Consider the following 547,486-nt stretch of genomic DNA (forward strand, 5'->3'; position numbering starts at 1 on the left):
ATAAATGCTTTCCAGTTTCTTCTGAGGTGTCAATATTTTCATCCTCAGCTGCCCTTGAGGTTATCCCTCTTCAAAAAGAATTCCAGTGTTGCCTGGCATTCTGACTGGTTGGCTCCACAGAAGACCTGGATGTGTTACCAGAAATTCCATCTGATTTCCTCACACATGGAACACATTACCACTATTGTCTCAGCAATGCAATTCCTTAGAAAATTGGAGGGCCTGCTGTGTCTCAGGCTAGCTCAGGTAATGCATATTAAGTGCGTGTATGTCTGCTTCTTATCTCAGATATAATGGTAGATATCAAGTGTGAGTTGACTGAAGATGAAAGGATGCCATTTTAAAGTAACAGGAAGGATGAGAATGTTTACATTTTAACAACTTTACTTTCAAATATATGCTTGAAACCACATAAAACAGTGGATCTTGTTATTCCCTTCCCCTGAGGCAGAATCGGTATCTAATCAATGTCAGTTAATTGTAATATGCAGTCTTTAAACTACATAACTGCTTTGATTCCTATATACTCCAATTTGTTCTCTTAGACAGCAATCCCCATACCATTAGGAATTTTATATACCTGTGTGAGGAGAATCAGAACTTACAGGGTTAAACAGTTCTGTGTGACGTCTCACATTCTGAGGCGTGGTTTGGTTCACATACGGGAATCTTTCTTTGTGTGTGAGTTTCCTTTCGTTTTTGGCTGAGAGACGAAAGAATGTCCGCTCTCTCGCCGGGCTGATTTATGATGTTTTTCTTCTCATTAAAGGCTGTTAGAGATTAGCAAGAATCTCTGCGTTCAGTCTGATTTATTATCCACACACAAGGCAACACTTTCTACCGCTGCTAAGAACTCTGCTAAGAGCTAAGAGCTAAAATATTTTCCTATCGGCACAAGCGTCCATCGGCACAGGGGAAGTGTGCCGGGCGCCATCTTATCTCAACAGGTTATGGAAGCTAGCCAAGCTTTGGAAGCTGTTGCCACGTCGTGCCTGTGTGTGGGGGAGAAGCCAGCTGCAGCCCCTGCCTAACGTTTGAGGCAGGGAAGTTTGCTGGGGAGGATCTCATCTTCAGGACCGGGTGCCAAGAGGAGCTGCTGGTTACGTGAGTAGGCTCAGCCCCGGGGGAGAAGATGGCAGATGGACAGGAGTCATTCTCAGTCCCCTTTGAAAAATTAAATGGGAGCAACTGGGAGGAGTGGTCAAGGAAGCTGAAGGCCTGGCTGGTAGCCAAGGGTCTATGGGAGGTCCCCGGAGCTGCAGCAGCGGTTGTTGCAGCTGCCCAAGCCTCACAGAGGAAAGACCAGAAAGCCCTAGGAGCTATAGTGCTCAGTTTGGAGGGCTCACAGCTACCTTTGGTGGAGGGTCTTGACAGTGCCCAGGCTGTTTGGCAGGAGCTGGAGAGGGTTTGCCGAGAAACCACAGCGGAAGCCAAAAGCCACGTCCCCAGATGCAGTACAGCCTCATGGAGAGCTGCTGGCAAGGTTGGGAGGGCAGAGAAGACCAAAGGCAAGTTTGCAAAGTTTTCCACCAGTTGTTTGTGTGACAAGGAGGAACGCCGTCTCAGAGAGGGCTGAGCTGGCGCAGGGTGCCCTGCCGGTAACAGGGGGGGGCCAAACCAGAAGGCACAGTTCAGGCTTTTTCCACTCGTCGTTGTTTTGTCTGCGGGTCTGTTGACCATCTGCGTTGGTCCTGTCCGAGGAGAGCTAGAGAGGCCGGGCAGGATGTCTCCAAGGTCACTTCCCATGGCAGTCAGCCAAGTCCTCGTGGCAGCCAGCCAGGTTTCCATGGCAGCCAGTCTAGGAGAGGAGGCCAGCATGGGAATGCAAAGGAAGGACGTGACAGAGGAAGTGAGAAGGACGGTTCTTCTTATCACCTAGCTGCCTCCATGGCAACGCTGAAGGACAACTCCGATGAGGGCAGTATGCTGCGTTGGGTCATCGACTCAGGAGCCAGCCATCACCTGATGCCATCGCCATCTAGTGGCGAAATGTGGAACTGCAGGGCTGTTTCAACTGGGAAAACAGTCATTCTTGCTGATAGCTCACAGAAACAATTAACCACTGTTGGCAATGTGTTTGTTTCTTTTTTACAGGCAGAGCTGGAAGTCTACATTGTGCCAGGAATGAAGTGTTGTCTTTTATCTGTATCTGCTCTTGTAAAGGAGGGTTATAAGGTTTGCTTTGAAAATGATGTCTGTTCTATTTCCAGGGGTGGGAAACAACTGGTCAATGTTGCATGTCAGAACAACCTCTTTGTTCTGGAGACACCTCTGGAGGGTAAGGGGAACGCTGAGACAGCACAGGCGCGGTGTGCTAACGTTCCCACACATGATTCGTGTGCTCACTTGTGGCACAGGAGAATGTCGCATAGCTGTTGGAAATATATCCAGAAGTTACCAGAATGCACTGAGGGTTGCAAGATGAAAGCATGTGATAGATTCTTGGATTGTAGGGCATGCAAAAGAGCAAAGATAAAAAGGTGCAGTTATCCCAGATCGGAGAGGGTAGCCACAAGGCCTTTTGAGCTTGTGCATACAGACCTTTGTGGACCCATGCCAGTGCCGAGTCTGGGCAGAGCCAGGTATGCGCTCACGCTGACAGATGATTTTTCGAGGAACGGCTGGATCTTCTCGCTGAAACAGAAAAGCGAGGCGGCGCAACTGATCAAAGACTGGGTTGCGGCGGTGGAACTACAGTTTTCCACCAAGGTGCAGAGCTTTCAGAGCGACCGAGGTGGAGAGTTCACCGGGTCTGCTCTGCAGAGTTTCTTCGGCCAGAAGGGGATAAATCACAGGTTGACGGTTGCTTTTTCTCCTCAGGAGAATGGCGTAGCGGAGCGCAGGAACAAAACGCTAGCTGAGGCAGCTGATGCTCTACTGTTTGACTCTGGTTTGCCTCAGAGCTTTGGGGCCGAAGCTTGGAAAGCTGCCAGCTTCACTTTGAACAGGTCCTATAGCTCTGTTGTAGGAGACACACCCTATTTTCTGTTGCACCGGAGAAGCCCAAGGTGCATTTCTTCCGTGTGTTTGGTTGCGAAGCTTGGGTGCTTGTGCCAAAGGCTCAACGCAAGAAAGGTGACCCGAGGTCCTGGAAAATGATCTTTTGTGGGTACGAGCCTGGGACAAAAGGGTGGAGGTTTGCCTATCCAGAAGGCGATCAGTCCAGGATTCTAGTCAGCAGGAGTGCTGAGTTCTGTGAGCAGAGTGGTTGGTTAAGGATCCATGCGAATCCTGACGTTCTCTCAGAGTGTCTGTCTGATTCTGCTGAGGAGGGAGAGTTAGAAGCTGAACCTGTTGATGAGGACCAGGTCTCTGACCAGGGTCAAGAACAGGGAGGGGAATCTCCACAGGTTGTTAAACGAGAGCCCAAAAGTGAGCCTTCGTCTCCCGTTAGTCAAGTGCAGAAGGCCAGAAGACGCAGTAAGTCAGAGGGGGAGTCTTCTGATAACAAGGACACACTAGCTGGCCCCAGTGGGTCAGAGGGAGCACCTGAGACAGTGCTCAGACGTTCCACATGCGCTACAAAGGGGGTACCACCTGAGAGGTTTGAGGTCACCAGCGTGTGGGTTAGCGCAGTGCGAACCAGAGAGTTTTGAGGAGGTTCAACAGTTGCCTGAAGAAGAAGCCAGGAAGTGGCAAGAGGCAATGGGAAAGGAGTTGAACTCAATGAGGTCCTTAGGTGTGTTCTCCACCACGAAGCTGCCAGAGGGCAAGCAGGCTGTGAGCTGTCATTGGGTTTACAGGATTAAGCCCACAGCGTCTGGAGAACCACAGTACAAGGCAAGGCTTGTAGCTAGAGGGTTCACGCAGAGAAGGGGGCTGCATTACACCAAAGTGTATGCTCCTACTTCCCGGAGTGAGACTCTGCGTGTGCTTTTAGCAGTAGCTGCTCAAAGAGGGCACCAAGTGCACCACTTTGATGTGGATGTGGCTTATTTGAACTCGGATCTGAAGGAGGATCTGTACATGTTACCTCCTCCAGGGTTTGAGGGCAATGAGCCAGGTGTTGTATGGAAGCTGCACAAGTCAATTTATGGTTTGAAACAGTCAGCCAGAAATTGGAACATGTGCCTGAATGAAGCTCTGGAAAGTTTGGGTTTCCAGAAGAGTCTTGCAGACAGTTGCCTGTACCTGAAGGGGTCAGGAGAGACACAGGAGGCAATTCTGGTGTTCGTAGATGATATTCTGTATGTGGCACAGACAAGTAGACAGGTGCAAGGTTTTGCCAAAGAGCTTGGTAAGAAGTTTAAGCTCAAAAACCTTGGTCCCATTCAAGTTTATCTAGGCGTTAGGATAGACAGGTCTGAGAACGGGAGTTTCTTGCTCAGTCAGAAAAGCAAGATTGAGCAGTTGCTTGAGAAGTTCCGGATGTCTGACTGTGCAGGGGTCAGAACGCCCATGGAGACCAACTTCGTGAAGGACAGTCAGCTTGGGGAGCGTTCTGAGTTCCAAAACCCTGAGGTGTTTCAGTCAGCGCTAGGGAGTCTATTGTATCTCTCTCAGTGGAGCAGACCAGACATAGCGTTTGCTGTGAATCTGCTCAGCAGGGAGGCTACAAATCCCAGTGTGAATGCCTGGCAAGGTATCAAGAGAGTGTTGAGGTATTTGCAGGATACCAAAGAGTTTTGCCTCACGTTGTCAGCTGAAGGTGACGCACGGCTTACGTGCTGGAGTGACAGCGATTGGGCATCTCTTGGGGACAGGAAGTCTGTGTCTGGGCTGGTGGTAAAGTTCGGGGAATCCCTGGTTGGGTGGAAGTCCCGGAAGCAAAGTCTTATTGCACTTTCTTCCACTGAGGCTGAGTTCAGTGCGTTGTCGGATTTGTGCAGGGAGTTGGACTTCTACCAGTGCTTGATCCAAGAGATCTGTGGGGATTGTTGCTTGCCCATAACTGTTTGGGGAGACAATCAACCTTGTCTTAGGTTGGCAGAATCTGGACAGTTCAAGTCCAGAACCAAGCATTTGGACATACGTTTCCAGAATGTATGTCAGAGTGTCCAAGCAGGTTGGATACGGCTCAAGTATTGTTCGAGCCGGGAGAACCTAGCTGATGGGTTTACCAAACCCTTGACCTTCCAGCGACATGGGGAGTTCTGTGAAGGGTTGTGTTTGGGGTGAGTTATACTCACAGTTTTCCCTCAGGATGTGAGACGAGAGGGGGGGTGAGGAGAATCAGAACTTACAGGGTTAAACAGTTCTGTGTGACGTCTCACATTCTGAGGCGTGGTTTGGTTCACATACGGGAATCTTTCTTTGTGTGTGAGTTTCCTTTCGTTTTTGGCTGAGAGACGAAAGAATGTCCGCTCTCTCGCCGGGCTGATTTATGATGTTTTTCTTCTCATTAAAGGCTGTTAGAGATTAGCAAGAAGCCTGCGTTCAGTCTGATTTATTATCCACACACAAGGCAACACTTTCTACCGCTGCTAAGAACTCTGCTAAGAGCTAAGAGCTCAAATATTTTCCTATCGGCACAAGCGTCCATCGGCACAGGGGAAGTGTGCCGGGCGCCATCTTATCTCAACAACCTGGGACAGCAGACTGAAGGATAATGCTTTGCTCCTTCAAGCTTTTGCACATCCTGAATTCAAGCTGAGTCTGTGTGCACCTGTGCTCCATGGCTTACGTATCACATCCATGTGAGTCTGGGGGTATAAGAGGACCAGCTGGGTGATGGTGAAAAAAAGGCAGCCCTGAGTCCAAGGTAGATGCTTACAAGGGCAGTGGACATGAGCCTTTGACTTTTATTTAAAAGGAGCACAATCTGGTCCAAAGAACACAGTTTTCTACCTGGGCATAAAATGTAATTGCAGTTGGTAGATGCTGAACAACAGTGGGCCCAGGACAGAACACCGTGGCACCCCACTTGTCATTTTTTCCAGGATGATGAGGAACCATTAGTGAGCACTCTTTGGGTTTGGTCAGTCAACCAGCTACAAATCCACCTTACAGTTACCAGTTGCTGGAAACCACAGGAGGGGAGAGTGCACCCTGTTGTGCTCCCTGGTTTCTCAGAGGCATCCAGTTGGCCACTCTAAAACCAGCATGCTGGACTAGATGGGTCATTGGCCTGATCCAGCAGGCTACTCTTATGGTCTTATGCCCCCTGGATGTTGTTGGACTTTAAATCCCATTAGCCCCAGCCAACATGGCCAATGGTAATTATAGTCCAACTCCTTTTGAAGGGACACAGGTTCCTCATTCATGCCCAAAATAGTCTTTACAGAGCATGGCAGTGGCTAAATAATGACAAAGGCATTGATTATTACAATATCAGTGGTGATGCTGACTTCCTTGTTCCTTTCAGCTTCTGCAAAGAGCTACCCTTGTATGAGGGTGGTCCCCTCAAGAGCTCAGCAAAAGTCTGCTTTCTTGGGCTGCAGAAAAGCTCGCCCTGAAGCGCTCTGTGCAGATTATTATTCTGTGGATAATCAGAGGATGCCATCCCTCAGCTCTGTAATTTCAGCCCATTTTATGATCATTATAAAAGGAACTGTAAACATTATTAAAACGAACAGCCAGCTTTTCAATTTACTTGGGTGGACACAGCAAATAATTTCTCAGTGTCCCTGGGTTGCTTATTTGAATTGTTTTAATTAAATTAAAACTGTGACTTGATTCTGCATCAAAACAAATATTCAATAAACTAAAACCATCATTACAATAATATGTAACAGCACATGTGAAAAGGATTGAGGGGTCTTGGTGGACCACAAGCTTAACGTGAGTTACTAGTGTGATGCAGAATCAGAAGAAGAAGAAGAAGAAGAAGAAGAAGAAGAAGAAGCAAAGCTAAGGCTATTCTAGGCTGCATCAACAGAAGTATAGTGTCCAGATCAGGGGAAGTTATAGTACCACTCTATCCTGCCTTGGTCAGACCACACCTGGAATACTATGTCCAATTCTGTGTCCACAATTTAAGAAGGCTGTTAACAAGCTGGAACATGTGCAGAGGAGGGCAACCAAGATGGTCAAGGGTCTGGAAACCAAGCCTTACGAGGAGCAGTTGAAGCAGCTGGGTATGTTTAGCCTGGAAAAGAGGAGACTGAGGGAAGATATGATAGCCATCTTCAAATATCTTAAGGGCTGTCATATGGAAGAGGGAACAAGCTTGTTTTCTCCTGCTCTGGAGGGTAGGACTCAAACCAATGGTTTCAAGTTACAAGAAAACAGATTCTGACTAAACATATGGAAAAACTTTCTGACAGTAAGAGCTGTTTGACAGTGGAACAGTCTCCCTCAGGAGGTTGTGGACTCTTCTTCCTTGGAGGTGTTCAAGCAGAGGTTGGTTGGCTATCTGTCATGGATGCTTTAGCTGAGATTCCTGCATTGCAGGGGGCTGAACTAGATGACCCTCTATGATAAAATAGAGAACAGGCCATACAACTGACACAATAAATACGGTATAATTAGAAAAGCTTATAGTTTTTTTTTGGCTAAATAAAAAATAGTTTTAGCCTTTCTCCAGAAAGACAACAAAGGACAAGTACTAGCTGAGGACCTCAGGGCAGTGTTCCAGGGGTGTGGAGACAAAATTCAGATATGACATGTGGCATACTATAGGATGCTGAAAAATCCAGTAAAGACAAAATAGTTGAACTGTATCTAAATATTTTGGCTTACCTGATTTACAGATCAAGCTTTAGTCGATTCTGGGATACAATCCCTGCCACAATCTTTTTTAAAACAATCTCTATAAGAAGCAGAAGAGGCACATTGGGAAAAAACACACTCAGTATTCCACAAGTATTTAAAATGCAAATGGTATTAAAGGCCAGCCTGTTTAGAATCTTTGTGTGGATTCCCTACAGTGCTGGCTTTAAGACATGATTTTACTACCATGATTTTACTACTTTTGGTACAGAGGATGACTTCAGATGTTCACATATGACATCAGATTCCACATCTGTGTACACCTGTTGCTGAAAAACACATCTGAAGCATTTCATCCCTACAGGGAACTTAAGCAACTCTGAAAAGATGTCCACTTTAGAAGGGATCAGTTTGAGCAGCCAAGTTTTTGCTATATTATAGTTTGGATTGTGATTTTATTATTTGTTTTTAAAGATTGTTTTTCACTGTTCGCCGCCTTTGGGTGCAAGAAATTGTCTGTATATTTTCCCATTCTTTTGTTGACAGCACAGCTTTATGCATAGTGCAGGAAATTCCCCTCCTATTCACTTCAACAGCAAGGGGGAGAATTCAAAACAGATCAAGTGTTGAAAAGTGCCCCAACCATGATGCCAGGCTAGAGGGTAAGATATTGTGTAATTCCACACCCAATCACAGCACACCAGCATATGAACTTCTTGTGACCCCCGAGTTACAAAACCAAAGGTTGCAGAGACCCCAGCTAAGAAGCTGGACTTTGACTCTGAGCCTGAGGTTGGTAACCAGGGGGCTGCTAAATCCAAAACTGGTGTGCAGGAGCCCCCTGGACCAGATCCCACAGCACTAGGGCCTATAGAACCAGAGCTGGGGCCCACATGGCCGTCTTCCCCTGGGCTTGAGGAACTGGATGCCTTCCAATCTACCTCATCAGTCCAACAGCACACCAGGCAGGAAGTGATGAAGAAGTGGCAGTCTGCAAACCAGAGGCCTAGCCCTTTATAGACTGCAGTTCTCACAAAAGGGGTGCAGCCTAGGAGTCTGGACTAGAGACAGGGGCTCAAAGGCCTCAGTCCACCTCTAGTCTTTGTTGGAGCAAGTGGCTCACTCAGAGCTCTCCATGGTGCTGCTACACTTCACCCTGCCTTGGGCTCCTTTACCAGATCAAAAATAAATACAAACTATAAAGACCAATTCAGGCAACAGGGTGCACAGTATGAGGCTGTCTTGCATTACGCCATACACATTTAGGGCTCACAAAGGGTACTGGAGATGGAAAACCTTGGAGAAAGGACACTTTTCACAGAAAGGCTGTACTTTGCAGAAAACAGCCCGGCCTCACAACACGCATGGGAACTTGAGCACACTGATGACGTTTATCTGCCTGGAATCTTGCCTTGGGATACCCGGCAGAAACACCCAACACAAGCTCAGCGCCAACAATGGGGGTTGCCAAGACAATGCATACACAGGCAAGTGAAGGTGGGGCGCACATATAGCTGCTGCCACTTCCTGGATCTCTACCTTGACTTCTGTTCAATAACAGGTGCTTGTTTCTCCTTCTTGCTGCCAATTGATTACCACGTCCTATTGCCACCTCCTGCCTGCGCCTAGGAAACAGCAGGGGGAATAAAAGGACTCTGGAGCCGATGCTTTGCGAAAGAGCATGTTGTATAGCCTGGGCCAGCAGCTCCCTGTTCAAAATATTGCTTCTATTCTGGCTCTGCTTCTGATTCGCTCTGGCAAATTTCACCACTATCTGGACACCTGGTAGAGACAGCAGGAAAACAGGTCTGCATCAACATCCTCAAAAGTGGATCAATATTTTAATCACATCACCCCAACTCTTGGTAATGTTGCTGCCCAAGTGAGCCCAACCCCTGGGGACTGACCAGGGCAATACCTGTTGAGAGTCTCACCCTCCACCAACTTGCCTAATGAAATCCCTTAAATCAGGGATGGAGATCGTGTGGGCTTCTCTTGGAGCACGAGACGCTCAATCTAAAGGTTGTGGGTTCAAGACCCGCTTTGGGCGAAATATACCTGCATCACAGAACTAGATAATCCTCCTGATCCTTTCCGACTCTACAATTCTAACCCCAGCCAGCATGGCAAATGAGTGATGGGAGCTGTAGTCCAGTGATATCTGAAGTGCCCCCCCCCCAACTCTGTAACCTTCCACGCTATCGAGTGGCAGCGTTTTCCACACGTTGCGTGTGTATCTAAACTTTTGTGAGGAACAACCTCCTGAGAGGAGGAGGAGGAGGAGAAGCCATTGCCTTTGAAACTGACCTGCCTCCTCTCACCGTAAAATTCCGGTGTGAGAGAGGACTCTTTATTTTTTAACCGTGAAGCAGGAGTTTGACTGGCATTCCCCCTCAAGAGCTCTCTCTCTCTCTCTCCACCATAAAGGGGAGGAGGCCGAAGGGGGCGGCTATTCTCTCCTCCCCTCGCCTTAAGGAACAAATGGGATATTCACGGCGAGGGAACTCCTCCAGGGGCAGCGCCGTCTCCTGCCTCAGCGAGCCGCTTTATAAAAGTGCATGCCCCCGAGCCAATCCCCAACCACGCCGCCGTTGCCCAGGAGCTGACGCGGCGGCCCCGACTGCGAGCAGGACACCATGAAAGCAGCCGCCTCGTGCTCCGTGGCCCTGGGACTCCTGCTGCTCGCGGCCGCGCAGCCCGCCAGCAACCGGCAGGCGCAAAGACCCAGGTAAAGCCCGTCGATGCAGGCGCGCGCGCCCGCGCGCGGGAGAGCCAGCGAGCAAAGAGCCCCCCGACGGGCAGAGGATCTCCCGCCGCCTGTCCGCTTCCTCCTCTTGCTTGGTTGCTCCTCTTGGCGCCGCGGCGCCGCCTTGCGAGCACGCGACGCGCGCGGTATCCATCCCCACGTACGAGCCCACCCAGTAACTGCGCGCGTCTGACTGGCCTCGCGAGGCGTGCAGAGTTTTCCGGGCGGTTAAATTGCCACAGGTTTATTAATTTGCCCGCTCTTTCCTGATGTTCGTTCTTGTTGAAATGTGCTGCGCCGATGTGCTTTGCGCTCTCTCTGTGTGTGTTTTCAAAGCATGGGAGGTCTCGCTGCCTCGGCCTCTTGTGGACGCCCGGGGTTTGTTGGTTTGCATCAGAGTTAGGAACGCTAGGAAGTGACCAAAAAGGAGTGCTTCTGAGCATGTGCAGATTGCATTTCCAGACCCTCCGAGTGTCCCTATTTTCCAGGGACGTCCCTAATTTAGAGAAGCCGTCCCTATTTCTGATTTGATCCTGAAATTTCCCGCTTTTCCTTAGGATGTCGCTATTTTCATTGGAGAAATGTTGGAGGGTATGGAGTTATCCGACCCCCTAGCCGTTGGAAGGCAATCCTATATAGGGAAGGGGTTGTCTTTTAATGTTTAATGCTTTATTATGTTTTTATATATGTTGGAAGCTGCCCAGAGTGGCTGGGGCAACCCAGTAAGATGTGTGGGGTAGATATAGTAAAATTATCATTATGGAATGGGAGTCCCTATTTTCAACGGAGAAATGTTGGAGGGTATGCATTTCCAAGTAACCCCAACTGCCCCTCCTGTGCATTCCTTAGGGGGAGTAAGGCGAATGAAAAAGGCATGGTTTCTATGCAGTCTGTTGAGATTCTTGCAAGGCAGAGGTTGGAGATGACCCTGGAATTCCTTTCCAGCTCTACAGTTCTGTGATTCCAGGAACCACAGCACCTCTTATTTTAAGCACAGCCTTATTGGCTATTGTCCTCTGAGATCATCATGCGTTTATAAGTATTCACAAACAGGACTGTTTTGAGAGGAGAAAATTACAGCGGACTAGTAGGGGCTGTCTCTGGTCTTTGCTGTGTACCAAAGCCGTTTTTTGGGGGGAGCTCAGGGATATATAAGCTTTAGTTCTTCTTTCAAGTTTTCTGACTGAGCTATGTTTCAAAGTTTTGTGCAAATAAGGAACTGGGAACTAGTAACCAACTTCTGAAGAAGAGCCCCACTGTTCTGTTCCATAGAATTAGAGGTGATTTACACTTAGATGGTATCCAGGTTTGCTACTTTGTTCACCACAGTGTCACCCAGTAAATATGGTGATGTCTGAATGGGATTTGAAAAAACACAAGTCTGCAAAGACCTGAGACACACAGTGGACAGATACCGCTATGAACAGCCACAGCTCTCCAGAGCATGCCAGCCACATGTTTAAGGATGCAGTGTTCTGTTTTAAACATATACAGCACACTGATAGCCACTGCAAAATATAGAGAGTAAGGAGTTTTACATATGCCATATATATATGTTGGTCTAAGCAAAAGGAAAATTATTTATTTTATTTATTATATTGATATGACGTCCTTAGACACACACACACACACACGATTTAAAAGGGCATAGATTGTTTAATTAGCCAAAGGCCAACTCGTTAATTAAATAATGAGTTTACAGGTCTCTTCATCTGACCTTTTTCCTTCACAGCTGTAATGAAAACCTGTGCATTTGTGAAGATTGCAGACAAATCTGTTTTGCTGCACAATACATTTGGCAGCCAAAGCTGTCAATCTGTTCCTAACACACACACACACACACACACACACACACACACACAGTGTAAAACAGACATGTGCAAATGGGGCATGCAACAAAATGTTGCAGCGTCTCCCACCCTAATAGGAAGGCTCTTGTTTTTCACAGTTCTAGGTAGCCACGTCCTCCTGTAGGGTGCATACTGTGTTCTATCCTATGCCCCAGTTTTCTGTTTTTCTTTTTTCAACTGACATTCAGCATTCCGAAGTTTGCATTGAGTGTGCTTGAAGGGCAGCTTTGCTTTTGAAACTATTATTTGAGCATCTGCAAACCCTGGAGGTTCCATCAATGATGCTGAGATCTCCCTCTTGTTTCTGGTATCCAGTTTTAGCTACAATTCTGTCAAAGCCACCTGAGTTTGCTGTTAAAGTGAGTGATGCTATCTACAAACATGATGGTGTGTTGTCATTTTCTTACACCATTGTAAGGCAGAACACCATGGTTGAAGTGATCTAACTTGTGTCAGTGATTATGTGAAGGACTCCCATCTAGAATCTGCAGAACTCCCAAGTGTGGTTCTCTTATTACAATGCAGCAACTTGAAGCCTTTTTGTCAGGAATGGGATGCTTTCGTGGACTGCACGCAATCCCTGCAGAATCCTTCAACATGGCCTGATCCTTTCCTGATCCCCCTTTCCATCTGTATGGCAGATGGAAGTAATAGCAGGAGACAACTCAGGTCCTTCTGTGTGCAGAATCCAAAGTGTTATGATAGTACAGGATTTATTTATTTTATACAGAGTGCTGCAGTTTGGGGAATAGATTTCTAAAAGTGACAAGTGGAACTTGCCACAGAGTGTTGCAGTATATCACAGGGATGTTCCTGTTTGGGGTCCCAGCCAGCCATGTCCTTTCAAAGGATACTTCATTCAATTCCCCCCACTCTCATTCCTCTCTGCATTTTCCCTTTTCCAACTGCACTCAACGTTACATAGCTACTAAACATACTCATTCCTTAGTTGGCAGAGGAGGCAGGGGTTGTTCCTCTTAAAATATTATCGTATATCTGCAGAGCTTATTGTTTCTACCTCCCAGAGCCTGCATTTTGGCTCCGATCCTGTTGGCACTCACTACCTGAGCTTGCTAATAGAGTGAGACAGTGATTGTCCAGCCTATTATTATTCTAAATTGCTTTTCTGCAAGATAATGAAAGGCAACAATTGAATTGTGCAGGCAATGACTGAACTGGTGATATAATACTGCTTCTGAAGGTCCGTGAGTCTTTATATTCAAGCTGATGAGTAAACCCACTGAGAATCGAATCGGTGCACCTTCACATGAGCCTTTTTCAAGGAATGCTCGATTCATCTGCTTAATCTCCACAAGTTACATGGAGCCTTAAGCTCTGTCTGCCCAGCTCCTCTTCTGTATGGATGGTAGATGTTGCCCAAAGCAGAGATGCTAGAGTGGAAGTCCCCTGCACCACACCATATTTATTGGTCTTTGTTTCTGCTTTAAACAGTAGGCCGAGAATTCATGAACTATCCAGTGCAAAAACACTTCTGGGGAGCATCAGAGCTAAATTTTATTAAATTTGCCACCTCAGTAGTTCAGTGACCTATCTGAATCTTGCACAAGGATAGGGAAGCCCTAGAAGCGGCCTCAGAACTACTGTCCGCCCTTCTAAAATTACAGTATTTATCAGAGACTTAGGGATACACCCTTTGACACATGAGACTCCAAATGCTTTTTCTTTAAATCCATCTGTACGGTAAATGTAAATCCTGGACTGAGTAGACGATTTAATTTTCAAGTGTCTGTCCTCTGCATCCTATTCCTCATGAGTCCATTCCCTCATGGCCCGAGAAACACAAAAAGAGGCTCCAGTAAGTTATATTCTGGGGTCAGCCTAGTGATATAGGAATGAATCTAAACTTCTGTCTTTTTAAAGCCTGTAATATCTGTAGGATGGGACGCGGGTGGCGCTGTGGTCTAAACCACAGAGTCTAGGGCTTGCCGATCAGAAGGTCGGCAGTTCGAATCCCCGCGATGGGGTGAGCTAGGTAAAAGGGTTACTGTTAAACCGCTCTGGTTTTTCAAAATGTAATATATTCTCATTCAATTTTGTGAGTAAACCAGTCGCATAAGATTTTCAAAAACCTATTTACTACTAAATTGCTGCTTGCTAGTTATGCCTTAATTTTTCAGTCATTCTGAGTATATAGCCTTGGTTTGTAAATTTCAAAAACGTAGGTGAACCACAAGGCTTCTGGTAAAAAAGAAAAGTAGGCCATGCAAGTGTGAAGTCAGTCCATTGCTGAATCTAGGTTATTCCTTCATTTGGCATCATTCAATTTTTTCAGTCACTTTTGTGCCATCTCCTATTCCAAGTTAGTCTAGATGGAGATGAGTCAACGGGTAAGTCTTGTCCAGTGACCTTGCTTTTGCTACTCCACCCAGCCATGAGGTCTGTTGGGTTTTTGCCTTTTGTTTACTGCTTGAAGACTTTGGTCTCATTTGCCTGCCTGATAATCTTACTAAGTCATGTCTGTACCATCTCTTCATTCTAATACATAGGATAATGGTCTTTTCCCCTCAGTACTACTGCAGGGGCAGTTATCCATCGTTCCACGTTACCTAAACACATTGAGTGCTGCAGTTATAAGATATTTCCCTTGCTCTCTCCTACCTAAGTCCTGAATTCCCAATATATCAGTTTCTCATTATACAAGAATCAGATCTTATAACCTTCCGTAAATATCCAGTTTCATTCTTATTCACTCTGGCTACTTTAAATAGTTCTCCACCATTTATCTCCCTTCTATGTTAGACCTTTTCTGGTTGTCCCTAAAGGTAATGGGACCCCTGACTGTTAGGTCCAGTCGTGGACGACTCTGGGGTTGCGGCGCTCATCTCGCTATATATTATCCATACACATTTAATTCGTGATTAATATTAACAGTATGCTACTCTTCACAAAGTGACGCGGGTGGCACTGTGGGTTAAACCACAGAGCCTAGGACTTGCCGATCAGAAGGTCAGCGGTTCGAATCCCCGCGACGGGGTGAGCTCCCATTGCTTGCTCCCTGCTCCTGCCAACCTAGCAGTTCGAAAGCACGTCAAAGTGTAAGTAGATAGATAGGGACCGGGCGGGAAGGTGCTGTAAACGGCGTTTCCGTGCGCTGCTCTGGTTCGCCAGAAGTGGCTTAGTCATGCTGGCCACATGACCCGGAAGCTGTACGCCGGCTCCCTCGGCCAATAAAGCGAGATGAGCGCCGCAACCCCAGAGTCAGTCATGACTGGACCTAATGGTCAGGGTCCCTTTACCTTTACCTACTCTTCACAAAGCAATTTAACCATAGCTAATCTAAAACAGAAGTGGGAGCTTCCAGTCTCCTCTCCTTGAGGCCATACCAGAGGGGAGAGGGGAAAACAGGGAGTGTGAGAGCCTTGAGTGGGGCTAGGCTCATTCTCCTACTAAACTATAGTCTAGCACTATGTCTGAACACAGCTAATGCATGTAAAGCATTTTTAATACTTGGGGGGGGGGGGGACTGCTGTATACACACATCAAATTACCACCAGAGACAACTGCAAAGTGCTACTAGACAACTGATAAACATCCTGTAGTTCTGCTGACTACCTTGGCAGTGGTGTGCATGAAAGAGCAAGATAGAGATGGGTGTTAGTTAAGTTTTCCTTGGAATTCAGCTATTTGGCATCTCCCTATGCAGAACAATCATTCTGTTCCTCCACACATACCCCCATGGCATAGACTTCATTACCTATCAGTAATGAATTGCACTCTATAGATGCCAGTTATTTTAGGCAGCTGTATTGTGTTACATTTTAAATAGTTTAATTCCTTTACACGGATGCTCTAGGAATGGTGTCAGCAGTACATATTAGATAACAGCCATTCTACTCCGCCTTTATAATACTGTCTCAGAAGTAAAGCTTTTCTTTGTTTTCCAGGTCTTTTAAATGTGGTGGAATTCTAAGCGGAGCATCGGGGTTTATTGGCAGTGAAGGATTTCCAGGAATCTACCCTCCAAACAGCAAATGTACTTGGAAAATCACAGTAAGAACTTTCACTGTCACAAAACACATTGAAAAAAATAACATGCAGTCCTTCTCTTGTTATGAAGTATGCAGTATGCATTCAAATCTGCAGTTCTCACATGCAACATTGACACTTAACTTTTAAGACCTTTGAACCTAGACACAATCTGGTTTCGTCATTTAATGTAGTTAAGGTCAACCAAGATCAAGCTATCTAATTTAACAGTTCTAGAAGGAGTCATTTGTCTCCTTCTGTTTAAGTTTTACAAGTGGTAAAGGAAGGCTAGAAAATCAATAAATTCACCCAATACAGGGATTGTAAGATAAATTGGAGGGGAATCAGGCTCTATACAACTTTACTCCACTCCTTGTATCCCATTTTTGTCTCAAAAGAACGGAGACAGGCAAAACCCAATAGTTGCTGCAGAGCAGTAGGCAAGCAGCGATTTAGTAGTGTTTTTTTTGAAAATCTTATGAGACTGATTTACTCACAAAGTTGAATGAGAATATATTACATTACAGTAAAAAAGCTGGTTATTATCTTTTTCTAATTTTAGAAGTTGGTCATTCAGCACATTGGATTGTAGACATGACACAGCCTATGAGTTGTAGTGCTACTACAGCTGTTACTCTTACCATCTCTCATAGAGTAATTTATAGAGCACAAAGCATCACATACCAGTGGTTTTAACACAATCCCTCTCCTTGACGGTGCTCAGTGATTTAAGATGAGTAATCTAAGAACACTCAGTACATACAATATATAGGAACATGACATAAAAATAGCATTCGAGTCTGTCATAAGTCTTTTACGTAGATAATTTAATATGTTCAGTAGCTGAAGTCCATTAAAAGGTTGGTGACAAGAAACCTGTTTTGAAAAATGTTCCCTATTAACTGGAGGTACTCGGTTCATTTTTCTTATAATGTTCTTTTATGGGAGGAATAAGGAATGAAGCATCTTCCAAGTGGGGAAAATAACCTTTTAAATACAAACAAATGGTAGGATTTGCATTTATGAAATACAGTACATATTAATGGGTTTGTTGTTGATCTGTGGCCATATACCACAAAGCAAAGGATGATGGTTTCTCTGCAATTATATGGATACGTGTATTTACTGATATATTATTATTATTATTATTATTATTATTATTATTTATTGAATTTATATACCACCCTATACCCGGGGGTCTCAGGGCAGTTCACAGAATAAAATCAAGATATAGAAGCACAAAATACATAATAAAAATAAAAACAACAACCCAATAGCTCCCCTCTCCCACAAAAAAACACATTTTAAAAGGGCATAGGATGTAAATCAGATCAAACAAATGCCTGGTTAAAAGGAATGTTTTTGCTTAACACCTAAAGGTGTATAATGAAGGCGCCAGGCGAACTTCCCTGGGGAGAACATTCCACAGATGGGGAGCCACTGCAGAGAAGGCTTGTTCTTGTGTTGCCACCCTCTGGACCTCTCAAGGAGGAGGCACATGAAGGAGGGCCTCAGAAGATGATCTTAGGGTCCGGGTAGATTTTGTTAAGGGGGGCTGAGAGGTATTAGGAGACCCCTGTTCCACTCTGAGAGCTACCATTCCCAGAGCGGTTTAACAGTAACCCCTTTACCTAGGTAACTCTGAGAATTGTAGTTCTCTGAGGGGAGAGGGGTCTTCTAACTACGCTCGGCAGCTTTAACAAACTATATTTCCCAGGATTCTTAGGGAGAAACCATGACTATTTAAAGTGGCATGGTACTGCCTGCCCTAAAATGTATAATATAGATGGGGCTGTAGATGAGAATAGAAAAATATTTCCTTCCCCAATAAAGTTTTTAACCTTAACACCCTATAGCTTAACAGTTATCGTTGGGGCACCATAGCAGAGTTTCATACAGTGGCATCCAGCAGAGTTAGCATTGAACCAAATTTATTGTGGTGTCATAATAAGCAGTGTTAAACTTTAGCTCTGTTGCCAGAAAAACTCACAGCCCATTGAACTCCTTAACAAGGTGTGGGGAAAAGCAGCTACCAACAGTAATTTAGAGACAGTGCTGTGATTCTGTCATCTGTTCACTTACAGTTGTGAATGCAGTTGGAGCTGCAGATTAGGAACTGGGAGTAGGAATCAGTTACTTCATAAATGTGAATGAGCAGCAAGAGATGTTTTGTTGTCTGTAAAAGAAGAGAGTTGACATATATGCGTAACAAGATATTAAGCTGACTGGCATTTCTCTGCCTGTACTCCAGACATCAGAGCATGGGCAGATTAGAAGCAAATTAGTCATTACTGTCAAGAACACAGACAGAACATGAAAGTCATTAAATTAACCCATTGAACTGAGACATTATCCCCATTATGACTCAAATGGGAGCAGAATCAGACCCTGACTAGCTGAATTCAACACCCGAAAAAAAGATTAGTTGGGTGATCATTGGGTGAGGTTTGCTCACATAGATTTTTTTTTCTTTTCCTGCTGAGACAGCACTAGAAATAAATATTTTTGTGTGAAATTTATCACCACAAAAACTGCATTGCTGTACCCCACTCACAAAAACAAATCCTTGTGCGTATTCAGTGTTTTTGGAACCAAGCCAATATCTGCACTTGCAAGTTGCCCATTCATAAAAAAGTTACAGCATCTGGCTTTCTGCAAAACATTTCAGACTTGGGAAATGTTTATATACACTCATACATATAAAGGTTTCTTTAAAAGTCAAGCAGTGTGGGGTAGAGAATGGGGCTGCATGTTGGAAATAGAGAGCTTTCACTTCCCCCCCATCTCTTTTATGGTTTTATTAAGTCATATCCATGACCTTTGATTTCCCTTCCATTCCGTGGGATTCACTGGAAGCAAAGTTTGAGATAGCTCAAAAGGTTTTCTCAAGTTAGTAGTGTGTGCTTTGACCTCTACACATCCAATTTGTTCATGCGAACCTCCACTGCCAACCACCCCACCAATCCCTGCAATACCTATCACAATTCTTAGGTTAACACCTTCTTTTTAGAAGCCTCATAGTATAATGCATACATTTGTTTTCAAACTGGCTTCACTCAAAACATGTTTCCCTTATCATGAACCTAAGAGATCTAAAAATAAAAAGTTCTTAAAAAAAACCAGTAGCTTAAGATTTTGAATTCACTCTCACAATTTTGTACTCTCTGAATGTGTGCTCTCTTCCATTCTTTGGTTCTTTATACTCTTCCCTCCACCCAGAAGCCTCTTCTAGTCATTGAAGGTAGTTGTCAGCACCTTGGGTGAGCAAAAGCAGCAGTCAAAGGATCATGCTGCACCACAATTTCCAGCTGTGCAGCAGCTGTATACTGGTGGGTGCACTACCAGGGAGCAAGAATATAAAGCGGGGAGAGGAACTATGTATGCACAACAGTCAGGGAATCTGGGAAGCTTTGGTTGGGAAAATAGCCTTCTTTTCCCTGGAAAGGGAGGAATTGGTTCATTTGTTCCCTAGAGAAAGGGTGGGGGAGAGAGAAAGAGAAACTGCAGCTGTTTTATATGCTTCTTCTGTGGCTGGCAAGAAAGGTTGGCAAAAAAACTACATTTGTTAAATAATCAAATGGGATCAGTGTGTATGTGGGGTTGTGGGGAGGACATCTATCTAGTCAACATTGCCCAAAAGAATTGGTCTGGCTACCTTGCTACAATTGTCCCATGACTCAAACCTCAGCTGTCTGACTGTGGTGAAGCCAAGGGGTCATGGTTACAACAGATGCCTCATCCAGTCTGGGTGGTGGTCCTACTCTTACCATCTCACATGGCTGCTGAATACAGCAGCCACTGGGTAGTTCTTTATAAATGCATGTAATCTAAAGGATTGCATCAGCTCTACAGATGTCTTTTGAAACTTTTTGGCAGGGGCCTTCCTGCTGTATCCACTCATCAGCATATCATTTTAGATTTGTGCATGCAAAAAAAAACAAAAAGAAAAAAAGAATAGCCTTAATATTTATAGTATTGTGATAGCAGCTTTCAGAGTTCTAAGACAACATTTATGGTTTCCTTAGGAAATGCTTTATTACTATTTCTGTTGCAGCTGTGAAGTTTAATAACTCATTTGGTTCCTTAATTTCAGTCATGCAGTTTCACACATGAGCCTTTTGCTTTTACTACAGCTCTATTTGAAAATACTTAGGAAACACAAAATCACCCCCAGTTAGCAGATTAACACAGTCGTTAATGCTGTGGACATAGGTAGTCCAGATAAGAGGTAATAGTTGAGCATGATTTATTCTCTTGAAGGAAGCACAAAGGTATTAGCAATTGCTTTATCTTGTGGGTCCCCGTGGCTGCTGTGATTTTCCCCCCACTAAGCAGGGATCATTCACAAGCAATTATGCATCTTTACATTCAGTAAATACTGAACCATAGAGCACCTAACTTGGATGGAATCTCCATGTATTTAACAGTAAAGCATGGGTGCTTGCATATCTCTATCATACCTACAGAGCCATGCAAAGACACAAGCCTTATGCAGAAACATGGTGAAATCTTTCAACCCACACAATCAGTCTTTCAAGGGCAATGGAGGAATGCAAGCACTAATTCTGTTCAAAGTGCACACTAGAGAAGGTGAATTGGCAGTGCTCTGTAGACTTGGAAGGTAGGGAAGAGGAGAGGAGCAGAATGTCTTATTTGTGTAAACAGAAGGGGAAACATTTGGGGGATGTTATATGAGAAGAAAAGGGGTTTGAGAAGGACTTTATATTATCCTTGTAAGATATAAATATATGTAGAGAGTAAAAGTTACACCATAAGGTCAACATGTAAACCCCAGACTGTTAATCTTTAGCTTCTTTTCTTTCTACAGGTTCCCGAAGGGAAAGTCGTGGTTCTTTCCTTTAGATTCATGGACTTGGAAAGTGATAACTTATGCCGATATGACTTTGTGGATGTGTACAACGGCCATGCAAACGGGCAGCGTCTTGGCAGGTTCTGTGGCACGTTGAAACCTGGTGCTCTTGTGGCCAACAGCAATAAGATGCTGGTGCAAATGATTTCAGATGCCAATACAGCTGGGAATGGCTTTGTTGCAAAGTTTTCTGCAGCAGAACCACATGAAAGAGGTATTCTGCAAGTTATTGAAGCTTAAGGTGATAGATACACTGAGCTCTGTACTTTCATGTAAGAATCTTCGGGGGGCGGGGTTATAAAAAAAAAAGTATTTTATTATTTTCTTACATTATGAAGGAATCTTTGTAAAGCCAAAGGGATTCATCTATAATTGGAAGCCATTTGCTAGCCATCTAAAAAGGTGAACTACATAAAACAATGCATTTGCTCTATAAAATTTGAAGTAAAAAAAACCCCCAGTAATATGGAAAGGAGTGCATTGTGTGATACGATTTCAGTGTTTCATCGAAATTTAACATTTTGCAGGCTGGGATTATAATGTTCTTTATATGAGAGTTGGGCAAACACCACATGAAACTCTGGTTTTTGGCCTAGCGTTATGTTGTGTATTTTTAGGAGACCAGTACTGTGGTGGACGACTAGACAAGCCTGGGTCCTTTAAAACTCCTAATTGGCCTGATCGAGATTACCCAGCCGGGGTTTCCTGCTCATGGCACATTGTAGCTCCAAAGAATCAGGTGAGCTGTGTTCACACATATGGCCTCTGCTTTCATCTTTCCTATTTGCAAAAGCCCTCTGATTCCCATCTTTCCTTCTAGCTTTATTCCACCTGAAGAATTTCTAGCATTCACCTCTTCCAGATGCTTCCTGTCAGCGACTTTCAACCCCATCTTAGCTCACAGTCACAACCAGACCTACAGCATCTATGAAGTAGAGCGGGGGTCAGCAAACTTTTTCAGCAGGGGGCCGGTCCACTGTCCCTCAGACCTTGTGGGAGGCCGGACTATATTTTGGAAAAAAATATGAACAAAGTCCTATGCCCCACAAATAACCCAGAGATGCATTTTAAATAAAAGCACACATTCTACTCATGTAAAAACATGCTGATTCCCAGACCATCTGCGGGATCCGGCCCCCGGGCCTTAGTTTGCCTACCCATGAAGTGTAGTAGAGCAATCAGAAGACAGTGGCTACTTACACTCTGATTTAGGCTCAGAAAATGGCTTACACTCTGATTTAGGCTCAGAAAATGGCTACTTTGAAGAAAACCCTGCTCACCAATTAGCAGAGCTGAACATCTGGGTATTATATTGATTGCTGAGTTGCCAGGTGGCATGAGAAATAATGGTATTAGCAGCAGCACAGTGAGTTTCATGGGAGATGTTCTGAGCATTTATCTTCTCCTGTTACGTTGCACTGCAAGTCCCACTGCATAGGAACATGTTCAAATTCTGATAATACATTTAGCCTATTTAATCCTGATGATAATTTTTCATTTGTTGTGCAGCTGTGTGGCCCTTGTAAATAAGACCTGCTTTCATCAAACATGTAACTGAGACACACACAAAATACAGCTAGGGTAAAACTAGGTTTCATTTTCAGATTTCTACGTCTTATGAAAACTGTTCTCTTTTTAGGTAAGTTATAAATTATGCCTATGCACCTGACAAGAGAAATCATATTCTCACTGTTCATTTCCCCCTCTTTACCTGTTTCCTTTACTGTTCTAGTGCACCTTTGTCTAGTGTTTTTTTTTGTGAACATTTATTTCCGTTAACTTGCTCTAGTTCAGCCTTTTAAAAGATAAGATTTTGTAGGAAAGGAAGGATTGTTGGGTTAAAAGACAGCAAGAAATACAATATATTTTCTCATTAAATGCAGTGTATATGAACAATTTCTGAGCACCAAAGTGAATAACAAATGCTTTATTTTCAGTTTAAGAACATTATGGATTTTCTGTTCAAAATGATTGACTCAATATTTCCTCTGCATGCCTACCTAGAACCAAGTAGGGGCACTTGCTACACTCCACGGTCTCTAAATATTGCCACACTCATTCAATTCCCTTTGCTTTTTCCACTTTCAGGTTTTAATTCCCTAATCTATTTGCTCATTCTATCATTTTCTTAATCTTAAGGATGCTACCATTTCATTTCTTAGGACTGAAACCACTTTGCCTTGTTTCATATCCATTTGTCAGTCACCCCATATTAGTTCTACCTAAGTGCCTTTTCACACTATGGCAGGCTACTCAATCTTTGCTTTCTCTCTTTTTTGTTGTTGTTGCCTAGGTTTCTGCTCCATAAAACTATATTATGGCAGGAGGCACTTAGTGATTGAATACCTTTATCTTCAAGCATATTTGGTAGGTTGGCTGCTTTTCATATCTACTTTCTGAACCCTTGTCCATGCCACTTTGAGTTGCCTTTTAATCCACTTCTCATGACCATAATCCTCCAAATGAAAGAGCTGGCCAAGATAAATATATTCTTCTGATCCTTAATTTTCTCCCACCCCCTGCATTGATCAGGATAATATTTTCTTGAACTTGGGGCTGTAGATCAGCTTAGTCTTTTCCTGTATTCATCTTTAATCCACATTCCTTGCTTGCTACATATGGCTCATTTAACAATTTATGGATAGCCAGCGATTTAATTGAACGTGATAAATTACAAAGCATTTGTGATTGCTCTCATTATTGCCAAACGTGCCTGAAAATCTTTTCAAGCTCTTACTGAATTATACCATCCCATTAGTGTACTCTTCACCTCTTGGGTTCTTATTCTTGAGAAACTGTATTTGCAAGTGCTTAAAACATCTAACCATGTACTTATTCTCAGTATATTCCAGTAATGTACTTATTCTCAGTATATTCCAGTAATGTACTTATTCTCAGTATATTCCAGTAATGCTTCTTGTGAAGGTCAATATCTACCAATGAATCAATGCCTCGTTAGCTCACTATTAAACTCTTGCTGCATTTTTATTTCACCTGGATAGCATCAAATATTTAAACGAATCAGGAGAAAATGGATCTCCCAGCCTGCTTTGATTTATAGAACTGTTATTGTTCTGCCTTTCCATTAAAGCCATTATAGGCACAGGAAAGGAAAACATCTTATTATTAACATGGCATAAGTGTAAGCTTATAGCTATTCCTCTCAGCACTTGTACCCTGTAGTTGATGGGGCGTTGCCTTAGTACAAGGGGTAGCCACACTCCTGTTCACTTTTACAACAAAAATAGTAATTGGGACATGGAAAGCCTAATGGAGAAAGTAAGACTCTTTAAATGCTATGGCATTGTTGTCAGCAGAAAGAGCGGCACTTGGTAGTATTCACCAACTTTTTTTTAAAGACAAGACTAGTTTACTCATCCTTTGGGGGGGTGCATTTTCTAAAGAATTTGAAATAAAACTTTACAAGAGCAAAAAAACAGGATCAGTGGAGAAGTGGATATTGTGTCACTTGCACACTAGTAACTACCAAACTAGCAGTGCAGCTTCATGAAGAACCTCAATTTTTCCGTAACAGCAGTACCTCTTACAGTGCTAAGAGAAGTGTTAACTTGATGGTCCCACGCAAGAAATGAGCAACTAATGCACAATAAAAAATCAACATCTGAAAGAAAAAGTGGGTGGGGGCTTTTATTCCTCAAACAGTTCCCTTTCAGCAAGGCTTTAATCTGAAGGGCAAACTATGCTTTTGCTTGGTGCAGCTGGCAAAATTTACTTTTTAACATGCACCTGACTGCTTCTATTTTCTTTCTATTCTTAATTTCTATTCTTAATTGAGCATTGTTTCAGAATATCAAGGGGTCTTGATGCAACATGAGATAGTCATGATAAAGCAAGGAATTAAAAGAACGGCCTATATATACATAAAATGTTTGGATTGAAATTACATGGAACTAAATAATAAAAAAACACACAGGAAAAATACCAATAGAGATTCACGTTATTGTTTGGGACAATACTGTAGTAGGCTGTTCTGTCACCCAACATATTACGCTCTCTGAGAAACATGTTATCATCTTTGTTCTTACTGTCAATATAGACACATCCATTACAGCTATTCATTCACTCATTTATCATCTTTGTTAACCTGCTCTTTTACTAATAGGTCAATAAAGTTTTTTTGCAAACCAGTAATTAAAATTTGTTTCTACTAAGCATAGCACAGATTAAGCATGGTTTGTTCAGGTTCAGGCAACCCAGCAAGCAGCAGTTGATTTTAAATGGAAGCAAATTATTCTGAACTCCTTGCAGCTGTGCTTGAGGAAGAGGGAAGACAGGAAGAGCCTGAGGCGCCCTATTGTTTAGCATTATGTCCAGACCAGGCTATTATATTAGCATTTGTCTTCCAGGCAATGTGTTCAAGTAAAATCCCATGAGATGTTGTTAAGAGGGGTTAGAATTCCATACACAGTATTCTCCTAAATAAGCAGCAGGGTTGAGTTATTTTTATATATACAGCCTTGGAAAAAAATTATAAAACCCATCTAATAACCGTGAAGCATTCCACTGGCCATGCCAATTAGCTTGCCGGACATGACTTTCATTTTGTTTTGCTTTGTACATATAATTCACTTAATATGGATATTGCCTTCAAGGATTTGTGTTTTAATTTTTGCAACAGTATTTGAGCGGCAATATCATAGCAGCTTTCTGTTAATATTGTTGTTTCCTCCTTCTTCTTTTTAGCAACCAAAATTCATCCTTATTACAAATACTTATCCAGAGTTTGATCTTATGTGGTGTTCAACCCACTAGTCTGAATTCTCTGTAGCACGTCCTTATTCATTCACAAATAGCAACTGTTATGATGCATGCCAGGCCTTGTTCAGGTCCCAGGCTGTGCTTACAAGAAAGCAGCATTCTGATATTGCTTTGTCCACAGCCTGCTGTGGACTGAGCCTTATATAGGAGCAGGAATTCTCTCTCTGTTGTAAGATCTGCCTTTATTGAAAGATGCTGCATCAGTTAAAGGCAGAGCATGTACCTAGGGTCCCCTGTGCCCTTGCAGGGAGCTGCATCGGCACATACACACCCCAGAAAAAAACACTTTACCACAACAGCCACAACAGAAATTACTGCATTTTATACAACCCAAGTACTTGAAGGGTCTGGAGTGAGGGCAAGGCTAGGAGGACTGGCCAAAAAATCTGCCATGGTGTGAGAAGTTGGGAAGCTTCTCCTGTGTCTGATCTCGCTGCAACAATGGTATCTCATTGCCACACACATATGTATGCCATGCACTCTAGTCTCCAGCGATCTCCCTTCATACAGCCTTGCCATTTGTCCTTCCACTCAGCTCCCAATTCTTGTCTAAACTCATGACCATATGTAACTGGAGACATATTTCTGGGCTGATTTTTTGCTCCCCACCCGCCTGGAGGGCAGTTTCACCAATCTCTATGTCTGCCTCAGGGGCTCAACCCACTCCAGCAGTCATTTACTCTGACAGGTGGAGTCTGACTAGGCCTTCTGTGGTGGAGCCCCTTGCCTTAAGAGAGCAATGCGACATCCTCAGTTTGGTGGGGCAACAGTTCCATGGGCTCATCTTGCAGACTTGTTTCTGGGGCCAGCCCTGCCCTACATGCAATTTGCGTTCTGACACAAAGCCCTTGATCTCCTAACTGGAGATGGGGAATCTGATCCCAGGGTCACGGCAGCTTTAATGTACTACACGAAATGTTTTAGGACCATCTTTTTAAGAGTCTTTGAGATGCTGATTAAATCCAAGGTGCCAAACTGGAGGGCCTCTGAGGATCTTTGTGGTTTTAGGGTTTATTGTGAAAAGAAGTAGGCCTTTAAGTAGATTCTTAATTTCCCTCCTTGCAGCTAATAGAGTTAAAGTTTGAAAAATTTGATGTGGAGAGAGATAACTACTGCAGATATGACTATGTGGCTGTGTTTAATGGAGGCGAGATTAATGATGCTAGGAGAATTGGGAAATACTGCGGAGACAGTCCACCAGCGTAAGTAATGGTATTTGTTTCATTTAAACTGCTGTTTCTATGAAAAGATGAAAACTGGATAGGCATGGTTGTTGTTTCAGTACAATCCCATCCATCCTGTCCTTTCATCCATTCATCTATTTATCACTTAGATTTTCATAACTGATTTTCCTTTCCTTAAAATTTACTGTAGCTGCAAATTGGAACAACAAATTACAGCTTTATTATGTTAAATAGCTTTGCTGGCTATTTAACAACCAGTTTTACCACCCTACATTTCTACGGGTGGAAGGGTGGGTTAAAATTTAATAATAAATAAAAATGATAGTGTAGTTTTTTAGGAATCCTGAGTAAGTATGCAAGTTAGATGACATACAAAGATTTTCTTTTATTGTGCGTTGTGTCATATTGATGTATGCAATTGCATTAAAGCACAAGGTTTTTGCTAGCATTTTTCTTGCTGTTTTATACTTGTGTATTTCAGTGAAGTTTAATAAAGAAATTATTTTTTTAAATCTATTAGTGGGGAAAGTAGAAAGTCCTTATGAAGATAATCTCAGTACCATGGGGGAAATAATTGTACATACAGATCCAGGTAAAGGTAAAGGGACCCCTGACCATTAGGTCCATTCGTGACCGACTCTGGGGTTGCGGCGCTCATCTCGCTTTATTGGCTGAGGGAGCCGGTGTACAGCTTCTGGGTCACGTGGCCAGCATGACTAAGCCGCTTCTGGCGAACCAGAGCCGCGCACGGAAACACCGTTTACCTTCCCGCCGGAGCGGTACCGATTTATCTACTTGCACTTTGACATGCTTTCGAACTGCTAGGTTGGCAGGAGCAGGGACCGAGCAACGGGAGCTCACCCTGTCGCGGGGATTCGAACCGCCAACCTTCTGATCAGCAAGCCCTAGGCTCTGTGGTTTAACCCACAGCGCCACCTGCGTCCCTTACATACAGATCCAAGCAGCATATAAAACTCCAGATGGGAAGGTTGATCCTTAGCTGTGTATTGCAGTGCTGATGGACATTGTATTGGGTGGATGGCCTGCACACATTTGCATCTTGATGCTCATGTGCCTCCAACCTCCACTGAGTTGCACCATTTTCTGTGTATATCTGTCATCTTACTAGCATGCATTTCATCTATTATGGACACCTTTTGTGAAGGGTTTCCTTTCTTCCTTGCACTGCAGAGCTCAAATTAAGGTGGCAACCAAGTTTTCCCGTGTTTCCCATTCCTGTGGACTCTGGGGCTAGTTAGGAATGGGCTCAGGGTTCCAAATGCATGAATTTATTTTCCAAACTTGCCATTATGAGTTTTGTCTTAATCACTGATGCAAATTTATGAAGAATTGACCTGATGAAGTTCTACCAAGGGAGTATTTCTGAATTAAATCTTAAATCTACAGGACCTACTCCTGTTCCTTAAATTTAGCATGTGCACAAAACATTTCCAATGTTGTAGAGAGTCAAGACAAATCGTATACAAATCAGCAAGTGGACTAGTGGATGTATTATAACATTTCATTTTAGATCTGCTTGTTTTTTGCTTAACATATTTGAACGTTACTATTTTCCTGAGAGCTTAAGTACATATTTACCTGGAAAAAGGTTCCTTAAGGACTTGTGCTGCTTACTTCACTCTGAAAACATAGCCAACTGCATATTTGGTAACAGGAATCTTTATGCTCCATGTGGGGGGGAAATCAGATTAACAAAGGCAGACTCAGTTTTCCATTCAATTTTAGTAAGGATATTTACACATATAGTCTGTTTGTGTGGTATGCAGTGCTACAAAATCTGTTGGCTGCATATAGTTCAACAAGCAATAATATAACAACTACAAAAGACCCTCCTAACATGAATGATGCATTGTTCTCTTTCAGGCCTATTGTATCTGAGAGAAATGAGTTACTTATTCAGTTCTTGTCTGATTTAAGTTTAACTGCTGACGGCTTTATTGGGCACTACAAATTCAGGCCCAAAAAAATACCTACAACCGCATCACCTACTACTGCAACCCTCCCTGCCACCACAAGTAAGTCTAAACTCATTGTTTAATCTTTATTGAAGGTGTTGGTAGAAAAGGCAGGGAAGCTTCAGGATCAGCCTTAATTCTTTTTTAATTTTTAAAAAATCATCTTATTGTAAAGAAGAGGCTGGGGAAAAGGGTTGCTTTGATTAAATCAAAGTAGGAGGACCTTCTATTCTGAATGCTCATGTGTGTAGTGATGTCACATTAGTCTGGAATGTTGTGATTTTAATGAGCCCTGTTGTCTTACTTGCCGAGGTGTGTATAGATTGTCATAAACAAAATGAGCATAAAGAAGGCTGATGGTTGGTTGGTTACTTAGAAGATCTGGGAGTGTAGCATGACTGATAAAATCATAATAGATTAGGGACCTCTTTTCCTCCTTGACTGCAGTTTGTTTCAGAGTTAGATATCCAGAATATCATCTGTGCCACCATGAATGTGAGGTTTGATCACTGACACACATTGTACAACTCTGTTAGAGCTGGAACTGCAGCAAACAGCAAAAGTACATGGCGCAAATACAGAATATTGGTTTCTTTGAGGTACGGTGTGTCTGGATTATGTGGGGTTTTTGCTTTGGGAATGTCAGTTCTCTCTGCATTTAATAGAGTAAACACACAGGAAAAATGAAAGTCTCTTTTAAATGACTTCTGAAACACTCGAACTGACTTCACTAACTCTGCTTTCTCGACCTCTTTGGAGAAGCGGTGAAGCCTACAGTTGCCCTGTGCCAGCAAAAATGCAGAAGGAGCGGAACTCTTGAGAGCAGTTACTGTTCAAGTAACTTCGGTAAGAGCAAGTATCTTTCCCCTTTCAACCAGTGACTTGGGCATGTATGCTTAGTTTCATGGGAGGGTCAGAGCCACTTATTTGTAAACTACCATTAGTGCACAAGGAAATTCTTTCAGATCATAGTACTTGCATCTCTTATACTGTGTCTATGACTCAGTTATATGCCTTCAGATGTTTTACAGAGAAGACAGTGTGGATGTTTGTCAGGGGAAAAAACTGTTCCAGTCTAAACAAAACTGAACAAACAGAAAGCAAACTGTTGCTCTATGAAAGTGTTGATTCAGTGATGATGCTGGCATGTTGTCTTCTTGGAACAGCCTGTATTCCTTATTCACTGTGACAATTTTGTTGTATGTACTCCTGTAATTCTGGTTTCATAATACTTCTTGGAAATCCTCTGCAATGCAAAAGTTGTTCATTATGGTAAAGGCCTGTGCATCTTCTCCTTACCTATTTAGATATAAAACTGTGATGATTGATAATATTTGATTCAAATTGTTAGTTGCTTTAACTTGCGCAGGGCAACCCAAAGCAACTTACAACCCAACATTTATATGTGGTTGTCTCAATGCAACCGGCCAACGCAACTAGCATAATACTTAGGGGCCAACCCAAACTCTTCTAACTCTGTAGCCCAGCAGGGCCTTGCTGCACATTGTGGCTGTGGCAGAAGTTGGTAGGAACATGCAGATCACTATGCCACCCTGGACCCACCACCAAACTGTACCTAGCCTACTGCAAAGTGGGGGTTGGGAGACAGAAAGATGAGTGTAAGATACTGACTCCACTTCATGTTAATGTTACAGCATCTCCAAATTACAGTCCTTTTAAGATTCTGTGAACCATCAAGGTGGCCTTGTTAATTTGATGGTCAGTCAATATCCCAAACAAACAACTCACAATAAAAAAGGACACTTGTTTAACTTACATAGCCATAGCCAAAGGACATACTTGTTTGAGACTTTTATCTTCTGTGCACGTAAAGGTGAAGTGGTCATGTAACTGTTTCATTGTGTTCCAATCACATTCCAGTGTATTAATCCTATATATTTCTTTTATCTAGTAATAACTGGATCCATTATCACAACCAACATTAAAGGTGGAAGCTTGCATGCAACGGTATCAATTATTAACGTCTACAAAGAAGGAAATTTAGCGATCCAACAAGCAGGCAAAAATATGAGTGCCAAGATCATTGTTGTTTGTAAACAGTGTCCTCTTATCAGAAGAGGTAAGTGATTAACAGAATTCTGCTTTTTGCAAATTACACTTATTTTCTAATTACTTCTTTAATTTTCAATAACTTTCTCAGGACACTTTATTCAGAATCAGATTGATCCTTTATAGAACAAAATGTCAAAGCAAACTATCCAAATATTACCTACTGATGGGTGGTTTTTTAAAAACATACTGATGAATGTTTGAGAAAATTCAGAGACCATAACAATTTGATTATAGAACTGCTTCTCTGAAAGCTCTTCAGTTAATCAAAATTAGTAAAATACAGTGGTGCCTCGCAAGACGAAAAGAATCCGTTCCGCGAGTCTCTTCGTCTTGTGGTTTTTTTGTCTTGCGAAGCAAGCCCATTAGCGGTTTAGCGGATTAGCGCTATTAGCGGATTAGCGGGTTTAGCGGATCAGCTGATAAGCGGCTTAGCGGCTTAGCGGATCAGCTGATAAGCAGCTTAGTGGCTTAACGGATCAGCTGTTAAGTGGCTTAGCGGATCAGCTGATAAGCGGCTTAGCGATCAGTTGTTAAGCGGCTTAGCGGATCAGCTGATAAGCGGCTTAGCGGCTTGGGAAAAAGGGGGGGGGGAGGAAAAAAAACCCCGCAGGAACTCGCAAGACATTTTCGTCTTGCGAAGCAAGCCCATAGGAAATTCGTTTTGCGAAGCACCTCCAAAACGGAAAACCCTTTCGTCTAGCGGGTTTTCCGTCTTGCGAGGCATTCGTCTTGCGGGGCACCACTGTAGTGCAAATGAGTTGAATGAGAAGAGAGGATTGGTTGCTGAATCTGCTATTATAAAGGTCATACCTCTGTAAACCAAGACAAATCTAGGATAATGGTAGACATACACACACCTTTAAAACTGAAATATGTTGGGGGGGGGGATTTGGATTCAATTTACCAGTTTACCATCTACTTGCATTAAAGCAGTATTTGACTCCTATAGGCAAATAGAGAAGGCTTACTGTTTTTCATCCATATCAATCAAACTCAATGTAGAAAAGCATACTCAGTGTAGATCAGGCATTAGTGGGGCATAATGAAAATTAAATAAAAGTCGTTTTTTCCCAACATTTTAGTGAGCACCTGCTGATTAAAAAAATTAGACAAGGTTTAATGTAACAGTGATTGCACTGCTGTTAACTTTTTAACAGTTAGCTTTATGCCTCCTTATCACCTCAAAGTGAAAGGACCTGTTCATAATCTCATCTCAATACATCCTAATATTCCCAAAACATCCAACCCTATGCCGTGGATACCTTCCACAACTGAACTTATTCTTCCTTAAAGGTAAATGTTCAGTTTCAAAATTAATTAATGTTCACTCTAATCCAGGAATACTCTATATGGTGTCTTCCTGATTTTGTTGCACTCCAACTTCCATCAGCCCCATCTAGCATGGCAGTGTTCAAGGATGGTGGAAACTTTGGTCCAGTAATGTTTGGAGGACATCACATTGGCAATTCCCTGGTCTGGTGTTTACATTTCTGAGTAAAGTTTGATCTGTTTCCCTTTCTGAGAGGAGAAACCAAAAGATATTACACCCTGAAATCTACATATTCAACTAAGAGATTATAAAAGCTATGGAAGGCCATTGGCCATTTACAACACAGATATACAGGTTTATTCAGTGATTACACTATAAAAATTGCATGAAATAATATAGCTGTATTTTCCAAATTGTAGAATCTGTTCCACTATTTTTAAAAACTCTTCCCCTCTCAACAGGTCTAAATTATGTCATTATGGGACAGGTAGAAGAAGATGGCAGAGGTAAAATCTTGCCCAGCAGCTTTACAATGAGTTTCAAGACGAAGAACCAAAAGATCCTGAATATCTTGAAAAACAAGCAGTGTTGAATGTGAATTTTTGCAGCTGAGTCCTGTCATCTATCCTCCAGAATCTCTCTTCATGCAAATAAAATGGGAGATTTTCCAGGAACGTAGTGTACTTTCCGGAATTTTTCAACCTTGTTTTCCCCATAGACTGATGTTGCAAAAATCAAAAGAAAAATACATGATTGCCAATTTTATCTTTCAAAACCTTCAGCAACATCAGCCAGCCTGTACCATACCAAATTTTCACTACCGTGAATTTCTTAATTTATACTTTTCTCAGAAGGATTTTTTTTTTTTTAAATGACTGATGTGATGAAGTGCAATATTTATAGTAATTCATTTTAACTTCGTTTTCCTGTTTCCTTGCAGTATAAGCTACACTTAATAAACACTTCTAAAAACTCAGTGGCTTCAGTGTTGGGATTGGATATGGAAGTTCCAGGTTCAAATTCACTTGGATATGATGTCCACAGCGTGACAGTGTTTGCACATCGTGGCAAACCATTATTAAAGGGTTACTGTGACTCAAAACCATTCCTTCACTTTTCCCCTGGTGTGAGCAGGAGCAACAAACCATGATCCCCACATCACGGCAGTTTATTTTGCTTCCAAACGAACTGCATTCTAAAGCCAAGGTTTGCTCTTCACTTATAAGGATTGCTAATCTGGGTAAAACAACTGTTTGTTGCTCAAACATGTCCTAGGAGAAGAGTAAGGGAGGAGCAAAATCTGCATTCAAAGCAATCCATTAATTACCATTTAACATGACATTAAATTGGGCATGTGTAGCTTTGTACAAGACATGATCTCAGCCAATCACACTTCACAAGGACTTCGAGAGGAAAAAATGATGTCCTGAGCTCCATGAAAAAGGCAAGATACAAATGAAACAAATTAATCACCTGAGCTTTTAGGCAACAATTCTTTAATGTCAAAAAGCTTATTAGGAAATGAAACAACTCTTTAAAAAAGCTTAAGTTACAGAAGTATCCAATTCAAGAATGATATGAAATGAAAATTCACTTTGAAACACAATGAAGTCTGGAAGGATTACCCCAAAGACATCCGCTGGCTAATCAGCAGAAAGCCATCAACTGCTGTCATACCTTATTGGATTCTGCATTGTATACAGTATAAATCCTGAATTCTGCAGCAAAACACATTCTCATCAGGTTTTCTTCTGAGTTTTTTCCTGCATCACTTATTTTGTGCTATTCATGCTGTGTGCTTGTGGAATGATAATGGCAAGATTTTTTAAAAAAAACAGAAACATAACGTCTGAGAGAAGACTAGATTTGGAGCAAATCATTTGTAACTACTCCTTAAAAATAGTTACAACCACAGTACCACAAGATAAACATTCTGGAAAGGGCCCCTCAAATTAGTTGTAAGAACCTGGAAAACACAGGTTTTGTCATTTATTTCTATAAAGCCTTTTTAAAAAGCAGAAGCACAGTTTATAATCTGGTTGCATGAAAAAGGCAGGAAAACGGGGGGGGGGGGGAATAGTGTAACAAAAAAAAAGTAGCTTTTGTTCCGCATTTTACAATTAAGATCTCCAAAGCACACAGTTTCATGTGATATACTGTATATGGTATCAATGGCAACAATTTTTCTGAACAGATTCTTAGATTATCCATTAGGTCAGCATTTGCCTCCCCCCGCAAAAAATAGTTATTTATTCTGTTTCTCTAGTGTTTCAACAGACAAGATATAACATATGGCACAAAGCATTCATATATCTTAAGCCACCAGCTTTTTCATAAATCTGGATTGAGTCATTATTTATATTGAAGTCTACATACAATTAAAAAAAAATCTTTAGGTAATCTGCATTCTTTCTAATGAAGTCACACATATATCTTTTTAATATACAAAATATATTATTTTTTTCATAAAAACATCATAATAAATAGGAGGAATATTGACTTAAACCTTGTTCCCTCATTCATCCCGATTTACGCTACAAGGAGACCAGCACCTTTTGCCCTTAAATTCTGCAAGCTAATATAAAGTCAGACAACAGCAATTCCTACTATATTTACACCGCATGACATCAATGAGACATAAGCACACCAGTGCCCTGTGCAGAAATAACATTTTGTCACCATGGGTGTGCTAAGTATTAACCATGGCATAGAATTAAGGGTTTTCCTTTCCAAGTAAACAGAGCATCAGTATTCCGTACTAACAATCCCTAGCTTATTCTTCTTCAAGTAGAATGAAACAGCAGATAATGACATTATATAAATAAGTGATAAAATGCAAAAGCAAAATGCATTCAAAACAGGAAGTATAAGGACAAAACCATTAATGTCTTCATAAAGTATTTCCCATGAACACACAGGACCCAATCCCATTAAAATCTGGGATGCTTCCGATTAAATCAATGAGTTTTAAGTTCACTGCATCTACCTTGACCCACTGATAACTAGAACTGGTGCCGCCATAATCTCTCAATCCTTATGCATAGGTGTAGATATACACGCAGAGAATTTCCATTCTAAGAAATGCTTCAGCATGACAGCAAGGTGTCATTTCATTAACAGTGTTATAACAAAGAGTGCTTGCCTATTGCAGCTTTCCCCAACCTTTCAGCGTAACTGTCGGGAGCTGTGGTTCATAACATCTGGAAGGCAACAGGTTGGGGAAGGCTGCTGTAACAGCTAATGCTGTGATCTCAGAAGACCAGCTTTGAATTCCTTTCATTGTCATCTGTAGGATATCTATATAGGTCCCGCACAGGTGGCGGCAGCAGGTGCCTGCCTGGCTTCACCATGGCCTGGTCGAACATTGCTTCCTCCCCCCGCAAGCTATGCTGACTGCTGGGGCTCAGCCATGGTCTCAGCCAATCACAGGCAAGCTTGCGGGTGCAGCTTGGGGGCAGACCAGAAGGAAGACTTAGTCTTCTTGGCTTCCATCTGGTCTGTTCCCATGGCATATAAAGGAGCCGAGCCTGGGCTGTTTTCAGTCACAGCTTGGTCTCTGCCAAAGAAGGACATTGCCAGGAGGCTCCCAAAGAAGATCCTGGGCCTTGGAAATGTCTGAAACTGAAGCTGGGCCTCCCAAGTGTTTTCTTCAGTGAGTGGCAACAGATTGTTGAACAAAAGGCACTTTTAAGTGCCAATCCTTAATAGCAGGGTAGGATTTCGGGGCTACAGGAGGCAGCAGCGGCAAGTGTAGTGGGGTGCCAGGAAGCGCTCAGTGCCAGGGGTTCTCCTCACCCCCTCTCCCTCACACCAAATGCCTATGTCCAAACCTGTTGACATCTGTAATCAATAAAGTTGTGGCTTATTTAACTCCCAAGTGGTTGCCCTGTGTTTACTGCAATTTCAACACTGAGTCTGGGGCCCACAACTGAAAAATCTGTATTTCATGTACAGTACTGTGCGGTAAGTGTGAATTTAGGAACTCACTTGAAATCAAATTGATTTAAATAGAGCCAAAAGGCATGGACACTGATGACACCTTAGAATTATCTATCAGCAATTTACTCAACTATTTTCTAAAATATTATCATCGTTCAAGTTCCAAAATGATATCTTTGGTATCATTCAGTAGAGTGGAGTACAAGAATGACAAATATTATTGTTATAATGATATGGCTTTTCATAGCTTTTTAAAAATGTATTATGTAATCTTTATTGATAGCCTTTTCACAAATGTGCTCTTTTAAAGTATTCCAATATCTTCCTCACATATATACTTCTACTTGAAAGGATAACAATTCTTTTAATATTGTAAATATAGTTATTTGTACTGCCTAACCTATATTGGTATTGGGGATGGAGATTCAATTACTGTTTCCTTCTCAAAAATGCAAATGTGTGCAAATAAATCATAATCTTAACCATGTCTATCTACTCAGAAGTAAGTCCTATTGAATTGAATGGTGCTTTCTTCAAGGGTTAGGAATGCAGCCTAAATTCTGAGATCCAATTCTTAATGACACATTACAAACTCTACATTTGCATTTGGCAGACTATGTACAAATTTTACATTTTGTATACTTAATAAAAAGCCTCAAAAGAACAAAAAATAGTTACTTTCTTCACAATTGAGTTTGGCTGCATTACATGCAATGGCATTTAAAAAAATGTAACAAGAAGAAATTTCCATCGTTTATTATTTGGGCTGAAAATAAATATATTCCAATGAATGTGTCTAAATTTAGGCATTTTATTTAAAACCTTGATTCCTAGTTTCTTTGATAAAATATAGCATACTTTGAAGTCCGGAACCCAAGCAGGTCTCTCATTTCATTTCGGAATTTTGATAAGTCTTGCCGCAGCTCATTGAGATTTTCTACAGTCGCTTGATCAGTGCTTTGCATTCTCTGTCTCATGGAAGTCAAATAACGATGAACTAAACAACACATTACCTTTTGGTAATTCTCATCTCTCTTTTGCTTCAGATTTCTCCACTCCTGTAAGCAAACAGTGACATATTATATATAATGTACAGATGGCTATGATCCGCCCCCCCCCCCCCCCCCCGGTTAAAAAGCTTGTGTATAATGGTAAAATAACACTGGGCATGATCCACCCCAATGTTCTATTTTGCACAGTCATATTTGTGCATGCATGCCTGCTAGACAGGGAGAGAGATCCTGGAAGGTTGGCAGGTGATGTCTTCGTACCTTCGTGAAGGCGGTGACGGTCCTGTGTGAGTGTCTGGAGGCGGTTGGAGGATGGATGGCGGCAAACAGATTGAGATTGAATCCTGACAAGACAGAAGTACTGTTTCTGGGGGACAGGAGGCGGGCAGGTGTGGAGGATTCCCTGGTCCTGAATGGGGTAACTGTGCCCCTGAAGGACCAGGTGCGCAGCCTGGGAGTCATTTTGGACTCACAGCTGTCCATGGAGGCACAGGTTAAATCCATGTCCAGGGCAGCTGTGTACCAGCTCCATCTGGTACGCAGGCTGAGACCCTATCTGCCTGCGGACTGCCTTGCCAGAGTGGTGCATGCTCTGGTTATCTCCCGCTTGGACTACTGCAATGCGCTCTACGTGGGGCTACCTTTGAAGGTGACCCGGAAACTACAACTAATCCAGAATGCAGCAGCCAGACTGGTGACTGGGAGCGGCCACCGAGACCATATAACTCCGGTCTTGAAAGACTACATTGGCTCCCAGTACGTATCTGAGCACAATTCAAAGTGTTGGTGCTGACCTTTAAAGCCCTAAACGGCCTCGGTCCAGTATACCTGAAGGAGCGTCTCCACCCCCATCGTTCTACCCGGACACTGAGGTCCAGCACCGAGGGCCTTCTGGCGGTTCCCTCACTGCGAGAAGCCAAGTTACAGGGAACCAGGCAGAGGGCCTTCTCGGTAGTGGCGCCCGCCCTGTGGAACGCCCTCCCACCAGATGTCAAAGAGAACAACAACTACCAGACTTTTAGAAGACATCTGAAGGCAGCCCTGTTTAGGGAAGCTTTTAATGTTTGATGTATCACCGTATTTTAATATCCTTTTGGAAGCCGCCCAGAGTGGCTGGGGAAACCCAGCCAGATGGGCGGGGTATAAATAATAAATTATTATTATTATTATTATTATTATTATTCCTATACTGGATAGTTCATCTCACCAGTGATCAGTGCTCAGTGCGGTGGCAGAGCAATATAGAGTTTTCAGCAGAAGTGGCAGCTATGGGTCTCAAGTGGCCAGCAGTGAGCCAGTGCTGAGTTCCCATTCCCAAACTGCTCTGAGTGTGTGTGTGTTTGCCTTGTGCTCTCTCTCTTATCTGTTCCCTGCTGTCTCTCCATATTTCTGCCCCATATTTCTGTCTATTAGTTTCAGACGTAATAGCTCCACCATGGATTTCAAATTGCTTGGCTGAGTAAATGTTTCCTGGGTGCTCAGTTCTTTGACTATATAATGTGTATTTGTCTACAGCTTGACTAGCTTTTCTAAGCTCTCTGCCATGAATTGAAAGATTATACTTATGGATAATACTCAGTGTATCCCATGAATACAATGGGTAAAAGTTTTGTTTCCTAGAATGTCCTCTAAATGCTTAACTCCTTAATAATATGCTGCACATATGCATCTTATGATGTGTCTTGAAGTGCAATCTGCATTTTGACTGCTTCAGCCTGTATAGCATGCATACACATATACACACACACAAAACCATCAACAAATTCTAATTTCTTCTCATCTTTAGCAATATACACAGCAGAAACTAAGAATAGGATATACAGTTACTATAGAGCAGGCATGGCCAAACTTGATCCTCCAGCTGTTTTGGGACTACAACTCCCATCATCCCTAGGTAACAGGACCAGCGGTCAGGGATGAGGGAAATTGTAGTTCCAAAACATCTGGAGGGCCAAGTTTGGCCATGCCTGCTATAGAGGAACTGATGATCTATCTGGATAAGAAATTAATGGGCTACGTCTAATTACGCCCACCAGCATGTGCAATGGAAATCACTTGCAGAATGGGACTTCCACTCTGTGCTTTGTGTTCCCACCCAGAAAAACCTCTCCAAGGGTTCACTAAACCCTCTGCAGCATATTTAGGTGTTGTGTGGGAAGCAGCACAATAGGGGAAGGAGAATCCTCACTGAGCAAGAGAAAGCCCACCCATGCTAGTTTTACATGCACAAAACATGCCTTCCCTTAAAAAAAACCACAAAAAAAACAAACCCAAAACTCCTGCCTCTGTACCAAGGTCTGTATTAAGATGTGGGATGATTCTTCAATTATTTTTACCTGCGAAAGGAACTCTAGTAATCATGACACCTGATGAGAGGGTGCCCTAGATATGTTTATTCAAAGCAGTTGTAAAACAAAGAGGCTGCAGTGTTTCCTTTGGGTATTTTGTTTTGACATGTCACAAGGCATGCTTAAAATTAGCACATGGTAGGGGAAAACTAACAAATCTGCATCATTTTAGAATTAACATCTTGCTATAGAAAAAAAAACTCACTGAATTTGCACTACTGTACTTTAAACCCTTAAATAATGTTATGAGAGGGAAAAGCAGAAAGGACTTCAGAGGTTGCACTCAAATAGCTTGCAACTGACTTGTGGAAGATACTTCATTGATGTTTGGATGCCAGGCACCGTTTTGAATCAAGGTGGTGGACAAAAACATGCCTTTGGCATGACTTCACCCATTTTGTTGCCTGGTTTTTGGTATTATTTTTTTTTGCATGATGGGTGTAAACTCACGAATTACACTCTCCATTTAAAAATCACTGTATCTTTTGGTTTCTAAAAATTCCTGGGCACCGCTGGGCACTCCCTGTTAGTATTTTATAACTATTTGCAGGGGATTGGACTACATGACCTTCATGGTTTCTTCCAACTCTATGATTTTATGGTTCTATGTTTCTATTTCTTACCTTTAAACTATTCTGTCGCTTGACTTTGCCAGATGATGTATGAGAGCCGATCCACTTACTGAGGCTGTTAAATAGGTAGCATATAGTCTTTGGAGATGGAACAATATTGAAGGGTGGTGGTAGTGTACATTTATCATCGAAATAGCTAAGCCAGAGCTTGGCACGAGCAAATTTCCATTCTTTATCTTCATGATTCTAAATTAATGGGGGGGGGGGTTGGGAAAACAGATATCAAAGGCTCTGCTGAGCGGTGATTATAAATTACAAAACTAAGTGACAGGGAATTAACACACGCAAAAGTGCAACCCCCACACATGCACAAAGAAGAAGATGCCCCCAATATTTAACCATGTGCATGAAGCCTCTTGTCCATCTCCCCTTTGTAAGGGTGCTGCAGGTGAGAAGAGATGGTTGACAACAAACCCACCAAGAACCAGGCTCAAACTTGGGTAGAGGCTTGGGCTCAGTTCATAATGGGGCCAGAATTCCCGACAATACCTATTTTGCCACCATGTATTTACATGTCTATTATTTCTTTCATAAAATTTATACACTGCTTGATTGTAAAAACAACAACTTCAAAGCAGTTTACAAAAAGATAAAACAGTAAAATCGTGTGAAATCCACAACCACACTTTAACACATACATTCCTAAGTCTCTGGGTAGGCTTGTCCAAACAAGAATGTTTTGGGCAGGTGTTGAAAAGAGTACAGTGGTACCTTGGGTTACATACGCTTCAGGTTACATACGCTTCAGGTTACAGACTCCGCTAACCCAGAAATAGTACCTCGGGTTAAGAACTTTGCTTCAGGGTGAGAACAGAAATCGGGCTCCGGCAGGGCGGCGGCAGCAGGAGTCCCCATTAGCTAAAGTGGTGCTTCAGATTAAGAACAGTTTCAGGGTAAGAACGGACCTCCGGAACGAATTAAGTACTTAACCCGAGGTACCACTGTACAGTGAAGCCACCTGCTTGATCTGAATGGGCAAGGATTTCCAAAGTACAGGTGCTGCCACACTAAATGATCAAGCTCTTACAAATGTGGAATGGGCATTTTGTGTCACCTGATGGAGGGACAATTCCGCTGATCAAAGTGGCTGAGTGGGCACATGTGGGGTAAAGCAATCTCGTACATAAAAGGGTCCCAAATTGTTAAGGGGTTTATATATGCTAAAAATAACAGCCTGAGCCCAGCCTGGCAGCAAACTGGCAACCAGTGTAGATACCTGAGCACAGGTGTTATATGCTGACAAGACCCCACTCCTATCAGCAATTGTGTTCTAGCATTCTGCACTAGCTGCAGCTTCCGGATCAAGCCCCACATTATTGTGCTATACAGAATCAAGAGCACTGTTGACACTTAAAATACAATAAATCTTGTTTTCAAAACACTTACCGCTATCAGCTGAAAGCTTTTATGGAGCATCGCCACCAAGAGCTTGGTAAGGACAATTACAACTACTACATTGTATGTGCCAACAATAACAGCACCCACAAAAGACTGTAGTTCTTCGCCATAGCTAAATCTCGTGACAAAAATGGCTACATGTGCAAGAGAGAATATGTACCAAAACAGGGCAAAGCAGGTGCCAATAAATCTGGGGGGAAAAGAAAAACTGTAGTTAGATCAAGTAGTTACTGTGCATTAAAGGCCAGATCAATGGAATCAATGCACTCATGTTCTATAAAAGAAAAACTGTGATCTCAATCAACACTATGAAACTCACGAGTGGAAGGTATCATTGCTTTGCTGCTCACAGAAAATCCCAGCACAGTCCTTTTCTTCATCCACAGTGAACCCTTTATCATACAGTTGGGTCAACCCAATGGTGAATGAGAACAACACAAGAAGAAACATTCCAAGAAATTTTCCGAAGTCCTGCAACATCTGCCCCATTGAAATCTGTAGGAACATATTGATTTGTTCTCAGTTTTAAACAGCTATGAAATATCAAATGGTGATTGCATATGAAGAAGGCATGCTAGAAAAACTATTTCCAGGACAAGCAGATTTTTCTGACCAAATTCACGACACTATAAAAAAGTCAAGCAGCTGTTCTGAACACTGTTGGGAGAGAGCTGTGATAAAACCACAGACTACAAGAATTAAATTTTATTGTACTGTACAAACACACATGCTATTTTACCCTGAATCATTTTTATTCTCATAGTAAAAGTAAAATATAGACTGTTTCCTTAACTCAAATGATATATATGAAGCAAAAATAATAACTGTAACACGTAGAATCAATGATAATCTGGGGTATTGGTTAAGGAGTTATGTTGCTGATACTATTTTTTGTATCTTTATTTTAGATCTTATTATGATTTATGTGGAAATTGTTCAATTTGGTTGCGTACTTTTTGATGTTTTACTTATTTATGACAACTTTTTGTTATGCTTTAATTAGGTACTTCATTTTTTTAATTAGGTAGTTCATTTTAGAAGCCATCCTGAGCATGGTTTTAAACTACAGAAAGGCAGCATACAAATAAAACTACGTATGTATATACATATAATCTTTAACAATTTCATGACTGAAGATGGTATGAAAACTTTAACTATGTTCCATGAGGTTTACATCCAAGCATGAGTGCAAAGGATTGCGGACTTATGAGTAAATATGCATAGGATTGGGTTATGAAATTAATAAACAGATTTAAAGCTCTGATGTATAATTTCTATAGCAGGGTTAGCCTATGTGGTACCCCTCAGATGTTGTGGCCTACAGTCTTCATATTCCCCAGCCAACATGGTCAATGATCAAGGATGATGGGAATTGTACTCCACAACATCTAGAAGGCACTATGCTGGCTATCCCTGTTTTACACTAACCCTAAAACAAAAATGGGAAGGGCTATAGCACTTTCTCTGGAGTACTGCACAGATACTAGGGGTACCAGATTCTTTTTTTACTGCCCAGAGAGATTAATAGGATGACAAAACAAATCCTGTTAAGGGTAGCTATAATTTAGGCACAGACTTTAGTAGTCAGCGTTACACCTACAAAGTGTTATACATTTGTAGAAGACACTTTTTTTGGGAAAATCTGAAGCGTTTGTTACACAAAAACAATCTTATTGTAAAGACTGTTTTTAGTAGCAGTAAAGTTAGGATATATCCATCCCGCATTTTGACCCGTGTATCCACAAAACAACTTACAATAAATATAAACATCAATTTATTCAGCTTTTCGAATAATTTATTAAAAGCGTTCATAGTTGGAGATAAAGGAAGATGGCAAACTGCTTTGAAAGTGTATATAAAAATATAAAGGTGTTGCATTAATATGTGTTTCATTTCTCTGATGGGGTGCAGTTTATGGGCATTTGAAAGTCATGACCTACTTTTGGAAAAGTATGTGGGTCAGTCTATGGTCGCCAACAAGAACAACGAAAGCTCCAGTGTGCCATTTCTGAGATTACACCGGACAAGAGTGTAAACAGAGGCTGAACATGGAGCCTGGCACACTTCCCTTGCGAACCTCTGCAAGCTATCCGTGCCCCCTGCAAAAGTCCTCCTCAGGCCTCTTTCTCTTGCCGGTAGCAGAGCGAACTCAGCGGTGAGAAGCGGATTGCAGACAGTGGGGTAATAAATTCAGAGCAGACACAAGGCAGTCCTTATCTTCTCTTGCCTTTAATCATGAAGAATAACACCATAAATTCAGACCTGGCGAGAACTGACACATTCTCCCTCTCGCATAGCGTCCCAGAGTCAGACTGAAACACTTAGAGTCAAACCACTCCCTTAAGTGTTTCTAACCACGCCTCAGGAAAGAGACGTCACCAGAACTCTTTAACTCTGTGAGTTCTGAAACCATTAACACCCCCTCTCGTCACGAATCCTGAGGGAAACTGTGAACCCCTATTTACAGACCTCTTTGAGTTCAACTCACCTCCCATTGCCTTTTGCCTCCCACTGGCATCTATCCCAGGCAATTGTTGAATCCCTTCCACACTCCCAGAATCACACTGTGCGAAACCAACCCACGCACTGGTGACCTGAAACCTCTCCGGTGGAATCCCCTTTGTGGTCCGAGTTGACCGCCGGAGCACAACCTCGGGCGCTCCTCCTGACCCACTGGGGTCAGCAAGTGTGTCTCCAGCAAGCTCAGAAGACTCCCCCTCTGACTTGCTGCGTCTTCGGGCCTCCTGCACTTGGCTAACAGGAGATGAAGGCTCACTCTTGGGTTCTCTCTTAACCTGTGGAGAAACCCACCCCTGTGCTTGACCATCATCAGCAACCTGGTCTTCAGCAACAGGCTCCGCCTCTGCCTCTCCTTCCTCCCTTTCTTCCTCCCTTTCCTCCCCCTCAGAATCGGACAAGCATTCTGAGAGAAAATCAGGACCAACCCTAGGCTGTGACCAACCACCCTGCTCAAAGAACTCAGCATGTTTGCTGACCAGCAGCATGGTCTGATCACCCTCTGGGTATGCAAACTTCCACCCATTTGTTGCAGGATCATACCCACAGAAAATCATGTCCTGGTACCTAGGACCACCCTCCTTCCGTTGCGCTGTTGGTATTGGCACTGAAGCCTTGGAACCAAACGAACGGAAGAAATGCACCTGTGGCTTCCTCTTGTGCAACAGAAAAAACGGTGTGTCACCTACATCGTGATTGTAGGACCTGTTAAAAATAAAGCTGGCAAACTTCCAAGCCTCACTCCAAAAGCCCTGAGGCAGCCCAGAGCCACACAGTAAAACCCTGACAACTTCAGCCAGTGCTTCACTCCTGTGCTCTGCCACGCCTCTCTCTTGAGGAGACTTTGCACCCGTCACCTGGTGACGAATTCCCTTTTCCTTGAAGAACTCCTTCAGAGCAGACCCAGTGAACTGTGACCCACGGTCGCTCCTGAACTCTTGCACCTTGGTGGAGAACCTTAGTTCTACCTCCGCAACCCAATCCTGGATGAGTTGCGCCGCCTCTCTCTGCGACCTGAGAGAAAAAGACCATAAATTCTGAGAAAAATCATCCGCTATCGTTAGCAGATACCTGGCCCCACCCAGACTCTCACACTTCATTGGCTCTGTAAGGTCTGTGTGAATCAACTCAAAAGGTTTTGTGGTTACCCTCTTTACCCCGGGAAACCTGCACCTTTGAACCTTGCTGCATGCCCTGCACACTAGGGATCCCTCACATGGCGTGATTTTACAACCTTTGGTGCAGCCTGGCAACCTTTTAACGTCCTCCAGACAAGCATGAGACATTCTCTTGTGCCATATGTGAACACATGAATCATGGCTGGGAACACTAGCACACTGCGCCTGTGCTTTCCCTGCATTCCCCCCACCCTCCAGAGGTGTTTCCAGAACAAAGAGATTGTCCGTGCTCTCCACGTTGACAAGTTGCCTCCCCCCTCTGAAAATGGAACAGGTATCATTTTCAAAACAAATTTTGTATCCCTGCTTCGCCAGAGCAGAAATCGATAACAGGCAACACTTCATCCCTGGTACAATGAAGCACTCCAGCTCCGCCTGCAAAACAGAAACATATACATGTGCAGCTTTAGATACATTTCGTTTTGTCCCGTCAGCTAATGTAAAAGTCATTCCAGCTGAAACAGCTCTGCAATTCCGCAGCTCCCCAGCAGATGGCGTTATCAGGTGATGACTCGCTCCTGAGTCCAACACCCACTTCACAGTTGTGTCCCTGCTGGCATTGCTCTGTAGCGTTGCCATGCCAACAAACGTCTGGCTGCACCTGTCCTTGGCAGCGTCCGTAACCGCAGCATCCTGCGTTGCTCTGAAGACTGGACTTATCTCAGAGTTCCCAGACAACTCTGCAGCCGTTATCTCCCTCTGCAGCAGATGGCTGGCCTTGAAGCCTTCAGCACTGTTCTGTTTCCCAGGCTTCGACTCACGACGCAAACAACTCTTGGCAGCCTTTGGAAAAAGAGGCTTCTCTGAGCTTTTACTGCTCACCGCCCCCCCACTGCTCACAGGGCTCCCAGGACGTTTTCCTGCACCCCCAGTGATGGGTAAAGGGCCCCCAGCAGCTTGCCTCTCTCCAAGCTCCTCACGCAGACATGTTGCATCACCCACGCAGCTTTTAGACTCTGCTAAACCAGCAGCAGCAGCAGCAGTGGCAACAGTCCCTTCGCCCCCCTCAGGGGTCCCACAGCCTTTCCCAGCTGTGCACCGGCTTTCCGTGCTTTCTTGCCTTTTCTGTCCTGATGCAGCCGTCTCCCGGCCCTTGCTTTCGCCCCCAGCTTTACACGCTTCCTGGAGAGCTACCCAAGCGACCTCAGGCTTCCTTGCATCCAGAACAATAGGCCTCAAATCAGCACTCATGTTCTCAGCCAGAAAAGTAAGCACACGCTCCTCAGCTTCACGTTGGCTTGCAACAGCCCCAGCTGACGTAGACATCGGCGTGACTGTTTCCCAGAGCTTGGCTCCAACTAGGGACAACTCTGCTAAATAACTCCACTCTAACCACGAGTTAATAGTTAACTTCGCACACGGCAGCTTAAGCTCAAAGCCGTGTTCTTGGGACTGAGCCATCTCCTCCCCCGGGGGCTAAGCTTACTCACACCTCGGCAGTAGCTTCCTCCGCCTCCCGGCTCCGGCAGATCGGCTTCTCCTCCCAGCGAGCTCCTTCCAGCTTCAAAGACACAGCTCCAGAGCTCCAGCTGGACCCCAGCAACTTTCCTGCTGGCTTCCCCCACACGGACACTCGATCCTGCAATGCTTCAAAGCTTCGGCAAGCATCCATAACCTCTGAGATTACACCGGACAAGAGTGTAAACAGAGGCTGAACATGGAGCCTGGCACACTTCCCTTGCGAACCTCTGCAAGCTATCCGTGCCCCCTGCAAAAGTCCTCCTCAGGCCTCTTTCTCTTGCCGGTAGCAGAGCGAACTCAGCGGTGAGAAGCGGATTGCAGACAGTGGGGTAATAAATTCAGAGCAGACACAAGGCAGTCCTTATCTTCTCTTGCCTTTAATCATGAAGAATAACACCATAAATTCAGACCTGGCGAGAACTGACACATTCTCCCTCTCGCATAGCGTCCCAGAGTCAGACTGAAACACTTAGAGTCAAACCACTCCCTTAAGTGTTTCTAACCACGCCTCAGGAAAGAGACGTCACCAGAACTCTTTAACTCTGTGAGTTCTGAAACCATTAACACCATTGAATGGGGTGACTGTTGGCTGTTTATGTACAACTGGATTTCTGACTTCACTACATAGAGGGCCAATATAAATGCATGTTATAGTTGCAATACGTAAATAAATATGTACGTTACATAGTGAATGTCTTCAAAAATGAATACGGACTTTTTAATGTTTAATATGTTGCCTCCCTGTACTATTAATGAGGAATTTGCAATAGAAAATGAGATTAAGTTGGTAAGATGGAAAGGAATAAAAACTGGAGAACTCTTCCTGCTGTGACACGAAGAGTCTTATGGGTAACATTTGATGTTTTTTCTTATATGTCTCATGTGTTAACTGTAATCGGGGAGGAACACAACAATAATATGGCTCTTTGAGCTGTGTCTAACAGACAGGTGTGCACTCTTTTATATTACCTTCCTTGGTTGCTGTTGTCACACAACTAGATCTCTTTGGAACTAGGCCTCTGAATTATTTCCATAATATCTGGCACTATAAATAGGATGTGCTGCTAACGCTTTGATCTCAATTCACCTTCGAATGGCACATAAAGCAACTTCCTTTTTAAAGGATGCTGCACTCTTTTGTGTACCATGTATAATGCCATTTTTGTTTCGTTTCAAAAGTTTCTAGCCCAGTGAAAGAACCACCACTTTATATGCCCCAATAAGCCCACATAATCAGGTCACTATCCAACCACAGAACGAATAACTATCAATACACACAATGATGGATATTTAAACATAAGTAGAGAGTCTATCTGAAAAACCAGAGGCAATTACACCTAGCCATTTTGCCCCTAGGACAACTTACCTGAAGTGGCCCTAGGACAGAGCTTGTTGTATACATGAAGAAAAGTCGAAGGTAACTCAGAACGTTGGCAAAAGCAAACAGACCTTCTGCCACCAGGGTAGGGTGGAAGGCATCCCAATCCTTCCTCTCAGCAAAATTATGGAACTAGAGTTTTTGAAAGAAGTTGAAGTTAGTTTAAGTTATAATAGATAATCCAGTGATAGCTTTCATCAACCAATGACACACACTATCTGATTGTAGCCTATCTTCCAACCATGAACAAATCGCAAACACCAAGGGTCACACATTTCCTTTCCCCCTTTTAAGTTGTGAGAGGCAAAGATCAGCAGTAATGGTTTATAATTTCCAGGATAATGATATTTTGCTGTTATATCCAAATGCAGTGAACACTGATTTGCACAAACCAATGCTCAGTGTATTTCGGATGAAACTGTTAGGATATTTCCGTTCCACCTTAAAAGGGAGCAGGCTTTGTGAGTAACAGAGTCTGCGCATGTCCTGTTCACAGGATGTTTATGCTTGCTGTTTCCTTTCGATTTCAGTCGGGCAGAGATGCTGACGCAGAACGGTCATGTTTTTCTTTGTTCTGTTCAACGCTAAATAAAGTCTGTAAATATGCTCTTCTGCTCTTCTGCGGTGCAAGCTTTCTGGCTGTGTTTCTGCTGATAAAGGATGTGCACGAGCCTGGAATGTGGCAGTCAATTTCCAAGGCTTCGTGTCGCTAATTGCTGGGTCTGCGTGGCTACAGAGATCGATGGACGTCCGGCAGCCGGCTTGGGGCTCATGATGGACGCTATCTCCCTGGCAGTATCCCAACAACAAGGTTTCGGGCCCAGATTCACAGCACCTACAGGAGAGTAAAGCTGCAACAGACTGCGTCTGAGAGGTATGTCAAAAGAGAAAGAGAGGTTTTTCTCTGTTTACCTCGGAAGGAGCCTTTGGAACTCCGGCAGATTAATGGCTCTGGGAGCCAAGCCAGAGAGTTTGTGATTAATGGGCTGCCAAGATAAGGAGTCTTTGAAGGCATAAGAGACTCCCGGCTCAAAGGAAAAGCTGAAATGGAGTTTTTCCAAGCTTCTCAGGCTGAGGAGTGCCCAAAGTTAAATCGGCACAATTATGAAACCTGGGCAAAATGGTGTGAATCTTTGCTGCGTCAGTTTGGAGTGTGGCATACTGTGTCTGAAGCCCCTCCAGTTCCTCTGACAGATAGATGGAGGGCCGCTAATTCGAAGGCGATTGACATAATCGTCTTGTCCGTCTCTCTGGAGGATATAAAGACGCTAGCTGGCAATCTGACTGCACGTGGCATGTGGAATGCTTTGATGAAAGCTCACAAGCCAGTCATCCCAGCCCAGAATTTGACTGCATCGGAGGTCCTAGCTGTTTCCCAGAATGCGAGTGAATGCAGGGATGCTGAGGGCACCGGTTGCAAGCTGCAGGGGGAGCTGACCATCACGTCATCCCAGGCAGCATTCCAGCCTCCAGGGGGAGCCAAGGAGTCGGCAGCTGAGAGCTCTGTTTCTCGTGGGAACCAAGGTCATCGTCTTTGCAGAGGCCAGAAGGCCAGAGGTAAACAAAGACAGATGCCTGCAGATGGCCAGAAGCAGAGGGAGGGTGAAGAGCCCGCGCCAGGGAAAAACAAAGCTATGTTTGCTGGCACTGCTTCACCAAAGGCTAAAGGCACGTTTGGTGGCCAGGAGCAGCAGGGGGGCAAGCTGCAAAAGCCCACGCCGAAGGAAAACAAGGGTTTGCTTGCTGTAAAGACTGCTCCAACAGCCAAAGGCAGATTTATTGTCGATTCAGGTGCGAACCGCCACGTTTCGAAGGACCGCCATCTCTTTATCTCCTTCAAGCCTCAGGAAGGTGAGATCCACCTGGCTGACGGAAGGACGTTGCAAATCGCAGGAGAAGGGACTGTGAAACTTGCAAGTTTGCACACAACCATCAGCGGTGTACTTTATGTTCCAGGCGCTGCAAGCAATTTGCTAAGTGTCCCACAGCTTACTGGGCGTGGTTTTCAGATTTCCTTCAAGAGGAGCGTCTGTGTCATCAGTAAAGGCAAAGAGGACTATTTGCATGCAAAGTTTATGGATGGTTTGTTCCATATAACTTATGAGGACACTGCTGTTGTGTCTAATGCTGATTCTTGTTGTGTTGCACAAACTAACAAAGTTCTTCATGCAGGTTGCATTCACGATGCACATCGAAAGTTTGGTCATCTCTCTTGGAAGGCATTGGCCAAGATGCCAGAGGTGGTTGAGGGTTTGAACATCAAACCCTGTAAATTTCACATGAAATGTGTATCTTGTGCAGAGAACAAGGTGAAGGTTGCTCCAAAAGGCAAGGAATCTAGCAGGCAGGCTTCCAAGCCCTACCAGCTAGTGCATGCGGACCTGGTTGGTCCACTTACGCCCTCTTTAGGGGGAGCAAGGTACTTCATGGTTCTAATTGATTCTTTTTCCAGGTACATTCATGTGTTTTTGCTCGAACAGAAATCGCAAGCGTTTCCGAAGTTTAAGGCATTCTGTGCTTGGTTGGAGAATGTGCACGGTAAACGTATTGCCTGTTTGTTTACCGATCGAGGCGGGGAGTTCACTTCTCAGCAGTTTGAAGCTTTCCTGACTGAGAAGGGAATCCAGCATGACATGTCAACGCCCAGATCGCCATGGATGAATGGGCTTGCGGAGCGAGCAAATCAGACATTGCTGCAAGGAATGAAAACCTTGTTGCATGATGCCAATCTCCCTGATAAGTTTTGGGGGGAAGCTTTGGGGAATTTGGTTTACTCCTTTAATCGCAGATTGTCATCACCCATTGGCTGTACCCCCTATGAGAAGATGTTTGGCAAGAAACCCAACACCAAACACATGAGAATCTTTGGTTCTGACATGTGGGTACACTCCCCACAAACCAACAAGCTTGGGAAGCGTGGGGCACATGGTTTGTTCATGGGGTACGAAAAAGGTGCATACAGGGTATGGATGACTAACTCTAAGTCCATTAAGTTCACAAGGAGTGTTGAGTACAATCCTAAGTGGGGGGAAAATGTGGGAATTTTCCAGAGTTACCCAGAGGAGGATGAAGGTGATGTCAAGCAAGCAGCTAAAGCTGAGGAAGCTGCTGAGGATGAGGATGATGATGATGATGAGGATGATGATGATGATCAGAGTTCGGATTCCAGTTCAGTGGGCGGTGCTGCTGCTGGTGTCAGTGACAGTGATGACACAGCAGACTACCAGAGCGCAAAGGCCTCAGTCAGACCATCTGATGCGTCTGACAATGAACTGGAAGAACCACTGTTCACCATTGGTCAATTTTCTCCTAAGAAGGAGGAGATGAGTCCAGAAGACTTGCGTCTAGTACGTAGGTCTGAAAGGGCGACCAAAGGCAGACCTCCAAAGAGGTATGCTGATGAGTTTGCTAAGACAGCAACTGCTGTTCTTAGTAGCTCAGAGAAGGTGTGGGAACCTTCAAGCTTCAAAGAGGTTCAGGAGTTAACCTCTAAAGATGCTGAGCCTTGGCTTAATGCCATGAAGGCTGAAGTTGATTCCTTGAACAGGAACCAAACTTGGGAACTGGTACCGGTAGTCCCAGGAATGAGACTGGTTGGCAGCAAATGGGTCTTCAAGGCCAAGACAGACCAGAATGGCAAGGTTGTCAGACACAAAGCCAGATTGGTTGCCAGAGGTTTTTCACAGGTACCAGGACAGGATTACCACGAGACCTACTCACCCACAGTCAAATATGAGAGCATTCGGCTGATGCTCAAGGTCGCTGCGGAGGAGAAACTGCATGTTTCCCATCATGACATTAATACAGCTTTTTTGTACGGGATTTTGAACGAGGAGCTGTTTATGCTTCCACCTGATGGGATGGAGATACAGAAGGGAATGGTCTGTAAACTGCGGAAATCCTTATATGGTCTCAAGCAGAGTGCCAGGTGTTGGAACACAAAACTCACTGAGACGTTGCTTTCTCTAGGTTTTCACCAGGGCAAAGCTGATCCATGTGTGTTTGTCAAGGAGGAGGGGCAAAACAAACTGTATTGTTTATGTTTTGTTGATGATCTTCTGATGTTTTGGAAGAATCAGGCTTTTTACCAAAGCACCCTAGCTCAGCTGAAGGAGCACTTTGACATGAAGGATCTTGGTGAGGTATCCAACTATCTTTCTCTGCAGGTGGAGAAGGACCAAACAGGTAATTTTCTGGTACATCAAACACAGAAAATTGCTGATGTATTAACCAGATTGAATTTGGTTGATGCAAACCCAGCAGACACACCGATGGTGACAGGTTACCAGGTAGACAGTACTGCTGAAGCGTTTTCTGACACAACGCTGTACAGATGCATTCTAGGCAAGCTGAATTTCATTGCCAGATGTTCAAGACCTGACATAGCTGTAAGCTGTAATCTGCTTAGCAGACATGCCAACAATCCTACGATTCAGGATTGGAAAGCTCTGAAGCGCATAGCCCGCTATTTGAAAGGGACTATGCACTACAGGCTGAGGTTCACCAGTCAGAAGACTGGAGGTCTTGAAATCTTTGCTGATGCAAGTTTTGGAAGTGACACCACGGATGGTACAAGCACTTCTGGAGTATGCTACATGTACAACCACTGCCTGTTTGACTGGTTGTGCAAGAAGCAGACGACAGTGAGCCTAAGTTCCTGTGAAGCAGAACTCAATGCCCTGTCATTTTCACTCATGGATTGTGAATGGTTGATGCAACTGTTTAAGGACATGGGGGTTTCTGTGAAATGTCCTGTACAAGTGTATCAAGACAATAGATCTTGTTTGGCTTTGCTGAACTCCGAGAGTTGCAAGCAAAGAACCAAGTACTTGCAGATTAAGCTACATCGTGCAAGGGAGTGTATTCAGAAAGGACTGATTCAGGTGTCCTACATGCCAGGAAATGAAATTCCTGCTGATCTGTTGTCTAAGGTTGTTAACAGAGAACAACTTAAGGTTTATGTACAAAGGTTGCAATTGGGTTGAACCACAGGTACTACAGGTTACACGGAAAGGGGGAGGATGTTAGGATATTTCCGTTCCACCTTAAAAGGGAGCAGGCTTTGTGAGTAACAGAGTCTGCGCATGTCCTGTTCACAGGATGTTTATGCTTGCTGTTTCCTTTCGATTTCAGTCGGGCAGAGATGCTGACGCAGAACGGTCATGTTTTTCTTTGTTCTGTTCAACGCTAAATAAAGTCTGTAAATATGCTCTTCTGCTCTTCTGCGGTGCAAGCTTTCTGGCTGTGTTTCTGCTGATAAAGGATGTGCACGAGCCTGGAATGTGGCAGTCAATTTCCAAGGCTTCGTGTCGCTAATTGCTGGGTCTGCGTGGCTACAGAGATCGATGGACGTCCGGCAGCCGGCTTGGGGCTCATGATGGACGCTATCTCCCTGGCAGTATCCCAACAGAAACAGCAAACTATAATTTGTTACAAATCCGCCAGCTCATGTTAAAAAAAAGAGTTGGCAAGACAAGGAGGGAACACACCACCCTGAGGCTTGCTCATAACAAAGCATGGCTTGACATTGCTACTGAATGTAGCCAACAGGAGGCTGCAAAGAAACAGGAGTATTCTCCAGCTGCTAACAATCCAGGACAAGATCCAGAACTGAATGAGGTAAAATAATGGACGAATGATCAAACAGCTGCCCTACTGACTTTTTTTTTTACACTCAATTTATTTCTGTCTAAAATATAAGCTAGCTTTATTTGAATGAGATTTTCTGACTCAAGGCAATATTTTGTCAGGATAGATATAAGCCTATTTAATCTGGAAGGTTCTTACATGACTAGCAAGCAGAGCTAAGAAGATACAGCTTTATCTTGCATTCCAAATGAATACCAGACAACAAGAAAGGCAGCCACATGAGGAAAAAATATCTGAGTGGTTCAGATTAATACAGTTGCAGCAAGACGATTTCTGCCATCCATTAAGGCTGGTACAGATTTGTTTTCCCTCCATTAGTCATGACTGGGAGTGGGCAGTAGTTCACATGCCCCCGTCTACAGACCCTTCCCTCAAGAGCACGTTTCCTTGTGACTCTTGGCCATTGTTCAGTATCATGTCTGTATTAACATTAACAATGATTAATCCTAATCAGGGTACATTCCTCACTCAAGATTCATAACCTGGATTCAGATCTTGGGTTGGGAGCAAATTGTAACTAATATCTACCACAGTTAACATAGATGAAGGAACACTGTACTGCAGAGACTGGTAAGATAGATATCACACCAAACCAAGGGGTTCAAAATTAAAAAGCTGCACATACATTATTCTCATGAAGAAAGGCCCATATTATTATTATTATATATAGCATGATTAATGCACCCAATACTTTAGCGGCCTGCATTTAAAAATAAAAGGGTCCCAAAGAAGCTTGTAATCTAAAGTGAAGTGAAAACGAAAGGGAAGGGAAGCACAAAGGATGGATGTATCAAACGCAGCCACACTCCCTTAGGGCCAAACTGCACAGTACAATAAATGTGTATCTGCATTTACATCTCTCTGTGTGGTCCTCTCTACCCACGCATGCTTTAAGCATCAGCTGCAGAGACCCCAATCCATATCAGGATAATGGCACTGATGGAAAGGCCTTAAAGCCTTTCTCCATGCGGTCCTGATGAAAATTCCCCCTCTTCCCCCAGTCTCGCTTCTGCCATGTCTCGCTTCTGCCATTGGCTCTGTGGCCTTCAGCAAGTCACAATTCTAAGTCTTAGTGCCTTATGGGAATGTAAGCAGCACTCCACCCAAAGTTATTGTGAGGGAAAGCAGGATACAGGCGATAAAGCACTTTATTAATTTGCAAAGCGATGTATAAATTAATCAGATTTCATCATCTTTAGGAAAACAGATGATTTGCTGATCATAGCAAATAAGCCAATGTTTCACAAATATTCTCCAAGAAAATAAAGGGAATGTTTATTCCTGCATTGCAGGGGGTTGGACTAGATGGCCCTCAGGATACCTTCTATCTCCACAATTTGATGATTCTAGGCTGTAGCTAAAGCTTGTAACACAGCCTTCACTGGAAAAAAAATGTGTCTAATTAGAATTAGTAGGTGTCTGATGTATAAGCCTCTGTATTATATACTCATATGGCGCATAAATCCCCAGTTTCATTTTATAATATGTGCACAATACATGAGACTTATGAATGCTCTGCTTTCCTTTGGGTCACATCTGTGAGGTCAAGAGGTAGTGGCCTTGTCATCTGGGCAGCCCAGGACTTCCATACACACTAGCCAGGCTCGCACCCCAGGGAGTCACTTTGGTGCTGCTACTGCAGCAGAAACAAGGCAGGAGGCAGCAGTTACCAGTCTCTGCAGCCACAGGAGGCGCTGTGATTCTCCAGCAGTTTGACTTCACCCCCAGAGTCACACTCCAGATGGATGACAACAATGAATGCAACTAATTTCAGATAAGACTACAAATCTACTTGGATGAATAGTAACGTTGCTGTTGGTTCACATCCTTTTTTTCTATAACAGAATAAAAACACTCGAATACACCATCAAACACACCAAAAACATAAGAAAACAGAAAGACTCAACATGCGGCTAGATCTTCACATGCTTACTTTCTCTACTAGTGCTAAATATATAGACTGAAATCAAAGACATACTTTGAGGCTTTAAATTAAGAATGAGTGTTCCTAGGACACCCTCCATTTTGAAAAACAGCGTAATTTTATGCTGGTGTCAACCACCAAGAGTTTTGTTGTTTTAAAACATTTTTTTTACTCCTTTTTTTAAAAGGTTATACAGGATTCTGCACAACACAGTGTTATCAAACACTGAGTTGATGTTTACCTTGTTATGGGCAACTACTTTGAGAGCAAAAGTTGCCAAATAGAGAGAATTCATGACAAAACTAAGTTGATTTCGGGATTCTTCTAAGAAGTCTTCCAAGCCTTCATACCAGAGCCTTTTTACATCTGACCACACCATTCCTTAGAGCAGAGAAACAGAACACAGTGAGTGAGATATACTAGATTCATTCCACAGTGATTTCAGTGTATTCTATGTTTCTTTCCATCAACCACAAAAGTACCCCCCCCCCCCCAGTAATGGGGAGTTGAGGAACGTAAGAACTGTGTGTACTGCCAAAGAAGCACTGGGTTTAAACATGCAAGAAGGGATCCACACCTTCTAAAAGACAGTGGGAATTATGCTAACAACATAACTGCAACAGCCAAGCAAGGGCACCACTATAGCGGCTTGGGTAGATAGCCACATTTTAACCTGGAGTCAAAACTCAAGCAATGTTGGTGCTATCCTTTAGCAGCCTTTCATATTGTAGTCTCTCTTTTCAAAGTCATAATCAGTGTGGTTAAAAATAGCAAGAAGTGAGTCTCAAAAGCAATGTCTGTATCTACATCTCTTACTAAGGAAAAAAAAAACTCTTCTTTTTAATGACATACTCTTATGTCAATAGTAAATGTTAATAGTTTTAAAATTTCTAGTCAATGTCACATTATGCTCCCCCCCCCCGCAGTACATTCTATACTACTTTACTATCAAACATTTGTAATGGCAACATACACAATTCCAAACTGAGCATAAAGAATATATAGGGCCATTATTAGTTAAGCAGTATGCTTCACAAAAGATTAAGTTACGGTTTAGTGCCCTAAGTACAACTGTAATTTCATTTGCATTTAGAAAATAATAGCAAAGGTTGCTGAATTCATTTTAACAAACAATGTTGAAAAGTTGTGATCCATGCTCCCTCTGCTGGTTCTGTAGTTACTTCAGATAATCTGCAAACTGTTTCTGGAAAGACAGCTGACATACTTCAAGGAACAGAGTTATCTATACACATGGTGAAAGTCTATGGATATTTAAGTTCTATTTTCATAAAACTTGTTATGTGGACTGTAGGAATGATTTACACAATCCTTCCTTCCATATAAAGGGGGCAGGAATAGTACAAAATAACAACATCACAGCTTTGCTGTGTATGGGCTGAAGACACACATTTTCACGCTCCCACACCTTGCATACTCTAGCTATATGTGAATCGGCCCCACAGGGACTACTTCTCATACCTGAAAACTTCTTACAAAGTATTACTTTCATGTATGAAAATGGAATGTGCAACTATAATATATGACAATTCCAACTTTTTTGTTGTTGTTGTTGAGGGATAAAATAGATGTGACAGGCAGCCACATCTGTATTCATAAGTCTGTGTAATTCCATTTTTTTAACAATCAAAGTTGCAACCTGGTAAGAACTAAACTCATCCCCTTCCCTTGCCTTAACCTGCTACACTTTTATCACTTCAAGTACTTTTCTCCCCACCCTGACTCACTTCCAGTACTGAAAGTGGGGAAAGAGAAGAAAGTCTACAACAATGGCACATAAAGCAACTTCCTTTTTAAGGTATTCAGCTTCTGTGATCTGACATCCACCTTTTTTTAGATCCCCTCACACTACAGTTCATATATGAAATAGAAGAGTTGCATGAACCAACAATGAACATGCCTGTCCACATTTAAGTCTTTTAATGGTAATTTGTTGTTTGGCTGAATTCTTACGAGACTTTCACCTCTGGGATCTTTTTAGAAACCTGGGATCTTTTTAGAAACCTTAAGAATCACTGGGACATTATTTTTCCCTTCAAAGGTATGGGGTTCCCCAGTGACCACAGAGCCTTCTCCCCTTAGCATAAGTAAATACACTCAAAGGAAACTAGTAGAGGAACGTAGACCAGGAGAGGGAGACTAGTAGAGGAACGTAGACCAGGAGAGGAACGTAGACCAGATATGGGAGACCAAAAGAGTTCTCTCATTTTCCTACTGCAGTGTTACAATGTCTGTGCACACAAACAAAACTCCCAACTCTTATGCCTTATGTAGATCCAACTACAGCATAATCAATCACACCCCTATATAGTAATGGCACCTAAGCCTGGTAAAATAAAAATATATCCTTCAATTATATTAAGACTGGTATGCTCCTTCCTGTCAAAATAAGATTAAATATGTCTTTTTCCATTACTAGACAATATTGCCAGGGCTCCAATGTTAGAGTTGTAACAATTAATTTTATAACCATTTTATACTTACCAATTAGCCAAAATAGTAGAAGATAGTCTATTCTCTCCAATTCTGGCCCCATGGTATTTTTTTTATCTTCATTGTAGACAAGTGAGTACAAGTTAAGCAAGAGCAGAAATGTGAAATATGATGCTCCATGAATGATAAACTTCATAAACGGAGTGTGAATTATTCGGCCTATTTGAGATTTTGGAGCCAACAAGTAACAAAGAGACAGTATTGGCCAAAATATGCCAACTGTCAGGACAGTCAAAATCTTCTTAAACGTGTGCTTGCGACGGTAACCAGCCATTTGTCCAAACCAGACAGTATTGAGAAATTGCTGGCAATTAGACTGAGAAACAAACTGCAATAGAAAAATAATTTTACATCAATAAATACTGTCCAAAGTAGCCAATAACTCATTACTCAAGCTTTATTTAAACCAGTCGGGAGAAAACGGGGTAAGATTACAATTGTACTGTACAATTTATACAGTCGTACCTTGGTATTCGAACAGAATACATTCCAGAAGTCCGTTCGACTTCCAAAACATTCAGAAACCAAAGCACGGCTTTTGATTGGCTGCAGGAGCATCCTGCAGCCAATTGTAAGCTATGGAAGTTGCGCCAGACTTTCGGCTTCTGAGGCAAAGTTCACAAACTGGAACACCTACTTCCGGATTTGTGACGTTCAAGTTCCAAGTTGTTTGTGAACTAAGCTGTTCGAAAACCAAGGTATGACTGTAGTAAAGGTAAAGGGACCCCTGACCAATAAGTCCAGTCACAGACGACTCTGGGGTTGCACACTCATCTTGCTTTACAGGCCAAGGGAGCCGGCGTTTGTCAGCAGACAGTTTTTCCAGATCATGTGGCCAGCATGACTAAGCCGCTTCTGGCGAACCAGAGCAGCGCACGGAAACGCCGTTTACCCTCCCGCCACAACGATACCTCTTTATCTACTTGCACTTTGACATGCTTTTGAACTACTAGGTTGGCAGGAGCAGGGACAGAGCAACGGGAGCTCACCCCGTCACGGGGATTCGAACCGCCAACCTTCTGATCAGCAAGCCCAAGGCTCTGTGGTTTAGACCACAGCGCCACCTGCGACTGTAGTGGTAAAAGGTAAAAAGGTAAAGGACCACTGGATGGTTAAATCCCATCAAACGTGACCATAGGGTACAGTGCTCATCTTGCTTTTCCAGCTGAGGGAGCCGGCGTTTGTCCTCAGACAGCTTTCTAGGTCAGCATGACTAAACCACTACTGGTACAACGTGACACTGTGACGTAAGCCAGAGCACACGGAAATGCCATTTAACTTGCTGCCACAGTGGTACCTATTTATCTACTTCTGCTGGTATGCTTTCAAGCTGCTAGGTTGGCAGAAGCTGGGACAGAGCAATGGGAGTTCACCCTGTTGTGCGGATTCAAACTGTAATTTATATGGTTCTGCTTTTAAGAGGTAAAATTTAGAATAATTATTCAGGATCAAGATAACAAACAGAACTTCACAACTAGGGATGAACAAGTCTGTCATTTTAGTTTCTTCTCAATTCATTTTTTTCCCAATCCTAACTTCAGTTCTCCACATTTCTCCATCAATTCATGAAGTTTAAGAAAGCTCATCAACATTATAGAGTAAATTCCTCCAAATACACTTGTTTTTGTATGCAATTTTGCCCAGGATACATAGTTCTGCAAGCACTTTTCTCCACCATAATGGATGTTCTCCATTTGATGGGACTAGTATTGGATACAACTCTTTACCTACCTAATGCTGTGGTTCTTGAAACTATTAGAAGCAGTGTGCTTATGAATATTTTAATTGTTGTATTTTAATCTTGTTTTTAAGTTGTATTCATTCAACTTGTTTTTATTATTGCTTGTTAGCCACCCTGAGCCCGGCCTTGGCTGGGGAGGCGGGGTATAAATAAAAATTATTATTATTATTATTATTATTATTATTATTATGAAGATATGTATCTATCATAGTCTGGTCTATCCCATCAATTAGTCGGACACCTTCATAATACATTAGTAAAAAAAGAAAGAAAGAAAAAAGACATACCTCTTTTTGGTTGTATTTAATAGCAAGCTTTAGGCGACTCAAATTCATTCTCTCTTCTAACAGCCCCCTTTTATCCACATGCTCATCACTTGCTGTATGGTTGAGTATAACTTCAAGCTCCCGAGAATTCCGTGCTTGTGCAAGCAAATCTTTAGCAAAGGTTTTGCACTGTTGAGCTAATTCTTCATAATCATTTCTAGGATATAAAGGTAAAAGCATACTAGCATACAATGGACATGATGAATATATTTTACTTTAACTCTTGGGAGGCAGTATGCTGCAGAATATCAGCTGCAGGGAATCACAAGTACAGAGAGTGCTCTTGCACTCAGGTCCTGCTTGTGGGCCAAGTAAGACCAAGATGCTGCACTTTATGAGCCTTTGGTCTCACGCAGAGGTCTCTTACGATCTTATGTCTTTTTAATGTTTATTTCACCAAAGAAAGGTCCTTCCTCTATTCAAACTGAATACAGACTGGAAGGAGTTAAAAATGAATGTGATTCAAATGGATGATTTAACTCATTGACGAAAGGGGATTGATTTAAAATCAATGGGCTGTATCCAGACTAAATCAGGCAAGCTTCAGTCTAATTGAAATCAATGGGACAAGTTAGTCATGATTCATTTGATTTTAGTAAGTGCAACTAACTTTGTTCTAGATCCAACCAATAGACTGCAATCAATTTTTCCCAGTGTGTAATTAACATAGTCAATGATGCATACAGATCATTTTTTCCAGCAACTGAAACGTATTAGTTTGCTGCTACATTGGTCCTTTATGAAACTTAGGAGCATTAGCCAAAACCAATCCTAAGCACAAATCCATAGGATTCCACTGTAAATTCTTTGATATCATTTACAACTGATCATTGGGATTTTGTTGATTCACTTGTGAAGTGCCTGCATCCAATTATATTTAGAAGCATAATACTAAAAAGGAAACAGTAGTAGAAATTAATTTGCTACTGATACCTGAATTCAACTTCCACAAGGCTTAGTTCTCTTAAATCTGCACTAAGTTCAAAGGCTCTCAGAATTGGATCTTCCTCCGTCAACATTATTAGGGCAGGACTGGCCAAACATCGATAAATATCAAGACGAAATCTGTTATAAAAATATCAAAGAATACATCTTAAGTCAACCAGTTTTTATTCAATAGTATTTTCAGCTCATAGTTTGTTTGTAATCTGTTTAATTTCAGGTGTCTGGTATATTTATCTACATTTAAAGCCATTTCCAGTATCACAAAAGAAACAAGAAATGCCCTAGGTACTCTCCAAAAGCATGTGTGCTAAGGCAAATTACTTAAGTGTATTTTGGCTTCAGCATTGAAGAAAGCTTATTAATTCAACTTTGTAGTTAGCAACTCACCCGGTAGCCACCAGGAGCGAAAAATTTCTTGTGGCAACTTCATGATCAGGCTGACAAATGAGGGATGGATTGCTCTGTTCCTATTCTGCCAGCCTGCTTGTTTTCATGCTAGCCATTAAGGAAGGAAACTTATTTTCTCCATGACCAGCAGACAAATGCAAGTTACTAGCTGTTTGGCAGGCTACTAACAGTTTTGCACAATAGCAAATATAGAGAGGGGGGGTACATTAGCTATTTCAAAAGGATAAGCACACTAATATTAAAATGAAAACTGCAGCAAATACTTGCAGAATTCCCATTATACTGGAAGTGGAACCCAAACTTTAAGTCTGAGTACATAATTAGAGACATCCTGTACAATTCAGCTGGAACATATTTGGTTGCTATGCTATTTGCAATCATACAATAACTCACTAACAGGGGTGTCTGAATGTTAAAAAGCCTCGAGGCTGGGGCACAGAAAAGTCTGTCTAGTTTTGCTTTCATCCTGCCCTGCCACATCGCCACCCTGCCACCCATTTATGTGCTGAAATACAATCTTGCATAAATAATATCAGAACACAGTACAAAGAGGGGAAAACCTCTTACGTCCCTCATGCTGAAATATGTGGCAGTCTAAAAATCTTGAGAAAAGGGACAATCCTCTTCTCAGTTTAGCAGAAGGTCATGCAATTATCTATTTCACGTCTGTGGTTTATAATGACCTGAAAGGAAACAAATAACCAACCCTCTTTTATAAAAGCTTCTCTCCTGGGTCACCTGGAACAAATGAATCTGCCTTACACAGTGTAAGACTACTGGTCCATCTAGTTCAATATTGCCTACACTGATTGGCAGCAGCTCTCCAGAGCCATTTCCCAGCTCTACCTAGAGATGCCTGCGATTGAACCTGGGATATTTTGCATGCAAAGCATGTGCACTAACATTTAACTTCAGATTTTCTCTCAAAATGATTCTTACTCACTACAAGTGATCAGGCAAGTGGTTGCTTAAAATCTAGTTCTTCTAAAAGACAGGAAGGAAATTACATGCATTAATAAACAGCTAATTACTGTAACCTGGAGTGCCGAAGGCTATCTTTTTTGTTCTTGGCAGTACATAATGTACATTCACAGCCAACGGCATGAGGTTTGGGTAGTGACACATCTTGCTTTAATAGCATAGTGAGAATTTCATAGTTGTTACGATGAGCAGCTAAAATGACTGGTGCCACATCCATTGTTGTTGAGTATTCTGGATTCTGAATACGTTCCATTAATTTCTGAAACAGAGAGAAAGAGGCCTGGCTTTATGAATTGTTAAATCAGCGATTAAATCTAAAAATTGTCAAATCTACAGCCAAAAATAATATATTTATTGCAGTCTCTCACATTTTAAAACTTTAAATCTTCAGAACTGAATGTGCTTAGGGCAGAAAATATAATTCACCTTGTTAATTTTGTACCACACTGCCATTTAACAGCTACATCTCTTTTAGCTAGAGCTGCCGGAACTGAGTTCTGGCTGAAAAAAGCCCTAGTTATTGCTACTCTACTTTTGCTTAAATCTAAGATACCCCTGGCTCAGTCCAAGTCTGAGTATTGATAATGATAGCTACAGGGTACAAATAATTTTAAAACCCCACCCATTCCTCTCCCAAAAAGGAAAAAATAAATAAAAATACCCTGCTCATTTTCAGATATATAACCAAAAGACACTTAAATGTACTCTCCAAAACTTCCACTAGCAAATACAGTGGTATCTTGGTTCTCGAATTTAATCCGTTCTGGGAGTCCGACTCCTGAAGGAGCTTCCTGCACTCAAGCGGAAGCCGCGTCAGACGTTTGGCTTCTGAAAAACGTTTGCAAACCAGAACACTTACTTCCGGGTTTGCGGCATTCAGGAGCCAATTTGTTTGACAACTAAGCCATTCAAGAACCAAGGTACCACTATATGTGCTTAACACAACAATCTGAGCAGAGCAACAGTATTAAGATGGGGAATAATACTTTTAATTTATGTAATACTAACAACAATTGTTGGTCTACTGGTTCGTTTGGGTCGATGATTAAGGAGTATATCTACAGCTCCCACAACCTCTGAGTCAATGGCCACCAAGAGTGCATCTGTAGACTGAAAAAATGGAACATTAAAGCAGAAGTAATAGCAACTTGCATACTGGGGAACAAAAGAATATTTTTCAAAAATGACAAAGATAGGTTCACTGAAGGAAAATGTTTCTTTTCTGAAACAATAGGTAAAAAGAAGTTAAATCTCACGATTATTCCAATGGCTATCATCATCATCCAGAAGAAGAAGATTATAGTACCTGACAGCCATAATCCAGGAGCAGCTGTAGTATGTCTAGATTTTCATTTTCAATAGTTATGGTAACAGCATTTCTCCCAAGCACATCCACACAATTTATGTTCATATCACCAGAGCTATTCTCTTCTAAAAGTTTCTTCACCATGTAAAAGTCACCTAAACAAGTAATAGACAAAAGACCTATTTTAGTGCTTTTTATTTGCTGATATTCTATCATATTATATTATACAAGATGATATTTATTTCTCTTGTCATACAATTGTTAATTGTCAGGTCCTAGTCCAACACTCTAACCCCTGCACCACAAATAAATATTACACTTGCTTTTAAATTCAGTCATCCCTACAAGCTTAGTTCTATGTTCTTCTGTGCAGCAGATGCTTTAACACTCTGACTTAGTGACACCACACTGCTTTTTGAAGTAGAGATTTTAAAAACCTACATCCTACACTTGCAATGCACAAGCACTGATCCTGCACCTTACATGTACTGCCTAGCCAATGAGCAACGCTTTCAGCTGTCACATTCCAGTGTTAAAATAAAGCTTTAAGGATCCTTCCCTCATCCTGCTCACCTAACATACTATTAGCACTAATCATATCTTGTAAGTAAAATAGATGCATAGGAACCAGTGTGGTGTACAGTAAATATGTGGAGTATATAACATTTTTATCATGTACACTTAAATACTTTATTCTGTTTGCTATGTTCCAGTCCATGAGAAGAAACTCAGGATCTGGAATAATATCCTAGATAGAAGAACTATGGTGGCAACAAGTGGTGAACTGGAAGAACCACTATCCTTTGATTGAAAATTAGTATACAAAAATACTTGATCTATCTATGAAGCAGCAGGTAATACAGCAGGTGTAGGAAACTAGAAATGATTGATGAATTGTGAGCAGTTTTATAGGAAAAAATTAGCTTCCCACCAAGTAAATTTCTAGAAATGAAACTCTTTATCTAAAAATCCCCCCCCCCCAAGACAACTATACAAAAATGCTTGAACTTCATAGTTATTTAACATCTCTTGATGCAGGTGCAACCCCACAAACAGAATACTATAATCCTGCTTCTCTCGCTGAAAGAATAACACCCAACCTCTGCCACCATCTTCTAACATTTACCTTTCTGTACAAGATAGCAGAGGTGACATATTATAAAAGTCACATATTGTTACAGGTCATACCATTTCAAATATTTCCACAGGACCAAAGCCACACAACTCACAAGGAAACCCCCATGTTAGTTTTAAAATATGCCAAAAATATTGGGCTCCATATTTCTAGGTAAGTTACGTCTGTTTCTTCCCATTGTGTACATATTTTTAAAATTTAAACGAAACAAATTATTTGGATCCAAGTGGGAAAGTGAAAAAAGTCAGAATGCCTTCAAACATTTTGTGTATTAGACAGAAATGTTGAATTTATAACATGTGAATGTCTTTCTGATATTATATATTTTTAATTTTTAGTAAGGCAATGCTTCAGCAAGAGAAATTGGAAATTAAATTAGCATTAATAACATAATGCGTAACAGCAATCAAAATAAGAGCAGTTAATAATTTTTGTACTTATTACATACATTTCTAAATCTCAGTAACTTTTATGTTGCCCACATATATAAAGAATCACTTCCAGATTATTACTGTTCCCCCCACTTTTTACATGAATGCATGTGAAATAATTAATTAAAACCAACAGGCAGGGCAAGCCTGTCAAAAGGTATAATGAGTTAGCCAAGTCACGTGCCAGATGACTGGGGAAGGCGGCAGCATTGTTAATGGTCCCCTCATTCATTCCCCATGTCAGCTGTTTAGTGGAGCACCCTGTAAGTGGTGAATCTGTCTGCCCTGCATAGGCTGAGTGACAAACTAATGAAGAAAATGACTGTGATGGGTAGGCACACAGTGCTCTGTTGACTGCCCTACTGCACATCCATAAATGGCAGGAGGAAAGGCACAAGGCCAGAACAAGCTGCAAACGGGGGGGGGGGGGTGAGATACTCAGGTGGTCAGGGCCTGACTCAGTTAAATGTGTTCACTGGTTCTCCCTCCCTTCTACCATTTTACCCTCACAGCAACCTTGAGCAAAGGTGAGGCCACAAGTGTGCAACTTGCCCAAGTTCACCTAGCGTGTTTCACAGCTTGAGTGGGGATTTGAATTTGAATCCAAGTCTCCTGAACCCTCCCAACTCAGAAGGTGACTGCAACCAGGAGTAGGCAGTGCATCCCATGAAAGCAAACTAGCAGAAATGCAGTACTTGGACATAAGAGAGCTCAATTGATTACGCAGAAAGCCACAGAATTTCAGGTGAACTCTCTTCCCAATAATGGAGGAAAGGGAGAAAGGCCCTATTCGTCCTCAGGGACAGAAGCCAGCAACATTTTCAACCCGTTGCGCAAAGGGTAGACCAGTGGTTCCCAACCGTTTTTTGTCCATGCCCCATCTAAGCATGTCTAAAATCCTGACCCCTTCCAGCCCACCCCCGACATATAATTCTTATTATTCTAAAAGTGATCTATTCACACAGAGGAAGCCTAAAAGGCCATTAACTGTTAATAACTCATTCTCGAATTGCCTTCCTTCAAAACCAAATTGCCCCCCGTGGGGCATGTGCCCCACCTTGGGACATAGCTGTCAACTTTTCCCTTTTCTTGCGAGGGATCCTATTTGGAATAAGGGAATTTCCCTTTAAAAAAGGAAAACGTTGACAGCTATGCATTGGGAACTGGGGGGGGGGGGTAGACAAAACACCCCAAAAGATGCTTATTCAAGGAGAACATTTTGCTGCCAAGTTAAATCCGACTTCCTAAGAAGGCGCTTCATCCACCTTGCCCCTGCTTTTGCGTTTTCCCTGTGGCGCATATATATATATATATATATAACCACAAGGCAGTGCGAGGAAGGTTGGGTTTGAGAGGTAGCAAACAACCTGTGCAGATCATCATCCCGTGAGGAAGTAGGTGCGGGTGTGAGAGGCAGAGAGGCTGAGAAAGAGCGAGGCATACATTCAAATCCAGGGCACAGCTGTCAACTTTTCCCTTTTCTTGCGAGGAATCCTATTCGGAATAAGGGAATTTCCCTTTAAAAAAGGGAAAAGTTGACAGCTATGATCCAGGGACTGGGAGATCCTCACGGGCAGCCTCATCGGCTGCTCAGCATCCGTTAACACACTTCAGCCACCAATGTATAGCGGCCACAACCATAGTAGCAATATAATATTCCCGGTATCCATCACTTTTCCCGCAGCGGAGGGGGGCACGGACTCCCTTTCTCCTCAGAGTTCATGAGACCCTTAGGAGCCGAGTCGGAGGTTTGCGCGTCAAGCTGCCTCCGCCGCCACCGCCCTAAATCCACGCCGGGCCGCTCCTCTCCATCCGAGGCCCGCAACGGCCCGTCCTAAGCGACGCCCTACCTTTGTCGCAGGCGAGCAGGAAGAGCTTCTCGTCCAAGGTGGTCTCCTCCTTCACCTGCCGGACATCCTTCAGCGCCAGCAGCTTGTTAGGGGAGGCCGAGGCCGACGGGTCCGCGCTCTGGTAAAGAGCAGCCATAGCCCCGCCAGGCGGAGGCCCATCGGGAGAGGCCGCGCCGCGGGAAGGGCCCTTCCTCTCCTCCCTCACGCAGCAGCTGCAGCCGGGGATCCGCCGCCCGCCAGGCCGGCCAAGCGCGCCCCTCTCGCGCGCAAGAGGCCGGAGAGCAGCCGAGCGGCGATGGAGATGTCAAAGCGGGAGGGAGAGATCTCCGCGCAGGCGCAGGGAGGCTCCGCGAACTCGAGGCTGTGCTCCGCGGTGGCCTAAGAAGCCGCGCGCTCTCTTCATTCGTGCCTCGTGAGGCAGCTGGGAAACATCAGCATGCAGGGGAGGGGGCACAGAGCAAACATTCTCATCCCTCCTCCGCCGCCGCCGCATTTTAGACCATATATACAGCTATAATTCAGGTCACTGGGAGGTATTTTGAAAGCAACTGCCGCAGGCCATTAAAATTTGATTGCATCGCATTGCATTGCAATGCAATCCCCCTTCTTCTCCAAAAAGGTCAAGGTGGCAGACAAGAGTTCTCCTCCCCATTGCATCCTCGCAACAACCCTGCGAGGGAGGTTAGGCTAGGTGAGTGGCTGGTCCGAGGTCACCCAGTGAGCTTCCTGCCCGAGTGGGGATTTGAACCCTAGGCTCCTTGGTCCAACGCTCGTCCCACTGGTTCCGTTTTCTAGAAACTTAACCTTGAACATGCTTAAGTGCAGGCATCTGAAGCTTGTTATCAATTGCAGGAGAAGTAACTTGCCGGGTTGGCCCAAGCCATTTTGCAGCCTATGGTTTTGTTTTTTTAGAAAAAGAACCTCAGTGAAATGTGGTTCAGTGTGTGAGCTGTGATGACCTGGGTTTGAATCCCTTCTCCCAAGAAAACACCAAAAGGGTGAGGAGATACTTGCCTCCCAGCTTTCCTCCCCTTTTCCTGCTCCACATATTCACAATGTGATCTTTCCAGACCCCTCTATCTGTGCTCCTCTCAACTGGCAATGCTGAGGATTAAGCCCGGAACCTTGTGCACAGAATGTAGGATGCTCCCTTTCCCCCAGTTTTCAAGTTTGAGGAAGCTGTTCCAGTCTGTCCTTGCTATTTGCCCATGGCTGCTGATGCCGCCTCCTTCCACGCTGACCACAGGAGAAAATCCCATCAGTTTTCGGTGGATGCCGGTATTGGACAACAAGGAGAGGAAGAGGCAGAGGGAAACTGGGGACTGGGAACTGTAGTTTAAGGGTGCTGAGTTGTTAGAAGACCCCTACTCCCCTCACAGAGCTACAATTCCCATAATTCACTGTGAACAGGGATTGGGTTAAACCACTGTGAATTGTGGCTCTGTGATGGGAGCAGGAGTTTCCTAACAACTGTCAGCACCCTTAACTATGTTTTCTAGGATTCTTTGGTGAAGACATGACTGTTAAAAGTGGTACAGTGCTTTAAAAATATATGGTGCTGATGTGGCCTCACTAGACTAAGGGCTTCTACAGGAGACTATAGCGTATACCTTGCTGGCTATGTGGCTTTTAAAGATATGGGAGATTTGTCATATGCAACCCATCATAACATGCTCCTCTACATTAAGCTAACACTGGTTTGTATGGCTAAATGTTCAGATACAGTCCTACACTCCTTGAATATGAATGACCAATTCTTTATGAGCCAGGAGTGTGGTATGTGCCTACAGTAAACTGCTTCAAAGGTTTTGCCTCTTGGATGACAAAGCCACCCACACTTTGAACCAACAACTGTAGGCCTATCTTGAACTGGCTTTCCCCCAATGACATATTTATCAGAGACTTAAACTGATTTATCAGTCATTGGTTGCATCAGCACCAGACAGTTCAAATGGCATCATACCACTTTGACCAGTCCTTGTTCCAGCCCCACCAAGAATCTTGAGAACTGTAGTTTGTTAAGGGTGCTGAGAACTGTAGTTATCTATAGCATCTCCTAACAACTCTCAGCACCCTTAACAAACTACAGCTTGCAGAATTATTTGAGGGAAGTCATAACTATTTAAAGTGGTATCATAGTGCTTTAGATGTATGGTGTGAATGTGCCCAAAGTCTAAATGTGAAACTTTTTACCAATATATAGTCTGCAATAAGGAGCCAAGTTAATGCAACTTTCCTATGAGAAATCAGCAATAGGAAGTGCACACATATTAAAAACATTTATAAGAAAGCTCATCACATGTAAAGAGAGGCCTCAGACTGGACCTGTCATCTCTCTTTATTGCTTCTTAATATAACATTTTAGCTTGGATATTTTCTCATTGAAAGCCTTACTACGTACATAATTTTCATTTTGCTTATTGTCCTTGTTATACTTGTGCTTAGTTTTATTTAATGCCACAAACGACAACCAATTGTTAATTTTTCTTTAACAAATTACTTTAAAAAATATGTTGAAGTTGTTTCAAATTACAAGCATTTCTACAGAACAATATTGACAAGAGGGGATGTTCAGTTTTAAAACATAGAATCATAGAACTGTAGAATTGGAAGGGACCCCAAGGGTCATCTAATACAATCTCCTGCAATGCAACTCATTTAAATAAACAGCAAGTTCCATCTTCAATACTACGTTTGCAAATCACTTTTATTTTTTAAATTTGCTTTAACCAGCTACACTTTCTACTAATCAGATTGACTCAGGGTGCAATGCTATAATCAAGATGCAATGGCTAAGGAGCTACAGGATATGGCAGAAATGCCACCACTACACCATAATAACTCTATATCAGCTTATCTTCCCCATATTGTAAAAAGGGTATAGGCAGTGCTATTTTTCTAGAAAAAGAGGTGCCAGAACTCACCACGAACTCATCCCTTGTTCTCTTATAATGGCAATGGCGCCCACCTGAGAGGTGCTGGAACTAAGTCCCAGTAAGTTCCGGCTGAGAAAAAGCCCTGGGTATAGGGTTGTTGACTGTTCCCTAAATTTAACTGAACCTGCATGCTACACTAACCTTAATACAGATGCCTTTTAAATACTGAAGTTTTGGTACACAAAAACTACTGCTCAGGGACCACTGTAAATGTACTGGGTCTCATTATTTGACCAAATTTAAGGGATTAGAGAAGGGCTGATTCCACAGCAAATTCCCCTGATCCTTCTCTCACCAGTCAAAACCATGATTAAGGCCTACAATCAGCATTGGTCTCTTTATGAAGCCAGCTTCCAATTCTTGATTTCTAAATTCTAATTAACTGCAAACTCTGGTTAGTATTAATCAAGTTTAACAAAGGAGGCTGTCATATAATTGTTAACCATGGCATAGGCCTGCAGAGGAAGAGTGAAGGGAGACTGTGCAGGAGAGGGGATGGATTTTGATAAGGGACGTCCCAGTCTCGCATCTCAACCTTAGTTTTTCAATGAAGGCCAAGTATACATAAGAACCGGAACAGCCTAACCCCTCCCCCCTTCCCAAGATCTTACCTTGCAACTCCAGCAAATTAAATTCACCCACAACAATTAAAATGTACATCAATTAATCAACTAAAACTTTTGTTGATTGCTCTACTAACAGTGCAAGCCTAACCATGTCTGCTCAGAAGTAAGCCCCAAATAATTCTATGGGACTTTAGGATTGTAGCCTAAATCAATCAGTACTCAGAACCTCAAAGTTTTTACTTAGAAGTTGGTCCCATTCAGTGCAATGAAAATTACTCCCTAGAAAGAATCCTTATGATCAGAAGCTTTTAATTTGCAGCCCAAATTCCAACAGGAGTTTGGGTAGTCCCTTATAATAAGGCAAGGACTTTCAAGGTCTTTCATGTGCAGACTACGCGTTAATAACACACTGACATAAAAACTTAATTTCACAGCAGTTCCTAAAATAGCACTTTAAAATCTTGATAATTTGTGCACTATGAAAACAGCATGTATCATATTCATTTAAAAAGGCTATATAACATTGTAATCTTATTGGTGATTACTGCATTACATTAGCTCACAAATTACTGATATATAAAACTTTTCAGATGAAACCTTAAATATAAACAATTCTTATATTAAATAGTCTCTCTATACATCTCCACATTGGTTTATATAAATTATCTCTGTTTTACAGCTACTAAATTCCATTAGTCTGTAAACAATGAGGCATTCATTGTGTATATCATGGCAGAAAACATTTGTAAAAAAATCTTCTTTATTTTATTTTGTTCAGTCCTCTTCCCATCAAGCAAGCAAAGACGGTCATCACCATTTTTGGCTTCACTTCTACCAAGTCATCCGGCAGGGCATATATACAAGCACCAATTTTCCGAGCAACTGATATAGCATATCTTGGAGAGAGAGAGAAAAAAAGTAGCATTATTCATCTGGCATTAACTAATGAGATATAACAACCTTATTATTGTAGCATAGCCATTATTTTGTTCTAAAGATGTATTGCTTATCAAATTCAGGCTACAACAAACAATTAGCATATCCATTTCCCTTGCCTATAAACAATTTGTAGCCATAGATGTGAAACAAAATATTACACAACTGCTGTTTACTTACTATAATTATTGTTCCACCTTCCGGTATAAAATTTACTGCGGGGGTGGGTGAACTGTGGTCCGCCAGATGTTGGCTTACAACTCCCATCATCCCTGACCATGGGCACCACTGGTTGGGGCATATGGGAGATGTAGTCCAACATCTGGAGTGCTGTGATGTGTAGTATAAAACTACTATACTCAAATAATAAAACATAACATGATTGTTCTACCTGGACACTGAGGTCCAGAGCCGAGCGCCTTCTGGCGGTTTCCTCACTGCGAGAAGCCAAGTTACAGGGAATCAGGCAGAGGGCCTTCTTGGTAGTGGCGCCCGCCCTGTGGAACACCCTGCTACCAGATGTCAAAGAGAACAACAACCACCATACTTTTAGATGACATCTGAAGGCAGCCCTGTTTAGGGAAGCTTTTAATGTTTGATGCATTACTGTATTTTAATATTTTGTTGGAAGCTGCCCAGAGAAGCTGGGGAAGCCCAGCCAGATGGGCGGGGTATAAATAATAACTTATTATTATTATATTATTATTATAACATGCAGTAAAAGCCTAACCAATAAACAAACTAATAGCGTAGCAGAGTCAAGCATGTTAGCAGCTTATACTTAGAAAGGATAAAGAAAGTCTTAGCTTGCTTCCAGAAAGATAAAGACTCTCAAAGGGCCTACTTTCATGAGAAAGAGCAGCATATTTTTGAAACCATACCACTGAAAACAGCATTTTATGTGCTTAAAAAAAGTCAAAAGGTAAGATTTTTTTGTGTATGTCAGCATTTAAGAAAACTTTTAAGATAGTTCCTATGTGCAGCTTCCTATGACTGATTTAGAGCTGTGGCATTAAAGGGAAAGGCATTCAAAGAAAAAGGAAGAAATTAACACATTGTATTTGAGCAATGGAACCCATGAAAACTCTGGTATCCCCTTCTTTGGATGAGCAAGCTTTCTCTGAGCTGACAACTGTTCCAATATCATTTGTACATATAAAGCATGCTGAATCAGTGTTCCTAACACTTGATACATAACTCAGCAAAGAGAAATGGGTTGACATGCACACAGTAACACTGTAATGATGATCTGGGCCCCACTGAAGAGGTTTGGATGCATCTTTTTGATGTTTATGAGCCTGAACATATACCCCATCCTCCCAGTCTCCTCATCCCTGATTGCACTGACAACAGTACACTTCATTAGACACATGATGTTAAAATATACAGGCAGGCAGATATGAAATAGATGGCATTTATCTGCCAGCTGAGAATAACTCTTCATGGATCTGAAAAAGAAGGCTCTTGTCCTGAAATATACTCAGAGTCGCAAAGTGATTTCATGCTCTTTATTCAGCTCATAGTGGTGAGGAGGAATGAATAAATGTCCCCTCACAGTATCTGCTTTATATACATTATTTACACAATGGGCTGCACATGATTGGCTAATTCTGGAATTCTACTGTAAGCCAATCAGGTTGTGGATTCACTTCTATCTGGAGCAGGATTGGGTGGTTCCTGCCAACCAATCATACTGCTGCATTGTTCTAGGACCAATCAGACTGCTGCATTCTGAATCCTATTGTTCTAGGACCAATCAGACTGCTGCCTTTTGGATCCTATTGTTCTAGGACCAATCAGACTGCTACAGTTTGGATCCTATTCAACTCAGTACATAACACCCCTCCCCTCTAAGTTCCAGTCCTGCCCGGGAGGTCGCATTCATAGTCCTCAAGGTATGCCGGCGGCCTACGTGTGCGTTGTGGCCTGGGGTGTTCCCTGGTCCGGGCTCCGGGTTCTGGCTCGTGTTCCAAGGATGCTGGCTGTGATGCGGCTGTTTGGTCTGGTGCAACCGGCTCGCTCAGTCGTGGTTCTGGTTCCGGTGTCCTTTCGGCCTCACGGGTCCTCTCTGTATTTACTGATTCTGCCTCTCCTGCTGGCCCCTCCTGCTCTATGGGCCTCACTGCCCCGCTGTTCCCTTGGGACTCCTCTGACCTGTCCTCCTCCTGGTTTTCTCCCGGGAATCGTCGCCGTATCTGGTCGCAGTGGCGGCGCCAGCATTGCCCCCCATCCGTTAGCACCTCGTACGACACGGGGCCAGTGACCCTGGTGATTGTGGCGGGTACCCATGCTGGGCCTGCCCCAAAATTCTTTGCGTACACTGGGTCCTGGGCCTCGAAGGTCCGGGGGTTCCTGCCTTCCCCCACCACTACCTCATCCTGAGCTCTATCGGGGTGAAGGCGGTCCAATCTGATTGCAAGGCGCCGACCCATTAGTAGTTCAGCGGGGCTCCGGCCAGTCGTTGAGCTGGGGGTGCTGTGCTGTGCTAGAAGGAATGTGGCAAGGCGGTACTCCCAGTCCCCTTGCGTCATGCGGCGAAGGGTGTCCTTGGTGGTCCGCACCATGCGTTCTGCTTGGCCATTGGTGGCAGGGTGGAACGGCGCCGAACGGATGTGGCGGATGGCGTTCTGCGCTGTGAAGGTTTGGAATTCTCCTGACGTAAATGCAGTCCCGTTGTCTGAGACGAGAGTGTCAGGGAGCCCGTGGGTTGCAAACAGCCTGCGTAGTACCCGGATGGCTGCGGACGTGGAAGTGGACGGTACCAGTGCGACTTCCAGCCATTTGGTGTAGGAGTCCACCACTATGAAGAATGTTTTCCCCTGAAAGGGGCCAGCGAAATCCACATGCAGGCGTGACCATGGTGCTCGGGCGGACTCCCAGGACTGGACTGGGGCCCTTGGGGGATCTGGGCGGGATTCTTGGCAGGCCTGGCAGTGTTTGACCCAGGCCTCTATCTCTCCATCGATCCCCGGCCACCACACATAACTCCTGGCAAGGGCCTTCATTCTTACTACCCCTGGATGTGTCTCGTGTAGGGCTGTGAGGACCCTTTTGCAGAGGGGCTGGGGAACAACGACTCTGCTTCCCCATAACAGGCACCCCTTGTGGGCCGACAGTTCATGTTTGCGGGTTGTGTAGCCGGCGAATTCTGGCCCGGGGCTGCTGCTGGGCCATCCCCTCCACACCCAGTCCAGGACCCGGGAGATGACCCTATCTTTCTTGGAATGGTGTGCAACTTCTTGTGCCTGAATGGGGCGGTCGGGAAGCAGCTCCAGGCTCATAACCTCTTGTGCAGGTGCTGGGTCAGGGCCTGTTTCCGGTAGTGGTAGCCTGCTGAGGGCGTCCGCATGGCCCATCGCCTTCCCAGGTCGGTGAATCAGTGCATACTGGTAGCTGGCAAGGAAAATTGACCACCTGAGGACGCGAGGAGACAGCACTTGGGGGGTCTGCTTTTCGGGGGCAAACAAGCCAAGCAACGGCTTGTGGTCAGTCACCACGGTGAAGGGCCGCCCGTACAAGAAATCATGGAATTTTTTTACTCCCTTTACGATTGCCAGACCCTCCTTGTCGATTTGCGAGTAGTTCCGCTCGGTTGTGTTGAGTGTCTGGGAAAAGTACGCCACCGGTACCTCTCTTCCATCCGGGAGTTGGTGCCCCAGGACAGCTCCAATGCCATAGGGTGAGGCGTCGCATGCTAGCACCACCGGCAGCCTCTCGTCGAAGTGTGCCAAGACCGAGTTTGAGACAAGCAAGTCCTTGACTGCCTGGAATGCGGCCTCCTGGCGCTGGCCCCACACCCAAGGGGCCCGCTTGTCCAGGAGTCTGTGTAGGGGCTCCGCTACCGCCGCCTTGTGGGGAAGGAAGGAATGGTAAAAGTTCAATAGTCCCAAGAAGGCCTGAAGTTCAGTCTTGCTCTTGGGCGCTGGGGCATCACAAATGGCCCGTACCTTGTCCCCAGTCGGGTGGACCCCTTCTGCGTCCACCATAAATCCCAGAAAGTCCACCTGAGGCACTCCTAGTAGACATTTTTCCCGCTTCACCTTGAGACCCGCCGTCTGGAAACGGTGCAGAACGGTGCGGAGGCGGTCCTCAAACTCCTCTGGTGTGGGGCCGGCAATCAACACATCATCGAAGAAGGGGGTGACGCCAGGAATCCCTTTAAGGAGAGAGTCCATTATATTCTGGAATATGCCTGGTGCCACGCTGACACCGAATTGCAGCCGCTTTACCCTGAACGCTCCTCTGTGCGTCACAATCGTCTGTGCCTCTGCTGTGGCCTCATCTACTGGCAGCTGTTGATATGCTTGGGCCAAGTCCAGCTTGCCAAAAATTTTCGACCCAGCCAGGGTGGCAAGGACATGGCTGACCACTGGCACTGGGTATGCGTGGGCCGTGAGGGCCTTGTTTATGGTACATTTGTAGTCTGCGCAGATGCGGACCGAACCATTAGGCTTGACGGGTGTGACGATTGGGGTTTCCCAGGGAGCATTAGGCACCGGCTCCAGCACTCCTTGCTCTACGAGTCGGTCCAATTCCTCGTCTATACGGGGTTTCAAGGCGAACGGGACCCGGCGGGCCTTGAGCCTGACCGGTCGTACTGCGGGGTCAAGCTGTAGCGCAATGGGGGGGCCCGTATACTGTCCCAATTTCCCATCGAAAACCCCTGGAAATTCCTTGCATATGGCGTCCACGTCCACTTGTAAGCTAGTGTGGTTCACCCCGGTGACAGCTAGCCCCAGTGGTCCAAACCATGCCAATCCCAGTAAGCTAATGTAGGGGCCCTTGACCACAAGCAAGTCCAGTTGCCGCGTCCGCCCTCGGTATTGCACCCTGAAGGTCCCCACCCCCATTGTGGGGACCTTACGTTTCTGGAAGTCCCGGAGGGTGAATGGGGCCGGCCTGAGTTTGGGACCCCCAGTGGGACACAGTTTCCTTAAGGTCCTTGCCGAGATTATGGATAGAGTTGAACCCGTGTCAAGCTCCATGCGGCATGGGGCCCCCTCTATCTGTACCTCTACATAAATTTTCTCTACGTTGGGGTGGGGCAACTGGTATACCTGGAAGTCCGTGAGCTCCGTCGAGTTGCCTTGGTGCGTTGGGCCCCGGGACCTGGGGCTCTTGGATTGGTCATCTGATGCCTGGTGTCGGGTGGGCCGAGCCCGACACACCCGGGCGATGTGTCCCGATTTTCTGCACTGCCTGCACTCTGCGTTGCGGAAACGGCAGGTCCTCCTCTCGTGACTCTCCCCGCAGCTTGCGCAGTTCCCTCCTTCTCGTCGAGGCAGCTGTGGTCTGTGCGCTGCTTGAGTGCGCTGCTGTACTCGGTGCACCTCCTCCCTGTCGGATCCTGAGTCGTCGGTGAGGTCTTCATGGTGGACCCTCGGTTGGGATGGCAGGCTCGGCCGTGCCTCTTGGGTCGACCTCTCGGCAGCTTCTGTTGCCAGGGCCTCCTCCAGAGCGACCTGGAACGTTAGGTCCTTCTTAGCGTAGAGGCGTCGTTGCAGCTTCTCATCCTTCAGGCCACCGACGAGGCGGTCACGAAGCATGTTCTCCAGCTCTGAGAAGTTGCAGAACCGGGCGGCTTGGCGGAGAGAGGTCACAAACCCAGTTATGGTTTCCCCAGGGGCTTGCCGCTTTGCGTAGAAGGCATTTCGACGAGCCACCACTGAGGGCTGCGGCGAAAAGTGCCCCTTCAGCTGTTCCATTATTGTTTTGTATGGAACAGTAGCGACGTCTTCAGGCGCAAGGAGAGCCCGGGCGATTTCAAACGTCTCCTCTCCGCAGACGCTGAAGAATATCGCCCTCTTCTTGGCGTCTTCTTCGTCGGTGACCCCTTTGGCTTCTAGGAGGAAGGTGAAACGGGAGGCGTACGCTTCCCAGTCTCCAGATGCTGGGTTGAATGGCGAGAAGCTGCTGTTGGCTGCCATTCTGAGTTCCTTGTGCCCCGGAGCTGAAGCCTGGATACACGGTGCGAGGCAGCGGTGCGGCAGTTGGCGGTGCTGCGGTGCTGTGTGTGGCAGTCAGCTCAGCGGGATCCCACCTTCGTCGCCAGTGAAATATACTCAGAGTCGCAAAGTGATTTCATGCTCTTTATTCAGCTCATAGTGGTGAGGAGGAATGAATAAATGTCCCCTCACAGTATCTGCTTTATATACATTATTTACACAATGGGCTGCACATGATTGGCTAATTCTGGAATTCTACTGTAAGCCAATCAGGTTGTGGATTCACTTCTATCTGGAGCAGGATTGGGTGGTTCCTGCCAACCAATCATACTGCTGCATTGTTCTAGGACCAATCAGACTGCTGCATTCTGAATCCTATTGTTCTAGGACCAATCAGACTGCTGCCTTTTGGATCCTATTGTTCTAGGACCAATCAGACTGCTACAGTTTGGATCCTATTCAACTCAGTACATAACATGTCCACAGTAGCTTACAGCACAAACACTGTTAAGTCTAAGGTGCCACAGACCATTTGTTCTTTTTTTCTGTAAAAGAGTAGGAATTAGTTGACATTTACAACTAGCCATGTACATCTGGGCTGCATCAGAGTCTCCATGTATAATAAAGGAAGAAATATTCTGCAAAGACTTACTTAGCATTGTTCAGTTTGTCTGTTTCAGAAAGATCTTCCCTCTTGACCATTTCTGGACGGATTGCTTTTGGCGCAATAGCATCTATTAAATCTAGTACAGGTAAACTAGTGCTTATGGATTTGTCCTGGAAGGAGAAGGTGTTGAAAAGTTTCACTATCATTAATGAATGGATTTTCTTTAATACTCTTACCAGTATTTTCACCATGTATCTCCCTTCTCTTTATCTACTATCTCATTGATAAATAAATCCTAATATAATGGTGTGGCAGCTAAAACACAGTGTATGTAATAACTGCTGAATCATGAATGGTCAAAGTCATGTTTTTCAATACTGTTGAATTTTCTCCTTTTTGACAAATGACCTTTTATAACCACCTGCTGCTTCTTTTCCCATGATAAAATATCCGTTATGACTAAATAACATTTTGTTATGAAATCCTATCAAAAGGTTTTGGGAAAATCTCTTGCATCTCCCAGAATAATTATGCACGTTTGTGGATATTTTTTCAGGTTGACTTTCTTCTGTGAATAGGATTTCCTTCTACTGATTTGTAAGTGGCATGATCTGCCTATTTCTAGAATCCTAATACTACTTTGAGCTTGCCATTGAGCACTGCATTTTCTTCCTGGTTACTGAAACGCACTTCCTCTCTGCCTTAAAATAGACGACCCTGCTCACCTCCTTCCAGCAGTTAAAGCAGATGGGCAGTCAAGTGCATGACATCAAGGAATCAGCAGGAGGCACCACAGAATTAGCTTTTCTCCTCCAAAGTCTCAGCATGCTATTCCTACCAGGCAGATTAAAGCTATGATTTCAGACTTGCTCATACAGCTTCTAAGCACCACGATGCATACTGTGCCCTTAAACGCAGCAAGGTTCTCCTATCTCAACTAATTAAGCTGATGTATCTTAATAAATGAACTGGCCATAAAATCCCATTCTAGTGCTAATAATTGTGGATTACGTCTGTCCATTATTACTCTTCTGTCATTCTGTGTACCCCATGTTCCAATGCCACGAGACCACTTTCTAAATTAGAAAGAGACTGATCTGAACTCTGAAAAATATTGGCTAAATATTCATGTAACATTTATTCGACACTTTTATTTTTACTGGTGAATGGCCAAATCTTCAGAGAACTACACCGGCTCAAGGCCTAATGAAACTGATATTGCAACCAGGCCATTCTCAAATATGTCTTAAAACCTTATGGAAATGTTGATATTTTATGAAGCAGAAACAGTTTTATTCTCAACCACACCAAACAGATTTCAGTCTCTTTGTTAGGTTTGCTCCCTCTAGTGGTTTTAATGCAACATCATATTACAAAAATGTCCCAAACGGCACTCCTGCCTCAAAAGGGGATGGATGTTTAATACTGTCTTCTAAGAAACCCATCCTGAGGTTTTAGGATTACTGGTTAAATTGAAAGCCTCCTGTCACATGCTAAAATTATTCATTTCCATTAAGCAAAATTTCTGCTAGTTACATAGTGAAAGTTCATTACAAATACGGATCTACACACCCACCATCTTGTATCTATATTAACATGTGTTACTATTATTTTGTAATCTAAATGTGGTACTGTTTTTCATGACATTCATAATCTACTTGCATTCATAATCTATTTGCGGCTATTTATACACAACTTATATACAATAACTAATGCAGAACCTTTGCTATAGATCAATTCCCATCAAAATAATTATGTTTCTGATTAATTCACATTTCCTTTCTCTAGAGTGTCTTCATTACCTTGAAGCTAGTTATTGAAGTACTCTTATTTGCATTTGCAAGTGTCTGATTCACCCATTTAATAATAACCGCATCGTTTACTTTTTCCCCCTCACCAAGGTCCGATAGTACATTCAAAGTGTACCTGCAACAGAAAGAACACAGTATTTTCAGCTGATAAGGAATTTAACAATTCCTCCGTATTTTCCTGACAACGTGTTAAAACAGTTGCAAAACACAACTTTCATACAGAAAAAAAATTATAGAAAATGTGCTTGCATTGAGTACAGAAAAAGCAGGAGGGTTAAAAGCAAACTGCAACTTTACTGAAATTGACACAGCACCAGGCAGTATAGTAAAAGGTAAGGTAAGGTAAAGGACCCCTGGATGGTGAAGTCCAATCAAAGGTGACTATGGGCTGCGGCGCTCATCTCGCTTCAGGCCAAGGAAGCTGGCATTTGTCCGCAAACAGCTTTCCGGGTAATGGGGCCAGCATGACTAAAACGCTTCTGGCGCAATGGGACACACTGTGATGAGTGCCAGAGTGCATGGAAATGCCATTTACCTTCCTGCCACAATGGTACCTATTTATCTACTTACACTGGTATGCTTTTGAACTGCTAGGTTGGCAGAAGCTGGGACAGAGCAACGGGAGCTCACCCCATCATACGGATTCAAACCACCAACCTTCCGATCAGCAAACCCAAGAGGCTCAGTGGTTTAGACCACAGCCCCACCCGCTCCCCAGGCAGTACAGGGCAGGGACTTCAGCATAAGCCAAGTGAAGCACAATACGGCCCAGCTGCTTTGTGGCAGATAGAGCCAAACAAAGAGGAAACATGAGAGAGAATCAGAGGCAGGGCAGGCACTACTGCCACTAGTCACATTGGGAAACATCTTATAGATCACCCTCAAGGGCTTAACGGTTTGTCTGTTTGTGCATGGTGGGCGGTAATTTCAAACACAAGGGCTGTGGTATGAGTTGAGGAGCTTCATTCTTCTCCTGCCTGCTCTCTGCTCCAAGTTTCTCCAGTTGTTTACTGAATTTTGCTGCTAAATAATTTTATGCAGTGATTCCCAATTCTGTAGCATATGACTTGTGCATATATTCCAGATTGGATAAAGTCAAGTTCCTAAACTGTACCTATGAATTTTCTGACAAGACAAACTCCTGAAAATAATTTATCTGACTTTAAAAATAAAACTGCAGACTGGTTGCAAATAAATGAAGAACATATATTGGTTTTGAAAACATTTTGGTTTTGTGAGCTATAATACATCCTCACCTTCTCATTAACTGCCACACCAGTGCCAGTGTCAACGTTGGGTTGCCTTCATTGAGGTCCTGTCCACCAATCCCAACCAATGAGAATCTGGCCTTTGACTTCCCCAGTTCCACTGCATAGTTACAATTTTCAATCTAAAAGAAATGACAAATCAAGGTCAGAAACTATTTGGAACCATGGGCGTTGCCAGGATTTATTGGGGGGGGGGGGCTGGCTTTATGTTGAGGCAGCAGAGCCGAGTTATCTGCGATGCAATTGGCCAGTTAGTTAAGTAATTTTATTTATTTACTTGATTTGGGGGAGGCAGCTGACTACGCCCATGTTTGGAACTATCGTTTATCAAAATATTTTAATTGGAGCAAACCAACCACAACACCAGTGCAGCAAGAGCACCCTATACCAGCAGATGAATGTGTTTATAAACATATGTATGGTGTCATGCTTGCTGCTTAGGCATGCAGTTAGACAAACTTCATCCAAATCTTCTGAAAGTATTAGCTTTTATTAATATGAATCAAGGCACAGAAAACCTAGGCATACACTCCTGGTGAAGGACTACTAGGCAAATACGATTTGGCTAATTTAATACTCTCACCTCTGCTGGCAAGCATTTCCAACATTTTTTCTTAACGGAACTGTACAACACACCTCCCTTTCCTAAGAACATTATCTAGCCATCTGTAAACAATAATAAGTAAACACAGATCAAAGCTCAACAAAAAGAACAACATCCAGATCAGCTAAAGTAGTGGCACCAGAGGTCACCAGTACTTGGTCCACCACTTAGGATGCAATTACCAGAACCCTTCCTCAAAGCACACAGTTCTTATACTGGCAAAGTCAAGGATCTGCCTTGAGATGTCACATTTATGGACAGCCCTCCTCCAGCAGGCAAAGCACATGCCTCAGAGGTCACAATATCACCTTCAGCAGTGTCACCTAAAGGAATGTCAAGTGGGCTATCCAGATGGTCGTCCTGTTCTGCAGGACTAGAACCATCTTGCACTAAGCATGCACCCACGCTGGTTTCAGATACTCCACTTTTGAAGTGTTAAATGGCACCCGTTGTGCTGGTACCTGCAACCATGGTGAGTCACCACTTGATACTCTCCTCATGGCCCATCAACAAGCAGAGTTCACAGCTGCCCCCTCCTTATGGATATGTGGGTCATGGCTTGAAACACCTCACCACCAATCCCTGGGGATAACTGAGTGAACTTGGAAAGAAGTTCTAGACTTGGCCTCACTGGCTAACATTTTCTTCCAAGTTCCCATTTGGTTTAGTGGTCTTCAGATGAAGTTGCAGGAACGATTAGTAGAGGCAGTTGCTTTCAGGTAAGGAAAGCATGTCCCCACTAGGTACAGCCTGTCCATTTGCCTTCCATATCAGATTATTATTTATTAAATTTGTATACTACCTTTCACCTGAAGATCACAGGGTGATGACATAACACAGTGGCCCTAACATGCCTACTTCCAATGACTGTAGAGGCCATAGAGTCCTGTAGTTGTATCAATAGAATGCTTATACCCTGGCTTTGTTTGTATGTTTAGAGTGTCTGTATCTTGTTCTGTGCAGGTGACTGAGTTTCGTATGCTTCATATGTATGCTCACCTACCATATGTAATGCAGAGGGACTTTTTTTACTGGACTTGTAGACAGTGGTTTCGTTTCACTTTCTTGCATAATCTGTTTTGCATTATATCTACCTTACATGTGTTTTGAGTTCTCTGCTATAGATGCATTCGTTGTTCCTGACTTTAATAGAAGCCTTGAGGTTTTCAATCTGTTTTCTAAATAAACATGCATGTGTGAAACTTGAACTGTGTGGTCTGTGATGTGGTTCACTTTTCTTGGGTGACCTGCCCTACATGTGTTCTGAGTTTTCTGCCACAGATTCACGGATTGATATCAATGGCAAGGACAATCTCAATGTTCCCCCGATGAAACATGCAAAATTTCTTAATAATATCCTGCATGTGTGTGCAACTTGACACATGTTCAGCAGCTAAGCTCAGCCACTTTAGTGACCTGCTCTGCATATACTTTTAGTTCTGGCTCCCTGCTTGTGAAACAGCTCTAAATTCTGTTGCATTCGACTGATCTGTGTTGGCCATTTATCATGGTTATATTGCTCAATGTCTCGAGACTTGTAAGTTCATTCAGTACCGTAGGTGAAAACTGCATTTTCTGTAGGCATGTATGCCTCTGTGACATGCATGCTTCATCCCAAGTGAAGTATTTGCTGAGGTCCAGTCTAAGGGCCACACCAAGAAACTTATTTCAAGAGTTGTAACCATATTAATACGCTACCTTAAGCAAGGGTGAATAATTCAGAGACACCAACACCATTCATGATAATGCGGCTTAAGCAAATGGCTGAGGAGCCACTTTGGTTTCCAAAACAAACACTTTTACAAACCTTTTTCATGTTACCCCCAAGTGCAGGATACGGTGGTTTGTTGACGTGGTTCCACTGTACAGGTACACGAATCATCTCATAGAGCTGGAAGATTACTAAAGCATCAGCAAGGTCACTGGTCAGTGTAGGGAGAGGGAGAGGGAGAGAGAGAAAACATATATATTTACACAAATAAATTGTATGTTTCCTGAATGCAGTCAGTAGTGTATCCAAGTAAATTTCTGAGGCTTTCATTGCTTGGTAATCCTCTCTTTTCCTCCTAAATTATTTACTTACTTATTTACTCACTACCACAGTCACTGAGATTACATATATATATATTTATACCCTGTCCTCCCCGGCCAAGACCGGGCTCAGGGCAGCTAACATCAGGTATAAAAACAATTGATTAAAATACAACTTAAAAACAGGATTAAAATACAACTTAAAATGAAGCCTCATTTCAGTGGAAGCCCAGATTAAAAACTGTTTGGGAGGAGAAAACGTCAAATCTTCACCAAGGCCAACTATCCAGACTGGTCCTACGTGGGCCAGAAAAAAGCCAGGGAAGTCCCCAAATAGGGGTTCCATCACAGAAGGAAAAGGAAAGAGGTGGAGGGGATCAGGCTGATTCCAAGCCAAAGGCCAGGCGGAACAACTCTGTCTTACAGGCCCTGCGGAAAGAAATCAGATCCCGCAGGGCCCTGGTCTCATGAGACAGAGCGTTCTACCAGGCCAGAGCCAGTGTCGAAAAGGCCCTGGCCCTGGTTGAGGCTAATCTGACTTCCTTAGGGCCTAGGACCTCTAGAGTGTTGCTATTTATGGACCTTAAGGTCCTCCGGGGGGCATACCAGAAGAGGCAGTCCTGTTCTGAATCTGGCAGTCCCAGTTCTGAATCATAGAAAGAATAGAATCATAGAATTGCAGAGTTGGAAGGGACCAGGGGGGTCATCTAGTCTAATCCGGGACCGCCTCTCCTGGTATGCCCCACAGAGGAACTTACGGTCTTCAAATAAAAACATCTTGAAGGTCCCAGGCCACAGAGAGGTTAGGCTGGCCTCAACTAGAGCCAGGGCTTTTTCGGCTGCGGCTCCAACCTGGTGGAACGCTCTGTCACAAGAGACAAGGGCCCTGCAGGACTTGACATCTTTCCGCAGGGCCTGCAAGACAGAGCTGTTCCACCAGGCCTTTGGTCAGGGTGCAGCCTGACTCCCTCCTTTGGCAATCTTTACAAAACTTTAGTTTATGGTTGCCATCAATTTTGATTTTAATTAATTTTTATAATGTTGCACTATTTTAGTGTTGTTAGCCGCCCTGAGCCCGGCTTCGGCTGGGGAGGGCGGGATATAAATAAAATTTATTATTATTATTATTATTATCCCCTACAATGGAGGCATCTTTTGTAAGGCTCAAACCCACAACTCTGTGATTAAGAGTCTAAGGCTCCACCAGCTGAGCTATACCAGCCTATCATCTCTAATGATCAGAAAACAGTACTGTGTTATCATTGATCCAAGCAAAACTAAGTCCTATAAATTACAATATTTTCCAGTGAGGGTTACACCACGGATCAGTTAAATGGCCAGTCAAGAATAAAAATATTACCTGTACAAATGGTTAATGTAAGGAGTTACACCCAAAGAATTCATCCAGTTTCGGAATGTTCTTTCTTCCTTACTTTCTCCTATTGCAAAGGGTACAAAATTTCTTAGATAACACATTTTATATGTGCCATTACTCTGAAAGAATATAAAAGCAATGTATCTTTTCCTGAGAAATAATCTCTTCTGATCTGGCTTTTAAAAGCTCTGGGTACAAATGGAACAGGCATCACAAGGCAGAGGGGTGTTTTCTCTTTCTATTAAAAAATAGTAATTTCTCATGACACCAGGTCTGGGTGGGCAGTACTATCCAAAGACGTAGTTGGTGAGGAGTGTAAGAACTTAAAATCATAAAACCAAATTAAAAGTACTTAACATATTTGTATATCAACACTAGTCCACAGAACTTTGGAAAGTATATAGGGGGAAACAGTATTTCCTACTCTGCAAGCGTAATTTGAGTTTAGCAGAGATACAGGCTACCTAACGCAATATTACCTAATGAGTACACTGAGGGGGCATTTGAACCTTGATCTTCCAAGTCCAAGACCCCTACTTAATTCACTATGCCACACTGACATTGCTCAATACCATTTTCATGTTAAAGTTATAACTCTGTTTATATGGCATACATATAGGGCAGATTGACTTTGGGAATTCCGCTGTAGATGAAATTATGTGGCGTTTGATTTCCACACTGTCCTTACTGTTTTGATCAAAAGCACCTGATTTTGGCTGTGTACACACCATGCATTTAAAACCCATTTAAAGCACATGACTTCCCACAAAGAATCCTTGGCACTGTAGTTTCACACACACACACACACACACACACACACACACACACACCATTCCAAGTTACAATTCCCTGCACCCTCAACAAAGTACAGTTCCCAGGATGCTTTGGGGAAAGTCATGTGCTTTAGATGTATGGCATGTATGCAGCTTAGTATTTCTCAGTGGGGCTCTCTGTGACCTGCATCTATTTAGAATCAGGATGGAATGAGATGGTTGAGACCCAAGGTGGGAAAACACAGAACGTACCACTTCAAATTGCAGGCAAGGGATTCCTATATGAAGAACTCCCTGAAGATATAAAACTAGTATTATAGGGAATGATCTGGTCAACAATCTGTCTCATTGATGTGCAGTTTTTATTGCAGGGTGATGTTTTTACAAGGGTGAACATTCATAACTAGTGCATCCCGCTGTTGACTAAAATACTACTACAGCCAATTCTATCTTTTCTGTATTCTTATCACATTTTGCTACATGTGTAGACATAGCAACTATTTTTCTCTTTATTCTGTATTACTCTGCCCTTCTCTTTTATTTGTGCTCATTAGGAATTATATAAATATTATACTATGCCACTGTATATAATCTTTATTATTACTTTTTTTAAAAAAAACACAGTGACATCCTATACATGGCTACTTATCTAAGTCCTACTAAGTTCAATGGGGCTTTTCCAAGGTAAGTAGGTAAAGGATTGCAGCCTAATTCAATATGTGATGTGTAGAAATTAAATATTTAAACAATGCTGCCTAATTTCAACATATTTTAACCAATTTCACGTTGTGAACAGTAAGCCAAAAAATAAAAATTGCCTTATGTGGCAACCTTATACAATTCTTTCCTCAAGGCTGTTTCTGCTCAAATTGAGAAACGTTACATTTTCTCCACATGCTTACTTAATTGAGAAAACCTTGTGATTTTAAAATTTGGACTACAATGTATTTTGGGATCAATGATTAAAATGAGCTGTGTTGATATGCTTGAGATATTTTTTTTAAAAAAAATCTCTAACTCAAATGTATTTTGAACATTTCACAGACAACTAACAAACGCTTCCAGGAAAGCTTATTACTGAAAGCATAAGAAAGGAAATATGTAGAACTTCACTCAAAGTAAGAATTTAAAAACTGCATGCTGAACAATGCCAGAAAAATCCACTCTAGACCAATAGCAGCAATAGCGTGCAAGTTGAAAGAACGTACTTCTGATTAAAAGGAACCAAGGAACTAAGAATAGCACACTGTATTTAATATGCCACTCTAAACAGGATTATTCGTTAAAAAGGAACCTAAGAATTCTTAAGCTTTTCACCTTTTTGAAAACTGGCCAGCTTTCCATTACCTCCCTCCCACTTCCTTTTCATTGTTCAGAATATACCTTCTGGAGACACATACTGAATTTTATGTAATGGAAGGGACAAATAATAGAAAACAAAAACTGAGCTGGAGCACCATATATATAGCCAACATGCCCTATGGCACTTCTCTTTGTGTGACTAAAATATTATGCAGTAGCATTATGCCAATAGAATAAAGAAGAGAGGGCATGAGTCACTGAACAATATGGCACACCTCTCTCTCTCTCTCTCTCTCTCTCTCTCTCCTCTCTCAGTGGCACAATGCTAGGTACAATTTAATTTATCAAAAGGCTAGTCAGTAACAACACATCCCACAATCTTTCTGTGGAAACAGAAATAAGAATCTTTGGGCATAATTGCCAGCTCTTGTTTCTCTGTGACAGCAAAAATCCTTGTTTATCCATCACCAATACAAAATCTAAAACACTAGAGCAATAGCTTGATGCATGAAAGGCCCCAGTGTCTAAGCAGTGTGGGAGAAACACTACTGGATGCTAAACAGTCTCGCCACCAGTAAGGCAGACTATTTTCCCTTCAGTCAATTGGTCCTATTCACAGTTGTATTTGTTGTCTTTTTATCATGCCCTTCATCACAATGTGATGACAAGGTGGGTTACAAACAAGATAAAGCAATCTCTAAAATAATAAAACAATATAAAATATAGCACTGCTACAACTGCTTCTTCTCAATGCAAATACCAGTAACGTCACACTTCTATATCATTAAATGCCTGGTGGAAGTGTGTGTGTGTGTGTGTGTTTAACAACAGAGAGAAGTTGCAGTAGAATCCTAATGCCTTGGAAGACGATGGCATTTAGACAGGACATAAAGACATACCCAGAGTATAGCTCTGGACCAGAGGAACTCAAATCTGTATCATTTTACTGTATTTCTAAAAGAGTATTCATGAAATTAGAATTCGAGCCAGCTGAGAGAAAGAAGAGACACTGTATTGTTCCAGAGGATGAAACTGTCCCTATTTGTGTGTCTAAAGTCTTGACTCTCCTTCAGTCCTTATTTGTGAGACTCCAAGTCACGGCTCCTAAAACAGCCCTGTTATGTATGAAAACAGCCTTCAACCTTGCATTTATATAAGAATGAATATTTTTCTTTCAATTGTAACGGCATATTAAAAAGAAAAATAGGTTATATGACCAGTGTAGGAGGATAATTAGGGGGGGAAAGCAGTCATAGAAGGGAGGGAACGAAATCAATCATCTCAAGATAAATACATTTACAGGCTAAAGAAAAATACTAAATACAGTACCTACATTAGGAGGAGTCAAATCTGCATTTCATGAAGAAAAATGGGAAAATTATAAATGGTCAAATTATGAAAGCTCACCTCAGAAATAACTATAAAGAAATGGATGTGCTCATCATTCATATAGTAATATTTGACACACACAAAAACCCACTACAAAATGCAGGCAATGAGGATAAAACTGGATGAAATGCTGGAAGAACAGTGATCAGATGTTACACAAACACTTTCTTCTTCTTTTAGTTCAAAGCAGACAGAAAAGCTTGAATCATATTGGGGAAAAGGTGTTTTAACAATTTTGCTATTCAGGGTCTCTTGAGGGACTCACAACAAAGGACTCATACAGAGACAAGATTATAATATTTGAACATCAAACAATAACAATATTCTCTGTTAAAATATATAATGTACATAAATAACCCAAAGCTATGAAACTGAGCACCGTCCTCCCAAGTGCCATTTTTCAGGCCATTACCACAGAACCTTTCCACCTGGTCATTATCAGTACCAGTTGCTTGGTTTTAGTGACAAGAGAGAGAAAATGGTTGCTGTTCACTTGTCTCAACTCCAACAGCAGTCTTCTTTAAAGGGCTGCAAGTGCCATAGCCCAATGTGGAAAACAAAACTCGTAGGCCCTTTGTAACAGAAAAAGAATATAAGCTTATAGTTTTGGGGAACTTCACAACTCATCTTAAATTTTTAAAGAAGACTTCACTACTAATCTGCTCTTAAGATTTTAGGGCTTTGTAGAGAGGAGGCAGCCAAGCATCCTAGCTGCACTGAGATAGTATAGCTTAACTGCCCATAATGCTGGTTGCTCCTGCTAGGGAGGCCAGAGAATTTCAATGAAAGGAGTGGTGGAAATTTTGCTTGTTCAGTCTGTGGTTCTTCCTCATCCTCTGTTTGAATCGTTGCTTCATCAGCTGGTTCTACTGCTAACTGGACTTGACTCCATATGCATACTGGCTGCAAATTTATAACCAGTAATGAAACCACAACATTTCTACAGTTTCTGCTTGTAGTCTGTAAACAGGTAGGTCTCCCTCTTATTGTTCCACTATTATATGCACCACTGGTTCCCGCTGATCAGCAAACTTTCATTTTCACCTAAAACTAAGGGTCACCAGCTTCCAGAAATGACATACAGGATGCCAAAGTGGTTATTAGTCAATTAATTTTTTGCAGCTTGTTTGGCAGCAAGATAATACGTGTATCACAGTCTTCAACTTAAATCTTTTACATACTGTTGATCCATCATCACACCTTGTCCTTTTTCTTTAACTCCAAAACACAAATCAATAGGCAATAAAGATGGTCTCCGCTTAACATTTTTCTGGTCCTCTAGTGTTCCCAACATGTTCATTCAGGTATGACTGCACCTTTTCACTGGATGTCCACTTGGGTAACAGGAAGCTGTGACTACCCCTGAGATTTGACCCAACTTTGATGCAAAAGTAGCACCTTAATCACTATGGCTTCTTTTAGAAAACCCATAGCGACTGATGAAGATGTTCTACAATACGTTAGCAGCTGTTTCGGGCATTAACTGATCATTTTGCCACTAATACATTCCCTATTCCTGCACAATCTGGCTCCAAAGTTAAGTTGTCTATTTGAATGAAGCCTAGCAGAGAAAAAGTCTGGATATGTACCAGCTACGCTGCTTTTTCTATGTTAGCCTTTCTTTTACTAGAATGCTCACAGGTCTGACATTTCTCCTCTATACTCCTCTATACTCCAGGCTAGTAAAAATGGTCCCAAGCCAGTTCTACAGTTCTTTCAAATCCACTGTGGCCTATTTAATTATGAATTCCCTCTGGTGCTCTAGCATGATGAGTGTAAGGAACTACCAGCTGTTCAATTGTCTCTTCCCTCAACTGTACTTTCCTGTGTAGGACTCCTGGAGAAACAAAAAAAAAAAAAGGCTACTCATGTAGATGTAGTCTTGTCTCATACTCTTCTCCTTTTTCTTCCTCTAAAGTAGTTTTACACCCAGTTTCCAGGAAATGAATCACATGGGCAATCTATTTGTCACTTCCCTGTAGCTCCTCCAATTTATAGGTCTAGAATCGGAGGGATCAAGTTTTTCAGGCCAAGTATATGGATTCTCAAATGATGGTGCTATACCGTCTTCTTGTTTTACTAACCTTGTTTTTCTAGATGTTACTGCTTCTTCATTAGAATTATCTGTCCGAGAGCCTATCAGCACTTCATGAGTTTGCATTATTGCTTTACGAATTTCATTATTCCAGACAGTCTTCTCAGTTAAAATACTTTATTGGGCTCTGCCTAGCAACACACTATTGTTTTACATTTTCCTTGTCATTTAGTGGCCCTTAGTGTGGCTTTCTTGGCTCATATTTGCCGTTTCTGATTTATAGGCAATATTGAAGTTGTACAGTGACAAAGCTGCCACCCACCTGCATCCAGTTTTGCAGTCTTCACATATGTCATGAGACTATTATTTGTCATCAATCTAAATTATGCACCATATTTAAAAAACAAAGAAACTGATCACAAATAGCCCATATTAAGGCAAGAAATTCTAATTTATGAACTGGATAGCTGCATTCAGTAGAAGTCAGTCTTCTGCTAGCATAAACAATGAGTTGAGGTTTTCTGGTCTGTACCTGTCAGAGGGCAGCTCCTAGTTCAGTGTGTCATGCATCAGAAAGAAGAGTATATGGAAGTTTTCCATCCGCAAACCCAAGAACTGGTGCAAAAGTGAGATTCAGTTTTAAAGTTTCTCAAGCATCTTGGAAATTTTCATTCCATCTATCTTCAAGTATTTGTCCTCCATTCCATTTCTTCCCCTTTCCATCTCCAGCAAGCAAGCAATAGAAAGGTCTTGCAAAAATGGAATATTGGTCTGCAAACCCCTGGCAGTATCCAGTAAATAATTATAATAATAAAGCTGTGCAATTCTTTAATAATTTGTACTGGCCATGCTGTGATATCATGTGTTTTCTTTTTATCTAGGTGGAATCCATCCTTAGAAGTAACATGTCCCAAATATTTTATAAACGTTTGAAACTGTTTACTGTTTGAAAGTGCTAACTTCAATCAACATTTCAGAACTTTCACACTTCTTTACTCACAAGTGGCTGAAAAAAAATCATCAAATCTTCCAAGAATGCTACTGTCTCAGTGAAATGCATGCCATGTATGACACTTGGCATAACTCTCTGAATGGTAGCAGGAGTGTTTGTCAACTGCCAAGCCAATTCCAAATGGTATGGTGAAAGCTATCACTTTGCCCAACTGAGATCTGATAATATCTGCCTTTGAGGTCCAACATGGAAAAGCACTTTTGCCCACAAAGCAAATGTTTCTTCCATCTGAGGCAGTGGGTAAGTGTCTTCTCAAGCCATGCTGTTGAGTTCTCTGCAGTCCACCACCATCCTAATGAGTCCATTTCTTATGCTGCAGGAGCACTGGTGAGGCATATGAGCTGCAGGCTTCCTTAATCACACCCAGTGGCACAAGCATTGTCACAAATCTTCAAAAGCATAAGGTGATACCTTTCTAGCCTGTCCTTTAAAAAGCACATCACTTGTGAGCTCAATTTTCCCCAGTGAAGAAACTGAAACTCAGAGGTTAAAGCTCTTAAGCGTTTGGGGCTTTATTAGAGAGGAGACAGCCAGCCATCATCCAAACTGCATGCAGTGCTATAAGCTAACTGTTGACAATGTTGGCTGCTCCTTGCTTCAACTCTCTTACTGAGCATATGCAGGAACATCCTTCCACCAGAATTCATAAAGAAATATGTATCAGTGGATTATATTTACATACCACACTGTTCTAAATTGTTCTTGAGGCTGCTATTTGCCATGTTGGGGAGAACCTACAGGCACCAAACATATTTCCCCCCATTGTTCAAATAGCTTCAGGGCAGGCAATTTAGACCCCAAAAGGGGGGATAAGAATTAGACACCCCCCTTCACATTGCTGCTTCTCCCCTTGACCAGTCCCACCCTGACAACTGCTTTGAACATAAACAACAAGCAAAAAAGTAGGAACAATTATGGTTCTCTGAGTATCAACTTTAATTTGGCCCTGAAGCTAGAAAAAATGATGCTTTGCTTTAGATAAACTACATTTGTGTAGATGGCATAATCTGTAGAAGGATAACTACTGTATTACTTAGAAGGAGTAGATAACGACCACATTTGGATGATCATAATAAACTGAGATAGGAAAGAGCCTCTTTGCTCCTTTCACTGTACAATCTGGCAAACCACCCAGGAAGTCTACTATTAACTACACTTTCTCATTTTGTCCAAGCCAGGATACTCTGATTACCGGTAACAGCTTCAGAACTGTTAAACCAGTTTCAAAAAGTGGCTTCATAACCTGGTTTTGAAGTAAGGAAATATTTCCTCCCAATGCAGCCACCACCAACTAAAAAGCAATATTCATTAGGACCACAATGGAAGAGGATAGTGCAAAACCTCCTCTTCCTACCTGTTGTGATCTCCCCAGTCCTTAGCATAAAAACTGCATATTAAATGCAAAGACACATTTAATACCATATCTATTTGGGCCCTCACTTTTAGCATCTGAGCTCCGTATTCCTGTCATGCAGGGAAGGAGGGAGAAAGAAAGAAAGAAAGAGAGAGAGAGAGAGAGAGAGAGAGAGAGAGAGAGAGAAGGCAACCCAGTAACAGTTCAATTAGTACTGGGCAGTTGTGCCATGTTTTTCTCAAAAGTTGGCCAGAGCACAATGCCGAATGATCAGCCACAGTCGGTTTATTAAAGGATAAAAGGCAGGCAAGAGATTCAAGACAAAAAAGAAAAAAAGAAAGAAATCACTTCACGCAATGCACAATTAACTTATGGAATTTGCTGCCAGAAGAGGTAGTGGTGGTGCCTGGCTCAAGGCCAGACTACACAAGATGCTATTAACATGATTAGCAATTGTGTGGATGAATGTCTTTTTAAAAGAAACTCCAGGTGCGGACTCAATCCAGATGGAAACCTGGCGTTGAGGGTATTGGGCTTCAGGCTTTGCCCCCTCACCTGCTACAAGCTGGGAATGTGAGTCTGAGTGCAAGTGAATGAAAGAGAGAGAGAGAAATCTAGCTGAGAACACAGCAAGGCGCAAAGGGGGTTAAAGGCTCCTTCCCACCCACAGCAAGGCTCTCATGTCTTCAATGGAAAAACAGCCATTCACACAATTGCTAATAGCATGGATGGCTTATCATCTGGGTAGGGCCGTAGGATGGCTTTGAAACAGGACTAGATAAATTTACAGAGGACATATCTATCCCATGCTACTTGCATTATAAACGAATGGGACATTCAGGTTTAGAGGCCTCTGAATAAAAGTTGCTGGTTGAGTAACAGCTGGAGTACGTTGTGGCCTTCAGGCCCTGTATGCATGCTTTCCAAAGGCATCACACTGGCCACTGTTGAAAAGACTATTCTGAAGTGGCATCTATTGCACCACAGATCATCTTATACCCATTTTTATGTATTTTACCTATGGACTGCATTTATACAGCTGCCCTATCACTGGAGTAGATAATTCAATAGGAGTTAACAGGTGGCTTGTATTTTCTGTGAAAACATTTTGGAAGAGAAGAAGAAGAGGAGATTGGATTTGATTTCCCGCTTTATCACTACCCGAAGGAGTCTCAAAGCGGCTAACATTCTCCTTTCCCTTCCTCCCCCACAACAAACACTCTGTGAGGTGAGTGAGGCTGAGAGACTTCAAAGAAGTGTGACTAGCCCAAGGTCACCCAGCAGCTGCATGTGGAGGAGCGGAGATGCGAACCCGGTTCACCAGATTACGAGACTACCGCTCTTAACCACTACACCACACTGGCTATATATCAAGGAAATTCTGAAAATCTCAATATGAAATAATTGAGCATTATTCATCATTCTCTAATGTCACTATCAGTGTTTGTTACATTAGCTCACCTTCCAGTAAATTGACATCATAAGAAGAGCTTTCGGGCTTCTGCAGGGCAGGGTACGTATTAAAGAGATTTGCAACGAAGGCCATGTTAAGTTTAGGATTGCCTGCAACCACATCAGCAGGAGTCACAAACTGTTTGCAGCCCAGTTTGTCTGCCTGTTGAAGCATATATTCAGCCCTCCTCAGGTCATTTTTTTCCTTGAAAAACAATATAAAAAGTAAACCTCACACTTCAAAAAATACTAATTCTGACATTTTATACAAAATAGCTACATCTTAATATAAGATTGCGCTGAACATAAATTAAAATTCTAGATCAAGTTGCAGACCAGGAAATTGTTTAGAAACTTATTTTATTTCAGAACCTTTTTTTGGTTTCATAACATTTCACTGCACAGAAAAAGCTTGGCTAACAGCTTATTACAACCTAAGCCAACCAGGTACACTGTCCAGATATTTCAGACTACAACTTCCATCAGTCCCAGTCATTACTGCCACGCTGGCTGGAGCCAGTCCAAAAAAGCTAGAATGTACAAGGGTTGGCAAATGTTGACCTAGTGAATCTGCCAGGCTTAAACGTAGCCCACGAACAATGTATTGAAACCTGCCAGAAGCTTAGCAGCTGCCCATTTTTACAATGCTGGCCACTTAGCAAAACCAGTAGGTTTGCCAATATCTTGGTACACAACAATACATGACTGCTGCACTGCATTCAACCTGGTGGGCAGACTACTTGTTGGGCAGGTCTGAATCAAAGCGCAGTGCAAGGTTCAGAAATAAAAGTGTGAAATTACACCTTATTGGAAACACTGGAAGCATACAAAAACCTAAGTATTTCTCTTTTGGAAACTTCTGATTTTTTAATAAAATCACCTGAACAATTACAAAATGCTGTCAACAGAGTTATGGCTCAGTTCAATTTAGTAGATGGCTCATTTTAAAAGCAATATCAACTTAAAGTTCCAAAAGTCCAGACCTTAGCCAGCTATACACAAGATCCATTACAGATGCTCTACGAGTTCTGTGCACTCTGTTGATCTGTGCTTGTAATTCAAAATGGTTTGCACCTGCTTGGTACAATGACATTCTGCAAACACACACACACACACACACACACACACACACACACACTTACATTGAGGCCTGAAAGATCAATAACAATAGCTGCTTCTCCATTGTTGCTTCCTTTTGGTGCGATTTGATTCAGCAAATGGTAGTAGGCTCTTGAGTCCTGAAACGAACAATTGAAAAAACCTGAACAAAAGTCCTTGATGCACTCTGACGGGCAGATACTGAGAAAAGGAGAGTCATATTGACATCAGCTGCAATAGTATGTTTTAGCTCTCATATAAACTCAACAAGAAAATAAGATTAATTTAGTTCTTCCTGCACCAGAAAGGAACAGGAGAAGCAAAAAACTAGTATTATTTTCTGTTGGGAGCCGCCTAGAGTGACTGGGGAAACCAAGCCAGATGGGCAGGGTATAAATAATAAATTATTATTATTATTATTATTATTATTATTATTATTATTCAACAGATAGCTACTTGAAACTCTTGCAGAAAGCAGAGAATAACAAGGGTGAATGGCAATGCTGTGATAGGCCTAAACAGTATCTCTCTAATTTTGATTAAAATGCAGCTATAAAAATATTTCTTTTATAGTCTTGGCTAGTTCCAGTTGAAAGGTTCTGATTCAAAAGTGTTTTGCTTTTATTTGAGAGATCAAGCTATACCTTAATGTCTTGACTAAAGTTGCTTATTCTCTTCCATCCAGCATTATCCAGGTGGTAGTTAACCCAACGTAGCAGGAGTTCTTCTGGAGACAGTTTCATTAATTGTTCTAATTCTTCCCCATCACTTAGCAAACCAATAAGAGCTGCAAAAAGTTTTCAGGAAAGCTGGTTTACTTCTTTACTTTTTAAAATCATTTAAGATTTCACATATATTTCTCAAACTTTAGACACAAATCAGACAAAAATGCATGCTTTATCATGTATTTCAGACATTATATATTATTACCTTCATTTCTGGAGATTTCTATATCAGCAAAAAGCCCAACTTTAATGATTTGCCACAACAGTCCTAATACCAAATGTGGCTTCCCGTCTTTTAGATCTTGTGATCCAATATTGACTACTGTACAGCCAATAGCTGATGCAGAATTTAGTGCAAGATCTAGGTTTTCCTAAAAGGAAAAATAAAAATGCATTTTGACGTTGACAATAACTACAAATGCAAAACATACAAGTATAATAAAATGGTAATGAGGAAAAACAAAGGATGGGTGGTATCAAAGTAACATGTCCCATCCATGCAAGTATTTATGCTTGCACACATCTCAAATCTGCTCTGGAGGATTGGGGGAACCCCTAGATCAGATTTAGGGGGTGCCCAGGGAAGTTCCCATTGTCCAAGCAGAAATCCTTGTGCTGATGGGAACGTGACTTAGTTCTACTTTGCACTGACGCGGATGGGGCTTCTAGCAAAGATTTGTATGAGTTTTTCAGAAAGTCATTTGTTGTTGTTGTTGTTTAGTCGTTTAGTCCTGTCCAACTCTTCGTGACCCCATGGACCAGAGCACGCCAGGCACTCCTGTCTTCCACTGCCTCCCGCAGTTTGGTCAAACTCATGCTGGTAGCTTCGAGAACACTGTCCAACCATCTCGTCCTCTGTCGTCCCCTTCTCCTTGTGCCCTCAATCTTTCCCAACATCAGGGTCTTTTCCAGGGAGTCTTTTCTTCTCATGAGGTGGCCAAAGTATTGGAGTCTCAGCTTCAGGATCTGTCCTTCCAGTGAGCACTCAGGGCTGATTTCCTTAAGAATGGATAGGTTTGATCTTCTAGCAGTCCATGGGACTCTCAAGAGTCTCCTCCAGCACCATAATTCAAAAGCATCAATTCTTCGGCGATCAGCCTTCTTTATGGTCCAACTCTCACTTCCATACATCACTACTGGGAAAACCACAGCTTTAACTACACGGACCTTTGTTGGCAAGGTGATGTCTCTGCTTTTTAGCTTTTTAGAAAGGCTTTTTAGAAAGTCATTAAGCCTTTTAGAACGTCATTAAGGTAACTTAAATGATGGAAATCAATGGTATCTGAATAACTATTCCAGTATTATCTTCTGAAACGCCTATCCTGATCACTAAACCAGATGGAGCATAGGCACGATCTGTTATTGCTACTTTTACCTTGTTAGTCATTAAAAGAGCCATTGTCAGAAGACCCCAGAGAACATGTACTCTAGGGTTTCCAAATTATTTCTATAGCAATATAAAAATTAGACATGCTTTGCTCTGTAAATGTAGTATCCATGTAACAAAACTGTTTATTGGAGCAATACAGGGTCATACCACGTGGCACAAATTCACAATGGCTTTGCAACAACAAAAAATGTAGAAATGTTCTGAGAAGCTATCTATAATCAGAGGTTTGAATATCTTAGTTTTCGGGAAGTGGTAGTTATAGGGCTACAACAACAGATGAAAATAAAAGAACTGGAAATTTAAACTACAGTGGAACCTAATTTCCCAAACGCCTCAGTTGTCGAACGTTTTGGTTCCGTTTTTGAACGTTTTCCGGAACTTGAACGTGTGACGTGGCTTCCGCTGAGTGCAAGAAGCTCTTGCAACCAATGGGAAGCCACGCCTCAGTTGTTAAATGTTTCAGAAGTCGAACCATCTTCCGGAATGGATTATGTTCAATAACCGAGGTTCCACTGTACCACAATAATGCACTGTTCTCATTTTTTATTTTGCAAAGTACTTTCAAGCAGTCCTTCTGAGGTAGATTTGAAATACTTAGGTTAGGGTTGTGCTGTACTCACAGATATAGTGAATGGAGTAAGCTTCTTCTTATTAATAGCTCTTTCATCAATTGTATCTGGTTGGGATAAGTTAATCATTTTGCTAGGGAAGAAAAGGGAAATATTTAATCACAACTTTCTGAATTTTTTTTATCAGTCTCATGTAAAGGACAATTTTAGCCTTCAGCTACTTCAACAATTAAAAGGGATTTTGGCATACCAAACTGGGTGATTATTTCTCCATCTATAGCATAACATCAATAGCATAAAATCTACTACTGGGAACTGTAGAATCAATTAATGACTAACATACTCTGATACTTTACAATACTTTCACCTGACTTCTTTGAAACCTAGGACAGAAAGGCTGCCACATAACAGCAATCACTTTTTAGTATAGAACAAGGCAAGCTACAGATGGGGTGAAATATCAGGCTGTGGGGGTTCCTCCTTCACACACTTGAAGCAACCTCAAAGCCACTTAAATTGTGCAGAAATGACATGTGGTATTACAATTCTTTGTAGCCCATGCCAATTCAGACTGCAGGTTGGGGAACTGCATGTTTGATGCTCCTCCAGCTTCATATATATATATATATATATATATATATATATATATACACACACATGTATATTATTGCTAGAAAAGAAGGCTTGCATTTCTTCAATTAGTAAAATATATTTATATTGTTGTTTCTAATAATTATAACCTGCTTTCCCCCTTTACAAAGGAGCAGATCAAAGTGGCTTACAAATAAAAAGCAACAATCAAGTCATTATAAATACATTCACTCAATCATTGAAAAATGTAGGTTAACAAAACTGAACGTGCCAGCAAAAGCAAAAGCAAAAACACAAAACAGTACTAAGAAACCAATGCATGAAACATCAGCTTGCAATTTGAGCTTTTTTTGCTGAATAAATGCAATCTACCTGATTGTCTCAATGGAAAAAGTGAGACCAGCAGACACTATGGAACACATCACCACGGAGTGTTTGCATATTATATTTTTTGTAAACATTATGTGAACAAAATGCATGGCTGACTCACTGCTCATGATAGGAGAGAAATAAACCATGAATGCAAGCTTATTTATTTGAAAAAGCTATACACTGCTTACCTACAATAGTCTATAAGTTACAATACAATTAGCCCTAAGTCAACCACTTCATGGTTTCTTTCTTTCTTGGTCATGACTTACTGCTACATACGAACAAGGCCACTGTCATTTATATGTAGATACAAAAGAGACTGATACCAGCTAACAGCAATTATTTATAATTGCCTCTTCTTGTTTATGAAACCACCACTCATGCAGTGAGTGCCAACAGCTATATAACAAAAAAACAAGCCTTCTAAGAAACCAGAAGGGTATAATAGCATGTTCAGGGGAACCCCGAGGCTTGTAGAAATACAAAAATGAATAATAAGAAGGAAGAAAGCACGAGGAAGCAAAACAAAAACAAAACACAGTCCAATAAGGACCACAGAATGCACTGTCTGTTGTCTGGGGGACAGGGAGGGAGTGATAAATTGGGAGAAAGGGAAGCATTAGGTGCCCTGCCTGGAGGAAACAGGTGATTGCAACCCTAAACAGGGGCATTCTTTTTAGCCTGTAACATTTTGCTGCAGCTCCCACCTTTTATATTCTATTAAGGAGTATGTGGGGCAGTGCAGAAGCTTCAAAATGAAGGCAACACAGGCTTTAATTCCTATTCATTTCATCGAGAGAAATAAGAATGCACTTAGCTGTCTCACTGAAAATCAGCGAGTTCTCATCATGCTTAACTGGATCATGCTTCATGCGTTTCAACATGAAAACTCACCAGTCAGCTTGGTTTTTTGTGATCTTTTTTTTTTTTAAACCCAACGTAATGCTAAACATACCAAAGGAGGATGCCATCAGCAAGTGACTTAAAAAGGCTATCATCTGTTGGATCCATAGGGAGAAGGTGCTTACAGTCTGGGTCATCGTGAAGAGCCTTGTTTATCCAGTTAACAAAAGCAACCTTTTCCTCCTCTGGAAAAAGAAAGAGAAAAATCTTAATCTAAAAACCAGGACAATTACAAAACATAATCACAAACTGAAACTGAAAGGGACTCAATGGTCCATCCAGTCCAAGACTTGAGGAAAGAGATTCTATAGCACAATTCTTGGGCAGATTGTCCCACTTCTGAACGAGTGGTTAGGAAGTTGTAATATTTCTCATATACAGCTTCTCCAGTCTATCACAGGGTTGCCATACGTCCAGAATTTCCCAGCCATAGGCAGTATTCGGCCCTCGTAAGGAGCATCCAGGCGGAAAATGCTTAAATGCCCAGGAAAATCAAGGCGTCTTATGGCCCATGCTGGAAGTGTAGATTTTAACAAATTTCATTAAAAAATAGCTTAAAAACCTCAATTGATGCATTCAGCGTCAAATGACCACAGAATGCTGGCCATTTTGGCTGGTGCTGATGACAGCTTGAACCCAACAACATCTAAAGGACATCTTGTTGTCTATCCCTGATGTAGAATTTATCATGGTCCGAATAGCCTTATGCACCAAGGAATACGTGTATCCAGAGAATACTTTTAAATTATAAAACTATAATGTTACTCTGAAAAGTGAACTTTAGCATATAGTGATTTAATTTTTGTTTTAATATTTGCTCTGGCATACATATCAGATTCTCCAGAGAGTGCAGTAAGAATTATTGAGAAAATCCAGCAGGTCAGCCTTGAAATATCAGCACTTCAGCCATTTTCTACTATTCAATATAAATGCTACCTTTACTTCTACAGGATTTTTTTATTTGAACAAATGACAGGTTATTTACCTGAATAAGAGTGTTGGGTCCCCTCGCTAGAAATTGGTGATGTTCCTCCAATTGCAGTAATTCCCTTTTTCTTGTTTATGGATTTCCGGAAGGATTTGCTAATATCTTTACTTTTCAGTTCCTGAATAACCTGGAACAAAACAGAGAGGAACAGTTTCTACATGCCAGACTCAACAACAGAAAATATGATGCACAAGAGCTACCCGAGGAAAGCGCTTACCTATGTACAGAGGCTAGGGGACTGCATTGAAAAATTCAGAGAATTATGAATTTTGAAGGATAACTGCGTATAAAGTTGCATATTGCTCTGGAAATTTCTAATTGGGCAAGTTCATATTTAAATGCAAACAGAACTTAATTTCTCTCACACTCCTTCCACCTTCCAATCCTTTTCCAACCAGTTCAAATAACCACTTAACCCAACCACAGTATGTTTTAATAAAGTTGTAATGTCAAATCAGCAATGTAGGAAAAGGGAAGAAAATAAGAGAAACGAGAGGGAGGAAATAACTAAGCGGGGTGAAATAGAAGTGGGCAAGTGTACATCTTCCTGGAAGGGACTCTATAGAATAAGGAAATATATCACTAGTGCAAAATATAACACCAATTTCTTCTCTCTCTCTCAAAAGTGCATGCAACGATACTGTTATTTCAGATTATGCTTAAGCAGCACTTTGATTTTTTTTTAAATGATGCAAATATGTTTAGGATAATTTTACATTATCGTTATCAGCTAAAGCTGCATAATAGAAGCTAAAGCTGCATAATAGCCAATCAACTATGTAACCATTAAGCTCTTTTTCCTTTCAGACATTACTGGAGATTGCTAATTGCAGTCTATATGGTATATTCACCCATCATCCCGTTCAATTATGCAAGCCCTCCCTATCTTCCGATGAGACACTTTGAAAAGTTCCATCTTTTAATAGGCTACATCACTCCTGCATCATTAATCTTTAAAATGCACTACTTTCAAAGTGCTTTTAAATACTATTAAAAAACAAAAACAGCACAGGTTAGCTGTCACCTTGTAAAAACAAAAATGCTCTGCACCGCTTTTATGAAGTCTGAAAATATTACCTGGTTGATAAATGTTTCTGTGTTAGTCCTGGGCTCTTATAACACATCTGTTAAATGGCTAGTATCCAGAACCAACCAAGTAGTTTATTAATACAAAAAGAGCAGCAACACAAGTGATACTCTTATTCATGTCTACTCAGAGTTAAGTTCCACAGGCTGCAATAACAGCTTATTTCTATGTAAGTGTGTACAATGGTACCTCAGGTTACATATGCTTCAGGTTACATACGCTTTAGGTTACAGACTCCGCTAACCCAGAAATAGTACTTCAGGTTAAGAACTTTGCTTCAGGATGAGAACAGAAATTGTGCTCCAGCGGCGTAGCGGAAGCATTAGCTAAAGTGGTGCTTCAGGTTAAGAACAGTTTCAGGTTAAGTACGGACCTCCGGAACGAATTAAGTACTTAACCCGAGGTACCACTGTACAAACCTGCAGCCTTAAGGAGTAATCCAATACTAGAAATACGCTGCCTGAGGGGCTGTAGATGGTGGAAGCCCCTCTATGCCCTTTGCACGCCATATATGCCACCAACGTAACAGACCAATACACACCCTACCAGCACATCTGATGTGCTGGTTAAAGTGTGCCAAACAAATGGATGAAATAGAGTTATGGGGAAGATCGGGGCAGCATGGGCAAAAGCATTGTGGTTTCCAGTAACTGCTTTCCAGTTCCTGCTGCTAACTGTGGAGGCAGAGCATAGCAATCATGGCTAATAACCATCAATAGATCTCTTCTTTATCTTCTGAGCTAAGTGCATGTAAGATTTGGCAGCTATTGCATCCTCCCTCCCTCTCTCTCTCTCATACACACACACCCTGCCAGCAATGCTTCTTATATAGGATTGCTCAGTTTGTTGTAGCAAAAGCAGTAAAATATTCTTCCATCAGGTTGAAGATCAACACATTTATTGTGGCATGAGCTTTCACTGAAAAAAGTCTATTTTAGCGGATACATTTGATAAAGAAGTATCTTCCATTTATTATCAGAACTATAAACCTTTAAATTGTTATTCTGAGTGTGTCTGGTCACAAGCTTTTTCTTCCAAACCCAAGAGCATTTATGAATACCAGTGAATGTTATGGAAGCAGGAACCCTATAGCTATTCCTCAACTAATGTAGCAGGCAAATCCATTCTTTTACTGCTCACATTCCTGGTGTGCTGATACAGTACATAAAGGTGTGTTGTGTAAAGCAAAGCTACAGTATGTAACCCAATATGCTTCTAAAAGCACAGTTTAGTAATGGCCTCATGCTTCATTTATAACCAACAGTACTAAACTAGTTTACTATGGGTAAACAACAAAGCCCGAGAAAGTGGTTCACTTACTGATACAAATTCTTCGAAGTTGATTTTGCCATCCTTGTTGTTATCAGCCACTGCTATAATTTTTTCTACAATTTCCCGGACTTTATAGCCAGGCAAGGGAAGGCTTGCTTCTTTGAAAAGATCCTGAAGTTCGTAATCACTGACATAGCCACTGTTATCAATATCTGTAAAGATAAAATATCATACCTGAGGAATCACATGAACCTACCCAGAGCCCGTATTCATCATTCAAGGCCCTTAGTTGTGTGCCTCCCCCAAGGGGAGCTACAGAAGGTGGCAACATGAGAACAGGCCTTTTCAGCAATGGCTTCCTGGTTGTGGAATGCTCTCCCCTGGGCGCAACATACATGATTTTCCCCCCAACCTGCTGTTTTGTACAAGTCAGGTATATTGGAAAACTTGTATATCAAATCTTAAAAAAAAAGGCTGTGAATAGAATGGATCTCAGGCTTCTGGAACTTGTAGGAGCCACTACCTTATTTTTGGGTGACCCTGTTTTCATTCCAGACTGACAGCAAACTCAGGTGGCTGAGTGCCTACTAGAGAGAATGGCAGCCCCTTTTCAACAGTCAACTAAAAATGGGGAAAAAATCTAAAGTTGCTGTCAGCTTCCTCACTCCTGCCAGAAGATTGCCTAGCTGTCTCTTGAGATACTTATGCCTTCCTATATTGACAATGGACAGCTGACTGTTTTTTAAAGCAATGAATGTTATACTCTTTCTGGGTACCTTATGTTGCCTTATTCCAATTCTAAAAGCTCAATTTTCACTGAAGTATAAATTTTCAGAGGCTATTTTAAAAAAGAACACAGCATGCTTGTTGTCTGCAAGCCTTGTGGATAAAGGGAACCTAAAGAAGCCAGAAGCTTTCTGAAACCATTTCAGAAAGCTGAGCCCTAAAGGTGTACGAAGGAGAAGAGCAACAATTTATAGCCTCAGTTAAGCATGCTATTGATTTTTCTTTTTTTCAAGTGACAAAATTATCATAACCTTTAGCTGTAGAGTTATTTATTAACAGTGGCCTCTACAAAATAAGCAAGTATCACAAAGTACAGTTCTCTTGAACTACAAATGAAAAGCAGTGTGAGGAAGGAAGGGAATCCAAAAAGATTAATCCATAGACCTTCAATTGCTTCAAAATATTAGTTTACATTCTATTATAAATATTGATGGGAACTGTGGTCTTTGAAGTGAAGCTGGATATAATCAAGATTATTATTCGCAAGAAAAAGCAGTGAATTGGGTTGGATCTGAAGGTTCCCTTCCACTGATGGAAGCTGTCCTTCCATTGGAGAAATGAGAACCTAATCCAAATTGACATATTTCAAATAAATGCAATGTTATGCATTCAAAATCAGTCCCCCCCCCCTTTTTTTAAGAGAGAGGATATTTCTTCCCCTCCCCTTTGGCATGTGTAGCTAGCACATTCAAATGTCTTTAAACTAAAGGGACAGAGACAGCCTATGAAACACTCAGGGCGGGGACTATGGCATGCTTCTTTAAGTGGCAATCTGTTTGCCCATCCCAGAACAGGACAGCTCAAAGGGCCTGCAAAAGCTCTGCACACATACCTATTTTACTGAATGCTTCTTTTAGTTCCTCCAGTTCCTCACGAGAAATGGTTGTTATGTTATTCTCCATCTCTTGATTTCCAGTTGTTTTCAGTTCTTTATTCCTGAGGATAATCAACAATACATGTAACAAAGTATACTTTTAGATAACTGAGCAATGGAACTGTGCAGTAAAAGTATTCTGTAATTAATATTATATCAATTAGTATTTCCAACCTATGCTATTTTGAGTTCCTAGACACCACTACCAAACCAGGGCCAGTACATGCTTTATTCCCATAGTTCTCACCATGCAGATACAACTTTATCAGTAACAACAGCTGGCCCAATGAATGTCTCCTGAATGATGACAGACGCAGTGGTGTAGTGGCAATTTAGCAGTGCAGGAGCTCATCATGACAGCCCCTATAGCCATGACCCCACAGACAGTCCAAAAAAACAGGGAAGGGTCATGGCTCAGTGGTACAGCTTCTGCCTTGCAGGCAGAAGGCCCCAGATTCAGTCTCCAGCATGTCCAGGTAGGACCAGGAATGTTCCCTACCTGAATCCCTAGAGACCCTCTGCCAGTTAGTATAGACAGTAATATGCTAGATAGATCAGTGGTCTGACTCAACATAAGGCAGCTTCCTGAAAAATGCAGCAACTGTGCTGATCCAAGATATATTACACCACTCCTAAGAGCAGCACTAAATTGCAGCTGAGTTACAGAACAGTAAGTTGGCAAAGGGCCACACAGCGATCAGCACGTTGGACTTTGGCTTGGGAGCCTGGGCTCACACCCGTGAATAGCCATAATGTTCACAGTCGCACCTTAGGCTACTCACTGACTCAACCAAGCCTATCCCAGGGTTACTATGAGAAGGGGTGGCGCTGTGGTCTAGACCACTGAACCTCTTGGGTTTGCTGATCAGAAGGTCGGCGGTTCGAATCCTTGCAATGGAGTGAGCTTCCATTGCTCTGTCCCAGCTCCTGCCAACCTAGTAGTTTGAAAGCACACCAGTGCAGGTAGATAAATAGGTACCACTGTGGCGGGAAGGTAAATGGCATTTCCATGCGCTGTGGCTTCCATCACAGTGCTCCATTGCACCAGAAGCAGTTTAGGCATGCTGACCACATGACCCGGAAAGTTGTCTGTGGACAAATGCCGGCTCCCTCGGCCTGAAAGCGAGATGAGCACCACACCCCATAATCGCCTTTGACTGGACTTCAACTGTCCAGGGGTCCTTTACCTTATGAGAATAAAGTGGGGTAACCCACACTCGTGTGCCAATCTGACCTCAAAAAGAACATAAGAAGAGGCTGCTGAATCAGGCCTGTGTCCTGTCCTCTCAGAGGTCAACAACAAGTGGGACATGGGCACAACAGCTCTCTCATTTGCTGCTTCTGACAGAAGAGGTGGAGCACATCCATCATGCTTAGCAGCCAATGAGAGCCTGATCCTCCTTATTCTCTCTTAAAGCCATCCAGGTTGGTGGCCATTGCTGCCTCTTGCAGGAGTGAATGCCAGTTTAACTATACACGGTGTATAGGGAAGGGACAAAAGTTTTTCTCCATCGACTTTCACCGTACCAGACATAATTTCCATCATGAACGATGAGCAAGATAAAGATGCGTATGTTAAACTGCAAAGTAGCGCACAATCTGCTATTTCATATGCTGGTGAAGCTCATTACAAACCGACGACAAGAAAGCAATCTATATTTCCCAACATATCTTTTAATATGACACTTTTGTGTCTCTTAAAATAGTGCAAGAAAGGCTTTCACCAGGTAGATGAATAAATACAGCAGATGGTGTAAAACAGGCACGTCTGAAGTCCGTTTTGGGGGCCTAATCCGGCCCGCTGGTCGGTTTAATCTGGCCCCTGTAGCAGTTTATTTCCTGGGGTAAAATCCCCAAAAAAGGTCAACAATCCTAAGAAAAGCTCAGCAACTTTGGGGTACAATTGTAAAAAAAAAAAGCTCAACAACAACAAGGTTCACTTCATCAAATCTGGCCCTCTTTTTAAAAAGTTTGGGCACCCCTGGTGTAAAATCAAGGTCAGTGACTACTGCAACATGTCCTTGATAAATAATGGTCATAAATAGCAGATTTATTCCCGACTCTCCCACATATAACTCCACTTTATTAATTACTCTGCAATGCTTACTCAATGTTTTTGAATTATTGCGACCAAGAGGGGCACTCTTGCACTATTGTACAACAAAGGCAGGAGTGGGGGGCAGAGATCTGGAACTTTTGTGGCATGAAAAGTTACAGCAGGAAGTTAAAAGACATTTGCTGATGTAAAACAAGGCAGCATGACTGCCCCAAAACTTTCACAGGGACCACTGAAAGCAGGATCACATATAACTGCCCCAATCCTACTGTATTGGCCATTTGCATTTTTTAAAGCATGGTAATTTATGCAATTAATATAATATCACATCTAGCCTGGCCCTTAACTGCCAAAAGCTATGGAACAGAAAGATTAGCTCTAGGATGCTTTGGGAGCTTTTATTGCAAGAGAAAACTGGACAGACCACTGGCAGTGATGCTTTATGTACACAATGGGGTGGAGGAGAAAGTACAGGCAAGCTGCATAATATGAACCAATAGTTGCCTCCCAACAATATTATTCTTTTCCTTCCCTTTATGCAAACAAAATAAAACAAAAATAGTAATGTTAATATGCACATGGCTCATTGTCTACTGCAGACACCAAACTGAACACAAATGGTGAATAGCGTCGATGATGATCTCAATCAGTTTATCTATAGAAAAACAAAACAAAACAACCACCAGGGTAATTTAATTGTTAAAGTTGTTATTAGAGACCCTTTTCCAGATGACCCAACACTGAACTTTAGGCAGGTAGTGAATGGGGAAAGGGCTTTTTTGTGGTTGCACCCCTAATTCTGGACTGTTCTCCCAAAACTGTTCCTTAGGCACCCAGCTTGAGGAACTTTAACTGGCAGACTAAAACTTTTCTGTTTGTCTAGGCCTGGGATGCCCAACATGGGACCCGTGGGCTGCAAGGCACCCTCTGACACCCCACTTGGTACCCAAGGCCACCTGCCCCTCCCATTTAAAAAAATAATAATAATTGAGGAGGTATATGGGGTTGTTCAGCTGAGCAGCTTGCCTTCGTTTTTCCCTGAGTATTATTTTTGGGAGTGTGTGCAAATGTTAGTAAGCATTATACAGGTAACAATCCAAACAGCAAATATAATTTTTTGTCTAAATAATATTAGAGCTATTTGTAACAATTTTTAAGCAATGATCATATAACACTATGCTCTGACCTTATTGGGATTAAAAATACATTTTCTAGAAATCACATCTTGGGGGAGTTGTGAATTTTCTGTCCCATTATTCTGTCATTCTTTTGCTACTTACACTAAAATGATTCAAGGTGCGATCTTGGAGTATGATTTTAAAAAAGAAAGAAATGAAAGGGGGGGAGAGAACACAAGTTGCAATCCTACGCATTTCCACTTGGAAGTAAATCTTATTGAATTTATTGGACCTTCTGAACAAACATTCTTGAGTTTGTGGGCGTTTCCTGAATGGGCAATAAACCTAGCTGCAGAAGTAGGGTTTGCTGTAAGTGTTTTGCAGTTTGCTTGTGAAAAGCAGAAGTACTGCAATTGGGACAGGCAGGGAGAGAGAAAGTGAATGCAGAGGGACAGAAAAAACTGCAAGTTGGTGGGAAATGGAGTATTTTGCAGTGCTGGGCATCCTTCTGGGGATCTGATGCAAGTGAGCAAATCTGCAAGTTTGTTTGTGCTAACATGAGGATTAGTATTAGTATTAGTGCAAGGGGATTTATTCATCTCTGAAAAACCAGGTGGGCTGAAAACAATACCTTTCCAGCATCTAGTGCCATGGGCAATGCTCACCTGAATTCAGAGAACAGAGAGTGAAAACTATGGTAGTTCATTTATTGCAGCTGTTCACAGAACAAGGACCAGGAACTGTGCCATCTCATCCGATACTTTAATTCTGCAGGAAGTACTTTGATAACACTTTGCATAGTTTACGAAGACAAGACACATTCATCTCTTATGTTTTAAAGATCTATACTACACTGTTATTGTCAAAAGACGATTATTCATATAAATAAAACTCAAGACAAGCAAAAGAATAAATGTGATTTGCATCCTGTTCTTTGCACGACACTCATCATCTGTAGTGGCTACATTTTAAGCATGCTTGTGAGAAAGTTCCATTACAACTGTGCTTCCTGTAAGTAAAACTTGGCTGAATACCACTCACTGGCTTTAAACTCCCAGGTCCATTTCCACAGTCATAAAACACTCAGTCCAGAGCAGGCCCATTCAGCATTTTAATGGGTTATCACAAACTAGCTCTTAACTTTCACCATCAGCCTCTCTTGACTTACACCAGAGAGGTCAGCAACCTTAAATCTGAGTCTTAAAAGAAGCCAACTGGAAAACACTTATTTATTACCCTCAATCCTTAAAACAAATTTTGAAGAATATTCCCTGTTTAAAAAACAAACTTAAAATCTTGGGTGGCCTACAAAGACTTCTGAGAGAATAAAGCCGCTATTAAAAGGGGCGGGGGGGAGAGAAAGCTTACAAACTAGAGACAGTTCAAGCACGCAATTATAATTGGCAAAGCTGGCTCAGCAACCAGATTTTTTAGCTCACATTTTAATGGGCATGAGCAGCCAAAATTTAGGACAGCTTTCTCATAGGAACATATTTCAAACAGGTAGAAAGCATAGTTTTGGATTATTCCATATCTGTGGCAATGTGACCACACTTCTCTCACCAGTGCTACATTCTGAGAAAGTTCCATATTTGAAAGCCACATTCTATATAAAATTATGTCCAGTTTGTCGATTTTGAGCTCCTGGAAATACTGGCTCCACAAGTCAGTGAAGCTGCAAGTATAATCAGTTCAGTCCTTGCCAAAGCAGGACTAGGCCATACACGCTAATGCTAAAGATTAGCACAGCAGATCAAGATACAGAGCCACTGACTATGCTATTTAGTCTCTCATTAGTGAAATCTAAAATATAATTCTCAAACACAGATTTGCACTATTACTGCCAAATCTCACTGTGTCGGGGGCGTGTGTGTGAGTGTTTCCTTCACACTATGTTTTAAGAAAGTCAGCAATGCCTATTTCATGAGATGTAGGTTACTTTCACAACTAAAAATAGAAGTCAGTGCCCTTGGATATAAAGGATAACTCGCCTGACTGCCGGAGTTGGGGGAGGCTAGCTAGAAGTATAAAAGTTAAGCACCTGTGTGAGTTTAGCAACAGGACAAGACGGCAAGGGAGGTCAACCTTCCCCCTTCCTTTTCGTTCTTACAAAGCCCTGCTTCCTACATGAACAGACCCAGCAAACAAACAGTAGTTACGAAGGCTATGGATGGGTGAATGTGTCAGTTTTGTTTTATCTCATTTTCTCACTCTCCCAGCCTTCAGTTCAGTTCTCCACATTTCCACATCCATCTGTACTATACTGTATTAAAAAATAATAATAATAATCCTTGTGAAAATTCATCAGCACTTTAGTCCATTTCCCCAAAAAGACACCTATTTTGCAAAACAATTTCCCCCCAAATAACGCATTTCTGTATGTTATTTTCACCAATATATGCATTTATATGCACATGCTAGCCTAGTATGTGCATATTTGTACACAGAGAACTACACTGCAAAATTTGAAGAAGTGTGAACTCATCTGCAGTTTGGTTCCTGCTTTGTTTTGCAAAGTGTGAATTCAGCAAGTTCACCTTTAAGTGTGAACTTAGTCAGATTTCTCCTCCATCCCTAATGAAAGCAAGGAATATTGGTGGAAAAACTCTTTTAGGTCAAACCCTTATGAGTAAGCTGGTGGGGACCAGCAATTGGCAGGGCCAGAACAATATCCATATATACATACCAAATCCATATGCATCCAAACATTACCACCCATTCACAAGGGGGAGGGCAATTCAGATATGGAGCACAGTGGTCTGAATCCACTGGGATGGGGGCTGCACTGGATATTTGTGTAAAAACTATGTAGTTAGAGGAACAGCTAGACAGCAAAAGCAATATATAATTAGACAGCTTCAAAAAGGCAAACAAAATCATGGAGGATAAAAAAAAGGGTTGCCATATGTCTGGAATTTCCCAGACATACCCGGAATACTTTATCCGAAAGCAGGGTCCAGGCAGAAATCGGCTAAATGTCTGGGAATATTCAGACTTATGGCAACCGATGTCAGCAGTGTTATTTTTGCCAATTTCCCTTAAAATTACAAACTAAAAAATGCCCAAATCCTTTGTGATTTTGAAAGAAAAGCTTAACTACTTTTCTCTTTTCTGTCTGGATTTTCACTTTTTGAAATACAGCAACCCTAATAATAAAGACCATTAATGCCTACTAGCTGTGGTGGCTTTAGGCTACTTCCAGGATCAGAAGCCTACCAGTTTCTGCACATGAAGAAAACCCTCAAATCCTGTTTGAGATACTCTGTCCAAATGGCCAATATATCCGATTTCATACAAACATTTCAATTTGGATACTTTTGGAAATATTTCAGTTTTATTAGCTTTCATAAAATTGAAACCAAATAAAAACTTACTGGTTTACAGTACAGTTCTGAACTGGGTTTCTTTACTATAAGGAAACACTGTTCTATGGCAAATGGATGCCGGATTACTGTTACAGGAGAACATCTCTGATCCAGATTTGAAGGGACATAAGGACATAATAGCAGCCCCTCTGGATCAGGCCAAAGGCCCATCTACTCCAACATCATGTTCTCACAGTGGCCAACCAAATGCCTATGGGAAGCCCAGAAGCACAACTTGGTCCAACAGCACTCTCACACTTGTGTTCACCAGCAACAGGTATTCAGAAGCATATTGTGAATTCGGGGGAAACATCTTGACACAGCCCACATTTGCACTGCCACTAATATTTTGGTTCCATCTTTTTACTGGTGCAGTGTTTGTTTGTATGGCTCAGTACAAATGTCACTACTCTAAGGAGTTGCAAAGCGGCTAACATTCTCCTTTCCCTTCCTCCCCCACAACAAACACTCTGTGAGGTGAGGCTGAGAGACTTCCGAGAAGTGTGACTGGCCCAAAGTCACCCAGTAGCTGCATGTGGAGGAGCGGGGAAGCGAACCCGGTTCACCAGATTACGAGTCCACCACTCTTAACCACTACACCACACTGGCCAATTGAGAGGAACTCAGTTAATTCACAGATCCATATAAACCCCTAATAAGTCAATACTTGAGCATGTATGTTGCCTCCTCAAAATAGCATTGTGCTTGAGGCAATAATAAACCTCTGTGGTGTTTGTTCTTTGATGGTCTTTTTCTACACACAGGTTATCTCACTTGAGGTGCAAGTCATAGAGCAGGCATGTCCAACAGGTAGATGGTGATCTACAGGTAGATCCCTGGATGTCTGCGGTAGATCACTGGCGCCCCCCAACAAAGCTCAACAAGTTTGGGCCCCCTAAAAAAAGTTCAACATTTTTGCCCTGCACCCCAAAAAAGGGGTAGATCACTGCCACTACTCTGTGAGTAGATTGCAGTCTCTTGGGAATTGGCCACCCCTGTCATAGAGAAATGAACATACAAATGTGTACTTACACGATCAATTTTCAGTAAATCCAACTTTGATTAAAATTAAGTTTATAATATTTTAGCCACTACATATGTGTGTGGAAGGAAAAGTGATCACTTGACGATAGCTACCTACCCCTTCACTCCTCCCCCCTTAAGTATTGTGCCTCAAGTATTCATACATAAAACAGTCACCCAAATTCATCAATAGTATCAGTTTCACAGTTTGCTTAGCCTGCATGATTGAAAAGGATCTTAGCACACATGTGCTTTGTATTGTATTCCGCTTCAGTAAGAAAACACTACAATAGAAAAACTGGATGCTATGGAACAGGCAGCATTAAGATAACATTTTCTCTGAAATACTACAGCAAGCAGAGCTAGCAGCAGCACCAATATATGCCAGTTTGTCTAAAAAAATGCCATTATAAGGACTTCCTTTTTTGTTGCTGGAGTTTGCTTGACAGCCTTCTGAGATATAGTATTGTATGTCTTTCCCTAGGCGGTTATTATATCCTGATGGTGGGATATAAATAGCTGCAATTGCAACATTAGGTTTTCTCAGTCTGAAAAGTTAGAGCCTTCTTTATTTATATGTATATAGGCTGCTTTTTCACCTGAAATTTTCAAAGGGGCTAGACAACCATGAAAATTTGATCCACAAAAAACACACAGAAGCAGAACAGAATAGCAGTAAAACCACTACTAAGGAGCTGGGAGGTGGGATACTTTAAGGAATCATCTGATCATTTTAACAGACAGGTGGGCTCCTAAAAGGAGTGTCCCACTTCTCTTAAACCAACACCTGCTTCCTCCCCCACAATCCTTCAGCTCCAGCAGTGGAGATCTGCCCCTCCACAGGACTAACTACGACAATCCAGAGAAATATGAGAAGAATAAGCATTTGGTCTGGCAAACAAGTAGGATGGCCACTTAAACAACGCTCCCGCAGAAAGAAAAGAAAGATGCATCATTAAAAAAGGAAGACAAAAAGCGAGCATAGATTGCATGTGCTAATTTATATGTACAGATGTACTGTAATTTAAATAGAAATAAAATACATCTTAGAGTAGAGAGAAGGTCTGTGACCAGGGTGACTGCTTGCTCTGGGCATTTGTTTCAGCTAAGGCTTGGTCTACATGCACAGCAAAATGACCAGGCAGAATTCTATGGCTTGTGAGTAGACTTGTGAGTTGTAGAAAGCAGTAGACTTTAATACAACAAGTATGGGATATTATTTTGAATATTCCCCCATGTTTTGAAAAAAACTCATTTTAAGTTTAAAAAAAAATCAAGCAAACTTGGCCATGAGGTGGAAACACTCCTTGCTGTGCAGGCTTTCTAATTGCAAGTTTATTATTTTTAAAAACAGGGAATATTCAGAAATGTCACCCACCCGAACTGTCACCTTCCCAAACCCCTCTCCCACTGAGCTTTCATCAACTGGTTTGGTTTCTGTGACAGAAAGTTGTAAGCTTGTGCTTCAAAGTGTAGTGTGGGAATAATCAATGTGGTTGTCTCCAGATGTTGTTTGACTACAGCTCCCATCATCCCTGACCACTGGCCATGCTGGCTGGGGATGATGGGAGTTGTAATCCAGTAACACTCAGACCGCAAAGGGGGTGACCCGGGGAAAGTACCAAGGTCCAGACAGAGAAGCCTGATGTGCTACTTTCAGCCTCCCTGACCTGTGGTTCTAAACCTTGGCTTACAGTGTCAAACTAAGACTAGGAGACTCAAATCTCCACCCAGTCACATCAGTGACCTGGGGCCAGTAACTATCTCAGCATAACTGACCTCAGGGTTCCTGCAAAGATACAAATGGCAGTGGAAGCATGCATACCACTTGGAGGCTCCTTATTCGAAGAAATAAAAATATAGATGCAATAAATAATATTAGTAGTAATTCTAGAACTTCTTTGCAGGTTATATTTGCAGCAACATCACCTGCAGAAAGGGAGCAAGTGAGCCAGACACAGGTTTACCACTTCAGTAAGGGCTAAGCCTTCTGAGGCCAGAACTCCTGCAGTGAAACTGGGGGCTAATCGGCTATTTTAAGGCTACTCCAGAAGCTAATAATGTAGTGATCAGCATAAATGTACAAAAGGTCCTAGCTTCAGAAACAAATCTTCTACTCCCAAGTGCAATGAAGTTAATTAGTTACCACAGTGAGCTTCAGGAATTTGTATTATTGAAATATCTGAAAGACATTAACAACGGTATTTATTACAGGGAATATGGCCTTCTGTTACCCTGCTAATTCCTGGCACAACTCTACATGGTTCAAAAGATTATTAGATTAGATGACTAAGATACTATACTACAACCAAGACAGGATTTTCCGTCATGGAAAGACTTTCCGCCCACAGTATTGATGTTCTACCTAGATGTATTTGTCTGAAAGAGAATGTAATCTACATGGCAAGAATTATTAAATCAGGATACCCTTTCCACTTCTGTCATTTTCTTAACAATAATAAATAACACCTTCAAAAAGAAGAATGATTTTAGTTAAGTATTTAAAATTTGAAAAGAGCTGGATAAAGCATTTTATTAGAGATCCTCAAAGCCCTTTAATGTGTACATTTATCTGTTGGTTCAAGGAAAAATTGCTATAAAAGGAGAATTCCCTGGATGTCAAGATCCAGGTTGGGGACAAGTACTCTTTGGTGAGAAAACCCCAACAGAGATTTAAAATGGCAAAATACGCAGCAAAGTAAAGTGTGGAAATATACGCTATTAGGTCTTCCAAAATTTCCCATTGCCCCTTGCATAGGAAAAAACACACACACTTTGGTAAATTAAAGATTGGTTTACTTAAAAATTCTTTGAAGATCTGATCCATATGCTTCAGAAAATTGCTCAGCCAGTGAAACCTGGCTTAGTTACAAAGTGGTGAATGTTCCTAAATTATTGGTACAGCAACACGAGAATGGCTTGTGAGAGCCATGCAGCTAAGCTGGAGCAACCAACTTACACCTCTTCACACACTGAGCTGCTCAAGTAGACTGGGGTAGAACAAAGCCTTGATTACCTAGTTCCTCCCAAGATGAGGGGAACTGGACATAGCTAAGCCTGACAGTTTACTTTGTGGTATTAACTGCTTCTTGCCCTAATTAGACTTTAGCAACTTGGTGATAGGACGCTTACCCTATCAGCATTTTGTGTACCACTCATTACTCTGAAAAACACTTGTAACATTCACTTGCCCATTCGCTAGACTGGGCTGCAACAAGAGCCATTGTGGAGTAATGGTTAGAGTGTTGGGCTAGGGCCTGGGAGACTGGGTTTAAACTCCAAACTTGACTGTGAGGCTCATTGGGTGTCCTTGGGCCAGTCACTACCTCTCAGCCTAACCAACCCCACAGCCCAGTTGGAGGGATTAAATGAGGAGGGGGAGAAAGACATACGTCACCTTGAACTCCTTGGATGAAAAGCTGAGATAAATGCAATAAATAAATAAATTACTGATCTGGTAACGCTACATGTGAATGGGCTGATCACACATGTCAAATGTATTTGCACGTGCTGGGCATCGATAGTGCAGCTGGAAATTTTTAGATCGTGGGCTTAATGGTCTGCTGTTATACTGGCCCTTACATGAAAAAGCTACAGAGAGACGACACATGAACAACTTTTCCCACATTAAGGGGAACTTGTTTTAAAGGTCCACACATTTCTGATCATTCATTCATAAAATACCTTCGGGGAATGCAGCACTCCCTCCTTTGGTTCCCTTATCTCTAAATGTTGCACACTTTGCTGTAACATGCGCAACTGTTCTCTTCACAAAAGGATGAGTCTTCAAATTCTATTCTGCAATCCCCTGCTAGCAGAGACAAGGAGAACCACAGAAATAGTGCACTCAGCTCTCTTGGGGATGCAGGACCTCATGTTACTCTCTTTCTCTCTCTCTCTCTTGACCTACTTTGGGAAACAACAGTAGCGGCATTGACAGGCTGTGATCAAGAAACTGCCATAGGGAGTGCACGGAGGGATCATAGTGGGGAAGTAGATGTAACAGATACAAAAGGGACGGGTAGGGTGGAAACATCTGTGGTTCATAATAGGGCATGAAGCTTCTAGCAAGAAAACGTGTCTATAAATGTAAAGCTATTACGAAAATTACAGGCTAACATTTCTAAACAGAGTGATTTTGGTGAAGAACACATTTGGCAGCAAAATTAAAGGATTCCAGAAGCAGTGATAAAAGAAAAAAAGCTTGAGATAAAGGGAAAGGATGCTAATGACAGGGGAAAGAAAGAGTGTGCAAAAGCAATTCAAAACGGTTTGCACGTTCAAGTAGAAATTACACATTGAACACATCTAATAATGTGAGCTAAAGGGCAGCGAGCCAAAATTTGAATTTATTTTTAAAGGACTGAATTACTCAGCAGTTCATATATAATTGTACTGATGTCAGCACATCTGAAAACTTTCCAATGTGTACTGTGGCTTCTTTTCGGTTGAAAAAGTCTTTCACGCTTGTGCTACAGTCTTAAAAGTAGTTGAATGCCACTCCTCAAAATTACTTGCCTTGTTACAGAAATTGCTTATCAGTCTTGTCTGTAATTGAACTCCCTCAAAGAAAAAGATTGTACTAGTATTGAAAATTCTCTATCAATTCTTTATCAAAACCACTTAACAGTGTACCCACACTTTAATCTGAAACGCAACTCTATAGGACTCAGGCCCTGAACCCATTTCCAATACTGGGGCTCACACTGGGACAGTGTAGGCACTCTGAGCACACAAAAAGGACATTCTAAGCCAGACTGTTATTTGACACAGCAGTAGGTTATTTTAGCAGCATCACTGAAACAACCTGTGATATTAGTGGGAGTCCTCAGAATCTGTTATAACCAAGTACACATATAGAATCCAGTGCTTCCACTTCAGGTACACTTGCCTCCAGGCTATGATTTATTGATTTATATCCCACCTTGCCTCCAAGGAGCTCAAGGTAGTGTACATAGTTCTCCTGCTCATTTTATCCTCACACAACCCTGTGAAGTAAGTTAGGCTGAGAGTGAGTGACTGGCCCAAGATCCTACAGCGAGCTTCATGGCTGATTACGGATTTGAACTCTGGTCTCCCAGGTCCTAGCTCAACACTCCCAACTACTGCACCACAAGTGTGAACTCTGGCACTTCCTATTTTCCAGACTAAGTGGTGCTTGACCCTTATATCATTCTGCTGTACTAAAGCCTACCTCTTGGATCCTGAAGAGTCACCAATATTCTTTACCCTACCCATCTCCCAAGGAGCTCAGGACAATGTACATTCTTCTTTCCCACCGCCACCAGTTTTAATTCTCTCAACAATCCTGCAAGAATGAATCCACCAAGAGATAAGCCCACTTCAGAAGCGACCTACCACAAGTTCTAAGAACAAGTGGAGGGAGAAGCAGGGTCATGCCTGATGGACATCCTGTTGGCTCCATCCAAAGACTGCATTTGAATGCATATAGACTCCTCCATAGGACTGGGAACCCAACAGAAGCAGGCACTCTCCCTACTACATGTATCCCTGGAATTCATGGGATAACATCTGAAGGGGACTATAGTGACCGGCTCAGTGTCATCAGTGAGTTTAATGAATGGGGCTTCAAAGCTTGGTTACCCTCAGAGGAGTCTGGCACTCTATCCTCACCACCATATGTGTCAGTTCATCTCTCAAGCATTTGTACTACAAACTTATATTTCGTTTAGGGTCTTTCCAAACTGGTGTTTATTCTGGGTTTGATGCACTCCCCCCCCCCCCAGTGTCCACACCATTGGCATCAAAATTAAGTATATTTAAAAAGCATATTGACAACTACCTGTTTGCAGTATCTGAATGACCCATTTGCAATATTAAGCACCCATGGTGCCATCAATTATGACATCCTTAAGAGCCTGCAATTCTAGTCACAGTTACTTGGGAATAAGTTTGATTGAACTCAATGAGAGTTCCAAACAGCCTTGTGCTACAGTTAGGTAAAGTGCTGAAAAAACCCTGTTATATATCTTTACTGCCTCCCCTATTCCCTCCCTTTTCCCACACAAAATTACAAGTATCAGAGTCTTCTGGGAAGAGGGAATGGATGTGGAACTAGTTTAAGTTTATTGTATAAATATGCCCTTGGAATTAATTGGAACAGCTCAAGTTAAAACCTGAAACAGCTTGTGACACAAAATGTAGCACCTTTTTGTTAAACAAGTTTATTGCTTTATTATAGTTACTGCCCAATATACAAAGCTATTAAGTAGGCAAATTAATTCTGAAAAACTGACATTGACAGTGGAACAGATTTACGTATTTGGCCTGCACTTATGGCTAGTAATAGTAACTATATCTGGTTAAAGTTTCCTAAGTTGCCCTTCATCACACAAGTTGTTTAAATATTGCAGAGACTTCATGCATCCATAAATCCTTCTTATGTCTTACTGGCAGCATCTTCCTCATTCTATTTAATTTTAGAAACATGTATAAGGTCAGAATTCCTCACAGTTAAAGAAGAACAAGTAGGAAACAATGTGGCAATTTTCAGCAGTAGTAAACAGGCATATTATTGTAAAAAGGATAACCACTATTGTCCAACCGGATCAATAAGGATCAAAAGTGAACTAATGCTCAAATAGAGCGATGAGCAATTACGTAACTCAGAGAGACACTCAAAAACAGAACATGCAAAGCTCACACAGAAGGCCAGTTTACTAAATACACATTGCAAATATACAGTATCATAAGATAAGAGAAGTTTCCTTGCCCCTCCACCCAAAAAGTTTTTCCAGAGAAGCCGGAGAGGCCCTCCTAAACATTGTGGCGTGGGCAGAGGTCCTCCCAGTTTGCAAGTGATTCCTTCTTCCCCAGCAGCTCTGCACAGATCTTATCCCACATTGTTCAGGCTCCCTGACCCCTAGGGCTCACAAGGCAGCAGTGGGAAGGAAGGAATGGAAAAATTTCCTCCCATGAATTTCCTTTAGTTAATTTACCTTAGGATCCAAGCTACTGAATTATATTCTAGAGCTGGAAAGCATCTGGAAAAGAGGAACTAAAACGATCAAGGGGCTGGAGCAACTCCCTATTCGGAAAGGCTATAACTTTTGACGCATTTTAGTTTAAAACAAAAAAGTTATGGGGGGGGCATACTTGTGCTGTGCAAGATTATGTATGCTGTGCAGAAGGCTTTCTCCCTCTCTCAAAATACTAGGATCATCAAATGAAGCTGAATGTTGCAAGATTTAGGACAGACAAAAGTACTTCTTTACACTGTGTATAGTTTAACTATGGAATTCTCTTCCACATGTTGCGGTAATGGCCACCAACTAAGACAGCTTTAAAAAGTGTTTAGACAGCTTTATCCTCCACAAATTTATCAACGAAAGGTGGGTCACTTATTTCAAGCCATTATCAGCATGTGCCTAAGTCTTTGGATGATCATAAAAGGTAAAGGTAAAGGTACCCCTGCCCGTACGGGCCAGTCTTGACAGACTCTAGGGTTGTGCGCTCATCTCACTCTAGAGGCCGGGAGCCAGCGCTGTCCGCAGACACTTCCGGGTCACGTGGCCAGCGTGACGAAGCTGCTCCGGCGAACCGGCACCAGAGCAGCACACGGAAACACCGTTTACCTTCCCGCTATAAAGCGGTACCTATTTATCTACTTGCACTTAAGGGTGCTTTCGAACTGCTAGGTGGGCAGGAGCTGGGACCGAAAGACAGGAGCTCACCCCGCCGCAGGGATTCGAACCGCCGACCATGCGATTGGCAAGCCCTAGGCACTGAGGTTTTACGCTACCCGCGTCATAACCTACATGCATATTCAGGCAGAGATCCCAAGGTAAGTTATTTGCTGCTAAGTTATCAACAATATCTTACTGAGGATGGTAAAACAAGGGAAATTTAGGCCAGATATACAAGGATGAAATCTTAATCCTATATAAATAATCAGTAAGACTGTTATAGACTTCATGCAGCTACAGATAACACAAATCATTTCCTGTTTCCTATTCCATATTTCTTTTCTCTTTTCCTTGCCTATGTAGCTAAATGGTTGGCTTACGTTTCACAACAGGATGAGGCATTGGTGTAATATGATAAATACTGGCCTCCATCTCCCATCAGCCCCAGGCAGCATGACCAATCGTCAGACATGGAAGTTGCAGTTCAGCAACATCTGGAGGGCCATAGGCACCCCAGCTAAGCTCTAAACACACTCCTTTCAGTTCATCACTGCAAGTTCTAAGTGAAATACTGATTACAGGTTGTTCTGAACAGATTATATATAAACACACAAGCACAGCATAATACATATAGCAGTGCGATCAAAGGTGAGCTACCTAGCCTATTAGGCTGACACTTTAATTACCATATATGGATGAAATTGCCAGCGATCACACTTGTTATCAAGAACGGCGGTGAAGTACCCAAGAGAATAGACATTTTCTGAACTCTTGGAAACACATGCATCTGCTACTTCTCTTGCATATATATTCATACTTTATTGCTTTAATTGGTCCTTCCTTTAGCATAGATGAAGTAAACTAACCTTCTACATCAAATACTAATACTATACTGCTGAATGCAGGAAGTGTTAGTTTAACATATATATGAAGCTGTTGGGAACATTTAGAGATTTTTGACATTGAGTGGTATATAAATGCTTTAAAATAATTAAGCAAACAGGCAGTTATTTGGAGATTTGAGCAAGCTGTCATCTGTAAGCTGATGACAATTAATTTTATTTTTCTGTACCGAGTTAGGTGAGACTGAGCAGGTCTTGGACCAGCGCTTAGATGCTGACACTCATCCAGAAGACAGCAGCAACTTGAAAATGAATTCTTATAAGACAGAAGCCCTGTGGGCAGGTAGTTCCTAGGTCTGAAGCAACAGGTGCACAGCTTTGACGTGCTCTTACAGCCATCGTTGTCATTAGAGGCTCAAGTGGTCTCCAGGGCAAGGACTGCCTTTTACTGTTGCTGGCTGGTTTTCCAGCCATGGCCATTCTGAAGAGGTAGAACCTTACCACAGTGATCCACAAACTGGTAACCTCAAGACTGGACTACTGTAATTTAGTCTGTGAGGGACTGCCCTTGACTTTGGTTTGGAAGTTGCAGCAAAGCTTCTCTCTGGAGTGACTTACTGCGAATGTATAACACCAATTCTGAAAGAACTGTACTGGGTGCCTATGTGCTACAAAGCCTGCTTTCAAATACTTGCATTGACTTACAACCCCTTATATAATTTGGGTCCTGGGTACCTGAGAGAATGCCTTCTTATGCTAGCCAGGTAGGGGCAAAAGAAAATACCTCTGCCACACAAGCTCCCAGGTGCTGCTACATGAGAGCAGTAGACCTAGCTTCAGAATCCAGCTAGTAGAGGATGCCAGTCCAACCTCTCCCCTAAAACTCCCCATTTTGACAGGTGGGAATACAGGCGACAGAAGCTTCTGCAGACTGTAGTGCTCTTCACCAGTGGGGCTTCCCCACTGGCAACCAAATTCCCCAGCCAGTGGAGTTGGCAGATCTGTATAAAGAGACACCCATGCCTCATCCACACACCCCCTCCAGCACAATGGGTCAGAAGGTATTATTCTGTACCACAAGAAATTGGGCCCCAGAGTGCCAGTTGCAGTAACAGCTCAGGAGTGAACTATTTCCTTCCCGGCCATGGGCGTAGACAGGATTTTTGTTAGTGGGGCAGGCCCTTTGTTCGGGGGGACAGGCCCAAAGCTAGCTATGTCTTTTTATTGATTGGGGGGAAGCTCCCCCCCCCGGCTACACCCATGTTCCTGGCTCAAACAAAACTTGTTCTATTTTTCTATATTTTCCCCACCATCAACTTCCATGCCTCCCTAGTAACATCTTCCTTCTGGTTTTGAGAACCAATGCTATCAATTCTCACAATGTGTTGTCAGTCAGCATTCAGAAAGTTAGTTTAGCATGTTCCTGAACCATATTAGATACACACTTGAAATTGTTCAGAAAACCATAAGGATATTTGAGAATTTCCAGAATGCTTGTGTATTGGTTCTCTCCAGTCTACGGCACTGCATTAATTTTTCATACTCGCCCATTCCTATCTTATACAATAAGCATCAAGATAGATCCTGAGGTTAAGCAGCGCTCATTTCCTCTCCAAGGATCAAACACTGCAGGAAAAGAAAAGTAACATTGCTGCACCTGAAAGTCTGGAAATATCTCAATTCTTCCATATGATCTCAGACACACTTTTGATCTTTGAAAGGATCAAGGAAGGGGGGGGGGGAGGAATTGCTTTAATTCACTGCTGTAGGTAGATTTTATACAGGGGGGAGGAATCTGGGTGTGACCAGCCATGGATGAAAAACAAATTGCCAAGAGCTCTCTCAAATGCATCCATCTTATACCCCTGAGGACAACTGGGCCACAAACACACTGCCTTCATCTTGTTTCCAAAGAAGTAAAAGCAGCTCCAGCAGCACTGAGGAGAAGCAGACTCGAGAAGCAGCAATTACGCAGCAAATTGCATTGCAGCTCTGCCTTCATGTAGTAACGGGGACCAACAGCAAACTATTCAGGAAATAATGAAGGGCCATATACTAACGGTGTTACCTTTTCCCCTCAGGAGGTTAAAGTTTGGTTTTAGACTGGCACTTCACAAACACCCACCCACCCCAACTGCGCTCTTGTAATATTTCTGCCCGCGAAGAATGAGAGGCGGAGAAAGGAAAGGCATTTTCTCTTATCCTATCCTGCCTGTGTAAAGGCACAACACAATCCCAGCCTTCTCTTGCTCATCAGTTACAAGCAGAATATAAAGTTCCACTCGGTTTCGTACATGACCACCTCCCTTGGTAGGAGGGGACAGTTGTTAAAGGGAGAGAGAAGAGCTGCTTTGTAAGTCAAAATGTTGCCATCCTTCCTCACACGCCTTAGGCAACACTCCCTACTAGGCCCGCCTGCTTACTAGACACGGAGGTTGTGCCAATTTGCAAATGGAAAAAACAAAACAAAAACTGAGCTGACAAAGCCCACAAAAGTTTCCACAATCCTAGAGAACATAAACCCGGCATTTCTGAGCAGCCGCCCTGTAGTTCTAAGAAAGGAAGGATGCAAAGCTCTCTGCCCTTGGGAGAGACCCGGGGGGGGGGGTAAGGTACCTGTGAGACACCCGAGGTTCTTGCGCTGCTTCCTTTGCCCGCTGCTGCAACGCGCAGTCGGATTTAGCTGCAGCTCCGATTCCAGGCGAGGTTCCTCTAAGCGCCGCAAAGTAGAGAGAACACCTGCAACCGGCCGCCAGTCGCCGCACTTGCTGATTGGCAGCTGTAGCAGTCCATCGCCTTGCGTCCCCGGAGATGGGAGGCGGGCTTGGATCAGTAGAACGCGCTCTCTGCAAAAGGAACAGGGAGGGGATCTGTTGGCTTTGTCGTTATGGGATCAAATTCCAGAGATTATCAGTGTGCTTTTTTAAAAAAAAAAAGAAAAAGAGTGAGAGAGAGATAAATTGATTATCGCAGAGTTCTGAAGAACTGGCTACTGAGTGTTTGGTAGGCGATTTTGCACAGGTCTCTCCCCCCCCCCCGTGCAATCAATGCGATTTAATATGCTAAACAGTGCAATCCCATGCACGTTTACTCAGTGGGATTTACTCTCTAAGAGGCGGGGTTTTTTTTATAGTATTGCAGCCCAGGGCTACAATTCCTTTTGTACACTTGCTTGGAAGTGGAATTACTCATGAGCCAACATAGATAAGATCCTGCTGCACCACTGATTGCTTCAGTTTTGTTAAATTTATGATGCCTGAAATAATATTTTTATATAATATTTACTATATTTTGTTATGTGTCACACAAAGTAAATAGCACTCATGATCCAGAGAATATTTTCCCACCCAAATCTTTAAACTTCAAACACACATAAAAATATTCTAGGTTTTCCTGCACCATATGCTTTTATCTAGTTGTGAATTATGATACCCAGGTCCAATGAAAAAATAAACTATTGAAATACTAAGCATAATTATTTCTAAGTGAGCATGGTTAGGATGTGACTCCTGTCCTCAACTGTAATCCCACAGGACATTATGTCTGAATATAAAAAAAAGAACAGAAATCAAACCAAGGTGTCATCCCCCTATTTATTTACATCTGGAAAGAAACTGTTTTGAGTATATTTGTACTAGCACATCAGGGATGATAGTACTAGTATGGTTTTGGGATTATACTAGGATGACCAAGGTTCAAATTCCTACTTCCCATTTCTCAGCCTATCCCACCTCACAGAGTTGTTGAGAGGATAAAATGAAGCGGACCTGATGCATGCTCACGCTTTGAGCTCTTTGGAGGTAAGTGGGATATACCTGTAATAATAAAAGCTAGTTAAAATTAATCCAGAGTCAGTGCTATATTAGGAAGATTAAGTGCAGCTGTCACTAAAAACCATGCATCAATAACTTCTATATGCAAGGTAACTTAGGGTGAGAGAGAAACTCTGAGGTCTCCAACAGGATTCTTACCTGTACTCAACGTGATAGCATACATTGCTCATTAGTTAACATTCATATTCCAAGAGGCGTGGAAGGTGGTTCCAATACAGTTACGTATATAAGAATATAAGAAGAGCCTGCTGGATCGGCCCAATGGATTATCTAGTCCAGCATGCTGTGTTCTCATGGTGGCCACCCAGATGCTTGTGCAAAGCCTACAGACAGAATTCAAGCACAAGAGCATTCTAGAAGTTGGACCATGGAGAGATTGATAAAATCTGGCAAAAGGTAGAACTGAAAGAACTAACTGCTGATCTGCAGTATTTGCAGGCTCTTCAGATAAGGCACGGTGTGTGAACCAGGTCTGTTGAGGCCTGGGCCTGCTAGAAACAGCTTTACATGCCAGAACTCAAGTATGACACACAAATTAATTGACAGGAACACAGAGGGCTTTTCTGTCTTACGGTTTAATCATTACCAACCTCCACCCCACACCCCAAGGTGCGGGATCAAGGCCTTCGAGGGCAGAGACGGGTGTGATTTCCTGGAAGGCCTCGGATCTGCAGGCGCCACAGGCTATTATCTCGTGGACTCCAGTGACCTTGGGCTGGATTCAGTCAAGCCCTGCTCAGAGTAGAGCCGCTGGAATTATTGAACCAAAGCGAGATGTGTCCTTGAACTTCAGTGGGTCGAACCTGAGTAGCTCATTCATTGCATTTACAAAATAAATAATTTTTTATTTTTATTTTGAGGTCTGAAATCCCTTAAAGATGACCAAAAAAGTTGGACTGAGGAAACACGTGTTACTTAGGTTTTTTTACATGCAGCCCTTTCAATAAGACCTCAGGTCTTTTCACATCCAGTAGTTCCACAAACCGTCAGCAGGGATGCGACCCCAGCGAGGCGTAGGGTCTCGGCCCCAACGGGCTGTGGAATTAAATAGTGTGACTCTATGGAATTAAATAGTGTGACTCTAAAAAGTAGAGACATCACCTTGCCATACATCATGTATGGAAGTGAGAGCTGGACCATAAAGAAGGCTGATCTACGAAGAATTGGTGCTTTTGAATTATGGGGCTAGAGGAGACTCTTGAGAGTCCCATGGACTGCTAGAAGATCAAAACTCTCCATTCTTAAGGAAATCAGTCCTGAGTGCTCACTGGAAGGACAGATCGTGAAGCTGAGGCTCCAATACTTTGGCCACCTCATGAGAAGAGAAGACTCTCTGGAAAAGACCCTGATGTTGGGAAAGATGGAGGGCACAAGGAGAAGGGGACGACAGAGGACCAGATGGTTGGATAGTGTCCTCGAAGCTACCAGCATGAGTTTGACCAAACTGCGGGAGGCAGTGGAAGACAGGAGTGCCTGGCGTGCTCTGGTCCATGGGGTCACGAAGAGTCGGACACGACTAAACGACTAAACAACAACAACAACATGCGTGCCTACTTAGAAGTAAGCCCGCTGAGAACTTCTAGCACTTGCCCCGGGTAGGGGGAAGCAAAGGCGCGTGCACAGAACATCACAGTGGAATTAATTTTGGTGTAATATGCGCACAAGAGCGGGCTGTTAAATAGCTAAATGCTACAACGATGCTGCAATATGTTCTCCCTGCTTCCCGCTTGCACGGAGAAAAGCAATTAATTTAATGTCAGCCTATCTATCCCTGCGTTGTTTTGGCCAAGGAAGGTCGTTGACTGCAGCGCGGCGATGAAATCCCTACTATAAGCAGCCCTGCACAGCAGCAAAAAGAGGGCGGTACTAAACGTCTTTCCGGGAAGTTTGCCTCCTACCAGCCGCCGTCCTGCTTCCGCGGGAGCCATGCGAAGTCGAAAGTAAGCTGGCGGGAGACGCGTCGGAAGAAAACAGAGAGGCAGGCGCAATGGCAGATCAGAGCCTGGAAATGGCCTCTATGATTCCTGCCCTCAAGGAACTGGGCAGGTAGGTCTCAGGCCAACCTGCTGGAGTAGGAAATGCCCCCCTTCCTTTGCTTGCTTGCTTGCTTCTCCCGTGCCCCTAGTTTTACTTCTCCCCAGGGAGCCAAGCAGAGTCAATACATTTATTGACCCCATTTTATCCTCACAACAACCCTGTGAGGTAGGCTAGGCTGGGAGAGGGTGGTGAGCCGTGTAATGATAGAGAGATTAGAGACCTAGCACTAAATTGCAATTCCCAGGATGGGGTGGAGCCATGACAGTTAAAACTAGTATAGAACAGATGTAGCCTTGTTCCGTCCCTCATTCCTTTTCCTGCCAAGTAGCAAAACCAGTGCTTTTTTCCTTTAAAAAATGTTTAGGAGTGCTCTCATTTTGACTCAAGAAAACCCCCATTTTGTAGTTGAAATCGGGAAAAATAAATACAGTAAATGGACAAAAGTACAAAGATTCACAAAATGTTTAGGGGGATGCGTACCCCTGCGGCCCTCCAGGGGGGAAAAAAAGCACTGAGCAAAACGTTATTATACCTCTGGGTCTCAATGCATTAGTGATTCTCAGGAGTTTGAAGCTGGAACCCTGATCCTCAATTTTAGCTGGCAAGGAATATATGCAGGTGTCCCTTTAGTTTCCATCGTGGAACCACAATTGATCCTCCAGCAACAGAGAAAGTGCCTCCACTGGGGGGGGGGGGGTAGTAGCTTTTTAGGTAGACTCTGATACTGTAATTTTATTTCCAATTACAATAATTAAGTGCTAATTACCTCCAACCCCTCCCCACTTTCCCTTGGTGTGTTCCCCAGTCTGACCAGTCAAGAACAGCAAGTTTCTGGTTATTTCATACTTAAGCTGCCTTACTTGTAAAAGTAAATAATTTAAACACCTGTCAGAACTCTTTCCACCTGCTACTTTATTTCTTTGACTTGAGCATCTTTTTAAAAAACCCAACAGCTATATTTCCATACTAATATATAATACTTCCATCATTGGAAAACTTCACTCCCATTAATTTTGCAGTAGAAATGATTCTGTTTTTCAATTATGTTTCAGTGAGATTCTCATTGCAATACATGCCTGGATTAAAAAACCCCAGACCATTTATTCTCCTCTTTCATATTTCAAAGAAGATTTTAATTAGGCAAAGTGTGCCCTGACATGAAATAAATCTGTACCAGGCCTTTCCCTGCATGAAGTAATACTGTTATGCCCTGCTTTTGCTACTGGAAAATTGTTAGCACTTTTTACTGCCCAACTGAATGGCTGTTTTCTCATTTGACCCCCCCCATCCCCCCCATCAGCTATGAATAAGCTTGGCTAACACAGCACATTTAATGTCTACTCAGAAATAGGTCCTGTTGAATTCAGTAGGGCTTAGTCTGTGTAAAGTGGGGTTACATCTACAGCCTTAGATCTAATCAATGACCCTTATTCTTTTTACCATTATGTAGAGACTAAACACAAAATTTGAAGGTGCTGCACTCCTTTGAAATGCTTCACAGTCTGATTGAGATTTAGGCATCTTGGATAACTTGGTGTCAACTGACAAATAATTTGCTGGTAAAAAAAAGAAATGGAAGTTCTTCCCCAGTAAGATTTCAGGGAAAGTTGGTGTTGTGTCTGATATTAAAGACTCTAATAGTTGCCTTGTGCAAAGACTCTTAAATTGTTAAAATAACATATTTAAGCAGAAACACAGGTGCAACTTTTAAAACAATTCTTATTTCCAGGGCTACTCCAGAGGAATACAATACAGTGGTACAGAAGCCAAGACAAATACTCTGCCAGTTCATTGACCGGATCCTTGTGGACGTAGATGTGGGTAAGTAAAGGTACTAAAAATAAGGCCCCTTTAGTATTTAGAGCCTAAATACTAAAGGGGTCGTATTTTGAAAATCTAAAAAAGGGCAACCCCTGCATGATATCTGACCCCCATTGACCTATTCCCAAATATTGATGAGTGGGCAATTTTCAAATAAGCCTTCTGATAGAATATGCATGTTGGGGTAACTAATGCGATTCAAGTGGGGTGGGGAAATACCCTTTTGGAGTGGAATGGAAGATTAACTTTCCTCCAGTGTGAAAAAGTAGTTTGAGGTGGCATTTTAAATAAGCTTTTCACTGACACAGCCAATTTTGTTTAATATAATTTCTTACAATTACTATATCAGGTTTTGGTTGGTGATAAATATGTGTGATCCATAGACTTGCAGCTTAGTATGTGAGTTTTAAAGAGAAACAAAAATAATTCAGGCATTGCAACAAACCATTGTTGTGATGAGATTAAGCAAACCTGAGCTTCAGGCTTCTGTGCTACTGTTTCTCATCCTTTATGCAGAAGTTAAGTACTGTAGCATTGAAGAAATTATGACAGCATGCTGTTTACCATGTTTAGCAAACCTTGAAAAGTATGAAATTCATTTTTAAGAATACAATATTGCAGTTCAGGATTGTCTGTTGCAGCACAGCAAATGTTAAATTTGTCTTGGAACAGGTTTACCGTGGCATAACACGAGTCTTGTTTTCTTTTCAGTGGCTTTAGAACTTGTTAAGAAAACCGAGTCTCAGCCAAGCTCGATGATGTTGCTTGATTTTATTCTGCATATCATGAAATCATCCCCGCTTGTGTTTGTAAATATAACTGTTCCTCATCAAGAAAGTGTCACTGATTCAAGCTGTATCGGTGAGTTTATTTTAAAATCCTTGGAATTCGGTATGGTAAATTACGTTACAATAGTGTGCACCACAGGTACTGATTTCTTCTTTTCATTGACCCAGTTCAGATGGCACGCTAAACCATAATTTAGTGTGATGAGAGCAAGCTGCAGTAAACCCTGGGCTTGTGCGCTCACAAACAACTTTCTCTTCTCCAGCACAGCCATGAGGAAGAGTTCAGAAGGTTTTCACTTCCATATCTGCTTAACCACAGCTTATTGTTTTGTTCGAACTGACTAACTGGTTAATTATGGTTTGTTTGAAGGTTAGACCTGGATTCAAATACTAATTTGGCAATGGATTCGCTTAAGCAAGTCACGGGATAGTTTTTTGGGTCATTGACACATATTAAAACAAATAACAAAATTAAGTTTAAAAATCAACAGAACCAAAAGTGGTCAGCGGCAATGTAACAACTCCAAACCAAACTTGGAGGGGGAAATGAAACTACAGCTATGCAAAGCCCAGTGAAGCAACACTTGTTTTACTGATCATCGGAACATCTCTAAGATGCATCATGTGCTACAAGATTTGCAGCCTGCTCATGTACCAGTTCACCCAAAAGTAAGTTTCATTGTATTCAAAGTGAGCATAGGACCGAAAATCTTAACATTTTCTCTCTCTTTTTCTTCTAGAATTTAGCTACTGGATCACAGCAAGGCTTTTGAGAATTGCTGCCGCCCCAAACTGCCAGATTTTGCACGAGAACATCAGTACTGTAGTTTGTTCCTTACTATGCCTTTTCAAAGTCAAGAACTGTGCCATATTCGACTTACTGACGAGAGAATTGCTGCATCTTCTTCAAGATCTCATTTTACTCCATGAAAGAAATGCGGTGGTGCGCTTCCAGCAGGATTCATTGAGTTGGCCTGTGACTGTGAAAAGGTTTTCATGCAACCCCAATGTACCCCTGGGCTCTTTAAGTTCTGTCCAACTACAGTTAACGGGCATGAGCAATGTAGAATGCTTGGAGATAACTCTGATGCGGATTCTTACTGAGATAGTTTCTTACGTGTTTTTTAAACCACAAGATGTGACTCTTTGGGCAATAGGGTGTTCCTTGTTGGAGTACGGTACTCCAAAAGTTAAAGTTTTGAGCATGAAATTCCTAACAGAATTAGTGCAGCTAGGAGGGTCTCCAGAAGAGCTAGCCAGCAGTTTCTTCTCAGTTTTGGGGGGTATGTTGCAGTTCCTCCTTGAAATGGATGCTGAAGAGCTGGAACTATATGAGGAACCCTTGTTAATATTGGTGAGAACCCTGTTTCCTTTTGAAACGCATTCCTATCGGAACATTGAGCCTCTTTATCTAAACACACTCCTGGAGAAGCTCCACGCGTTGTTTGAAGCTGATGTGCTGAGGCTTCTTCAGTCTGAGAAGATGAAAGGAGTGCTATGCCACATACTGCAGTATTTCATGAAGTTTGTGCCAGCTGGATATGAATCTGCTGTTCCAGTTAGAAAGACCTGTATTAACAGCATCTGCAGATCTTTTGTTGCAGTAGTTGGAAGCCAGGTGAAGCAGGAGGTGAGTTGTACGGAAAAAACAACAACAGTGAAATATTTGCTTGGTGGCTTAGGTTGAAGGGCACAGATTTTAAGACGTGAGGAGAAAAATATATTTTCGGAGAACGCTCAAGCATAGGAACATAGGAAGTTGTCTCAGGCCAAGTCAAATCATTGGTCCCTCCAGCTCAGTGTTGTTTGCATTACTGTTATGGGTCTCTAAGTGATAGAAAGATTCTCATCAGTTTTATTCCATATGGTGGGGTTTTATTTCGTGTTTACAGATATCTCTCCCTGTGACATCTAGATTTCAGATTTGGTGTAATTATTTAATACGTTTAGTTGGATATATTATTTTTACTTGTCTCTGTGGTTCCATCAAAAATCGACAAGTAGTAACAATAAATTTAAAAAAACCCAATAATAAAAGCAGGCTTTAAAACAGCAGACAACAAAATTATCAAAGATAAAATCAACAGCTTAAAAAGCAAATGTACATAGTATCTGGGTATGTGTAGCAAGGCAACAAAAGTATGATTTTTATGGTCACACCCACACCCACACCCCATTTCATAAAGTTCTGCACCACTATTGAGGTGTGTCTGTGTTTATCTTCCTTAGTATCTGCTGAGTCCGCTTTATGCAGCCTTGGTGACAGAAGCAGAAGAGATCATTCAGGAGCTGCAGTGTAGCAAGAATCCGGAGACATCTGATACTGATGGAGGAAGCAGCAGTAGTGATGAAGTTCCAGAAAAAAGACCGCGTCTCAGTCTATCCTTAAAGCACCCTAAGAAGTCAGCAGCTCCACCAGAGTATGATGGTTCACTTAGTAATTTCTAGAGAAATGTAGCTAATGCAATAAGCAATTGATGGAGTTGAAGTGGTCTTGAAAGCCTTGTCTTCACTTATGCTTTATCTATGCTTTCAATTATGCTATACAGTGGATTGTTCCTGCATTTCGCCCCGTCCACATAGGCTGGGATACCGTGACTAGAATAAAACACAGGGATGGTTTGGGGGAAAACACAAATGCAGCAGCCTTACTTGCCAAAATTGTATAATGCTTCGCTGCGGCAGCATAATTTAGCAGCTTAATCTGATGTATTATAATGTAATATTTCCCTGCATTTTGAACATTAAGATACACATCGATTTTTAAGGAAATTAAGTGGATATATATTTTTTAAAAACCCAAACACAGTTATTCTTCAGGCTGTCAAAATGAAAACTCTGTGATAATCACACAAGGTCATATGTATTTACACAGAGTGAAGCAATAAACTTAAAAAAGGGAGGAAACCAAGTAGAGTTTTTATAATGGAGCAAAAGAAAAAAAATGGTTGAATATTATCCTGATGTTGCAAAATATCACAAATGGAAATCAATTTTCAACCAACTTATTTTTCTATTATTTTACGCCAAAGAATAAATGGACATAAATCTGACATCAAGAATCACAAAACAGAGAAACCAGTAGGAGAACACTTTAATCTCCCAGGACATTCTATACAAGATCTCAAAGTAGCTGTTTTACTACAAAGGAATTTCAGAAATAGACTGGAAAGAGAAGCTGCTGAATTGCAACTCATCACCAAACTTAAAACCATGGAGAAACCTGGTTTGAACAAAGACATTGGATTCTTATCCCATTATACATGACTAAGCCATTTCTCACCTTCTCACCCCTTGCCTTTTCCTGTAAGACCCATTACAGTCGTTAAGAGTCGTCAGCAGGCTCATCCCAGCTATCTGCCTATCTCCCATTCCCACCACCCTTCTGAGTAATACCCCTCCCCACCTTCTCACTATATAGAAGGATCTGGCAACTTCTGTTTCAGTGTATCTGAAGAAGTGTGCTTGCACACGAAAGCTCATACCAAGAACTAACTTAGTTGGTCTTAAAGGTGCTACTGGAAGGATTTTTTTTATTTTTATTTTTCTATTATTAGACAAACTTCTATAATGTTAGCTTATATGCCACACTTTTTTTGACCAACCCACAATCGGCTGAAAATTGCTCAATTTCCTATGATGTATGTCAGTATATTTTTTTAATTATCATGTATCATATGGTAAGGAGTAAATATCTGGTTCAATTTAGCTATTCTAATGTTTTTCCACGTTCGGGGTTATATTCAATGTTAGCCCTACTCAGAGAAGATCTATTGGGTTGTATACAATGAAATTATCTCATTAGTGTAATAAGTTCCGTTTGCACAATGCATCCCTATGTGATTCCAAATCTTTCTGGGCATTCCTCCCAGCACTGCGGAGCAGATTTGGATGGGTGGGGGGAGGCATATAGGGAGAGGAGAGAAAGGAGTAGTTCTGTTGTGCAAGCAGAATTTCTTGCACTAATGAGCCAATTTTGTTGGATACAACCATTTTAAATTAACGGATGTTACAAACAGGTTCATTAATTTAAGTGGGTCTATTCTGAATAGGACTAACATTGGATACATCTGTCAGTTTGTACTGTATAGCACCAGTGCTTTTCCCCCCCTAAAAAATGTTTAGGGGTACTCTCATTTTCCTACTCATATTGAAATATGGCCCCTCAATGAGGCCAAACTTAGATTCACAAAATGTTTAGGGGTATGCGTCCCCCAGAATCCGCCCCGAAAAAAGCACTGTATAGCACCATACAAATTTCTTTTTAAAGGGATAGCTCAGTCAGTAGAGCATGGGACTCCTAATCTCAGGGACATGGGTTCAAGCCCTGTATTGGGCAGAATATTTCTGCATTGCAGGGGATTGGACTAAATGACCTTTGTGGTCCCTTCCCACTCTACAAATTCTATGATTCTAAAACATTCTTATTTTATAACATTATTTACATTGTTCTAAAATTGATTGGTTTGTAGCCCCGGTCCTGTGAATATGAAAATGAAGAGCACACTGTGGAGCGCTATAATCAAGAAAGTGGAATCTCTCCTCTTGCTTTTGGAACAAGACCCTCTTCCGGTGGAATTTCTACAAAGCATAGAGGGAATTGCTTTAATAATTCAACTAGGTGTCTTGTGCACAGTGCATTCTACACAAAATTTCAGCAGGTAAAATTACCGGTCTTTGTAAACTACAAAGTTATAATGACAGTGGATTTGTTGACCAGACATTGTGTACAAAAACTCACCCTGCTCATTGGTAGGTCAGCCTTTGCATTGGCTAAAAGGTATTTTTAAAACATGCTCTTCCACGTAGCTTAAATCTAGATCTTTTATGCAGGAGAGGGCTTTGAGTGCATTTTGAAGATTTGGACATGTGGCAGAACTGTAAAATGGATTGTGTTGTGTAAGGATTCTTTGCAGATCTGAGACGTGATTAGACACCGTTCTTGAGCTGTGAGAACAGCAGTTGACTGAAATCAAACATGTCATATGATTAAGCCATTTCAGTAACCAGCTGACTTCTTTTCTTTAACAGCATACACCATCAAGTTGGTTTACGCAACCATAAACATAATAATACTGTTTGGCCTTCAGAATCAGGGGAGCATGTCCAGTTAACCTGGATATCAGCAGAATTTATCATGAGAGCACTTAAAGCTTGTTGGAAGCTTTTAGATCCTGCTTCACGGATAGTTGACCTAGAACCAGTGATTCAAAGAGTCGTGAAAATAATTGATGCTTTACTTTATATGCAAGGTAAGGTGCCATTTAACGTAATAACAGTTGTTATTCTTCTGAAAAAAATGCTGTTATTTAGCTAGTACCTAATAAAGGATAAATGGTGCCATTAGTTCTCATAGAACATTGTTCAATTTGGTTGTATACTTTTTGATGTTTTGTTTATTGTTTATGACTACCTTTGCTATGTTTGTAGCTATGTAAATTTTTATGTGTTGTAAGCTGCCTTGAGTATAGTTTTAACTCTAGAAAGGCAGCATACAAATAACATGATTGATGGATTGATTGTGTTGTCATAATTGAATTGACAATATAATCAAAGAAGTAAAGAATGGATCGGCAAATGTTGAGAATTTGCTGCAACTGCCAAATAGAATTGCTATATTAAATTGTAACGGTTCAGGAAACAGAAGCATAATAGTTTTGCAATAAGAGAGAATAATTTTGTTGAGAACACTAAATGGTTAAGGCTGATACCAGAAATAAATTAATGGTTTATAATCTTTTGAACAAAAGTATATACAATCCTTGAATTTACTAAATGGTGATGGCATTTACTACTTAGCAACTAATTTGTATCTCACTGGACAATGTAAAAATAAGCAGCTGTGGAACCCCCCTATTATTATTATTATTATTATTATTATTATTATTACTACTACTACTTACTTACTTACTTACTTATTTCACTCATGAAACACTTCCCATGAGGCATCCTGAAACATATAGAAACATATATAGAACAATTGCATAAAAACAAGTGTATGTATATTCACACACACAGTTTAAAACTCCACCACCACACATATAAAATCAATTCAGTTCCAGTAGAGTGGTACCTCGGGTTACATACGCTTCAGGTTACAGACTCCGCTAACCCAGAAATAGTGCTTCAGGTTAAGAACTTTGCTTCAGGATAAGAACAGAAATCGAGCTCTGGCGGTGCGGCGGCAGCAGGAGGCCCCATTAGCTAAAGTGGTGCTTCAGGTTAAGAACAGTTTCAGGTTAAGAACGGACCTCCGGAACGAATTAAGTACTTAACCTGAGATATCACTGTACAGATACTTTTATTCTGATTTGGGCCATTGGTCTATTTAGCCCAGATCTGTCTGCTCTGACAGACAGCTGGCTTCTAAAGTCTTCAGTCAGAGGTCTTCACAGCGTAACTAGGATGCTTTCATATTAATGTGCCAGGGATTAAATTTGAGACTTGAGGCATGGCAAGTATGTGGTCTGGCACTGTGGTCAGTGCCAATCGGAAGGTCAGCAGTTCAAATCCCCACGACAGAGTGAGCTCCTGTTGCTCTGTCCCAGTTCCTGCCAACCTAGCAGTTCGAAAGCATCTTTAAAAAGTGAGTCCAATTGTTGTGTAGTGCCTGTGCTGGCTAAACTTGTGTACATAAATTATCTGTGACCCTGCAGTTCTTGGCATTTTACTCTTTAAGTGAAAGTGAGTAAAAGACAATGATTTTTTTAAAAAAAAGAAGCTGTTTTTATTTGCCATTTTCCATACTATTTGCACACTGCAAAAGTTTTCTACTAGGTTCGTTTTAATATCAAGCAAGCATATTTGCTATACTCCTTTCGGTGCCTGATAAAAACAATCTTGTTTAGACAAGCCTACCCAGATGCCTATAAACCTGAGGAAATGTTAATCCGTTTTAGTATTTTAACCTTTGTTTAAACCACAGAGCCTAGAGCTTGCCGATCAGAAGGTTGGCAGTTCGAATCCCCACAACGGGGTGAGCTCCCATTGCTCAGTCCCTGCTCTTGCCAACCTAGCAGTTCGAAAGCACATCAGTGCAAGTAGATAAATAGGTACCGCTGCGGCGGGAAGATAAATGGTGTTTCCATGCGCTCTGGTTTCCGTTTCGGTGTCCCGTTGTGCCAGAAGCGGTTTAGTCATGCTGGCCATATGACCCGGAAAGCTGTCAGTGGACAAACACCGGCTCCCTCGGCCTGAAAAGCGAAATGAGCGTCACACCCTTTGGACTTAACCGTCCAGGGGTCCTGTACCTTTACCTTAGCAATGACATGATACCGTCATTTTATCAGCAGTGTAGATCTGTTTCATAAGCCACCTGAATTTGTGTTTGTTTTTTCCCTCCCCTAAAAGTAAAAATCCAGCTTAGTGATGAGATTATTGAAAATTTACTTGGAATACTATGTCTGCCATGGATTTCCAGCTACTCCAGTGACCCTTCATTCAAGTTGCCTGCACTTAATTCAGATCTTCTGGTATTGAGTAAACATACTTCAAGCCATTTTTGTAAGTAAAAAAAACCTACATTTTGCTTCGAAATTTATTCATGTTTCCACCCTATCATTCCCTCCAAGGTTTCTAGAAGTGGCTATCAGCAAAGAAAAACAACAGTGGTGATGGAACAACAAAATAAAAAAAAAACAGAACAGTTTACAAAATATGCCAGCGACATTTAAGTTAAAACACAGCCAACACTAAAATGTGTAAAAGGTCTGGGCAAATAGAAAGGGCTTCATCTTAAAAGATATTTAATGTCAGTCCCAGGCAAGTCTCTCAGGAGAGCATTCCAGAGTCAGGGTGCCATAGGCGAAAAGGCCCTGTCTTGGGTCATCACCTGACTTACCTTGAAAGATCAATGTGTTGAGGGATGAGATGAATACTGAGACTGGTTTATGCATGGAAATAAGGCTGTTCACAGTGTTTAAAGGTTAGAACCAACACTTTGACTCGTGCCTGAAAATGGACTGGGAGCGGGTGCATTTGTGTTAAGACTGGTGAGGTATGTTCCAGTCTTCTAGTTCCAGTCAGTTTTCTAACCACACTACTTTCCCCACAACTGAAGCCTCTGTGCCAAGTACATAGAGAGCCCCATGGCCAGCATACCGCATTAAGACAAAGATGTCAGAGTGTGAATAACTGGCCACTTGCACTTGGATAACTCTGCTGTCCTCCACTGAAAAGACACTTTCCAGTTTGAATACTTAAAACTCCATATACTATTTGTGGAAAATCAAGGATATAATGTGTCCTGGCCTGTGTAACCATTTATTTAGCTTTAGCTTTTAAAATATTGGCCTTAATGACTGCAGTCCTCTCGGTATGAAATAATATACTGTTGTGCTTCTGAACTTGCAGCAGTTTGATAATTAGGGGTGTTACGAGGTGTAAATTTGTTTTCAATGCTTTATTGATCTATATATTTATTGATGGTGTATGTATATACAGTTGGCTTGTGTATTTTAGTCATCTTTTGTATATGATTAGACTTGTATACTGCTTGGAGATGATTTTTGTTATTTGTTTTTAGCAAGTGGTTTATAATTTTTTAAAATAAAATATGTGGGTGCCATCTAAAAATGGCTAGATGCTTGTCCTTACACTGCTTTTGTATTTTTTTATTCCTTTTAGCACCTGAGATTCAGTCAAATTGCGTGTTTCTTCTTTCTCTGATTCCACGAAGATTATTACATCTGAAGTGGAGGGATTCTTTATATCAGCGTACCCTGCAGAGTCCGCATGAAATTATCAGAGCTAATTGCGTTAAAGGGTTTCCTTTCCTGTTACACCAGTCAGATGTAAAATCCTCCACCCCTTTGCTTGGATCTTTCCTGTAAGTAGTGGTTTTAATTCCAAATAAAATTGGGGAAAGGAAGAATGATCTGCCAGCTAATAGATGTACAAAGGCCTTGTCAAATATGAGTGGTGCAGCTGAGGTGGGATATGGTAGAGAGGATAGAAATGTATGACAGGCGATGCCACTTCTTCTGTCGCCCATATATAGGAAGTGTGTTCCATAACATGAGTGTCTTTGTACATGGTACCTTGGGTTAAGTACTTAATTTGTTCCAGATGTCCGTTCTTAACCTGAAGCACCACTTTAGCTAATGGGGCCTCCTGCTGCTGCCGTGCCGCCAGAGCAAGATTTCTGTTCTTATCCTGAAGCAAACTTCTTAACCTGAAGCACTATTTCTGGGTTAGCGGAGTCTGTAACCTGAAGTTCATGTAACCTGAAGCGTATGTAACCCGAGGTACCACTGTATTCCTTTTCTGGACCTGCTAGGGTGTCTGGATGCAGCTCCACTAATGCAAGGGCTTTCAGCTGTGCAATAGAACTTCCCTTCTTACTCCTTCCCATATGCTGCCCTAAATATTTCTTGGATTTTCCGCAACCCTCAGGAGAGGAGTGAGAGAGAGAGGGCACGTCCTATGGCACAAGTGGAAATCCTTGTCTTAACAGAAGTACTTAATTGGATACCACTCTTAGGTTTCTTTTGAAAGTGATACATCCAGCAGCATTTACTGTTTTAAAAATAATGTTATATGTAGAAAAGGCACCGGACCCTTCTTTTTATTTCAGAGACCACATAGGGGATGAATCTCTATTAGTCCAAAAAGCTTATGCCAGCATCATTGGAAAACTGGCTTGCTGTCTTTCTGGCAACTTCAGTATAAGACCTTCCACAACTAAACCTGGCATCGAGCCCCAAAGTTGTGACATCCTGTGTAGCAAAGTTATCGTGACTTCTTCTGAGCAAATGTGTGCTGTAAGAGCAGATGTCTTTACGCCATTTTTAAGTCTTCTTGAAAGCAATGTAGCCAGTTCAGTCAAGCTTGGTAAGTTCTTTAAACATACGCTATATTGTTTTCCTGTCTCTTTTTTGCATGTTGTTTCTGCAGTGTTATTTTACTTGGTAAACACAACATAATAATGTGAAGCGCTCTTATTCTATGCGCCAGCCAGTTGTACCTTCTTTTGGGAGTCTCCATTCCATCTCTCTTTGTTGTTTTCAGTTGCCCTCTTTCCCACTCCCGCCCACAAAAGACCCTCAAAAATTTTGTGGCACCTGAGTAGACTGAGCACCCTCAATAATTCTGATTTGGCTACTTAGCTGCCATAGCACCTACGTTTACTATTAGCAGATGTTAAAGTTGATCCAGTGACAGGTATGGAAGCGTGGATGTTTGTGCGGGGTTCCTTGATTGCAAGAGCTTTCTGTCCATTCTTCTGGATCAAAGAGTTGATAGGGAGGCACACCTGCAAGGTGTGAAGCATGGCTGGTGAGAAGGATACCTCTTTCTTTGGGAAATGAGAGAGCATCCCAGTGGCTTCTGCAACAGGGTCTCATTGCTGACCCTTCCACAGTACAAGAGTCAGTGTGCTGCTTTCAGTGTAGCAGATGCTGTTCTTCTTGGGAAATTGAAATTGATTGAAATACTTTATTGTCACTTGTACAACTTGTATACAGTGAGATTACACGAGCACCCCCCACTCAGCTCTCTTAGTCTTAATTCCCCTCATTTACTGACGCACACCCACCAAATCCAAAAGTCAGTTGCCTTGTTGTTATCTTTTCATTCAGTTCCTAACAGCCCATGGATAGAAGCTGTTCTTTACCCTGTTGGTGCGACTAATCATGCTTCTATATCTTCTGCCTGAGGGCAGGAGATCAAGAAAGTGCCGGCCAGGGTGTGAATCATCCCTGAGAATTTTCCTCACTCTCCTGAGGCAACGTTCTTCCGCTATTTCATCCAGCGGATTCACGGGACAGCCCATAATATCTTGTGCTGTGTTCACCACCCTCTGTAGGCGCTTCCTATCAGTTGATGTCAAACCAGCGTACCATACCGTGATGCAGTATGAAAGGACACTTTCTGTTGTGGACCGGTAGAAGGAGATCACCAAATGTTGATTGACATTGTTCTTTTGCAATACTCTGAAAGGTAGTTCTTCCCTGGAACCCTTACACTGAGAAATGGAAGAGCAAATAACATCCAACTTTCTGGGTCTCTACTGTCCCTCCCTATGTCTCACTGTAAGGCGAATCCATGGTACTTCTTACATTTCAAGTTATTCAACCAGGAAATAAGGAAGGCAACTTCCTTGTCCTGCCAGAAGGACAGGGCTTGTTAATCAATGTGGCCCGTGGTCTCCTGCGCTAAAATGTAAGAGGAGATGCAATATATTCTGTCTAATCTGTATGTGTTATCCAGGTTTTGAAATCTAAACTAGAATGTTGTTGTTTTTTCAAAAAGTACTTAATAATGTGGTCAAAATATTTGTGAGTGAACTTCATAGTCTGTCTTAAATATTTTTATCTTTTGTGAACATGATTGTAATTTGAGGTAACCCAAATTACACATGTTTGATTTTTTAAAAAAAGAAATTTTAAGATGTATAAAATATGGTATTGCACCATGTCGTGTTAACTTTGGTCTTACGATAAATGAAAATTGCTGAATGTGTTGTTTCTGTTACTTGCTCTTCTAGTATTAATAGAGAACATTCCTCTCCTTTGTAAACACCTGGACTTCAAAAAAGATGAATTAAATGTAAAAGTGATTGTTGGGGCTTTCTTAAAGCTAATGGAAGATCCCGACAAAGATGTAAGAATGGCCTTTAGTGGCTGCATCAAATACATACTGGATTCTTCAGACTCTGAGGAAGATTTCATTAAAGAGGTGAATTTCTTAAGCATCTTGAAGCCTGAAAGAGAGAGCAACCTTGATATGTAATCACAATAATGAATGCATATTGTTTCAAATTTGCTGTTTCAGCTCTTCGTTTCGAGAATGAAAGAAGCCTACACAAATGCTAAAATATCAAAAAATAGTGAGCTGAAGGATACATTGATTCTCACAACGGGTGACATTGGAAGGTACATTTTAGTGTCTTCTTTTCTAACTTCTCTTAAGTATTCTGGTTTCAGGAGACTTATTCTGAGTTATGGAATATTCTTATCAGTTACTTTCTTTATGAATCACTTTCCATGAGGCATCCCGTAGCAATTTACAGAACAATTTTGTATATAATGACAGCGAAAACTTAAAGGTAAAGGGAGCCCTGACCATTAGGTCCGGTCGTGACCGACTCTGGGGTTGCGGCGCTCATCTCGCTTTATTGTCCGAGGGAGCCGGCGTACAGCTTCCATGTCATGTGGCCAGCATGACTAAGCCGCTTCTGGCAAACCAGAGCAGCACACAGAAATGCCGTTTACCTTCCCGTCGGAGCAATACCTATTTATCTACTTGCACTTTGACGTGCTTTCGGACTGCTAGGTTGGAGGGGCAGGGACTGAGCAACGAAAGCTCACCCCGTCGCAGGGATTCGAACCGCGACCTTCTGATCAGCAAGTCCTAGGCTCTGTGGTTTAACCCACAGCGCCACCCAGAGAAAACTTATGCACATATAAAAAAGGATTCGATTTTTAAAAATAAATAAAAATAAACCAGCACATATGTAGAATCAATTCAAATCTGTGATAAATGTCTTTACTTGAAAGGTTTCAGGCATGAATTATCTAGTGCATTGGTGTTACTTTCAAGCAATGTCTGTCTTTCCCCCCTTTTACTTTGTAAGGGCAACGAAAGGGAGCTTGGTGCCCTTTGCACTCTTGCACTTGTTGCATTGCTTGTTGTCCAAATCAGCCTCTGTGGCTGGAGCAGCATATACAGAAATCAGAGCTTTGGCTGCCACCAAGTCTATAAAGCTGCAAGCCTTTTTCAGTCAATACAAGAAACCAATCTGTCAGGTAAGAAGCCCGAATAATATAGGAAGAATACATTGCATTAACCTTTTAATTGCTTAACGTGCCGTAGAGGGCTACAAGATCATGTGCCCCCAACTTCTCCCCTAATGTACACATATTCCTCTTGCCTACTGTGGGGAAGGATTGTAGTTAAGAGTTACACATACGCCAACCCTAACCATGATTCATGTTAACCATGGCTTGCAAACCTTGGTTAAAGGAGGACCCTTGGTTGGTGTAGATGTAAACTTAATGATGGTATAAAATGAAAGCAGTTAGCATGAGTGGAGACATGGGTTCATTCATATATATATATATATATATATATGACGGTAATTTGGTTTGGTTTTTTTAGTTTGTTGTTTTTAATTGGATTATGATGGATATGTTAACTGGCTGTTTTTACTGGAAAATCAATAAAAATGATTTTAAAAAATAAATAAATAAATAAAGGGGGGTGACCCTGCAGCCCACTCTTGTCTCTTAGTCATGGCTGGAGACCTGGAGAATTTTGTTCAGTCTTGGGCAAAGACAAAGACGATTCTAAAGTCAAAGCTATGCTATGCTAATATTGTCAGCGTTGGCAGGAGAGTTGGATCTTAATTGTTTTGCGTTTGGCAGGAGTTTTCTGGTGGGGACAACATTCATTAGCAGAACTGTAAGCGGCTCCAGATTGTAAAGAACAAAAACCAATACCATTGCTCTTTAGTCAGCTAAATGTTTATGTCTGGCATAATTGTCCTGAAGTAAGAATTCTAATTTCTGTATGAGAGTAATAACAGTGAAATGTATCTCTCGATGCTTAGTTTTTAGTGGAATCTCTGCACTCCAGGCAGTCGGCAATGATTTGTAACACTCCCGGCCAAAGCAGCGAAGTACAGAAACAAGAAATTGCTCATCAAAGGGAAGCTGCCCTGGACATGTTATCTGAAATTGCCAATGTTTTTGATTTTCCAGACCTCAATCGTTTTCTCAGTGTAAGTTGATGATGGTATATTCCAGAGCAGCCATCCCCAAACTTGGCCCTCCAGATGTTTTGGGACTACAACTCCCATCATCCCTAGCTAACAGGACCAGTGGTCAGGGATGATGGGAATTGCAGCCCCAAAACAGCTGGAGGGCCGAGTTTGGGGGTGCCTGTTCCAGAGTAAGAATAAGTCTTCGCATGTGTTTCCCATCTCAGTTTTCTCAATTCTTCCTTCATAAATTGTTGGTATTGCTGGGGATGATTATGCAGATTGGTAAGATTCCTACATTTTTTTTTCATTTATTACATTTTTAGCTCACCTTTCTCCGCAAGGAGCTGAAGGTGCTATATGTGGTTCTGCTACCCACACACCCATTTTATCACCCCAGCAACAACTGCGAGGTAGCTTATTTCCCCAAGCAAAAGGGGAGCCGAGAAAAAGGTTTCCTTTTTCCCACAGGCCTTTCCCTCTGCCACATATTTTGCCTTCTTCCGCATTTTTATAGGAAGGGTTATTTTAGCTTGGAGTCTGTTGTGTTTTGTGAAAGATGCCAGTTCTTTTCTAAATAAACCCATGAAACTTACTAACTGTAGGGATTTCCCAGTGTTGGTTGTTTGAGGTTTTCATCATTGTTGAAAAGTTATTTGTCTGGCTTTCTGTATGTGCCCTTTCAGGCCAGTAAGTTTGGAGCTTATCACTCTTAACCACAAGCAAATGTGCACCTTTACCTGCACAAGGGGAAGGAAATGAGGTGTCAAAGCTCATTTTGGCTGTCTCTCTATTTTGCCAGCGGACTCTCCAAGTTCTTCTGCCTGACCTTGCTGCCAAGGCCAGCCCTGCAGCCTCTGTGCTTATTCGAACGATAGCGAAACAGCTAAATGTAAACCGCAGAGAGATCCTCATCAACAACTTCAAGTACATCTTCTCTCATCTAGTCTGCTTCTGTAGTAAAGATGAGCTCGAGCGAGCACTCCACTATCTCAAGGTAGTTATGTTTTGCACTTGGTCTATGAAACTTTGGGAAAATAAGAATAATTAGGTTGGGGATTATATTGAAGCACACAAATAAGTGACTTATATTCTCAAGATAAGAACTCAGTGCAAGCATGTTATTAGCATAATGAATATTTTTGGTGGGCCTAAAGTAGTCTGGGTTCAAACAAGCCAAGAAACCAAAAATATATGCCTAAAATTAATCTGGTCAAGAAAAATTCTCAGTCAACAGTTTCTGCTGTTTCTAGATCCATAACCAGTCTAGATTGGGGCAGAGCAAGTGGGCTAATTGGCATGGGCCTACGATTTTGAGGGTCCCTACTCTGAATCTCCCTGGTAGAGGCAAAGGGGCCCTTGGGTAAAGATTATTGAAATGAGGCCTACATTTTCCATCTGACCTGGGCCTGTTACCACCTTTGAATGGCACTGTCCATAACCAAAACCAACTTGTGCACCAAGATCTTTTCTTGATGTGTGTTGATAGCAGTTGTTCACTAAAATCCTTGACTAGGGGTTTGCATTTCTGTATTATTATCTCTTATCGTTGTGCATATGCCTGGTCTATTCCTTATTTCTTTGTTTGTTTTTCATTTGCGTTCCATAGAATGAAACCGAAATCGAACTTGGAAGTTTGCTGAGACAGGACTACCAGGGATTGCATAATGAATTATTGCTACGTATAGGAGAGCACTACCAGCAGGTCTTCAATGGTTTGTCGATTCTGGCTTCATTTGCCTCCAACGATGACCCATATCAGGGACCAAAGGACATCACCTCTCCCGAACGAATGGCAAGTAGCAGTGCCATCACAGTTTTCTTTGTATCGTTTTAGAAGGAAAGGATGGCTTTTGTTCTTGTATTATGGTATGCCATTAAGTATACAGAAGAGAGGGAGAGTTTCTTTGCATTTCAGGAAGAGTTTTCAGAACATTAAAAGGGAGCCTTGTGGGATAAGACCAAAGATCCATCTAGTACAGCGTTCTGTTCCCATAGTAACCAGACAGATACCTTTGGGAAGCCCACAAGAAGGATATGAGTGAATCTTTCAGAAGAGCTTAATATCGTGAACAAAACCAGCAGATTGAACAAGCAGCTGGTTGTGGGTTTTTTGCTATGGAAGTTACTAGTGGGAAGTAATTAGTTATGGACATAACATCCCAAGCAGATTAGCTTTGTTTAAATGCAGAACTGCACTGGACCAACCAGGTTATGTTTGAAAGCATGAACTCCTTGATTAAGAAAGATCAGCAGTTCATTGGACCCTGGGAAGTTCTAATTTTCCAGAGTGGGTGTGCAAAGGTAGTATTTTACCGTACATTATTTTGCACATCAACTATATATTTAAAGAGTGGATGTGCTGTGGGGTTCTCTTAGTAATGTGTTTTAAAATGGAATATTTTCAGAATACTATTTTTATGACTATCTAGGCTGATTACCTGCAACCAAAATTGCTGGGCATCTTGGCCTTCTTCAACATGCAGTTGTTAAGCTCCAGCATAGGAATTGAAGATAAGAAAATGGTGAGTGAACTCCGTCTGGGTGGTAGAACCCCTATGTGGAGCTTCATTTGACACGGGTACAATTCTGGGATTAAGGACGAAGCTGGGACAGTGCTAAATTTCTTTGAGGCCTGGCGGAAAAAGATAGAAGTCCAAATTCAAAAGAGAATAAAGGGTGGTGAACAGTTGCATACTTTTATCATGCAGCTTGGTTGTTAAAAATAATTCTTCTTTTTTCTTCTTCTCAATTGCAGGCCTTAAATAGCTTGATGGCTTTAATGAAGCTTATGGGCCCCAAACATATAAGTGCAGTAAGAGTGAAGATGATGACAACACTCAGGACGGGGCTGAGATACAAGGATGATTTCCCCGAGTTGTGCTGCAGGTAAGAACACTGTGCACTGATTTATGACTACAGTCTAAGGCAGTTATGGCCAAACTTGGCCCTCCAGCTGTTTTGGGACTACAACTCCCATCATCCCTAGCTAACAGGACCAGTGGTCAGGGATGATGGGAATTGTGGTCCCGAAACAGCTGGAGGGCCAAGTTTGGCCATCACTGGTCTAAGTGCTTTATTGTGACTTCTGGTGAATCCCTGTGTGAGTAACAGCAAATAATTATGGCGCAGAAATCTCATGATTATTTTTTGGGGGTGTCTGTGTACTGAGAAATATATAGCCATGCTCTGTATGTTATGATGCTGAGATTTTTTTTTTAAAAAAAAATTGTCCTCTTTGTTTAGGGCTTGGGACTGCTTTGTGCGCTGCTTGGATCAAAGTCACCTTGGCTCCCTTCTCAGTCACGTGATAGTAGCTCTGCTGCCCCTCATACATATTCAGCCGAAAGAAACAGCAGCCGTATTCCATTTTCTTATCGTTGAGAACAGGTATTCTAACATAAAACATTTTAATAATGATTTTGGTGGTATCGTACCGACAGTCAGTTTAGAGAAGAGCTGCAGCCAAAATTGTGTCTATTCTGGTGTTAAAAAATAAATAAATCTGTAGTAAGGTAATTTTAATTTTGTGACCTGCATAAAGGAGAAACTTTGCATTATTTGTTTTGCATAATTTATTCTACAAATTTGCTGTTCAGTATTAATTATTCTGATAGGTGTGTGGAAGGGCCTGAAGTTTCTCCCCCAGGAAACACGGTTGCAAAATCCCTTTCACAGGTGCTAAATTGGAAAGGGGTCCTTTCACAGATGGGGGGGGGGGAATACAACATTTTCATTCAGGTTCATGGGAAGCCCATGCTGTCTGCCACTTCTTTTTATTTTAACTTTCCTCCCTCCCCCACCCCTGTCAGCAGCAAACAGCAGAGCATTGGAGAGTAGGGGTACAAGGTGATTCTCTTGTCAAAACCCAGCTTTTATATATCTGAATCCAGTGTTATTTTTCTAGAAAAAGAGGTGCTCACCATGAACACCTCCCTCGTTCTCTTAGAATAGCAATGGTGCCCACTTGAGAGGTGCCAGAAAGGAGTTCCTGTGAGTTCCCCCTGAAAAAAATCTCTGTCTAAATCTGTATCTGAATACAAAAATAAAAGATCTCTAGATTTTTTACTTCAGTTTTGCTAATTCTAACCAAATCAGTGAACAAATATGTGTTGGAACAATAGTGGGTCTTGATGTTTATATAAATAGCTCCCTTTTAGTTTGTTTTTAAATTATTATTATTATTATTATTATTATTTCAGTGTACTGCGGGGGTTTTTTTTAAAAAAAAATGTGCATGAGTGTTTTGTAAGAGATTTTGTTTTATTCATTAGGAATGCAGTACAGGATTTTCTACATGAAATATATTTTCTGCCTGACCATCCTGAACTAAAAGACATTCAAGTCGTTCTTCAGGAATATAGGAAGGTATAGATTTTGTGATGTTTTGATATCATTTGAAGTTGGAAGTGGGGTGTTGGATATCTATGATGTCCAAAGGGTTACATCAGTCCAGTGTTTGTGTAAATAAAAGTGGCTCAATTAGCATGCTATGTTAAACCAATGGTTTACAGTGAACATGTAGATAATTCTCGCTTCATTCCTCCTCTAATTCGAAGAGTAACCGTGAGCCCTGCCTTAGCGTTTTGTCGGAACCAGGAAAGGTGGTTTGTTTTGTTCCAAACTACAATGTGAAGACAAGGTTTGCTGCTGGATTACTAATTATGATTTGTTAGAAGCAAAACAAACCATAATCCCATAAATTGGGGATCGGGATTTGTTGCTTACACTAGGGGAGAAGTAAAGTGGGAGCAACCATGATGCTCATACTAAACCATGAACTATTATTTACCATAATGTGCAAACACTACTAGTGGGAGAATTTTTTTTGAAAATTTACCTGTAAGATTCCCTTATGCTGTTTGTCCTAATGATAGACAAGCATAAACATGGTACGAACAATATAATATGGCACAGACCACTTCCCTTTTCCCACCAAAACCAACTGGGGGTTATACTCAACTAAATTGGAGTAGACTCATTGAAATCAACGGACTTCAGTTTGATTAATGTTGGATAATCCCCCACTGTGTGTACATTTAACAATGGGTTTGTTCATTGAAACATGTACTCAGATGTATTTTGCCTTAGGAGACTTCCAGGAGCACAGACCTGCAGACAGCGCTACAGCTCTCCATGAAGGCTATTCAGCACGAGAATGTAGATGTTCGGATTCATGCTCTCACCAGCCTGAAAGAAACATTATATAAAAACCAAGTAAGTAAAACTGTAAAGCTCAAAGGCTCTAAGATGGGTAGCTAGCACTGCAATTCTGTACGCATTTATTTGGGAGTAAGTACCATTGAAATATGGGACGCGTGTGGCGCTGTGGGTTAAACCACAGAACCTAGGACTTGCTGATCAGGTCAGCGGTTCGAATCCCCGCGACGGGGTGAGCTCCCGTTGCTCGGTCCCTGCTCCTGCCAACCTAGCAGTTCAAAAGCAGGTCAAAGTGCAAGTAGATAAATAGGTACTGCTCCGGTGGGGAGGTAAACGGCGTTTCTGTGCACTGCTCTGGTTCGCCAGAAGTGGCTTAGTCATGCTGGCCACATGACCCGGAAGCTGTACCTTTACCTTTTACCATTAAAATTAGCAGCACTTGCATCTGAATAGACATGTAGGATTGTTCTGCAAATAATCACACCATGTATCTAGAATCGTAAAACTACACCATTGATTCTAAAACCACGTTATGAATATGAATGCAATTAAGAATAAGCCAAGTTATTGCCTTTGTGATGAATTTCTCTTAATTTCATATTAACAAAGCTACTGGTTTGATTTTAGAATGAAAGAAATGTAAACTTAGCTTGCATTCTAAGAATCCTACAGTGAAGCCATCCCCGCCCCCTGCCACATTGTTAATTCTGATCTTTATCCGAATAGACTTCTTTTGCTCCCACCAAAGAAAGAGAGTATTTCTATTTTATCCAGGGTTCCAAAGCACTCAATCATTTGCAGTATAATGTCTGTTTCTTCCTTTCTCTTGTCAGCATCGCTGAGAAAGGTGATCTATACTAGATAAATTATGTGATATTCAATTACCAGTCACACAGTAAAGGAGCTTGTCGTTTTCAGTGTCAGCCTGACAAGAGAAGACAGATTTGTTGTATGTGGTGCATTCTTTCTCCTTGGCTTTTAAAAGTATCTGTTTCTTAATTCCACCTTAATGTGCACAATTGTACTCGCAGAGTAATTACTGGACAATAGGGAGCATTCCCCCACACATTCTCTAATGTTCGCCTTTTGTTTTTGAGACCATTCATTGGATTGCCCAGCACTGATTTAGCTTGGATAAGAGAAAGAGAGCTCCTTTAGTCACTTGTGGAGGATACCGAGCATTTAAGATTTATTCTAATCTGTTTTCTGGCCTGGATTCAAGATGGAAACCACTTTGGTTGCCCTGTTGGTTGATTCATTCTGTGCATTCAGAAGTGTCAACCCCACATGCTACAATCAGAGACCCTTGACAGCCACTGAGGTGATGGGCAAGCCATAAATTTAAATCACATGACTCTTACCCAAAGAATCCTGGGAATGGTAGTTTATTACCTTCCAGGTCCTAGGATTCTTTGGGTGAAGTCATGTACTTTAAATGTACAGTGGTACCTTGGTTTTCAAACGTCTCGGAAGTTGAACGTTTTGGTTTTCAAACGCTGAAAACCCGGAAGTAAATGCTTCGGTTTTCAACCACTTTTCCGAAGTCAAACATGCTACGCAGCTTCTGTTTTGAGTTTTCTGGAAGTAAATGCTTCCAGAAGTAAATGCTTCGGTTTTCAAACGTATCGGAACTCAAATGGTCTTCCAGAACCGATTACGTTCGAAAACTGAGGTACCATTGTATAGTGTATACATAGCCTGAGTTGGATGGGTTAATAACTGACCTGGTATAAGGGCCCCATCTTGTGTCTATTTCATTTGGTGTCTAGGGCCTAGTTTTTCCGTAAAACACAATAAGTTCGTAGCACTAACTGTACTGAGTTTTTATTTTCCTTATAACTGTGCTACATAAAAAGAAGACATTAATAATTATATCTGCGTCTGTACTAGAATTGTGCTTAGATGTTCTAATTGTTTTATTGCTTGTGTGTTTGCTGCCCGGGACTCCTTTAGGAGGAAGGCTGGTATATGAATTAAATAAGTAACAAAATAATTAATATGGTATCACATTGGAATATGAAGTATGCATGTATAACTTGCTCTTCCCCCCCCCTCCCTCTTAGGAGAAGCTGATAAAATATGCAACGGATAGCGAAACTGTGGAGCCAGTTATTTCCCAGCTGGTGACTGCCCTTCTAATTGGCTGTCAGGATGTGAATTCTCATGCCCGGCTACTTTGTGGAGAATGTTTAGGTGAACTGGGAGCTATAGATCCAGGCAGGCTGGACTTCTCAACAAGCAACAACCAAGGAAAAGGGCTTACATTTGTGGTAAGGAATGCTAATACCGGCATCTCATGTAGCAGGTATCTTTGTATCAAGGCAAGGAGAAATCGGTAGTTGTATAGGGTTGTATGCAATGCTGCTGCTCTGCTCACACAACATACTTCTGAATGAACTTTTTTTTATATGTGGCGGTTTCTAACTAAAGGATGAAGGGGGTCCTTTCCCAGCTTCATAGCATAGGAAAGGGGGAGCTGCTGTAGTCTGTTACCATCTTTCCTTGCCCCTTCTTGGGCTGCTCTGGGTCGGTAGAGTTGTTTTGCTGAATGCCTTTGACCCAAGCGTTATGACTCTCATTGAAAGTCATGGTGTGACTTCAGTGACCCTGGAGGACTCCCAGCCCCCATCATTTCTTAATCCCAATTTGAAACTAGATTTTGGTAGTGACCAGGGAGAGGATATCAACAAAGCAGCTCATCTAAGAAATCTTTCTGCTTTCCCCTAAGACTGGTGTAGACGATCCAGATTTTGCTTATGGGTTATTCATGGAGTTGACAAGAGCATTCCTTGCTTATGCTGATAACGTCCGGGCTCAAGATTCTGCATCATATGCCATTCAGGTAAGGAAGGTTTGTTTGATAAAACGGTATTGACAACTGCCTTTTTACCAAAAGGAAAAAAGGTGCTTGAGATTGATCTGGCCAGTAAGGTTTCACCACCCTCTCTTTTATTGGCTTAAGTAGCTTCAGCTGGGAGCTTCGATCCAAATACCAATTGCAGAAAACCTTTGCTTTACGATAATTCCTGTTCAAAATCTGGTTTGCAACTCTCATTTGAAAGCAATCTATGTTATATGTATATATTGCCCATCATTTGTCTGTATCAGATAACCACAACGTTTTCTTCATTGCTTCAGATGCCTTGTCAAGATTTATCTTTTTGCCCGGGCTTCTTCTGGACCTGTTTTATGTGTTTGAATCTGTTTCATTTGCTTTTATATGCTTTTAGGTTGAGTTTTGTTTTCATGATATATTGCTTGTTTTTGGGACTGTTGTATATTTTTTTAAAAATAGTAACATGATACAAATGCTTTTAAATAAAGGAATGTATTAAAATAGTATAAAGATTGCAAATATGGTGGTGAGTGTCGTCTGGAGGAGGAAAAACTTAAACATGGAGCAGAGTTCCCCAAAAAATAACCAGAGGCAATTGTACTTCATCCAGCAGAGCTTTTACTGCTACTGAAGGCAAATGAGCATAATTGCCACAAATCCAATACATTCAGGACTGGCACAGTCCATAAGAAATCCAGTTGCAGCAGACTTAACTTAAACTTAACTTATAATAAGACTAAACCATAACACTATAAAATACAGAACACCGCACCACAACAAAGAGAAAGAGAAAGTGAATGAAACCCAGGCTCCTCCTGACCTGACTGTAACGGTTAGCATGATCTTGACAGAAAGGATAACAGAACCAGCTTAAACCAGCTGCACTCAGCTTCCCAGAAGGAATAACCTAAACATCAGAAACCTTCTGCCTGTTTCTTTGACGTAGAAAGAAACCTTCTAGAACCCTCCTGAACTAATCAGAATAGGAAAAATCTTTACACGTCAGATCAATACTTTCTGTACTAAGAAATGCAAACTAACAGTGAGAAAGGTAATTGGGAGTGGTGAAGAGGAGGGGCCACCTGAGGTACAGTCCTGACAGCCAGACCAGGGTTTTGCAGTGATGTCTTAAACTGGATTAGTGTGTCTAGCATGGATGAGGCAATGGAAGTTTTCATTTTCTGTTTCATTGCTTAAGAGTAATTCATGTTGAATAGTTTATTCTGTACAGTGCTAATGTATTCATGTAAAACTTGCTCTCTCTCTTTTTAGGAGTTGCTTTCTATCTATGATTGTAGGGAGACAACCACTGACAGCTCAGGAGGCAAGCTTTGGAAAATGTTTCCTGATCATATTCAGGAAATATTGGAACCTCATTTAAGTACACGGTATGTGTGATGACCACATCCCAGCCAAGTCTCAGGCTGCTGTTTGAGTACTCACTGCCACCAGAGAAGAGATTAATTATTATTTACCAGGCTAACCCTTCTCAGACAACCTCCAAAAGGCCCCCAAAGTCTCTCTGAAGCTTCCTTGGATAGCATGATATTAAAGCTCTAGGCTTGAGATCAGAGTGTTTATAATAGGCTGAGACCACACCAGGTTTATGAAACAAGGAACAAGTTTAATAAGATGAAAAAGACAGTACAGTTGTACCTTGGAAGTCGAACGGAATCCGTTCCGGAAGTCAATTCAACTTCCAAAATGTTTGAAAACCAAATTGTGGCTTCTGATTCCTGCAGCCAGTCAGAAGCCACGGAAGCCCCATCGGACGTTCGGCTTCCAAAAATAGTTTGCATACTGGAACAGTCACTTCCAAGTTTGCGATGTTCGGGAGCCAAAACATTCGGGAACTAAGCCGTTCGAAAACCAAGGTACGACTGTGTAAGACAAGCAAATGTTATGGCAAAAGAAAACTGAGGCCCCCAAATTACAAAAACCCAAAATATTCCCTTTGGAGCTAAAACAAATCAAAATTGGATAAACACGACTCACTTGTCAAATGCTTAAGCAGCCCCTAAACTCACCAAGCTTGCAAGGAGGCCTCTTGTTCCTGGAAGCCTTCCTCCAAAGCTCATCAAAACCTCTGTAGATCACATCAGTTTCTCTTTATTTACTCCCACTTGGCCACCTACATGCTTGTATAGCTTCCCCATGTCCATTATGTGCCACTCCTCTTGGATTATCAGCTCACTGAAGTTTAGAGCTCTTACGTTTACTGCCCTCAGAGAGCAGATGTGCCGTTACTCACATCAATAATGGTGGACACCTATGCCTAGAACATTGTTGTTTCATTGGTCTTCCTTTTCTGTTGAGCTAACACATACCAACAAGCTTTGGGAATTTTGTTTACAGATACAAGAGTTACCAGAAGGCTGTAAACTGGACTAAGGTTAAGAAGCCCATTTACTTAAGCAAATTAGGCAAAAATTTTGCAGACTGGTCAGCAACCTGGGCTGGTTACCTTATAACTAAGGTAAGAATAATGAGCACATACCTCAGTTAGATGAACTTTGCAATGTTACCTTGACCTCAGATTTCCAAGAGCTATGCTAAGCCGTGTAATTCTTGTTCCAGGTGCGACATGATCTTGCCAGTAAGGTTTTCAACTGCTGCAGCATTATGATGAAGAACGATTTCAAGGTGACAATCTATCTCCTTCCCCACATTCTTGTCTATGTTCTTTTGGGATGCAATCAGGAGGATCAGCAAGAGGTGAGAGCCCCTTTACCTGTATACTCCAAAAGTACTTATGATGACCCTGCGTACGTGGTTTGCCAGTCACTTCCCTTAGTTCCAGGTCCAAAAAACAACAATGAATTATGACTTTCGTTGTAGGGAGAAAGCTAGCTAGCAACATGCCTAAGAGCAATCTAGAAATTATGTATCTCAAAGCCATGGTGGAATCCTTGTTGCTGACTGTTTATGACTGTTCTTGATGATAATTGCAGCTTCCTACTACATTTGTCTGATTCTTTTTTTAATTTTTGGCACTCTGCTTTTGAAAAACAAGTTGGTGTCTGACTGGACTGTGGCATCCACTCTACACTCAATTCCCCTAGGATACCTGCCTCTGAGAGAGGACCCAAACATGTTGCTGGAAAACAACACATGCTGATTCTAGGTGTGCTTGCATGTGGGTGGAACCCAGAAAATACACACAACCCAAGATTTGAAAAAGGAGATCTTCATTTATGGAATCTGGAGGATAAGAACATATACACCACTAATTTATGTGTGGGAATGCAGAGATATAGATAAAATTGTGGGTGCGTGTGATTGTAGTTCTGACACATTCATGACTCTAAGCTGATAATTTGAGATGCACTATGCTAAGAGGAGGAAAAGAAAGAGTTTGGGAGTGTGGCAGATGTCATACAAATTTCCAGAAAGTATAGATTTTTAGCTGTACCTTTTTCTGGTTGAAACTGAGCCACTAGGGTGACGCAGATATGGAAGAGCCCTTAAACAGAAGCAGGAGTGGGGTGTTCCATGCTTGAAAACTTCTTTTTCTCCTCACTTCACACCTGAATTGTCAGTGATCCCTTTCCAACAGAAATCCAACAGAATATGTCTTGTGAATGCAGAGTAAAACCACACAGTGGGGCTCAAATGTTGAACAGATAACATTTCAGATTGCATTATAAAAGGTGATCTGATGGGAAATGTTTTGCTTTATGTCCTGGGAAGACTAACTAACTACTAATGTTTTGTTTTGTTAACAAGGTGGAGACAGAGAGAAAGGTTATTCACAGTAAACTGTTAACTATGGTTTGCTGTGACATGCAAATGAGGCAAAAACATTAACCAGTCCTGAGTCTCTAAATGTAGTGCCGGTTTTCATAACAGCAGTAAGAATTCCAAGTTTGCTTTTTAATTATACATTGTCCAGGTGTTTGCTGAAATCATGACTGTTCTGAAAAACGACGACCCTTTTGCAAGACAATGTGAAGATAGCGCTTCAGATCTAAGCCACTTAAGCACACAGACAGTATTCTCCATGCTTGATCATCTAACGCATTGGGCTAGGTATAAATCTCAAAGGCTGAGTGCTGAGAAAGCTGCTAGGAAGTCAAATAAGGACCATGCAGAGATTCAAGGTTAGTAGTTCCCTTGTGTTTCAGTTGTTCTTGCAAAGGTTTTGTTTGTCCATTTAACAGAATTTATACACTATTTGATTGTAGTAAAACCTCTAAGCAAATGACAAAAAAAATCAAAACTGTCAATAAAAACACAGTCAAAAACAATTACAATTAACGGTGAAAGAGATCAAAACACATCCATGGCTCCACGTCTGGATAGACTTGCCTAAACAAAAATGTTCCGGTGCTGCTACACTGCAAGATTGATAGGCTCCTTGAGGCCATCCTTCTTGTGCAGGTGGCCTTTTTAAGATTCCCTGATCCTAAGCCATTTACAGTGTTAATTCTAATTATGGCATTTTTTTAAAAAAACAACCCTTTTTATTCTCTAGCACCAAATGAGGAATATGGAGAATATCAAAGCGTGGTCCGTTTTCTTGACCTCATCCCTCAGGATACTCTGGCTGCAGCTTCTTTTCGCTCCAAAGCATACACAAGAGCAGTAATGCACTTTGAATCATTCATCACGGAAAAGAAACAAAACATTCAGGAGCACCTCGGATTTCTTCAGGTTTAACTTTCTTGAACTTTCTTCAACTTCAGTGCTTCAAACTGTTTCTTTCTGTCCATTTTTATACTATGTAACTTTATTTGCTTTGCTTTTGTTTGCTGTGAGTGACCAGTTTTTGGTCCGTCCGTCCCCACCTCTTTTACTCTGTGGCATAAAGTAAAAAAAAAAGCTCACTTGTCTGGTACGGCAAGTGCCACTTACTTTTCCTGAGCCTCACCATTTCAGGTAGGCTGTGCCATGTTTGTAGGAAAGACAAGAGCTCCTAATTGGCATGAGATTTGAAGGGAGATTGATTCACATTTGAGTGCGCTGATACAATAAATAGGTTTTATATTAAGAGAAATATAATTCGGTATTTGCAAAAGTAGGTTTTGATAAACTGAGAAAACATGAAAAGTCACTTTGGATCACTTTTCAGAGGAAAAGAAAAGGAGAGTTACCAGCATTTTGAGAATTATTAAATAGAATCTTGAACATATCATGATACCTGTGAAGAAATAATAATAATAATAATAATAATTATTATTATTATTATTATTATTATTATTATTTATTATTATTTATACCCCGCTCATTTGGCTGGGTTTCCCCAGCCACTCTGGGTGGCTCCCAACAGAACACCAATAACAATAATAAAAAAAAAACAACGTCAAACATTAAAAACTTCCCTAAACAGGGCTGCCTTCAGATGTCTTCTAAAAGTCATATAGTGTTTATTTCCTTGACATCTGAAGGGAGGGCGTTCCACAGGGCGGGCGCCACTTCCGAGAAGGCCGTCTGCCTGGTTCCCTGTAACTTCGCTTCTCACAGTGAGGGAACCAGCAGAAGATCTTCAGAGGAGGACCTCAGTGTTCGTGCTGAACAATGGGGGTGGAGACACTCCTTCAGGTATACTGGGCCAAGGCCGTTTAGGACTTTAAAGGTCAGCACCAACACTTTGAATTGTGCTTGGAAACGTACCATTGAATACAACCTAGGGAAATTGTTTGCAAAGCTTTTAAGTTGCGGGTTATTTGGCTGGCCAGAATGCTTCCCAATGACGATTATTTTTTTCCTGTTCACACAAAGAAATTGTATGCAGCTATGCATGAACCAGATGGCGTAGAAGGAGTGAGTGCAATACGGAAGGCAGAGCCATCCCTCAAAGAACAGATCCTGGAACACGAAAGTATTGGCTTGTTGAGAGATGCCACAGCTTGCTATGACAGGGCAATGCAGATGGAGCCTGACCAGGTAAAGCCTATATGTCCTCCTCATTCCTTTTGGCTTCCTCCACCTGTACAGCTACAGGTGAGGAAAAACAATAATAAGCAATGCAGTTGCATCTGATTTAGTATATATCCTAGAGAATGACACAGCGGGCATATATTTTGTAGCTTTGTTTGTCACTGGAGAACCATAGTGAAAATCAAGCCAATGCTTAGCCCCTCTACCTTTTTCTGCATCTAAGCCTAAATTCATAGCCATTATAAACTAACTATAACAATCATGCATTCTTCCCGTTTTCTCCTGTCTCCACTTGCTCTAATGTCTCCCTTATGCAGTTCCCTGGACGGAAGCCTTTTGAGGCAGGGAATATATAACTTCATTTTTTGTAAAGAGAAAGCAGGTGTGGGGTTGTGGCTAGGAAGTCCTAGATTTACTGTATTTTTCGCTCCATAAGACACACGTTTTCCCTCCTAAAAAGTAAGGGGAAATGTGTGAGCGAAAGCAGGCGGGAGGCAGGCGGGAAAAGCCCCCAAGAGCCACACACACACTCCACGCACTCTTTAGGGAGCCTTAGCGCTCCCCTTGCCCGGGATGAAGGCTCCCCTTGCCCGGGAGAGGCTGTGCGTGGCTATCCCATAAGCAAGGACAGCAAGTGGGATCGCTGCACAGCAATCCCGCTTGCTGTCCTGCTTCTGGGATTCAGAATATTTTTTTTCTTGTTTTCCTCTTCCAAAAACTCTGTGCTTCTTATGGTCTGGTGCGTCTTATAGAGCAAAAATATGGTAAATTGAACCATGTAATTCACTGGGTGATGTTGGGCCAGTCACTCTCTCTCAGCATAACTTGCCTCCTCAGGTTGGCTGCGAGGATAAAAAAAGAGGAATGGGGACCATGTTTGCTTGCTTCAGCTCCAAGAGAGATACAAATGTAAAATGCAAATGTGGTTTTTCTTTCCTCACTTCTAGATAATTCATTATCACGGTGTGGTGAAGTCTATGTTAGGTCTTGGTCAGTTGTCTACTGTAATCACTCAAGTGAATGGAGTACTTGCAAAGAGGTAATATGACTGATATGTTCTTTGTTAAAAAATACAAAGTATGTTCCATTGCTCAAATAGTCTGGTGCAGATATAATGCTAGTTAGCTGAAATACTCATTCTCTTCCCATCTCTTTTCTGTTGTTTCCCTTAACCATGGATTTAGTAGTTGCCAACCTACTTTAGTGAATGCAAACCAGACCCTGAAGTAAGTTAAGAAATCTCACATGGCAGAGGTTCTAGGGAACCATCCATATCTTCACAGTATTACATGGGGAATAGCCTATGAGTCATTCAGGGAGCAATGTCTGGTGTGTGCATCTAGTTTAACAGGAGGGAGACATGTTCTTGCCGCTCCCACTGTCTTCCCAGAAATGCCTTTTTGAGAAATGTGTTCCTAACCAAGTATCTAGTACCTTGGATCCTGAACGCCTTGGTACTCAGACGTTTTGGCTCCCAAACACGGCAAGCCCGGAAGTGAGTGTTTTGGTTTGCGAACGTTCTTTGGAACTGGAACGTCTGACGGGGCATCTGCAGTTTCTGATTGGCCGCAGGCCGTGCTTTGGTTTCCGAACGTTTGGGAAGTCGAACGGACTTCCGGAACAGATGCCGTTTGACTTCCAATGTACAACTGTATCCCATTTCCTAGGAGAAAATAGGAGAAGGGTACCACGCCTCTGCCTATAAACAAAAGAAGAATGGGAACTGTGGGGTTGCATGCTCCTCCCCTCCTTTGATGTTACTGTCTCTTCACAGCCATAATCAGGATTCCCTCTTAACCAAGATACTGTTTCCATAGATAGGGAACTTTCATTAGCAGCAACTCAGGTTAATGCTGGCGAAACCACTGTTAAAGAACTGCAGGGGAAGACTTAAAAGCCATTAGGACACAAGTTAGAGTCCTGTTGGATCAGACCGGAAGCTCATCTTATTGAGCAGCCTGTTCTCATAGTGGTAAACCAGATGTCTGGTGGAAACCCACAACCTTCCCATCAGCAGAAGGACAATTGGATTCAATTCCTACAGAAAAAAATCACACAAAGGAACAGCTTGAATAATTCTCTCTCTCTCTCTCTCTCTCTCTCTCTCTCTCTCTCTCTCTCTCTGTGTGTGTGTGTGTGTGTGTCTTTCTCTGTATTCCATGTACTGACCTAAGTTTGCTTTTTACCTTCCTAGGCCTGAATGGACTTCTGAATTAAACATGTACAGAGTGGAGGCAGCCTGGAAACTGACACAGTGGGATTCTCTGGAAAATTACATAGCTGCAGGTAGCTATTTAGAACAAATGCCAAGATGGTATTTATTAGGCTGATGCTGGATAAATTTTTAATTTAAGCAAATATCAGATCTACAGTAAAATAATAATAATAATCTGTATTGTGTCGCTGCTGGATTACATTGAAATGAAAAAGTGATTTTTACTCTTTCTTTTAGATGAAAAGTCAAATACATGGAGTGTTAGGCTTGGACAGCTGTTACTCTCGGCCAAAAAGAAAGATGCTGCCCGGTTCTATGAAACTTTGAAAGTTGTTCGAGCGGAGCAGATAGTTCCTCTTTCGGCAGCGAGTTTTGAAAGGGGGTCATATCAGCGAGGTTACGAATATATTATCAGGTGCAGCTTCCTTTTTGCATGTTCAGTGTCTCGAAGCGTCAGATATTAGTTTAGCCTTTCATTTCGTGCACTGGGAGACATTTTTTGCTGAAACCATAATGCACATTTTTGACAGTGCTCATTTGGGATAACTAGGCTTTTTCTTACCCATCTTGTTCCTGCTTCAGGCAAGAATTCCAACATAGAAAATTTATCCGTGCATTTAAAAAACCATATTGGAGCCATGGCTATGGTCAAAAGGAGAGGTAGCCAACCTAGTGCCCTCAAAATGTTGCTTGTACTACAACTTGCATCGGCTCCAGCTAGCCTGGGCAAGATGGAAGTTGCAACTGTTTTTTTAATGCTTTCACTTTTATCATAACTTTCTGGAGAAGAGGACAGGATATGAGATTTCTCGTGAGATTGCACTAGTTTTTAGGCATCTTCCGTACACCACAGTTGTGGCAGGGGGAGCAAAGTGTTAGCAGGATTGTTCCATTTGGTATCCTGATGATAAATTCACATTGTGTATTTTGAGCATTCCGTGTGCTTTGAATACATTATCTTGGTAACCCTCTGGGGTGGATTAATAGTATTAGTCCTTCCATCCCCATCTGCTTTACAGGGACACAGAGAAAGAGGCTTTGCATAGAACCATCTAGTGTAGGAGTTCAGATTCTGTGCTCCTCCAGATGTTGTTGGACTACAGATCCCAGCATTCCTGACCGTTTTTCATGCTGGTTTAGACTGATGGGAGTTGTAATCCATGAACATCAGGAAGGCCACAGGTTCCCTGACCCTGATACAGAGATTATCTAGATCTGAGATTTGTATCTGGTAATCCCAGGTTGCTTGTGCTAGGTCTTCCGGGTCATTTCAGGATGTCCAGACACCAAAAGTGTACCAGTAGCATACCACTGCCAGAAGGGGTTCTTGTTAAGATTACTGAGGGGATTGTTCATGCAGACAGTGAAACAGAATGAAAACACATGTTGCTTATCAAGCTGATTTTGTTTTGTTTAACCGCAGGCTACACATGTTGTGTGAGCTGGAGCACAGCATTGGATCAATACTTCAGCAACCTGATAGTGATTATGGTAAAGATTCTCTGAACTGGTGTGCTCGCATAGAAATGACGCAGAACTCGTACAGGGCGAAAGAGCCCATCCTGGCACTTAGACGGGCTTTGCTCAGCCTCACTAAAAGGTGAAACCAGGCTTATTTTGTGTTCTTTCTATCCTGAAACTTGAGTTTCTGCTCTCTCCAAGTGAGATACTGGCTAAAATGGATTGAAATGTCATATTTAAAGAAAAAGAATCCCACTGCCAATTCCTTCTAAAACACACAAGCATATCTGTTGAAAGAAGCTTGGGTGTCTCCGAGGTGTGGCTGTTTCATTTAAGCTTTGCAACTACCTATGAAGTGAAAATTAAGCTTCATGGTTGAGTGAGGATTAGAACCTTAGGTCTGTTACACCAAATTAGGCCGTAATTTTTCAGTATGTCCTGAGTCTACTGATATATTTATTCACATTGCTTGTAATACAGACATTTGTGTTCCTAGCTAGACCTAGAGGCAGCTCTGCAGGGTGAGAATGATCCAGAGTGTCTTAATGTTGGAGCTATCAAAGATAATGTCATGTTGCAAGTCATCATGTAAATAATCCTATGTAGTAGGTAGCACTCTGATGAATAGGATGACTCATATGGAAAGGAACCAAAGCTTTATTTTAAACCAGTAGCTTGAATGAGGCTTGGAAGCTAACAGGTAGCATGAACAATCGTCTTTTAAGATTGGCTAAATTTGTGGAACTGCTTCCACAAACTCGGCATCTTTGGTACCTATTGAACACCTTTCACAAGCAGTTCCTTTGATATATATATATTTTAACTTAGTTTATATTTTTACAGAAAGGGTTACAGTGAGCAGATGGGAGAATGTTGGCTCCAAAGCGCTCGAGTCGCCCGGAAAGCGGGTCATCACCAAACAGCATATAACGCCCTCCTCAATGCTGGTGAATCCAAGTTATCTGAGCTATATGTAGAAAGAGCAAAGTGGCTGTGGTCCAAGGTAAGGAAGTTAAATAGAATAAAGCCTGCTGTCATGACACCAGGGTTGGACTCTTCTTTGTCAGGGGGTGAGGCTGGGGATTCAGAAAAGGTGAGGGAATAGCCCACGAGGCCAGCCCCAGATGGATATAATACACCAGAAGTACATACACAAGTCTGTTGTGCCAGTGGTCCACAGTGGTTGTGATGTCATCGTCTGACTCCAGCTCAGAAGCTCACAGTCTCCTCCACTCCATCAGAGCTGTTGACTGCTAAAGCAGACTGGTCTTCTTTTAAAATGAAGCATCTCCTCTTTCCAGAGATGGAGCCAGCTGCTGAAATGCAACTGCATCCTTATTTAAGGTTCAGCTGAGGATGGTTGCTGCTGAAGCAGCGTTCGAGCTCTGCCACTGAAGCCTCACCTTCATACCGCTGAAGACAATCCTGCAAAGCAAGAGTGTATTCCTCCATGCATAAATGCATGGAGCAAACAGAACATTTTATAGAAAGGTGTACAAGTTGGAAATAAATAAGTGAGGCTTCTTCTAGATGTGAATTTATGGGCACATATATGTAACTCTCTGGGTCATGATTTTTTTACAGGGTTCCCGCTTCGTAAAATTCAGAAAATGAATGCTAACCTATTGATAATGGTTTTTCTTTTTTTAGGGGGACGCTCATCAAGGTCTTATCATTCTTCAGAAGGGGGTGGACTTATGTTTTCCAGATAACCAAGTACCACCTGACACTAAAAGTAAACTTATTCATGGGCAAGCCCTGTTGCTGGTGGGAAGATTTATGGAAGAAACGGCCAACTTTGAGAGTAATGCCGTAATGAAAAAATATAAGGTAAGCACTAAACCTAGAGGAATTACGTAATACAGTGGTACCTCGGGTTACAGACGCTTCGGGTTACAGGTGCTTCAGGTTACAGACGCTTCAGGTTACAGACTCCGCTAACCCAGAAATAGTATCTCAGCTTAAGAACTTCGCTTCAGGATGAGAACAGAAATTGTGCGGCGGCAGCGCACGATTTAGCTAAAGTGGTACCTCAGGTTAAGAACAGTTTCAGGTTAAGAACGGACCTCCAGAACGAATTAAGTTCTTAACCCGAGGTACCACTGTATATTGTAACATGTAAAGATGTAGTAAAGGCGTGTTGAATTATACTGTATTGCTTTTCAGTTGTTTGTGTATTTTTTCTAACTTGTACAGTTACATTTTGTAGGACATTGTTCAAACATAACTGACTGAATGAGGAAGTATATCCAGCATTATGCAAATTGAATGCAATATGCACAGTCCATCTTTCATTTCTGCTCTTCCCCACTGCCAGTCCTCGGTGCCTCTAAAAAAAATGCTGGCAGAGGTGTCCAAACACTGTGGGGTACAGTGGACTGCGGGGAGGGAGTCACCTAATATTTGGGTGGAGGAATTTTCCACCCCTCATGCAAGGTTCCCGGTTTTCAGATGATACTCCCCTCTCCCCGTCGTCCACTGTAGCTCCATAAGACACAACCCTGACCTTCTGGAAATACTTTTTTGGAGTTCTAGGGGGCTACAAGGAGGAAGGGGGAAGGGAAGCTCAGTTGCACTGGTACAACCGAAGATTCTTAATTCTAACTATTCATTTCCACCCCCCCTTCCCATTTTTCCCCCCCCAGGATGTTACTACTTACTTGCCAGAATGGGAGAATGGACACTTCTACCTTGCTAAATACTATGATAAAGTGATGCCTACAGTAACAGAAAACAAGATGGAAAAACAGGGAGAACTGATTAAATATATTGTTATTCACTTTGGAAGGTTAGAAGGCACAGTTGCTGTTCAGTTGGTGCACTTACCTATATTTGGTTATGTACATTAAATATCTGTCACTATGTAGCAGATGGCTTGGGGTTGTGTTGATTTAGTAGGAGTGTGTACACAGCCTTAGTATGGGTTATGGGATTAAAGAACCATTTATATCATTTACAATTTTTCTATTAAAGATTACATGTCAGCATTTTAATTTCAGATCCTTACATTTCGGAAATCAGTTCATCTACCAGTCGATGCCAAGAATGTTATCTCTGTGGCTTGACTTCGGAGCTAAAGCATATGAATGTGACAAAGGTAGGAATTTTTTATATTAAAAAACACACTGTTTCTACATTATCTAGAGACAATTTTTTTCTCTTTTTACACTAATTGCATTAGTTTCTGTATTCTGGACCTAGATGGTCCAGTTGGAGTGACTAGAAGTGAACTGGTATTGACTTTATGATATGTGCCATGATCCTTGAAAAGTAAATATCAGTGAAGATTTTCCGGATCCTCATAGCAAAATAAGGATTGTTTTACATCTTATCATCTAGGTAGTCGTCATGATCGTGCACAAATGAAAAACGACTTGGCTAAAATCAACAAGGCGATTACAGAGCACACCCAACTTTTGGCTCCTTACCAGTTTTTGACGGCTTTCTCTCAGCTGATTTCTCGAATCTGCCACTCCCATGATGATGTCTTTGTTGTTCTTATGGCAATCATTGCGAAGGTTTTTGTAACCTACCCTCAACAGGCAATGTGGATGATGACTGCTGTATCCAAGGTAACTTGATAAATACAGTTACATCTCTCTCTCTCTCTCTCTCTCTCTCTCTCTCTCTCTCTCTTTAGCTTTCTGTCTCCAAACAGAACAGCCAGTTCAGTTTTCAGATACATGAGCGTGTGTGGAGTTGCCGCTTTCTTTAAAGGGTCCCTCATGCACAGTGGTTTTAATATACTAGATTTCCAGTCCCTCTTTAATTTTCTAATCAAATATCATTTTCTTAACTACAAGCAGAGGAAGCTGCAGTTAGGTCAGTTATTCTGAGTATTATGAAACTGCATGACAGGTTGACTTCATTTATTTTAAATTTTTTATCCCAGGCAATCACCCTTCTAGACATCTGCTTAGCTGCTTTATAACCTTCCTCACAGGCCCTTATTTGAAGCCATGCTGTCTCACTCATACGTAGTATTTGCGTCTCATGAGGGCTCATCTGGGGCCTACGTTAGTGTTTTTAAGATGCCAGGAAAATAAATTTTGGTTTTCCCAGTCTTTTAACATCTGTAGCTTACTATTTCTGCTGTGCTGGTTTTTAGTGCTGCCTTTAATTGTTCTAAACTGACGTCCTGTGGTGGTGTTGTAAAACCACCCTGGAACTTTTGAATTGATGAGTGATACAGAGATATTTGAAATGAACTCTTTCTTTTTTGTAGTCCTCCTACGCAATGCGTGTGAACAGATGCAAGGAAATCCTCAACAAAGCTATTCACATGAAGGCATCTCTGGGAAAGTTTATAGGGGATGCAGCTCGCCTGACAGATAAACTCCTAGAGCTGTGTAACAAATCGGTAAAGTTTATTCCGCACAGAAGTTGCTCCTTTCCCATAGTTTAGCGTTGCTAATCAGATTTAAAGGGTTCTTCTACTTGGTGAAACAAGACTGTACAATCTGGTGTGTGTTTTCTGGAGGAGGCCCCAACTTGCTGGAGCAGATATGGGGTGCTGCTGCAGGACGGATGCTGCAAAATTTATTCCATCAACGGTGTCAGTTCTGCTGGGAGATAGACACTGTTGGACTTCACCTACAACATTGTTATTATGCTACTTGACACTTGAAGATAATAATTTAGGTTGCAATCCTAAGCCCGTTTGCTTGGTAGTAAACCCTATTTAACCCAATGGGACTTACTTAGGAGTGGATAGGATTAGGATTGCCACCTGAGACGATTTATAAAGATGAGAATACTAGGTTACATATCCCTGAGGCTTCAAAATCATTATTTCAAAGTGATCAGATTTTCAGTAATTTTATTGGTTTTAATAAAGACATAATTGATAAATAAGCACACTTTGGTATTAAGAGGTCTTTGATGAGCTATGCTCAGTGCTTTTTTTTCTAAAATAATGGTTGGGGGGTACTTTTATTTTGAGTAAATCACCATTTTATAGTTCAAATTGGGGGAAATACAGTAAATGGACAAAAATACAAAGATTCACAAAATGTTTAGGGGTATGCGTACCCCTGTGTCCCCCCAGAAAAAAAGCACTGGCTATGCTTATTGTTGTACTGACTAAAACAATAAATAAATTCAGCTGTTTGCTTGGTTTTCCTTGCACAGTTTAATTATTGCATTGAGGTTAGTTCTGACGCAAGGAACTCCCCTGAACATAGTTTGTGGAGATGAAGTTCAGTCCCATTTCACAAAACGGAGGGGAGAATTGGAAATATTCCTAAATTGTGAAATAAAAGTTGTCTATGGAAACTGTTAAGTGTGTCAGTATCTTCTAAGTATTTACCTTACCCTTTGAGCAGTATGCATTAACTTTTTTTCCCAGGTTGATGGGAGCACCTCCACATTAAGCATGAACATTCATTTCAAAAGTCTCAAAAAGCTGATAGAGGAGCAGACATTTAGTGAAATCCTTATTCCTTTGCAATCGGTAATGATACCTACTCTGCCTTCGGCTCCTGGAACACATTCGAATCATGATCCTTTTCCTGGGTGTTGGCCTTACATTGCTGGCTTTGGTGACACAGTGAGTATTAAGGTTCTGTGTTTAAATATATATTGATGCAAGTTAGCGCTTTAACATACAGTAAATTACTTGGCTGCAGAAGTGAATAGCAGAAAAGAAATAGAGGGGAAAGGGTCTTTGATAAGGGGAAGGATGAACTGGAGCCCTGAGGGGGTTGTCTGGATAACCTATATATATATATATGGACCGATGTAAAGTTTTGAGATGGTTTGGATTAGGTGTAGATTTCACCAAGAGAATACATTAAGCATTTTTTTCCCCATGCTAAATTGTTGCTGTCTTTTTCTTTAGGTTGAAATCCTTTCCTCTCTTCAGAAGCCCAAGAAGATTACTTTAAATGGTTCAGATGGGAAGTCTTATATCATGATGTGCAAGCCAAAAGATGACCTAAGAAAGGACTGTCGACTCATGGAGTTCAATTCCCTGATAAATAAGGTTCTTTCACTCTTTAAGTGTGTTTTGCAAAGCTGGATATTGGCAGTCCAACTAACCTTTTCACCCCCTTACTTTCCATTGGGGCTTTGTAGGAGTATTGCCTTATTAATTGCCGCCCCCCAATCATGAATTAATAAAGAAATAAAATTTTATTCACAAAAAGAAGAGACTTGAAACAATACAATATACTGTTTGCTATATCAACTATAGTGACCATTTATGATATTTATTCAGGAACCCTCCTCCAGACTCTTTACTTTTGCAGTACAGTTGTACCTTGGATCCCGAACACCTTGGTACTTGGATGTTTTGCCTCCCAAATGTGAGTGTTCCGGTTTGCAAACGTTCTTTGGAACCCGAACGTCCGGCGGGGCTTCCTGCAGCCAATCAGAAGCCACATTTTGGTTTTCAAACGTTTTGGAAGTGGAACGGACTTCCGGAATGGATTCCGTTCAACTTCCAAGGTACGACTGTACTGAGAATTCTTCATTGTTAGGCATTGACATCTGCATGCATGTATGTATGCATAAAAGACCCTTGAAGCACCCAAACCATAAATGAGCAATCTTGACCATTTTAATTCCAGTAGCCACAACCTTTCAGACGTTTGATATTTTTTCTACAGAGCAAGTGTTTGGTCCAAGGATATGAGAAGAAAGTGAAACCTCTGTATCTGTTTTCATAACTCTTAGTCTAGAAGGCAACACTTAAATTCTATCTACCTTTCCTTTTCTGAAAAACAATGCCCCCCCCCCAAATCTCATCCTCTGATGTCACATACCATCCTGACCACTCTGACAATTCTTGGCACACAGCAATCATCTGATATGCCAACTGTTACTGAGGAAGGCAGATGCTGATACATGTAACTAAACAGTTTGAGATACTGTACATACTATTTTTCTTATTTGTACAACTATAATAAAGAACTATGGGATGGATCCCAGCCATTGCTAGAGTCCAGCAAATATTTCAGCTTTTCAAATGTGACATTGGGTATGTGGTGGTGGTTTCTTAAGCTGTACAGGGTTGGATTTAGTTAGCCTCCATGAATTGCTGCTGCCTACTTCACACTACTTTAGAACACCAGCTATGTATGCCCTTTTTGGCAGAGAAGAGTAGCATGGAATAGCTGGAAGAGAATGAAAGATATAGGGGGGTGTATGAGTGAGTGATTTTATTTATATGGTATATATGGCATTGGTCTTATGGTTGGTGATATGTTTCTTCCATAGTGCTTAAGAAAGGATGCAGAGTCACGAAGGAGAGAACTCCACATCCGAACCTACGCTGTTATTCCTCTGAATGAAGAATGTGGAATAATTGAATGGGTGAACAACACTGCTGGTTTAAGAAATATCCTGATCAAATTATACAGAGAGAAAGGTAGGAAACAAAAGCCCTTTTTAAATGGAAAAATAAATAAATGTGTGAGTGACAACAGAAGATGTGGAAGGGGGAGTGTGGAATGTTACACAATCCTTCAAAATATGTCATGTTGGTCTCCCATGCTCTGATTAGTATACAGCAGCTGCGTTTTCACATAATGGTAAGCAATAAACTATAGCTTGCTACACATCAAAGTGTGCCTACTTTTTTCCTCCCTACTAGTGCTGAACGAAAACCAACTACAATACTTGGTTTACGGTTGTGCCCAGATCAGGGATCATATTTGCTTTACTCAAAACCAAACCATGATTGTAAGCCTTGGTTTGTTCCTGGCTTAACAGGTACGTGGGTGGCACTGTGGGTTAAACAGAGCCTAGGACTTGCCGATCAGAAGGTTGGCGGTTTGAATCCCCGTGACAGGGTGAGCTCCCGTTGCTTGGTCCCTGCTCCTGCCAACCTAGCAGTTCGAAAGCACGTTAAAGTGTAAGTAGATAAATAGGTACCACTCCTGCGGGAAGGTAAACGGCGTTTCCATGCGCTGCTCTGGTTCGCCAGAAGCGGCTTAGTTATGCTGGCCACTTGACCCGGAAGCTGTACGCTGGCTCCCTCGGCCAATAAAGTGAGATGAGCACCGCAACCCTAGAGTTGGTCACGACTGGACCTAATGATCAGGGGTCCCTTTACCTTTACCTTGTTCCTGGCTTACCTGTTGTGGTTTGAGCAAAACAAGCCATGACCCCTAGTTTAAACATTCAAGTTAAGCCAGGGACCTTGGTTTGCTTCCTCCTCATGTGATTGGGGAGGAGCAGGGAAGGAGCAAAGCAGGTGCGATTCACTTGTGCACTGTAAGCTGTGGCTTATGGCCTATCAAAAAGTGTAAATGTAGCCTCAGTGTTTACTCAACCTATCATCGCTGACTAGCTTAACTGTATAGCGTTAGCTTACTGTGTCTAACTGATTTTTCTTTCATAGGTGTCTACATGACAGGAAAAGAGCTACGTCAATGTATGCTTCCAAAAACAGCACCTCTGTCGGAAAAACTGAAAGTTTACAAAGAAACTCTGCTTCCCCGGCACCCTCCGATTTTTCATGAATGGTTTCTGAGGAAATTCCCTGATCCTACTTCCTGGTCAGTTTGTTGCCCTGTACTATTGCATTTATGTTACTGTCATGCCAAGGGTTAAAAAGAGAGCCAGTTGTAATGTAGCAGAAGCTGTGAAGGCAATAAGTTTATTCATCATAGTAAACTGTATGGGATCTTGGTTTCTTTGCTGTGATCAGAAACATTTAAGTATAAGGGTAAGAAGGCCCAAATAACCATGTGCTCCTATGGTATTTCTTCTTTCTAGGTACAGCAGTAGATCAGCCTATTGTCGTTCCACTGCAGTGATGTCAATGGTAGGGTACATACTAGGGCTTGGTGATCGTCATGGAGAAAATATTCTGTTTGATTCCTTAACAGGTGACTGTGTGCATGTGGATTTCAACTGTCTGTTCAATAAGGTGAGAAACTAAAACACTTCCATTGTCTGTCTCAAGTAATCGAAAACAATTTTGCTTTTCAAGTGACGTTGCACGGTTCAAAGAAGTTGCACAGCTGAACACTTGAGAAACTAAAGGATTATGTTGGAAGTTACGTCATGAATATATTTCTGTGGTGTCTGCTTGAGGTACTCCTGTAAATGTTTATGGCAAACTTCACTTCAGAACTTAGCATTATATTATGCCAAAAATATTTCGTTTTGGCATCCGACGACCAAATCAGCTGCTAGCTAACAGTCGCTTTAAATAGCTTTTACGTGTTCATTATGCTCAGAGAAGATCATGACAAAGCAAAAAGCAAAATATAAAGACATCAACTATAACTATATGTATATGAGATCATTCAAAGTATCTGTTCGCCTTTCAGATTTTACATAACAATATTAAATTTACAGTAGTGTACTGGTTGGTTAAGGGACGCAGGTGGCGCTGTGGGTTAAACCACAGTGCCTGGGACATGCCGATCAGAAGGTCGGCGGTTCGAATCCCCGCGACGGGATGAGCTCCCGTTGCTCGGTCCCTGCTCCTGCCCACCCAGCAGTTCGAAAGCACGTCAAAGTGCAAGTAGATAAATAGGTACCGCTCCGGTGGGAAGGTAAACGGCGTTTCCATGTGCTGCTCTGGTTCGCTAGAAGCGGCTTAGTCATGCTGGCCACATGACCCGGAAGCTGTACACCGGCTCCCTCGGCCATTAAAGTGAGATGAGCGCCGCAACCCCAGAGTCGGTCACAACTGGACCTAATGGTCAGGGGTCCCTTTACCTTTACCTTTACTGGTTGGTTAAGTTTCGTTGGAATTACAATCTTATGCAACAGTTAATGTGCACCACATGAGAAGGGTAGTCTTACGAAATCCTACAATGAATTATTTTCTTTTGAAGGGAGAAATGTTTGATTTTCCGGAGATTGTTCCATTTCGCCTTACCCATAACATGGTCAATGGTATGGGTCCAATGGGGACGGAAGGTCTCTTCCGAAGAGCTTGTGAAGTTACACTGAGACTCATGCGTGATCAGAGAGAACCACTAATGAGGTACAATAACAGAGATGTGAAAATATTCATATGCTATCTAACTTTACAATGTGAACTATTTAACCACTGTAAATTCCTAGCCACACTTTAACTTTTCAGGGTTGGGGGGGGATGCGGCTTATATTCGGGCCAATACGGTACATGCAAGATGCTGTGAGCATTTTGAAGGAAGCGTGAGGTGTAAGTAACAACAACAAAATTCTGTTTGTGTAATGATTTAGAATTGCAGAAGTTGAAAGATGTATAAATAATGTTTCTTTCCCACCGAAACTGCAACTACATGAATTTTCTTGAACCATTATCTTTCCTTTGTTTATATGTTATCTAGCGTTTTGAAGACTTTTCTCCACGATCCTCTTGTGGAATGGAGTAAACCAGTCAGAGGGAATACGAAAACCCTCGTGAATGAAACTGGAGAAATTGTCAATGAAAAGGTGACTTGGTGGGGGTGGGGACACCTTAAGTACAGGCAGGACAGTTAATTCATATTGTGTGCCAAAAATTCAGATTCTGTGCCAAGGAGTCCTACACTTGGGCTATGTACACATCATACATTTAAAATACATTACTCCCCCCTTCACAATAATCCTGGTAGTCTACCCCTTATAGCGCTACAATTCCCAGCACCCTTAACTACATTTCCTAGAATTCTTTAGGGAGTCCATGTGCATTAAATGTATGATGTGCATGCAGCCTTGGTGTACCAATAAATTATGCAAATTACAGTTGCTTAGTTTACAAGTTCCCTTTTTGAGCCAAATATCTGAAGTGGAGTGCAAGTCACTATGAGTAACTGGAAGAGAGGAATGCCTGGTAGTAATTAATAAAAATAGCTATTAATGCAACTTTCAGGTGGGGGACAGATGTAACTGCTGCTACTAAAAGATTACCTTCTAGTCTATTAATGCCACCCTTTTGTCATCTTGACTATTGTTTGCTTGCTTTCAGGCCAAGACCCATGTTTTGGATATAGATCAGCGACTTCAGGGTGTGATTAAAAACAGGAATAGAGTAAAGGGCCTGCCTTTGTCAATTGAAGGACATGTTCACCATCTCATTCAAGATGCGACAGATGAAAACTTTCTGTGCCAGATGTACCTTGGCTGGGCTCCGCATATGTGAACCTCTAGCATTTACAAACGGGTTGCTGTAAAAAAAAAAATGGGGGGGGGGAGTGTTAGTTCAGGAACACCTGTTTTTTGTTTTTTAAAAAACATTTCCTATCATTTCTGCTTTGGTATTTTCTGCTAGCACAACTCTGTGTTTCAGTGTGTGATTTTGTTTATATTCCATATTTGTATATAAATGCCACTTGTATTTGAAAAGCCATTTATACAGATTATTAAAGAGCTGAAACCTTTCATTTTAAAAAGTTTGAATGCTGCATTTTAGCTACTCAATATTTTTATCTTTTATCTCTATTAAAAGGGTATGCACAATACCTAGATTATCTCCCCATTCTACACCTGAAAGGCCTTTTTTAAGTGCCCCAAACTACTAAGTTGGGTTAAGTAGTACTAAAGTGGTAATAAAACTGGTCCCAATGTAAACATTTCTATATTTCAGTTGCAAAATCCTGTTAATGCACAGGATTCTGGATGCTATCTATGGCAACTTATTACCATTTTAGCATTCATTACAGCAGAGCTTTCCAAACTGCTCATGTTGGTGACACACTTGTAAGACATGCATCATTTCATAACATAGTAATTCAGTTTTACTAACAAACTGGAGGTTAAACTAACCCCTTTCCAGTCCCAGAAGGAGCACGGGGAGCTTTCGCGCGACACACCAACACAGGGCTGTCATCACACTAACCCAGGTGGCAATGGGTAAGGCTGGGTGAGCCGGAGCTGCTTGTTGCTGCTGCCAGTGCTGGGCCCAGTGGCAGCCTGGGCCTGACTCTGCAAGACTCAGGGTGACATTTACTCCAGCACCTAGTGGATCAGAGCCTTTGGATGTTGCCAAGGGGCGCAGGCCCTTCAACAGCGTTGGCCCGGCTCTGCAAGACGCAGGGTGAAATCCACCCCAGCTCCTAGTCAAATGGGGTCTTCTGGTGCTGCTGACTTGCATCTAGTCATGGGTATAATTCATGGTTATTATAAATTAGTGTTGTATCTAACCAAAGTGCACTCAAAATTATTGGTGGAGTCTACTCCACCAATGCTGTATGGCAGAGATTTCCCAACTCTGTCGCGACACAATGCAGTATTTCCTAACCTGGGGGGTTCTTATTCCAAGGATGGAATAAGACCACACATTAAACAAAAGTGGTGTGAGAGTTTTCTGAGCTGTGATACTTTGAGAGTTCTAAGAGAAGAGGAGAAGGGTTGGCCAGAGGTAAAGGAGGGCAGAGGCTCAGTTATGTTGACTTCCACTGTCTGAATACCAGTAGCTGGTAGTTCCACTTTTTGGCCATCTGGTTTGGCCATTGTGAAGGAGTGGATGTTAAGAGTTGCAGCAAGTAGAATCCCTGATTTGGACCTTGTGTAGAGTAGAAATGAATTTGCTCTCCACCACAACGAGCCTTAAAATGGTTACTTCATATTTTGTAAATGTTTGTTTGTAACACATTGCTCTTAAACAAGCAAGCAATGCAGTCTTTTTAGTCCTTAATATAGTTCATTAAACCTTCCTCTCTCTGGTCTGAGAGAGATCCTGACCTAAACAGTCTGTTTGTTCACCATTGCTGAGCTTAGCCACTACTGCTGCTGCTAGCTCTCCATTGCTAATTTAAGAAGCTGAGTTCTCAGGTTTCACCTTCCTTCTGTGAGAGTTTTTCCTGTGATGTCATCAATTATCCTTAAACACTCTCTTTGCCTAGAGACAAACCTCTCTTGCCTAATGCAAGCTTTTCTACATAGGTTTTCAAACACAATGCATACAAACATTACCTTTCCTGCATAGCTTTTAAACCCATATCTTTCTTATGCATTAGAAGAAGTAACCTATTGTGCTAAGAATTTTAAGGTCTTAGATATATAATAAATGTACCAACCAAGCACGTACATACATCAGCACAGGAAGACGGACCTGAAACCATTTTTGATTCCCAAATTGACAAAATGTTTTCTCTGCAAGGTCAAAGGAAAATGGAAAAGCCTCCCCATTGTCTTTTCCTTCACAAATCCTGTCTTAAGGGTATGTCTGTGTTTGAATAGGGTGTGCCTGTGACCTGTCTCAGGAACTAAGTATTTATCATTACAAAGTATTTATCATTACAGAAGACTGGCCAGGCTATCCAATCAAGTAAGCAGGGTATCCAATCAAGTAACCTGCCAGACAGGAGATAAACAGGGACAGGAGATAAACCACTCAGATTTCTGCTTTAGACCACCCTTTCTGTGATGTATGTATGATGTATGGAGTGGTGGTCTTGAGCTCCAGGGCAGGGAATTTAAAATGTCTATATAAGGGCAGGCACGCCTTGGTTCTGGGTTGTCCTCCTTTCCTGCATGTGAGGGGAGCACCCTGTTGCAACAATAAAGATCAGGCTTACTAGCTGCTTTGGTTCTCAATATTCTCCGGTTGGCCTCTGTTATTTTCTCCTACCAATAGGGAACCTATGTAAGGACTGTATATGGGCTCTTGGATATCCCATAAGGGAAAAAAGGGCAGATGATAGTGTTGTAAACAAAATCAAGCAAGGCTGCACTTTCTAAAATTCCTCCTTTTGCACCACTACTGAAGACAGGAGAGGGGCTTCCCATCTTGTGCTACTCCAGGACAGTGACAGCACCACGCTGACTTCTCAATCTGCTTCTTGACCACCATGACCCATTCAGACTTCGCATGAATTTTTTAATGATCTAGCGCAGGGTTTCCGGGTTTTTTTCTTGCAGACCTTTTATGCCTTCAGTAGTTGTGTGACAAGCAGGGGAGAAAACTCTTAAATACTATTTACAAACAACAGCTCAACTTTTGAGGTCGAAAGTCATTTTACTCCATCCCTTCTTAGCCACCTTTTTTCCCCCACAGTAAAGCAGCACATAATTTTTAATGAGATAAATAAAACAAAGGCGGGCAGGAAAAAAGGCCTCCTCCCACCTTGAGTGTCCGGGAAACTCCGGGCGCATGGCACCACATACAGATTTTCATTTAAAAATAGCTCAAAAACGTTCTTTGAGATTTCGAAAAACAAAAACTTTTGCGTCCGGATTTTCACTTTTTGAAATAGGACAACCCTAGCTCCGTACACACAACACACGCTATCACCGCAGGTTTCGGCAACGCAAAGGCGGCGGCGGCTGCCGACCCGCAGTTCCCGCGGCTTCCAGCAGGGTCCGCCATTGCGGAGGGCGGGCCTCTCCCCGCCTGTTTTGTTGACCCTCTGACGCAGTGCCGGTCCGCTCTAGGAACAGCTGCTCCGTGAGCAAACTCCGGCCCTCGTCCGGAAGAGAGAGGTGGTTTGTTTTTGGCCTGTGGCGGCGGCGACGGCGGTCAGTTGCTTGTTGTGTCGGGCAGGGCTGGCGTTAAGAGCGGGCATCTGAGGGCGAAGAGCAGCAGCAGCCGCCATGGGAGTGCCGAAATTTTACCGTTGGATCTCGGAGCGGTACCCTTGCCTCAGCCAGGTGGTGAAGGAGCATCAGGTGAGAGGCGGCTGCCGGTGTTGCTCTTTCCTCTCTCCCGCTCTTGCAAGGAGGGAAGGGGCGCTTCTTCTTTCCAGGGCGGCTGTGCTCGGGAAAGATGTCTCGGCACCTCCGAAGGGCTCCCCGGAAAACCCCGCTTCGACCCTTTTTCCTGAGTCGCCGCCTTTGCCCAGGGAAGCCTCGTCTTGGCGACCCGTCCTAGAGAAGTTCTCCTTGCATTTTAGGGTTTCTGCCTCTATCCCGTCAGCTGGGCTTGTCGACTTACCTATGTGTTACTTATTATTATTATTATTATTATTATTATTATTATTTTAAACCCTTTATATCTGTTGAGCTCCTTGGAGAGGGAGGACTATACATGTAGTCGTGCTCATCATTATCTTCAAATAACGACGACAACGACATTTATATTACCTGTACCCTGCCCATCTGACTGGGTTTCCCCAGCCACTCCGGGCAGCTTCCAGCACACCTAGCAAAACAGCAGCAACAGCAATAATACTATCATCATCTCCACAGGGAGCCACAGCTTGGAGAGGAACGCCCTGTAGGGAGAGGTTGTGTGTTGTGTTGTGTTGTTAAGTTTGTATAGCACCCTTCATCCGAAGATCACAGGGGTTCACAACATAAAAAGACAAAATGAGAACACAAAATGCATAACAACCCTCCCACCCCACAAACAAGCCAATAGACGCCTTCCCACAAACACATTTAAAAGGCCGTAGAGTGTCATTTTCTCCTTGCAGCCTTCCTTCGTTCCTGGCTGCAGCCATCTGTGACTGCTTTTCATTTAGAGAAGAAGAGCAGGATGGGGAAACTGTTACAAACAACTCAGGGACACTTTGTACTTTGGTCCTTCACTGTGAAATGCTTCAGCTTTGGGAACGACGCCCTGAACACACTTGTATAGAAATACCTGCATTTGTCAGCTAACAACAGGCAGCTTTATTCTGCCTGAATTCTGTGGAGCAGGGAAAAACTGTGTGCTTCCACATTAGAAATTGGTCCATTAAAATACATGGTTGAATGGGAGTGAGATTTTACCCAGCAGGAAAGAGAATGAAGGTGATGGAGAATGAGCCAGACTGCTGAATCGGAAGGACCCTCTGACCTGGAGTGGAGTTGCCAAAATCCTGAATTCACTCTTGCTGCAAAGATTTATGATGAAGTGGTAGATAAGTCTTTCTAAGTAAACAAACTATAAATAAATAAGTTCCATTGAACTCTGGAACTTTAAACACACAGCATTGCACTGCCAACCATTGTTGCCTATTTGATAACCTTTGACTACTCTTTATCCTGGTGATCTACCAATTACAGCTTTTTTTGGTTAAGGAACTGCTGCTTTGAATCAATGTAAAAGAGTGGCTTCTGATTTGAAAGTGGTGTCACCTGAGAGTGCCATTGGTGTCATTGTTAAAGTGTTGGACATGGTGGGGGTAACTTCAAGTCCCCACTCAGCCCTGAGGATCACTAGGTGATGTTACACTCTCAGCCTAACCAACTTTAAAAAGCTTGTTGTGAGGATGAAATTGAGGAGTGGAGAAAAGGCAAATAGGAAAATAGAAAAATTAATTATTTTTTAAAAAAAATGTTTTAGAAAGCTGTAAAATCAGGCACTGTAACTATAGTTACTGTTAAATACAGGGATGGCTAACCTTTTTTTGGCCAAGCCATCTGAGGGCCATTTGCCAGCAGGTGGATTTAGCCACCTCACAATCTTATTACACAGAGTCGTCTTCTCAGCTGCTCTCTACGGATCATCTGAGGAGGGGTGGGGCTAGCATCCCCCTTCACCCATCAAATGAAGAGTCTGACATCCAGGGAGGGGCTGTTTGAATCTCCCATCAAAGCACCAGGCTAAGCGCAGAGGTTTATACAACTTCTCCTATCCCAGTGTTGTCTAGTTCAAATTTATCTCTTTTTGCCATCACCAAAGTTGTGGGATGGTTAGGGGGAGAGAAAAATTTTGATTGGGTGCCAGACAAGACTCCAAAGCTTGGATTTAGTCACCCTTGATCTAATGCATGGTCAGGAATCTTACACTTTACTTTCAATCTTGTGTATATATACTTGGAAGTAAATCCTATATTTATTTTTCCCTACGTAAATATGCCTTGAGATACATGATAGTATACAGATTGTAGCCTTCCATTCAGGGAGCAATATTTGCTTGTAGTTTATTTTAATTTATAGCACCAGTATTAATATACTTGAGGACTTGCTAGGAAAAAATGTATTAACGCATAGCCTGATCATGTTCCTAGGTAAATTGCAGGTTTCATTTCTCTATGGAAATACTTAGCAGGTTGGTTTCACTTTTGTTTCTGTTAATGTGCTCTGTTGTTTTCCATTCTCGCACAGAAGTGCTGCTTGCAGTGGTGAAATGTTTTAACTGGAGCCATATTTTCTATTTCTTCCAGCAATGATTAAAAATGTCTTATTTTTTCCTCCAGAATTTATATGCTGCCTTTCAAGACAAATGGGGAAGGTTGCTCACATAAACCAAATGTAGAATACAATTTAAAACATTTCTATTACAATTACAGAAACTGAAAAAGACCATCTAAAAACAATATGCAATAAAGTACAGTAGCATCACTGTCATGTGATACTATCATTTTGGTTAGCTGTTTTGAGTAGCACTTTAACCTTGATAAAGGAACTTGACTTTGGAGTGACCTTGACTCAGCAGTTGTAGTTTCAAATGAAGTACCCAATGCTAAAGTTGGTGTTTTGTGGGGTTGTTTTTAATTTACGCTGGCAAGGTACTGCTGGCTCTACGCCTGACAATGTGCCCCTTGACCCCGGTCTTTCCTGGCTTGTTAAATCTAGGGCATTTGACTAGTTAGTTACAGAGCGTGGGTAATACTTCATTGTGTGACAGGGTGGAACAAGACAAACCATGAACTTGAGTTTGGAAATAATTTTAAGTCAAACCATAGCTTGGATGCAGATATGACAGCAGGACTATGAGACAGGCAAAGCAGCTATGCTTTTTACTGTGAGTACCTGCATGGTCGCACATTCATGCTTAGTTTGGCTTAACATTACAATGGGACTGGTAACTGCTGTGTAAGGGAGAATAATATAGCAACTATTGGTGGCTTCCTTGCTGCTAGAAGCAGAACATATTTCTTGATTAAGGGTAAAGGGACCCCTGACCGTTAAGTCCAGTTGCGGACGACTCTGGGGTTGCGGTGCTCATCTCGCTTTACTGGCCGAGGGAGCCGGCGTTTGTCCGCAGACAGCTTCCAGGTCATGTTGCCAGCATGACTAAGCTGCTTCTGGTGAACCAGAGCAGCGCACGGAAGCGCCGTTTACCTTCCCGCTGGAACGGTACCTATTTATCTACTTGCACTTTGATGTGCTTTCAAACTGCTAGGTTGGCAGGATATGTTTTCTAAAATGTTTTAGAAACCTGTAAAACCAGGCACTGTATCACCCATCAAACTGCTAGGTTGGCAGGATATGTAAACAATCAGACTGCATTGTTTCTTATCAAACCCAAAAATCTATAAACAGCAATTCCAGAATGCACAGTTAAAAATTATGAGCCCTCCTCCAGAGGTGGAAGTAACACATGAAATAAGTATTTCATATACCGGTATGGAATCATATCTACAGAAAGGAGGAAGATGGGGCATAAGGTTTCTTGCTAGGTGGATGAATAACTGCTACTTGTATGAATTAATGGCTCTAATATGTTTCCTAGATTCCAGAGTTTGACAACTTGTACCTGGACATGAATGGTATCATTCATCAGTGTTCACACCCTAATGATGATGATGTTCACTTCAGAATCTCTGAAGACAAGATCTTTGCTGATATATTTCACTATTTGGAAGTATTGTTTCGCATTATTAAACCAAGAAAGGTTTTCTTCATGGCAGTAGATGGAGTTGCTCCAAGAGCAAAAATGAACCAGCAGCGTGGCAGACGTTTTAGGTGTGTGAGTTCTTCCTTGTTTGTTTGTTGTTATTGGTTCCCTCATACCTCTTCTGAATGCATGTTATTCTCAAGCAGTGGCAAGTTAACACTGTATCTGTTGCTAATTTTTTTCCCCAAGAAATGCTGTGTTCCTTCCAGGGTTTTTGGATGCCTTGCTGGATAAGCAAAAACGAAAGAAAGAAAATGAAAATAAATAGTTGCCAGCATCCCCAACCTGTTAGCCCACCTGCATTAATTTTTTTCCAAGGAAAAGGCCTGCATGCATTGTTGGGTGACATCCTACGTAATTTTTCTATGCACCTTTGGGAAGTGCTATAAAATGCTCTCAGAAACCAAAGAGGCACTTCATCTACCAGATGGAGCAGAAAGGATGCACTTTTGGGTGCCTCTTCCCAGAGATGTATGGAACATCTCTTGGCAGTGTCATCCAATGCACCCGCCTGATCTTTCCCAAGGGAAAGTCTGGGAGGAGTGTGCACTGTTGAGCATTGCTTCCCAAGGATGCAAAGGGGATGGTGGGGTGGGAGTATGTTGTGTTGTCCACTGCTGCGATAAAGCAGGCACCTTCAGGCAGCAGTGTCCTCTACTTTCCACCAGCTTGCCTTCTCTGAAGCAGGAAAGCTTGACAACCTTTGCCTGTTTGGCCCTTTCTAGCTAAGGCTTCTTTGCCATGCCGCTGCCGAACAGTCCCTGGTCTTCCTCCCACCTTTGGAGCTGTGAAGTGGCAGGAATTGCAGTGCAAATGCTTGGACAATCCTACCCAGCTCTACAGCTTCAAAATAAGGATTAAGACTGGCTGCTTTTTATGCTTGGCAGTTGATAGCACCGCACTAGTCATGGAGAGCATATTTGTTGAAGTCTGGGTGCTGTGCTGCTTACTTTAAAAATACGTCTGCCCCACCCCACTTTGGCCTTTATATTTGTATATCTCAATACTGATGTGTTTTCTGTGTTACTGTGTTTTGGAAGCTTCTACATGTATGGGAGCTGACATTGTAGCTGATGGAGAAACCAATACTTGCTTTGAGCTCATGGTAATGCACTTGGGAGTCTTAAGAAGAGGGTCTCTAAAATTATTAGAAAGTTTAGCTCAGCTAAGTTTCATTTCAGCAGGATTTAAAAGAAAGCTCGGGTTTCTTTGCATTATGTTCCACTAAACACAATAATACAAATCTAATTAGTGTGGGTTAGCTAAATTAATGATTGTCTTGGTTAAAAAATCATTTGGGACTGGGACTGGAGTAGAAGGGCTTAGTAGAAGGAGAAGAAGGGCTTGGAATTTTAGTGCATGAGTGTGAACTATAAAGCAGAAAGTCTCTGTTTAAATCTCACATCCTCCTCTAATTCACTGAGTAGCCTTAAGCAAGTCACTGACTCTCAGCGTACTCCCCTCCTGTCTAATAAAAACCCACCCCTTACACAGTTTTTGTGCTATTATTGATATTATGTATATGAAATGATGTGCATACTTTACAGCACTAAAATGCAAAATATTGTTACAGGTCAGCAAAGGAGGCAGAGGACAAAATAAAGAAGGCATTAGAGAAAGGAGAGACTCTTCCGACAGAAGCTAGATTTGATTCCAATTGCATTACACCAGGTAGAGGAGTCTGCTTAATTTTTAATGTTCTTACATTCGGGTGCTAAGCTGCCATCTGGAATTGCATCCTTCTTTCTGCCCCTTACAGCTCATTTGAAATTAAAGGATGTGGTTTTCAAAAGTGCTGTAAGCCAAAGGTTTCTAGCAATTAACTCAGGTGAATGCTTTTTGGAAATTAATGACTTGAAAATGGTGGCAGATTGATAATCAGGCTTATTGTTATGAGACTTCTCTTGTGCGTTGCACTATAGAAAAAACTAGCAGTTGTTTGTTTTGAGCTATGGTTACAGTGGCAAATGTTTGTCTTTATCCCAGGGTAACTTTGGAAACCAGAAAATATGTAATGCATAGAAATTACTTGTAGTTATAGTCAACTAAAATTTCCTATCAGATTCTTTTTATGCCCAAGAGCATTTAGCCATCCAAACACAGATTTTTGAGCGGTCTTTGGTTTGATGATCTAAGGCAGTCTCTGTTTTTGAAATTCTGAGATAAGAAGTGTTAAATGAAGCAAACAAAGTTAAAAAAAAGGAAGTAGCAATAAACACCGCATGGAAAATGAGTGTAACATTGAACACACTAGCTATACTATATTGCATTTTTCTATTTCATTAGTCAACTAGGACATTTTACCTTATGATACAAAAATAGAAAAAAGATTTCCATGCACAAATGCAAAGAATCTTGCTTCTCCAGCTCATGTTGATTCCAAAGAATGCTGTGTGACTTTTGAGCAATTTTGGCCCATAAAAGCTGTCAGCAAGACTTTCAAAATGGAAGTTAAATTCATTTTTATCTCCATGGGGGTACAGAGTCACTTAAGCTAAATCCTCTTTTCTCTTATCCCTGTTGCTATTCTTTGTCGAGCTACTATAAACTGGAAGTCACAAATTTTCTGGTTCAGGCACAACTCTTGAGACTGGAGAACCAGGTAATGTCTTCCCTCAAAAGTCTAGATCAGTAAGTGCTTAATGCATGGGAATCTCTGACGCTGTCTTTACCAGAAACAGGAAAACACAGTTGAAGCAAAATAAAAATGCTGAAATTCCAAAACACATTTTAGAATTCTGAACAGTTTATACTGTCATAGTGCCATCTTTAATTGTAGTATACCATCTATTTTTGTGTGAAACATTGATTTCTAAAAACGTGTCTCTCTTTGTAAAAGATAAAATGATTGTTTCCCACTTCTGTTGATTGTTAATCTTTTCCAGTGAAACAGGTTTTAATTCTTTTCTGAGATTTCAGTCTGTGAAGATTTAACTTTCGTATTTATGTTACTAGGGACTGAATTCATGGCCAGGTTGCATGAACATCTGAAGTATTTTGTAAATATGAAGATTTCAACAGACAAATCCTGGCAAGGCGTAACTGTCTACTTATCAGGCCATGAGGTTACTTTTTACATTAGTAATTTCTTACAACATTAATATTAAACGAAGCAGTATTTATTAATTTTATTTTGTTCTTTTTTTGTTCAGACACCTGGAGAAGGGGAACATAAAATTATGGAATTTATAAGGTCAGAGAAAGCAAAGCCTGACCACGATCCAAACACAAGGCACTGTCTGTATGGTTTGGATGCTGACTTGGTACGTTCAGATTGAAAGTGTATGCGTGGGATTTGGGAATAAATTAAATTCTGGATATAAATGTATGTGGCTATTAACCACAGTGTCTCTTCAGACTGCAATAAATGCTTTTACGTGTGCCCAGCGATTTCTCACCACCCTCTCACATCATAACCTGATCTTGAATTCCGGCAAGACTGAGCCACTGTGAGTGACCCCTTCATGTGACAGAAAAATTGGTCAACTGCCTGCCCTGGACAGGATTGTGCTCTAGCTGAAGGCGCAGTTAACACTGTCTGTGGGTGCTTCTGGAACCAGCCCAGGTAGCCTCAGTAACTAGAAGCATTTTTTACCAGCTTGGCCTGATACAACAGCTACAGCCAGCCGTTCCAGGACCAGGAGAGTTTGACCACAGTAGTGACCACTGGTGATTTCCAGATTAAATTACTACACTGCAGTCTCTGTGTGACTTCTCTTGGGCTTGATCTGGAATCTGCAGCTCGTGCAGAATGAGTGAGACAGGCAGGAGTGAGATGCTCTGTCCAAAGATCTGCTCTGGTTGCTGATTTGTTATTGGGCCAAGTTCAGGGTGTTAATATTAGTATATAAAGCAGCTTGGCACAAGTTTATTTGCAGGATCTCCTTAGCCCATGTATGCTCTCTTGACAGCTTTGATCTGCAGCACTGTTACAGATGCCACACAATACAGTGGTACCTCGGGTTACATACGCTTCAGGTTACAGACTCTGCTAACCCAGAAATATTACCTCGGGTTAAGAACTTTGCTTCAGGATGAGAACAGAATTGTGCTCCGGCGGCGTGGCGGCAGCAGGAGGCCCTATTCGCTAAAGTGGTGCTTCAGGTTAAGAACAGTTTCAGGTTAAGAACAGACCTCCGGAACGAATTAAGTACTTAACCTGAGGTACCACTGTATTGATTTTGCACATGAATGAAAAAGTTATTTTAGTGTAGCTGACCCTGTACTTTGGAATTCCCTGCCCATTGACATAAGGCAGGCATCTTCGCTGTGCAGTAGGCCCTTAAGTTGTGCACTTTAAAAAATTTTTACACACATGGCAAAAAAGGGAGGACATAGAGTTCTGACTTTGGCAATACCACCTGCCATTGAACCCAATGAGTTTTTATTTTAGGCACAATCCCTGGAACATAACCTCTATGTAAGTTGCAGGCCTAGTGTGTTCTTTTCACAATATTTTAGTGCTTAAAGCAGCTTACATTGATGATTGTTTTGGGGGGGAATTAATTCCTTGTTTTTAACTGTTTTTAATTGATAGTCTTAATATTTATCAGAAACTGCTTAGAGCTTTTGTTACAAACAAGTGATATATAAATTTTGTGAAAAAGTTAAGAAAAATAAAACTCTTGACTACAACCTTTTTAATTTGTGTAGGTTTGAAAAGTAGTTTAAGTAGTGTGGCAACTACTAGAAGAATGCTATTGGAAGAAGGGAGCACTCGCCATGCATGAGTCTCATTGAGATCATTTTAAACCTAGGCTTACTTGCTTTCCCATAAAAGAACTAATAATTCAGAGTTGCAGCAAAATATTTTAAATATGCTTACCTCAAAAACAAAGTGTCTTGTGGAACCTTAAATACTGACAAATGTATTATGGCATAAGCTTTTGTAGACTCAAAGCTACTTTGTTAAAGTGACTGGTTTTAGGGGTAAAAACATTTAAAATGCTTCTTTCAACAGATTATGCTTGGACTGACAAGTCATGAGCCACATTTTTCCCTTTTAAGAGAAGAGGTCCGGTTTGGTGGCAAAAAGTCACAAAGGTAACTCCTCTAAAAATATGAATTGCATAAAAAAGGAAAATTGATCAAAACCACTAGATAGCTACATCATTTTTTTAAATGAATATTTGATATTGAATTATTTGTAAAATTTCCATCAGCTTACTTAGTTGTGATCAATAATTTTACAGAGCGTGTGCCCCAGAAGAAACCACTTTTCATTTACTGCACTTGTCATTAATGAGAGAATATATTGACTATGAATTCTCACCAGTTAAAGTAAGTATGGATGGACCACAGGGCAAAAATTGTTTAAAGGTTTGCATAAGGCATTGGTCACGAATTGTTTCTATCAACCTTTGTTTATCAGGACAAGATATCGTTTACATATGAAGTTGACAGAATAATAGATGACTGGATCTTAATGGGCTTTCTTGTTGGAAATGATTTTATCCCTCATCTACCTCACTTTCATATTAACCATGATGCACTGCCACTGCTGTATAGAACATACATGGATATTTTGCCTAAACTTGGAGGTAAGAGTCTCACAAAGCTAATGCAATATGGTCAGTTTCAAGATTGCTTCTTGTTGCAATTGTGACAGTATTACAGAGGAGATTGCAGAATGGAAAAGACAGCAGGGAATCCAGTCTTAATTTTTTGTGTTATATTGCTCATGTTGCTCCTCTTCAATACAGTGTGCCTGCAGGAAAAGCAGCTCATGATTATAAGCATGAATCATATTTTTCTTCTCTAATAGGTTACATTAATGAAAGTGGGCACCTCAACTTACCTCGTTTTGAGAAATACCTTACAAAATTGTCAGATGTAAGTATATTTTTTCTTCTGAGCAAAACTAAAGTCTTAACTTAAAGCCCCATCTATACCTTCAATGTGCAGGTTTGCTCTCTAAATCTGAGAACCTGAGTTTTTCATTAAAAAGAAAAAGAAAAGAATTCTAGCTGTCATCAAGGTGGAGAGATGCTTGAAAATTTTGAAAGTAGCATGATTGAAAATACTGGGCAGCTTCATCCATTTTGGAATTAGCGGACACGCTGCATGTATATGATTCTGGCTTCCCAGAATGCATGTCCAGTAAAGAAAAAAAGCAACTTTCCACCACACATGTTACAGAGTATGCAAGGAGAATCGTATCTTTTGATTTTATAACTGTAACATTACCAATCTGCTTTTCTTATGCTGGAATTACCTTTCTTTTTATCTCAGTCAAGCCACTAAATCTGTACCTCTCAAATATATTCTGCTTCTGTAAATCAGCATAGCTTCACTTTTTGTGCCCCCCCCCCAGTGTATGATAAACTTCCACTAGTGCTAAACAGGTAAACTGTTCCAACCTGCCAGATCTGCAGTTGAAAATAGTAGTAGGAAAATATGCTGCTTCTTTTTTTGAAAACATTTTAATTTCGTTTTTTACAATACACGTTTATAGAAAAAATTCAATTGCATATCCATATAAAGAGATTCCTCGGAATCTCAGGACTCCCCCACCCCTTCCCTGGAGTCCCATTTTAATCAGTTAAAAACTGCATCTTCTTCAAACTCTAATTATTATATCAATCCATATTCTCCATGATAATTGTTACACTACAAGTGATTCAAAATCCTGCCAATGTTTCCATCTGCTTACAGTGGTCTCTTTGATTACTTATACATTTTCCCCATTCTTTTATAAAGTTTTTGTCCTCTTGATTCCTGAGTTTTCCAGTCAGCTTTGCCATTTCAGCATAGTCCATCAGCTTGGTTTGCCATTCTTCTCTGGTCGGGACTGTGTCTTCCTTCTGTCTCTGGGCTAGTAGCATCTCAGCAGCTGTTGTTCCATACATCAAAAGTCTTTTCTGGTCTTTTGGAATATCTGTATCAGTAATTCCTAAGAAATTACTGGTTTTTTAACAAATGTCATTTTAAACTTCTTTTTCCATTTCATTATATATCATCTCCCAGAAAGCTTTTACCACCTTTCAAGTCCACCACATATGATAAAAGGTGCCTTCTTTTTCTTTACATTTCCCGCAGGTATTTGTACTTGTCCTGTACATTTTTGCCAACTTAGTAGGAGTCAAATACCAACGGTATATCATTTGCATATAATTCTCTTTCAAGGAACAACAGGCCGTAAATTTCAGGTCTGTGTTCCATAACCTTTCCCAGTCTGCCGTCTGAATGTTATGACCCAGATAATATGCTTTGGAGTTCAAATATCTCCTTGAGAAATTTGCCTTGAAATAGATTAGATGTATAATGATAATGCTTTTCTTTCTTCCATTTATTTTAACAGTTTGACCGTGAGCATTTCAGTGAAATCTTTTTAGATCTGAAGTGGTTTGAAAGCAAAGTGGGCAATAAATATCTGAATGAGGCAGCTGGTATTGCTGCGGAAGAATCAAGAATGCAAAAGAAGCGCAAGGTTAGTAGTCTGGTGTCATCTGCAGATTTGATGAGCGTCTCTTCAATTCCTTTATCCAAGTCATTTATAAAGACGATGCATTCTTGTAGCATTGAAATTTCACTCTTTACCATCACAGCTTCTTTGAATTGATTCTATATGCATATCACTCTGTGTTATTTAAAGTATCAATCACAATTTTAACAGGCTCAGGAAAATGCTATGTGCTTGGCTGCTTTGGAGAAAACTGACAATGGAACTGTAGCATCTTTAAAAAGTGAGTCCAATTGTTGTGTGGTGCCTGTGCTGGCTAAACTTGTGTACATAAATTATCTGTGAGCCCGAGATTCTTGGCATTTTACTCTTTAAGTGAAAGTGAGTAAAAGACAATGAATTTTTTTTAAAGGAAGCTGTTTTTATTTCCATTTTCCATACTATTTGCACACTTAAAGTTTTCAGCTAGGTTCATTTTAATTTCAGGCAAGCATATTTGCTATACTCCTTTCGGTGCCTGATAAAAACAATCTTGTTTAGACAAGCCTACCCAGATGCTTATAAACCTGAGGAAATTTTAATCCCTTTTTGGTATTTTAACCTTTGTATGTTTCTAAGCATGGTTGTAATTTTTTCTTGATTTTATTGTTTCATACTTTGAGGATTTTTACAATGAAGTGGTGGATACAGCTTATTAAAAAAATTAAAAAGAATAAATAGCAGATGTTAATTGTGGTATATAACAAGTTAATTGCTCAATTTTATTTTTCATTTTAGCTTCTTTAGAAGATGAGCCAGAAGATGATGATTTGTTTGAGACAGAGTTTAGGCAATACAAAAGAACATACTATATGACCAAGATGGGTGTAGAAGTAGTTTCAGAGTAAGTATTAGCAACAAAATGGCTTCTTGCATGAGCACTGGAACTCCTCCAAGTGGGTTACAATTTCTAAAATAAAAAAGGAGAACCTGTGCTCCAGTTATAGTACCTGTGCTTCATTTATAGTAACTGAAGCGATTACATAATTTCTGTTAGTGAATTTAAAATGTTTTAAGGTTTTATTTCAACCCATGCCTCTGAAATAGCTGGAGGTAATAGCTAAAACAGCTTCATTCTCAATCTTATTTGTAAGTGAAAGGAGAAAATATATGCCAATTTTTGGTATTTTTGTTTTAGTGCCTTTCTAGCTGACCAGGCAGAATGTTACGTCCAGGCAATACAGTGGATATTGCACTACTACTACCATGGGGTTCAGTCATGGAGCTGGTAAGATGAAATTTACAAGTGGAATGCTTATATCAGCTTTGCAATCAAGTGTGTTTTAGACCAGAGGTTTTCAACATTTTTGCGTCCACGGCTCCCTTGGCCAACTACATTCTTTCTGCGGCACCCCTGTGGGGCTCAGGAGCCCAGTTATGACACCCCTTTCCTGCAAAGCTGTAAGCCTCTCACCCTTTTCCAAACACCATCCCTTATGGAGTGTTCCCTCAGCCTCTTCTCCTCTCCCCCCACGCCTTGGGAGTCCTCTGGTCTCTGAGCTGCCCCCATGCCCCTAAGAGAGGTGCCTCCTCACACTGCCCCACAGGGGCCTGAGAAGAAGATGCCCCCAGCCTTTGTGGCCCAACGGAGACTGGACAAAGGTGAACTTGAGGCTAACATCTTAACCTTGGGAGGCAGCAGCAGGTGCTGCCAGGCTTGCATGGCGGAAAGGCTCCCTTTCAGCACTGGGCACTCAACTCCTAGGCATGTCTTGCACACAGCAAGCACAAGAAAGGCCAGCACAGCGCCTGCCTGCCCAGCCTCCCACTTACCTGCCCATTCCCAACAGCAAGGGCTGGCTGGCTGGCTGGCTGGCTGGCTGGCTGGGCTCCCTTGCCCGCTTGCTTGCTTACTTCGAGGCTGCCTGGCAGCTAGCACCCCCTGGCCATCCCCAGAGGCACTATTCACCTGCAAAACTTGTAGCCAGGGCTGTTGCAACAGACAGCTGTTCAGTCATTTGGGAGGCAGAGACACAAGAGGGCATCAGAGCAGAGAGGGAAGGAAAGAGGGACAGATGCCAGGCCAGTGTTGCCCTGACCATCATTCAAGGCACCCTGGTTGAAAACCACTGTTTTAGACTATACATATAGCTGCCACTTGACACCCAGTTCCTTAAACCACTCCTCCTCACCCCATACAATTTAGAGCAGTGCTGTCTGAGTTACATACCTTGTCTAATTATTTGTGATTTTGTTCTTCCTCCAGACCATTAAAATAAATAAGATTACAATATATGTGTTTATGCTTTTCGTACAGCTGCAATCTTTGTTGAACTAAAATAGCATCTTTCCTCCTTGTAGGTTCTACCCCTACCATTATGCACCTTACCTCTCAGATATCTGCAACATCAGTGAACTGAAAATCCACTTGGATTTAGGAAAACCATTCATGCCATTTGAACAGCTTCTTGCAGTACTTCCAGCAGCCAGCAAGGATTTGCTGCCAAAATGCTATCAGGTAGTTAAAAATCTTTAGAGGGATTCATCATTCATCATTATGGCTACTATCCTTCTATTTTACAAAGATAATTTCAACCCTACTCTTGTGCATTATATATATACATTCTCCATATAGGGATTTGCTTAATTAAGTACCACTGGAAAAGGAACATTGTCCAAATTCTAAATTCTTTGACCAAAAGGCTATAGAAATAATTTACTTTCCATCAGTAAGGGCTAATGTTAGTTAGGTCTTATCATAGTCTTCTTTTAAAATGTATTTTAGTTTGAATTCCCATTGCTTAACTTTGATTACTTACTTCCAATTCTTTAGCATTTGATGACTGGTGAAGAGTCTCCCATTATTGAATATTATCCAACTGAATTTAAAACTGATCTAAATGGAAAGCAACAAGAATGGGAAGCAGTGGTTTTAATACCATTTATTGATGAGGTAAGAACTCTACCATTCTTTGATCATAAAGTGACTAGTAAACTGTTTAAACCAAGGCCTGGTTTGCATGGTTTAGTTTTATTTTTCTTCCAAATTTGAGACCAGATAAGTTGAATCAGCAATAGCTGTCTGTGTTCTCCATTGGTTAGTTTACAAAGACCTTGGGAGGTAGTTCTTTACCTTTCTACCTCTGTCCCCAAGACTATGCCCAAGAAGAGTTAGTAAATGGGCTCCAGGCATTCCAGGCTTCAGGCATTCTATTCCTCTAGTTCCTATAAGTGTAACCATAGGGAGAAATGAATGACCAAACCAAGAAATTATAAACCCAAAGAGTGCTTAATCTTTGGGGACATCATTAGTTCAAATAATTATGAATCACCCTTTCAGGAAAAAAGTGCTACAGTACAGTATTCTCCCCTGGAGAAGAGCAGGGATGGCTCACTTCTAAGTGTTCCTAGGGAAAACCTTAGGCAAAACAGGGGGAATAATGTTCAAACCATCCTTTGGACATGAATAATTAGAGCTACACTCTTAGCCATATTTAGTCCAGATGCAATGCTACTCATTCTGGGACCTCCCAGTTAAAGGGTAGGTAAGAAATTAATAATAATCATAATCATAATACTAATTATTTAATCATGGATAAGGGAAATAGTTGCTCCCTTCACATACGCCCTCATTTCTTGCTTAATTATTTACCCCTCTTCCGCTTTTTCCTTAACATCCTTAATTATAGTCAATACTCACTGGGATTGAACTTGTCCTATTGATTTCATTAGGCACTAAGTTTAACTAATTTAGATTGGATCCAACCTCCTCCCAGTCTCTGCATTTCAATATGCCTAATGCTTACTAAGTGTTATATTCTATTTAGAAACGATTGTTAGAAGCAATGGAATCCTGCAACAAGTTCTTGACAATAGAAGAAAAGCAAAGAAATAGGCACAGTGAATGCCTGATGTACTTCTATGATAAAGACACAGAGTTCCAGTACCTGTCTCCATGGCCAGAGAAGTTCCCTTCCATAGAAAGATGCCATGCAAAGTAAGACTGCAGGTGTAATTCCTTAATTGAAAGTGTGCAATCTACTGAGCGCCGCTGCTGCAGTGCCCCTTTGCGTTAGCTTTGTTTGGAAGTTAGTTTCAAAATCGCGTTTGTTTCAGAAACACTAAGTAGGTTCTTGGCTGTAGCCCATAGATAATAGTAAGAAATCATTTGACAGAAATGCGTAATGAAATGCTCTTAAGCTGTCCTTGTCCCCTCATACAATCAAAGAAGATGTCAGTTAGTAAAGTTAAATGGCCAAAGATGGATTCTTCTGCATATATTTGATAGACTTCCTTTAATTCTGACTGACTGTTGTAAGCGTAACAACGTTCTTGTTTTCAGCCTTTGTTTACTGTGAAAGGCAGTGTTTCAAAATATACATTTGTAAAAAAAAAGCTTATGTTCTGTGTGCAGAGACAGTTTTTCAGAGTAGCTGTATGTTGAAAGTTGTGCTCTTGTTTCTTAGGCATAAAGCTATGTCTCTGGACGTCTGGCATGTAGATATAGCCCAAAATAAAATAACAAAATTGGATATGGAAAGGCTGTATTTCTGTGGCTTTCCTACTCTGAAGCACATTAATCATAAGGTAAATGGTGCTTTATTGATTTAAGAATGACATGTTTTTGTTAGGTACTTATTCAGTGGAAGGCTTTCATTGTACATCTTGACTTTCTATCCCTATTCTAGTTCTATCTGAAAAAAAGTGGGGTACAAGTTTTTCAACAGAGCAGCCATGGAGAAAACATGCTACTGGAAATAATGGTTTCCGATGATTCAGAGGAACTAGTGAGTGTCTGGCTTTTTCAACTTCGTTTTTGACAGTCTCTTATTTTAGAGAAGTAATGCTAGGTCCTCTCCAAGTTTTGTTGTCAATAGCTGTGCTTGGATATCACAATAAACAATAGTTTAGTGAGATATGTGAGCTTAGCCTCCCCCTGGACTTGTGTATCTCTCTACATCCAGGACCCTGCATTGACCCTGTTCTGTAGAGATTTAGTACAAGGTGAGGCACAAGACTATTTGAGAAAGTGACAGGAGCCTGGTGACCAAAAGTGCATTTTTGACATCAAGGCCAAAGCAAAAATATGTGTACCTATGGTCCTTGGTGCTTTCTAGGATTTAAAAACATGGAACTGTAGATCCCAGGACACAGCAAGGCTACTGGCTTTGTTATGTGTGGTACTTACAGATTTGCTATGAAATTGTTTTCAGTAGGTTAACCAACTGCTTTTCTTCCTCAGAATGCTGAAAATGTAGCCAGTTTGGTGCTTGGGAAATCAATATTTGTTAACTGGCCTCACTTGGAAGAAGCCAGAGCTGTTGCTGTATCAGATGGTGAAACTAAGTAAGGAAGACCAATGTACTTTGCAAAGTTTGTCACTTACTTGCATCTTCAGATGTCCATCTTCATAAACAAGTTTTCATATGACAAGGTCTTGAAGCAATGGCTGTTTTGCTTTTTGAAATAGCTATGTAAACCATACATAGACCAGCCTGGGGGGAAAATGTCCCTTTTCTTGCAGGATTTTTGAATTTAGTTTAAGGTATTTTTTACGTGACAGATGCGGAAATACTTGTATTAATTTCGGTTTTGTTTCTATTTGGATGTATTGAGTTGTTTTTTGGAATTTTGTTTGTTACGATTTCTTATGGTAAAGGGCAGAATATAAACATCCAGAATAAATGGACTATGATAAACTGAACAGTTTTTGTGGAAGAGCAAAACATTTATCGTCCACATTCTTTGCTCTTTGCTGATGGGAAAAGAGCCAAACTGGATCAGACAGGGCTAGTGGTCATCAATACTGGAAGCAAAGCAAGCATACTTTTCATTTCTTTAATGAAACATATTTATTGGTACCAAGTGGATTTGCTGTCCTAAGTTCATTTGCTAGTCCTAAAATATGCTTAGGACCGAGATTTCCTTTTATTTATATGAAATGTAAATTTATTTTAAGGTTTCAGTTGGAGGAACCTCCTGGAACACAGAAGCTCTATATGGGGAATGCTGCCCCACCAACCAAAGCAACATTTGTTCGAGATAAAGAACAGAATATCTGGGTGAAAGAAATCCAAGGAATTTCAGAACAGTAAGAAACTGCCTCCCGCGTTTGTAGTTTGACAGCATATTTTGACACACTGGTTCATTTTAAGGGTGAACAGCTTGCTTCTCGTGGACTGCCACTTTAGAAATGTATTGTGAGTCCGATGGCCACACCTGTTTTTCAGTTTTTAGGTATCTCTTGGTAGACTGGTGGTTGCCACACTCACATCAATGGATGTAACTATCTCATTCAGAAGTTACCTTCAAAACTGAAAAGCTTAAGACAGCCCTTGAGGAATCATGATAGATAGAAAAGTGAATGAACTTTGTTTTCACTTCTGTTTGACTCACTGTTTCCAGTCTTTTCATTCTTTTTGCCTTATCACATTCAAAACTGCTCTACAGTGAAGGGAGCCAGAGACACTAGAAATCTGTGTTTCTCTTTATTCCCATGCAACCTTCAAGGTTCACGTATTGATGTTTAATACTGAGTCTTGCTAACTGAAATAATCCTTTGCAAGGTTCTGTATTGCACACTTCTACCTAAAGTTGTTCAGCTTTGTAGTGATAGTTAATCTTGCTACTTGTTGTTTAACCAGGGATTGTTGCATTTCCTTGGAAGATGTCATGCCACCCAGAGCTGATTATAGGCTACTTTAGTAGTTTTGTACCATAGGCTCTTTGAACAGTAATTTCAAGGAAGATTTCCCCATGAGTAGGGAACCTCTGGCCTTGGGGCTAAGTGTAACCCTCCAGGCCTCCTTTCTGGTCCTACATACTCTATTCAGGCTACACCTTTCACTGCCTCTGCTTCACATCATTCTGGGGTGCTTTTGCCTTGCTGCGTTGGGTTCATGAGATGTGATAATGCCTCTGGATGGAGGGGTTTGTGTAGATAGAGTTGTGACTTTTGCTTGACTTCAATGTAAACTACTGTACAAATGTAAGAGTCAGATCTCTTGTTCAGCGCATTTTTTTACTCTGGTCCTGCCCACCATTAGCATGCAGCCGCTTGAAGATTGCCCAAAAGGAAATGCAGCCCTTGGGCTGAGAAGTGTTTCTCACTCTTCACAGATTTGTAGAGTTGGAAGGGTCCATGGGGGTCATCTAGTCCAACCCCCTGCAATGCAGAAAATCTTTCACCCAACGTGGAACTCAAACCCATGACAAGAGTCTCATGCTGTACCGACTAAGCTGTATGCATCCTTAAATTCATTCTCCCATATCCCCTTTCTTCCAGTTACCAGAGAAGAAAAGGAGTAATCATAAATGAAACATCTGCAGTTGTTTATGCTCAATTGCTAACTGGGCGTAGATACCAGTTAAATCAAAGTGGTGAAGTGTATTTGGAGAAGCAGTGGTCCAAGCAAGTTCTACCTTTTGCATACCAAACAATTGTCAGGGTAAGTTCCTCAGTTGAGTTTTTCATCAGTGAATTGAGATAAGAGGCCACAATGTATACAGTCAAATTCAAAATACTAAGTTTATAAGTTTACTGCTGATAGGATACACATGTGCACTTAGATCTACAGGCCTGTTGCCTCATTCTTGCCCTAGCCTACAATCCTATCACAGTATAGTTGAGAGATGTGGCTAAAGGCTGCTGTACAAATTTCTCCAACATCATTTCATTTTTCTTGTTACAATATCTGTGTCTTGTGTAATGACATAGTGCACAGTTAGGATACAATAATATCTTAATAATAATAGGATATAAATTAGTCCTTGGCATTTAGGAATCATTTAAGTTGCCATGGTTCAGAATCTGCTTAGAACTTGGGATTGGGAAGTGGTTCACATGAAGTATAGACATTCTCAAAATGTTTATGGAATTACCATATTTTTCGGCCCATAGGGTGCACCGGCCCATAGGGCGCACCTAGTTTTTTGGGGGGGAAATAAAGAAAAAAAAATTATTCCCCCCCCCCCAGGCGCGGGGCTGGGGCGGGGGAAGCCCAAGCTTCCCCCGACCCCAGCCCCCAGAACAGGCAGCTCTCCACAAGCCGTGGGAGAGCTGCGCGACTTCGCGCAGCCCTCCCACAGCTTGCAGAGAGCTGCGCAAAGCCCGAAGCCTGGGGGGGGCGCTGAGCTCAGCGCGCCCCCAGGCTTCAGGGTGCAGGCAGCTCTCCACAAGCCGTGGGAGAGCTGCGCGAAGTCGCACAGCTCTCCCACGGCTTGCGGATAGCTTCCTGAAGCCTGGAGAGCGAGAGGGGTCGGTGCGCACCGACCCCTCTCGCTCTCCAGGCTTCAGCGACAGCCTGCATTCGCCCCATAGGACGCACACACATTTCCCCTTCATTTTTGGAGGGGAAAAAGTGCCCTATAGGGCGAAAAATACGGTAGTATATTTCTTGAGGAGTAAGCAAACTAGAGTAGGCTGTTCTGTCTTGCCACACATAGTTAATGTAGGTTGCAGTCTTATGTTCACTTACTTGAAAGTAAGCTCCATTGATCTCAGACTTACTTCTGAGTAGACATGTCTGTGATTTTAATGCTAAGTATTTAATTAGAGCATGATTTCCCCCCACATTTTTCATGCAGGATATAAAGGCCTTTGATTCCCGCTTCTCCAGTCTCAAAACTTTGGATGACCTGTTCCCTCTGGGATGTACAGTCTTCATGCTGGGATCACCTTATTATGGCTGCACAGGAGAAGTTAGTTTTATCTGAAAATATTTTTCCAAAAGACTTTTCTTAAAAATCAAGTCTGACTCCTTCTGCATTATTTTATTACATAATTTTAAAAACTGAGCTCTACATTGGAATAATGATGTTTTAGGAGCTATTGTACCACTTCCATTTCTTCACCTTCCTGAACCTTTCCTCCCTTTGTCTTTTCTTCTTCTTTGCTGTTAACTCTTTTGTTTAAATTATTTGGCTCCAGCCCTTCATTGCAAGATCTCAGGGCACAGAACAGTAAGACTTGTTTTGAAACAACAAATCCATTAAACAGCATGAGTGTAGATAATTTTATTTTGCTGTTGCTTTCATTTAAGATACTCATCAGATTCTTAGGAGGGAGAAAGACACTGGCTGCTGTGTGTGAAATGAACTTAAATTTGAGAGAGTTTCTTTAATATTTCTTTAAGGTACAGGATTCATGTGATGTTATCTTGGAAGGCAGAATTCGTGTTGTTTTCAACATTCCATGTGAACCTCAGCTGGATGCCTTAATACAGAATCAGCATGTAAGTGTTATTTCTCTTAACAGTGGATATGTCTCTGTAGATTTCATCTTAACTATTATAAGTACTATTTGAACAATATGCAGAGGACCCTCGTACCTACGGGACCGCCTCTCCTGGTATGTCCCACAGAGGAACTTACGATCCTCAAACAAAAACATCTTGGAGGTCCCAGGCCACAGAGAGGTTAGGCTGGCCTCAACCAGAGCCAGGGCTTTTTTGGCTGTGGCTCCGATCTGGTGGAACGCTTTGCCACAAGAGATTAGGGCCCTGTGGGACTTGACATCTTTCCGCAGGGCCTGCAAGACAGAGCTGTTCCACCAGGCCTTTGGCCAGGGCACAGCCTGACTCCCTCCTTTGGCAATCTTCACAGAACTCTAGCCCAATGGTTGCCATCAATTTGATTTGAAGTAATTTTGAATGAAATGATTTTAGAATGTTGTATTATTTTATTGTTGTTAGCCGCCCTGAGCTCGGCTTCGGCTGGGGAGGGCGGGATATAAATAAAAATTTATTATTATTATTTATTATATGTATGTATTTGCACAAGCCCACCCAGTGAATTTTTTAAAAAGCACAAACTAGTTTTGAAGTTTCCCTTTTTAGGTGACATGGGAAGCTACTGTTTGAGGGGGAACTAACCTTACTGAGCAAATTTCGTCTTTCCTTGTATCTTGGCCGTAGTTTTTCAATGCAGGTTTTGTAACACAGGAACAATTAAATATTTATCTCATTCAAGAGTTACATGAAAAATCTGGTTCATGACCAGAATTTGGAATCTTGCAAATGTAAGCTTTGCCTTTTTAATGTGTGACACATGTAGCATTGCCAAAAGCCGTGTAAACTATGTGAGTGTGCTCAGCCTCTTTATTACTTCAGTTCTCTGTTAGCAGTAGCATTCAGACATCGCAAGCAGGGTTGAGACCATGTTCTGCTGGGTACTTTGCAGACACACACAAACTTGCCTTGCCTTGAAGACTCATGAAGGGAAAACAGTGTAGCTCAGCAGACCAATGCAGATGTGTGTTGGGCAAAATAACACCGGTCCTGAAAGATCTACATTGGCTCCCAGTACGTTTCCAAGCACAATTCAAAGTGCTGGCGCTGACCTTTAAAGTCCTAAGTGGGCTCCACCCCCACCTTCAACCCAGACACTGAGGTCCAGCTCCGAGGGCCTTCTGGCGGTTCCTTCACTATGAGAAGTGAGGTTACAGGGAAGCAGGCAGAGGGCATTCTCAGTAATAGCGCCCGCCCTGTGGAATGCCCTCCCATCAGATGTCAAGGAAATAAACAACTATCTGAAGGCAACCATGTTTAGGGAAGTTTTTAATGTTTGATGTTTTATTGTGTTTTTAATATTCTGTTGGGAGCCGCCCAGAGTGGCTAAGGAAACCCAGCCAGATGGGTGGGGAATGAATGAATGAATAAATAAATAAATAAATAACTATGGATAATACTCTCACAGGTGAAGGAGTGATGCTAACTCATATAAATTTGTGCCAGGTTTTTATTTACCTCCCTGGCCTTCCAGTTTAGTGCAGATAAATAGAAGTGCAGGAAAGTCCCTGAGCAGGTGAAAACCTTATGAAGATGTCTCCATTCATTTTTCCTACAATGCATGGAGGAGTGAGAAGTCATGTTAAAAGAACATATTAGCATGGCAGAAGCTGACTGCCATTTGTATTTCATTCCTTCCCCTGCCTTCCTCTTAAAAGCTTCAGCGAGACCAACAGAAATGTTTCCGATTCTAAGGCCAGCAAGCAGTCGTACGAACATTGAAAACTAAGATTTATTATGAGTTGAGTTTTCATGGACTAGAATCCATTTCATTGGATGTATGAAGCAGACTCTAGTCCACGAAATGTTATGCAATGAGACTGCAAGACTGCTTACTTCTGCTGCTCCTCTGGAAGATTGTAAAGAGAATGATCTTTTTCGTCACTATACAACTGATATTGTTGCAGAAATATTCCGTGAAGTACAATCCTGGATATGTATTGGCCAGTCGTCTTGGAGTGAGTGGCTATCTTGTTTCGAGATTTACAGGAAGCATTTTTATTGGAAGAGGATCCCGGAGAAAGTAAGCTCTGAGTATAAACTTCTTTTGCAGCAAGATGTTTGATTGTTAGTTTGTAGCAAAGGCCACAAAAGCCTGTTACCTGGTGAAGTTACTTTGTTTGCATTCCATATACAATGGAACCTCGGGTTACGTACCGTCCTCCTTATGAAAGCTTCGGGTAACAAGCTCTGCTAACCCGGAAGTAGGGCTCCTGGTAGCGAACTTTGCTCCAGGATGCGAGCAGAAGTTGCACACCGGCGGCAGCGGGAGGCACCATTAGCGAAAGCGCGCCTCATGTTAAGAACGGTTTCGGGTTAAGAACGGACCTCCAGAACAAATTAAGTTCATAACCAGAGGTACCACTGTATCCTGAAAAAGTACCGTATTTTTCGCCCCATAAGACGCACTTTTTCCCCTCCAAAAATGAAGGGGAAATGTGTGTGCGTCCTATGGGGCGAATGCAGGCTTTTGCTGAAGCCTGGAGAGTGAGAGGGGTCGGTGTGCACCAATGCCTCTAGCTCTCCAGGCTTCAGGAAGCTATACGCAAGCCTTGCACGCCCTGCGGGAGGTCCTGCTGGGCGCGCGAGGCTTGGGGCGGCAGCCTGCAGCTCGTGCTTCGGGCAGGTGTGCGCAAGGCTTGGGACTGCAGTCGCGGCTGGGGGGTGAAATAATTTTTTTTATTATTCATTTCCCCCCCCCCCAAAATACGAGGTGCGTCCTATGGGCCGGTGCGCCCTATAGGACGAAAAATACGGTATATATGCAAGAAGAGTTTTCATGTGGGGAAGAAGAAAAAAAATGTGAAGACAGGAGTTAGTGCAAATCATTGCTTTGCCTGACTGGGCTCCTTGTCTGGCACAGTTGTGCACATTGTATTTCCCCTTCCTATCTCAGATATTAGTTAGATCTGGACATTCATTAATTTCTTGGGTTTCTTATTGTTCCAACAGACAAAAAAGGAACTTGAAAAGAGACTGAATTCCTGTTTAATCACAAAGTCTTCTCAGAAGGAAATTCACTTTTGAAACAAGTTTATACTTTTACCAGATCCATGTGTGAACTGTAATCACTTGTTTAAATATATTGCAGACTTCTCCTAAAGCTAGGTCATATGCTTGTTATTTTACATTGCAAAATTTTGCTAGGATTCAGTGAGTTAAAACTCCTGTTCTACATTCAGTGGTTAATTAGTAGTATTTTTGTCAGGCATATATTATGCCAGTAATATATTGGTATTTCTTCACAAAATTTAGCTAGCATTCCAACTTTTGATTTTGCAGTCCACATGGAGAGCATAAAGCAAATGTGGGGTTGAACTTAAAATTCAATAAAAAGAATGAAGAGGTCCCTGGCTATACCAAGAAAGTTGGAAACGAATGGATGTATTCCTCAGCTGTAGAGCAACTCCTTGCTGAATATCTGGAAAGGTAAGCATTAAACTACACTTTAGACTGCATATGCCTTGCATGTAACAGTTCAAATACAGTCGTACCTCAGAAGTCGAATGCAATCCGTTCTGGAAGTATGTTCAACTTCCAAAACATTCAGAAACCAAGGCACGGCTTCCGATTGGCTGCAGGAAACTCCTGCAACCAATCGGAAACTGCAGAAGTTGCGCTGGACTTTCGGGTTCCAAAGAACATTTGCAAACCGGAACACTCACTTCCGGGTTTGCGGCGTTTGGGAGCCAAAACATACAAGTGCCAAGGCGTTCGGCTTACAAGGTACGACTGTACAACTGACGTGGGCAGCAGTAATTGAGACAATGGGAACAGGGTCATTTTTGCAGCATTTGCCACAAAGTTCTGGCTTCGCATAGGTATGCCGCTCATATTTTCCTTCACTTCCTCACATTTGAGATGTCTTGCACATGGGCGAAATGCATAAATGTCTGTTGCCTGGTTTGCATGTACCAGGACGCATGACTTAATTTAACAAAGGCATCTCAGGAATGAGCCATTCTCAGCCAAGAGAAGGAAAACAGTTCAAAATTCAGGCTTCCTTTTCTTGGCTGAGAGGGAGGCGTAGGTGAGGTTGATAAAGTGGATAAATCCCCACCACCAGTGGTGACGATGGGGAGCACAAGAAGGCCTGTCTAGTGCCCCCACTGCTCACTCCCTCGCTCTGCCAGCCTGCTTGCTTGTTCAGCACTTTTAAGGCTTCCCTCACCATGTGTTAACTTGAGAGTGTGTGTGCACTTTTGTCTCCAGTGTCACAACAGACAAGTGCAGATATAGTAGAGAGATAAATTTGTTGCTGCATGCTCAACCGGCAAGGTGCTGTTTTATGGAATGTATATAGAGATGTATACAAAATCTGCTCAGAATGGTATATTTGCATTTTCTTAGGGCCCCAGAACTTTTTAGTTACCTAGCCAAAAATGGTCAAGAGGACATATTCTACGAAGATGACATTTGGCCAGGTGAAGAAGAGAATGGGTAAGCAGCTCATACCTTTAAAGCATTATTAGGGTAGTTATAGGGTTGTAAAAATGAGTCTTGTCAAGTTCAGTTCTGCACCTCGAATCAATTCTTCAAACTTAGTTGTTGAATTTGTGATAGCTGGTATCAAAGCATGATTCCTAGTGCTCTTCTAACAATTACCTTTAACCATTTGGACAAGCCCATCCTCTGATAATATAACCAACTAATACTACAGCCAATCAACTCTTTATAATATACACTGAGTGGCTACATCCTGAAATAGACCTGCTTACTTATGTTTTATTTATTTGTAAGGAGTAATAGCAGTAGTAAGAAATGAATATCTCTAGCAAATAAGAGTTATTGTTTAGTTTTTCACAGTTTTTTGTGATTCTGCTGGAAATATACACTAGACCTGATGTTTTTTCATTAAAGTACATACCTTTGTAAAGTCAAGTCTTAAATCCCTTACAGCATAATTCTAACCACATCTACTTAGAAATATGTCCTATTGAATTCAGGATCTTCAAGACCTGTCTTTTATTTTTACAGATATGTTTGTTAAGTTGCGTTGTTTGTTGCAATTGGTTTTTAGTCTTTATATGGTTGCTTTTGGTCATTATTATAAGGAAAGTGACTAAATAATAATAGAAGAGTTTACTTCAGGTAAGTGGGGTTAGGATTGCAGTTTCAGTAGCTTGCTGAAGCTCATTTGAACTATATGTAAATCGTAATAGTATATGAGTGGGTGGTTTGTTGAACTTTTATAGCTGATTTAACGTTTGAGTTAAATTATTGGCAATGTCCCCTCTGCCGTACTTGAGGGCAGATACCAAAAGATTCCAACTGAGAAACGACTCTGCCCCTGTGGAGATGGCAATCTGGAAACAGTGGCTCATGTTCTCCTGTCCTGTCCCCTTTATAAAGATCTGAGGAATGAGATCATTGTTGTTGTTGTTGTTTAGTCGTATAGTCGTGTCCGACTCTTCGTGACCCCATGGACCAGAGCACGCCAGGCACTTCTGTCTTCCACTGCCTCCTGCAGTTTAGTCAAACTCATGTTGGTAGCTTCAAGAACACTTTCCAACCATCTCATCCTCTGTCGTCCCCTTCTCCTTGTGCCCTCCATCTTTCCCAACATCAGGGTCTTTTCCAGGGAGTCTTCTCTTCTCATTTGGTGGCCAAAGTATTGGAGTCTCAGCTTCAAGATCTGTCCTTCCAGTGAGCACTCAGGGCTGATTTCCTTCAGAATGGATAGGTTTGATCTTCTAGCAGTCCATGGGACTCTCAAGAGTCTCCTCCAGCACCATAATTCAAAAGCATCAATTCTTCGGCGATCAGCCTTCTTTATGGTCCAGCTCTCACTTCCATACATCACTACTGGGAAAACCATAGCTTTAACTATACGGACCTTTGTTGGCAAGGCGATGTCTCTGCTTTTTAAGATGCTGTCTAGGTTTGTCATTGCTTTTCTCCCAAGAAGCAGGCGTCTTTTAATTTCGTGGCTGCTGTCACCATCTGCAGTGATCATGAGATCATTACCCCACTCTTACTTACCATCCCAGGCCGCCCATCTGAGGCCACATTGTTCTTTCTTTTATCATATCAAAATGATCGGACAAGATGATCAGACAACAGCAAAGGTGCTAAGTTTATTGAGGTTGCAATGAGATTAAGGATTATCTGAACAATAATCTTGGTCATTTGATTGCCCTTTTTACCCATTGCTGTCTTTTTTATTTGTATATATTTTATTTGTATATATTGCTTGTTTTATGTTGCTATGGTCGTTGGCTAATGCGAATAAAGTTTATCTATCTATTGGCAATGTTTTTTGATATGGAATAACTTTTTAATGTAGTGCTGAGAAGGTTCAAGAAATCATTGCGTGGCTAAAGGCTCATCCTGTCAGTGCACTCTCTCGTTCCTCTTGTGATTTGCAAATTTTGGATATGGCTATTGTCGAAAAGATTGAAGAAGAAGTAGAAAAGTGCAAGGTACTGTTTTTATTTTAAGTCTGAGGAACTTAACATATGTCTTGTAATCACAATATATAGGAATGAGATTATAAATTTGGATTAGAACTGATTGACTTCCAATTAGAAAAATTGTATTTAACTGGCATGATAGTTTGAGCTTGTATAAAGATTTCAGTCTAGAAAGTTCAGGTGATACCCAGTGCTAGGTGATACTCTGGCTAGACCCATTGAAATCAGTTGAGTTAAGCACACTGATTTCAGTGGGCCCTCCTCCGAGTACGACTTGCTTGGATATCTATTACTCAGCAAGTGTGGTTTTGAAGACTTCTGAAACAGCAGTTCTGATTTGCCCCATTACATTATATTCCTTCAAATTCACTTATGTATAAAATCATTATTTTCAAGCACTGTAAAAAAAAACCAACACACTCTCCCAAGTTCAGTGTCCCTGATTATGCTGATATAGCATAAGTACTTATCGGCATAATAGACTGTTTTGGTAGAGAGCTTTGTTCACTAGACACAAGTAGTTGAAAAAAAGGTGTTATGTAGAAAGAGAGCGATGATCCAGCTACTTTGAGCGAAAGAAAAACGTTGAAAAGCAAGCATAATCCAAACTTTGTTCTGAGTATTCAGTTTCTTGTTTTCCTCCTTTAGCAAAGGAAAAGCAATAAGAAAGTGCGTGTGACGGTGAAACCTCACTTGTTATTCAGGGTAAGTTTGGGTTATTTTGTGAATGGAAGGATACTGTTCTTGTAAGAGAAAGTCTTAACAGAAATTCTGTCTTGCTCATAGGGAAATATGGTGCCCTCCTGAATTATTTAATTAAAATTGCAACAATGACTTCATGACCAACAGAGTTTGGTGTTCTATCTATGCTAATTTGATATTCATTTAGACATACTGTACACAGACTGCTTTGAGGAGGGTTTTTTTTAACAATTAAACAGTGTAAATAAATAAGAAAGAAAGAGAAAACTTCACACAAGCTTGCATTATCTTGTTCAGATATTCCTTCACACCAAGTAATAGTCAGGATTCAGGTAGTGCTGACTTTTTAATCTTGCACTGTTACCCATTTATAAACACAATAATATTACACACATAATGCTTCTTATTTCTCCATTTGACATGAACTCATTATCAGTGGGTTAACTCCTCCTCCCACCAAGAAAGGTAAGGAATCGTGTGAACAGCATTTGATGTCTATCTCAGTCCTGCTGGTTTTTCCTGTTTCATGCCTTACGTTTGCTCAGGCAGAGCTGTTCATTGTTCTTGTCACCTGATTCCCCCCACCCCTTTCAACCTCTGTTTTGTCTCCTGCAATAGCTTAGCCTTCTCCTCTAAACTTCATTGCTTCTCCTTTTTCTTATTCAAAATAAAAGCCTTTTTCTTGTGTCTATATTTACTCCCTTCTCCTCCTCTGGCTCCTTTCCATTTCTGCCCAGCATATACAGGTGAATTTCCTCAGCAGGCATGTAGTGGACTCAGGAGTGTGGAACCTTCTCCAGACCATCATTCATGAAAGCTTCAGCACCCTTTTCCTTAGAGCTGTTCATATCCCAAACAAACCATGTCACCTCTGTTGTTGGCCAGTTCTTTTCTCAGGTTTCGTTCCTACTGGGTAGAGGGCATGAATATACTCAACCTTCCAACAGCCTGCTCTGTGCCTCCTCCTTCACTTTCTTGATCTCCAGAGTCCTCAATAAAATCCAAAGAGAGGGGACACTTGTTCTGGAAGTCCCTCATTGGTGCAGCTGTGATAGGAATTTTATGGTCTTAGATATATGGTAATGTTCATAACGCACAAACATAGATCAGCACAGGAAGACCAATCTGGAACCATTTTGATTCCTAAACTGACCAAAAGTTTTCTCTGCAAGGTCAAAGTGGAAAAGCCTCCCCATTGTCTTTTCCTTCACAAATCCTGTCTTAAGCGTATGTCTGTGTTTGAATAAGGTGTGAGCCTGTGACCTGGCCCAGGAACTAAGTATTTATCACTACAAAAGAATGGCCAGGCTACTCAGGAAATCCAATCAAGTAACCTGCCAGACAGGAGATAAACAGCAACAGGAGAAAAACAACATGCAAATGTTCTGTTTTAGACAGCTTTTTGTGTGTGTATGTATGATGTTTCTGGGGGTGGTCTTGATCTACAGGATGGGAATTTCAAAAGTCTTTATAAGGCCTTGCACACTATTTTTCTGGGCGCTCCTCCTCTCCTGCGGGTGAGGGGAGCACCCTGTTGCAACAGATCAATAAAGATCAAGCTTACTAGCTGCTTTGCTTCTCAGTATTCTCTGGTTGGCCTCTGTTATTTTCTCCTACCAATAGGGAACCTATGTAAGGACTCTATATGGGCTCTTGGATACCCCATGAGGGAAAAGGGCAATTTTTGTTTACAACACCGAATACCATAGTTATCCGAGGGAAGTCCCATTGTTTCTTTCTCCTAGCCCACAAAACCCAAAACTTGCCTACTCCACTCAACACACTCCACCAGGGCATCAGCCACTTTCAGCAGCTCTTTTGAGTAATGCTAGCATTTCTGATATGTGCCATGCAGGGTCTACATTCACTGGGCAATATAAGGAGGATCTCCATTGAAGTTTTCACTGGCCTTCAATAGAAGGGTTCTCCATAACATCCTACCACTGACCTAGACAGCCTTTTAAATTTTTAGGCATTTGTCTGGTTCTCTTTCCATTAAGTTCTATGCCTGTACATCTAGTCCTCAGCTGTCAGTCTCTTGTCCACAGTACAGAACTGGAGGTGTTACCAGATCCAAGCTGGAACACAAAAGTTGCTCATATTTTCCCTTCCTTTTTCTGGGTGCTAAGAGGAGCTAATCCATCAGTAATTGAGGCCTTGTTCACCTCAGACCAGGAAGGGCATTCACAATAAGTGCCCAACATAAATATATAAACAGAACATTTTAAAAAGGGGTTGCACTGGACATTTCTGATTTTCCACCATATTTAAAAAATGCTGTTTCCAATTTGTTCCTTGTAGACTAGTCTCAGTGATTGCATGTTCTACAGGCCACAAAGATGGCAACCAAAAATATGTTACAAAATTATTTGACTATTTTATCTCCTAATAAAATGTATACATAATGTTTTGGGGGGGGGCTAGTGATTTTGTTCTACGGTGTTAACTATTCATATTTGGATTCTTTTATCTTTGATTCCTACTAGCCTTTAGAACAGCAGCATGGAATTATACCAGATCGAGATGCAGACTATCGACTGTTTGACCGTGTTGTTAATGTGAGAGAGTGTTTTTCCGTTCCCCTTGGACTTCGTGGCACTGTGATAGGAATTAAAGGAGGTAACACAATGCCTTTTTGTGAACTGTCTCTTTTGCTTTTAAAATAATGTGAAGATCATTCATTGAACGCAAAATGAGTTAGTTTCACAGATAACGCTAAACTACTGCTAACGTTAACCATAGCGAAAGCTGAGGCATCTATCACAGAATAGTTCAAAGCACCAACGAGAACAACTGGAAGCAGTTAGAATTTTAGGCGTGTTCCATTGCCTTAGTGACTTTTCACTCGTGCACCTAGAAATCTGAACCATTGTAATATTTTTTTTAAATATAAGATGTGGCAAGTGTTTATTTATACAGTGTCCTCAGTAGGCATAGTATTTTATGGAGTAACTTAAGCACGTGAGGCACATCTGTGCCCTAAAGGCGAAGGAGGGGGCGAAAGTAAGAAGCCTTTTGATCTCACTTTCGTATAGGAGTTAATTTAAGAATGTGAGCACGCTTGCATACATCACACCAATCTAGAATGTTTAGCAGAGGCAGTGTGACTGGTTCTGCTGCATTGGGCACTGAGCCAAGGGAGCCAAGGGGCCACTGCAGGGCGTTGCAATTAGGACTTGGTGAATTGAGCAGAGTGTAAGGTGAAAAGTGGGTGGGGTGCTGAATGCTGGACATGCACAGGATGTTGCTGAAATCTGAAAGACGAAAGTCCACCCCTTAGGAGGAGAGAAGGAATTTTTTTATTCTTTCTGTCATGACAACAAAGAGTCTTGTAGTTTCTGTTGTCAGAGTTCATTTATAACAATGCTTGAAGGGCTCACTTAACTGAGTAGGTATTATACCTAATGTGAGGCCCAAAGGTTGAGAGATCTGTACTTAGAATCATAGCACTGTAGAGTTGGAAGGGAGGGGACCACAAGGAGCATCTAGTCCAGTCCCCTACAATGCAGGAATCCTTTGCCCAGTGAGGGGCTCCAACCCACAACCCTGAGATTAAGAGTCTTGTGCTCTACCAACTGAGCTAATCTTCCTGTAACTGCACTTGTTTGAGGGCTGTTGAGTACTGTGACACATCTATGGCTACCTTATGTGTTGATTAACCTTTTGGCCTTAATTTGTAACTCACCTGGGTTTTTGCCACCTTCCTATACCTGGGGGATGCAGATCCTGACCTTTAAGGTGCCACAGGATCTTGTTGCAATAGGTTAAAATAAATCAGTTAACATAAATTCTGATCAAGGATGGAAGACCTTTGTAATATGAGAAAAAAATGTAGCTTCTTTAACTATTCCAGACTGATTTAGGAAAGCTTCAAATAAAAAACAAGTTATGTAGTCTTTAAAACAGTTCCAGCTTTCTAGTACATGTAAGCTAATGCCATAATTTGTTAAGGTTGTCTCCAGCTAAGTCATACTCAGATTAGACTCTAATAAACAGCATATTTGGGTCCATTAATTTTAGTGGGTCTACTTGTGAGCATGATTTAATTTGATAATCTCAGTCTTCAAAATGTCATGAGATTATTTGTTGCACCAGACTCAGATGATTACACCTTTGGAAAATGTTAAGTTTTGAAGTATCTTCACATTTAGTCAGTAATGCTTGCTCATAGTGCATATTTTCTTCAGCCAGCAGAGAATCTGACGTTCTGTATGAAGTACTGTTTGATGAAGAGTTTCATGGAGGCTTAACAATAAGGTTTGTTTCTTTGCATCTTTTTAGGGTGTTGCACAGATCCTAGAGAAACATGTAACAATTGCACAGAAAAGTGCTAATGGATATTTAGTCAAATCACCCTTTGAACAACATTAGGTTGGATCCAAATGTAGCATTTTGCAACTATTAGTTCTCCTGTTTGTGGATGATAATTCAGTCCAGCTGAGGCACTCCTGATGGAAGGGGAGAACCAGTTCACCAGTTTTTCATCTGCAGCTCCCAGTGCCTCCATTTGTAGAATTGCTAAGCTTTGAGGTTGTGGTCTTTGGTCCCCTACCCATATATTTGGGGGGCAGATTTCTATTAATCATGCACCACTGGCATAACTAAAGCACTCTTTTCATTAGCCTTCCTCTCCTTCCTCTAGGAGCTCGCCTGGCAGAGGGTACCGCATTCCAGCCAGTGCCTTAATCAACCTTTCTTATGGTAATCGGTCTGAAACAGGAAATCAGAAGCTAACTGCCATAGTTAAACCTCAGCCAGCTGTGAGTCCCTACAACTCATATTCACCCGAATCATTTTCTGTATCTACACAAAAAGCACATCAAGGAGGTCTCAACCATTCTCCTCGCTCCCTCTTTGTTCCAACTCGAGTAAGTCCACATTTAGTTCCTACAGTTATGTCCCAGAAAATAAAGTCATTGTTAACAGTAGATCTCCATGGATGCTAACTAAACACTTTTTTTAATAGCAGAGTTTAGACAGGCTTTAATGATTACTGTAATCATGGTTAGCTAGCTTAGACTCATCCAGGTTTGCATAAGAAAACACCTGGAAATCTCTTAATCCTCATGATAAACTTTGAGGGTAGAGAAAGGAAGTGTGTTTGATAAATAATGTGTTTCTCTTTGGGATAGATTCTGTCAGTATAAGGAGGCTAAGTAGGTAAGGAAATTTCCCAAAACAAATTAATGTTGATGAAAGGGTTTAAGTTGTACAGGTATTCTTCTTTTACCACATTCACTGGAGATAATCTATTTCCCTTCCCCTCTGGCGGGTGGAGGGGAGGAATCATAGCAATAACGAGTATTTTAAAGAGGAAGAAACAAGTTGAATAGCTATTCCGTTAAATTTTCTTAATCTTTCATCTAGCAAGTGAATGGAAGGCAGCATAACAATCTCAAGGTTGAAACCCAAGGCAATTCCAATTCCCTTCAGAAAGGAGCATATTTAAGCAGCAATCAGAAATACAAAGTAAGTTGCATTATTTTCTTAGTACGTGCTAGTAGATGTAGACTGAGTTTGGGAAGGAAGTAGTTTGGGCATGTGGGTGGGTGGGTGTAAGCAAATATTAAAAGTAGGGGAAATTCATCCCACACAGAATCAGTAGAAAGAACATAGCTCCTTAAAAGTGGAAACCCTTCTACCTTTTCAACAAAGGAGCCATTTTTCTTCCTGGAAGTAAGTAGCAGCAGAAAGAAAGGGTTCAGGGAAAATGGGAGAAGGAAATGCTGTGGAATTGTAAGGAGGGTGGGGTGTGGGTGCGTATGGGTAGTAGCGGGGTGGGGGGGCAGTAACAAAAGAGAATGGATACCACATGGGGGGTTGAGAGGGTATGAAGTGGGGAGAGGTTATGGGGTATCTTGTGAGACTGGGACATGGTCAGGCTGCTATCCGAATAAACCTTTAAAAAAAATTATTTTAAACCTTTTTACAAGCGTGAGCTCATTCTGAGCTTTAGACCACCTGACATTTGCCCTGCAACCATTAGCTACACGTGTATACTCCTCTTTTGTGATTTTCCCCTTCTTCCATTTCTTGTATGTGCCCTTTCCAAATCTCAGCTCATGTGTGAGCCCCTTATAGAGCCACACCCATTATTTAGCCAGCCTCTTTAGATGCCTCCCACTTTTTATTTCTTGTCTACATTTGGGCGTTCAACATTTCACCTTGAAGAAACTCCCATCCGCCCTGTTTAAAAAGTAGAGATAAAATTGAGGAAGGCCCCGTAGCGTAGGGTCTAGGTATAGATGCAAGAAAATATGTGGCAGTGTGACACTGTGAGGTAAAGTCCCATGATACTATAAGAACTGCATTGGTAAGCAGGCATGCTGATGCAGTAGGTGGCTCCCCCTTTTACCTCTCCACAATGTCAGGAGACGAGAATATGTTTTGCCCATTCACTACTGCTTTGACTTTATGAGTCTAGGGTAAGTGACTTCACTTACTACTTCTCTTCCTCATTTTGCTTCTTAAACTGTTAAGCTATTGAATCTACACAGCCATAGCTCTCTTGGGTGTAAGGATTTTATTAGAGCAGATCTTGCATAAATGGGTTGGTTTTATTTTTCCTTCACACCAGGCTCAAGATAAGCAAGATGATGAATTTTGCAGCATATGGCAATCATTGCAGAGCTCTGGAAAGTCTCAGTCTGCCCAACATGATAGGCATGAGAAGGTTAGTTTCTGTAGTGGAGTGGATGTGATGTGTGAGATTTTCTGAACAGGATTTTGCTACTGAACAATGTCATTTTCTAGGGTGGAATTTTACCTCAATACATAAAGCTAAATACGGGTGGCCAGTTCTGCAAACCAGGCTTCAATGAGAGTAGCTTCAAAGGCCAGCAAAGAAAACCGGAATCTTTCAGGAAGTGTAAGTACTTTTCTTTGAATTTTGTATATTCCTTCATCAAGTTAGGGATTCAGTTTTGGAAAGCATTTATTTTATTCTAGTCCTGTAGAAAATGATGCTTATGGCAGATGGAGTGTTGCCATTATAGCCCCAACCCTTGGTATTTTCTCTGAAGAAATGCATGCCATTACCTCCCCCTCTCACCAAAAAAGGGTGAAAGTGGATTTAGGGTTGCTAATACATGGAGATCCATTGACATCAATAGCCTTGAGCTTGATTATTATGAGTATGACATAGTTTGCTGTCACACTTTGAATTTTTGTTTGTTTTGTGAGGTATTGTTTTTTAACTTAATCCGGTTGATGTTCTTGTGGCAAGAAGTTTGGCACCCATCTCTATTTGAAACAGTTCCTGAGAGGGGCAGCATTAACTAGCCCTAGCGCAATACCACTTTTCAACTTGGAATTTACTATTTTCAACTGCAGAAACCACCATTTGAACGACTGAAGTCTGTTTTTCTATGGCTGATGTCACTTAAAAGTGCTTTTTCTAGTGGCCATAGCATCAGCAAGAAGGATTTCAGAGCTGGGAGCTTTGTCTGTTGGAAAACATCATTGTGTGCTTAACAAAGACAGAATTGTACTGCAGACTGTTTTTCACTACCAGCAGGAGCTGGTGTTACATACTTTCTGTCTTTTCCCATGTCATCCTAAAGAACATGCATAGCACTCTCTGGATGTCCACAGGGCAGATTAGATAGATCAATTGATCAATATGGCAAACCCATTTGGATAAACACGTTTATTATTGCCTCTCATCCAACATACTTAGGGAGAAAGGTTTCAACATCCACCATAGCTAGGTGGATTAAAGCTTGTATTTCTTTGGCATATAATTCTCTTCATTTGATTCAATTAGTGAGAGCATCTGCAGCATTTTCTACAAGTGGTTTGTAGGGCAGGGACTTGGGCTACTTTGAATGCATTTACAAGACACTATAAAATATACATTTATGCTTCCGCAGAAGCAGCTTTTCAGAGGCGTCAACAGGTCCTTTAGCTGCAGAACAGGAGTGTGGAACATTTGGCCCTCCAGATATTGCTTGAACTAGAACTTCCATCAGCCCGAGCAAGTGTGGGCAATGGCCAGGGATGATGGCAGTTGTAGTTCAGCAACATCTGGAGGTCCAAAGCTTCTCCACAGCTGCTACAAAAAATCCCACCTGGGTGAGTCTTAGTGCCATTAGATAAGGGTCCATGGGATTCACCTAAAGGGTGTTTCTCAGGGAGTACTGGGAGGCCAAGGCCCACCCAAAGCTGCATGACATAATTAAGAGGTGGGTTAAGAGCAGAGTGTCTAGAGAGTGGTCATGCCTTTCTGTTCGTTGACATTTTGGTTGTTAAATATGTGTTGTTTTTAATTGTTGGATGTTTAACTTACAAGCTTATCTAGATGGCGAACTATTTTTCTAAGGGAGGGGTCACTCAGAAATTCTATTGGAATCATGACATATTCCTGCTTCAAGCAACGTAAGGAACTCATTGACTCATCTGGCGGTGTGCTAGTGGCCCTTGAGAAACACTTTTCAGCTAGTCCAGTATACCCATTTCTTTCATCCTGTTCAGGAGTTACATTGTGCTGTTTGAGTTTTCTGTTGCAGCCGTCCACCCAGATTTTATCCCTTTTGTTACAGCTTCTGAACAGAGATAGTAAAAAGAAAGTGCTTGGAAATATACTAGATTGACGAAGAGGACTCACCCTAGCTGTGCTTGTGTACCTATTTACCTGGGAGTAAACTAAGTGGTACTTCCTTCTTAGTAGACACATGTAGGATTGCACACACACTCGTTTTATATATAAACAGTTTTTGAAAAAACACGTGTTACTTGTTTAGCTAATATTATAAACTTTTGTATTTGTAGCTAAAGACGACTCTAAAGGTCCAAGAACTGACAGCCAAACACATAAAGGATCAAATAAACCGGTAATTTTCTGATGCTGTTTTGTGGTGAACTGTTCAAAGGAAACAAAGGGCAGAAATAGCAACGGTTTCTGCGCAGATGCTTGGGTATGCCTAACACATATTTTTGGACATGGATTAAATTGGCAGCTGCCCCTCCGCATTCCTGCCACAGAGTGTAACTATATGTGTGATATATCTGCTTGAGGGAGATGGCCCTTGTATGATCGCATAGGTCTTGACTAGTGAAGTTGAGAGATTTCCAAAATTACTTGTGCAGCTAATCACTGGTTAGGTAGGTGGCCATAGCTTTTAGCACGGGTGATGTAAGAAAGTATACCTGCAGGAATAAGAGTTTGTTAAAAAACATTTCCGCCTTGTTAATTTGCTTTTACATTTGACCTGGTCTGTCTCAGAATTTTGCAGGTGCTAATAAGTATAGTGTGAAGCTATTGAAGAGGAATGAAGCCCCCAATGAGCCAGTAGAACCAAAGCCTGCAGTTGACAGTCCCAGTATAACTGAAAAGGTAGGAAAAAGGCAATCTAAATATTTGCATATACCTGAGTACATTCTGAAGAAGAAACAACATGACAAGTAGATTTTATTAGATATTAATTTTAATGCACCAGAATTGTCGAATGCTTTATTTTCCTCACGGTCTTTTTCCATATTGGATTGCACCTGTGAAGAGTACTAGCCAGACCTTTTAGCAAGCTCTAAGCCATGAGATAATATTGGCCTCCCTCTCCCTCTCAAGCATAGGCCAGAGGATCACTAGATTATCCATGTCAGATCCCTGCCTCTCTGCTCAGTGGCCTGCTGCACATAATATGTTTCTCAAAATTGTCAGAAGAAATGGATAAAATAAAGATTTAAAATTCTCTCTATATAAATTATATCTCATGTATGTGTTGTGAATTATCGTTTGTGGCCATCTAGCTAAATCATAGTGGTATTATATATACAGAACAACCAAAAAGACTGACAGCTGAGCCACTTCGTAGCGAGTTCCTGAAGAATTATGAATCCTTTTTACTTGTTTGCTTTGTTTGAAATACATTTAACATGGCCCACATGTGCTCCTGAGCTTTAGAGCCTTTGTCCTTTGCTGCAGTATTGAAGAGAACTCTAAGCACACAGTGGAGACACGGGCAAAATTCTTCCAGACTTTGCAGTGAATGGGGGAGACCTTTTAAGTAATATGTACCTTAAAGGGAAAGGGACCCTGAGACGTTCTCAAAGTAAAGAAAGGATTGAACTCTGAATAATAAGAATACACACTGAGGCTTGAACCAGCAAGACTCTGGGAAGGGTGTGTATAATTGTGTCTCTCTGTCTCCCCCCCAGCCCCTTGGCCCAGGTCGTTTTATTCACAAAAGAACTTTTTACAGAGTGTTCATAAGAACCAATCAGATTTCTTCTGAGCATTTCAACAGACCCCACATGAGGACAAAGTTAAACTACCAAAACTAATTAAGCACGGGGTAAACAAAGACACCCCGGAGGTGATAAACAAGCAATATACATGATAAGAAGGATAGCCAGGAGGACAGCGATCATTATCACCTTTATGTGAGATCTGTTTCCTGGCCCTAAGATTAACATCCTAAGATTAACATATCAGAAAGGCTACTTCAAAGAAGCTGCCCACTGTCTTTGATGACCCAGGACGCCTGCCTGGCTGTGTAAGTGACTTGTAAAGCAAGAGAAATGGGCAGTAGAGGAAATGGCCAGAGATGCAGGGGGTTGTGGGATTTGATCAGAAATTATTGTCAAGGTATCAAACCCAGTCAACACAATGCATTCATCGTGGACACAAGGGCTTGATGCATATTTTATAATTCCTCATAGTAATCCCACCTGACCCCACACTCTGGATATTTGCACTCCTATAGGACCCCTGACCATTAGGTCCAGTCGCGGACGACTCTGGGGTTGCGGCGCTCATCTCGCTTTATTGGCCAAGGGAGCCGGCATACAGCTTTCAAGTCATGTGGCCAGCATGACTAAGCCGCTTCTGGCAAACCAGAGCAGCGCACAGAAACGTCGTTTATCTTCCCGCTGGAGCGGTACTTGTTTATCTACTTGCACTTCGTGCTTTCGAACTGCTAGGTTGGCAGGAGCAGGGACCGAGCAACAGGAGCTCACCCCGTCACGGGGATTCGAACCGCCGACCTTCTGATTGGCAAGCCCTAGGCTCTGTGGTTTAACCCTCAGTGCCACCCGTGTCCCAATATGTACCCTAAGTTCCCTCTAAGTTTTCATATTGATTTCAGTGGAGTTTGCACAGAGAAAATTCCTTTCTCTGAGTTTTGCTCTTCTAATTCTTTCATATATGTATATATCTATATATTCCTTAGAACGGATCTGAACTTGAAGACATTTTGGCGTCTTTGAAAATTTTCAAAGAAAAAGAGGTGCCACGGTCATATCCCAAGGAACCAACTAATGAAGAACACTTGTCTCCACAGTCTTTTGCTATGGTTTGTATGCTGCTGTTGGAATTGACTTCATTGGTTTAACTTTGGATGCATTTAATGTACAGAGTTCTATGATAAAATTCTCAATTTATACAATATATAAATGCTGTTTGCTTTTTTTTTAAAGAAAGGAACACAGATGCTCAAAGAAATTTTGAAGATAGATGGTTCTGACACAGCAGAAGCAAAGTCAGTGGCAAATGAAGTGTCTGCTCCAACTTGCAGGCAGGATTCTTGTGCGCCTGCCTCACAACATACCAATGCCAAAAAGATGGGTATGTATAAAAGCTTTGTTCTATAATTGAATAAATGGTTTGTGCTATGCAGATTTAAGTTTAATGTTTATTGATTATATAATACCTTTTGAACATCTAACATTCAATCAAATTAAACAAAGTACTGTACTCTGGTTCATTTATTCAAACATGGTACAGATTACATGTATTTATTCTCATTGATAGCTGCTTTCATGAACAAATCCCCTGGCACAGCAGGACCTCAGAACACTCAGGGCATGGAGGTTGGAGGCCACCCACTTCTTGGACCACCAAACTCATTATCCACTCCAGTATCTGAGCTTTCTCGTATCTGTTCCCTTCTTGGAATGCTGCAGCCAGATTTCTCATTTCTTAGAACACCACAGGTAATTTAGCTTCAAATATCAGATCTGTGTAGTATGCAAAAAAAACCCCACAAAAAAACCCACACCCATAATCTCTTTTATTTCCAGTTCAAGTCTTAAATGTGCTTGCAGAAATATAGCCAAATTGTTCCACCCACATGCAAGGAGGAGGCATTATCAGACTGGGATTTGCAAGGGACAAAATATCTTTATGAACTACCCTAAAAATAAAGGGGAAAACAAAACAGGCTAATGAGCACTTGACAGCTATTGACTGCTGAGCAACATGGGAGTTGGAGCAAACTATAAACCAGGCGGTGGGGTGGAATGGAAAAGGAGATTAAAATAATGGACACATAGGTATAAAAAGAGTAGAGAGAATCATTTCATTGTCTGAGTAGGTAATTTCTGAGCTCATGTTGAGAAGTTATTTGTCAGTGTCCCCAGGGACAGGGGTGAGAGCTGCTCCCCATTTTTCATCGTTTAGACCAGGGTAGCCAGCATGGGGCCCATCAGATGCTGCTGGACTCCCCAGCCAGCATGGCCAGTGGTCAGGGATGATGGAAGTTGTAGACTGGTGACATTAGACAGATGGATACTTGGCTAATCTTCAATAGGAAACTCTGTTAGAAGGCAGATAAATTGTCCACCCTTTGTATAAATCTGTCCATTTAGCAGTCTGTTTGCAGTATGCTATGTTGAAAATAAAGTTGCTTTGTCTTCTTTTCTTCCATAGACGATGACAGTTTGTCAGGTAAAGCTATCCAATGGCTTATTAGTACACGGACCTCAATGTCACTCTGAAAATGAAGCTAAGGAGAAAGCAGCACTTTTCGCTTTGCAGCAATTGGTGAGACTAGCAGTCAAAATGCTTTATAAAACCTTAGAATGCTCGTCTCCATTTATTAGCTAGTCATGCTTCCTGTATCACAAACTTTAAGTACCCTTTTTCATACAGAGCTCTCTCGGGATGAACTTTCCTCTGCCACCACCGCCTGTATTTCCAAATTATCAACCCATGGGAGCTCTTGTGCCTCCTGGATCCATTCCTCCAGTCTTCACACAGCACACTGGTACATTTAATCAATTTTAACTTCCTGTGTGTGTAAATGCATGTTTTTCATACGGTATAGTTGGAAGCAAATTAACCTTTTGTAGAAGTTGCATAGTAGCAAACTGCTAGTCCTTATCAGCAACAGTGCTTTCTTTAATAATTGTATATAATTTGATTATTCTATATAGATTAATTTTATAAACAACGCCCTAAGTTTTTATAAAACTTAAAAAAAACTATGTTCTTTGTGAGACAAGTTGTATTATTTTTTCTCACAGTGAGAGGGGAAAGTATTGAATGCATTGATCTCTAGTGTCTCATAAATTTGTCTTTTGGGTTCCATAAAGAATGCACCTTTTTCTCCAATTCAATTATTATGAAATATATGAGCTAAATTTGGAAGTGGAGGGAGGGAGGCTTTTAAAGAGTAGCTACCCATTTTTCTTGGTTAATACTGGAATCTAAAATGAGCTTATTGTTTTCGCAGCTAATTTGTTTCCTTCACCACCTCATGCGTTTGGCCCAGTGCCATGGGGAGCACCAGTTCCAGTCCATGGGAAACCTTACTTTCCTGGTTCCTATCCTGGGAATATGCCTTTTGCGGGCACTGTACCAGCTGGTGCACACAATCAGTTTATACCCTTGCAGGTAAGATCTGACAGCCGCTACACACACACACACACACACACACACATATACACACACAGAGCCAGTATGGATGTAGTGGTTAAGAGCGATAGACTCGTAATCTGGGGAACTGGGTTCGCGTCTCTGCTCCTCCACATGCAGCTGCTGGGTGACCTTGGGGTAGTCACACCTCTCTGAAGTCTCTCAGCCCCACTCACCTCACAGAGTGTTTGTTGTGGGGGAGGAAGGGAAAGGAGAATGTTAGCCGCTTTGAGACTCCTTCGGGTAGTGATAAAGCGGGATATCAAATCCAAACTCCTCTTCTTCTTCTTCTACATATGCTTCTCACATGTTAGAAAACTAAACTTCTTTTTTTTTTTAAGGTAACTAAGAAAAGGGTTGCCAGCAAGACTAATGTTGAGCTAAAGGAGTTCCCAGGTTCTCTTCAAAATGTGCAGTTAAAGAATGAACAGTCAAGCATTGACACTACAAAAATGAACCCACAGGATGCTTCTTCAGAACATTTAAGGTCTCATCAAGCTGCTCCATCTTTCCAAGAGAAAGTGGTTCCTTCAAGCTCGGTTGCATCTCGTAAGAAATCAATACCAAATGTGTCTACCAAGCGAAAGCCCAGAAAATTGGCTGTCAATTTTGGTGCACCCAAATCTTCAGAATAAGTATGGGTCATGGATTACTTTACATTTCCTTAGTGTTATAAAACCAATAAATATTATTTTAAAAATGTAAGCATAATAATTTGAAAGGTGTTTTGGACTGTAAATATTTTCTGTCTGTCACAATGAAAACAATTATGTTCACTGAAGAGCTTGATTTAATGTGATGTAAAACACAAGAAACTCTTGAGTTAAAGTAACAACCCTGTCCATCATGCCTCAGTCTGAAAAGTGGGGTTTGTGTACTGTCCCAAAAGAGGAGCAATAATACTGACTTGGCCGTCTTAATTGAGAATAGCTTTGTTTAAACCAACATATAAAAGTCCTCAACGAATGCAAAGCATAATTCTTGATGTCTTGTTTTTAATGATATAATAACTTCTAAAAGCAATTTATTTATATGTAACTGGTATACTTTATTTTTAGATTTTTCAGGTTTTTTGATCTGATACAGTGTGCATAGATTTTAACTATTGTGGCATTGCCAGTTGACTTTATGTAAGGTTCATTTCCAGGAGTTATGCCAAAGCAGCTTAATAACTTGGACTATTGTAATAAACTATCTTTAACTAAATGCTACCACGAATGAGCCACTGACAGAGGAAGCCAGAGCAAACAAATGCTTCAGGAATTTGCAGCAGGAGTAGACAAAATGTTGTGCTTTCCAGATGTTGCTGGACTCCAGCTTCTATTAGCCCCAGCCAGCATGGCCAGTGGTGAGAGATGATGGGAACTGCAGTCTAACAACATCTGAAGAACACCATGTTGGTTCCCCCCTTTCTACAGAATAAGAGGTACCTCATCACTGTAGCAAGTTGTAGTTTTGGGAATGACTCCTGTACGCTTCTCTACTAACGTGCAGCCTCCACAACAGATCTGGCTCTGCTTTTTAAAAGCACTTTCATTGTTCTGAAATAGTATATACTCCTTGGATCTGGTATCACCAAAGCATGATTCCTTAAATAGTACAGTTTCAGAAATAATGGCGAATCTTCCCAAATATTCCAAATTAGTATATGTGTAAGCTAGAAGACAACCCAGACTAATTCGTATTGAGACTCAAACATTGTCTTCATTCTGCTCTGCTGTTTTAGTTCTACTGTGCTGTCATCCTATGATCATCTACTTGTTCTTCAGCACAAATTCATGTTTCATAATCTGAGATATGTAAAATATTAGCCTGAAGGATACTGTTTATCACTTATTTTTTAAATGCCACAATTTCTTAAAAGAGAAACTAGCTAAGCTGTTGTGGGTCACACGTTACTCCCCCACCCCCTGCCTCAAATAACATAGATTAACCTCTATATAGGAAAATAATGTTGCAACAGTGCCCTAGGTGCAATCTTAGCTCCACTTCTATATATCATGGAGCTATTTAAATCTAAAATTTCACTGTATCCAAGGCACAAAAAAACCCAACCTGGTAACACTCTTCAAACTATATAGTATGGAATTATTGTTTTTTGTCATGCAGATTAATTTTCATGTTCTAGTAGTACTGTGCAGCAGTGGGGAACCTTTTGGCTCCACAGGCCAAATCCTAGTCCAGGAGGCAGAACTTGACAGGTGTCAGTCATCTGACATCAGGAGATTGGATGTTCAGCGCACCACACAGAGCTTGCAAAGAGCCTTGTATAATGCTTTAAAGTGCCTGTGGCTTCAACTTCATGCCCATCAGCTGTTTTCTGTAGGTATTGGGGAACTTACTCATGCAGCTGATAAGCAGGCTTCAGCTCTTATCATCTATCAGCTAATGGCACCAGCGAGTTCTACAGAACTCGGCTGCAACAGATGATCCACCAGGCTTTGACTTTACTACTGATGGTTGGTAGAAGTGAAGCCTGATTTTCCTTGCTTGCTTTAAGGCTTCTGGTTGTACATTGGAGCCACAGGTTCCTCTCCGCTGGGTTGCATTCCTTTGTTTTAGGGCATCATCGCTTTGCTGCATGTGAAGTGGTCCTGTTACAGTGAAAAGTGCTTTCCTCACTGCTTTCCATTTAAGAGTGAGAATACATGCTTAATGGGACTTAAAGCACTTAAACTCGGGACAGTCTGGCCATATTTCCCTTGACAAGGTCTGTCATACTGTTCTCACTGGTATAGTTTAAATTATTTTCTCAGATCATATTGCCTGGTAACTTGACTTCAGTCTCTAGAGAATGAATAAGGTGGACTCCCATGGAAGAGAGAACTGATTTCTTTTACTATCGAGTCTCTTAAACAACATAAAATTTTCATTTGTTTACATCTTTGGGGTATATATATATGGTTACCTGACCCTTAACCCAGGCACTGGAATTGCTTCTAACATGCTAAATTCTGTAAGACTTTTTATGGACCCTGCTGCCAGCATAATAGAAATAGACACCCTGAAGATTTATGTGTATCTTAGAACCAGCAAAATTCTGTGTTTGTTGTTACCTATTGAACAGGGCTTCTTTGTTTTCCATTCTAATAAAAATGCCCATCAAATTTTCATCAGCCTGGTTCCCATCTATACTTGTCATTGTACCTGTTTCACTGTTTTCTATTCTCTCTGTTAATCTGCAGGATTAGTATCAGTTTCTTTATATCCACTGCCCAGTTTTTAGATACATAATCTCTAAAACATAAATAATTGGCTTATAGAATTTTTGCTTGTTTTTTTAAATAAAGTTATATGGCTTATTTCTCTCAAATGTATTTTGTAAATGCTGGAAGTTTTCATTAAGATCTTGTACAGAGCAGTATTTTATTAAAATCTGAAAGGGAAGACTTTTTGTGCACATTTTTATAGTTTCTTTTTTAAAAAGAACTTTTGTCTATCTGCCAAAGTGAAATGTTTACAACTGGCATGATTAATATGGAGTGTATTTTTGTGTATAGTGTTGTGCATTTCAGAATTCTAGCATGTAGCTGTGCAAAAGTATTTTTAAATATAAATGTACAATATACCCTGAAGGAATAAATCATATGGATTAAATACTCTGGAGAACTTTAATACAATAATTTTATAAAAGACTTGGCCTTGTCTGCTTGGAATAAAAATGTAAACTAAATTTTTGAGTTCCGGTATGTTTATTTCTCATTGGAAGAATTATGTCAGACATGGCTTAAACTGCATGTTCTATTTGGTTGTGGGGGTTTGTGGTAATTTGTTCTTAAAATAAGCCATGAAACTTAAATTTGCATAGTCATGATGCAATCTTGGATTAAGGTTAAGATTGGCCATTTGTTTTCTAGAGAGTGGCAGGAGAGGTACAATTCAGTTCATTCACACTAAAACTGCTTCCTTGTAGGAGAAACGTAAGAGAGTGGGGATAATATGCCTTGAATTACCACTCACAATGTGACAATGTTAGGGCAAACAAATGGACGTAGTCTGAGTATGCAGGGCTTGTATGCATAAGAGCAGTTTATGAACGCAGCCCCAAGAAGGGGGGGGGGAGAGAAGGGCTGGATCCAGGCTATGCTATTTGCAATTTGACTAATCCAGTATTTAATGCCCCAAATCAGATATATCAGGTGGAAGCTGGAAGGCACACAATCAGCTTTCTGTCCAAATGCTTAGTAAATGTTTAAAATACTATAAGTGCTCTGTAAAAACACCTCTGAAATATTGTAAACATCTTTGTAGCCTGAATCAAAGAGTAACGTCTCCTGACCAACACCAAAAAGTGCAGATAGCACTCTCAAAAACTGCAGATTTTACAGTGTGTGTGTGTGTGTGTGTGTGTGTGTGTGTGTGCGCACGCAATGTATATTGTAAGGCAGAAGATAAAGTAACAATACCCTATTGCAGATAATAAAACTTTGAATTGCCAAACTCATTTTGACTATGATGTTGATTGCTTCAGAGGGAATCCAGAGTACACAATATCTCAGCTTTGAGTTTGCCTAAGAGAAAAAACTGAATGTGTTTGGAAGGCAGTATGTTTGTAACAAAGTTTCATTTATCTGCAATAGGCAATTGAGTTCCTTCTGTCTTTCATGATACACTAATTTGTCGCTGTGTTCAGAAGCTATTTTAGTGTACAGTGGTGCCTCGCAAGACGAAAAGAATCCATTCCGCGAGTCTCTTCGTCTTGCGGGTTTTTTCGTCTTGCGAAGCAAGCCCATTAGCGGTTTAGCGGATTAGCGCTACAGTATTAGCGGCTTAGCGGGCTTAGCGGATCAGCTGATAAGCGGCTTAGCGATCAGCTGTTAAGCGGCTTAAGGATCAGCTGATAAACGGCTTAACGATCAGCTGATAAGCGGCTTAGCGATCAGCTGTTAAGCAGCTTAGCCGATCAGTTGATAAGCGGCTTAGCGGCTTGGGAAAAAGGGGGGAAAAGGGAAAAAAACCCCGCAGGAACTCGCAAGACATTTTCGTCTTGCGAAGCAAGCACATAGGAAATTCGTTTTGCGAAGCACCTCCAAAACGGAAAACCCTTTCGTCTAGCGGGTTTTCCGTCTTACGAGGCATTCGTCTTGCGGGGCACCACTGTATTGTTTTGCAACTGAAAGAATCATAGAATTGTAGAGTTGGCGGGGACCCCAAGGGTTATCCAGTCCAACCCTCCGCAAAGCAGGAATGTTCTCAACTGTCTAGTGAGGCGTTCACAAAGTAAAGGAAGGATTGAACTCTGATTAATAAGAATACACACACAGGCTTGAACCAGCAAGACTCTGGGAAGGGTGCGTATAATAATATCTCTGTCTCTCCAGCCCCTGGCCCAGGTCGTTTTATTCACAAAAGAGCTTTTTACAGAGTGTTCGTAAGAACCAAACAGATTTCTTCTGAGCATTTCAACAAACCCCACGTGGGAACAAAGTTAAACTACAAACTAAGCATGGGGTAAACAAAGAACGGAACTACAAAGGAGAGCATTTGGCAACCCCTGAGATCATAAACAAGCAATATACATGATAACGACCAGGAGGACAGCAGTGTTTATCACCTTCATGTGAGATCTGTTTCCTGGCCCTAAGATTAACATCCTGGGATTAACGTATCAGAAAGGCTACTTCAAAGAAGCTGCCCACTGTCTTTGATGACCCAGGATGCCTGCCTGGCGAAACAACTGGCAGTGTACGTGACTGGTCAAGAAAGAGAAATGGAACAGGGATGCAGAGGTGTGGATTGATCAAGAATCATATCAAAATAGTTTAAACCCAGTCAACGCAATGCTTTCGTTGCTGACACAGATGGGTTACTCTATATTTGTTATAATTCCTCATAGCAATCCCACCTGATCACTACAGTCTAGCACATTCTACAATTTTCGGATATCAGTTTTGTTTGCAAAGGGCCCTGCTGTTTTCCGGCTTTATGCTGAAAACTGCACTGCAAGTTTAGAGAAAAGGTGAGTAGGGGGGTGGCATGATTAAAATTTTGTATGGCATGGAGGAAGGGGCTAGAGCGAAGTTTTTTCTCCCCCTCTCATAACACAGTAACTCCTGGACATCTAATGAAGATTGGAAGATTTGAGGACAGAATAAAAACAAGAACAGCTTCACGCAGCGCACGGAACCCACTTGCATAAGGAGGTCAGTGATGGCTCTGAGAGAGGATGAGGCAAATTCAGGGAGGGCAAGGCTGCAAATGACTACATACTAGTCATGCAAAGCCGGAGGCAGTAGGAGGGAAGAATGTGCTCCTCCTCAGGTCCTGCTCATGGGTTTCCCAGAGGCAACTGGGTGGCCACTGCCAGACCAAGACGCTGGACATAGGAGCCAACTGCTAGGGGCTGAGGTCTCTGCCAAGCCCCCCTCCAAAGTTGTTAGGCATTGCTCTTCATATAGTGTGCCACATTTTGTGATTGTGTGGGGTGGAGCTTCCCTGTTCAGGGAAGTTTTTAATGTGTGACATTTTAATGTATTCTTAATCTTTGTTGGGAGTGTGGCTGGGGAAACCCAGCCAGATGGCCGGGGTACAAATAATAAATTACTGTATTATTATACCTGCCCCCCAATATCTTATCCAAGTTGGCACCTGACCCTCTGAGATTTAACTGCTTGCCCTGGAAACCACGAAAAAGTGGGGCGGGAAACTGCAAACCTTGGCCCTTCAACCCCTTGGTGTGTGGGGGCCTGGCGTTTCAAAACAGGCCGGGCCTCCTCTGCAAAGGCGCCTTCGCGCCCTCCGGCGCACCAGGAAAGGCGGCGCTCCGCTCCGCTTTCGCCACGCCGCCCCTTCCTACACCTACCCGCCTTCCTCTCCTTCGCAATCACTGCTGGCATTCAAAGCCGGCCGCCGCTGCCGCCTCCACCTTGGCCGCTTTCTCTTCCCCGGAGTCCCGCCCTGCATGGAGAGGCGTTGCTCTCTCGCCCGCCGTCGGCGCGGTGGCTGCGTCCCTCTCCTTCCTCCTCCCGGGGAGCTTTTAAAAGCGCCTGGGTGCCTTTGCGGAGCTCGGGCGCCCGGTTCTGGAGGGGCGACGGCAGCGAGACTCGGAAGAGCAGGACGCCGCCATGGCCTCGCCTGCAACCGCGGAGAAGTATATCTTGGGTGTGGACGTGGGCAGCACGGTGATACGGTGCCATGTTTACGACAAGGCGGCGGTGCTCAAGGGAGCCAAAGCTATGCAGGTGGGAGCTGTGGTGGGGGGGGGGGATACAAGCCGCGTCAGAAGGTACAGCTCGATTTTAACTCGTGTCTACCTAGAAATAAGTCCTGTTTGCTTCTGTGGACAAACACAGACGTAAGAGTGCAGCCTCTTTAACCACTTACGTGGGAGTGATATGCCTAGGATTGTACCCAGGATCACAGAATCCTAGAGCTGGAAGGGACCCCTGGGGGCCATCTAGTCTAACCCCCCGCAATGCAGGAATCCTTTGGCATGAAGGATGAGTCTCCTGCTTTATCAGCTGAGCTATCCTTTGTGTGTTTCTCCTTCCTGTTCCTTTCTTTTCTCTCTCCTCCCCTCCATCCCAAAGACAAAACAAAGCCTGGCTCCTGTTCTGTTAGTTCCCTGATGCTTCCACCAGTCACTCATTAGTCAAACTGGCTCATGTACCGCAACATTTTGTTGCAGGCTCTGATTGCTGTGTAGTATGAATGCGCCAGCCTTCCGCAGCACATAGGCACATGAGAGCATCATATACAGAGGTGTTAAATGCTGGTAACATAGCAACCTTCTTGATTCCTAGATCAACGGGAAGGGAAGAATGGGGGAGACCCTGTGGGTATTGGAGCCTACTGTAGGACTTGCGCAAAAAATATATATAATTGTTTACTACAAAGAACCTAATGAAGCGTAGCACTGTGTTGCCGAGCCAATGTGTTGAAGAGCAGGAAGCTCTTCCTTGGAAAAAAAACATTTGTTACTGTGTTTTAATGAACTGGTTTGCGCAATCCGCAGTATAAGGATTATTGTTCTTTGCTGTTAGTTCCTGTCCCCTGCCCCCCCCCCCCCCCAATGTCTGTAAAATAAATCACACAAGCTGAATTTGAAAGGCAGAAGCAGACTTGGGGTTGGAAAGTTTGGGATGTTTCAGAGGACTAAGCGACAAAGCTCAGAGATTCCTATTGCAGATTAATTGGTTATAGAACAGGCTGTGCACATTTTGTCTGTACGTGCACATTGGTGCTTGGTGATGCAACTGTTTCCAAGTTCCAGTAAGCTGACATGTTGCAATGCATGTTTACCTTCTGTCAGCATGGTCCTAGTTTACATTTATCAGTTCAAGGAACTACAGTGGTACCTCAGGTTACATACGCTTCAGGTTACAGACTCCACTAACCCAGAAATAGTGCTTCAGGTTAAGAACTTTGCTTCAGGATGAGAACAGAAATCGTGCTCCAGCGGCGCGGCAGCAGCAGGAGGCCCCATTAGCTAAAGTGGTGCTTCAGGTTAAGAACAGTTTCAGGTTAAGTACGGACCTCCGGAACGAATAAAGTACTTAACCTGAGGTACCACTGTATAGTATAGCGCTAGGATAATGTCACTTAGAGTGATCTGATTGGGTCAAACTGCATGTTGCATTAAATGTGTGCTTCCAGTTACCCCTTCTCTTTTACCAAAAGCATCTGTGGGTACTTAAGCCAGGTTAATGAGGAGAGGGTTTCCCTGCTGCAATTTACCACTTGATGCTGATATTTAAGGGCAAACATCAGTTGTGGGAGGGGACTTTTGATGGGAAAGTGGCACAAGGAAGAAAGTTTCTCTGCAGCGTGATTCCAACTCAGATACAACTGTCTCCGAGCTGCTTTTTGTTAAATAGAGACAATTGTTAGCATGCCCTTTAAAGTATATACTTGACATAACCTGTGGTGTAGTTTGGGCTTCAGCCTTGTGTTATTTGCAACACATGTTATCATGATTAAACTTAAGTGTTTAATGACAGAAGGAAGAAACTAATTAACTGAGTGCATTTGTTTACCTCTATGGAGGATTACTTATGTCTCTGTTTATTCAAAATACCTTTAAATAGTGTTGTCCTGTACATGTTTACTCAGAAATAATTATTGCTGAATTCATTGTTGCTTAGGATTGCACCCATGTGTGTCTATGACAAGAAGACAAGGTGCTGTGCTAGAAAATTAGGTAGCAATTCTATACATGCCTGCAACAACACACTTGAAGGAGTTTGGCCTAACATAGGTGCCCTCGACTGGAGGCTGTCTGGGTGGGTCCAGGGGGTTAATGGTTCTTTGTGGGATGGTGTGGTGCCACCTGCATGAAGAAAGCAATTATGGTAAGACCCTTCTCAAGAAGCCCCACTTGGGCCCAGAGTTTTGTGATAACTACTGTCCAGTTGCAAATATCTTCTTAGTAAACTTCTCAAGCAGGTGTGCTTAAAAGAAGGCTGTCCAGCTACATTTTAGTTCAGCTTAAAAAGCAGTTATGGAACCCCTTACCTGTTACTTTTAATGGGGGAGGGACAAGAGGAATGTGACTCTGTTGATTCTTTTTCTTTTTAAAATATATGCTATTTATTGCTTTTTTGAAAGGAATATGAGAACATAACACCACCACCCCCTTCGCACATTTCTCCTACTCACCCCAGAACACAGATTCCTATGGGAAAATGTAATTCCAAAGTCCTAATCTTTTGTTTCCATTGTGACATTTGTGAATGTTCCAAAGATTCCCAGTTTTGGACAAGAAGTTGTCAAGCTGCTGCTAAAAGAAAAGTAACTAATTCTTTGATTGTCATTTTCACTTTTAGAGCTGGTTAACAGTACTAATTTTATTTGTAATCAGAATGTTAATCAACAACATTCTTCCAAAATGGCTGTAATTAGTCACTTGCCTGCTACATATGTATAGTGGCTCTAACCTCTTTACACCCTCTCCAGCAAAGAAGAGAAATAGCTTTGTTAAGGTGACTATATCTCAAAGGTGATAATGCAGAGACATCACCTTGCTGAAAAAGGTCCGTATAGTTAAAGCTATGGTTTTCCCAGTAGTGATGTATGGAAGTGAGAGCTGAACATAAAGAAGGCTTATTGCTGAAGAAATGATGCTTTTGAATTATGGTGCTGGAGGAGACTCTTGAGAGTCCCATGGACTGCAAGAAGAGCAAACCTATCCATTCTTAAGGAAATCAGCCCTGAGTGCTCACTGGAAGGACAGATCGTGGTTGGACGGTGTTCTCGAAGCTACCAGCATGAGTTTGAGTAAACTGCGGGAGGCAGTGGAAGACAGGAGTGCCTGGCGTGCTCTGGTCCATGGGGTCACGAAGAGTCGGACACGACTAAACAACTAAACAACAACAACAATGTAGAAGCTTCAGAGTATTTTCCTATAAAAGCATGGATGCTGACTTTAATAGCTTCTTAGCCCACAGGCTCTGCCAATCTACCCCCCCCCCCCAATTACTGTCTCTAGATCTGATTCTTGACTATGTTATATCAAATTTGTTTGGCCTAATTACGTGTCACTAATTATTTCATAATTATTGATAATATAGGCTTCAATTTTGCATTAGTGCTTGTAATTAGATTTTCAAATGTTGATAGAGGTTTGGAAGCATGTGCAATAGCTGTTGGATTTGTTAGAAAATTTGTAATGGCGTTTATATTTCGCCAACTCCTAATGTTTTGTCTTGTGTTGCATAGTTCTTGCTCACCTGTCAGGGGTATGCCATCTGCGTAAAAGTTTCATAGTCTGAATGAATCCATCTTCCTCCGTTGCTAACACAAAGTACCGTACTTCGTTTTTCTATGTATCTGCCTCTTTCATTTCTGCAGGGACCAGCCCCTCATACCATGAAGCACTAACCACACTCTGGACCCAACCAGTCAGGCCCCCTCAGCCAGAAGGGACAGGGTCAAGGGGGCATGTGGTCAGATGCATTGCCATCAGCACCTTGTCCACATCAACTGATTCACCTTATGTAAGCTGGTCCCACTAAGCATCCTCGATAGCAGCACTGGGTACTTCAACTAGAGCAGCAACAAGACACCAGCAGAACTGTGTGGATTAGTGTCGTAACCAGCCATTGTGTACCAGTTGAATTTCTTGTTTGCTCTGTACATTCCTCACTTCTATATAGGTCAGAAACATTTCCCCAGATGCAATCAAAAGCAGAACTCCCTAACATTGTAGTTGGCAGTGGTGTATGACGCCTTAATCTCACTTGTGACCCAAACTTAATTTGAGCTACGGCTTTCTGACTAGAAACCTGTTTCCATACATTATTATTGAGGCACGTTTGCTTACAAACCCAACTAAACTAACCTGTTCAGGTTGATACAGAGAGCAGTTTTACTTGCGCTGTATTGTCTCTGTGGGCCAGCTGTCCTAAAGACATAGTGTGGTATTTACTCAGAGTATACCCTTTGAAATGAATGAACATGACTAAGTTAGGCCCATTAATTTCAGTGGATCTACTCTAAGCAAGGTCCGTATAGTTAAAGCCATGGTTTTCCCAGTAGTGATGTATGGAAGTGGGAGCTGGACCATAAAGAAGGCTGATCGCTGAAGAATTGATGCATTTGAATTATGGTGCTGGAGGAGACTCTTGAGAGTCCCATGGACTGCAAGAAGATCAAACGTATCCATTCTTAAGGAAATCAGCCCTGAGTGCTCACTGGAAGGACAGATCCTGAAGCTGAGGCTCCAATACTTTGGCCACCTCATGAGAAGAGAAGACTCCCTGGAAAAGACCCTGATGTTGGGAAACATGGAGGGCACAAGGAGAAGGGGACGACAGAGGACAAGATGGTTGGACAGTGTTCTCGAAGCTACCAGCATGAGTCTGACCAAACTGCGGGAGGCAGTGGAAGACAGGAGTGTCTGGCGTGCTCTGGTCCATGGGGTCACGAAGAGTCGGACACGACTAAACAACTAAACAACAACAACACTCTAAGCAAAACTTAGTCAAACATGACTATTGCTTGCCAGAATTTAAGTCTCGAAACAAGGGAATTCAGACTTTTAAAGGTAAAACCTTAGTATATGCAATTTAAAAAAACACATTTCTATATTGGTCTTTAAGGGTTTGCCATTGATTGGCTTCACATGGGCTCACTTTCTTAACTCTTGGGATTGTAATAATAATAATAATAATAATAATAATAATATAATTTATTATTTATAACCTGCCCATCTGGCTGAGTTTCCCCAGCCACTCTGGGCGGCTCCCAATCAAGTATTAAAAACAATACAGCGTTAAATGTTAAAAACTTCCCTGAACAGGGCTGCCTAGTGTATGAATAATCAAGCTGGCACAGTTGTATAGCTTGCAACAGCTGGATATCAACATCTCCTAAATGGAAGTGTTAGTTCACATTGTTAAAAGTTGGTGGGTGCAAGACTCCCTAAATTCCGGATCAAGCTATAGTTAGAATTTAATTAATGCTTCGGGGAAAGGCGGGGGAGAATTTAATTATGGCTTAGAGTGCTAGAGTTGTGCTACTCCCATGTGTGTATTGGAGCTAAGCCACTGGATGTGTCCACAGCTACTTAAGTCAGCACTAGCCTCCTGCATGAGCTGATAGCCCTGGGGGGGGGGGTAAGGATTGATTAGGACACTGAAAAATCCAGGGCAAATCTCATTTGCAAATGAGTGGGCTCCTTACTTCAGATGAGAGTTAGTTTAAAAGACAATGCCAGTGTTTATATCAGAGTTTAATTAGGTCAAAATTTGATTGCAGAAGAGTTTAATTGCAGAGTTGCAATTAGGAGTTATGCAACAGATATTGTAAGCAGCAGGCTGGAGAGAGTCAGAGATCAGTGGTTGAGAGCAGTGGTTGTGGTCTCCTTAAGTTCAAGGCTGCTGTGGCTATGGGAGAAGCCTCCTGCAGTGTTAATGCTGTGAACGCCTTTGTTGTAGGCTCAAGTTGTAGATATGTGTAAATAAACCATATATCATAGAGACACTACAGTCTCCACTGTGCCTCATTTCCCAAAAGGAAATGCCTGGATAAAGATGCCTGGAACCCCTGAAATCTCACGCAGCTCCGAGATTGGAGTGGCATGTAACAATAGAGTTTGCATCTCCATGCCATTTGGATTAGGTTACCTATCCACTGGCGGACCCAGATGCTCCTGGAGGGCAATTGCAGATTTGTGGATTGAATTGTGTCTATTAATGATGGGACCAGTGGCGTAGCGTGGGTTGTCAGCACCCGGGGCAAGGCAAGTAATTTGCGCCCCCTAACCCCTAACCTCCCGCCGCTGCCAGCTTCTTCTTGCTGCTGCCTGGTCTGGTCTGGTGTGGTTCTCTCCCGCGCTCAGCGCTGCGCTGGGCGGCTGCTGCACTGTCCCTCCCCCGATAGTCCCTCGCTCTCTCTCCGCACCGCACGCCTAGCACCTACCCCCTCCACAGTGGGCGGCGACCCAGCGGCTCGGATCGAATTCGCACAGCCAGCACTGCAGTGAGAGAGAGTGAGTGAGCCAGGTAGGGGCAGAGAGCTGCGAGTGCGAGCGCCCCCCCCAGATGTTGCGCCCGGTGCGGCCTGCACCCCCCACGCTACTGGATGGGACAAATGGACTGAGTTCATTCGTCATCTCATTCATACTTACAATAATTGTATGAAACAAGTCCTTTTTATTCCTATAGCCAAGGACACTGGGAAATCTGTAAATTTTCTATTTCTGATCCTTAGTTTTTTCACCAACTGGACAATGACTGCTCAGCTGGAACACTAACAGTTGTCACATTATTGAATTCAGTAAGGGAAGCTACAGTAGGGCAAAGCTGTATCTTTAAAATGCTTTGTGTGCAAGAGGTTCAGGTTCAGTCTCCAGGCAGGACTGGAAAAGCCCTGGAGACTGTTTTGCTGACAATACTGTCCAATGTTCTGACTCTGTATAAGGCAGCTTCTTATGTAGCAAGAAGTGAGCATAATCTTGCATTGCTTATTGAGTTTGGCCATTGTTGACCCTCTGGCAGTGTAACCACCTTTGTACAAGTTGCATCCTACTGTCACCACCCTTCACCTCCCAGGCAATTCCAAAGGTTCCCCCAACACTCTGGAGCAGATTTTGGGCAGGGGCACAAGGACGCAGAGGGGGAATTGGCAAAAATTGCCCCTCTTCCTGTCCTATTGACAGAAAACTCCACAGGATTCAAGAGCCCTCTGTCAGCACAAAGGATACCATTAGATACACTGCTGTAACTTTAATCTTTTCTGGAATTTTTCAAGGCTCTAGCAAAAGCTGGATCTCATAAACTGTTACAGCAGATAAAGCTACACTGGAACTAATTTAATATATAGCAGTGGTCTAATATGGTATAAAAGTTTTCATAATAATTAATAGGACAGTCTGACTTTTTGTTGTTTGTAATGATTGTCAGTTTGCTGGCAATTTCATATATTCTTTGTATTTAATTTGATATGAAGTTATGGAATTCAGATAGAGAAAATGCCTGTAGATTTAACAGGAGTTTCAATGCTGTATTTTTATGTTGTGAACTGCCCTTCATCTATGGGCAGTTCATCAATGTTAATCAACGTTTCCTTAACATTGCTGCAATTATGACTTGATTCTCTCCTGCCTAGTCAAACATCTTAATAAAGCTTTCTAACAGTTTGGTGCTTTATACTCTGTTCTGAGCCAAGATAATGAAGCATTGTAAATTTGAGGGAATTGAACCTGATCCAGATTTCTTTGCATCACCCATTGATATGCAAAAAGGATGTACGTTGGATCTTCATTCCCTACAGAAACAAATACAATTTAAGTACAGTGGTACCTCGGGTTACATATGCTTCAGGTTACATATGCTTCAGGTTACAGACTCTGCCAACCCAGAAATAGTGCTTCAGGTTAAGAACTTTGCTTCAGGATGAGAACAGAAATCGTGCTCCAGCGGTGCGGCAGCAGCAGGAGGCCCCATTAGCTAAAGTGGTGCTTCAGGTTAAGAACAGTTTCAGGTTAAGTACGGACCTCCAGAACGAATTACGTTCTTAACCCGAGGTACCACTGTACAACGCTAACATACAGTCATTTGTATTTGACTGACATATAAGTTGCGTTGAGGGTAGGAAAGTTGGGGGTAAGCATACAGTGGTGCCCCGCAAGACGAATGCCTCGCAAGACGGAAAACCCGCTAGACGAAAGGGTTTTCCATTTTGGAGGTGCTTCGCAAAACGAATTTCCTGTGTGCTTGCTTCGCAAGACGAAAATGTCTTGCGAGTTCCTGCGGGTTTTTTTTCCTTCCCCCCCCCTTTTCCCCAAGCCGCTAAACCGCTTATCAGCTGATGGGCTAAGCCGCTTAACAGCTGGTCGCTAAGCCGCTTATCAGCTGATCGTTAAGCCGCTTATCAGCTTTTTCCCAAGCCGCTAAACCGCTTATCAGCTGATGGGCTAAGCCGCTTAACAGCTGGTCGCTAAGCCGCTTATCAGCTGATCGCTAAGCCGCTTAACAGCTGGTCGCTAAGCCGCTTATTAGCTGATTGCTAAGCCGCTTATCAGCTGATCCGATAAGCCCGCTAAACCGCTAATGGGCTTGCTTCGCAAGACGAAAAACCCGCAAGACGAAGAGACTCGTGGAACGGATTCTTTTCGTCTTGCGAGGCACCACTGTAATTAAAATAGTCAATATTCACTCCATGTAGAAGTTAACCAGTAATCTGCATGTATAAGAATTGCATAACTTATTTTTTTCATTGTGGAGTGTGAACATAAAGTTTGTGTGAAAACTCTGCCCAGTACATGGACTGCAAAACCCCTCATCTTATGTATGTACCTATTCCACATTGATTCCCAATGGCTACAATTAACTTGTTGTAACACTGCTTTATTTTTAAACGATGCAAATTCTGTAAAAGAAGCACACAGGCAGCCTTTATTGTCAGAATTTCTTGGTCTTGCTGGACCTCCCAGTGGCTTTTGTTAGTATTGTGATCACGGTATCCTTCTGTCTCAACTGGGTTTTGAACTCTGGCCCTTCTTGGAGAGCCATTCACAAAGAGTAGTGCTGGGAGAGTTCAGTTCCACCCCACCGTCTCTGGTTTGTGGGGTGCCTCTGAGTTCCATCTTATTCTCAGTGCTTTTCCAACAGTCCATATGAAACTGCTGAGAGAAGTCAAGCTGAATATTTGGACTGTAACTGCCAATCAGCATACTGATGAGACACGGCTCCATCTTTCTTTTCCACCTACAAATTCCAGTGATACTATACAACTCATGAACAGGTGCCTGGATACAGTTGAGGATGGATGAAGGAGAAAAGGCTGGAACTTATTGCAGATAAAACAGAGGCCATGTGCAGTGGGAGATCTATCAATGAGGACAGAAGAGGTAAACTCAGTATACCTGAAGGAGCGTCTCCACCTCCCATCATTCAGCCTGGACACTGAGGTCCTGCGCCGAGAGCCTTCAGGTGGTTCCCTCGCTGCGAGAAGCCAAGTTATAGGGAACCAGGTAGAGGGCCTTCTCGGTAGTGGCGCCTGCCCTATGGAACGCCCTCACATCAGATGTCAAGGAAATAAACAACTATCCAACTTTTACAAGACGTCTGAAGGCATCCCTGTTTAGGGAAGTTTTTAATGTTTGGTGTTTTATTCTGTTTTTAATGTTCTGTTGAAAGCTGCCCAGAGTGGCTGGGGAAACCCAGCCAGATGGGCGGGGTAGAAATAATAAATTATTAAATTATTATTATTATTACAGTGGTACCTCGCAAGACGAATGCCTCGCAAGACAAAAAACTCGCTAGACGAAAGGGTTTTTTGTTTTTTGAGCTGCTTCGCAAGACGATTTTCCCTATGGGCTTGCTTCGCAAGACGGAAACGTCTTGCAAGTTTGTTTCCTTTTTCTTAACGCCGTTAATACAGTTGCGACTTGACTTCGAGGAGCAACTCATAGAACGCGGTGTGGTAGCCTCTTTTGAGGTTTTTAAAGACTTTGGTGATTTTTGAAGCTTTTCCAAAACTTTCCCGACACCGTGCTTCGCAAGACGAAAAAAATCGCAAGACGACAAAACTCGCGGAACGAATTAATTTCGTCTTGCGAGGCACCACTGTACACTGGTCTTAGGTGGGGTTACACTTCCATCGAAGGACTAGGTATGGAGCTTGGGAGTGCTCTTGAATCCACTGCTGTCCACCAAGGCACTGATAGCTGCAGTGGCCCAGAATTCATTCTACTACCTCAGGCTGGTAGGGTAGCTGCAGCCCTATCCAGATTGGCATGGCCTTGGCTTGGTCATTCATGGTCTGGTTACCTCCAAAGCGAACTGCAACACTGTGCTTTCTGTGTTGTTGTCTCTGAGGACAACTCGGAAACACCAGCTAGTGCAAAATACAGCCATCAGGATACTAATGAGCTCCAGAAGGTCTAAACGTGTTGTATCACTTTTGCGCCATTTTCAATGGCAATCAATACATTTTGGGGCCTTATTCAAAGCGCTATTAACTTTTTAGGCCATAAATGGTTTGGGGCCAGATTATCTCAATGTACCCCTGCACCTATATGGCCTTTCCCATAGTGTAAATTCCTCAAGACCACTAACATTCGTGGATTTGGGTCTGACTGCTTGGTAATTCTGTTTTTTGTTAACAGGTGGAAGTTGTTCAGCCCCGGCCAGGTTGGGTTGAACTGGATCCTGAAAGACTGTGGACACAATTTGTTGGTGTGGTTAAAGAGGCAGTTCAAGGTAACCATGAAACTCAACATTAGTGGCTCTTCCAAAACCTGTGACCTTATGTGGCTGGAGATAGCTTGGCTACAATTACCCTTGCTCTGGTAACCTCCTGCTTAGACTATTGCAGTGTGTCATATGTGACTCTGTCAATGGCCTGGAAGTTGCCATGGTCCAGAATTGGGACACAACAGTATTTCCTTGGAAGTTTGCTGATGCTTCTGCTTTGTCTGCATTCCAGACCCAAAGTACAGGGTTTAACCTTTTAAAACTCAAAATGGCTCATGACCAGGTTTACCGAAAGATCACTCATCCTATATTAACATTAAGATGGGATATAACATTGAAACCCCTTTAATGTGCTTGTATACCCCACATTGTTACCTTGTGATGTATGCCAGTTAATTTGGACCACATACTGGAGTATCTCAACAAAAATTATGGGATCACCACCTGGAGGAACTACTAGAAATTTTACTACTACTACTACTACTACTACTACTACTACTATTAATGCATGCCCCACCCATCTGGGCAGCTTCCAGTGCATATAAAAACATAATAAAATGTCAAGCATTAAAAACTACCTGATACAGATGTATTCTAAAAGTTGTGTAGTTCTTTGTCTCCTTGACATCTGATGGGAGGGCATTCCATACAGAGGGCGCCACTGCCGATAAGGCCCTAATTGACTCCCACCACTTGGTGATTGCACAACTCACCATCTCCATTTTAGGACCACATGAAGAGGGACTTCCAAGTAAGGGGAGGATCCTGGCCCAATCAGAGTCCCCCCTCATGGGAAGTATCTTCACATCTACATTGGTGCATGTGTAGAGCCTCTTTGCATATATTCTGAATGTGTGGGTGGTGAGGTTGTGGTCACCAGCCACATGGAGAAGTTGTCTGAGCCCTATAAAGAGGGAGACATATTCATCGCTTTTAGTAAAGGAACACACTCTCCCTTGAGACTTGCCAAAACTAAGCAACTTTTACTGCTCAAGGCTGAAGAACATTTAATCTGATGAAATCTTATTCTGCTTTGCTGGAAGTGTTATGTACTGAAGTTCTCACCCTGGGCCAGCAGTGGGATACTGTAGATAGTTATGCAAATGAAGGATCGAAAAGTGATGTTCAGTGATTGGATAGTTTTAGAACGTTGCAACAGTTACACTTGTGCTGTAGCTCTATATAAGCAGGCTGACTGAGCTCCTCAGCTTAGTTCTGTTCCAGCTTACAAAATAAAGAGCTGCTTTGGAGAAATCGCTGTGTCGTCTGCTATGTCAACCCACAACTTAACAGGAAGCTATGGTTTTGTGCAGCCTTCCTGATCTCTTACAAATATAAATATCTCTGTTCTCTAATGCTCATATAACTTAGGACATTCTGTTACAGGTCCGTGTTACTAAAATTCAAAGCTGTGTGTGCAAAGTATCTCTTCCTACTGCCAAAGAAGCAAGCATTTTTATTTATTTTTTGAAGTTTTGTACATGACTCTCCCCAACACTCTGCATGTTCTTTGAACCACATGTCCAAGACTGTTTCAGTGGCCATATTGTTCAGCTGAATGAACAGCTGGCTTTTGTTAAGTTGCTGAATAAAGTGGAATGAAATTCTTTATGAATGAGTATGGGTGAATAGCTTCTAATACTAAGGCTACGTTACAGCAGTTGTTTCATAAAGTTCACTTCTCAGTGTTTGAATTTTTCTTTTAGCTGCTGGAGTGAAAATGAATCAAATTTCTGCCCTTGGACTCTCAACACAGCGAGGAACTTTCATTACGTGGAACAAGTATGTAGAGTGGTTATAATAGATGTTTGTAACCCTCAAAGACAAGCTTGTAAATGTGTTTGTTTTTAGATGAGGCTGTAGATGTGCTGTGAAGCAGAAGTAGCTGCTCCTAAGTGTGTGTATGTATGTATGTATGTATGTGTCTATCTGTCTTTGCATCAAATGTTCCTGCAGGGTTGAGAAGCAAGGAGCCCTTACCCGCCCTTTCATTTTCTGATGACATTTATTTCAAAAGGCAGTTTTAAAAGGTTGACCATCACCTACAGTGATGGTCTGACATTATTCTGCCAGTCAATCTCTTAAAGACATGAACTGTTTCTAAATATGCTGTCTAATTTGCCACTTAATATGCAGATACAGAAGGTGGCAAATTGTAGGTTCCTCCCCCTCAAAAAAAACAAGAGCAGGTAGCCTTGGAATGTTGGGGTTGAGAGAAAGCACCTCAGCCAACCTAAAGGTGACTATTAGGACATCTTTGCTGTATTCTACACAGTCTCTCATTTAGAATCATAGAATCATAGAGTTGGAAGAGACCACAAGGGCCATTGAGTCCAACCCCCTGCCAAGCAGGAAACACCATCAGAGCACTCCTGACATATGGTTGTCAAGCCTCTGCTTAAAGACCTCCAAAGAAGGAGACTCCACCACACTCCTTGGCAGCAAATTCCACTGTCGAACTTTGCTGGGCTCTGTGGAACTTCTGCCTGATGGGAACTGATGGGAGCAAAGTACAGTGCTGCTTCCTGATTGCTCTTAAAATATGACATCAACCGCCTCAAGATGTTTTCACCAGATAGGCTTTTTTGCTTGGAATACAAAAATAAGGAGGAAAAACGGGCAGGGACTTCTGTTCTGTGTGCCCAACTTCTTCTTACTACCCATACAGTTTGAGTATGGTAACACTGCTCAGTCCAACTTTAAGTGTGGGTTATAACTGTCAGAAGGGGTATAGCAACAGGTGTATTCAGTCTTTTAAACTGTAAAGTGAGTAAATCTTGCAGAAGTCTGATTATGTTCCAGGAACATAGTGTGCATTGCTCCAGAGACTTTAAAAATTAAGCTGACTTGGATGGTTTTGAAAAGAGGTTAAATTTCTTTAGAGCAAATAAAGCTTCTGATTCTCTGTGATCAAATAAGTAGCTTAAACTTCTTATTTTCTATGCATGTAAACACAGCACAGCGTAAAGCATTAAAGCTCTTTTTTTTAAATGAGATTTATGGGGGGAGAGGGGTTTGTTTGTGCTTTTTCGTTCTTGTTTTTATTAGGTATTTTGTTACGTGTTTTGTGTTTAAACCTGTGTTTTTATGTTGTGAACTGTCCTGAGATCTACGGCTGAAGGGCAGTGTACAAATATAATGAATTTTAAAATATACAGTGGTACCTCGGGTTAAGTACTTAATTTGTTCCAGAGGTCCGTCCTTAACCTGAAACTGTTCTTAACCTGAAGCACCACTTTAGCTAATGGGGCCTCCTGCTGCTGCCGCGCCACCAGAGCACAATTTCTGTTCTCTTTCTGAAGCAAAGTTCTTAACCCGAGGTACTATTTCTGGGTTAGCGGGGTCTGTAACCTGAAACGTATGTAACCTGAAGTGTATGTAACCCGAGGTACCACTGTAATAGTAAATGAATGTATAGAAAATATTGAATTTAGGATTGTGCTACTAAAACCAGGTGGAGTTAAATAATGTTACCTCTTAGGTCATAGAGCCATTTTGATTTAAGGTGAATTAGCGGTGTTGCAAACATACCCCTCTCCCTCCTCTCCCAAAATGTGCACCCTCAAAATGTACACCAGAGTGGATTTTGATGGTGCACAGTGGGCTGCAGGGAAAAGTTCCATTGCACAAGTGAACTTTGTTGCACTAGTGGAACAGTAGCCCTGGTCAAGAACCAAAGAGTTTCTGCATTCAAGCATGCCATCTCCCACTTGCAGTTTGAAGTTATTTATTGCTGGTTTGCAACATGAGTCAGTTGCTTATGTTTCTCCTTCTGGAAATGAGCCAAGAGTGAGCAAAATTTAGTAAGCGCCATTCACCACCATGCCTAGTCATTGCCCAGCCATGAACTACCTGTCTGGCCTTCAGGTAAACTGTTATATCTGCATCAGCTCTTTTGCCACCATCACATTGGCCCAATCCGGAATCAGTAGTATGGGGATAATTGGACTGGTCTAGCTTGCACTTTGTGCATTGAGTACTTTTCATAAAGTTGGCGATCTCTTCCACCTTTTTCAGGAAGACAGGAAAACCTTTTCATAACTTCATAAGCTGGCAAGATTTGAGAACTTCTGAACTTGTAAAGTCCTGGAACAGATCTCTTACAATGAAGGTGAGGTAGCATTGATACCTTTACTAAAATACAGAGGAGTAGGTATGAAGGTGTACCCTGACTTCAAAGCACCAAAACTTGGCCCTCCAGATGTTTTGGGACTACAACTCCCATGATCCCTAGCTAACAGGACCAGTGGTCAGGGATGATGGGAATTGTAGTCCCAAAACATCTGGAGGGCCGAGTTTGCCTATGCCTGACCAAGAGGAATGTTATGATTTGTTGTGGTGTTCCCAAGAAGCATGATAGTATATTGCCAAGAAGCCATAGCTGTCAACTTACAGATTTGAAAATAAGGGACCAGCAGCCTTGAAAATAAGGGACCAGCAGCCAAAATAAGGGACCTGCAGCCTCACCTGTTCCAGGCACTCCAGTCTTCCTCTCCTCCTGCAGTCTGGTCAAACTCATGCTGGTAGCTTCGAGAACACTGTCCAACCAACTTTGTAACCAGAGGTTCAACTGAATAGAATCTGAATCACATGCACCACAAGCCTATGCAGCCTCAACTTAAGATGGCTCCCCAGCCTGGCTTTGCACTGCAAAGTTTGCAGCAGCACGTGCAACAAAATGGCGCCCAGCATTCAAAAAACCCCTCAGCTTGCATTAACTAGCCACACACAAGGCATGCAAGCTCCACCCCCCAGTCATTCTTAGACTTCTTATTGGGTGAGCAACACAGCCAAGCAACACAGTTGGAGCCTCCCTCCTCCCTGGCCGGCAGGGAGGGAGGGAGAGGAGCTGCTTGCTTTGAAATTTAAGGGACATCATTTAAGGGACATTTAAGGGACATCCATCAATAAGGGACAGCAGTGGGACATGGCGCTGAAATAAGGGACTGTCCCTTCAAATAAGGGACACTTGACAGCTATGCCAAGAAGCATGTTAGTATACAGTGGTACCTCAGGTTAAGTACTTAATTCGTTCCGGAGGTCCGTACTTAACCTGAAACTGTTCTTAACCTGAAGCACCACTTTAGCTAATGGGGCCTCCTGCTGCTGCCGTACCGCCGGAGCACGATTTCTGTTCTCATCCTGAAGCAAAGTTCTTAACCTGAAGCACTATTTCTGGGTTAGCAGAGTCTGTAACCTGAAGCATATGTAACCCGAGGTACCACTGTATTGCCAAGTCCACATCAGGAGATCAGTGATAAATCTCTTAACATTTTTCTACAGCTAATTGCTTCTTTGAGGTGAGGCGCTACTTTGACCAGAGAAGAAGTGGGACAGGGATTTCTCCTAATTGAAATTGAAAGCCCTTCTATTGCCCTAACCCCTACATATGGAGCAAATAACAGCTTGAAGGAGCTAATCATCTCTTCTCTCCCACCCATCAAGGAGTTGCATTCAGCGATTATTCACCAGTTTGCCTTCTGTGCCATGTATTTTGGCTTTGGGGGCCAGGTTTCAAACTATACGGATTCTATAAAGCTAGACTTGGTTACTTTTGCCCGCATGACGATGTTGATAGTCTGGTCTTCATGAGGTGCACAGATACGTTCTCAGCTCTGAAAAGAAGGGGATTAAATTGAAGATGACCAAAGTGGTGCCCTCCAGTAGTTCCTGGCTGCATCCTCCCCAATTATTGGCTGTGTTAGCCAGGACTAGTGGAAATTGGGACTCGCATGGTACAGAATATTGGACTAGTTCCAATAGCCTCCCAGCAGTTTCTTTGAAAGTTGTCCCCTCACTCTTTCATATATAAAAGTCCAGCAACATCAGGACAGCACCACGTTTTCTACCTCTGGGTTAAATTACTCAGCTGTTCCATTCAGACTCGGGCTTGGTTTGCATGTGTAGCGGTATGAAATTGTAGAGTGCCAAGGCAGAAGAATGATTTGTGACACTTCAAAATTCAGGTTGCTGCCCTATTTTTTTAAAAAAGAAAATCTTCATGCAAAGGAAAAACCAGCAAAGCTGGTATTAGATTTTTGTTTGCATGAAGATTTTTTTTTAAAAAATGAGGGTACTTTGAAACATGCAATTCCCCACCTGCAGTGGAGCAGGTAGTTCTACCCCATGATTTCTTCATTCTCCAACATGTATAGACCACCTCTCAAAATGGCTGCCAGAGGTCCTACCCCTCACCTGGGAACTGGCCAACCAAGTTGGCTTCTCATTGAGCAGTATGGGATTGCTAGTCCAACCAGTTACTGAACAGGCTAATTTCCTTGGGACTCGCATGGTACAGAATATTGGACTAGTTCCAATAACCTCCCAGCAGTTTCTTTGAAAGTTGTCCCCTCACTCTTTCATATATAAAAATCTTATCAGTGCTATTTTTCTAGAAAAAGACATGCCGGAACTCACCATGAATGCCTCTCTTGTTCTCTTATAATGGCAATGGTGCCCACCTGAGAGGTGCCTGAGTTCCGGTGAGTTCTGGCTGAAAAAAAGGCCCTGCTTCTATATATACATTATCTTCACTTGAATTGCTTTGTTCATAGATTGTGTGTATGGGTAATTTCACCCAAACCCTCCCAAATGAAGTTTTGATAGAAGCCCTATAGGAGAGAATACCAAGTATTTATCTACTCAATCTTTTTTTCTTTCTTCCTTTTTTGGAACAGGCAGTGCATGCTGTTTGTTCCTTCTTTCACTTTTTCACTCGGAGCGATCGCTTTCTGTTAGCGAGTTGCCAAACGTTCACAACACAGCATGTCTCTTTAAGACTGGCTTGGATTTTACAACATCTACAGGAGGTAAGCCTTGTCTTACTATTCTCTGTAATGAGCTTTGTACGGGCTGGCTCTTTATTCCGGCAGAGGAACCTCTTTCAGGATGGTAGTCATAATAGTGCAATGTGTACTATATGCTAAATTTTATTAGAAAATGTCAACTGCTTGTTTTTATTTATTTATTTCACTCCCCTTTATATACCAGCTTTCCACCAAAGGCTGTTTATTATTAGTGTAGCAATTAGAGTGTTGGACCTAGGACCTGGGAGGCAATTGCACCTGCTTGTTGTTTTTTAAGAAAGAAAGAAAGAAAGAAAGAAAGAAAGAAAGAAAGAAAGAATACCCAGAAAAGACTTTTGAGCAGTAAACTGGTTTGATAGATAATCCACAACCTTCTAAAGGGGATAGTTGGGAAACTTGTTCCTTTGGTTTGCCTAACACTAGATAACATAATGTTACTTAGCTCAATTTTGATTTTATTATATTTTATTTTAACTTAACGCTGAAGTGTGTTATACTTGCCATCTTGAAATAAAACACGGTTGGTATGTGTTTGCTTTCAGGTAGAACAAGCAAGTAAAGATGACAATTGCTGTTTTGGAACCATTGACACGTGGCTACTATATAAACTGACCAAAGGTGAGAAGGATGATTAAACAGATAGAAAGCACATGGCTTCTTGCAAAGAAGTAGTTGGATCCAAAGGTTGTGCAAGTGGACTCTGCTCATACACGATTTCTCTGCCAGATACTGAATGAATTCCCCCTCCCATTGCAACCCATCTGTGGCATAACCCATGCTGTTTAAGAGGATCCTCCATCCCTTTGGAGAAGCTTTTCAGGAGGTGTCTAGGATGAGGGGACAAGAAATATATTTTACACAAGCAGCAGCCTTCCACTCATGCAACATTTGGATTGAAACCAATATACGTACACTCTGGAAAGGAACAATGGAAAGATTCCTCTGCTGAGGCAGCTCTAATTCTGCCCTGTGGAAAGCTTAAATTCTGTAATCTCACATTATCTTTGCTGCCTCATTCCTCAGTTTTCCTGAATTTTCCTTTTCTGAAAATTTGCCTTACTGAATCTTGTTTCTTCCACTGTCCTGGTCCTCTGTGAAAACATAATTACTTCCTCCAGACCTATATTGCGCTTCTAAATAAGGTCCGAACTAGAAATGATTGCAGCAGACATGTTTGTTTAAGCCCATCTGCTGTGCTTACGTGTAAAGGGGGGGGTCACATCAAAGGGATATTGGGGTGAGGGGAGCTGAACGCTCTTGTTCTTGACCTCCATAATCCATATCCCTAATGTGTTTCTCTCAACCTTGTCACTTTCGTTACTGGAACTAGGCAGTGGAGAAATGTTCAGGTGAGGTATTCCTCTCCTAATTTCTTTCCACAAGTCCCTGCCCCAATTCATTGATCTCCCAGTCTCCTTTACTCAAGTAACTTGTCTCTTCTCTCTGCATGGACGTAGACCCCCTAGCTCTCCCAATTCCTGTCCTGCCATTTGTTATTGTGAGATGGAGGAGGCAGCTGGTCCCTTAGCCAGGAGTGGTTTCCTGGTTTAGCAGGTGGGAAGAAGAGAGGACAGGTTTTTGTGTGTGTAGGGCAGGGGTCTGAAGGTGCAGCATCACCCCTGGGTACTTTTCTCTCCCTCAGCCCAACCACCACTTTTGTGTGTCTCTCTCTCTCTCCTTCCCATTCTTTGTTCTCCTTCCTACACATTTATGTTACCTGCTTTCTCCATCCATTTCCTCTCCTGTGCCTTTCCTCCCCTCCAGCTTCCGAATGCTGCAGCCTCACTTTCTCCTCAGCTGTGCTGTGCATGTGGGGAGCTGCTACTGTTGCTACGGTGGGGTAAACAAATTGTTATGTACTGAAGTTCTCACCCTGGGCCAGCAGGGGGATACTGTAGATAGTTATGCAAATAAGGGATTGAAAGTGATGTTCAGTGATTGGATAGTTTTAGAAAATTGTTACAGTTACATTGTACTGGAGCTCTATATAAGCAGGCTGACTGAACCCTTCAGTTCAGTTCTGTCCTGGCCTGTGAATAAACAAGAGCTGTTTGAAGAATCGCTGTGTCGTCTGATATGTTCACCCACAACTTAACACAAATGGTGGTAGTACTAGTAGTACGTTACTTTGAATGAACTGCCCAGTTTTGTAGCGGCGAAAAATTGAAAAGGATATCCTCTTAGAAGAAGACGACCGTAAACAAATGCTTGTCTGCAATAATGTGTTTGTGCTTTTCACGTGAGGTGCTGAGCAGGACTCAGGCCTCCAACATTAAGTTCCCACATCTTCACTGTAATCTTCTTTTTGTGTTTTTGAGCATTCACTAGTATTGGTTCCTTTTAGGTGCGGTGTATGCTACAGACTACTCAAATGCCAGTACAACAGCAATGTTTGATCCCTTCAAGGTATGACTAATTCTCTCTGCAAAGCTGCTTCAATGTTTACTCTGAATTGCTTTTAACTCCCCCTTTTTCATATGCATGTGATTTCAGCTGCAGTGGAGTGCGTTCGTTAGCAAGTTTCTTTCCATTCCAATATCAATTTTCCCCCCAGTGGAGGACACAAGGTTAGTCCTAAGGTCTAATAAATAAGTCTCTCTCTCTCTCTCTGATTTAGTATAGAAGTGGCACACTTTTCACACTTCTAGAATATTTATTTTTTCTTCACTCATTATAGTTTTGATATGAGGGCAATAACCTTTAATGTCTTATTTTTATTTTAAGTCATAAATTTGGAACAGTTGATGCTGAGATATTTGGAGTGCCTATTGCAGTAGCAGCTTTGGTAAGTAAAAAAAACTTTTTTCCCCCTGTTCCCTTAGAAATATGTTTAGATCCAGTTGGGTACTATGTCAAGTGTATTGGTCCTAGTAGAAGTCTCCAGAGAGAACTTTCAAAGTGCAGGTCAGTCTGTGCTGTTTCTGCTACATCTGGCTGAAATTGTCTATTTTGAAGTTCTTAAAATGGGTGCCAGTTCCTTGGAGTGTGGCACGCCAGTTCTGTGCAGTACTTTGTTATCTAATAAACAAATTCAGTTCAAGAAATAGTTCAGCATTGTATGTGACGAATCTTAAAATCAGCAACTTCCTTCTATGTCAGTTATTGTCTTCTGTGTTTACCTTCTCTTTCTCCTTCAAAACAGAGGACATGCTTTTTCAGTAGCCATGCGCTTGCCTTTTGAAGCTTTCTCTTTGTTAGAGTGAACTAAATTCTAATATTACACGCTTGAGGGAACCTTCATATCCCTTCAACCTAATGGGTTCTATCCAACACTGTTAGGGGCATTCTGGGAAATTGAAAAGCTGGCTAGATCCTGCCACCTAGTGCTGCTTAAAGTGCCAGGCAAGAAAACAAATTTAAAGGGATCCAGGGCAAAGATTTGTAATAAGGTCCAGGCAGTTTTCCTAGTATGCTGGTTGCTGATGCTGACTCTGGTCTTACTGAAGTAATAGACATAAATGTGACAACATTTCACCTGGATAATGAACATTTTTAGCTGGATAATGAACACAAAATAGTATGCAAATCCAATGCCACATGCAGTTTGAGCCACTGTCAGTCAGTGTAGAAAATATTGAACTAGATGAAGCAAGGCTTTGCCTTGACATTAGGCGGCTTGCTATGTTTCCGTTCCAATTTCTATTTCTATTCCTATTCCTACTCCTATTCCTGTTACTTTTCTTTTCCTTCCTTCCAAAAAAGGAAAGTGCATACACTAAAACAGAAACATAATTACCTTGACAACCTGGTTTGTTTGTTGTTTGTTTGTTTTGTTTTTTTGTACTGAAGGTGGCAGACCAACAGGCAGCCATGTTTGGAGAGTGTTGTTTTGAAAGAGGTGATAGTAAGGTCACCATGGGGACTGGTACGTTTTGGGATGTTAACACTGGAAGCAAAATTCATGTATCTACGAAAGGTAAAGCCTATATGTTTGCGTTCTGAAAATGGCTGACAACAAACACTTTATTTAAATATTTATATACTGCTATATTGTAAAAAAAAAAAAAAAATTCAAACCAGTTTACAATAGCAACTATATATAAAAAGATAATTAAAACAAAAACGAAAAACTAGAGATGACCCACCAACCAAAATGGAAAGATATTGCCTGCATAAGCCTGGAAAAACAATAATTTTAGACACCGTCATTTTCAGCATGGAATGTTGCTTTTATTTTGTAATGAGGTTCTAAGGCAACTAAGGATTGAATCCTGAGATAGGTTAACTTGAGGCTGTTCATGGAAGAAAGGATTACTGTCCCTTCCTATCCACGTCACTGGAGGGTCGGTGAGCCCTTCTGAATAACGGGGGAGGAGGTGGAAGCTACTTTGTGGCTGGAAGCCATAGATATTAATAAGAAAATATATAGTTTTTCAAGATACTCCCTTAGTGTGGCCAACGTCTGTCACATGTTCAAATCGTTATCCCTTTGTGAGAGAATCTACAAGGAGCTGCTGCTACTAGTAATGCTTACCAGTATTTGAAATAGAGCTTCACAGATTTATTCATTCATTCATTCCTACTCAGCCTTCTAGGGCAAACCCTCCCCAGGTGGCTTACAATAAAAATGTTAAAACAATTGAAAAATAACAATAAAAACAGCATAAGGTAAAATCATAGAGATTGATCAGTCACGCAAACTTCCACCATCCATAATATTTTTTGTCCTGGGTGCTAGGCTGTGTTAGTCAGCAGTAGGAAGGTGAACGGGCCAAGTGCAGCCCTTTTCTGGCTCCAAAAATAACATACTATGTCCCACTTTCAGTCTTTTTTACAAAGCAGTTCACAAATCAGTAAATATACTTCAACTTTAGAAACTAGCTCTAAGACCTGGTGGCTTCTAATAGTAGTTCTAGGGATTGTAGACAATGTTCCTTGATACAGTCATGATGATGGCTTTTGGCATGCCTCTTTTTTTTAAAAAAAGAGAGAAATATATATATAAGTGGGCAGTTGAGAAAAATGAAAAAAACGGAAGTGGGCAGTTCCACCAGGAACAAATTGTTAGTCATACCTGGAATAGCATTTTGGATGTCAGATACTATTTGTGTATGTTAGAAAAATGAATGTGGCATAGTGGTTAGGATGCATAATAAACTCATGTCTTGCAACTTTAAGGCTTGTATCCAGTGGTTGGTTGGAAGATTGGGAAAGAGGTGATCTTCTTAACTGAAGGCAATACTTCTGATACTGGGAATTCTATTAAATGGGCCCAAAGCTTAGGTGAGTAGCATGAATTAACTCTTTGAGCCTGAAATAATGTAGGATGCAAAGCACAATCTTAGGACTATGTTTCTAGTTTTCAAATGTAGGGGTGAGATTTAGTGTGTATTTCTTTAAGTGAGCTGAAGAATTTTCAGGTTTTCACTTACTGACCTTTTCTCAGTGTTCTGTAGAGGCATCACTATAGTTCAGTGGGACACTCCTGCCAGGCAGAAGAAACACTCAGGGGGGCTGCAAAGCAGAGCCAGAAAGGGGTGTTGGCTCCAGAGGGGGCATGACTTGGAGAGAATCTTGCAGGCCAGATTGAGAGACCTAGTGGACTGCTTTTGGAACCCAGGCCTGAGATTCTCCACTCCTGTCCTAAATACGTTTACTAGAGAGTGAGCATCATGTGCACAATAAGACTTGCATCTGAATAAGCATACATAGTATTGTGCTGGAAGTGAGCAAAAGGGGAGGACAAGATACAGGGCCAGTCTCAGTGTAGCTGAAGATCTGCCATAGCCCAGCCAATCCCCACCCCCCCAGTAGGAAGTCCCTCGAGATCCTCATGATGCTGATGCACTGCTACTTCTCCTTGTTGTTGTCACTGCTCTCTCTCTCTGCATGCAAGCAGTGATAACTGTGTGAACAGCATCTTCTGCTTGACTTGCATTATCTCTCCAGAGGCTCTATGGCAGGCATAGGTAAACTCGGCCCTCCATATGTTTGGGACTACAATTCCCATCATCCCTAGCTAACAGGACCAGTGGTCAGAGATGATGGGAGTTGTAGTCCCAAAACATCTGGAGGGCAAGTTTGCCTATGCATGATCTATGGAATGGGCACAGAGGGAGAAGGCAAGCAAGCTAGTAGGGGTGAGAGTGGCAAGGAGGTGGGCTCAAGGACCACACAAAACCTGGAGCCAGCAGTGGCAGGATACCAAGAGATAATATTAACTGAGCTGCCAGTTGCAGGGAGTACTACCCGTTGTAGTAAAGAGTGCTCAAGAATTATTTTTCTTTTTTTAATGCAAGGAGTGTAAACCTTTGATTTTAGTCGAAAGGGGGAAACTTCAAAATTTGGGAAATATTAACCTTCCTATTGTGTGTATTTTTACAGGTCTTTTTACCAATCCTGAAGAGACATCAAAAATAGCCCAGAGTCTAGTAAATTCAGGAGGCGTTTATTTTGTTCCATCTTTTAGTGGATTGCAGGTAAAATGACTTGATTGATTTGCTGAAGTGACATTGGCTTCCAAAATATATGTGGTCATAAAAAAGAAATGCATTTCATTCAGCCTTCATAGTTTCCACTTTTCATTGGTTGTAAAATTATCTTGCGAACAATGGTGCACTGCTTATTGCTCTTAATTTCCTTCTTCTTACTATGCTGCCTCTTTATTTGTAATTTGTAAGTTATTTTTTTCTTTATAATTTCAATCCATTCTTAGACATCTGCCATCAGAACAAATTCCTGCATATCTTATTTTCATATCTTTTTATTTTAGATCCCAATGAATGACCCTTTTGCATGTACTTCTTTTATCGGGATCACATCTTCCACCACCAAAAAACATCTTGTTCGAGCTGTGCTGGAATCTATAGCGTTCAGGTACTAAGCCAGCATATCCCATTAAATCTCCAACACATGCTTTTGCGCTATTATTTGATTATACACATTCCATCATTCTGTGCTGCTCTGAGTTCTGACATGCCTGGTTCCTACAGAGTTCACAGGGTTACAGAAAAATTATACCAGGGTCTGTGGGCCACACTCCAGTTTCCACAAAACGTTGTGGATCTCTACTTACATGCTTTCAGTTCAAAGCAGCTCACTCTCTTGCAAACCAAGGCCGGGAAAAACCCCTCTCAACCATATAAAGCAGACAGTTATTCTTTGTACAGTATTTCCCCTTCCAGTGTCATATAACTGATAGAACCTGTCTGAAAACAGTGTCCCTTCCACTTTGCTGCCTAATCTTTAAATTCAACCTGAGCAGGGAGAATGTCAGTTATAGGCTGCCTTCACTATGGAAAAGAAAATTAAAGGCTGGCAAATACCAAAAGTTACCACTGTTATTGCTAACATTTTAACATTGATGTAAAAGTAAATGATTCAATATTTTGGTTGCTCAGAAGTTTAAAATAGGTATTTGCTCTCTGCTCCTACGATAACTGGTGTGCCTTGTCAAATATTATTATTCTCAACTGTGACCTTCTTCTGTTCTGCTGCTGTAGTGGATAGAGGTCATACACCAGTAGTAACTGGGAAATCATACCCTGCTCTGTGTAGACTAGACTGATGCTGGGCAGTGTTAGGGACATTACTGCTGTACGAGGGGTTGTTGGTGTGGCACTCACTGGTGCCATTCCGCCTGCTGCTATCTCCTACGACAGAACATCTCAGCAAATAGCCTTTCAGTGGGTGCTAGGAGTGAGTACCCACCCTCCCTTCTGTTCTGAACAGCAGAGAGATGCAGAGCATTTCTCTCCACAAGCGAGTGCATAATTTGGCTGATGTAGGTGCCTTGTCCCCACTTTTTTTTTTGGGGGGGGAGGTGGGGGGAATGCCACATTCCAGATGTGGCAGACATGCCACACACCCCACAGCAACCATTTTGTGCTACATCACGCCCTGCAACAGCCCTTTTGTGACCACCACCCACATCACTTTCTCAAAATTCCAGATGTGCTTACTGACAAAGGCTGGTGCCTCCTTGCCCAGAGGCTTTGAAGTGCTTTCCTCATTGGGGTTAGGAGCTCCTCATTGCAGTTTAGTTTCCACAAGCGATGCAAAACTTTTTAACTGATTTGGTGGCTTGCCCGGTGATTCTTAGTAAGCCTATAATGTTGTTCTGTTCTTTGTGGGTTTGTTGAATATGCAGTTTTACTGTCTAATTTACACCACTTTAGCCTTTGAGAAAGGTAGCCTAAAATGTTCTCATGTAATAAAGATGGGAAACATGAAAAGCTATACAGCTCCAGGTTATTTTAAAATAGCTCACTTGAAGCCCATTATGAAAACTTAGGAATTACAGTATCTCACTAGTTTTGAACTGTGGTTTCTTGTAACTGAATACTGAGCTTCTGAAGTTCATGTTACTTTTGTATAAATGCTTTAATTTCTATTGAATCTCTTTTGCAAGAAACAAACAGCTTTATGATACCATCGCAAGAGAAATGGACATCCCACTTACGTCCATTCGGTATGTTCATTTTATCTCTTACAATGTCTGTGTAAATTTTTCTTTTATGTGGAACCATCCATTGATTTAAGATGCCAGATAGATAGCAAAACTTCCCAGCTGCCTTTATGTTGTTGAAAACGCTAGTGAGCAGCCTTGTGACATAATGTTTTGGAAAATTGTAGATTTCCGATTTACATTACAGAAGTGTAGGATGTTGTTAGTCTGACGGTCCTTTTCATGGGCAAAAGATCTAAAATTGTATCGGGAATCTTTTTCAGTCTGAGGGCCATATTTCTTCATGGGAAACCTCCCAGAGGTGATGTTCCTTCCATAACAGGCAGGGCCTCTTCCAAATATGTGCAGGGACAGAGCCATCCCATGTTCTTCCTCACAATACACACTCGCCATCTGTTCATTCATTTCCCTCTCCCATGTTTCTCTCCCCAGCTGCCTCCATTCCTCATCCAGCACGGCACTTAGGCTTACAAAAATCTCCCATTGTTATCTATGAAAACTTTAAAAAAACAACTAATTACAGCCTTTAAAATATTTGTTTGGTTGAGGCTCCTGTTTCCTTCTGTAGAGCAAAGACATTTGGCACGACTGAGGATGGACTGGCTACCTAAACAGCATATAATCTAAATCAGACAGAATTTCCAGAATCCAAGCATTAAAAGAATATGCCTTTTTCCTTCTCCCCGCCCTCTCTCTCTCACAGAGCTGATGGAGGTGTCAGTAAAAATAATTTTATAATGCAGATGACGTCTGATCTGATTAACAAAACAATAAACAAGTCTGTTTGTACAGATATGTCTTGCCTTGGAGCAGCTTTTCTAGCTGGCCTTGCTGTAGGTATGTAGTATTCTGAAATGTTGTTTTTCTCTTGCTCTTTTCTCCATGTTTTCCATATCATAACTGATTTCTGGGTTGCAAACATCAGCAACGTTTTGCCTCTAAATATTCCCAGAAGTTCATGTTCCTTATTTTTTCACCTGAATACAAACTATCTCATTGTGCTACAACCTGCATAAATATACTCTAATTTGGATAGCAACTAAACACTGCAGATTCCACTGTGCAAAACACCTTTTCTTACCAGATACTCCGGAATGGGAGGTTATCAAAGAAATTACATGCAAGCATGTGAGATTTAAGTATGGGGATACACACATGTACCTGATGTATTGTTTTGTAAAGAAATTAAGTTAGTTTAAAGCAATATCATTCATAGCATAAGGCAATAATAATAATAATAATAATAATAATAATAATAATAATAATTTTTTATATCCTGCCCTCCCCAGCCAAAGCCGGGCTCAGGGCGGCTAACAACAGTAAAGTAATGCAGCATTCTAAAATCAATTCATTCTAAAATCAGTTCAAAATCAAATTAATGGCAACCATTGGGCCAAAGTTCTGTGAGGATTACCAAAGGAGGGGGGGTCAGACTGTGCCCTGGCCAAAAGCCTGGTGGAACAGCTCTGTCTTGCAGGCCCTGGGGAAAGATGTCAAGTCCCGCAGGGCCCTAGTCTCTTGTGACAGAGCGTTCCACCAGATCGGAGCCACAGCCGAAAAAGCCCTGGCTCTGGTTGAGGCCAGCCTAACCTCCCTGGGCCCGGGACCTCCAAGATGTTTTTGTTTGAAGACCGTAAGGTCCTCTGTGGGACATACCAGGAGAGACTGTCCCGTAGGTACGAGGGTCCTAGGCCTTATGGGGCTTTAAAGGTTAAAACCACCACCTTAAACCTGATCCTGTACTCCACCAGGAGCCAGTGCAGCTGGTATAGCACTGGGTGAATGTGATCCCACAGCGAGGATCCCGTAAGGAGTCTCGCTGCAGCATTCTGCACCCGCTAGAGTTTCTGGGTCAGTCTCAAGGGCAGCCCCACGTAGTTATGTCTTATGTTATGTCTTGGGTTGGAGTCACCCAGTCATCTTGACCTCATCTTGAGAGATAAGTGCTGTGGGAGGGCGGTATATTTTATGGTTTCATGAAAAGCTGGACATTGTGGAGGGGAGAATCTAAAAACAGAAGCCTACGATTCAGTTAAGCAGGAAACAATGACTACTGGCCATGATAGCTATTTTCCACAGTAATGCTTTCTCAATGCCAATTGCTGGAAAGCACAGGAGGGAGAGTGCTCTTGTGCTCGGATCCTGCTTGCAGGTTTCCCCACAGGCATCACAGGACTAGATGGGTCACTGGCCTGATTCAGCAGGTTCTTTCTTAGGTTCTTTCAACACCTTTAGGTGTTAAACACTATGACACCAATAAAATGTTTTGGCTCCAGTCCTATCTCCAAGGTTGGTCCCAGAGGACAGTATGACTTCTGCTCAGCCTGGGGGAATTATTTTGCAGGAGCCTTCAGGGTTCAATCTTGTCACCAGTGCTATTCAACATCTATTTGAAGCCAGGATCTGTAGCACAGTGCCAACAGTATGCTGGTGCGACCCAGCTTTATCTTTCTGTTCTGTCAGTACCGGAAGGGGTTGTGCTGGTCCTAAAGCAATGTCTGGAAGTGATAATGGGCTGGATGTGTGCCAATAAATGAAAGAGAGGTGAATATGTGGTTCCTGAGTACGGGGGTTGTCAGAACAGCCCTGTCCTTGATGGAGTTGAGTTCCCCTTGAAGGAGCACCTGCATAGTTTGGGGGTGCTCCTTGAACCATTATTGTCACTTCAGGTCCAAGCGGCCTTGGTGGCTAGGCATGCCTAGATTCATCTTTGGCTGGCGTGTCGACCAAGGCCTTCCATAAATAGGTATAGCCTGGCTATAGCCACCGATGCCCTGGTAACCTGCATGCTAGACAACTGTAACATGCTCTACCTGGAGCTGTCATTGAAGATCATTCGAAAATTGCAACAAGTATAAAATGTACATGGAACTCCCATTGAAAAAAGTAACTGATTACCAGCTATTTTTCTGGGCCGAATTCAAGGTGCTTATACTTAACAGTTAAAGCCCTGAATGGACTGGGGCCCTGATAAGGAAAAATGCTTCTCCCATGCTAACTTGTCCATACCTTAAATCAATAATAAGGCCCACCTTGTGGTCCTTGTGCAGGATGAAATACCTAAGTACAACAGCAGGGCACTGAGTGCAACAGCACTCTCCCCACTTGTGAGTCCAAGCACTTAATATCCAGAGGCATACTGCTCATAGCCATTGTGGCTAGTAGCCAAAGATCTCCTTCTCCTCTACAAATTTGTCTAATCCTCTTTTAAAGCCATCCAAGTTGGTGGCCATCACTACATACCATGGGAGTTAATTCCAGCTATGCACCGTGTAAAAGAAGCATGTGATTTTGTCCGTCTGAAATCTTCCAGCGTTCAGCTTCCTTGGGTGGCCCATGATATGGTATGACGAATTCCAGATGCAACATTTATGTTTTTCAGCTTGGGAGTGATTATTATTTTTTTGTTTTGTTTTGTTTTGCTACGTTTGTTTCTAGGATTCTGGAAGGACAAAGAGCAACTGAAACAGCTGAGGCAAACTGACATAGTTTTTAAGCCTCAAAAGGAGCCGGAGGAATACGAACCAGCCATGAGCAACTGGGTGAAAGCTGTTCAACGTTCTCTCAGTTGGTACAGCCAGACATCATAGAAATGGGGTTATTGCAAAATGTTAAATATTTTAGATTATATTTATAGGACAATGCAAACACAACTGCAGTTCTGCTTTAGAGTTCATTTCTGCTTCTTCCGTGAGGTTAATTAAAACATACCAGCTGCCCCTCTGGAAGTAACCACCTTCAAGAGACTGAATGCCAAAGTTCCCAAGGGGCGACTTCCTATAATAGGCAAGTAAATGTGATGACAAAGATACAGTGGTGCCTCGCAAGACGAAATTAATCCGTTCCGCGAGTCTCTTCGTCTTGCGGTTTTTTCATCTTGCGAAGCACGGCTATTAGCGGCTTAGTGGCTATTAGCGGCTTAGCGGCTATTAACGGCTTAGCGGCTTAACAAACTCACAAGAACTCACAAGACATTTCGTCTTGTGAAGGAAGCCGATAGGGAAATTCGTCTTGCGGAACGACTCAAAAAACGCAAAACCCTTTCGTCTAGCGAGTTTTTCGTCTTGCGAGGCATTCGTCTTGCGGGGCACCACTGTACCTGAATGCAAAAGTCCTAGCTGATTTTTTTGTTCTTACATTACTGTTGATGTTTTACCTTAACGCAAGAAGCTTCTATGATAAGTGGAAAGTAGCAAAAAGCATCTTGTTCTTCCAGACCTGTGATTTCATCCATGTATTCTGATCTGCAACCTAGCACAGAATGTGGCTGCTTGCCCACTGAGAGTTGCCTCACAGTAAGAGGCACTGAGACAACTAAGCTGATTGACCTCTGCTTTCAGTGATGATCTTCACTTCTTTATCTGTCTGAAATTAAAGCCTGGCCACCTGGGAGAGATCAGCTGAATTGCCAGATGATGTTGGGAATCAGTTAGCAATCCCCATGGTATATAGGTGAGGAAAGGTTTAGGAATCCCTGTGGCCAAAGGTAGTGATCCATTGCTGCTAATGCAGATTCTTGGGAATCCAGAGAGCCCCAGCCTTTAATTTTTTTTAATCCTATTTAGCTGCTACATTTAACCAATTACAGTTGATGTTTCCAAATCCAGAGTAGGTCAGGATTGTCTTCTGCTCTTTTTGGAAGGAATATGTCACCACAACTAGATCTCCCCTCACCCAGTTTAATTTTCCCTTGTGTTCATCTGTTTTACTTGCATTGTTTTAAACTCTACCACAATTATTGATTTCTATCCGCAAATACAACCTGAATATAAAACAGATAAGGTAGAGCATATGTGAAATTGTGCTTGTGCATCTAATGTTTTTGTCAGCAGCATTTAAGCCCAAACCCAGTTTAAGAAAAAGCAAACCCACCAAGGGGGTTTTTAAATAGAGTACAAGGAGTTATTCAAAGGGGAAATTGCAGTCTACTTCGAGGTACAATAACTTCATGCAATAATTGTATAGTTGTTGTGTGTAATGCAGAAGTCTTTGCACAGGCTACCGCTTCTTGTTACCGGGAAATTGCACCCATACTTCATCATTGTGTCACTGGGAAAGCATTTTTCTTCCAGCTAGAATATGTATATATTTTTTGCAGATCAACCCTGTATAAAATTGTGGCCAAAGAGTTATGGATATCTATTGGCTAGTGACAAGTCTCATGCAATTTTATGTACTCTCTAAAAACATAGGAAGTTGTCTTTCATTGAGTCAGACCATTTGCCCATCTAGCTCAGCACTGGCTACCATGGCAGGCAATGCCTCTGCAGGGTTTTAGACAGGATCCTTTCCAAGTTCCAACTGGGAATGTTGGGGATTGAACCTGGGACATTTTGCAGTGAAAGCAGATGCCCCTGCCATTGAGTGATGGCCCTTCTAAAGTGCTTCTGTTTGGTTTTTATTTTGGGTGGTGGTAAAATAGGCTTTATAGCAAAGGGAAACGAATCTGTGGCAGAATTCTCTCTGGGGCCAGGAAAATGAGTTGGAAGGCCACCCCCAAGGGTCATCTAGTCCAATCCCTTACAATGCAGGAATCTCAACGACAGCATCCATGACAGATTTTGGCACCCGAGGCAAACAACAGAATGGCATCCCCCACCTCTCCACCAGGGAAGAAAGAGTGAGTGAAGATCTACATCAGGAACAATGGCGGGGGAAATAAAGCTACACATCAGGATCTGCTGCCCCTAGGGATCCTGCCGCCTGAGGCGGTCACCTCACCTTGCCTCATGGGTGGGCTGGCACTGGCTTTCAGGTGTGCAAAGGGGATCTCCAAGCTCAGTATACTCTCTATAAAGCAGTACTTACACATATTCCATCCAGATAGGCTGGGCTGCCGGACTGATGCCACTTTGATTCTGAAAGTCAACTATCCTTTTCATCACTCTCAAGAACTTTTCCTTTCTTTCACCTCCTACCCAAGCCTTCCCATCCCTTAGGACACGCACAACATAACTTTGAATGCGAGGAGAGCACTTTGATCTTCAAAGGCATTCAGACAAATAAACACTTATGTCCTTCCACACCTACCATACAAATTAAAAGCACATGATCCATGCTAGTTCTGCACAATAGTGACTAACTTTTCATCCTAGTTAGAATTGTTAGGGAAGAATTCTGGTTTTTCCTGTCATTTGTCACCATGCAATGGTCTTAAGTGCCTGAATGAGAATGGGGTTCAAACTGGAAATTTTCTGTGACAATCTGTACTAATTATTTTTATCTGCCCATAGCCAGGGCATCTTGTGAACTGTGTTGTGTATTTGTAAAAGGTTTTATTTTTATATTGGTCAGTTACAGGTGTGCACTTGTTCCTTATTATGGACTATTGTACATGGGTTAACATGACTTTGTGTATGTGTCTATACACATTTGAGAAACCCAGACTATGCAATATGTGTGCACAAGAACTGAAGGTTTATGGAATATTTCTTCATATTGTAGGCCAGTTCTATGGCAGAATGTTTACTTATAAACTGTTACTCAGCTGACTGTCTCTACCTTGCAGAGATACTAATAAGATTTCTAATTCATTAATAAAATCTTATTGCACTGCTCTGAAAAAGTGGAGATTGTCTTTTTTTTAATTATATCTTATTAAGTTTCAACATTTTTAGCCTATATAATCAAATCACGTCTTTTTTCTTATTTTTGTCAACTTCCCACCACATTTTCCTTCTTGTTGTTTCTCCCCTTCTGCTGCACCTTATAAAAAAATGGAGATTGTCAATATTGGTCCCCACTGTCTGTGTTTGAGACCTCTGTAATAGTTTCAAAGTTATGAATAACTTATTAACCATATGAAGAATTAAAATTTGGATATATAACTACATATATAATGTACTAGTTCACCAATCTTTTAGTGTATTTGTTCCGAAAAGTGTTCCCCCCTGTCATGAAAATGACAACCCCCAATGGGAGTTGGTTCAGGCTGAGAAGGGGGAACTTGCTGCTGAATTGCTTAGAGCCATTGATGGACTCCCCAAATATCCAGTTCCATAAACAAGATTTTTTTTTTAATTCAAGTGTGGTTATTTGGTCTAAAAGCACCTTCCTTTCCCCTTCATAGTATTTTGTTTCCCTCTTACATTAACCCTTTCTGCCTGGAGAGATATACTATACAGTACAGTATTTCCTTTTCCACTGGTTTTATTGCACACTGAAGATGCCCTAGGCTGCAGCTTAGAAGACTTAAACAAGGAGAGGCCATAATTCGTCAGTGCTGCAGCACTAATAATAATAATAATAAATTTTTATATGGTAACTACACTCGCAAGCAATAACTATAGGGGTATCAATCACAACTTGGAATATATTTTCACCTTTGGGAAGCAAAGAGTTCCTCTCCTAGGTCAAGTGTCTAAACCTGCAGTGAGGAACAAAGTCCAATATCATCTGGTGGACCATAACTCCCATCAGCCAGAGCCATAGGAAGGGAGTTGTAGCCTAGCAGCAACCTCTGGAAGGTCAGAGGTTCTCCACTCCAAGTCTAGAGGGCTGGAGGGCTATGTTTGGCACCTGGGCTTGTGGTTCCCCACAAGAGCCAATTTTTGACAGGGTAACTATGCAATCCTACACAAAATAGGGTGGTTTGAACCTTAAATGCAGAAACTTAGTATTTTTTTTCCTATTATCAGCAGCCTGAATAACAATAGCCCAATACTGGAAACAACCTATAGAAATCCCCACTGAAACCTAGGTAAATAATATTTCGAATGTGGCTCTATCCGAACGCCTTACTTGCCATAGAAGGGTACTTCAAAGATAGGCACTTTTGGCGAGACATGGCTTGCATTCTTTTCCTTTATAAACAACCCCATTGAAGGATACAGTGGTTACCCAGACCTCTTTGCTGGTTGCGAAGGGGCCGCCCATATCTGTTCAAGCTTCAGGGCCCCCAAAATATAGGTCCGCCGCTGCTCTAGAGGCACCTGAATTTAGAGAGAGTAAACGGACAAAGCACTTTTCAAAATATATAGTCGATTCCTGCCAGTGTGAATTCAAAGGAACTTAACCTCCCTGAAATAAATGAGAATTCCTTATGGGGAAACGCCAATGGGGATTTTAGCGATAAATACCAGCACAGTTTTCAGATTCAAGAATAATTTGTGGGCAGCACAATTTGAAAGGGTGATTATCACATGGTAGGCTGCGATTCAAATGGCCTGCTTCGCAGCTTCCGTAACTTTCTCTTCTGGATGCCAATGCCAATGCAGCCACAGCCTTATCAACCTAGACTGATGGGCGGAATTAGCAGCTCCCGTATAGTTAAAGCCATGGTTTTGTATCGTTAAAGCCATGGTTTTCCCAGTAGTGATGTATGGAAGTTGGAGCTGGACCATAAAGAAGGCTGATCGCCGAAGAATAGATGCTTTTGAATTATGGTGCTGGAGGAGACTCTTGAGAGTCCCATGGACTGCAAGAAGATCAAACGTATCCATTCTTAAGGAGATCAGCCCTGAGTGCTCACTGGAAGGACATATCGTGAAGCTGAGGCTCCAATACTCTGGCCATCTCATGAGAAGAGAAGATTCCCTGGAAAAGACCCTGATGTTAGAAAAGATGGAAGGCACAAGGAGAAGGGGACGACAGAGGACGAGATGGTTGGACAGCATTCTCGAAGCTACAAACATGAATCTGACCAAACTGCAGGAGGCAGTGGAAGACAGGAGTGCCTGGCGTGCTCTGGTCCATGGGGTCACGAAGAGTCGGACACGACTAAACGACTAAACAACAACAAACATTTCCCACTGGCGGGGGGCGGGGCTCAAGTTCTGGAACGGGCTTTAAGGCAACCTGTGGGGAGGGGGAGGGAGAAGGGGGCGTGTCGTCGGAAGCCCCGCCCCTTCCCTCTTGCCCGTCCGCTTCCGAGTGGCGGCGCCGATTGTGTACACACAGCCACGGGGACCAATGAGAGCCCGGAGACGCCAGGCTCCGCGCGGACGCGTCGACCAATGGGCGAGCCGGGTCGCCAGACGCCGCCAAGCTTGTGCGGGGGAGAGAGAGCGATAGCGAAGCTGACAGAGGCGACTGTTGGGGCTGCTGAGGGAGAGGCGAGGCGGGCCGGCCGGCTGGGCTGTAGAGCGAACGGAGGCGGCGGCTGAGGCCGGTAAGAGCCATTAGGGTCCGACGACGACGGCGGCGGGACTTACCGGGTATTTTCTTCTTTAATGGAGGTGTGGTGCTAAGGCTGCCCTGCGCCCCCCCATCCCCGCACTCCTTTCTCCTCAGAAACCGGCGTCGGTGCTTTGCAGACGGCCGTTAGGCCCCGACGCTTCTCTCGTGGTCTTGAGGCCGGGAGGGTGAGGAGAGGCGGGTCGTGCTCTTTGCCGTCGCCGCCGAGGGCGCTCTCCCTTATAGAGCTCTGTTGGTGGAACATGAGGCTCCTTGAGGTTGTGGGTTCGAAACCCACGCTGGGTAGAAGGTGCCTGCATTGCAGGGGGGTTGGGCTAGATGACCCCCGTGGTCCCTTCCCAACTCTGCAATTCTGTGATTAATTCTGTTGCCGGGGAGCTTTATCTCCCTCCCCCCCCCACTTCCGCGTCTCCTCCTCTTCCTCCAGCCTTGCGAATGTGCTTCCCCTGGCCGGTGGTGGGGAAGGGGGCGCGCTCTCTCCTCCGACCCCTGCAGCCCTTCCACGCACAGCCTGTCCTCGCCTTCCCTCGGATGCCCGTGTGGATCCACGAGGCCTCCAGAGCGGTGCTGCCCAACCCTGGCGGTCGCGGGAGCCTTGGGCACTACTGCTGTGACTTGGGAAGTGCGCACTCGGCGCTCTGGGCACCCCCTCCCCCCACCTACCCCACCGCCGGTGGTAAACAGATGGCCAGAGCCTGATTATTGTTTCCTGCGAGGCTTGTAATCCTGAAGGGCTGGGATCGGAGGTGCAACTGCCCTGGTGTAGGTAACTTGGTGAAATGAAGAACGTTGCATGAATCCATGAATAAAATGGCTGTGGCTATAGGCTGCTGAGGTTTCCTCCGCCAGCCCATGGGGTGCAGAGGCTTGTTGCACACACACCCCCAATTTGGGACTTGGTTTTTTATTTTTTTAATTACGCTTCACACCAGCTTCCTTTATTTTGCCTTGTGCCAACTTGTGACGGAAGTTGGTGCAATAAGGGCTACTTAACTGCTTTAACTGTTTAGAGACCCGATTCTAAATATGCCTGCTTCAGGAATGTGTTTCTGTGTTCACTGTGGCCTAACTTTGTTTAGGGTGGAAGTGTCCTTACACATGTTTTACTCAGAAGTAAATCCCACAGATTTCAATGAAGTTTAACCCCCAGGTAAGCATATGCTAGATTATTTATTTATTTATATTTTAAAAAATATTTTTTGGGGGGTTATTTGCCACCCTTCATATCAAGATCTCGGGGCCTGGCCAAAATGTTTATGCAAACCACGTACCATTCAAAAAAAATATGGTAGTGTGCAAATATTAAATAAATAAAAGTACATTAAATCTATGAAAAATACACTAATAGAGGAGTAAAATATTTGCCATTATTTCAAACTGACCTTACCAAGCCAAAACACTCTTATCTATGTTTTGAATAAAAATCCAGAAGCAGCTGAAATGAGATAGTGAAATAATGTCTGTAGCTAGACATTCTTTTGTGTCTGTGTTGAAGGGAGGATGGTAAGGGTACTGAGAAACATGATTATGTCCCAGATTTGCCATGAGTTACAACCTCAGGCAGTCAGAACTGTTTGTTACTAACCTGGGGTAGGGCATGCATGGTGTTGAAATTCCAGGACTGACATTTCTAGTGTTTGTCTTATCGACTGCCACATTTTAACTTCTCTCATACAGAAAAACACAATTATGTCCCCACCTAAAGGTAAAGCTGGCCCATAAATGCTGTAGTAAGTATTAGCTTGTCAGCGTTTATACACCAGTTGATTAGTTGTTACTGAAAACTGTTTAATCTACAACAGACATATTTAGGGTCTATAGAAAATATTAAGCTGAAAATATGCAAACTCATACTACAGGCTAGCTACATGTTTTATTTCAGTTGGAGGGGTAAAACTGCACTTTGAAATCGACTTCAAAAGTTATTTTGTACAAAACAAGAAAAGGTCATAATAGATGGTGGGGTCACTTTGGGTGACTTCTTGAACTGTTAAATTCTGTAAGGTTGGAAGGGTGCCGTTATTGATATTGAAACAATTTATTCTCTGGTAAATTTCCAACAGTTCTTCAGCAAATATATTCTAATGACCTGTTTTGCATGTAATGCTAAGTTATGATTTGTTTAACTAACCTTGGGTTAACCACAGATTTTCCCACAGATGACCAAACAAAGTATGCCTTGCGTCATGAAAGCTTGGCTGGTTTTCATACTACTGTAAATTACTAGAGGCCTGCTGTCACCACTGATTAAGCAAGCCTCCCTTTTCACTGAAAAAATGGTATCACTTTAAGGTTTCTGACAATTGCTTGTCAGACATACTTCAACCTGCCCCGGATCTGAGCCACATATGGTATGAGGTGCAAGGCTGGTGGCTGTAGTTTGAGGGAAATGGTCTTTCAGGCTAAATTGGGACCTGGGCCAATGTAAGCCCAAAGTCTGATGGTTCTCCATCCCTGGCCTTTGACTATCAGCCGAGTTGTTCAATGGAAGGCTGATTTTGCTCTGCAATTCAAGTCTTTTGTCTCTCTCACACACTCTAAAATTTCACTGTTCTTTTTCTCTCTCTTCTCAGCTGAAGAGAGATTGTTATGATGGCCGCGTTCACTTATGAAGGTAAGCTGTGTGTCTAAGAGATGTGCATCAACCACAAGATTTGGTTTTGGACCCTGATTTGAAAGACTGGCCACTTCAGTTCAAAACCCTTCAGGTTCTGTCTGATTTGACTTGGGGTCCAGATATGAATTGAAGTTTGGAAAAATGAAGCTTCCCACCTCCAGTTCTGTAAGTTGTCAGAATCTCTGTCTTCATGCTGGAGGACCTTTACAAGTAAAACAGGAGGGGGTAGTATTGGCAGAGGAATCCATTTATTATTTATTTAAGAAATTTTCATACCACTTTACATGAATAAAATTCTTCCAATCCTGTTTCATTGAAAATATTACCACTAACATTTTTTTAAAAAAAATCTCACCCCAGTTTGTGTCTGTCCTTTTCCAGATGATACTAGCCTGTATCTCATATTTCAAATTAGAGAAATATATGGACCATGATTGTAGAATTATGGTCTGATCAGACAGTTTGGAAATCTTATTTCAGATACTAGAGCTTTCAGACTGCTTTAGTGGGGAGAGGTCAAGTTTCCCTTTCCATCAGTCTTATCTTCTCAGTGTGCTTTACAGCAGAGTCTTTTTGCACATTAAAGGCTAACAAATATATTATACTGTAAGCTGCAGCTCACATAATCAGATGCATAAATGTTATCATGAGTCACAGTTACATATGCACATGGCTTGTGGGGGAACTGCTTCCCCTTGGAAATTAGTTATGCATGGACCTTACTAAGGTTTTGGCATATGTTAGAAACATAACTCTTCACCAGGTCTTCCCTGACCACTAGTATTGGTCTGGCACATCCCATCATTTATCTACTGTGGATACTTCAGTTTTAAAAGTTTTGAGTTCTATTATTTTATTGATAAATTGCTTTGGATAACTTTTAATATAAAATGGTAGATAAATATTTTTTATTAAAAAATCTAAACAGTGAAGTCAGAAGTAGATGGAATGTAAGAAGTATAGAGTCAGTGATTAACAGTGGTCATTTAGAAAAGAGTTGCTCATAACATATCCTGGCATTGGAAAGCCAATTAATGCATGCAATGTGGTCAGAATTCATTGTCTCAATTTAGTCCAATTAGTGATAACAGTGAAGCTCTTGATGAGTTGTAATTCAGCAGTTTCCTGTTGTATTCTTCCTTTCAAGTAACTTTGTTCAAGGTGGCTTAAGGTATCTTTCCTGCATTCTTTTCTTTATAAATTAAAATGTTCTGATATCTGAGTAAATGGAACACAATATTTATACTGCTGGCATAAAGTAATTATTCAAATAGTGGTATTTTTTTGTTTAATTGAGAATGAGAGAGGAGAGCACCATCTTGATATTTCTGCACCATCATGTGCAACTTAGAAACTGCTTGCCTCTTGGAAAGTGAGAATTGCTGTAGTAGTCATAACAAAGTAAGCTCTTGCTGCACATGCAGTTCTTTCTCACATGCTAGCGTCACTACTTTGAATTTTAGCCAAAGTATATTATTTCAAGGAAAGTTATTAAAAATCTTTGTGCAGTTGGAAAGTTTATTGGGGAAATTAATATATATTATACAGGAGAACATCTTATCAGAACATCCTTTTGCTATTCTAGATATCCACTTGTAAATGGAGTGCTTCTGCATTTGACTGCTCATGTCTGGCACCATCTCAAGTTTCCTCTGAATAGTAACAAAGACTGGAGACTTGGTACTGCAGTAAAAGGCATGCTTCCTTAGTCCAGGGAATATATCGTTTTGGTTTCTGTCTTCCTGGGTAAGTATTTTTACCTAATGCATTGGATACTTTTTACCTTCAGTAGCAGTTTTAAGAGTTGAACATATTGTGCTCAATAAATCATTCCTGAAAGTTTACACAGGAAAAGAGCAGTATGCTGGGGGAGGGGTGAAGTTACTATAGTTTGTCACTTAGAGATTCAGAATTGGAATATGTCATCTGCATCTTAATAATGTGGGCTAAATCAGTTATTGTAAATAAAAAGTGCTGGATATGGCACTATGTAAAAACATCTCAAAATAGTTATGCCTTAATTTTTTTATTTTAAATTGAATAAAACATTTGGCAATTTAAGATTTTTCATTGAGGGAAAGTGAGCATAGTAAAAACACTGCCAGCACACAGTGTGTGTTTAAAAGGAGGTTTGGAAGAAGCAATTTAGTGGATGGCGTTGAGTATCTTAATTTTAACTGGTTTGGTGGACTTGGCTAATTTGTGCTTCGAAAATATTAGCACTGACCTAGGCTGAATATTGTTGGCTCATGAACACATCAGTTGCCTTATAGTTTATTCCAAGGCAGTGTGGGTGGCACTATTAGGCTGGAATTGATATTGTGCTGTTTTACATTATTGACAAGAAATGAGCTTTAATAGGAGATGGGTTTAGTGTGCCAGTCACTGAAAATAATCCTTGATACATGTAAAATTTGAGTAAATCTTCAATGCATTCTGTTTAGAAGAGCATGCCTTTCTTATACAAAGCTTGAATATGCAAGTAGGCCTTCTTAAATTTAAGCATGATTGAATGATTAAAACATTTTGAATTAAAACAACTTTGCAGTTAATTGTAATTTTGTATCCATTTCAGTTTGATAAATTAGTTTGGATATTTGATCAGTTTAAAAAGAATTGAGTCAAACATTGAGAAGTAGTGTTTAAGTATTTAAAAAGTATTAACTTCATTAGAGCAGCAAAAGCCATATCAACAACTTTAGTATTTATGATGGTTATAAAAACAAATAAGAATGCTTGCAAAATAATTAGCTTTTTAAAAGTGTGTTTATTTAACAAAATCTATATATCACTTGCTAGAGCAAAGGACCTCTAAGCAGCTTGCATTAGGCAATCTGAAATACTCATTAAAATGCCAATTAAAAATGAACGTTAAAAGCAAGTTACATATAAAAATTAAAAAATGAAATATAGGACTGAATTCAACTTCCCTATTAATGTTAGTGGAAGCCAGTTCAGAGGCTTCAACTAGCACAGTGAGACTACCTCTCCTGTATGCCTCCCCCAAACACACTCTGGAGGGCCGGAAGATCTCCCAGGATAGTGTGTGGTGGGAGGAGAGGGGAGATTGTTCCAGCAGGTAACAGAAATGCGCTATGTTGACTTCACCCCAAATTAGTCATTTAAAAACTTACTTAAATCAGATGCCTTGGCAGACTTGTTATAACAAAACAATTTGTGGCAGGCACCAAAAGCAGTATAGAGAAGGCCTTTTTAGTGGCATCCCCCTGGGCCCCACGTTTGGGCTCACCTGGCATACACACTGCAATCTTTTTACCACCAGTTGAATACTTTAACTCCCCCTCCATTTTTATTGATTCTAACAGTAGTAATGGCTTTTAGTGTTTTCAGCGTTAACATATTCTCCCACCTGGTTATTTTACTGGTGTGTTATTATATGAATTGTGACTTTCCTTTCTTTATTAATAGTTTTTTAAACTGAAATACAGTACAAACTAAACCATAATATATCAATATGTGGTCTGTGCAAACAAGTAAGAGGGAGGGAGGTATGGTTGGCTGTGTTCTATTTGTTTAAACATCTGTGTAAGGAGTCCAAATATCGAAAGAACTTCCCACCTTTCTTGTTATAGAAGGTCACATGTTCATATTCTGCTAATTGAGTCATGTTCACTGTCCACTATGATTAGCAGTTAAGGCAGACTTCTTCCACTGTTAAACTGTTAGACATTTGCCCTGGTGGCTTTTCCTTTATTCCAATTGTTTATAAAGGAAAGGGGGTTTGCAGTGGTTTTTATAACTGAATTCTTTATATTTCAAAATATATCTATCTATTGTTTGCTATAAGTCACTTAGAGGCTTCTGTGTAGTTGGTGCATAAATCTTAATTTATTGACTTAAAATTAATATTGTTAAAATCACTAAAAAGTTTAGGATTACTGCTTTTGTTCATTAGAAATGCATTGACTTTCAGGATATATTTTTGATCCGCATTTCTAATCAAAATATCAGATAATTTATAAATCACATAATTTATAACAGATTAATACTCCTTTTAAAGTTTTGTATCTGGACTTCAAAACCTAAAAACACACATGAATTGTGCTGCTTCTCAAATAAAATGTTGACTGTCTGATTTTAGGGACTTGAGTAAAATCAATAATGGTGCACATTCCTGTGAAAGGTAGTAACTGAGGTGGTGGTTGTCTTTAAGAAAATAATAGAGGAACAGTTAAATGAGGTAAAGTAGAGTGTATGAATAAGATAATTTATCAGAGGTTTGTGCCAGTAGTCAAGAGCCCTTAAACTTGGATAGTTTCTTATTTTAATTTTGGTATGCTGTAACTTCTATTGCTAGAACGTAGTCTATCCTTCCAGGGCTGTTCCTAGGAGGTACGGTGCTCAGGGCATATCACATAGCATGGTATCACCATTGCCTTCCTCTCCTTCTGCCTCTGCTACTTCATCTTTCCTTCATGGTGATGGTGGCATGCCCCAGTTTAGCTGCGTCAGCTTTTCTCCTTTTTTGCTTTTGCTGCTACTTGGGCAGCAGCAAGGTCCTCCTCCCTCCCAGCCTTACTCTAGGAAGGGAAGAAGTGGATGGAGAGCCTCATCATTCATTCATTCATTCTATTTCATTGCCACTTTTCACTCACATCACAAAGCGGCTTACATACAATAAATAGCAACATAGTAGAACATCACAATTACAACATAAATCATATTAAATAATTAACAAATAAAAATAAAATTAACAAATCATCAGTAAAACAGCCACCTTCTATGAAACACTATTAACAAAAGAACTTATATTATAAAATTCATCAGGTGCATGAGAGGTGAAAGGAAAAGCTACGCAGCACAGCTGCTGCCTGTCTCCACGGGCACAAGTCCTGGGTATGGTCACCCCAATTCTCATACAGACAGATCAGGTAGCCCTGCATTCTCTCCTCCATTCTGATGCTACAACCTTTAGGCATAGATTGTAATTGTACTATGTGTCTTTATTATTATTTTTACACACAAACTATTTTTGATGAAGAAGTGTTTTTGTTTTCCCTGCAGGTCATTATCATTTACTAACATAATAGAATTTAAATATATATATTAAATTATGCTGTTTGTGTTCTTGTTCTGTGAACTAGTTTCTCAGACAACTGAAAACTGAAAAAAAAAGGGCTCTCATCTTTTTAAAGATATAGTGGGTGATTCCTTTGAGTTACTCTGGTCTGTATGCATGCCTTAAACAGTTGCATTTAATCAGATTCCTCCCCTTCTGCATCCTTCATCAGACTATTCATCCCATGCTCATTTCTCTCTCTTTTTTGGTACACTTTCAGGAGTTCTGACGTAGGCTTTAAGACACAAGATTGATTTTTCTCCCTTTAGTTTTTTGACTTTTTGCTTTTATTCATTCTTTCAGTGCTTGTTGTTTTTCATGCCTGCTTCTTGTCTATACTTCATGAGGATTTCCGGAGATAGCTCTGGGAGGTGATAGTGTTTCCATGACTTTCTGTTTCCCTATGGTCTGATGTTACAAGTTAACTGCTGCCTGGCTAGGGAGTAAAGCTTCCTTTTATAGCTCACAAGGAACATCTAGATACTAAGGAACTGTTAGATCTAAATTTTGGATGAGATTTTATATCAGAATAATGTCTGCATACAATTACTTTCCTCTTACAAATCCTATTACAGAAGGTTTGTAGTGAGGCCTGTACCAACTGATTAAATAAATCTTAGATTCAAAGGCAAAGTGGCCGGTGAGTGTGTGTCCTTCGTTAGGGTAAAATGGAAAATCTATTCATAATAATACCTTGTGTGGTGTTGGTTTAACATTCTATAGAAAACATGGCTTTCAGCATTTATTGAAGACATTTGTGTTCACCAATAAAACTTCTCTTAAACCAGGTGCTTCTGCTTGACATACTGGGATCATGTTATATTGAATTTATGACCTTCTGGTAATTTCATGGCAAAAGACTGGTAACCTAAATAAAGAATTGACCTCATATCAGAATAGTGAACAGAGAATCAACAACTAAGGAACTGTCTCCTACAATGGATTACATACCCTTTCTAAATAGTGAAGTAACAAGGACAAGCATAGAAAGCCTGTGAAAGGTAAACAGATCCAATTTTTAACTACTGCTGCAACTGTCTTCAAGAAAGATATTGTACGCTACACACGCTTAGTCAACAGACTGGTTTGCAGAGTTCCAAGTATGATACATTAGTTATGTTTTGCTAAGACTAAAGAACATTGAATATTCTATTGCAATCAGAGCAGAATTGCTGTAAAACTTCAAGTGAGATCTATTATTGTTATTATATTTATATCCTGCCTTTTCCCCATACTGGAACTAAGAAGGGTCTGTTAAAATAAGGTCAGGAGAAATATATTCTGGTCAGATAGCAATCAATAGAATTAAAATTAGAACGTCTCACCAAATTGCTCTTTGCATTTCATTATGACTTCCTGTCATATTCCAGAGGAATAATTTCACAGTATGTTAGCCAAATAGCTCATATTTTTAAATCACTTCTCACCTCCCAATCCAACTAGGAAATATATATACAGTATACATTGTCTCTCCTAATTGGATGACAAATCATAAGTTCTGATGGGCATTGGTGTGCTTCATTTCTTCAGTCTACTTGTTGAAGTTGCACATACACAGCCCTGGTCAGATAATTGGTGATTGTGCCAAGATAAGTTGGGTTTTGGGGAAGGTATGGTTTGTACTGAAATTGTTTATGTTGTATAAGCTTGCCTCTTGCTGAAACAACATTGTTTTGCTCCCATAAGTGTGAAAGTAACTGTGCCCTGATTATAGGTAAAACTTTGGTACTGGGCACCCTTAATGCTCTCCTTTGAAAGGGAAGTCTACCTTTACTTTTCATTAGGGTATTTGCTTTGAATGGATAAGATGTGAAATGCAGTGATTATTGTTCTATGCGAGATCTTCAAAAATAATAAGAATCTTTAAGTTTTCAAATGCAGAGGTTTCCTAAAGTTGTGCCTGTTCCTCTATGCCTTTATGTCTTGAATGGGAGGAAAAGAAATTATGTTCAGATAATGTGAATCTCCTGGCCCTTGTCTTCTCAAACAAAAGGGACTGAACCAAAGGTCTGCCAGAACAGATGGAGCTGGCATGAGTGGAATCTCCCAACAATTATGAATGCATGAGTATACTCCTGTCTCAGGTGGTCTGCAACAAATGAAGAATATAAGCACCACCTATCACTGCCAGAAAGAACCCTTTTCTTATGTTTGTTTTCCTCTTCCCTCACGATGCATTTCAATTAGATTGTGAGCCTGCAGACAGGGGTTGCTTAATCTTTTAGTCTTTGTTCATTGCTTAGAAAATGGTAGTCATGTTAGGAACATGCTACTTCACATTTCTAGAGCCACTGAGTTCCATGAGGCAGTGCTCATTGTCTTTGGGTTTTTTTGAACCAGTGTTATGAATCAATAGCTAACGTTGAGTTTGAATGTGTGAAAACAATTGCCCCTCTGCTCAGCTGCAAAGCTCACTAGGTGGTCTAGGGCAAGTCCCTATATCTTCCTCACCTGCCTCACAGAGTTGTGAGGGTAAATTTACTTTCTGTACTCCTCGAAGGAAAACTGGGATTTAAATTAAAAATACACAATGCCTTTCTCATTTCTTGCAATGTGTCTGTTTCCTTAACAGCATTTTTACTGGCATGCTTACATGGCAAAATTGTTTCCATAGCCATACTGTTTTCTCTGTAGAAATAATACTGATGGTTTTCCTTTTTTAGAAAATATTTCCATAATTGCACTACCAGTGTATACCATCAACTCACCATCTAAGAGTTTGCCAAAAACATTTGCACCAATAAATGTGAATGTTGAGCCCCAAATGGTAAGTACTGTTTTTCTTTCACAGCATTGCACTGTAGAAACTCATGCCAGATTTCCTTTCCAACTGACAGCGTACCAGTACTATTTATTATGAATAATGTTTGGTTTATTTTTTAAAAAAAAACTATTTGTAAGCATTAGTTGCTAGTAAAAGTTTAGGATTCTGAATAGAGAACATCATAATTGGTGCTTAATGAAACATTGATTTCTAGGCATGCCATGTTGAAACACTATTTTGAAAGCACTGGTATGACTGCTATTAATAAATGCAGTTCTGCTGATGTTCTGGAATGATACTGAGCTTGTTGTGCAGTCGCACTTAGTGGTTAAACTGAGAAACAGTTACACAATATTTCCTGCTACTCCCTTGCAATAGTTTCCTTGCTTAGTGTAAACAAATGTCCATTGTATGCTTGATTCTTGGCAAAAATCTGGCTTTTAACAAATAAAGTTAATTGGTTTAGTTCTACTTGTAGAAGCAAGAGCAAAAAAATAATACACATGACTTTTTTTATTCCACTGAACACTTCTTTCTGTATAGCACAAAATATTGATCCATGTCTCCCCTGCAATTTCCAGTCTATTACCAGATTATTTTATCTTTTGGTAGTAGAACCAGCATGTCACTAGCAGAATTTTTAGCACCTGTCTCTATAAAACTGCATTGCGTAGTGGAACATGGTAATATTTGAAGTTTGTTATGCAATAATATGTTAAATGCATTTTATGCTGTCACTTCCACTCTGACTATTGTTGGGCAACTTAACTTTTCTGCAGTTTGATTGTCATACTCCTTAGTTCATAGTCCTTTGTCATCTAACCTAAATCACGTTAATGACTAAATATGCTACTATGCTTAAGCATTTATTTTAAAGAAAAAATGTGGTGATCATGCATGCTGTCCATAATTCTTAAAGATCTGATCGGGCATCAAATCAAGATTTACTTTTGTTATCCAAGAATGTACAGCAACTCCCTCAATCAGTGAATCATCCTAGCAGATGGAATTGGCAATTTTTTAGACCAGACATTCTTAGCAAATAAAGCCCATAAAAGTGCAAGTTGGTAGCTTTTACCATGTGGTGTGACATGGAGAAAAGATATAAGCTAATATGTACTATGGTTGGCTGTTCAGGTGTGTGCATCTTTGACTGAGGCTCAAAACAGTTTGATGGATTTGGTTAAGAACTTCACTTAATCCAGATCCTGTCTTTGTAGTGAACTGCAAGAGTTGTCCTGCTGCAACTGGCAGCTAATTTGGAGTTTATAGCTCCTGAATGTGCAGTACGGTGCAGAAAATAATTATATCCTGCTTTTTTAATACTTGTCACCTTAGCCCTGAGTTTACAGTGATATTTAGGTTACCAAAACAAATAAAGGCATTCCTGAATGGTAAATTGCAGGAGAAAAAGTTGAAATTATTTTTAATTTATATACAGATCAATACCAAAATAGGCTTCTAAGTTGTTTACATGTATAAAAACCAATCACACAGCATTAAAATAAAAACATCCACAATTAAAATACATAATAAAAGAATCCCATTAAAACAGAAGGCTTGGGTCAAAATATCAAGGAAATGCCTCTGTAAGCAGGTGCAGTTTCAAAATATACAGGATGCCAATACAGTCTTGGTGTTTAGCAAGGTGTGTGTTCTGTAACACTAACGCCACCATTGTAAAAGACCACCACCTCAAGCCAATAATCATTAGGCCATGTCAAAACTAAATAGGTTCAGTTTGTTAATTGTTGTTCCCTTACTGGGCAACGGAGGGGAAATAGGTCTTTCATGTTACATATTCAAAGTTTCTAGTTCTGCTGAAAGATACATCTTGTTTTCAGCATATAATTTTATACTAGTGACCTTGAATGCCAGTTTTAAAACCTAAAATGTTACGCGATAATAGGAAACTTTGAAGGTAGCTGCAGCTATCTTGTCTTTGAACAATACATATTCACCTAAAATTTAGTGGCATTAAACTATGAACTCTGGTACAGTATCAAAAGACTGCTCTTTCTGGAGAGGAGGGAGAAGGTCTCATCCCTTCAGATATGCTGGACTTCTGAAGCACCTTGCATTAGTCAGCTTCATTGGAAGACCCTGTGTTCTAGTCTTATGTGATAAGGAGAAAAACTTACCCATCCACTTTCTGCACACCATGCATAATCTTACACATCTCCAATATGTCACCCCTCACTTACCATTTTTTTAACTAAAAAGGCCCAGACATTATAGCAGTTCTTGATAGGGGTCTAGCTTCAGCCCTTGGTCATCTTAGTTGCCCATTTCTAGTTCTACACGGTTGAGGCATGTCACCCAGAACTGTACACAGTATTTCAAGTGGTATGACAGCATAGATTAATATGAAAGCATATGACATTGATAGACTTATTTTCAGTCATTTTCCTAGTGATCTCTAACATTGAATTTGCCTTTTCACAGATGCCACACACTGGGCTGCCACATTAACTGATCTATCTACCACTAACACAACATGAGATATTCAGTGCCATGTAAGGGATAGCCCCCACACCACTGCTGGATTTCCATCTTCACAACTGTTTTTTGTTTGCTTGGGAAACTGAAAGCCAAGACTACATTTTTTGTTGATGAGATACTCCCCCCCGCCACTAGCTAGGTCTGCCCTATCTGATGCATCAATGTAGGACTGTAGGTTAGTTTCTATCTACTTTCCTAACTTGGAATTAGTCTAAGACTCAGACTTCCATCCTCTGCTTCTGTTACCCTCTCCCCATTTTGTAAGCATAAAAACTCAAGATGCCCTTGTTGGACTGTTTTGGTATATATTTTGCATCTGGGGAATCCTATTAGTATGAAAAAGCTGCTGCTTTATTGATGACTGTTCTGTTCAAGGAAACTGGTGCAGGGAGAGGGAAGAGACCTGCAACATAATGTGTACATCTTTGTGACTTCTCTGCCTCTTTCTTATCTCAGTCATTCACCAATAGTTGTGGAGTCGTCGTCCTCTTCTCCATAGTGCAGTCATTTTTGAGGCCTGCAGCAAAATGTGTTGTAAGGGGTGTTTCTACCCTCTTTGGGCACCAATAGTATATTTCATTGAGTTACAGAGGACTTGTATACTTCTCATGTGCCAGTTTCTCTCTTATTTTCATTTAAAATTATCATAGCCCAGCATGGGAGAAAGAGAGCTTGTAAGTGGCATGCTCCCAATCTTCTGAGCGCAGTTAAAAGCTTGGAGGGGTTACATCTGCGCTGGTTTTATAGTAAGCTGGCATTGCCTGGCTCAAAATGTTCAAAATGGTTTTGTCTACTTTTGTTCTGGTTTTTGGGTGAGCCCTTTCAAGCAATGAACCCTATTGTCTGCATTTTTAAATTTTTTACAGTAGATGGCAGTAGAGTAGAGTTAAAAGATACCGCAACTAGAAACTAACCACTATTCTTGTATTCAAATAAAATACAAAATGTAGCATTCTTAGTCTATAGTCTATTGCTTCACACAGACTGTAGTGATGGTATAGTTAGTACTGTAATACCAAATATTTAATATTTCAATCAATAATATTTAGTCTTGAAATGGGAAAGCTTTGTGTGCTGTTTGCAGGCATGAACACTAGAATTTTTTGTTAAAATATTATTAGCACTTCTGAGCCATGTTTTAAAGGGGCATGATTTGTGACAACAGCTGTATAGTATACCAATGCAAGGGTGTGTTAATATGTTCATTTCTGAACTATTCATAGATGTGTGTCTGCAAGACCAGGGTGTGTACATTTGCAACTCTGCACGGTATTGTAGAGCTGCAGAAGTGGCTTCATAGTTGAAGCATGTTGTGTTTCAGCTTGAAAAGTTTAGCCATCTTAAAATCAAAAGGACGTACTCCCTATTAGAATGACATTTGGCATGGGGGATCTGCCAAACTAACAAAACTTAAGTGTAATCTGATGAAGGCTTGAGTTTTGCTGCTTAAAAATTTTGCTTTGAGTTTTGATTACAACATTAGACCAGAATATATTTACTACTTTCATGGCATGTAAGTTAAGATGGGCACCATATAAGTTTCATACTGTTTTGTGCATTAGTGAATTTGTTAAGCCTTAACTGTCTCAAACTGAAGCGCTTTTAGATCCTAGAATTCCAGTTTGTACAGGCCTATGTCAAGGTTAATAACTAAGTGGATGATACTCAGATGAGACCTAATGGCATATCGCTGAACATTGTTTATTTTTCATCTTTCAAGATTGCTGCTGAACTCTGGCCCCACAAAAACTTTTATGCAGCCAGGCCCATAAATATGCTTCATTTGGTTACTTGTAGTTTAGCATAAGTTTATATGCATGCCTAATTCTGTTACATTTGTGGTTTTATATTCTTTGTTTTTCTCAGTTGAAAATATGTTGCCATACAGAATGATCTAATCTCCTTATCTTAAACCATCAGTATACATATTTCCCCCCCATAAATGCTGTGAACGCCACTCATGTGAAAGAACTCTACATTCTGAAATTTGGCTTGTTTAGACAATACTTTGCCTCTGGGAGGCAACCATTGTTTGAACAGGCTCACAAAGAAAAATCAGGTTATTACACAATTTTGTGTTTTCATCGTTAAGGAAAATTGCAAGGAAGTGAATTGTTATCTTCCTGTCTTACCTAACCCTGCTTAGCTATTTCAGGCCAGGTGTGGAGGACCTGAACTCTGTACAGATTTTGAATTGAACATGTGTTGGGGTTAGGGCCTGATGGTAGGATTCTGCTCCACCACCTCCACATTCGATCTTGCTAAATTATTCCTTCTACTCAAGTAAAGCACTCTTCTACTAACATTTTTTTTAAATATATTTTTAATTCACTGTAAAGTGAATAAGAACTGCATTCTTAATATTTTTAATATTCTTAATATTTTCTTGGCAACATTTATTTTAACATTTACTCTTGGGAAGTAGAAAGATATTGTTACAACCCATATTATGGTTAAGAAGAATTCAGTTTCCTAAGTCAATAGGACAGAGCATCTTCTACTATCATGGATTTGTGTGTGTTTTGATTGGCAGTTCAACAAAGAGAAGGTGGCCGCTCAATAGGACAGCATCTGGCTGACATCATGCTGACCTTGTTGCAAAAGTTTCTTAAGGGTGTAGCCAACACTGAAAACTCATGCTGTGTTTATAGACCATTTGATATGGAATAGAGAGATGCATGGAAAATGTAGACTTCCTGTTTAAACTATGAAATAAGTCAGCAGTGCAGTGCAGCAGCTAACGGGACTAATGCAATTCTAGGTTGCATCAACAGACATATAGCATCCAGGTCATTGGAAGTAATGGTACCACTCTGTATTCTTGAAATGTCAGTTTAAGAAGGATAATGACAAACTAGAACATGTCCAGAGGAGAGTGACAAGAGTGAAAGAGCTGGAGACCATGTCCTGTGAGGAAACACTGAAAGGCGATACAATGACCATATTTGAATGACTCACACATGCATGATATTGTAATTTGTTTTACAGAGGGCAGTACCCAAATCAATTGTATCAAAAGGATTTAGGCTAAAAATTAGGAGTATCCTCTTGCTGGTATGTTCTGTTTGACAGTGGAATAGATTGCCTTGGAGAGGCTTTATTCCTCAACATGATTTTTTAGATCTCTTCCAACTCTGATTCTAAATATTAAGAGTTTATCCCAGCATCATTAATCTCTTAGCACAGTCCCAAGTCTGAAAATTGTACACTTCCACACTTTCATTGTGTATTTTTGAGGATATATACTGATACAGTGGTACCTCAGGTTAAGAACTTAATTCGTTCTGGAGGTCCGTTCTTAACATGAAACTGTTCTTAACCTGAGGTACCACTTTAGCTAATGGGGCCTTCCACTGCCGCCGTGGCACCGGAGCACGACTTCTGTTCTCATCCTGAAGCAAAGTTCTTAACCTGAGGTACTATTTCTGGGTTAGCGGAGTCTGTAACCTGAAGCGCCTGTAACCTTAGGTACCACTGTATTCTGGTTTAAGCTCCATATAAGATGTATTTTACTGTTTCTCTGTTCAGGTTTGCTTTGCAGAGTTTAATTTGTTCTTTCTCTAATTTCCATAGATTATAAGCACACCACAAAGACTGACCAATTCAGGAAGTGTTCTCATTGGGTGTCCCTACACCACAGCATCAGCCATGGTCACACAGATGCATATAACTGAAGCCACTGGCTGGGTTCCAGGGTAAATAATCCGTTCTTGCATGTTCATTCTGAGTTCCATGTTTTCTTCATAAGTTAGGAATTCTACTTAATGCACCTTTTGACTTTTGTATGCAAACATGTAGCCGCTTGACTTTGGTCAAGCTTCATTAAGTTACATAATTTATATATGGGATGATAGAAATAATGGAGACTGTTTGCGCAATTAAAACAAGTCCTTACTCCTTCCTTAAATTTCTGTTGTATGTATAGCATCACACTTGCATATTAGAGAAGTATGCCAATCTGGAAGTAGGGCTAAGAAAAGGTTATTCTTTTAAAATCTAGTTTGCCAGTGTAAGTTTCCATTGGTAAGCAACAAAATGGGCTGCTGTTGCATAGAGCTTTGCTCTTCATCAAGAAGTTAAGAGGTATTTTGGGCCTTACTATGCAGCTATTCTGAACGGTTTTGAAGCTGTGCTATTTAAAACATTTTAAATATTCATTGTTCATTAGAATGGCAAAGATTTTGATTTCATGCTGATAATATATATAAAGAAATTGGAAGGGGTGAACACTTTGAATTTAGCAGCTGGGCTTGGTTTATTGTGAATTTTGCTGAGTTGCTTGATCTATTTTCACTCTTTTTAGAAGCTTGTAAGATCTATATGGTGCTAGAGATAGTCTTAATTTTTGGTAACTAGAGATATGGTTGCTGTAACATCATCTGCTTTTGTTTGCCTAAGTTATCCAAGATCTCTTTAACTTGCAGGTATGGAATACAGGAATATTTTTTATTTTTTTTAAAAAAAACCCTCTATCCTTTAGGGCACTCATTATCTTTCACCTTCACTTCTCACAGCTAGCTAAGAAGCAGAGTAAACAACTTCAGAAAGCTATCCACTACAACCCAAAGGTCTCACTCCTGGTCAGTCACTGCCACTTCAGACCCTATGAGCATATATGTGAAATTGATATTCTTTTTGCCCCTACATGCATCACTTTTCACTTGCATACATTGAATTGCATTTGGCATTTTATTGCCCATTCAACTCAGTTTCAAGAGATCCTTCACAGCTCCTTTTTGTTATTGCCACCCGGAACAATTTCATATCATGAGCAAACTTGACTGCCTCACTGCGTACCCCTAACTAAATGATTTATGAACAAGTTAAAAAGGACAGGTCCCAATATTGATCCTTGAGGGACCCCACGTTCTACATCTCTTCATTGTGAGAACTGTCCATTTATTCCTACTTTGTTTCCTGTTTCTTAACCAGAGGACTTCTCTTATTCCATGACTGGTGTGATCTTGCATCAAAAGCTTTTTAAAAGTCAAAATACATGTCAGCTGGATCACCTCTATCATATGCCTGTTCACACTCTTAAAAAAAATTACAGGTTAGAGAGACAGGACTTACCCTTATAGAAGCCCCACTGGTTCCACTATGCTTGGTAATTTTGTCTTTGACAATGCTTTTCTCTGGCTTTTTGGTAGTGGATCAGTGATTTCACATTTGAGTTCTTTAAGAACTTTTGGGTGGCAGCCATCCAGATCTGGCAACCTGTCATTTTTAATTTTTTTGTCAATAATACCTCAAACTTAGTCTTTTATCTCCACTATTTGCCGCAGTTCCTCACACTGTGAAAGTTAATTTCAGCACAGGGATCTGCCCTATATCTTCCACGGTGAAGATAGATGCATATAATTCATTTATCCTCTCCACAATCTCCTTATCCTACTTCAATACACCTTTAACTCTATTGTCATCCAAAGGTCCAACTGCCTTCCTAGCTGGTCTCTTGATACTAATGTATTTAAATATTTCTTGGTTCGTGGTTTTCATGTTTTTAGCAATGTGCTCCTTAATTATCTTTCGGCATCCCTTATTGTCTGTTTGTATTTATTTTGCCAAAAATTGTGTTCCTGTTCATGTCCACATTTCAACAAGACTTCCATTTTCTAAAGGAAGTTTTCTTGTCTCTAATGGCTTCTTTTATGTTGCTCATTAATGGCACAGGCACCCTATTAGCCTTGGTCATATCTTTTCTTGATCTGTGGTATCTAATTTTGTGGTTTTAAATAACTCATAAGGATTTTGGAGAAATCCAACCCTCTTGACTTTCCTTTTCAACTAAATAATCATGATAACAACAAATTTTCTATACCACCTTTCATCCGAGGATCACAATATATATTTTTCTTTTTCTTTTTCTTTTTACCAATCCCCTCATTATCAAATGTGGCCATGTTGGATTTTCTTAGCCATTGTCCATTTACATATATATATTGAATAGGATAGCTTCAACAATATTTACATCTATACTATCTTCACCCACAATGATTTGGTAGAGAAGCCTTCCTCTTTTGTGATTTCTAGCTTATCAGATTGTATGTCCTCTTCCACAGACAAACACCACTTCCCCCAGTGTGACCTTTCCTTCCTCCTTATAGTGATTGTATCCAAATGTTTCTGCGAAATAATAATAATAATAATAATAATAATAATAATAATAATAATAATATATTTTTACCCCATCCATCTCTGGGCGGCTCCCAACAGAATATTAAAAACACGATAAAACATCAAACAGTAAAATAGTAATGATGAGAAGGCCCATTTCTTTGTGCCACACAGTTGAGTTCTCTCGCTTATGGCACAGCTAGTGGGGCCTCTTCTAAACGTCTTAGTAATCAGATAGGTCTATATATAAGAGGAAAGGTTCTCTCAGGTAAATGGTTCCCAAGTTGCTTAAGGCTCCATACGTTAATGACAGGTGCTTTAACCTGGCTTGGTAGCAAACTAGAGGCGGTGCAACCCCATCCAGAACAGGCAAACTACCTAACACCCATTTACCCACAGCGCCTTCCAGTCAAAGATGTGGGATGGTTTCTGATAGTTGGAGCCAGTCTCCTGCTGCTGCTGCTCTACATATGAACTTCTTCTTTTGGGCTGGTTGTGGAGGATAAGCAAGCAGAGTGCATGTGTCTGCTTGTTTGAATAACTCCCTTGCTGTAGGGGCAGGACAAGGAAAGCATGTTGGGAGGAGAAGCACTGCCAAGACCCACCTTAGCTATATAGGCCCTGCAAAGATGAAAACAGGAAAAGCAGCAGGAGAAACAGCTGCTAATCTGGTGCAGTCTGCCCAGGTCTTGAGCAGGCAACCAGCAGAGGAAAATGGTGTCATCTTCACCACTCAGGCTTTTCCTGGTTCTCGGTTTTGTTTGAGGATCAACCACTTTCACAGTTCATTGTATGGACTGAGGACCTGGTTGTTTCATCTCATTTTTTAAGAAATTGAGGAACTAATACATATAATCGGAATGCAACAAACACAATAAGAAACACAAACTTTTATACAAGCATATAACAATGTGAATGAAACCACATATCCTCTTAAAAATCTGCTTTAAGAGAGAACTAGGGCAGAGTATGTTATGACCAGTTTGAGAACTGATGTGGCCAGTTTGTTCCTGTCCAGGTCCCTACAAGAGTTCTGCAAAAGTCAGAAAAGGGCAAGAGCTGTTCTAGAGCTACTCCCAGCACCAGCACCACAAAAGGCAGCAGAAATAATTCTCCAGCTGTTTTATCATCCAGTTCTTCTACCAGGGTTCCTTTCTTAAGAACTCTTGGGACTATCAAAATTTCTCTTCCATTGGCCTTCTTCCCTACGGAGAAGTTATTGCCCATTTTTCCTAATAAGATGCTAATTTAGTATGTCCAGGAAGGCCTGCTGATCAGCCCCCATTCCCCAGCAAGGTTTCAGGTTCCTCAGCTAGAGCTCAGGAAGATGATCAGGGAATGAAGTTGAACAGAAACAACATTTCTCATCCCAGCAAAACTCTTACAACTGAATGTCACCCATTGGTTTTATTTCTATAAATTCATCTAAATAAAATTAACTGTTTAACCAAGGGATCACTTAGTGGTGTACACTGAATAATTTGAAATAATCAGTGTACAAATAAATTCCAATTTATTTAAGTTTAGTCAAGTTGCATTCCCCTAGGGGCAATTACAACTATTACAAATTATGCTCAATATATTTGACTAGCTTTAAAAATGAATAAAGCAAGTACTTAAAATATTTAGAATAGGTATAACTTGTGCTATGAAACATTAGTACAGCCTAAAATCCATATTTTGATATGTGCTGTTTTTTAATGTTTACAGGGATAGAAAACGAACTCAAGACTTTATGGAATCAGATTTTTCGGAAAGGTTTGTATCATTGCTGCATCCTGAATATGCTGACCTTTGAACTTGTTAGCAAGATTTCATTTCCATCTCCCTGAAATAGTTCAGTTTACTATAATAGACCAAATAATATTGTCCTTTGTTGTACTTGCACACCTATTCTAACAGATTGTCTGGCTCGAACTAATAACTATCCAGTTGTTTATATAACTTGCAAAATATTTGGAAATGCAGTTTTGTAGAGGTGATAAGATCTATCATTGACTTTTGGTGAGAAAAATCTAGTTAAATCGCCATGTGTTTTTCTGTAGGCACAATTCCGGTAAACGTACTTCAGTGCTTTATCAGTCACTTCAGGGCTACACTTGTAAGACTTTATAGCAATTGAATTTTACTACTTGTATATAGGAAGTGAAAGTGAAGTTAGTGACGGTAAAAAAAATATGTTAGAGTCATAGTAGACCATATGCTTTTCATGTCAAAAGGTCCCAGGTTCAGTTCCCACCATCTCTACTAGCAAGTCTACTAAGCCTCTGCCTTAGCCTATGTGACTATATGGAAACTTCAGGTGCAGGGGCAGTATTGCACTGAATACTGGCTGCTGGGGGGCTGTACAGTAGTGATAGGCTACTGACCTCATGCTCTGCCTGTTGCCTTCACAGTCTAACTAGTTACTAACAGGAGCAAAGTTCTGAACTATATGTACTTTTGATCTGACCCCACAAGGTTTTCTTTGCCGCCGCAAGTAAAAAATGGCAAATACACCATTTGATTCTATTATATGTGAGTTGTAAGCAAGTATACCATTGTAGAATTTCCAAAAAACATAGAATCATATCCCCAGAAGAAAAACATGAGCTTGAAATGGATTGGAGCAAATTATTTGATTTGCTGCTGGTTTTTTGGTTTGAAAATGATTACATTTCAGAGTAGGTTCTTCTGCACTTCCAAAATTCTAGTAAACTAGCTAGATGGTTTAATGTACTGTATAATCTTTGCAAAGAACACATTCATAACGTAAACACAAAGCAGTATCTTGCAAGAAAGAGAATGAAATTAAAATTGCATGGCTGATTCTAGCATTATAAATTATTTATCATATTCTCCCAAATAAACATTTTTTCCAGATACTGCACCTTCCAGCAAACAGATAGTGCTTAGCATGAAAAATCTGTGATTGGTCTTTGTTGTCAAACTTAAGATTTGAATTTTTCTTCATCACAGTAAAAGAAGCAGAAAAGGAGATAAAAATGGAAAGGGTTTGAGACATTTTTCAATGAAAGTATGTGAAAAGGTCCAGCATAAAGGAACAACATCTTATAATGAAGTTGCAGATGAGCTGGTATCGGATTTTACAAACTCTAATGGCCACTTAGCTACAGATTCAGTAAGTAGAAAGTAACATTCATACACATCTAATATTTTGCAACCCACTTGTTCCTCTATAATCAAATTAAAATATTATGTGTAAACTATCAAGGGCTTGAGGAGACCAGTGCTCTTTCCACCCCACCCTCAATTTTCTTCCCTACCCCACTTTTGCTGAAACACTTACCAATCTATTCCTCAGCTATTTTCAGTCATAGATTGACATAATAAACTTGTACAGTCTGTCCGGCTTCAGTTTCCTTTAGAGCTGTCTGTCTGTCTCTCTCTGATTCAATTGCTGTCAACATTCTGTAAGCCCTGGGACCTCACATGTGCTTGTTAGCCCATTTTCAGCTTTTGAATCCCTCCTCTCTCTCCCCTACACCTGCCCCATGAATTTACAAACTTGTATACTTTTGCAGTTCTTGTGACTCTTCGAAGTAGATGGGAACCATTCCCTTATTTTGGAGCAATCCTATTTTAGCTTTAGACTAGCTGCTGTTGTGAAATCTTACCATTAGGAAATTGTGATTGTGAAATCTCATGGTCCAAGGGTGAGTAGAGGAGCGCTCCTCTCGCCACCCATGATTGCCCTGCCAGGTTCAAGGAGCAGAGTGGCTGCAGCTCTGCAACACCTGTGAGCGGGGGAGACATGATTGTATGGGGAGTAATGATGCAGGTGGCAGTGAGGTGGCGGGAGATGTAGCCACCTTTTGGAAGCTTCTGCTGAGCCCAAATTAGAAAAGTATGAGCAGATATAGAAAGGGGAAGAATGCAGCAGTCACAGAGCTTGGACGTATTTAAACTGCTTTAATATTCAACATCAGTTGACGTGTTAGCTTTCTCAATTTTTCATGGTTTAGTCTAGCAATCTATAGATTAAAACATATGTTTTATTGCCCTTTCAGTCTGTTCAAATGTTGCCTTATGTTTTTAATAAAAAAGACATGCTTATAACGTGGCATTTTCAAAAATTCAGTACTCTAATAATTCTGTAATCAAACTTGCAAATGTTGTTCTTACGGCTAGTTAGGTAATAAATTGGACCTCTCTTGGCCCCTGTTCAGCTTTGGATATAATCAAGGCAACTTTTTGCATGATATTTTTCCTATTTTGTATACTTTTTTCAATTATGTAGTTCTGAGCATGTAAATACTTAAAGAGACAATATTCACATTAATTTATATATGCCTTTTCCACATTCCTGTGGAAGAATATGAGATATGTATGTGATTGGGAAGGAGAACCACCACTGGTTTGATATTGTATATATCTTGGTTTTCTACAAGCTTTGCCCGTAAATATTAGTTATAGTGTTCACATTAATGTCCTGCCTGCAGTGAAACCTTTATATGCGTTTTAAAATGATTTAATACTGTTTTTCATACCTGTAGTGAGCTGATGATATATTTAACAGTATTGCATTTTAAACAGGTTTATGATCAGAAGAATATTAGGCGGAGAGTTTATGATGCCCTCAATGTATTGATGGCGATGAACATTATTTCAAAGGAGAAAAAAGAAATCAAATGGATAGGTCTTCCTACAAACTCGGCTCAAGAATGTCAAAACCTTGAAGTGAGTGAGGGGTGTAAAATTTATATTGGCAAACATTGTATTTTCTGTGTATAAAATGGAGACACATGAATTCTACTTTAAGTAGAGTGATTCTATATAAATTATGAGTATGAGTGCTATCTGTGTGGGCCCCACACCAACCAAAAAAATATAGAAGTTTATTAATCTTTACATACTGTTTTTATAGATGCATAATAAAATCTTAGTCTTAAGAAATATACTGTAAACTGCTCTGGAATATTAATTTTAGGGCAGCTTTAAAAGGAAACTAAACAATAAACAGTAACTTCAAAATATAATAGTTTTTATACCTAAGTCCCAATCAGAATTGCAGTGTTCTGGTTAGCTGCCCCATGTTAAAGTATTGTCTCATTTTTAACTTCAACTTTGCTGACTTCCCTACTTGATTGATGCAGCACGAAAGGTTCTGATGGCATCTGAAGTGCATCTGACGATTTTGCAGCATATGTCCTATATGCTGCGATTCAGGTTCCCTAAAACAGTCATGAAGCAGTTTCACCTTGGCCCAGAGGAAAAGACACTTCTGTGTATTTATCTACTGTTTTGTATCTTTCTTTTCATATTTGTATTTAAGATAGAGAAACAACGACGTATAGAACGTATAAAACAGAAGAGAGCTCAGCTGCAAGAACTTATACTTCAGGTATATTTTTCAAATGTATGATATCACTTAAATCCATTGGGGGGGTGTTCAGCTAACTCACAGTAGGCTTGTTGAAATTAATGGACCTAACTTAGTCATGTTCATTAAATTCAGTCAGTCTACTCTGAGTAAAACTTTGTTGAATGCACTGCATGTTGTTTACTAGTGTTAAGTGGTGTGGTTTTAATATATATATATATGCATTTTAAACTAGCAGAGTACATACTTCAATGTTTCCTTCAGCTGTAAACTAAAATAAGTTTGCCTTTTGAAAAGCAGCCTGTCTCATAATACAGCAAATAAATGTTCAAAGGAATCTGTAACAAACCAGTATGAACACAGAAGTCATTCCCTGTCTAGCATCACAGAAAATCAGTGACATTTTCTGATTTAACCTACATTTGTTTATCAAAATCTGCAGTAATACTAAAATTTAAGCTTCTCAGTGCTTCATCTAATACTAAAACAATTCTCATTTTCTGACACAATAATCTAGGACAGGTTTTGTTACGTGTTTTAAAATTTGATAATTTTCATTTCCTTCTACAGCAAATTGCTTTCAAAAATTTGGTACAAAGAAATCAACAAAATGAACAACAGACTCAGGGTGCTCCAGCTTTAAATTCTACAATACAACTGCCTTTTCTAGTAATAAACACAAGCAAAAGTACCGTCATAGATTGCAGCATCTCTCCTGACAAGTGAGTGTGATATGAAAGTACATGCTGTAGTGTTGAGTGCTTTGTAGTAAGCCTAAGAAACTTTTTTTCTAAATAAAAAAAATCAATTTGCCACCAGATTTTACCCATTTCTCTCCCAATTCATGTTGAGTTTTTTATGTTTGGTCCACCTGATGAGGAAGACCTCTGTGTTGAAACACTTTTGATATTGTATAGGATTTGACCTGCTAAGATGTTGTTATCAGTATATTGGTATTTGTGATTATTTTTGAAATAAAGATTTTTAATTTTTTAAAAATAGTACATTTTCCCCTTTCACTTTGTTTTTGGCTGTTGGTCATGCTGGCCAGAAGGCACCACCACACTTACTGTGGTAAGCAGAATTGTTGACGCCTGGTTTTATATTCAAATTTGTGTTATAAAAACTTTCATAATAAAGCTGGCTAACAACAAAGTATCTTGTTTCTGGAACAGCTTCTCTAGTAGCAATTATAAGCTGTCCTATAAGTTATTTTTATGAATTTTATACGGCTAAAGGACCTAAGTAGGGATGAAATACACTTAAAATGCATTTGGTGGGCAGGAAGGGGGGCACTGAATTTGAGTGAGGAGTTTGTAGATGACCTTTAAAATCCATTTGGTTTAGTACAAGAAAAGATTTTGGCTTAAGCAAGATTTCCCCTCAACTTTGAATCTGTTTAATGAGGGGGGAAAGTTTATGGACTCCTATTGCCTCGCATGGAAAAAGTGTTTTTAATTGGGGAAATATAATAATTTGTACCCTGCTGAGATGGCAGTTGACCAGATGCAATCAGAAGCACTTTCTGTACCTAGTTATGTTTTAAATATAGCTTTGACTCATGAAGTAATCCTGCAAGTGTAATTGTATTTGGGCACTTATTAACATATAATTTAGAAAATGCATCTAAGCTGTACTAGGAAATCTCACTCATTTTTCCCCTCTTACAGATTTGAATACCTTTTTAATTTTGATAGCACTTTTGAGATCCATGATGACACTGAAGTATTAAAGCGAATGGGAATGTCACTTGGCCTAGAGACAGGCAAATGCTCATCGGCAGACCTAAGAGCTGCTAAATCACTAGTGCCTAAAGCTTTAGAAAGCTATGTCACAGGTAAGGCTGTGGTTTTTGCATGTTGCTGATTAAATGCAAATCCTCACCATCGTGAAGAATTTCTAATGATGTCAGACTGCATGAAGATGGCAATACTGAGTGATTTATGAAAGTTGGCAGTATTGTACAAACTAAATCACAGGTTTAAAAGTAGTCATCTGCAACTAGAGATTCCAGAACTTGTAAATAAACCAAAGTGCTTGAATGGTGTACTATTCAAAGTAGTGCCATTAATAATTCCTGCTGTCACCCTGCTATTTCAAACTAAGGGAGTGTCTACATATTTTTAAAGTCCTGTGAAAAAGTATGCTGCACAGTTTCAGTAAAGGTATCTAGCAAATGTATTGACGATCAAGGGGCTGTTTCTGGCTACAGAATCTCTCTTAGTGGAACGATACTTGAAGTGGCTTGCTACACACAGTCACAAAATAGATAAGCTAAAGAACCACTTTAAACAATTTGTGACATAGGCAGAGCAGATTATGTTATACTTTAAACCAGCCTTCTCCAATCTGGTGCCCTCAAGATATTGTTGAACTACAATTTTCACTGCCCCAGACTATTTGCTTTGCTAAGGGGCAGCAGGCACACCAAATAAGGAATATTATTGTGGTGACCAAGCCTTCTTTAAACACAAAATAGGTTGCTGCCAAAAAGGTGCCTGGTGCTCATCACCCTGAAAGTGACAGGCTTTCCTTCTTTGAAAGGAGGACTGTAGAGCACAGAGGGAGTCATGTGAGTATATGTGAGCTACTCTTGGAAGCTGCTCTCCTCCCCCTGCATGCTGTTCCGGGGTTTTCCTCGAAACCCCCCTATGCCGAATTTTGCAGCTTGTTGAGAGGAGAGTGGGAGAAAACCCCATTGGGCAAGTGGCTTCCACTGATGAGATTGGCTAGGTGAATCCCAACCCATTGTGTTCCCAGAGAAATTTTCCTTGTTTAGTGAATATAACCACCTTTTTTACACTAACATATGCATAATTTTTTAGAGTAACACAAAACATATTTTAAAGCTGCAAATGGCAAATCTTATGTTTCGTCTTTCTTTTCAGTGATAGTTTCAATATTTCTTAGGACTTTTGATTGTCCTTATGAACAGGGAGCAATATGGGGATTTATTTTTTTTATCATTCTCTTTGCAAACAGCTATTTCAAAGGACTCCTATCTGTTCTCTTAATCATAACATAATTACGCAATGTAAAGTTGTGGCTAGATCTGTCTAATCTGCATAGTTACAGAAACCAGAGGCCTATACAAACAAAGTATCTGATTTAAATGTGTGTTGTACAAATTTTCAGGGAGAGGATCGCAGTAAGATTCTTACTGCTTTCTGAACAGCCTCTACTTGTTTTGTTAAACATAATATGTTCTTCCTTTCAAGGACTGCAAGGTAGTAAAATGTTTAAAATAAGCATTTACGTTCCTATTCTTATGGCTCATTAATAACAAAAAATGGTGTTGTGTTCATTCCTCTTTAAAAGTTATTCGCTAATAATATCTTGATGTTCTGAGCCTCTAGGTCTTGCATCTTTGAACATAGAGAAGCAAGCTTCCAACTTTAATCACACCTAAACAGGATTTCCAGTATCCCAAATGGCAACTTTATTCTGACAGTCAATGAGCTATTGTATTGTTTAAACTAAAGCACCAAATTGAACATGGAAAAATGGGATGTTGTAGAGTTTGCTTATACCAAAACCCCATTAAGTAGAGCAGTAATACTGCAATGATTTCATCATCTGGATCTCTATATTCAAGGGTATAAATACTTCAATTGAGCACTTATATTTCCTCATGGATGCTTGAATAAACTTGAGATGTTGAATGTTGGATAGTTGAACTTGCCTCTATTGTATTTCTCCCTATCTTCACTGTACTATCTAGAAAGGGTTAATGAGTGAACAAGCTAAGATAATCTCTTAGTTCCATCTGTCTGAGTGTATAGAGGGCCTTGTCTTCTGCTTTAAAATTTCCTCAGCTAAAAATAATGCCAACTTTAATTTACCACTGGTACCATTTTACCAGTGTACCTGAAAGATTAACTTGCCCTCTTGTTGGAACAGCCAAAGTACACTAGACCCATGCAAATAGTCCATTGCGCTGGCACTTCAAAGACTCTCCAGATAATTTGCTACACTAGATCTATGATGTCATTTTACATTTAAAGGGATTTTCCTTAGATAATTAGGGGAGGCTTTAACTCAAATAGTCACCTAGCTTGTTGTATTTTTAAGTTGATCAGTCAACACTTTTGTTCTCTAAAATGCTCTGGATGATTCAGCCTTTCCAGGTTGAAGTTTGTTTTTACCATGCAAGAACTATCAATCTAGAAAGCTAACTTGCATATATTTTTGATAGGCTTAAAGCTATCCCCCCCCCAAAAAAATTGCCTAGCATGTGGGACACACCACTAATATGATAACATGGGAAACAGAACAGAAAGCCGGGGAGGGGGGGGGGGAACGGTGTGCAATAAACTCAGATCATCAAACTCCTGTTTGCAAGATTCAGGCATTCCTACTTGGCCATAACGGAGAGAAGCTGGTGCCAATTCTTACTAGAAATAGACCACAAAATAACAACTAGCTTTTTATATAACGTATAGCTAATTACTTACTTTATCCCCTCAAATACTGTTTTTCTGAGACATTTTAATACATATTGCCCTTGTAAGCATATATGTGTTTCATACTGGTAACATACCAAGTACTCTACAGAAAATAGACATGTATGTCTCTGCTCCCATTGCCAGTCCCTAAACTCTCTCACACAACATGAGAAAAGGATTAGATGGTGCTAGGGAAGAGACTGAGCCACATGTATCCCTTCAACTTCAAAAGGCTTGGTGGAATCAGTTCAATGACTGCAGAATAGACTAAAAGGTGAAATTTTCAGGATTCCAGACATGTAGCTTGGTGCATGGGCATGCCTCAAGAGAATAAAAAAGTATGTTCCTGTACAGGAAAAGTATTGACCATTTGTTGTTGCATGTTTACTCCACATACATGTTATGTGTTGAGTTGTAATTGACTAAATGCTTTCTTTTAGATATGTCTACAGGAATTTACTGCTTGAACCAGGGGCTAGTTTTAAATTCAGCTCAAGCAGGTTCTGCTTTGGCCACAGCTGGGAATACTGCTCTTTTTAAGTCAAGGTAAGTAAGCAGGACGCATGTGGCGCTGTGGTCTGAACCACAGAGCCTAGGGCTTGCCGATCAGAAAGTCGGCGGTTCAAATCCCTGTGACGGGGTGAGCTCCCATTGCTCGGTCCCTGCTCCTGCCAACCTAGCAGTTCGAAAGCACGTCAAAGTGCAAGTAGATAAATAAGTACCACTCCGGCAGGAAGGTAAACGGCATTTCCGTGCACTGCTCTGGTTTGCCAGAAGTGGCTTAGTCATGCTGGCCACATGACCCAGAAGCTGTACACCGGCTCCCTTGGCCAGTAAAGCGAGATGAGCGCCGCAGCCCCAGAGTTGTCCGCGACTGGACATAACTGTCAGGGGTCCCTTTACCTTTTACCTAAGTAAATGTTGAATGGATGGCTTCTTTTTATGTTATTAAGAAACTACAATTGCCTTCTGGGAAAAGTGAGCCCTGAGCCTTTATTTCTTGTTAAATTCTCCCAAGCAGATACTGGGTTGATGCTCTTCAAGTCAAGACACCCTGATTTTTGTTACATCTCTGTTGATCACCTTTTGCTATATACATTTCTGAAGTAATCGCTGAACTGTGATTGGGGTTTAAGATTAATGTGTTCATGGGTTTAAGATTAAGTAGGGTTCTAGATTAGGATGACTGGAAAAAGTGAAATTACTTATTTAAAGCCACAGATCCCATTTTATGAAGGATTTGCTCACATACGCATGGACATCACTTTCTCCTTGGTTGATTTACTCATGATTTGATAGCTTTTATTAGACCAATCAAAATACCACAAAATAGTGCACAAGCTTTCTAATTCTTTATCAGGCTGCATGGTAAACAGACCTGAAGGAGTGGGAGGGATCTCGGCCAATGCAACACTGAGTATGCATCTGGTGAGGAGAGTATTATGCCAGAATTTGGGAGGAGGTAGCCTGTGTTCAGATGAGGCCCTTTATATGCTGTAGACTTCAGATTGCAGCAAGGCCTGCTGGCAACAAGAATTAACAATGGCACAACATTAGATTAGGTTTAGCATACTAGTATTCTGTTTGAAAGTTCTGTCTGTAGAAACTAAACAAATCCATAATGTCTTAATCACACATGCAACACTGAGATTGATTCTAATGTTGAGATGCATACCTGCATGTGTTAACCAAACCTACAACAGTACAGCTTAGAGGAATGCAGTTTTAAGTATCAAGTTGTTAAATAGGAGCCAGTTCTCTCAAGCAGATTTTTTTGCTTCTTTAATAGTGGAAATCCAGGGTTGTGTCTAGATTCTGAAGTGGTCTTAGCAACAGGCCAGCTGCTGGCTCCCAGCAGCCAACAGTCCAGCAGTGCAACATCACACTACTCAGAGTCACGTGGTGAAACCCCCTGTTCCTTCAATGATGAGGATGAGGATGAAGACGACTCTTCTTCACCAGAATAAAGGCACACTAGTCATTTGAAAAACACCTCTTGTGCGCTTAACTCTCTTTACATAGTTTTCTTCCACGTTTTGCCTCTTTACCCTGTGCAATTTTGTTGAAATTTTGGGAAAGTGTCAGAGACAGGAAGCTGCTTATAACAAGGCACAGTACATTGTACTACTACAGAACAAGAAGAGAGGATGATTCAGTGCTCATACCTATGCACATCGGAGAGAATGTAGAGCCCTTCAAACAAGCAGATGACCTCTGGTGTGACAGTGTTCTCTTTCATTTGTACCCAAATCTCATCCAGAGGCAGAATGGATTTCTTCTCCCTGCAACATGTTAATTCCATACTTAAACAGCACTACAGTGACAGACCGTCTGCACTTCCTGCCAGGACATTCATTTACCCTAGGCCACTTCTCATGCATGGGTTGTTCCTCTTCTGTATGCGTGGAGGGTCAGCTCCTGTGTTTTATGTATTTGTGTTTGTAGTCCTCACTGCCAGAAAGAAGTTGGAAGTGGTCCTGGTAGCTTGGTTCCATAGGGGCCTCCTGGATCCATGGTGGACTCCTCTGTAAACTGCCAGGCAACTTGAGGACCCTCATTAAAGTTTGTGACGGGTAAGAGTGGGATGTCCTTTCCCAATAAGCTTTGAAAGGCACGTGGTTAGTGTGCAACTCCACATCTCCCCTTCTGGGCCCATATACCGAATAACTGAATTGGCCCGCATTAATTTCCCCTTCACTGTTAGGGGAAAAAACACCTTTCAGAAAGGTCAGAGTGGACAATGCACAATTTTTCTTTTTATATCATCATCTGTTGCCTGCTTCTTTTCCCTTACATCACATAAGATGCTAATTAACTCCTCTGCCCAATTGTCAATTTTTTCTCTCTACAGAACACAGATATTTAAAACCACCGTGCCTCGTAAGACTATGTGACAGGGAAGCTATTGATGTTTTATTCCGGTTGGATAGCTGTGTGAAGAAGTGGTATACGTTCACAAAGAGACATGTGTTTTCAGCTTGAAATCCTCTGTTTTAACTATTCCAGATTTAGTATTTCATTAGGTTATCATTTTCCCCTTCTACTGTCCATTAAGCAGTGAGACAATGCTCACAGCACACCCTGTGCTGCTGCTGCTGCTGTTTTAATTTAGAAATGAAGAAACTGTATTGAAGGAATTTTTAAATTTTTAAAAGATGACAGTACAAAATACTAAGATTTTAACTGATATGTGACGTTCCCTCACACTTTTTAATGGATAAAGGAAGGTTAAATCATAGCAAAACTTTTCCCCTTAGAATCTTAAATTACAGTCCTATGAAATCCAAGCAATTTAGTTGACAAGTGTGTTCTGAAATCATAATAAACTTGCTTTCTAAATGTCTACTAGACCAATGAAATATTATAAATTATTTAAATAAAATACAGCTCTCTTTAGAGAACTAAAAAATGAATTTTTTTGAAGAAACTATTTTGATCTCAGGTTTTAAAATGATCTATGAAGCCATAATAATCTTTGCTGCAAATCATACAGTGCTGAAAGGGAAATAAGAAACTGGTATCTTCAAGTGTAACAATGGATGTGAATATATGACTACCGTAATCTAAAGAAGCTTTTTACTTTGATTTTGTGTGTGTGTTAAATGAGGCAGCTTCAGCTGAAAGTACTATGATCTAATTTTGGGGAAATTATAAAGAATGTTTTAGAGAAGGTATATACTAGGTTTTTTAACTTTCTCATGGTAGGAGATGCATGTCTTTTTAATGTGGATCCATCCATTCACTGTAAACACAAGGGTTGGGGGATAAGCTCTACTTAGTAGCTTATCTTTCCAGGTCTTTTCTCCCAGTTGGCTTTTAGTACCAGAAGTAAACTGGTTGGGAGAAAGGCACTTGAGGGAACAAGTTGAGGACAGGAAGAAGGTCTTGTGAGAAGCTTACCTGCATGCTCCTTTGGCCTTTTAAATCACACCCCCAATTCCCTGCATTACAAAAAATTGCAGACCCATGTTTATAAAGCTGCTGTTCCACCTTGATCATTTCAGCCTTGTAGCAAATCTCTTTCCTCCCACTCCACTAAACAACACACACGCACAAACCTGGCATCACCACATTGCATGCATATATTTATGAATCTATTCCAAAGTAGATTTGTATGGATGCATGGACTTATTGCCATGTCTTAAGTGCATAATACGGCCTATAACCAGCACAATTACTTATAAGCAGTTTTAGGTCTTAGACATTAAACATATTTAAGGGAAAGGGCGGGGAAATTTTGGCCCACCGGCTGTTGTTGAACTACCCTGACAGTTAGCTATGCTGGCTAGGACTGATAAGAGTTGTATTCCAACACCTGCTATAGTGGAGGATCACAACTTCCCCATCTCCCTTTTAGGGCAATACATCTTGAAGTGAATGGTTACCTGAAACTAGGATGGCAGATTATGTGGTTCAAGAGGATGTTTCCCTTACATATTTACAGAGACAGTTCAAATTCTGTGCCAGAGAGAGTTTCATTTCATCATTTCTCTTGTTCGTATTTGAAATGATTCACTGTTCTGCCTCTAATTTATTCTGGTTTTGTTAGAGAGAGGCACAAAGTTAGGAAGGCACTATGGCCCTGCCTCAGCCACTGGAACTCTTGATCCGCAAGATCCAAGCAGGCATTTATCTACAACTTTCAAGTATGTCAACATAACTAAAAGGGCTGCAAACTTGCTGTTTTGTGTGTGTTTTGATGAGATTTTTGCAAAGCTGAATTTTGTACCCCAGAACCCTATTCTGAGATTTGCCCCACAGATGCGCACACATTTTTATGAAATTGGAGCTACACATAACTCTGCCTACATTTGTTCATCAGAGTCCGTGGGATGCTTTTGTGTCATTAGAGCTCAACCCAGTTCTGCAAAAGCAGCACTTTCATGAAGCATGTTCCTCACACAGCATAACAGAACACTGTTCTCCTGCTCTTCCTCGCTTAGTGTGTGTGCATGACCACCATGCTAGGTAGGGTGTTACAGGGAATGAGAGATTAATGTTTCTTGACCAAGAAGATGGGGGCAGGTGGATGGAACAGTGATATGCAAGGAGCGGACAAGCATCTTATTCCACATTAACAGCAGATGGGAAAAGATGGGGTTCTGCAATGCCTTTTATGGTTCCTTCATGTCAAGTGCTGCATTCATAGTTCATAGTAGGACTAGAGTGAACCCTTGAGATTTCATCACATTAAACTGGCAATCTGAATTGGGAGAAGGAAAGAGAAAATTCACAGTAACCAAAGAGGCTGACCTTATGGCATGAATATTACGGAGCACTTTGATTGTTATCCTTCGGAACCAGTTTTGGAGGGAAATGGTTGAATGGTTGGGGAAAGTTCAGACTTCTTTGAAAACAACAAATACAGGAAAATCAATTAAATCAATATGGATGTTCGCAAGTTATTCCCTGCCTTTGTTGTAGTTGTCACATTTTGCTATGTGGGTACATACAGAAAGTAGAAGTAAATATGAAAGATCCTTAATGCTTTTAAACTGGAACCACAATGCAATGTTTATATGCAATGTTTATGTTTTGTGTTTGTGGGAAATATATGTTTCTTTGACAAAAATGTCTTAATTAAAACAGGAATTTGCATCCTGCAAACCCACTGTCACTAGCACAGGTGAAAATAAAATAGCCAAATCATATTTGGAGTAGTGGTATTTCAGTGAGTCTATTCTGAGTATGGTTGGCTTTGATGCTACCCATATGAATTAAGCCTGGCACAACGTTAAGTTTCTTCCTACCATTTTTTATGAACTGCATAGTGTTGTACACATCAATAAATGTCTGGTGTGCACACCTGAGCAGAACTGGTTCAAGATTATGATCTGAAAAGTACAACCATTTTATTCCACCAGAGAACTTCTGACTATGTCCTCCTAAAAGAATTTCTGATGGCCTGAAAGCATTCTTGTCTTTACCAAAACCTTGATAGTCTGTTTTCTCCAAATGATCTAAAAGCCTATTTATTTCTCACCACATCAATATGCCAGCAGCAGAGAAACTTGTCAGATGATGGTAATGATTCATGTGGCAATGTTGTACACACAGAACAGCTGTGTCTCAAGTAGCCTTTGTGTAGTGATCCAAATATTTAAACCAACCCCAGCACATTGCAGCAACTTTAGTCTGTAGTTTGTAAATGAACTTGCAGAAGATGTAATGTTCCATGACTTAGCTACCAGATATTTTAAAATCTGTTTTATGCTATTTTGTAGAGAGGCTGGGTTTTTCTGCTTGTGTTTGTTTTTTTACTACCGCATAATACATAGTTTGTGTGACTAAAGTGTGAAAAATGTGGTAGTCTTGTGTATGTATTAAGAGAAAGAAGGCAGACGCAAAGAAACTCTTACACTTTAAGACTGTTGCTACTAGCAATGTAATATGTCTGATCTAATAGAAAAATGTTACCTTGTAGTATATCACATACTTTATTAAAAAAAACCATTATTTTTTTATGGAAATTTTATATAAGAATCTATTTCTGCATATTTCAAGTGATCTTGTATTTTATTAAAGTGCTACAAGTAAGGATTGTGCAGAAGAGTGCAAGTATTTGCATCTGATTGAAATGAAAAGCATGCATACTTTGAAGAAAAATAATATCCTGCTGTTTGTGACCTGAAAAGTAAAGCTAAACTGTAGAACAGAATAAAATAATTTAAAGACAACTGGGGTTGCTCTTGTTTTTAAGCAAACACTGCGGCAGAGGAAAGCTGTCAAAGGTTAGTGTTCATAGCATGTGTTCTCCATTTCAGAAAATACATCTTACAGAGTAAACTGCAGGGGAAACAGGGTCAAGTTGAACTGATGTTTTCAAAATAAATAGAAAGCATAACTAATTTCAACACTTAGTAGGTTCTTCTGGACTGGAGTCTAGCACAACATCCAGTTGATCTTCTTAGTTCTTAACGATATTGTGTGTATTGCTGGCAATTCAAATACTGGAAAGAGCATTTTCTAGGTTCCTAATGATGTTTACTTGGAAAGCAAGTCTTACAGAGATTGCATGTGACTACACCAATAGGTACTTTTAGTAAATAGTATAAAACTAATTCATTTAAGAGCCATACAGTGCTGCCTCAAGTGTACTGTGCAGAAATCGCTTGTGTGTCCAAGTTCAGGAACATTAAGGTTAAGTACAACACACTGCATGGAACAGTTTGCATCATATGCTAAAATGTATTTAACTGGCAGCATTTCTTAACCTTTGCCTCTATGTTCATCTCTTCTTTTTTCCTTTCTCCCTACTTGATTAGGAAGGTGTAGTTCTCTAAAGTTGACTCCTTTGTTGGGAGTGCTAAGAAATCTGATAACATGAGCTTACCTTCTCATTTTGCCTAAGGAGAAACTTTTCAGCAGTGTTTCCATGTGCTATTGTAGCAAATTGCCTCATCAGGAAAGTGATATGCAAAGCAATAAAACCCAGCCAACTTTTGTGTTTTGGAGGCAAGTGCCTATCTTCTGTGTCACAGTCAAGAAAACAGAGTTCTTGGAGAAAGGCTAGAGCAGGGTTAGCCAAGATGGTACTTTCAAGATGTTGTTGAACTTCTGCTCACATCAGCCTTAAGCAGCTTGGCCCAGTGATCAGAGGCGATAGGAACTGGGGTTCAGCATGTTGGTTATTCCTAGGGTAGAGTATCTGTTCTTTGTGTGGCTCATACATGAGACTACTTCAGGATTGTACCAGTCTCTGATCCCAGTGTTGTGTTGATGGTAAGCTGTGGCTCAATAACACTTTTTGAAAAACACATACCCCTAAAACTGCTTATTAGTGGTAACTGTTACTATGGAGTGAATTGGGGCAAATATTTTCTGCAAAGGCATCCAGTTCTTAAAATTGGCCTTCAGTCACTAATTCCGACAGCTGGATTTCAATAGTGGTTCTGGATAGGGTGCTATTTGTTCTCAGTGACCCAATTGGAGGACAATCAGTAGCTCTGGCGGGTTTGTTTTTTTCAAGGTTAACCCTCACCCACCATGTCCTAGTCCTGATCCCAGCTGCAAATAAATATACACTCTCACCGTAAAGAACATATTTTCATGTTACACTGACATTTTTAATTCTATTGCAATTATGAGAAATTAAATTGTTTCTTCTAAAGGGTTCTTTGACCAGGAATGTCCACAGTGGGAAGAGTCTGGCCTGCTAGAGTGGCCACAAGTTGACTTTATGTAGATGAACACCTGAAGGAATAGTTGTTGACTTTGGCTAAATGGCAGGTAGGATGTACCAGAGGGTGGGATGGAGGGTTTCTGTTGATGGAATGAAGCTTGAAACTCTGGCCCTTGGAAGACTAATATGAAACCCTGTTTATGTATAGTATTTGTCCAGATACACTGTGTGCTGTTTGTGGCCTTCAAAGTAGTAGAGATAAATACATTGCAGCATGTTCATCTTTAGCCACACTTCTGGTTAGAAGGAGCTTAATTTTGCAATTTGACTGGGGATTGGTTTTGTCATTCACAGTAAATCAGCGGAAAAGTACAAAGTCAAAAGCAGCAAAGAAATAATTGTGTATGCTTATTGTTCATTAAACTCTGCTTCAACCCTACATGTAGGATAAAGGGTCGGATTCAAACAATGTTCTCTTTGTAAGCATTGTAGGAATCCAGTGTAGGGGGAGCACATGTTAATTTAAAAATGCCGGGGTGTTTGTTCAACTACCTACATCGTGTGATATGTGTAGTTTATTCCTCAGGGTATGTTCTGTGCAGGGTATTGGACCCTGTGTTATTTTTGGGTGACATGATTTTGTGTGTCAAAGAAATCTTTTTGCCTATTACCACTGAGATTAGTATGTAATGTTAATTTGCCTCACCTCTTTCTACCCAGGTTTGTTGGTTTCATGGACTACTCTTCTTTCGCTCTCAATATGATACTCTCTGAAATGCTTCTTTATTCTTTTGTTCTCGTGTTGGACCTATAAAAAACCTGCTGCTGTTTCTATAGTAATATCTGAACAGGCATAACACACTCTGTCATCCAAAGAAAGTGAACAGTTTAATCTCATTCAAGTTCACTCAAAATTAGAGTCCATGGGATAACGTGTATAAGATGTTGGAATGGGACTGGGGAGATCCCTGGTGAATTGCACAGCCATGCAGTTCAAAAACAAAATGTTTCCAAGTCAGGAAAAAGTCCGCTCTTCGCCATTCCACATCTTTCTGAATTTTGTATGTAATGACCTGGATATGCCCCATTACTATCAAATCCTTTCTGCTAAATCATGGCAACTTTATGGATGACCAGGTTCTATATAGCAACAGTCAACTTCTAAATGCATTTCTGCTCCCTGGATTGTAGCCCCTGTGAACCCACAGTGGACCTTTCTGGTCCTACAGCAGGGCTGGGAAACCTGTTGCACTCCAGTCCTCATCAGTCTCGGACAGCAAGGCCAAAGATCACAGATGAAGCCAGTTGAAATTCAGCAGCATCTGGTGAGCCAAGGTTTCCCCAGCCCTGTCCTGGAGAACGGCAAAGATACATTGCCGTGCCATACTATTATCAAGTTTTGGTTTATTTGTGCCTATTGCTAATTCTATTCCCAACCTGAAATGTGAATATTATAAAATGGCTGTCCCTTTGTTCCATTTAGGTGAAAGTGAGGGGGCAAGGACAGCTATAAACCAGGAATGAGAAGGTACAGGAAATGACTCAGAAGATTTAGCTTTATTTAATTAACCATTTGTGCTTTTGAAATATCTCCTCACTGATTTGAAAACTACACTACTTAGTGCCACAGGCAGAGGCAAGTTAGAACAGTTATCACAGCCTCTGGCATGGGCAAGATAATTACATGGATCAAGAATCAGTTACAGAAAAGGTGTGTTCTTCCTGGAACATTCTGAAATCTGTACCAGTTTAAGACTTGTTTTAAACCTTGATGCCAGGGAGCAGTGTCCCAACCTGCAGGTATAGCTTTGGCTTCTCATACTCTACAATTACTCAAGTATACCCTAATTAAGAAGTCGAAATGACTGTTTTGAGAGAGAGGGATTTATTATTGTGGTCACTGCCAAAATTGCAAGTTAAATTTTCACTACAAGAAAAATCTGTTGCTTTTATGGATGCATACAACTTTCACTCCTTTTACTTTTTTTAAAAAAATCACAAACAGGTTCATTGTGCTTTTTGGTGGGCTTTTGAAGCTCTGCATTCCTACTTTTTATTTTGAAGGAGGATCCAGCTGATGGGAGGAAATGTTAGGATTACCTAGGGTAGGGAACTTTCAGCTGGCCAGATGAGTATAATTTCCATTCCCCTTCTCTTGAAAAAGCACGGCAAATGATCAAGGAATGATGGGAGTTAAGTCCAGCAATAGTCTAGGGCCCTGCCTTTAGCCTCTGGTCCGGTTCTGTCAGCAGCAGGAGAGAGAGACTACAGCAGAAAAAGGTTTAAAGATGTCAGCCACCAGCCAGTGATAGGACATGAGAAACAGGCAGGAGGAATGTTTTAAACAACCATTTTGAAGCTTTTTTCAGTTATACAAAATAAAGTGAAAAAAGAAAGTAGGGAGAATGCTTAAGAGAAGCTTGGATACATGGAAACAATGGTAAGCAAATAATGGTAACTTGGTGGCTGTGTAAGAGAATTGGATCATTCAAGACAGGCCTCCATTGTTAACATTACTGATGATACCAGATCAGGTTATAGAGTAGGGATCTCAAAGAATAAGCGTGGAGGCTGCAGCTCCCAAACAGCACAGGGAAGAGCAATTCAGTAGTAGTGTGTATTTTGGGGAGAAAAGTTATTTGCTTTGTGCTGAGAAAAATTGTTGACCTACTAAAGTCATATCATTGCCAGATAGATGTCTGGAGAGAGGACATTTATTTTTCTTCTGCTTCATACAGCTGCTTTAATTCTGAAGTTTACAGGAGTGATGAGTCATTACAATATTGGACTTGGTGATCCAAACTGCAAAATATGGCAGTGCCCTAAGAGAAGAAGCAGAGCTTCATTTTTCTTTTTACTGCTGGTCTGGCTTCTCTCATGGATGAAAGATGCCTGAATGTAAGTATTATGTTTGTTCTACTCATCCCTTCATTCAGTGAAGTGCTAATTAGAGGTTTACTTAAAATATGAGGGGCGGCTGGGTTAGACGCATACACAATAATGAAGTAATCCCAGATAAAGTAAAGCCTGCGTTCACATTAAAAATGAGACATGAAAAAGGGTTCCTGTGATGCTACATGCATAGTAAGTCGTTCTTTGTATAGCACAGGATGGATGGCAAAGAGAAAGAGATGCCCAAAGTAAGAGTGTGTTGCAGTTGCATTGAATAATTTGATGGGGAAATCCCAGGGTGTTTACAGACCAAGATACAGGTGTGTGTTTTTTTGGGGGGGGGGGTGGACGTAAATGCTGCCCTTGAAACTTCCCCAGTCCCACCATGAGAGCTTTTGCCTAGCTAGGAAGTATCCTTAAATTGTGATGGTGCTTTTTTCTTGGATGGAAGACAACATGCAGAAACCTTGATTTTTGCATGACTAGCGTCAATTCAGTGCTCTGCCCATATTTGCACGTGGTCCTGCCTGCCACTGGTTTGCAACTCCTGTAAGATTTCCCACGAGGAAATGTGACCCTCAGGCTAACCCCCCCCCCCGAAAGAGTATGAACCAGAAGCAGAGGACAATTTTGCTTAGCCTGTGATAGTGCTTTGTATAGTCCAAGGTACATCCCTCAATAGGAGCCTATGATCCTCTTCAGATGCAATGCGATGTAAAGATGCTGGGGGGGGGGGCATTCTGTGATATCTGTAAAACAAACAAATTTATCATAGAAACTGTGAATTGTAGAATTGGGTGGGACCCTGAGGACCATCTAGTCCAACACCTTGCAATGCAGGCATCTCAACTAGATCATACATGGCAGGTGGCCATCCAACCTCTGCTTAAAAACCTCCAAGGAAGGAGAGTCCACCACCTCTCATGGGAGTCCATTCCAATTGAACAGCTCTTAATGTCAGAAAGTTCTTGCTGATGTTTAGTCTGAATCTCCTTTCTTGTAACTTGAAGCCATTGGTTTGGGTCCTACCCTCCAGAGAAAACAAGGTTGCTCCATCCTCCATGTGGCAGCCCTTGAGATATTTGAAAACGGCTATCATATCTCCTCTTTGCCAGGCTAAACATACCTAACTCCTTCAAGCATTCCTCATAAGACTTGACGCATTTGAAGCTTGTGGTCTACCGTCATAATCTTTTCACATGCACTACTGGCAAGCCTTGTGTTCCCCATCTTATATTGCCCAGCTGGTTCTTCCTAAATTTGTCACTATTGAAATTTTATTAGTTTGGGCCCAGTTCTTCAAACTATTAAGGTCATATTGAATCCAGATTCTATCTTTGGCAGCACTGGTTACCTCTCAGAGTTTGGGGTCATCTGCAGATTTTATGACCATCCCCCTAATGCCTTCATCCAATTTGTTATAATGATGTTGAGCAACAACGGGCCCAGGACAGAACCTTGTGACACTTACTTTTTCCCACAAATCATGAGTCAGCACCTAAACTATTCTGGACTGGAACCAATTCAACTGTAGCCATGAAAGGTTATGCTCACTTAACGGATGAGGACAGAGAAGAACAATATACCATGATCTGCAAAAGGTACTGTCAGCTACTTATAAAGCTTAAATGTACACAGTATAAACATGGTGAGCAATGACAAAAACCACGAACAGGTGTTAACTAATAGCCTTTGTGGAGGAGAAACCATTGTCTCATTTCAGGGCAAAACAAATGCAACTTACTGATAAGAGCTAGTGCAGCAGTTTTATGCTGCAGTCTCCCTTTGAAGTTCCTTTGTTAGAGAACAGTTAGCAGCAGAGTGACCTAGAGGCAATTGAAATCTGACCAAAACATGTAATCTCTAGAAACTGCTTGGGAACATTTCAGTGTCCTAGACATAAATAATGACTTAAGGCAGCAACATTAGCAAATAAACTTCAAAGAAGACTAGGGAGGCATTGACTGTCTTCACGTTTCCCCCTGCATCATGATTGTTGCATCATGCGTAATAATAATTTATTATTTATACCCTGCCCATCTGGCTGGGTTTCCCCAGCCACTCTGGGTGGCTCCCAATAGAATACAGTGGTACCTCGGGTTAAGAACTTAATTCGTTCTGAAGGTATGTTCTTAACCTGAGGTACCACTTTAGCTAATGGGGCCTCCCGCTGCTGCCACCTCGTGATTTCTGTTCTCATCCTGAAGTAAAGTTCTTAACTCGTACTATTTCTGGGTCTGCAACCTGAAGCGTTTGTAACCCAAGGTACCACTGTATTAAAAACACGAAAAAACAGCAAACATTAAAAACTTCCCTAAACATACATATCATGATTTGCAATATATTGCCAGGTCAAAAATTATGAAACTGCGCGCGCTCTCTCTCTCTCTCTCGCTCTCTCTATATATATCGTCCAGCCCTAAAGAAGACCACTGTGAATTGCTGAACTAGAACTGATCATTACATTTGGTTATTTAGTCCTGAGTTGAGACTATAGTTTATTCTCCATGTGAGGAGAACACTGAATGCCCTGGTGGAGTAGGCTCTAATCCACAAAAGCTTCTATCACAAATATTGGGCTCCAATACTTTTGGGGGGGGGGGCGGGGGTTGCTGCATCAGACAAACCTTTCAAGCTGCAGGGTTCAGTTACACCATTAATTCATGATGTGAAGATACATGTAGTTTCAGATTATACTGCAGTAAATGCGCAGATATAAGTATGAATTCAGCAACTGCAGCTACAGCGTCAAAGTGTTTGCAGAGAAGCAAGGAATCTAAGAAGTCTGTAGTTATGTATTACACCTAGGAAAAAATTCATTTCGCATCCTCGAGCTTAGCCATAGTTACATTAGTGTTCTTTCTACACCTCTTTCCCATTTATTGAAATTCTTTGCCCTGCTAAATGGCACCTTTCATCCAGTCACTGACAGCAGAAAGGTTTACATGGGAGACAATGTTAATGTTATGATGTAGCCATTAAATTATAGGGCAGGGATAATATAAACACATGCAGTCGCCTTTCCAATGTTCAAGAGTAGAAGTACAGAATGTTATACCTGAAAGCTGAATAATCTGTAGGCAGAGCAAAAAACAGATTACAAGTTACTGTAAATTGTACTGACAAGTACAGGCAGCAATAGGAAAGTAATTATGGGCACAGTCTTAACGGTCTTTACCTCTTTGCAGAGTGAGGTCCATCCCTATCATCCATCCCTCGGTGCTTCAGTAATTATCGGGAGGAAAGGAGGTAGGGAATATTTTGCATCCACAGGATCCAGAGCTCTCCTGTTCCCCTGGCATACCCCTGGAGCTTCCATACTTATATTCCCACCAGCCAACACCACCCCATTCTGACTTGGGTGGTGCAAGGCCGCCTGATTCTGACTCCCCTGCTCTCTATTTAGTGCCTTCTAGAATTATTTTTCCAAGCAGGCAGAAGGCACACAAATGGTGCAAGGGGGGATCCCCAATATGGCTGTTCCCCAAATAGGCTTGTCAAGAGAGAGCACATCCTGCTGTGTGCTCTAAAGGACTTCATTTTATAAATGACCAGCCCTTCTAAGCATATCCTCACCTTCACATCTCAAGGAGAGAGCAGGTTTGTAAGGGCAATGTTGTTATCCAAGATATACCAGCCCTTACTGGTTTGGGGCTTTATAATTACTGTTAATAATTTGATTTGTATCTTGCCTCTCCTCCCAAAGAGTCTAGGTTGGTAGATACAGCAATGATAAAACAAGGCAGTAACTGGAACTTTTGGTGGTAGCTACATTGAGCTTTTTAAAGTAAAGATTGGGTAAGCATTTTTAAATACACTTCATATTAGACACTAAAGCTATCAGGCCTGTGAGAAGCACAGCATGTACATTGTTCTCAGCAAATGAGCAACACTAGCCTTAGAATAGGTAGCACTCTGTAGAATGCACTCTGGTAATTGAACCTGGTAGTGTGTCAAGTATAAATGACAGTGGCCAGCTCCTGAGAATCATGGAATAGTTTCAGCTGATTTCTTAGATAAAAAGCATTCCTTGGCATCTGCATCTCCAGCCGCTCTCCCCTGCTGCATGAATGTTCTTTCGTCAATGAGTTTATCATTGAGTCTGGAAAAGTAATCCCTGCATCTCCCGCGTACTAAATATGGAAGCGTCCATACTGGAGTAGTAAAGATCTACCTTCTGGCTAGGAAGACAAATACAGTGGTTTTTTTTTTTTTTTTTAAATTAGTTGCACTAAAAGTCAGGTCTGGCTTTTAGTTCAACTAATCTACAGTGGTGCCCCGCAAGACGAATGCCTCACAAGACGAAAAACTCGCTAGACGAAAGAGTTTTCCGTTTTTTGAGTCGTTCCGCAGGACGAATTTCCCTATGGGCTTGCTTCGCAAGACGAAACGTCTTGCGAGTTCTTGCGAGTTTGTTTCCTTTTTCTTAAAGCCGCTAATAGCCGCTAAGCCGCTAATAGCCGTGCTTCGCAAGACGAAAAAACCGCACGACGAAGAGACTCATGGAACGGATTAATTTCGTCTTGCGAGGCACCACTGTATCTCAGTTCAATTAATCACTCACACAAGTGGTATTTCCCATAGCTGAGTGAGAGAAGGGGAGGGAGGAAAGGGCTGTTTAGCCACTCTTCTGTGTGTGACTTCAGCAAGTTGATACTGTGTAAAGCTGCTGCTTGTTAGTCCCCCTTATAAATAGGACAAATGCAAAAGCTATGATAAATAGGGTGAGGTGGGCTCATGGGCCTCTAAAACCTCCAGTAGCTGGAGAGGCTTCAGAGTGGATTTTGTTCTGCTTTAGCTACGATTGCATTTGTGTTTGTCAAAATGCATCTGCTGTATGCACAGAAGAGGCCCACAGCTATTTCAAGCAATGGCACATTACATAACTTTTAACCTGAATTTTATTCTTCTCCTATCCACATTGCTTTACAAGTTCAGTAGTAGTATGCTGCATAAAGATGCATATATGGACCCTTCACCCCTTTAAAGTTTGTAATTAATGAAAATTATGTTAAGCTAAGCCTGGGAATAACTAGCAAATTTACTGACTGCAGAGGTTGCCTTAGGAGCAGATTCCTTACATTTGCAATCTATATATCCAGCCAATTGCTGCACAATTATATAGCATTAGTAAAGGACAGATATTCCCTTAACAGAAATCCACAAATGTACTCACCATGTAAACCATTTCTCTCCCTAGAATAGCAAACCATTCCAACAAGGGTTTAGGTCCGAATTTAAAGTTAAATTTAAAGTTAAACTATAGTTTGTAGGAATTAGCTCAAATCCAAAAGGGGTAGTGATACAGAAAGCTGAGCAAGTCACTCTGTAGGAGGATGTTTGTGTAGTTATCTGTGCTAATCAAGCAAGGATTCCAGACTAAAAATAAGGGTTGAGAATGCAGGATGGAACTTAATTTCCTTTTTGGTCTCTTCCATGCAAACAACTTCAGGAGCTGTAGTGGAGGTAGTCTTCAAGGTGCTTCAGTAGTTATTTAGTTAGACACAACTGCCTAACAGCTTTGCTCTGGAGGGCATAAGTTTAACAAAGGAAAGGTCATGGGAATTTGTATTGTAAAACTGCTGAACTAGGATATAATTAATTTGATTCTATTAGTTTCAGAGCTGAAGACCAATGTTTTCCCCTGCCACACCTATATAACAAAACCTCAGTATGAATGTTGCTTGAAATGGTCCCTTGTGCTCATCTTGTACACATTTAAGCTCTACACAAAATTGTTGGACTGTATCTTTTTACATTTTCTGGCCATTTAGCACCTTCATTTCCAAATTCTCTATCATATACACAAACCTACTGGAATTGGTTACAAATTTCATAATGGCCATGCTCTGAGCAGCTCCCTTCCTAGGAAGGCCTGGCTTTAAAGATCTTATATCTGAGAATGAAGAGAGTACTTCTCCACCTTTGAAACAAAGTTTGGTGTTTAAAGGTTGTTAGTGTGTGATTGTGCATACCCAGCAGCAAAACATAGAACATAACTCATCCCAAACTATATAAATTAAACAAAGGAATGTTTAATCAATACAGTCCTTATTTTGAGCTTTAAAATTTTAAACAGACATTTCTCCTTCCAGGGATTTTTTTTATTGGAAAGTGTAAGTCTACTCCCACATAGTGAGGTCTTTTCTTCCAAGCAGCTTTGCAGTACAACCATTACCAAGTTTCTAAACCATAAACATAAAGAAATGTTCATACCAATAGTTCAACTAAAAATGTTTTAAAAGTGACATTGTATTGGTTTTATCTGTGCTCCACATAACAGCAAGCATTTAATACGATGACAATCAGTTTCTCAACTAAAATATCAAATCTAGACCAAACTTTACACAAACACACAATACCTGCATGATGACAAGCACAACAGACTAGTTCAGTATTTAAATAATGTTAGTATTGATTTTTGACACTTAAAGTCCACTTCCTCCAACTCAATACAGGACTTAAGGCATCCCTGCACAAAACACAACTCACTATGAGAGGTTGGGAAGTTTGAAATTTTCTCCTAAAACTGTGTTGGTATTGATATGATAGTTAAACCAGTGTTAAACCAATACAATATTTACATAGCACAGCACATTTGAGACACTCACTTGGGGATAAAGCCCACATTTTGGAACAGGACAAAGACCACCATGATTACAAGTTATTTACAGGTCCCTAAAATGACAAACTATGTCTGTACACTGGTCCAACAGGGCAGGCAAAAGCATGACATGCAGTTATTTTGTGAAGGATTTAAAACATGATTTGGAAGCACATTATTATGCTACCCTGAATGCCACGTCCCACCCTATGCTTCTCAAAGGTGGTCTCATCTTCTAGAATGGCAGGTCCCGCTGATACAAAAAAAAAAATCACACAAGGTTTACTTTGTGAAGACACTGTTGACTTCTATTCAGTTATCAGAAATTTGAAGGAAACGCGTCCCAGAAACTTGTCACGATCATCTTCATTTTTTAAATTGCTTGATCCTGTGATCTTGCATTCAACCGTTACATCTTCTTTGGTACTGGTTGTGTTAAATTCTAGTTGAACAGCTACTAGTGGCTGTAAGTAGTTTGGCTAGTGAGAGAGAATGAGAGAGAAGATCTTTTTAATTAAAAATAATAAAGGCAGGCTTTTAACTCTCCTGAAGGCGCCCTAATTGCCCCAAATCACATCTCAGATGTGTCTTCGTTATAGCTTTTAAGACCAAGCAAATGTTGGGCACATAGCAGCACTGGCAAATGGGCTTGTGAGACTTTCAGCTTTATCTATTATTGCTTATTCAGAAGCAAGCAGTCATGCTGTATTCGGCACTTCCTGTTCCCAAGCATGCATAAAACATTGCAGTCTCAGCCATCAACTCTTTCTTACTGGAAAATGACAGAAAATAGATTAAATGGTAAAACATATATCGGGGATGCCAATGCCTTTCAGCCCCAGCTAACATAGCGAATGGTCACAAAGGATGATATTGGGAGTACAGCAACATCCATAGGGTCACAGGGCCCTCCTATGAGCAAGAGCCTCATTTACAATTTCAGTGCCCCATGGAATACTGTACTGCAACATGCCCCTTTAGCCCTGGGCACACTTACGGCCCAATAGCAGAACTCTCGTATAACATATGAACCAACAGGTGGAGAGGCCTAAAGGGATGAATTGTGGCTCCTTGGCTGGGCAGTATCAAGTCTGAATGCTAGCTTACTACCAACCCACCCTCACAAATTTAAAGAAGTGCACAGGGAGTGATGTTCAGTTGCAGGCAGTCTAGTTAAATAACAATAGTTAGTTTAAATAACAGTTTCAAAAGATTGTATTCAGTAAATTGTTTTGAGGAAAAGCAGCACAATTTAGATATACTCACATGTAATCTTTTTCCATAGTACGGGAAATACATTAAATCAAGTTTTCCCTCAGGAGGAAAAGTAGTTATCATAGCCTTGCCTTGTTCCTATAGATGGGAGATTATATATATATTTTAAAATAGAAAGTTTTTTTTAAAAAACAGTTTGTGGGCAAGCAAAAATAAATGCACAATAAATATAGTTAAACCCTTTATTTTGTTCGCTTAAAATGATGTTAGGGTGAATATTCAGAAAGCCAGACACACAAAGTTAAGCTTGCTTAGCCCTTTGTTATCAGGTCAAGTGTAACCAGCAATGCCATACAAATAAAATACCTGATGGTAGTTACTAAGCAGGACAAAGTAAAAAGCAAGCCATGCCCCTCAGTGCTACTCCTTGTCCAGTAAAACAATAGTTGCAAGTAAGTCCAAGCCAACAATACCTCCTCATGTAAAGTACAAAAACTTCAATACTTGTGTGGTGGGAAGGGGGTAGGCATGTAAGTAATAAATGACAAATAAAAAGACGTGTGCTATAACACACAAGTGTAACAGTGAAATAGTAGTATCAACAAACTTCACAGGCCTTGCAACCACAGCACATGCTACCTGATCAGCCTTTGCACAACATTTCACAACCGCACAAACAGAACAGAAAATGATTCCATGGATGTCATAAAAGCTGTGATTTCCTGTCATTGCAATGACCACAGGGATGACACCACCCCTTTTCTTAGTGCCACTGTGTCAGGCATTATCCATTCAGAGCCTGCCTCTCTTGATACCCCAGCAATGTGGCTATGTGTCTAGACTCAATTCAGACTTTGATCACCTCTAGATCTACATGGAAGAGACATCTTTTGGAATATCCGAATCACTGAACTGTTCAGCTTCCAAAGAGCCTACTTATTTTAAGCAGACAGTGTCCATCGTATTTGGAAAAAGAAAAGAAAAACACTGGCCACTGACATATTATGCACTTGGAAGTATATGCCATGTGTTTCCATGCTGCCTGCAATCTTAATTTGAGAAAACAATATAAACCACTCAATCAAAAGAATCTGTAGTATACATAAAATATAATTAAATCCACATATACATGAATCAGCAAAAATTTAAAACATGTATACTTAACTAAATTATATGTCTGGGTAGGCTTGCTGAAATAAAGAAGTTTTTAGCAGGTGTCTAAAACAGTACAGAAAGGGTGTATGGCTAATGAGCTGCCATACTAGAAAACAGACTTCACAAATGTAGAAAGAACATTATATATTCCACAGAATGAACAGGACAAAGTGGTCTTTCAAGTACACCAGCCCCAAACTATGAAAGGCCTTGTACACAAACAGTAAAACCTTGAACTAAACTCAGTAGCAAATAAGTATCCAGTGCAGATTTTTGAGCAGAGGTGGTGTAATAGGTTGGCAGGATTCCACTGCTGTCAACAATTGCTCTGAAGTATTCTGCACTAACTGCGGTTTCTGAACCAATCACAAGGCAAGCCCTACATTGAATGCATTGAAGTAACCAATGCATGGACTGCTATGGTCAAGCTATCTTGGTCTAGGAACAGCCACAGCTGTTGTATACTAGTGAAGTTAGTAGAAGGTTGTCCTATCCACCAGGGCCTCTGGTGACAAAGCTGGATTCAATAGCAACCCCAGACTATGCATCTGATCCTTCAAAAAGAGTGCAACTACATCCAGAACAGGCAATTAGCAGATTTCTCTTGTTCCTCTGTCTATCAGGATTGAAGCTCAGTTATTTTCCCTCTTCTGGCCCACCAATACCCTGGTTCAGGGTCCCTATGACCACCTGATTCAGTTTTGAAGAAATAGAACTGAGTGTCATAAGCATCCTTGCTCTCAACAGCTTCATGTGGGTATTAAATGGCATTGGGGATTAGTGCCCTGTTAGTGCCCTGTAGCACTCGAGGGGGATGAAAATCCTCCACACAGGTAGTAGTGGAACACAGGGATCCCTAATACCTATCACATGAAGCTGGTCCAGAAACCAGACAGATCTGTGAAAAAAAGAGCAAGGTCACACTTCTTTTGTCCCATTATCGTATTTTTCACTCCATAAGACACACTTTTTTCCTCCTAAAAAGAAAGGGGAAATGTCTGTGCATCTTACGCGGAGGAGGCACGGACTAGGTGCGTCTTAAGGAGCGAAAAATACAGTATCTATCAGGGCGACCAGGACTGTTTCAAGACTGAACCATGAATGGAATGGGTGATAATCCGTATCATCCAAGGAAGTCTGACTGCTCCTCCACAATATTGTCTATCACCATCCCTAAAAAGGGGATATTTATGACTGGTTGATACTTAAGTCCAAACTACTGCCTCTTTCCAAGTTATGCAATGAAGTGCTTACAACACATAGAACTCAACCAGTTAACGAGGCATACAGATTACTGGTGTACACTGCCAGGTGCAGAATACTTGAAATAGTCTCTGCTTGAGGATGCAATGCAGACTGTGAAGAGCACCTTCTTTGCTATTCACACTACCATATGCTAGGCATGATTATGTGCACTAACATAACCAGTGTTCATTCCATTTCATGGTGAGACTTCCACCACTTGCACTCTAGTTTTCATGCAGCCTGATTCATGGACCACAGCTTCCTAGAATACAAGGGAGTCTATCAGGCTCATCAACACTGGAAAGGACATTCAGCATCAATCATCTGCAATCTGTTTCTCTGGCTCAACACCAGGAGCAAAGCCTCTAAGCCTGCTGCAACATGAATAAAGTTTTCTGATAAAGGAGATGGAACTCTTCTGACCCTCCAAGTCTGGCCTGGTGTATAACAAAATCCTCCACTAAAAAGAAAGAAAATGCTCCCAAATAATGCCTGAATCAGCCTTGCAACTAATGCATCATGATACATGCATCAAAGCCAGTATATTCCATCACCAAAAATAAGAGCGGAGAAAAATTATGATGAAGCAAGAGCTGGTGTTCTTTTAATTTGCATAAATTAAACCATTGTGGGGAAAGCTGGATGAAAACTATGCACTTTAAATTTTCTGTTGATTGAATTTAGCAGAGAACGTCAGTTGTGGAAAGCATGTCAAGCAACAAGTTGTATCTCACCACAGGAATAAAACTTCAACTGTTCCAAGTAGTCAGCATGCCGTATATAGTACAAAATGTTTGGGGAAAACATTACACAGTATATTTCACTTTAGTTACAACAGCTGCTTTCTGGTGTGATCCTAATTTTAAGCTATTGGACAGAAAGAAGCAGGAGGAGGTAAAATGAATGTTATTTCACTATTGGGTCACATAAGGTGAAACACATATCTTTGATTCAGAAGTACAGAACAGCATAGGCTGGCAAAGAGGAAATGGAGTAGCTAAAAGAATTATGCTGCATATGATACACTGCCTTCGTGATATCCATTCTTTATCTTCCAAGTAACTAAAATGTGGTGTACATGGTTCTCCACCCCATTTCATCTTCACAAGCTTGTGAGGTAGGTTAGTCTTAAGAGATAGTGACTGGCCCAAGGTCACCCAGTGAGCTTCATGGCCGAGTAGGAATTCATACCCTAGTCTCCCAAGTTATAGTCCAACACTCTAACCCAGAGCTTTCCAAACTTTGCATGTCAATGACACACTTTCTAGACATGCATCATTTCACAACACAGTAGTTCAGTTTTACCAACAAACAGGAGGTTAAACTAGCCCCTTTTCAGTCCCGGGAAGAGCAAAGGGAGCATTAACGCGACACTGCAGCTGACACACTAATCTGTCACAACACAGAGTTTAGAAAGCTTTGCTCTAACCATTACACCACATCTCAAGGTGTCATCCAGGGGCCATTATTAATGTTCTTTTTAATCTGTCAGTCACATGCATGACCAGTGTTAACCCATGTAAAGACAATTATGGATGTAAACACATCTACACAAATAAGGACTTTAGATGTCTGAAAACAACCCACACCAGCTACAATCAACACCAGCTTTACACCCAGAACAATTTTTGTGCCAGCACTTCCACACCTAGAACACATTGCTAAATTGGGTTAAAAGGGTGCAAAGGTTTTACAGATACAATATTAGCAGTGTTCACACAACACAGTACACTATTGTTAAAGGTTTACTCTGAATGAGCATGTGCTTTGCAACCCCCCCCCCCCGCACAGGTTGTTTTGCACCAAGCAAACCATGATTTGAAGCCAAGGTTTGTTCTTAGCTTACCAATTATGGTCTGAGTGAAATAACCATGTTCGGATGAAATTCTAAACCAGGAAATGTGGTTTGTTGCTCTGGCTTGTATCAGGAGGAGAAAGCATGAGCAATCTGGGCCACTGTCAAAGCAGTAAGAAAAATATGTACAGGTGGCATACACACATGCACATATAATATTCTTATAGTATGTATGCAGATTATATTTATTAGTTTCACTTGGATACTATATGTATTTGTAACAATAATTATATCTGTCTTTTTTTGCTCATTTCTAAAGTATCTAGTCTTAACTGAGCCTTGCTTTTGAGATCAAGACATTAGTCACGCATACACCCTGCTCTCTCACTTCCCTCACCTTGGCGGTGTGGCCCTCACAATTAAAATTCAAATTAAAACTGATTCTTTTGTAGTTTTTATAAAAACCAATAATAATTCTTTTTAATGAAGCTGATTCAATCTAAAATTACTTTGAGAACCCAGCTTTGATTTAGATTCAGAGCAGGGAAGGATTTGCTGCATAGGAATAAGGGATGAGAAGGACACATGCTTCTGAAAAACAAATTCATTCAACTCTGAATTGGGGGGCAAGGAACCTGCATTTACTTTCTCTCACTCACACACACAAAAATCTGCATACAGATAAACATTTAAAGCACATGGAACATTTATAACAAAGAAACAGATTTTGAAGAAAATGGAGTGTGCTTACAGATGAACAATTCAAATGCTAAGATGTTATAATCTAAACTACTTCATTGTTCATTTTCTTACCCACCATAAATATATTGTGTAAGGTGCATTTGCAGCATGCAGAGAAAAACAAAATGTTGGTTATGAAATGGAACAAAAGAAAAAAGTAAATATGAGGAACCCATAATATCTATTCTAAATGAAAACGATAAAAACAACACTTTCAAGCTGAGCAACTAACTGACCCAAAGATAAAAGAGAAATTGCTAGCTTTTATAAATGAACAAAGGACTAAAAATACTCACAACATCTATGACTTTATAGTAAATTTGCTTCCCTAAACTTGCTTTAACAACATGAATATATGCACATTCTTATCTGAAAATACTCACCTTAGCTTCACATGTTATAGCTGGCATTCCTTGAGGTTTTAATCCAATTATCTGAAATGTAGAAGAATCTCTATAAACTCCTTTTTGTAGGTGAAGGGAATACATTATTAGTTATGTTGTAAATGTGGAAAAAAGTGAATTATAGCAAGGCTGCAAGGAATTCTCTTTATCAAAAGGTTAATTTTTCTGTGATCCACTTTACAGAAAAGTTACTGTTCCCAAATTAAGAAGTTTGTATATTCAGAGTTTCAGGGGAAAGGGTAATGAAAGGCAGCTTTTCAAGTTCAACTATGCCAAAGCTGCTTATTTTCAGTAGGCCCACTCGCAAACACCAAATGTACAAATCCACAAATATTGTCTCCTAATGTGCCTGCTGAAAATAAGCAGCTTTGGCATGTTGAACACACATGCAATGCCCCTCTCCCTCTTTCCTAGCATCACTGCCAATAAGATTTGACAAGAGGCAGAAGTTGGGCTCTGCTGCAATCTCATTAAGGTAATCAACTCAGTCATAACAGTTTTGTAAGATGTGCAACAAATGTGTGCCTTATCCAACAGCTGTGTTACCTATGCAATGGTTTTTGCACAGAAAAAGAGAGTTCTCAATAAGGAAGCAAAATCTTAATAAGCAGAGTCTTCAGGATCAGGTACTGCAGAACTGCCCTGTTTTAAAGTACAGCCACAACAGCACTCAGAGGGTTCCACTTCCACATGACATTTTGAGCAGCAGCAGTTCATTACTTCAAATTAGGCATGTAACATTAATAGCTGAATCCAGATGGCATATGCAAGAGACATGTCACATAACATGCAGTCAACTGCCGAATAATGAAATATTTTAGCTAAAAAGTCTGCAGCAAGAGGTTGCAGTAAGTCAAATCACAGCCCTTATCTTTCTTTCTAGCAAGACACATTAAAACGGTTTTGTATAGTTTTGTGACGAACAATTTTGGCCAACTGGCAGATAATCTCTTGCATGACGCAGGTAGGGCCCTTGTTATTAGCAGTAGCAGTACTGGCATTCAGCCTAGAAATATACTGCTAATAGTTTAGTGCTCTAAAGCACAAAAGTTACATGATTTCTAAGCTCCTGGGGATACGAAGGGAAAACAGGACAAAATGCTGCTCCTTTATGCAGTAAAAATGTAATAAAATTAGCCTGAAAGAAATGACACAGGTATGCAATTGCTTTCTCTCCAAATTCAAAACTGAGGGTAGCTCCACAGGCGTTTCTAACGGCACCTATAAAGCACTCCAACATGGGTATCAGTTAAGAAGCTTGCTCATGCAGGTGTTCCATAGGTGCACTAGAGTGAACACAGACATGCCTTAAGTGATGCTGTCTGATTGCTAGGGCCAGCTGGTCACTACAAACTATCCTTCCACTTGAAACGCAGTTGCCAGCAGAAACATAGGTAAATTTTAGAAAGCTATAAAGAGTCAATATACTTACTCTATTCATTTTTACAATAACACATGGTGTTCCTTTAGCATAACCAAAAGTTGCATCTTGTAGTCCAGAGCATGGTCCCAAGTTAGAACGATTAAATTTGCACACTTTTTTTTCAGCATCAGAATCCTGTACAAAGAGTTGTCCTGGAGTACACGGGATGTTATCCACCTGCTTTGATTCATTATATGCTGGGGGAAACAATTCAATGCATCACATTACGCACTCATTAATTCAATACATATAAAAACTATTGACTTAACAGCTTCAAAGAATTTGGAGAATGATTTCCAAGCTTTGAAATAAAGTAACACACATTCAATATTCAGTATTCACCCAGACGACTACAGCACACATTCAATAAATACTCTTCCTGAAGTGAAGGACAGAAAGAACTAATGAAATGTAGATTGCTTGAAGTCTACTGGAAAAGTATGATGTGGGGACACTGGGGCCATGCGGTTCAGTTAACACTGCTGTAGCATTGTACAGTGGCCTTCAAATTGTTAATAGCTGAAATCCACCTAGAAGCCTAGCTGCAACATGAGAATCAAAAAGTTTCAAAAGTCCATGCATCTGGAGCTGGAACCTGTTAGCAATCTCAAGGTCATCTTTGCTGAAAACTAGCTCAAAAGGTAGCTGGCACCAAATGGTAACAGATGCTACTGGTTTTAATTCATTGCAAAACTGATGTCTCCTGCTGGATTTAGAATTTTAAGCTCATTAAAGTCCAAGCATGGTGCAACATGTGCTTTATTATCATTGCACTGATTAAATTTGTGATGACTTGTAAAGAGCTTTGATCTACTCAAAAGAGCAAGAGATCCTCACTGCCCACTCTCCAAGCTCCCACTAGAATAAGGGCTACGACTCTAAGGCCTGGTGTGGGCCCATTTGCGGCCCACAAGAAGTGATAGCAGATGTTGGACATGTGCCAAAAACAAAAAGCTCAGTAACTGCTGGAGGAAAATAAGAGCTTCGCATCCAGAAGCTTTAAACTTGCTCACCCTTAAGGGTCTGACAGATCTGGGGACCGGACAGGTGACAGGAAACACAAAAATAAACATGCAAGAGCAAACCCCCAATAGGATAAAGTACAAATGTATCAGCAGCAGCTGGCAGAGCAGAGTGGTGATGCTATAAAGGTGATGCTATAAATCTTCAGCCATTAGGTGGCATTTTCAATCTCAGCTGTTGCTAGGGTAACTTTAAAGTATGTCTTCTTGAAAACTTAAGTTTCATTTATTATTATTCTTGTTCCTCTACCTACCTACCAAGTGTATAAAAAGGTAAAGGACCCCTGACAGTTAAGTCCAGTCACGAACTACTCTGGGGTTGCGGTGCTCATCTTGCTTTACTGGCCGAGGGAGCCGACGTTTGTCCGCAGGCAGTTTTTCTGGGTTATGTGGCCAGCATGACTAAGCCGCTTCTGGCGAGCCCAGAGCAGCGCACAGAAACGCTGTTTACCTTCCCACCAGAGTGGTACCTATTTATCTACTAGCAATTTGACATACTTTCAAACTGCTAGGTTGGCAGGAGCTGGGACCGAGTAACGGGAGCTCACCCCGTTGCAGGGATTCGAACCGCTGATCTTCCGACTGGCAAGCCCTAGGCTCAGTGGTTTAGACCACAGCGCCACCCACGTCCCTACCGAGTAAATAACTGAATGCAATTATAGATCTGATATTAAAATTTGAGACTCAGGGGAAATATTACTTTACGAAAACACAAAACACACAATAAAAAGAACATAATAAAACAATATCCATTTGTTCTTCTAAAACAGGCATGGCTAACCTTTTTTGGCCCAAGGAATGTATCAACTATCAGCACCCCCCTCCCAAAAGCCATACATCAGCAGTGGGCACGGCCAATGTTTATGTGCATATGCTCTTATACACCAACACACAAAATCAGCATTTCCAGTCCTCCCTATTTCAGCACTAAGGTGGAGGTAACTGAAAATTTTTGAAGACCAGGCAAATTTTCTTACTGATCTTAGTGCTTTGGTGTTTAATGTTAAGAACTGAGATAAAAGATTCCTCTGTCTTAACCATTCATATGCTAAACATACATCGCAGCTGCAAGAAGAATATGCTTAAGCATCCACTGATACATCTAGTGGCATTCAAAAATGCCTGCTTCGTTTTATATATAGTGAGCTATCTGTAGTCTTAAAACAGGATTGTCATCAAGTATAGTTGTAAATTTTTCATGATTTTATAGTTTTATCTTTTGAGATAAACCTTTAAAAAAAATCAATTGTGGTGCCTGACAAAGGTACAGATTTCAGCTTCAAAGCCATTGCTATACCAGGTATTTCAGGGCACACAAAATGGAAGTTGCCAATAAAAGTCTCCAATACAATACCAGAAATGAGGCTTTTCGTGTACGTTCCAATGAAGTTCTAGAATTTAGCAGTTTTCTCTTTACAGCTTAACTGCAGTGTTTCTAAGTGCCTATACAAATTTGATGGTTTCCAACTTAGTTGCTACTCTTTCAGCATGTGTCACACACTGTGTTATTGGCAAGTTACTTTTCTCAATACAAATAAGACCATATTTAATACAACAATGGTTAAACTTGCAGACAGACTTACTAGTTGTTCTTTTTTACTTTCTGGGATATCTCCCTGCAGTGAAGATTGTATTTCATACTGAATAAAGGCATGTCAACAGTAAATTCAAGTCTGCATTGTTCTTATCAAAAAAAGCATCCACGCTTGCTGCAATCTCCTCTTTCATTCATCTTTCCTTCCACTGTAGCTTGCCTTCGCTTTCTCAGTCACCTTCTCTTACTTTCAGCTCCTCTCTCGTTTGCCTTCTATTCATTTCTCCTCTCACTTTCCTCCTGTCATCGCCTCTGCCACCTTCGTTCACCTTTCTCTGTCTCTTATGCTCTGTCTGTCAACTCACTTTTCACCTTATGTCACCTTTATTTGCCCTTCTTTCTACTCTCACCTGCAACATGTAAAACAATAAATATGAGCATGCCTAAGCATGGGAAGCAGAGCACAGCTACTTAACACCATCTCTTTACTTAAGTTCCCAACCATCAGATTTCTAGTTTTGATGCTGGGCAGTTCCACCACTTTCATCCATTCCTGTGTCCCCAGTGCTGCAAAATTAAGGCTGCAACTCTATGCACACTTACATTAAAGCAACGAACAAGTGGGTTTACTGCAGAATAAATATGCATAGGCTTGCACTAAGAAAATCCAATCTAACAAGAGTTATGGAGGAGGGTGTACCTTGTGTAAACAGGTTCTTAGCTAAACTAAGGAATCAAGTGCACGCTTGAACCGGTACAGCACATCCATACCCCAATATAACCTGCTCCAGGAAAGGCCAAACCAATTTTGTTCCCTTTCATCAGCAAGGGCAGTTATAGTCATACCTCGGGTTGAATATGCTTTGGGATGAGCACGTTGAGTTGCGCTCTGCGGCAACCCGGAAGTAACGGGTTTCGCCGCTTGCGCATGTGCAGACGCTCAAAATGACGTCATGCGCAGACGCTCAAAATGACGTCATGCGCATGCACAGAAGTGCCAAAACGTGACACGCGCAGACGCGGGTTACGTTTGCTTCTAGATGCGAACAGGGCTCTGAAATGGATCCCGTTCGCATCTAGAGGTACCACTATAGGTACCACTACACTATCTAGAGGTACCACTATACTCTTATTCCTTCTTTCCTTTCTTTTAAATATATATTTTATACACATACTTTATTTTGATTTTGGCTATAATCAAGTTACAAAAAACATAATAAAGCAATCACATTTTTATAAAACCAGGACCTAGAAAACATAAATCATCTCAACAGTTCATTCATTAATTAAATCATTAATATCTTACCAATTTAATCTAATCAAACCCAACCAACTACTTATTACAGTCATGACAAATTGTATTACCCTTCTTTCTACAACTCTAATGTCATGCATTTACCTAGGAGAAGCAATCTTATTGTGAATCCTGCAAAACCTGGTCCTTGCTTCTCTGCCTAGCTCAAGTCTGTACTCTGTTTCCATGCTGGCAACAAACAGGAATCCCTCTACCTTGTCCCTCTACCTCCTCCACAGCCAGTAAGGAAACACAGGATAGTAGCAGACTAGTAAAGAACTGAAGGTTCATAATGTTTGTGGGATTATTCACAAGATTCCATTAAATAAACTTTACCAAGAAACTTTACCCATTTCTTCACAGCCTACAATTATCAGTTACAATGTCAGTTACAGATGGAGTCACAAAGGGTAGCACACTGGTGTTTATGTGCATGTAGCAGTTCAAGGCAGAATTTCAGTCTGAACTCATCTGAATACCGTTAAAAATATTCCTGTGGAAAACATGCCATTTCATCATGAAGTCTGCAACTGTGGATAATTTGCTTCTGCTTGCTGTGAATGGGTGATAGACAAGGTACAGTTGCAATTTGCCAATCTTCCCTCCTCTCAGCTACCCAAATGCACTGCTACAAGTATCTCAGATGCCCACTTATAAACTGTAGCTGGCAGTGTGGAGTGTCCTGCAACTTTCTATCCAAGAATACAGCAGAGAAAACCACACCAGTTTCAGATGAAATTCCCTGACTCCCTTCCCTGTCTAGAAGGACCAGTAATCCTAGATCTGGCTTCCAAAGCACTGGCGGCTTTGCCAAATATTAACTAGGGTGTGTTACGTCTGCTCAATTTCATTTATAATGGAAGGCAGAAATCAGTCTTGCATGTGTTCTCTCATATAAATACAATTGCACATGGAATGGCATGCATTCTGGAAATGCAACAAGAACACTGTTGGCCTGCCCCTTGCAGAGATTTTTCAAAGTATGTTTGCTCCTTAGCTTTCCACGAGTCAGTAACCTCATAGCACAGGGCATACATTTCATACATAGAAACAATGCCAACATTATAACCATGTATGGCAGGGGGTTGGACTGTTCTAGCCCACAGATTAGTACTTGGAGGGTGGCCATTTAGATCACAAATGACACCCCCAAGTGCTATCCATGTAGCAAATGTGCTGCTTTTTTGGCATGCTTTTCACTCAAGGCATACTTCTATGACAGTTAATGGCAGAAGGAAGCTTGTTGATGCTAGATGGCAGAACTAGGCACTGTACTAATTTAAGACAGAAGGTCCAGCCCAGTGGCTTTCAACCAAAGTAGCATACAAATATCTCCAGCTTCCAAAGTAGACTGCAATGACACAGGTTTATTACATGCTAAAATGGTTGGGATTATACAGCCTTGTATTATTTGAATACATAGTTGTACATTTTTCCTCCAAGGTTCCCAAGTATGGTTTACAGTGCAGCGTTAGCCCTCTGGTTTTAGGAGAGTTCTCACTGCTCCTGAACACCTTTGCAGCCCAGTCTCTTTCACCAGAAGGACCCTGGACAATCATACAAGAACTTTTCACATCCACTAGTGACACACTGCCTCATGGCACCTCTGTCTCCTGGTATGGAATATGCTCCCATTTCCCTTCAACATACAGCAAACAGCATTCTCTACCAGTTGACATTTATGAAATATTTTCAAGACCAGTCTCATAGCGACTGCAGCAGTGACCAATCTTGAGCATCTACAGAGGTGTGACTGATGGCAACTAGGTCTCCACTCTCAAAGAAAGATGGCAGCATATGTAGGCAAGAAATAAGCCACCAACATAATTTTCTAAAAGTTGGGTAAGGCCTAGAACCTTCAGTAAGAAATTATTAATGCAGAATAGAAGCTGACTTGGCACAGAATCCATTTTTCTTTTTAGCACAGAGTATACACAGTTTATGACATGTTTCAATTAAATACAGAGGATGTGCCTACTGACTTTCAGAAGACTTGCTATTCAGATTGCCAGTAGTTCTCAAAACTTTGAACAAATTTATCTCACTTTTTATACACAATAATTTAATTTTTTAAAAAAGTTCCAAGGGGGGGAAATACAATGACCTGTTCACGTTCTAGACCTAACAGATGGAAGGGAGCTACTTTTCATTCCTCTTAATATTTTAAATAAGTTGCTTGCAAAATATATTTATACATACCTCCTAAAAATTCGTGAAGTTTTGTCACATAAGCAGTGTAACTTGCTGACTTATTTTTGCTCAGGAAAAATTCCAGTGCAGTATCTGGCTTTGGTGAAATCATTAGCCCTACAAAAAAAAAAAAAAAAAAAAAAAAAAGGAAACCAAAGCTAGCTGCTAATTCATAACACTTCTCAGAAAGAATTATTCTGACACATAAATCCCTCCCCAAAATGTATTTATCTGGACTTTATAGAGATCATGGAGGAATGACCTGTTCACCTCTATTGTACATAATGATCTGAAAGTAATTACAGTATTTAGGTCAATTTTAGAAAACGTATCCCTCAATACTCAAATAATTTAAATAGCAGCATTATAGTTTTACTGATTCGAGATTACATTTCACTTTTACATTTAAGGTGTGTCTTTTTTATGCAGGGGTGATAACAGAGCAATCCAAGAAACAATAACTTCAATCAAATCAACTCCCCGAAGCCAGTGATAGTGAGGCCCACAGAACACCAATGCTGCATTCGTGTACTCAGACACTGAAATTGAAGGCCTAGCCACACTAAGCATTAGCCTGTATCTTACTCTGTTTCAAACTTGTTTGCATGTATTGTTTAATGGAGGGCTAATGCAAGTTGAGTCAAGATTTCAACATTGGGTTTAGCTGTCCAGTCTACATACCACGCTGTGTAAAAATTACTAGTCCTGCTTACCCTCACTAATCACTTTCTGTGGTCTGATGCCACCTTATATCACCCTAGGAAATTAAGGCACATGAGAAATGTTAAAGAAATAGACAAGTGGGGCCCCATAACAAAATGGTGTGTGGGATGTGCGTGTCTGAGTCTGTAGCTAAAGGGCTTCAAGAAACACTGAAGGCAGCGGCCCCTGCTTAGCTTGGGTCTTACCTCACGTGTAATTTAAAAAAAAAAATTAGAAAGTACAACCAGTCTGCATAGAAGTAAACAGAGGGTGAGGCTTCTCCACACAACTAATGCTTTTATTTCCCTGGGCAGAGGTCCGAGGGAGCAACTTAAGTAACCCCACCTTTGGCATGCGATAATAGTAGACTGCATTGCAGTGCTGCTGTACACTACTCTCACCAAAGTCCTCTTACCTGGAATAGAGGCATATTGGTGAGCTATATTGCATGGTTGTTATATACTATTCTCTAGGCCCAGCCTGCAGCGCAAGGATAAAAGCAATGGATAACACTGCAGGGATGTTGTAAGGTACTCTCTCTTCTCTAGGCAAACCCCCAACCATCAAACCCCTGCAGGGTCGATATAAACCACTCAGAACCCAAGCTGCAGTATTCAGCCCCCTACCTCTTAAGATTAGGCAAGCTTCAATTCCATGGTTATTTCAGAGCCTGTTTTAAAAGTATTTGTTTACTCAGGCTTCCCCCAATTAACTTAACTACCAGAATTCCCTGGGAAGGGGGATTGGTGGTTAAACTACTCTGGCAACTGTAGCTCTGTGAGGGGAATAGGTGGGTCTCCTAACAACTTCCAGCACCTTTAAACTACCATAACCTAGGATTTATTATTATTTTACTAACGAGGTATAACAATGCTTTAAATATATGGTGCAGATGTGACTAACATAGTGTCATCAAATCCTTATGAGGCTGTTCCCCATACTATTTTTTCCTAACTTTTTTTTAAAAAAAAACTTCTGCAAACCATGGGTGCTACCATTTTGGCCATATAATGGCAGGCATTCTCCACTGACATGCAGAAACTGAAGATGATTAAGATTTTGGCAAGTGCTGGTTCACACTACGCCCTGGCATGTAGCCTCTATGACTGGTGAATCTGTACTTGTTCCTAGTATTTCCAACTACAGTTTGGAAGATCATAAATGTTTCTTGTTAACAGACTCATTGCACCAGAGTTGGGAAAATAAAATAAAATCCCTAACACTGTGGATTTGGGTCGAAAAAAGGACTTGGGGTTATCTGTAAATCAGAACCACCACTTTCCCCAAATTAAAGGCAACCAATGAAGTTTGCATTATAATACATAAGGAAATGAATGCCTCTGTTTCTTATGCCATGTAATTACTGACCAGATCTTATTTTGTTTTCATGTTTAACTTGTGTCAACTGTTGTAAGAAAACAGCTGCCTATCAATCTGCTTTATTTCTTTTGCTATTTTAATGCTTATGTGAAGGTCTTCAGATGAGTGGCAGTGACAAGAGCAAAGAAACCTAGAAGTTCAAAGTAATGCTGGCAATGGTAAATGCTTCCAACTTAAGAAAACTGCCTATTATAACAAAAGATCTATTGATGTTTGAGTCTGAATGCAAACTTTATCCAAGAAGAGGAATACACACTTACCTGGACTAGAAATGCGGTCACGATACTTGGGTATATCATCACGCAATGTTTGAAGCATAACCCACATTGTGAATGTAAAGAGTGCAGCTAAGAAGCCATAGAATACAAGATAAAACAGCAGAATTAAGCCTGCAAAAAAGCACACAGGATGTAGGAGTTAGCAATATATTTAATGCATCAATACAATACAATACAACATACAATCATCATTACTATTAGTATTAAACAGATCAATTTCCTGCAAAGGCCTAAGTAAAGAGGTACATATTTAACTGATGCTAAAAAGTGAATAATGTTGGTGCCAGCCATACCTCCAAGGGAAGGGAGTTCTACAGATATGGTGCTCCCACAGAGAAGACCCTATCTCATATCACCACACTGCAGAGTTCACTCATCGGCAGGACAGCAAGAAGAGCCTACCATATAGATCTAAGCATATGGGCTATACAGAGAAATGCATCTTCAGGTATCTGAGTTTTAAGTTGTTTAGGGTTTTATAGTTTATGATTAACACATTTGCAAACAGGCAACCAGTGAAGATGCTATGAAACTAAACGCAGCTGCTGAATCAAGGGTAGGTCCACAGAGCACATTACAGTAATGTATATAAAATACTACGGCTAGGCTATCCCCACCCAGGAAGGCCGTAGCTGGTGAACTAGCATTTACAGAAGTAGTAGAAGTAGAAGTAGTAGTAGTAGTAGTAGTAGCAGCAGCAGCAGCTGCAGCAGCAGCAGCAGCAGCAGCAGCAGCAGCAGCAGCAGCAGCAGCAGCAGCAGTATTGCTACTGATGCTACCTGGCCCTCTAGTTATGCTGCTTACTTCAGCTGAAACCTGACACTCACCATACTGAAATCAGCAGGTAACAACAACATTGCTTGAGCTACCTTTTAATAGTCTTTCCCCTAATTCCATACTTGACATTTCAGTTTTTGAAGCTGTATTATTTAGAAATGATTTTGTAGTAGATGCAGAAGAAAAATTTCTGCTACAGCAACATTCCCCGAGTATTGTGCATACCTTACCAACCAACCTGGTGGGCAGAAATAGTTTTGCATTTAAATTAAATGCAATTAAATGCTAGTGTGCAAGATGAACACCAAGTTACAACACTGTGTTATCTAGCAGCTCAGCCACTTGGTTGCCCCAACTAATGAAACCCTTATGTCAATGGTCCATTACAGCACTGATGGGAAAACATGAGCAGGTTTTGGGGAACAGAAATGTATAAGGCAGCACCATTACAATTGCAGCCTCCTGCCCCCACTGGACATGCAGTTACCAGCACATCTGCAACATATCTATTAGCACACATACAGTGGGGGTATTATATGTTCCAGAACACACCATACGTGTGTTCTGGAACATATAATAAGGGTTAATATTTAATATGTTGTTTGCTCAATAACTTGTTTAGGGAAACATAAAATTCACAGGGGTAGCCAACATGGTGCCCTCCAGACGTTGCTGGCCTATAACTCCCATAAGCCCTTGCCGTGGACAGTGGTCAGGGATGATGAGAGCTGTAGTCCAACATATGGAAGGCACCACATTGGCTACCTGATCTAGCACATGACTTGAAGAACCAGATATGGCTATTTCCTCTTACAATGCTTTCTTGGCAAAAATTGTTCTTGCCCCCATCCAGCTCCTAATAGCCCTACTGTGGGGAGGAAGGGAAAGTGAGGTACAATGTGAACACATGCCTTTTTGTCCACTGGAGGGCTAAAAGCAGCTGGAGGAGGGAACATTTTCATTAGAGAAGATCATATGAGAGAAAGTGCCGCAACTCCATCTAATGCAACACAGACCTTTATCAGAGATCGTCTACCCACAAAACATACTTAAATATTCAAATCAAGTGTATTTAGGGTAAAGATTATTAAAAAGCAATATATTAAAAAGTTTGAAAGAACAAAAAAATGAAATAGGCAGACATAGATTCTACAACACAGAGTCTGATAAAGACAAAGCAAGATGTCCATGCAGCTGTTTCTTGGAGCCTTGAAGGGCTATTATCAGAGACAGCAGAGATAAGATGAGTTGGGTTATTATCTGGCCTTGACTGCTGTTTTCATCACATGCTCAATTCCAGGGGGGAGGAAGAACCATAAATGAAAGGAAGTTGATGGTACTGTACTATGGCAACACATATGCTTAATTACTGGCATGTATGTGTGTGTATGTGCATGCCTGTGTGTGGTTGCCAAGTGTGCAGCTGTGTATGACTAGTGTGTGTGCACAAGTTTGCAAATGTTCCTAAGCTCCCAAAGAGGTTAGCAGCCCCTGCAATAAGCTATAATTAATGATCACTCGTGGTTAACAAGCTGACTTGTTAAAAAATACATTTTGCTGGTGCAGCTGACACAGCCAGCTGTGGTTAATGGAAAAAAGAAACAAAAACCTCCAAACTCTTCCTCATAGCCATTCCAGGGGAAGGCCATAGCTTAGTGGAAGAGCACACGATTTGCATGTAAAAGGCCCCAGGTTCAATTACTGGTTTCTCCAGGTAATGCTGGGAAAGACTGCTGCCTGAAACCCTAGAAAGTCACTCTCAAGTCAATCTTAACAGTACTGAGATAGTTGGACTAATGGTCTGACCTGGTATAAGGAAGCTTCCCATTTTCCTGTGAGAAGCAAGCAGGGTTTAGTATAATGTTCAGCTGCAGCTGTTTGTCAGTCATCCAGGTGGGACAGGAGTACAAGCTCATTCATACACAGCTGCATACATTATCTCTTACAATCTCCCACCTTCAGATGGCTGCATATTGCTTTAAGTATGTTGTAAGAGCTAGCTAGTGTTACAAGGGAAAAACTCAAAAGTACCCTAGTTTGGTTTGAAAACATTTGATAGGTTGTGGTGTGTTGTTTCAGCTTGTGCTGTTTAGGTGCCTTGAGTTCTCCCACTGCAAAGTTTTGGAATCTTCACTGCTACACACGTTTTCACCCTACAGTTTAGCTCAGAGGTTTTTCAACCTTTTTGACTCCACGGCTCCCTTGACCAACTACTACATTCTTTCTGTGGCTCCCCTGTGGGGAAACATGCTCTGAGCCTCAGAAGCCCAGTTATGTCACCCATTGCCTACAAAGCCAGCAGCCTCCCTTGTGGAGTGTTCCCCCAGTCTCTTCTGCTCCTCTCTTTGGGAATACTCCAGACAGCCAACGCCTCTCTGAGCTGCCCCCCCCAAGAGAGATGCCCCCTCACACCGCCCCACAGGGGCCCCTGGGAAGAGAATGCCCCCAGCCTAAGCAGCCCCATGGAGACTAGCCAAAGCTAAACATGAAGCAAACAGCCACACAAGCCTTGGGGGGGGGGGGGGAGAGATGTGAGAGGGCATCAGAAGAGGGAGGAACAATGGCCAGTGTTGCCCGTGGCACCCCTGACTATCATTCAAGGCAACCAAGGGTGCCACAGCACACTGGCTGAAAACCACTGGTCTAGCTTACTCTCTGCTTAAACCACTAGCTGCTGTTCAGCATGGCTCTGGGAGCAGTTTACAAAAAAAGACAAAATTAAACATTTTTTGAAAATCCAAACCACCAAGCTGCAGCAAGCCATTCAAAATCCAGCAGAAATCAGAATTAAAAGACCTGGGCAAATAAAATGTCTTCCACAACAACAACAACAAAATGAGGGTATCTCCAGGCAAGCCTCTGTAAAGAGTGTTAAGGCCAAAGTGCCACGACTGAAATGTCCTGTCTCCAGCCATCACCCACTCACTACAGCGAGGGGGGCATACACAAAGCAGGGCCTCTGAGACCAATCTTAATGGTTAGCATACTGACTGTCCTTTCTTTTAGGAAAGCTGTAAGGGAGATCTGATAGAGATGTATAGAATTATGGAAAGTGTGGAGAATGTCCATTTAGACTTTCCTCCCTCTCACAAAATACCACCTCACCCGAGGCCATCTAATGAAGCTGAATGCTGGAAGCTTTGGTCTAGTCCAGAAGGGCTCCTCTTACGTAGCATTTGTCATGACGAAGCAGCAGTACGCACCTATAATTCATAACCCAACACACACCACTTATAGTCATTCAAATTTCTCATTAATGCTTATGGTTAAAGGGGCTGCTTTCCGAAGTTTATGGGAGTTATCAATGACAGCAAAACTAACAGTGGCAGCCTCTGAAGGTTCTCCTAATTACACTTTGAATGTCATTCAAATAGTCAGAACAGGTGTGATCCTTACCCTCACTTCTCATTATTCAATGGAATTGATGGGGCTAGTACAGAATTTAATATTTAATCATTCCTATTAGTTCTTCTCTTTAGATACTGAAGCTTTTGTAAGACAGGGATATAAAGAATTGGAGATTTAAGTAACAGAAGAGCCTGAAATAGCAACTACTGGATAGCCAACATGATGGCCTCTAGTTGATGGTTGATCTAATTGGTCATCTTTCCTGATTACTGGTCATGCTAGCTGAGGCAGGCAACACATACACTATTGCTGACGGTAAAATGTATGCAACATTAGTTCAGAGAGGGAAGGAAAATTAGGTGGAATTTGTTCTTCGCATTTTGAAATTGACAAGTTAACTAATATGTAACTGTTGAATTTATTATTACTGATTGTTAGTGGGAAACTAACACAGTCTTCCTGCCCCCCAAACATCCATACACAATTCCCTCCCACAAACTCCTGTCTAACAGCTTTCCATAAACACTTCTCTCTACCATCTCAAATTATTCAACTCCCTTGCCTCAGGCAGATGGTCTGTTCTTTGCACTCACCCCTAATCATGCCTTTTGTAGTAAGGTAAAGGGACCCCCGACCATTAGGTCCAGTTGTGACTGACTCTAGGGTTGCGGCGCTCATCTCGCTTTATTGGTCAAGGGAGCCGGTGTACAGCTTCCAGGTCATGTGGCCTGCATGACTAAGCTGCTTCTGGCGAACCAGAGCAGTGCACAGAAACGCCGTTTACCTTCCCGCCGGAGCGGTACCTATTTATCTACTTGCACTTTGATGTGCTTTCGAACTGCTAGGTTGGCAGGACCAGGGACCGAGCAACAGGAGCTCACCCTGTTGCGGGGATTCAAACCGCTGACCTTCTGATTGGCAAGTCCTAGGCTCTGTGGTTTAACCCACAGCGCCACCCACGTCCCTAGTACTAGTACTAGTAATAATATTTACTATTATTATTATTTTATTATTTATACCCCGCCCATCTGGCTGGGTTTCCCCAGCCACACTGGGCAGCTTACAGCATATCAAAAAACATAAAAACATCAAGTGTTAAAAACATGCCTGGCTAAAGCCCAACAGGAACCATTTTTAATACTAAGGCGAAAAGGCCAGTAAACATAGTGTTTCCTTCCACAAAAGCCCACTCCAGATTCTGCTCTCTGCCTCCAACTCTCTTTTAAAAAAGCATTTTTAGCCTGCTCTTTAACTGAAAATGCTCCTAGAGAAGCTTAAAAAAAATCAGAAGTAAGGTTGTAAGGCAGGTGGCAAGGACTACCTGAAAGACATGACACAAGGAAAAGAGGATAGGAATGAAGGGGGGGGGGGGAGAGAAGCAAACTCAAGCACCAGTTCTTTAAAATCAGCCTCAATGCAGAATACAGCATCTTGCAACTTCCTTTTCTTTCCTAGAGAAAAAGGGGAGAAGAAAGGCAACAGCATTCTGCTCCAAGCCCAGGGCTTCAGGAAAGGGAGGAGGTTTATGACAGGAAAGAACAGCAGAAAAAAGCAGGCATGAGAAAGATATAAAATGGTACAAGCCACTCCTCTGTAGGATTGTGGGGATATTTCTGATGCTCTAACATACCAGCAGTTGCTTTTTTTTTAAAGGCAGGGCTGTGTACCTCAGCAACTTGTTGGAGGTTGATCTTGAACTTCTGAACACCAGAATGAAATGCACAATCTCCATGGTAACTGTGGTTGTGCAATGAGCAGTCTCAGGCTGGTCAAGATATTTTTGTTCATTTCCCTCTTTTTTCCTCAAGTTCACAAACTAATATTTTTCTGAATACCTGCTGAATCTGCAAAATTTGCCAGAATCCTCAACTTGTCTGTGGTGGCCCTCTTTCACTGCTGTGTTGAGAGAAGTTCACTATTGGATACAGCAATGAAATAATGATGGCTCTTGCATAGGATGTAAAGCATCTCTCATGAAAGCTCACTTTTCTAGATATATAGTAAACGGTGAAGTAACTGTACTTATAAACGGGACTGGAAGATAAGTGTATGTTTAAACTTTAAAGTAATTTTAACAGTTAAAAGCTGGCTTTATAGGTCAGAAGCATCGCCATGAATTGTGTTTAGAAGCAAACTAACGGTCCCTAAGCTCTTTATGATCTACATGCAACAATCCAAGGAAATTACCAACGTATGAACAACAATGCCAAGATCCTTGGCCTCAGGAAGGCACACTGCAACTCAGACGTTGACCATGCAACTCTTCTGGACACATCTACAATAAAAAAATATTGTAGCTTGCAAACTCCCCACTTCAAGGGAAATGTGACAACCCCCCCCCCCAGCCAAAACAAGCAAAACAAGGGGAGAGATTAACAACAGGAAAATAAGAGGAAAGGCTGCATTTTGAAATGGAGCATACATAGCTCCGCTGCTATCCAGACTGGATGGTCAGCTTTATTAAGTAGATGTTAAGACTTTCCAGAGGATAGCCGTGTTAGTCTGTTGAAACAAAAAGTTTTGTGAAACTTGAAGGCAAATAGATCGTGGACTAAGCTTTTGCGGACTACAGCAACCGATGATGTGGATGTGGATGTAGTCCTAGTCTTTAAGGTGCCACGAGACACTCTGCAGTGCACTTTCATTCCCTACCAGCAAATGTTTGGGCTTGCATTCTTCGGCAGGCAGTTTCAACAAGAGTTTTGCATTGACTGCAGAACAATGAAAACACCAGTATCCTATGGATATATGTAATTAATGATAAAAAGTCATGAAGATCTATTAATTGGTTTTATCAATTCTTAGGAACACAGGATTTTTTTTTGGGGGGGGGGGAATCCACTGCCCTAAAAAGACTGAGATTTAATTTAGCATGTTCAATGTTGGCTAAGTAGGGGGGGGGAATGCTTTGAAGTGTGCCAGGTTAATTTTACGTGCTGGATAGGTCTGAAAAAATAGCCAAGAGTATTGGAACAGAAATATTTGAGATAGATAGATAGACAGATGATAGATATCTCATGCTTAATGTGGATTCAATGTTATATTCAAACAAAATCAGAACTTTAGTTATTTTTACTGAAATCCTTGTAAGCAATAGCATACTTTCCCTATATTAGTTAGCAAAGAAAAAAATGAGACACTGAAAACTGTTAACATAGCAATTCTAGTTTGCTTGAGGAGGTCTGCATGTTGGTGTGTGCTTCCTAGGAATCACCTGGATTTTTAAAAATAGATTTGACTGTTATTGCATCCATGAAATACTTTGACATGTTACTTAGTTAAGCTACTAATTTTGTATGACAAATCATTTCTCAAAATGGATGCTTTCATGCAGTGAAGTACAGAAGACAAATCACTGCTTACTATATAACTGGGCTGAATCCATCATCATGTGAATGTGTTCAGCTTATGCAACCTTCCTTTCCTCCCTCTTACAGTTCCTCACAGCCCCACACCCAAATCTGCTCTATAGGGTCTCTTAAACCTCTGGAGTGGAAGTGAAGGGCTCCGGTGGCGGGGGGGGGGGGGGAGAAGAGGAATGGAAGTCCCACGGCAGAAGCAGAACTCTGTTCCACTAATGCACAGACACCAATGGAAACAATCTTTGTGGGATAGCATCATCGACTGACCAGGGACTCCACAATCAGAGAATAATCTGAATTAAATAAACCATCTTAACTAGGATGCAAGTTCTCAAATTGTGGCTAGGAAAGTGTTTTCTACAGAATGTAGAAGCAAACATACTGTACATATTGTTACAGAAAACAAACATATATACAGTTCTAAGATTTTTGGATGATGCTAACAGCAAACAAGTGACAATCATTTTTATTATATATTGTATCATGACAGTTCCCAACGTTCTGAAATAACTTCTCAATAAAGCACATGTGCATGTGTGCATATGCACAGACAGAATGCTCCTGGAGGCCATGGCTGGTTCAAGGAATTGATCTGGAATGAATAAATGTTCTTTCAAGCCAAGATAATAGACTCAACAATGAACAAGAAGATGGGAGAACTACCCACCTTAAACTCTTTCCCTTCCTATACATCACTGAGCTTCTTGCAGCATAATCTCCAGCAAGCAAAGTAAATGGAGACAGAAAGACCACACTAGCCTTGTACTTAACAATCTGACTGGGTAGCCATATACAGTGGAACCTCGTGTTACGTACCGTCCTCCTTGCAAACGCTGCGGGTTACGAGCTCCACTAACAAGTAGATGCCCCTTGTTGCGAACTTTGCCCCAGGATGTGAGCAGAAGTTGCACGCCGGCAGCAGCGGGAGGCACCATTAGTGAAAGCGCACCTCATGTTACGAGCAGTTTCGGGTTACAAACGGACCTCCAGAACTGAACGCATAAAGTTTGTAACCGGAGGTACCACTGTATGACTAGGAATTCAATGCAGGTGACAGAATGGGAAGGACAGATCACTCCATACCCTCTGTCAGTCCACCTGGCCCCTGCTGGTAACCCGTTCCTCAGCTTTATTCCCTTGCCCCCCCAGTCTGTTTGTTAATAGGCATTTTAAACTACTCTGCTAATAGGCTAGTAGCCTGCATTTTGATACTAGTCACAGAAACAGCCAGTAAGGACACATGGACGTCTAGTCCCCTAGCCGGCTAGTAAAAAAATATAGAAAAGACTGCAGGCAAGTAATTTTTGCAGGCTTATTTACAAGGCTGTATCACACATTTCCCAAACTCATACAAGATTCCTGAAAGACTAGTGATCAGTGCTGCTAACCAGTATGCTACAATAGGCAGAGAATTTGGAGCTGGTACATATCAATGCCATTTTCCTCTCAATAATCATAGTAGCTGAGCTGAAATGCTGCCTTTGCTCTGACACCCTTTCACCTTAAGCAATGCTTCCCCCAAAAGTCATTAAAACCCAATATAACAGCTTTGGCATCTTTCCAGATGGGTTTATTGGACAGGGAACATGCAGTCTTTACAACTCCATAACTTTACAAATGCCCTAGGTTGGGTACAAATGCCCTTCCCCAGTATATTAACTATAAGGAAGTTACCTTTCCCATGATCTAGCCTCGAGAGTAGAAAAAAAATAAAGGTATTTAAAGCAGCAACTCAAATCACCATGAGAACCACCATTTAAATCAAGTTCCCTCTTTATAAATCAGGTATTTCCTAACCAAAGTGCACTTTAACGGGCTATAATAATTCAGACACTGATATACAGATAGTTGTATACTATCTAGGAATTACTTTTTTAAAAATCACCTTTTTTGTTTATACAGCCCATATGCCTTTTGGCATGCAGTATTTGCTGTTTAGAGATGAGAACAAGGGCACCAAGCAAAAACATTTGCATGGAATTGATATATGCATAGATATTTCCAAAAACAAGTGCTGAGAATTTAATGGACAGATCAATATCTTTCTGCAAAATGTAAGACTGCCATTCAAAAGTAACACTTCATTAATCATTTTTGGACAGCAAACTTCCCATTAATTTGTAGGTAGTTTACTTGCAGACATTTATTTTCCCGGCTTCTAGCCTGAGATGAATCCACAGGGAATGTGCCCTCCAAGCCCAGCTCCCTATACACTCACTTTAGGCTTCAGGTTGGCCTTATGCTTTCCTTCAGCCAGTTCACATTTCTATCCCTGGGGAACTGAAGGCTCATGCCTGTGCAGCACTCAGCACCCTTCAATTTTTGGTAGATGAAGGAAGCAGCACTTGCTCCAATGATTGGCTGGTAGACTATTTCATAATTTGAAAAGTGAGCACATTGAATAGGTCAAGCACTGGGCAATATCAACACTGTAGGAACTCAATAGATAATGCTGATGAGGTACAGGAAGTTATTTCAAGAAGCCAAGTACACTACATGTAACTTGCAAGTTTCCGGTTCCCAATGTTAACCACATTATGAACCACAATATTAGTCGCACCTGCTGTGCAAATTCCTAATTTGTCTAAAACATTTATCTTGGTGTGTTAACTGGCTTGATCATTCCTTCAAAAATAATCAATAAGATGTCACAGGCAGTTTAAATGCTTTCATTTTATTGTATTTTAAAAGCTGTGACCCATATAACAGTTTTGCAACCTCAATATTTCATCCGTAACTTGGATAATTGTTTTCTCTAAAAGCATAAATAAAAATAAAAATTCAACCTGCAGTAATATGCACAAAGAACTAATGTTTCATGAATATATGTCCGATATATGGCAATGTTTATTGGAAAATTTGGGGGGGGGGGGAAGGTTTTCTGGCACAAGACCTGTGACCAAATTCATTTATAAGGGACCCCTGACCATTAGGTCCAATCGTGACCGACTCTGGGGTTGCGGTGCTCATCTCGCTTTATTGGCCAAGGGAGCCGGCGTACAGCTTCCGGGTCATGTGGCCAGCATGACTAAGCCACTTCTGGCGAACCAGTGCAGCACACGGAAACACCGTTTATCTTCCCACCAGAGCGGTACCTATTTATCTACAGTGGTACCTCGGGTTAAGTACTTAATTCATTCCGGGGGTCTGTACTTAACCTGAAACTGTTCTTAACCTGAAGCACCACTTTAGCTAATGGGGCCTCCTGCTGCTGCCGCACCGCCAGAGCACAATTTCTGTTCTCATCCTGAAGCAAAGTTCTTAACCTGAAGCACTATTTCTGGGTTAGCGGAGTCTGTAACCTGAAGCGTATGTAACCCGAGGTACCACTGCACTTGCACTTGAACTGCTAGGTTGGCAGAATTCATTTATAGATACCCACAAATAAATGCCTCCAAAGCAAGACCCTGTGCATATGCCACTTTAGTATGCATTCACAAATTTCAGGTCATCATCACGTCCGTATGGTAACTACTAATTTATGCTTAACTGTGGCAACACTCTAATTGTTTCTTTTTAAACCCAACATTTATCATCACTGGCAGGTGAGAGAAATGCCACAGGAGTTTCCTGTGTTTGTGGTGTTTATTTTAAATTATATTAGAAATTTCAGTAACACTTTGTGTTCAAGGCTGTCTTCAATCTTTTACAGGATTCCCTGAAGCATCTGCCCCAGGCGCACAGCTGCAATAAAATATGTCTCTCCCATATTGGTCTCTACAGCCACAGCAGGCACTGTAACTCTCCAAGGGTTTGACTTTACCCCCAATGGTGCATTCCTCCTTTGTCTCTCGAGACAGATGGATGCCAAACAACTCTTCCCTGAAGCAAGGCAAGAAACCTTCTGCTAAATTTTTGTATCTCTATATGAGACTCCACCCACCTGCCATGTTTTGCCCACAGGGTGACCCTCATAAGGATCTGGCCTGTGGAACCAAAAAACCTCCCCATCCTAGATGAACTTATTCAACCTAGCTAGGGAGACCCAATCAGGCTAGGCCTGCCACCATGATGAATCTGAGGGGAAGCATGGTGGGGCTCTAGTAGAGAAATACAAATTCTACACTTTTCTAAACCTACCAAATTTAAGTCACTGATAATTAACCTTAAAAAGATATCCAATTGCTAAACGTACTAACACATAAAAATACTATCTTTCTTCTAAAAGCAATAACATCTGTCCACCCAACTTATCTAGCGGGAAAATTAAATTATCAGGGAAGAAATTATGACATTCCTAAAAGGTGGTTTAAATGATACTTGGGACAACACATTTATGTGAAGTAAGTTTCACACTGTGGTGTTACATTGGTCAAAGCAAATGTTGCGTGTGCATTTCAAGTAACATTACATTTTCTTAGTGCTAAGAACTTCAAAGAAGAGAACACAGTTAAAAATACAGATATTTCTTTTTATTTGGGAGCAGGGAGTATGTTTTGTGGCCAGCATAGCACACTCAACTAACTTAGGTTTTACTGCCCTAAGCTAACCTGATTTTGTTCCTACTATAACATTTCTTGCCAATTCACCAAATGAAAAAACAAAACTACCAACACACAAAGGGTGATTAAGCTATTGCCTATTTTGTTGAAGAGATCAGTCTCTGAACTTTAGAGGGGGGGGGGGATAAAGAAATTCTGAGTCATCTCGCATGTTATACTTGTGGCTGTTTTACGCATGTGAAAAATGCCATTTGCAAAAACTCTTGCCAGATAATGAAACCCTGAAAAATATCTTTAAAATTATATGGTTGGCATCTGTCTGTCTTGGGAGACAATGGAGGAGTGTGCCTTTGGGGGTGAGGTCAAGCTGTTGGAAGGTTGCAGCACCTAATCTGGCTGTAAAACATATTAATTATATATGAAAATGAATAATGGAGCTATAGGTTAACATTTTCATGGCATTACACCATCTCTCTTTAAATCCAGTAGTGCATGTAAAGTATTTTTTATGGATTAAATTCATAATTCACCTGAAAGGGACCTCATGGATCATGTAGTCCAACCTACTGCAGTGCAGGAATCACAGCTTACAGAATTCCTAACAGGTGGCCATCCATCTGCTTTAAAACCTCCAATGAAGGAGAGTCCAACACCTCCCAAGGCAGTCTGTTCCAAACCCTCCTGAACCAAAGAGGATCTAAATGGCTCTTGTAGAAGAAACATTCCCATCAGGAAACAAGTAACAAGGGGAGCCCAAACCCCTGTCCAGTGCTGGATGCAGCTCTACCCACAGAGCTTCATGCCCAAAACAAGGAGCTGCAGAGGCTGGTGGCCAAGCCAGAGACTCATATCTGCTCCACATGCCCCACCCAAACCCTGGGAGGACTCCCAACCACTGCACAGGCGGGGCTCTGAGCAGATGCAATAGGCTCTCACTTCTGCAACATGCTGGGTCAATGGCGGGCAGGCTGTTCCCAAAGCCACAGAAGCATGCCTGCCTATCTGGCCTGGTCACCCTCCAGTGGGTCAAGGGGTCCCTCCCTCCCTGCCAGAACAGCAAGAGGAAGATCCCCTCAGGAACCTGTAACTCCTTCATCTGCCTTCACTTAGGTTCATGTATGGGAACGACTTAAATTATGGCACTCTAGGAATTAAAAAACTGTAGCAACTGTGGATGTAAAGAGTTGTGGGGTTTTTTTTTTAAGAGTACAGCAAATGCATGACACACACACACATTATGACATGGTTAGAGCAAAACAAGTTACAGCTAAAAGAAAAGCGGCAGGAGAAAAGCTGAACTATGACTTGGGCTTCTTATATGTGCTCAAAGACTGAAAACTGTGCTATGCAATACACCTCAAGCATTTTGACTTATACCCTTTCACAGAATAAAGATTGTTTTTAATCCTTCCCCATCCCTCTGCGCCTTGATTGAGTTTCTCCTTCCCCACAGATCCACAACAGCAGCAGAAAGATCAAAAGTGGATGAAAAGATAACAGAGCTGGAAAGTTGAGGTTCATTAACTCTTTTACTGTGAGATTTCAAGGGATACACAACCCCTGGCTGATAAAAAAATTATCTTGGCTATCTGCTTTTCTACAAGGCTGAGAATATCCACTAAAATAGAATAGCCAAGAGGAATGGCTAAAAAAAATGGCGGGGGGGGGGGGCTTTGCAGTAGGAAAGTTAACATTGTCTCTTACACAGTACTGCTTAAGCAGCACCCACAACCTGCATATGCAGAACCTCAGGACTTTATTTTCTCATCTATACACACTGCAAGTTTGCAAGTGTAGGTAAACTGCTTTTAGGCATAAGTTGCTCTGGAAGCACCTTACACAGTGATAGGAATGGTTGAAGTGTTTTAAATAATTGAATCACAATTTGAGGTTTCAACTTCATAACTCCAGATAAGCCAAAAGCTACTGGAAATTTTCCCTTCTCCATTAGCAGCAACACAGAACTGAGAACAGTTTCAGTTTGTACAGGCAAAACCGTTTTCCTCCTATGAGGAATTGTTTCTAATTCCTCTCAATTTCTCTCCCCACCTTCTGTAAAAAGTGTATTTTGAAAATTCCAGTTAATTACAAAGTATTTCAAAAATTCCAGAAATTAGAATGCCAATTGGATTCTACCCATCAATTTACTCTCTCTCTCTCTCTCTCTCTCTGTGTGTGTGTGTGTGTGTGTGTGTGTAAAATGTACTTTAGTCATATTTAGAAATATATAGTATTCTGAGCTATTCAAATAAACTTCATCATTCAACTTTTCCATGCCCACATGTACAATAGACATTAAGCAGGAATTGTATTCTAGAGTGTCATGGAATAATCCCTCATCATCAATGCCAGCAACGTACAGCAACCCTATCGTAAAACTTACCATCACTTTAAAAAATACTGTTAAAATTAACAATTATCCAAAGTACTGTTTATGAAATTTATTCTTTAAATTATAAAATATCATTTTCCCAAAGTAACAAATTATTCAAACATCACAATATAAACGTCCCAGTCAACACAGCCACAGACCAACACTGCTTGCACAAGAAGTATGAACAATTACATGTTAAGTGTTTAAGTACTTTTCATAATTAGTGGAAACTGTATCAGCATGCATTCCTCTGTCCTCATTTTTTTACCACTTCCCACTTGCTCAACCCACACACTTGAAAGAAACCTAGTGATTGGTGTGCCTGTCTGAGAGGAGTGGATAGTGGAAATTTCCTCTCCACTCTTCATTTTGCAAAGTAACTAGGAGGATTTTATTTCCATGTGAATGGAAAGGCTCACAACACAGCCAGCCCTCTTCTGCCTGACATGTATACTCTGCTTTGGGTTCTTCTTCCTTATTTCAGAGCATGTGCCCAAAGCTCATACTGTATACTAACAAAATGAGCAAGAGTATAGTCCACACTGCACTGTACCCAACAGTCAAATACTCGGTGACTCTGGTTTGCTACACCTCAGCTGCACAGTTTTTATATAATTTATTGTTTTAAGCCACCTTGGATGGGCATTGTCTGGAATGGGGGCTTGGAAGTACTGTACTTTAAATAAGCAATTTCTCTCCCATGATTCTAAAGGCAATTCTCTGCAAGTTCCTCAATTTATACTTCCTTTAAAAGAAAACCCAAGGAAACCTCGCCCTTTGGACAAAACTGGGTAAGGAAGGGGGGGGGGACACAACTATAACCTGGATGAAAGTATCAACCCGTCCCTCCTCTTTCTTTCTTTCTTTCTCTCTCTCTCTCTCTCTCTCTCTCTCTGTGTGTGTGTGTGTGTGTCTGTGTATACACACACACACACACACACACACACACACGTGTGTGTGTGTGTGTGTGTGAGAGAGAGAGAGAGAGAGACTGAATCCAAACTAACTAACGTCGACAGAACAAAAGCGTGTTTGAAAAATAATGAGGGAAGAAAAGAGCGCTTGAGAAGTTCTGATGAAGGAAGAAGGCACATGCCTGCTTGGCGGCTTTTCAAACACCCACGGGAGTTAGCCTAAGCTGGATGGGAGTTACCTACTGGTGGAACCAAAAACGCTGCAGAAAATAAAAGAGAAAACAGACATCCTGTTCTGAAGCCTTTCCCCCCGCCACCCGAGCGCAGCCGGCGGCAGGAGCGTGGCGAGAGCTCCCGGCGCGAAAAAAGAGATGCAACAGCCCCCGGGAGGAGCGCACCCACGAGGGGAAATCCTTTCCTCCTCCCTATCCCGCCCCACCGCCCCTCTCCCTCTCTCTCTCACTGACATGGGGCGAGAGTGGGGGGTGGGGGACTCCCTAAGAGGACCCTGCCCCGTCCACGCTGACGCAGCTTGCCAGGAAGGAGGAGCCTGGCAACGGCAGAAGGTGGTCCCTCCGTAACCCCCGACGGTGGGGAGCAGCGGGGGGGGGGGAGAGGGAGGGAGGAAAAGCTAAGGAAGGCGGCGAGAGTCAGCTGGGGACACGAGCTAAGAAAACAGGGCCCCCCCTCCTCACAACGGGCCCCTACTAGTCGGCTCCCCTGAGGCGGCGAGGCGAGGGAGGAGGGGGAAGGCGGCAGGCGAAGCCACCTCTTTGGTGGGTCTGAGGAGATGATGATGCCGCCGCCGCCTCCTCCTCCTCCCGCTGTCACGTTCGGGTGGTCTATTTTTAGACGCGGGCAAGGCGCGCGCAAGAGCCGCTCCCGGCCCGTTGCTGCTGCCGCCCGCCCGCCCGCCCGCCTCGTGGCCCCCTCGCCAGCTGAGGGAGGGAGAGAGACGGAGAAGGAGAGAGATGCGTGATGGGCAAGGCAAGCGCCCGCCGCGCCTCTCACCGCCCCTCGTGCCGGCCGCCCCCTCCCCTCCCTTCCCCGCGCGCGCTCGCTCGCCCTCCTCACCCCAGCTCTTGGCCGTTCGCCCCAGGAACTCGCCGCTGTTGGGGTTGTAGATGAACCGCCGCCACTCGGCCATAGACTGGCTGAAGGGCTTCTTCTCCTCCTTGGCCATAGCGAGAGAGAGAGAGGCTGGAAAGAGAGGGAGCTCGGCGGTTCGCGGGCGGCGGTTTTTCCCCTGCCGAAACAACAGCGGCTCCTCAGAACCGCTAAGTAACTCTCCCTCAGGCGCCCGGCGGGAGAGCAGAAGAGAGGAAAAGGAAAGAGGGGCTGGGCCAGTCGCACGCACCGAGCAAAACTACTCGCGCCGCCTCTTTCCACCTCCTACGTCAGAACCCGCCCCAGCCAATCGCCGCGCGGCCGAGGACGCCCCGAGCGCGCCCGCCCATCGCGCACCCCCGCAGCGCCACCTGCTGGAGGGATATGGCGGCGGAAAGGGCTTGGGCGCGCGAGCGAGCGGGGCGGGGGGAGGCCGGCTGGTCCGGAGGCGCCCGCGCGCTCATAGCGGCCCACGAGTGCCCGCCTCCTGCGTGTCAGGGATGCGGAGTCTCAAGCACGCCATCCTCCCGTTTAATATTCTTCCCCCATGCATCACGTAAGGGTCTTCCCGCCGAAAGAGCAGCCTCATGCCGTCAACGGAAGATCCAGGGGGGACAAGAGACAAATGTTCAATTTTTCACACTTTGAGGGACAACTCCCGTCCCGTGACCATATATGGCATGAAATGTTGCAATACCCGTGTTGGAAGGAGTATGGTTAAAGATGCGCGCTTCATCTGTGCCTCCAGGCTCTAGATGTTGCGAAATGTTGTAGCCTAGAAAACGGTAGGTAAAGAAACGCATGGGCTTCCTCCCAGCTCCTTCATGCAGAACTGTACAGGATGTTTGCCTCAGGTCAGAATTACATGTTGGCAGCTAGAGCGGTAGACGGAGGCCCTGGGCGTTTAACACCCACAGTACATGCAAATATATATTCAAGACTTTTAATCTCTTCCTGGTGTGAAGATCTGAAATTCTGCCTCTTAAGCTAAACCGATAAAAGATGAAAGTTAACAATCCTAAAATGGCAACGGTGGTGTACTATCCGACCTGGGGCAGACTTTGGTAATATGGCCCTCAATATTTCTTATCTTCACAATAATTCAGACTCATTGAAGAGGTAATTGTATCAAGAGGTAATTGTATCAAGTGTTGGCAAATAACTAGTTTGCAGTTCTGAAAGAACTGAAAAGTAAATGTTTTATCAATTAACCAATATTCCCATCCAAATATTAAACTGACACTAAACTGAAAAGTCTCTCTATATTTTCCTGTTCTCTTTCACTTTAATTTCTTTCTTCCTAGACTCTTAACTGCCTTGCCTCATGACCTCTCACTCATTCTAAGTGTCTCTTCCTTCTTCAGGTTCTAATCACTGCCTTGGGATGTTCCTGTCGATCACAAGCAACTCCTCATCAATGAACAAGTATTGCTGGCTCAGGCCAAAGTAGCCTGGCATCCTGTTCTCACAGTGGCTAACTGGATGCCTATGGGAACTCCATAAACAGGACCTGAGCACAATTCAGAACATACAGTACTGCCTCAGACAATGGAGACAGAACATAGCCATCATGGCTAGTAGCCATTAATTTGTCTATACCAGGGGTCTGCAACCTTTAAGACAAAAAGAGCCACTTGGACCGAAGGAAAAAAACCTGGGAGCCGCAAAACCATTGCGACATTTAAAACAGTGGGGAGTGTCGGGGCACACAATGCGCCTCCTCCCCTCGCCAGTATCCACCCCGGAGCCGCGGCAAAGGTGTAAAAGAGCCACATGCGGCTCCGGAGCCGCGGGTTGCTGACCCCTCGTCTATACCTTTCTTAAAGCCACCCAAGTTGATGGGCATCACTACATCTTGCGTGAGAGAATTCTATGGCTTATCTATGTGATATATGAAGAAGTACATTGTTTTTTCCTGTCCTGAATCTTCCAACATTCAGCTTCACTGTCTAGGCCCCAAACCTAGTCTTACAAGTGAGGGACTTTCTCCAACCTTATATAAGCTATATTAAGTCCACTGCTTACTCCAAATGTTGTAACCTTTCCTCATAGTGGAGTTGCTTCATCCTCTTTTTCACTTTGATTGCCCTTTTTCTGTACACTTCCCAGCTCTGAAAGGGCTTGTGGGTATTGCACACCCCTCCCCACTTCTTGCAGTCAACACCATTGATTTTCCACCAGCTTCCTGAAGGCACTCTTACCAGAACTTTTTGTTCCTCAGGTGTGCATTTGACTTCAGCACCTTTCTCTGGCAAACAATTTATGGATAACAGTGCAGGTGGAGATTGTGTATGATCACTTGCTATTTGTCATAGCTGGGTGGGTAGCAGTAGTCCTACATGAATAAGTTGTTTTAGGTTTACTTCCAATTATAAGCAGGATGCAAACTGGAACTTTCACAGCAGAACAAATAAATTTTCCAATGTTACCTATGGGGCACTCATTGGTTCTAGGTGTTAACAGAATAAAAGAGTAGGACCAGGCTTGCAAGCAAAGTGTCTCTGTGGGAAAGGCCATGAGGAAATACAAGAACCTCTGGAGGACCACAGGTTCCTCATCCCTAGGATGCACAGATTATAGTCTTGCACTGGTTTAGAAAGGGTGAGGGGCAAGCATATAAAGCACCAAAAATGATGGAGGGGGGAAGTATGTCAAGAAAAGCTTCCGCAGACTCACCCATTAATTCACCACTGTCCATAGGACAATCTCTTCCAAATCACATGCCACACTGTAGCCATGTTTAATGGGGGGAAGGCACCTCAGAGGGGTTTGGCAGACCTCTTTCTGAGGTGCCTCTCCCCCTCCGTTAAACTTTGCCACAGCTGCATTTACAGTAGCGTGAACACACTTCAGAAAGCGCTTTGCCAACCTCCCTCCATTAAACAGCTCACCTGGGCAACTTGCACTTCTTGCTTATTTGCCTGCCTGCCATTTTGTCATCATGCTGGAGTTGGCATGGCCACACAAACCATTGGCCACACAAACTGAAGCATGATGGCAGCCTTAGATTTTTATGTATACAGGAAAATTGATAACTCTACCTCCTCCTATGAAGCCTTCCCAGTATGCCCATATTACACAGAGAACTGTGTGTGTCACAAGACCCAGAGTTCTGCTGTGATTGAGTTTGGATCGGTAAGAGGAGGAAGATTAAAGTGGAGGTGCTGAATGGTGGGAACCTGAGCTGGAGGCGGGAAGACCTCCTTCTTCTGCCCCAACCTCTGCCTCTTTGGAAGGAGAGCCTTCCTGCAAAGCAGAGAGCCCCAGTGGATACTGGGGAGGGCCAGGAGGCAGCAGTGACTAAATAGGAATGTGAACAGCAGAGTGCAATCCTGTCACCTAGAACCAGGTACTGTCTTTGCAGATTGGACTGAACCCACTCACCCTAACACACATTTGTATCAGGATTACACATTTGTAATCCTGATATCCCCGCTAGTTTGAGTAAGTTTGGCAAGTGAGTGTGCCATTCCTCATCTTTAAAAGCTTGGCAGGCAGGGCATGGAGAGTTGACAACATTGTCATTTCCATCTATTGATGAACTTTTTGCCTTGTTCCTGAACTCCTGAATCATGTCCCCTGAGCTCTATGTCTGCTGCCAAGTCTGTTCCATTACTTGCCTAAATAAATATCTCTTTCTTGCTCCCAAGTAAGAGCCTTTGTCTGTGTGTATTGGGTAGAAGCGAGACAGTGTGGCCAAATTACGGTTAAGGTTTTTGCATGCTAATAGGTAACAGTGTTAATTGTTATATGTCATCTCTGCATGCAGACACTCAGAGCTGTTTTCTTCCGACAACTAATTTTGCTGTCACTGGTACATGACACAGAGCAAAATGGTGTCTTCCATTGCAGATGCAGGTCTTGCTGTCATCATACAACTGTCCAACTTTCATTGGCTATAGGAACATAGCAAATGTTAAAGTTGTAGCCTTTGGAGGACTGATGGAACTTCTTGGACAGCATCATTGCAATACTGCCAGCAAGCAAAGGATCATTAAAACTACTATGTATATGCCCTCTTGCCATGAGATTTATATGTGCATGCAATTATCTAGAATGTTTTTGTCAGCACTGTAGAGAAAATTGCAGATTAAGCCTGGTCTAGATGGCAATCTGATACAAGCAAAAGAGCTTCCTATACTAGCAGCCTTCATTTGAAAGTCTCGTGATAAGGAGTCGCTCTGAGAAAATGTTATGTCTGAAAGAGACAGAGAGAGAAAGAGAAATATCAGGGGGGGGAATGCACTACAATTAAATTGGTTCTAGTACAACTGTAACAAAAGAAAGCCTACTTGTATGAGTGGCAGTTATTAAAAATAATACAGGAGCTGAAATCCTGCTGAGAAAGAAGACCTTTGTTTATAGAGTTGGAGAGGACACATAAGACATTTTCAAACTAAAGGTGCCTGAAAGCATGTACTTGAATCTATATTTATGTCCCTAAATAGTCTGAAGACTTAAAATAGTAACTGTCTTTCTGAAATGTCTATACGTACTGTTCTTGGAATTAAAAATATTAACAGCTTTTTCCCTCTTTCTTTCTTCACAGTCCTCTAAACACACACACACACACACCCACACACCCTAATTATTTTCCATGGCATTTGGACTACTTCGTACCAGAGAGGCTTTGCCTCAGGTCAACGTTAAATTTTTAGCTGAGACCAAGAAACCACATTTTTCTATACTCATATATGAAAACACAAACATTGAATACAAGATCAAGAAAAATTATGGCCTAATATAATTCTATCAAATCCCAAAAATGGAGTGTTAAATCAAACTTAGCATTTATCTTTGCTCCAACATGAAAAAACTGAAAAAGTAGCAAATAGCATTTTTTAAAAAAGAACATGATGCAAAACAATTATTTTGTTGGTCAGCTGATGGAATTGGGTTTTACTGCAGCTAAAGACTGAGACTGGCTGCAATTCTGTACCCACTCTCCCACAAATAAGCCCATGGAGGACTTTTTTGCAGACATGTATAGGATCACACTGTTAATGTACTAGTGGAGAAAAAGGATTCAGAGACACAGAGATCCTATGCTGTGCAAGAGGACACTCACTGCCAGGGGTTAAAGAACAAGTTAAAAATAGAAAGAGAATTCTCCCTCCCTCATCTCTTGGCAAGCAGCTCTTCCTGCAAAATCCCATCCCTCTTTGCTGAGAAAGGATGGGTGTTTTTCACAAGTAGCACGGGTAGCACTTTTTATTCTAGAAGGTATCACTGCTGGATCTTGCTATCACACATTAAAACACACGTGTGTGTGTGTGTGTGTGTGTGTGTGTGTTTAATGCATTAACTTTTTCACCAATGTAGCTTTATATATTTCAGATGCAGGGAATGCAAAAAATAATTTGAGCCTCATTACCCATCAACATGACTTTAAACACCTTTCCTCATTTAACTGTATCCATTGCACACTTATATGAATAGTCCTTTGCAGAGCCTTGCAGCCTTCTGATCAGCTTTCCTGATCCTTCTCTTCTCTCTTCACATTCTCCAAACATGCATACCAAGTAAAGCACAGAAGCTGCACACACCCTATACCTTTAAAGCACATTTCCCCTCTCAAATAATTCTGGGCCCTGTAGGTTGCTGGGAATTATACTTCTGAGAGGGGTAAACTACAGCTCTCAGAATTCATTGAACAGAAAATGTGCTTCAGATTTTCTTTAAAGGTGTAGGGTGTTTGCAGCTTCAGCAAAACACAGGTGTTGCAACAAGAATGTGTTATCACATTCCAATGGCTTCTTACTGTAAGGCAGAAATTTAAACAGACAGAGGATGTATGTTAATGTGGTGGTTTTTAAAATTCTATCTGAGCCACCCAGAGGTCACATGTTATTAAGGGGCCGTAGAAATATAGAAAAATTAAACAATGTTGAAACGAGGATAGAGGTGGACTCAAGCATTTTGCTGGTTAGTCATTGTAATTATGCTGCCACAGGCTGATCCTAATCTATTTTAAAATGCTGTTTTGTGCTGTAGTCTAAACCACAGAACCTAGGGCTTGCCGATCAGAAGGTCGGCGGTTTGAATCCCCGCAACGGGGTGAGCGCCCGTTGCTCGGTCCCAGCTCCTGCCAACCTAGCAGTTCGAAAGCACGTCAAAGTGCAAGTAGATACAGTGGTACCTCGGGTTAAGTACTTAATTCGTTCTGGAGGTCCGTACTTAACCTGAAACTGTTCTTAACCTGAAGCACCACTTTAGCTAATGGGGCCTCCTGCTGCTGCCGCGCCGCCGGAGCACAATTTCTGTTCTCATCCTGAAGCAAAGTTCTTAATCTGAAGCACTATTTCTGGGTTAGCGGAGTCTGTAACCTGAAGCATATGTAACCTGAAGCGTATGTAGTCCGAGGTACCACTGTAAATAGGTACCGCTCTGGCAGGAAGGTAAACGGTGTTTCCGGACACTGCTCTGGTTTCACCAGAAGCGGCTTAATCATGTTGGCCACATGACCCGAAAAAATCACCTGTGGACAAATGTCAGCTCCCTCGGCCAGTAAAGCAAGATGAGCGCCGCAACCCCAGAGTCGTTTGCGACTGGACTTAACGGTCAGGGGTCCTTTACCTTTGATCCTAATAAAGGACTGTTTTACTCTTCCTGTGTAGTAATAGCATGCATCACCCATCTAGATTGTCATGTGTGGATAATGCACTTTTATGAAATTCACATAGATGGAATTGGAAAGGGAAGCAGAAAAATGTAAAGCAACATGGCACAAACCAGAAAGATTAGCTCTATAACCAGTGTGGCGAAAGTGGAATTGTGAAAAATTGCTTTCTGCTTAACTGTAAGAAACAGCAGGCACATGCTTCTGCAAACTATCAAAAATGATAAAAGGCTTCCCGCTATAAAGCGAGGATGAAAATGTCTGTGTCACTGTGAAAGCAAAGTGATTGCAAAGGTCTGGCTGGCTGCCACTGAATCAGATGAGTAGTGCACAGCAAAATGGAATCATTGTATAAATTCCCATAAATGCTCCCTACGCACTCAGGCAAGATTCTTTTCTGGCATCAGAACAATGGTGAGAGAGCCCTGTAACCAAGAGGAAAAAAATGGCTTTGATAGTAAGTCAAATGTGGCAACTATTCTGCTCTAAACCTCTCGCCCCATCTGTGCTTGCAATTATAGGATGTTGCAGGTCAATGGAAGGCCCGGACTTTGCAGCGCTGTTGTTAAGACAATTCTGTCAAGTAGTCTGCAAGTTTAAATGGTTATATAAACAACAATGAGGAGGAGGAGACAGTAGATATATTCCTGAAATTATGTATTTAGCCCTCCCCATCATTTGGGCTGTTTTGAATATAAGTAGTAAATGAGGTGCCATATTTGAAAGCCAGTGTGGTACTTGACAAGAAACTGATAAAATTCAGTCTGAAACATGTATAATGCAAACTTTTGCTGGGCTGCTGTGTTTTTGCAGCACGATCGAGTGGCCCTCTAAACGAATGCTCGTGAGTCAGAGAGGACCTATAAATAGATCCTGCATGCATGCAAGCACCCCTAACAAGGGTTTAATTGGTGAAAGTTAGCTTTTATGTAGTAGAGTCAGAAGGAAGATCGCTGTACTGGATTGAATGAGCCACTGGCATAAGTTGTCCTCTCTCAGATTTATTCATTTAACTGTGAGATGTGCGTCGTTCGCTGGTTTGAAAGGCCTTACTCTTCAGATCCTTAACCCTAAACTACAAGCCCATGCCTGTGAAAACTGTTTAACCATATATATTTAATTAATTTTAATAAATGTATAATAATGGAATTAAACACTGCAGTGTGGACGTTGAAATGCTTGAGTTTTTCCAAGTCAGCTCACTGCAGTTCAGCTGCCCCATATGCTGCTCATCAAGAGAATATTTGCTTATGCTGAAAAATTTAGCTGATCTGTGCATGCTGCAGAGGCATCAAAGGTTCCAACAGATGATGCCTTTTCATAAATCTAGACATGGGATGGGAAAAGGCAGAAGATGAGTAGGAGGAGAGGTGTCCTTATAGTGGCATATAGGAACATAGGAAGTTGCCTTTAGGCAGAACATACCGTATTTTTCGCTCTATAAGACACACCAGACCACAAGACGCACCTAGTTTTTGGAGGAGGAAAACAAGAAAAAAAATACTCTGAATCTCAGAAGCCAGAACAGCAAGAGGGATCGCTGCGCAGTGAAAACAGCAATCCCTCTTGCTGTTCTGGCTTCTGGGATAGCTGGGCAGGCTGCATTCACTCCATAAGATGCACACACATTTCCCCTTACCTTTTAGGAGGGAAAAAGTGAGTCTTATAGAGCAAAAAATATGGTAGGTTCATCCAGCTCAGTATTGCCTACACTGATTGGGCAGCAACTTTCCAGTGTTTCAGGCAGAGGTCTTTCCCAGCCCTACCTATAGATGCTGAAGATTGAATCTGGGACCATCTGCATGCAAGGCAGGCGCTCTACTGCTAGGCTACAGCCCTTCCCCAATAGAACAAGACATTATCTGTTTTGAATGCATTAAAGGGTCAAAGGAGCCCTTTGGATAGCCTGAAAACCAACAGGACACCATAAAAGGCTCATTCTGCAAGAATAATGACATCCAAAATGAACAGGGGAATGGGGAAGCTTCTGAGCAAGGAAATTGTAAAGCTGTCTGTGTGTGTGTGTGTGTGTGTGAGAGAGAGAGAGAGAGAGAGAGAGAGAGAATTTTAGAAAAAGCATGATTAAGAAGAAATGACAGGAATGTACATAAACACGGTGCTGAGACAGTGGATATAATAATATTGTATCCCCCACAATACTAGAACACAATGTAATCCAATCAAATCACTGAGTAGTGGGGATCTAGGATGGTCAGAATAAAATAATTCTAAACCAATTCAAAGTTAATTTTTGCAGTTGGTTGTCACAGGATGTGGAGATGGCCACTATCATTTGATTGATTAGGGGATTGGATAAATCAGAGCCAGCGGTTGGTATTGTTGGGCAATTGCTGGGTCTCCTGTCAGCTCCTGACCTGTCTCCCCACAGCTTCAACCCCCTACCTGCCTTCTTTCTCTGGGTTTTGGTGGCAATGGAATCAGCCCACCCGGAAAGATCTGGCAAAACACCCCACTTCGACACAGTGCTGTGCCACCTCTGCCAGGTTCTCGTTCTCTCCTGGACAGAGGGTTGGCGAAAATAAGGCGGGGGGGGGGAGCAAATTAGCTGCAGTTTCTGATCCCAGTTCCCATTGCTGCTCACTTGGTTGCCTGGGCAAATTACCTGCAAAAATAGCTCAGAAGAGGTACGTGTGCTGACTACTGGGGCTTGCTGCCTCCATTCACTCACTAGCTTTTCGAAGCAGGCAAGCCAACACCAACAGGTGGTAGGAATAGCCGCTGCTGCCCAGAGGAAAAACGTGGCAAGTAGCTGCTGCGTCTATCATTTATTTATGTATTTAATTAATTTATATGCCACCCTTCATCTAAGGATCACAGGGTGGTATACAATATAAACGACACAAAACTACATAACAAATCAAACCAATTACCTCCCCCCAACACAGTTTAAAAGGCCATGGATTGTTTAACTAGTGAAAGGCCTGGGAGAAGAGGAAAGATTTTGCCAGGCGCCTAAAGATAAGTAATGAAGGCGCCTAGCAAGTCTCCCTAGGGAGAGCATTCCACAAGCAGGGAGCCACAGCAGAAAAGGCCCTTTCTCATGTTGCCACCCTGCAGAGCAGACCTCTTGCAGAAGAGGCAGAAGAAGAAGGAGCAGGTTCTTAGCTTGGGGGTACTCCTGGATCCTTTGCTGTCACTCGAGGCTCAGGTGGCCTCAGTGGCCCATAGTACCTTCCATCAGCTTCGGCTGGTGGCCCAGCTACGCCCTTATCTGGACAGGGATAGCCTAGCTACTGTTGTCTATGCTCTGGTAACCTCAAGGATAAGACGGTTCGGAAACTTCAGCTAGTGCAGAATTCAGCAGCCAGGTTGCTCACCAGGGCAAGATGGTTTGAGCATATTACACTGATCCTGGTCTGACTGCAATGGCTACCAGTTAGTTTCCAGGCCCAATTCAAAGTGCTGGTTTTGACCTATAAAACCTTAAATGGCTCAGGACCGCAATACCTCAAGGACTGCCTCTTCCCATATGAACTTAGCCAGACCCTGAGATCACCTTCTGAGGCCCTTCCTTGTGTGCATCCTTGAGATGTCCAACACGAGGAAGGGTCTTCTCTGCAGTGGCTCCCCGTCTGTGGAATGTTCTCCCCAGGGAAGATCGCCTGGTGCCTTCATTATACACCTTTAGGCAAAAGCGTTTCTTTTCAACCAGGCCTTTGGTTGATTTGATTGACATCCTATGCCCTTTTAAAATGTGGGTTTTTTTTGGGGGGGGGTTATCGGGTTGTTGTTTTTATTTTATTTTTATTCAATAAATTAATAATAATAATAAGGACCTCAGATGATAATCACAGAGTCCAGGTTGATTGATATGAGGAGGGGTGTTCCTCAAGCTTTTGAGGGCTTGAGCCTGTTAAGGCTTTATAAGTCAAAACCAGCAATTTGACTTGGGCCCAGAAACGAATTGGCAGCCCATGCAGTTGGGCCAGGCAGAGGAGATTCTGCCACCACCTGTGTGTGAGAGACTGCTATGGGGGCTGGCTGTGTGTCATTTTGCCAGGAGCCTGCAGCAATCTGGAGCCATCCCTGGGTCAAATTCATGGGAGATAGGTCTACCAAATTAAGGTTATGTGGAACTTCAATCTTCAGAGGCACTTTCCCTCTGAATACCATTTGTTTGGGATCACAGTCGGGGAGGGCTATAGCATTTATGCTCTGCTTGTGGGTGTCAGGAGCGGGTGCCAAGAGCAGGTCAGCAATAACTCACACAGTGAAGTTAACTCTTTATTCAGAGAAACAAGACAGCTCAGGAGGGCACAGGAACTCTTCCTGGTAAATCTTGCCCCTATGAAGCAGCATCTTAAAAAGTAGAGACATCACCTTGCCAACAAAGGTCCGTATAGTAAAAGCTATGGTTTTCCCAGTAGAGATGTATGGAAGTGAGAGCTGGACCATAAAGAAGGCTGATCGCCGAAGAATTGATGCTTTTGAATTATGGTGCTGGAGGAGACTCTTGAGAGTCCCATGGACTGCAAGAAGATCAAACTGATCCATTCTTAAGGAAATCAGCCCTGAGTGCTCACTGGAAGGACAGATCCTGAAGCTGAGGATCCAATACTTTGGCCACCTCACGAGAAAAGAAGACTCCCTGGAAAAGACCCTGATGTTGGGAAAGATGGAGGGCACAAGGAGAAGGGGACGACAGAGGACAAGATGGTTGGATAGTGTTCTCGAAGCTACCAGCATGAGTTTGACCAAACTGCGGGAGGCAGTGCAAGACAGAAGTGCCTTGCATGCTCTGGTCCATGGGGTCACGAAGAGTTGGACACAACTAAACGACTAAACAACAACAACAACAACAACAACAACAACAACAACATGAAGCAGCAGTGGGAACTGAAGGTCCCTGCCTTCCCACAGCTCCCCAATTCCCCTCCTCCCCCAGTTCCTTCCCAAGCAATCTGAGGCTCCATCATCTCATCTGTCTTTGCTCCGCCCTCTTCATACCTGTTCAGGTTCTGGGAGACTGAGGGGAGGAGAGCTGATCGCAGTAGAGTGGGGGACAGCCTGGCTTCCTCACCAGCCTGACTCATCACTGCCTCTTGCATCCTCTCCTTTCCAGCCTCCTCTTCTGCCTCTGGTTCTAGACCTGAGCCTTCTTCCCTTGGGGGTTTCCTTGGGGGTTCCCCAGCTGGTGCCTCCCCACACATCTCTGCATCCAGCCAGTCCATGCCAGCAGGTTTCTCAGAAGCATCAAGATAGCCACTGAAAAACAAGATGATCTCAAGTGTTATATAAATTAAGCTGCTCGTTGCTTTTATCCATCCCTGTACAGTGGTACCTCAGGTTACAGACGCTTCAGGTTACAGACTCCGCTAACCCAGAAATATTACCTCGGGTTAAGAACTTTGCTTCAGGATGAGAACAGAAATCGTGCGGCAGCGGCGCAGCGGCAGCAGGAGGCCCCATTAGCTAAAGTGGTGCTTCAGGTTAAGAACAGTTTCAGGTTAAGAACAGACCTCCAGAACGAATTAAGTTCTTAACCTGAGGTACCACTGTATTGGTTTCCTTATATTGTAAAAGGAACGTCATTTTGCAGCCCCCAGGTAATGGCTGAAAGGTTCTGTTTTGTACACACATGCATCAGCGGTTCCAATCTGCCTAATAAACATGCTAGGGCAAGTCAGAAAAGGAGATGCACATATGGAATTATAACTTAGCAAGCACCTTCAAACTCCAAGCACTCAAAGAGAATGCATATCTGACCTCTAAACTAAAAAATCTTCATAAATAATATTGGTGTTTTGCAAATTGGTTCCCGGTAACAGTTTGCCCTGTGGTAACTCTAATGGCTGCTTTGCTGCCACAGTCTTATTCAATCTTCATCTTTTATTAATTTGCTAAATGGTTTGTTCAGAATACAGACTAAGAAGCAAGAACATTTGCAGTATGCAAAGAGCCCTTCATTCTGTAGCTAAACAAGCATAATGGGATTGTGTAATGCCCAGTTTAAGACTGGGACAGACTGGTCAGATCTTGCTAGCTGTTGCGTTTGTTCATCAGTTAGAAATACAATATTGTCCTTATTCCTTTCAAAAAGGTAAGAGAGTGTTTGCAGCCGTATTGACTGACATCCAGTCTCACCTAACCTTTGCTTGGTACGAGCAGGGGGAAATGGCAGTGGGAAATGTTATAAAATTTGTCAGCAGTTAATCAGGGTGATGTCATTTACTTATAAATCTAAAATGGGTAGAAAAAGAGCTCTGTGGGGATTCCTCTGTTGAAATAATCCCTTCCTAATGGGGTAGGGTACAATCCTAAACTGGATTACGTTTTATTCCATAGAGGCCAGATTTATTTATTTTTTAACTTTTTTTAGATTTCCACTCCTCTCAATGTTCTTGAAGATGTTTTGAGACAATTATGTAATTTTGTGCCTGAGTGTGGCACAAAAGGAAGTAATGTATGGATGAGTCCCTCGTTAACTTAAGCTTTTCATTTACTTTACAGAAACAAGAAATGCGAAAGGATGATTTGAGCATCATTTGTGAAAGAAAGCGAGGTTCTGATTTGATTGGGGGAAATTATATGGGGATTGTATGGAGAAAATAATATCCCTCCCATATTATAAACTGTGCTGTAGTCAGAACCACCATCTAAAATTTATTTTCATGGACTGTTCCCCATTAGTCAATGGCTTATCCAGGTAATTATAGTTTTATGATAATGCACATTTTGGCTGTGATCCTGCAAATAGACTCATGCATGAAGCCAACAATGAGAGATTTACAGGGCCCTGTCAGTGATAAAATGATATTCCCACCATATTCTGCAGTAGACCAAGGCATGAAATGCCTCTCCATTATTTAACTGAAAACCAATAGCAATATTCATTATACTCTGTTGCACAACCTAAGTGCGTCTAAACATTTTTTTTCTGGATTAGGTAAAGAAAAATAGGAATTATTTGAACGCTTTTTACAGTCACAATAATATTTCCTTTCTACTATTGTTAAATTTGTCATTGTTCCTTTCAAATAATGGGATACTTCCTTACAGGAAGATCTTGAGACTAACAGATAATTAGAAACCATTTATGCCAAACCATGAATGGATTTTCTGACATCCCAAGGCACAATAAACCTTGAAGGTTTCCAAAGTGTTACTTGATTTACAGCTATACTGGGCCATGATAGTTGCCTTTGTGAGTTACAGGTTTAATATTAGTCATTTCTATGCAGCAGTATTTCCTTCTGAGTCAACATGTATGGGCTTGTGGAACTGTTTGGTCTGATTCACACATGCAAGTACAAAACTTGATCTCTCAGGATTACTCCGTACTTGACTGAGACTCAGATGAATGTGTGAACACTCTCATTGAAAAATACTGAACTTTGGGTGATATTAAAATTATATTCATGATAGTTAATTTTGGGTTCTCAGTAAGTACTTGTGCTACAGGTAAAAGGTAGAGGTAAAAGACTCCTTGGTGGTTAAGTCCAGTCAAAGGTGAATATGGGTTGCGGCGCTCATCTCGCTTCAGGCTGAGGGAGCCAGCATTTGCCCACAAACAGCTTTCCAAGTCATGTGGTCAGCATGACGAAACCGCTTCTGGCACAACAGGACACCGTGTCGGAAGCCAGAGTGCACAGAAACGCCATTTACCATCCTGCCACAGTGGTACCTATTTATCTACCTGCACTGGTGTGCTTTCGGACTGCTAGGTTGGCAGAAGCTGGGACAGAGCAACAGGGAGCTCACCCCGTTGTGTGGGTTCGAACTGACAATCTTCTGATCAGCAAGCCCAAGAGGCTCAGTGGTTTAAACCACAGCGCCACCCACGTCCCCTCATGCTACAATCAGCTGATCAATCATATGCCTCAGAGCTGGCTGAAAACATTTTTCTGCCTGGGGCAAATAGTTACACCCCCTCCAGTTCTACATATTGAAGCTCACCAGACTTGCGGTTAAAACTTATTTCAACATTGGTGATATGACAGCATCCCCCGCTGCATCCGAGGACAGCATGAAAGCTTAGTGGTGGCCAGCCAATTCAATCCAATCCATGCAACACACACAGCTCTGTCCTCATTATCTCACCCATAGAGTCAACTCCTAGGGGCCGAGGTCCCTTTGCCCCCCCACAATAAAATATTGGGGGGGGCTGCACCCCCCAAGTTGCTGAGCACTGCCATTCATATAGTGAGTGTGCACCATGTCATGTGACTGATTATGTCAGGTGGGGCTTACCTGCCCTACCTCCAATATTTTACTCAAGTCGGCACCCCTGATCTCACCTTACACACTGCATCTGAAGCCTGCTTGCTGCCTGTCCAAACAAACAAGTGGTTGTAGGGTAGCCAAATGCAAAATAGGATGGAGCTCTGTTACCTTTTCACCATCGTGCAAAGGAGGGCATTTCAGCAGGCACAGCTTTTCATGTCAATGTCTTCTCACATTTGGAGTTATTCCAAACTGACAACATATCCTCCAACATTTCTCCATTGAAAATAGGGACATCCTATTCCATACTCTCCAACATTTCTCCAATGAAAACAGGGACAGCCTAAGGAAAAGCAGGGCATTCCGGGATCAAATCAGAAACCAGGACGGCTCCTCTATATCTGGGAATGTCCCTGGAATATAGGGACACTTGGAGGGTCTGTGACAGTCACCTATCACCAGGCTCATGAGAACTACTCTTTCCTTCCTTTTATGAGTCAGGTTCCTTGCTTGCCATGAGTGGGTTGTCTTCTTTTCTCCAAGCAAAAGCTGCCAGTTTTGCCTTCTGTTGTGACCCAACATCTGTTTGGAGTGGTGTGCAAAACGGCCCAGCTCTTGATAAACGTACCAATCAATCCTAGGGTCCATGAGCCATTATGAGCTGAAAAGAAACATGGCCACCATTGGTCATGTGAATCAGCCTTGATCAGTCATGGTTGCCTAAGCTGGTTCGATGGAGCAGGAACATTCTTGTTTGTTTTGCCAGCACTTTCTGCTTCTAAAACTCGTGCAAAACCTAATTACATTTCATTGCCCTATGGAGGGAGAAGAAAGCAAATAATATATAAGTTCAGACCTGCTTCCCTACAACACTTGTTTTGATAGGTGCTGATTTGGATTTCAATTTGGAAGATAGCATATTACAGTGCTTAAGACATCACTGAATCAAAAGTCTCAGTTATTAACATTACTCATCAGGGTGTGTCCCCCCCCCCATCTTCATATTTTGTTGCAACATATAGGTGAAGGGGAACAGGGAAATGAAGCACAACTTGCTAATTGGGTGGTTCTTTGTAAACCCCATCTTTTTCTGACCACATGCTTCTTCAGAATCTCAGAAATATGCCTCCCTATATTGGTCAAGGTAGCACATTGGATTTGGATTTGATATCCCGCTTTATCACTACCTGAAGGAGTCTCAAAGCGGCTAACATTCTCCTTTCCCTTCCTCCCCCACAACAAACACTCTGTGAGGTGAGTGGGGCTGAGAGACTTCAGAGAAGTGTGACTAGCCCAAGGTCACCCAGCAGCTGCATGTGGAGGAGCGGGGAAGCAAACCTGGTTCACCAGATTACGAGTCCACCACTCTGAACCACTACACCACACTGCACACACACCCTTCTGTTCTAGGTTGCGTATTATTGTTTGACTATTATGTATTTGAAAATATTTTAAAGCAATTTTACTGCAGAGCGTTTTGTTGCAGACTCAGTTTGGGACATAGCAGGCTTGACAGTGGTCGTGGGGAAAGTGCTTAGCTGCATTGTTGTCCACGCGAACGGTCTTCTCTCTATCGCATGGGAGCACACAGTGTGAGGTGGCACATTCATATGTAGAATGAGTATGCCAGCGGTTTTGGGTTGCCAATTGCCAGTGTGCTAACTTGTGTACCTGCTAGGGTGTGTGTGTGTGGAATGTTTATAAGAGCCATAGGTCGGGGGGAGGGCTGATGCTCAGTGGTGGAGCACAAAGTTTGCATGCAAAAGGTCTACAAGTTCAGTCCTTAGCATTTCCAGGTAGAACTGGAAATGACTCCTCTCTGAAACCCAGGATACCCACTGTGACAATACTGGGCTTAATAGATCAGTGCTCTGATTCAGTATAAACAGCTTTCTAGACTTGCTTGTTGTCCTTAGGCTGCACACTTTCCTGGAAGTCAGCTCCACTGAATGCCAGTGGAACTTACTTCTGAGTATATATGTGCAGAGGTTTCCTCTGCAAGTAATTTGTTTCTTGTTTTTCATTGCCAGCATCTTGATGATCCAATACTCTCCTCTATCCAACCAGTTCAAAGTGTTGGTGCTGACCTTTAAAGCCCTAAACGGCCTCAGTCCTGTATACCTGAAGGAGCATCTCCACCCCCATCATTCAGCCCGGACACTGAGGTCCAGTGCCAAGGGCCTTCTGGCGGTTCCCTCATTGCAAGAAGTGAGGTTACAGGGAACCAGGCAGAGGGCCTTCTCAGTAGTGGCGCCCGCCCTGTGGAACACCCTCCCATCAGATGTCAAGGAAATAAGCAGCTATCTTATTTTTAAAAGACATCTGAAGGCAGCCCTGTTTAGGGAAGTTTTCAATATTTAATGCTGTATTGTTTTTAACACTCGATTGGGAGCCGCCCAGAGTGGCTGGGGAAACTCAGCCAGATGGGCGGGGTATAAATGATAAATTATTATTATTATCCTAGCCACCCGCCTTCTACAATTAGTCACCTCTCAGGTGTTCAAATTCTCCCTTGCCATTTTGTGGTGTTGCTGTTATCATAGAATCACAGAACGTTACAGTTGGAAGGGACCCTGAGGGTCATCTAGTCCAAGGCAGGAATTTCAAGTAAAGAACCACCTCTGCTGTAAAAAAAATATCTAATGAAGAAGAGTCCGCCACTTCCTTTGCGAGTCTGTTCCACTGTCAAACAGCTCTGACTGTTCTTTCTCATGCTGAGTTGGAATCTCCTGTAACTTGAATCCATTGGTCTGAGGCCTACCCTCCAGAGCGGGAGAAAAATAGCTTGTTCCATCTTCCATGTGACAGTAGCCACTGATAGCCCTCTCATCCATGAATTTGTCTAATCCTCTTTTTAAACCATCCAAGATGGCGGTCATCACTGCCTCCTGTGGGAGAGGGTTCGACAGTTTCACTCTGCATTGTGTGAAGAAGGACTTCCCATCATCAGTTTTGTTGTTGTTGCTGTTTATTACCCGTACCAGGGCAGGTTACAATTTAAAATTCAGTATTTTTAAAAAGTGTTTATTACAGCCACAGGAACAGTTTGCGGTGTAGCCATTATGTGCATTTGCAGGATAATGTGACTGATGTTAAAAATTTAAAAGCCATGAGAGTTCCCACTTTTAAAGGAATCAGCATTTACCAAAGCAATTTAGTGCTGGACTACTGAGCACACAAGCTGTGTAACTAAAACAAAAAACAAAAGAAGAAGAAAACAGAAATAAGAGCAACAAGAGAAAACTCCTGTATTGCTTAACATTATTGCTTAAGCTGGTTTAACTAGGCTTACCACACACATGGTGTGTGTCAGTTCAAGAGCTGGCAAGTAAGGACTCCAACCGTTGATTTCGCTCATTCCAGGGAATCCAAGTCAGGTGACACATCTAGTATATCCATCTAGTGTGTTTTTACACAGCTCCGGCGGGGGGGGGGGGGACAGGGGGACAATGGAACCATCCATTTCAGTCGTTGCTGTTTTAAACAACTAGCCTACTATTGTTAACTGGGTTACAAGTTATGACAAGTAACCAGAGTCATCCCTCTGGTATTCTTTGCAAAAACATCAATCCATTGCAGTAGCCTTAATCCAGCCTGCGGTGTGTGAGCAAAATATACACCGGGCAGAACTTGACATTGTGTTCACAGTGTCAAGAAATTAGGTCACAGAGGTTAAAATATAGGAGTTTTATGAGGAAGAGGAAGGACGAGGGTGTGATGAATGTAAAACATTTTGTTCTTGGCATAACATATAAAGCACAAACAATGCAGCATTACGTAAGGTGCTAAAATAATCTTCATTTCTTTTACTGCAGCATTAGGGGTAGTTCACTGAATCAGAAAATATAATCTACAAAAGAAGGATCATTCTAGGCAAGTTGAGTAAACACAGTAGAATAAAGTCCCTAAATACAATGGTTGATACCCAACTAAGGCATAGTCAGCATAAGTTCAATGAGTTCAATGGGTTTACTCTGAATATGACTTACATAGGCTTTGGCCTATGTTTCTCAAACCGGTGGAAAAGGGAGGAAAGAGGAAACATGGAAAACCAATGATTTTTCACATCCTATTGGTAATAGCATGCCTTATTTGTAATTGGCCTATAAACAGCAAAGGAGCAAGGTTTCTCCAAACCAGTTGCAACCTTATTGGGGCTTGCCTCCTGGAAAGTTGGACAGGGATCTCTTGCTATTAAAGGTAGCAGTTTTCAAGCTGGGAATGAAGCATTACATAGAAAAGGAATGTGCAAACCAGAGGGAGAAGAACTGAGTGTCTAAGCTGGCCAGAGGGCAAACTCCACATGTACTGGCTGGGAAAGGTTTCACTGAGAGACCAGAGGCCATTGGTGACTGGGAGTGGCCGCCGAGACCATATAACACCAGTCCCGAAAGACCTACATTGGCTCCCAGTATGTTTCTGAGCGCAGTTCAAAGTGCTGGTGCTGACCTTTAAAGCCCTAAACAGCCTCGGTCCTGTATACCTGAAGGGGCGTCTCCACCCCCATCATTCAGCCTGGACACTGAGGTCCAGCTCCGAGGGCCTTCTGGCGGTTCCCTCATTGCGAGATGTGAGGTTACCAGGAACCTGGCAGAGGGCCTTCTCGATAGTGGCACCCGCCCTGTGTCATCATATGTCAAGGAAATAAACAACTATCTGAGTTTTAGAAGACATCTGAAGGCAGCCTTGTTTAGGGAAGTTTTTAATGTTTGATGTTTTATCGTGCTTTTAATATTCTGTTGGGAGCCGCCCAGAGTGGCTGGGGTATAAATAATAATTGTTGTTGTTGTTGCAATGAGAGGAGCAACAAGGAACACTATTAGGGTGTAATGTTTTGCACCCCCTCCGCTGAAGGCTTTAGGTGCAAATATGTGTAAAAGAAACCATGTTTCTTAAAGACATGACAGTCTTTGCCGCATCCTGATTCCCAACGGAAACACAATCCCGGAACCCCCTGGAATCTTGCTAGATTCGGGGTGATGCACAACCTTTGTTAACACTGCTGTTTCATCACTTGACAAATCCATAAGGTATCATCAGAGTGTTTCCTTCGAAGCTGGTGGCTTCCCCCACCCCAACCCCAGGTCTTGTATAGTTGTTGTTGGCCTTAAAAATAAACACCAAGACATTCCGCCACCCAGGAGTCAGTTTTTTAACATCTGGCAAGACTGCTGCCTTAGTTTACCTCATTGTTGCCATGTTATTTTGCTACAGAGCAGCCTTCCCCAATCTGGTGCCTTCCTGCAGCTGAAGAGTTTTAAATTAACTCCTGTTTTGATACCTGTAGGAATTCTTTACTGTCAGTTGATGCTTTAGATGTAAAGAGAGGGCACTAGTTTCACAAACATTGGGAGGGGAATATTTCAAGGAATAATTCCCATTTACTTCTCATAGTCTCTCACCTTTCATCATTTGTGAAAATTAATTGTGAAAGAAGAAAATTAAGCAATTTTATTTTATTTCATGAAAGGAATAATGGTGGGCTAATGTGAATTAATTATAACCTCTGTTATAATTCAGAGTGTCACTACGGATATGCAAATCCCTGTCATTTTGTTATCCAACAAACTAAAAATTGAAGTAGTTCAAAAGTATTACAGGGGAATTTGTTTCACTGGAATTTGTACTTTTGTAATGACATTGTTCTGATGTGAGAAAGAAACTTTAAATGAAGACAATCTTCATTAATTTATGTTGTCCAGTTTAGTTCATCAGAATCTACTAACACGAAGACCGCATTAGAAAAAAAGAACATTGGTTTAATTCTAATTCAAATGTTCATCTTCTTCCAGCGGATATTTGCTTATGCCTGTATGCTGGAAAGAGAGTTGTTTAGAAAATTTAATTTACTTGAGTCCTGCTGGTTTGACATGAATCTGCATACTGTCTAACTCAAACATCTAATTGTCAGTCCATAATAAAAAAATTGTGGATTACCACAAAAGCTGCTTGCTTTAAAGTGCACTGGTAAGATGAGCTTGTTTTCTTAGATGCAGCTACTCATAAACATGCTCAGCTGGGATTTCATCACCACAATAATCCCCAAAGAGTGATTTCATTTGTTCACTAACTTTGATGCAGCACGGGAGACTCAGGACTTTCAGCTCCATTTTTATATGTAAATAACTCTTTCTGTATGCATTAAATAAGAAGCTTAACCAATAATTTCAGTTCACCAGAATTAGTTTAGAATCCTGATCTTAAATCTGATTTCCTACAACAGCAACTAACGTTTCGGACGTACTGTCTGCTTCTCCAGGAACACAGTCAAATGATGCATTTTTGCTGTTCAGTCCATCCACGAACCTTCTAACCTGCAAGGATTTCCAGTAACTGGGTGGGTTCTCCCACTGCTTTCCACATTTCACCAAACTCCACTTTCAGCTCTGGGCTCCCCTGTATCTTCTAAGTTAGTATTTTTTTTAAATTTTTTTTTAAATCAGATCTGGAACCTGAATCCCTTTTCTAAGTCCTGACAATTCTGCAAAAAACAAGCATAGCCGCTCACACACAGGGACGGCACATCCTGTTTTTCTGCTTGATGTGAAATGGCCAGTGCTACCCTGCCACTGCCTTCGCCAGGGAAGCAGCGCCAGCATTGGTGCTGATTTCCAGCAAGATCTTGCTGAAATCTCATGTGTTCCATGGAATCTCATGAGGTTTCAGCGAGATCTTGCAAGATCTTGTTGGAAATTCCACCACTTGAGGCAACAGCTTCACCCTGCCTCATGGGAGATGGTTCTGAGATTAATTTAAGATTACCATTGAACTGAAAATAGAACATTGCAGTATACAGGGCAAAACACAGAATTTGTCATATCTTAACAAGCAGGTCTCTTGTGGTTTTAACTTAGGCCTGAATTCTGGTTCTGTACCCTTGTAATTCTAGCAGCCACAAATGGGAGGATGTCTGAAATAAGTCTGGGCTAATTTTTTAATTTTTTAAAATGTTTTCCCTTTAGTTAAAGGAATGCACAGAAACAAAAGATCTTTTTTGGCTCAGGCTTCTGCCTGTTTTCCTCGAGTCACTTCATCTGAAGTAGGGCTTTTTCTCACTTTCAAGTATCAGTATTATTGAGGATAAGATGTGCAGATTGCAAAACAAAAAAGCTAAAATAGCAGGGAATAAACAGAGGAGACACAGCTCTTTGTAAATTAACTCAGTTTTATACAAAACTTTGGAACACAACAATATCTAATTAAAGTTTTACTGGATGAAATTCAGAATGCGATCAGAATTGGAGTCACACCGCTGGATGGATGGCAGCCACATAGGTAAACTGATTGGGAGGCAGGCTTAGGTTCAAGATTGTAAATGGCATAATTTTAAAAATTATATTTATCAGTGAGTAATTTGGTGCCATCTGTTTTGAGATTTTCTCCAATCATAAACCTCCCCAAGTGTTCAATTGCATGCTCACTTTTAAGTTTATACAGTTCGACAGGGCCACAGAAATAATTTCATCTGATAATTTAGGGTGGGACATAACTTGCATAAATGAACTTCTGCTGTTGAAGAACCCCCAATAACTAGACATTTTTATCTAAGATTTGCCTGCCTAAATTAACCAGCTTCAGAACACCCTGACACACAAAAAAGAAGTGTCAAAATGAGAGATTTACAAAGATTTGTAAAAGAACCAGATGTAGTACACATTTAAGCTAGACACGTTATGTACGTTAGTTTCCAACATTAAAAGCACTTGTAAAAACAATTAACCATTTCTTTTAATCCCATTGCTTGCTGAATAAACATTCCTATTGCATTTATATTATTCTCTCTTTAAAGACCAGTTACATACTGGTGTGATTCATTTTGTAGTTTAATTTAAACTACAGCTTTCATCAGAGTGAAAAGATACTATCAGGAAATCTGATAGGAAGTTGCAATCAGTAGCAAAAATATGTTGACTATTGTTTTAATACTTAATAAATGGAGACGCATAGCCTATATACATTTTTATTGAGTTTCCTACTTAACTGCAATCAGTTTAGACCCACTGTGTCACTCCAGTGATAAGTCTTTTTCATAAAGAACATGGATGTATCACTACTGAAACCTAACAAAGCAGAAGCAGTCTCAAGGGAGGAAAATATATATCCAAATGATTTTGTGTATTTTATCCAGAAATCACCATGAGTTGTTAAGCCATCATGCTATTTTAAAATAATCCTCATTCTTCATTGAAAATTTCCAATAAAATACCAAAATGGAAGAGAACAGTTTATTCGGCTTGCCTTTATGACGACAATGAGTTCTTGCTACACACCTTAGAGTCTTTGAAATAATGGAAGGTTCAATGGTGCATTCCCACCGTTACATTTCTGGTGCAATATTTATAACAACAAACAAACTCCAGATTTCGAGTCAGCAACTAATCTGTGGGGATTGTTCAGGTCTTCAAACAGTCCTGTTTCAATGACTTCTTCTTGCCAAGGTATTGGGATAGCACCTGTTGCAAATTTCTTGAAGAATTTCTTGTCTTTGTCATCAAACTCTATCCCCCGCACTTCAGAGAAGTCGGCAATGTCTGCAACATCTTTGGCATAGACAACGCTGGGATCTGGCACAAAGGGGGGATCTATAAGGCCTGCCTCCAGCCTGTGGAAGTTTATTGATTTGAAGAAAGCATGCTTCCTGGGATCATCATCATTACTCCTGCAATAAGACAAGAGAATTTCAAGGTTAAACTCAAACATGTACAGATCTTAGGTATATTCAACTGCAAAATCAGAGAGAAGTGATAAAAAATAAATTAGTTTGATGTATTCTTAGCTCAAGGTACAAAAGGCTTTTCTACTTCACGGACCAAGTTTTAATCAGGCTGAAAACCAAATTTGAAGAATATCTACTTGGAAGTACCGTATTTTTCGCCCTATAGGACGCACTTTTTCCCCTCCAAAAATGAAGGGGAAATGTGTGTGCGTTCTATGGGGCGAATACAGGCTTTTGCTGAAGCCTGGTGAGCGATAGGGGTCGGTGCGCACCGACCCCTCTCCCTCTCCAGGCTTCAGAAAGCTCTGCGCAGCCCTAGGGAGACCGGCGCGAAGCTGCGCCGGGCTCCCGAAGGTTGCGCAAGCTCCCAGAGCGATGCCGAAGCTGCGCGTTCTGGGGGCTGGGGTCGGGGGAAGCTCGGGCTTCCCCCGCCCCAGCCCCGCGCCGGGGGGGCGGGAATAAAATCTAGGTGCGTCCTATGGGCCGGTGCGTCTTATAGGGCGAAAAATACGGTAGGTCCCTGCAAACCATCATGTTTTGGAAACGTAAGCATCAACGTCAGTCTTAACACTAGACTTTTGATATGCTGCACTATTTAAACTAGACATGAAATTCATCTAATATTAATAAAGATTCTGGTAAGCAGCCCTAGGAACATGTTCATGTATTAATAGAGATTTTAACCTAATTCTTCAGACACTTTCATGTGTGGCTTACAATAATAATCGAATCAGGAGGCAATTTAAAATGTGTTAAACATGCAGGCGCCCTAAAAGCATCAGAATCGAAAAGCAGCTCTAATGCAAACTCGTTGAATACCAAATGGTGTGTATGTTTGTGCATTTAAATGGAATTCCTTCTGTCCTCTACCTTTTCTCCAAGAAGCATAGAAGGACAGTCTGCCCAGGATGCCCAGGTGGTCCCTTTGAGAAGATCTCAACAGTCTTAAAGACAAAAATGCATTTGACATTGTTCGGCCATTTTCTGATCACTGAAAATGTCAGGACTGTCCATCACCTGGAGAACTTAGTCAATGTCAAATGGATATTACACTATAGTGTTTAAAACCTTCTCGTGATTAAGGAACTGCAAGGCTACAATTATTATTGTATCATAATAATACAAAGCAATAAGAATGTACGAGAAGAATATACAATTCTTATTACTCTTTTCTTCCTGAATTATTATTCATAATAATATAGTTTTCAGTTCCATTCCGTTCTTATGATCAAGCAGTATATACCGTATTTTTCGCTCTATAAGACGCACCAGACCACAAGACACACCTAGTTTTTGGAGGAGGAAAACAAGAAATCTGAATCTCAGAAGCCAAAACAACAAGAGGGATCGCTGGGCAGTGAAAGCAGCGATCCCTCTTGCTGTTCTGGCTTCTGGGATAGCTGCGCAGCCTGCATTCGCTCCATAAGACGCACACACATTTCCCCTTACTTTTTAGGAGGGAAAAAGTGAGTCTTATAGAGCAAAAAATACGGTAAATTGTATTAGAATTGTTTTTTGGGGAATAAACTGAGAATCATGATCTAACACTTCCCTCATCTGTCCTTGATTACCAGAGACAGCTCCAATTTTTGAAATCTGAGCCCAGAAAACTGATGTTTCCATTTTTGCCTTTCAGGGCTGCCTCATTAAAACGTTGTCAAGGTGAGTTGCTAGAGTTGTCATTCTTCAGGATTCAGCTCCTTCCCAGGGTTTCTACACATTACATTTCTGAGCGTGGAGTGGGAGCATTGTGTATCTGGTATGCAAGCATATACCTGCATGCATGTTAATGCTAAGGCACCATTAGGTGCAGAGCATGCCATTTTGCACACAAGAGATGCCATTCTTTTTGTTTTTAAAACCAAAGGTAAAGGGACCCCTGACCATTTATTTATTTATAAATAAGTTCCTCCAATATTTGTAAAGGCTCAGAGATTTTAGTAAGATGCAAATGTAAGGTAAAGGTAAAGGGACCCCTGACCATTAGGTCTAGTCGCGGATGACTCTGGGGTTGCGGCGCTCATCTCGCTTTATTGGCCAAGTGAGCCGGCGTACAGCTTCTGGGTTATGTGGCCAGCATGACTAAGCCGCTTCTGGCGAACCAGAGCAGTGCACGGAAACGCCGTTTACCTTCCCCCGGAGCGGTACCTATTTATCTACTTGCACTTTGACATGCTTTTGAACTAATAGGTTGGCAGGAGCAGGGACTGAGCAACGGGAGCTCACCCCGTCGTGGGGATTCGAACCACCGACCTTCTGATTGGTAAGTCCTAGGCTCTGTGGTTTAACCCACAGCGCCACCCACGTCCCTGTGCTGTTTTTAGTCGATAGCTAATATGCTGCATTGACAATACAGCATATAACAGAGCAGGGCTTTCAGAAATGCATAGTTGCAGCGGGGTCTTGGGTGGTGATTTTCAGTTAGAAAACTGGGATGCTATAAACATGCCTCCGTTTTATTCTGTGAAATGTTGGTGGGTATGCATAGAATCTCAGAGATGTGTGACCCACAGGCCAGGAAAAAAACGTGGTACCTGAAAATGACTACTGCCAGCTTAGGAGGAACACATCAGGCTCCACCCCACTCCAGCTCCTACTTGCTGCTGAGTTGAATGCCTGCAGGCTGTGGTAGGGAATAACATTTAAACAAATTCAAGAGCTATCACCCCCTGCTTACAAAGTGGCATTTTAGCACCACCTCCAGGCTGAAATACATGCATGTACAAAAGTAAACAAGAGGCCATAGGGACCTTATAGGAGTAAAGAGTAGGAGAGCCATAGATTTTCCAGGATTGGGGGTCTGATGGATCTCCCTTTCCCCCTTCCAGATAAAGACTGCTTGAGAACTTGCAGGCACATTTACCTAAACAGGGCTCATTCTCTATATATCACTTGCTCTTCCATGAGATCCAGCTCTGTATCTTTTTGTTTGTTGGCAAATAAACACAGCACAACTCCAATTTGTCCTGAACAGAAGCCATTGAATTTGATGTTATAATTTGATGTTATAATTTACTAAATTCATAAACAGACTGATTTATACCTTTACATTTCCGAGCACAATTCAAAGTATTGGTGCTGACCTCTAAAGCCCTAAACGGCCTCGGCCCAGTATACCTGAAGGAGCGTTTCCACCCCCATCGTTCTGCCCAGACACTGAGGTCCAGCGCCGAGGGCTTTCTGGCGGTTCCCTCACTGCGAGAAGCAAAGTTTTGGGGAACCAGGGAGAGGGCCTTCTCGGTAGTGGCGCCCACCCTGTGGAACACCCTCCCACCAGATGTCAAAGGAAAAAACAACTACAAAACTTTTAGGAGACATCTGAAGACAACCCTGTTTAGGGAAGCTTTTAATATCTGAAGGACTATTGTATTTTGGTGTTTGTTGGAAGCCGCCCAGAGTGGCTGGGGAGGGACAACCAGATGGGCGGGGTATAAATATATATATAAATATATATATAAATATATTATTATTATTATTATTATTATTATTATTATTATTATTATTTCAGGAAACCTGCACACTGGCGAACAATTTAAAAGGATTCTTAAAATATTCCTGTCTCTCTCCTCTGCCCCTTCTCAGTAGTTGCTTCCACAATGGCGAATGCTGTCCGCTGGGACGTGCATTAGGCCCTAAGTAACACTTGTTGCTTTACTGGACAGGACAAGTGTCTGGTCCCAGCCTTTGAGGCCATTGCTTGAAAATTTATTGCTGCTTATTACGTTGCTTTTATTGTTCTTTAGTTGTTGCATTGTGCTACTTTATCATAATCCTGTATGGTATATGGCTCTGTAAATTAATTTTGAAGTGCATTATATAAACATTGCAAGGCAAATAAATTATATCTCTTTGTGGATGAGTGATTTCCTGTGCTCATCATTTATCTTTCCCATCTGGGAGATGGACTTGCCTGAAGGGTTTTGTGTTTATTTTTGTTCGCACATGGCAAAGAGTACAAAATATAATTATACAAATGAAAGATGAAATAGTTAATCTCTTCTGACCCTAGCTCTTTTGATGCTGGCTCTTGATCACAAACAACAGAACATTTTTAAATGGTCAGGTGTGCTTATTAAAGCTGCCTATGAGAAGCTTTAACTTACGCAACTGGTACTTAAATAGATCACCCAAGGTCTCAATGACCTTAGAATCTTTAGCTAATCTTTACAATAAGGATGAGCTGTTCTTCAACAATATCTCCAGTATAATGGGCATAGACAGGCTTTCTGCTACCTCCAGTATACTGTGTGTAGCTTCTCTCTCCCATCCCATCTGAATATTTCAAATTACTTCACATAATATGACAACATCCATGGTCGTTTCGAACCCTGTAAAACCATTCATGGATTTCGATATATGTGTTTCCACTACTGGCACTAACAACAATGCGTAAAACAAGAATAGAGGTCTATGCCTTGAATTTGTCTTTCCCCCCTTAATTTTGTTCCAGTGCTTCTTTGTGAATTATCTTATTATATTGCTTTTGAGAGACTCAGAGTAACAAATTTATTGCTGGATGGTGAGAAGGGGACTGGGGGAGGGGGCAGGGAGTGGAATCCTCTTCGTACTCATGCAGAAAATACCACCACTAGCAAGGAATGCTAAAGCAGCATATTTCGGAATATCAACAGCAGCGTGAAAAACATCTGCACAAATAACAGTTACGAGGCGGTTCTCCGATTCCCTCAGAGGTTAATATAACATTGAGCAAGCTGCAGCAGGATTGTACAGGATCAGGAACACGGATGTGGTGTAATAAAAAAAAGGTTCCTTTGCCCTTTTGCAGACTTCATGAGTACCTGGAAGAACATTACCACATGTAAAAACTAGGGTGGGGTTGAATGACAGGTTATAAAACACAGGCAGAAATGTACAGAGTATGGAACTTATTTTCTTAAGGTAGGTTGTTCCTTTTACTTTGGGACATCCTTCCTTGGAAGGTGTGTTTGGCCTCCTGATGGCTATGCTGAACCTCCACTGACACTGAGAGCCAGTGTGGTGTAGTGGTTAAGAGCGGTGGACACGTAATCTGGTGAACCGGGTTCGCTTTCCCGCTCCTCCACATGCAGCTGCTGGGTGACCTTGGGCCAGTCACACTTCTCTGAAGTCTCTCAGCCTCACTCACCTCACAGAGTGTTTGTTGTGGGGGAGAAAGGGAAAGAAGAATGTTAGCCGCTTTGAGACTCCTTAGGGTAGTGATAAAGCAGGATATCAAATCCAAACTCTTCAAACTCTTCTACTGAATACTGCTTGCTGAGAGAGTTGTTTTGATCAGGTCCCACTTGCAGGTTTCCTCACAGGCGTAAAGTTGGCCACTGTTAGAACAGGTTGTTGGACTAGATTGGCCACTGGCCTGATTCAGCAGGTTCTTTCTTAGGTTCTTTTGCCATCTTTAGGTTGATAAGAAAAAAATTAAATGCTATGACACCTGCTTGTGGTCTTCCCAAGGGCTTCTGGCTAGCCACAGTAAGAACAGGATGCTGGACTGGATGGGCCCTTGGCCTGATCCAGTAGGACTCTTCTTATGTTCATCATGACAAAGACCACCTTTTCCTGCCTGTCTATATACGAGTTTGTTATTCCGGTACCCTGGCTTTGTGCTTAACTCTTATGCTTTTTATGGTCTCATTACTGTTCATGGCTGTCCTTGACATTATCTGCTGCAGTTTGTATTTATTTCATCTGATGGTCTGCGTTTTCTATTCTTAACCCTTTCTCTCCTGCTTATAGCGGGGCCTTTTGTCCAAGAAGTAGCACAAAACCTTATTTTACCTCACCTTGCCTCTGGGTTTCATTCAGATAGCATGGTTCATTAGTAACAGAGAATTAGTCATGAATCACAGAATTGAAAAGTTGGAAAGGGCCCCAATATTAGATTATGATAAGTCTTGCATGTTTCTTCTTTAAGCAGGATTTTTAAAAGATAAAATATATTTATATAACGCTGCAACAACTGGATAGCACCACTTTGGTTGTCCCTGGACAAGAGACCTATGACTAGGTTGACAATTTGGCTGTAGTGACATAAGCATTTAGAACGTGCGTTTGTATATATCCTGACGTCTACTGTATGCAGCCTCAAAATAACAAAAACTTGAAAGCTTGCTTTCTCTTTAAGTGACAGAACTGGAGCGAGGGAAGTTGCCTAACACTTTTTACATCTTGAATTGTGTCACACAGAACTAGAAATAGTTGAATTTACTCATACTGTGAAGGGAAGAATCACATCCTCTGGACACATTAGAATTCCCCACTGAAACAGTACAGGGTGATCCAAACGAGACTATACCTCAGCGCACAAGGTTGTACGCTTTGGCCTTCTGACAAAAGGAAATGATGCTATGAGTTCAAGAGTTCCATGAGTTCAAGAAGCCATGCACCCATTGCTCCAAGGCCTTTGGAAAAATCAAATCACTTAAAAAACCCATGCAACGCCCTCCCACTTCGAGCTGTATATTTCTATGTGATATTCTGCAGGGTGTGCTGCAGGATTCTGCCTGCACTCTTAAACTCTCCTGCAGAAACAACATAGGAATACATATTATTTGTAATATATGTTTACCCTTGAGCAAATAACCAGTTTTAGGCTCACTGAAAACCCTGACCGCTGACTAGAACAACACATAGGTCAGGGGTTGTAAATGTAGCACAAGGAACAAATGAGAACAAGGATTTGGGGAGGGTTGGGGAGCATTTACCACAGCCAGTAGAACAGGATGTGGTGTGTTCATGGTTGTGCCCATGCTCAGGGGCGTCTTACCCATAGAGGTTAGTGGCACAGGGCGCCAGGGCGCCAAGTTCTGGAAGGAGCCAGGGAAGAGGAGGAGGCTGGATGTGGTGCCTCCCGGCATCAGCTCGCTGCCCTCGCCCGCCTCCGCCATGCTGTGCCGAAGCAGCGTCGCACCCACAGCCTCTGTCTACCGTGGCCACCGCGGCACAAAGCAGCGAGCTCAGCCAGGAGGCTCTGCATCCAGCCTCGACCTCTTGCCCCCCCTCCAGCCACTGCCTGCCTGCTCCAGCCCTGTCGGCAGCGTCATCCTCCCTAAAAAACCCTGGGAAATTGGGGGAGGGGCGCCGGAGGGAGCTTTGCACCACGACGCCGGATATGCTTAAGATGGCCCTGCCCATGCTAGTCTTTCCAGGTTGCCATTGTGTCCATAGGCCCCAAACAATACGAAGATCTGATGTAGATCCACATTAATTAAAATTTATCCCACAGATGTTTTCAACTCTAAACTCTTTCCCTTCCTTCAAATCTTCCTGGAAACCCACCTTTCTGTGTGGTATTTGGTTTACCCTCTTAATACTTATTCCCAACTATAACGAAGGTTTAAGTATGTATGAATTTGGCCAAATTCTTCCTTCCATTTTCTTAGCTATCCAACTTTCTTTCTCTCCCTTTTTCCGTGGCAGATTGGAAGCATAGAACTGCATGTGCTGCTAACACAACTCTGAAAAGTGGCACATACACAAATGGCACACTGGAATACTTTTGTTTCTCAAGGCACATTATAGAGGTGAATTAAGGATTGTGCATCATAATTTACAAAGAGGAGCCTATCAGCCCAAGCACAATCCTTGCTGTTGTGCCCTTAGCTGGGGAATCACTTGGAGAGGAAGTGCTATTGTGTTTTTAAACGTGTCACTGTGCTATGGTTTGGTTTGATGTATTGTTCTAAATGTTGTTAGCTACTTTTCTGTTATTTCTTTTGCACATCTATGGAAATATGAACCTTTCTCTAAAAAGGGGTGGTGTTATAGGTTTTGGGGGGACCTCCCCCCCAACATTAATAAATGGTAGGATTTTGCTTAAGATAAAAAGGTAAAGGACCTCTGGACTGTTAAGTCCAGTCAAATTTGACTATGGGGTGCAGCGCTCATCTCGCTTTCAGGCTGAGGGAGCCGGTGTTTGTCCACAGACATCTTTCCGAGTCATGTGGCCAGCAGGACTAAACCACTTCTGGCACAAGGGGACACTGTGACAGAAGACAGTGCACATGGAAATGGCGTTTACCTTCCTGCCACAGCAGTACCTATTTATGTACTTGCACTGGTATGCTTTTGAACTGCTAGATGGGCAGAAGCTGGGACAGAGCAACGGGAGCTCACCCCATTGCGGGGATTTGATCTGCCAACCTTCTGATCAGCAAGCCGAAGAGGCTCAGTGGGGAACCACGCCAAACCCTAAACATTAATAAATGGTAGGATTTTGATTATTTGGGATATGAAGGGGAAATACAAGCTGCAGAGGGATTTCTGGGCTAACCTATGCAAGAATACCTGGCCCAGCTAAGGTCATTAAGAAATAAATACAGGGCCATTGGGGGACATTTGCAATGCAAGAGAGCTCCCCTGCCATGAGGTGTGAACAGAGACAGGAGATCTGGAAGGTTGCCAAGGTAACTGGGTGTGATGTCACAGGAAGAGTTTGGCACCTGAAAAAAAGGGCAGAGCAATCTTGGCTGGTTGGTTGAAGGCAGGCTGGGAGAGATGCCTTGAACTCCAGTGCTGCCCTGCTGTGGGGAACAAGACCCTCTTGAGATGACCATGCTGTAGGAAGTAGACTTCCTCCATCTAAATCCAGGTGTAGATATGTGGACAAATCATATTTCTTAAAGGCACAACAGCCTCTGCCACATCTTCAATTCTACAAAGGAGCACAGACACTGGCTGAGGGCCAAGCCCCCTGGAACCCTGTGCACGGCTCAGCACGGATTGGGGTGGCCTGTAATAATATTATTGATGGGGGTAGATTAAGGATTGTGCGCTGTAATTTACATAGGCCGTATTTTACAACCAAAGTACAGCCCTTATTGTTGTGTCATTACTGGACATCACCTGCGCACAAGGGAACAAAGGAAAAAGACAGAATCAGGAAACTGTATTTCAATGCGCTGGCCATGAATTGGAAGTTCATTAAAAAAGCAAAGCAGAATGCATTCCGTACTATGCCTTTGGAGGAAAACAATTATGGAAAGTATTTTTTTCTCCCTGTTCTTTAAAAGTCACCCGGCCACACCCACACCAAGGTTTAAAGTGCATTTAGCAGACATGGCTTCCCTGTAATAAATTACAGTTGCTGGCATTCTACGTGTGCCTTAAATGTGCTTGAAATGTATGTGACCACAACCATCAGAGAAGAACTTCAGACTTGAGATAATATCCCTGCCCAGTTAAAGCTGAGTGTTTTCCTTTCAGTCCACTTATGGTTACTAAATTCCAGGTATTGAACGCCAATAGGATAGCCACCCTTAAACGAAACATTTAAAGCATTTTGATACATGAAGTCAGTTTTCCCGTGTCTGCTCTGCTATAAGAGAACACAAAACTTACATAGGGTAAAATGTACATCCAATTTATGATAGCTCCGTTCTGCTTTCTGGCCAACATTAACAATGAGACACATATGGACCTTTCCAGCGTAAACAGTCTTAGAAAACTCTGTAGAACCTATGAACCTCATTTGCCTAAAATGAATGGATGGCATTACTCCTTAACTTCTTTTTTCAATCAAGGTAAATAGAATCGTACCTGGTTCCCAAACGATCTGCTGGTTTCTTTGCCAAGAACGCTTTACAGATATCTTTTGTTTGCTCATCAAAGTTAGCGTGCTCAAACTTCACCTCATCTTCTATGGTTCTTCTTTTAACTTCACTTTTATCAACTTTCTCTTTGAAATCCTTGAATGGAGTTCGACCAGCAACCATCTCATAAATACTACACCCCATAGCAAACCAGTCCACTGAGTAGGTGTAATTCTCTTCATTTAGGATTTCAGGAGCCATGTATCCATTAGTTCCAGCCTGTGACAATAAAAAGACAGCTTTAGTAATCCAAAAAAAGCAACGTCTTTGAGGGGGGGAAAGATTCTTTTGATGTACAATTGCATTTTCAGCTGCAATTACTAATAATGTAAACAATCATCTCTTGATACAGATGTGTATCATAGTTACAGCCAAATTATTTGCATATCATGTTTTCCACAAATGCATCTGTGCTGAAAGCAATTCACATAAAGAAGTCTAAATACAGGAATACAATAATGATACATAATGAAATGTATAATAATTGTAATAGAACATAGAAAAAAGGCAACAATTAACAGTTCACTTAACACACATCCCAATATAAGGGAGCATAAGGCTCACCAATGGGTCAAGGAAAAATACCCAATATATTCACACTGAAAAGTAGTCTTCAAATATATAAAGGGCTGTCACATCGGATGGAGCAAGCTTGTTTTCTAATGCTCTGGAGGGTAAGGTAAAAAAAAAGGTAAAGGACCCCTGGGTGGTTAAGTCCAGTCAAAGGTGATTATGGGGTGTGGTGCTCAACTCACTTCAGGCCGAGGGAGCCAGCATTTGTCCACAGACCGCTTTCCTGGTCATGTGGCCAGTAGGACTAAACCACTTCTGGCACAATGGGACACCATGACGGAAACCAGAGCGCATGAAAACGCCTTTTACCTTCCCACCACAGTGGTACCTGTTTATCTACTTGCACTGGCGTGCTTTTGAACTGCTAGGTTGGCAGGAGCTGGGACAGAGCAATGGGAGCTCACCCTGTCGTACAGATTCGAACCGTCGACCCTCAGATCAGCAAGCCCAAGAGGCTCAGTGGTTTAGACCAGAGCACCACCCAGAGGGTAGGACCCAAACCAATCTCTTCAAGTTACAAAAAAAGGAGATTCTGACTAACTAAACCGAGAAGCCCTTTCTGACAGTAAGAGCTGTTTGACAATGGAACAGACTCCCTTGGAAGGTTGTGGACACTCCTTCTTTGGAGGTTTGTAACCAGAGGTTGGGTAGCCATCTGTCATGCATGGTCTAGTTGACATTCCTGAATTGCAGGGGGTTCGTCTAGATGATCCTCGGGGTCCCTTCCAACTCTACAATTCTGTTATTCGGTTCCCTCACTGCGAGAAGTGAAGCTACAGGGAACCAGGCAGAGGGCCTTCTCAGTAACGGCTCCTGCCCTGTGGAACGCTCTCCCATCAGACATCAAGGAAATAAACAACTATCTGACTTAGAAGACATCTGAAGGCAGCCCTGTTTAGGGAAGTTTTTAATGTTTGATATTTTATTGCTTTTTTATTCTGTTGGGAGCCGCGTAGAGTGGGCGGGTATAAATAAATAAATAAATAAATTATTATTATTATTATTATTATTATTATTATTATTATTATTATCATCCCAAAGCTGGTGATATATGTAGCAGAGCAATGCCCCCCTTTTAATTGGCAAATTAATCTGAAAAAATAGGGGTTGTATTGTTGCTTGTTCTAAATTATTTTACTTTTTTAAAAATCAATTCCCATTTTTGGATAGCTTTTATCTTATTTTGAGAACCTTTTTTTTAAAAAAAACCATTCTTAGTGAATCTGCAAAAACTTGGAGATAGTGCAGAAATTTGTTCAATTAAAATGCACCTATAAGACATTTCCCAATCAGTTATGAAGCTCAATGGCAGACCTTTCAAGGCATTAATAGCCTATCCTAGCCCACAGTGTAGCTGAGATACTAAAAGGAATATAGGAATAGGAAACCACTGGAACAAGCAAATAATAATTATGTGGAACAGAAGCACAGAATACTTTTACAATTTGTCTTGGCACACACAGGGTACAAAGTATAAGTGGCACTTATTCATAACAGCTTGGGTTGTGCTTGAAATGTCATTGAAACAAACTGCAGAAGCCTTAGGACAGTTTAATGGCTGCAAACATGTTTAATTCTTCAGTACCATTTGTGAAGCTGAGATTTGGGGCAGATCTACACTCGTTTATAACGTTAAAATGTGACACCAGAGGATGCTGCAGAGCAGCAAGTCACAGACAAAGGGAAATTGCCATTGAACCTTATGCAGTGGTACCTCGGGTTAAGTACTTAATTGGTTCCGGAGGTCCGTACTTAACCTGAAACTGTTCTTAACCTGAAGCACCACTTTAGCTAATGGGGCCTCCTGCTGCTGCCGCGCTGCCAGAGCACGATTTCTGTTCTCATCCTGAAGCAAGGTTCTTAACCTGAAGCACTATTTCTGGGTTAGCGGAGTCTGTAACCTGAAGCGCATGTAACCTGAAGCATATGTAACCCGAGGTACCACTGTAGAACATTCAATTGAATAACGTTTAGCAGATCAATGGAGATCCAGTCTTGGAGAATAGCTTGATTCCAATATTCCCACTGGAAATACAGATGTGGTCATTTTGTACCAGAATTCACAAAGATCTAATTCCTCAAGGACTAGGGATGGGGGAGAAATGTGATTCAGTTCAAACCTGTATCTATCAAATCTATCAAAACATGAGAACCAAAACACAACCATTGTTCAAAATTTGTACTTATCTGAATTGAATGCAGTTTTCCAACCAACCAGTGTTTACAAGAAATGAACATTTTAGGGGGAAGTATGTATATATAAAAAAGAAAAATGGGAAAATACCATATGATACAAAAACGCATACTATACGGAGTTATTGCTTACAACTATGAGTACATAGCGGGTGGCGCTGTGGGTAAAACCTCAGTGCCTAGGGCTTGCCGATCGTATGGTCGGCGGTTTGAATCCCCGCAGCGGGGTGAGCTCCCGTCCTTCGGTCCCAGCTCCTGCCCACCTAGCAGTTCGAAAGCACTCCTAAGTGCAAGTAGATAAATAGGTACCGCTTTATAGCGGGAAGGTAAACGGCGTTTCCGTGTGCTGCGCCGGTGCTGGCTCGCCAGAGCAGCTTCGTCACGCTGGCCACGTGACCCGGACGTGTCTCCGGACAGCGCTGGCCCCCAGCCTCTTAAGTGAGATGGGCGCACAACCCTAGAGTCGGACACGACTGGCCCGTATGGGCAGGGGTACCTTTACCTTTACTATGAGTACCTTACATTCATCAAAACTGTATACAAAGGTGTGCTGATAGGGAGAAAATTGCACTAAAATGCTGGCACATTTTTTGTTGACTGAACTAAAAAGTTTCATGAGCCCATTTTTTTTAAAAAAACAACCTCATATTTTGTCATTTTGTCACCCCCTCAGTAATGACACTAGGGTCGGCCCGTACCCCCCCTTCCTCCGCCACTGCGTCTTAAAAAATCATTTCCCCTTTCTTTTATTGAACCTCACGCTTCCAAATCTAGGAACAGTGCTCTCTCACACATTTTCTCTCTTCCCTTTGGTGCTCTTATGAAAGGTTTTGTTCATGATTTGTATGCATGCTAAGGTTTTTCAGATATGTTCTTTTCTGGATTTCCAGAAAAGTATGCATGTGGAAAAACCCAACAACAAAACTGAGCACAACAGACACACAACTGTGGCTAGCTGTTATGCATGCCTAGTTATGAATCTAATGGAAGGCGTGAGTTTAACTAATTGGCTTGTTTGGAGGTTCTAGCAGGGGAGCGCAGCTATCGTATACCCTTGACCGAAGAACGGTACACTCCTTCTGTCTGGGATGGTCGTCCTCTTCCACCGAGCGCACAACTTCGGGAGGGACGCACATGGAACGGTGAGGGAGGAAGGGGACACCCGCCTAGCCAGCCCGATCAGCCGAATCAACCCAGGCGATCAATGGGGTGATAGATGTCACAGCCAGATCGCCCTCACATCTTGCCCTAGCAGGAAACCTGCAGAAATAAGATGGATTGCTTGCCTCTTCTGCCTGTTGGCGGGTGACTGCGCTGCTGGGGTGGTGACGAGATCGCACTGGCCTATCTATTCTGAATGTATTCTGAATGTTCTTATGTGATGCCAATAAAGGTTATTTGACTTGACTTGACTAATTGGCAGGTGGGATAAGATGAACGCAATGTGGAATATGTCAAAAGAAGGGAATGCTTACAAGTGTGATCAGTAAGCAGCATATTTGCAGCTGAAACAAAGGCTGAAGCAAATGCGCACTTCAGCGCATTAGGAAGTCAAATGAGAAAATAGTGGATTCTCAGCAATACATAGCTCTCATATGGGCATGTCCATAGAAAGGGATGGAGGGGGAAGCTCCCTTCCATTACACAACACTTTTATAGCTTATCCCAGCACACATGGGTCTATCAATGAATGCTCAATTGGAACTGCTCCTCTTTGCTTCTGGTAGCTACAATTGTGCCTTTCTATTGTTCTTGATGGTTTCAGCTGATGGATTTTAAATGCAATTTTAAATACGGTTTTATTGCATTTTAATCTGATTATTTTATTAGTATAATCCACTCTTGGAGCCAACTGGCTGGAAAGCAAATTGAAAATAGAATGAATTAATGATTGAATATAATATTTTGAGGAAAAACCAGCCATTACTGTTTTAAAACACATAGGCGCAGATTTTTCTCCCCACGCTTATAACAAGTTTCCATTCTTTAAATAGAAGTCGTCTTATAATTGTTTGTTTGTTTTATTCTTAGTTGGAGGGGTCAACCAGTCAGCTGGCTATGTGTTCCACTTTACAGAGGACTATCTAAAGGGGATATCTCTATGAAGGATTGCCTAGTCTAAGTCCAGTTTAAAGAATACAGGCATAAAAAGGGAGAGAAGGGGCCTTGAAGCTGCCAATCAGACTGAGTAGGCCCAAGGATCAGTCTTCCACCAGTATGGAGAGATGTATTGTATTTCCATTGAAATGATAGCAATAATGTCTAAATGTGGATCTGTACATATAAATATAAAAGGGACGACAGAGGACGAGATGGTTGGACAGTGTTCTTGAAGCTACTAACATGAGTTTGACCAAACTGCGGGAGGCAGTGGAAGACAGGAGTGCCTGGCATGCTCTGGTCCATGGGGTCACGAAGAGTCGGACACGACTAAATGACTAAACAACAACATATAAATTAGCATATGCAAATATTTGTGGTGTAGCCAACTAAGTTGTGCTCAGAATAAACCCATTAAATTAATGACCCTACGTTCAGTCATGCCCATTATTTTTTATGGGCCTACTTTGAGTAGGACTAACATTGGATGCGACCTTTTGTCCCCTTCCTCCCCCTCCATGCATTTCCTTTCTATCTGTGATGCATAAATGACCACCCTGACAACCAGTCCTCCTGGTGAGTCACTGTCTTCACCCTGGCTACAGAACTGAGATTAGGAAATGGGCTATGATGCGAGGATCTCGAAAGAGGCTATGTGATGAAAATAAAGGCCTGAAGAAGGAAGGAGAGAAGATGCAGCGAATGGAGGAGGAGAGGAAAACAGAAATGGGAAAAGGTGACTCAGGGAGGGGAGGGGGAATCTTGTGCAGAGCCCAAAGGAGGAAATGCTGTGTGCTGGTGGTAAGAAGAGGCAGTCAGGCAAGAGTAGTAGCAAGACAAAAAGGAGACCATACATTGATTGAACTAACCCTTCAATTCTCCATACGCGCATCAAACCGAACCCAGAAGTGACCAAAAAAGTAAAAAATAAATAAATGCAAGGAACAGGGCAGGGCAGAAGTGGGGCAGGGGCACAACAGGGTGTTTGCGAACTTTTTCAATTGTATATGATTTCACTGATGTGTGCGGTGCCTTGAAATGGGGATGTTACGTAACCGGGGGTTTAATGAAAGCGCCAGCCAAACCTCCCTGGGGAGAGCACTGCACAAACGGGGAGCCAGTACAGTGTGTGTGTGTGTGTGTGTGTGTGTGTGTGTGTGTGTGTTCGCCATTGGTAAAAGGGACGCAGGTGGCACTATGGTCTAAACCACTGAGCCTTGCCGATCAGAAGGTCGGTGGTTCGAATCTGTGCAACAGGGTGAGCTCCTGTTGCTCTCTCCCAGATCCTGCCAACCTAGCAGTTCGAAAGCCGACCAATGCAAGTAGATAAATAGGTACTGCTGTGGTGGGAAGGTAAACGGCGTTTCCGTGAGCTCTGGTTTCCATCATGGTGTTCTGTTGCGATAGAAACGGTTTAGTCATGCTGGCCACATGACCCGGAAAGCTGTCTGTGGACAAATGCCAGCTCCCTCGGCCTGCAGCGAGATGAGTGCCACACCCCATAGTTGCTTTTAACTGGACTTAACTGTCCAGAAGTCATTTACCTTTACATTTTTTACCTTTGCCATTGGTACATCATTTTTCTACTGTGATTAATTTTCATCCTATAGCCAAGACACAGTAAGGAGGAAAACCTAGAAGGAGGAATGAGAGGAAAATGCATTTGGGGAATATTTTAATTAGAACTATCTTTCACTTCCAGTTTCCAGGATTGCTTGGGGGAAATCATATGCTTTAAATGTATTTTTTAATGTATGGTGTGTTCACTGCCCTAGTTCAGCAGTTTCACACTGGAGTTTCTCTGGCAATCTTTGCTGACCTGAAATTCTCCATTCATCAATAAAAGATCTTCAAATAGAGGCTCCAACATGTTTCATAGGAAAGAACTTACTGGTGTCTTGGCACAGATTAAGTTTTGGGGGCTAGATTAAGCAGCAGAGTAACTTTTGGAAGTTCAAGGTTATTATAGATTTCTGCAATTTTGGGGTCCAACCTTTTGTGAAAGGGTTTTCAAAGGAAATTTGGATCCAAAGTGAAAATTTCCATTTCAGTTTTGAATTCAGCCTTTTTTTTCAACCTGTTTATATTCAAAATGATACAATCTGGAAAAGCTAAGAAAATCAATATTCTGCACATCTCTAAGTTTGCCTTTTTGGAGAAATGGATGCTGAAGGTTACACTTAAATAAAAGATCAAAACAATATCTTACCACAATCCCAAGTCATTTTATGGAATTTGGTCTTTTTTATTTCAGTGGTATATGATTTCTAATTTCTGTATTGAGGATTATGGCCCAATGAGAAAACTTAAATACAATTAATACTAACACTGGACTTTTATAGTCGTTTCACCGTATTTTAGCAACAAAGGTGAAAATGGTCTGTTTGCTATAGACTTGATTCCATCATCATTATTATTATTATTTTAAATCAAATTCTGGTTGCCGTGTTAAAATATATATATATATATATATTTATATTTATTATTTTATGAATAAGTGTCATGCATTATCACAATATATATGTAGCTGTTTGATGAACTTAACCCAAACCACTTTCACTCCTATAATATATTAACCCTTGGTGCAGCAAAACTGTGAGTAAGGCACACATTTGTAATAAATTTTTAGGGAGGCTCCAAACTACAAAATGTATGATGCAATTACAGTAAACCACAAGCAAAACAAACACACATGCACAAAAACATCTGGAGCGTACGAATTGACATGTGAGTGTAGCACACCAGATTTCAGATTCAGTTGAAATCTGCTTCTCAGAAAAGGGAATGGAACTGAAAAAGTGAATTCCTCCAGTGGGGTTGTGCATGCCCCCATCCGTTGTATACTAGCTTCAATACAAACAGCCTGGCTTGTAGTAAGCCAGAGTTCCACTTGACATTTGACCCAGGGAATTCTGGCTTAATGCTAGTTAACAAACCAGGAAAATAAGCTGGGATGTTTGGACGTAATGGGGAAGCCGTGGTTTAATATAAACCAGAATCATCACACTGAAGCTGGTGTAGAATTGCAGGAGGGGAGGACTGACGAGGTTTATGATGGTTTACAGAACCAGGAACGATTGTCTGAACAGTGCCATTGTTTTTACCCTCAATGGGCTGTGGCTGTAAGCCCAAAAAACTTCTAAAAGGAAGTAAGTCTCACTGAACACAATGGGACTCACTTCTGGAGTGGACACTCAGTGTACCGTATTTTTCGCTCTATAGGACGCACTTTTTCCCCTCCAAAAATTAAGGGGAAATGTGTGTGCGTCCTATGGAGCGAATGTGGGCTCCTTGGCTTCAGGGATAGCAACGTGAAGCCTCTGAAGCACAGAGGGAGAGTTCCCCCCGTGCTCTGGAGGCTTCGCGTTGCTTTCGCTGAAGCTGCCTGAAGCCCCCGGAGTGCAGCGCGAACTCTGGAGAGTGCCTGGAGAGCGAGAGGGGTCGGTGCACACCGATACCTCTTGCTCTCCAGGTTTCGCTTCGCTGGAGAGGCGCTGCACAGTTTTCCCTCTCTGCGCAGCGCCCCTTCTGCGAAGCAGGAGAAATGGAAGGGGCTTCGTTGCTCCTGCCGCTTCGCTGAAGGGGCGCTGAGCAGAGAGGGGGAGATCCCCCTCCTATGGTCTGGTGCGTCCTATGGTCTGGTGCGTCCTATAGAGCGAAAAATACGGTATATCATAATCTGATTGCCTGGGTTTTGGCGTACCATTCTAGAGCAGGAGTTGAATTTCAATGGTCATATCAGAGAAAGAACTGCTGACCCTTTCTCTCAAAATAGCAGGCGCTTATGAAGTCAGAGATAGCGCCCAGGGGTCACATTTGCAGGCTGAGGCAGTACATTTTTAACTGCATAAGTCTCATTAGTGTTAATCAGATTCCGATGGCTAAAAGACAGTGTATTAAGAACGTAGCCACTGGTTTCCAAAGCAAGAGTAAGTTAAAGGAAAGCCAGTTAAGTTGCTCCCTTCCAGGTCAAAAGAGAAAAGAAAAGCTGCAGACTGGTTTTGTTTTTTAAAAAATGATAGGGCAGTAAAGGAAGCAAAAGTATTGGGGAAACAGAGGACAAGTGAATGGGATCTGAGGAATTGAGAGATTGTGGCAGGTGGAATGAAAGCATTCCCACAGAGGCCAATGGGTGAGCCTCTTTCCTCGGCAGAAGGGTTCCATTTCAACCTCTGGGCATCTCTAACTAAAAAGTAACAGGTGATGAAAAAGGCCTGGGATAGCGGAAAGTCACTGCCAGTCAAAGTAGGCAATAAAGGGCTGGCTGGTCAAATCAGGCCGTTTAATATGTTCATTGTCATTTGGGTGTCAAGCAGGCCCCTTTGGGAGGAAGAGAGAGGTGTAAATTCAATGAGTAAAGTTAAATAAATAACTGGTCCTATGTTGAAAAGTGATAGGACCAGGTATTTAAGTAACTTTATTTACTGAATTTATACCCCTTTCTTCCTCCCAAAGGAGCTTCCTCAAGCATTTAAGCTTCACTCCACTAAATTAAATAGGCGACTATCAAACACAGATATCAGCCCAACATACCTCACAGGGTTGTTTGTGAGGATACGGTGGAGATGGGGATAACTCTGTATGCCACCTTATGCTCCTTGGAAGAAAGGTGGACTATAAATGCAAATGATGATGATGATGTAGATAGATTAAAAATAAATAAATCAGGTTTCTTTCCCCATAAACCTCAGGTGGTGAATGTGTAATTCTCCATATTTTTGTCAGACTCCAGCTCTCATCAGCCCTAGACAGCCTGGCTAATGTTTCAGAGATGACAGGATGAAGACCAGCACCTTCTGGAAAACCACAGCACAGCTAGTCCTGCTATAAACTGAGGTAGGCAAGTATAGTTCTCCACACCCTGGTGGAGACTGCATTTGTTGAAACACCATACCATTCCAGAGCTCTTAAACAGACAGAAGCCCTGCTGTAGCTTCAACATGCCCCCAACTTGTGTTGTTACCTTGAGGAGGCCATGTGAGAATTGCCCAAATACTCATACTATTTGTCCAACAGTGACTTCAACTCGCCCTCTCTCTTCCTACTGGGAGGAAAACTCCACTTTCCCCATTCTGTCCATATAAACCTCTATCACGTCTGTTGCTTTTTTAAAAAGGACCTGACTACAAGTTGCTGTTGTTTAGTCGTATCCGACTCTTCTTGACCCCATGGACCAGAGCAAGCCAGGCACTCCTGTCTTCCACTGCCTCCTGCAGTTTCGTCAGACTCATGTTGGTAGCTTCAAGAACACTGTACAACCATCTTGTCCTCTGTCATCCCCTTCTCCTTATGCCCTCAAGCTTTCCCAACATCAGAGTCTTTTCCAAGTTACAAGTTATACAACACAGTTGCTAATCGCATTGTTAATGTACTTTAAGAAAACAACAACTTAATACTAGGCATAGGAGCTGGGTGGGTGGGGAATTGCCCACAGGAATGCAGAGCATGGGATGGTATAATAATAGTCTTCCTTTCCCAGCTGTGAGATCAGTTAAACCACACACCCCAACAAGTTAGCATTAGGGGGAAATATTCCATTGGTGCCATTGAGATCCTTTGCCCTTAATGCTAATTGCTGCACCGTGATGGTGGTGGTGGGGAATAAATTTTCAGGAGTGCTGCGTTCCTGAAGACAATTGAACCAGCCCTCTTGCACATGTTTTAAAAATCCTTATGTGATTGCTAATGACATCATGAATATAATGAGTGGTTAGGCCTAAAAAGATTGTAGCCATTTGCTGAAAATTCAACAGCATTTTAGTGCACATTTCTCCTAGTATTTGTGAGGATGCTATCACTTTAAGTGAATCAGATGAGACTGGAAGGGACCTCTAAGCAGGAGACTGATTCAGCAATAAAGAAGCTATGGCTTCCTTTAACAGGACTCCTCAATTTGTAAATAGTTAATCAAGGTTATCTTATGTTTATGGGCATCCTGGATTCTGAAAGTTATTAAGCTAAGAATAACACAATATGCACATTCTTTCCAAAGCAGTTTTCCCTAGCATAATGCATTATTGTTATTTTTACTAATAAATGCATTTTTATATGTATGCATTTGTATGCTAATTGGCTGAATGACAACATTACAAAATTCAAAGAGTGTGAATTTTGAAGGCTAGGTTCGTTTGGTTCACATATTGCTTTGGAAATTGTGAATTAGGTACGTTCACTTTTAAATGTGAACTGAATGGAATTCCTCCTCCATCCATAGCTCTAGCTGATGATCATTTGGTAGCCTTTCTCCAAATTTCCCTCTTCACTGCAAGGACTATGACAGATAGGAACACGAGAGACTCCTATGTATCCCTAGAATGTAGGAATGCAACCATGACTTGCCTCCCACATTCTTCTTTTATTCACTGCCTCCATCTTCCTTCTTCTGCATCATTACCATTTCACTGGGAAAGGGAGATAGAGGCACGCGCAACAGAACGTGCTTTCCTTTTTGTGTTAACAAATTGGCTCCTCAAAAACTCCCATTCTAAAAAGAAGGCAGAACTACTTCACTAATCTAATTTGATCATAGAAACACGGATGGGGGAAATTGCCGGCCAATTAGATATTTAACAGTCGTGCCCTGCAACAAACTATTGCAGCATGGAAAGCTTCTGTTTAGGGTAGGATTCCAACCACTCTGTTCTATTCCATCTTCCCCATCTGTACTGTACATTTAAAGCAGCATTATACCATTTTTAATGGTCACAGCTTCCCCCAAAGAATTCTGGGAGCTGTAGTTTTTAAAGGGTGTTCAGAATTATTAGGAGCTACAATTATCAGAGTAGCTTAACAATCAATCCCTCTTCCCAGGGAACTCTGAAAATTGCAGCTCTGTGGAGGGAATAGGACAGGCTTCCTCAACCTCGGCCCTCCAGATGGTTTTGGCCTACAACTACCATGATCCCTAGCCAGCAGGACCAGTGGTCAGGAATGATGGGAATTGTAGTCTCAAAACATCTGGAGGGCTGAGGTTGAGGAAGCCTGGAATAGGAGGTCTCCTAATAATGCTTGAGGAAGGATCATGGTTCAGGCGAGGTGCTTTGCATGCAGAACTCAGGTTCAGTCCTCAGTCCTGAACTAAGGTTCTGTCCTCAGCATCTCCAGGTAGGGCTGAGAGAGAAGCCTGTCTGAAACCCTGGTGAACCACTGTCAGTCAGTGCAGACAGTACTGAGATAGATGGAGCAGTGCCACAACTTCATATAAAGGAACATTGCTATGTTCTGTCTCTGGCAACATGAAAAACAGCTTTCAAATGTGAACCAGAAAGTGACCTAGCCGGGTGATCAGATGGTTCATTCTACCCTTTGTATATCTATGCTTCTCCGGCTTCCTGTTCAACTACTCCACCTAGTTATCTGTCCCACCCCCACTCAGGGATCATCCACACTTCCGCTTGACCCCTTGCCACTTTCCTTCTATGGATCTTGTTTCTGCCTCATCTAGGGGTGTGTTGTTGATGTTGTTGTTGTTTTGCACTTGCACATATCTCAGGTTCTTCCGAGTCTGCTGGTACTTCTCTCAAGTGTGTGGTGCATAAGAAAACCCAAGTCAGTATTAGTATATAGTTCAATCCTAAACATTTTTACTTTATGCATAATTAACAAACAGCTGGGATCACACCCACATTTGTATATTATACTCAGGGTTTCCCCACCCCCCACCCACCAGCCAGAAATCACTGGAACTTTGTTCTGGCACCTCTCAGGGAATAAAAAAAATCTTGAACGAAGAGTTCCAGCACCTCTTTTTCTAGAAAAATAGCACTGATTACATTACCTCCAACACGCTTTTATCTAATACTTGCTGTTACGGTGTCAGCAGAAAAATGGGAGAGCATAGATATAGCAAGGACTACTAGTGGTACATAAAGCATCTCTGTCCACTTGGCATACAGTAGAAGCAGAGCTTCTCAGAGACAAGGGTTATCTATGAGGTTTTGCCCCCACCGTAGTGTTAGCCCCAAGTGTAGTGATAATTGGAAATAGAAATGAAGGCTGCTAATCATTAAGGGAGAAAAGGCCATAGTTAAGGTGAGAGTTATATCTTCTATCCCAGGTCACCCCTTCATCTGGGTTGGGAGAAGACTGGAAGAAGACATTGGCTATTTCATTCCTGACTATCTCCTGACCATTCATGTATCATGAAGTCACCAGTGGGAAGGAACACATAAGGGATTTGATAATTTACCATGCAGAAGCTTTCTTTATCCACATCTCCAATACCACATGATCTGCAAAATAAAATACACCCAGTAATATCCCCTCCTGCATCAAAATAATGCAGAAATGTAGCATGAATTGAGGGCTATCTTAAGTCTTCTTCCCCTCTTCATTTACATTTTCTCCCCATTATCGGGGCGGGGGGGGACAGCCACATAGTCATGTAGGAAGTGTTTATGGAGCCAAGTACATGAGCTAGCAAACACGTTAAACAAAACAAAACAAGAACCACATTCTCTTACAGCTTGCTGGGAGAGTTTCATTGCTTTACAGCTCATTTAGCAGTATTTACAGGGAAAATAAACTATTTGCATAGACAAACAAGTTTAACTGTGTGTGTGTGTGTGTGTGTGCGCACACGCGTGCCTTAGAGGGGCATTTTAATTGTTTGAGAAAGGTCAGGTGTGAAACTCCACCCATTCTTTCAGGGTTAAACAGTGGCTCAGATATGGAGGGAAACATATTATACTACGTATATTGTGAACCAGATGTCTTCCAACAATTAGTGGCCTGTTCCTATAAACAATCTTATATACATAACCAGATGTACACAACACTGACTTGATTATACTTTCACCTGATCTTTCAAATGTTACAAAAGCATGTTGATTCCTTGGTGATGCCCTATAGATTTGCAAAATACATTTGCACAATGTAACCCTGGCAACATCTATCACCTGTTGCAAGAGGCAGTAGAAGATTTAGATATGTAGCTTGATTTTGTTTAATAAACATTGCCTCTCTTTTAAAAAGTGGCTCCATTTTTTAAATAACACATGCCCCAAAGCCATGCTCGGCTGCTTGCATTTAGTAGCACCAAAGAAGTTCAAGCAAACTGAAGTGATTTTTTTTTTTTAGAAAGACAAGGCATCCAAAGCTGAAAATTGTTTTATGCACTGAAGAGAGAAAAAATGTCCAGCTGAGTGCATTGTATTGCTCATGTCCTGGCAGAAGCAGTGTGGTATTTAAGCTAAGAGAACTGGGGTGGAGTGGGAGAGTCACAATGCAACCCTCCCTACGGGGTCCGTCGGCATAAGGAAAGTGTGATTAAGATATGTCTACCTTTTCCCACAGCTCTTTACAAAACAAACCCGATGAGTCTTGTAAACCAAACAGAGATGCAAATCTGTGTGTCCATCCTTTATTTGCCATGGCACAAGAACTGTTGAACAGGGGGAAAAACAAGCTGAATTTAGCCCTATCAGCTGTTTTGTAGAGCTCACTCCTTCCTCCCTTCACGGGGTGCCGCTGACTGCTTTGTTCTCCATTCCAGCTGTTCCATTCCCCCCCTTCAGTAGTGGCCTTAACAGACCTTGGAGGAATGTAACATTGGACCACAGGAAGCTGTCCAATGTGTTTGGTTTTCTTTCCCTCTGCTTATCACTTACTTTGCCATGGGCTGCCTAAGAGAACAGCAGACTCTTAGCCTGCTTTTTGCCTTTCATTTCAATTGCAATTTGGTAATAATATCTTTGGCTTTTGTCCAACAATATAAGGAATGACAATTTCCTGGTATCTTGTCACTGGAAAAAAAATTCCCATCACAATTAGAATCTGCCACAGTTAAATAAATAATACTGGGGGGGGGGGCATTCTAGATGTTCTTTGCTTCCTATCTTGTAAAACCAAACAAGTTATAGTTCTATTGTTTGTGCGTTTTCACATTCATCGTTTTCGTAGAGACTTCTCATCGTGAGGTGAGAAGCCTCTGTTAAAAAAGAAGGTGCAAAGGTTCAGATCTTGGTCATACTAAATACAGCTTAACGCAAGGAAGGAGGGTGTGACTCCTTCCTTCTCACTTACAGAAACTCTAGATATCAAGAGAGACTCTGAACAGTTATTTGCAAAAAAATCTTTCACACTGTCTGTATCTGTAAGGGCTCCAGAAGCACCATCCCATGAAAAGGTTTACTGAGAAATAAAACACAGGATAACAGGCCAGTTCTGATACTGTGTAGACACCAACACTGCTATCACACCACAGATTAGGGATGGGCAAAGATGCTGAGTGCTCAAAAATGTGTGTGGGGAGTGAGCAAAGTGATCAGGGTATTGCAAAACCTCCCAGACTTTTTGTAGCACTCAACAAACATCTGATTGTTTCACTTCCCTTTCCAAGCAGGGATGGGTGGGGTGGGGGAGCCAGGCTTATTCCCCCACTGCAGAGCACATCCAGTGGGCAGACTTCTGTCCTACCTTTCGGGTGAAGTGCAAGAAACTGTTCTGAACAGAACTGTCTTTTTAAAATGTGTCCATCACAAGCAAAAGAGTTCAAACTTTTCTCTGCTTCCTTTTTTAAAACTTACTTCTTTTTTTGAGATGGGAGGGCATGCATTTTTTAGCCACCCTTTTTTTGGGGGGGGGGGGAATCCACACCTTCCACACTGAGACTAACTCTCGTTTCTCACACAGATTGTAATCTAAAGTACCTTTCCACTTTTTTTCACTCATGTGCTGGGTGTGACACCACCCACCCATCCCGGACAGAGATATCTTGGTTAATGCTATCCGGCTTACACTACTGAAATGTGTTGTACAACAGGATTACGAAGAAATTTCAATTGGTTTGAAACGCAACAGGTATGCTGCCGACTGACACAAGTCAACCCTAACATCTCTCACCAGCTTTAAAATAGCCTTACTGTTTTTTCTGTGATGCAATTCAAGGTACAATTCAAACCCGAGGGTGAGGGACATTTTTCAGCCACAGGGCCACATTTTGTTCTGGTGGGTGGGGCCAGAGGTAAGAGTGAGCAAAGCAATAAATGTGATTTTTACAGGTGGCTAGTTTCTTGACACTCACACTCACACACCCCAGACAAAAAGCAGCAGTAGCAGCAGCATCCAACGATACATTCCAAGCAAGCAAAAATGCCCAAGGAGGGTACAAGGCAATGTCAGTGAACAGTGTGGCCTGATGAAGTTATAGAATGTGTCCAGAGCAGCTGTTTACCAGCTCCATCTGCACCGCAGGCTGAGACCCTATCTGCCCACAGACTGCCTCGCCAGAGTGGTGCATGCTCTGGTTATCTCCCGCTTGGACTACTGCAATGCGCTCTATGTGGGGCTACCTTTGAAGGTGACCCAGAAACTACAACTAATCCAGAATTCGGCAGCTAGACTGGTGACTGGGAGCGGCCGCCGAGACCACATAACACCGGTCTTGAAAGACCTACACTGGCTCCCAGTACGTTTCCGAGCACAATTCAAAGTGTTGGTGCTGACCTTTAAAGCCCTAAACGGCCTCAGTCCAGTATATCTGAAGGAGCGTCTCCACCCCCATCATCCAGCCCGGACACTGAGGTCCAGCTCTGAGGGCCTTCTGGCGGTTCCTTCACTGTGAGAAGTCAAGTTACAGGGAACCAGGCAGAAGGCCTTCTCGGTAGTGGCGCCCGCCCTGTGAAACGCCCTCCCACCAGACGTCAACTACCAGACTTTTAGAAGACATCTGAAGGCAGCCCTGTTTAGGGAAGCTTTTAATGTTTGATGCATTATGGTATTTTAATATTTTGTTGGAAGCCGCCCAGAGTGGCTGGGGAAGCCCAGTCAGATGGACGGGGTATAAATGATAAATAATAATAATAATTATTATTATTATTATCATAGAACTGTAGAGTTGGAAGGGACCCCAAGGGTCTTCTAGTCCAGTCCGCTACAATGCATGAATCTCAGCTAAAGCATTCAGTCCCGAGGGCCAGACAGAAGGTCCACATTTGGCCGCTGCATCTGAGCATCCCCTTTCCTGTCTCATAGACATATGGCTTCATATGTTCATTGATATAAGAAGAGTCCTGCTGGATCAGACCAAAGATCTATCTAGTCGAGCAACTGATGCCCACAGTAACCAACTCAATGCCTCTGGGGACACCCTGAGACAGGACATGAAGGCAAGAGTCCTTTCCCACTGTCATTTCCCCAGGAACTTGTGTTCTGGGGCATGGATGCCTCTGATCCTGGAAGCAGTATATAGTCAATATGTTCAGTAGTTATTAGCAGGCTGGTTCTCCATGAATTTATCTAACCCCTTTTAAAGCTGACTGTGCTAGTGGCCATCACCTTATTGTGGTAGTGCAGTGGCACAGCATGGTTTGCTGGTGCTCAGGGCACGCATTCGCACACCAGGAGCCAGAGGATGAATGGAGTCTGCCGCGCCAGCCCAGCCATTACCACCAATGCCACTGGAGTGACATCAGCCTCAAGCCGCTTTGCAAGGCTGATATGATCGCAGCCTCGCAAAGTATCTGAAGGTCTGGCAGGGCAGAATGAGCAGCAGAAAAATGTGCCCAGGGCCATTGCCCTGGCAGCACCCCCCTACTATGCCCCTGTGGTAGTGAATGCTATACTTTAAACAATGCACTGCATGAAGTCCTTCCTTTTGTCTGCCTCAAATCTCCCACTCTTTAGTTTCGTTGGACGACTTCACAAGAACAATCTCTCTGGAGGCATGGTAACTATCAGGTTTCCTCCCTGGTCACATTTCCTACCTTCTTAACTAAGGTACAATTTAACATGGGCTATTGTGAGAACAAAAATGTTGCATGAAAAGAGATTGTGCAACTATAGATCATACACTAACTATGTGGTTAGCTTGTGAATAGCTCCCTTAAGCTGATCAGAATTATATAAATATGAATGCATACAGCCCTCAGGTGCTAGTCTGTTGACAGGGCTTGCACTGTCTTCCTTTGTTTTTAGCATTTCCAGTAACTATGAGATAGCTTCATTTTGTAGCCAACATACAACAGCCTGTGGCTATGCATCCAGGAACCAGCCAATCAATGTCTGCTAGTACAAAAGCAATCCAATGCTATATTGCTTCTTATCTGAATTCATTTGTTGACTCAGCAGAGATTTCTCATTCATTTGTTTTGCAAATGTCCAATTTTGCAATGGTGCAAAGGGAAAGTTGGATTTAAACACAGCCATTGGGGTTTATTTGTTCTGTGGGCAGGTGGTGGCTTAAGTCTATCGACTGACTAAAAATGAATAATGCATTTTGGTTTTGTGTCCTGGAAGTGCAGAAGGAACAGGATTCCAATGATTAATGGTCCACTAGACTCTTCATTTGGGCATGACCAGGGTAGAGAAAAATCTGAAGCATAGCATAACCCTGTAACTAATTAGGCTAATTTTAAAGATAAATTTATATTAAGGAAATTTAAGGGCCACAACAATGTGATGAAACACCAGACACTCCCACTTAAGCCAAAATGCTTTAACTTCTGCTTTTCTGACCTGTGTTTGACCAGGTCTGACCAGGGGCATTGTTGGGGGGGGGTTGCTCAAGGGGCAAGACCTGGATCTCCTGTTCTTTCCCCCACCCGCTTTTTAAAATAAAAATAAAAAGAGTGACTTAGGGAACTGCAAAGCATAGTCCTGATAAGAACCCAGCAACCTCCCATCTTAATTTCCTAGAGGAATTTATGCATATAATTTATACATATAAATATGTACACTTTATGCAAATTTGTGTCCTGGGGTTGTATCCTTTAAGTACACAGCCTCACAACCAGATGGCTCTCTTAGCTACTGTTTTTAGGAATTAGAGGAGACCAGGATTTGACTAAATTTGCAAAGAGTCAACAAGTGTGGTTTGTGGATTTTAAGGGGTCCCATATCTCCCCCCCCACCACCTATTGTTTGTGGACTGGGAAAAGGGCTTTGGGGACCATTTTTTCTTCTCTGTCTGATAGAGCCATAATTTCCTCTAGTGTGAGCAGTCTCTTTCTCTCCAATCTCACTATCATGCTGCAAAAACCATTTGGCCAGAGATAACTGCAGCAGAAAACACATTGGTGGGCACACCATCGCAAATGATGCTCTCTTTTAACACTTTCCAAAAATTCCAGCTGTCTCCAGAGTTGTATTTCTCTCCCTCTCATTTCTGAATTGTTTGAACACATGCTTTTTTGGCAAAACACAAACCAACTCCGACTAAACACCAAAACCTTGGAGAAAAAAATACATATTCAAGGAACCTAACTTCCAAAACAACTCATATATAACATTGAGCTAGTCTGTCAGTTTCTAATTTTTCAGTCTTTAGTTCAGTTCTCCACATTTCCAATCAGCTTGTTTTTTAAAAAAAAGTCCTCATGACAATTAATCAGCATTTAAGTGCACATTTCTCCTAATATACACATTTGTATATGCAGCTTTACCTAATGTGCATATTTATGCAAATCAATTTTACCTGAATTAATGCATTTTAATGTTATTTTCACGTACATGTATGCACATGTTAACCTAGTCTATGCATTTTTGTATATATTACTTGGCTGGAAAACTATATTGCAAAATTTGGAGAAGTGCGAATTTCAAAAGATTGCTTTATTTCAAATCTGCATATTGTGCTAGAAGTGTAAACCAGATAGGTATGTTCACATTTAAACTCCACCCCCCGCCATCCCTGCTCAAATACGTGTAGTTAAGGTGGACAATCAGATATTGGACAGCAATCAGAAATCAGTACCAAATCTCTTCTCTTCTGTTGTATAAGTGTGCACACACCACCCAGATTTCCAGATACTCCACATTCCAAAAAGCTGTCCCTGGAGTCTCGACTCAGATTGAAATACAGTGCTACCTTGGGTTAAGTACCGTATTTTTTGCTCCATAAGACTCACTTTTTCCCTCCTAAAAAGTAAGGGGAAATGTGTGTGCGTCTTATGGAGCGAATGCAGGCTGCGCAGCTATCCCAGAAGCCAGAACAGCAAGAGGGATTGCTGCTTTCACTGCGCAGCGATCCCGCTTGCTGTTCTGGCTTCTGAGATTCAGAATATTTTTTTTCTTGTTTTCCTCCTCCAAAAACGAGGTGCGTCTTGTGGTCTGGTGCATCTTATAGAGCGAAAAATACGGTACTTAATTCGTTCTGGAGGTCCGTACTTAACCTGAAACTGTTCTTAACCTGAAGCACCACTTTAGCTAATGGGGCCTCCTACTGCTGCTGCGCCGCAGGAGAACAATTTCTGTTCTCATCCTGAAGCAAAGTTCTTAACCTGAAGCAATGTTTCTGGGTTAGCGGAGTCTGTAACCTGAAGCGTATGTAACCCGAGGTACCACTGTAACATGCTATGTGGGCATCTTCCCTAGAGAGAAAGGCGCTTCCCCCTGCTGGACAATACAAGAGATAAGGTGATCTCCGCATGCAAGCACATATCTGGAGGAACACCCTCATTGCAATGCTCTTATGTGCCCACTGTTGTGGATGCATACTGGATACAGATTGGAATGTGTATTCCCATCTGGGATTATACGTTGCTGCAAGAGGTTGGTTGTGTGGTGCTATAGCTGGTCTGGGGCCAGAGATTACAGAATTCTTCTATACCGTATTTGACTGTGTTTACACTCCTGTTTACTAGCTGAGTTTCCAGTGATGGGTTTTTAAAAAAGCTGTCCTTCAGTGACTTTACCCCAAATGCATATGTACTTCCTTATAAAATGCTACTGTCTGATGTGTTGTTTCTCGAACCAGCTTCACACCAGTTGGAGTTCTTAAGCCATTCCTAATTCATCCCTAGCCAAGGTGTGAGCGTCTTTACACTGGGTAAAGACATACCTGCCCTGTCAATGCCCCCTGGTGTGTACACAAACAGAAATAAATCTTACACTAATGAAGCTGTGCTGATGTGAACTGCTAGAGGGGAAAGAACTGTGAAATGCACCAGGGGTGGGGACAACATCTTTGTGCTCTAAGGCAGAAATGTGAATATACCCTCAGGCTAGCATAGCACTTTAGCTTGCTTCTTTTATTGTTCCAGTATCAAAGTTCTCTCTTGATGCTAATTTCGTTTATGGTACGGTCCTAATATAAGTCACCCATAGAACCCTTAAAATAAATCCACAGCAGTGTTTTTTTTAACATAGAAAAGAAAGGTACCGTATTTTTCACCCCATAGGATGCACTTTTCCCCCTCCAAAAATGAAGGGGAAATGTGTGTGCGTCCTATGGGGCGAATGCAGGCTTTTGCTGAAGCCTGGAGAGTGAGAGGGGTCGGTGCACACCGATGCCTCTAGCTCTCCAGGCTTCAGGAAGCTATCCACAAGCCTTGCAAGCCCGGCGGGAGGTCCTGCCGGGCGCGCGAGGCTTGGGGCGGCAGCCTGCAGCCCGAAGCATGGGGTGCCCTCCGGAGGGCTCCCCATGCTTCGGGCAGGTGTGCGCAAGGCTTGGGGCTGCAGCCGTGGCTGGGGGGAAAATTTTTTTTTTATTCATTTCCCCCCCAAAAAACGAGGTGCGTCCTATGGGCCGGTGCGCCCTATAGGACGAAAAATACGGTATACTTCTGGATCTGGTGAAAGGGTCCCTGGAAATGATGCACTCCATTAAAAGAAGCTAGCACTGATGCCTTGGCTGCCAATTGTGCTTTCAACGTGATTTCTAGGTTTAAAAGGACCAAGGAATAACTTGTGCAGAATGTTAACCAAAGGGCATGTAATATGCTAATGAAAAAAACCCCTCCTGAGGTAGAACGGATAAACTTGAAATTGCAGATTCACAACCTGTAGCTAGCCCTTTGTTGCCCTCTTGAAATTAGAAAGCAATTCCTAAAAATCAAAACAGCTTTTCTGATGTTTTCCTAAGAAATGGAATTACACAGGAAAACAAAGGGATTTGGGGGGGGGGATAGGGGCATTTTGTGCATGAGTTTAACCAAAGTATGCTTTTGTCCTATTCAAATATTATGATGCTCTGTCTTCAAAACATGTAAGATGACGCTCTGTACAAGTTACACTGACACCTGTGCACATTCCCAACATGGTACCCATGTCCTATGTCACCCACTGGTGTTTTGCCTATTGCTTGGGAAGGAGTTACATGCAAAAAAATATTTTTGTCATCTTGCCTGCTTCCTCAGAAACTTTGGACCCGCAAAGATCTAATTTAACCAGCTGTATAGTTTTATTGATTTTTTCAACAGCCTGGTTGTATTTTAATTGTATTTTGGTTGCTTGTATAGTCTTTTGTTTTGTTTTGTTTTGTTGTACACCACCTTGAGCTGCCCACTTAACAGGCGGCATATAAACATTTAAACAAATAAATAAAAATCAACTGTGAAATGGATGCTTTGTGGTGCCCAGAAAAGTTTCTTAGATTTCCAAATGTTGCCCTGAGACCAGAAAAAGTTAATGATCCATGATATAGCTTGATATAGCAAGAACCCAATGTTGTCATACTGCACGCGCACACACATACCGTATATAGAATTCACCTTTTACAATTTACAGCTTGATCCTTTGAAAAGAACATTTGGGGTGAAATGTTTGTGCTGTTTTATTGATTGATTGATTGATTGATTGATTGATTGCATTTATAGGGTGCCTTTCTGCTAAGGCATCCAAGGCAATTATAGCCACCAAATATTCATATAAGGATTGCAGCATTTATTTTGGTACAAATCCTTTTAAGATAACCCAGGAGGACAAGAGGGAGGAGCCACAGAGCACGCATCATTTTCTCCAGCTGCATTCCACCTGCCTTAAAAATCATAGGAACATAGGTAGCTGCCTTATACTGAGCCAAATCATTAGTCCACCTAGTTCAGCATTGTCAACTGTGACTGGCAGCCGCTCTCCAGCATTTCAGACAAGGGTTTCTCCCAGTCCTACTTGGAGATGCAGGGCACTGAACCTGGGACCCTCTGCATGCAAAACGATGCTCTACAGTGGTACCTCGGGTTGCATACGCTTCAGGTTACAGACTTTGCTAACCCAGAAATAGTACCTCGGGTTAAGAACTTTGCTTCAGAATGAGAACAGAAATCGTGCTCCGGCCGTGCGGCAGCAGCAGGAGGCCCCATTAGCTAAAATGGTGCTTCAGGTTAAGAACAGACCTCCAGAACAAATTAAGTTCTTAACCCGAGGTACCACTGTACTACTGAGATGGCCCTTCCCCTGTCAGCAGAATGTCTGCCGACATTAATGTCATTCTAACTATGAGCATAATGCATATCTTAATGTTAGTGAAATTAAAAACCATAGGTAAGGACTAGAATCTGGCTTTATATGTGGAGGATAATAATCTTCGGATAATGGCACACACCCAAAGCTCTTCTACCATTGAACATCGTAGCAAGCAAACAAAGCAAGCAAGCAATCTTTTGGGAAAGCTCATTTGGCATTACTGATCCTCTAACTGAAGAACTCCCAATAAGCTTTGGAGAAATCTCAGGATCCCCCAAAACCACATTTGAAAACTAGCGATTCCAAACAATAGTTTGATCACCTCCTTGAGCAAACAGAGATTACAAAATGGAAAAACATGTATGGTTTCTGAATGAAGGGTACTTACGATAATCAACAAAGTCTTCATCATCAGAGTTCAATTTTTTGGCTATAGCTTTCTCACTAGCCACTCTTCCTAAAGTAGAAGTGGGCTGGACATCTTTTCACGGAAACATGAACGACACAATAAGTCCCTACCTTTCCCCCTTTCCCAAAAGGGTGGGGGAAGGGAAGATAAAGGAGGCAATTTAAGTCTGTGTACACAACATATATTTAAAGCACATGACTTACCCCAAAGAATCCTGGGAACTGTAGTTGGTTAGAGGGCTGGAAAATGAAGCTATGTTGGGGGTAAACTACAGAACCCAAGATTCTTAATAGAATAAAGCAAGGACTAGACATTTATTTAATAGGAAGAGGAAGGAGAACAGGAAGCAAGAGGAACAACTCAGAGAATTGTTCAATTTAAGACAAATCTAAACAAAACAAAACAAAAATAGTTATCTATAGGTGAGCAACTTGCTTTCGGCAACATGATTTTGGACTAGAATGCAACTGTAGCCTCATTGGCTGTGGAGCTGCTGCTGGTTATTGTTGTGTGAGGGAAGAAGACTATGTTCTTCTTCACTATCTTCTCTGGGTATTAATTTTTATTCCTTCTGTGGTCTTCTCAGTCTTTCCTTTCATAAATCTTCAACTCTTTCCTGCTCTCTCCTACCCTGAATATCTTTTTTTATAAAACCTCTATCAGAATCTTTACAGAAAAACCTCCTAAGGCACTTTTGTAGGAGCCAAAAAAAGGGGTTGCATACCCTCCAGCATGTCCCAGAGGAAAACCAGGATGCAAGTCTTTCAGGGCTACCATCCCGCACAAGACCATACTGACCCAAAATGGGATGCCCTGATTAAATCAGGACAGTTGAGGGGTATGGAGTTGCACAGCAGGCATAATATCTCTCTGTGCTCCAATTTATAGGGTTACACTATTTATACAGCGGCACAGCTAATTCAACACTAACGAATGGCTACTGTCATCTAGAATGTGATGTGTCCTTAATTCAAAGAACAGTCTTCTATTTGAAGCTGTCTTCTATTTGCAGAGCTGGACCAAGTCCAGTTTTAATGAACTGTAAGAAGGGAGAGCAAGGCCTTGCATGGCCATCAAGTTAGCACCTGGAGATGCACTATATTTCTATAGTAAATTATAGTATTTGCATCCATGCATATAAAGTAGCATGTTTACATTTTATGCACACCTGTGTCCTCCTTTTTATGAGGCGAATGATGTATACATGGCCACCCTACATATTTAATAGAGTTGTTAAATTAGAGTCCTTATGCTGGTCTATGGCATTTCCCCTTACTCCTTGACCTCAGCTTAGCAGTTCCTGCAACTCATAACATGAAGGATGACCCTTTATCAAAAGGCAATCCAGCAGTGGCCCATTTTACTAGATACAGGTGAAATACAAATTGTCCACACACTCCAGTTGTGTCTGTTTAATAGACACAATACCTGTTTTCCTCACTAAGAGACCACATTGACATTCATACAATTTGTACCATAATACATCAATAGATTTGACTTCAGGTTAATAGTCTTTTTGGCTGGCATTAATACTGCCTACCTTAGGCATAATACTGCCTTCCTTAGGAATCACATCTCTCAACTTTGCTAACATGTTCTGACTTCCAAAAGTGGCCTGATCCAGCATGCTCTTCTTATGGTCTTATGGATGTGAATACTTGAATTCTGACATACATGAAAATGTTTCTGTGGAGGAGGTTCATTCTTGTGAAATGCGACTTCGTGAACTGTTTGCTCTTGTCACACTATAATGGACTCATTTCCCTTCTGTCAAATGCTGACAGGCATGAAAGGCTGACCAGAGTAAGGGAGGGGATGTGGCCTCTGGCAGAAAGATGGGATGAAACATTAAATGGGTCTCCAGCTGTTTTTCGACTACAATTCCCATCAACCCTGACCACTGGTCTTGCTAGCTAGGAATGATGGGAGTTGTAGTACAAAAACAGCTGGAGACCTAAGTTTGGGAAACCCTGCATTAGTGCAAACAGAAAACTGGCCCCACCAACCTCAGTCTATCCTTAACAAGCCCCACCTGCCGACCTATGTACAACCAATCCAGGGGGTGGCACTGCCTGTCATCTACCTCCCCCTTAGTCTCATGTGTTGCAGCGTTGTAGTAGAACTTAGCAGGTAGAAGATGGAGACATGACAAAAACTAGAAAGTGCCTTTCTGGCTCCACCTACTGTTGGTTTTCCTGTCTTCTGCCCTACCAGTGTCAACGGGTACCACCTCCCCACTCAGATATCATAAAAAGAACTTAACTACACTTTACAGGCCAACTAGAAACACTCAACCACTGCATTCCTACTTTTGAGTACACCATAGTCTTATTACACCAGTAAGTCACAGATAATGTATTGCAAGCCTTGAACATTTATTTTAAATAGCAAATTAAAACCCTCCTTGAGAGTCTGTCTTCTGCACACAAGCCATATTAAGCTGTTCTGACTATTCTGTTTTAATAAGCCCCCCTCCCCCCGCAACTTTGATAATAACACAGGGCTAGTATTTTGAGAGTTCTCTTTTGATCTCTCATCAGTTACTTTTCCTGCAGGAAATACAGCCTTTTATCAAATTAAACCACACTCTTGCTTAGCTTATGCACCACAACTATCAACCAGTACCAAAAAGAGATATGCTTTAGACCTGGAGCACACTCTTCCTTTTGTGCACTCACAAACCATGGACCTGCAAATTCAAAAGGGCCTACTTATTTCTGGGAAGTTACCGTATATACAGAAGTATGACTAGGACTTACTCTAGGTTGTTTTCATGACAACTGAACCAACACGTTTAATGATAGACATCTGACTGTGAAATACAGTCCCATCACACGCAGCTCTGTTATAGCATACAAGCTTCCATTTCATAAAGCAGTTGATGAAAGATCCAACACCACTAAAATCTATTTCAATAAGGAAAGGAGGGCAGTATTCATGAATCCCAAATCAAAACATTCAAACTATATATAGGTCTATACAACATAAAGCATACTGACATTCCTGTTAACAGATCTTATATTTGGGAAGTTTTAAAAAAATGCGAAATGCTCTCAAATTCTGACGACAGATACTTTCAACATAACCCTATAAACTGTATTAGAGCTTTTTTGTGTTAAATTGAATACTTATCCTTATTTGCCATAGGAGCCAACTCCTAGGGGCCGTGGGGGCTTTGGTCCCCACAATAAAATATGATTATGCAGGGCGGGGTTTACCTGGGGCCCAACAATATTTTATTTAAGTTGGCACCCCTGTCATTTGCTCATATATAAGATGGTGGTTGCACAATAAAATTACAATAAGAAAGGTGTACAGGGCAATGTAAATACGGTAAATATATTTGCCTCACTGTTTAGGTTTACATGCTATATACAAACCAGGAAAAGAATTCCAGCAAGCTATTTTTTGCTGCTGTCGTTCTAATGTGTGTTATATTATTAGGGCTACCTGCAGTGATTATGAACTGATCCTTATTTAACCTGTCTTAACAGCGGTTACACAAGAAACGTAAATTGGATAACAAATACAGCACATTATGTACCATATTTACGTTACCCAAAATTTATTGTATAATTCCCACTTAAACCTCGAGCGCTTTGTATCACAATCAGTTCATAACCCTCACAGCTAGTGCCATTAAAGCTATATACTAATGGCCAATGGTGCTCTTCTTTTTGTTTGCAAATATACAATTGAATGTGACATGTTACCAAACTCCCCACCACCGGCAGGGGTTTTCGTACATTTTGACCCAGAATGTGCAAGTGAGTATGTGGTAGGTTGGCTGTGGGTTGTACTGCTGCAATAAGAATAATATGGAAAAACTGAGATGATATGAGATAATCCTTTACAATATGGGTGAGCAATAAGAGGGAATCTCCACTGAAACAAACAATAGATGCTCTTGTGCCATTCCCATTCATTTCATATTTTTTTATAAGATATTTATTGAAATTTTCAAAATATTACAAAATAAAAATTAAAAAAAAGAAAAATACAAAATAAAAATAGTTAAAAACAACTCAATCTTTCCATTACTTATTTTTCATTAGCTTATTTCCCGGACCTCCTCACGCCTCCCTTTTTTGTATTCCAGTTCGGTTTGTTGGGTCAGCAAATCCTTCCCCTCTTTGTTTATCCAAGTCTTTAATCTTAAAGTATTGTAACGTTAAATTTTTACCTATTAGTAATCCATTTTTCATATTCCCTTATAGTATTACAGCTAGAAACCACTTACTTTCTATCCAACATCATTCTAACATTCATTAATTTTACAATATTTCTGTAAATAGGCTTTAAATTTCTTCCAATCTTCTTCCACCGACTCTTCTCCCTGGTCTCGGATTCTGCCAGTCATTTCCGCCAGTTCCATATAGTCCATCACCTTCATCTGCCATTCTTCCAGAGTGGGTAGATCTTGTGTCTTCCAATACTTTGCAATGAGTATTCTTGCTGCTGTTGTGGCATACATAAAAAAAGTTCTGTCCTTCTTTGGCACCAATTGGCCAACTATGCCCAGGAGAAAGGCCTCTGGTTTCTTCAAGAAGGTATATTTAAATACCTTTTTCAATTCATTATAGATCATCTCCCAGAAAGCCTTAATCCTTGGGCACGTCCACCAAAGGTGAAAGAATGTACCTTCAGTTTCTTTACATTTCCAACATTTATTATCGGGCAAGTGATAGATTTTTGCAAGCTTGACTGGTGTCATGTACCACCTGTATATCATTTTCATAATATTCTCTCTTAAGGCATTACATGCCGTAAACTTCATACCTGTGGTCCATAACTGTTCCCAGTCAGCCATCATTATGTTATGTCCAACATCTTGTGCCCATTTAATCATAGCAGATTTCACCGTTTCATCCTGAGTATTCCATTTCAACAGCAAGTTATACATTCTTGACAAATTCTTAGTTTTGGGTTCTAACAGTTCTGTTTCCAATTTTGATTTTTCCACCTGGAAGCCAATTTTCTTGTCCAAATTATATGCCTCCATTATCTGATAATAATGAAGCCAGTCTCGCACTTTGTTTTTTAATTTTTCAAAACTCTGTAATTTCAGTCTATCTCCATCTTGTTCCAAAATTTCCCGATATTTCGGCCATTTGGCCTCCATATTGAGCTTTTTCAGATCTTTCGCTTCCATCGGTGACAGCCACCTCCCATTCATTTCAATGGGGCTTGCACAGAAAACCTTTCCACTGGTTTGTGTCTCCCTTATCAAGTAGAATTGGCACCCATTACATTAAGGCTTTTACTCCCCAACAATTCCTCATTTTTGGAACTCCTCATAGGCTGTTAACAGAAACATCTGATGTGCATAATGCCTCAAAACCTAACAGCATTTTTTTTGGCAAGGTATAATTTCTTTTTAAGCAAGCGTGCCAGTCGAATTGCTCCACCGTGCCTCCAAATAGTTAATAAAGTAAATCCTCTTTCCATCTGTCACTTAGAATGAAATGACCACATAAGATATTTAGTGAAGAACAAATCCCAAAGGAATTAAAGGGGGGGCTCAGTGCATTGGAAATAGAACAAGCTCTCCCAACTAGCCAAGCAGCCCTGCACGGTGAACTCTCACTTACCCTCTGGTTTATGGACTTGCCTTCCTTGACTTCCACCGCCAAGCCAAGATCAGACAATCGGCAGTGGCCATCATCATCCAGGAGGACATTTTCAGGCTTCATGTCCCTGTAGACAATTTGGATGGAGTGAAGGTGCAGCATCCCACAGGTGATCTGAGCCGAGTAGAAGATGACCCTATCCATTTCCAAGCCTCTTTCGCCCACATTGTAAATGTGATATTTAAGATCCCCACCATTCATCAGGCTCATGACAAGACACAGGGCGGCTTTGCTCTGATAGGCATAGGACAGCGTGACAATGAAACGGCTGTTGACTTTCTCAAGGATCTCCTTCTCTAACAGAGCCATCTTTTCGCCACCTTTTTTCTTTAGTCGTTTTTTGTCCAGTTTCTTGCAGGCATACATCTTGCCAGTATTTCTCACCTGAATGGCACAAACCTAAAGCAGCAAGTTTAATGAAAAAAGGAAACGTCTTAAGTAAGCGATGCAGACTCGGAACTGGAGAGACTATATGCCCCTTATTGCTATTTTCACCACAATATCCATTGCTTTCAGTTTTGATTTTTAAAAACACACACAAATACCCCTTAGATTATATACTGTATTCTTGGAGACTATTATGCCATTTATGGGTTCTCTACAATGCTTTGTAGATTATTTGAAAGGAATGAATGGAGCCGCAGCAGCAGCCGTGTTTCCATTGGGAAACCTATTTCATCTCATGTCTTATTTGCATAATTTATGTTCTTAACACTTACTGTACATTGCCCAGAGAACTTTTTACTGGACAGTATAAAAATACTGTAAATTAAACAACCAAGCAAACCACATGTAAGACATTTTGAGGAACAAGGAGGAAGGGATAGTTGTGAAAAATAAATGAACCCCTGCCTAATGCTTCTGAGTACATGTTAGTGCAGAGGAGATTATCAGAGAAAAGGCTGAATATGGGCTTACGTCACAAGAGATCTTGCGCATGCAGAGGACTGGCAAGTTGCCCAGTGCCTGTTGCCTGCTAAAGGCCATTCATTGCATGGCCTAGGCCTATCTGCTTCCCCAGGAGATGAAAGAATAGCTCCTTACCTCTCCAAAGCCTCCTTTGCCTAGTACTCGGAATTCGTCAAAGAGCTTCTCATTTATAGGTTGCCGCTCAAAGCCTTTCCATTGCACAAACTTATCAAAGAATGGGCTAGTTTGGAAGTCATCAAAGGGTTTCCCCTTGAGATAGGCATTTGTCTCTTCCCTGGCTGATAATGTGACTTTTTCAAAATCATCCTTGCCAGCTGCCTGGCACTTGCTTGACAAGTCTGCACTGAGAAATTTCAGGTAGCTGTTGCTGCAATTCTTCAAGTACATGTTGACTATGCCTTCTAGGTAGCTGTCCTTGATGTGGTCCTCTGCCAGCTCCCAAGCGACCACTTCGTCCAAAAACTCTCTGGCCTTCAGGTACTCAGGCACCGTTTCCAAGAATTCCCGGAAAAAACTCTTGCCAATGGGCTGTTGCTCGCAAATGGACTCGTAATCCATAGTCATCGACTTTTTGATCTCCGCACATTCCTCAATCTTGGGCAGAGCTAGGTTCCTGCGTCTTTTTTGCATCTCCTTGGCATCCACATCGCCACTTTTCCTGGCCTCAAGGTATGCTGTGTTGGCGATCAGGTTATCCAGTCCCCCCATGTCACACATCTTGGCGATTTACTAGGGTGGCAGAGCCTCACTGGGGCAAGAACACTGGCTTGCCTTGGGGTGGCTGCCTTGGTATGGCTTTCCCTGCGCCACTGCCTGAGTGTAAGTGCAGGCTACAAACACATGTTAGGGAGACCGACTACTTTAGCATTAAATACCTCTCAAGGATTTTCACTAAGTACCTTTAGGTGTATGTACCATTTGTGGAAAGTGGCTGGTAAGAGGTTTCTCTCTAAGGAGCTTTGGGTTTGCTATCTATAGCTAAATGGATGACAGCCCAGGAGAACCTCATCACGGCTGCCACAACTATCTGGCGTACATTTCTCAACTCAGCTCCTACTCTTCCTCACACAGGCCTGAGACCACTCTGACCTCAGTTTCAACCCCAGGTCCATAGAGAACACATGGCATCATGCCCTTTCAGAGAGCTGATATGTTTTCCTGCCCACCATCCCTGGTACCTTGATTCTCCAAAGCACGTCCACCATGTCTGCAGGCTCTGAAGCTGGCTTTTTAAAAGGGAATTTGAGATTTTCTGTGTTTTGCAGTGCTTCAAAAGAAAACATTCAGCAAAAACGACAGCTATCTTCGGAACCACATAATTATTTGAAGTGGCAAGTTGATAAGGAAGTATCAAAGGCTTTAGTCAGATTTCTTTTAAAATGCACCATTCAGTCCTAGAGTGAAAATCTACCTCAACATACAGATAGATGCCATCCAGGGAAATAACAGTATTGTGAGCTGCACTTTTATACTGCACAAAATCTTCGTTGTTGTCATGGCACAGCTCCCTCTGAAGGAACCCAAATCGGCTTAGACAAAGAGCAAGCGAAGAATAATTGGTGCTCTAAAAATAAGGATGATCCCATGTACAATCAGAACAAGAGAGTCTGTTTCCTTCGCAACATGGCAGAAGTTGATTCTCATTTCCAAAATATAACTCGGGTGTCACAATTCTGGCTCCTGAAATTGAAAAGCCCACTTGAAACTAAGTTTTTACTTCAGTTCTTCCGTGATTCTGACAGAACTAATGGGATTACAATGGGAGCTGATAGTGACCCCTATATTTAGATGTCCTAACACTTCTTTACAAAGGATTGCTGTGATTTATTTTAATAACTCTCACACCTCCAGTGCTGGGGAGCGGAGAGGGGAGGGGTCACTCTCCAATTGTCCCAAGGGGTCAGTATACACAGTAGGACCAGCCTTTGCTGTGTTCCAGTTAGAAGAAGAAAACATTTTCAAAGGTCATTTTTCCTGTTCTCATTTGCATTTATCAGGCATACTGTGGTGATCTGTCTAAGCAAGTTACAAGTCCCAATGCAGTCTCAGGCATGTAGCCAAAACAACCATACATTCATAAGGCTTGCCAGTGGACACAGCTCCTGAAACATGATTTCTGCTCAGGCACACTTTGTACTATATTTTTGTAGCAGAAACTGGAACAAAGTTAGTAAATTAATTAATACCACTTCAAAACTAGTCAGTGGCTCAGAGGTTCAGACCAATTCCAAAACAACCCTATAAAGACCAAATGTGTTCATACTTATGAAGCTTGACTTACTTTTGATAGATAGTTAAACTGAATAGTTTCCTGTATATTTGTAGTGAAGTGTTCATCTTGTGGCATCCAGGATCATTTGAGATACATGTAGAAGACGGCAGTAGGGAACGGGGGCTCAGAGGCTTTGTAAGCAGCATGGAAGCCCTCAAGGGCATCATTGTGCCCATGGGCACCCCAATGGCAAACATTCAGGGGACAGCCAGTAAGTTCCACCACTGCTTAGACTATATACCAACTTGTGCCTACTTGATCCAGGTTTATGTAAAGAATACAACAATTTTGCACATCTCAATTCTTATGGGGGGGGAATGTGTTCTTCAGAAGTTTATAGCAAATAGTAGCAGCTTTCATGAGATTGAACTGTTGTAGAGGTGAGACAGAAAGTTGGTTTATGAAACTGCAGTTTTGAACTCAAGTCCATGCAAGGATGGAAACCTCAACCTTCATTTAAGCTACTCAGCAGGGGCTGGTATTCCAAGCCTGGATTTGTATGAATGGTGAAATGGTTCATTCAAGGTTGAAGTGGGTGCCAGAAAATAAAATGGCTGTTTCAGCACTGTTTTCAGTATTTTAAATGCTGCAGGTTAAACTCACTTAAGTTTCTGAAACCAACGAGATTTAAAGGAGCTCAGTCTAAATAAATACATACATACATACTGTAGGTCACATGGAGTCAATATTACTGCCTGATTTTTCCCATTATTCTGCTGCTCCTTTTGGGCTATCTATCTGGAAAGATAAGATATATTCACATTGGTCTCATCTTGATTATAATTAAGAACAGGGTTTGCTTATTTGTTTGCTAAGGGGGTGGGAGGGCAAATATGTAATAAATGATTATCATGATCCAAAGGGCTACACGTGAAATGCACTGGGGCTCTCCTGCACCTCCCCTTTCCACAACAACCTGTCCTGCTATCCAAAAGTGTTTCTGAAGGTTAAGGGGACCGTCTGGCATAGGAATTGTTGCACTGCAATGGGATACAGCCAGAAGGGAAAATTCATACACATGCAAGTATCTGGATCCTGGCTTTTGGGGGGGGAGGGTTACATATACCATACAGCAGCAATTATTTGCTAACTATCAGTCATTTTGGGATGTGGGTGGCACTGTGGGTTAAACCACAGAGCCTAGGACTTGCCGATCAGAAGGTTGGCGGTTCGAATCCCCGTGACGGGATGAGCTCCCATTGCTCTGTCCCAGCTCCTGCCCACCTAGCAGTTCGAAAGCACATCAAAGTGCAAGTAGATAAATAGGTACCGCTCCGACGGGAAGGTAAACGGCGTTTCCGTGCGCTGCTCTGGTTCGCCAGAAGCGGCTTAGTCATGCTGGCCACATGACTCGGAAGCTGTACGCTGGCTCCCTCGGCCAATAAAGCGAGATGAGCGCTGCAACCCCAGAGTCGGCCACGACTGGACCTAACGGTCAGGGGTCCCTTTACCTTTATCGGTCATTTCTGTTAGTCTTCAACTAACAAGACTTTTTAATGTTTGCATTTTCCGTTATATTGCTTTACGGAAGAAAACAACCCGAGCACTTCACAGGGTAAAAGGTTCAAGAGTGAGTGTTGGAGAAAGGGCCATAGGTCAGTGGCAGTGCCTCTGCTTTACATGAATAAGGTCCCAGGTTCAGTCTCAAGGTAGGGCTGGGAGAGACTCCTGCCTGAAGCCCTGCAGTGCCGCTGCCAGCAAGTGTAGGCAATACTGAACTAGACAGACCAAGGCTCTCACTTCGTATAAAGTAGCTACCTATGTTCTTACGAGAAATCTGTGAGAAATACATATTTAAGAATATCAATTTTAACCTTATTAGTGCCAAAGTAACAAATATTTATAAATACCTAAAGGAAATATTTTATCATAATGAAAGCAAGCAAAAAAGCAAAAACAAATGCATCACCAACAACTATTTATTTCAGTTGAATTCCTCAGTTCAGACAAAAATAAGTGGCATTTCTAGCTGGAACTGCTTTGAACATAGATAACTGTGGGCCTCATAAGTTCCAAAGCATTCCTAAACAAATGTACAGAGTTCACACTAAACGTTTAGATACATTCTTCAACGCTGTGTATCTAACGTTTTTGATGAAACCACGCTGATCCCACAGACCAACACAAAGATTTCAAATCCAACTCCATAAACCTGCATCAACCTAGACCTAAATAAATAAAATGGACTCTCCCATGACACGAATGCTCCCCTTGTTCATGGGGGAATATGTCTTTGGTTGCACATCATTCCAAAGAAGTCCGAAGAAGAACTGCCAGTGCTTTTATTTGCCTATTCTCTGAACCACCCAGTCCTGTTGGCAGAGGGGGCAGCGGTTGTTCTGTTTCACCCACAGTGACATGCAGCAGTTGTGGAAGGAATGATTACACTCTCCCCAGACCACTGAAAGAAAAAGAAGAGAACTAAACTTGAGTCAGCAAGTTAAAAATGGTTAGATCTAATACAAAGTGCTAGCATTTATCTCAATATAATATTCAGTATTGCTGTAGGACTTTGCTTTTTGTAAATAGTCATGGGGAAAATAAAGCGACCCTCTTTGAATTATGTGGTTTTACATATGAAGACATAATAACAACCATCTGTTCCTTAACAGGTCTTAAAATTAGGTAAATACAACCTCAGATATGTCATACACATGACATATCACACCATGTCCTGATTTATTTAATAAAGCCAAAACGGAGAAAACATGTGCGAAAAACTAAGTACACCCTTACTGCTTCCATAGAAATTAAGAGGCCAAGTAGCAGACAGGTGCTGCTAATCAAATGTGCTCACTTAATTGATCATCAGTAAGTGTGCCCACCTCTATGAAAGCCAACGTTTTAGCAGTTTGCTGTTCTGGAGCATTCAGGTGTGTTATAACACAATGCCAAGGAGGAAAGATGACACAATGCTCTTAGAGAAGCAAGTGCTGCTGCCTATGAAACTGGGAAAGGTTCTAAGGCCATCTCCAACCAATTTTAAGTTTATCATTCTACAGTGAGAAAGATTATTCAAAAGTGGAAAACATTCAAGACAGTTGCCAATCTTCCCATGAGTGGATGTCTCAGCAAATTCACCCCAAGGTCAGACCCTGCAATGCTCACAGAAATTGCAAAAAAAAATATCCCAAGAGTTATATCTCAGGCCCTACAGGCCTCAGCATGTTAAATATTAAAGTTCATGACAGTACAATCAGAAAAAGATGGAACAAGTATGGCTGGTTTGAAAGGGTTGCCAGGAGAAAGCCTGTTCTCTCTAAAAAGAACATGGCAGCATGGATTAGGTTTGCAAAGTTGCATCTGAACAAACCACAAGATTTCTGGAACAATTTGTTTGGCCATAATGCACAGCTCCATATTTGGTGGAAACCAAACAGCATATCATCATAAGTACTTCATACCAACTGTCAAGCATGGTGGTGGAAGGGTGATGCTTTGGGCTTGTTTTGAAGCTACAGGACTTGGAAACATTGCAGTCATTGAGTCAACCATGAACTTCTCTGTATACCAAAGTATTCTACAGTCAAATGTGAGGCCTGACAGCTGAAGCTTGGCTGAAATTGGGTCATGCAATGGGACAAGGATCCTAAGCACACCAGCAAATCTACAACAGAATGGCTGAAAAATAAAAGAATCAAGGTGTTGCAATGGCCCAGTCAAAGTCCAGACCTCAACGCAAGTGAAATGCTGTGCAGGACCTTAAGAGAGCTGTGCATCAACAAATGCCAGCAAACCTCAATGAATTGAAGCAACGTTGTAAATAAGAATGGACCAAAATTCCTCTGCAATGATGTGAGAGACTGATAAAGTACTACAGAAAATGATTACTTCACGTTATTGCTGCTAAAGGTAGTTCTACAAGCAATTGAATCATTAGGTGTACTTAGTTTTACACACATAGCTTTTCCCTTTCATCTGAGGTTGTATTTACCTAATTTTAAGATCTGCTAAGGAACAGATGACTGTTATTATGTCTTCATATGTAAAACCACATAATTCAAAGAGGGTGCACTTTCTTTTTCCCATCACTGTAGCTATGCTCCAAAGCAGTGTCTTCCAAATATAATGAAACACCTTTTTTTCTTGAACAGCAGGCATTCATGCCACCCAGCATGACACAGAGTGGTTTGGGATATGGCCTTGGAATGGTGGGATAAATCTACTTGTTCAAAGAAAGGAAGCCAAGAGTCTGGCTGAGCATGTGAGAATTTGGGTGTGCCAAAGTAGTTCAAAGTAGCCTAAGACTTTACAGCACATGAAGAATTGTTGTCTAAGCTTATTAGCATTTCTTACTCACTTTTACAGATTTCGCTATCAGCACCATTCAAAAGCTATTATTATTGTGTGGAGACCGTCCAAAATATACTTCCAGAATACCAGGCAGAACCTGCACTATTTGCTTTTAAAAGCCGAGGTATACATTTTTATGTTAAAAATAAGTATTGCAAATTTCTTCTATGTGAAGATTTCAACCCAGCATCACTTTTCATGTTCTTGGTTAATGCATTTTAGCAGTTGATAGTGCTTTGCTACAAAAATTACCACGTGCTGAAGTGCAAAATATCAGACTCAGTACTTTCTACATCTACAGTATTTTAAAAGCAAGATCAGTCTGGAAATACAAACAAATAAGTGGTGGTAAGAATTCAACTTTTTAATGCCCATTTTAATAAAAAGCACAATACAAAAACAGCACCATTGAATCCTCAAAATCAGCAAGTAAAAGTAAGTTGTGAAACCAATTTTTTTTTGTTTTAAGATCCCAAGATTTCTTTCAACTAACCATTTTTATGAAAAATGCCTGAAGATACAACAGACCTCACCAAATCAAATGTTTTAGCTTATGTAACTAGTATTTCATGGTTACATACCCATACATAAAAGACAAATTGCAGATTTCCTATGGCCAAGTATTTTATACAAATGTATGTCATTTTACATTAATGAAGCTTTCCTGAATTTTATTGCACAAAAATAAGAGCTATTTAGCTGAAACTTTAAAAAGCACCCCACTAAGAAAAAGCCTTTGGTTGAATAACAAGAGAATGAAATCACAACATACCAACACAATCTTCTTGTTTGTTTTCAGCTTGACATCTAAGGCAGGCATCTAGATGTAAACAAGGACAAGACTAAGTATGATGTTCTAAAAGCAGCTCTGAAAAGTGTGTTTCCAAAGCATCTACAGTCACTGACAAACATTTAATGGTGCAAGCATACTGTGTCATGTAATCTAAGCACCTCAAGATCATTAATCTAAAACTTACCCTAATGCATGACCTTCCACTAACTCAGCCACTTCCACACCACAAAAGCTTGGCTCTTCCAACTTACTTTGGAAAATTTAGGGTTCACACTGGACTATGTGGAGAAATGTAGTGAACAATCCAGTAGTAAATTAATTCACTGTGCAGTAATTCCTCTTCCTAACACATCACTTCTTAGAAGAATGCCCTGGAGCAAATACACTGAGTTGGCCAGTGGCGTAGCGTGGGGGGTGCAGGGGGGGGCCGGCCACACCGGGTGCAACATCTGGGGGTTAGGGTTAGGGGGCGCAAATCCACGGGTTAGGGGGCGCAAATTACTTGCCTTGCCCCGGGTGCTGACAACCCACGCTACGCCACTGGAGTTAGCTCAGTTGGTAGAGAATGAAACGCTTAATCTCAGGGTTGAGCCCCCTAAAGATTCCTGCACTGGCAGAGGGGATTGAACTAAATGATCATCTTGACACCTTCCAACTCTACAAATCTATGATATTCCGTGCAGACAGTATGCCTCTGTGTAAGGTACACTGGACTGCTTTGGGAAATTGGCCCCCAAACACAGCCACATTGTTACTTCTATGGTTATTACAAAAACACCTCAAATGGAAGAAAATGTAACTGGAATCCACAGGATTTCATTGCTGTCACCCAGATGCGTAATTTAAGCATACATTTTATAAAAGAAAAATTAATACTGCTTCTGGTGAAAAGATGAATGGGCATTCTACCAATTTAGGGAGCCAACTGTCCATAGGCACTGTTCACAGAGAAAGCGTAGCTTTACCAGTGCTGCCCTCAGGCCAGAAAGGGAGTGGGATCACCATGAAAACGGATACAGCACAAAGCAAGCATCCTACATATAGTGATGCTCAAAGTCAGAGACAGCATCCTTTTATTACAGACACATTAAATCACATATATCTTCAGGAACAGCAGCAAATAGGAAAAAAGGACTTGTAAAAATGCACTGAAGGATAGGATATAGGATCTGCTCTAGTGATATGTACAGTTCATAAGGGTGATATTTGGTTACCAAATAGGAAAACCAGCCAATTCATTTATTTTGCACAAGCTTACTCATGGGTATGCGCATTGTAACAAATCTTACTGCATTCCCATGGTGATATCTTCTTAAGTGAATACATAAAAGACTTGTTAACGTCCAGGCATAACCTTTTATAATCTTATCCTGAACAGAATCATGGAGTTTATCCAGAGAGTCTTATGAAAAAGAGGGAAGGCAGTGGTGGTGGTTTGCTTCCTCAGTTAGAACCTCGGGATCCTATGGCTGTGTTAGGATCGAAAAGGAGCAAGCAGCATGTTCTTCTCTTTAAAATAAAAACTAGAAATGCTCCAACCATTTTAATTTTAGGTCTCTCATTGTCTACAGCGGCCTAGATGCTCTCTCAGGGGCAAGGCCCCATACGTGAACATAGGAAAGCAGCTAGGAACCTCTCGTCTGGCCCAAGGGTGGGGAAGGGGCGCAGGGCAGGCCTTATCTCATCAAGGCCCATGTTTAGGCACAGTTTAGTTGCCGGTAGCGTCGGCAGGGCTTCCTGAAGCAGCAGACAAAAAGGCCCGTTCCCCCTCCCTCCTACCCAGGGGGAGGAAACGCCGGCGCCCTGCAGCCTTCGCAGAAAAAAATCACGAGAGAATAAAACACTAATATTGCCCGGGTTGGGGGGGGTGAGAAGAGACCCTTCAGGAACCCCTCACCGGGAGGAGACGAGGCCTAGCCCGGCCCCACCTCGCCCAGGGCGCCTGAGAAAGGACGGAGGAGGCCGCCGCTGCCGCCTCCTGAGCGAGGCCTTTGTTCCGGGGCCCGGCTTTCGCCGCTCCCTCGTCTTACCCATGACCTGCACCCGGCAGATGGCGCAGGTGTCGCACTCCACGTCCCAGCTCCACATGGCCACGGCGTTCCACTTCTTCAGCGAGAACATCTTGTCGACGCCGCCCGACTTCGAGCCCGAGAAACCCGCGTGAGGAGCCGAGACACCTGGCTCGTCCCCGTCCTCCACGTCGGCCATGGCTGGGGGCGGCAGGAGGAGGCGGCGGCGGAGGCGACGGCAGCAGCTGCTCGCTTAACCGCCCGCCTGGCTCCCCGAGCGGCGGAGCGGAGCTCTACCACCACCCAGCGGTGGCGAGAGGGTTGAGGCCTAACGCGGGACGGGGCCTGAGCTCTGTGCGGGGTCGATTTGCAAGCCCCACCGCAGAAACATAGGGTGGGGGGCGGTGTCTTGTGCCACAGGCGCAAAATCCTCCGTTATAGCCCGTGTTAAATAAGCAGGGAAACGTGCCGCCGTCTCCAGCTTTTGTATATGCACAGCTGCAGTGCCGGATTTATGTATAAGCTAAACAAGCTATAGCTTAGTGCCCCACTCTGTTGGGGACCCCCCCAAATAATTAAAGAAAAAAAACCCCTGGATGTACATTTCCAAAATATAAGATGAAAAACAAATAAAATAAAACCTACATACAGCAACTGTGTTTTGTGTTTTGTATGGACGTATGAGGTCCATAAATTACCATATAGCATATATTCAACAACAAAAAAACAGCTGGATATATAAAGGGCCCCATTACCTTCAGTAGCTTAGGGCCTCATCAAACCTAAATCTGGCCCTGAGCTGCTCATATATATGTATGGAAAAAGAGGGTGCATCCTTTTATCACGAGACCAGAGTGTATGTTGCCAAGTTTATTTACTCTGTGTAATGCATTTATAGCCCTTTTTCTCCAAGGAGAAAGGTGGTTATCCCCCATCTCATTTAATCCCAACAACAACCCGCTGAGATAGGTTAGACTGAGAGGCAGTGACTGGCCCAAGGTCATCCCCAGTCAAGATGTGAACCCTAGTCTCTCAAGGTCCTAGTCCAACACACTAACCACTTAAGTGGCTGCTCATGTGTACGATGCCAGTAAAGCAGGAGGTTATGTTTTGCTTTGAGACCAAGGACAGGAAACATCCTTTTCAAAATTCTGCCATAATTTGTTATATGCACCTATGAAAGCCTGATTTTCACTTGGAATAATTCACCTTTTTCACAGCTGTTGCGCACTAGGTCAACATTTTCATTGAGCTATCCCATCATGACCCCAATATCTGAACTTATTCATTTATAGTTGATCTGTGATTGACATACATCTCCAAATAGCAATGAAAATCGAAGAAGAAATGATACAAGTGTAAGTTGTACTACCAGGAAGGTGTTTTTTTGGCAGTTGTATACTTTTAATCCAATAAAATGGAAGTGGTTGTAAATAGTTATAAAGTACTTTCACAATAAAGTAGTATAAACCGTCTTTGTAGTATTTCAAAGATTAGAACAGCATGTAAATAATTGCTGAAGTGTGTTAACCTCTTTGAACCTAATTTCTGCAGGAGGCAAATCCGGACTTCATCACTTGGATTTCTGTAAAATACAAAACAAAACACATCTCAGAAGATTCCAATAAGAAGCAATTGTATGTGGAACAAACGAAAGTAGCTGGATACTAAGGTCTAACACACCAATCCAACAAGAGGAAGTGTACACACAAGTCGTCTCTCCTTCCTTGAAGGTTTTTAAGCAGATATTAGATGGCCATCAATCATGTATGATCTCGTTAAGATTCCTGCATTGCAGGGGGTTGAACTAGATGACCCCTGGGATCCCTTTGAACTCTACAGTTCTATGATTCGAAGCAGATACTCTGCAGACATTTCTCTCACCTTAAGAGCCCAGTGCAGGAATGGGGGTTCCATGTGTACAATCCTAGTCGGGACAACTAGGGCAGTGCCCTTCATAATGTCCTATTAAAGTACATGAGTGGGACAAATAGAAAAAATGGGGTTGGGGAGTGGCAAAATCTACCATACACTGCCCTGCCTCTGCCCCACCAGGCTTAATGGAGACCAGCTGCCACTACCACACTCAGGTTGTCATCACTATCATCAGTCATTGTTCCGTTGGAAAAGGGAGGACCAACCTGATCTAGCCATCTACACCCTCTTCCCGCCATTTCCACACATCCTTATCTCCTGGATCCAACTTTTTAGCCTGGAGAAATTGGCTCTCAGTCCAAGACACACTACTCTAGAGGCCCTTGCTGCCTCAATTCTCAAGAGGCAGCCAGGAGAAATGGCGGCAAATGAGAGTTCTGGGAGAGGGGAAGCCAAATGGCAGTTGTTACCAATTAAGCAGATGGAATGAACATTACTCTTGCAACTCTCTTGGATGGCACTGTATGGAATGGCCACCAATGGATTATTCCACTCAGTGCAACTCATTACTGTAGAAAGAATTTCAGAAAATAAACATGATATTCTACTAGTTTAACTTTAGTTCTGAGACTTAATACACGGAATTTTGTTCCTTTCCCTTCCTCCCATGGTTTGCAGCTCTCCATCAATTATTTGTTACTTAAGATTGTGGGATCAAGGTCTATCTATACTTTGGGGAAAGACTGCAGTATTTCTATTATGCTGATGACAGTACAGTCCATGAAGGTCTTACTTATCTTCATTTATCATTAGCTCAGTAACCTTTGTTTCTAAGCAAACAGCAGCATCTCAGTGCATCTTTGTATTAACGAAAGAGCTTTATTAGTAGTGTCCTGGCAATGGGGTGCCCTTTCTAAAGAGGCCTGGTGCCTGTGCTACAATTCTTTCAGTGCCAGGCAAAAATATGATTCATGCAAGCATTTTAACTTGTTAGAATGTTAGCTTTTAGGATTTTTATCTGTTGTTTGATTATTGTATTTGTACTGTGAAACCATGGGTTCTGCACCACCCTGAAATCTTCAATAGGACAAATGTGGCATATACATTAAATGGTGTATGTGTGTTAATATGTGTGAATAAATAAATAATGAAATAGGGGGAATTAAATTATTGCACCTTTTTCTTCCTCTTTTTTGCTGTTTTTGAACAATTCTTGAAAATTTCCCTGAAGGTCACTGATGACATCTGGGGTGTTACCTCAATGTTTATGTGTGGCATTTTGTCTATAGAGACAAATAATAATATTCAATCAGTCAGTCAGTATACCATAAACAATCATTTTCCATAAATACTCATAACCATGAAGAACATTTAATAGTAAACAATGAAGACTTGTCTGCACACAAGTTTTCATCCCTGGGTGATGACAGAGTCTGACCGTATGGATCAGGGAAAGCCTACACATAAAGATAAGCCATTACAAATAACTTTCAATTTTTTCTTGGGTTGTCACTATCACAGGGATCAGTATTTGGTTAAATGAGAGAAAGTTCCAAATGGGATAGGTCTGAGCAAAGAAGGTATTATGGTGCAATCCTAAGTATATTTGCTCAGAATAGTTGCACTTGGTTCATTCGGGCTTATTCCAACATAGTTGTGCAGTATCAATACATGTACCTCAGGTTAAGAACTTACAGTAATTCATTCTGCAGGTCCGTTCTTAACCTGAAACTGTTCTTAACCTGAGGTACCACTTTAGCTAATGGGGCCTCCTGCACTGCCGCTGCTTGATTTCTGTTCTCATTCTGAAGCAGGGTTCTTAACCCAAGGTACTATTTCTGGGTTAGCGGAGTTTGTAACCTGAAGTGTCTGTAACCCGAGGTACCACTGTATAAGCTGGCAAATCTAAAGGTTTATTGACTGCAATTATCCCACCTTTCTTTCGGTCCTTAAGAGCTTCCAATATGTTGATTGCACTTTGTTCTCCTATAGCATTGCCATCGATATCAACTTCTACTAGATGGTCAGAGTACCTGATTAGACTATGATAGAAAATATTAACAATGAAAATTGTTTCACAGTTCCACAGTACCATAAATGACAGGAGAGTGTGATTCCATGTCCTGTTAATCAGTTGCCTTACCTAGTCAACAGCTGCACAAACTCTCTGAGGTTTTCTTCTGTTTGACGAAACCTTCCATCTATGGCATTATCAGCCAAATGCAGCCTAGCTAACCATGGGCCAGGGTCAGGTTTCTTACTTTTTTTCTTTGAGACTGCAAATCGTAAGCACATAATTATTATTTCTGATACAATGAAGATAGGCAACTTCAGGTTACTCTGCATCCAGTATGGCTAGTTTTTTAAGCTGCATTCACATGACGTAAACTACAGTCTGTATCAATTCTGTAGCTTGTTGACAAATTTGTTGTGTTTTTCCTCAAACCAGCTTCAACTAGAAAACTGGATGAAGAGTAAGCGGTAGTGTTAACATTTATCTGTCTTATTTTACCTTTCCGTTTCTTTTTCTTCCTACTATTTTCCATTGTCGTAGGACTATTTGTCTTCGAAGTAGTGTTCAGATTCACAACTTTTGAGAGAAGATCTGCATCTTTGTTGGGTGCTGAAAATGAAAAGGCAGTAAGTTTAAATTTTGTTGTTACGATTTCTCGCAGGCCCTCCTGAAAGATGCTCAGCATCCAAATGAGCACAGCTACCCTGCCTGAATTGTGCTCTCTGAGCTCCTGGATGTTGAGTTATATGAGTCAGTTTTAAATACACTTGGAATCAAGCATTGCCACAGTTATGCTGTGGGGTGGGGTAGAGGGGAGATACTTCTATAACTGCTTCGACTGCCCAAATCCAATTAAAGAACTGCTTGAGTTAACTCCAAGCCTATAAACCTGATCCTTCAAAACATCTGCATGACCGCATCATTAGGAATCTCTGATTCATGCAGCAGCCTCCTAACCATCAGCACATTTTGCTATTTGCAGACATCACTATCAAGCACAGGCTGAAGGACTTCGCCCTGTTGCTTCCTGCACTGCTCTTTATATCCGAAATCAAGTCAAACTATACAGAACTGCCCCTTTTCTCCAGAAGCGTTGCAGACAATCATGGGATTGCAACAAAAAGTCTGGTATTTCCACACTTAGGCTCCTCAGCTAGGATGCCTCCTTTGCATGGGCCTTCTCTTTTGTCTTAACTGACCTCTCCCGGAGCCAGTTCCACTGGCTGCTGCTTGTGGGTTTGCTTTGTAGCTCTGCAGCTTTGCCTCCATTTTCAGTAAATCCATGATGTTCCATTTCTCTTTGTTATATGCTAAGCTTGGATCCTAGAACAATAGGCAAATAGGATCCTAGAATGTAACAACTGATTGGCCTGCAGGAAAAGACCAATCAGTCTCCAGGAGGGAAGCAGAACCAGCCAATCAGATGGGACTCATTGTGTAAATAATGTATATAAAAGCCTGAGGTTTGGGGGGCAACTCATTCACTGTTTTACAAGCTTCATTAAAGAGCATGAACTCACTACAGGACTCCGAGTATATTTCACTCTTATTTTTAAAACTAAAACAATGGGAGGTTCTTGTAGAGTTTTCACCATCCATTCATTCCCTGTCAAAGCCAGACCACTGAGAGATGTGCAATAGCTTGTGCAAAACATCAGGCAGAACATGAGACTGTGCTTTGATGCTGCACACAGTTCTGGACACGAACCTCAAGAACCACCAAAGATTTGCTTCCATATATACTTTATATGCATTGCTCTCCAAAGTCTAAATAGATCCTTGAAACAATGGAAACTGATTGAAGATGAGTGAATGGTGTCCATATTTCCTTTTTTGAAACTGTCAGTTTCTATTCCTCCTGTTTGTTCTTTTCATTATTTTTCATATAGACGTGTCTTAAAAACAGCCCAAGAAAATGCATGGCCATAATGAACTTTGTCCTGTTTGTATTGTTTTTAGTGGAGTTTTGCCTAGAGCTGAAATATGCAAATGCTTGAGTTGTTTTAAAAATGGCAAATCATACCATTTAATTTTAACATTTAGAAGGTTGCAATCCTATACACACACTTATGTGTAAGTCCCATAGAAGTCAATGGAACTTACTATGTTACAGGATTGCAATGCAAGTTGCATGAGTGAATTGCCCCAAAGGCAATCCTACCTTCAAGGCTGAGTTGAGCATTTGCTTTCTTTACTTGTCCAATGCTTTCTTCAAACTCTGCTATTGGTCTGAGGAGTTCTATGGCCCCCAAACATTGCAAGTGATTACCATTCAGGAACAAGTTGCTGCAATAAACAATTTAAAATGATTTCACAGACAATGGTTAAAAAGAATATTAAGTATTATTTCAACATATTTTCTTGTTTTTAGAAGCAGATTTTCCCCCATTACAGAAATTTTAAACAAAACAGAAAACACTTATTTAGTCTATTTACAAGATATATAGCAATCAAAAATGTTAAAGCAATAACATCAATGCAAACAACAAAAACAGCACAAGCAGAATAAAAACACTCTAAAACAGTTCAAACCCAGCTCTCAATCAATCAATCAATCAATCAAAACATACCAAATGGCAGTTTGGACTACAAGAGTTGCTAATGTTAATCCACTTTTGGGCCCTAAATCACAGTAGCAGAGGCTCAGAGTTAAAAGCTTTCTATTCCCATCTAATCCATCAGTAAGTCTATTGACACAGTTATCACCACATCTGTAAAGAAAATAATAAATTAGGTAGACAACAGTTTAAAAGAAGGCTGTTTACTCCTACCTTAAACATATAGTTATTTAACCAGTATTCTATTATTGCACATAGGTTTGATTCTAATTGAAGCAAGTCATTTAGACACATTCCTGGAAAGACTTAAACTGAAAAAATAAGGGAACAATACACAAAAAACTGGCATAAAGTAAGCTTGGTATAAATTAAATTGGTGTGAAGTACAACAGATCCAAAAGAGCAGGGCTACTGCTGGCTGAGCCAATATAAGTCCAGCAGAGGGAAAACAAACCTTTAAAATAGTGTTTGCAATCTTTTTGCAATCTTAACTTATGCTGGGTCACCAGGTCACATGACAGAGCTAAATGGGCTTAGGATCCAGCCTAAATCCACCCTCTCTGGTCCCACCTCTGCCATGTCCGCAGAAAGCCCCTTTTCCCTAGGTTTAAGACAAATTAGTTGGACTTGGTTCAACCAGCTGGTCCTTGACATTACATTTTGACTGAATTCAACAACCTGGTTCTATTAACAGAAGCCAGACTCCCATTAGTGCAATGGGGCTCCTTCCCACCAGCTTACCTCCATGCCTCCCCCAAATCTGCTTTGGAGGTTTGGGAGATACCATAGAGTAAGTTGTCCTGCCAGACTTAGCTATGTCCACTTCCCTTCACCTGGGGAAGAACTAGGTAAGAGCTTGTTCTCTTCCAGTCTACCTGAGTTCAGCATGTGAAGAGGTTTGAGCTGGTTGCTCCAGCTCAACCACATGGATATCACAAGCCACTCTTGAGTTCCTATACCAATAATCTAGGAACTCCTACATGGCTTCCACAGCTCCTCTTTTCTTTAGGGTGAAGAAGTGAAACTAATAGTTTTTCTTACTTGGAATAATCCAGAACAAGAGAACTCAGACGGCTGTAAGGCAGAGCCATTCCAAGTCTCTCCATGCTCCAAAGGTCTAATACATGATGAGTTATTTCTAATTTGGAAAAGGGGTAGATGGTACGTCCATCCAGTTCTAGCAAGATTGCCTAAAACACAAATAAGAAGAACAAAAATCCAGATTTATCCAAACGATTAACGCTTCTAATTTGAATTCTTTGCGTGCTTTGAAAGTGTTCCTACTTAGCTTAGTCCTGCCACACTAAAAGCATAACATTCAATATTCCTGGACACCATAGTTCTGTATTTAACTACATGGTATGAATACAATTTGATGTAATATTTTTCACCCTGATGTACATTCATTCTACCTTTCTCCAGTGCTAAAAATGTTGACATACACTCTCTCTATAGTTTACAAATAGCTACCATGGAATAACAGTTATTTCTCCACTTGTACTTCCCTAGATGGTGGCCAACACTCTAGTCAGGGAAGAGGATTAGACTGACGAGTCAGATGGCTATATATCAGGCCTGTCCAACAGCTCAAAAACTTTGGCTCCCCCCAAAAAGCTCAAAAACTACTCTGATCAATCCTCCAATGACAACGGGTAGATCACTGCCAGTTTTTTTATGCTGTGAGTAGATCGCAGTCTCTTTGGAGTTGGATGGGCCTGCTATAGATCATCTGTCATGGCCATCTGTCATGGATGCTTTAGCTGAGATTCCTGCATTGCAGAGGGTTGGACCAGATGACCCTTAGGTCCCTTCAAACTATACAATTCTATGATTCTATGATCTGTGACACATTGAGGTCCAATGCTTGGTGGTAAGCAGATGTGCTTACTCACAGGTGTCTGGTTGAGTCATCAAATTTGCCAGCAACACTGTCCTCTAGACCCACTCCAACCTACTCACACTTGCATATTGGGCCAAGGGCTAGAAAAATGGCATTGGTTTCTCTGGGGTCCAAAAAACACTGTTCAAGTGCCTTTGTTCCTTGCAAATTTCTTTAATTTAGCTGCTTCCAGGTCCAGAGCTAGCAACAAGTGAACTCTTGTCAGCTTGATGGTGAATAAGTTCAGCAACAGCAAATTGTTCCCCACTTAAAAGATCATCCCAAGTGTAAGATGGAATATGGCATCCATAAAAAGGGCTCGGGCATTCTGGAGAACTACATTTCCCAAGGTCCCTGGCACCTGGGTTACAGGTGTTGCGGCCTTCAAGCAAGGCTTTTTGTGGTTGTAGCCAGTGGCAGGTATTGTATGCTTTGTGGGAAGAGAAGGGAGAAGCTGCGATGGCAGGGACTCTGAGTCTCATTTCTCCCACCCTCAATAATACACTGGCTCTCTCCTACAATGACTGTGAGAAGCTGATGTCCAGACTGTATTTATTTTATTTTTTGAGTTGGTTGTGAAAGTCTCAGGTTCCTTTACCAATGGCTTGTGTTCAAACTTACAAGGTTTGCAATATCTTGAGGATATAGGTTAATTCCACAGATACAGAGCTCCTTCCCTCGCCGATATCGTTCATCTCGGATAGTCCTCAGTAAAGGAGTGAGATAAACTGGATGCACATTTCTTGATATGCTCTCTACATTTGTAAGCACAAACTAGAGAAGAAAAAGAAAAGCTTGATAACAATCCTGCCACTAAAACTTTACTGATTCCTTTTATTTTTTCCTCTTCCCTCAATTTCCTCAACAGAACTTCCAGCATTAATATAAATAGTAGAGGTAACAGAGGGCATCCCTGCCTTGTGCCCTTCATAATCTCAATGTTTTCTGTAACAATACCGTTAATTATCAACCTTGCCTTTTGTTTAAAGTAAATAGCTTCTATTCTATATCATTATGGAATGGGATGTCCCTCTTTTCATCGAGAAATGTTGGAGGGTACATCTTTGGCATAGGCATCATGTAATATATAATTACTCACACTGCACTAGTGTGTCTTTGGTGTTCTTTCATAATAAAGGAGCCATCAGATGTTCAATTTGCATGGTTTAATTTAATGGACTTTTTAGCAAATTGCAGGGATGCGGGTGGCGCTGTGGTCTAAACCACAGAGCCTAGGGCTTGCCGATCAGAAGGTCGGCAGTTTGAATCCCCGCAATGGGGGTGAGCTCCCATTGTTCAGTCCCAGCTCCTGCCCACCTAGCAGTTCAAAAGCATGTCAAGTGCAAGTAGATAAATACTATTTTTCGCTCTATAAGACTCACCAGACCATAAGATGCACCTAGTTTTTGGAGGAGGAAAACAAGAAAAAAAATATTCTGAATCCCAGAAGCCAGATCCCTCTCGCTGTTCTGGCTTCTGGGATAGCCGCGCGCAGCCTCTTTAGGGCAGCAGGATGAAGGCTCCCCCTGCCCTGAAGAGGCTTCGCACAGCAAAGCTAGAACAGCAAGAGGGAGCGCTGCACAGTGATCCCTCTCGCTGTTCTGGCTTCTGGGATAGCTGCGCAGCCTGCATTCGCTCCATAAGACGCACACACATTTCCCCTTACTTTTTAGGAGGGAAAAAGTGCATCTTATAGAGCGACAAATACGGTAGGTACCGCTCCAGCAGGAAGGTAAACGGCATTTCCGTGCGCTGCTCTGATTCGCCAGAAGCGGCTTAGTCATGCTGGCCACATGACCCGGAAGCTGTCTGCAGACAAACGCCAGCTCCCTCGGCCTATAGAGTGAGAGGAGCGTGCAACCCCAGAATTGTCCACGACTGGACCTAATGGTAAGGGGTACCTTTACCTTAGCAAATTGCAAATATACAAAGAGAGAAGATAACTTCTGGTTAACCTACCTCAGGAGAGAGGGCAATAGAGTTGCTAATCAGCTAGAACCATGCTTCCCTCTAAAGGAATAATTTGTTGTTGTTGATTAAAAAATACAGTTGGGGTATAATCCCCAATATCATTTGGTTCTAGTTCACAAAGGCACGTCAATTTTTTATTTATAATCCATTCTTACCTTAGTAATGAACATATCATTTGTTACACATTGCTGTAAATCCTGTTTGATAGTTGGACTGACACAACTTTGGGATGCCGTGCAATGCTTTTCATAAGTTTGCAGGAACTTTTCAAGGATATTCATAGCTAAGCCGGCTTTAGGTTTTGGTTTGCCTTTTAGCTTTGGCATGACTTCTTTCCTTGATGTTGTCAGTTGCCACAGAATGTGGACTCTGAAAAAAGAATAGTAGGTTTGAGGAGCAAAGGCAAGAGGTTGTAACTTGCAGGCCTTCCTTAAAGAAATCCATTGTTCTTAAATAGATTAGGCTTCTATACCAAAATCAGGGAAAGGAGCTAGATTCAAGAAAAAAATAACAAGTCATCTGTCCTGGTATGAGGCTGTGTACACATTTGATATAAATTATATGTGTGTGTACTGCAAAAGTTTGTTTTAGGGTATCATGTGATTGATCTCCATACTAGTGATCTGATGAAGCAGATTTTTGAGTCCCCCATAGTCTAATTCGAAGGTGTAGGTGCTAATCCTAAATCTTTGGGTTTTATCCCTCTATGGGGATGTATGGAGAGCTCCTCTGTCAATGTAGTCCCTTTGCCATCCAAGCTAGTGTTCAAAATTCTCCAATGTGTCTAGTCCTTTCAAGGTGTTCCACCCCTTGCCCACCAATAGGAATAAAGGATGCAGATGATCCACCTCATGGTGTGATGGGTGCCTTGACCAATAGGAGTGGGGCACACCTCTGACATCGAAGAGGGTTCCCACACAGCAAACACCCCAAAACTTTTACACAGATATAATAGTAGGAAGCAATAGCTTTCATAAACAGATCCTGTGTTATTGCTGAATTCACACATATTCTTTTGCTGGAGAAAATAATAATTTAATCAAACTGTGTTTTGATTATTCTGTTTTCTTTTGAGTCTATGGCCTAGCTAAGCTAAAAGGGCCTGTACCTGTCTTTTACAGTACAGAACTAGCTGCTTTTAGGTACTGTACATAGTGAATGTCTGTTCCAGAACACTGAAAGAATAAACTGTTAGAATCTATGGTGGGCATTGTATGCATGAAAAGAGAATCAGCTAGGCATGGCAGTTGTGATTAATCTTGAATTGTTTTGTAGACTGATGAAAGAGGACATTGGAAGACATTTAATGTACAGGAAAATTAGTCAAAGTCTTAGTCAAACTTAGTCAAACTTAGTCAAAAAATTAGTCAAACAATAAAGAAAGGCACTTGAAAATGATTATATGTAATCACATGATATTATGATGAGGGCTGATCTGAAGAGCCAAATGATTTTGATTGTTTCAGGATGGCTTGGAACTATTAAAATTGGTGTGATCCGTTGATCAGTGAAATTAAATGACGTGTGTAGTCTGGAAGTGTATAAAAACATTGTGTCAGATGTGGTTCTTTGCAGCCTTCTGCTTATTTTTGAGGCTGTCCCTGTGTACATTTGTATTTCGATAAAGGCCTATCTTTTCACTTGGAGCCTGCATCCTTTTCCTTTGGGTTTATGTGAGGGTAACCTCCAGTCTGGGAACCCCCCTTTAAATTTATCCAACACATTAAATTCCCAAACTCAGTGTACTGCGCACAGAAAACTGAAGCAACCCACAAGCGTTTCAGCTGCCATTTGGATTTATTAGCACAATACACCAACCAGGCAGATTTATTCTATACAGCAGCACTGGTTGCCATAGCAATACCAGCCCTGAATCCAAACTGTGAGTAGTATGTTAGGACTACTGTAACTGCCTCTGTCAACAGACCAGAGCACATAATTCTGCTACACAGAACAAGCTCTGCTTGCCTTTGTGAACAATGGACCAAACAAAGGAGCCCCAATCACAACCCAATACAGAGTTAAGTGTGCTTAAGGCCACTGAAATCAATGGTGCAAGGCTGAAATTACATGCTGAATTAAGTTACATGCATCTCCCCGTGGTTTTTCTCTCTCCCCTACTCCATACTCCTACACAGCTGAGAAGGCTGCAGTCTTCAACATAAGATTGGGGTGGGGGTAAATGGTTGATTAAAACTTTCAACTCAGGCCACTTACCCATTCAAAATCTCCCCTTAAGCTGATTTTCATTGTATGTAGGGTGATTTCGAGCAGGGACTTGATTTTGAGCAGGGGGAGCGAAATGTTGGAGGCGAAATGATAGCAAAATCCCTGTTTCATTCTTTCAATGCTCATATTTTGCCCTGACTCCATCCACTTGGTGGATGAACATTGGGAAGAGCTACATGGCTGTGACTTGTACATACAGTGGTACCTCGGGTTACATACGCTTCAGGTTACATACGCTTCAAGTTACAGACTCCACTAACCAAGAAATAGTGCTTCAGGTTAAGAACTTTTATTTCAGGATGAGAACAGAAATCGTGCTCCGGCGGCACGGCAGCAGAAGGAGGCCCCATTAGCTAAAGTGGTGCTTCAGGTTAAGAACAGTTTCAGGTTAAGTACGGACCTCCGGAACGAATTAAGTACTTAACCCGAGGTACCACTGTATACTTCTCTGCATGGTGCTGGACACTTGGTTTTTAGTATTTGAGTGTTTGACTGGCAGTATCAGTTTGCTAATTCATTTTTTTACAAAGCTTTTATGCATCTTGGTCATAAATTCAACTTCATTATATAAGAAAACATGGGAAGCCAGTTGTTAACATAGTGCTATGAGTTGGGGGGGGAGGGGAATGGCAGTATGCTGAGACCGTTCTGATTCATGGATCCAGCAAGGATTCAAATGGTTGAAACAGCCAGACAGTGTTGTTGGCATCCACCTGTCTTGAGAGGCAATGGAGTGCACCTCTGGGGACGAAGTCAAACTGCTGCGTTACTGGCACTGAAGTGACCTCCCTGGGATGCAAGCCTGGGCAGTGTGTATGGAGTCCCTGGGCTGCCTAAATGACAAGACACACAGGCCACTCAGCCTTGCTGATGTGGTCCAAAAGAAAGCAGAGCAATACGTTTGGCACCAGTTTAGCTGCAGGAGTTGCTGGAAGGAGGCATACAAGGCACCACCCCACTTTGTGTAGGATTTATGCCTTAACCTTTCCTTCTCTTGAAGATATCCTGCAAAGCAGCAGCAGAGGTTTAGGATCAGGGTTTTCCTTCTCCTAGATGGGCTACCTTCCCAGGGTGACGAGCAAACCTCTTGATAATGGCCCTCTATAATAATAATAATAATAATGATAATGATAATGATAATAATGATAATAAATTTTATTTATACCCCGCCCTCCCCAGCCAAGACCAGGCTCAGGGCGGCTGACACCAGGTATAAAAACAATTGACTGAAATACAACTTAAAAACAAGATTAAAATACAACATTAAAATATGAAAATACAGCCTCATTTCAGTAGGAACTCAAATCAAAAACTTTTTGGGGGATGAAAACGTCAAGTCTTCACCAAGGCCAACTATCGAGACTGGGCCTATGTGGGCCAGAAAAAAGCCAGGCAAGTCCCCAAATAGGAGTTCCATCACATAAGGAGAAAGGAAAAAGGAAAAAGGAAAGAGGGGGGGGGATCTAAATATATAACAAAAGAAGTGCCTCTGTGCCAGACAGCAAATAGGTTGGACAACCTCCTCAACTTGCTGGCAGTTAGAAAAAAGACACAACCCAGAGGTGAGTTGTGTGTGTGTGTGTGTGTGTGTGTGTGTGTGTGTGTGTGTGTAAGTTAGAAGTGGAAGGGAGAGACATGCCTGATTTCTGCTTGCATCCAAGGCTGTGGCTATGAGTGAAGAAGCAAGACCCTCTTGAGGTGTTAATGCTGTGAACCCATTCATCGTGGGCTCAGGTTGTATATAGGTGTAAATAAACCATATATCATAGAGATAATGCAGTCTCTGCTGGCCTTCATTCCAAAGGAAACATGAACCCTCGATAAGAGCCTGCGACTCCTGGATTCTTGCACCACTTGGAGATAGGGATGGTGTGCAACAATATGAAGAGCCCTGCATCTTCACAAGCTCACAAGCAGGATCTAACCCCATTTGTGATTCCCAGCAACTGGTGCACAGCCTCTGACAGTAGAGGCAGAACAGAACCTTAGTAGCCACAGAGCCTTAGTAGAACAGAGCCTTAGTCTTATCCCCATAATTTTATAAAGGTAAAGGTAAAGGTACCCCTGCCCGTACAGGCCAGTCGTGGCCGACTCTAGGGTTGTGCGCCCATCTCACTTAAGAGGCTGGGGGCCAGCGCTGTCCGGAGACACTTCCGGGTCACGTGGCCAGCGTGACGAAGCTCTCTGGCGAGCCAGCACCAGCGCAACACACGGAAACGCCATTTACCTTCCCGCTAGAAAGTGGTCCCTATTTATCTACTTGCACTTAGGTGTGTTTTTGAACTGCTAGGTGGGCAGGAGCTGAGACCGAAAGACGGGAGTTCACCCCGCCACGGGGATTCGAACCGCCGACCATACGATCGGCAAGTCCTAGGCACTGAGGTTTTACCCACAGCGCCACCCGCGTCCCTCATAATTTTATAGATCTGACCAAACCTCTGTTTTTCAAAGTCACAATAGACTGGAACTGTATAAAACTCTAGTAAAAGCAGCTGCTGGAAGACTCTAGTGGCTGATTTAATGGAAGATAAAATACACTAAGCAAACCATGGAAATGGGCTCTCTCTCTAAAACGCCTGATAAAATCAGCTATAAGAATTGCATATTCACATGTTCTAAAGCACAGAGACATTTCTAACTCATTATTAATTTGTGTCACTAACTCTGTAATGTGTGTGCCCAAGATTTACTGTTGAAATAATAAATCACTGAAAAGCCCTAAATTGGGACAGGGAGAAGACACACACACATACAGACCATCTTCCTTACATTTGCCCCTCGGGCTTTATTCATCATCACTGCTGCATGACATAAGGCGGCATGCAAACCATTTCAGCTCCTAGGACCTGCTGCTTGGGTACCATGGCTGGCCAGGACTTGCACTCGATAACTTTCTAAGATTGCTGGGGCACAACTCTAGTTCTGCCATGAGGGAAGTAGGGTTCCTGCTCTTGGGTCCAGACAGCTATACTGCACACAGGCAGCTCAGGAATGGGCACAAAATTGCTCCAGTCCTTATTTAGCTATTGGAATGGCCATTATCCCAGGAGAATATGGAAGCCATAGCATCTGACAATAAGTGCACTGGCAGGGTTTTATTTTTGGTTGGATTCTGCAGGTCAGTCCCCAGAAGGAAGATGGGATCAGCTTGGCTTAGTTTGCCCAGTTGGAGGAAGGAATTGTACTTACCCACTTTGGTAAACACACCAAATATTGCAAAGGAGTTGAAGTCTGGCAATTTGTAGGCTTTGTTAATTCTCAGAAGAGTGGGTACAGTGCCCCTCCCACCCATCCCGTTTACCCTTTGGAATTTCTCTCTGAATTTCTCCTGCGCTTCCTACAACTGGAGTGTTTTCAGGTCACCTAGCAACCTTGTGACATGACTGAGGAACAGAGAAAGCTTGTTTTATTTAAAGAGCCAGGATTATCCTGCATTTCAGCTCATATAACCCTTATTCTTGTCTGTTTAATCAGGGATGTCTTAATAACAGAAGAAAGTGAGACGAGATTGAGAGTGTGCAGAGAAAGGAGAGGATTTATAATTTTACATGAATAATTTTTATTATTATTTTGTACCTTTTTTTTTACCCTGATCTTGCAGAACACTAAAAAAATACAATTAACTGAAATACCATCAGGTTACATTCACAACCAAATTGTCTCCCTTGTGCCTTAGTTTATGTGCCCTAGCTAAACTATCAAATTATACAGAAGTATGTATTTGAAAGATGTGTGTTAACATTGAACATTGAAGACTACATTTGTAAATCTCAATTTCTTTATTTGTATGTGTAAAAATCAATTTTTACAGGAAAACATTCCTCATAACCAATTATAATAATTAGCATGCAGAAGAAAATTAACCTCACTGACAACCCAACATCAGTTACAGCTTGATATTGTATTGATGATTTGTTGTCTGTCTGTTTGAAGTAAACATCACACAGACCCAGTTAAGCCAGTCTATTGGAGATGAGGAAACCTCATTTTCTGATGTCCAGCCAAACTCAATCTGGCAATGATATGTAATAAGGAAGGATACCTGAATATTTGATAGTGACAGTATTGTCACATCAGAATAAAGCATCGGGTGATATCCAAGCCAAAACTTTTGAATTTAGCTGCATAATCACAACATAGTGCCTTAATCTCCTAGATAATCTTATGATGTGGTGATTGCATCTCCTTAGACATCTATTGTTATCAGTTGTATATATCATATGCAATTTCCATGATGATACGTGTCATATTTCTTAATTCCACCTTCTCATATATGGTAGCCATGTTGGCCCATAATAAATTATTTTATACACCCCCCCACCCCCATTAGGGCAGTATATATCCTAGACCAACCAACATCTTACAAAAGAGTGTGCTATTTTTTTTTTAAGTTCTCCAGTGCTTTCCCCCCTAAGGGTAAGCAAGGGTACATAGTACTGGCACCTTCTCTCCCCCCATGTTAAAAGCGTGGCACTTACTGTAACAACTTCACACTGAATACCAGCACCGGTTTTTCCTTTAAAAAAAAAAAAAAAAAAAAAAGAGCGCTGACCAGAACTCTTCATCAGATGAACTGGCAAAGAAAACAAAGGATGTGGAAGAAAAATGTCTGATGCTTGAGCCAAGGATAGACCTTGCATTTACTGAGTCTTAAGATGCAATGTGGAAGGGGACTGGGCAGGATCCAACATTGGGTGGGTAGACTTCACTTTCCTCCCCCTCCCCCGCCTCCCATGTACCACCAAAATCTGCTTCAGAGGATCCCTCAACCCTTTGGAATAGATTTTGAGGACATGCATGAGGGTGGAGGTGAGGAAGGTGAAGTCCAATTGCAAAAGCCAGTACTGCTGATGCATGGGCTGTGTTGGATGCAACCCATTCCAAAGGGGCCGTTAGGTGAAGTAACTCACTTTGACTCCTACTTTTTAATTTTATTTTTTTAAAAACCTACCTCGCTGCCTGAAATTAACCTTCAGATTTGTTTATTTTAAAACCCTGCCTGTATTTCTACCTACTAAGAAACTGATATGTTTTGTCCAAGGACGGAGACCCATCTGGGTAACAGCTAGATTCTATATTTTCCAATATTCTTATAAACCATTGTATATGCTGCTGCTTCCCAGAAGATACTCAAATTTGTTCACTCTCTATCTAGACTGACAAAATGTTCTGGAGAACATGAAAGTATGCACATGCTTTAACAATACTTCAGTTTGCCTAGCATGGATACAGAAAAATAAGATACGTTTTATGCTGCAAGTTCAACATTTTGTAGTTTTGAGTACCTTCCCTTATTAAGACAAAGTTCCTCCCTACCCCGAGATCTTGAAGGTGATACAATGACTAAGAAGGAAACTGCCCATTTTTAAAAACAGATCTAACATTCTGTGCTATATCCACATTTAAATCTTTAGAATCTAAACACTCTCAAATGTTCATCTACATTGAAGAATTCATTTATGATTGAAGCCACTGACTGTGTATCAAAGGCTATTTTACACCTGCAGTCCCAAATGTTTATTACATTCACAACAATTTTTAAAAGCTTTGTGTTTTTCTCACCATATCATCATCTTATTAAAGGCTGTGATTCTATATACACTTAACTGAAAGCAAGTTCCATTGAATTCAATGGGTCTTACTTCTGAATAAACTTGTTTAGGATTCTATTTGAAGTGTTTAAATATGCTAAGATACTAGAAGGGCTAACAGCTATATATTATATGCGATACCCGATAGCTCCTTTAATCAAAAGGTACTTTGTGTTTACCACTTAATTTTGTTAAAATTCCATATTTTATAATTCTCATAACTGTTCTTCTGGTGTACTAACGGGAACATTTAGGAATAAAAAGTTTTGGTATTTATTCTTCCAAGGAAATAAATGTTTCATTTAGGCTATACTAGCACACCTTGCATTTTTATATAAAACCACACAATTATTTTAAAGGGATTCTGTTTATCTTGATTAATATAAATGTCATGATATGGTTGCTTGGTTTATTTGAGTTGACTTTTAAAGTTATCTGTACTTGACATGTAATTTGTCTATGTTACAGTCATAGTCATACCCTGTTGCATAGGTTTTCTGCAGAAGTTATATTGTATGTTAACCACCAATGTTTCCTTCAGTCAAGGGCGCAATGCATTCATAATCCTAATATTTCCAGCCTATGTCATAAGATGGAACAATAAGCAATTGATCAATATCTTTTTAGCATCCACTTTTTGAGAAAACCTTGATGTGTATATTAAGTATTTAAAATGATCAATCAACATATTAAAAGTGGCTGCAACATGCAAGTTTCAAACTTTAATACTTGTGTTAAGAAAATAAACTTTAAATAAAAATACATTCAACGTATCATCTTGACAAATTAGAAATACACTGCAAAATATACATGTCAACCACAGCTAATTAAGCAAGCAGTCTTTTAAAAAAAATCTCTAGGCTAATCCAAACAGAAACCCTTTTCAATATTTACTACCTAGTTCATACAAAACTTAATTCTGGGTTATCTACTGCATTTGAAATATAACACTGACAAAAAGAATTGCATGGACAGGGCTAGGAAGATCTTTGGCACTTGGCCATATGATGAAAACATCGATACTGCTTCATTGGAACATGAAATATTTTTCAGTGCTGCTTTATTATCAACTGCCTTGTACTTTACGCAATGTGGTACCTTAACTTTTGAAAGTGCATTTATTCCCCATAATAGTTTTGAAGAGCTCAGGTTTAATTTGGTATAAATGTAATTTGGAGGATGATGAGCTTTATTTGCTTGAGAGCCCTCTGTCCATCTCCATGTTTTGATGAATACACAGAATGCCAGTCATGACTCACATCATCAGGTCAATGTGTTCCTTCTGCATAGCAATCCAGTACAACTCTAGCAACAGCAACTGAATAGATAAATTACTAATATAGGAGATGTGTACTAGCCATTCCTGGTAAACAGTGGGCGGTTTGCTGCTATCTATGTATAGTAAAAGGTCAATGAGGCAGGGGAATGGGGGTTTTATTAAGCACTATTCTGAACCTCTCCATCCACAGAACTATGCTTGCATAAGGATCAGAAATTAATCATGCTCTTTTAGAATAAGGCAGAAACAAAGTTACTCAAACGTTACTTTGTGAAGATATGATATACAGACAGAACTGATTAATAGGTGACCCCAGTTTTCTTAATATTAACAATGCCAATTTAAGTTTACATCCTTTCAACAGAACTGTTTGCAGAGTAATGACCCTCAATAATAAATATTATGCATTGACATGGTTCTGGTGCAATCATGGCATACACTTCCAAAAATAAAAAGGAGCGAATTATTTTAGAAATAATGTGAACAGGAACCAAAACGATTAACAGAAGCATTACAAAAAGTTCGAAGCGCCTTACAGACCAACCTGTTTACCAGGGTAAATGGCTTCATCAAATGCCAAAGTAGAATGACACAGTGATGATGCAACAAGTTAACACTGTAATTCAATCATCTTGACTGAGTATCAATATACTGAAAAGCCCCAGATGATTGTTTAAGACCACCATCCCCTATATTTTCAGATGCTCAGCACATATGCCGCTGCTCATACAGCCAAAATGGCACCAGCAGAAGAGGGAGGTATCAGTAGATTCATGGGAACTCCGAAGTTTGCAGATTACAAAAAAGTTAGCAAAAGTAATGCACAAGAGTCACTGAAACAGTCCAATGAAGACTGAATATGCTTAGTGCACCCAGGAAGAAGGCGGAGATTTGTGTGAAAGCAAGAACAGAGTAAGAATTAGTAAAAGATGATGGAAGAAGACAGAAATATAAGGTTGAGATTGTCAGGATAAGTAATTTTGAGGTTCACACGGAGAAGCTATGATTAAAATGTCCCAGTGATGAAGTGCGAACTACACATGCAAATCAATGGGAAAATCCAAGATTGTAAGGTAGCTGGAGCTGGGCACCAGTGTGGCCACCTCACCCCCCTAAGAAGAGGGAAAACATCAAAACGGAAGACCCACCCCCCACCAAATAGCTCAATATGCTATGTGAGCAGGAAATGTTGGCTGTCTAACCAAGTGGGAAATGAAAAACCAGGAAGAGGAAATGGAATGCAGTGGCTGGAAAGATGAATTGAAGCACTTCACCCTGCAACATTTTGTTGTAGGTCACATTTGTGTGATATGTAAAGGAATCCAAAAGTGATGCATGATACCAATGTCAAATCTCAGCAAGATTCTTGAATACTAAGCATGTAGCTTAGGAGCACCAAACAGCAAAATCACTTAACAGTAGGTCAGGAACACTGGTCTTTTAAGGTGGTTTATTACTTTGCCTGTTTTAAGAGACCTTATTCATCTTTTTTTTTTTTTTTTTTTGATGAATCAAATAATCATGTTGCAATCTCCTAATCAAGTAAAGCATCTAGATTCCATGAAAAGTTACAGACAGTATCACTATTTGTGATAAATACAAGTGCATAATACATTTTAAAGTTACTTTGCCTATCAACAAAAAATGATGGCACAATACCTTTAAGTTAACATTTTTAACACTCAGACCTCAGAAAGAACTCCATGCCAATTTGCTTATGTTCTAGGGATGGCCACTGCGGGTTACTTCAAATCATCTTTCAGGTGCACTCCAGCTCCAGGGATGGAGAACTCCCTGCTTGTGAGCCTAATTAGGCCTGCAAGGCAGTTCCCCACAAATCATCCCCACCTGCCCCACAGCTGACATATGTGACAGGTATGGGGCAAGAGTGGGGCAGGTACGGATGAAACTGCTTAAAGTGGGCTCCCAATTATTTTGCAAGTGGGGTTCCCCATCAGTGCCACTCAGCTGAATGATTCTGACAGGGAGCATCTGGCTACACTACTGGGAACTCCCTAGTGCAGCTAAAGGAACTGGAGGAAGTGGGGTTCTCCAAACAGAGCAATTCCCCCTCTACAAAAGAAAAAAAAACCAGTGTACATTATTACATACAGACTGCTAATGTGGGTTGAATATTTAACACAAGTTTTTGATTTATATACCTACTTTTAAAATTAAAATGTAACTTTTCCTATAACACATCTTTTTGGGATGCGAACTGAGGTATACCATATTCTGCTGTAAACAGAGTGGGGTGAGGGAAACTTAAAAATAAGGCGATGTAAGAATAAAGTCGGGTACTAGTCTTAAGACTGTAATTCAGAATATAATATAGATCAGGAGGCCCATGGATTTGGATTGTACGGTCATATTTACCAACCTCATGATTTGTAAGATAACCCTGTGGCTAGGCTGAATTATTTCAAAAATAAAATAATACTTTGCACTATTCCTGTAATACATTACTGTATTAATGAAAAGGCAAACTTCACTGTGCATGGTATTTACAAATATGAATATTAAAATTGTTGGTTGCACATCCTTCCCATATTGTCTATTACTTCTTTGGTATGGGCTCTCATGGTCATATTCAGATATCACAACATGATTTTATATAATGTATATATCATATCTATAAGCACGTATGTAAATCAGGGAGTGTTATCGTTAAGTAAAAGCTGTTGGCTGTACCGCGCTGCCAATGCTATTCAACTACTTGTGAATAACTTATTAATTCATTATTGAGATGAAAGATTGTCTCAGGACACCTTAAGTGCTCAGATTTCAAGGGAAAGCATAGTCAATGGCTCACCATGAAAATGCAGAACACCCCCACTTCAGTCCTTCCCTTGGAGGAACAAACCATAATCCCCAATTTAGTGTTATATCCAAACCAGAAATTGTGGCTTATTTTGCTTCAAGCAAACAATGATGTAAACCCAAAGTTCTTGGCTTATCAACTGCAGTTTGTTTCAGCACAACAAACGGCAATTTTGATTTGGATATACTTTTAAATCAGGGATTGTGGCTCGTTTTCCCTCATGCTACAGGAGTGGTAAAGTTGGAATGATAAGCAATGACTTACCTTGATGAGCAAATTAGGCCACTGTTTAAAACTATGTACATGATTAAGAACTAATATAAATATAACTATTATTTTGTATTGATTGTACTATTTGCATTTATTTGCATCTTTATTTTTCACCAATTGAATTAAATAAAGATTAAAAGAGTGACATATGACATGATCCCACTACTACAACTGATATAGTATGTAGCTTTCACCCAGGTGATGAACCAATGATTGAATTAATAGCATTTGCATATTTCCCTATCAAAAACAGTAAAACCCACTGAAACAAGTCCCCGAACAAACAAATTGCAATGCACAATCACATCTCCAATATTTTAGTTCAATCTTTTTGTTTAAACCTAGGGTGGACAAATATGCCATGTACAATTTTTAAAAAATGTTATCAGACAATAGTAGATTGTAGAATATGCAGGCCTGAACAGGGTATTCTGATGGAGAGCCTTATCTAGAGGAAATAATTTCCGTCAGTACTTCTGGCTTTGTCCATTGCTGAATGCAGAGCGTAGAAAGAAGAACACCTCTGATTCAGGAGTCACTGCACTTGAAATACATATATAAAATAGCTTTATACCTCCCAATTGTTGATTCAGTTGTAATTTTCTTAGATTTGTTTGTACCTCTATAGTGTTCTTCTTACATAACTTCTGTGCCATTCATTCTGCTAATCCACTCAGATCCATGATCCAAAGCACTACACAGATAAGCCCATGGGCCCAGAGGACTTCAACAATAGCCCCCATGTTTATGGCAAACTATTTCTGAAACTCAAAAGACCTATCCAAAGCAGTTAGTGATAAGGCATGGGTATCGGCTGTTCCAAAATGACTCCCACTGGCTGCATGCAACCCTTTTGAGCATGCCTAAAGTAGCTGAGTAGATTATAAGCATTTATTTGCTGGTGCAGAAAGCCTTGTAATCTGGCTGCTGAATCCTACAGCAAGATCTTTGAATTTTTTCTTAGGCAATGCCATACTGTTAGTAATTCATGTAGTATTTTAAGCAGCTTGTATCCATTCTTCCCAATTTCTATCAATTAAAACAAATATTAACCACAACAGTGGCAAATAGCAGCCAAAAAGAAGAAAAACAAGTGTAGAAAAGTAAACTAGAACAATATACAAATATGTGGCAATATATCAATTTTTACAGTGCTCAGAAAATTGCTCCCAATATGAGGTTTCCTAGTACCACATTCAATAATACTGATGAAAGGAAGCTTGGGGTGATATCAAGCATTAGTCATACTTAGAGCAGACCCACTGAAATCAATGGAGTTAAGTGTATTGATGTCAATGGGTCCAACCTATGTCTTAGTTGGATACCATGTTTCTGTTCATTACATACATTTTTATCAGCCTATGATTAAAAATATATCAAGAAGGCAAGATTAAGAGTTTCTAAATGCAAATCTGAGTCCAAAACTTCAACTGGCAAGTAAAAAACTAGATATAAAAATGTTCACAAAAGCATTGTTTTAAGCCACAATAGTGATCATTCAACTGATCATAATGATTAGATACTAAAAAGTATCTTTAAATATAATCTGGGGGCAATCCAGATATTTAAAGTGCTTGGAGTGGTTTTCGAAATCTACTAGTTGCAATTGGATGTGACATATTTCCAATGTGTAATACCTATCTTTAGGGCAATTTTTTTGATTGGCAGGTCGATGTTGCTTGGTATGCACCCATAATAGTTTCCCAACAGCACAAAGTTCTTACACAGTACTTCCAAAAAAGCCCTGATTGCTAAATAAAGTACTAGTAATTGGCTATTAAAAAAAAAATTCAGACAGTGGTCCCATGTCACTCCATTCACTGCTCACTCCAATTGTAAACAAGATGCATAGACTCCCTGACTTGTCCTGCTTCAGTAATATCACTTAAATAACATAACATTGCTAATTATGAATGCACATTTAAAAAGTACCACTTTTTTCTTTACAAATGTGTATTGTGGATTAAGAAAGGACCATTTTAAAAGTGGCCGTGCGCTGTATATAAAGCTTCAATTCCTTTTGTTACCTGTTGGGATTTCTTTTGCCAAGACTCATTGTCCACAGAATAGGTACCGATGGTTCATAAATGAAATTGATTATTATCTTGGCACACCCAAAGTCCCTTCTGCAGTGGTAGTTAATTTCCTCCCTTAGAAAGCTTATTCCTTTAGTAGTTCCTTCCAGCGCTAGAAAATTTGTTTACTTTCATCTTCTGGCACTTTTAGTTCTTTAAGCGAAATGGAACTGATGTTCCTCACCCTGCAAAACAATCAGATTCCCAAGCAAGTCTTTTCCCTATTAAATAATAAATATATTGTCTGTACACAGCTAATATCCAGGCAATGTACATTCTTAAATACTCTGAATCAGCATACAATCAGGATTTTTAAAATGTGAAAACTACTCCAGTTTCTTCGAAATCCATTTGTTGCAGTGTGTCTTTGGTTAAGAAATTTTCCCAACAATTGGATTTTCTCTGGAAAAAAAAGAGGAAAAAGAAACCATGTCTATTAGGTGATAAAAGTAGCTTAAAAATATGAAAGCATGCTAGCTCAACCTCTCTCTTTGCTATGGTCCATTTAGGATAACATACTAGCGGGAAATACCTATTTAATGCATATAAAATGGACCACTGAAGATGGAAATATGGAATGGTGCAATATGATGTGTATTACTGATTAAATGTGCTTGAAGAGTGTCGTATCTTATATTTGTGCAGCTGGTTCTTGCTGCCTAAGATTAAAATCTTACATTTGTTCCTATTTATATTTTGTTAGTTTTGGCTCAGTTCTCCAATCTGTTAAGATCATATTGAATCCTGATTTTGTCTTCTGTGGCATTAGTGTCTGTGGCATTCCAGCTTAGTGTCTTCAGCAAATCTGATGAGCATCCCATCAATTCCTTTATCCAAGTCATTTATAAAGACGTTGAACAACAACAGGCCCAGGATGGAACCCTTCCATTTGTCACTTTTTTCCAGGATGAGGAACCGTTAGTGAGCACTCTTGGTTTGGTCAGCAAGCCAGCCACAAATCCACCTAACAATTACCTTGGCCAGTCCACATTTTACTGTTTCTACAGTAACCAAGAATAGCATAATTGATACAGCTTATTTATGCTAAATATGGAGATGTGTAATAGTAATGTGTCTGGGTTTGAGTCAACTATTTCTCAGAAGCAGAGCTAATTTGCATGGTTTACCTTGAGAAAAAAAATTGGGTGATATTTCAGAGTACATTTGGTTTGTCAAGAGACAGATCAACCCTAAAGGTAGAAGTACCTACAATACTTACTCACTGCCATATTTAGCACTAGATGATCTTTTCTTCCCATGTCTGTCATGATGCTCATCCAATTTTTCTACAACAGATATTATTTGCTTAAGTGTTTGAAAAGTTGCTACTGAGTCCTCAATTTTGAAATTAGAATAGTCATCCGGTTCCTTCCGCGGACCTTGATAGACTGCTATACTTTCACAAGCCTCTAAAAATAAGTACATACAAGCAACAGTATTAGGGAGGCCTTAATTTTTATTAAACAAAACCTGTATTCTTCTACGTGTTCAGAAGCAGAAGCATATGTAACAGAAAATGTTTTTTTAAAAAAATAATTAAGAAAGAAAACTACTTTACTGGACACAAAAGAAATCTATTTGCCACTTGTTCTATAACCAATTCTCATAAACTTAACAATTTACTAAAGAATGTTTTTTTCCTCCAACACTACTATTTCTAAGAAGTCAGCACTACTTGAATTAGTATATCTGTACCTTCCATCTTCTGCAGCTTTGGCATGTTGATAGCAAAAAGGGAGTAGATTCTCTCCGCTTCTCGATCCCCATCAATCTCTATTTGGATGTCATTAGGCACACCCCTGCAATTAAAAGTTTATAAACTATATACATATACATACATCTCCACCCTTCACTGTATGTTACAAACCATTCTCTAAAGCAGTTTAACACATGCAACTGGCTCCCGCCATCAGTGGTATCTATTTTCCCGATTACAATGTTGCCTGTTCCTTCCACCTGCTATCTGTGAACTAAAGGACTGGAATATATCATATAGGAAGCACACATCTCTCTAGCTACAAATCCTAGGTTAACTATTATGACAAGCGGCCTTAAACATACACACACTATTCTGCTAAGAGGCCCCTTTAGGCAACAAACATGCCAGGGACTGACTGAAATCCCAGCAAAAATAGGCAGAGACCAATCTTATTTCTATTTCCAAACAAGTATACATCTTTCTTTGCAGATGTTACTTACACAGTGCATGGTGTGCAACCTTCTGAGTTCTCTGATGTAGCCTTACAGCAAAGCCAGTTTCCATTCAAAAAAGCAGACGGATGATAAACACTCAGTCTGCTTTCGTTGTATCTGCTCTTCCTACAGAGAGCTTCTATCCACTCACTAGCCTCCACACAATTATTTGCTTGCACGTAGAGTGGCTTTTCAGCATGTATCACTTGAAACATCTGAGAAAGAAAATATCCTTTTTATTCAGCAACCCACAGTTTATTCACAGGACTCCAAACGACAAGCAGCACAAAATTCTCTTCATTTGCTGTTTTATTTAGCAATTTTGTGAAATTTCTGTTCTGTTTCTTAGTAGCAGGACTGCAATGCTACACCCCTTCATCAGCTTAGTTCTCTCGGCAGCCACATTGTTACTTATCGTGACATCCTTCTTCTTGTCCATCCCATCTTACATCATAAACCAAGAAACAGACTCAACTGTGGCAGCTACTAGCACAACAGTCGTGTGACTAGCAGAAGCCCCATTCCTCATGTACTGCAACAGCAGGTTCTAACAGGCGCCTTGGGTGGGCAGAAGAGCTTGAACAGTGTTAACATAGCATATACCCTGCTTTCACAACAAAATGGCTTGCACAACAGCAACTCTCCTGCTTCTTGAGCTAACATTATGCGGGATCCTGCCCCTTATATTTCAAGCAGCAGCTCCTTCTGGAAAATAATCATTAATAGGAAGAATCAAAACAGTATTCTCAACCAAAAACCTTAATATGAAAGAAAGTGCACCCCAAATTGAACCTGCCTTGTGTTTATTAATGCCCTGTGGGCTTAAGGATGACATTGGTTGGATGGCGGCTTTAAAAGTAGTACAGGACTCAAAAAATGTATAAACTGGTCACTTTTTGCTATACAGACAAAAACCATTTTGGGTGGGGGTTACATTCTTGACCCCCACTCACTTTTCTGGCCTCTTCTGGGTTGTGGATATGTTTGTGTGGTTGCGCACATATTGGACAGGCGTAAAATGGCCATTGCCTGTATTAATTTCCTCCCCATTGTTGTATGATATTTGCATATACATTTTACTGTCACAGTATCAAGTTATCAGCAGCTAAGGTAACTCTTTTGCTATATAAGGACATTGTTAAGTTGTAATGTATTGACTGCATATATGAACGAAGTATTTGTGGGTAATGTTTTTCAACTATTTTGAAATTAAGCATTTACCTTTAAGGACCTTTGCCCTCCAAATTAGAAGTCTATTTTTAATCGAGGCTTTAATAATTATCTATTTCACGTAAGCCAGTTCTTTAGTTTATTTATAAGCTTGATGTTGTCCAGTATGGATCCAGGACAATTGGCTAGGCCGTGATATGGATATATGTATCCATCCCCACGTGTATGTGTGTGTATAGCTGGTGGATAGATATTTGAGCAGAAATTTTATTATCTGCGGGATAACAAATGTTATAGAGTTTCATGAGTTTCAATTCATAGTTTAGTAGATGCACATTGCCTGCTTAGACATCTTAACCAGTATTTCTTATTTAGACCTCCTAAATCAGGCTTCCTCAACCTCGGCCCTCCAGATGTTTTGAGATTACAATTCCCATCATCCCTGACCACTGGTCCTGCTAGCTAGGGATCATGGGAGTTGTAGACCAAAAACATCTGGAGGGCCGAGGCTGAGGAAGCCTGTCCTAAATCTATTAACTCAGGATACTTTTCACGGCATTTCCCTCAATTATATGTTAAGTTCCATCTACAAGAGTGGAGAACCTCTGGCCTGTCCAGGCTAAATTTGACCTGGTATGGGTCCCAATTTGGCCAGTTTCCTCAAACCATGTTCAGCTGCCCCACAACTGGATTTCTGTGTGGAAAGTTGATCATGCAGCTGATCCCTGCAGAAAGCAGGCCAGATATTATGCCCCCCACCAACATCAGCAGAAAGATGATAATTTTGAGTCTTTTCATCAGTAGGGTGTCAAAGCATTGCACAATCATCATCTGATGTCATTGTTATTTCATTTAATTGACAGGATGGCAGCTCTGTGGAGCTCTCAAATTTGGCCAATGAGAGATAGGGGAGATAAGAATTTGACCTGCCAGCCAGTTTAGGTTGCTCAGCTCTGATCTACAATATGGTTGATAAATGTTTCAAAAAGATGGGGGCATTTCAAGTAAATATGATAATAATATAATGTTATTTTCCAAGAACAAATGCCCTGTGGAGCAGTTAGCTTAAAAACTAAGTGTATTCTTAACTAATATTTCAAAACTAAATCCAGCTTACGTTTTTCCTGTTAAAGGCATTCTCATCAAGCTTTTCCACTGCAAGGATGTTTTTGATTGGAATGGTGTAAATAGGATCTTTATCTGTGTAAATAAGAATGAGTAAATTGGTCCAAACTATAGAAAAGAAAACTATTGATTAGAATAATGCTGGAGACAAAATCTTAGTAAAATTTGGAATTGAACTCTAGCATTCCATTTTTCATTTCCTATGGAGCAAGAGCAGTAGAAAAAGCATACGCCTGCCAACTCTATTATGGTTAACACATATATGCAAGTGCCTCTGTTAGGTAAGAAAGTAAGCAGGCTTGGATAGGGCTTTTTTTCAGCCAGAACTCACAAGAACACAGTTCTGGCACCTCTCAGGAGGGCACCATTGCCAACATAAGAGAACAAGGGAGGAGGCATTCATGGTGAGTTCTGGCACCTCTTTTTCTAGACTAGCACTGGGTTTGGAAATACAAATTGGAATTTAAAAATACCTTCAAAATATAGAAGACAACATATTTTTACTACTTTATACCACTCTGAACAAAAACAGGATTCTGTTTTAATGAATTCCTTTAATTACCATAACGAAAGAACAAAGTCTGCACTACAGATAAATAGACCACATCCTGTAACTTAAAATGCTGAAGTTGCAAATAAGCAGCACTAATACCTTGTTGCTTATGGTAAGTGAGCTCTCTATCTGTCAAACAGAACCAACGCTTTTTGAAATTCTTTTTCCCAATACGTGTTCTTCCTTGTGCTCTTTTATACATTTCCCTGTGAACAGAATACAAAGGATTATTAAGCAGAAACCTTCAAAATGCTTCCCATAGAGTTCCCAGTTACACTTACACACAGGTCCTTCAATCTGCCTACTCATTATGCAAAAAAATACTTATCCAATTATGCTCAAACCACTCCACAGATTCAGATATCCAAACATCCAGAGTTTGCCAACTTCCTTACTTTGTGCTTTGGTGGCCAGCAGTAGCCATTTGGGAGCAGAAACCATGCAGGAAGCAAGCTCAGACAAATCAGGGAGCAGGAGAGACTGAACTCATCAGTTTTTCCCTTGTTTGTCTTTTACTGGTAGGCTGCAGCAATTTCAGGAAGAAACCATGAAGAGAGTTGGGACAAATCCTCCAATTAGATATGTTCCCATAGGAATCAATGGAAATTGTGGACTCCTTAAACAAACGCTCACCTAACAAACAATTTCCAGGGAATGCATTGTGTTTGGTAAGGGGACCGGCGTATCCTTACAAGCAATATAATAAATAATAATAATAAAATAATAATTTTGTTATTTATACCACACCCAACTGCCTGGGTCTCACCAGCCTCTCTGGGTGGCTTACAGCATATATCAAAACATAATAAAACATCAAACAGTAAAACTTCCGGATACAGGGCTGCCTTCAGATGTCTTCTAAAAGTTATGTAGTTCTTTTATCTCGACAGGGAGGGTGTTCAACAGGGAGGGTGCCACTACCAAGAAGGCCCTCTGCTTGGTTCCCTGTAACTTCACTTCTTGCAGTGAGGGAACCAGCAGAAGACCTTCAGAGGAGGACCTCAGTGTCTGGGCTGAAGAATGGGGGTGGAGATGCTCCTTCAGGTATACTGGGCCAAGGCCGTTTAGGGCTTTAAAGGTCAGCAGCAACACTTTGAATTGTGTTCAGAAACACACTGGGACCAATGAAGATCCTTTAGGACCAGTGTTATATGGTCCCCGAGGTTACTCCCAGTCAGTCACCGGTCTAGCTGCTGGATTCTGGATTAGTTGTAGTTTCTGAGTCACCTTCAAAGGTAGCCCCACGTAGAGCGCATTGTAGTAGTCCAAGCAGGAGATAACCAGAGTATGCATCACTCTGGCAAGACAGTCTGCAGGCAGGTATGGTATCAGCCGGTGTACCAGGTGGAGCTGGTAGACAGTTGCCCTGGACACAGAATTGACCTGAGCCTCCAGGGACAGCTGTGAGTCCAAAATGACTCCCAGGTACGCACCTGGTCCATTCAGGACCAGGGAGTCCCACACACCTGCCCGTCCCCTGTCCCCCCAAAACAGTACTTCTGTCTTGTCAGGATTCACCCTCAGTCTGTTATATAGTTATAACACTAAGTGGACCACCATTTCTTTGTCGGAAATTGAACAATTTATAGTTGAATATGAGACTTTAGTAGGATACAAAGTTGAATAAAAAACCCCAGAACTATTAGGAATAAATATGATTTAGAATCCAGAAAGACAATTTTTAAGTCTATAAAAAGAAAAAAGATCCTGTTTTTTCTTATTTATTTAATGATTGGGGGAAAAAGAACATATTTATTTGGTTATACTGACAGCATCAAGAATAATATACAGAAATAAATTGAGACTACACGTGATACCAACTGTAAGCGAGTGAACTGATAAAATGTGGGGATTTGCACTAATGGAAAAAATTGGTATATTATATAAGGAAGGGAGAGAACAGCAGAATATTTTATAATAAAAACTGAAGTCCTTGACTGATAGTATAAAGAGGTCTTTGAATATCCAATAATAAAGGGTGTTTTATGTTACATTGAATTATAAACATTTAACCTTTGTATAATGCAAGGATATCTTAAGACACTGGATTTTGAGTTTAAGGGTAGGATTCATCTAATGAAACCTGTCAGCAGAACCACTGTGCTTCCCCTGCACCTCTCCCCACATCTCCTATAATTATTTATTGGGGTCAAGAGAACCCCAGAACAACATGCAGAGGGAGGAGAGTTCTGTCTAGCAAGCTGAAATATTTGTGCAGACAAAATGTTCACCATAGAACACTGAATTCTACCCACTGATACCGATTTATAGTAAGCATATATAAAAAAAATATATAAATATTTATAATGGTATAAAGGGCACGTTTATGTATAGTTGTTATAGTAATATTTTAAAAATATCCTCAAAGTTCACGATGTAAGATGAAGAAATCATTTTTATTATTTCTCTTTCCCAGACTTGCTCACATCATTCCACTTTAAAAAGAAAATGCAAGGTGGTTGTTGCAGCTCTGCAAGTTCTTCCCAACCATCAATTTAAGGCTAAGTGGGGACGCGGGTGGCTCTGTGGGTTAAACCACAGAGCCTAGGACTTGCTGATCAGAAGGTCGGCGATTCGAATCCCCGCGACGGGATGAGCTCCCGTTGCTCAGTCCCTGCTCCTGCCAACCTAGCAGTTTGAAAGCACGTCAAAGTGCAAGTAGATAAATAGGTACCGCTCCAGTGGGAAGGTAAACAGAGTTTCTGTGCGCTGCTGGTTTGCCAGAAGCGGCTTAGTCATGCTGGCCACATGACCCGGAAGCTGTACGCTGGCTCCCTCGGCCAATAAAGCGAGATGAGCGCCGCAACCCCAGAGTCGTCCACGACTGGACCTAATGGTCAGGGGTCCCTTTACCTTTACGCTACAGGGTGATTAACTACAATAACTATCCTCTCCTTGCAGGAATCTTGTACTGATAAAAAGGGGTATTTTGTATACAATGGTAATGTGAGCAAGGAATTGTGCACATATGTAAGTAGGCTACTGCCTCAGAGAGAGTTGGCACTTAAGTAGTCAGGTAAGCAAAGGTTCTAGGCTGGAACTAGTTCAAAGAGATGACAAAAATAATGTATTCAAGCAAAACACTTGTCAGTATAAAGTACTTTGTACTTCAGTTACCCTTCTTTTAGATGAATCGACTCGCTCATGACACTTGGCTCTTTAGTTTCAGTAGATGATACCTCATCTAAAAACTAAAAGAGAACATGTTAAAATAATGTGAATTGTTTTCCATACACAACTGTAGAAGCTTTTCAAAAAATCAATATACATGAACTCTAAGCTAACCAAAGTTAATTTACAGTTCTAAGATGTTGTTTCTGCATTTTACCTTCACATTTGATCTAAAATATTGCATCTTAAAAACTTCGTTGCCATTGTACTTTAGCAAAACATTTGTGCATGTGAGGGGTACAGGGTGGCATTGTGCAGTAAACAGAGGATTAGACTTGTACCAGGAAGATTTGGGTTCAAACCACTAGCCAGCTGTGAGCAATTGATTCGTCCATCTATTGATCTAACCTACCTCACAGTGCTGTTGTGTGAATCAAAAGGGATAGCCTCCAAGTACAGTTCCTGACATCCTTGGAGGAACGCAAGAAAAAAATGGAGACATGCTTTAACTAAAATAATGTGTGTATATATATATATAAAATACCTTTTTGACAGCTTCAATATATGCCTCTTCCTGAAACATTTTGAAAAATTCACACATAAATGTCTCCTTGAAGCTTGACTAAAAGAGAGAAAATGGAAGTGAGTAAACCTTAGCAATCAAGATACCAGAAGCAAAAGAAAAGAATAAATCATCAGGTACTTACTAGCTTGCTTTTGGACAAACTTCCCCAGCTCCCCAGTGTCTGAATGGCTTTTGATATTAGGGTTAATGTTCTAGATGTCTGTGCATCCTAAAAGAAACATATAAGAAACAGGTAAAGTTGCCATTTTACTGGTGTCATAGTATTGTTTTAGGTCCCTGCTAAAAAATTTTTTTCAGGCAAGCCAACCCAGACATGCACATGTGACATGTATTTTAATATGTGATTTTATAATGTAAACATTTTTAAAACTGATTTGATTTAAATTTTGAATCTTGGGTCACCTTGTTTTTAACATCTGATTCTATTATTTTTAAGTTATATTTTATGTAAAGCACTTAGAAACTTGATGATTAAATTGTATATAAATCTTGTTAAATAAGTAATAGTATTACAATGAAAGAACATCTATCAAGTACTTTACTGCACAGCCGCCACATGGCAGCTTTCATATAAGCATCATGGAGATGGACACAGCATGAAGCAGTGTTTTGCAGACTCCAACAAATTTTCATGAGCACAAGGGCCTTTGATACAAGCAGAAGCCCGTATTAATAGAAGTGGCACAGCATGGGGGAAGGATATAATTTTTGCCAATGCTCCTGCAGCTCCTTGTGCACCTCCCATACTGTTCTGGAAGGTCTTCAATCATTCAGAGGAGATTTGTTTGGGAGGGCATGAGGAGCAGGTGAAAATCTGTTACTGGGCAATGAGAGTATTATTTCAGTGAGCAGAAGTCCCCTCATGAGAGGTACTGTTTCAATCTATTAGTAGATGAAACATCTTACATTATAGATTCTGGTTCTACAGTTTGATACGTCTCCACCCGGCAAATAGAGCTGTACTTTATTGCTTAAAAGGGGCCAAGGTTTCACAGAGAAATTCTACTTCATTTATTTATCAAAATGCATTTAAAAGATGTATATACCAGTTCATTGCAAGAAAACCTTTAAGTGTTTTATATAAATATCCATACTTAAGATGTTAAACATTTGTGCTAACTTTACAATACACAGACCTGTATAAACTGACACTGAAACATTTCACTTATTTGAATATTTAAAGGCTATGCCCTAACATAATCTTTGAATCAGAGACTGAGCAATATTGTTTTGCTCCAATTCATGTAACTAGCTGAATATTTATTTTGTAGCAGAATAGCGTCTTGAATTAAATCTGACATTTCTATTAATGCCCCTTCTGAAATTGTGATATATGGTCCCCAATATAACGACTGGATGCTACATGAAGGAATGTATTTCAACCTCACCAAACCACATAGTTACTTAGTTTTGCCTAAGGGCACAGCGGTGCCACTTCTATGAAATTAAGTCTCTCCTCTTTTGCTAACAAGGATCAGAATCCTAAGAGGAGGTATGAGTGGGAGGGAGCAGTGACAGGTGAAAATGAGTACAGTGGATACATGGTGTGCTGGTAAGAAGTGGGGAGCATAGAAAGGACATTGCTCCAAGAACATGGAACCAGGAACTACATGCAGTGGTGCAGAAAATGTTTTGGAAAAATGTTTTCTGTCATAAGTTCATTAGTAATACTGAATGGATGCCAATTGCAAACATTAGGCAAGCTTGGCAGCTTCAAAGTTGTAAATAATGTTTTACAGGTAATTAACTCTAACATTGTCTTTAAATCTTTTTAAGTACTGCAGGAAAAATGTCTACATAACAATACATATTAAGTGTGCATTAATTTCTCCCCTCAAATATTTGTGGTCAAATGCTTTGTGGCATATGGGGGGGGGGGTGTTAAATCACTCTTTGGAGGATCAGAATATGTTTCTGATGCAAGTTAGCCTATGCAACGCGAATAGGAAAAACTTCCAATTCAAAGTTTTCCAGAAAACACATGTCACTGATTACATGAACAGTAGCTACAGAAGAAGAAGAGTTTGACATCCCGCTTTATCACTACCCTAAGGAGTCTCAAAGCGGCCAACAACCTCCTTTCCCTTCCTCTCCCACAACAAACACTCTGTGAGGTGAGTGAGGCTGAGAGACTTCAGAGAAGTGTGACTGGCCCAAGGTCACCCAGTAGCTGCATGTGGAGGAGCGGGGACGCAAACCCGGTTCACCAGATTACGGGTCCACCGCTCTTAACCACTACACCACACTGGCTCTCAGTACCGTAGTACTATTCAGTATCCTCTAATTAAGGAAGTACACTGCCATAAAGCAGGGGTAGGCAACCTAAGGACCATGGGCCACAAGCAGCCCACGGGGGTCGTTTAACTGGCCCCCGAGCCGCCCACTCGGCGAGTCCCCGTGCACTGCGCTAAACTGGCACAGCGACTCACTTCTGCGGTGCCAGAAATCCCATCTGCACAGACGCCGGAAATTGCAGGCACATGCATTCATGCATACGTGCAATCCGGCCCACAGAAGGATCTCTGCTGGATTGAACCGGTCCAGGCGAGGTAAACCTTGCCAACCCCTGGCCATAAAGAGTATATTGATTTTTAATAGCTTTTCCATATGTTTAACATCTTAGATCCAGGTAGTTCACTCCACTACTACTTCATAAGCAATGTTGCAAAACTGATGCCTTTGAATACTGTTGCTGAGACTCACAAATGGGAAAGAGGGTTGTGATGGGCTTCCCATATGCATCTGGTTAGTCGCTGTGAGAACAGGACACTGATCTAGATGGGCCTTTGGCCTGAACCAGCAGGGCTCTTTTTAAGTTCTTATAAGACAATCTACAAATGAGCATCAATAACCCAAGAAAATAAAGCTATTATTGTGGAATATTTTCTTTTTTGAGATGAGCAGTGCACAATGCTTTTGAGGCCACTTTCTATGCTATGTTCTTACGACAATGAAAACATCTCTGTGTAGGAAAAGTTACATAGAATGTTTCACATTATACCAAGCTATAACTGTCCCATTTGACATCCTGAACAACATTCTCTACATATTACCAGAATATTAACAATATAGCTTTCCATACACCCCTTCAAGGTAACCCAGACTTCTCTTTTACGGCTTTCTGTCACTGTTTGAGATTACTTTGAAGTCAATAGAAAATGCAACCATATACCATACAAGTGATCAGGGTGCCAGCTACCTACTCATATCAATTTTCCAATTATTATTATTAATATTCAGGCAGGATAATAGCTCAGAACTGTGGGGACTTAGGGACTATGTAGTTACCTAGAGTTTACTTAAATTATATCCTAGGGGCCTAAAAACTCACAGTTCAACTCTCCATTCACATTGCAAACGCTAGGCTTATTTCTATATTTATCTTCCTAACAAACCTTGCCTAGAGAGTTTGGACAGAACATTATTAAAACTTACGGGATGATGAGGTCGTAAATGGAAAGTATGAGGCGATACTACAGCTACAGCAAAGAAACGAAGAAATATAAAGCTGCTCACTGCAGAATATTGTACATGAGGGTCATCTGCAGAGAAAAACCATGAAATGTAAGATGTATTACAAGTTGGTAGGAAATGAAGACAATGAAAAACTTTAGCAGGATAATGTCGTTAGAAAAAGAAGTACTGTTCTTTGGCAGAATAAAGAACTAGCAAGTAGGATGAAATGAAAGTGTGGTTATGATGCAAGATGCTTTTGCCATTTGTTATTGGGCACAAATAAGAACTGTAACACATCTGGTTGTACCTAAACTATGATTTAGTCATGTACACAAACCTTGAGCTTGTGAGCTCCATCTCCCCTCCTCCAGCACTATTGCAGAGAGGAAACTGGAAGGGTTTGCTTCTGTTTTCAGTTAATCATGGCTTATTATTGTGTCTGAACTAAAAACTATACCAATTCTTCTCTATGTTTTATGGAAACAAGCCAGGATTTGAAGTTGGCTTGTTTACTTAAACCATAGTTAAGACTTTGATTTGCTTCACAGCTGTGCTGGAGAAAAGGGAATGGTGAGCTCATAAACACAAGGCCCATTAATGTAAACCAATCAGCCCCAGCCAGCATGACCAATGGTAAGAGACATTTACAGTTAGGAGTTCAACTTATTCTGGAGGGAACAGGTTCCCCATCCCTTATGTAAACCATCATTTATCATTATGTACAATTGAAGCAACTATTTATATTTTATATCAAATAAATTATACATTCTAATAGTTTTCAGAGAACACATATTTTACTCTATACCAAGAAGGCTATTTCCCCTTTTTTATGTTGGGGGAGATGTTGTATAGTATATGTATGTTCAATATAGAATACGTATAACAACGTACTATTCAACTTGCTATTCAAAGCTTCACACATTTTAACCAATAAGTAACACTAACAGATGCATGGCTGTATTTCAAAATGTTGTCTAATGCAACATTTTAAAACACGATCTGTGTTTGTATTTTTCTCTTATACTGTATGTCTTTTATCTTGTGCTCTTTTCATACTGATGCTTTGGTATAACAACCATGCAGTTCTGCTGATGCCAAATAGTATAGATTAACAAATACATATACTCCGTACACAGCTTACAGAAAGCAGATCATGTTTACAATAAACATTTTTAAAGTCTATTGAAAATGTAAAGTTGCAAATTTAGTCATTTCAGTTTCCTTATGAATGCTACTGGACAACTCTTTGAGAACACTTCCATGGACTTCAAGAGGTCGTACATAAGTTTCTAATTAAAAAAATACACTTACTAGAAAATCTTTCAGCAGCCAAGCGCCTCAGAGAACAGAACACATCACACATTAATTTAGGGCAACTTATACTTGACTGTACAACTGTACTGAATACTTTGTCAACATAGAAGCGCAGATTTTCCTAGAAGGCAAACAAATTATTTCAGAAATCCATACTGTTTTATTCTATTGTCAAAGAAAAATCTAATACAAAATTTTACATACAAGTTCTCCATTCTAGCATAACAATGGCAATCTTTTGGGAACAGAGGCAAATGTAGATCATATACTTTAAAGGTCAATAAAACACACTGGCATATGTACAGGTTAATCACATCTTATGTGAGGGTTACATTCTAGAGATATAGAGTGTAAAGCCAAAATAGAGTATAGTCAAAACAACCCTGTGGAAACTTGGAAATGCCCCCCCATAAAAAGCACAGCACACGTTCTCCAAGGCCACTCTTACTCTCTCCCCTCCCATGCTCTCCCAAGGCAACTTGTACTCTACCTCTGCCTGATCTCCAAGGTGGGGTGGCAATGACAGGTGGGATTGCCTATGCCCCCCCGCCAGATGCTCACCCCTTTTGATTTATTTTTTTCGGCCAAGCGCATAAAGTTCAAATTATGCATGTAAAACACACATAAGTTGCGAGTTACCTGTATACATAGTTACACAATAGAAAAGTGCACTGACATCTACTTTCACTGCTGCCAATGGTACAAGCTAGCCAAAAGACAATCCATATATCACTACCAATGCTTACTGTTAATAATTAGAAACAGCATTTTTATGGTACAAAGTGGCTTACAAATTCTATCTTTATTGCAGCTCACTAATACTTTTATTTGAACAAAGAGTAACCTGATACTTAATAGCACCAACTCTCAAGGCTACCATAATGGGTCCAGGTTTTGAACCCAACAATGTAAGGTGCATGTTCAGTATTATGAACTGAATTATGAACTAATTTACAGTAGTATTTATTTATACTGAGGTCTACATAATGGAAGTTACCATATACAGAGAACATTGGTAACTGGAAGTCAACACAAGTGGAAGAATTACACTCAGATTCTAAGCAATTTTGCTTGATTTTGAAGTTTAGCATGGCTAACATTTATCACTCCAAAAATTGATTATACACTAGCTCAGGGGTGGGGAACCTTTTGCAGCCCAAGGCTGCATTCTGGCAACCTTCTAGGTCCCATATGCCAGTGGTAGGAGACACTGGAGGCACAAATGGACAAATCAATTAATGTAAATTTTACCTTTATACAGTAGGCTGGTTTACACACCTCTGTCCTTCATTAAGAAAAGCAAGAGGCATTATCAAAGTTCAATAACACATTCTAGCCAGGCAAAAACACTCAAAGAGAGCACTAAGCAGGGCCAATAGGGGTGTAGCCGAGAAGAGTCCAGAGGTTGAGACAGAGAGGCTTAGAGTGCTGCCTCAGGGCCAGGCCTGAGGTTCCCCACCTCTGCACTAGGTCCTTGAATATAAGCTGAACAAAATCACTTAAACACACCTGGTGTATTTCAACATTATCAGCTTCTTTCAGTTTCAAAGGATCAATTTCGCAAGGTTTGGGATTATCACATATCTGAAAACAAGAGTAAAATTTTAGTCAGTTATATCAGGACAGGGCATTATTCAGGTCTGTTCTCCTTTACTGAGCCAGAGGTAAGAAGAGGGGCAAAACCCATCAATGTTCCCCAGAAGCTGCCTGTAGGCATACTGCAAACTTTTGAAAAAAAGATGGCCACTGCATGTTTATGTTTCTAGTGGCTGCACTCACACCTTAAAACCATGCATCCTCAAGGAGGAAGGTACCTTGATTTCCCTCCTTTTCTTTTCTTCCAATCTTCCTTAATATGCTGAAAAGGTGCACCCACAGTAGCAATCTAGTAAAATTAATAAGTGCTTTATTACCCCCCTCCCCTCATGATCCTGGAGACTGGATTTCAGGCTAGCCCGGATGAAGAAGTTTTATGTATATAAATTGTTAAGAACAGACACCAGCTGTTTCCTTCCTGTAACTGACTTATATGAATAGGATCAGAACTACATAGGCACAGGTGCACGTACACATACATGGATGATACTGAAGAGATCACTTCCAGTACATTTAGGCATGAGTTGTCTTAGGCAACTTCATTCATTTAGCAGTAGTATTCTTACTGTTGAGAAACACGTCTGCATACTATATGCATTTAAGGGACACAGCATGCAGATTACAATCACATGGAAAGCCACCACACTTGTCTGGAAGCTGTAGAGATTTCCCATAATATGTTTAGTGGAACCCTTCTACACTTTACAAGAGTCACGATAACCCGTCATGCCATGCAGATGTTTTGTGGCAAGCAGGAACTGTATTATGTGGTCCTTATTAATAAAGTGCAGTTTTGTTGTGGTGCTCACTGGCTGATATCTAAGAAACAACTCTGCACTGAGTCACTGGTTAATAAAGCTGGAAGCAGTGCCAAAAAAATAATATTTAACCAACCAGCTTTGTAAACTTTAATGCATAATGTTACAGTACCTCATCAAGAATTGGTTTTAATGTAACTTTCAGGTAGTGCTTTCCCACTATTTTCATCATTTCATCTAGGCATCGAGTAGCTAAAGAATTCCCTCTGAAGATTGTATTTGCTTCCCTGCAAAGCAATATGAATCATTAAGAATTCAAGATGGAAGGAATATATAAATCATAACCTAAGTTTTCTGTGAAAAGTTTCTAGCAATCTAGCTCATATACAGATGGTATTCAGAAACCAGAGTTTAAAACACCTGCAATATCTGCGATATATTTAGCTAACTAAGATTAAATAGGTGTCTATGCCTACTGGAAGCCGAACTAGTTATAAACTTTAAGTCATCCTTATAGAGCTGTAAAGAAAAATCTGTCCCAAGCAGACACCTATCCTATTCACAACTGACAGAAATCAAGACTAGGAAAGATATCTGCAATGATTAAAGCTAACAACTTTTAAAATGTAGAAGACACAAACCTATCATCCTAGGTACCTCTTTTTCAACCAGTTTGGTAGTATTGGTAGTGAACTGTCAATTAAACATCCCTAAACCTATCTTCAAAAACACATCTGAAAATGTCAATTCCTTTACACAAGTACATTCCTATTTGACAAAAGGACGAACTGTCCTTTCTTCTGGTTCTATCTACAAGTAGAATGTTGTGCTGTATCACTAGATATTTATTCAGAGTCAAAGCAGAGCTAGCAATATAGCCAACTAATAATGAAGGTTCAGCAAGTTATCCACAGTAATGGGATCACACAGACACACACCTAAGTTTAGTCTGCCACCTGAGTTCCACTATAAGAGTTCCACAAACTATGGCTAACCTTATTAACCAGTAAAATCTGTGTTCACCCTGAGACCGGGGGGGGGGGGGGTGACATATTATTTTTGGGGCCATACTGATCTTCAGAGAAGTCTCCCAAGTGCTCCACACTGATAGGGCAGTGAGGGGGAACAGTGTCTGGCAGACACTCCCTGCCCTTCCTCAGGTTCAGGAGATCAATGGACCTTGCCAGAATTTTAGTTCAGTTTAGTTCTACTATAGTTCTTATTTAAGTTTACTTATTTATTTCATAAAATTTATACTGCTTGATTATAGAATATAGAAAACCTCAAAGTGGTTTACAAAATTTCTTGGTATATTGGGGACCGATGTATAGCAGAGGCAAGTTCATTTGTGGACCCCTGTCAAGCATGCATTTTGCATTACCATCAAGCAACTTGTTTGATACCTTTTGCTAAGGTAGTTTGGAGCAGCAAATTTTACAAGTTTTACACGCTTACTATTATTACAATTTATACCTGCCTTTCCCCCAAGGTCCCAGGGGCAGGTTACAACAATTAAAACACAATATTTAAAACAGTTTAAAACATCTTAAAATTACAGAAATATGCACTTGTCATGGACACCAATACTGGGAGGAGGAAGAAAAGAGGGAAAATGAAATACTTACTGGGTATCCGTCAATTCTAACTCTGCCACTGCAGTGATAAATTGTACTAGTTTATGATGATGTATCAACAACCTTACAAGAGGCAAAATGGCATCATATTTATCTCGACATACTTCAGCCAAAATGTAAGCAGAAGAAGCAGAAATAGGCTATAAAAGGGGGGAAATATAACTGAAATAAGTACCAGTTGTACCAAATGGAAAGACAACAGAACCACCAGAATTTGAATCAATTCCAAAATGTAGACGTATAATGTTCTAAATTCACCCTGGATTATGCATGCCTAGAACATTTTCTTTGAACTGCAATTCTCAGCCAGCAACATCAAATAGCTTTTGAAATGCCACCTTTTCAAGACACAAGGAGTGGCTTTTTAAAAAAATAGTTAAATACTCTCATGATTGTACACTGTACCTCTACAAGAGTATTTACCTATTTTTAAAAAGTAAGTGTTACCTATAACTACACATACTAAGATAAGTAAAAGAATTATAAGTACTTATAAGTAACAGTATTATTTTTCATATATCTATATCTATATCTATATCTATATCTATATCTATATCTATATCTATCTATCTATCTATCTATAATTATTATTATGACTGCAGTGACAAATCTGGGTATCCTTTTACAGCCATGCAAGGTAGAATTGTGACACCGGCCAAGAGGCAAATATGATATGGTATAACATGCTCTTAAATGGTTAAACAGTCCCCAAAGCAGGTTACCTCAACTTCTGATGACTTTAGCAGCAAGTTTCTGAGGGAAGCATAGTACTGTGATGGAAGCACATAGTCTTCAGCATAACATATATTCAGTCTAAGTGATCCATGATCATCCGTTTTGGACGACTTATTTCCATTGTCTCTTGGCTGTAGAAGGTACCTTAAAAAAGAAAATCCAAGTGACAGAGATTCATTTTGCATTTTATTTATAGTTCACCAAGTAAAGTTAGGTTTAGAATAAAGAAGCAGCAATAACCTTGCCCTTTCCTTCTTTCCTTTTATTTTAGCTAACTTGAATTTGCTTATTAAGATAATTTTTTGACTTTTTAAATTAATACTGAAGTACACCAAGCATTTACTTGCATCAACTATTATTTTAAGCATTACCAGTTTTAGGTGTGGAGTTTGTGCTTGATGTAAGCAAGTCAAGAAATAAATGTATTAATATATTTCAAATATATATGCTTAACTGGCATTTATTTACTTGCATGTTTTTTAAACAGCCTGCCATCAAAAGTGTGTGCAGAAAAAGGAAATACCTAACAAAAAACAATATTCAGATTATCACAATACTAGCAATGGATAAGGAAAAAAAGATAAGGGATAAAGGAGGTGGTCTCTCAGGGAAACTGATCCCAAGCTGTACAGGGGCTTCTATACCATTAGTGAAATTTAAATTTGGCCTAGTAGAATGCTGTGAGGCAGTGCAATGCCTAGAAGAATAATGTCAAGTACGATTCTGCAGGAAACAACTGTAGCACAACTGTTTGTTTCCAGTTACAAACACTTTCATACAGTCATACAGATAACAAAACCTATCCTTTTGTTTTAACTATGTCACAAGCTGCCTTTTGCCTAGTTGTCTTACCATGCTTGGAAGGAATCACTTCCTAACACCTTGACAGGAATTTTGATTTCTCCTAGGAAAAGGTCTTGTACCAAGTTACCATTGTTCCATAAATCAATCCTGAAAGTTAAATAATAGTTAACCATTTTTTGTCATAATCATTTTTCATATAACTATAAGAGTCATTATCATCACATAGAGAACCACGCCAATTCAGCATGCACACAAACAGGTTTATAACCTCACACGCAATAGTTTAAGTTAGACAAAAAGTGTCCTATTTCTATAAAAGGCAACCATGTCAGCATATTGGTTAAAAGTGTGGCTTTATCAACAAGATAAAAGCAACATTGGATGAACTGAGGCACTAAAAAAAAGAAAAGAGTGACATTACCATTTTCTTCTCAAGCATTTGCAATTCTATTTGCATTTATTAATATTCCTATTTTTTGCTCTTTCTGACTAAACTGTAACACTTCAATGACACATGCACTGGTTTTTATTTTTTAGTCCAAGCTCTTACAACCTAAAAAGCTGTAAGACTCCCAAAGGCATGCACTCTATGTGGGTTGTTGAGTCTTACCTCACTGACATTTCTGTTAAGACAGCACATATATTAAGAAGAAAAGAAATAAAATCCATTGTGTTGTGGCATGATTGATGTTCCCTTGCCTCCCTAAATGAGTTGCCTATTGTGATTTTCACTCAGATGTTCCAAATTACCCTCCCTACATAGTTCAAGCAAGTTAAGGAATAAACTATTCCTATCCTCAGCTTTTCAGATGATAATTCTTTCTCCTTGCGTTTCAAGTGGAGTCAAGATGAAGAAAGGGACTCGGGTGTTTCCACTCCCTTCCTGCTCCCCTCCCAACCAGGGGAAAGCACTGAGCTAAGAGATAACTTTTTCCCATAGCAAAGAGAGCAGGGGAGCCCAATGCCAGCTACAGCACATAAAGAAATAAGGCTTGTTTTAGTTAAGTAATACTGAATATACCACAATTGCTATATAAAACAGGTAGTCAGATGTTCTGCTAAATTAACTGTTCAAGTTATGAAAGTAATTATCATGAGCTCTCTAAGGCTGCTTTAGACTTACACCCACCCTGCCTCCAGCCAAAGTTGGATATTATTTATCTGGACAGCTTTCTGTAGTCCTTGAGTACTGTTTTTATCTCCATCATAAAAACAATTGACAGTTTTGTATAAAAATGAATAATCGGTTTTAATATACTAAGGAATATACCTGACTTCCAGCTTCTCAATATCTTCTTCTTCCACCTGAAACTGTGATTTTTTGGTGTAACTACTGGACCTTGTTACCTGCAAGTAAAACTCATGTAAGTAAGTTATTTCTCCTTTTGCATTTTGAAGTCTACCAATACCACACATTTACTACAAAAAGAATCAAAGTTATTCTAATATATCCCAAATCTGAGTGAGGAAACTCTTAATATATTTAGAGGGTTATAATTGTAATTGCCCTTATCTACAATTTGGATCTGGCGAAATAAGGCACCAAGGATTAAACTAAAGGTCGAGAAGGTAGTAAAGGATCACATCCTTCCATCAGCTACCATATAAATTACCATCAGCAATACTGTTTTGAAGGCTGCCCAGTCTTGATGCCTAAGGGTGTTTACTTTGCACTCAAAGGTCAGAGAACTCTTTCTTCCCTTGCCCAGAATTCTAAATGGCAGAATAACTGCACAGACATCAAACTGAAGAAGCATGAAAGCAGAAAAGCAAAGGGTTACATTGTATGTTGTCATAGTTACCATTTTTCAACAGGATGAGAATAGCTAGTTCTCAAACTGATCGACTAGAAATGCTAAGGCTGGAGAGTTCCTGAATCTTCAAGTGATTCAGGTCCCCAGAATCTGGAATGCATGCCACTTTCACCTTCCTCTGTCACCGGGTCAGAGAAATAAATCAAAATTTCCTTTGTAGGTCTACATAATTTATGGGTTGTATCATACTAAGTAGACCCGCTAAAATTAATGGACCTAAGTTAGTCATATTCATTCATCTCAATGAGTCCAGGGCTAACACTGGATACAACCTTATGTTTGTGCTGACATGCTGAGGATTTAAAATATGGGTGGGAATGACCACTGCCTCCTCCACCCACCAAAACCCAGCTCTAGCAATATGTGGTGCATACAACAGTAGATAACTTTGCAGGCATTAGCTCTGAAGAAAGGGGGGGGGGCTTGTTGTGGAGCTAGTGCCTCCACTCAACAGAAGCTTTGAAGGTGAAAGAAAGCTAACCCCTTCCTTTTCCTCCCAAACAACCCATGTCTGTTTGTCACAAACTGATCTTCTAACCGAACTGTTTTGGCTTTGGGGCCCAAATTGCTGGTTAGCTGCTGGGATTTGAGAACTGATGGGAAGGAAAAGGGGAGAAAACTCTGTTCCGTGCTAATCTTCTCTGTATCATTCTAATTTTAGCATATGTGCTGCCAAAGAGAGCATGGAGAAAACTCTGTTCCATCTTCCTTTTCTCCTCCTCTCCCCCACCAATTTCCAGGGCTCCTCCCATATGAATAAATGTCAAGTGTGGTAGATGAAAATTACAGACATGCATACCACAGGTGACCGTGTGAGCAAGAGGAATGTTATAAGCCATTCCTGGATATTTTACAAGCTGCATATTATTTCATAAACACAATAGTGTCAATATTGTACAGTTATCAGTCAAGTATAATTCACAACCACAGCAACAATGATTTTCTGCTTTCTATTCTGCAGAAGGATTAAGCTAATGACCTTAAAGGCAGAAGACTTTGTGGATATTTGTGGATATTTTCAGAACTGAATATCAAAATTAAATTTTAACACCATAAACTAGATTTAATCTATAGCTCCACATTTACATAACTAAACTATTTTTTAAAAAACAAATCAATTGTTTTGAATATGTAGCTTTGCAACACTTGCTGCTAAATCAGATTTGGAAGGTGATTAGATTTTTTTTAACCTTGTAAAATGTGCTTCACTAAGTTACAACCATTAACAGAAGCATTCAGGGGAAAGCCAAACCACAGAGTTAGGCTGCGAAGAAACCTTCCATTCAAGCCACTGATATGTAAAGCAAAGACTGCATTTCTAGCCACATACCTCAGAAATCATAATGGAGAACATCTATGAACAAATACTCTGCCCAAGATTTCTGAAGCAAAAAACTGATCAGCGATTGGGAAGAAATGAAGCTTTATTACAAAAAGATGAATAAAGCAGCTCATATTTTGAGCTGCATGAGCTCATAGCAGGAAAATTCAAACCATCCTTTGAGCTACACATATTTGAAATAGCCTCAAAAATGGCTACCTAAGATTTGTGCACAACTTACAGTCCACATATTTGTCTCCAAACTCCTGAAGCTTACTGTTCATTCCCACTGTTCTTGACTTCCTAGCAATTTTCTTCTGGTCTACATTGAATGCTCTTACTCAGACCAATCCAAAGATCTCTGCCTGTGTCCTTCATAGCCTGCTATCTTTTATACAACTAGCTTTTCTTCCCTGAAATCCTCTACAGATTTTCTCTGATTGATCTTCATTATCTGTCAAATCACATGTTCAATATTTCCACTGGGAAATGCCTCCTCAGTTCCTCCTTTCTTTTGGGTGGGGTAGATAAGGCTTCAGCATGCTGCTCTTGGTGCCCAGCAGTTCCTCCTTCTTAAAAGACCTCAAACTTCATGGTTTTCAATACCACCTATATGCTGTTGACATCCAGCTTTACTTCTATGTCTCCTACCCTGTCTAATCCATCTTTGCCAACTTATTCAATATATGTATTTGGAGATTTTCTATCACTTTCTCAAACTCAATATGTCTAAGACTAGACTATATATCTTTTCTTCCAAGCTGATTTATGTTTTCATTCTCTATTATTTTATTTTGTTTAAAATCTGACCCTTTGACTAAAACTCTGCCTATCTCTCTGGTGACCTCACATATTAAGTCAGCTAACAAAGGAGAAGATAGCATAAATGCACAGACAATACACCAAAAGCTTATTTTGATAGATTACTTACCTCAAAATAAAATGTTTCATTAAATTGTGGGTTGCTTGTTTTCTTCTTTACTTTTGTCTTCTTTTGGTCATTCCTATTCCAATATGGTACAGTTTTACCATACAGAACTTAAAAACATACAATTATAAAAACACTGTATTGATATGAATGAACCATGCAGTTAAACTATGTTTATGAAAGGCCTATCTTCAAGCAGAAAAGGCATTCTTTGTAAACTGGATGCATTACTGATAACTTGAATTTGTGTAGCCCTGCTGAAGTCAATATGAATGTTCTACATAGGTGTACATATATGTGGGAGGAGTATATATTCCAAATAAATAAGAAACATATGTAACTAGTATCAGATAATATGCCTGCCATTTCTGAAAAATCTGGTCACGGAGTGGTGGCCATTTCTGGTGAAGAGGGTGGATCTGGCCTGAGAAATTTGTACTGCAGGTCTCCCTTACTGTTGCTTCTCTGTCGGTAGACCAGCTGTCTATCTACAGGTGGACCTGGCACCCAGACAATGTCTTTCCACACACTGCTGATATCCTCAGTTATTTTCCCAGAACAGACTTGGGGGAGGGGACACCCTGGGAGAGAAGTCCTATTGCACAAATGGAAGTCCTTTGGCAAACATAACTACTTTGTCAAAAGTTGTCAAGAAATTGATTAAATTTTCCACAATTGTGTTAATAACATTAGGCTTCTCTACATTAATCAACTGAAAATTGGTGCAATAATTCATTTCCTTTTCAACATCACTAAATTTGTGTAGGTCTAATTTTCCTATTTTATTTAAGACAGTGTGAATGTATGTTAAAAGTATTACCTTGAAGGACCCACAACAGACACTGTAGCATAAGGATCACAATTTTGTCCATTAATAAGAGGAAGTCCATGACATTCCTTCAAGCTAGAATTTTAAAAATGCAAATTAATTCAGTTGCAGTTTCAAGTCTAATGGATAAAGACACACTGACCATGTATGACCACTACTGCCTGGTCATGAATTTCTCTTTTAATAAGGTGCTCAAGAAGACACTGTTGGTTCAGCTTCAGGCACTCTTGGGAGATACTGATTATCTAGACTCTGGGTTAAGGCCTAGTTTTGGGACTGAATTGGCCTCAATCACTCTTGTGGCTACCTTCATTAAGACAATGAAAAAGGGAGTGGGATCCTATTATTTCTTGTGCGGAATTCAACTGCATGTTTAAAGTTTAGTCAATTTAGTCTACATTGGAGGTCTAGGTACTCTCCAGGAAACCATCTATTTGTCCAAGATCAGTCGTTTCCTCACCACTTTTATACTAAGTTAACCATGCTAATTAATTCTTGGATTCTACAAGAGGTGTTGCCTCCTTCCTGTGTGTGACCTGTGAATACAGAAGAGAATGTCTGAAATCTTGCGAAACCAGCTGTGACTGCTCAGCACTTCACAAAGCTTCATTACATTGTCTCTTTGAATGGTCATCTCCTAATGTTTGTGGAAGCCTTTCCTCCAGCAAGCTAGCCAACAGCATTTTGGCTCACATCCAAAGCATGTTTGGTCCCTTCCTCTTCCAGTTAAACTGGTTTTGTCTATTAAAAGGCAGACTGTGGAGATGGTATACTAGAGAAAAGAGAACTTTTGGGGGTTAGAATGTGCCTTGTCTTTTATTCTCCTCAGTAGATTCACTACTGTTCTACATTAGCAGCCTAGTGTTTCTGACTGCTCCTAGAACAAGACTAGTGAAAGTCAGAAATTGGCTCAGAAACCTGGTAATTAACAACTGCCAGAACAAAGCTTGGAATATAGCACATGAGTAAAACTGATTAGTTATAACTATCATGGGGGAAACAGTGTGTCAAAGAAAAAGTTATTTATTAGCCACTGTAATTCAGGGGGTGTTGTTGAAAGGTAATTATCATATTTTTTTATTTGAGAAAGTTAGTGGTGGAACAGTTGCATTTCCTTTTCCCTTCATTACCATGTCAGCTTTCAATTGTACTATTAAAGATATATCTATATCCGTCACTGTATGAAATGGCCCTTAGAAGTCCCACAACATACAAGCCAACATCCTTGCAGACCTGCTGTAAACCTTGGAACATCTTCCACTGATGTAAGCAGTAGAGGGAGAACTCAGACAACATTGGTATCTGCATCTTGAATGCATCTTTGTGCAAGTTATTGTCCCTATCACAGGCAGAGGTGCAGCAGTGCATGTGCAGTGAGTAAAGACAGTGGCAGAAAAGATGGACCATCTTGTTTGTGCCTCAGCTGTGAAGTCCATTCACATCTTATGGGACACATTGCCAACTTCCTTTCCCATTACTCCTTTGTATAACTTGAGACACACTAATCATGACACCAATGCTAACCAAAAGTGTATAAAAAACACCACTGATTACATTGCTGCAAGCATTCAGCAACACTACAGAACCAAAAAGGTCTACAAGAGTCTCTTCCACATGTCCAGTACTTGGTGGTGGTTTTACCTTCAGCAGGAAGGCAGGCAGTCAGTTCATTTTATGCTGAAGTGGAATCTTTGAAAACACATTTGTTCAACTTGAATTGGCTAAGTTTGCTGTACTTAAACCTTTAAGCTTATATTTTTTAATTGTGTTTTCATGTGTTTTATAATACTGAAAGCTGACTTGAATTACCCTGTTAATGTTCATTAGCAAGCAAAACAAGAATAAGAATTGATAAATGTTCTTACTGTACGACTAGCTGCTGGCAGACTGATCCATTATCTGTAATCAACTCATTCAGTTTTAATTCGAGGTGAACTTTTCCCTGTCAATTAAAAAAAAAGGAGTTTCAGTTGCAAGAACCTGTGTGCTGAATTTATAAAATAAGCTAGAACCTGCTTAATAAGAGCAAGACAAGAGTTGTGAGGCTCTTTAGCATCGCTAGCATGAAATATGTGATTGACTGAATAAGCTGTATGTGAGTAGGTGTCAGACAAGTATTAGGCACTGTATTTTATATTTTTTAATGCAGAAAATTGTTATCAACTTTGAATACTATTTTGGTATTACTTGTAAATAATTTTTCCTACTCAGTTTTTCCATTATAAGATAATTACATTATATGAATTTTAAGAGTTATGATTCCTTGTATATGACAGCACTTGTTTTTTAAAAAAATGAAAATATCACTATTTTAAAATGAAGAGCTCTTATAAAATCTTCAAGGAGGACCTGATCATCTACATCAGGTGAGGGGAACTTTTCACCCTCCAGATGTTGCTTAACTACAGCACCCATCAGCCCCTGCAAGCATGGTCAATGACCACTGAAATTGGGAGTTGCAGTTCAGTAACATCTGAAGGGCCAAAGTTCCCCACACCTGTTCTACATTTTGTAGAGATCCAAATCTTAATCACTTCAGAATAGCTTCAGGTAAAGAAGACTAGGCTATGATGCAATATTCATAATATCACCTTTAAAAATGGCAGTGTGTGTGTGTGTGTGTGTGTGTGTGTGTGCGCGCACACACACACACACACACACACTCCACCTTGAAAATGAACTGCTAGTAGTACTTTGTGCCTATATGAACACACCCTAAACAAGGTAGGCTTGTTATTTTGGAAGCAATAAAAAAGTCACTGACAGAACACTTCCGGACTCAGACACTGAGCACCTCTATAATTAACTGCTATTAGTGTACTAAAGATTCTTTCTAAAGTGCTTAGGTATTCAACCTGTGAAGGCTATCAAGTGACAGTTGTCTGAAGCAGTTCCCCTGAAAGCAAAACACAATGAATGACAAGCATAATACATAGGGGAATCTTCCTGGCAATAAAATGACACACAATCCAGTCAAAATTAAGCACATGCTTAACTTTGTCAAGTCAACATGCCTTGTAAAGGCCTAGCTTGGTGGGTCACACTTTTTCTACCAAACTGGGTTGATACTCAAGCTTAAAAAATATATAGCTGCTTCACTGCCCATGTTTACACAGTTGTACTGACACAGGAGTAATACGCCAGACAACATGTATTCTGTGGGGCCACTGCATAATTAAATGATTTGGTGCAAGCAAATTTCTACTCTTTTTAAAAAGAAAAGTTCAGGGGAAAGAATAAACATGTATGGTGAAGGTCCAGAAAAAAACAAAACAATGAATACATTTTCTGGATTAGTGTCAGTACTATCCCAGATTCATATTGCATACAGTTACTATACCATTTTTTCAAACAAACCTCCATGACTCCTCTATCAATCTAATTATCACCAAAATATTGCTTTAGATGTTGCAATGCACATATATACTGAGCCAAACCCCAACATGTCTCAGGAATGGTGAGCAATGTCTATTATTAGAGGTTAATCTAGCAGGGACATTTCCTCCAGCATGACACCCATGTCACAATGCCATGTAGTTTGCTTTGCCTGTAACCAAGCCCAAAATATTTACTTGGAAATTCCAACATTCAGCTGCACATTTGCCATTGTTATCATACACATTACTGCATGATTCACATATACCTAAACTATTTTCAGGACAACTAAAACTGCTGTTTAATCAAGAAGCAGCTGTCTTATTTCGTAAGAGCTGTATACGCTATTTCTAAAACAATTAAGTTGGAATTAGAGCACCTCCAATATACCACAGATAAAGAGAAAGAAATATACACAGATACATTACCATGCACAGGAAAACAATCAACACTTGCAAAAGAGAATTATAAACTGTTTCATCATTGATAAGTTAGAATTTTATTTTTCAACTATACTATGAAAAGGGATTGAAATGTGTGCCCACCCCCAAGATGTGAAGGTCCATGAAAAGAAAAAAAATAAGAAACAGTGGTCCCCCCAAATCATTTTTCCCCCTGAGCCTTCGCATCGTCACCCCTCCCGCTGACTGTAAAGTATCGTAGCCTTCTCTGGGAAGAGTACAGAAAAATAGAAATGATTTGCAGCAAGACAAAGTGTAACTGAGGGATCCACACAGGACATAGCCAAGCCCTATTACCCCCACTCAACTTTGGTGCCTACAGTTAGTGAATCACACCATTCCAGGGAATAGGAGGCACACACAGGCTTCCTATATAACTTCCCTCTCCACTCTGTAATCACAGAAGAGATTCAGAATGTCTTACAATATGGAGCATTTTTAAACTATACATACATTTGCTGTAGTTTGAAAAATGTTATAGGCGATTTTTGTAAAATATATTTAATTCACATTCAGAACTTTTGAAGTGCCCTAAGAGAAGGAAAATGAAATCTAAATTGAAATATTTTAAACTGGCACACAAGAAATTAAAGCTATACATGTCCAGTTTTCAATTGTCCCATACTAGTTTTTAAGACTGATTTTTGTGAACACATTGCAGACAGGCCCTTTTTCTGATGGACTAGGAACAATGCAGCACAAAAACTGCATTCATTTCATGCAGCATGGGGAATCTTAAGTAAAATTACAAATAAACATGGGGGTGGGGAAGAAAGACTTTCATTGACACAATACAACATTAACTTTTACAACTATTCAATTTTACCTGAACCTCTGAATTGGAATCAACAGGCTGAAGCATAAACCATGTTTCCTTGCCAGAGTATTTGCTCAAATCTTCTTTTTTGATAGCTACTTTGCCTAAAAGAAAGAAAATAAAATTACCTATTTGACAGTACATGTTATTCAGTGTTGGGTAGAAATGCTTATTTTTAATTTTAGCTCTAGAGATAGCTCTAGAGAAGATTTTAAAATAATCATCATACAGTGTGTCCTAAGCAAAGCAGTCCAGTAGCAGCAGGTGTTGGGGATGGGAGTATTTATTGGCACTGTTTGAAACTAAATGAAAAACGTTTTAAAATAAAACGCCTCTCTGTGGGGCCTGTGGGAACACATGTTGTGGCAAGATTGATGGCTACTGGGTGGGCGTTGGTCTGCTCAATCATTTAGAGAGAAAACTACCAGAGACACTATGTAATACAGTGGAACAGTTTTCGAACATCTCGGCTTCCATTTTCAAACATGCCTCAGAAGTCGAATGGTCTTCTGTAATGGATTACGTTCGACAACCGAGGTTCCACTGTAAAGTGTTGAATTACAATTAATGGTGGCATAAGGCAAGTGTAAGAACTTCCACTTGTGCAAAGCTCGACCCCTGATTTTCACTAATTCTCTTATCCAATGTACAACTTCTCCCAAGGGTTGGAGGGGTCCTCCAGAATAAAAGATATGATGCAGCAGATTGCATTAGGTAGGAGGATCAGTGAAAACTGGATGCCCTACTTTATGTGAACATGTTTGCTTAATGCCATCGTTGGATACAATCCATAAAAATAAACACATACATTTGAAAATAGTAAGATACCTGTCTACAGTTTTACCTTTAATAAAACAAACACACCACTGAAGATTAAGAGGCATATCAAACTCTAAGTTGACCCACTGAAATGAGTTGACATGACAAACCAATTTCAGTGGGTCTACACAGATTATGACTTAGGTGGCTACCATCCTAACTTCAATTTATAGCTTAGTCAGCAGAATATGAGATGCTTAATCTCAGTATCGTGGGTTTAAGCCCCATGTTGGGCAAAAGATTTCTGCACTGCAGGGGCCTAGATGACCCTTGTGGTCCCTTTCAACCCAACAATTCTATGATTCTATACTTACCTATACGCAGATCCCTCTGTAAAACACTTTTCTCATAAATATAAAATGATAAACACTGGAATGTCCTTGGTATTTCAAAGTAGAACTCTTCTCCAAAAAATGGGCTGGGGAAAGAAATCAAACAGGTTCTTAGCAAAGTAACTGAATATTTTACAATGTTTCACCACCATTGTAACTTGCTGTAGAATCCTATTTTATGTAACTTTTATAACTGGATTCTCCTCTTGAATGTAAGCCTCTTGCAAGGAATTACCGTATTGGCCCGAATATAAGCCACACCTGAATATAAGCCGCACGTTAAAAACTTGGGGGGGGGGGGGAGAGAAAAAAAGAAAAAAATCCTGAATATAAGCCGCTCCATTCCTCACTGCTCCTGGCTGCATACTTGGCAGGGGGAGCCATGATGCACTGCCGGCAACCTTTCTGCTTCCTCTCTCTTTCGCTTCCCGGCCTTGGGGGAAAGGATGGGGGGCTATGTGCAGGACGGGCACCGCTCTGCTGCACTCCTGGTACTGTTTGCCCCACACTCCTGGCTGCATACTGTAAGGTCACGAATATAAGCCGCACTTTAACTTTTCACAGTCGGAAAAGTGAGGCTTATATTGAGGCCAATACGGTAGTTATTTCTCCCAAAATGCTAAACAGTACAAAACATTTTCAAGAGTCATGTTTATATACCCACACAAACAACTCACACAATAAAATACAATTAGATATTAAAATATATGACAAGTTTACACAAGGGAAGGGGGTTATTGGTTTGCTTTTGTTTTTATTACAGATTTTGTGTGGTTTTTTATCTTGTATTTTTATGTTGTGAACTGCCCTGAGATCTACGAATTAAGGGCGGCATACAAACTTAATACATGCTACTAATAAATAATAATAATAATAATAATAATAATAATAATAATAGGTAGGCTCGCCTAAACACGTATGTTTTCAGGAGCTGATAAAAAAACCCCTGGAAACACTGGGCAGAAGTGGCCAAAATAATATGGTAATAGTGCTTGGATGAGAGTCTACAGCACTGATTTATTTTGGTTTGTTGTCAAGTCTCTCTGAGCAATCAGAATGCAATGGAAGCGGAAGATAAAAATTTTCAAGTAAATAAATGATTGGATAAATAAATGGTGAAATGTCTTTAGGAAGTCAATAGGTACTAGCATTTTATGTAAACCGAAGAAATCAAAAGGCTTTGTTTACTATTATTTATATTCACACCAGCCACATTATCTGATGGAATTTTCTTGTTTACCTTATTCAGTTTGTGGATCATTTTTTTAAAAAATTGTTTCCTTACAAGTTTACAGCCAATGCATTCAAAATGTGCGCACTGACGCCTCTCGCTCTCCAGGCTTCAGCGAAAGCCTGCATTCGCCCCATAGGACGCACACACATTTCCCCTTCATTTTTGGAGGGGAAAAAGTGCGTCCTATAGGGCGAAAAATACAGTAAATTCAGTAGCTCCTCTTTATACCCTCTGCCTCCTGTGTGCAATGTTTGCTTGTAAGCCCTCTCTCTGGAAGTGGCTTCTGCCAAACAGATGTGTAGAAAAAGTTAGCACTGGAAGGACAATTAAGTAGGTGTACCAGGTGGACCTCTCTGAGAACATTCCATTAATGGGGCACCACTACTGGGATTCCCATCCCTCTGGGAGTTGGTTTGGTTCAGGAAGATCAACTAAAGTTCTTAAGACAGGTACACACATATAGGTAGATAACTCTTCTAGTACCCAGTCATAATCAATGAAGGGCTTTTAGAGAAAACCAGCATGTTGAACTGAGCTCAGAAACTGAACGGTAACCATTGCAATGGGTATAGCACAACATATATAGGGATATACATACGTATTTTAGCTCAAATTTTATCTTTTGTATCAGGTTTTATATTTAGAGAGCCTACACAAAATATATTCAATATATATCCAGTTCACAGAAGGAATTACAATAAAAGTAGAAGATTGTCAAAATCAATGTCAGTTCTGTTCACATACTTTTCTGAAGATAAACCCTTCCATGCATGAAGGTGGTAACACTAGAATGCATTAATTCATAAAACCTTCCACAGGGGAAAAATGTGCGTGCAGGAGTAACACTTACTACTAAGTTGTCTAGTTACAATTATCCATGGGGTCATTTCAAGAAGTTATCATGTAAACACCACAGGTTGTCACAATTAGCCCTGACTATTGTTATTCATATTTTTTACCATACTGCTAAAGAACTTAAAAGTTTTGCAAGTTTAGTCTAGTTTGGAGCAGTGTTCCAAGTCCTTGTTCAGATGAGAAACTAAACAAAGTAACATTATGAAAACAGGCCTTAGAAGAAAGCTTTGGGCCAGTGTGTTCCCCCACTCTCTGGTATGATCACAGCGGAGTTCATTGAGATAGACCAACTTCCAACTATACATTATTCGCTTGTTTCAGCTAGCAGTAATTAAGATTAGCCATAGTTTGTGTGGAACATTGCTAGCCACAGTTAATCCAAAAGAGAAAAAGAAACTTCGTCTCCTTGGAGCCATGGCAAAAGAGAGAGTTTCTGAGCTTGAGGGGCACCAGGTCTCATTCTTCTAACACTAAGGCATGGTTCAGCATTACATCTGAACACAGTCACTCTTCCAATGCATTATTAATGTTTAATTTATTAAGCTGTTTCTGTAACCCATACATAAAAAAAATCAGAAACTAAGCCAAAATGGACAAGCAATGGGGAGGGGGGGAGGAGAGAATAAAATTACAGACCAGCTGATTTTTTTTTACATATTAAGGGACTGGTTAATATTCCATTTTAATCAAAGATATATTCTCATCCTAGCTAAGCCTGCCATTGTGATAAAGCTCTTACCTTAAACATTTCTCTACTACCTGAGTGCGAAAAACCTCTTCTTGATCCAAATTGATTGTACAAAAGCAGTCTCTCATCTTGTTTTGTCCAGAGTATGGCACTAAATTTTTGGCTTGACCTAGTGACAAGATTAAATTAGTTTTGAACAAACATGGAGAGAAAAATTACAAGGTTGTCTATAGCCAAAGTATGGAGTTGTAATTCAGAATGGAAAGCAACAAAATATTACACACTCTGTAATGCATCCTTGTCTGAATTAAGTGACCAAAAGAAGCACAAAAGAAGAAAAGGAAGCTTGGGTATTAAAAAAGGAAACTGAATACAATATTTCATCATAGCCAGGACTTTGGCTTTGTCCTTTAAAAGGCAGACGCCACTTCCTCTAGAATAGCATCACCTGATAAGAACAGGGTCACTACTGGCTTAAAAGTGAAGGCTTTATTAACATCACTTCCTGCAACACTTGCACTTTCCTTCGAATTCCATCTGGGTAACCGGTTAAGCCTGACATGGCTGGTTAATGATTGCAACTGAAAGCAATATGGCCACAAGTCATAACACAAACAGAGTCTAGTATTTTTTCAACAAACAAATTTTGTATTTAGTAGTTCATTATAAAGTTATTATGTTTACCCTGGAAAAAAATTGTTTGAACTATATCTAGTGAACAACCAGACTTTTGAGTTACTATCACATTGAAAAGTCATAGTACTTGCTACCAAAATATTAACACAATGTAACTTCCTCCCTGCTCTAAGCAAAATACACAATACTTAGAATAAAGTTAGTCTACTTAGTTTAAGACAGTTTGCCCGAATGTTCTAATTTCCTTATAAAATAAAACAAAGTATCATTTTGAAAGCAGTCAGGGATATCAATTTTCCTTAAAGATAAATTACATCTATCACTACCCTTAATGGTGCTTCTAAGGATATCATTCTGTTTGAACAACAGAGCTGTCTAAACTCAAACATACATTTTAAAGCAGGAATGGGGAAAATGAGGCCCACCAAATTTAATTCACTGGCCATAATAGGAGCCAACTCCTAGGGGCCTGAGGTCCCATCAACCCCCCAATAAAATATTTGAGGGGGACACCCTCCAAGTTGATGGGCATCAAATGGTATGTCTTATTATTGATTATGTGGGGCACCCCCCCCCAATTAATTTATTTAAGTTGAGACCTCTGCTGGCCATACTCCTCACCCCATTTTAGAGCCTTATTTCTACAGCAGCATTTTGCAAAATAAAATACATTTAGGTAAGTACACTTATGAAATCTCAACACCAATGTGTTAGTACTTTATGGCACTGACCTTTGTCTGCAAATTTCCTACCAGTTCCAAGCAATCAGCTTTTCCAAGTGACTACTCCTTCATTGTTAAAGCCCTAGAACTAACATAGAATTGGCCTAAACACAAAGGTTTGCTGATTTCCATTTACTAAGTGATTTCAAGGATTAGTATGGCACAGTAAACCATTTTATATTACTGGTTTTTCAAACTGGAAAAGCCTAGTTTATCCAGCATTTTCAATGAAATAACCAGTAATGGTGGACAAACTTCCTTTGCAAAGTGCAGCTGCAACAGAGTACTGAGTGTATTTGAGATCATACTCTCAATTCAAGTTGGGCAACAGGGAAACCTAACAGATTTGATGACTGTCTTACATAAACTGGGTGCAACCTCTAGAGCAGGAATGGGAAACACCTGACTCTCCAGATACTGTGAACTGAGCTTCCATCATTCCTAAATATTGGCTAAGCTGGCTGGGGATGAATAGAGTCCAGGAACATCTGAAGGGCCACAGGTTTTATTCCTTTTTTATTTACTTATTAAACTTGTACTGTATAACGCCCTTTATCTGAAGATCACAGGGCATTCACAACATAAGAGTACAAAATGAAAACACAAAACACAAAAATCAATAACCTCCCTCCCACAAACACATTTAAAAGGCCATAGAATGATGATCAGCCAAAGTTTTTGTCCGGCACTGCCTCAAGGTAAGTAATAAAGGTGCCAGGCAAATCTCCCTGAGGAAAGCATTCCACAAGCAGGAAGCCATCGCAGAAAAGGCTTCTCGTGTTGCCACCCTCTGTTCCTCTCATGGAGGAGGCACTCAAGTAAAGCCCTCAGATGATGACTGCAGTGTCCAGATTGGTTCATATGGGGAGAGGTAGTCCCCATTCCTACTATAAAACAAGCCCTGAATTCCTCTGCAACGCACTGGAATCCCTTGGAAAACAAGCTAACATAGAGAGAGCTCCCTGAAGGAACGAGGATGAAAACCATCATTTTACATAAAATTATTAATTGTAACTGTTCAAAGCTATCTCTAGCCCTCAAGACACTATATAGCACATACTATCAATACACGTAAGGGAGAGGAGGCAGACAGAGTCCAAGATTTAAAATGCAATATGCTATGGATACAAAGTGTGAAAATCAGCATGGCCTAGAGATCACATAACCTACATGTGTGCAAGCCTCCCTTGATATGCAATATATTCCACTTGTACACTGATGCAGCTGGGCATGCTTCCTCTGCTGTTCCAAATTGCGGTCAGCCAAGTGTGCTAGTTACTCTTGCCTGTAGTACACACAGCAATTTGGCAGTTGGAAGAAGACATTTTGGCAGTTGGAGGAAACTGCTTCATTAGCACAAGAAAGCCTTTTTGCACCTCCACACTAGTTGCTAGTCTAAGATCAGCATAAACGCTCAAGTGTTGTGTTCTGGGGTGAGGGGGTGAGAAAAGAAGCACACATGCAGGTATGTACCTGCATTTCCTAGTTATGAAGTATATCATGTGGATCAGGCCCTTCTTTTCTTTGTTAAATTTTTGAAACACATCACTATCACTTTTAATTGCTGTAGATACTACTGGTACTTTCCATGGTCAAACAAATTCCCATGGGGAACACTGCTAGTTTTCTCTTAAAAGAAGATGGGTATGTATGTGAAGTGGGCATTTTAGCATATATGTGTTATATAAATTAACAAATAATGATGGTAATAATAGGCTTAATCATTTAAGCCAAAGCTAATTTGTCACAGCAAACAGCTGTTAAAGTACAGAATGTATTGGCAGATAAAATTAGCTACACATTTTCAGCCAGGGGCTTCCTATCTTAGCTTAGCCACACAGCCCCATCCTATGGCTATGCCACTGCATTCAACTGCCACTGAGATTGGTAGGATTTACTCTCAATTTAAGTGTTCATAAGATTGCACATCTCTCTCAACTTCAGCCATTTCCATTTTCATCCCAAATTTTTGGATAAAACTGATGTATTATACAGAGATGTTGTAAGAATTCAGATAATATGTGTTAAGTGCTTTGATCAATTAGTAAAAGCACTTATAAAATACTAAATATAACCACATCAGGTAACAAAAGGTAAAATTAAAAAGTAAGTTTAAGGCACTAGGGTGTCAGGTATGCTTGTGGCCAGCTGCCCATTATAGATGCCTTGATAAACCAATGTACTATAGATGCCTGAAATGTCTGTGTCGTATTTCCAAATACCTACTTCACAAGTATGAACTGCAATGCTTCCATCTGTTTATCAAAATAAGCATGCAGAATGAAATGCAACAATGGCATTAAAATGTGCTTTGTAGCATTCATGTAATTATTACCCCTTGCTTCAATTGCCAAACAATAAATCAGTCAACCAGAGCTTTAACTGATTAATCAAGTGTGTGAAGGTCCATCTATTTTAGATTATTTTGCTTCTGCTGCATTACTGCAATAGGAAATGAGAAAGAAATATTAAAAGATGGCAGTTCCCTTTAATGACAGGTAATTTTATTTATTTATTTATTTATTTATAAGTTCCTTCAATATTTGTAAAGATGGCAGAGATTTTAGTAAGATGCAAATGTAAGGTAAAGGTAAAGGGACCCCTAAACATTAGGTCCAGTCACGGATGACTCTGGGGTTTGCGGCGCTTATCTCGCTTTATTGGCCAAGTGAGCCGGTGTACAGCTTCCGGGTCATGTGGCCATCATGACTAAGCCGCTTCTGGCGAACCAGAGCAGCGCACGGAAACGCCGCTTACCTTCCCGCTGAAGCGATTCCTATTTATCTACTTGAACTTTGACGTGCTTTTGAACTGCTAGGTTGGCAGGAGCAGGGACCGAGCAATGGGAGCTCACTCCATTGTGGGGATTCGAACCACCAACCTTCTGACTGGCAAGCCCTAGGCTCTGTGGTTTAGACCACAGCGCCACCCACGTCTCTTAAGATGCAAATGTACTAAACTTTAATTAGATTCATCAATTTAAAATTTCTAAGGCAACTGTTCCAAAGGGTGATAATATACTAGTTTAATAAATGGGTTTTTTTATTAAAAAAATAAAACAAAATCAAGTAGCATATGCTATTTTTAACACATGGAATCTTTCAAAATGTAAGTTTTCACAGAAAATATTTTTTCTACAAAAAATTATGGGTCGTTAATCTGAGGGTTGATTTGATGCTGAATATGCACATTTAACCTCATAAGAATGCTTCTCTCGTCAATGCTGTTCTACTGAAACATTATGAAATCTAGTTCCGCATCAAAATGGAAGCTAAGCATGCTGCAAGTCATTCTCTACAAGACCGAATAAAGGCGTGAGAAAGGAAGTGGGTTACGTTTGACTTACATGAATGTACTTCGATCCCTCCCACCATCGGAAAACCACTACATCCTGTTTGTCCTAGCTGCCCTAAAATCTACGTCAGCCCCATAACATTATCATTTTCTTGCCCCTTATAATTTATCAGAAGGTTTTCTGCCTTCAAGTTTAAAATTTTCTTTGCCACATTTGGTCTGGCTAACATGGATCCTATTACCCCACAATCCCATTAAGGTATCCAAAAGAGTTCTAAGCGACTACTTCAAAACATTCTGTACAAGCTTCCCCCTACATCACATTTCACAAGAATCCCATGTGTTGCATTTTTCTGATAAGATGAAATACCTTTAAAAGATTGAATGCGGAGTGTAACTTCTAAGGATGTCACTTTTTGCAAGTAATGTCTAATGGCTCTCAAAACTAAATATTTTCCATTTCAGCTAAAGCCAGGCCTTCCCATGAAGTTATTACATCTTCCCCTAGCTGCAAGGAATGCACTTCCCCAACTATTTTGCTAGGTACAGCCCAGTCTACTAGCTTACACACTTACAAGCACCTCTCGTGCTTGCTATTTCTACCCTATCATAACATGGATTAGAGAACCAAAGTGTCACTGGTGCCATCACCAAACTTCCATCAGAACTACACTTGGGACTTCAGGTGTGCAGTACTACTTCAGCATTACAAGGCCTTGCAAACACACACAGGAAGAACAGATCCCTAGAATATGTGCCAGGAACTGTAGATCGCTTTCACATCACCCACGTAGCACACAATTACCATGGCTAGGTTTCAACTCCCTTTAGGATATTGTTGACCACAGTACATTCCTGATTAAATACCAGGTAACTATCTAGCATGATGCTATTTCTGCTCTCTTCCCTACTTCATCCAGCAAATATGTTTGGACCTGCAACCTGCTTGTTCAGAAACCAACCCTTTAAATGCTCCAATAACTTCATATCCTATTCCCTTATACTGCAAATATTCTTCTATCTGCCAGGTCCATCTGTCCCAGGGACCGTATCTTACTGAATGAATTTCTATTATTGCTTTCTATGCATTATACACTCTATAAACTTTATTCTGTCCTTGCTTTCCATATCCTTAATATTTTTTTTTTAAAAAAATAGTTTTCCCTACAACAGAATAAAATGGCTATCAAGTCTTGTGGCACCAAAAAATTTACTATGGCATAAGCTTCTGTGGGCTACCTTTGACAAACTGGCCTTAAGTCCCTGAAAGCTTTATTAGTCTTGGCACCACAAGCCAGTTTGCTACTGCTATTGGTGTGGGGGGGGGGGGGAATACTACACCATCCTCCTTTACACAAAATTCAGTTTATGTCAGTTTATGTCCTTAATATTGTCATGGCCTGCGTATTATAAAAGCTTTCAAAATATTGAGATGAAATACGTGCCTTACGAAGTACCATCCAAATGCCAGCTATTAACTAGGATGACTTATTTTCAAGGGCTTCTTCACACATAACTTGCCTTAGGCTGCAAGTCACTTTGGGGTAACGCGACCAACAAATTTAATAAGTAACAATAAATTAGGCATGCAGCTTAAAATATGTAGCATGCACACCTAGAAATATAAAATGCAATCCCAACAAGCAGACATTTACAAACCCTTGCACTCATAGAGACCCACGGGAAACCAGGATTGGGTGCACGGGGCAAGCGGCTGTCTCTCTCTGTCAAGTGAGGTAACTTAGCAGGCCAGGAGGGCTGAGGCCGTTTCGCCCAACCAACGCAAGGAGTGGAAGAGAGTGGCTTGCGCTCGCTGCAGTGCAAGATGCCCAGTTCACACTATCACTATTCCCCTTTGCACGGATGCTCTATCCGTGAGAGTTTTTGGTTTTTTGCTACTATAACAGCGTCGCCCTGCCCACGCCCCACCGCCTACCCAGCAGAGCCCCCCTTCTGGAAGCAGCCTGTATGCTTTTGTCTCTCGCTTCCGCCAACCCCCCCCAACCCAACCCACCCTCAGCTTTTCTCTTTCTTTCCCTCATCACGGCCGCCCACAGGTGTGCGCATCCCACAGGAGACACTGCACCTCCATGCAGGGACCACCTCCCCCTCCCCGCCTGGAGGGAGGGAGGAAGGCCGGCCCTCCCCTCCCCTGAGGTAAGGGAAGCGGCACAGCAACGTCTCCAAGGAGCCCGGGCAACAGCGGGGGCTGGACGACTGAGGCGGCGGGTGAGTCAGGGAGGCCGCCCCGAGGCAAAGGCCGTCTTCCTTCCGGCTCTGCCTTCCCCTTGCCGCCCCGTCCCAATATCTCGCCTTTTTCCGTGTCCGCCCTTCCACACGGACAGAGAGTGACAAACGGGGGGGGGGGCTCCGTTCCCTTCGACCGCCCCCCTCCCCACCACCCTCTTCCCGCGACGACTTACAAATCTTCCCGCGGAGGGTCTGCAGCACTCGCACCTCTTCTTCGCTCCCTTCGCCGGCGGCCATGGCCGGGAGCGGGCTGAGGGGAGGACAGAGCGCCTTCTGCACAGCGCGCGCGGCCGAGGATTGGGGGGTGGGGGCGGAGGGGGTGGGTGGGATGGGAGAGGCCAAACGTCTCCCGCACGCGCTACTACCGCTCGCCCAACTGCGCGCGCTGACTGATGAAGCTGTTCCTTCTCCCCCCCTCCCCTTCCCGGTGACAACAGGCGGAGTGTGGGGCGGGGGGGGGGGGAGAGACCCGATTAGCTCAGCCCCGCCCACCCACGCTCTTGCCATTGGTTAGCGCGGTTGAAGAGGGGCGGGGAAGGGGGCGCGCGCAGGCGCCCTGTCGCCGCCTAGTCCTCTCTGAGGTTAAAAAAAAAAATAAGAGAGAGAGCGCGTTCCTTCTGTGTGGCAGGCGGTTGTGTTGGCTGCTCCGTCGCCGGCCCCGCCCGGCTAGGCGTGACTAAGAGGAAGGCTGGGCTGGTCGGAATCATCACCACCATAATCGTGGCCAAGAACCCAGTTCAGATCTAGGGAGTGCCCTCCTGGTGCACTTTTCGTGTTTGTTTTTGTGTTTGCCGGTCATATGTAGAAGCGTAAGCCTCCTTATGAGGAGCAGCTTGAAGGAGCTGGGTATGTTTAACCTGGAAAAAGGAGACGGAGAGGAGATATGATAGCCGTTTCCAGATATCTTAAGAGCTGTCACATGGAGGAGGGAGCAAGCTTGTTTTCTCCTTCTCTGGAGGGTAGGGCTCGAACCAACGGCTTCAAGTTGCAAGAAAGGAGTTTCCGGCTAAACATTCGGAAAAACCTTTATGAGCTGTTCTGCCGTGGAACAGACTCCCATGAGATGTGGTGGACTCTCCTTCCTTGGAAGTTTTTCAACAGAGGTTGGGTGGCCATCTGTCATGGATGCTTTAGTTGTGATTCCTGCATTGCAGGGGGTTGGACTAGATGACCCTTGGGGTCCCTTCCAACTTTTCAGATTCTATGAACTCCAGCTTCCTAGGAGATGTTCATGGTCACACAGCAGTAAACGTTGTCGCCAGGCTTCAGCCACTAGCCGTTCAAGGTTTCCTCTCCACATACAAAAAGTAAACAAATCAAAAGCAGATACTAAGGTAGCCAGTTGAATTTTACCTGGCTGACAGGTGCTTTTAGACCTAGCCTGGGTTTGTTTTAATTATAAAAACCCCCAACCCAAACTGATCTATTGATGCAGGTTTAAATGCTTATATTAGAGACAGAGAGTGCATGAGATAGCTCCCTCCCAACACCCCCCCCCCATATATTGATCTTTGCTATTGAGGTCTTTTCCCCAGTCAGTTTGAAAAAGGTTTTAAAGAAATGGCCCATACAAAAATTGATCAAGAGATGACAGGTGGCCTCCTTCAAACACAAAAAATGGGTTTTGCTTTGGGACGTTTAACTACCCTGGGTTACACTGGAATTCAGTTTGGGTTACAAAACTTGATCCTCAAATCCATTTGTGTGATACTTTCCAGAGCTTCGGGCTGCTGTTAATCTGACTAGTAGAGCCATAACTTTAGGGTAAACATACCCAACTGCATAATTTTGGTCCCAAGCAAGTTTTTCAATTCCTGGCAGCTCCTGAAACTCAAAACAGAAAATATATGCCAAAGAGTGGTCATATTAGTTTCTGCAAGGAAAAGAAATGAAAAATTCATAGGTTTATTGTAGCATGAAATAGAGCCCAGTTCATCAGATTTCATGCTGCTAATCTTTAGGTATGGTAAGACCTGGTTGTTTTTACTAAAATAAATTCTGATGCCAGTGCAGACAAATGGTTGAGAGAAGACTTCTCTGCCCTTTTTGTTTGCAAAACCTAGGGATGCAGATGTGTGGATTGGGATGAGTCCTGAGGGCCACGTTCAGCCCTCAATCCTGAGGTTCCTGACCCTGACCCAGGCACAAACGGAGCCATGAATGAAAACCCAGCTCTCCAGAATGAAAGTCCAGTTCTTCAGAGGTCAATAGATTCTACCATGAAGGCAGTTGCCAAGGCAGGTATGTGCAGGTCTCACTATGATTTCCACCAAGTCCAGCCTACACTGCATAAGCCTATATGTCAAGCTGTAGTTGCAAGCGAAAAACCAGCCAAAAAATATATGACAATATGATTTTTAATTCAGCTAGTCTAATTCAGCTAGCCTTCCAATCTATGATAGGAAGATCATAGAAAGATCATCCAGTAAGATGCTTTAATAAATCTAATGGCTGTTTTGGGTGAGCTGCAAGTGTAGCATATGAATCCAAGTTAATATGGTGTAAGAAAAAACACCACACCACATGTTTTTGAAAGATATATTTTTAGCAGGATAGGAGTAGGAGGATATAAGCAGAAGCTTTCAGAACACTGAGTGCAGATGGATATATAACTGTTAGATGCTGCTGCCTCACAGTAGAAATATAACATTAGCAAGAATAAATTCCATTTCAATGGGATGGGTATAGCAGAAGAACAGGGGCATATTTGGAGCTGTATCAGCAAATTTTGGTATTATTATATGACTCCTAGGATTCATTCCCTCTATTCAATCCTTAAAGGCAATCTCAAGCTTTCATATTTTACACTATAAAACTAGTGATGTAAGGGCTTTTGTATACTTCATATTTTGGTGGATTTGGTCCCATTGTGGCAGCCATCTGTCTCTAGGAGTACATAATAAAGATCATTTAACATGGATTGCTTATCATAGCCTTGAACACCTTTGCAGTTCTACTCTACTTAAAGATTAAGATAAATTTATTGTCATTGTCCGTATATACACAGTATACACAACAACGAAAATCAAACACCCACCCAAAGACCGGGTTCACATACACATTTGCACGTATCTCCAACACTCTCATCCTATTCAGACATAATCTATAAAAACATATCATACTCCAGAATGTAACATAACCTATTAAAGGCATAACATAACCTAAAAACCTGTCTCATTCCTTCCTACTCCCTGCTTGCTATTTCTTGCAACTGGCCCTGAGATCATTATTTAGTGCAATCAGAGCTCTTGGATAGAAACTATTCAGAAGGCGTGTGGTTCGTGTTTTCATTGTCCTATATCTTCTGCCCGAAGGCAACAGTTCAAAGAAGTTGTGAGCAGGATGGGTGGGATCTCTCAGGATATTGTGTGACTTCTTCAAAGTGCGAGACGTGAAGATCTCATCCAGGGTTGGTAGTTGGAGCCCAATAACATTCTGGGCAATTTTAATTATTCTCTGTAAAGCTTTTTTATCCGTTTCAGAGCTGCTCCCATACCACGATAATATACTATAGGTTAAGACACTCTCGATGGTACTGTGATAATAGGACAGAAGTAGGTGCTGAGATAGATTCAGTCCCCTGAGCATTCTCAGGAAATACAACCTCCCCTGCACCTTCCTCACAACCATATTAATATTTGCAGTCCATGAGAGGTCCTCAGAGATGTAAATGCCCAGGTATTTAAAACTACCAACCCTCTCCACCTCCTCGCCATTTATGTGCAATGGTAAAAATACACTTTTCTTTCTCCTAAAGTCAATTATGAGTTCTTTGGTTTTTTTGGTGTTAAGCATAAGATTGTTTTCTTTACACCATTGAATTAACCCCTGTACTTCTTTCCTATAAGCAGTCTCATCGTTCTCACTAATGAGCCCCACCACTGTTGTATCATCCGCAAATTTGATGATTGTGTTGGACTTATACAGTGGGGTGCAATCAAATGTGTACAGGGAATAGAGAAAGGGACTTAGCACACATCCCTGAGGGGCTCCTGTGCTTAATACTAGAGTAGAAGAATAGTAAGGGCCCATTCTCACTGTCTGCATGAGGGCTGGTAGTGATGCTGGGATCCTACTGCCTGATCCTGTGTATGCTGTACACAAATAGAAATGCTGATCACAAATCATTTTGGTTAATTTCCTCTGTCACATCACATCTGAAAATCAAAAAGAGCATGAGGAAAGAACAGGATATGGGAATCAGAAAGGGGAAAGCTAATACATGTGTCACTTTTCCTTTCTGTGTGGACTAATATCATCAGCTCTCATGAGAAAGAGAGATTGGAGAGTTAGGTTTGGGAAGGTGGTGGTGTGAGGGCTGCGGGGGCATCAAATATTGCCAAGGGCTGCCAGGGAAGGTCTCAAGGGCTGCATGCCACCCTAGCCTAGATACTAAATTTTTGGCTTTACTGTAGCCATTGTCCATGCTTGCTGGAACTGAGGGGATTCATAGTTCATCGGCATCTGGAGAGCCAAATGTTCCCCACATGTGCTTCACAGGCTGATACTGTATTCCATCTATTCCCATATTTCTAGCTTTTAAAAATATCCACAAAGTGACTTACAGTTTTTAAAAACAAGCACAATAAAACAATATACAGTGTAAAGCAAAAGGGCGGCAGGGAATAAAATAAACCAATCATAAAGGTACATTAAAGCCATATGGTTGATTAAAAGATGGGGGGGAAGGATGGTCGTTCCATTGCTTAGGTTTTGTAAACTACTGTGAGGCTTTTCTTTACATTTTCTATACATACATTCATATGAATTTTATGAATTAAAAATAAAATAAATGACAAATCTGATGGCATCAGGCAAAACTTTTCTTGGGAGAGAATAACAAAGCAGAAAAACTCCCTTTAGTAGTCACCCACCTGACAGTGGGGAAGAGTTTACTTGCTGATCTTAATGGGCGGGTTTATAAGCCTTTAGCTTGGTGGTTCAGCCTTAAAGGTAAAAACCAACACCTTGAATTGCCCATAGAAACAAATGGAGCCAAAGACACTCGTTCAGTATTGCTGACATGAAATCGCAACATAAAGCTGCAGTCAGAAGTTTTGCCCATTAAGTTTCTGAACACTTTTCAAGGACAGCACCTATACCACACAATGCAATAGTATGCAAATGCAAAAGTCTGAATTAGTTAGCAAAGCAGGAGTGACTATGACTAGATTACCTTCTTCCAGAATGGTGCAAAGTTGGCAAGCATTCCAAAGATGGTAAAGATACTTCATGCTGTAGACAATAGCTCAGTCTCTATACACAGATCTGCATCTAGAAATATGCTGAAGCCATAAACTTGATCCTTAAAAGGGAGTGCTTCCCCATCCAGAATTAGTTGAACACCAACGCCATAGGTGAATCACCCTCCCACAGTACTCTCATCTTGTTTGAACTGAGCTTTGGTTTCTTAGGCCTCTTCCAGATTCCAGCCCATTATTTATTTTAGGCATCCAGTTATCTTATTATTTATTGTTTAGGAGATGAATATCTCTATGACACTAATTTCCTTTGCAAGATGACAGTATCATGAAGGATTGGTTCCTAAAAGAGAAGGAAAAGTCACAGTGATCACAGTTTAATTCTGAATCAGAGGAGCTGTCTGCAAGGGGAAAAACCAGATGGTTATCCATATTATGTAAAAAGGATGAAACACGACTTGGATTAATAGACTGTGTCATCTGTTATTCATGAAAGTGATTAAGAATAATAGGTGAAACAACATTTACAGTGCAATTTTATGCACATCTACCCAGAACTGAGTATCACTGAGGTTAGTGAGGTTTACTTCCAGGTAAGTGTAGCAACGACTGCAGCCTTAGCAGGTCATTATTAGTACATCTGCATAACATCACAATTATTATAGAACAAGGAAAGCTTGATCGAAGCAAGCATTATGTAGTTTATGTAATTTGGACTATATACAATTTTTAATTGGATAATGTTTTATTACAAATCAGGTTACAGGCAGTATATATAATTTTAATGGAAATCAGGTTCATGCGGAAGAAGTTTTAGCAAAACAGTTTTAAGAAGTTTTAGAAAACAGCATAGAACAAGGCACACAACTCCTTTCCAGGGAAGGTAGTTGGCAGGTCAAAGTCAAAGTGAATATTGAGAAAGGGAGATCCGGGCAAAGCTGCTCTCATACTAAATTTATAACTTATTGTATTATTCCTTGCTGTATCTTTACAAAAGCTCTACATCTCTTTCATATGAATATATATGCTTTGTGTGGGTTGAGGCTGCTCTGGTTAAATATTTTTTTAAAAAAATATTAATAATTAAATTTATATTCTACCCTTCCTCCCACAGGAGCCCAGGGTGACAAAAACAGAAATGCTAAAACAAGTAAAACATCTCAGAACAATTCCAGTGCTGATGCAGACTGACCTTCCCAAAGAGGTTTGCCAGTTACCAACATTGCTATTGTTTATTTTTGAAACATTTTTTTAATTTCCCAGGTATTTCAACTGATCCAATAAGAGCAAATCAGTTTTAATCTGCTCATTTGATCTGTGTGGATAGTGTCATTATATCATTTAGTTACTAGGTGGCACTGTAATTAATTGTGTCTGGGTGGAGGCAGACGTTTCCTGTGTCTGTCTCTCTTAAGCAAGAAGAGAACTATCAAGTTCCAGCTTCCAGATTGGTGTGGCCTATGAGCTTCATGGGACGTGGGTGGTGCTGTGGTCTAAACCACTGAGCCTAGGACTTGCCGATTGGAAGGTCGGCGGTTCAAATCCCTGCGACGGGGTGAGCTCCTGTTGCTTGGTCCCAGCTCCTGCCAACCTAGCAGTTCAAAAGCACATCAAAGTGCAAGTAGATAAATAGGTACCGCTCTGGCAGGAAGGTAAACGGTGTTTCTGTGTGCTGCTCTGGTTTCGGTGTTCAGTTGCACCAGAAGCGGCTTAGTCATGCCGGCCACATGACCCGGAAAAACTGTCTGCGGACAAACGTCGGCTCCCTCAGCCAGTAAAGTGAGATGAGCACCGCAGAGTCGTTTGCGACTGGACCTAACTGTCAGGGGTCCTTTACCTTTACCTTTTTATGAGCTTCATAGGATGGTATCATTCTTTTATGTTTATTGAATAGATTTTATGTTGTGCCATGCTCTGGAGTCTAATATAATGAAGGGTAGTATATAAACACAATAAATACATAACAAATAGATTTAATATAAAAAATAATGAAACTTAAAATGGTCTTTAACTATGGTTAAATCGCTCACTTATTATTTATCCCTCTTAAACATCAGCTTGCAGCTGGTCCTGAATCTTTCAGGTTCACATCCATCCTTTGTTTGTCTGTGATCTATACTGACCAGCCTGATTCAGTTTCCTTTCTTTAAGGTGGTGCCATGCTGCTGCCCTCTAGGCAGCAGTGTTGCTGCTTAGTGCATAGGGTAACAGCAAGGCCAGAACTTCATGGTTGCACCAGTGGGAACTTTGGATTGACTCTGCCATTGTGCCATGCTGCACCATTCTTGCCACCCCACTATGCATGCATTGCCCTAGTAAGCAGCTGCAGATCTGCCTCCTTCTCCCCCAATCTCTCATGCCCGCTCCCATCTCTGGTAACAGAAGAAAACAGGCCATAATTTGTGATATGTAGAAAGGTGAAGCATCATTTGAGGGAATAGGCTGAGGACCATCCATTTATGCCATTTAAATTCAGCACAAGATGATCTTACTGCATTAGTACAACTGCCACTAAATGGTCTCTGCAACCATTTTTCTTACTGAGCAATTTTTAGTTGTATTTTATTAATTAGCCAACTGTCAGAAGATCAGAAACAGCTGCTATCCTATGACACCATGTACTGCTCCTCCTCTGCAGTATCTGTCCCGTTCTTCAAAATGTCAGATGTCTTTAAAAATGAGTTTATAGCTTTCACGAGATCAGAGGGAATCCGATTGCCACATTTGTACTCAATGGAACAGTTTCTTTTAAAAATCATTGTTCCTGTGCAGAGATAAGCAGGAAGACTTGTCACACATTTACAAATCATGTACATATGCTTAAGGCAGGGATACTTAATAGTTGTCTTTGGTTATTCTGTACTACCATATAGATCATATGTAGCTTTCCTCCAGTTTTTGCACTAATTTGAATTTTGCATTATAGTTCTCGGCTAAAGAAAAGAACACCAACATCTGTATTCAAAATTGTTTAGGATAAAATATGTACAAAATCCAGTATTTCCATATTCTATGGAAATAAGATACTGAATTTTTGTGGGGATTTTTAAAACATGCAGATTGATGCAGATACAGAGTAAAACAAACTTATGAATGAACACATGAAAAAACTGACAGAGATCAGAAATAAATTTGTTTGTCCATCCCTAGTTTAAGGTAAACAGGGTAAAGGAGCCCCTGACTGTTAGGTCCAGTCGCGGACGACTCTGGGGTTGCGGCGCTCATTTTGCTTTACTGGCCAAGGGAGCCGGCATACAGCTTCTGGGTCATGTGGCCAGCATGACTAAGCCGCTTCTGGCGAAGCAGAGCAGCGCACGGAAACACCGTTTACCTTCCCGCTGGAGCAGTACCTATTTATCTACTTGCACTTTTTCTGGCGTGCTTTCGAACTGCTAGGTTGGCAGGAGCAGGGACCGAGCAACGGGAGCTCACCCCATCGCGGGGATTCGAACCGCCGACCTTCTGATCAGCAAGCCCTAGGCTCAGTGGTTTAGACCACAGCACCACCTGTGTCCCTAGTTTAAGGTACACTAATATTATTTCAGGCTGTTAGGACACATAGACTGCCTATATTAATCCTCAGATCTAAATGAAGATTGGTGAAATATTCTTAATGTCAACTGGCAATTATTTTTCCTCCTTTTTTATTTTGCAGGGGAAGGGAGAATAGATGAGTGCTTCCCGATCACGGAAATGTTCACCTCTACAGCTGCAATCTTTAGTCCACTTACCTGGGAGTAAACACCATAGGACTTATTTCTCTGATTAGATATGGCTTTGATTGCCCTGCAAAGCATTCTTAAAACTGCTACATGCTTAAATAGTGGTCAAAGGTCAAAACAGTCTTAAACAACTTTAGCCTCCTCTGGCATGCACTCTCAGATTTTGGTGAGAAATATGCTGTGTCTTTTCAGTGTTTTACTTTGCCCCAGACCTCCCTCCCCAAAGTTCCTGCAGAGGCGTATGGTGTCTAACACACCATTGTGTTGATTTTGTGAAGTCAGTTTCAATTACTGATGCTGAGAATGAGGGCAATGTAGTTTCAGGTGTGCAGCCTACAACACAGTCTCTCAATCCATGCCTGCCCCAGTTGGCTTTGAAGGAGATGGTGGAGCGCTGGAACCTTTCTGCTCTCACCAGCATTCTTATGGGACTCAATAGCACCACCTGCTGCTTGAAAACAATAACACGTCCAACACAGCCACAAAATGGCTTTGTGGGTTTTTGGTGAGGTGAGGTCAAACACAGGCCGCAAGTTACCTTCTCCTGCCTTAGGAAATGAGTAATATAGGGCTGCACCATAGATACCAACTCCCTGGGGCTCTGGGTGTCCAAGCACCCACAATATTCCCTATGAAGGGTTGGGCACCCACAAATTTTGGTGTCGGGGCCATTCACATTGCATGGCACCCACGGCCCTGGGCAACCATGATCACAGGGCCAAGCTGGCACTCCTGCGCTGCCCCCTTAAATACTTTTGTGTTCTCTGCTGTTGAAGTCAACATTGTTTTTAACATTTCCACCCATCTTTCCTGAGCTAATGTTTGCCTATTTTGGTGTGTGAATGTGCATGCAACTGGCAAAAGCCCTTTCCCCTAAAGGTAATAATTGCTGATACAGTGGTACCTCGTTTTACATACGCTTCAGGTTACAAACTCCACTAACCTAGAAATAGTGCTTCAGGTTAAGAACTTTGCTTCAGGATGAGAACAGAAATCATGCTCCAGCGGCGCGGCGGCAGCGGGAGGCCCCATTAGCTAAAGTGGTGCTTCAGGTTAAGAACAGTTTCAGGTTAAGAACGGACCTCCAGAACGAATTAAGTTCTTAACCCAAGGTACCACTGTACTAACATCTAAGTTTTTTGGAGCACTATTCAAACCATGCATTCAGACCTCAACTGAGTATACTCTTTGCCAGAAGACATCTATACTCCCTGCACTGCAGGATTGATTTGGAACTGAAGCCCTTATCATACACATCTTTTCTGGCCTTGGGCAGGGCCTGACAGGCCTCATAAGGACTGCAGCTGTGGCTGCTGTCTAGCAAGGACTGGGGTATTTGGGGGGAAGTTTGGTTGGGAGTTTTTGCTGTTGTTAATGATATTAACTGATATTACTGATATTAACTCTTTGTATCTTTATTTTTATGTGGAAATCGTTCAGTTTGGTTATGTAGTTTTTAATATGTTTTATTTATTTTTATGACTACTTTGCTATATTTGTAATTATGTAAATCTTTTCATATTATAAGCTGCCTTGAGCATTGTTTTAACTGTGGAAATGCAGCATACAAATAAAATGATGATGATAAGTTTATTTAAACAGAATTCATCTTCCCTTAACCTATGTCCATCTAATTATCAACCTTCCTTTATTCCAGGAATTGAGAACCCCCAGATGGCTGGAGTAGATGGAAGTTGGAGTTCAACATCTGGAGGACCACAGGTTCCTCATCTCTCGTTTGTTTATTTGTTCAGTAAGGCAAGCCTTGGCTGTAACCTTATTTCTGGCATTTGTGATGAGAGCATTTGATGGGCAATGCTGCTGGCCCCCAGGTCAGCAATCAGCCATGTTTAGGGGTCCCAGGAGTTCATCGTTGGTCTATATATGGCAGGAAAGCAGTAGTGATACCACTCTCAGTGTCTCCATTTCAATGCCATCTGCCTGGTACAGAAACTAATAGACATTAGATTTCAAACATTATGCCCACTATGTGTGATAAAGGTAAAGGTAAAGGGACTCCTGATCATTAGGTCCAGTTGTGACCGACTCTGGGGTTGCGCTGCTCATCTCGCTTTACTGGCTGAGGGAGCTGGCGTACAGCTTCCGGGTCATGTGGCCAGCGTGAGTAAGCCACTTCTGGCAAACCAGAGCAGCACACGGAAACACCTTTTACCTTCCCGCCGGAGCAGTACCTATTTATCTACTTGTACTTTTTTTGGCGTGCTTTCGAACTGCTAGGTTGGCAGGAGCAGGGACCAAGCAACGGGAGCTCACCCCGTCATGGGGATTCGAACTGCCAACCTTCTGATTGGCAAGTCCTAGACACTGTGGTTCAACCCACAGTACCAGCCCCGTCCCTCTACTATGTGTGATGCTCCCATACAAAACCTGGTAGTGTTTTCCAAGGTAAGGTTCATACCCATTATTGTAGCAGGGTTGGATGGATGTAGGTGTGACTCTCTTAAACCCAATTAGTAGGGGTTAATCTAAACCCCTAATTTTTAACAGGGACACTTTTCGGCTTAGATATACTGGCGCTAGCACAGGGGTAGAGGCACAGGAAATGTGTGTGTTTTTAACTTCCTTTCCCTCAGTATGAACAGCCACAAAAGCTTTCTCAGAACACTTCTTGATGTACCTCAGCTGCTGACATTGATCTTTCTCTTGTTCTGGGTGTGACTGGCTTATGTAATAATCAGAGGGCTCTGCCAAAGGTGAGCTCCACACCATATATTAAAAGCACTTTTATATCACTTTAAGCCAGGCATAGGCAAACTTGGCCCTCCAGCTGTTTTGGGATTACAACTTCCATCATCCCTAGCTAACAGGACCAGTGGTCAGGGATGATGGGAATTGTAGTCCCAAAACATCTGGAGGGCCGAGTTTGCCTATGCCTGCTTTAAGCAGTCATTGTTTCCCCCAAAGAATCCTGGAAACAAGAGTTTATTTATCACAGAGCTACAGTTTCCAGCACCCCTTTGCTGTTCACACTACTGGAGAGAAATTTAAAGACCCCTTTGCCAAGATCTGCACTTTGGGGGAAATGACTAATATGTATTTGGAATTCCTTGGGATCAGAAGCTATGCTGGAGGAGACCAGACAGAATGTTCCTGGAGGCTGGATTTGGCTGTCTACCTGGCTATCTGCACTCCAACCCTAAACCTACTCTAAACATTTCCCATTAAAACCACCTTATGTTCCACCCACCCATATTTATCAAGTTTTCACCAGACATCCTACACTCACTCTGACGCTCTGCCTCAGATACAGTAGCACTGTCCTTACACAGCCATCCAAATGATTAAATGAGTCATCTTATGCATATTCAGTAGTCACCATTTGGTTAGCATTAATTTTTTTCCAAATATTTGGAATTAAAAGATTGTTTTATCACACCAATAGGTGTGTGAAGTTTTCATATTAAATTAGCATATACAAATTAATAAGGGATAAGGCACTTTCAAATCACTTTCTCCATATTAAATCACTAGCTTGATTCCAGTTCCTTCAGATTGACCAGTTTGAGGATAACTGGCTAAGTTATGCAAAGAAGGTTAAAATAATTATTGGGGGGGGGGAGAAGACACACACACAATAAATACGGGTTATTTTAATGAAAGAAACCTATTATCATCAGCATCAATCTTGCAAAAAATAAACTGGATTCTTTTCATAGTTCTGAACACCAGATTTTAATAGTTTTTTAAACAAAAATACAGAGACCATTATGTAGCAAACCACTGTCCTTAACAATATGTAACATCATTCCTACCTTGTTTTAATTCTAGTTTGTCAGTAATACTTTACTCATTATGTTTACATAATTCCAATAATTATAAACACAATGCTGCCATCTTAAAACTGCTTTTCTATAAATTGTAGAGAACATACAGAATTACAAAGTTATTGTGTTTTATCAAAATATACAAAGCCCTCAAACATAACAGAAGCTATTATTTCCCATATTAATTGCACAATTATAGAAAATTATAAAATTATCACTATGTATAAATATTACACATTATTGGCTTTGGTTTAGAATCATTCGCATACATGTCATTTGAGAAAATGTCATAATTTACTTATTTGAAATACCTCATGAAAATTATATTTCCTAATTGCAACCGTCTCAAACCAAAGCAACCCAGGGCACAATTAACGTCCTTCAATACTGGTTTCAGTTGTGTGAAATAGTTACTTTCTGTGTATTGTCCCCTAAAACAAGCAGGTAAGTGTATTAGTAGCTCTCTATGCTTGGTGGAGCTGAGAATCTAAATACTAATATACAAGGTCAGTGTCGTGTGGTATAATGGATATTCTTTAGAACATTCCTATGAAATGTAGACTATAAGGTTGTATCACTAAGCAGCTTGTGCCATTGCACAAGGATTTTTCCTATATCCTCCGCCACCCCCCCCAATCTGTTCTAGGTTTCCCTCCAACCCTCCAGAGATTTTGGGGCAGCATGGGGCACATATAGCTGTGGGGAACCCCTTAGCGCTAGTGTTAATGCTTAAAGGTAAAGGACCCTGTAGTTGCATACAGCCCTGTGGGCTTCTACTGTCTTAGAATCTGAAATGTATTTATTTCCCTTTTTGTATCCCTACAGGACCATAAAGCTGGCCAGAAGCCAGTGGAGGGGTTGTTAGAAGCTGAGCAAGTGCCACTCTGCTTTCAGAGTTGCCTGTTAGCAGGTGGTACTTATGCTCCTAAAGGCCACCCATATGCCTAGGCAAAATGCTATGTATGGGTGTGGATGACCTGTCAGCAGTGGGGGGGGGGTGAGAGTGTAGGGGAAAACAGAATGTTTCAGGGGTGTATCAAGGGTATCTTTTTACCCTAGCCCAGGCATGGCCAAACTTGGCCCTCCAGCTGTTTTGGGACTACAATTCCCATAATCCCTGACCACTGGTCCTGTTAGCTAGGGATGATGGGAGTTGTAATCCCAAAACAGCTGGAGGGCCCAGTTTGGCCATGCCTACCTTAGCTTGTGGCACCTGAGACATGTGTTTTCAAGGCCCATCCTATTCCTGTGATTGGAATCTGTTTTAACTTTTTAATTTTAAATAGTTGTAACCTGCTGGTGAAGGATGGGTAATAAATTTGATGATGATAAGGATATGTTTGCAGAGGCTGTGGAGGTCCTAAGCCCCCTCATTTCCCTGGCATCTCCTTGAAAAGAACCCAAAACTACACCAGCCCTGGTGCTGACATAACAATTTCCCTCCATTAGCATCAATGGGGAGGCATAGCAATTAAAAATGGAATAATAAAAAGAGAGAATAAACATTGCTAGCCCCAGCATGGTCACAGCTAGCTGGCTGGGCTTCAGATGTGGCTCTACCACAGAATCTCTTCACCACCATAGGATTGCTCTCTTAAAGGTCTGTCATTCTTTTTCCTGACATAATATATTTCATAAAATTCTTGTCTTCCTGAATATTTCTCTTGAGACCGTGGCTCCTTTTTATTTATTTCCCTATCAACCCTATTATTAATTTGTAGCCCTAGAGGCCTTACCAGTGATGTGAGGAAAACACAACCCATCTCCCCCAAACAAGATATTTCTACTATTCTTAAGACAGCTTACCCTCCCCTTCATATTACCTAATATGCAGTGCCATCAAGCCTGATCAAATTAAATAAAAGTGCATAACTAATGGAAAAGACCAAATATTTTCTTAATAGGGTGGATGTTAATTGTCTGCTGAAGAATTTTCCAAGACTTGTTCCCTCTGTTTCTAAAGTTCTGAGGCAAATACTGATCCTTTCGTAGCCTATTTGGCCCCATCCATGCCAAGAGGGAGGTATCAGCATGGATAGGGGAGCTCCAAGGTTTGCAGAAGTACAAACAAAGCAGAAATAGAGGGGGAAACCAAAACAGCCAGTTGAGGAATTGAGTGCACTCAGTGGCCATGGAATGTTAAATGACAATTATGACACAAAAAACTGGGTGGTAGCAGAAATGGAATATGGTATCTTAGAGGAGGACAGCTGATTGAACTCTAAGCAGGAAAACATTTTGTTGCAGGGCTTTTGCCAGGTCATTGGGGAAGAAAGGAATAGCTGTATATAGGAGATGTGCATGGATTTTCATATGAAAGTTATAGACTGACTGCTGTTGTATACACACGTGGGAGGGAGGGAAGAGGGTTCAGCCCTATGGACTGTTTGCCTTCTCTAGCTGTGTGATCAAGCTATCCACCTGATAGCACTAATATATAACAAGCCTGTGACACACTTGCAGTACACTCTTAATAACATAGTGATTTATTAGAATCCATCCTCACATATATGAGAATGAATGAATGGTTCAGACTCTTAATAAACTAGTCATAATCCACCTCAATGGGAAATCATTTAAAATATACTAACATGTTTAAATTAGGCATATTTTTTCTTCTATGAGACATAAATGTCTACTTCTATAAAATTCTCATTTTAGCTTTTTCTGGCACATTTTTTCATGTAATATATTAAATATATTTAAATGCAATACCTCAAGTTTTAGAACTTCCATAAGTCTAGACTATTATTATTGTCTATTAATTAAGTTCTCGTACTTCTGGTCTCTCTTCTTTCTGTTTTCTTTGCCTGTTGTGTGTTTTTCTTACTCAAAGTCCAACATCTGATGCATAATTCTGAATGCTAGTTGCCTCATGCCCATCTGCATCAATTGCATTTTGACTTAGTAAAGGTTTAGCTGTTTCCTGCCCATCTGAGTCAATGAAGTGTTGACTTGCAAATGGCTTAGTGCTTTCATGAAATGGATAATCTTTTCTATCCTCTTGCTTGGAGCTTTTGAACAAATGTTTCTTCTGGTGCATTCCAAGGGCTGCAGCTGTCTTGCAAACTTTTGGGCACTGAAAACAGGCATATCCCTTCCCGCTATGCTCACGTTTATGTTTTTGCTCATGATTCTTTTTGGTAGAAAGGTACAAGAAGCTCTGGAAGCAAAACTGACAGTGGTAGCGCTTTTCACCTGTGTGGATTCGCTCATGTATTTTGAGTGTTTCATTTAGAGTGAATGCCTTGTTGCAGTACTGACAGACAAACTCCTTGACCTTTGAGTGGGTGTGTTCATGCTTCTGCAAGTTTCCTGCTACTGAAAACCTCTTCCCACAGGTTTTGCAAGGGTAGGGCTTCTCTCCTGTATGACATCGCATATGCATCCTTAGAGCAGATGGGCTCTGGAACCCCTTTTGGCATACCTCACAAATATAGGACCCAGAAGCAGTTCTCTCCCAGTGTAAATGTTCATTGGCTCCTTCAGTAGAAGAGCTCTCTCTTTTACAGAGTTCACAGGGAAGACTCGGCATTCCGCCATCATCTTCCTGATTAGGGACCTTTTCTTCAGGAATGTTCCTAAGTGCATAACTTGTGACGCATGGCTTTTCACTTTCTCTGTAGGAATTTCTGCTTTTGTACTTCTCTCTCCATTTTGCCTTTCTCATTTTCCTTAGTTGTTTAGATTTCTTTTTTGGTTTGTAATTGTAATATGGGCGCCACGGTTTATCATTGGAGTCATGGTCGCTTACATCATCACACATTTCATTGAGTTCAATGTAGTCTGGTCGACAAACCCGAGGCGTACTTCTCTCTCGCTTTTCTCGTTCTGCAGCCTGAGTTGCATGATCTTCTCTGGATTCATATTTAGGTCTCCTTCCTTTTTTGTAAAACAATTTTGACCCCAAAATTTGTCTTTTCACAATGGCTTCATTCCCAATTTTAACTGTTATTTGACACAGAGGAGCCACATTGCTATCGGCAGATGTTCCTGGCAATGCAGGTTTTGCAATGTAGGTTTCAGTCTTACTTGAAGGTTCAAAGATACCAGTGGGTCTGTCAGAGATTTCTGTATTTGTCATATATTTTAATTCCTCTGATGTCTCTTCTTTGTCATACAGTGGTACTTTTTTCTTTTCCTTATTGCTTCTTGTCCTACCATTGCTTTTGAGATCATCTGACCCATGTATGTGGTCATTGCTTGCCCCTTGGCTGGCCGTAGTATCTGGGGTTGCTATAATGCTGCTTCCTATTGCATTGACAGAGTTACTGTGCATTATTACAGATGAAACTCTACCCTGGTGCACTATTACAGGGGATGCTGAATTATTGTAGTTAATAACAGAGGTTGGATTTTCATTGACATTGCTACTACTAAACGTTTGAAGAGAGTAATCATATTCCTGAGGACCAGAGTTAAGTTCTGTGAAAGGCAATGGCCTTTCTGTAGTATAAGTATTATTTTTAAGGTCTGATTCTGATGTACCACATTCCCAGGAAGAACTATTTGGAGGGTTCACAGGTGCTGCCCTTGCATCACTACATGAAGATGTTTCCAAGGAGACACTTGTGTTTGAAAAATTCAATTCAGAAGTGACAGTATTCTGAACGATGCAGGTACTAGAAGGTAGTTCATTAACTTGCACATTTGCTTGCGCACTTTCATATGGTGAGTTTCCATAACTTTTATACGGCGCTCTTTTGCATTTCATAGGCAAAAGCCTATAAAGTTTGTAAGGATATACACTTGGCTTCAAGCCGCCATTAGCCGTTTTCTTATTAACTCCAAGCCGATGGTCAATTGCATGGAAAGATTTCTGGTGGTTTTTCAGTATGTAATACGTCATAAAGGTCTCAAGGCAGAAGATACACTGATACCGCCTTTCTCCTGTGTGCCAGATTTCGTGTCTGGTGCGGTATTCTGCCAATGCAAATACTTTGTTGCAGTAATGGCAAGGGTAAGTCCTTCTCCACGAATGAACATTTGAATGTCTTCGGAGGCTAGACAAGGTGACATAGGTCCGTTTGCAGACATTGCAAGTATAAAGTATTTGTCCATCAACGACGTTAACAAAGTGGTCCGTTTCTGGCATGGTGGAGTTTGTGACAGAATAATCAGGTAGATTATTTTCTGTCATTGCAGGCTCTAGGTTCACATATGAGGTGCCAGTTTTCCCATTAGAAGTTGCAAAATTATCTAAACGACTCTGCTCATTTTCACTTGGAGCACACAAGCTGCCCAATTCCCTGCATACTTGCTCATGTGTCTCTAGTCCAGTAGCACTTTCAAATTGTTTGCTGCAGTACCTGCAGACTAAAGGTTCTTGGGGCTGTGGGTGAAGTTGAAGATGAGTGCAGAACTGAGTCCCATCATTAAGTGGTTTGGTGCAACAGTTATAGACACGTGGAATGACTGTGGCTACTGATCCAGAAATGTGATCTGATTTATTTTCATCTTCCTTCGAAGGGAGGACGGTATTTGGGTGGGATTTATCAAAAGAAATTGTGTGATCGTTTACTGCTTTGTGGTGACCTTCCGCACTGGTTCCTTTGTGGTTTGATCCCTTTGCTGCAGATACTTCACTGTCATGGGAGTTATAAGTAGCCTTTGGCATACTATATGTTTGAATTACGGATTCAGCCAGAGGCATTGACTGGACAGCTTCAGGTTCTTCTTCACCCATTTTACAAGCAGCGCTATTTTCATTGTTATAAAAGGAATTTCGTTGAAAAGAATCAAAACCTGTAGTAACAGCATAGGAATGTTCCGCTAATGTGCTGGCTGGTTCCACATCTTTGCAAGTCCCATTCCTATCCTGACCATTGCTGGGTGCTTTATTTACTTCTGGAATTTTTTTAAAACTTGCTCTCAGATCAAGAGGAGAAAACAAATTATTACTATTTTCTGTCTCAAAAATTGAGTATGCATTTGTGATTCTTGGTCCGTTTGTGATAGCTGAATCGTCTTGTCTTTTTTCTTCTTTTACTTCGCCCTTTTCACTATTGCAAAATGAATATGGGCAAGGAGAATTTGAAGGCCCTTTTTCCATAAGATCTTCTAGAAAGGATATTCCCAGTTTTTTCCCTGCAGCTGCAAGGTCTAGGACAGTCTCCTGCTTTTTAACAACTACAGTGGAACTGTAGATATAATTGAGTATTTCTGTGAATACTTCAGCCTTGAGGTCGTTTAGCTCTAGTACATGTCCAGAAATACATGTAGCACGACTCAAAAATATATTTTTGAAATAAAGGCTTGAAGCAGCCAAGACGTTGCTATGGGCTTTAAATTTGGTGTCTTCCACAATTATAGTAACATCACATAAAACACCCCGATTGCGTTGTTCATTAAGGATGGAAAGGACTGTGTCACTGTGGAAGTTGTCTTTGAGATCCTTTAAGTGGGACATGATGGTCAGCTGTATAAAATAAAAAGAGACAAAAAAGTTAACTGGATCAAAAAGCAATATCATGTGCTGTTCAGTGACATCTCAATGCTTTATCTGACAACATTGCTCTTTCAAAAGACTATTGCTCTATTCAATATATCAGGATAATAAAATCATTTTCTCTAATAAAGAACTTGGTGGTTCTATATGCTAACCAGCAGGTCAGTGAAAATGTAGACAGAACAAGAGTTTCTGCATACTCACATGACTCCTCAGTTTTGCAGGAAAAAATATTTTTTATTCTTTAAAGACACTTCTATGGGGAGGATTGGAGAGGAAATGCTTCTTCCATTCTTAATTTACTCTCCTCCAATATCTCTTCAAAGGGGCAGGCAGAGACCCTAATAGCTTAAAGTAGTCTAGCTTAAAGTAGTCTTTGACAACCCAATGGAGCAATCTAAAAATGAAGGTGAAGGCAAATAAATTTAAAAGAGGAATGAATGGATTTTAAGCTCCCCCTAATGGATACTGTGCACAGTATTTTCTTAATTTTTTTATATCATTATTATAGGTGTGCCCCCCATTTACGTGCAATCAACTCTCACACAACCATGTATACACACGGCGCCACTAAATAAGTAATTCAAACCCGGAAATGGCGGGGGAGAGCTGGAGAGTCCCTGTGGCTCATGAGGAGAACCTCCGCAGAGCCCAAAGAGGATGTAAGTGAAGGCGAAGGAAGCCCCTAAGAGACCAGAGGTGTAGCGGGGCTTTGTTTATGCTGCTAAGCCTCCCCGCCTAACAGCCACCGCCGCCTTTCAATGCATCCTCCAGTCTCCGGCTGGTCCCAGAGCTTCAGTTCTAGTTGTGGATAATTTTGGTGCAATTCTTCTTTGTACCTAGCTCCCCACTTCACGTGATTTCACTTATGTGCACAGGGGCTTGGAACGTAGCCCCCACGTAAGTGGAGGGACACCTGTAGTAATTTCATTTATGAATCACTTTATGTGAAGCATCTCAAAGTAATTTCAGCAATGCAATAAAACATATATAAACAGTTGCATATATAAAAACAATTACAGATATGAAAATGGTTAAAACAATTTACATATATAAAAATTTCAGATCCAGTACAGATATTGACTGCAGGGTAAGCAGAACGTCTGCTTCGAAAGCTTTCCCCCTTTGTTGTGTTGTAGTAGTACTGTGCAGTTTTCTCTTCCGACTTAGAAAGGTTGTGCTCAGCACATCATTGCCAACTTGTTCAGTTTAAATATTTTGATAATCTCAGGATCATGGATTTGAGCCCCATGTTGGACAAAAGATTCCTGCATTGGACTAGATTACCCTCATGGTTGCTTCCAACTGTACAATTCTATGATTCCATGATCACTGTACAATGACAACACCGGGCAGGATGGAAGGAGGCACAGAAGAGGCAAAGTGCATTGGGGAGGCAAGCACATGAAAAAGTACCTTTCCTTCCAGTAATCACAGGGGTCCAGCTGTGGTCAGGGGGTGGGGGTAATATATCTACCAGAGATATCTACTCTCCCTTTGACATCAACTATGTCACTAAAGATGACTCTCAGCGCAAACCTAGGCACATTTACTCTGAAATAAGTCTCACTGAATTAAATGAGACACACTCCCAGGTAAATGTGTACCCTAAACTATTCAGGTTTCTTCCCAGGTAAGTGGGTATAGAATTACAGTTTACCATCCTTTGCAGCAAAGAGCAAATATCTTGTTCCCCCACTGCAAACATTCCCTCTGAATGCACCCCTTCACTTCCGTAACCTCTTCTAGAAAGACATATTTCATATGCAACAAAGGGAGTGAATACAGATAAACTGAGTTTTCTTCCACAGTGATTTGATGGTCCTTCATTTTCATTATGGTTAATAATAATATTAATTTATTATTTGTATCCTCTATCCGGCTGGCTTGAATCTTGTGCACCAAATTCTTTAAAAAAAAACCCACCATGGTTCCAAGTTTTTATGGATACAAAGCTTATCTTAACCATCTCTGTCAGAGACTGAGAAGCCAAATTATCACAAGACAGTGTAATAAGCTTTAAACAGGCCTGATCTCTAATTGCCCTGTTCCAATTAAAGGCCTAGAAGTCCTGGTGAGGAAACTGAAACAGCTGAGCAATCAAAATCCATAGGATTGTTAGAGCCTGTGAAAACAAAAACTGCACTAAATGAGACGGTTTCAATTAACCCAGAGACAGAGAGGGAAGCACTTGTGTATTAGGACTTGCGGTAGAGGAGCATTCAGACTGAATGTTTGCAATTGAAAGACAGGTTATTTGCTTTTGCTGCAAAGGATGGCACACTGAGGCTACAATCCTTTACCCACTTACCTGAGAGTAAAACTTTTGAACTCAATTGGGCTTACTTTTGAATATACGTGTATAGGCCTGGACTTTGAAAGACTTAAATTCTATTTTGTGTAGGCAAAAGCAGTCAGGGAGTGGTAATGGAAGATGTACATTAAGAACTTTTATGCCCAGTCCTGGAAAACAAGACAAGTATTAAATGGCAATTTCGAAAGCAAAGCTGTGTATATACTTAGATAAAAAAGACCATTGTAGTTTAAATATACAGGTTAAATTTTTGGCACTACCTATACAGTATCTTTATATGTTGTTATTAAAACTATATTAAGATGCTAGCTTTAAAATATAAAACTATTTTGAAATGCATTTGGCAAAGGTCAGCAGTAAAATCAGTGGCACCCCCCCAACACACATATAGCTTAAGAGGAACTGTGAAATACAGTCTTATCAGAACTGCAAATGGACAAATTTCATAGCATTTTGCAAGTACAGTTTACAAGGTGCATAACTCAAAATCAATCATTTATGTCATCTTTATTGGATAATTAATTTAGGGCCATATTCTGAAATTTGAAGAAAAAAACATCATCCACACATATAAAACCAACTGGACTACTTTTTGTAGAAAATTGTATCTGCACCATTATGTTGGCCATTAAAAATAATAAATCAAAACTCAGTGGATGTATCCAGATATATGCCAACGCTAAAGTTGTTCTCCCTCTTTCATATCCATAGATCTCAAATATTAACACAGAAAAGGAAATGTTAGTTCACAGTAATCAGAAAGTTACTGACCTGAAATTTGCATTAGTTAACATAGCTCTGGTTGGTCCCAAATATGGAAACTTACATAATTATGGAGCTGGATGTACAAGAAAAGATCTAGAACATAAAAAGTACTGACAAGACTCCTGCTTCAGGCAAGCAGCCACAACCCTACAGATAACACTGTATTAGCAACTGTTCTTCCTGTAGACAAGGTCTGAGATTACGTCAGCTTTGCTCATGTGATACGGAATTAGAAGCACAAGCTTCTGACGTCTAAAGTAGATTTCACAACTGAAGCTATTGATAGGGGTTATTTTTCAAGTCCAGAAATACATGTTGTCAACTTTTCCTCTGGATGTTCATATTGACAAAACATTACTGGGCTGATCTCCTGCCCACTCACTCCTGTGGACGATGCAGTACAGCGACAATGCTTTTCAAAGGAAATATGGCATAACATATTGGGAACCCAACTGAGTTAGGAGGAGGAGTTTGGGGCAATGATGTAGTGGAGCAGGGATGGACAGGGACGAAGTAATGCTATTTATTTCACAGCTGAGATTATGGGGTCATCTCCTGGGGTGCTATTTACGAGTCCTCTGCATGACAACTAAATAAGGATTTTCCCAGAGAGAAACCCAACTAAAAAATATGGAGCCCTCCATTGCTTATGCTACTTTTAAAACCACTCTGTACACCGATTATGAGCCATAGACGCTGTAGTAATAACTGAACTGAAAGCAGTAATCATTTTTGTTGTAGCTGCTGTTGACCCAAGAACCAGTCAATCAGCTGTACGTTCAACATTTCAGCAAAATAGCTTTCCCCTCCTTCAGATCTGGAGAAGGTTGTAACGTATTTCTGACCAAAATGTGTTGAGCAGACTCCCATTGCAACCTAACCCCTAGAAAGATGTATGTTTTGAATTCTCCTCAATTCCATGAAACTCTATATGAAATCCCACCCCACCCCCACTCGCCAATTATTCAGCATATCTTCTGTTTGTCTGTGTCTCATAACATATTCTCTGTCTCCTGCATACATAACCACAAGATGGAGCTAGGTACAAAGAAGAATTGCAGCAAACTAGCGGAAAGAAAAATTCCTGACGTAATTTCAATAATGTGAATGAGCTATTCATAAATAAGCTGTTAGCTATTAGCGGCTTATGATTAATAAACAACACATTTTATTTTACCCTTAGCATCAGCATCTTTTATTTACTGAATTTGTTGTGCAACTAGAAATTATCTTCACATTTCTTTAACATGGTGTTTCCTGCTTATGGATAATTGCTGTCAAGCAATAATTTAGACCCAAGGCTGTGTGTCTGTTTCAATACAGCTATTTCCCAAAATTATCCTCAAATCATTATCAATATCCCATTCAGAGTTTAATATGGCTAAAATATCCTTTTGTTTTTATTTTAATTGGAAAAAAATAGTCCTAGACTGAAAGAAGTCATGGTCGCCATGTTTGTTGTGGGCATGTGGGCTGACAGTATAGTGGCAAATCAAAGTGTAGGGATTAGCATATTGCACACGTCATGACAACAATCATGGGGCTGTGTGTCAGTAACCATATAATATCTGTTGTTCTGCAGTTGGCTGAGACATCGTTGTTATCTCTTTAAATGTGAAACAGCTTTAGAAATTGTGGGAGGCAATGGAATATCACATCTCACTTCTTCTGTAATAGGGCACAAGGATTGAGCACCAGTCTAGATCCTTAAAAGAGGCTAGCTTTTGATCTGTTTATATTTCTCTAATATTACAGCCCTGACAAGAACCCAAACCACAATTAACACCACTGGGTATTTAATGTACATACAAAAGAACACAGCCAAGCTTAGAATAACCCAAGCAAGGTCTTGGAAAAGTAGGCTTTTGTCTTATAATTTGAAATGTATTTGTTTGCTGCCTTGCATGCGTTTGCTTAGAAAGGTATTTGCTGCTATTTGGTGCATGATCCAGTTAAACACTTTGAAGTCCCTTGTTTTCAAGCACATGCTTAATCTCTTCTGCTGAAATCCATGTGATTCAAAAGAGCTTTTGACTGGATCATGTCCTATGTTAGTTTTCTTGCACTTAAAAAAAGGATATTGGCTAAGCATTTACAGGCTTAATTATTATTATAATGCACACAGAGAATTTACACACACACACACACAGAGAGAGAGAGAGAGAGAGAGAGAGAGATGAACTATGACCTGGGAGACCAGGGTTCAAATCTCCGCTCAGCTATGAAGCCGACTGGGTGACCTTGGGCCAGTCACTGCCTCTCAGCCGAACCTACCTCACAGGGTTGTTTTGAGGATAAAATGGGGAGGAGAACCATGTGCAACACCTTGAGCTCCTTGGGAGAAAAGGCGATATATAATTAATTAAATAAATAAATAAATAATAAACATCTATACATACCTATACACACACACAAAATGTAATTTGCATGCCTGCAAATGATGCTGCAAAGAAAATGAAGCGCTCCCAAAGACAGAGATAATATCTGTAAAAGAAATACGTACATTATGAAATGCGATATAATTGAAAAGGTGCTACAATTAAAATGTCAGTGATGCATACTGAGTTTGCAAATGACAGGCACAAAATCAAGGGCACACGTGCCACTATTTCCTGAAACACTCCACAAATGATACCTATTTTGAGCTGCTGTCCTGCCTTTGTGCCTGAATGGTCAGCACTCATCAGCTCAAGCTGCCGAGGCCTGCAGTCGCTGTTAGCACATGCTCAGAACTTGATTACTTTAATCACTTACTAGGATTCGGCCAGGGAGACCCAGGCTCAAATATTTTCTCAGGCATTAAGCTAAACTAGGTGACTGTGGATCAGTCACTATGTCTCAGCCTAACCTCGTTTCCGATACCCTCAGATGTGCAGGGAATGGTGGCCCAGGAAAGTGCTTTTTCGGTGGCAGCCCCTAAATTGTGGTTTCAAAAGAATACAGGTCTACTTCTCTGCTGAGTCATTTCCCCTTCTACTTCTGTCTTCTTGCAGCAGCTCTTCTTGCAAAGGACCAGAGCTGCAATTGCAAGCTTTGCACTACATCAAAGCTCTTTCCCCTCTCAACTGAGCAGGCAATCAGGGCTAGGTCCCTGGGACTTGTTCTGCTGCCGCCTGCGCTACAGTTGTCAAGAGACACTGCAAGCATGCACATGCACAAAATAAGAACTTTGAAATTATAATAATAATAATAATAATAATAATAATAATAATAATATCTTTATTGTCATTGCCCCCTTCGGGGACAACAAAATTAAACGAAAGAAAGACAACGAAAAAAGAATCCTAAATTGCGTTTCTCTCTGTTAATTATAGAGAAAAAGTCATGTTTAGTGGGCCAAAGACTGCTTGAGTTGATGGAGGTTTGCACATCATGATGATAGTTTGTAGTTCGAAATATATATCTCTTACAAAAACTCAGAACAATTAAGGGAATTAAGGAGCTAAAAAAATTTCTAAATGTTGACTGATTCAGTATACCTTTGGCAGTCTTACAGTTATGTGTTAACTGTAGTATACAGTATGGCATACTTCCTAAAGCAGGAGTGAGAAATGTAGGTCAAATGGTTTTGGGGACTCTCACCAAGCTATACGTCCCCCTGAACCACACAAACTCTACCCAGGACACACCCCTCACCCATCCTCCTTTGCATCCTCCCTGCCTCTGGCCCCACCCACCACTGGCATGTGACCTCCAGGAGATTCCCCCAAAGGGAATGTGACTCTTGGGCTGAATCCTCCACCACACCTGAGGACCTCAAGCTAGCTTAGGGTGTTCCGAACAGACCATGTGGCACACACAGATCTGTCATCCAACAGATGGGATTGCTTGAGAGCTGCCACCCTCCACAACACTCTAGCAGCTGCTGCCTGAGGCAGTCACCTGACTCTAGCTAATAGGAGGGCCGGCTCTGTTAGTGGTAGAGCACATGCAGAAGGTCCTATGTTCAGCATCCACTTAAAGGATCAGGCAGAAGTAGACCTGTGCTGTGCAGCTTCATGTGAGCAACCAAAGCTTCACACCACAAATGTGCATCAAACGCATACAAATCAAACTTATTCAAGGCAATGAAGGAGTGGCTGACTGCATGGGTATTCTTTTGAGATGCATGCTGGTTTTTCTGATTGCTGGGGTCATGCAAGAGGCCATGAGCACAGTGGGCCAGCGCAATACATTCTTGCTGGACCAGTAGGTGCCTCCCTCTATTCCACATATAGATGTGGACCAGACTGCCAGTTACTTCAAAACTGGTGACAGGACAGCATCTTCCACTGCAACTGGGGGCAGTTTAGGGGGCACGGGACAGGTTGCACACACAGATCTGCCTTCCAATACTTCATTGCTGCTTGCTAACTGCTCCACTAGGCAGTTGGCAAATGCTGCAGTGCAGCAGCGATGGTGCCAGCATGTGCAATTTGAGCAGAGCCACACATTCACATGTGCAATGGCTGCTGGGTGCGTGGAGCTTGTACTGGTAGCCTCACAGTCTGCTTGCTTAGTCTGGGCTTTTTTCAAGCCGCTGGAAGAAGGTGACGTAGCCAGACAGCTAAAGAAGCCAGAATGAGCAAGCAGAATCACCACCAGCTCATGGGAATTAGGGTGGCTGCTACCATATCGCCCAGCCCAGTATCTACCACCTGAGGCAGCCACCTCCCTTTGCCTAATGGTAGGGTTGACCGTGTGAGCTTCCCAAAGCATCTTGCCGGCCATGGCTGGAGGCAAAAAGCTGGTATTGATGGGCTCTTGTTTGTTACAGCTATGCAATTTTCAATGTTCTTTTCCTTCTGAGTCTGCTGATTATAGTAAGAAAATTGCTTGGAAAATTACATAAAAAGTGAGATAGTTCCCCTAATCAATGGTTTTTATGTTTAACACTGAGCAATGGATTTTTTTACTTCTTTATTTCTTAAGTTATTAAATTTACATACTGCCCATCTGAAGAGCACAGAATGGTTTGCAGCAAGTAAAGGTTATGCAGGCTCAAATATAAACAAGATTTTCTGTGTCCGTCCATCCCCCCCCCCCCCCGCATTCACATTATGGAGAAGGAAGTTAAAACAGCTGCATATAGCCATGTGCAAGGCAAACAAATTAATCCACATGGTTTAAGTCTGTGGTTCCACGGTTGAAAACACCATTTGCTGTTTCTGCTGAAGAGGTTTCAATATTATATCCATCTTTGCAGTGTGATTTTTCCAGCTGACAGTAACTACTGTTATGAGGTTGTGAACCAGCACTGGAGGTGCCTATTCTCTTTTGCTGTACATTTTCTTATGTTTAGCTGTTGCCTCAGCTGGTAAGCTTCACACAAAAGCACCAAGTAAGAGCCACAACCCAACATATAAGAAGTCACACTAGACCAGAGGTCAGCAAACTTTTTCAGCAGGGGGCCGGTCCACTGTCCCTCAGACCTTGTGGGGGGCCAGACTATATATTTTTTTGGGGGGGGGACGGATTCCTATGCCCCACAAATAACCCAGAGATGCATTTTAAATAAAAGCACACATTCTACTCATGTAAAAACACCAGGCAGGCCCCACAAATAACCCAGAGATGCATTTTAAATACAGTGGTACCTCAGGTTACATACACCTCAGGTTACATACGCTTCAGGTTACAGACTCCGCTAACGCAGAAATAGTACCTCGGGTTAAGAACTTTGCTTCAGCGTAAGAACAAAAATCGTGCTGCCGCAGTGCGGCAGCAGCAGGAGGCCCCATTAGCTAAAACGGTGCTTCAGGTTAAGAACAGTTTCAGGTTAAGAACCGACCTCCAGAACAAATTAAGTACTTAACCCAAAGTACCACTGTAAAAGGACACATTCTACTCGTGTAAAAACACTCTGATTCCCAGACCGTACATGGGCCGGAGTTAGAAGGCTATTGGGCCGGATCCAGCCCTCAGGCCTTAGTTTGCCTACCCATGCACTAGACCATGTTTTATTGTGACGGAAACAAGCTCACAGTGTGGGCAAAGCTGCTATGCCAGCTTCCAGGCAGGTGGGTCACTGTTGCTTATGGGGAGACGTTGGCATGGAACAATCCAGCGTAGCTGAAAGTGTTTTGGGAAAACAACCTGCAGGCCAAACTGGGATCCATGCCAGGCTTAATTGAGCCTGTGGGCTGCAGGCTCCCCACCCCTGCTGTATCGTATCAAGATATAAACAGGTGTGAGATAGCAGCACCCTGATGTCCACTGATATCCCTAAGGTATATAGAAAAGCATCCTGACAAAGCTTCGTAAGTGGCAGGTTTAGGTAGCAATGTGTTCAGGGATGTGAACGACGAGAGATTTGGGAATTCAACTCTTTCCATGATCGGGGCCTTGAGCGAGCATCTGTAGATCTGTTTTCTTCAATAACTGCAGTACCAATCCTTTGAGAATGTAAAATTCTCTCCCAGGTACTCTCTTCCTAAGCGCAGCTCTGAGCAATTTCCCCTCCCCTAACCATGCATTAATTATTACAAGCCCATGCTATAGGAGTGCGCATGCACCAGCGCACCTCTGCAGCTTTGTTCGTTTCCCCTTTATTGCTATGTGGTTGTCAGGAAATGGGTGACGGCACACATTAATCCTGGATAAAAGCTTGAGTAGCTGCTTAGGGCTACTGCCTAAGCAAAAGTCATTTATTTCTTCTTCTTTTTTTATTAAAATTCTATACCACTCTTTGTCCAAAGATCACAGGGCAGTTTACAATATAAAAACACAAGAAAATCATGCCACAGTAACAAACAAAAGTTAGGTAGCCGTGTTGGTCTGACACAGTCGAAATAAATAAATTAGGCCAGTAGCACCTTAGAGACCAACTAAGTTTGTTCTGGGTATAAGCTTTCGTGTATCTGAAGAAGTGTGCATGCACACGAAAACTAATACCTAGAACAAACTTAGCTGGTCTCTAAGGTGCTACTGGCCTATTTTTTTTATTTATTTAAACAAAACAGTACTAATAATAATATTTTATTATTTATACCCCGCGCATCTGACTAACACACCAGAGATAGTTTAATTAGCCAAAGTTGTGGGAGAAGAGGAATATTTTTGCCAGGTGCCTAAAGATACATAAAGAAGGTGCCAGTCAAGTCTCCCTGGGATTTGTCGCCGATCTATAGCTGCTCAATGATATATCTTGCTATAGGGTCATGATAATATAGCAATCATAGATTAATCTAAGAATGGTGCTGTTTTACTACAGCAACATGGTTAGTTGCTCACTTTATTTACACACTGGGCCAAGCTGTCTAGTAAAACAGTGTTTTCTATACAGAAATTATAGACTTAAAGGCTATTTTCTAAAACATACATTTCCCCCACATCTTTTGAATGTTCTTTTTATGTTGTTGCTTTAAATCAACTTCATCAAAAAAATAAATTGCTGTAGTAATCAAGTAGAAAAGTACTCCAACAAGGATTTGTTTCAGACCAATACATATGCACATTTCCTATCACTGTCTAGTTGTAGACGGATCGTAGCCGAGTTGTCAAAGTCAAGTGGATATAAATTGGTCACGTGGCAACGTTATCGCACTTACCAACAACTGTATCCGAAACAGCCGGCAACCATAGGGCTGGAGCCTGAAGAAGAAATCTAGGCGAAAAAAGGATGGAGTTGCCCAAATCAGAACTTGAATCAGGATGACACATTAACAGCACAATCCTATGCATGTTTTCCCATAAGTAAGCCCCACTATGCTCAGTACTCCTTACTCCCAGGAAAGTGGGTACAGGATTGCAGCCTAACTGCCCAGACTGCCCAAGGTTTATAGGTCAATGTCAGCAATCTAAATTTCATACTGGAAGTCAATACAGATCCAGACTCAGGCATAATAGAAAAGGAGAGCTTCTTGCTAAGAGAACAAGTTGCAGCAGTCCTTATGCTTACATGCTCCATAATACGTTTCTATTATGATTTGCGGCACTTACGATAGCGGCAGTTTTATTTTCAGTGTTTTTCCTAGTGATTCCTAGTATGGAATTTGCCTGTAGCAAGTAAATTTCCTGCAGCAAGTTAATTGCTGGGGGCGAAAAAACCTTGTGTGTTATTGCCATCAGCTGCAGAGCTCAGTCAGGAAGAGAAGGGTTAAAAAGGCAAGGGTGGGTGCAAAAGAGGCAAGAGGGTGCCGTCCTATGAGGCATGTGCTTCCATGCATCTTCAACATGTTGCCTGGGCCTCTTTGGAGAAGCACAGGATTAAAATTTAAATAACTAAAAATAGCAGTTGCCTGCATTTGTTTAGAGGGATTTGGTTTTTCTCGCATTGAAATTTATGCAGATTAATCAATCAATGGAGGATATGATGGGCGGGGAAGGGCTGTGGCTGTGAAGGGTCATGTCTCGGGAATAAAGCATCTGCTTTGCATACTTTGCATGCTGATGGTTCCCAGGTTCCAGAAAGGGTAGTGAGACCCAGACTAACCACCCACCCCCCATTTAAAACCATATGGTCTGCATCTGTGACAATATAATTTTTTGGAAATGGCAAGTAATTCCAGCATGAACGTTTGCTTAACTTGCTAAAGAAAGGAAGAAGAAATGTACCACCAAAAAGGGGCCGTGTAAAAATATATATGTGTATGGTCATTTAGCTACATGGGTGGTCGTGTGCCCTATTTTGCAGAGGACAGTCCTCTATTTGAAGAGCTGCCAAGGGACAGTGGTCTTTCTGAAGGATAGGACTCTTATCTTAAAGGCTGGCAAATCTAAATCCTGTTTATGAAACAATAAGAAGGGAGAGCAGAAACCTAGAAGTTATCCACCAGCAGTTAGGACCTGGACAGCAGACACAGGCCATCTAGTTCCCCCCATTGTGGAGATATGCATTTCTATTTCTTATTTAGAGCTTATTTAGTGGTGCACAAATAAAAGTTAAAATTCACAAACAAATAAAACACACACACACAAATATCCATAAAATGCATCATCATTAAAACAGAGCTAGAAACCAAGCAAAAATCAATTTTAAATTGTTATTCTTTCTAAATTTCTATCTATGCAGATAAATGTACACACACCCATTTTAAAATGCCCCCCTTAAGGTGATACATTTCTTCTTATTTTTTTTTAGCAATGCAATAAATAGACAACCTAATTTGATCTTGAATATATGCATCCACTGTGGTCTTGTTTTCATGAGAGCAGAAGAGACAGGAACATGCAAAACATTTTAGAGACAGAATTATACGTGAACAGGATTTTCCAGACCTGCAGAGAACAGCTATAGAACCCAGGCAAACATGCTCTTCAAATTTACATTGTTTATATCCTTTCTTACACACATCCTGCCTCTGTAGTTTTCGACTTGGAGCCAACCGTTAGCAAACGTCCTTTTCCCAACCTTCCAGAAAGTAGACACGTCATTCATTTTCCTGCCCTCTGCCTCTTCCGTTGACCAAACATGAGTTCCTTCCCCACCGTTTCATATGCATGGCTCCCTGTGCTTTACTCTTTCCTACAGAGTATCACAGTCTCATGTTTTCCCACTGAGCTCAAAATGATTCTATGATCCATTCCCATCCAGATTTTGCTTCCCCTCAGCAATTTATTCAATCCAAAACAAGGCATGTATGGCAGGAGCTGAACCAGACAAAACCGTGTCATTTTCCTGAAACCTGACTTAGGGTTGATATTACTATCTTTAAAAGCATTTAACCAAACATTGGAGAGCATATATTAGAGATACGAATGGCTTTTGAAGTGCATTGAGGGTGGAGATACTGAAAAATCACCAGCAGGAAACACCTTTACAAATACATGAGAATGCATCGGAATATTTTATTGACATGCAAGGCACCAAAGCCTACAGGGAATTTAGCAGGAGCCAAAGCAATCCTGAATGTACTGCTATGGTGATTCAGAAACTCTGTGGATTTTTATGGAGGTGAGGGATATGGGATACAAAATACAGATTGCACAATATACTAAACATCATCATCATCATCATCATTACCAGCCCATCCTACTTCATTTCAAAAGCCATTTGGAAGAATACGTATCTGCATTGTTTATGTTCTGAGAACTATGAAGCACTTTGCTGGATTGCAAGCAACCCACTATAGCTATATGGGTGAGATGATCTAACATTAGGCAAGAGCACTTCTCCTTCCTCTCCTCCCCACTGCAGCAGCACCACCCCAACTTGCTCCAGAGGGTCCCCAACCCTCCTGAGCATATGGGGGGGGGTATGGGGAGCTGCCGGGAGGAAGACAGAAAAGTAAAGTTCTGCAAGTCCATTCCACTCATAGATGGACCCAGTTGGCTGTCAGCCATAGATAGATATGGGAAGTTCAAGGACTGCAAGCTGAAGTAATGACTTCATGCAAGACATCTCTCTCAACCTCAGCCTTCCCACTACCCACCTGAAATCTGTACTGCTGGAAAACAATGCTGGGCATGGACTACTAAGATAATACGTGTGACACCACACACACACACACACACACACACGTTCTTTGTGGAGACTGACGGGGGTCTGTCTGATGTTTCGTATAGATGGTGGTTCAGTCTCCCACAGTCATCTCAATTTATTTCAGCGGCCATTTGGAAGGGCATTGCTTTTCTGTTTAGCCATTTGAGGTTGGTCCTTAAAGACCACTGTGTAAACAGCCAGTCCACAATTGCTGTAATACATTCCCGTGGCTATTTGGAAATCCAGTGTACTCCCCATGGCCATTTAGAGGAAAATAATGCATTCCTATGGCCCATGCAGCGTTGTTCATTTTTGTGTGCCAAAATGGCTGAAACGGGGGAAAGGATGGCTGGTAAGTCTTTTGGGTACGTGTTGGTGTATGTTCCAAATCTCATAGCAAAAGACAGCATTTTCCTCACTGTAACAGCCAGTCAGCATTCATGCTAAATATTCAAACGAGGGAGCACTTTTATCATTAAACAAAACACAAGGCACCACCACTGCCATGCAAATAACCCAACTCTTTTGGCACAGGAATTGCTGGCCGAAAACTTTTGATTATTTTCCTCAAAAAGGCAGTGTGAATTTAGTCTTCAGAAAGTGAGTGAGTGAGTCAGAGCGAGTGAGAACGAGAGAGAAAATACTCCTTTGATGCAAGGGAGGAATCAAAACCCACCATCCTGAAACATATTAGATTGAAGCAAGAGGGAATTCCAAGAGCTTTGTAAACCATCATTCACATCCTCTCCTGTGCAAAAGCTTAAAATAAATGGACATATAATAATATGCTTGGCAGTAAATTACTTTTTTAAAGTCCATGAATGAAATAAATTATGTTAATGCAAGCATCAATGAACTGATGTGTAAAAGTTATCCCCAAAAATAAGTAATCAAAATTAATCACTTACAGATAATGAAATCATGAACCCCTGTACTGAAAAATACCGTTCAAATGAATTTGTTTTAGAAGCAACTTAATAAAAACAGAATGGGAAAATCTAGCTTTAGGAAATTTATCAAATATCGTTATTTTGGATTTAATGTTGTTCTATTATGTCGTTCTAAAACAGCTGTTATCAGCCATCCTCTAGAATAGATGTATTATATTTTTCTTTAATGAACTGGTAATCTTCAGAAAGAAGAGAAAATTAACATTGTACCTTTAAGATTGCTTTGCTATTTGCAGTAATGTAAACGTCCAATAGAATTATACTTTTAGTATTTCTATTAACCCAGTGAATCTGTTGTTGTTGATCGCGATCGATACATCAGCTTTAGTAGTATCGAAGTCAAGGACATGAAAAGAAAATGGCTACCATGCAGAAAAATAGCTTTGCAGTGAGATGTGCTTCAGTTAGAAGGAAAGAATCCATGTTTTCAAGAAGCTATATTAAATGTGTTGCAACGATTAACAATACCTTTTATCCTAGGTTTGGTTTTTACAGCTCCTATTATACGTGAGCTGCTTTTCATGAAATATTATAAATTTGAACTTGCATTAGTGTTACAGTAAATCACATATTAAATTATCCCCTCTCCCCTCTCCTTCTTTGTCACCTCACAACGTTGGTTGAACTGATTGATTCTTTTAGGTTCTGTCTACTAAAAAGTCTCTAATTACTGCTGAATGTAACAATGGAGAAAAGAGATTTAAGCATAATTACAATTTTCAGCTGCTTACAACTTCAGCCATGTTCGTTCAATACTGAGATGAAATTAACTATTTTAAGAACACATACATGTCCTGCGTGTGTCTCACTAAGATGAACTATGGTTGTTTTTGTGAGAAAGACAGTTGCATTGCTTGAAGCAGTCAATTCAAGATGAGAGAAAGGTTACTGTTACATGCAAACCTCCTATCATTTAATGCCTTATAGCTACCCAGAAATGCAGTATGAGATCATAATTTGCATTGTGGAATCAAACAATAATAACTGTCTTTGCATCTCTGCTACTGCATCCTTTCACAGGATTTGGTTGCCAAGGAAACTGGTTTTGGCCCAATGTTAACATGAAGTACCTATGTCCCAAAATATATCCAGTGTCACACCATGATGATTTAAAAATTAACTCACAGGTTAGCATATCTATACATGGCTGGTTTTAATTTGTTAACCCTTTGAAATAAGCCAGACTCAACAATTAATATTGAGTTCTAGATGAAAAGGACATCTTTAGGTGTTTCTCTCTTTTGACATAGCCAGCATCTTAAAAGAAAATAAACACTATAATGAAATACGTCCTTAACTTTATTTCCGCAATATTTATAAGATAAACGATAAGACAAATGTTTATAGCAAACGTTGACAGACCGCTTCCTAAGGCAAAATTAAAATGTTTTTTAAAAAATTTCACAGCTCTGTCCACAACTTACAGTTTTGTATCTTAGCAAACAGCTTAATCATGTTCATAACTGGGATCAAAATCCTTTGGACGATAAGCTTTTAAAAAACGCCTTTGCTGCATAAGCGGTGCCACGCCCCGATTATCTAGTAGACGGGGTATTTCTAATTTCAAAATAGATGTATGCTTTTAAATAGGGAAACCCATGCAATGTCACAACATTTAGAACTAGATCCTTTCGGGGGGGGGATAACCTGGTTTAATAGATCTCTGTTATATTTCATTTCCTTGCATCATGGAACGAGAATAGGTAAAAGCATGCAAATCTCCACCTACCTGTGTATATGTCTTAATGAAGTCTTAGCACGCCATTGCACCCAGCCATTTGTATACAAAGTGAGGGAGAGACGCTGAAATCTTAGACGTCTCAAAAAAATAAAATAAATACCTCTTTTCAAAAAGCAGCTTGCTTGAATGGACTGTGATCAAGATAGCTGAACTTATCAATGGGAAGGACAGAAGTGTGTGCGTCTGTCAGGGAGGGAGGAGATGCCCTCATCCAAGGTGGTGGGTGGTTTTTTTTAAATAAGCTGCAGCAAAGGGCTTCCTGCTCACCCCCCCCTTTCCCTTTTGAGGGTTCAAAGCTGACCACTGCAAAGGCCACTTGTCACATTTGTTGAAAATCAGCCTAGTGCTATCCCTGTCGAAAAGGAAAAACTCAGCAGCCAAAGCCCACTGCACAACACACGCAGACTGCGTAAGAGTTAAAAATAGATTGGACGTGCCTGCATAATAAATATGTCACTTCCAAGGGCTTTAAATTTGATATTGCCATTAATTAACAATACAACATCTATTATTTAAATAGCAGTAAAGGCAAGAGGAATAAGACTGACCCCACCTGGAAGCAGAGTTCGCTTAAAAAATAAATAAATCCAAATTTAAAAATAAATAACTAGAGCTAATGCTGGTTTAGAATGCGACGATAAACCAACAGCCCACTACACTGAAAATGAAATTGAATGCTAAAGGTGGCTGCTTAAATAGTTATGCCCATCAGGAAGCCCAAGTCTTCACTACGACATGATATGGCACACAGACCATTTACATACTCCCATTCGAAATACTAGGCATGGCATAATGAATTCTGTATCCACAGCATGCAGACAGCACAAGCAACATTAATCCTGCCTGCCATTTTAGGCTTGCAGCAGCAGCATGATGCACACACTACAGCAGCACAGATCTGGTTAAACGGGAGGCAAGGAACCGCTCACCTTAAACGCAGTATCTGATTAATGTTGTTTAAGTGATATTGCAAATCGGCTGCTGAATCTTAGAGCAACTGGGTGGGAGGGAACAAAGAAAAAATGTCATCAACTGATGATGCAAGACGAATTGTTACTCTGCACTGCTCAGTGAAGCTCCATGTTCTTCAATGATACAATCTCAAGTATTTCAGATTCTGTAGCAAAAAAAACCCCGAAACCTGTCTGCAGAGTGGCTGTCTCCATCTACCGAGAAAAGCAGAAGATTCCTTTCACTCGCTGGAGGGAGGGATGGAAAGAATATCTGCAGAAATATCTTATTGACGGAAGAAGATTTCATATAGTACGTATTAGGTCCTAGATATGTATCCCTATTGCTGTCTTTTTCTTAACCCATGTAATTTGCTTTTTGTTGTTGTTAAGCACGTAATTGCCAAGCATGTAACAGACAAAATCATCATTGCTTAAACTCTCATTCTGCACCGGATTATCGAAAAGCTGAGCGTATTGACAAAATCGCAAGCGCGCAGAGGGTCTGGCTGCAGAATCAGCTGTCTGCTTCTGTGTTGCTGCCTGCTTAACCACAAGCAAGGTTAGAGCTAAATATATCTGCAAGGCATAAACGGAAGCTATTTTGCTGTACAGATTACGTTACAAAATGCTCCATCCTTAAGAGCTCATAAGATGAGTGCCTATTAGAAAATGTTTTGCTGCTACCCTGCATCGCTCTACACATCAGGCAGTGAAAGACTATGGAGACTTCTCTTAAATCTAGTGACCTAAATAATGCTAAGATGGCTTAAGTAATATACATACATACTCAGCAGCAAAGGCAGGAAATGAAACAAGGGGTGTCTCATCAGAATGCAAGTACAGTACCAATTCTAAATAAAATGCAGTGCCCTGTATATGCACATCTTATGCTAAGATGGAGAGGATGGGATGCTTATTCCTTTCATTTTTTGTTATTGTCAGGATAGGTTTTTTTGTTTTTATCCTCAGAGGCTTTCCTTGGCTACGGCATCTGTGACATCTTGATTCCTGGCATCATGGAGGTTAACACAGGCACATCTTAACGGTCCAATTTTTAATTCTGCAAATCCAAATAAGCCTTTAAAGCAACAACATTGAATTAAATTCACCAAAACACTATACTTCAACACCTCTAAACAGGCACTGATGCTTTTGGTCTTGGTTCTTGAGTTTTGTTGTTAAGATCAATAACACGTTTCACTGCATGAATAAGACTGGTATTATTCTAGACCGAGTCTGTGAGAATTAGTGGGGGTTTTTTAATGAAATGAAATAGAAAATTTTGAAACAAGGGAAGCTTAAACTGCATTAAATATGTAAGATGGAAGGAGAGAAAGAATAAAAAGGTGGATTGGTTCACTTTTTTTCTTTTTCGGTGCCTAGAATGTGAGAGGGTCTTCTGCTTCGTATTCAATGCCAGCATCTCCCCAAGGGGGGAAATTAGGGAGGGATAGAACAGCTGGCTACGGCCACTGCTGCAGTCCCTTAAGGCTGAAGTGTTAGTTAAAAGGAAAAACAAACATCTGAAACGTACCTGCCTGGCTATATAAGGACAAGATCCTTTCTTTCTACGGCATGCCACTTTTCTTTTAAGCAGGTCTAAACTCTCCCTCTCCTGTATGTGACACACAAAATTGAGAGCTGCTGAAATCTGGAAAAAACAGCTGAATATATTTCTGACCTTACTGGAAAATTCTCCTTGAATGTTATAGATCTGTTTAATGCTACATTAGCTCCTGATGCACCCACACTATTTATGGGAGATTAATTCAATAGGCAAACATGGTTTGGGTACATATTTCTGTAACGCCAAAATAAATGCTTAACAATAAATGCAGCCGCATCCTCAACACATTTATTCATGAGCTAGTCACGAGAGGTCATTGCTTGCAATCTATATTGTCAATTATGAACAATTGCCACTTAAATAACTGAAGACTGCCATGCAAATAAATATTTCATAGAATTCCAGCCAAAATGGTCCCACCTTCTCAGAACATCATTCCCGTTGTTTATGGCTCTTTTATAAGAGGAATAAAATTCTCTGCCTTTTTTTTAATCCCCCTTAAGACTTTTTTCCCAGATTTTGTACATTGTGTCGCTGGGTTTATTGCTTGAGATTCAAAAGACCTAAAAGCTGGCATTTAAAAAATGTGCTTCTCAAATGTATGACATCAGTCAAGCAGCGGCAGAAGCAACCCAGAGACAACAGAGGCCGGGCTCACGAACACACGTGACACAAACAAGCTATTACAAACTGTGTTCTTTCCCCCTTGACAGGCTTATTGCAGTATATTCAGCTAACATTTCAAAACTAGGGACTATATGCAAGGGCAGATTTTGCATCTAAAGAAGAAAAATAATGGCTGGCATATGGCTATGCTAATGTACGGTTTTACGCTATTGTCTGCTAGTAGCAGCAGCAGAATTCACATATTCACAGATTATGTATAATTACAATACCGGTTTTCATTTGGAAGGACTCTTTCTCCGCTTTTTTATTTTAATGAAAAGCCCTCTTGTACTATTGTGTGTAATGCCAAGGACAATTCAGTCAGTCTCCAGGTGATCAAGGCCCATATGAAACATCTGATGTTGTTCTGTATCAGACCCGTGCAAGAATTCTCAAGTGCGAGAATTCATCATAACAATCCTCATAGCCGTACCCCCATACTAAGACCATTTTTTTAAAAAAATAAAAAACCCCAGTTATTAATGGGGATGAATTAGTAAAGAGGGAGGGAGGGAAAGCATTGTGTAGTGTTTAGAGTTTTGGACTAGGGCTGGGGAGCTCTGGGTTCAAATCTGCACTTAGCCATGAAGCTCACTGAATGACTTTGGGCTGATTGTTATCTCCCAGTCTAATCGACTCACACAGTTTTTTCTAAGGAGCGGAGGGGGGTGGAGAGCACTATGGGAAGGAGGCTGGATAGGAGGAAGGAAAAGAGAGACCCTGGAGGGACAGAGTGATATGCAGGGAGCCAAGCACCCGTACTTACCTAGGGGATAACTAGGCGCAATGGCTGTGGTTCTCAAGGTGCACGCTGTAGCCGTGACTCTTTTCCAACCAACTCAGGCAGGCAGGGGTGATGAAAGAATCCTGGAAAAGACATATGCAAAGGCCAGATTGATAAGGCATAAGTCTTATAGCAAAGGGCTATTGTTGATTGATTCTGGAAGCCAAGAAGGGGATCATGCCCCTAGTTTACACTTCTGTTGATTCATTACATACCGAGTACTATTTTCATTAGTGCTGTAAACCGAAGGGAAATAAAACATGTACTGTTTTACGGGTCCATCCTGTGTCGTTTGTGGTCATTGCTGGGAATATGGATGCTATGGGATCTGAGGTGCTCCTCCCCCCATCCCAGAACCCATGACATTATGCATTATCAAATCTGCCTCCTAATCAAATATTTCAGTTCATCTTTTCTTTTTGCTATACAGCACATAAAATTAACATGGTGGTATTATTATTTTTGAAAGTTTATTTACACAAAACATTATTATTTTTATTTCATAAAGATTATATGCCACTTGATTTTAAATAAAGCAGTTTACAGAAAGAATATGTCAAGCATGCTAAAACAGCAAAGAAGATGCCTTTCTTTGTCTGGTCCTGGTTTGAGGTTGACAGGGGAAAGCTGACATCAGCAGAAGCATTTCTTGGTAATGGTAGATCACATTCAGCTAGGAAGGGCCACATCCCACAAGGCAAAGCCTGTCAGGACCCTAGACAGAACACTCTGGTGAGGACCACCTAAATTGAGAGCTCTTGCAGGTGCCTTGACAAAGCTGGCTGGTTTGGTCCTGCCGTTGGTGGCGACGAGGTGGCTGTGTTTTTAAAGCAGGGTTTCTCAAACTTGGGTCCGTGTATGTTGTTGGACTACAACTCCCACCATCCCTGAACACTGGTCTTGCTAGCTAGGGATGATGGGAGCTGTAGTCCAACAACAGCTGGGGACCAAAGCTGTCAACGTTTCCCTTTTTTAAAGGGAAATTCCCTTATTCCGAATTGGTTCCTCACAAGAAAAGGGAAAAGTTGACAGCTATGCTGGGGACCCAAGTTTGAGGAACTGAACTTCTGATTCTGCAGAAGTTGGCTCCTACTGTGTGGGGGTGATGGGGAATGCAATAGAAACCTGGTGAGTTTGGAAAGCCAACTTATCTTCTGACCAAGAAGGTCCTGCAGTGTGGAATGTCAACTCTCTGAGGGGCACCTTCTCCTGATCATCGTCCTCCTCAAAGTTCAAGGGAGGACTGAGGTCAGAGAACACGGCGCTGCCAAAACCAGCCCCTGCCCTAGAAGTGAGCTGTCATTGGCACCAACACACAAGGCTCTACTTCCAGGCCCCTACATAGGCCACAAACCAGATCCTTTCCCAATTGTAGGAACTGCCTGTCCTACTTTTGACCCAGTCGTCTCATGAAAGGATATTAAACTTCTAAGTTTTGTTGCACACCTCACACAACCTTACCGGAAGATGAAGGACACTACCAAAGAGATGTTTACCACGTGCAGGTTCACTGATTACCTCAGAAGCAACACCAGATTTGCAATGCTTTACAGAGGAAAACACCAGTAGCCACTTATATCTCAGTACTGGCAACGAAGTGAATGAGACTGTGTAGATAAAGAGGGCTGATGGAACATCTTCAAAATCTATGGGTGCTTCCAGACGTTCTGTTTATGCTAGATGACGTTGCGTCAAAGCAAGTGTTACCCAGCCCTTACCATATTTCCATCACTTTCCATCTCTCGAAAAGCCCAGTCTTTGGGGGAAGTGAGCATGTAGTGCAACGCCTCCCAGTCAACTATAATTGAACAAACTTAAACTTTCTGATTTTTGAGGCGCAAAAGGGCTGTAGGGGAGACTGACAAAATCACACACCCTCTTCCACTAGTAGAATTCTGTGACCAGATCTTCACGTTGGTAAAATTCCTGCTGGTAGAAGCTTATTTGGGATTTAAGCCATTAGCCTTATTCAGCTTTTTTCTTGGCTCCATTGTTGAACAGTTAAGGAGGAGATAGGCCATGCAGAATACCTTGTTCCAACACTGCAAACTCTTCCCTCGACATCTGTGCACACAACACAAATATCTGAAGCAAGTGGGCCTTCACACATTTAGTTACACACATGAAGGCATCCCCTAGAATCATAGAATAGTAGAGTTGGAAGGGATCAGCAGGATCATCAAGTCCAATCCCCTGCAATGCAGGATTTTTTTTTGCCCGTGAGTCTCGAACCCACAACCCTGAGATTAAGAGTTTCATGCTCTACCAACTGAACCATCCCTCAGGAATTAAATATAACCTGATCGTTCAGGGGTGAGATTCCAGGGAAGCCTCCACATGTACATAAGCACAAAGGCCCATCACTACAGATGTTCATGCTGAATGAGCGAATGTCAGGTAAGGATTGGGCAACACTAGGGGTGAGACTTCTCAGCGTAGCCCACCTTCTTGTTTCTATATTGTTCAATGCAGGAATGAAGAAGACCCATACATAGCTAACATATTTTAGGAAGATGCATCCTTGGGCAAAATGAGTACAGCACCTTCTTCTCATGCTGCCATTTTCCGCAAGGGTGAAAACAATGTTAAGTTTGGGCCTAACCATCACAGCCCCAGTTGCTTGCACCCTAGACAGAAAGGTGAGGTGGTAGCTTCCCAGCTTTTTTCCGTCTTCTCCTTTGCCTTTTCAAAGCAATCTAATAAAATATTATAATCCAGCCTGATTTCTCCTAGGTATTAACATACTCATTAAAATAAACCTCGCGCTTCTTGGGAGGTTCTGCCACACAGAATATGCTGCTGCGAGTAGAGCAGATGTACTGAAACTTGTGCGGCAGGCCTGGAGGTTGACAGCTACAGAAAAGACATTCGACGCACCTGTCAAGATACGTGGGTTTTCAGAACACAAGTCACAGACGGAAGGCCCCAGCAGCATCTTGTTCAAAACGATACTTGGCAGCTTAAATTACCTTTTAAAAGACAGAACTGAAATTCACACTTGAAGATTTCCAATTCTCTGACACATATATACTTTCGTATACCGTAGGCCTTCCAGCAACATTACCAACATAACACCGCCAAGAACAAATCCATCTCTTGGGCTAGCAGAAGTAGTTTGCACTTTGAAATCTGTTCTATCTGTTGATCAATGCAATAGCCGTTCCTTTTTAATGCTCCTTGCATGCTCAATTAATGTGTGTACAGGTGTGTGCGTATGTGGCTGGGGGTGAGGGGTGAGGGGAGAGACCAGGCCTCCTTCCATCCTATACACATTCATAAGAAAATCTACAGAGGAAAGTTCCACGTTAGGGGAGGGGGGCTTCTACAAGGGTTCATTTGAACTTGTGTGGATTGTGGCAGAGTCTGAGCTGTGCTGCACTCGCATGTTCAATGAATGCATGAACAATGTCTGCAAGGAGCAAGTGCCGAATGGTCAGGAGACAATTTTATCATGAGAGACAAAAGTCGGAGGACAGATTTCAGCCCAACACTAGTCCAAACAGCAGCAAATTAAAACCCCAAGAAGCACAGCTTATCAGAAACGAAACATTGCCGCCCAGCAACAAATCGTAAGGTCGGTCCAGGCCCACCCTCACAGACCCAGAAGGAATGAGCCAAAAAGAGAGAAAGGGAGGAAGGGTCTTTGCAGCACTCACAACTGAATCGTCCCCACATAATTTACATCACTTCTCCCGTATCTCATTCATACAATGCCTGCTCGCTATTTCTTCTGAATGTGTATCCTGTACAATAGTACACCCTGTACAATCAACTTTTTAAAAAGCCTAGTATTTACTATGAGCTTGAGCAAACCGTTTCGGCACAGCTCTTCCCACGCTGACCTGTCCCTGCAGAAGCAAGAGCAGCAGGCAAGGCGACTGTGGGCCGTCATTCTGAGGCCCAAGGCCCAGCTGTTCTGCATCCGGTGCACAAACTCTGCTCACAGCCTCCTCTCATCGCTGCTGTGCAGTGTTTCTGAGCCTCCTGGTGTTCAAATAGGGGACTTGCAGTTTCTACAGCAAGCATGTAAAAAGCCCAGATGAGCTGGAGGGCCAGATTCTTAAGAAATAGTCGCTCCGGAATCTCACCCATAATTCCCCCCCCCCATTCCTCCTTCATTTTATGAATGTTGTTCATTTTAGGAACATCAGCTGGCTACATAACACACACCGCTCACAGCAAGTGTTTCACTTCCTCAGATAAATCTCACGCATGGAAAACACACTCTGGGAGCAGAGGGGAAACACTAGGACTTGCTGCAAGATTGCTTTGGCACATGAAGTAGTGTGAATGACAAGCTGGGGCCATTTCAGCTGTGGATTTACATATGAGTAAGTATGCCAGCTTACTCCTCATGCCTCCTTGGCTCTCAAAATTATAGAACAGTGTGGATTGCTGTGGGCTGTGTCCAGGGGCCATGGAAGCCTGACAGCCTTATTGCTCGAGATCCCAGAACTACAGGAGCTTTGAAACTGCCTAATGGTACCAGCTGATAGGGCATCCCACCGCTGTGTTGCCACAGCAGTGGCGGACTTTGGGATCTCAAACCTCAGTGCCACCCTGGTTGATGCTAAAATTCAGCGCTCCCCCCTGCCCCCACCCCTCATGCTCCATTCCACAGTGTTCTAAGAATTCTAAGGTCTCAAATATAAAATAAATGTTCATAAATGTACAAGGCAAACACATACATAACTACATAAACATGTCTAAAAGAGTACAGGAGAGCAATCCTGAAGCCATTCTGACTCTCCCAGTGACCCCAGATATTCCCCTGCAGTAAGGGGTGGGGAAAGCCTTCCCATTGTCTTTTTGCTTACAAATCCTGTCTTAAAGGGTGTGTTTGTTTGTTTGTGTGTATGAATAGAGTGAACCTGTGACCTGGATTCAGGAACTGAAGTATTTACCATCACAAAAGAATGGCCAAGCTGCCCAGGCAAAGCAATCAGTGACCATTATGAGGTATCCTGGCAGACAGGATTTCTGCTGTAGACTGCCTCCTGTGATGTATTTCTGCTGTAGACCACCTCCTTTTGTGATGTATGTATGATGCCTTGTGGGGTGGGCAATTTCAAAAGTCTATATAAGGGCTTGCACACCATCATTCTGGGTTCTCTCCTCCCTCCTGCGTGTGGGGAGTGGGGACCCTCCCAAATAAAGATCAGGCTTACTAGCTGCTTTGCTTCTCAGTATATCCTGGTTGGCCTCTGCTATTTTCTCCTCCCAATAGGGAACCCACTTAAGAGCTCTTGGATACCCCATAAGGGAAAAGAAGCAGGTTTTTCTTATAACAACAGCATTGTTTGGGCGGTCCCTGCAGTGTGGCACCCGGTGCGACCATACTGGTCATACTACCCTAAAAACACCTCTGCCAACAGTTCATCAGGACACCATGGTCACTTCTCATTCTGTAATGAACATTATTTCAATAAGCATCTGACCGGGTTGCAGATCTAGGAAAAGGGTGTGGAACTTGTGTGGCCCTCCTAATGTTGTGGGACTCCCATCAGCCCCAGCCAGCAGGGCCAATGGCCAGGGAAGATAGGAATTGTTAACCAACAGCCAGTGGCGGTCAGTGGGGCAGAGCAGCCAAGCATCACCGCCAGTCACCAACAGGTCACTGTGTGGAGCAGATGCCATGATGGAGTCAAGTGCTGCACCTTGCCTGCACCGAGGTCCTCTGCTTCTCCCTCTCAGTTACTGGCCACAATGCTCATCATTAGGAAGTGAGATGAGCAACACCTCCCTGCTTTCACAACCCTACCAAATGCTACTGCCAAGAGTAGGGGTCGGCAAACTAAGGTCTGGGGCTGGATGCGGCCCACCAGGCTCGTTAATCTGGCCCACAAACCTTGCAGACCCTTGGTCAGTCCCGTGCTAAACTGGCGCGGTGCGGAGGCCCTGCCACGCGGCGATTGACTTCTGCGATGCTGGCGCGGCTTCGGATTGGCTGCAGAAAGCTCCTGCAGCCAATCCAAAGCTGCGGATGCCTCTGGGCGGGTGGTGACGCTGGCTCAGATTCGGATTCGCCACAGGAAGCTCCTTCAGCTAATCCGAAGCCGTGGACTCCTCTGGGCGACTCCCCTTCCTTCCTGCTGAGCGGCCACATATGGCCAAGAGCCGAGCGGGAGGAAGTGGTGGTGATGGGGAGGCTGCCTCCGTCGCCCAGGCCAGCGGCATGGGCTCTGCACCCCCGTGGACCCCTGGCCGAGGCAGAGGACGATGATACCAAAGACAACTGCAAGCCCCTAATGAGCACATTTATTTCTTTATGGGGGAAAAACCCTATTTACTGCCCATTAATACAATATAACATGGCTGTGTACAGCAGTATATAGAATAAAATGTAAGGCACCGTAAAAAAACAGTTCAAAAATATTGAAATGATTGGCTGATGAAATTGTAATGCTTGTCTGCATTAAAAAGTTTTCAAGGGACGCCTGAAAGTAAAAAGCGAGGATGCCTGTTCTGAACCGCAGGCCCAAAGGAGTGCTTGTAGGAGTGGCTGGGTGCAGGAAAACGAAAGGATATCAAGAATGCCAGAGTGATCAGTTCTATTGCTTTATAAAATAAAGGTACAGACTTGCAGCAAAGCAGCCTGCCTGGTCTCCCAGCCTTTGCAGAAGCGGGATGGACACCACAGCACAGAGAAGGCTTGTCTGCGCCCAAGCAAACATTCATATATTCTTTATACGCAAAACAGTATACGTCACTTTGTCCAGGACTTCCCATCACTTCACTTGACCAGATGAGGGCATAGGTGGCAAATATCCAAATCTTACAGATAGTTCCCCTTTCTGGGCTTAGAGCCCAGCAGCCCAAGCCCACAGATAAGGATGACATCAAAGCAAACCAATTAGCTTATATCAAAGCAAGTGAATATAAACATATATCAACTAACAATTAACAACTATCAATTAATGGTGGGGTTATCTTTTAAATAACTATCAATTAATTAACTATCAATTAATGGTGGGGTTATCTTGACTACCAAGATGGTGTTTGCAGAGCTTCTGGTTCAATACAATGCCTACCAAATTCCTGCTGGAAGAGTGCTCCGTAGCACAGGACCAAAGCACATCCATTCAAAGCACATTACTTGCCTCAAAGCATCCTGGGAAATACAGTTTGTCAGGGATGCTGGGAATTGTAGTACTAAGAGAGGAAACTTTTGGGGTGCAAGTGTGTGCTTTCACTGTAGGGTGTGTATCTGTTCTTCTAGCAGAGGCCAGTTGGGCCTCTGTAACATGGGGAACTGCTAACAGCACCTGTCCAGATGATCTCGCTTTGAATATACATGTGGCGAACCTCACGCCCAGAGGCCAAACACAGCCCTCCAGTGTCTTTACCTGTTTGGAATATGCCAATGAACCGTGAATGGCTCTTGCTGAAGATGTAGATGTGAAAGCATATAGAAACCTTATTTCTGCATGGTTGGAATGTAGCTGACCTTAGAAAGATAAGCATTACAGCCATTGCTCCACCCACTTTTGGCTGTGGCCCCTCCCACCACAGGCACGTGGTCACCAGAAGGTTCCCCACAAGGGAATGTGCCCTTCAGGCTGAAAAAAGTTCCTCACCCCTGTTTTAATGCATGAGGGAAAGGTAGATCTAGACAGCCGAAAGACCATCTCACCAGAAAGACTGTCTCACCTCTTCTATAGCCAGTCCATCAGTGTGTCCTGCAGGTGAGGGCCTACTGCAGATAACATCTTCTCAGGAGGTCGGTTCTATACCATATAGGAATTGGGCCTTTATTGTCATGGCATCTGTTATGTACTAAGCTTAGATCCTAGATCAATAGGGAAGTAGGATCCTAGAACGCAACAACTGATTGGCCTGCAGGAAAAGACCAATCAGGCTCCAGGAGGGAAGCAGAATCAGCCAATCAGATGGGACTCATTGTGTAAATAATGTATAGAAAAGCCTGGGGGGGCAATTCAATCACTGTTTTACAAGCTGCAATAAAGAGCGTGAAAGCACCACAGGACTCCCAAGTATATTTCAGCATCTAACCCTTTGGAATCCCCTTCTCTTAAATATTAGACAAACCCCCATCTCTGTTTTCCTTTGGCACCTGCTAACTGTTACCATAAAGCACCAATGCTGCAGCAAGCAAAGGCTCTAGCAGCTCAGCCAGCTGCTTGTGGCTGGAAAGCCAGACAGGATGTTTGTGACTGTTGCCATGGGAACAAAGGGGCAGTCCATTCTGTACTGAGCACCGGATGTTAGCTCAGTGTGTGTGTGTGTCATATGACCCGTACTGGATGTACTTGGGAGGAGTTTCTCCTTGCTGTTGTTGAGTGCAGACATGATTCTCTGTACTGATGTAAGAGGCAGAAATAAATGATGTAAATAGTTTTCTGTCTGCTTCTTTCCCCTCCCTGGGGACACCAAAGGGGAGAGAGGAAGAACGGTGTGTTCCTCTCATACATCTGAGAAGACCTTCCTCTTCCAACAAGCCTTTTTCAGTAGAGCTATTTCATAGATTTATTGTTTGTTTTTTGCTAGCCTGGGTTCCTTTGGAAGGAAAGGTGGGGTATAAAATTAAGAAAGAAGAAACCTAGGGAACAGGGGGTCAGCCTTCAGACAAGGTACTTCCTAACGTGGAAGAGTTTGCAGGTGTATAATGCATTGTTTTGGTTTGAATTGTATTTCATTAGTTTTTGAAATACAAAGAGAAGTCAGAAAAGGCATCCTATTAAAGTATTAGTGGGTCCACCTAATGCCCATCTCACCCTTTATGTCTAACCCACCATGTTCACAAATGACCATTTAGCTCCTCCTAAGCGAAGAATGTAAGGGACGCGGGTGGCGCTGTGGGTAAAACCTCAGTGCCTAGGACTTGCTGATCGTAAGGTCGGCGGTTCGAATCCCCACGGCGGGGTGAGCTCCCGTCTTTCGGTCCCAGCTCCTGCCCACCTAGCAGTTTGAAAGCACCCCTAAGTGCAAGTAGATATATAGGTACCGCTTTATAGCGGGAAGGTAAACAGCGTTTCCGTGTGTGGCACTGGTGCTGGCTCACCAGTGCAGCTTCGTCACGCTGGCCATGTGACCCGGAAGTGTATTTGGACGGCGCCGGCTCCCGGCCTCTTGAGTGAGATGAGCGCACAACCCTAGAGTCGGTCACGACTGGCCTGTACGGGCAGGGGTACCTTTACCTTTTACCTTAAGGGAAGAATGTGGGCAGGGCAGGGAGAGAGAGAAAATGATTAGAAGAAAGAAAGAAATAGGAAGATGAGTGAATAGGAGGGAGGCTGGTTGTCGGGGCCATTTGAGGTATTTGAGCTGCTCTATCCCTGTTTGTACACAACAAAGCACTGACGTCACACCAGCTTGCGGGTGTTTGGTTGTACCACACCTATTCAGCTTTCGTACCCTTTAATTAAAATTTCCCTGTACTTGTCCTCCTTTATTTAAAAGCTCCATATTAGGAGGGTTCTCATAATGATATCTACACTAACCTGTTCAGAATTGCTCAGTCTAGTCAATAGGATAGCAACAAATTGCTTCAGGCAAACCTACCATGTTTCCCAGATACGACACCCACAAACCTTCTCTCTAGAGGTTCCTCTGGGTGCTATTATCTGTGCATGTGCAACCACCCAATTCTCTTATTCCTTTCCCACCGCCCTGGCCAACCCCACTTGTACAGGGATACCATACTGTTTTATGCTTAAAGGTAAAGGTAAAGGGACCCCTGACCATTAGGGTCCAGTCGAGGCCGACTCGGGGTTGTGGCACTCATCTTGCTTTATTGGCCGAGGGAGCCAGCATACAGCTTCCGGGTCATGTGGCCAGCATGACGGCCGCTTCTGGTGAACCAGAGCAGCGCACAGAAACACTGTTTACCTTCCCGTCAGAGCGGTACCTATTTATCTACTTGCACTTTGACATGCTTTCGAACTGCTAGGTTGGCAGGAGCAGGGACCGAGCAACGGGAGCTCACCCCGTTGCGGGGATTCAAACTGCCAACCTTCTGATCAGCAAGTCCTAGGCTCTGTGGTTTAACCCACAGCGCTACCCGCGTCCCTTGTTTTATGCTTAGGGCTATTATAATTTGAATTTGCACTTTTAAAACTTCTGCTTGGCTTCCTTACTATTTGAGTTTGCCAGGTGGGTTTCACTAGTGAAATATGTCAGCTGTTGTTGTGCGTCAGCAGCCTGTATTACAGAAAGAAAACCTGCTCAGCAAATATTCTTCAGCCTCAAGGATTTTTGGCCAGTTTCCAGGATCCCTGCACTGCTCAAACATGGTGCTAGCCCTGAAACCACAAAAATTTGCAACAGGATTTTACTGAGAAGTAAACTCCTTTTGCACTACAGTATACATGTGATTTTCAGAATGACAGACATTTCTTGATGATCAGAATCTCAAAGCCATACACTCTTTCCTGCCTCACATCTATTTTATACGTCCTTGAACTTACCGAAGCAGTCTGTCAATCTCCTGGTCTCTGGCCAGTCAGCTCTCAACACCACCCAGCCAATCCTAATCCAAAAGCATAGCTGTGGCAAAGGGCTCCCTCCCATGTGCCTCTGAGCAGAAAAAAACATGTACTGGAACTGATAGGGCTGCCCAAAAAATCAGCCCTAGTAGTAGAGATCTTCCTCCAACACTTGCTAGGAGGCCTACAGCTGCTGTAGCAGATATGGGAGGAGACTGAGATGCTTCGAAAACAGCCCTGTGTGGCAGCTATGGGAATAGTTTGTTGCCTCTTTAAGAAGTCTCAAAGCAAATGTTGTGTTCACCATAAAGTGGTTGCAACCAGTTGGTGGATCTTGGTGACTGGGGAAAAAAGAAGCAGCTCCTAAATTTGTATGCTTGTGTTCTGAAGGGTTCTGCCTTTCTGAAATATAATTTTGTTTGGAATCAGAAGGCCAGTACAGTGGTACCTCGGGTTAAGAACTTAATTCGTTCCAGAGGTCCGTTCTTAACCTGAAACTATTCTTAACCTGAAGCACCACTTTAGCTAATGGGGCCTCCCGCTGCTGCCGCACCGCTGGAGAACAATTTCTGTTCTCATCCTGAAGCAAAGTTCTTAACCTGAGGTACTATTTCTGGGTTAGCAGAGTCTGTAACCTGAAGCGTATGTAACCTGAGGTACCACTGTATAAAACAAAACAACACAGTTCGCTTATATCAGAACCATACATTGGTTCTGAGGGTGCTCAGAGCCATTTGTCGTAGCCCGTTCGAGTTCTGTTGCTGAGAATCAGGAGCTAGGAGTCTCTGAGGAACCTTTGCCTGACAGCAGAATCTACATGTGAAGTCCAACAGCCCAGAGGTCAGGGAATCCAGATGATCACAGAGCTAAGTGTCCAGTCCAAATGACGTAGAGTCAAGGGTCCAGCAGGAAGCAGCAAAGTGGGGCCAAGAACAACAGACATTTCCAGCATCTGACTGTTGCTGAGAGCTCTGTTTAAGAAGGCCAGAGTCAGCTGGTTCTCATCAGTGCCTTCTCCTTTTGTGAAGGCTGATGCGCTGCAGGTGGGGTCACTCTGCCTTATCACTCTTCAGGCTGCTGTTCAGCAGGCAAAGCTGACTCCTGGCCCCTGACACCGTTACCCTGAAGTCCAGAGAAGCAACTCTGGAGTGTTTCCTCCTGTGAGGAGCTTATTGTTTATTTGGTCTGTGACAGAGAGAGGCAGAGAAAGGGAGAGCAAGCAACAGAGAGTCTCTTTCTATAATATATATCTCATTTTTTTACTCAATTGTTTTGTGTTTCTTTTTTATTTATTTTAAATTGGGCAATTTGGAGGAGTAGAGGATGGTTTTTGTATGTGTTGCAACAAATTCTGTATTAACCGTTTACCTACATTCACTCATTAAAAGCTGCACTGGCCACTAAAAGAGGCCGAGCAGGTAAGGTAGATATTACACTTCACGAGTCATGTGTAATTACATAAAAGGTGTGTGGATCTTAGCAGAGGATATATACTTAATGCACAGGTATGGAGGATAATGCTGTCACTATTCTTTCGACCTTGTTCTTTTGTGGGTTTGTCAGTGAAATTCTAAAATGAAAAGCTTGTTCGGAGAAGATGACCTAGTCATTGAGATCTTCTGGGAGTTATTTATTTTATTCATTATTATTATGCTACAAGGCGCACCTTATTTTCTTAAAGCGCATATCACATTTTGGTCCAATGTCATACCCTCCAACATTTACCTGATGAAAATAGAGACGTTATGTTCCATAATGATAATTTTACTATATCTACCCCACACATCTTACTGGGTTGCCCCAGCCACTCTGAGCAGCTTCCAACATATCTAAAAACATAATAAAACATTAACAAAACTTCCCTATACAGGATTGCCTTCAGACGGCTCAGGGGTCAGATAACTCCATACCCTCCAATGAAAATAGGGACTTCCTAAGGAAAAGCGGGACATTCCAGGATCAAATCAGAAACCGAGAAGACTTCTCTAAATCAGAGATGTCCTGGGAAAATAAGGGCACTTGGAGGGTCTGCAATGGTGCATAAAACAAGTTGTGAAATCCAGCCAGATGGGCGGGGTATAAATAATAATAATAATAATAATAATAATAATGAAATTTATCAAATGCCTTGTCAGTTGCAAGGGCCTCTTCAGCACACTACCTGATGTAGAAATAATCCCGAGTGCAGGAAAACGGGAAAACGCTACTGTGTCTGAATATCATGACATCTCTTGGATGTAATGCTAGGATCAAGTTTTCATAGCCTTGTCCTTCCTGACTACAATCAAGGAGTGGCTTTACTTTGCTTCCTTTTTGCAGAGAGTCCTAATAAACTTTTCCAAACAACAGTTCCGTCTCTCCGGTTTATGCATCCTGCTTTTATTTCTAAACCGCTATCAGAACAATGGCTAAACGCTTCATGTTTATTACAGCTGCTGTTGCTCCCTGACAAACGTGTCAGATGTAAAGCATAATTTCACTCTAATCTGCGCCGGCCTTCATTACTTTCTCTCGTCAATCTAATTTCCACCTGTTCCCATGCTATCTCTTTCTTTCTTCTCTGCTCCAGTTGCAATCACAGCTAACATAATTCTCTGAGGTGGCTCCTCATAGATACCAAAGGCCCTGCAAAGCTCTGCTGAGTCATCCTAGTGTCAGAGGCCGAGGCCCAGGAAATGAACACATAAGCGATTCCCCCCCCCCAAGTGACACATTAAACATAATGGCTGGTGTCACACAGGGCAGACTGTTGCTTTTTTCGTTAGCCAGGATTACAGAAAGGCTCTGCACAGGAGAGGCAAAATTGTTGGGGGTCGAGGAGGCTTAGTTGTGAGGGAGAGAGAAATGTCCCTATTTTCATCTGAGGAACATTGGAGGGTATGCTATTGCCATAGCTGTCAAGTGTCCCTTATTTGAAGGGACAGTCCCTTATTCCAGTGCCATGTCCCGCTGCTGTCCCTTATTGATGGATGTTCCTTAAATGTCCCTTAAATTTCAAAGGAAGCAGCTCCTCTCCCTCCCTCCCTGCCGGCCAGGGAGGAGGGAGGCTCCAACTGTGTTGCTTGGCTGTGTTGCTTACCCAATAAGAAGTCTAAGAACGACTGGGGGTGGTGGAGCTTGCATGCCTTGTGCTGATCAAATCGGCTGCGTTCCCTGGGGACTCGCCTTTGCTCAGCGCTTCCCAGCGGAGAGGTGACGGTGGTTTTCCTTGAGGCTTTGTTTGGCTGCTGGCTGGGCTTTCTGCCTTTGGCTCAGAGGGGCTCAGAAGTTGAACATACCTGTGCTGAGTGCTTGGATCGGAATCGGATGGATACGTCATTGACGGCCCACTCACCCTTGCCGGCAAAAAGGTCTGTCTGGAGCGGGGGAACATGGTGGGGTGAAAGGAAAGGAGATCTCGTGGGAGGAGGGGAGGCTGTTTGTGTGCGGCTAGTTAATGCAAACTGAGGGGTTTTTTGAATGCTGGACGCCATTTTGTTGCACGTGCTGCTGCAAACTTTGCAGTGCAAAGCCAGGCCGGGGAGCCATCTTAAGTTGAGGCTGCATAGGCCTTGTGGTGCATGTGATTCAGATTCTATTCAGTTGAACCTCTGGTTACAAAGTTGGTTGGACAGTGTTCTCGAAGCTACCAGCATGAGTTTGACCAGACTGCAGGAGGACAGGAAGACTGGAGTGCCTGGAACAGGTGAGGCTGCAGGTCCCTTATTTTGGCTGCTGGTCCCTTATTTTCAAGGCTGTTGGTCCCTTATTTTCAAATCTGTAAGTTGACAGCTATGGCTATTGCTCAGTGGTAGAGAGCAAACTTTGCATACAGGAAGTCAAAAGTTTCAATTCCTGGTATCTCCAGGTAGGGAGAAAGAATCCTGTCCAAAACCCAGGAGCAGCCAGTGCAGTGAGGAGTTGCTGTCCTGCCCCTGGTATCACTGCAGCCTACCTGGGGGCTGGTTTGGGGTAGGGTAGTGGCAAGAGCAAGCAGCAGCGCTGGATTGGCTTCACAAGTGCACCTATGCAGCCCAGCCCTCAGTGCTCCCCCATCCTGCCCTGTCCCAGGCATCGGCCCACCACACTGCAGAAACCCTGGAGAGCAGCTGCTAGTCACTGTAGTCAAGAGCAAAGTAGGTGGACAGTCTGACCCCATATAGGGCTGCTTTATATATTCACATTTACATAAGAAACGTGACATGTTCCTAGCCAAACTTTGCTTTTACGCATACAGTGGTACCTCGGGTTACAGACACTTCAGCTTACAGACGCTTCAGCTTACAGACTCTGCTAACCCAGAAATATTACCTCGGGTTAAGAACTTTGCTACAGGATGAGAACAGAAATCGTGCTCCGGTGGTGCGGCAGCAGCAGGAGGCCCCATTAGCTAAAGTGGTGCTTCAGGTTAAGAATGGTTTCAGGTTAAGAACAGACCTCCAGAATGAATTAAGTTCTTCACCCGAGGTACCACTGTATTATTGAAATTGCATGAAATGGTATGGTTCATGGACTGAGCACCCATCGCAAGAGGAATGTGCAGGGTTTTAAAAAAAAATTTGCTCCGAGTTTATTGACTTGGAATATTTCAACCATGTAAAAAGCGCAGTTTCTTTGATATGAGGTCATGGGTTTCTTTGATATAAGGTCATGAAGTTTATCAAGAATGGAGGTCTGCTACCCAGGCTTCCTAAACCTCAGCCCTCCAGATGTTTTTGGCCTACAACTCCCATGATCCCTAGCTAGCAGGACCAGTGGTCAGGGATGCTGGAAATTGTAGTCTCAAAACATCTGGGGGCCGAGGTTGAGGAAGCCTGTGCTAGCCTAACAACAGACTTCGCATTGTCACATTTTTTTGTGAGGGAAATGGTGTCACATAGAGGCAATGATACCTGGGTACCTGTGATAGAATCAGTTGTCCCAAGCTGGAAAACTAATGGCACCACTGGTTGTTTTTTTTTAAAGAACAACATTTATATACGCTCCCTTTTTCAAGGAGGTCAAAGTGGCAGTTTAACCTCAGGAGAGCACCATTAGGTTGTTTAGCTGTGGGCTAAATAAGAAACAGACTATATTATCATTGTTACCATTATTGTTCTTTTCTTTATTTCCTTTCTCATGTGTCTCAAGGCAATTTACAAATATACAATAAAAACAACAGAAAGTAGTCTGAAAACTACTAAATATAGACTTTGAAACAGTACAAAATTATCTAAAACAGAGATTTTTTTCATGTAGCTGGAAAAGCTTGTTGAAAAAACAGGTCTTAAATTGTTTCTGAAAAGTAAATGAGGGGCAGCCACACTGAAAGACTGCTCTGAGTTACTGGGGAGTGGGCTTCTGATGCCTTTGGCCCTTGAAGGAGAAACCCTCTTGCAGAATGCAAAATGACCTCGCAAAATGTAAAAACCAGTTGCACAAACTTTATGGTATCAAAACCCATGATTAAAATACACAGTGAAACAGTCCTATTAAAATATAAACATCTATAATTAAAACACACAATAGAACAATCTGATTAAAACATTGCTGCCATTAATACAGGAGACTGAGGTGAAGAAAGCAGGGACTGCCTGTGCAAACAGGTGTGTCTTCAAAAGCGAGCAGAATACCAGTAAAGAAGGGACCTGTTGCATTTCAGCATTGAGTGCATTTCACAACACCAGTGCTGCCAGTGAAAAAACTTATTTCTGCATTATCACAAGTCAGTGATCATCAGGCTGGGGCAAAACTAGCTGCATTCCATTTTTAACCAGGCCCTAAAACATTTTTAAGAATGTTTCACACATCTGAATCATACTAGCACCAAAGCAAGCCTCTGAATAACTCTCATAGTTTATCATGGTTAATAAATATATATGAAATATCAAATCAATGCACAGAGGATATGTAGAAAATCTGTCAAAAGGTGGCGGAAGCTGTAGTATGTGCTGGCTGCATCCTTTGGAAGCTCCTTAGCTGCAAAAAACCTGACTTGATGTTTTGGAAATTTGTTCCTATGCCATTGGCTGAACTGCTGAAATTTTCACGAACATGCTGATTTTCAAACCTGTTAGTGCTCAGGTGGGGTTACAGGCTGCCAAGGGAAAGAGATACAAAGCAGCATTAATACTACCCTGGTGGGCAACTATTGGGATTATGATGAGGAAGTGTCTTCTACTGCATCCTCTCCTTCCACAAACCTCAGAGTGTGTGTTATGGTTTTTGAACGTTCTTTTGGAAGCCGAACGTCCAATGGGGCTTCTGTGGCTTCCAATTGGCTGCAGGAGCTTCCTGCAGCCAATCAAGAAGTCACGCTTTGGTTTCCGAACATTTGGGAAGACAAACGGACTTCCGGAACGGATTCCGTTCAACTTCCAAGGTACGACTGTACTAGAGATTCCAGAGTGTACCATTTCTAGTAGCCTGTCTGGCAGTGCCTTGCCGCCTCTCTTTTCCATGGTTTCCTTTACTTCTTGTGCTGTGTCTTTTCCACGTGTTACCCATTAAACTTTAAAGCAAAAATATAGCACTCAAGGCTTCTAGCTTTGGGGCTGAAAATCTGGTTTTAAATATAATAGGTTGGTATATGCAGTTGTGTGAGTTGAATTATCCCTTGATGTGTGATATGGTTTAATGAAGGCTAATGCTGACTTGAAAGTGCTTTTGCACTACACTGAGAAACGGTCCACCCATTTGCTGAACCTTCTACCATCTGAAGTTGGGGTGGGTAATTGTTGTACTTTACCAAGTAGTTACTGTATTGATTTCTTCCTCGTCTGATACATATCTTGTCCAGAAGTTCTTTGTTCCGCAGCCCATAAACCACAGGGCTGAAGCTTTGTGCAAATAAGAAAACAACAAAAGCTCCAAATTTTATCAGAACATGTTCTGATCCTTTTCCGATGGCTGTAAAGATTAAGGGTGGAAGAATATGGAAGCTCATTTGTACACCATGAATAATGACTGTTTTTCTGGCCTTCTTATTTGAACAGTTAAAATGACCGCTGAGCTTTCCTTCTCTCCACAGGAGAAAATAAGCAGTTACCATGACGGCTGCAAAAAGGAAAATGAGAATACTTCCGGTTATTTTGGCAAAATCACTACCCAGGATAGTTGGGCAAGAGGGCTCTGCTTCATATATGTCCCTTGGATCTCCTTCTGTACGTTCCACAATGATCAAGCATGCAGATTTGAGGAGTGTTCCGACCCAAACACAAGCTATGGCTTTGTGTTTCACCAAGTGTACAAAGGCCAGGTATCTCAAAGGCCAGCAAACAGCTAAGCAAGTGTTCATTGCCATCAAAGCCAGCGTTACCAGCACTGCTTCTGCAACTGCTGTTTGTACTCCAAAGGCGATCCAGATCCAGAATTGTTGCACTTTAAATGTTTGTATCACATTGGACACCATGCCAGAGCAACAGAATAAAGAGCAACAGAGAAGATGATGGCACAGGAGGAAGTATCTCCCTTCCTTCACCATTTTAGAGTTCTGCCTCACAGTCTTGATTATTAATATATTCAATGCAGTTATGAATATGAAGTTAGCCAAATAAAGGCTTCCTTTTACAACTACTAGCGTTTGTATTAAATTTGATTTGTTTGCTTGAGTTTCAGTCGTGGACACATTCATAATAGCCAAGTGTAGTTCTTGCCCTGGAAATAAACAAGCGATACATTTATAACAGTATTATAACAATATATTTCCAGCTATTTAGTCTGATGGGAAAACCCAGCCAGATGGGCGGGGTATAAATAATATATTATTATTATTATTATTATTATTTACATGAACAGGATTATAATCTAAATGCACTGGAGTTTTGAGCCACTGTGGTGTCATTGGTTACATTGCTGGAGTAGAATCTAGAAGACCAGTGTTCAAAACCTAACTCAGCACTAGGGATGGAGAAATTTTATTCAGGATGCATTTGAAGCTGACTTTTTCCAGTCCATACTTTCTGAAGGAACTAATCCTTTGAAATTTGCACCTATCCGAATTTTGCAGTGCCATTCTCCAACCAAATGCTGTTTACAAAATGGCATATATTAGGGGAAGTTTGCCTAAAAATGAAGATATTGGGGGGGGGGGACAGCTTGCAAAAATGTGTACATTAGCCAAAACTGTATATTAAAAATGTGTTTATGAGGAGAAATTTGCCCTAAAATGTGATGAACTTTTAAGAGGATTTTAAACGAAAAATATCTCTGAGCCACGAAGCTCATCACTTGACTTCCTTATTTAATTTTTCAGAAAGGGTCAGCGTCCATACTTTCTGTTTCCACTGAACAACTGAATCTTTTAAACTGATATTTATTGAGCATTTGTTCCAATTGGTTTGCAGGGAGGTTATACGACAATGAACGTTCATCCTGATTGGCTTGCCCATCTCCAGCAAATCACCCAGAGATCCTGCATTCTCTTCTTCCCAGCCCTGGTTTATTAACAATAGTCAGTGTGAGAAATGGAGAGGTGTCTGGCAATACTCTCTACTACCCTGATGAATAGCATGTAATCTGAAACTAGGAGGTGGGTATACTAACTTCCCCAAATAGCACATCATTTTTCTCTTCTACTAGAAAGTGTTGAGAATAGCACAATTAAATTAAAACAACAGCAACAACAACCAGTAGTGTATAAGTGTTCATCATGCTAAATTAAACTGAGTGAAAGCGATGTCATGACAAGAGATTAGAAAACAGTTCTATACCATAGCAAATTTATAAATCCCAAGAGTTGGAATACATCACTTATTCAACTTCATACATCCCATATCTTACCTTTTCATGTTCTCCCTCTCCCAAGAGTAGATTCTAAATTTGAAGATTATGACTTCTCAAGCTACAGTACCACATCCATCTAAGCATGATGACATCTTCAAAATGCAGACTCTTCATGGACCTTGATGTTTAATCCTAGTTTATATGTTTATCCGATCTTTAAAACCGTGCTTTTAATAGTACGCTGATTGCAATAGTTTACACTGATCTGGAAATGCACTGAAAATTTGGACGTACCTTTCTTTGCTCTGTGCTAGCTCACACTGCTTCTTTTTGTTCCACCGCATCTTACTGAAATGCCCTAGCAGAAAAAGAAGGAAAACTAACTCTGAGATTATTAATTGTGAAACTAGAGGGAGGAAATAAAACCAAAAACCCCAAAGAAAACCTTCTCATATCTTCCACCAGATATTTTGCATTTGCTGAGCAAGACCAGTCTCTAAATTTCTATTTATTGCCTGGATCAATGCCTACATCATCTACCTCAACCCAAAATGCACAAAGTTCATGGAATATTAATTGAATGCAAGTTGATGATGCGTTCATAAAATAAAACATGAGACTTACTTTAGTTTCTGAGCTAAGTGGACATAAGAGACTGCCTTATACTGAGCCAGGCCACTGATTTTTTCCAGCTGCTGGTGCATTGTATCTCTCCAGGGTTCCTGTGAGGGATTTTCCCCAGCCCTCCCTCAAGTAGCTGGAGACTGAACCCATGATTTTCTACATATTTTCCACCATTGGCTCATGGTCTTTCCCTACCTGTGAATTTAGGTGGGTTGTATATGTTCTTGATCCTATGTCAGAAAAGAAAGGTAAAGGTAAAGGAACCCCTGACCATTAGGTCCAGTCGTGACCGACTCTCGCTTTATTGGCCGAGGGAGCCGGCGTACAGTTTCCGGGTCATGTGGCCAGCATGACAAAGTCGCTTCTGGCAAACCAGAGCAGCGCACAGAAACGCCGTTTACCTTCCCGCCAGAGCGGTACCTATTTATCTACTTGCACTTTTTGGCGTGCTTTCGAACTGCTAGGTTAGCAGGAGCTGGGACCAAGCAACGGGAGCTCACCCCATCGCAGGGATTCGAACTGCCAACCTTTTGATCGGCAAGTCCTAGGCTCTGTGGTTTAACCCACAGCGCCACCCGCGTCCCTGTCAGAAAAGAAGGCACTACCAAAAGCATGCATATTTCACAATTAGGGCCAGCTCATCCATTAGGCAAGGTGAGGCGATGACCTCAGGCAGCAGGATCCACAGGGGCAACAGATCCCAATGTAAACCTTCATTGCCCTCTTGTTCATGTTGTACATCTTCACACACTCCTTATTCCCTAGTGTGGAGGGAGGCTAAAGTCATTCAGAAGTACGCCCAAGCTGTGAACCCCTTTGTACTTCTGGATCCTTTGTTGTTACTTGAGGCTCAGGCAGCCTTTGAGGCATGGAGTGAGTGCCTTCCATCAGCTTCTGTCGTCTCTGCTCTGGTCACCTCTAGGTCATATCATTGCAACATGCTAATCTAACCTCTGAAGACTGAAATCTGCCTCTGAAGACAGTTTGGAAACTTCATGTGGTGCAGAATTCAGTGACCAGGTTGCTAACCGGGGCAAGACAGTTTGAGCATATAACACCGATCTTGGCCCAACTGCACTGGCTGCCAATTGGTTTCCAGGCCCAATTCAATGTGCCGCTTTTGACCTATAAAGCCTTAAATGGCTCAGGGCTGCAATATCTCAAGGACCGCCTCTTCCTATATGAAACCTCACCATCTGAGGTCCTTCTACATGTGCCTCCCCCACAAGAGGTCCACAGGGTGACAACATAAGAAGGGGACTTTTCTGTGGTGACTCCCTGCTTATGGAATGCTCTCCCCATATCTTCCATATCTTTAAGCATCAGGCAGAAACATTCCCTTTCTCCTAGGCCTTTGGCTAATTAAACCATCTACGGCCTTTTAAACCAGAGGGGCAGGGAACTATTGTTTTTGTTTGTTATTATGGTACGTATTTTTGTGTTTTTATATTGTAAACCACCCTGTGATCTTTGGGTGAAGGGCAATTAATAATAATAAGAATAATCATAGAATCATATAGAATCATAGAGTTGGAAGAGACCACAAGGGCCATCGAGTCCAACCCCCTGCCAAGCAGGAAACACCATCAGAGCACTCCTGACATATGGTTGTCAAGCCTCTGCTTAAAGACCTCCAAAGAAGGAGACTCCACCACACTCCTTGGCAGCAAATTCCACTGTCGAACAGCTCTTACTGTCAGGAAGTTCTTCCTAATGTTTAGGTGGAATCTTCTTTCTTGTAGTTTGGATCCATTGCTCCGTGTCCGCTTCTCTGGAGCAGCAGAAAACAACCTTTCTCCCTCCTCTACGTGACATCCTTTTATATATTTGAACATGGCTATCATATCACCCCTTAACCTCCTCTTCTCCAGGCTAAACATGCCCAGCTCCCTTAGCCGTTCCTCATAAGGCATCGTTTCCAGGCCTTTGACCATTTTGGTTGCCCTCCTCTGGACACGTTCCAGTTTGTCAGTGTCCTTCTTGAACTGTGGTGCCCAGAACTGGACACAGTACTCCAGGTGAGGTCAAGGTCTGTCAAGGTCGTAATAATAATAATCCACATCTGAAATGTGTTCCATATTCAGTTATCCAGTTTCTTCTCTCCCCCCCCCCTTTATAACAGTGCTCCTATGATTTTACCAGCAGAATTAAAGGAAAACAAGGCAGAAGTTCAACAGGTGACACTTTCATCCTGTTTGCATTTTCGTTACTGGGCGTCTGCTAGGAGGTGGCGAGAGAGAATCCTTACCCTATTGAATTTCTGCCCATCACAAAAAGCTTTTAAAGGCTCAGGCTCACCGAAGAAGGCAGCCCTTATTCACATTACAGTTTTGGCCTACAGTATATACTTCCAGTTTCTTTACATTTAACCTACTCTTGGTCTGAAGGAGTTAAAGAAATTACTCCTTCACGGTTCAAAGCGATTTTCATGAATTCTGCAGCAACCTGCTGTTCCCGTTGATAAGGAGTAAGATTTGCAATTAGTAGCTTTCCACCTATCAATGTCAAAAGCTGGAGGGCACTGAAGAGCATTGTCTCAGCACCATGCAATTAGTTTCTCCCAACATCTGTCAAGCTCTTGCCTGGTCAAAAGAGAAGCAAGCATTTGTTGTAGGAACAGCCACTAGTAATACGACAGGTAGTGACGAATAAGAAGTTCCATTACTTTTCTCATTATGGCAGAAAGATGCAACAGCTTATGCTAAGGATTCCCCATCCCCGACAATTCTATGAATGTTAATTCGTAAATGGCATTTGCACCTTAGCTGAGCCCTCCGCTTTCAAAGAAAAACCTACCAACATGTTTTGACAGCACATGTCCTGATTCTCGTCATCCACTAGGGGGCAGCAGAGGGCAACTTGTTGCTAGGCAAATTACAGCATTAACCAGGCTGAAGCGGCTTTAAAAGGTGGTTAACATGCCCAATATTTCTCACTTTATACTATTCTTTTTTAAAAAAAATAAGTTCATTTGTTATGCACTTTATTTTGGTTGCAAAGAGCATCTGCTTAGATTCAAGACAAAAGATAGCTGTGGTCACCAGACCTGATTCACACACGCCGCAGGCTGCAGGTGGCAATCTCCTTTTTGAATGCTTACTTATAATAATAATAACATTTTTTTATTTATATCCCGCCCTGCCCAGCCGAAGCTGGGCTCAGAGCGGCTAACAACAGTAAAATAATACAGCATTATGTTACAAAACTCCCTGAAAGTAGAAAAGCAGCACAACAGGCAAAGAGGTGGGGATCAGAATCTTTCTCCCTGGTGTGCTACTTTTCTGTTTGCAGGGAGGCCTTTAAAAAACCCCACAACCAACCACAAGAACAACACACTGTGAAGCAGGGGTCAGCAGCCTTTTTCAGCCGTGGGCCGGTCCACCATCCCTCAAACCATGTGGTGGGCCGGACTATATTTTGAAAAAAAGTATGAACGAATTCCTATGCCCCACAAATAACCCAGAGATGCATTTTAAACAAAAGCACACATTCTGCTCATGTAAAAACACCAGGCAGGCCCCACAAATAACCCAGAGATGCATTTTAAAGAAAAGGACACATTCTACTCATGTAAAAACACGCTGATTCCCAGACCATCCGCAAGCCGGATTGAGGTGACTGGGTCACATCTGGCTCCTGGGCCTTTGGTTGCCTACCCCTGCTGTGGAGCATTCAAAATGGCACACCTCAGCTGCAGTCCAAAATAGCATACCTCATACCTGTTGCATGCATATAGATGAGGCTAAAGCTACAGGGTCCAGGTCTCACGAAGCTGCAAGGGCTGGGGTTGCGCTTCTATGAGATGTAAGGGGAAGGCAAGTGAGGGGACTGCATAAATGTCCCTGCCACCCGCACCACCCTGGGGATAAAGCATAGCTGTCAACTTTCAGATTTGAAAATAAGGGATCAGCAGCCTCACCTGGCCCGGGGACAGTCTACGGGATATCTAACAATCCGGGATAGATTGGAGGAATGGCAGATGAAATTAATGGACTATATGGAATTGGCAGAAATGACTGGCAGAATCCGTGACCAGGGAGAAGAGTCAGTGGAAGAAGATTGGAAGAAATTTAAAGACTATTTACAGAAATATTGCAAAATTAATGAATGTTAGAATGATGTTGGATTGAAGTTAAGTGGTTTCTTGCTGAACAGGTACAAAAGAAAAGGGAAAAATTGGTTTATAATATGTAAAAGTTTAATGTTATAATATATCAAGATTAAAGATTAGGATTTAAAAAGGAGGGAAAGGAATTGTTGGATTAACAAATTGAATTGGAATACAAAAGAGGGAGGTATGAAGAGGTCCGGGAAACAAGTAAATGTATAACAAGTGATGAAAAGATGGAATTGTTTTTAACTGTTTTTTCTTTTTTGTACTTTGTATTTTTTCTTTTTATTGTTAATTTTTTTATTAATGTGATTTTTCTTTTTTTGAAACTTTAATAAATATTATTTTAAAAATAATAATAATAAAAGCCTTCACTGAAGGAGGGTCCACCACCTTCTGAGGGCATCCATTCCACCAGCAAAAAAAAAATAAAAAATAATAATAATCCGGGATAGCAGCAGGAAGCAGCGGGAAACAGCACTGGAATAAGGGAATTTCCCACAAAAAAAAGGGAAGGTTGACAGCTATGGGATAAAGCAGGTCTGAGGCAGGAAGCCTGGCTATATGGGCATAGCTTCCCGGAACAATCTTGAACCCTGACTTTCCAGGGTTGGGAGTCCTTGGATGCAGACCCAGGATCCCCACTTCAGAGGTCCTGCTCCACCTTTCATATAATCGGATGGAGGGCAAATGACTGGAGGAGGTCAGTGGGATGCAACTACTGATTACTCCGCTTGAAAGCTTAATATAGTGGACGCCAAGACCTCCTCCATTGAATGTACATTTCCCGTTTCCTATCGGGCACTTAATCTTGGCAACAGCAGGCCCCAACTTGCAAGACAGCAGTTCTGCTAGCCAGACTGCCGCGTGTTCCTGGAGACAAAAATATATGCAGAGCCAGCTCTCCCACAAAGGCAGCTAGACAGCAGAAATTAAAGCGCCCCTACCTGCAGTGCTGGAAGCAGCACTATATTGTTTCTGGAATGGCAGGCTTGCCCTGTCAATTGAGAACATGTCCCAGAACCTTAATAAGCACCAGACCAAGACAAATCAGTGACTGAGGCAAAGGGCAAGATTGTGGGTCGCTGGTAGTGCACTGCCTTGGACTGCAAGCCCTCAATGCAGTGCAAAGTCCACTTTATGACAATGCTGAACATAAGGAATTTCTGGTGTTTTGAGCCTGCCTGTCCTAGCCCTTAACCTTTGCCTTAGAGGGAGAAAGCATCAGCTTAAAGCCTGTGGCCTAACTTGGCTTTTTCTGCCAGCATTACTGTCTGCAAAGAATCAGGCGATGACTACAATCCTCTGCATGCTTAATTTGGATTCAGTCACGGTGCGATTTACTTTCAAGCAATAAGTAGGATCATCTGCTTCTGTGTGTTTAGAACTGAAAGCTGAGTTTGTCCTGGAATCTTACCTTAACCTTCCATTTCCAGGCATGATTGCTGTGATTTATTTTACAAACTTCTCTGTTGAAAGATTATTCTCTCAAGTAAGTACGCACAGGATCAGAGTTTTAGATCTTTTTCGTCTTCTTTTCTATTGATGATATTGAGGTCAACTTCGGTCCAGTTGCTCTTTTTCTGTGGATTTGCAAAAATATCAACTCGCATCAACTTCAGTACATTAAAAGAGGTTGAAATGTCTGACTCTGAGCACTTCCTGAAGAACAGTATGCTTCTGGTAAAGATGACATCTCAGTTACGGGTCCTTTTTAAAATTAACAGAACTGGTGTGTGCGCAATACAGCAGTAACATGGATGTGGAAAAACACACGCCGCCACCACCAGGGATTTGAAAAATAAAAGCTGAAGCTTGCGTTAATTTGACATTACAAAAATCAAATCTGAATAACACAAATTCAGACAACTATAGAGAAGAAATATGGGTTTAGTTTGTATTAAAGGGGGAAAAGCCACACAGTAAATTTGGAGATCTATTGCAAAATGGAGTCCACTACAAAATGCCACCAAAACTGGAATCTATGGGCATCTTTAGTACACTGCCTCAAATCAGGATTTGCTGTTATACAAACTGGAGACAGGTGTGAGTAACTGATAGATTTTATAAAAACTGGGGAATCGGTCGTTATTTGCTTCTTTGTCTCAGCAGCCTTTAGGTATCGTCCTATTATCTGCAGACCACTTAGTAAAGTCTAACCTAAGTGAGTCTGCAATCTCCTTCTCCACTCTAAAATGTACAAATGACACTACTGGAAGGAACAGGAGCAACCGCTGATTGCAAACTCTAAAGAGTTGACAGAGCACTTTAACTCCTGATCAGCTGCAGGGCTGATGGACCACTTCCTGTAGGTTAGAAAGCTGGGTGTGGTCTGTGGTCACCCCTGCTCTAAAGTGGGTTCAGCATGACACAGTTTTCTGACTTATCACATAGATAGAACTGCAGAAAGAAATGGAAGATTAAAAACAGACATATGAACAAAAAATTATCTTTTTTAAAAGCCCTGAAAGAAGGCCGTAGACTGCTCTTAGGAATGGCTTTGGTTGCTCTAAGGAACAGCTATGGTTTAAGATCAGTTCAGCCAACGAATTCATGGATAAATTATGTGGTTGCCCATGAATAAAGATTAGACGCAAACAAGATTTGAGCTGAATGAAAAATATAATTTCCCACCGCATGATTGCTGAGAAAAGTCCTAAACTGTCACATTTATCAGGCTGCAAAAATTTGAATTATTCTAGCAGAAAGGACAATGAAAATAGAAATAATAAACTTTTATATTTGCATGTATACCGGTACCTAGGCAAAGATGCAATTGACAATTAAAAACATGTCCATTTGCATACAAAATGCCTTTAAATGAAAAATATCTTATGACTTCTTACTTGGCATATTTGAAAACTTTAAACATTACTGAAATAAACAAGCAATTACACACATAACTTAGCAAATTGGAGAAGCAATACACCATGCACTGGGTGTGCGTTCTGCACACGTCATTGAATTTTAAACTCTTTCAATATTTTTCTTGTAATTTTTTTTTCTATTTAAAGGCCCCTCATAATCTGAGACCTTAAACTATAGTTTACTTAGCTTGTGTGCAAATCCATCACTGTGAAGATTCCTGTGGCACTATAAAGATGAACAAGGTTATGACATAGCTTTCACGTAGTCTACTTAACCAGATGCATTATTTTTTTTCCTGTTTCTTTTCTGCAAGACAAGACAGCACAATCCTACACATAACTAATAGGCTAGGCCCTACTGGGTTTATTTTGCATTGATAATGTTCTTGTTTCCTAGTGAAAATAGACCTTGCACAACCTTTTCCTTTTTTTTTAAAGAAACCCACACCAAGATGAAAAGTTTCTAAGAAAACTACACCTTGCTCAAACATGCAGAATTGGCTGTTTCTGGCACAACCTGTACTGACTCTTCAGTTTCCTCAAGAGACCTAGAAATATTTAGGCAGGAGTTCATAACTGCTGGAGCAATAAGTGGCTTTTTCTACTTACCATCTGCACTTCATCCGACTACCTGCACTGGTAGAAGGACATTCTCCGTAGGGAAAAGGCAGCTCTGCCTTCCACCTGCATTAGATCTTTCCTCTCTCCATTTCTTTATCAAAAAGATTAATCCTTGGGCAAACGGAGTCTCTTTACTGCCCCCATTCATAACAGCTCTGGGAGACCAGGGAAATTAAGAAGCGACAGCAGTACCGCCCCCTCTGGGATTCTGTATTCATGCTAATCAAGAATAAAGGAAAACACAGCCTTTCCTGTTGACTTCCTTTCAATCTTTTAAAATAGAAAACGCTACAAAAGATAAAAATGCATTGATATGTACAATTAACACATTGCACATTTACCCAATGTCTGCTGGAACAGTGATGCCATTGAGTGCAAATGCCATCCATGGCTGCATCGCAGTCTTCTCTGTGCTCCTCCTCCAAGTCTTTCCTGCCTTCTTATCCAGCCCCTATTGCCTCTTGATTATTATCTGCTTGGGATCGGGTAGGGTTGTCATATTTCAAAAAGTAAAAACCAGGACCAAAAACCAAAAAAAGGCGATTTTCCTATTGACTTGCCTAAAATCCAGGACTAAGTGCAGCCTTTCGGAAATCTCTCTCCCCCCCCCCCCCGTCAATTTCACCTTTGAAATCCCGGTAATGTCCACGAAAATCCAGACATATGGCAGGCCTAGAATTGGGCACAAATCTGCTTCAGATCACATATAAGATGTTGTTGTCATTTAGTCGTGTCCGACTCTTCGTGACCCTATGGACCAGAGAACGCCTGTCTTCCACTGCCTCCCGCAGTTTGGTCAAACTCATGCTGGTAGCTTCGAGAACACTGTCCAACCATCTCGTCCTCTGTCGTCCCCTTCTCCTTGTGCCCTCCATCTTTCCCCATATCAGGGTCTTTTCCAGGGAGTCTTCTCTTCTCACGAGGTGGCCAAAGTATTGGATCCTCAGCTTCAGGATCTGTCCTTCCAGTGAGCACTGAAGGCTGATTTCCTTAAGAATGGATAGTTTTGATCTTCTTGCAGTCCATGGGACTCTCAAGAATCTCCTCCAGCACCATAATTCAAAAGCATCAATTCTTCGGCGATCAGCCTTCTTTATGGTCCAGCTCTCACTTCCATACATCACTACTGGGAAAACCATAGTTTTAACTATACGGACCTTTGTTGGCAAGGTGATGTCTCTGCTTTTTAAGATGAGCCTGCCTAATTCACACTTTCCGAAACAATATGTGAAATGAACAACAATCTGCCTTACTAAATCCACTTCTCTGAATTTTGCTGTGCACGTCTCCAGTCAAGTAATGTCTGTAAAAATGGACATTAAGGTAAAGTGTGCATATGTTTTAATTAAACATAAATACAACACGAGCCTACGATGGAGGGGTTCACAGCATTAACATTCCAATAGGGTCTTGTTTCTCCCATAGACACAGCCTTGGATTCAAATAGACATCAAACATCACACTGTGCCTCTCTGGCTTTACAGCCTGCAGCTTTACCTCTAGGTCACATTACACATACTTTCAGCTCTAAACTTTGGCTTTTCTCAGTATCTGCAAGTTGGGGTGGTGGTATGGGCCCCACCCATTTGCCGTCTCACACAGAGCCTCCTCTTCCTTGGTTCTCTTAATGGCCCATCACCTAGGTGATTTCCTGAACACAGGAAGCTAGCCTGGCTTGATTAGCTTTTAACATTTACTAGGACTAGGGTGTCTGGCACCCAGTTTAACACCCCAAGCCTTGTTTAAATTCTAACACTTACTAGATCCAGGAATTTATAGTGGCCTGGCACCCAGAAGATCATAGCAACATTAAGGAAAACTGCTTTCCGAAAAAATGTGTTAAGGGAAACCTACGCAAAAATGTGTACATTAAGATAAATTTGCACTAAAATGAGAACTTAAAATAATAATAATCTGGAGACTGATGTGGAAATCTGGAGAGCTGAGTTTAAGATGAGAAGAATGAGAAACTGAGAGAAGCCACAATCAACAGATTCACATGCCTCTAGTTTGAGGATGTCATATTGTCTTCCATTTACACCAGGGGTCACCAAGGCAAAGCCTGTGAGCACCATTGTGTCTTGGCTGAAATGGTGTTGTGGGCTGAATGGGGAGACCTGTCAGGCCTAATTATCCCTATGGGCTATAGGTTTCCCACTGCTGCTACATATTCCTATTTAATTTTAACAGCTCTTGTAAACTGCTTAGAGGTTTCGTTACAATCCAGTGGTATATGCCTTTCAATAGATAGATCGATGAGGGACCCCACATACCAACAAATGCCACATTTATTTGAAAGCAGAATCTTCCGTTTCGATGGTGGGCAGAACAAGGAAGAAGCAGGCAAGGTGTGCTGGTCCAGGGGGGAGGTTACCGTGGGGCGAGGTCCAGGACCTGAGTCGAGGGTCGGCAGACAGTCCTCCATGGGCGAAGCGGGGTCCACAGCGAGGAGCCGGGCAAGGACAGGAACTCTGGGGGAACCGGACTGGGTGCTGGCCGAAACAGCTCTTCAACAACGTTGCTCCCGCAACTTGGGACCGGGCTGACTGGCCTTTATCTTCTCTGAGGCCAGGGGCGGTCCCAGCCCCCAGGAGACCCACCTCTCCTGGCCTTAAGGCGAGCACTCCTCCTGGGAGAAACCAGTTCCCTCCGCCTCTCTGCCCTGAGCCTCTGCAGTTCAGGAGAGGCTGAAGGGTTACTGGACCCAGGGGGAGACTCATCTGTAGGCACTGAGTCCTCAACCACCTCCGGAGCCAGAGTGGATTCACCTGGTGCCTGCTCCTGAGGATCTGGCACAGGTGCAGGCGTTTCAGAATCAAGGCCCTGCCCCAGTTCAGCCGGCCCTGGAGGCGGGGACTCCTGTGCAGGCTGGGATTCCTCCGGTTCAGCCTCTGAATCGGATTCCCAGGCCATCACACAAGGGATTTCCTGAGATCAAGGCCTGTCCCATAGTTTTTCCTTTGGGCCAAGTAATAACTGAATGGAGCATTGGCAAGTCACACTCTTTCAACTACCCACCTAAAATTAGAATAATAGTGAGTTACCTCACAGGGTTGCTGTAATATGCTGCCCAGTATGAGGCCATTTTATGCCCTCCTTTGATGGTGGTGTGAGGCTCTGGCATGGTCTTAAGAGCCCTCTCCAGCCTCCTTGCAAAAGCCGGAAGAGCTTGCCCAGCTTTGGGAAGAAGATAGGAGGACTATAGGACCCTGTCAGAGCACCCTCATGCCTCCTTCCCGAAGCGTTGGCTGCGCACACTGCCCAAATTCCGCCTCTGATGAGTAGTAGCTTTTAGAATAAGTGAATCAAACAGGAAACACTGGATTTTGTAGCCCCCTATGCAGAAGATCAGCCACAACTACAACACTGCCACGTGTACAGAACTCCAAAGTTCTCAAAATATTCTGTTTTTGAAGCAACATTTCACTAAAGATTAGCTCCGTTACTACCTTGGTATACAGTGTTTTGAGATATCTAACAGCAGAATAAAAACCACATCCTGCACCCAGGAGAGGCAGAACGGGTTTAGGTGAAACAAGCACAGCTCTAACAAGCTTTGTCAGTGGTATTCACTGAAGTGTTTTCGTTTTGTTGAATGATAATGGTTAAATAACCACAAAACTCATTCTCCCAGTGCCAATATGCGCACGAGGAAAAGATCGACAATAGAAGTTCCAAGGTTTGCACAAGTACAATTTAAAAACAAGCAAACACTCCAGTGAACACTGAAAATGATTTGTGGCCACAGAATGCGGAATGTGTGTTGAGAGAAAAACGGAAGTGGGTGAAATGGAGTATGCCATAAAAGGGCACAGCTGGCTTGTCAGGAAATGCTTTGTTAAAAGTCCCACTTGTTCTCTCTAATATTAAACTGGCATGTGTGGGGTAGGTAAAACCCTAAACACGTCCAATGAAGATATAGTTGTTGTTGTTTTTTAAAAAAAACCAGTTGGTATCTGAATTTATTATAAATTCTTTTTAGACTTGGAATTGCCTTGTAAAACCATGTCAAGATACTTCATAGGAAATGATTCATATGTCCTGCCAAAAGAGATCCCTATCCTTTTACTGTCTCATGTTCCAGTGAAAAATGAAAGGTACCAAACTGACCACAGAAGGCAGGAAACACTCAGTTTTGTGCTTCCTTTGGTTTTGGTGTTCCATGATATTCATCTTAATGTTCTAACTTGTATTTCCTTGCTTTTGACATTCAAATAACCTAACCATATTCCTTCACTTGACATTTACAGGAGATCCTTTTGTCGTTGTTGTCACTGGACCCTTTCTTAGGACAGGAATTTGATTCTCCTTAATGCTATAATTTGGAAAATTCACATATTGCTGGGTGCTTTTGTTCTGTAGCTCTGGGTCCTCTTTGGGGTGACGAGATGAGTGGGGGGAGGACATGGTCTCCTTTGACCAGATAGAAAAATTTGGATGGTACAGGAAATTATCTCAAGACAATAGCCTGAATCTGTACTGGAACATTTTTTAAAAAAACTGTTCTTATATTTGGAATTGTTTTTTAATGTTTGTGTTGTTTCTAAATGTGGAATTTTTAATTGTTTTATATAATGAACTGTTTTTAAAAATATTTTACAGTTTTCTTGCTTTATGGTTTCTACTGTTTTGTTTTATGGTTGCATACTTTATTGTATGCAACCCGCTTTGGGACCTTATGGTAAAGGGCAGGAAAGAAATATATTAAACAAATACAATAAATTTAACTTTTCAACTTACTAACTTCAGTGTGTTTTTAACACACACACACACACACACACACACACACACACACACTGGGAGGAATTCTCATACTCCAGTGTTTCCCAAACTTGGGTCTCCAGATGTTTTTGGACTACAACTCCCACCTTCCCTAGCTAGCAAGACCAGTGGTCAGGGATGATAGAAATTGTAGTCCAAAAAACAGCTGGAGACCCAGGTTTGGGAAACCTGTCATACACAACACACTTGAAAGAACACCTGCAGCATCTGAACCACTGAGAGTCTATTTCAAATAGGGGAAAGAGCTAACCAGAATCTGGAGGTGGTTTTTTTGGTTTGTTTTTTTAAAGCCGTTTACTCAAGCAGCACAATACTACAAAAAAATAATAATAACAACGCTCTCCTCCCTCAAACAGCTGCTATAGAAGTGGAAAAATTAAAACACATTCACACACTTAAAACACACCACACCACATCACTATAAAATCACACACAAAATATTAACACACACACATAGAGATACACTGAACACGGACAGAAGCACAAATCTGTATGTAAACTCAGCTCAGAGGGGAGACTTTCATCATCATCTTGCCATATTGGGCAGGGGGGCGGGTCTAACTCACCCTTCCATATACATGCCACACTGGATCCTTGCCGATCAGCTGGGGAGCAGGGAAGTGCTGCTTTTCTTCCTGTTTGTGTTATGCTGGGTAAAGGTAAAGGGACCCCTGACTGTTAGCTCCAGTCGTGGATGACTCTGGGGTTGCGGTGCTCATCTCGCTTTACTGGCCGAGGGAGCCAGCGTTTGTCTGCAGACAGCTTCCAGGTCATGTGGCCAGCATGACTAAGCCACTTCTGGCATACCAGAGCAGCGCACGGAAACACCGTTTACCTTCCCGCCGGAGTGGTACTTATTTATCTACTTGCACTTTGACGTGCTTTTGAACTGCTAGGTTGGCAGGAGCAGGGACCAAGCAACGGGAGCTTACCCCATCACGGTGATTCGAACCGCCAACCTTCCGATCGGCAAGCCCTAGGCTCTGTGGTTTGGACCACAGTGCCACCCGCGTCCCGTTATGCTGGGTAGGGAGAGTTAAATATCCCCACCTCTTGCACTAGGATGGGGGTGAAAATTGGTCCATCCCGGCTTCTTGGTGGGGAGATTGTCAGAGTTTGGCTCATGGAACTGGTGGGCCACATTAGGCCCAGAGCCGCCGAATTTCCTCATGCCTGATCTAGTCCATGAAAGGGTGTGCCACAACAGATCTGTTAACAGGCTATACTATACATGGGCATTCAGCAGTCCCAATGAGCTCCAAGGGGCTTACTCCCAGGTAAGCATGCATACTAGTGCAGCCTTACTCCTTCAGAAGGTGGTGGGCTCTCCATCCTTGGAGCTTTTTAAGCAGAGGTTGGATGGCCATCTGCTGTGGACACTTTAGATTCCTGCATTGCAGGGGGTTGGACTAGATGACCCATGAGGTCCCACCCACCACTACTATGATT

At 41.5% G+C, this 547,486-nt stretch overlaps 13 protein-coding genes and 5 long non-coding RNA genes across 46 annotated transcripts; 10 read left to right on the top strand and 8 right to left on the bottom strand.

Annotated features, from left to right (window-relative positions):
* The first annotated feature begins 10,067 nt into the window (after positions 1-10,067).
* On the top strand, positions 10,068-33,191 carry PCOLCE2 (procollagen C-endopeptidase enhancer 2). 2 transcript variants are annotated; one of them, XM_081008196.1, is made up of 9 exons: positions 10,068-10,318; positions 16,092-16,197; positions 21,002-21,257; positions 21,661-21,782; positions 26,888-27,024; positions 28,891-29,042; positions 29,742-29,828; positions 30,895-31,062; positions 32,787-33,191. In XM_081008196.1, exons 1-9 carry the CDS (start codon positions 10,227-10,229, stop codon positions 32,915-32,917), a joined length of 1,251 nt encoding a protein of 416 aa, XP_080864322.1. In that variant the 5' UTR covers positions 10,068-10,226; the 3' UTR covers positions 32,918-33,191. The 2 variants fall into 2 exon arrangements, with proteins under 2 accessions (XP_080864322.1, XP_080864323.1); XM_081008197.1 differs by having other exon boundaries at positions 10,071-10,318; positions 29,745-29,828.
* A 613-nt stretch (positions 33,192-33,804) lies between these two features.
* Positions 33,805-67,752, bottom strand: TRPC1 (transient receptor potential cation channel subfamily C member 1). Of its 3 annotated transcripts, none has more exons than XM_081007912.1 (13): positions 67,394-67,752; positions 63,978-64,132; positions 63,680-63,781; positions 62,722-62,930; positions 61,271-61,402; positions 60,299-60,494; positions 58,262-58,598; positions 56,001-56,140; positions 48,175-48,318; positions 41,972-42,147; positions 41,641-41,842; positions 40,246-40,440; positions 33,805-37,322 (listed from the first exon to the last, which is right to left on the bottom strand). In XM_081007912.1, exons 1-13 carry the CDS (start codon positions 67,527-67,529, stop codon positions 37,095-37,097), a joined length of 2,352 nt encoding a protein of 783 aa, XP_080864038.1. In that variant the 5' UTR covers positions 67,530-67,752; the 3' UTR covers positions 33,805-37,094. The 3 variants fall into 3 exon arrangements, with proteins under 3 accessions (XP_080864038.1, XP_080864039.1, XP_080864040.1); XM_081007913.1 differs by having other exon boundaries at positions 62,728-62,930; positions 67,394-67,751; XM_081007914.1 differs by lacking the exons at positions 62,722-62,930; positions 63,680-63,781; positions 63,978-64,132; positions 67,394-67,752 and adding an exon at positions 61,670-62,465.
* Positions 67,753-69,695: 1,943 nt separating this feature from the next.
* Positions 69,696-124,401, bottom strand: PLS1 (plastin 1). Its single transcript, XM_081007985.1, has 16 exons — positions 124,111-124,401; positions 105,403-105,506; positions 103,833-103,996; positions 101,423-101,552; positions 100,490-100,622; positions 98,623-98,704; positions 96,818-96,983; positions 96,532-96,674; positions 95,932-96,027; positions 94,799-94,994; positions 85,458-85,536; positions 83,874-83,988; positions 81,451-81,584; positions 80,186-80,309; positions 78,429-78,553; positions 69,696-71,791 (listed from the first exon to the last, which is right to left on the bottom strand). The coding sequence occupies exons 2-16, from the start codon at positions 105,470-105,472 to the stop codon at positions 71,656-71,658; spliced, it is 1,893 nt and encodes a 630-aa protein (XP_080864111.1). The 5' UTR covers positions 105,473-105,506; positions 124,111-124,401; the 3' UTR covers positions 69,696-71,655.
* A 2,815-nt stretch (positions 124,402-127,216) lies between these two features.
* ATR (ATR checkpoint kinase) lies at positions 127,217-172,542 on the top strand. Its single transcript, XM_081007707.1, has 47 exons — positions 127,217-127,373; positions 129,094-129,185; positions 129,897-130,046; positions 130,714-131,603; positions 132,203-132,393; positions 134,446-134,634; positions 135,005-135,225; positions 137,324-137,476; positions 138,599-138,800; positions 139,548-139,804; positions 141,459-141,649; positions 141,746-141,846; positions 142,548-142,719; positions 143,523-143,693; positions 144,475-144,669; positions 145,282-145,467; positions 146,105-146,197; positions 146,431-146,561; positions 146,919-147,062; positions 147,947-148,040; positions 148,764-148,889; positions 150,896-151,102; positions 151,561-151,674; positions 152,941-153,056; positions 154,024-154,144; positions 154,246-154,383; positions 155,561-155,768; positions 156,143-156,321; positions 157,390-157,554; positions 158,496-158,587; positions 159,743-159,834; positions 160,001-160,178; positions 161,187-161,363; positions 162,068-162,227; positions 162,875-163,054; positions 163,870-164,012; positions 164,224-164,321; positions 164,564-164,796; positions 165,450-165,584; positions 166,572-166,772; positions 167,064-167,207; positions 168,443-168,593; positions 169,569-169,725; positions 169,946-170,099; positions 171,019-171,170; positions 171,499-171,604; positions 172,119-172,542. Exons 1-47 carry the CDS (start codon positions 127,315-127,317, stop codon positions 172,290-172,292), a joined length of 7,983 nt encoding a protein of 2,660 aa, XP_080863833.1. The 5' UTR covers positions 127,217-127,314; the 3' UTR covers positions 172,293-172,542.
* A 2,978-nt stretch (positions 172,543-175,520) lies between these two features.
* On the top strand, positions 175,521-220,728 carry XRN1 (5'-3' exoribonuclease 1). Its single transcript, XM_081007708.1, has 43 exons — positions 175,521-175,759; positions 179,475-179,707; positions 181,213-181,310; positions 182,595-182,704; positions 182,792-182,902; positions 184,600-184,682; positions 184,832-184,919; positions 185,011-185,179; positions 185,404-185,471; positions 186,940-187,068; positions 187,255-187,324; positions 187,819-187,924; positions 188,219-188,308; positions 189,382-189,538; positions 189,854-189,973; positions 190,848-191,017; positions 191,487-191,607; positions 191,709-191,807; positions 192,263-192,366; positions 192,980-193,111; positions 194,306-194,468; positions 195,607-195,720; positions 196,155-196,253; positions 198,215-198,330; positions 199,590-199,736; positions 200,658-200,747; positions 202,594-202,729; positions 203,369-203,425; positions 205,909-206,041; positions 207,610-207,679; positions 208,065-208,290; positions 208,790-208,891; positions 210,000-210,095; positions 210,176-210,290; positions 212,192-212,253; positions 212,646-212,756; positions 214,591-214,713; positions 214,838-214,985; positions 215,172-215,353; positions 216,069-216,182; positions 216,291-216,405; positions 216,874-217,034; positions 217,397-220,728. Exons 1-43 carry the CDS (start codon positions 175,685-175,687, stop codon positions 217,688-217,690), a joined length of 5,307 nt encoding a protein of 1,768 aa, XP_080863834.1. The 5' UTR covers positions 175,521-175,684; the 3' UTR covers positions 217,691-220,728.
* A 3,195-nt stretch (positions 220,729-223,923) lies between these two features.
* On the top strand, positions 223,924-256,472 carry GK5 (glycerol kinase 5). The gene is made up of 16 exons (XM_081008065.1): positions 223,924-224,236; positions 234,607-234,700; positions 236,401-236,476; positions 238,712-238,805; positions 241,372-241,503; positions 242,043-242,118; positions 243,845-243,906; positions 243,994-244,067; positions 244,225-244,285; positions 245,290-245,416; positions 246,619-246,723; positions 247,825-247,919; positions 248,213-248,316; positions 249,851-249,910; positions 250,611-250,744; positions 253,346-256,472. The coding sequence occupies exons 1-16, from the start codon at positions 224,120-224,122 to the stop codon at positions 253,495-253,497; spliced, it is 1,563 nt and encodes a 520-aa protein (XP_080864191.1). The 5' UTR covers positions 223,924-224,119; the 3' UTR covers positions 253,498-256,472.
* A 2,380-nt stretch (positions 256,473-258,852) lies between these two features.
* TFDP2 (transcription factor Dp-2) lies at positions 258,853-294,567 on the top strand. Of its 5 annotated transcripts, XM_081008236.1 has the most exons (15): positions 258,853-259,016; positions 260,122-260,192; positions 261,616-261,656; positions 263,245-263,405; positions 267,528-267,740; positions 269,403-269,506; positions 275,579-275,700; positions 279,833-279,880; positions 281,081-281,243; positions 282,659-282,802; positions 283,398-283,466; positions 284,016-284,167; positions 285,116-285,282; positions 288,331-288,436; positions 289,680-294,567. In XM_081008236.1, exons 6-15 carry the CDS (start codon positions 269,504-269,506, stop codon positions 289,855-289,857), a joined length of 1,152 nt encoding a protein of 383 aa, XP_080864362.1. In that variant the 5' UTR covers positions 258,853-259,016; positions 260,122-260,192; positions 261,616-261,656; positions 263,245-263,405; positions 267,528-267,740; positions 269,403-269,503; the 3' UTR covers positions 289,858-294,567. The 5 variants fall into 5 exon arrangements, with proteins under 5 accessions (XP_080864362.1, XP_080864363.1, XP_080864366.1 ...); XM_081008237.1 differs by lacking the exon at positions 267,528-267,740; XM_081008239.1 differs by lacking the exon at positions 260,122-260,192 and having other exon boundaries at positions 258,875-259,016.
* A 2,822-nt stretch (positions 294,568-297,389) lies between these two features.
* Positions 297,390-321,661, top strand: LOC308478540. 4 transcript variants are annotated; one of them, XR_013987122.1, is made up of 4 exons: positions 297,390-298,910; positions 300,400-300,505; positions 302,093-302,702; positions 319,956-321,661. It is a non-coding gene; the product is annotated as an uncharacterized lncRNA (long non-coding RNA). The 4 variants fall into 4 exon arrangements; XR_013987124.1 differs by lacking the exon at positions 319,956-321,661 and having other exon boundaries at positions 302,093-302,153; positions 302,611-305,395; XR_013987125.1 differs by lacking the exon at positions 319,956-321,661 and having other exon boundaries at positions 297,390-297,540; positions 298,751-298,910; positions 302,093-305,395.
* Positions 304,920-338,450, bottom strand: ATP1B3 (ATPase Na+/K+ transporting subunit beta 3). The gene is made up of 7 exons (XM_081008315.1): positions 338,178-338,450; positions 321,869-321,997; positions 319,536-319,643; positions 313,496-313,683; positions 312,043-312,093; positions 306,775-306,861; positions 304,920-305,987 (listed from the first exon to the last, which is right to left on the bottom strand). The coding sequence occupies exons 1-7, from the start codon at positions 338,284-338,286 to the stop codon at positions 305,817-305,819; spliced, it is 843 nt and encodes a 280-aa protein (XP_080864441.1). The 5' UTR covers positions 338,287-338,450; the 3' UTR covers positions 304,920-305,816.
* Positions 338,451-338,642: 192 nt separating this feature from the next.
* On the top strand, positions 338,643-340,287 carry LOC308478554. The gene is made up of 2 exons (XR_013987147.1): positions 338,643-338,995; positions 339,575-340,287. It is a non-coding gene; the product is annotated as an uncharacterized lncRNA (long non-coding RNA).
* Positions 340,288-360,158: 19,871 nt separating this feature from the next.
* On the bottom strand, positions 360,159-405,307 carry GRK7 (G protein-coupled receptor kinase 7). Its single transcript, XM_081008055.1, has 5 exons — positions 405,077-405,307; positions 401,383-404,575; positions 400,300-400,737; positions 371,261-371,532; positions 360,159-361,672 (listed from the first exon to the last, which is right to left on the bottom strand). Exons 2-5 carry the CDS (start codon positions 401,983-401,985, stop codon positions 361,351-361,353), a joined length of 1,635 nt encoding a protein of 544 aa, XP_080864181.1. The 5' UTR covers positions 401,986-404,575; positions 405,077-405,307; the 3' UTR covers positions 360,159-361,350.
* On the top strand, positions 376,687-387,209 carry LOC308478545. Of its 3 annotated transcripts, XR_013987135.1 has the most exons (4): positions 376,687-376,915; positions 380,905-381,023; positions 385,262-385,360; positions 386,887-387,209. It is a non-coding gene; the product is annotated as an uncharacterized lncRNA (long non-coding RNA). The 3 variants fall into 3 exon arrangements; XR_013987136.1 differs by lacking the exon at positions 386,887-387,209 and having other exon boundaries at positions 385,262-386,878; XR_013987137.1 differs by lacking the exon at positions 386,887-387,209 and having other exon boundaries at positions 380,905-381,015; positions 385,258-386,878.
* A 134-nt stretch (positions 405,308-405,441) lies between the features above and the next one.
* RNF7 (ring finger protein 7) lies at positions 405,442-411,169 on the bottom strand. Of its 3 annotated transcripts, none has more exons than XM_081008362.1 (3): positions 410,524-411,169; positions 408,606-408,653; positions 405,442-405,941 (listed from the first exon to the last, which is right to left on the bottom strand). In XM_081008362.1, exons 1-2 carry the CDS (start codon positions 410,832-410,834, stop codon positions 408,641-408,643), a joined length of 324 nt encoding a protein of 107 aa, XP_080864488.1. In that variant the 5' UTR covers positions 410,835-411,169; the 3' UTR covers positions 405,442-405,941; positions 408,606-408,640. The 3 variants fall into 3 exon arrangements, with proteins under 3 accessions (XP_080864488.1, XP_080864489.1, XP_080864487.1); XM_081008363.1 differs by having other exon boundaries at positions 410,664-411,119; XM_081008361.1 differs by having other exon boundaries at positions 410,657-410,970.
* Positions 411,170-412,015: 846 nt separating this feature from the next.
* Positions 412,016-426,485, bottom strand: LOC308478439 (uncharacterized protein). Of its 2 annotated transcripts, XM_081008216.1 has the most exons (11): positions 426,351-426,485; positions 421,088-421,301; positions 419,583-419,735; positions 418,124-418,272; positions 417,095-417,235; positions 416,686-416,810; positions 415,023-415,133; positions 414,654-414,786; positions 414,446-414,552; positions 413,687-413,793; positions 412,016-412,220 (listed from the first exon to the last, which is right to left on the bottom strand). In XM_081008216.1, the coding sequence occupies exons 2-11, from the start codon at positions 421,256-421,258 to the stop codon at positions 412,209-412,211; spliced, it is 1,209 nt and encodes a 402-aa protein (XP_080864342.1). In that variant the 5' UTR covers positions 421,259-421,301; positions 426,351-426,485; the 3' UTR covers positions 412,016-412,208. The 2 variants fall into 2 exon arrangements, with proteins under 2 accessions (XP_080864342.1, XP_080864343.1); XM_081008217.1 differs by lacking the exon at positions 417,095-417,235.
* A 2,263-nt stretch (positions 426,486-428,748) lies between these two features.
* RASA2 (RAS p21 protein activator 2) lies at positions 428,749-475,049 on the bottom strand. The gene is made up of 24 exons (XM_081007872.1): positions 474,781-475,049; positions 467,757-467,874; positions 464,911-465,014; positions 463,787-463,881; positions 460,990-461,066; positions 459,116-459,199; positions 458,299-458,371; positions 455,503-455,579; positions 454,281-454,379; positions 453,416-453,572; positions 452,685-452,833; positions 451,232-451,346; positions 450,215-450,289; positions 448,703-448,826; positions 447,371-447,477; positions 444,057-444,143; positions 443,894-443,971; positions 443,356-443,429; positions 440,338-440,444; positions 439,678-439,760; positions 437,397-437,605; positions 436,893-436,996; positions 436,417-436,606; positions 428,749-435,599 (listed from the first exon to the last, which is right to left on the bottom strand). The coding sequence occupies exons 1-24, from the start codon at positions 474,842-474,844 to the stop codon at positions 435,569-435,571; spliced, it is 2,481 nt and encodes an 826-aa protein (XP_080863998.1). The 5' UTR covers positions 474,845-475,049; the 3' UTR covers positions 428,749-435,568.
* LOC308478531 lies at positions 474,396-488,971 on the top strand. 4 transcript variants are annotated; one of them, XR_013987108.1, is made up of 5 exons: positions 474,396-474,586; positions 476,671-476,848; positions 480,923-481,012; positions 483,464-483,696; positions 485,188-488,971. It is a non-coding gene; the product is annotated as an uncharacterized lncRNA (long non-coding RNA). The 4 variants fall into 4 exon arrangements; XR_013987109.1 differs by lacking the exon at positions 474,396-474,586 and adding an exon at positions 475,451-475,566; XR_013987111.1 differs by lacking the exon at positions 474,396-474,586 and adding an exon at positions 475,727-476,568.
* Positions 488,972-489,785: 814 nt separating this feature from the next.
* ZBTB38 (zinc finger and BTB domain containing 38) lies at positions 489,786-517,822 on the bottom strand. Of its 11 annotated transcripts, none has more exons than XM_081007801.1 (7): positions 517,702-517,822; positions 516,783-516,874; positions 513,888-513,988; positions 512,423-512,503; positions 504,372-504,427; positions 499,242-499,326; positions 489,786-493,733 (listed from the first exon to the last, which is right to left on the bottom strand). In XM_081007801.1, the coding sequence occupies exon 7, from the start codon at positions 493,722-493,724 to the stop codon at positions 490,146-490,148; it is 3,579 nt and encodes a 1,192-aa protein (XP_080863927.1). In that variant the 5' UTR covers positions 493,725-493,733; positions 499,242-499,326; positions 504,372-504,427; positions 512,423-512,503; positions 513,888-513,988; positions 516,783-516,874; positions 517,702-517,822; the 3' UTR covers positions 489,786-490,145. The 11 variants fall into 11 exon arrangements, with proteins under 11 accessions (XP_080863927.1, XP_080863925.1, XP_080863922.1 ...); XM_081007799.1 differs by adding an exon at positions 510,865-510,932 and having other exon boundaries at positions 512,423-513,988; XM_081007796.1 differs by adding an exon at positions 510,865-511,948 and having other exon boundaries at positions 512,423-513,988.
* Positions 517,823-520,897: 3,075 nt separating this feature from the next.
* Positions 520,898-531,883, top strand: LOC308478581. The gene is made up of 2 exons (XR_013987176.1): positions 520,898-521,590; positions 531,339-531,883. It is a non-coding gene; the product is annotated as an uncharacterized lncRNA (long non-coding RNA).
* Positions 531,884-547,486: the final 15,603 nt, after the last annotated feature.

The sequence above is a fragment of the Podarcis pityusensis genome (assembly GCF_964106645.2).
Source record: "Podarcis pityusensis genome assembly, chromosome: 5".
In the NCBI taxonomy this organism is placed as follows: Eukaryota; Metazoa; Chordata; class Lepidosauria; order Squamata; family Lacertidae; genus Podarcis; species Podarcis pityusensis.

Bases quoted from the DNA above. Each gene is read 5' to 3' on its own strand.
- PCOLCE2 (XM_081008196.1), top strand. From the start codon at position 10,227: ATGAAAGCAGCCGCCTCGTGCTCCGTGGCCCTGGGACTCCTGCTGCTC. The intron at 10,319-16,091 runs GTAAAGCCCGTC...TTTGTTTTCCAG, and splicing joins CGGCAGGCGCAAAGACCCAG to GTCTTTTAAATGTGGTGGAA. The intron at 16,198-21,001 runs GTAAGAACTTTC...TTCTTTCTACAG, and splicing joins AATGTACTTGGAAAATCACA to GTTCCCGAAGGGAAAGTCGT.
- TRPC1 (XM_081007912.1), bottom strand. From the start codon at position 67,529: ATGGCTGCTCTTTACCAGAGCGCGGACCCGTCGGCCTCGGCCTCCCCT. The intron at 60,495-61,270 runs GTATCAGTAGCA...TTTATATCCTAG, and splicing joins CTTGTGGAAGTTGAATTCAG to AAATGATTATGAAGAATTAG. The intron at 48,319-56,000 runs GTAAACATCAAC...CAAAAACTCTAG, and splicing joins AAGTAGTTGCCCATAACAAG to TTCCATAATTTTGCTGAGAG.
- PLS1 (XM_081007985.1), bottom strand. From the start codon at position 105,472: ATGGAGAATAACATAACAACCATTTCTCGTGAGGAACTGGAGGAACTA. The intron at 100,623-101,422 runs GTAAATAACCTG...TTCTTTTTCCAG, and splicing joins GACCCAACACTCTTATTCAG to AGGAGGAAAAGGTTGCTTTT. The intron at 78,554-80,185 runs GTAATGAAGACA...TTCTCCTTCCAG, and splicing joins CTTCAATAACTAGCTTCAAG to GACAAATCCATAAGCACTAG.
- ATR (XM_081007707.1), top strand. From the start codon at position 127,315: ATGGCAGATCAGAGCCTGGAAATGGCCTCTATGATTCCTGCCCTCAAG. The intron at 127,374-129,093 runs GTAGGTCTCAGG...TCTTATTTCCAG, and splicing joins GCCCTCAAGGAACTGGGCAG to GGCTACTCCAGAGGAATACA. The intron at 169,726-169,945 runs GTCAGTTTGTTG...TCTTCTTTCTAG, and splicing joins TTCCCTGATCCTACTTCCTG to GTACAGCAGTAGATCAGCCT.
- XRN1 (XM_081007708.1), top strand. From the start codon at position 175,685: ATGGGAGTGCCGAAATTTTACCGTTGGATCTCGGAGCGGTACCCTTGC. The intron at 191,808-192,262 runs GTGAGTGTCTGG...TTTCTTCCTCAG, and splicing joins CCGATGATTCAGAGGAACTA to AATGCTGAAAATGTAGCCAG. The intron at 208,892-209,999 runs GTAAGTTGCATT...CCTTCACACCAG, and splicing joins GCAGCAATCAGAAATACAAA to GCTCAAGATAAGCAAGATGA.
- GK5 (XM_081008065.1), top strand. From the start codon at position 224,120: ATGGCCTCGCCTGCAACCGCGGAGAAGTATATCTTGGGTGTGGACGTG. The intron at 245,417-246,618 runs GTAAAGCCTATA...TGCAACTTTAAG, and splicing joins AATTCATGTATCTACGAAAG to GCTTGTATCCAGTGGTTGGT. The intron at 250,745-253,345 runs GTATGTAGTATT...GTTTGTTTCTAG, and splicing joins TCTAGCTGGCCTTGCTGTAG to GATTCTGGAAGGACAAAGAG.
- TFDP2 (XM_081008236.1), top strand. The intron at 283,467-284,015 runs GTATATTTTTCA...TTCCTTCTACAG, and splicing joins TGCAAGAACTTATACTTCAG to CAAATTGCTTTCAAAAATTT. The intron at 288,437-289,679 runs GTAAGTAAGCAG...CTTCTTTAATAG, and splicing joins ACTGCTCTTTTTAAGTCAAG to TGGAAATCCAGGGTTGTGTC.
- ATP1B3 (XM_081008315.1), bottom strand. From the start codon at position 338,286: ATGGCCAAGGAGGAGAAGAAGCCCTTCAGCCAGTCTATGGCCGAGTGG. The intron at 312,094-313,495 runs GTAAGTATATTG...TCTACATTTCAG, and splicing joins TTATTGTAAAAATGAATAGA to ATAATTGGATTAAAACCTCA. The intron at 306,862-312,042 runs GTGAGTATTTTC...TCCCATCTATAG, and splicing joins CTATAACATGTGAAGCTAAG to GAACAAGGCAAGGCTATGAT.
- GRK7 (XM_081008055.1), bottom strand. From the start codon at position 401,985: ATGTGTGACATGGGGGGACTGGATAACCTGATCGCCAACACAGCATAC. The intron at 400,738-401,382 runs GTAAGGAGCTAT...TTGCTGCTTTAG, and splicing joins GCAAAGGAGGCTTTGGAGAG to GTTTGTGCCATTCAGGTGAG. The intron at 371,533-400,299 runs GTAAGTGAGAGT...TTATTGTCACAG, and splicing joins GCAAGTCCATAAACCAGAGG to GCTGGAACTAATGGATACAT.
- RNF7 (XM_081008361.1), bottom strand. From the start codon at position 410,834: ATGGCCGACGTGGAGGACGGGGACGAGCCAGGTGTCTCGGCTCCTCAC. The intron at 408,654-410,656 runs GTAAGACGAGGG...GTTTACATCTAG, and splicing joins CTGCCGGGTGCAGGTCATGG to ATGCCTGCCTTAGATGTCAA. The intron at 405,942-408,605 runs GTATGTTGTGAT...TTTTTCTTTCAG, and splicing joins CAAACAAGAAGATTGTGTTG to TGGTCTGGGGAGAGTGTAAT.
- LOC308478439 (XM_081008216.1), bottom strand. From the start codon at position 421,258: ATGCCAAAGCTAAAAGGCAAACCAAAACCTAAAGCCGGCTTAGCTATG. The intron at 419,736-421,087 runs GTAAGAATGGAT...TTTCTTCTCTAG, and splicing joins ATGATATGTTCATTACTAAG to TTTGTGCTTACAAATGTAGA. The intron at 418,273-419,582 runs GTAAGTTTGAAC...TTTGTGTTTTAG, and splicing joins CTCAAGATATTGCAAACCTT to GCAATCTTGCTAGAACTGGA.
- RASA2 (XM_081007872.1), bottom strand. From the start codon at position 474,844: ATGGCCGCCGGCGAAGGGAGCGAAGAAGAGGTGCGAGTGCTGCAGACC. The intron at 454,380-455,502 runs GTATATTCCTTA...TTTAACTTTCAG, and splicing joins ATTGAGAAGCTGGAAGTCAG to GATTGATTTATGGAACAATG. The intron at 452,834-453,415 runs GTAACCTGCTTT...CCCCTTTTATAG, and splicing joins TAAAGTCATCAGAAGTTGAG to CCTATTTCTGCTTCTTCTGC.
- ZBTB38 (XM_081007802.1), bottom strand. From the start codon at position 493,724: ATGTCCCACTTAAAGGATCTCAAAGACAACTTCCACAGTGACACAGTC.